Source organism: Marmota flaviventris, chromosome 10 (assembly GCF_047511675.1).
Source record: "Marmota flaviventris isolate mMarFla1 chromosome 10, mMarFla1.hap1, whole genome shotgun sequence".
NCBI classification, from domain to species: domain Eukaryota; kingdom Metazoa; phylum Chordata; class Mammalia; order Rodentia; family Sciuridae; genus Marmota; species Marmota flaviventris.
The window spans coordinates 29499268-30064288 of NC_092507.1; the positions used below are offsets into that span (position 1 = coordinate 29499268).

General features: G+C 42.2%; 6 protein-coding genes, 3 non-coding genes and 2 pseudogenes across 31 annotated transcripts; 3 read left to right on the forward strand and 8 right to left on the reverse strand.

The window, feature by feature from the left end:
- The first annotated feature begins 30578 nt into the window (after window positions 1–30578).
- Window positions 30579–367601, forward strand: Macf1 (microtubule actin crosslinking factor 1). Of its 18 annotated transcripts, none has more exons than XM_071617700.1 (100): window positions 30579–30813; window positions 152943–153004; window positions 165461–165550; window positions 166972–167067; window positions 169263–169340; window positions 171394–171486; window positions 192695–192861; window positions 193645–193757; window positions 193840–193946; window positions 194483–194602; window positions 194748–194843; window positions 195439–195566; window positions 195654–195747; window positions 195945–196099; window positions 196744–197017; window positions 198133–198261; window positions 198982–199059; window positions 199708–199869; window positions 201224–201328; window positions 202164–202259; window positions 203246–203371; window positions 206171–206323; window positions 207387–207541; window positions 211456–211582; window positions 212012–212195; window positions 212767–212936; window positions 216610–216788; window positions 217783–217921; window positions 218596–218789; window positions 220258–220420; window positions 221648–221731; window positions 224538–224645; window positions 224973–225071; window positions 226974–227126; window positions 227403–227491; window positions 230250–230385; window positions 233775–239171; window positions 239812–239961; window positions 242904–243119; window positions 243297–243446; window positions 245528–245761; window positions 248218–248367; window positions 250292–250525; window positions 251817–252041; window positions 253430–253948; window positions 254683–254859; window positions 255096–255219; window positions 256321–256529; window positions 257018–257335; window positions 261271–261437; window positions 262892–263048; window positions 265527–265644; window positions 270128–270190; window positions 270804–271045; window positions 272453–272582; window positions 273222–273421; window positions 276917–277412; window positions 278093–279564; window positions 308307–308468; window positions 308668–308838; window positions 309338–309504; window positions 313737–313896; window positions 314242–314568; window positions 315572–315656; window positions 316191–316432; window positions 317073–317279; window positions 320292–320411; window positions 320871–320978; window positions 322963–323181; window positions 324307–324510; window positions 326132–326363; window positions 326990–327216; window positions 328306–328428; window positions 328525–328626; window positions 329015–329116; window positions 329210–329383; window positions 329475–329630; window positions 329751–329948; window positions 330447–330575; window positions 331367–331540; window positions 334121–334276; window positions 334378–334584; window positions 334720–334839; window positions 335540–335709; window positions 336862–337021; window positions 337832–338026; window positions 338197–338325; window positions 339708–339851; window positions 340310–340498; window positions 343281–343401; window positions 343945–344108; window positions 345640–345802; window positions 347828–347982; window positions 348540–348614; window positions 349652–349669; window positions 352559–352676; window positions 361284–361495; window positions 362069–362179; window positions 364967–365096; window positions 366128–367601. In XM_071617700.1, exons 1-100 carry the CDS (start codon window positions 30594–30596, stop codon window positions 366382–366384), a joined length of 22653 nt encoding a protein of 7550 aa, XP_071473801.1. In that variant the 5' UTR covers window positions 30579–30593; the 3' UTR covers window positions 366385–367601. The 18 variants fall into 18 exon arrangements, with proteins under 18 accessions (XP_071473801.1, XP_071473806.1, XP_071473802.1 ...); XM_071617706.1 differs by lacking the exon at window positions 30579–30813 and adding an exon at window positions 132467–132788; XM_071617705.1 differs by lacking the exon at window positions 362069–362179.
- Window positions 307327–307399, reverse strand: Trnav-cac (transfer RNA valine (anticodon CAC)). The gene has a single exon. It is a non-coding gene; the product is annotated as a tRNA-Val (tRNA).
- Window positions 348141–348213, reverse strand: Trnav-aac (transfer RNA valine (anticodon AAC)). Its single transcript has one exon. It is a non-coding gene; the product is annotated as a tRNA-Val (tRNA).
- A 4105-nt stretch (window positions 367602–371706) lies between the features above and the next one.
- LOC114081931 (bone morphogenetic protein 8A-like) lies at window positions 371707–400150 on the forward strand. Its single transcript, XM_027923433.2, has 7 exons — window positions 371707–372037; window positions 386628–386817; window positions 387217–387365; window positions 394213–394407; window positions 394854–394933; window positions 395456–395566; window positions 400001–400150. Exons 1-7 carry the CDS (start codon window positions 371707–371709, stop codon window positions 400148–400150), a joined length of 1206 nt encoding a protein of 401 aa, XP_027779234.2.
- LOC114081930 (succinyl-CoA:3-ketoacid coenzyme A transferase 2, mitochondrial-like) lies at window positions 387846–390134 on the forward strand (annotated as a pseudogene).
- A 16540-nt stretch (window positions 400151–416690) lies between the features above and the next one.
- On the reverse strand, window positions 416691–432819 carry Pabpc4 (poly(A) binding protein cytoplasmic 4). Of its 6 annotated transcripts, none has more exons than XM_071617720.1 (16): window positions 431695–432819; window positions 429100–429293; window positions 427919–428034; window positions 426359–426498; window positions 425911–426005; window positions 424938–425075; window positions 424195–424290; window positions 422162–422434; window positions 421774–421846; window positions 421487–421606; window positions 420892–420978; window positions 420671–420798; window positions 418669–418762; window positions 418452–418582; window positions 418093–418195; window positions 416691–417070 (listed from the first exon to the last, which is right to left on the reverse strand). In XM_071617720.1, the coding sequence occupies exons 1-15, from the start codon at window positions 431885–431887 to the stop codon at window positions 418106–418108; spliced, it is 1968 nt and encodes a 655-aa protein (XP_071473821.1). In that variant the 5' UTR covers window positions 431888–432819; the 3' UTR covers window positions 416691–417070; window positions 418093–418105. The 6 variants fall into 6 exon arrangements, with proteins under 6 accessions (XP_071473821.1, XP_071473822.1, XP_027781479.2 ...); XM_071617721.1 differs by having other exon boundaries at window positions 421535–421606; window positions 431695–432818; XM_027925678.2 differs by having other exon boundaries at window positions 421535–421606; window positions 421759–421846; window positions 431695–432817.
- LOC114084673 (small nucleolar RNA SNORA55) lies at window positions 423727–423859 on the reverse strand. Its single transcript, XR_003581359.1, has one exon. It is a non-coding gene; the product is annotated as a small nucleolar RNA SNORA55 (small nucleolar RNA).
- Window positions 432820–463491: 30672 nt separating the features above from the next.
- Window positions 463492–482526, reverse strand: Heyl (hes related family bHLH transcription factor with YRPW motif like). The gene is made up of 5 exons (XM_027925682.2): window positions 482322–482526; window positions 475684–475750; window positions 474087–474170; window positions 472804–472885; window positions 463492–469669 (listed from the first exon to the last, which is right to left on the reverse strand). Exons 1-5 carry the CDS (start codon window positions 482399–482401, stop codon window positions 468996–468998), a joined length of 987 nt encoding a protein of 328 aa, XP_027781483.1. The 5' UTR covers window positions 482402–482526; the 3' UTR covers window positions 463492–468995.
- A 16305-nt stretch (window positions 482527–498831) lies between these two features.
- Window positions 498832–514134, reverse strand: Nt5c1a (5'-nucleotidase, cytosolic IA). The gene is made up of 6 exons (XM_071617722.1): window positions 514000–514134; window positions 505765–505932; window positions 505163–505292; window positions 503334–503456; window positions 501181–501365; window positions 498832–499624 (listed from the first exon to the last, which is right to left on the reverse strand). Exons 1-6 carry the CDS (start codon window positions 514123–514125, stop codon window positions 499259–499261), a joined length of 1098 nt encoding a protein of 365 aa, XP_071473823.1. The 5' UTR covers window positions 514126–514134; the 3' UTR covers window positions 498832–499258.
- A 5516-nt stretch (window positions 514135–519650) lies between these two features.
- Window positions 519651–526866, reverse strand: Hpcal4 (hippocalcin like 4). The gene is made up of 4 exons (XM_071617723.1): window positions 526787–526866; window positions 526067–526236; window positions 525717–525932; window positions 519651–523894 (listed from the first exon to the last, which is right to left on the reverse strand). Exons 2-4 carry the CDS (start codon window positions 526226–526228, stop codon window positions 523697–523699), a joined length of 576 nt encoding a protein of 191 aa, XP_071473824.1. The 5' UTR covers window positions 526229–526236; window positions 526787–526866; the 3' UTR covers window positions 519651–523696.
- A 10116-nt stretch (window positions 526867–536982) lies between these two features.
- LOC114094099 (nucleoside diphosphate kinase, mitochondrial pseudogene) lies at window positions 536983–542908 on the reverse strand (annotated as a pseudogene).
- Between the last annotated feature and the right edge of the window lie 22113 nt (window positions 542909–565021).

Sequence of the window (565021 nt, forward strand, 5' to 3'; positions counted from 1 at the left end):
AACAAGGGCAAGTCTTGGCAGCTGCAGTACAACAGGCTTTAGATGCCAGGCCAAAAACATGCTACAATTGTGAACAAACAGGACATTTTAAAAGGAATTGCCCCATAGGAGAAGGGTTTAACCAAACTAGGTATCAAAGGAATAGGATACCGGGTATTTGCCCACGATGCCATAGAGGGAGACATTGGGCTAATGAATGCCGTTCTCAAACCACCATAGAGGGTTCTCTGTTATCAAAAAACGGACAAGGACTAGGTGTTCACCTACGATATCGTGGAGAAAGGCGTTAGGCTCCATTGCCAAAAAACGGACTAGGGGGCCCAATGCTCCGGGGCCCACAAGCACAAATATACGGGGCAATGGAGGAACCCAGCAACACCATCAGGGTAGTGCCCAGGACACATTATCCATAAAATCCCTCATCAGACAAACCAGAGGAAGCGCAGGGTTGGACATCTGCACCTCCGCCAGAGCAGTACTAACTCCAGAGATGGGAGTTCAAATCATTCCCACAGGAGTAAAAGGACCTCTTCCCCAAGGAACAGTAGGCTTATTATTGGGACACAGTTCTTCTACACTAAAAGGACTTATGATAAGTCCTGGGGTAATTGATCCCGATTATGAAGGTGAAATAAAAATTATAGCTAGTTCTCCAAGAGGTATATCAGTAATTTCACCAGGAGATAGAATAGCACAGTTATTAATAATACCCAGCCTGCATGATAAATTTTCCAGTTGTACTGTAGAAAGAGGTTCCAGGGGATTAGGCTCCACAGGTGTAGATTGGACTATGCTGTCTTTAAATTTAGATTCTCGCCCAATGCTAAAACTAAATATTCAAGGATATGAATTTAATGGGCTACTTGATACAGGTGCAGACCTTAGCATAATATCTCGTCAAGAATGGCCAAAACATTGGCCATTACAACAAGCCACTCAAATGCTTCGAGGCCTAGGAGTGGCAACTAATCCCCATAGAAGTGCAATGGTATTAGATTGGAAGGATCGTGAAGGATGTGAAGGAACTATACAACCATATGTATTAGATCATCTTCCTATAAATTTATGGGGACGAGATGTCCTAGATCAATTAGGTTTGACATTAACAAATAACATCAATCCAAATGTGCCCACTATTAGGGCTAGACAAGGTTTCAGGAAAGAAAAAAGATTAGGAGAACAAGAACAAGGTATAGCAGCACCAATTCAAATAGATCAAGGAATAAATAGACATGGATTGGGTTTTCAGAAGGGGTCACTGAGGCAATAAAAATTACTTGGAAATCAGAAAGACCAGTATGGGTTCCTCAGTGGCCCCTGACTAAAGAAAAGATACAAGTAGCCCATAACCTGGTCAAACAACAATTAGCGGAGGGACATATACAACCTTCCGTATCTCCCCATAATACTCCCATTTTTGTCATCAAAAAGAAATCTGGTAAATGGAGATTATTGCAAGATTTAAGAGCCATTAATAATGAGATGGTTATTATGGGACCTGCTCAATCAGGGATTCCTCAATTGTCTGCTTTACCAAAAACCTGGTATGTTTTAGCTATAGATATTAAAGATTGTTTTTTTTTTTCAATTCCAATTCATCCTGAGGATAGTCCATGTTTTGCATTTACTATCCCTGCACTGAATCATGAAGGTCCTGATCAGAGATATGAATGGAAAGTACTCCCTCAAGGGATGGCTAACAGCCCAACTATGTGTCAAATTTATGTTAACAAAGCAATCCAGCCACTTAGAAATCAAAATCCTGAACTACAAATATTTCACTATATGGATGATGTATTATTAGCACATAAAGATAAAAACACATTGCTAGAATGTTATGCCACACTTACAAACTTATTAAAAAATTATAATCTAGAGATAGCAATAGATAAAGTACAATTAAATTTTCCAATTAATTATTTAGGAGTTCTATTATCCTCAGCCATGGTCCGTCCACCAAAAATTCAAATACGAGAAGATCAACTCAAATCACTTAACGACTTTCAAAAGTTATTGGGAGACATAAATTGGATAAGGCCTTATCTAGGCATACCAACAGGAGAGTTGGGACCTTTATTTGTTATCCTAAAAGGTCCATTAGATCCAAATTCACCCCAAATGTTAACGCCTGAAGCAAGAAAGGCATTAAAAATTATTGAAACATATATGGAAAATATGCATTTGGATAGAATTGATATAATTTTGCCTTTATTATTTATTGTACTACCAACAAAAAATATTCCTACAGGAGTATTTTGGCAAGAAGGTCCATTATTATAGATACAATTATCTTATTCTCCTAACACTGTTCTTACTAGGTATCCTGAGGCTGTAGGACAATTAATACTCAAAGGAATAAAAGCAGCAAAGGGAGTATTTGGAATTTCTCCCAATAAAATTATTACTCCATATACTATGGATCAAATTGATGAGTTAGCTAATGAGTTAAATATTTGGGCAATAATCATGTGTAAATCTAATATTTCTTTTGATAATCACTTACCATCTAATCCTTTGTTGTCTTTTTGGTCCTCGCATCCTGTAGTTTTTCAAAAAATGACAAGAAAAACACCTATCATCAATGCTCCAAATATATTCACTGATGGGTCAAATAATGGTACAGCAGCAGTAGTTACCCCTGATCAAACTTTTACATTTTTAGTACCCAAACAATCAGCTCAAAAGGTAGACTTAATGCAGTATTACAAGCTTTTGTGATGTTTAAAGATTCTGTATTTAATTTATTTTCTGATAGTCAGTATATAGTTAATGCTATAGTATCCCTTGAAGATGCTGGTAGGATTTCTCCTTCCTCTACTGTTTTCTCTTTGTTTTCCACTATACAAAGTCTAATCTGGGACAGAAAAGATCCATTCTTTATAGGACATATCAGGGCACATACAGGATTGCCTGGAGCCCTTAGTTTGGGCAATGATTTAGCAGATAAAAATACACATGACATACATATTTTCTCTACACTAGAAGAAGCTACAAATTTTCATAAAAGGTTCCATGTCAATGCTAATACTTTACAAAAGCGCTTTAAAATAACTAAGGAACAAGACAGACATATAATAAAACAATGTCAAAATTGTGTGACCTTTTTACCACAAGTTAATCTTGGAGTCAATCCTAGAGGATTGATACCTAACCATATTTGGCAGATGGACGCCACACACTTGCCAGAATTTGGAAAATTAAAATATTTGCATATTACAGTTGATACTTCTTCTGGATTTTTGATGCGCTCCCTTCATGCCGGATTAAAAAACTAAAGATATTATAGCTCATTGCTTACAAAATTTTGCCACTGTGGGTGTTCCAAAACAGTTAAAAACAGATAATGGTCCTGGTTATTCTTCCACCTCTTTTAAACAATTTTGCTCATCATTTGGCATTATTCACAAAACAGGAATTCCATACAATCCTCAGGGACAAGGCATAGTTGAAAGAGCTCATCAAACTATTAAAATGTACTTATTAAAGCAAAAAGAGGGAATAGGAAAGGGGTATATATCCCCCAAAGATAAACTTAAAATAACCCTTTTTACTCTAAACTTTTTAAATTTGGATTCATCAGGGCTTAGTGCTGCGGAAAGGCATATGTATCCAAAAAATGTACATAAGCCTAAGGTACTTTGGGAGGATATTCTAACAGGACAATGGAAAGGTCCTGACCCAGTGATTGTCTGGAGTCGGGGTTCTGTTTGTGTGTTTCCACAGGGAGAACAGCAGCCAATTTGGATTCCAGAGAGTAACCAAAGCAATTTCTACAGACCAAAAAGAAGATGATTTGACTCAAATCCATAGCAGCTGATATCCAGAGCTCCAGCTTAGCTATTCTTACATCTGCGACAGTGATTAACCAGGATGCTTTTTTCAATATCTATTTTATTATTGCATTTTTTCACATCATAAAGTTCTATTTTATTTTTTGAGCTCATACAGACCTAGGTTAATGTTTTTCTGATCAGTTTTATTTTTTGACTGTGGAGTTTTTAAACATTGCAATGGAGATTTCACCTGTGTAAAGCTACAAGGCCTTTACTATTGTCTTATGTGTTGTACGTTTGTATGCACACTTGTGTTTTGTGTTGTATGTGTGTGTGTGCGTATGTCCATATATGATATATGAGGAGCGCTCATAAAAAAATGGATCCGAATTTTTTTTATTCACATGATTTTAATGGTTTAATTTAAATTGGGTAAACAGCTGTTGAGGATTGTTTTAATATGTGTACAAATAAGGAGGTTAACAGATCTGTTTGTTTACTTTCACCTTTCCTTTTCATTATATTTAATAATTCTGTTCAGGGTAATGTAAATTGTTCAGAAAATTGTTTTCTTAGTACCTGTTGGAATGTTACATATTTTTTTTTAGCCATCATTGCCAGAATTCCTATCTTCATCCCAGTGCCGGTGAAGACAAACTACAGCTTCAAACTACAAACCAAACTACAGCTTCTTCGATAGCTATCACAGTAAACTGTATAAACTGATTCATCAATGAATAATAACTCAACAAGTAATGCTCAATCAAGGAGTCGATTTAAAACAAATGCCAAATGTCTTCTTTGATATAAGGAGAGTAACTAAGAACAGAGTAGGGACGAAGAGCATGAGAAGAAGATTAACATTTAACAGGGATGAGAGGTGGGAGGGAAAGGGAGAGAGAAGGGAAATTGCATGGTAATGGAAGGAGACCCTCAGGGTTATACAGTGGAGGAGGTAGAGAGAGAGGAGGGGAGGGGAGGGGAGAGGTGGGGAGGGGGGAGGGGGGAGGACGGGAAAGGCAGCGGAGCACAACAGACACTAGTATGGCAATTTGTAAATCAATGGATGTGTAACTGATGTGATTCTGCAATCTGGGTATGGGGTGAAGGTGGGAGTTCATAACCCACTTGAATCAAAGTGTGGAATATGATATGTCAAGAAATTTGTAATGTTTTGAACAACCCACAATAAAAAATTAAAAAAAAAAAAAAAAAAAAAGGAGTCGATTTACTTTGGGAGGAAATGGACATATTGATAGATTCCTCCGCTTTGAACTGCTTGCAGAACTTGCCTGGACTATGTATCACTTGTATACATTGTGAACTATCTGTTGGTACAGCGAATTGTGATAGTGCTGGCGTATCTTTGCTGATGGTGTCACCAGTGGTACAATTTTCCAAAGGAGCCGTCAATTGGCTTGGTGTCGTGGCATTTCTGTATCCTCCTCCCTTCTGCTAGTGATGGTCTAAAATTTGGGGGCCAACAGAGGTGAGGCAAAGAACCTCACCCCCCCACTGGCACCATGGCCAAATTTGGGGGCCAACAGAGGTGAGGCAAAGAACCCCACCCCCCACTGGTGCAAAGGCCAAATTTGGGGGCCGACAGAGGTGAGGCAAAGAACCTCACCCCCCCCCCACACACTGGTGCATAGGCCTATCCACAAGTATGGCTATATGCTGGACCGGTAGTCAGTGATGGGTATGATCCAGTTGCAGTGGTACCAACCTAAGACAGGAGGCTGACGCCTAGAGGTCAGCTCATCTGATGACAGGTAAGGACCATATGTTGTATTGGACAACCTAACAGGCACGGTCCCTAAGCCACATTGCTTGTTGTTTAATTAAACAGAAGGTGGGAGATGCTGAGAGCCATAGCCAAGTAGGAATGACGCATGGCATTTTTGGTTGAAAGGTGACCCCAGCAAGCCATTGAGATGATAATGATTAGGTTAAGATGTGCATTCAATTGGAGATTAGACCCCTGCTGTCTGCCTAGGCCTGCTACTTTGGAGCTCTCCTGGGACTCCTAGAGAGTTCCCATTGGTTGGGGAAGTGCGGTAGGAGGGAATTCCGGAGGAGGGATTTCCTGTTGGTGTAGTGTGTCCCAGGAGAAGGTCGCGTGCATGGCATTCGCGGGAGTTTGTTCCTGCTTGAGTGGCTCGTGATTTTATGCCCAGCCAGACTGCAGCAGGTGACAGCTCCATGCATGTTGTTTCCCCTGAAGGTCCCCCAGTGGGACAAATATGGAGGTGGAAAATGGTGCTGTTGATGATCCTGACCCTGCTAGACCTAGGCTAGTACATCTTTAACAAAAAAAAAGTTTAAAAAATAAATTTTTTTTAAAATAGAAGAAAAGCTTAAAGAATATAAAGAAAATATCTTTATACAGCTATGCAACATGTTTGTTTTAAGCTAAGATACAAAAGAATCAAAGAGTTAAAATTTTTAAGTTTATAAAGTAAAAAAGTTATAGTAAACTAAGGTTAGCTCATCATTGAAGAAAAAAATTTAATAAACTTAATGTAGCCTAAGTATATGTATAAAGTCTGCAGTAGTACAGTAGTGTCCAATAACGTCTTACCTCCCCCCCCTTTTTTTTTTGGTACCAGGATTAAACCCAGGGGCACTTAACCACTGAGCCACATCTCCAGTCCTTTTTTTTTTTTGAGACAAGATCATTCTAAGTTGCTGCGGCTGGCCTTGAACTTGAGATCCTTCTCCTCAGCCTCCAAGTAGCTAGGATTTCAGCAAGCCTGGTTTATACCATATTTTTACTGTACCTTTTCAGTGTTTATAAATGTTTAGATACACAAATAATTACCATTGTGTAACAGTTGCCTATGATATGTACATGCATACTTATTTGTGGCCTAGCAGCAATAAGGTTTAATAATCAGAACAGGTGTATAGTCAGCCATAGCGTTTAGGTTTGTAGAAGTAAACTCACTCTGTGATGTTTGCACAGTGAAATTTCCCAATGATGATTTCTCAGTGTTTCCTTATTGTTAAGTGATGCACAACTGTACAATATACAAAGAAGAACCCAATGGAATGTTAGAACCCAAAACTCTAATGCCTGAAATTGAAAACTTAATAAATAGGCTCAACAACAGAATGGAGAAGACAAGGGAACAAGTTAGTAAATTTGAAGACAGGAAACTAGAAATTATCCAATCTGAATGCCAGAAGGAAAATAGACTGAAAAAAAAAATCAGAGCCTCAGGGACATGCAGGATTATAATACAAGATCTAATGTTTGTGTCATTGGAGATAAGGACAGAGAAGAAAAAGAATATTCTGAGAAATAAGGGCTAAAATTTCTCCCAATTTTTGCAAAAGATATAAACCTACAAATTCACAAAGCTAAACAAACAGGATTAAACTCAGGCCAAAACACATCAGGTCAAACTTCTAAACAATAAGGAAAGAGAAATCTTGAAAGCAGCCAGAGAGAAATGGCACATTACCTCCTATGGTAATGATGCCTCATTCCTGGAGGATCGAGGGGCAAATCAAAACTGTCTTAGAAGGGGGAAACTAAGGGAATTCGTCACAGCAGATATAACCCTACAGGGGTTCCTAAAGGCAGTTATCTAGACAGGAAATGGTAACAAAAGGAATCTTGGAGCATCCCGTAGGGAAAAAAACAACAGAGAATACTCACAGTTTGAGTATTCTAAAGTAAGATTGACAATTGAAACAAAAAAATCATAACACTTTCTAATTGCTGCCAATATATGTAAAAAAAAAAAAAAAAGACTGAATTCAATTACATTATAAATGGAAGAGTAAAGGGACATGGAAGTAAGGTTTCTATACTTCATTGGAACTGATAAAATGTCAATGCCAGAAGACTGCAGATATGTATGTATGATGTAGCTAGTGAGAAAGATCTAAGGGGATACACTCAAGTACTGTAGATAATCAAAATGCAATTCAAGGTCTGGGGATGTGGCTCAGTGGTACAGCACTTACCTAGCATGCATGGGGTACTGGGTTTGATCCCTAGCACCACATTAAAAAAAAATTAAGTAAACAAAATAAAGGTATTGTGGCCATCCACCACTAAAAATATTTTTTTTTAAAGAATGCAATTCAAAAACAAAAGTTTAGCTGGCCCATTGGCACGCACCTGTAATCCCAGCGGCTCAGGAGGCTGAGGCAGGAGGATCACGAGTTCAAAGGCAGCCTCAGCAATGGCAAAACGCTAAGCAACTCAGTGAGACCCTGTCTCTAAATAAAATACAAAAGAAGGCTGGGGATGTGGTTCAGTGGTTGGGTGCCCCTGAGTTCAATCTTCGGTACCAAAAAAAAAAAAAAATTCCCCAAAAGTTTATGTAACCCTTCAGACACAGGACACAGGTAAAAGTCAGAGAAATGCAAAACATCCCAATACTGGTGCAGGGGGCAGCGGGGTGGGGTATAAAAAAAGAACAATAAATTTAAATATGTATACACCAAGCAGTATAGAGGTAAAAATATGTGGATGGAAGGTTTATAGAACTGAAGGAGAAATGCACAAATGCCAATTATAGTTCAACTTCAATACTCTCAGAAATTGATGAAACCACTAGACAGCTGACAAGAATATAGAACTCAACACCACCATTAACCAACAAGATGTAATCAACATTTTATAAAATGCTTCATCCAACAAGAGCAAAATACACATTCTTTTAAGGCACCCCTGGAACATATACCAAGATCAACTACAGCCTGGGTTATAAAACAAAGCTCAACAAATTTATAAGAATCTAAATCATGCAGAGAATATGACCACAATGGACTCAAAGTGGAAATAAATAACACAAAGACAGTTTCCAGGAAAATCTCCAAATACTTGGAAACTAAATAATACATTTAAAAATAATCTATAGTTCAAAAAGAAATTCTCAGGGGAAACAAAAGATAAATAAACCTAAAAAAATGAAAATACAACAAATCAAAATTCATGAGACAGCTAAATCATCAGTGCTGAGAGGGAAGTTTATAGCACTAAATGCTTACATAAGAAAAGAGGGGAAATCTCGCCAGGTGAGGTGGTGCATGCCTGTAATCCCAGTGACTTGGGAGACGGAGGCAGAAGGATGGCAAGTTCAAGATCAGTCTCACCAATTTAGGGAGAACCTGATTCAAAAGAAAAATTAAAAGGGCTGGGGGCTAGAGGCTGGAGTTGTTGCTCAGCAGTAGAGTGCTTACCTGACTTATATAACGTACTGGATTAAATCCTCAGCACCACATATTAAAAAAAAAAAAAAAGATATTGTGTTCACCTACAACTAAAAACAGTTTAAAAAAAATTTAAAAGGGGGGGTGGGGGTGGGAATGTAGCTTAGTGGTAAAATGCCCCAGGGTTCAGTCCCCAGTACCAAAAAACAAATAAATAAACAAGAAAAACAGGAAAATCTCAAATCAATAATCTAAGCTCTTATTTTAAGAAATTAGAAAAGAACAAAATAAATCCAAAACAAGCAAAAGGAAGGAAATAATAAAGAGTAGAAATCCATATAATAGAAAACAGAAAAATAATAAAGACTATCAATGAAACAAAAAATTAATTATTTGAAAAGATTAACTAAATTGACAAACAGCAAGACTGACAGAAAATTTTAATATTCGAATATTAAAAATTTAGAATATTAATTAAAATATTAAAATATTAGAATATTAATATTAAATATTTAATTTAGAATATTAAATTCTAAATATTAGGAATAAAACAAATGTTATCACTATAGACTGCAGGTTTCAAAAGGATAACAAAGAAATTCTGCAAATAATGTTATAAATATACACTTGAGAATTTAGATAAAGTGGATCAATTACTTAAAAATAAAAATTGCTATAACTCATCCAATATGAAGTAGATAATTTGAATAGCCCAGTATCTATTAAAGAAATTAAACTTGTAATTTAAAACATCCCTCAAAAGAAATCTTCCCCATGTGTTTCAGTGGAGAATGTTTATCAAACATTTAAAGAAAAATTACACCAATTCTACAATTATCTTACAGAAAATAGAAGTGAGAAAACATTTCCTAACTCATTTTATGAGGCCCATATGAACCTGATACCAAAACTAGACAACCATAATAGAAAAAAAAATGACTACAGGACAATATCCTTTGATATGAATATTAATGCAAAATTTCTTTAAAGAATTCCTTAAAACATTAGCTAATAGAATGCAGCAATATATAAAAAGAATCATACACCATGACCAGATGGGTGTTATTCCAGGAATGAAAGGCTGATTCAATACTCAAAAATCAATGTAATCTACCCTGTCAGCCAGCTAAAGGAAAATCCATTTATGTATAACAAGCACTCCATAAAAATTGCTTACCTGTTTATGATAAAAACTAGAAATAGAGGAGAACTTTCTTAACTTGTTTGAAAGTGTCTACAAAAACAAGCCCTGCAGCTAACAGATTTACTAATGAAAGACTGAATGAGGAATGCTTTGGCTTGAAGATTTAGCACAAGGCAAAGGTGTCCTCTCCCACCTATCTTACTCAACAGGAAGATAGATTCTGAGGAAGATAAAATTCTGCCTCCAGACAGCCTCTGAACTCAGGCCATAACATTAACTCTTCCGGAGTCTCCAGCCTCTCCCTGCCCTGTGAAGTTCAGACTTGTCAGCCCTGTCTTCTCTCCCTACCCTGATGCCCATGTTGTATTGTTTCCTTCAGCTATTGGAAAGCTCTTTTGGTGCTGTAGTTTTTGGTTCTGGGGGTCAAACCAAGGGTCTCTTGCATGCAAAGCACTGAAGCACTTGCTTAACCAATGAGCTACACCCCCAGCCTCTACTGGTTCTTTTTATCTGGAAAACAGATTAATACAGAGACTTTTAACCCAAAGAATATTCTTAAATTGAAAAACGATTTAAAAAAAAACATGCAACCAATCTAAACTTCATGCTTTATACAAAAATTAACTCAACAGGAAACATAGGTTTGCCAAACATGGTGGCACACACCTATAATTCGAACAACTTGGAGGCTGAAGCAAGAGGATTGTTTGAGGCCAACCTGGGCAATCCTCAAAATAAGTAAATAAATAAATAAAAATAAAAATAAATAAATAAGAAAAAAGAAAAGGAACCCCAGCTGTGGTGGTGCATGCCTAAATCCCAGCAGCTCTGGAGGCTGAGGCAGAAGGATCATGAGTTCAAAGCCAGCCTGAGCAATTTAACAAAACCCTAAAAACCTTAGTGAGACTGTCTCAAAATGAAATATAAAAAAGGGCTGGGGATGTGGCTCAGTGACTGAGCACTCCTGGTTTCAGCCCCCAGTACCCCCCCAAAAAAAAAAAATGCTGTGGATGTAGTTCAGCAATAGAGTACTTGCCTAGCATAGCAAAGCCTTGAGTTTGATCTTCAATCCCTAGTACTGCAAATAAATAAATAAATAAATATTGAAAAAGCATTATGTGGCTACAAGCTAAAGAAGAGCTGAAGCCAACAGGAGCTGGAAGAGGCGGAAGCATTCTCCCCCAGAGCCTTAGGAGGGAGTGAGGCCCTGCTGACCTCTTGATTTCAGACTTCTGACCTCCAGAAGTATAAGAGAATAAACATTTGTTCTTTTAGGCCGCCAAGTTTGTGGCAATTTGTTATGTCAGTTCTAGGAAACAAATACACCCTGGGATCCTTCTCAGCCAATCAAAGGAACAGAAGATGCAGCAACAGCTTAGTTCGCTCTCAAGGGCTGAGTGAAAAGAGCCACCTCAAAGGGGCATTTACAGTATAATTCTGTTTACATGACTTTCTCTAAATGACAAAATTATAAAGATGAAAAATAGACTAGTAGTGGTTGCCAAGGGCTGGCCGGGGAGAGGAGCATGGCTATAAAGAGGTTGAAGGAGGGAGATCTTAGTGGTGATGTATCTTGTTGGCAGTGGTGGTTACAAGAATCTCCAGGTGATAAAGTGACAGAATTATTTGTTCACATTGTCGTGGGTAAATTTGCTGCTTTTGATATTGTCCCATAATTATGTAAGATGTTACCATTGGATGAAGCTGGGTGAAGGGTGAAGGGTATGTGGGCTCTCTCTGTACCATCTTTGTAATTTCCTGTAAATTTGTGATTATTTCAAAATACAAAGATAAAAATAAGTTAATTAACCTGAACAAAGCTTCAGGAGTGATGAATATGTTTTGTTTCAATTGTGATAGTGGCTACATGGACAAACAGTACTCTGAAAACTCATCTAACCAGTCCCTTAACAGGGATGCATGTCATTACATTGCACAATAAAGTTGAGTTTTTAAAATTAAAAAAAAAAAAAAAAGAGGGCTGGGGCTGTAGCTCTGTGCAGAGAGCTTGCCTAGCATGTGTGAGGCACTGGGTTATGAGGATTGAACAATAAAATAAACAAATAAAATAAAGGCATTCTGCTGGGCACGGTGGCACACACCTGTTATCACAGCAGCTCGGGAGGCTGAGGCAGGAGGATCAAGAGTTCAAAGCCAGCCTCAGCAAAATTGAGTCACTAAGCAACTCATTGAGGCCCTGTCTTTAAATAAGATACAAAATAGGGCTAGGGATGTGGCTCAGTGGCCAAGTGCACCTGAGTTCAGTCCCCAGTACCCAAAAAATAAAATAAAATAAATAAAGGCATTCTGTCCATCTAAAACTACACACAAAAGCAAAACAAAACAAAAGCAGTAAAAGTCTGTGTAGAAAATAAAATACATCTGTTTTTGTTTGTTTGTTTGTTTATCTTTTGGTACCAGGGATTGAACTCAGGGGCACTCGACCACTGAGCCACATCCCCAGCCCTATTTTATATTTTATTTAGAGACAGGGTCTCACTGAGTTGCTTAGTGCCTCGATTTTGCGGAGGCTGGCTTTGAACTCTCAATCCTTCTGCCTCAGCCTCCCAGCTGCTGGGATTATAGGCATGCGCCACTGTGCCCAGGCATATATCTATTTTCATCCTGAGTTTTCCTAAGCCAAAAACCGTAATATTCTACCTGTTGCTACCAAAAGCCTTATAAATTTCTGGATGCAGTGGTATATGGTGGTGCACACCTGTAATTCCAGTGACATGGGAAACTGAGGAAGGAGGATCACAAGTTTGAGGCCAGCCTGGAGAACTCAGAAAGACCCTGACTCAAAATAAAATAAAAAGGGCTCGGGCTGCGGTTGTGGCTCTGTGTAGAGCACCCGCCTAGCATGTGCAAGGCCCTGGGTTTGATTCTCAGCACCATAAAAATAAATAAAATAAAGGTATTGTGTCCAACTACAACTAAAAATTAATATTAAAAAGGGCTGAGGATGCCCTTTTTTAATATTTATTTTTTAGTTATAGGTGGACACAATATTTTATTTTTATGTGGGGCTGAGGATCAAACCCAGTGCCTCATGCATGCTAGGCAAGTGCTCTCCCTCTGAGCCACAATCCCATCCCTGTAGTTCAATTCTTGCCTTGCATGTGCATGGCTCTGGGTTCAAATTTTTAAGAAAAAAAAATGCATGTAGAAGATTTATTGCAGCTTTGTTTGGATCTAATAAATTGGAAATGCTGCAGTATTCCCTTATCTGTGGAGTACAAGTCCCAAGACCCCCAGTAGATGCCTGAAATTATGGATAGTACTGAATTCTATGTATATTATGTTTTCTCCTATTCATTCATTCCAATAATAAAGTTTAATTTATGAATTAGGTATAGTAGATATCAACAATAATTAGTAATACAATAGAACAATTATAACTACATTATAATAAAAGTTATATGAATGTGATCTTTCTCAAATTGTCTCATTGCACTCCAAATCTTAGCAACCTCAGCATTTGATCTTTTTTCTTTTCCTATTAATTCAAAAGAAACACTTTATGGCTGCTCCTTGGCATATCCAAATTGCCAGCATCATCCCTGTTATACTTTGGGTCCATTATAAAGTAAAAATAAAGGTTACTTGAACATGAGCTACACCACAGTCAACCTGATGCCTAAGATGGTTACTAAGTGACTAGAGGGCAGGTCCTATGTAGAGCATGAATACATTGGACAAAGGGATGATTGACACCCTGTGTAGGATGGAGTCAGGCAATGCAATATTTTTTCACACTATTCATAACAATGCACTAATGCATTAAAACTTAATGAGTTGTTTATTTCTGAAATTTTCCATTTAATATCTTTGGATCACAATTGGCTTCAGGTAGGAAGTGAAACTGCTAACAGAGAGACTGATATAACCAAAATGTCAAAGAGGAAATAGTTAAATAGATTATGGCACTCCCCAAATATTGACTTTCCTCATCTGGAAAATAGGATGATGACTGTACTAACCTTGAGGGGTTCTAAGTATTGCATATACCAAAATGTGCATAACATGCAGCACTGAGCCTAAACAGGAAGGGGTCAATGCATATATATGTGTTGAATTTTCTATGTCAGAATCAGGAGGCTGATGCAGAAGATGGGAGAATGACTCAGCATCCAGGAATTGGGACAAAGAGAAGAGTTAACTGAGAAGCAGTCTCTAAGCAGCAATTCCTAGCTGGCCCAGAGCTCTGTGTGGTTGGAGAACTGATGGATGTTGGGCAGCCAACCCTGCCAGGATCATCTCTAGTCTGGGGAGCCTGAGTGAGGTGGACTAACAAAGTAAAGAGCAGGCTGAAAGCCTGAGACAGCACAGACCTGTGAATCCAGCAACTGTGGAAGGCTGGAACAAAGTAGCAGAGACTGCCACAGCCAAGTCCTCAAGCCTGCTCACATCAGTGGGCAGTGTCCTTCTTCCTCCACTCTCCAGCCAGCCCCGGCCTCTCTTCAGGAACCTCACACCATCAGTCATCCAGTCTTTCCAGCCTCTATTACTTTTTCCCCCTCCCTCCCTTCCTTTTTTTTTTTTTTTTTGGTGGCACTGGAATGGAACCCAGGGCCTTGTGCAAACTAGGCAAGAACTTTAGCTCTGAGCTACGTCCCCAGTCTCTTCTGTTACATCTTTAAAATTATTTATTCAAGCATGCTCAAATCTTTCCCTGCTTAAATACAAACCAGCAGGCAACACAGCAAGACCTGTCTCAGAAGAAGAAGAAGAAGAAGGAGGAGGAGGAGGAGGAGGAGGAGGAGGAGGAGGAGGAGGAGGAGGAGGAGGAAGAAAAAGAAGAAAGAAAAAAAAAAACCTTGCTGTACTTTCTGGTTCAGGCCTGCTTTGCCTTTTGGTTTCTGGTCAGCAAATGTGAAATTGGAAAGAGAGTTGGTTTCCCTGTGGAGCATGCAGCAGAAGAGGGATCTAGGGCCCCACACTGTCTCCCCCATAATTAGAAACACTATAACGATAACCAACATCTGCACAGCATTCCATGTCATGAACACAACGGGTCCCTTGCACAGAGTTGTTTCCCAATTGCTGCGTCCAAAGCCTCCCAGGATCTCACCCTTTCGCTCTTCTCTAGCCAGCCTCATCTTTTACTTTGCTATCCACCTACTCCTCATTCCTTTCTGTCCCCACTGCCTCTCCTCAACCACACAAAAATTGTTCTTGTCATTTCTGCCTCTGCTCCTTTGCATTTGTTACTGCCTTTGCCTGAGACATTCTCCCTCCACCTTGTCCAATACCGAAGCTACTAGCCACACGTGGCTGTTGCAAATTGGGGTGTGCCATCTGTATAAAATGTACCCTAGAGGTTTTTGTTGTTGTTGTTTTGTGCTGGGGAATCATACCTTTGGGTGCTTTACCACTAAGCTACATCCTCATTCCTTTTTAATTTTTATTTTAAGAAAATTTAAGACAATAAAGAAAATTTAAAAATTAAGAAAATAAAAAATTAATAAATAAAAATTGCTAAATTTTCAAGGGTCTCTCTAAGTGATCCATGCTGGCCTCAAACTTGTGATCCTCCTGTCTCAGCCTTTCAAGTCATTGGAATTACAGGCCTGTGCCACCGCACCTTGCTACGCAGCAGAATTTGAGTACTAAGTTCACACACACACACACACACATACACACAGAACTTAAACAGGTTTTTTTTTGTTGTTATTGTTGATTACACTTTATTTTTTCTGATATCGGATCTCACTATGTTGCCCAGGCTGCCCTTGAATTTGTGGGCTCAAGTGATCCTCCTTAGTAGCTGGGACTACAGGCATGCACCACCATGCCCCACTGATTATATTTTATTTTTCTTTATTTATTCTAATTTGTTACATATGATAGCAGAATGCATTACAATTCATATTACACATATAGAGCACAATTTCTCATATCTCTGGTTGAACACAAAGTAGAGTCACACCATTGGTGTCTTCATACATGTACTTAGGGTAATGATGTCCATCTCATTCCACCATCTTTCCTACCCCCATGCCCCCTTCCTTCCTCTCCCTCCCTCCCCTTTGCCCTATTTGGAGTTCATCTATTCCTCCCATGCTCCTCCCCATCGAACCCCATTATGAATCAGCATCCTTATATCAGAGAAAAATTTCAGCATTTTGTTTTTTTTGGGGATTGACTTACCTTACTTATCATTAAGTTTTTCAGATGTGTTGGACATGTAGGGTTTAAAAAAAAACAAACTTTTTTAATATTTATTTTTTAGTTGTAGTTGGACACAATACCTTTATTTTATCTATCTATCTATCTATCTATCTATCTATCTATCTATCTATCTATCTATTATGTGATGCTGTGGATCAAACCCAGGGCCTCACATGTGCTAGACAAGCGCTCTACCACTGAGCCACAACCCCAGCCCCACATGTAGGTCTTTTTTTTTTTTAATTGATTTTATTTTTTAAATACATGACAGCAGAATGCATTACAATTCTTATTACACATATAGGGTACAATTTTTCATATCTGTTTGTATATAATGTATATTCACACCAATTCATGTCTTCATACATATACTTTGGATAATGATGTCCATCACATTCCACCATCATTGCTAACCCCTTGCCCCCTCTCTTCCCCTCCCACCCCTCTGCCCTATCTAATGCTCCCCCCATGCTCCCCCTTCCTAACCCACTATGAGTCAGTCTCATATAAGACGGTCTCTTATATAAGAGAAAACATTCAGCATTTGTCTTTTTGGGATTGGCTAACTTCCTTAGCATTATCTTCTCCAACTCCATCCATTTAGCTGCAACTGCCATGATTTTGTTCTCTTTTATTGCTGAGTAATATTCCATTGTGTATATATGCCACATTTTTTTATCCATTTATCTACTGAATGGCATCTAGGTTGGTTCCACAGTTTAGCTATTGTGAATTGTGCTGCTATTAATATTGATGTGTCTGTGTCCCTGTAGTATGCTGTTTTTAAGTCCTTTAGGTATAGACCGAGGAGAGGGATAGCTGGGTCAAATGGTGGTTCCATTCCTAGTTTTCCAAAGAAGCTACATACTACTTTCCATATTGGCTGCACCAATTTGCAGTCCCACCAGTAATGTATGAGTGTACCTTTTCCCCCACATCTTCACCAACACTTATTGTTGTTTCACATGTAGGGTTTAAAAAAATTTTTTTTAGTTGTAGATGGACACAATACCTTTATTTTGTTTATTTATTTATTTTTATGTAGTGCTGATGATCAAACCTAGTGCCTTACATATGCTAGACAAGCGCTCTACCTCTGAGCCACAACCCTAGCCCAGACATGTAGGGTTTTTGCAAGTACTGAATGTGCTGAGAGTTTCCACATACCTCTTCTCCCCGAAAACACATAACCACCCCCACTATCAACTACTGCACTACAATGGTACATTTGTTGGCATCAATGAACCTACATTGACAGATCATTGTCATCCAAAGGTCATAGCCCATATTAAGTTTCATTTTCTGACTGTTGTTATCTGTAGGCAGCTGTATATCCTGTGGGGTTTTTTTTGTTTGTTTGTTTGTTTGTTTTGTTTTTGGAGTGTTTTGGTAGGGGATTGAACCCAAAGGTACTCTGTCCCTGAGCTACATCCCCAGTCTTTTTTATCTTTTGAGGCAGGGTCTTGCTAAATTGCTGAGGGTTTCATTAAATTGCCTAAGCTGGCCTCCAACTTGTGATCATTCTGCCTCAGCTTAGCAAGTAGCTGGAGATACAGCTGTGTGCCACTGTGCCTGGCTCACGCCCCAGTTTTCCTCCTGCCTCTCTGGTTTTCTTCCAGATGTTGGTTCAGCTCAAGCCTCTATCCTCAGCCCTCTTCTCTCTCTACTTTTTGCACTTGAGCTCAACCATGATGCACTTTCCATTCTTACGCAGACAACTTGAAATTTATTTCCAGCCCTGACCCCTGTACTGAATTTCAGACTGGATATATCCAATGGATACTGCAAAATCAGCATCTCCAAAAATGAACACAGCATTTGTCCTCCCCAAACCTGCTTTTTTTCATATAACATATATTAGAGAATGAGTTAAGATCCTCATTCTCTCCAAATTTACCTCCTGGTGAGGGAGATAGGAAATAAATAGCGAAAGAAATTGATCACCCCAATTCAGAAATCTAGGAGACATCTTCAGCACCTCTTCTCAGCCAAAGGCTGAGATGCTGAAGCTCAGAGCTGGGGCCAAAAGAACCACGGAGACTGAGGTCAGCCTCCACCCACCACCACAGCAGCTGGGGAACCTTCCAGACTGCCAACAGAGGCCACCCAAGTCTTCCCTTCAGCAGGAAAGCCCGTGCTCGGGATCTTGTGGAGGAGGCCCAGGAGGAGTCTTGCCAGGTGCCAGGGCCATCGCATGGGTGCTGTGGGCCTCCTAGGAGGCAGGATGGCAGCTTGCACCTGCCGCAGGAAGTTCCTGGGGTCAGATGGGGGGACTTGGCCTGGCAGGGACTGTGAGCCTAAATCTTCCCAGCGGTTACAGGGCTGGCACAGGTGTCTGCTGCCTGGTGAGGCTGCTGCCTACTGGCCAGCAGGCATGACCGGCAGAGGGTGTGAGACTCAGATGGAGTGAGTCTCTCATGCCCATGCTGGTGTGGACACTGACAGTGATGCTGGCCCAGGTCCTTGCAGGAACTCTGATTCCAGAAGGCCAGCCGGCACAAGAAGGCACAGCTCACACGTGGGAGCTTCCTGAGGTGTGAGACCTCAATGTGCATCCTTTCCCAGACGATGTCCAGCTCTTGATACACTGCTAGTGCCCCTGTGCTGGGCACCGATGCCTCTGTCCACAGTGCCTCAGCCCCCGCTGGTGATAAAGCTCAGCTTATATATTAGGGACAGGAAGAGAATGATAATAGTAACTGCTTTAAATCAGAACAACTGCAAAAATACACAGTAATCAAAGTTCAGTGATTGTGGTCTCTCGGCTCTGCGTTTTCTGACTGCTGTTATCTGTAGGCAGCTGGCATGGGCCAGTGGGCTGAGGGCTGTAGGGGTTGAACATGTGACTTGAAGTTTCCCAGGACGGCGTCCTATGGCCCAGGGGTCATCCCAGACATGGGCTTAGTGGACTCCTCCCTCCCTCAGGGTCTGCTGCACAGGACAGGCTGGTGGAGCCGAGTGCTCCAGGGACATGCCTGCCTTCTGCAGGACATGTCCTCCATCCTCCCTGGGCCTGCATGTCCTCCCTCAGTATGACTCCATGACTCGCCAAGGTGGCCTTAGCTAGTGTCCACCCCCAGCCCGAGGAAGGTCCTCTTGGACCTCCCCTTTCTCAGAGAGGTCACTTCAGAAAACTTGCGGTCGTGAATCAGCTCCTGTCCTCTAGGATGCAAGGCTTCTACCACCTGGTATCTCCTCAAGGACCGGAGCCTTCCTGTGGAAGGCAATCCAGGAAGATAAGGGCCCAGTCCCTGCAGGAGGCCAGCCTAACGTTGATGAGGGACAATGGCCCACACAGACATTATCACCAATACAGAAATCTAGGAGAGGGGCTGGGGATGTGGCTCAAGTGGTAGCGCGCTCGCCTGGCATGCGTGCGGCCTGGGTTCGATCCTCAGCACCACGTACAAACAAAGATGTTGTGTCCGCCAAAAACTAAAAAATAAAATATTAAAAAAAAAATTCTCTCTCACTCTCTCTTAAAAAAAAAAAATAACTGTGTCAGTTCTTAGTTCTCTCTATCCCCTTCTGTATAGTTTGCATTTGCCCAATAAATTGATGCTTCACTCTGTTTATCATCAATTTAAGTTTCTAAAAAAAAAAGAAAAAGAAAAAAGAAATCTAGGAGACATCCTCAGCACCTCTTCTCCCTCACCCCCACATTTAATTCATGAGTCCAGTTGATGCTGTTTATAAACATTGTCAATTCTACATGTTTATCATCTTTACTTCTGTTGCTCTTGTCCAAGATCTCATCAAATTTTCCCAGGATAACTTTGTGTGTGTGTGTGTGTGTGTGATGCTTGGGATTAAACCCAGGACCTTGTACATTCGAGGTAAGCATGTGCATGCGAGGCAAGGACTCTACCAATTGAGCTATATCCCTAGCCCCCCACCTCTTTTTTTTGATACTGGGGATTGAACCCAAGGGCACATTACCACTGAGCCACATCCCAGCCACCACCACTACCCCCTTTTTATTTTTTATTTTGAGACAGGGTCTTTCTAGATTGCTTAGGACCTTGCTAAATTGCTGAGGCTGGCTCAATCTTGTGAATCTCCTACCTCAGCCTCCCAAATTGCTGGGATTACAGGGGTATGTCACCACCCTAGCTCCAGGATAATGTTTAAATGTCCTCTAACAGGCGCCTAAAGTGGTTTTCTCACACCTAGTTTAGTCTCCTTGTAATCTGTCCTCCTCATAGTGATATTTTTCTAGAATGCTGCTATGATTTGAATGTCCCCCCTAAAACTCATGTTGAAATTTAATTGCCACTGTAAGAGGTGGGAGAGGACTGGAGAGGTGGGATCTTTCAGAGGTGATGAGGTCATGGGGCCCCGCCCTCAAGAATGGAGTAAGGCCATTGTTGCAGGATTGAGTCGGTTATGGAGGGTAGGCCGTCAGCTTCCTTTCCTTCCTTTCCCCTCTGCCACATGCTCTCTTGCTGCTTGATGCTGTCCACATTGTTCTGCGCCAGGACTGAGGGGTACAGAAGTGAACAGCACAGATTAGATTCTCATTCTCCCTGAGTTTACCTCCTGGTGGGGAAGACAGAAAATAAATAGGGAAAAAAAATGAGCAAGATGATGACAAAACAACATATGTTGTGAGGAAAATAAAATAAGGCTGGGGAGGGGCGGCTATTTTAGTGGGGTAGTGAAAAAAGGCCTCTTTGAGAAGGTGACTGTTAAGGTAAATCCTGAGCAGGTATGGTGGTACACACCTGTAATCCCAGCTACTTAGGAGGTTGAGACTGGAGAATCACAAATTTGAGGCCAGCCTGAGCAATTTATATCCTATCTCAAATTAAAATAAAGGGCTGGGGATGCAGCTCAGTGGTAAGGCACTTCTGGGTTCAATTCCTTGCACTGGGGTTGGGTTGGGGTGGGGATGTATCCTGCATGATGAAAAAGGTACCAGTCACACAAAGACTTTACTGAAGGGGATTCCAAGCAGCCAGCACAACTCTGGAAAACAGTCATTTTATGTGCCTACCACCTCTACCATCCCATGAATCCTCAAGGACAAGTTCCAGTAGAACCCAGAACTCTCTCAGCACATAATATGTAAGGAATGAGGCTCACTTATTAGAGGAACAGAAGGAAGGTCTGATTTGTTGAAATCCAATTAGCAAAGCATCCTGAGATTAGGCCTAAAGGAGAAGCAAGGGCCAGATCGTGGAGACCACTATGGACCACTGTAAGGAGTCTGTATTTTAGTAAGTGTGCATTGGATCTCTGTGTGTTCTGACATGACATGATTTATATTTTAAAAGATGTACTCTTCTCTGCCTAACGGATTGAAGCTGTGAGCAGATTGTGAGCAGGTGCTGTATCTGATTCCTTTTGTATGTGTATGTGTATGGACTGAGGATTGTGCTAGGGAAGTACTTTACCATTGAACTACATCCCCAGCTCATTTAAAAATTTTATTTTGAAGCCGGGTATGGTGGCACACACCTATTATCCCAGCAGCTCAGGAGGTTGAGAGAGGAGGATCTCGAGTTCAAAACCAGCCTCACCAACAGCGAGGCACTAAGCAGCTCTATAGACCATGTCTATAAATAAAATACGAAGTAGGGCTGGAGATGTGGCTCAGTAGCCGAGTGCCCCTGAGTTCAATCCCCAATTACCACCCCCCAATTATTTTGAGATAGGGTTTCTCTAAGTTGCTAAGGCTGGCCTTGAACTTCTGATCCTCCTGATCTAGCCGACAGAGTAGCTAGAATCACAGGTGTGCACCACTGTGCTGGCTGTCTGATTGTCCCCCCACTTTTTTGTACTGGGGATTGAACCCAGGGACACTTTACCACTAAACTACATCCCTAGTCCTCCCCTCCCTGCTTTCTTGAGACAGGGTCTTGCTAAGTAGCTGGGGTTGTTTATAAACTTGAGAACCTCCTGCCTCAGTCTCCCTAGTTGCTGGGATAACAGGAAGGCACCTTGCCTGGCTGTCTGATTCCTTTTTAAACCACTAGCCACAAAGCTCAGTGCCTGGCATTGAGTCAATGCTTAATTAGTGTTTGCTGGATAAATGTCATCCTCCCGGTGAGACTGGAAAGCTGTGGGCTTAGTTGCTGGCTGGGGGACAAGGTCAGGACTCCAAAGAGTCATATTGGTAAGAAGTTGTTCTGGCCCCTCCAAGACCTAAAGAGGACCCAGCTCAGGTGTGTGGGATGTGAGGGTATCAGCAGTGTCTTCAATTAGTGAACTAGGATACGGTGGAGCAGAGCTGTCATCAGATCTGGAGGCAATCATCTTTAAGTGCCCACCACCTCTGCCATCCTGTGAATCCTCAAGGTCGAGGGCCTGATTGGATTCATTTTATGTTCCCAACAGAACCCAGAACTCTCTCCAGCACATAGTATTCCTCAATAAATGACTGCTGAAATGAATCAAAGCCCAGTAGCCCAAGGTTACTGGTTGGCTGCCAGCTGCAAAAATCTTGGCAAGTCTCACCAATAGCTCAATCCCAGGGCAGCACTATTAGAGCTAGAGACTCAGCCCTGGGGATTCACAGCTGCATGTCCTAAATCCAGAAGCTTCCGGAAGTTCCACCTTCTCACAGCTCACAGCATGAATAATTCAGGATAGGACTGGCGATCAGATTTGGTAAGGGCATTAAAGTCCAAGAGGAAGAAAACCTTCAGATGTTCTCTAGTCAGAGAGGCTGGGCCTTCAGGTGTCCTGGATGACTTGGCAGCTCTCCCCATGAACCCTCCCAGGTTGCCCTGTCTTACCAAGATCCTGACCACCACTTGTGGCCCCAGTGGAGATTCAGTTTCACACACAGGCCCCTTAGGTTCAGCTCACCTTCCCCCTTTAGTGCCCATATTCCTCTCTCCCCAGGGAAGCCAAAAATGACTCTTTAGTTTCATGCCTCTGTGCCTTGTAACCTACTCCATTGGAACTTTATTATTTTAAACTTTTATTTTTAAAGTTGGGTGCAGTAGCACATGCCTGCAATCTCAGAGACTGGGGAAGCTTACCCGAAGGATAACAAGTTCAAGGCCAATCTCAGCAACTTAGTAAGAGCATGTCTCAAAAAATAAAAAGGCCTGGAGGCGGGCTGAGGTGGTAGCTCAGTGGTTGAATGCTTGCCTTGCATGCAGGAGGCATTGGGTTTAATCCTCAGCACCACATTTAAGAAAAATAAATAAATAAAACAAAGCTAGGAGGCTCAATGGATATTTCTGATTTAAAAAAAAAAAAAAAGGCCTGGAGGCTGGGGTTGTAGCTCAGTGGTGGAGCGCTTGCCCCTCATGTGTGAGGCACTGGGTTCAATTCTCAGCACCATATACAAAATAATTAATAAATAAATGAGATTGTGTCCATCTACACCTAAAAATATTTTTAAAAGAAAAAAAAAAGGGTGGGTGGGGATGTAGCTCAGTGGTAAAGTACTCCTGAGATCAACCCCATTATCAACAAAACATAAATGTTATGTTCAGTTGACAAATAAAAGTTACATATAATTAGCATTTACAAAATTTTTTTTTTTCAGTGCTGGGGATTGTGCCTGCTAGGCAAGCCTTATATTACTGATTTACCTCCCCAGCCCCAACATAATGTTTTAAATATGTAGATATTATAGAATCACTAAATTGAGTTTTTTATTGTTGGTGGTTTTTTTTTTTTTTTTTTTTTTTGTGGTGCTGGGGATTAAACTCAGGGCCCTATGTGTAGGAGACAAGCACTCTACCAACTGAGCTATATCCCCAGCCCTGAGCTTATTATCATATATATTACTTCACATATTTTTTGTGGTAAGAACACTTAAGTCTATTCTCTTAGTGATTTTTAAAAAGACACTACATTTTAATTACACTGTAGTCACCATGTTGTACTATATTTCAGATTACCTGAAATTTTTTCCTCCCAGCAGAAATTTTGTAACCTTTGACCAACATCTATCTCTCCAATCTCCTTTCCCCCTCAACCCCTGGTAACCACATTATACTCACTGATCTCATCTATAAAAGAGATCATGAGGTGTGTGCCCTTCTGTGCCTAGCTTATTTCACTTAAAATAATGTCCTCCACGTTTATCCATGTTGTTGCAAACAACAGGATTTTCTTCTTCTTCTTTTTTTTTTTTAAAGCTGACTCGAAATCCATTGTCCCATAGGAACTTTAGAACCAGGCTGCAGGATGGATTCTCCTGGGCTGAGACCGCTACAGACTTCTGTGGAAACTATCTCATAAAGGAACATACACTACTGGTCCATGTACAGTTTGGGTTGCAACTGTGGACCTCTAGCCTTTTCCCAGAGGTCTCAGAGATATATCTTCTATCTAAGAAAAAGGACATTTGACTTATTAAAGGCCCTGGGTTCTTGCCTTGGCTTCAGCTAGTAAAGAGCAATGTAATAACATGAGATTTGGCAACAGACAGGTCGGGACCCCAACACCAGCTTCAACATCCATTTGCTTTGTGGGCTTCAGTCTTTTTTACCCTTTTGAAGTCTCTGTTTCCTTATTTGTGAAATGAGTATAAAAAAGGTATATTCTACTGCAAAGGGTTTGGGGGAGGATTTAAAGGCATAATCTACTCAAAATGCCCAGAGCATTGCCTAGAACTTAGTTTAGTAAATGGTGGTGCTTTCCCTTATTTAATGTGAGAGAGTGCATGCAAATACAGAAACCTAGTGGGTGGAAAACAATTCTATCACCTCCCTACTGTCCCTACTCCTGTTCAGAGCCTCATTGCCTCCCCTTACCCCTGCTTGGTGTGTGTGCCAGAGATGGAACCCAGGGCTCTGCAAATGGTAGGCAAATACCCTACCACTGGAAATACTCCCCTAGCTCCATAGCACACTTTTGGATGGGACTACTGCAGTTGTCTCCCTGTATAACCATCTATACCAATCTTATACCTGCCTGTGGGGTTACTTTCACTCTTCTACTTTGACATCTTCCTTGGATTCTCATAACCATAAAATTTAGGCCAAATTTCTCAGCTTGAAGTTCAAGAGCTCCTGTAAATTGCTCCAGCACATTTCCTCCACACCCAACTGTTACAGTGAAAACAGAACAAAGGGATATGGAACGGGATTCTAGTCCTGGGATCATCTACTTTCTCCCTAAATGATATTCTTTTTCTTTCTTTCCTTTTTTGGTACTGGGGATTGAATCCAGGGATGCTTTACCACTGAACTACATCCCCAGCTCTTTTTATTTTTAAAAAAATATTTTTAAAATAATTTTTTAGGTGTAGATGGAGACAATATCTTTATTTTATTTATTGATTTTTATGTGGTGCTGAGGATGGATCCCAGTGTCTCTGCATGTGAGGCAAGTGTTCTACCACTGAGCCACAACCTCAGCCCTTCTTCTTCTTCTTCTTCTTTTTTTAGTTTTAGGTGGACACAATATCTTTATTTTGTTTTTATGTGGTAGCATGCTGGGTGAGCATGCTACCACTTGAGCTACATCCCGAGCCCCCCAAGCCCCTCTTTTTATTTTTAAAAAATGTTTTTAGTTGTAGATGGGCAAAACACCTTTATTTTATTTATTTAATTTTATGTGGTGCTGAGGATCAAGCCCAGTGCCTCATATGTGGTAGGCAAGCACGTTACTACTGACCTAAAGCCCCAGCCATTATTTTTTATTTTGAGACAGGGTCCTCTCTAAGTCGCTTAGGGCCTTGTTAAGTTGCTGAGGCTGGCCTCGAACTTGTGATCCTCCTGCTTTGGTCTCTCCGATTGCTGGGATTACAGTTGTGTGCTACCATACCCAGCTACCCTAAATGATTTTGACTAAATCATCTAATCTTATTACTGCATTTACAAATTAAAGATCATAATGCTATCTCTTGGGATTCATTATGATTTATGTCTCTCTTTCCTGCTGGACTGTAAGCACAGTGGAATCAATGGGTATCAGATGCATTTTGTTCTTCATTATATCTTCAGTATCCAGCATGGGGCTTGGTATATGATAGACATTCAGTACATACTTGTTGAATGAATGAATGAATGAATGAATAGGATTGTGAAGATTAGATTTGGCATCATTCAGGTAAAGCACCTTGCAGTTACCAGGAGTTTCTGTGCAGGTCATTAGCAAATGACTTTAGACAAATTCTCTCCCTCTCTGGATACATTCCCTCATCTGTATCACAAGAGGATGGAAGGCACTTCTGGCTTTTATTTTCTGAATCACTAAATTGTGCCTGAAGAAGGGACTCCATAAATGCTTTGTCAGTGGATGAAGTTTCTTCCAAGGTTCTGCCTACTGGCACTGTCTAATCAAGGCTGAGTTTCTACCAACCCCCCTGCCCCCCGGGGTCCTGGTTCTTCTCTGTCCTTTACTTCTTGGTAGGGGACCTCAGGGGAAAGAACCTCATTCAGGTCCCTCCTGCTTTCAGTTCCCGCGAAAAGCGTTCTTCTTGAGGGGTACCAGAAATGGGAACAGAATGTGGGTTGATGGGAAGTGGGCTTTTTGGGCAGGCAGGGGTTATTCCAAAACCCAGGCGGGGCAGAGAGGCCGCCAGCAGCCTGGAAGAGCGATCTGGGACTGGCCGTGAAGAGCTCTAACGGGGCGGGCCGGGCCAGCCCGCCCAGGGTCAGCAAGCGGCCGCCGGGCCGGGGGGGGGGGGAGAGGTCGCCAGAGCAGAGGGCGGGGAATGTGGGGGTGTGAATTGGCCCCGGGGACACTGGCGGCCGCCGGGGAGGAGTTGTGAAGGGAGGGACGGAGAGGGCTTCGGGGCAGCGAGAGGACGCAGGGTCAGTATAGAAGGGGCGCGGGACGGCAGACAGGTCAGGGCGCACCGGGAGCGCGGAAGCGCCGGGGGTGGGGTGCAGGGCGGGGAACGCGCATCGTGGGCCGGGGGGCGGCGTCGGCGCTGGGGGTGGGGGAGCGGGTTGGGCGGCTGCGCCGGCTCGGCTTCAGCCGCTGCCGCTAGGGCGCGGGGGGCGGGGGGCTCGGCGCCGCGAGCTCGGCCATTGTGGGAGCCGCTCCCCTCGGCTCCGCCGCGCTCCCCTCCACGGCTCTCAGCCCGGTGCGCCCTACCGCCGCCGTCGCCTTTGCTGCTGCCGCTGGCCACTCTTCCTCCTCCTCCCGCTCTCAGGGTAAGGCGCGGGCGCGGGGCTGGATCCAGGCTCCCTGCCTGACTGCACCCGGTGCGCGGCGGCGGCTGGGGCGCGGCGATTGATAGCGCGGGGCGGCCGCGCCCCAGCCCCGGGTAGCGGGCAGGAGGGTTGACAGGCGCAGGCACAGCGCAGGTCCCGGCCTCTCACCTGCAGCCCCCGACGCCGGCGCCCCAGAGCTCGGAGAGCGTGCACAGCTGGGGTTTCCTCCCGGCCGCCGCTGCCCGGGCCAAACGGAGGCGTGTTTCCTGGAATATGGGGCATCAAGCACCAGGACAGCAAGAGGGACTTGCGGGAGACAGCAGGGCCGTGCCGAGAGGTCGCCTCCTGGCTCCAGGGCTCGGCTACTGTCACCTGAACCTTGTCGGTCCTTGGTCACGCGTACCCGCTCTTTGTCAACCACGCGCGGCGGGCACGCGGACCCACCCGCGCCGCTACCGACTTGCGGGGGCTTCCCTCCCCCATCGTGGGGAAGGGGTGGGGGTGAGGTGGGGAGGGCCGCAGAGGGCGAGCGCCAGGTCAGATGCCTGTCGCGGCCCGGGCTTGCGGCCTGCAGGGTGGGTTGGGAGTGTGGGCGCGAGCTCCTGTGAACCGGGGATTGATGGAGTGACCTGGGTGACCCAAAGGTGGGGCGGGAGGTCACCAGGTATGTGTGAGGTGTCGATGACCGACCGGGCTAGATCCGTGGAGGGACAGTTTCTCCCAGAGGAGGCCTTGAGTGAGTGGGCCTTTGTAGTAAAATGGGCGTCTAGGAGAGGAATGGGCGGCTCTGGAATGAAGCAGGTGGTCTGAGAGGAGGGGCGTTTTCCTGCCTTGGCTGAGGGTCGCATGAGGTTGAGGCTCTCACTTTGGCACCTGATCTGGCTATGAGAGCTGGGGGTGGGCACCAGAAGGTAATGCTGGGGGTGGGGCGGCAAATGCTAGGATAAATGGCAAAGCTGTGCCAGGACCTGGGTCTTTTCCTCTTCACCTTCTGTGTCTGGATCCCCTCTTGATGTTCCATGAGACAAGGGCCCACATGCTGCTTGCACAGTGGGTGACCTGGCAGGGCAGTTCTGTGAATCTGAGGCTGCTCAGAGGCTTCCTGCACCATTTGATGTTTCTTTTGTTATCTCTTTGAGTTCTGTGCTTATGATGGGGGATCTGCCAATGACCCAGGAGGTTGTATCTGCCCTTTCCTGCCTCCTGGCTGAGATTTCCAGAATCCAGGAGCTTTGCCAGAGACCCTTGGGGTCCAGCCATTTAGGCCACCTCCTTGTCTTCACATAGCCCTGTGTGCAAGTATTCCCCATTATGGGAACAGCTCCTCTCACCCCTGGACTGTAGAGCCAAAGTGAGAGTTGGTTACCTGGGCTGGATTTAGGACCTATAGGAAGACTCATAGCTGAAGGCATGCACCTTCTCTGCTCTGATGGAGCCTTCAGGGTAGTGGACCATGTATAGCAGATGGTTCTGGGAAGTAAGCTGGGCCTGGATGAGGGAAGGCTGCCCAGTCTGGCTGGTAGATCCCAGCTGGCCCCAGAATGATTGTGTTCCTACTCAACTCCCTCCACTGGCTAAACTGACCAGGAAAACTGATTTTCTGTACCAACCCCCTACTCCCATGCTGTGCAACTCATTCCCGCACCAGCCTTTAAAAGGAGCCAATGAATATTTTATTTAATGCCTGCTGTGTGCTATGCATGGCACCAGCCAGTTTTCCATGTGCATTTCACCATATTCTTAAAACCTCCTCTAATTTGGCATATCACCCCCATTTTGCAGATGATGAAACAGAGTCTCCGAGAGGTGGAGTGACTTGCCCCTGATCACACAAATTGTAAGTGGATGAACCAAAATTTATACCCGGGTCTTACTTTGGGTTTAGAACTTTGTCTAATATATCTACTGGATAAATCCTGGAATTTTTGCCTGTTCTATCTCATGCTTTGTTTCATGTCTGCCACTGAGATCATGCTCTGGCTTTTTGAAAATACTTCCCATCTGTTGCCCCATTTCATCCTTACAGCATTCCTGGGAGGTAAATAGAAGGAGAATGTAATAATAGATGCTATGCTGTTAATAGATGCTGTTTGTTGAGTACTTACTGGCACCAGGTACTACTAAGCACTTTATATGTAGAACCTTATTAAGTCCTTGTAAATGACCCTGAAAGGTTAGGTGCTAGTGTCATCCCCACTTTAGAGATGAGGATACTGAGGCTGAAGAGATTAAATGGTTTCTCCAGGATCACACACTTAGTAAATGGTGCAATAGAATTTGAACCACATTTTGCATCTGTAGGATCTTAATTCTCCAAATGTGCCAAATAATAGTAGTAGTGATAGTAGTAGTAGTAATAGTGGTTACTAGTAAGAGGAGCTAATAGCTGGGTATGGTGGCACATGGCACACGCCTGTAATCCCAGCAGCTTGGGAGGTTGAGGCAGGAGGATCACAAGTCCAAAGCCAGCCTCAGCAATTTAGTGAGGCCCTAAGCAACTTAGGGAGACCCTGTCTCACATTGAAAAAAAAAAAAAAGGCTGGGGATGTGACTTAGTAGTTAAGCAGTCCTGGGTTCAATCCCTGGTACCAGGAGAAAAAAAAAAAAAAAAACAGAGGAACTACTAATATTCACATAGTGTTTTAGGATATTTGGTGTGTGTTTTAAGATTTTTGTTTTGGTGATGCTGCAGTGAACATGGTTAAGAACCCAGGGCTGTAAGCATGCTAAGCAAGCATCCTCCTAACACTGAGCTACATCCCTGGCCAAGTGTTTTAAGATTTATAGGCTTTGTAGCCAGGCATGATGGCTCATGCTTGTAATACCAGCTATTCAGGAGGCTGAGGCAGGAGGATTGCAAGTTCAAGGACAGCCAGGGCAACTTAGGGAGGCCCTGTCTCAAAATGAATAATAAAGGTTGAGGATGTAGCTCAGTGGCCAAACACTCTTGGATTCAATTCCCAATACTACCACCAAAAAAAAAGACTTATAGGTGTCTTCACATATGTTACATAATATATGATTTTGCCCAAATTCTGAATTAGTTTTGCTGTGTATCATTATCGTCTCATTTTGCAGATGAGGTCCTGATAAATCAAGAGGTCAAGTCAGTGACAGAACCAGGACCAGAACCTCTGCTTCCTGATTCCCAATTTGTTCTTTAGGGGACCCCCCTTCACTCTGCTCATATTCATCCCTCTCTCCTCCAGATCTTGTCTCCTTGGACTCCAAGGTCCTCCTGCTGCAGCCCACTTCTGAGCCATGTCTTCCTCCGATGAAGAAACGCTCAGTGAGCGGTCCTGTCGCAGCGAACGGTCCTGTCGGAGTGAAAGGTCTTACCGGAGTGAGCGGTCAGGGAGCCTCTCTCCCTGTCCCCCAGGGGATACTTTGCCCTGGAACCTGCCACTGCATGAGCAGAAAAAGCGGAAAAGCCAGGATTCGGTTCTGGACCCTGCAGAGCGTGCTGTGGTCAGAGTTGCTGGTAAGAGAGGTCCCTCAGCAAACAGGATGCTGTGGGTATGAGGGAAGAATGTGCCAGTTTGCCCTGGCTGGGTGGGGAATGGAGGGGAGTCTAATTTGTTATTATTACTGTTGATGAAATAACATTAAAGAAAAACTTGAAAGAGGAAACTGCTTGCCCCTAGGCTAACATAGGATCTGTTCTCATTTCTGAATCTTCTTCCTTATCTTGCCCCATTCGATCATATTTTCTATTTAGATGCCATTCTGAATCTGACTTTTCAGTTACTCTTAGATAAAAAAAAAATTCCATGTTACCTCTCAGACTTTATAATTATTTTTAAAGGCTGTGTAATATTTCATGGTTTTATAAATCCTACTCCTTTCTGTCTTTTCTGTCCTAGTAGACAATGCTGCAGTGAACATGGTTAAGAATAATAACTTTTGACTTCTGTTGTATTATTTCCTTACAATGAAATCCTCAGAGAGGTCGGTTTCACTCATATCACCTTTCAAAACTGTGTGCATCTTCTCACACCATAACTTGGTGTGAGGGCTGGGCCTGCCTGGTACTATGTGGGAAGGTGCCCAGTTCTCCTTTGCCAACAAGCAGCAGTGGTATGAGTGTAGGCTCTGGAATCAAAGAGGCAAGGCACTGGACTGTGACCCTGCTGCTGCCCAGCTGTGTGATTCTGGCAACTCCCTTATCCTCTCTGAACCTCAGTTTCCTTAAGAATGCCCCTGTAAAGGGATGCCTTGAGGGTTACAAAGATAATGTGTGTAAAGCCATTAGCAGGGTTTTTCACTCAATAAAAGAGCTGCTTCCACTGAAGGCATCCAGAGCTGCTTCCCTGGAGTGTGCTCACCATCTAAGCAGGCATTGGTGTCACAGCACAGATGAGCAGCGCCTGCAGCTAATTCAGTGACATCACCTGCTTTCCATCCATTGCCAAAGCCTGTCCTGCTGCCTCATTTGTGTCTCTCGAATTATGTGCCCCTTTATCATCTCTCACCTGGACCTTCTAACCAACCACCTAATAGTTCTTATTCTCTCTCTCAGTCTTGTCCCTGCTTCCTCCGCATGATTAACAGTGTTTTATTCTAAAATGCACACCTGATCCTATTACTCAGCTGCTTTCAAACCACCTTTAGCTCCACATTGCCTGTGAAATAAAGGCTTCAGCACAAAGGTACATCAAAACCAGGCCCTGTTCTATCTCTTCAGCTTCACCTGCTGCCACCTCTACCCCAAGCACCCTGCATGTTGTACTGTAACTTGCCCTCCAGAGGGATGCTGCTTGCAGGATCAAACCTTCATGCTTTAATTTTCTTCTCTGTAAGACACTGATAACCCCTCCTCCTCTTTTAAGTGCCGCCCCCTCTGTCCCTAATGCCCCTAGTGGTATCCAAAGCTCCCTCCTCCGCTCGCATATTCATGCTTTTCTTTCTTCATGTTCCCTTCAATAGTGTAGCAGTTACCCCACAGGGAGCCCACCACTCCCTCAGGACTGTGAGCGATTCCGAGCTGTGGCTTGTTTATGTGTTGACCCCAGTGACTTGCACAGGGCCTTGTACACGTTAGAGATCAACCAGTATTGAATGACTGAAGGAAAATAAGGAGTATTTAGAAGATAATAGGTGTCAGATTGTGAGCCAGGAACAAGCAGTGGGTTGTAATGGGAGGTTAGACCCAGAGAGGGGTATGTGGGCTCAAGTCATCACAAGAAGCTTTTAGCAGGAGTGAGATCCTGTGGAGGAGACAGCAGTGGGGCCAGGAAGGCAGACTGCAGTTTTAACTCCTTTTGGTGAGCAATAGAGAGCCCTTGGAGGAAGTTCTTCTCAAGCCCTTTGTGCCTTAGGCACCAGCCAGTAATAAAGTTCTAGAGCTGTCCCCAGGATGCAGGAAGGGACAGCCTTGAAGGGCCATGACTCAGGGGCCTCTGACTCACGAACCTCTCATTCTCCTGAAGACAGAGTGGATGCTTATGGTCTCTTCCTTATGCTCTCTTTCCCATCCTCCTTCACACTTCTAGGTTGCTGTGTGGTGATTTCCTCTTTCAATCTTCTCTAGGGAGGCCCTGCTGTTTAAGAATCTGAGTCTAGACTGTTTAAGAATCTGAGTGGGATAGACTCAAGGGGGCTTAATGCCCAGGCAAAGCCCCTGGGGACCCTGCTGGGTCAACTGAATGGAGGGATGGGAGTGTGCAGGTTCTGTTCCTGGCACAGAGGCTGATCTTTGCATCCTGACACCACCGAATGACTGTCTTGAGGAGGGGGCTGGGCCAGTGAGGCTGAAAATGGGAGATTGCCATGGTTAAAAATAACTTGTGTGCTGCAGTTGGGCGTGTTTCTTTTGCAGGAGAGGCAGCAGTTAAGGCGGGACTGCTACTTTAGGGTCTGGCTGAAATCTCCATGTGATTTTAGAATGTTGAGGGGGCTGCACTGGGGTAATGAGGAAGGCAGCCTTGGCTCTGCGGGGACTCCCTTCGTGTGAGGTGCAGGAGGGTCATGCCTGAGAGACCCTGGATGCTCTGAAGCTCTGTAGTGGAGATTTCCTTCTGGGAGGAAGTGAAGTCAGGCTTCACTGGAAGCCAGCTGTGGCCTGAACAGCTTTCCCCTCCCCCTGAATCCGGATTATGAAACTGGGTGGGGGTGTGTGGATCAGTCTCACCGAGGACTGACTCCCCTTTCCCTGGGCCCATTTTGTCCTAAGCTGGTTTCAGAGCTTTATCCTTGCTTGAGGAACATGTGGGGGCACCCTGCTGGTCACATGTATCAGAGTCCAGAGGCCACTCAGGACGGAGAAACCTGCTGGTCTCAGTCTCAAAGTCAAGACAGATTCTAGGGGCTTCACACCTGCTGCAGCCCCATTCATCCTTCTGTCTTCTGTCCTCATTCTTTCTGTCCATTTTTTTCCTCCTTTACCAGCCCTGTTCTCAACGCCCTAAGCCCAGCCACACTGAAATGTGACAAGAGTCATTCATGAGAGCACTTTTCTTTCTATTCATCAGCTTTATAGTTTACACAGAGATTTCATAATAGCAGTGTGTGCTGGGCAGGACACATGGCCTTCAGGGACTTTTCTATAGTCACACAGGACTGGCAGACACAGATCTCCTATCTCCATGCACATTGCTATTTCCATTGTTTAGGCAACCAGCCCAATCTGACTCTTTTGCAGGTGACAATCTCAATAGCTAACTTGGTCTCCAGAATCACCTGAGAGAACTTTTGGTCACTTCTGGGAAAGGCCTCAAGATCCCTACCTAAGGGTGGGGTTGTGGCTCAGTGGTAGAGCACTTGCCTATCACATGTGAGGCACTGAGTTTGAACCTCGGCACCACATAAAAAATAAATAAATAAAATAAAGGTATTGTGTCCATCTACAACTAAAAACAATTAAAAAGAAATAAATCGATGGAGGGAACTTTGCCTCATCCCCCCTGGCTCTGTCTAGTGAACAGCAGACATAATACCCTTACTCACTGGAGGAGAGGGGGCATCAAGAAAGAGGGAGCTGGGAGGTTATTTTAGCAAGGAGCACAACCCCAAAGGGTAGAAAGGGGAAGTGGAAAAAAAGGTTGTATTCCTTGAGGCCTGTGGGGAGTGGATGATACACAGGGTACGAGAGAGGTAGTGCACAGTTTTGCATCTTCACAACTCTAGGGGGCACTGTTCACATTTGTTGCATTGTAGATTTGTATTTATATGACTAGTTTCTTGCAGATGGCAGTAAAGTGTCTCTCCTGGGCTAGGGTAGGGTTGGGTGCAGGAGGACTTCATCATTTACCCATTAGATGTTAGCCCACATCTAACATCACATATTCAGGACCCTTCCTGTTTTTGTCATTGATATTCAAAGACAGCTGAAGATGTGATTCTTTCTTCATGGAACTCAGCCTGGTTGAGAGGACAGGAAGGAAAAAATTTATTACATCCCTGTGTGTATTGTATACATGGGGCTGCAAGCATCCTTGGGATTCATTTCTGGAAACCCCTCAGCAGGTGCTGCTGAATTAATCATTCCCATGGTCTGCTCCATTGTGGCCTCCCCCAGGAAGCCTTCCCTGATCTCTTCGGTCAGACAGCAGTGGTTTATCTTTCCATCCCTTGTTTGGCCTTATGTTATTTGTTGTTTCTAGGTTTGTTTTCCCATCTGATCTGGAGCTCACTGTAGTCAGGAATCCCATCTTGCCTTTCTGCCTGTGGCAGGCAGCCCTAGAGCTCAGTGCTGGTTAGAGAGGTGAGCCTGCTCCTCTTCTGTGTGTATTCATCTCTAGGATAGGAGCTCTGAGAAAACATCCCATGACTTCTCTCTGCTTCCTTATTTACTTTATTCATTCATTCATTCATTCATTCATTCATTCAATAAAACAAAATAGATTGAGATAGCCAGGTGCAGTGGAACATACCTGTAATCTCAAAGACTCGGGAGGCTGAGACAGGAGGATTGCAAGTTGGAGACTATCCTGGGCAACTTGCAATTCTAGCTAGACTCTCAGCAATTTAGAGAATGTAGAGAGACCTTGTCTCAAAATAAAAAAGTAAAATAAAATAAAAAGACTGGGGATATAGCTCAATGGTAAAGCGCCTCTGAGTTCAATCACCAGTACTAAAAAAAAAAAAAATAGAGCTCCAGCCATGTGCCAGGTACTGTGGAGATAACTGGCTGTAGAGTCAGAAAACTTAGGTAAATGATCCCACTACTCGAAGCCTTGGTTTCCTTATCTGTAGAAGGGAGTGATGATACATGCTTCCAGTGGTCACTGAATGAGGACCAGAACGTGCTGGACAAACACCTTCACAGACCTCTTACTGCACTTGGTGGGGTCATTCCTTGTAACTTCCCTGGCAACCAGATGGGGCAGTGGAGGCTTCAGGAGGCCAGCAGTTTCCCAGGCCAGCAGGGTCTTTGAGCCTCTTAGTTCAGTCCCTTCCTTTTGTTTGCTCTAGGGCTTTGTCAGAAAGCAAATGGAAGGTGGTTTATCTGGCCATGAGTGAAAAGAAAGGAATTCAGGAATGGAAGATGGGGCCCCCCCAAAAAACGATTCCACTGGGGCCCTTACTCCTGGGCAGGCAACTTTCCTTGCCCCAGGCTATTCCAAGATTTGAATCCAAATCAGCTCCTCCTCCTTCCCAGCTTCTCTCCTTCTTGGCAGTGTTCAGAGTCCCTGGCCCTGGAGCTCGGTTTCAGGAGCAGGAGAGATGAACAGGAGAGTCCCCTGAAATTGGGGCAGAGTGAATTGTAGCTACACACCACCAGCTCAGCTCTACTCTTTGAAAGTAAATCTGGGTCACATTAGCTGCAGGGATGGAAAATGACCACGTGGGCAGAATTCTGTGCAGGCGGTGGAACAGACAGCCAATCTGTCCTTTCTTTGAGGCTCAGGTCCCTGTGGGATCCCAGCTGGTAAGGGAGGTGGCTGCTGCATTGCAAGGTGCAGTGCTGTCTTTATGCTATCGGCCTCCCATCCTGCTTTTCTAATGACTTCTAGGTGATACAGAGAAAGATTTGGAATGGCACTCTGGCTGTGACTCTGTTCTGGAGGGTAGGAATATAAGGGAAGGACTGGTTACCTTGGGGACTGTGGAAGGTCATCATTTCTAAGTCCCATGAGTTCAGAGATTAGATGCCACCAGAGGAGCTGACATTGCAGCAGGATCTAGGCTGCATTTGTCCTGACTTCAGCAGCCCCCCTGTCCTCCGGGGAAAGGTCTCTGAACAAACCTGAGTGTGAACATTAATAATCATCACCAGCTGCAATACTGAGCCTGGTCAGCATCTCCTTTCCTGGTTGCTGTGGCTAGGACCTGCCATGATTTGGCCCTGTGACAATTGCCACCTGTCAGAAGCTGGCCAATTTCCTGGCTCTGCCTTGGCTCTTCTGTAGGGACAGAAGTGGGTGTGCCTGGCTGGAATCTCTGCCTGGACTGAGGATGCTGCTATGAGAAGGTCTGGAGCCCCTGTAATTTGAAGAGCTGTTATGGACTGATGTTTTGTGCTGTGCTGGGCCCCATCCCTACCCTAAAAGATACTAAGCTTTTGCCTTTTTATTTTTTTCTTTTCTTTCTTGGTACTGGGAATTGAACCTAGTGGCATTTTACCACTGAGCTATATCGCCAGGCATTTTTATATTTTAAGACAGGGTCTTACTAAATGACTTAGGACTTCAGTAAGTTGCTGAGGCTGGCCTCAAACTTTCAATCATCTTGCCTCAACCTTAGTCATGTGCCACTGTACCTGGCTAGGATTTTCCCTTGAGGTCAAGGGGAGAATTCTGCTTCTGTGGGCATGACCTTCCCACCTCTCCCTCATTTAGTTGTTCATTTCCACAACCGCTTACTCTTCCATTCATTCATAAAGGAAATGTCTTCTGGAGTCCGTTGGAGTCCCCATTTTATCACTCACTTGCCAGTTCCCTGGAAAGTTATTAATCTCATGAGCCTCACTTTCTCATTATTACAGTGGGGGAGCAAGAGGGCTACCTCAGAGTCTTGCAGAGTAGATTGGATGATATTGCCCAGCCCTGTGACTGCTACACAGTTAGTCCTTCATACATTTAGATATTCTCATTAATATAATTCATTCACTCATACACTGCTTCTTTGATCTACAAAGTGATTGATTTATCCTCTTTCTCATTCATTGATCATGCACTTGCTCATTTAACAAACATCCCTAGGGCTACCTTGTTCTAGGCTCAGACTGGGCTTCAGAGCCCAGCTCCTGTCTATGAAGGCAATTAGATGCAGCTTGAGCCAAAGAGACTTTTGATGAATTTTGAGAGGGAAGGTCCTCCTTCTGCTTCTGCCTCTCCCAGGCCTAGAGTAATGACAGCATTTGATCTGGGTTAGGAAAAAAAAAAAAAAAAGGATCTTGCTAGGACAACCTGAAGAGAGAAGGCACATCCCTGTTACTTGTTTCTATTCCTGCTCTACTTTCTTTGGCCTCAGTAAGAAGGAAGGAAGGAAGGAAAATGAAAAGAGAACAGCTGGTGGCAGTTAGGAATTAAAGGATCCAGAGGGTGGGCTGGGGAATGAACTCTGGACTTAATTCAGGAGCTCCTGAGAGCGGTGCCAGCTGGGCTCTCCTAGTAAATAATAGCTGGGAAGATTACTATGTAGAGTCATGATGTGCGCCAGGCATTTTACAGACATCATTTAATCTTCACAAAACCCTGGAAAGCTGTTGCTATTCTCAACAGATGAAAAAAAAGTTAAGGAACTTTTCTGAGGTCATCAGTAGGCAAATAGAGGAGCTGGATTCAGCATTACTCAGTGTGCACGGTGCCCCTTAGACCCCCTCCTGCACAAGACGCCCTTTGGAGTTTCTCAGGGCAGTGCTTGAGGTTGGCCTAACTCCAAAGCCCCAGCGCTTTGGGGACCATTTCAAACTTAAAGTAGAATAGTATTACGAGCACCCATCACCCAGCAATAAGAATCATCAATCACGGGCAATTTTATTTTATTCATGTACCCCACTCCTACCTCCCCTGTTATGTAAAAGAAAGTTTGGGTAACCACATACTTTTCCCTGCCTTACTTTTTTTTTTTTTTTTTTTTAGAGAGAGAGAGAAATTTTTTTAATATTTATTTTTTAGTATTTGGCGGACACAACATCTTTGTTTGTATGTGGTGCTGAGGATTGAACCCGGGCCGCACGCATGCCAGGCGAGTGCGCTACCGCTTGAGCCACATCCCCAGCCCCCCTGCCTTACTTTTTAAAATTTTTTTAGTTTTTAATGGACCTTTATTTTGTTCATTTATTTATATGTGGTGCTGAGACTCGAACCCCAGTGCCTCACACATCCTAGGCAAGGGCTCTACCACTGAGCCATAACCCCAGCCCTCCCTGCCTTACTTTTTACCTATTATATTGTATCACCTTTCCCCCAGTTGTAAATATGTCAGTGTATCTGCTTCAGAATCCATGTCTGAAGTGGAGCCAGTGCCATTTGACCCACTGCCCAGAGGTTTCATTAGGGATTCTGACTTCAGTGCGGGCCCTAGGAGCCACGAGTCCTTCCTGGTGTTGTTCTACCACCCTCTGGTCCTTCCAGCTGTTTATGCTATACTCCCAGAACACACAGAGTGAGGCTACAGATACTAGTTCTGTCAATGGAAGCTGATTTCTCAGGATGGTGTTGTCTTTGTTGCTTAAAATACCTCAAGCCCATGGACCTTGGGTTTGAATCAGGACCCTGCTAGCTGATTGAGGAAAGTATTTAAAAAATAAATTTTGAGGATTCAGTCTCAAGAGTTAAGTTGAGATGCAATAGGATGGCAGTTTTCATAGAGAGAAGAAATTCTGTTCTTGTGAGAGGAGCCTGTGCCCCAGGCCTGCCCGATACTGAAGTGTTGTTCCATGTGATTCTGATCTCACCTGAGAGCAATGGCCACCACACTGTAGAGCCTCTTGGGGCTTTGTGCTCAGTTCCAGGCTGCCTGTCACTGCCCCTTCAGAGGCAACTATCCTGAGATGGTGTTGGGAGGAGAGAGATTCCAGTGGAGGAAGCTTCATAGATTAAATTGCCACACTTCCCAATTTAGGGAACCTCCCAATTCCCCTAAGAGTATACCACATCCCTGTTTGGTAGGAACCTCAGGGGCCCTTCACAGGATGAAACACTCTCCTGCCCCAGAGCAGAAAGAGAGATTGGGGAGGTTGAGTAGGGCTCACATTATCATTGTCCTGATTCCTTGGAGAGGGAAACTACAAGTTTTATTCACATAAGGCTGGGAGATGCCAGAGGGGCCAGTACCTTTTCTAACTATTATTGTTAAATTCTGAATGTCACGCTTTGTGTTTAGCATGTTACATGTTGTATTGGATCCAATCAAAGATTTTAGCAGAGTGCTAGAGTAGAGGAGATGGACACCCTCAGAGTTCAGTAGCCTGTTCAAGGTCTCTCAGCTAGTAAGGGACTAAATTGGGAATGACTCTAGCTCCTCCTAGAGTGACCCACAGCCTCTTCCACTAAAAGGCACAGCAGTGTAATAATAGCTAACATCTACACAGTGTCTTTAACCCATTATCTCCACTGTGCCTTGAGAAGTCCAGGTGGGTGAGGCATTCCACACCCCTTTGGGACAGCTGTGTATTGGGGGTCACCCTTTGCTCATTTTCCCCAGTAAGGACTGGAGATTCTTTGGCATTGGTCCTGACAAATTGGGGGAAACGGCCTAGGGAGAGGCTGAGGTAGAAAGACTTAGCCAGTTGCTATGGTTACCCAGATGGCTGGGTAACCATTTTGTGGGTTGCTATGGTAACGGGCTGCCGTGGCAGGGATCTTGTCTTCCTGGGTGGCTGGCACCATCCAGGCTTCTTAAATAAGAGATGTTGTACTTTCTGAACAGAAGAGGGCAGCATGAGAGCAGACAAAGGCTTCCTACCCCATAGTGGATTTGAGAATTTAAGGCAAAGCTAAGAGTTTCCAGGAGCTGGGCAGAAAGGGAATTTGGACTGGGACTGATCAAAGGCTGTGCCCAAGAGGCTGGTGGAACCAGGCCTGGATGCAGGATGTCTGAGACTAGAACTAGGCAATCCTTTTCAAAGAGCAGTCCAAAGGATAAAGCTGGGCCAGTCCTCACAGTGGGAAATATAAAAGGCACTGGAGAAGGCCTACCCTTCAAGAAAGGATGGAGAGAACACACACACACACCCTACTAGCAAATGTATTTATAAAGCATCAATTAACACATGTAAAATAGTGTAATATGAGCCAGTTTGAAAAAGTAGGGCTCCAGTAAGTCTCTGAGAGGCTGGGGAGGAGCATTAGTGGAAGAAATGATCTGTACTCTTCTTTTTTCTCTCAGCACATGAAATACCCTTGATCACTGAGAAGACATTAAAATTGATTCTCAGTCATCTTGAATCAGGTCCTGCCTCCAATCCCAACCTCCATATATGTTCAGTGAAGCATCCATTTCTCCAGCAAATATAGATTTTTAGTTTTTTAAAATTTATTTGCTTTTTTTTTCAGTGCTGAGGGAGCAACTTATTGATCATCTACTAGGTGATGATCATCTACTAGGTGAAGTACTGTGTTAGATCCTATGGGGGAGAAATCGATGTCTCTGTCCTCAAAGAACTGATGAACTGGGAGGTTAAGGAGGCTGCCATGTGGATACCCATAACATATTTGGCTAAAGCTTCAGAAAGAGGGGGAAAGAAAATGCTGTTGGGATTTTGAAAAAAACCTCTTCTCCTTGGGTTGATTAAAAATAACTTTCACTTTGTTTGAGATGAACTTTCAAAGTAGGACTGTAATACATTGGAGTTGGAGTGGTGGTAGGAAGAGTAGAAGGGTCTGAGTTTGATTACAAGGGAAGTTGCTTCCCATGGGGGTGTCATGGGGGAGGATGAGCCTGAAATCAAAAGTAAACATCAAAATGTGGAGGACTTTAAATGCTAGGCTTAGATAAGGGATGCTGTGAGAGAGAAACTTTTTTCTCTTTTGTGGCACTGGGGATTGAACCAGGGCCTTGTGCATGCTAGGCAAGTGCTCTACCACTGAGCTATACTTCCCATTCATACTTCCCAGTCTGTTTTATTTTGAGACAGGGCCTCACCAAGTTGCCCAGGCTGGCCTTGAGCTTGCCATCCTTCTGCCTTAGCCTCCAGAGTTGCTGGGATTACAGGCGAACACCACTGTGCCCAACCAATTTGTGTGTGTGTGTGTGTGTGTGTGTGTGTGTGTGTGTGTATGTATGTATGTAAACAACCCCCAGGTCCTCACATGCCTATGTTAGGGATTGAACTCAGGACTCCATATGCTACACTCTGCCACTGAGTTCCAGTTCCAGCCCATACCATCTTCTGAAATGCCCAAGCCTAATCAAAAGCCACAGACAGCTGAATATTTTTGGATCCTGTGGTTCATTCATTTATGTATTTAATAAAAATTTAAAGAATATTCAATGAGTGTCCCATATATGCCAAGTTGTTTGCTACATGCTAAGGATTTTAAGGTGAACAAGATAGACAAGAGTCCCAGGCCTCAGGGAGCTGGCACTTAATAAAGGATTAAAGACAATGAACCCATAATTTCAAATGTGCTAAATATTACAAAAGGGGAATGCAGAGGTGCAGGAGGAGCTGTTAACCTGGGGGATCCCGAAGGCTTCTCCACCAGATTTCTGGCAGAGGCATGAGTTAGAAGTCAGCCAGGCTACCAGGCATGATGAAGCACACCTACAATTTCAGCACCTTGGAAGGTTTTTGAAGCAAGAGGATCACAAGTAAGTTTGACACCAGCTTTAGTGAGAGACTGTTTCAAAATAAACAACAATAACAACAAAGGGCTGTGGATGTAGTTTAGAAATAGAGTCCCTGGTTTCAATCCCATGTACTGCAAACAAAACAAAACAAAACAAAAACAAAAAACGTCAACCAGGCCAAAAGAACACTGATGAAGGGGTACAGCCAGGGAGAGGAGCAGGTGGGAAGGCCCTGAGGTGAGAGAGCACAAATGAGGAGCTGAAAGAAGTTAAGTGGCAAGACTTAAGAAGTGCATTTGATAGGAAGGGGAGGACTTCAAGGAAAAAAGGACTTTATTTCCTTGTATTACCCTTCTCTCCCAGTAGATGCCCTCCTGAGTACATCCTGCTTCCTCTATTGCACCCTCCTCAGAAATTCAGCAGCCAGCTCACTCACCAGAAGCAAAGGAAAATCACAGGCCAAAAGGAGAAAGCCTCAGAGCTTTCCTGATTGTGTGGTCTGGCTATAAATTTAGACTCTTGCTTGAAAAAAACCAAAAACCTCCCTTTTGTAGGCTTCCTCTTCCCATCCCCCGCCCCAGCAGTCGCTTTGTTCCTCCAGCCTTGTAAAATTTTCTCTGTATAAAACAGGAACATCAGCCAAACATGTGGACTTCCCCCTTTCCATTCATTAGAAGAATGTGTTACTTCAAACTCTCTTGGGAGTATTTAAATGCAAATTTTGTCAAGAAAGCAACTTTTTTTTTTTTTGTATTGGGGATTGAACCTAGGGTGCTTTACTACTAAGCTAGATCTCCGTTCTTATATTTATTTATTTATTTGGGGGCAGGGTCTTGCTGTATGATGAGGCTGGCCTTGAATTTTCGATCCTCCTTCTTCAGCATCTCAAGTCACTGGGATTTCCACCATGCCTGGCTAAGAAAGCAACTTGAGTCTAACAGAAGTGCTTCAGCCACACAACCCAAACTAGAACTTTCTACTGTGTTATTTATTTATTTAGTGGTAGGGGATTGAACCCAGGGCCTCATGCATGCTAGGCAGACATTCTACCACTGAGCCCCCATCCCCAGTTCTTTATATTTTGAGATTTGGTCTCCCTAAATTGCTCAGGCTGGCCTCAAGTTTGTAGTCCTCCTGTTTCAGCCTCCCAAATTGCTGGGATTACAGGTGTGAATCACCACACCCAGTTTCTTAATTGGAATTTCATCCCCCTTGCCTCTACCCGCAACCCCTCAGGCCTTCAGCACAGCCTGATTCTTGGAGTAGACTCTTCATTCTTGACTCTGTTATTTCCTCATGTTTGGTAGGCATCAGTCACAGTTCTTGTAGCAGCCCCTGGAGGGGATGGAGAAGCTTTTCTATTTGCTGCAGTGAAAATGAGGATGCAGATGTCTGTAGGGGGTGATGGTGGAGGCGTGTATATGTATATTTGTGTCTGGGCCTTCTTAGTCCTACTGGTATAAAGTAATATAGGAAATGCAGTGACTCAGCACTGATACAGTCAAGATCCCCAGAGTTAGCATTTCTATATCCTCTATTTATGAAAAAGTGCTGTCCCATTAATTACCAACTCCTTCATTGTGAATTTTCCACTAAAAGTCTTTATTTATCTAAAAATAACATACCTCAAACTTATTCCCTTTCTTTTAGTAGACTGAGCTCATTAGCAGCTGACACAAAACTGTGAACTAGCTTGCCTTTTTTTTTTTAAGCACCCAAAATTAAATTGGAAGGAAATGAGCATTTGTCTAAGGTGAAGTCCTGTCCTCCTTCAGGCCACACCCAGAACTTGATGGAGAAAGATATGATTAATGACTTGTTCATCCAATATCTGATCATGATGTGATGTGGAAACCTATTTGTGAAAAGCATCATTTCTTTTTCTTTTTCTTAATGTGCTGAGCACTGATTGACCAAATATTTGGCATTCCTCCAAAGTTCAAAGATACTATCCCTGCCCTGGAGGTAAGAAGCTCCTCTTTCAAAATCTTGAGAATGGGAACTGAGATGGAAGTCCAAGTCCCAATTTTGGCTGCTCAGTGCTGCATGAATTTTCTCACTTGCTCATGTACCCTTGTGATGTTAACCAACTTTTTTATTTATTTTTTTTGTACTGGGGGTTGAACCCAGGGGAGCTTTACCACTGAGCTACATCCCCAGTCCTTTTTATTTTCGTTTTGAGACAGGGTCTTGCTAAATTGCAGAGGGGCTTGCAAAGTTGCGGAGAAATTGCAATCTTCCTGCCTCAGGAGATAGGTGTGTGCGCCCTACCTGGCCCAGCCTAGCTTCTTACTGCAACCACCTCTTCATCTCTGCAAAAAATCAAGTTAACACTGGAAACATTATCACTGAATGGGCCCGAGTTCCTCATTCATTGCTTGCTCTTGGCCCCAGCACACTCCAGGAATATTGGGATTGAATGATGCACAATTGAGTGGAGGAACGGATGATATTGGGACCTCCTTCCTCAAAATGGTCCAAAATAAATCCCTACCCATATTTATCAGTTTCCTTTCTTTACCCTTTTCCTTCCTCTGATGGGAGAATAATTGGTTTCCTTCTCTCTGCCCTGACCAGTTATGCCCCCAAATCCTTTCTTTGTCTCAGGTTCCCACATTTCTCCCTTTTGATCTAAGTCTCTGTTCGGAAGACTGTCACAGTTTAGTAATCCTGTTGGGTCTACCCTCCCACCCCCCGGATTTATGTCCTCCTGTCTCCTCTAATTCACCCCATGGTGCAGTCAGAATCCTGCCTCCATTCCTCCTTGAGTTGTCATTTCTCAGGCTCTGCCCCTTGGCCTGGCTTACTTCATGATGTGGGTCTGCCCCCCTCACTTCCAGTTCAGTTTCTTCTGCTTCTGGACAACCCTTTGTTCCTGGGATTCTTTGTGGGCGCAGTGTTCCCTTTGGCCTCACACTGCAGGCCTGTCTGGATCTTGCCCTTGTCCTGGTTCCGGCCTTGTCTGGCCCTGGGATCTGAGGCATCTTGGTCTTTTGCTCTCTGCTGTCCCTCTAGGGTTTGTCTAGATCCTCCAGGAGCCGCACAGGCCCAGTTCGACTTCTCCCCAGCCAGGGGGCTCCCTCCTTTGTCCCGGCTCCGGTGTAGGCCAGCGCTGACGGGGGCCGCCCGCCCACCCTGCCGAGTCGGCCCCGGGGTCTCCGGGCAGCCGCGGCCCTCCCAGCCTTTCATCCTGACGCGCGGGGCCTCCTTCCCAGCCTGACTCGCGCCGGGGCCGGCCTCCCGCTCACTTCGGCTCCAGTTCCCGGTCCCGGCCGGGCGGTGGTCGGCAGCCACCGGGGGGACCCGAGTGGGCAGCCCGGGCCCAGCCGGCCATAGCCCGGGGCCGGAGGACGCCCCGGGCCGCGGAGGCGGCGGGGAGAGGGGCGGGGAACCGGTCCGGCCTGGCGCTCCTGACAGGAGGAGCCGCCGTCGCCGCCGCCGCGCCGGGGCGGGCTGAGGGAGGAGCGGAGCCGAGGGGTGGGGAGGCGGAAACGCAAGCCGGGACCGGCGGAGCGCGAACGGGCCGGGTGCTAGCAGGCTGAGGAGCAGAGCGCGACTGCCGGGCCGGGTGAGGCGGACGGAGAGCCGAGAGCCGAGAGCCAGGGCGCCGCCGCTGCCCGCGAGCCGCACAAAGGCCGAGGCTGGGGCCGCCGCCGCTGCCGCCGCCTCAGCGCGTGGGCCTGGAACCGGCGCCCCCCGGGGCCGGGGGAGAGCGCGGCGCGGGCGGCCATGGCCGGCTACGTGCCGGGTCAGCAGCCGGCCAACCGCAGCCAGGAGAAGGAGTTCGTGCAGGCGTACGAGGATGTGCTGGAGCGCTACAAAGGTAGGGCCGGGGGCTGGCCTGAGTCCGAGGCCGGGGGCCGGCGCGGCGTGGCCTTCGGAGCCCGTGCGCTGGGCGGGCTGCAGGTGGGGCGGCCGGGCGGGGTCGCGGCCACCGCGCCGGGCTTGGCCCTCAGCGGCAGTGTCTCGGGGCCAGTTAATTTACTAAGTCGAGATAAGCTTTGGGAACCCTCTCCCAGGGCAGCCGGGGCTTTCATATCGCCAGTTACAGTATTTGCCCCATTATCTGGCCCCAGCTGGAAGGAGACGGACGAGACAAGGAGCTGGCTCAGGAGACCGACTGCTGTGGGCAGCCGCTGGGGAGGAGGAGGAGTCGGGCGCGGGAGAAAACCACCCGTTCTGCTCTCGGTGCGATCATCCCCTCGCACAGGCTCGGACCTCTGCCCGCCCGCCCGGGTCCCTCGCCCGGGTCCCTCGCCCGCTTTTGTCTGCGAGTCCCCGAGGAGACGTGCGGAGCACCCCGGGGTCCGGGGGTCGGTGGGCAGCCGTGCCAGTGAGTGTGCAGTTTTTGGTGAAGAGGCCACTTCCACCCCCGCGTCGGAGTCTGGGCCTGATCCAGGCGAGGGTCTATTTCTTCTTTTCCTCAAAAATAAAGATTGGTCTCGGAGCTCGGATTTCATCCCCCTGAGGCTGTCTTGCGAAGCAGTTCTGCAAGTTAATGCCTAACCTGAACCACGGGTGTATGCGCAGAAAGTTTTGACAGGCCAGAGGGGCTGTGGACTGCATTTCCCCAACTGCTGTAGGTGCCCTAAGTGGAAGCCAGGGATGCGTGGCCTCGGGAGGCCCCTGCTTTGATCTCTAACATCCAGTTCTGGGATTTTGCTTTGGGAGGCAGAGCTTTCCACAGAGGTGGAGGTTTTCCCAGAAACTATATAGACAGCACTTTCCTCCTATTTTATTTAGCTGGAACCCTTGTGATTAGCCTTTCCTTTCTTTTCATCTGAAGGAGAGGAAACTTCAGCCCGTATGACTGAGTCCAGCATACTTGTTTACAACACCTACCCACTGAAGGGAAACTAATGAAGAAGCTGTAAAACCTCTCTCTCTCTTTTCCTTTTCTTTCTCTGTTTTTCTTCTCCTCCTCCTCCTCCTCCTTCCTCTTTTTCTTCCTCTTCTGGCATTAGAGCTCTGCTTGGGAATGCAGCAGGGGGGAAAAAAAACAATTAGATGAAATGCTAAAATGGCCTTGGTAGGGCTTCTACTTGTTCCCTTCTGCATCAGCTCCTGTAAACTGTCCAGCTTCTCCTGCCTGCAGCAAGTTTTCTGTCAACCCCCTGTGGTCTTTCTTTTAAGAAATGTGGATCATTTCAGTGCACAAAGAGGTTAGATTGTGCTGCAGAACTTCATTGAAAAAATGTGGCTCAGTGAATGGTTTCATTAAGTTTCCTTTGCAGGCTTTTGAGCAACACTGCACTCTTCAGAGGGAGGATACACTGGGACTGTCTCAGGCCGTCCTAGCTTTAAACCAGCAGAATTAAACCAAAACTAGGTGAAGTAACCTCAGTATCTCACTGGATTGGATTGCGAATGGCTGGGAACTGAAAGGAAGTTGGACCCCTGGCCAATGAAGCAGGGGAAGAAGGGGGAAATAGGGCTTGTTCCAGGAGAGGTATCTGGGCAGTCCTTTTAGCTGTCTCACTCAGTTTGGCTTTCCTTTGAAGGACTTTGATCAGGTGTATAGGAATTTGATTCTTTCCAGACACAGACCTCTTTCTTGAGAGGAGGAATAAGTAAAAAATGGTTGACTAAAGTAACTTGAGGAGCTGTGTGAGGGGGTTAGTGCAGTCTGCTTTATGGTAGGTGCAGAACAATCTTTTCTCCTACTGTATCATTCTCCCTGGGAAGTCAGAGTGGCTTAGCATCCAGGCCTTTGTTACTTTGCTGTATGGAATTCCTGTATTTTACAGATTTAGAAATCCTCTTACTCCCTTAATAGGAGGACTGTTTGCCAAAGCAGAGGAGTGTGTTAGAATGATAGAGTGGCCAGGGGAGATAGTTTGTAAGGATAATGCCAAGAATTAGTTTTGAAGAGAGATGGGGAAATATACTGATTATGATGGGGTTCTAGACTCTCCAAATTATTTGGCTTTCACTCTCTCTTTCTTTCTCTCTCTCTGCTCGTACTAATTTGTAGTCACCTCATTCTACAGATTAAAGTAGGATTTTCACATACAGAAGCAGTGCTGAAAGTTTCAGTTGCAGAAACCCCCCTGGAAGGGGCAAAGATAAGAAGGGAAATAATGTATTTGTGGTGTTCTGAAGTAAGCAGAGCTGTGTGTATTGCAGCTGTATTAGGAATAGTTGTCAGGCATGGATTTTGCAGAACTATGCTTGCCAACTGTTTCCTTGGGTATCGGTAGTGAGCATGGTCTTGGTAGGATTAGATGATTCAGCATGGACATAAATGTTCTCCTTCATTTCCTAAATATCCCAAAATCTCTTTAAAATAACTGGTCAGTATATGGGGGGCTTTAGGTAACAATTCTGCATCCTAATGTTTCAGAATGGGCAGCAATCAAGAGAAATAGGGAACATCCCGCAATAAACAGATATTACATCTCTATTGGCGGTAATACAGTGTTAGACACTGGAGATGGCAGAATTATGAATGAGATCTGGTTCCTGTTCTTGGTTATTCACATCTAGCAGGGGAACACATATGCAAACAAGTAATTATAATACTGTGATAAGTGCTAGAACAGAAGTTTGTATAAAGCACCATGGAAACAAGAGGAGGGAAGAGTGACTATCCTCTGTGGGGTTCATTGAGAAGTTTTTTTTTTTTTTTAATGGTCCTGGGGATTGAACCTAGGGCTCCCTGCTCTAGGCCAGCCCTCTAATGATGAGTTACACCCCCCACCCCCATTGGGAGGTTTGACAAAGGAGGTGACAATTGAGAAAGCTTTTAGGGATGAATAGAATTTAGCCAGATGAAAGAGGGAAGGGTACTGAGAGAACAGAGGGCATAAATAGCACGTGCAAAGGCATGAGTGAGTGGAGAGTTTAAAGGATGTAAGTAGTTGGATGGGACTAAAGCTAGAGTTTTGGTGGGAACATATGATACTGTAAAGAACCCAGGATCCAGCTTGTAAGGATTCTTTTATGGCTTTACTCCATGGGCAGTGGGGGAGTCGTTGAAGGTTGAGAAAAAGCAGCTAGTATGCCAGTTTTATTAATTCATAATAAGGGAATACCTGTCCAGTGATTGGGGTACTTATGTTGCTGACTGGGGTACCCTCTTCCTGTTCCAAAGTGCTCATGAGGCTTAGTTTCCAAATGGTTGCTTGGTAAATATGGGAATAAAAGAGAGGTGAGGGGTTGGGGTTGTAGCTCAGTGGCAGAGTGCTTGCCTAGCTTTTGTGAGGCACTGGTTTCGACCCTCAGCACTACATTAAAAAAAAAAAAAAAAGAATAAGTAAAATAAAGATATTGTGTCCATCTACAACTAAAAAAATATTTTTAAAAAGAGAGGTGAATTATTTTAAGAAACTTCATCCAGATGATGATATGGCTAGCCACAAAGTTTTCCTTTCTGTGGATTGAGGTTCTTACGAATACCAGAGGAGACAAGGAAGAAAGGGAGCAGTGCAAGGATCAAATTTCTCTCCTAGGAGGGAGACACTCTACTGAAGAAGCAAGCCACATAGGGCATAGTTTTAGGTTTTAAAGAAGAGTTTTAAAAGCAAACACAATCTGGGTTCATGGTGGTGGGTTAAGCAAAAGGGGAAATACATACGTTGGTTCAGACAGACTTAGATTTTCTGTTTGCACAAAGCCTAAAAGACTAGAATCTTCATGTGCCATGCTGGGCTGGGAATAAAAGAGAACATTCACATTTCAACAGTGGTAACATCGACTCTCTGGTACTTACAAACTTCAGAGTTCTTGCTAGGTGCCATGGGTTAAATGAAGCTATTTAGGACTGATCTTTGTTATCATATCATATCATCATATCATATCACAGAAAATAGCTTAAAAACTTACTGCACAGAGTTAGGAGTGAAGGACCTACATATTAATAATGCAGAAGGCAGTTTGATATACTAAGAAGACTTTACATTTTTTCAGTCTTGGGCTCCAATCCTAGTTCTGCCATTTCTGTGTGATGTTAGAATGGTTGCTTAACTTCTCTGATCTTTGGGTTTTTCACCTATTGAAAAATGATTAATACTGACTTCTTGGCATTTATGAGACTATAAATGAGCTATTTGCATGCATTAATGTTTTAAAAACTTTAACGTATATAGTACTTTAGTTTACAAAGTATTTCATATTCATTATCTTATTTGAGCTTTATAATATCCTATGTGAATAGTTTTATAAAGATGGATAAATTTAGGAATAGATATAAAATTATTGTTCACAAATATGTCCCCAGACTTCCACATTGTATCACAGAGGGAAGTTTTTTTTCAATATATATTTATTTTTTAATTGTAGTACCTTTATTTTATTTATTTTTATGTGGTGCTGAGGATCAAACTCAGGGCCTGGCACGTGCTAGGTAAGCACTCTACCGCTGAGCCATAACCCCAGCCCCCTCATAGAGGGAAGTTTTAAAAATTAGAGCACTGACTTGGGTTAAGTGAAATAATTGTGAAAAATGTTAGAAAATGTAATTTTTAAAAATTATTATTATTATTATTTTTAGCCTCTGGCTGAGGTAAAGTATAGTCAGTCACACATGGGAAATGGCCTATATTTCCAGATAACTGAACTGCAGAGAATTTTTTTCCCCATTATTGTGGGGGAAGTCTTGTATATAAGTTTCTGAAAAAAAGAAAAAAAAATTTTTTTTTTTTTCCAGTACTGAGGATTGAACTCTGGGCCTCCTGCATGTTAGGCATGTGTTTTACTACTAAACTACATCCCCAGCCCTTCTCTGATATTTTTATACAATAGTAATGTAGTGCAAAGTGATAAGATTTTGCTAACATAGTGGTTAGAAAATATAGGCTGAGGATTTGGAATTGTTAACTTAAGTGGTGCTCTGAAGAAGCTTCTTGATTAAATGTAGACTCAGTTTTTAAGTTCTGTTTTAGAAACCAAGTCTAGAGTTGGAGTGGATTGCTTCTAGACAGAACAATAGAGTAATTGCTACTTCTGGGTATGGACACTATTAATTCAGAAAGTGAGTCAAGTCCATCTGCTGGGAAATCACAAGCTTTGGCCACATCATGCTGTTGAAATAATAAAATGTGTGCATGTACTGACAGTGCTTATGAGAGCTCTTGCCTTGTCTTGGGCTTGCTTGGCAAGTGATGTAATACAAGCCAGGGAAATGCATCAGCTGAAGCCTATTATCCCAATATTTTTCAGTGCCAATTCCAGGTTTTAGAGATCTTTGTAGAAGGAACACTTCAGAGTGCACATGTGGGATCAGAGACATCCAAGATCAAAAGTCCTGGTCTTTTCAGTTTCTGATAATTATATATAGAGTTATGTTGTGACCAGGTTGTACAGTGTATAAAATCTCCTGCTTTTGCTCTTGTTTTTTTTTTCCTTTTTTCCTCTTGGTGTTGGAGATTGAACCCAGGGGGCTCCTGCTTTTCAGACAAGTGCTGTGTTCCCAGCCCTGTCTCTTATGGTTTTGATTGGAGTTGAAGCCTCTGTTGTCTTTCTTCCACTGGGGGCACTTACTGATTTTGTGACTTGGGAGAGCCATTTCAGGTCCATTGGGTTGGCTTGTAGTATGTAAGAATGTTTATTCTAACTTGTTGTTGTTGTTGTTAACTTCTAATAAAATAATTATTTTAACTTCTAATAAAATATTATTTTCCCTTCCAGAGCTTCTCAGTTTCTAGAATAGATTACAATGAACCTCTGATTCTTGTCTCTAGCTCTCAGGGCTTTCCACAATTTGACCTGCCTTGCACACCCACTATTATCTCATGCCACAGTTTCCACCCAACTTAGCTTTCTGCTCCACTGGGCTGGTCTCAGCGGTCCTTTGCCCAGATCCTCATACCTGCCTCTGTGCTTTTGTTAATGTTCATTGTTCCTGGAAAGCTCTCTTCCTTTCTGATTATTCAAATCTTTTTTTTTTTTTTTTTTGGTATTAGAGATTGAACCCAGGGGTGCTGGGTTCAATGAGCTATATCCCCAGCCCATTTTATTATTTAAAAAAAAATTTTTTTTTGTAGTTGTAGATGGACAGAATGTCTTTATTTTATTTATTTTTAAGTGGTGCTGAGGATTGAACCCAGTGCCTCATGCATGCTAGTCAAGCACTCTGCCTCTGAGCTACAGCCCCAGTCCCTGTTTGTTTTATTTTTAAGTTGCTGAGACTGGCCTCGAACTTGCCTCAAATTTTCCTGCCTCAGCCTTTTGAGTCTCTGGGATTACAGGCGTGTATCACTATACCCAGCTAGATAGGGACTTTTAATGCTTCTTGTGTATGTGGTTGATTGGCAGGGAATATCTCTAAATAGTTTTCTTTCTTTGTGGTACTGGATATTGAATCCAGGGGTACTTTATCCTTGAGCTACATCCCTAGCAACTTTCTTTCTTTTTTTTTTTTTGAGACAGGGACTTACTAAGTTGCCTTACCTTGGTGAATTGCTGAGGCTGGCATTGAACTTGTAGTCCTCTTAACTCAGCCTCCCTAGTAGCTGGGAGTATAAGTGTGCACCGCTGTTCCTGGCTATAATTTTCTTTTCATATTACATAAGTAATATGCTTAATATGGAAAACTAACAAACACAGGAAACTACATATAGAGTTTTAGATAATCTGCTTTCCTTAGTTTTGTGTGTATGTGGAGTGAGGTAGGGTAGAAAGGCAGGCTGACCAACAGATACCTGTGGTCTGCCTGGAGAGAATGGAGTGCTCAGGGACAGGCCTCTTTTGCCTATCCTTGGATTTGGTACCCTTACTTGTTCTGGCTCTGTAAAATTGTGTTACTGTGAAATCTGCTCACATTTATTTTTCTTTTCTTTTTTTTAAAGAGAGAGAGAGAGAATTTTAATATTTATTTTTTTAGTTTTCGGCAGACACAACATCTTTGTTTGTATGTGGTGCTGAGGATTGAACCCGGGCTGCACGCATGCCAGGCGAGCACGCTACCCCTTGAGCCACATCCCCAGCCCCTCACATTTATTTTTCTTTCTCTGTTCAATATCACTTTCTTCTGCATTACTCTTTGTCAGTCATCAGGGATGTTCCAATTATCAAGGATAATTTGGATAGTAACCCAAGATAATTGGTCAGTCATCATCTTTCTTTTGGGCAAGGGCTGTGCTAGCTATATTGCTAGATTTCCTCTTACTGTAGCAGATTTCTATAGTGATTTTTGTTAAGAGAGGTAAACCCAATTCCTTTTGTGTTGATGAAAAGAATGAGCTTGCTTGAAATGCTTTTGGGGTTTACATAATTTTTTTTTTTTTCATTTTGTATCAGGGATTGAACCTAGGGACGCTTAACCACTAAGCCACATCCCCAGCCATTTTTACATTTTATTTAGAAATGGAATCTCCCTAAGTTGCTGAGACTGGCTTTGAACTCTCAATCCTCCTGCCTCAGTCTCCCCCAGCTGTTGGGATTATAGGCCATGTGCCACATTGCCGGCTTAAGGTCATGTTTTTAGCTTTTACTTCTCATTTAAATTAGTAAATGCTGAGTGCCCCAGTACATTTATTCTACTCATTCCCTGGACAGCCTCCAGGCAATAAATATCTGGCAAGAATTGCATAAGAAATTCCCTAAATCCCCACTGAAAATTTTCAGTTATGTCTTGATTTGCTAATCTTCCAAGGTGTCATGGGTTTGTTTGGAGGATCTTTTTTTCATTTAATTAATAAACATCTATTGAATTTCTACTTTGAACCAGGGAGCAAGTGAAGTGTTGAGGAAACAAAAATAATTGTCCTTGCACCTCAGTGATCTTAGTTAGAGTTTAATGGGGGCAATGTTGCTAAACTGGCAATTACCATGTGTTGCAGGGCATGTTACATAGAAGCACTGGTGCTGTGATAGTGAAGAGGTATACTCAGGATGGCCAGGGTGAGAAAGGACCAGGGAAGATATCCAGAAGGAGATGAAGCCTGAGCTGTTAACCTAAAGGATTTGAGATTGGCAAAAAATTTGGGTCAAAGGCATTCTGGGCAACATGAACAGAGATAAGGGAGTTTGAGGGGAAGGAATATGTGTATTAGGAAAGTTGGTGTGTAAGACATGAGGGAAGGAGAAAGGAGAAGGGCAGAGCTAATATATAGACTGGCTTCACATGTCATACTGTATGGAATTTGAACTTTTTCCTAAATGCTTTTGGGAGCCATCGAAAGCTTTTAAGCAAGGAAGACTGATTAGATTTACATTTTAGGAATACTTCTTCTTTGGCAGCAGTGTAAGGAGAGATTGTGTAATGCCAGATTGGTGGGACCCCAGTAGACCTCCAGGAGCCGAATCCAATGCAATCCACACAAGAGTCTTTATTGCAAGCCTGGACTCACATCCGTTTCCCATGCAGCGGTCCCAAAGAGTGAGTCTTGGCCTTTAGTTCAGTGAGGATTTATAGGTTTTGTGGGGATACTCTATGCGTCACAACATCACACAGCAAATCATTTCATACCGCGGGAAAATCAAACAACAACTCTTAACATTGATTAGCACATTCACTGGCCGGAACAAGTTGGGTAAGGGTGATTGGTTAGTTTAAGTGGTGTATACATTTGAACTGATTGGTTTAGGCCGCCAGGGGTTGCTTAATCATGTTATCAATCACCAAAACTACTGGGAGGGTCTCCTGGCATTTTACATATTTTCCCTGTCTCATGCTGATTGGTGGTTGCTATGGATCCTCACCTAGCGTAACTGAGTCAGGGACATCTGGCCCAGCAGATCTCTCCTGTTAAACAACTTTGCAGGGTGGGTATGTGCCTAGGAGCATTCTGTGGGTTTTTCCAAGGACAAGGGTCACGCCCCTTCCCTCTGGACAGGCCTTGAGATAGAAGCTGGTTTCTCAAAAATGGAGTCACATCAGTTTCTCAATTGGAGTGGGGGCAAGAGTTATGATAGATCAGCTAGGAGGTAGTCATAAGAATTAAGGCAGGAAGTAATTAGATTAAACTCACACTGTGAAAGTAGTAGTGTAGCAAAGTGGGAAAGTCAAGAATGTTAGGGGGAAGGTCCACGTGTTTTAATGACTAACTGAATGTGGCGCATGATTGGGGGGGGGGCCTGGGATGACTTGCAGGTTTCTAGCTTGGATATCTGTGAGTGGGTGAGTGGTGTCATTAACTAAAATGGGGAATGTAGAGGAGGAAGGTTATTTGGGGGGAAGGTGGCAGCAGTAATGCAAAAGATTCTGAGTTCAGCTAAGGTTGCGTGGAGGCTGAGGTTTCTGAGGGATGCTGGGCAGAGTCCCGTAGTAGGCAGCTGGTGGTGTAGAATGGGAGCACAGGAGCGCTATGGATGAGGCAGGCATCGGTTTATTGAATCAGAGCCATATGGGTGGAGAAGGAGATTACTTAGGGAGTAGTTGTACAATGAGAAATTGGAGAAAAATACTCTTGGGGAATCTCAAGAGGAGGGTAATTTCAGGAGCAGAGGAAGAGGATCCCCAGAAGGAAATTGTCCACAGAAAGGAAGTGGCCAGAGAAGTAGGAACAGGAGAGAAGTGAGTTACTAGGAGGAGGGTGTGGTTTGGAGTTTGTGTCTCAGTGTTGGATTATACAGAGGTCAAGGTAGACATGGACTATAGATGTCTATCATAAAGGTCACTTTTACTGGAGTATTTTCAGTGGAATTATGAAAGTGAGTGGGAAGTGCAGAAGGGGAGTCTGTGAGGTTTGAAAACTGGACTTTGAAGGAACAGTGAAGAGGAAGGACTTACAGAGAGGCAGATGTGGGGAGAGGGGAGTTTTGTTTGTTTTCACATAGAGAGTTAAGCTTGTTTAAGTGCTGTTTGCAAAGAGCCAGTACAGAGGGAGAGATAACAGCCAAAGAAGGGAGAGAATATTCCACACAGCATAGGATTCAGAGTTAGAAGATATGTCTTTGAGGAAGATCAGAGTGAAAAATGCTGGAATGCCTTTTTGGTTGGTTGGAGTATAGAAACTATAAGGAATTTCCTCCGTTGCTCTTATTCTGTGAAGTAAAGCTGAGGTTATCTGCGGAGGGGAGGAAGGAGAAAAAGGCTTATATGTGTAGGGTGTCCGTATATGTTCATGTTCTTTCTCTCTAGCTTAAGAAGCTTCACAACCAGGGTCAAGTTACTAAGGGATATAGGTGGATCCAGGATCAGAGTTTTCACTTAGATTTAGTGGGAGAATAAGGGGCCTTGTAGTTTGTCTAAAAACTGTAGCATCTGCTTGATTATTGATTATTTGTATTATTCTGTCTTTGGCTTGTATTTGGTAACCCCAGCAAAATGTTATGTTCTTCAGGGCAGAAACCATATATGCAGCTTTAACATTCCTTATAGTTAGCAAAGGATTGAACACAGGGCTTCATATATGCCAGGCAAGCATGGAGCTACATCCTCAGCCCTTTTTATTTATTTTGAGAAAGGATTTCATTAAATTTCCCAAGCTGGGGATGTGGCTCAAGCGGTAGCGCACTCGCCTGGCATGCATGCGGCCCGGGTTCAATCCTCAGCACTACATACAAACAGAGATGTTGTGTCCGCCGAAAAACTAAAAAATAAATATTAAAATTCACCCCACCCCCCTCAAAAAAAAAATATTTCCCAGGCTGGCCTTGAACTTGCAAACCTCCTGTGTCAGCCTGCAGAGTAGCTGGGATTACAGGTGTGCCTCACCAGACATTAATTCTTAATGTATTTTTTATTTTTACTTTTGTGGATGGGGCTTTTTGTGTGTGTGTGCTGCTGGGGATGGAACCCAGGGCCCGGCACTTGTACTCTACCACTGAGCCATAACTCCAGCCCCTGACAGGAGTATCATGACTCTTGACATAGAGGGGCTCTTCTCATCTGTGGTCTTTAATCCTCATCTCACTATTTGACATGGGGATGCAGAATTCATTGGTTTGAGAGTGAACTTCAAGCACAGCTTCTGCTTACAGGTTAGCTTCACAACTGTCCCAGGTTAGTTGAATTTAGAAACATTTGTGGGCTTTGCTTTCCATGAAAATTACTAGATTAGTATACTCCATTCTATTTGGGCTGAGCTTGTGAAGATCTGGGTTCTTTGCAAGACTAGACAGAGAGGCTATTGTGGAAGACACAGCCTCCTTCTTGTTTAGTTTGGCAGGAAGGCAGTGAATGTGATGGATTTGTTCTTATGACTCAGAGCCCTTTCTGCCTTACCTTAACAGGTTTAATATAATCACTACCTTTCAGATGGTGATAGTGTCCTTCAGAGTTTATCTGACCTTTATATCTAAAAAAGAGTATTAGTTACCCTTTGTCCTCTACTTGCTCTTTTTTTTTTTCCCACCTTTAGTCCAGTGTAGAGGTTATTTTCCAATATATTAGATCTAGTTCAAAATTGAATCATGTCTTACACTTTTGGCATATCCCATATGCTTGGGTTGTTAATTGGCATGTTCTCCTTAGTATGGCTTGTTTTCTGCTCCTTATTTTGTAAATTTGGACTGTGTATCAGATAAACTTGACATGAGTCACACCAGGGAGTGGAAGGTATGTCTCCAGTAATTTGGGGAATCTTTGATCTTGTTTCACTCTCTGGTTTGGCTTGTCCTGTGCATTTTCTCTTTCTGTCCTGTAAGGGGTATATGTGTACTTGGATGTTCCTTGCCTCTGGTTTCACATATTGCAGTAGATGATCTACTCTAGGGCTGCCACTTGCATTTATAGATTCCCTCTAGAATGATTGTTATCTCCATCAGCAAAAATGCCTGTGTTAAGAGCCTCTTTGAATGTAGTTTAGTATATAACACTGAATAAGAAGAGTTTAAAAACCTCTGTCTACCTCTAGGGTTTAGAGTATATAGTAAACATTACAAATGACCAAAGACAACAAGGAATGTATAAGTAGTTGAACAAATAATGGATGGTTACTCCTCATTTAACTACTATTTTCACAATATACTTTAAAAAAAGAGACTGAGTCAAGGCTGGAAGGGGACTGACAGAGACAAGATTACCTGTTCCAGCTAGGAGGGCAAGAGCTGCCACCTATGGCTCTTTTGTACCAGGTAATTTCTCTCCAACATTCTTTCTGGTCTTGTAGGACCTTATCACAATGTTATCTTCCCATAAGATAGGGACAGGATCCCACTGGGACCCTCATTCTGCAGTGACCTGTGTCTGAAGAGGTGGACTCTGGTTTCTAGTCAGGAGAGCAACTAGAAGGTACAATTATCTTTTTAACATGAGGACATCCATCCCAGACCTACTGTAAACACCACGTTGCAGAAATCAAGGCTGCCTCTGCTGAGCAAGAAGCTGGCCTGGCCTGCGCCACCTCTACCAGGCAAGGGTATAGAACCTGTTCCAGTCTTTACTGGTTAGTTTCTCAAATAGAAAACAGGGACTAGGCAAATTTAGTTCAGTTGCTTTGAGATCCTCATAATCTCTCAGAGCTACCGTTCATTGTTTGTATTGAGGTTGTTTTTATATAATATTAGTATTATTGCCTTTATTAGGAAGAATCAGGAACTGAAGAAGGAACTGAGAAATATAACAAGCACCACATTTACAAAGTGGTTCAATTAATTTATTAGGAAGAATCAGGAACAATCAGGGGATGGAATTTCCTTTCACCTTTTCTGTGAGAGAGACAGAGAGGGGTATTGGATTCCCATTTCTCAGGCCTCCTTTCTCTGATGATCCTGTGGGAATTTCCTAGGAAGGGGTGAGGCAGTGAAGGGAAGGGTCAGGGCTTTGCCAGGAACATGCCCTTGTAAAAGGATAAGAGGGCCAGGTGCAGTGGTGCATGCCTGTAACCCCAGCTGCTCGGGAGGCTGAGACAGGAGGATCACGAGTTCAAAGGCAGCCTCAGCAAAAGCGAAGTACTAAGCAACTCAGTGAAACACTGTCTCTAAATAAAATATAGATGTGGCTCAGTAGTTGAGTGTCCTGAGTTCAATCCCCAGTTACCACCACCTCCCCCCCTCAAAAAAAAAAAAAAAATGGATAAGAGGCCCTATCTGGTAGAGCTGTAGTGCAGGTGCTGTTAGTGAGAGAAGATAGCTGGGGGGCAGAACTAAGGGAATTAATAAAAGCACTTCTGATTGCCTTTGCTTACATGTTAAGAGCAGAACTGAAACCTCAGGATTCTTTTTTTCCTCCTCCTTTTCTTGATTACATTTCACTTCCTGACTTGTAAAGATGTATAATACGCTCAACAAATAGACTTGTGATGATATAGAAAGTTAAATAAATAAAAGTTCCAGAGATTGGAAAGCTAGGTGGTGATTTGATTATGATCTTTAAATATAACAAGTGTTTTTCTTGCAATTTATTGTAAACCAAAACCATTATAGAATTTCCTATATTTTTAGTGCTTAACTTTTTGTGTATATTTGTCTGCATATAATCTAATTGTGATCTCTTTGAGGGTCTGGATTGTGTCAAATGAGCATATGATAAACTTTATAAATTGAACCACTTTGTAAATGGTGGTGCTTGTTATATTTCTCAGTATTTCTGGCAACTTCTAGCACCTTTCACAATGGGTTTTTCCATGCCAAAATGAACATCATTGCCCCTCTCTCCCTGTTCATGTCCCCATCTCAATGAATATCCTCCCCATCCACTCATTTGTTCAGGCCAGAAACTTGGACTTCATGTGGATCTTCTTTGTCCTTCAGCTTACCCAGACAGCTAATCTTGATCAAGTCCTATTGATTCCATCTCCTATATTTCTCTCCAGCTCCACTGTTAATACATAAATCTGAGGTCTTATTTTTTTTAAGTATTTTTTAGTTGTAGTTGGACACAATACCTTTATTTTATTTATTTATATTTATGTGGTGCTGAGAATCGAACCCAGTGCCTCATACATGCTAGGCAAGTACTCTACCGCTGAGCCACAACACTAACTCCAATCTAAGGTCTTATTATCTCTTACTTGGACTGCTATGCAATTGCTATTAGCTGGTTTGATTTCACTCTTTCCTATCAGTCTTTCTTCCTTATTCCTATCAGAAAATACTTTCAAGAGTACAAAACTAATCATGTTTGTTCCTTGCTTAAAAAATCCCTCAGTGGGATCATTATATTAAATAAGCCAGACTCAGAAAGTCAAGGGTCATGTTTTCTTTCATATATGGAAGCTAAAGAGGAAAAAGGAAAAGAAAGCTGAAGGAGATCTCAGGAAAATTAAAGGAGATCAGTAGAGGAAAGGGACCAAGGGAGGGGCGGAGGAGAGGGGGAAGAGGAAATACTGGGGAATGATCTTGGCCAAATTATATTGTTATCATGTGTGTGTATGGATATGTAACAACTCCACCATTATGTCTAATTATAATGCACCAATAAAAATACAGAAAAATTATCCCTCAATGGCTCTCATTGCCTATATAATAGAACCCAAGCATGCAACAAAAATACCTGTGGTGGTCTAATTGCAGCCTGATTTTGTAACTTGATTTTCCTTGCATCTTTCTCTTTATCAGGATGAAGCTATATTCAGCTTCCTTAGCATGCCAATCTAAGCATGCCACAATGTCTTTGTGGGTTTTGGGCTCATGGTTTTCCCTCTGTCTAGAATTCCTCTTTTACCTGTTAATCTCATCTGCTAACAAGTTTCAGTTTACCCAATTAAACACAATTCATACAACATTGCTGTTAAGAAGGTTTTCCTGACCCTCTGTTCCCATGTGGTTAATCTCTTTGCTTCCTGCTGCCTGTAGGTTGTATATTCTTTTGATGGGCATATCACAGAGTATCGTGATTATCTCCTTTCCCCGTTGAATTCTCTGTTCCCTACTGTTGCTTAGCATGGGGTCTAGCACATAGATTCAGGAGAAACGTTTGATTCATGAATGCTGTGCACATAGCAGTATGTGTATGTGTTCACTGCCTGAAATCATTCCTGAAAAGAGAATATAGTACAATTCTTTTCCTCAATATGTAGGACCAGAAGTGTTTCAAAGTTTTTCAGATTTGGGAGTATTCATATATATAATGAGATATCTTGGGAATGAGACCGAAGTCCAAACTCCAAATTTATTTATGTTTCATATGTAACTTGTACACATAGCCTGAAGTAATTTTACAAAATATTTTAATTTAAAAAAAAAACTGTTTACTCATTTATTTTGTTGCTGGGAATTGAACCTAGGCTATGGTGCATTTAGAGCACACGATCTTCCACTGTGCTATACCCCCAACACTATACAGTATTTTTAGTGGGTCTGCATTTTGACTATAACCTGTCATAAGGTTAAGTGTGGAATTATCATTTGTGGCCTCACGTGGATATTTCAGAGTTTTAAATTTGGGGGCAATTTGAATTAAGGACCTGTGTTAGATAATAGTAGGAGAAATTCCAGTGAGCTTGAGATAATAACAGGATGGTATATTATTTTTGCTCTAAGAATTTCAAGATGAAGCAGGTGCAGTGACTTGTAATCCCAGCTCCTCAGGAGGGTGAGGCAAAGTCTGAGGCTAGCCTAGGTAACTTGGCAAGACCCTCAGCAATTAAAAAGACCCTGTCTCAAAATAAGAAATAAAGCTGGGCATGGTGGCGCACGCCTGTAATCCCAGCAACTCAGGAGGCTGAGACAGGAGGATCACAAGTTCAAAGCCAGCCTCAGCAATGGTAAGGCACTAAGCAACTCAGTGAGACCCTGTCTCTAAATAATATATGAAATAGAGCTGGGGATGTGGCTCAGTGGTCTAGTACCCCTGAGTTCAATCCCTGGTACAACAGTCACTAGTATGGCAATATGTAAAAACGTGGATGTGTAACCGATGTGATTCTGCAATCTGTATATGGGGTAAAAATGGGAGTTCATAACCCACTTGAATCAAATGTATGAAATATGATATGTCAAGAGCTTTGTAATGTTTTGTAGCTCAGTGATAGAGCTCCCCTGGTTTCAATTCAATCCCTAGTACTAAAAAAAAAAAAGAATTTCAGGAATAATATACTCTTGTAAATGGCATAGTTCTTCATTTGCCAAAGACTGGAAACTGAACCAGATGTTCTTCTGCAGTTCCTTTAAAATCTCCGTGTCTCTAATCTGAATATATGGCTAGGTTTTTATATATCAGGATTCAGCAAGAGATGCTTGTATGTGTTGTGTGTACAAAATATATAGTGCATCATTTTCAGAGTTTACGATTGAAGTATTACTATCATGGAGAATTGTAATGTATATGATAAAGTTTCCTATACCATCTTTCAGTCTCTATCTAGAATTTTAGAACAATGTAAGCCGCTCACTAGCATTTATAATTCTACTTCACCTTACTCCTGGTATTCTGTTATTATCTAACATTTTCTGAGTCTTCCTTCCTACTAGAATTCAGACTCCTTAAAAGTGAAGATATTTTGTTTTGTGTATTAATTCTTGTATCCCTAGCACCTAGAAGAGGGTCTGGTATGTAATAGCTGCTCACTAAGCATGTATGCGTGTCTCTCTGACTTTATGTATTTATGTATTCATTCATTCAGTGCTGGCGATTGAACCCAGGGCCTTGTGCATGCTTGGCAGTACTCAACCACTGAACTACATCTCCAGCACCTTTTTTTTTTTTTGGTACTAGGGATTGAACACAGCAAAGCTTAACCACTGGGGCACATCCCCAGTCCTTTTTATATTTTAGAGACAGGGTCTCACTGAGTTGCTTAGGGCCTTGCTAATCGCTGAGGCTGACTTTGAACTCATGATCCTCCTGCCTCAGCCTTCCCAGAGCTACTAGGATTACAGGCATGTGCCACTGTGTCCAGCTCTCAGCCCTTTTTAAAAATTTTATTGTAAAACAGTTTGACTAAATTGCCTGGACTGGTCTTCAACTTGTGGTCTTTATTTTTTAAAAAATTTTATTTATTTTTCTTTTTAGTTGTGGTTGGACACAATACCTTTATTTTAATTTATGTTGTGCCGAGGATCGAACCCAGGCCCACACACATGCTAGGCGAGTGCCCTACCGCTGAGCCACAACCCCAGCCCCTAAATTTGTGGTCTTTTTGCCCATCCTCTCAAGTATCTGGAATTGTAGGTGTTCAATAAGTATTTATTGAATGAATGAACTGAAAATGTTCAGTTCAGATCTTTTGTTCCTGATAAGAACAAGAGGCGTGAAAAGGCACAGGAACTGTTGCTTAAGGTCATATAACTATTAGTGCTAAATTCAGATCTTCTCACTATGTAATGTAAGTGATATTTTAAAAAGAAAGAAAACATGCTTAATCACAGTTCCTTTATGTGATTAGTATTAATGTGTTTTATGGACTTGACTATATATCCCTGAAAGCAGGGATGAGTAAAAGGAAAGGAAGGAGGAATCTAATCTATATTGAATCCTTACTAAAGGCCAGGTACTTTACTGCATATAATCATCATAAATGACATCCTTTGACAGTTCAGTAACATTAGTAGATTCATGAGGAAACTGAGGTTTAAGGAATTTAAATAACTTCCTTGAGGATCTCAGAGCTGGTAAGTTTCTGAACAAGGTTTTGAATCTTGTCTGATTAACTCCATTTGACAATAGGCCCTCTTACCTTAATGCATTGTATAATTTTTGGATTTATGGTCTGAGTTGCCTTAAATTTTGCAAGTCAGACAACTCTTGAAAATGGTCTGATTCGAACCACTCAAGTAGAGTTGCAGAGGTTGTTTACCTGAAGGTAACCCCATAGAGCATTGGGGCTATGGTAATAGGAGTCTGTAGGGCCCTTGAGACAAAAAATAATCCTGTGCTGTACATACTTTACTCAGTCATGGCACAAATGATCCAAATTTCAGACTTTCCAGAACAGCCAGAGAAGGGCAATCATTTCACACTCAGGTGCTTGCAGCTACTTGGTGTGTGTTTGGTAGATCCCTTAAGCACCAAGAGCACGACAAAAACAGTGTCTGAGTTGTAGGGCAGGTAGAGTGGAAAAGGACTGAGCCCAGTTGAAACTAGCTATCTCCGGTAAGTAGCAGATCTAGCAGATCATAATTACCTGTGTTGCTTAGATACCTGATCTGAGAGTGGGGGTGGGGACAGGTCATACCCATCATCTTTGGAGAAATGATGGGTGTCAGTAACCCATCCAGAAGCATTAGCTTGCCATTGAGAGTCACAGTGGTAATGTAGCCTTTGAGTTGGTTCCCCCCAAAACATCCAAGCATAAGATTAAGATTTTTTCCGCCTAGGAAAGTCTCTTTAGATACCAGTCATTCCTTTTGAGCTCCATGTTAGCTTCGTCAGTAGATTTGCAGCCTACTTTAGGAAGGAGGATGGTGAGTGAGCTGAGGGGCCAGCAGAAGAAGAGGAGAGGGAAAGAAGGTAGCAGAGAAACAAAGGATAATTAGGAGGTTTCTTTGTCTTTTGGGAGTTCTGGTCCTTTTCATTAGCTGATTGCTGGGATCAGGAATGGAGGTAGAGACCCAGGAGTAGGAGAAGTTGCAATCAGAAGCGAAATAATTTGGTCCTTGGTGGTGGTCCAAGGACCAGCAGCATCTGTTAAAAATGCAGACTCTTAAGCTTCATCTCAGACCTGCTGAATTAGTCTGCATTTTAGCAAGATTCCCAGGTAATGCTGTGGACATTAAAGTTTGAGAAGCATCAAGTTTGTGATTAAGCAGTTAACTACAAAGGGCTTGGGAATCTGACAGATTTGGTATTGAAACCTGGTTTGGCTAATTACTAGGTTTGTGACCTTGGGTACATTTTAAAATCCTTTTGATATTCAGTCTCTCACCTATAGAACAGGGGAACTCTGTATCTCATAGGTGTCTTTCTTTTTTTTTTTTTAGTTATTTTTGGTGGTATTAGGGATTGAACCCAGGGCCTACACATGCAAGACAAGGGCTGTAACACGGAGCTACATCTCTAACCCACACATAGGGTTATTGAGGAGAGTTAGTGAAATATTGGTGAATTTAGCAAGTGATGGTGTTTTTGATTTAATGGAATTCAGTATTGTCTGTAATAAAACAAACAGTCTGAGATGGAATAAATACTCAGTAAATGTTACTACTAATAGATTAAATTAGGCAAACTTGCAGAAATAGCTTCTCTTCCTCTTTTCTCTCATTTTTTTCTGAATGAATGTATTTTTGAAGTTTTATAAGCTCTCATAAGTGTGTCTATTCTCTGCTGTTTTGCTTAGCAGCAGCAGCAACATCATCATCATCATCATTATTATTGTTATTTAAGGTGCTGGACATTGAACTCCAGGCCTTGCATATGGTAGATAAGTACTCTACCATGGAACTATACCCCAACCTTTTTATTTTTATTTATATATATAATTTTAATTTGAAACAAGGTCTCACTAAGTTCCTGAAGCTGGCCTCAAACTTGTGATCCTCCTGCCTTAGCCTCCCTGATAGCTGGAATTATAGATGTGTGACACCATGCCCAGTTGAATTAGCATTATTTAATGGTAGCTGCAGTTATAGCAGCAGTCAATACATACAGGACATATGAATGTGCCAGGCAGTATTTAACTACTGTATGCATTTAGTAATTCATTCAGTCTTTAGAGCAACCATGTGAAATAAGTATCATTATCTCCATTTTCAGACAAGGATATAGAGAGGTTAAATGAGTTGTCTATAATCATGCAGCCAATAAATGGCAGAGCCAGGATTTGAACCGAGGCAGTCTGTTTCTCACATCTGTGCTCTTCATTTTCATGTGTTGCTGTTGTTCTCAGATTTATATGGTATAATGGAAATCAGGACCCTGATTGGATATCACATTCTGTTACTAATTTATTTGTGACCTTGGTCGGGTAACTTTCCTTCTTTGGGCCTGTTTTCTTACTGTAATAATGGAAGGATTAGATGAGACTTATAAGATTTCTTCGGGTATTAATTTAGCACATAGTGATTTCAATCAAATGTTTGGAAGAAAATTCTATCAAGGGAATTGGTTCAAAATTTCTTGTTCAGGCAGGTTGAGATAGTTAAGAACAAGAGGTTTGAATCCTGGCTCAGCCACTTTCTGGCTATAATATCACCTTGGGCAACTTACTTAGCTTTTCTAAACATTGATTTCCTCATTAGTAGTGGGGATAATAGTTCATACCTTGCAGGGAGGTTATGAGATTTGAATAAGATAATGCGCATTAGCATCTATGTAAGTGAAACACATAGTGGATATATACTCTGTATATGTGAGTTCTGCTTCCTTCCTTCCATTTATCGAATTGTTAGGGAAGCAGAATCAAAAGGATTTGGAATCTTTCTTGGTCTTACTATCTTTCCGTAATGATGTTCTTACTGTTGGGAGATGAGAATTAGTAGGGAAATGTACTTCCTGTTGTCCTTCCAGATAATGAGGCCCTGTTTTTAAAAAACTCACCTTTTAAATTAAAATTCCTTTAAAAATACGTAGTTTAGCTGGGCGTGGTGGTGCATGCCTGTAATCCTAGCAGGTTGGGAGGCTTGAGGCAGGAGAATCACAGGTTTGAAGCCAGCCTCCGTAATTTAGTGAGTCTGAAAGCAACCCAGCAAGGTCCTGTATCAAAATCAAAAAAAAGGGTTGGGGATGTGGCTTGACTCAGTGGTTGAGTGCCCTTGGGTTCAATTTCTTATACAAACAAACAAACAAACAAATCAATCAATCAATCCCCAAAGTTAATAATAGGATAAATGGCAGGCCCCCCCCCCTTTTAAAAATTTCTTTAAAGATTTAAGATTTTAAAAAATTTCTGGAGCCATAACAAAGTACCACAAACTGGGTGGCTTAAATAGAAGTTTATTTTTTACAGTTCTGGAAGCCAGAATTCTGAAATCAAATTGTTGGCAGAGCTGGTTCCTTCTGAGGGCTATGAGGGAAAATCTGTTCCATGCCTCTTTTCTAGATCCTGGTAGCTGCACGTGTACCTTGGCTTATATATAATGTTTTTTCTGTGTCGTCATATCAGCTATAAGGATCTGTGTCTAAATAGCCCTCCCCCCTTAAAAAAATAAAAATACCAGTCCTGTTGGGTTAGGGCTCACTCTAATGACCTCATCTTAACTTGATTATTTGTTAAGACCCTATTTCTGAATAGTCACAAGCTGGGCCTGGTGGTATATGTGCCTATAGTTCCAGCTACTCTGGAGATTGAAGGCAAAAAGATCACATGAGCCTAGGTGACATAGCAAGACCCGGACTCAAAAACACATGACAGGGGCTGGGTTTATGGCTTAGTGGAAGAGTTCTTGCCTAGCTCATGTGAGGCACTGGTTTGATCCTCAGCACTACATCAAAATAAGTAAAATAAAGGTATTGTGTCCATCTGCAACCAACTCCCCCCCCTCCCGCACACACATGATAAAGTCATTCAGTTATTAGTCTTTCAGTTACTAGACTTCAACATGGTGGGGGGATACAATTTAACTTGTAACAGAAGATTTATCTATTTTGTGCCTGTAATCCCAGCAGCTTTGGAGGCTGAGACAGGAGGATCATGAGTTCAAAGTCAGCCTCAGCAAAAGCGGGGTGCTAAGCAATCCAGTGAGACTGTCTCTAAATAAAATACAAAATAGGGCTGGGGATGTGGCTCAGTGGTTGAATGTCCTTGAGTTCAATCCTTGGTACTCCCTCTGCAAAAAAAGATTAATCTATTTTCTGACCTAGAGAGAGGTTCATATATGAAGTTAACTTTTGCTGGTTTTTAAAAATGTACTAAAATAATTTTGGTAGGATCACAGATAACATCCAGATCCAGGTTTACGCCTTGTCTTGTTTATTCTGCACTTTGGTTTTGGCTGCATTTAGGAAAAGGCTTATATGGACTTGGTGTTTAGATGGGGGAATACTCCCTTTTCTGGGTAGAATGGATTGATAATAATAGTAGTTCCCATTAGTTGAGTTTTTACTATGTGCCAGGATGGATTCTGTTAAGCAGTTTGTATACTTGCTCCCCTTTAGTTCTTATAACAACCCTAAGAGTAGGCTTTATTATTATTATTATTTCATGGAGGAGGAAAGTGAAACTCAACTTCCCAAGGTCACACCCAATTAAATATAGAGAGGTCATTCAGATCTAGCTTTCTTGGACTTCAGAACTCAAGGCCTTTTATTTTTTTGTAGTATTAGGAATTCAGCCTGGAGCACTCTGCCACTGAGCTGCATTACCAGCACTTTTTATTTTTTTATTTTGAGACAGGGTCTTGTTAAGTTGTTGTGACTGGCATGGAACTTGCGATCCTCCTGCCTTAGCCCCCAGAATTGCCTGAGTCCAGCTAGAACTCCAATTCTTAACCACAACATTTTCCTTCACTTTTTTGACTAGAACTGTCTGGCCTGAGTCTTCCTTTTCTCTAAAAACTCCTGCAGATTCTGAAGGGGTCAGGAAAGTGACATTTACTCCCTAGCTTGTGAGCTCATATTGTGTGTCTGTGGGAAAGGGAGTGTGATTGCTTGGTACTTTTTAACCTTAGGGTTTAAGTCTTGCCACAGGCCCGGTCAGAAGGCCAGGGTGGGGGGGGGCGTGGTGGTGGTGGTGGTGGTGGGGGGGTGGGGGTGGTGGGTGGTGGTGGTGGGGGGGGGGTGGGGGGGCATTGTGAGTTACTTTAAAAAAGAATGTCCTAGAACTTACGAGGAGAAAATGCTGATCTGCTATTTCTCTCTACTATCATTATAGAATTATACATGTTCATTATAATAAATTTAAGCAGAAATTACAAAGAAAAAAGTAAAAGCTATCTTTTCTAGTCCCTTTTTCCATATGTCCCATTGGTTAAGGTCACCACTGTTTAAGTGTTAGTATTCTTCCAACATTTTCCATTTCCAGGCTTACTTAGGAACTGCCCCAAGTGTATCCTTCACTCTTTTCATGTTGATCATGTCTCCGCTCACTGTAGGAATCTCTCCTCCAATTTTATTTATTTATTTATTTTCGAGAATCGGGGTGGGCTTTCACTTTGTTGCCCAGGTTGCCTTGAACCTCTCTTCCTCCTGTCTCAGCCTTCTGAATTACTGGAATTACAGATGAATGCCACACTACTTGACCTTATTTATTTTTGTTGATGTACATGTGGCTTACTTTGAGTCTCCATTTGAGACTTAGGATGTGTGTCTTCCTGTAAGATCCTTCCTCTACCTCCTGGTAAAATCCTACCTATCTTTGAAACTCAGTTCAAGTCCTCCCTTACCTAGTCATCCTTTGCAAACCATATTAACCTGTTATCATTCATTCTGCTTCTGAGCTCATGCCATTAATCTCTATCTCTCATTTGTTAGTTGACCCTGAAATGTTGTGTGTCACCACTTGTATTTTATTTTTTTGTGATTTGACTTCTCATGTATTTTTCCAGTTAGATGAAGCTGCTGGGGCTCATGGATTATGATCTACTCTTCTTTCTTTTCTTTTCTTTTTTTTGGTACCAGGGATTGAACTCAGTGGTATTTGACCTCTAAACCACATCTCCAGTTCTATTTTGTATTATATTTAGAGACAGGGTCTTTCTGAGTTGCTTAATACCTCGCAGTTGCTGAGGCTGGCTTTGATCCTTCTGAGTCAGCCTCCCAAATCACTGTGATTTGTCCCTCAGAGATCCGTTCTTCTTTCTATTCCCCATTTTGCCTAGCACAGTGCCCTACATTTAGCAGATATTCACCAAAAGTTGATGTGATTGGGTTTTGTCAGTACTTCACACCCTTTTAAAAAAGATCAGGTGCTCAGAACCGGAAGCCTGAGGGAACTCTCAGCTGGCTGACATCATCTTGGCTGCCTGTCAGGATGGGTGTGTGGCTGAGAGGAGTGTCCCCAGATGAAATACCTGTGTAGCAGGTTATGTTTCCTCCTCTACTGGATGGGATTCAGATTCCACATTGGGAAGAGAGAGAGTAAGTGTAGGAGGAGGTCTGAAAAGGGGATGGATGGGAGGATGCTACGTTGTTAGACGTGGGGATTTGGCTTTATGAAAGCCATAAATAAAAGGATGGTGTAATGCAGAGAGGCACTCTATAGAGCCAGTAGGCTGTTTTGATAAACTGGCTTCACTGGTGTAAACCAGTTATTAATTGCCATTTATTATTATTTTTTTGCAATAAAACTGTACCACCCAGCTGCTTACTTTCTCATTAGAGTGAGTCTGGAGAAAAAGGCTTGGGGTTGAATTAGGAAATCTAAGAGAGAAACAGGATAGTCAAAGTGGGGCAAAGATGGGGAATATTCCTTTTCCTCATTTGTCTTACCAACCGTAGACCTTTTTGGGGTGCATAGGACCTCCTTGTGTTCATCCATATGGAGTGCTAATGGAGTGGTATGAAACCTGTTGTTTTTAGTCTTACTTCCTACAGCTTTTGTTCCATCTTCCTCCCCTTCATCACTGACACCTACCATGGACATTAAATTGGTCATCATTTCCATCTCTGAGACCCAGATGTGCGTGGACCACCCTGTCTTTAGCTACCCAGGCCTGAATCTAATTCATCTTTCCACACCCCTCCTTCTCCAAATGGTAGGAAGACAGAGGAAAGGAAATGGGGTGTGATGGTTTTAACTCTTCTATGATATAGAGAGCAGAACGTTTTGATTGTTTGATTTGGGGTCTTGAGGCCTCCTTAAAATATGAGGGTCCATTCTTTATTTGATAGAAAGCCTTTACTCCAGTCTTCATTCTTTTGCTCTGAGTAATGTGGACCTAGAGGAGATCTTGTGTTATGGGGTTGTTACCTGCCCCTGAAAGGGAAAAGATCACCTTGGTTGTGTTTTTTTTCCCCCATTATCAGAACATGAAGCATAATGGTGCTTTCAGAGTATAAATATAGTCAAAGCCCTAAGATATTTCAAATTGATTGGGTTTTGATTTTTAAAAATACCCTTTTAAAAGTGGGCTAAATGCCTTCCTACTTTTTGTGGGATGATTTAGATGCCAGCTAATATGGAGAGAGTAACAAAGCTAAATGACCTTTTGTAGATCTTAAAACATTGTGATGGCCTGGCACGATGGCCAACGCCTATAATTCCAGTGGCTAGGGAGGCGGAGACAGGAGGATTGTGAGTTTAAAGCCACCCTCAGCAATGGCGAGGTGCTAAGCAACTCATTAAGACCCTGTCTCTAAATGAAATACAAAATAGGGCTGGGGATGTGGCTCGGTGGTTGGGTGCCCCTGAGTTCAATCCCCAGTTCCAAAAAACAAAAAACAAAAACTCCAAACAAAACATTGTGTTGTTGCTGAGACTCTCTTGGCAGGGAGTTTTAGTCCATGAGAACAATGTGGGTTTTTTTTTTTTTTTTTTAATTTTAGTTGTAGATGGACACAATACCTTTATTTTTAAGTGGTGCCGGGAATCTATTCCAGTGCCTCATGCATCCTAGGTAAGCGCTGTACCACTGAGCCACAACCCTGGCCCCATAATGTGGGTTTTGATGTCTACTCTTTTCTTTCCCTTCAGATAAATCCTCCTACATGTCTCATTCTCTGGACCTGGGAGGGACTGGCAATGGGGAGAGTTAGTACACTCATTTCATTGTTCACATCATTTTCTGGGTGTGGTTTTGTAGAACTTCCTGTGAAAGCTGACTCAAGAGTTCTCTTCCATTGTAGAGCTCTTCTTGTTGTTACATGTCATACCAATTTATAGCCTTGGAATTTTGGTCAGCATCATTTGGAGGTGTTAACTTGGGAACGAGGAGGATAAAAATACTTTCAGAGGTTTCTTGAGAGTAAGGTTTCTTTCACAGGGTAAACCAAGTATTCCTAGATGCCGTGGGATACTAGAACCAAAGATGTCTAAACATATATACTTTTGATGTTACCCATTTCCCTGAATAATAGTTATTTGCTTTTTTTTCTTTAATTTTTAATTGTAGATGGACATAATATCTTTATTTATTTTTATGTGGTGCTAAGGATCAAACCCAGTGTCTCACACATAATGAGGCAGGTGCTCTACCACTGAGCTACAGCCCCAGCTCCAGTTATTTGCTTTTCTGTCCTCCATAAGACCCTGAGCACCTTGAAAGCTGGGATAGTGTCTCATTCCTTTGTGTCCCTAATGTTTAGCACAATCCCAGCTCAAAGTGTTCATTAAATGTATGTCTAGTGAAATAGTGGAGGGACCCTTTAAATGCATTGATTACAGAAACATGGCATGTGTAGCATACTGAGTTAGGAGACAGTGGAGATAGTTGGGAGAAAGATATAAATAGAGCAGTTTTTGTGGGTAGGGCATAGAGAATTTTTGTGGCCTAAGAAGTTTTTGAGAAACAATTGTTTTGTAGTTCCTTTCTGTGGGACAGCATTTAGAAGTTGTGAGTATTAGTTCCATCTCACTAGCTAATGACCTTGGACAAGGCTTCTAGTCATTATGACCTTCTTTGTAGCAGGGCTGAAAGATAACCCATTTCTCTCAAATGAAGGGACAGCCCTCAGCAAAAGGGGGTTGGGGAAAGAAAGTATTAAGCCCCTGATAGCCATGCACTACTGAAATATCCAGTTGTTAGAATGAGGATTTCTGTTGGCAAACAAAAAGTCTTGTCTTCTCTAGTCTGTGCTCCATATCCAATCACAACCTCAGATTGGGTGGCTGCAAACTTTAAATTTTGGAGTTACCTGCAACTGTGGGCAGATGTTCCCTTTGGGTATTGTGCAAATTGTACTTTGGATCTCTCTCTCTCTTTTTTTTTTCCCTGTCCATCAATATAATGTAGGAAGTTTGTGGGATATGCTTTTGGTTGGCATGAGGTGCTTTCATTTTCCCCATTAAACTAGTAAATATCCAACACTCCTTAATAAAATGGCTCTCCTCAGAAATACTTACCTACGGTGCAACTGAAGCCCAGAGACAACCAGAGATTTTATGCCCCACTGCAAGAGAAAGGAGCAGAGTTGTTTCCCTGAGCTCCACTTGGATCCTGATCAGCTGATTTCCTGTCTCTATAGGGATATGATTCTCCCCTCCCCACTTCCTTCGGAAGAAATGGATATTTTTTCATTTCCTGTTTGATGGCATATTTTCTGAAAACCAGGAGACACTTGGTGACTATAAATCAGGGTATGGGGGTGGGAAGGAAGGAGGCTGCTTTTGTTTTCAGCAGAATGGTTTTCTTTTGAGGAATTCAAAGCATATCCATGATTCAAACTTCCTTGTTTCCCTGGGATAGTCACAGAAATTTTAGGAAATTGAACCCAGGGGTACTTTACCACTGAGCTACATCCCCAGTCCTTTTCCTTTTCTTGCTATCTTCCTGCCTTAGACTTCCAACTCGCTAGGATTACAGGTGTGTGCCACCTACCTGGAGTCATAGACCTAAGAGGATTGTTTTTGAATCACATTCTTGGTCAGTGCCTACTTTACCTGTGATTCTTTCTCCCATTTAGGATAGAAAAGCTCGCTCCCTCGGTGATCTACATGCTATTGATTCCACTCTTGTTACATTCTCTGGGCAGCTCTTTTTGTAGGTAAATCCACAGGGAGAGCAACCGTTAGTATCTGGTGGAAGTGACACCACCCTTGGAATGGAACCCAGCAGGATGCTTCCCTGAACCCTGACTGAGGGACACAGGCTGGGGTTGGAATCTGACTGTCCAGATTTCCTGTGTCTCCTCACCAGCCGGCCTTGCGGCTTCCTCTCTGGGAGGGGAGGGTGAAAGTGCTGTTAACAAGCAGCGCCACCTGTGGACCTGCACAGTTACTTCTGTTCCTAAGAGCTGTTCATCCAGTTTGGCCTGTTCCTGCTCTATCTTGATGGAAAGCAAAGGACTAGAAAGAGAGAATGGGGAAGATGTCATTGTGATATTTGTTTCAAGTGGAGCTTTGCTTAGTGTTTAGGGACCTGAGGTCTGGTTTTGCAATACACTAACTCTTAGATTTTTTTAAAAAAATTCTTATATTTTCTTACATTACTTTTCTTTTTAAATTAACTCTTAAATTTTTACCCCTAGATTATAAAGAAATTCTTAAATTTTTTTACTTATAGGGAATTGCTTGGGAGGTTAAGAGAATTTTCATTTTGGGGTTTAGTGGGTACTACAAACAGCTTTTCCTAGTTTGATAGGGTTTGGTATGAGTACGGAATTGATGTGTTTAAAGTTTCTTAGATAATAGGGAGGCGAGATGATGGTCTCCTGTAATCCCAGCAACTGTGGAGGCTGACAAATTCAAGGCCAGTCTGGGCAACTTAGGGAGACCCTTCCTCAAATTAAAAAAAAAAAAAGGCTGAGATTATAGCTTGGTAGTAGAGGGCTTGCCTAGCAAGTGTGAGGTCCTGGGTTCAATCCCCAGTACCATATACCCACATAAAAGTTCTTGGATACTGTTAGAGGAAGAACAACCCTTTTTGTTTGGTACTGGGGTTTAAACCCAGGGGTGTTTACTGAGCTACATCACCATCTCTTATTATTTTTTATTTTGAGACAGGGTCTTGCTTAGTTGCTTAGGGCCTTACTCAGTTGCTATAGCTGTCCTTGGATTTGGGATCCTCCTGCCTCAGCCTCCCAAATTGCTGAGATTACAAGCATGTGCCACCATGCCTGGCTGAGAACAACTTTTTATAAGTGGAATCAGGGAATATGTCCATAACTTTGAACAGTGGATTCTTTCTTTTATCTTTGTTGCTACCATGTGCCTTTCTCCTTGCTCCAGGGGTTTTCTTGTTTGTGACTATTGTGTAGTATCAGATAAATTTCCACTCTAGGGTAGAAATAAGCCAGTGGAAAGGAATCTTGTCTTTGGAATTCTGTTTCTGGTACTTTCTGGCTCTTGTGTCCTTGGATGGCCACTTAACCTCTTAACTGGGTATGCTTTTCCTAATTTCACATTTGTAAAATATTCGTGATAAAGACCATCTTGCAGAGTTTCATAAAGGTTAAATGAGTTTATACACACACACACACACACACACACACACGTTGCTTGACACATAGTAGGTATGTAGTGTACTTTTTTATTAGTAGGAGTCATTAATAGCAACATATTGTTTTCTTGAGACAGGTTCTTGCTTTGTTGCCCAGGCTGGTCTCCAACTTTAGATCCTCTTGCCTCAGCCTTCTCAGTAGCTCAGACTATAGGCAAGTACTACTACCATGCCTGGTACAATATGATTTTTTAAAAATATTGTGGCAAAATATACATAGCATAAAATTTCAGGTATTTGTAAGTATTCATCAGATACATTTATATTGTGCAATCATTACCCACATCCATCTTCAGAACTTTTTCATCATCCCAAGCTGAATTCCATATCTACTAAACAGTCACTTCCCTCCCGCTCCTCATCCCCTGGCAACCACCATTCTACTTTCTGTTTCTATGAATTTAGCTCCTTCTAGTTCTTTACTGCATTCATCTGTTGATGGATTTGTGTTGCTAATGATTCTTTTTAATGCTAATGTAGAATTAATTTTTATAAGCTTAGCCATTTGCAGAGCTGGGAGGGAGAGGTTGAAGTGGAACAATGCTATTGTTGGTGTGCTGACTTTATTTCTCAAGGCTTTGGTTGCATGATCTATTTTGATAGAAGTCTGAGAAATGACTGACTCACTGAACCCCTTACAGAGTCCATACCTGGTAAAACTCTAGGGGAAAAGAATCTTGCTTCCTAGCCTAATTTTTTTACAAGGATAGATGGCTTTTGCTTGCTGTAACTTACTAGTCTTACTTCCTATTCTCTTTCCTTAACTCTTATGAATGAGACTCTTTCTGTGGTGACAAAACTAGATTCTTGACTTACTTTGCACTGGTCAGGGGCTGAGAGAGTATTCCTGTATAGCTGTGGAGTGATACGCACAATGAACGGCAATGTGGCTGCCAGGGTAGTGTATATAGGAGATAACATAGGTGTGTGTGTATGTGCACACACACACACACACACACATATGTATATAATATAGACGACTGTATACAGACATATGTGTATATATCCATCAATGGTAATTGACACAATATAGAGCTACATGTTCTCCTGGGTTTACTTCAACCCAGCCCATCACTGGAATGTATACACTGGTAACAGGGTTTCCCAGGATTATGGAAGAGTTCTCCAAGGGAAATGAAGTGTAAAGAATCTTAACATTGTGATTATTAAGTTTTTTTTTTTTTTTTGAGCAAGCAACCTTGAAGAAATTAATTAAGGATTATACAATCGTGGTTAAACAACAACTGTTATTTTGGAGTATTTGTTATTTTAAAAAATTTATTTATGTATTTTTCTTCTAATTTGTTATATATGACAGCAAAATGCATTACAATTCTTATTATACATGAAAAAAAAAAAAGAATCTTAACAGAAGAGTTATAACAGCTTAGACAGATTCTTACACTGTCTACTTTTATACAACAGTGACTTTTCTGCCTCTCACCAGGCCCAAATTTGACCTGGAAAATTTCATGAGCCCAGACATCCTGTGCTTATGCTGGACACAGGGTAGAGAGTAAGAAGGAGAAGCAGTCCCTCAAATGCCTGGATCACTGTCTGTGGTTTATCGGGGAAAGGGATGGTTTATGCTAATGCATCCCCAGTTCTCTCTATATGCTTGAGAGGACTGCAGTGTCTTAGGGTTTTTTTGACCTAGTTGTGTCAATAATGCAGTCATACATCCCCTCAGTATTCCTCACCCAAATCAGCTAACCTCATATTCCTTGCTTCAGTACTTCAGTGTCTTGATACTAGTATATTTAACTGACATTCAGGATGATTTTATGCTGTCAATGTAGTATGAGCAAATTAAATTATTCCATATTAAATTAATAAAGATCACACTTAGTATTCATAAGTTAAGATTGTATAGGCACAGATGCCTAAATCATTATGTTTATACTTTGTGAAGGCCACTATAGGAGGGTAACTAAAAAATGAATAAAAAAAAAGAATTTAGAGGAACAGACTGAATATGAACGACAGTAGGGGGCACTTGTATGACAGTGTTCAGTTTGAAATTTGGACTTTAACTTCTACTTGTTTCTTGGGGAGTTTATGTTTTTTCCTTATGCAACTTTCTTTATGCAAAACTGACAATTATATTTCTTATAAATACATCTGATGTGGTCAACTTTCTTGACTAAAAATAAACTTTCTTCATAGTATATTAAATTTATTTTTTTCCTTTTAGATGCTTTTTCACAAGTAAGAATTGCTAGAATAAAGAAGTACATTATTTCATTCAACTACAGCTATGTCAACATATAAGGCTTTAAAACTGTCTGAATTGGAGGGCTGGAGATATAGCTCTGTTGGAAGAGTGCTTGCCTTGTATGCACAAGGCCCTGAGTTCAAGCCCCAGCACCCCCCCCCCCCCACCAAAAAAAAAAAAAAAAAAAACCTGTCTGAGCTGGGCATAGTGGTACTCATGTGTAATCCCAGTCACTCAGGAGGCTAAGGCAAGAGGATTGCAAGTTTAAAGCCAGCCTTAGCAAGTTAGCAAGACCCTAAACAATTTAGTGAGACCGTCTCAAAATAATAAAAAGGGCTGGGGATGTGGCTCAGTGGTTAAACATCCCTAGGTTCAGTCAGTACCTTCCCACCCCTGCCAAAAAGTAATAATGATAACAATGGACAATTAACATTCACACAACCTTTTACAAAGTGTTTTCACATATATTAGCTCTTTTGAACCTCACAGATAGTTTATTATTCCTGTTATACAGCTGAGGAAACTAAGGCTCAGAAAGGTTGTTTGCCTAAAGTCACCCATAGCTGGGACTGAACCTAAATCTTGTGACCTCAAACCCCATGTTCTTTCCACTAAATGGTGTTATCTTATGATTCTTATCACTTGCTACTGTGTGTTATATAGTTACTTGTGTAAATGTCATATCTAGTTCACTACTTTACACTGTGCTTAAATGCCTTATTTATATCTTAAATGCCTTATTTGTATCCTTCATATCTCATAGCACAGGATATTACATATAACAAGGCATGAATAAACACTTGTTGAGAGGCTGATGATGAGTTGGGAAGACATTGATGAATGCATGTGCTCAGCACAGTGCTTGACACATACATGCCTAATATTTGTTATATTTAATTGTAAAACTATCTTATTAAAATAGTTAATAAGAACTTATATAACAGGCTGAGTACAGTAGTGTAATCCTATAATCCCAGTGACCAGCAAGGCTGAGGTAGGAGGAGCACAAGTTCAAGGCCAGCCTGGGCAACTTTGTGAGAGACCCCGTCTCAAAGTAAAAAAATAAAAAGGGCTGGGGATTAGCTCAATAGTACAGCATCTCTTGAGTTTAATCCTCAGTAAGGAAAAAAAAAATGTTTATATGGCATTTACTAAGTGCCAGATACTATTACAAATGCTTTATATAATATTAAGTACTTGAACCCAGGCTTCACACACACTAGGCCTGTGTTCTACCTTTGAGCTATACCTTTTTTTTTTTTTTTTTTGTGGGCGATTGAATTTAGGGACAGTCGGCCACTGAGCTACATCCCCGCCCTATTTTGTATTTTATTTAGAGACAGGGTCTTCACTGGGTTGTTTAGCTCCTTGCTTTTGCTGAGTCTGGCTTTGAACTTGCGATCTTCCTGTCTCAAGCTTGTAAGCCACTGGGATCACAGGTGTGTGACCCCGTGCCGGGCTTGAGCTATACCCTTTTAATGTTATTTTGAGACAGGGTCTCACTAAGTTGCCCAGACTGGCTTGAACTTGGAATTCTCCTGCCTCAGCCTCCCAAGTAGCTGGGATTAAAGGTGTGTGTCACTATGCCCAGCTTGATATTAATTTAATTCTTACAACCTATCTCCATTTTTCACTATATGAAATTCATTCCCTCTCTCTCTCTCTCTCTCTCTCTCGGTATAGGGGATTGAACCCATGGGTGCTTTACCATTAAGCCACATCCCCAGCCCTTTTATTTTTATTTTGAGGCAGGGTTTCGCTAAGTTGCTGAATCTAGCCTTGAACTTGCAATCCTCCTGCCTGAGCTTCCTGAGTTGCTTAGAACCAAGTGTGTGCCACTGTTCCCAGGTATTTTCCATTTGATGAAACTGAGGAACAGAAAGACATAATGACTTGCTCAAAGACACATAGCTGGTAGGCAGCAGAGCTAGGTTTCACACTAACAGGCAGTCTGGCTGTATAATCTACATATACTCTATTATGCTATAATTGGTTGTTCAGGATATTTTTGCACTGATAAGTTTTTTCTGCACTCCTCTCTGTCTTGGGTGTGGCTTAAATATGGAAAAGCCAAAGCACCATAGCTTGAGAATACATTCCTTTGGTTCTTAAACTTGATTCTGCATCAGAATCACCTGAAGGACTTGTTGAGATAGCTCTCTGGATCCCACCCCAGTTCTGCTCAGCCTGTACTGAGTCTGGGGTAGGGCTTAAGAATTTATGTTTTTAACAAGTTCCCAGGAGATGCTGATGTTGCTGGTCTAGGGAAAACTGGTGTAGGGAATTGGGGTTAAGAGCATGGACTATGGCTGATAGGATTTCAATCTCTGCTTTGCCATTTATTAACAGAATTTAGGCAAGTTCTTGAAAATTTCTGTGCTTCAGTTTTCATGTAAAATATTTTAATGATAGCACCTACATCAGGATTATTATGGATATTGAAAGAATAATATGTATAAAAGTGCTTAAAATGATTCTTGAAGCATTCAGTCTTAGCTGTAATAATGGTGTTAAGAAATGTTGCTTCCTTTATAGATTTTAGAATCTAGTTATTAAACTAAACCTAATAAAAATGATACAAAATCAGATATTATATGATATGATCCTGACTTGAAAGTGTCGTAGATTTGGAAAGGTGAAGTGTGTCTGTGTTGGGCAAGGGGAGCCAGTGGGGGACCAAAAGGAGGAGAGGTGCATGGACTTAAGAAAATGCCAGGTCCTACAGTCAGAGTTCAGAGAGGCTGGGACTGTCAGTGGTTTTGGTTTCACTACAAGAGGACTTGAGGAGGGAAGAGGGGGATGCCTGCAGACTGTCTGCATGAGAGATAACTCACTCCTTTCCCCTTTCTATTTCTTAGAGCTGGTATCTGGTCCCAAGGTGAAGTTCCCGGGAGCACTTGCTTCTGTGGGGAACAATGGCTAAGGAAGTGGTTTTCTACTAACTTCTGAGGCTGGCTGTGCAACCTTTATCACCACAGCTGCCACACATACTTTTGATTCTTGCTGAGAAAGGCAGTTGTTAGGTTTGGAAGTCTTCAGATTCCAGAGCCAGCTGGACAGCTGACTCTCTGGTAGCCATTTCCCATACTGCCAGCCTTCTGTCACCTCATCTCTCTGGGCTCCTTCTTTGTGACTTTGAAAGTGATATCCTGTATTTAGTAAGCTAGCCAGTAGAAGGGTGAAGGTTGATTGGGGGGAATCTTTTCTACCTTAAAATTCTGGGTGGCAAATGAGATGATGCCTAGTGAACAAGATGTATCCTGTCCCCCAAATTTAACCCCTTATTTATGCTCAAATGACAGCTTACAGTGCTAAGAATGTACCTAGCTCATGGGTGAGAGGCAGTGTTTATTTTTGGGTGTCCTGAGGAAGATATTTGGGAGAAGGAGCAGGGAGACATTCAGCAGCTCCATTTATGGTCGAACAATGCTTGGTATTCTACAGAAGGCACCATATGAACTGTGGGGAAGAGTTCTAGCATTCTGATTATTCACCTCTTGCTCCCTTCATTCAGGAATGATTAGGGGCACCTCATTAGCCATCAGAGTGGAACAAGTATTTCCTGGACTCAAACGAGTCTCAGACCCTCATCCTGGGCGTTTTCTGTTCTCCCAGGCTGTTGAATCACCACCTAGGAATGGCAGTAGCCAGGTTTCTGCTTGGAGCACCTGGAGCGCTCCTGGCATAATGTATTGTTGACTGGTCTTGGTCTCCTAGACACGACTTGGGCCTCTTCAGGCTGTTGAAGCTATGATAGGCTGGATCTTAGCTCTCCCTCCCAGCTTGTTCCACAATGCACTGACTGACCTACTTTTCAGGGACAATTAAGTGTTTGTGAGCAAAGGAAGGCGGTGACCCAAGTGAAGGTGAACGAGAGCTGCATTAAACAAACATTTGGAGTTACTTTTTCCATCTGACACAGCAGAGTCCATCTCAGTCCAAATGGAATGGCAGACTGGGCTGGTGTGGGGGCCAAATTCTAGATGCTTATCCAGATGGCCAATCAACTCTTGAATTCCTATTCTTTTTCTTCATGTACTTTAATGTCAAAGTTATCTTTCACAATTATTATCCCCTGGGACTTTTAGATGAAGGAGAGGTTTACAAGGAAGTTGGGGCTTTTAGAGTGAATTGTCAGGAAAGCCACAATCTGTTTTAGTGGAATTGTTCTGATTAATTTGTATCCTTTCTGAGAAGGTTGGAATCTCTTTTTTTCTTTTTGTACCAGGCTGGAACAATAGACTAGATGGGATCCTAGATCTTTAGAGAAAAAAGTAAATAGCTTGTTTAGGTTTTCCTGTCTTTATAAGGCAAAGGATAAAGATTTAACCTACTTACTTCTCTTTCTTCCTCCCTTCCTCCCATCCCCCTTTCTCTCCCTCTCTTCTTCTCTTACTGAATTGAACACCAGGGCCTTGTACATGCTGGGTAAGCTCTCTACCACTGAGCCATACTTTAGCCTGCAACCTTTCAATTTGCAGTGAAAGGAAATGAATTTTCTTTCTTACCTTGATCCTGGATGTCCCTTACTTTATCAGGCTCCAATTTCTGCTTCCCTATTCAATATAATTATTATGTTCCAGTTGTTCTTGTTGCTGTACTTTACCACTGCAGGAAGGATCCAAGGCCCTGAGAAGGACTGTGACTCTTGCCCTATAGTGACTGGCTCTAAGACCCTGAAGGTCCTAAACTAGCAGTTGAGCAGTTTCTTTTCTTTTCTTTTCTTTTTTTGGTACTGGGATTGAACCCAGAGGTGCTTAACCATGAGTCACATCCCCAGCCCTTCTATTTTATATTTTGAGACAGGTATCACTAAGTTGCTTAGGGCTTTGCGAAATTGCTGAGGCTGGCTTTGAACTTGTGATCCTCCTGCCTCAGCCTCCTGAGCACTGGGATTATAAGGGTGCACCGCCATGCCCGATCAATTTCTTAATTTTATTTTCAGAAACCCCATCCATACTTGTAAGTACTCCAGTAAATCTCTCAGTCAATAAAAAGAAAAGTTATTGATCGTATGCCCAGAGTGCTGATCAAATTTCACAGTTAAGGAAGGACGAAGTTTAGGAGGGGAACCCTACCCTGGCACTCTCTCATTGGAGTTTCCTTATACTAACCTGTGGGGTGTCAGACCCATTTAAAGAACCAGTTTATGTATCAGAACATGGCCTAGAAGTGAGCTTGGCATCATTTTTGATCTTTTAGATAGCTACATGTTTTGAGGGAAGTGTATTTTAGGTGACCTGAAATTGCTCTATTCTTCTTGAAAATCCCAGAATGTGGTCACAGTCTCTTTTCTTCCACTTATATTTCTTTTTGCCTGTGAAACCTGGTCTCTGCTGTTTTCCAGTCTACTAGCCTATTACTGCTGGACAACCCTTGCATAAATATTCTCAGATCCCTTTCCTTCTTTCTCACTATCCTCCCCTTTCTCCAGGGATGGACCCATGTTCATTTTCTCCACTGAGCTACTGAGTCCTACTGTATAGCTCTGTGCTGACTGACTCCTTTGCAGATTCAGAAGCATCAGCCACAACTTGGTTCTCACTACCCTGAAATCTATTTATTCTTTTCTGGTTGACTCCCCTGCCTTTTCTCTGCAGCAGCCTTTCCAGACTTCCACCACACTCCTCAAACACGCTACTCCACCCTACCTTGTAAATTCACAACATGTCATTTAGCTTTTACTTTCCACACCTTTACCACTCAGTTTATCTGCAGTCTTCACCAGTTCTCACCTCATTCCCTCCCATTTTAGAGGCTGGTCTCTGAGAAGAGGTACACATATTTTGTATTCTTAGTCTTTTCTCCCTAGCAACTCTGTAAGTTTTCTCTGCAGAAGTTGTACCATGTGGTTGAGTTTTTATACTTCATTGAGGTTTTTTTTCCTTGCCTTTAGTAGGTTTCGTGTTAGAATGATTTAATGAAAGCTGTGCTTTAATTTTTTTTTTTTTTTGTAGTTGTAGATGGATAGCATGCCTTTATTTGTTTCATTTTTATGCGGTGCTAAGGATCAAACCCAGCGCATCACATGTTAGGCAAGTGCTTTGCCACTGATCTACAGCCCCAGCCCCAAAGGCTGTGCATTAGGAAAATCAATTTGGCAGCATGTATAGCATGGATTGGAGGAGAGGGAGAGAAAGAAGTTTTTTTCAAGGCTCTTTTTGCAATTGAAATTAGAAGTAGTGAGGATTAGACAGGAGAGGGTGATTATGAGAGGCATTAGAAAAGCAATAGTCCTTGCTAGTGGGTTGGGAAGAGAATGTTGTCATTCTGCAAGTGGGAAAGTTAAAGGAGGATTGGTTTTGAGAAGAGAAATATGAATTCACTTTCAGTAACTTGATTCTGGCTGCCATGACATGCTCAGGTGGAATGTCAGCAGGCCAATTGGCACTGCAGAGCAGCACTTAGAAGAATCGGGGTTCAGTTATCTCAGCTTGATATTGAAAACCTCTCTGACTGCTTTCCAGCTCCCTTTCCAGCTACTTCACTCACTCCATCTACCATTCAAAATCTTACGAATTGTTAATAGCCTGCCCCAAAGTCCTCTAGGAAACCTTTTCTGATCATTCCACTGAGGGCTACTTTCTAGTTTCCTAAATGCTAATTAATAGTCATTTTTTTCCTGTACCTTTTTATTGTACCTTAGCATTCTTTTTGTGTGTATTCTTTTCTTCTACAAGATTGGAAGTTACCAGAATTTGCAGGGAGTTATATTGTAAACTCTTTTATCTCCCACATTGTCAGCTCTGTATTTTGCACATAAGTGTCTAAAAATATTTGGTGATTTACGGAGTAAATGGAACCTGCTTTAAAGTTGGGTGGTCATCATGCTGTACCTAATACATAATAAAGTATAAATATTATTTTATTAATATTTATTTTCTTCCTTTTTATTTTTCTCAAATAATCAGATTATAATGGGAGGGGAAGTGGAAAACTAGAGATGTTAAGTGAGAATCACCTTTTACAGATCTGTTCTTTGTTGCCCTCAATAGGTGTGTTTTTTTTTTTTTGGAAACAGGGTCTTATTAAGTTGCTAAGGGTCTTGCTAAGTTGTTGAGGCTGGACTGAATCTTTCAATCCTCTTGCCTCAGTCTTCCAAGTTACTGGGATTACAGGCATGTGCCACCATGCCTGTTTAACCTCAAGTTTTTTTGTTTTGTTTTTAAATACTGGTGATTGAACCCAGGGGTATTTTACCACTGAGCTATATCCCCAGCCCTTTTTCTTTTTCTTTTTTTTTTATTTTGAGACAGGGTCTTGCTAAGTTGCTTAGGGCCTGGTTAAATTTCTGAGGCTGGTCTTGAACTTGCGATCCTTCTGCTTCAGCCTCCTTAATTGCTGGAATTACAGCCACTATGCCTGGCTACCCTCAGAAGTCTTTAGAATGGAATATACTTGCCCTTTAGCTTCCAACCTCCTCTGCTCTGCTGACATTGCTGTTGTCAAGATCACTAATCACCTCCTAATTGCCAGATCCAATGGTAATTTTTCAGCTCTGGTCTTACTTGACCTTTCTGGGTACTTGACACTATGAAACTCTCCATCTTCTTTAAAAGTTTCTCCTTCTTTAACCTTTATGACTTCATTCTCTCCCTGTCTTCTTCCTTCCTCATTTACTGGTTTATCTTCCTTTACTGACCTTTAGATAAAGGTGCTTTCTATAATTTTGTCTTTGGCCATCTACATTGTTGTTGATGATCTTGTTTATACTCACTGCCTCAACTGCTGTGGTGACTGGGGGCCAGGTTTCTTTCCTGAGCTCCAGACATTTAACCTGAAACTGGAGGACTTCTCTTGAATCTTGTGAGTGTCTTTTATTCAAAATGTTGCATGCTGAACCTTCCGTTTTCATTCTGGCAAATCTGCTTTTCTCTTTCTCATTCCTTGCTTTATTTAAAGAACTAGCTGGGGTATGGCTTAATGGTAGATCATTTGCCTAGCATGCTTAAGGATCTGGGTTTGATCCCCAGCACTGCAAAAAAAAAAAAAAAAACAACCCAAACCAAACCAAAACAAAACAAAAACCCCAAACTTTATTTAAGGCACTACCTTCTACCAGCCACACAAGTGAGATATTTAGGAATCATTTGAAAATCTTCCCTGTTTCCATTCACCCTATTCAGCTCCAACTCAAAACAGTGATTAAATGTGGTATAATTTCATTTCAAATATCAAATCCCTCCCTTTCTTCTGATCTCTATACTACTCTCTTGGTTCAGATTCTATTGTTTCTCAATAGATCACTGCAATAGTGTCTTGATTGGTCCCCTTTCTCCTTTCTTGCTCCTTTTCGCTAGTGCCAGAATGCTTTTTCTTAAATTAAAATCTGATATTAAAAATATTCCAAGCTTAAAACTTTTACAACTTTTTAAAAATTTAATTAATTAATTTATTTTTATGTGGTGCTGAGGATCAAACCCAGTGCCTCATACTTGCTAGGCAAGTGCTCTACTACTGAGCTACAACCCTTAAACATTTAATTTTTGATTAGTTCGTATATTCACGTAGTTGAATATTAAAAAGGTACATTAAGATATATAGTGAAAAATCTTGTGCCACCCAGCCACACTTTCCCATTCTATGGAGACAATAAGTATAAACATTTTCCAGTGTTTTCTTCCAGAGGTATGTTTATTTATTCATTTAAGAAATGAATTCAAATATTTACTGAGCATCTATTGTGTGCCAGGTTCTGGGGATAATGAACAAAACCCACCCAAATCCTTGCCTTTATGGATAGATTCTTCCCTCCTTAAAAACAAACAAGCAACAACAACAAAACCATAAATGAGAAGATAGCATATATTCTGTTCTGTATTTGTTTTACTTATTATAAATGTCTTGAAGATTAATCCATATTAGCATATAAAGACTTTTTTCCCCTGTTGCTTATCATTCTGTTTTATGGATATACTGTCCTATATTTAGCCATTTCCCTAATGGTGGGGAATTAAGGTATTACCATGTTTTGCTGTTATAAAATGCTATAGTGGAAAGCCTTGTACGTTTGTCATTTTCCATGTGCATATCTTCAGGGAAAAATTTTAGATGTAGAATTGTTGGGTCAAAGTGTGTGCACATTTGTAAATGTGATAAATAATTTGGTCCATTGCTTTAATTTTTTAAAAATTTTGTTATGAATATTTTAAGCATACAGACAAGTACAGATGATACCATTGCAAATAAAAATGTGCTCCCTACTTATTAAACAGATGTTGACACCCTCACTGAGATTCTGTTTGTTAGGTACCTTTAGCACTTCCTTACCATTCTGATAGTCTCCCACAGACTTCTCAGAACTCATACTTTGCCATCCTAGAGTCACTGCCATGTCTCCTATCCAGGACATTGTTTTTAAATATTACTTCATTGTTAGCAAAGGATATCTTCAAAGGAAAATACCATTGTAGTATTTTTAGTGTCTGGAATCTGACCTCTCAAAAATGTTTATTTTGCCTCTTTCCTGTGCTCAAAAGCAACAAAAGAATGCTACTGGAAGTTGATGGCCTGTGTTTTTGGACACTTGTTTGATTTTTCTGGCAGAGGAGCCCAGGTGAATTAAACCAGCATGCACTTTTCTTCTCCTTGGTCTGTCAGAATAACCAAATGTGTTCACCTAAGCAGATGTCTGTGTTTAGCTGATTGGAGTTACAACTGTGTCCTCTGGGTTCTGTTAGAGTTGATGACAGAAACTGTTCTTGGAGGAGCTGAGAAGCTGTTGACCTGTGTCACACCTGGATACTTGGGACTATCCCAGTATGCTTTTGTTGAAATAAATTTTCTTTCCTCTCATCTCTATACTGGAAGTCTATAACCCTATTCCAGTGATGTGTGATTCTCACTTCTGGTCTTTTCCTTGGGTCTTCAGAATACCTGGCAGTGAGACTTTTAGGTTATTTTGTGATTGGGTAAACTAAGAGGAAAAGCTTAATAAGTCGCAGGAGGCACTGGAATCTGAGGTCATGTAGATACAGGCTCACCAGATTATGTATTTTTGCCTTCATTTTCAATTGTTGTGTTTCTTATCTCATGTGGTCTTTAGTTTTATATAACCAGTGTAGCGAGGAAAGAACTCAGGATGCATCCATTTCTTCATGGATCATATGGCCAAAAAGAAAACGACCAAGGAGAGTGAGCTGATATGGGGGTCTATAGCATAAGACACAGGTTCCCTTTAAACTCATTGTCAGGCCCTGTAGTGTAGGTCTAATCCACACCCGGCCTGGGGTGGGCACATAGTGGGTGGAATTTTTGGTCACATCTGTACTTAGTTCCCTTTAAAGCCTCCTTTGGTCTTGCCATTTCAGTCCTTTGTTTAAGCATTAGACCTGACTTCTTTTGTCTTCTGTTCCTCAGCCTTGCAGAGGCAGCTTTGGCCCTGGGACAGCCTTTTCTTCAAATGGCAAACTCATTTTCTGTCCTGCCAACCAGAAGTACAAGGTGTAATTCAACCCTTTTCTCCCTCAGACACTGCTGCCAGGGGGAGACAATGAAGAAAGTGATCTTTGTTGCTCCCTGAATAGGACCCTGAACCTGGTAGTCATTTTGTTAACTGGCTTTTTAAGTCACTGAAGACATTTTTGCCCTCCTCTAAGGCCAACAGCTGCTTTGGGGTAATAGTGACAACAGCTATCAGGGTATCAATTCTTCCTTGAAGAAAACTAATGCATTTTTATGAAGGGAATTGCTTTTTGTGTCCCTGAGCCTATGCCTGAAGAGGAACAGTTAGAAGTCAGCTATGCCCTTAGGTTGATGATCCCATGATCCTCATCTCCTCTGAATCTGAGGACATTTGCATTTTTTCCCCCTCCCTGGTGTCTCTCAAGAGACTCTCAGTTCTGTATCTCCAGCACCTAAGTCAATGCCTGTTACCTGGTAAGCATGTGACAAGCATATGTTCAATAAATGATTGAATGAATTCCTTAATTTAGTTGTTCAGACTAGTTTCACTTACCTGATAAGTGTTTTGTGGGAAGTGGACTTTTGCATTTAGGAGGATTGCTTCAAGGGAATTATGAGGGTACTGGTTTCTAGAGAGGTTTTTTTTTTTTTTTTTTTTTTTTTTTGGAACTGGGGGAGCTTCAAGTTAGGACTTGATCAGTCTCTCTTCATCAGCCTAGGTCTTTCTTCTCAATTGTCAGTGTACTAGCAAACTTGCTTTCTTATTTCAGGGGTAGTATCTTAAACCTGACTCAGGCCTTCTTTTCACCTGATCTCTATTCCTTAGGCTACTTTTTAACAGTCATCCTGTCATTGCAGAGTCAGAAGCCCTCAGACTCATGCCTCATGCAGCTTAGTCTGGATTTGCTGATCTGGCTGCATTCAGTCAAGTTTCACTCAGCTCCTAGGTGCCTGTGCTCTGTAAGGGCTGTTGGAGACAGTGGGCCTTTTTTACCCTTTGTCAGCAGCTGGCCAGAGAGTGCCTATAAACTGCCAGATCTAAAGCCATTTACTTTTGTCTCTCTGTGTCTGAAACTTAGGGCAGAATCTCTCTTCTCTCAAAGTTACCTCTTGATTCACCTTTGTGAAGCTTATTGGAAGATAAAAGATAAACAACCACAAAGAGCATATAGAGGGCTGGGGTTGTAGCTCCGTGGTAGAGTGCTTGCCTAGCATGTGTGAGGCACTGGTTCAATCCTCAGCACCATAAATGAATGAATGAATGAATGAATGGTCCACTGATAACTTAAAAAAAAAAAAAGCATATAGAAGCATATAGACCATGGTGCTTTAAAATGCTGTTTCTGGGTAAGTTCCTGTGTCTAAGAAAGCAACTGGAGTCCAGACTATCACACTTCCCTCTCCAAGTTTGCTAGTACACTGACAATTGAGAAGAAAGACCTAGGCTGATGAAGAGAGACTGATCTCAGTTTGGAACCATCACTTATTTCATAATTCCAAAATCCTTGTTTTCTGTTTAATTTTTATCTGATAAAATGTTACTAAACAATTTTAATGGCGAAATACATAGGAAATGACAAACTACCATGTGTTATCTTTTAAATGCACTTAGTTCAAGTGGCTATTTTAAGTCAGTTGTTCCTGCTGTTAGATTGCTATTAGTCTGCCTTCCTCCTTGAGGTGGGCGGAGTCTCTGATTAGAACTCTCAGAAGGAACCAGCTCTTCTCTGGCTGTTTGATCATTCCTTTTTACATTATTGCTTTCAACATTTATATTCAGATTGCACTTGTTAATTGATACCAGTTCATGACACAGAAGAAGTCTTTTTACCTGAGTTCATTGACTCCTTTCCATTAGTAAACAGAAGTTTATATGTCCAAGAACTAGAATTTTATAAGAATTTGGGGCTCTTGTTCATATAGCATTAGTAGCAAAGTCAAGTCATAAGCTATCTAGGTATTGACTCTACAACCATAGTTCTTTCCACTGTACTCTATTATTTGTCTCTTCCTAGAGAAATAAGTAGAATAACTCAAGGAAAACAGACACATGATCTGAACTGTTGTTTAATGTTTGCCTGAGTTCTTAACCTTGTTTCATAGATGAGGAATTCAGATTCCATGAGGATCATGTAGCTGTTAGACTAGGTGATTTTAAAGATACTGTGATTCTAACAATAGTACATTGTAGAATCTATATTTATTGCTTACTGTATCCTACTGTCTAACTTAGGTTCTTGAAGCATTAAACTGAATTTTAGCTTGTCTGTCTTGCCTGCTGAAGTGTTCTTTGAGAAAACGAGCCATGTATTTATGTACCCCCCCAAACTACTAATACTCAAATCTATACAAAGTGGCTGACTACCTGTTGGCTAACTCATAGCATTGGATGGCGCAGAACTTGGGTTGATATATTTTTTCCAGATCATTCAAATTCTTTTTTTCCATATTTTTTATTGGAACATTATAGTTGTACATAAGGGCTGGTTACTTTTATTATTTAGCAGCAGTTAAAATTACTTAACCTGATTCTTTTTTTTAAAATTACTTAACCTATTCTCTTTTCTCTTTGTTTTCACGATGCTACTTAGTTTCTCCACCTGCATCCAACCTGTATGATTGGAAGTTTTGCAGAATTTTTTATTTGGCACATTGCAAATTCTACTGTTGGTCACTGATTGGCAGCCTGTGAGTCAGGTTATCTAAAACACTTTAGGTCTTAGTGGGTAGTGGATTGGGATGGGTGTGTCTCTTTTATGAGTAGTTATTCTAGTGGGGTCTGACTCCATTAATTGCTCCTTGGTTTCTAGGATGTCAAGGCTTTTATGGTACAATGGGCAGGAGTACCAAGCTCAGATTTGGGAAACAATTATTGCCATGCTGTCTTATTGGCCTCATTTGTGACTTTTGAACAGACTATTTAGCCTCCATCTGTTTTATTATGTATAAATGGAAAGCTGCAATTGTTTTTGTAAAAATATTTTCAAAGATGAATATAATCATGCAGATAAGTTGTCTTGAGTTCCTTATAACAAACATGCTATAGAAATTTGAGGGTTTCCCTCTTTTAATTATAGTATGTGTACCTTATCCTAAGAGTCTGTGACTATTGGGTTGATCATCTTTTTGAGACTAATGGAGTAGCAGGAAATTTGCAAAAGTTATTGACGCATTAAGGAACTCAAAAACGAATGGGCTAAATGCAATAGTGCCCTGAGCTGGATGTGTGGTGACATTTGGGCTGTATTTTCACCCTTATTATCTCTGGAGAAGGTTGGCCTCCCAGATTATTATTCTTTTAGCATTTAGGGAGTGGGTGTAACAGTTTTTGCTGCTTTCCTCTCCCTGTGTTGGATAGGGTTGGTAGGAGTCTCCTGTGTGGTGTGGCTGTATTCCAGTCTGTAAACATGACTGCTGTAAGGAGAGTACAGAGTTGGTTGTTTGTTTTGTGAAACCTGTCCCTTTGCCTTGTGATATTTGCACAAGAGCTCCTGTTGTGGTGACATTCTTGTGGTGAGTGGGGTCCTTTAAAAACATAGTTCTCAAATATTAAACGAATATTTAATGCTAATTAAATAAAATGAATATTTAACCCTAACTGGTGCCCTGAAAAGCATTTAAGCCTCTCCCTAGAATTTAAGCAAGAGGAGCAGTAATCCCTGTAGAGCCTGGTCTACAGACTAGAGAGAAGGTGGCAGATGAAGTGGCAGATGATAGGCAGGGACTGTTGTTGTCTCCTGGCTCATTTGCACAAAGGAGGGGCTGATGTCTCCTGGGGAGACATTTCTGCCCTCTGCAACAAACGAGGGTGCACAAAAGGGCTGTAATGTAAAGAGGCTTCTCTAGTGACGACATGTGCACACATGGTCAAAGTCCAGTTCTCCGGGGCTAGTGGAAGAGGGAGTAGAGATCAGTCGGTTTGCATGCTCCCACTTCTCAGCTGTCACTGCACCATGGTGCCTACTTCCAGCCACTGAACCAACAACGCTGGGCCAGGGCATGAATGCTTACAAGTACCAGAAGTTCCTGGAGGGACTCAACAACCTTAGAGGTACTATAAAGCTTCAGGCTGTCCTTTTGTTTTTGCTATTCATGTGGGTCTTTACTTTCCATTAATAACTTATGAACTTAACAAGGTCCTCTTACTCTGAGCTAGTCATATTCATTATGTGTTTAAGGCAGTTATGCAGAAGGAACAGAATTCATCAATGTAATCCTGGGTGAGAAGGTGAGAATCCCCTCAGGTGTGTCTCTTGCTTGAATGGGCATATGAGAAATGTCTCCTGTTCTCTTGAGCTCAGCAGGGATCAGGGCACTCCCTGTTTTCTTTGAGGCAGTCCAGCAATGTGGGTGGAGGGCTCTTGCCTTGGGTGCTGTAGATTCACGAAGGTGTAGTTAGGTTTCTTGGGCCAGGTTTTCTAGTTGCCTGTGTCTACAGTGAGTCAGAATCCCATCTGAAGAAACAGGGAGCAGGAAGGGAAGTGGAGGAAGGAATGCAGGTTGATGGACTATAGATGCCTTTGTAAAGTGAAAATTAATGATTTTGAAACTTTTTGTTAAAATAATATAAAAAGCTCTGAAATTTGAATAGTGTTTTCTTTGCATCATTGACAAACTCCTTACCATAAATGAGAAGAATGCAGTCAGATGTGATGATGTAGGATTCTTTTTGGCTATTAAGGAGGAAAATGAGTAAAATATTTTACTTCCCTTCTCTAATTAATAGATAGATTATTTCCCTGTGCAGAGGAGGATGCTCAAACATCTCTCTTTCAATCAGCAGTCAGGATTCTGGACCCAGAGCGATCATTGCCTGTGGAGAGGGTGGGAGAATGTCATGAGAGGAAAAGGCTTTTGGGGGGATAAGAGGAGTGACAGACAGAATGTAGGCAGATAGCTAGGCTTTTTTCCTGCCAGGATATGTGGATATTTTACCTTCTTTGACCAGCTGTTGAAGAACTCCTTTTAGAAAACATGTATGTGAAAAGCTTTGTAGGGATATTCAGGTTGAGTGTCCCTGCTCTGTAAATCTAGAATCTGAAATGCTCTGAAATCAAACTGTTTTGAGTATCATGTTATCCTTCAAGTTTTAAGATTTACAGAGCATTTTTGATTTTGAATTTTGGATTAGGATCCAGTGTTCAACTCATAAAATCTATGCAAATATTCAAAATCCAAAATCTGAAACACATCTGCTGCTAGGCATTTCAGATCAGGCATGTTAAGCCTATACAACTACAAAGTATTTCTATTTGATCTCTAGCTTCTCTTCCCCTTTCTCTCCCCACACCCTGTGTAACCTTCCCAAAACAAACAAACAAATAAACAAACCAACAAACAAAAAACTTCTGACAGCTGGAGTCAATCCCTTCTAAGTTCTGGGCTCTGCAAGCTCATCATGTATCAGTCAGGTCTTTGCAAGAATGAGCCAAATTAACTATTGCTGTCACTTCCCTGTCAAAGGAAGTTTGAAGAGGGCAGAAATAGTCTAGATTCTTCATCCAGTCTCATGGGGGAAGAGAAGGGAAGAAGGAGGCACAGATATCAGTGCTGCTTCTTAGCTGCTCTTCCAGTTTTTGGATCTTGTTAGAGACTATCTGAAGAAAGGTGCTAGAATATTCTATACAAAAGCCCCCCTTTTTACCCTATTTTTGGTGTTGGAGGGATACTTCTATTTTCTGGGGCACAATGCCTGTCCAACAGCAGAAGCCCTTTCCCTCCTTTGTTTATAAAATTTGTAGCAGGATTATCAAACTTAATTAACCTGCATATTTCTTCAGTAAAAGAGGCTCCAAGTAGGAATACCAGGCCTCTCCTGGAATACTGAGGCTCTTGGTGTGACTTTACAATCTCTTATCCTTAGTTTCATTCTTTTCATAGAAAACTCACTAAGATTTTCTGAAGATGGGTCAGTGGTGGAGTGGGTGGAAACTATGAGATTTACTTGTCCATCCTTTAATTGGATAATGTAGCTTTTTTGTTGTTTGTTTCAGTTTTGTTATTTTCAAGGGTTTAGTTGAACAGGTAACCTCACTAGGAATGGCCATGGCCTGTGCTAATCAAATATAGCAGGGATCCTGGTACATTGCTGAGGCTTTTAGGAGATCACACCATTCATAATTCATTCTGTTGTGAGTTCTTTAGGAACAAAGTGCAGGTATGACTATATAGAAGGAGGAATCCTTTTTCATTTCCTAAATGAGAGAGTTTTTTTGGTCCTGTTTCCTCTAACCCTCCTGACTTTCTCAGTGGTGTTAATGGAACAGATGGTTCTTGGCTTGATCCTCTTGGGGTATAAAGGTTTGAAATTGTACCTAGAAAATCTTTTGGAAGTGGTCATGTTGAAACCAGTTTGGCAATCATGTGTTTCTAACCCACTATCAGTTGATTTTTTTCTCCCTCCTCTTTTGCCCTATTTATCCTAGGAATGAATAACATTTCTAGGAATCAATGAGCAGAGGATAAGAAATACCTATCATGGGGAGTGTCCTATGTGGGGCTAATTCAAAGAGGAAAAAGACCCCAGCAGCAGCAGCTCCCCACTCTAGACCCTGGGCCTCTCTACCATGTCCTTCTAGTTCTACACCTTTAAGATGAACTCAAAAGCACTCATTGGTATGGACATTAAATAGGGATGGACATGGACACACACACACACTTCAGTGTCTGAAGTGAGATCAAGATTCACCAAGTGGGGCTGGGGATGTGGCTCAAGGCAGAGTGCTTGCCTAGCACATGTGGAGACACTGGGTTAAGATCCTCAGCACCACTTAAAAATAAATAAATAAAGTTATGCTGTCCATCTACAACTACAAAAAGAAAAAGAAAAAAGAATTAACACTTGGTGAATCTTTTTTTTTTTTTGAGAGAAAGAATTTTTTAATATTTATTTTTTAGTTTTCGGTGGATACAACATCTTTATTTTATTTTTAAGTGGTGCTGAGGATCTAACCCAGTGTCTCACATGTGCTAGGCAAGCACTCTGCCACTGGACCCCAGCCCCAGCCCACCAAGTGTTAGTTTTACCTCTTGTTGCTCCTTCCTCTCTCAGAGACTTCTTTGAATCACAGTGAGTTTTTGTACCTGTTTTGCTCCAGGATGAGCCGGACCAGGTTGTGGGTTGGTAGTCCCAGTCATCACCCACATATTTGGCTCCACGCCTTCATCTCACCGTAGGATTGTTAGTATTGTTAAGACTGGACTAGAGCACTAGTTCTTTTTTTTTTTATATATATATATCTTTAATTTTCAATTCATTTTTATATGGTGCTGAGGTTGGAACCCAGTGCCTCACACATGTGAGGCAAGTGCTCTGCCACTAAGCCACAACCCCAGCCCTAGAGCATTAGTTTTACTAGAAATAATGGTAAGCATTCAGTGAATGTCAGTTGTGGACTAGGCACTGTCTGTACTTTGCATATGTTAACCCATGACATGACTGATCTAAGAACAGGATTCCTCTGTCCTGCTAAGGAAATGACAGTGCCTGGGAGTATGTCAACCAAGATATCTAATGTTATGATGGTGCTGACCATGTGAAGTAGGAAAGAATGTCCACATCTGACCAATTGTATATATAAAACATACTTAGGTACCTTTCTCTCTCTCTTGAGAGTAGCAGTATGGTGCTTTGGAATAAATTTTTTCTCTCCACATTACTCCCCTTGAACTGTGTTTGGTTTCTAATCTTTCATTCAGTGGTATTTGCTTCATTCACTTATATATATTGTATATGGTCTTTTCTCTTTAAATTAAAAAATATTATTATTTTTTTTAGTTGGATACAATACCTTTATTTTATTTATTTAAATGTGGTGCTGAGGATTGAACCCAGGGCCTTGCAAGTACTAGGTGAGCACTCTACCGCTGAGCCACAACCCCAGCCCTTGTATAATGGACTTTATACATAAAAAACATAACACAGAGAGTTAGGTACAAACCATTGCCTGTGTCAAACCCTCCTGTGGGTTGAGTTTCACCTACTGTCTACTGATTATGGTGAATAGCTGCTTCCCTTCTTCATTTCACCTGTAAATTTGTGTTCCAGAAGGGCTGACTGGAGAGGGTAATTGGCTCCCCTCTTCGTTTAGCTACTGACTTTTGCTTTCCTTGACATGGTTTAGCTTGCAGCCATTCTACCATCTAGTGTGTAACTGTTGAATTGGAAGCCCCCTGGGGAATACACATTCATATACATTTTTTTTTTTTTTAAAGCTCTGGTCCCTATTTCCTGTGAATCTTTGCTACTCTGATGCCAGGATTGGGATGTAGTACTGCTGCTTCTTCAATACTTAACTCGTATTTCTCAAGCCTGCATAATATGTAGCCATTGGGTAATTTCTCTCATAGTTATGACAGGTTGAACTATCAGCTGAAGTTCTGCTCTTTGGCAGGGCCCAGACCTGTGATATGATTGATAATTGGGGATTAACTAGGGAGGCAAAGAGGTAGTGAGGTGAAGAGAAAGTTGTTTTCTAGCTTTTGCTAAACAGAATTTATGGTAGGGCTCAGAGATAATGACTGATTTTTTTTTTCCCCCCAAGAGCAGTCTACCCCAGTGTATCCATGTATTTTCAAAAATCCTTTCTTCCTTTGCATATACTGTCCTATTCCCTTCAGCCTAAAATACTGCTCTTTCTCTTTGCAGCAAATTTGTATTTATCCTTCAGTGCTTACTTTCCCTCATAGTTTTTGTGTTTGCCCTCCCAGGTAAAGTTATTCTCTTTTATTCATCCAGGTTGTCAAAGCACTTTAACCATACTTTTTAGAGCATATTACATTTTGTTATGTTATTAGACATTTGATTTTTTTTTCTGCTAGTTTTTACTTTTCTGACAAGTTTCCTATAACTTCCTATAATCTTCAGTTTCTTCATTTATAAGAATGGGGATTCTAATAGAATCTACCCCACAAGATATTGTAAGGATTAAATGAGATGATGGATGTAACATCTGGTACAGAATAGGAGCCCAGTAGATACTGTACTTAGTTGTTATGCAAGTTTATCCTTGCATTTCCTTCACCAGCATAGTGTCTGGCACATTGAACCAAACTTATGTAGCTAATGCCCTTCAGGAGTACATCATAAGAAGTTTAAAAAAAAAAAAAGTCTGACAATGGTGCCTATGCTTGTATACATTTATTTAACCATACTGTGTATGTGTGTGTGTGTGTGTGTGTGTGTTTGTGTGTTTGTGTTTCTCTTCAGTGCCGGATTATGACCCTTATAAGAAATTCCACAATCATTTTGTTATAATACCTAATTTTGGGTCAAAAATGGTATCATCCAAGACAAAAGTAAATCCAGTCTCAGAGAATAAAAATGTACTATTATTGGTCACATTGGAAAGATGGTTCTGCTCGTCTGTAGTCAGTTCCACATGAGGAGTCGCCAGTGTATTTTGGATGGTGGCAATACTGTTGACTAAGTGAAAAAGGTGACTACTGAAAAGGAACACAGACCTTTTGATTCTATTAATTTGGGCATGTTTGTCAAATCAACTTTCTTATTATCTTATAGCTTTACTTTGGACGTTCATATAGTCGGCCAACTAAGAAGCCTGTCCTTGTTGCCACATCTGGGCAAGCAGGACATACCCTCTTATCCCAACATATGCCTCAGAGAGTATACTGGGGTGAGGCTTTTCCCTCCTCTTTAACATGGCTAATAAAGAACCCCCCAATGATAGATATAACTTTGTTGTCTTTATAGAAAGCATGGGGGGAAATTTTAGAAATCACCAAAACCTACAACCTTTAGGTCACTAGGCTTATAGGTTATTGTATTTCTATCTAGATTTTTTCTATTCATTTTTAAATGTTGTGCTTTTATATATACATTATTATTGTAATGTTGTTATTTACCTTATTCTTTATTAATTTGTGAGCATACTTTGTACTTTTAGCTGTTTTTCCTACAATATGATTTTTTTGGTGACTATATGGATTTTCATAGAATGGCAATATTATTTATTTAACATTCCCCAACTGTGGAGTTATACTTTTATAACTTTTCATTGCTATAATATGATAATGAAAATTGTTATAAATAAATTTTTCTGCCAGGCATCGTAGCGCACATCTGTGATCCCAGTGACTTGGAAGGCTAAGGCAGGAAGATTGGGAGTTCAAAGCCAGTCTTAGCAACTTAATGAGGCTCTAAGCAACTTATCGAGACCATGTCTCTAAATAAAATAAAAAAAAGGAGTGGGGGGTCTGGGGTTATAGCTCAGCAGTAAAAAGCACTTGCTTTGTACATATGAGGCACTGGGTTTGATCTTCAGCACCACATAAAAATAAATAAAGGTTGTGTCCATATTAAAAAAAAAATCTTTAAAAAAAGAAAAAGGGGTAGGGATGTGGCTCAGTGGATGAGCACCCCTGGGTTCAATCTGCATACCCCCCCCAAAAAATACACACACACACACACACACATACACACATACACATTGAGTCTTTTTTTTTTTTAAATGTTGAATACAAACTACCTTTTTTTTTTTTTTTAAAGAGAGAGAGAGAGAGAATTTTTTTTAATATTTATTTTTTAGTTCTCGGCGGATACAACATCTTTGTTTGTATGTGGTGCTGAGGATCGAACCCGGGCGGCACGCATGGCAGGCGAGCGCGCTAACGCTTGAGCCACATCCCCAGCCCCACATTGAGTCTTAATACATGTATACAAAGCTCTCAATGTTTTAATTTTATTTTACTCTATAAAGGTACTGAGGGCAAGAAGAGGATACCTATAACACTGAATACCCCTTGATAGCTCTCATCTGCTTGCCTGCTAGGGATAGCCATGTCTTCAGGATTAGTGGCCATCTGGCTCAGATGTTTTATTATCCAGTTTATTTTGTGGTGGGACAGATGCCAAGTGTCTCACTTAGTCAATGGCTCCACATGTCATCATCATATCACTGCACTCTGAAGCTTTTCTCCTAGCAGCTCCAGGCGTTTAAATGGCTTCCGTCATCCTTCCAATGCTAGTACTTCTTTCTCTTGTGCAGGGGAGAGATCCACTCAGGTTGACTGGGAAACTGCAGTATCAAGAATGACCTAACCCAGGGCTGGGGTTGTGGCTCAAGTGGTAGCGGCTTGCCTGGCATGTGCGAGGCACTGGGTTTGATCCTCAGCACCACACAGAAATAAAATAAAGATATTGTATCCACCCAAAACTAAAAAATAAATATTTAAAAAAAAAAAAAGTGACCTAACCCCGGGCTGGGGCTGGGGCTGGGGCTGGGCGGGCTCAGTGGTAAAGCGCTTGCCTAGCATGCGTAAGGCACTGAGTTTGATACTTAGCACCACATAGAAATAAATAAATAAAAATAAAGGTGTTGTGTCCGTCTACAAGTATATAATGTGTGTATGTGTGTGTGTGTGTGTGTGTGTGTGTATGTATGTGTATGAATGACTCGACTAATGCTGTTTAGAAATCCTACATTGGGACCTAGATTGGTACCAGGTTGAAATTTTCTTTGCTTCCTTGCTATTATTGAACTAACACGTAACTGGTAAGTTAAGCCAGCTTAACCTAATATAATAGATTGAAAAACTACTATGTCATTTGTATTTTTTTTATATTTCCTATTTTGTATTTTATTTAGAGACAAGGTCTCACTGAGTTGCTTAGTGCCACGCAGTTGCTGAGGGTAGCTTTGAACTCGTGATCCTCCTGCCTCAGCCTCTAGAGCCACTGGGATTATACCTGGCAACACCCTTGCTTTTGATAGGTGTTTGCCTCTGGAAGAAATAGAACTGGTTCTGTGTTTAAATCAATGTACTGCAGCCAATTGCAAGTCAACTTCTGTTATTGGGAGCAGCAGCCTTAGAGTAGAAAAACCAGCCTTGTTTCTGCCTTGAAGTTGAGATCCTGCAAGAGATAATGTGAGATTTTTCTAGCTGATGATTGGTTGTTAACTTTATAGCTATTTGGAGGTTAGCTTGAATCTGAGAGAAGGCATATGTGTGGGACTTTGTGTGCTGGGGGTCAATAAGAAAGTCTCAACAATAGTCAGGACAGTGGAAAATGGCTTGAGTCACAGACGGGATTGCATCCTTCACAGTGAGAACTGTCTGCCCCTCCCATTCCCAGAGCCCTTAAGCAACCTGTCTGTCACAAAGGGGTGATTCTCTCTACTGCCGGGACTCTGAGTCTGCATGCTTCTGGGGTGAGGCCTGTCAACACCTTTTAAGTCACCAAGCACCCAGTGGACCCTGTACTTTGAATGGTTGGCAGTTTTGAACTATTTAAGTTTATTCTCTTTACTGGTATATTTTCTAGACTTACTGGGTGGCACCGGACTAGAGAGGGATATCAGATCAAGTTCACTTTATATTGGTTTCTGTTGCTGTGGGTTTGCAAAGTGTTGGGTACTTTGTGTCTTTTTTATTACAATTGGAGATGGTTGTTACACTATCCCTTTGTCTCAAAGAGTAAGTCTATAATAGCTAACAAAGTATAAATTATCACTCACACGCAGGCTCTCTCTCTGTGTGTGTGTGTGTGTGTGTGTGTGTGTGTGTGTGTATTGTTTGGAAGTAGGTATTAGTATTGAAAAGTTAAGGCTTTTGTCCACAATGTTTTGCTGCAGTTGCTGTTGACTCTCCTATAAAATTCCAGCCTAGTACTTCCTATTATGTATTTGTTACTCATCAGAGCAAATGGGGAGATGGTCCCTCTGTATAAATACCAGTTTTAAATAGCATCTTTTGCTCATTGTGGCAGGAGCCCTTTAGACGTCCTGAATTAATATATCTTAAAATCCTTTGATTTGGAAGATAATTTTTTACAATTTATAGTCAACCAACTGCCTCATTCCCTGATAATATTTCATACTTTATGTATGTTTCTTTTGCTAGAAATCACGATCTTCTTCCTTTCTTTCATTGAGAACCTCCTATATGCCAGACCCTTTACAAGATACCAAGGATATAGAGATAACCAAGTCCCTGTCCTTGAGGGTTTAATAGTCATTTATTTATAATATAAATTATTTTATTTATAATATATTGTATATATATTATATATCCCATACCCATTGCAGGTGCTCTCATTGAAATATGAATCAAATACGGTGAGAACAGAGGTAGAGTGATCGATGTCAGCAACATGGTGGGGCTTGGGAAAGCATTGCAGTGGTATTGGTCTTTAAACTGGATCTTGAAGTTGAGTAGAAGTTTGTTAGTTAAGACAGGAGAAAAGGTATTCTGAGAAGACTAACAGGGTGTGCAAAAAATAGATTTTTCTGTGGTTGGGAATTGAACCTAAGGGCACTTTACCACTGAGCTATATCCCCAGTTCTTTTTATTTTTGCTTTGAGACAGGGTCTCACTAAGTTGCCCAGCTTGACTTTGAACTTGAATTCTGCCTCCTGAATCACTGAAAAGTTGTGCTTACCACACCTGGCTCAGGTTTTCTCTTAAGTTGCAAACTCCTAATTCTATTTCCTACCATTTTAAATCAATCTCTCTCTCTCTCTCTCTTGTTCTCTCCCCCCCCTCCTTCTCTCTCTCTCTCTCTCTCCTGGAAAAGAATGAGAAGTGTTACAAATGTAGGAAGCTGGAGAGGATGGGTAAGTTATTTAGGCTGGGAGATAAGGCTGGGATAGCAAGTTAGATGTTACAAAGGACTAAGGTAGAATATAATAATATAGGTTCTAGAGGGCACTGGTTGTTTTTTGTTTTGTTTTGTTTTTTTGGTACTAGAAATTAAGCCCAGAGGTGCTTAACCACTGAGGCACATCTGCAACCCATTTTTGTATCTTATTTTGAGACAGGGTCTCACTGAATTGCTTAGGGCCCAGCTAAATTGCCCAGGCTGGCTTTGAACTTGTGATTCTCCTTCCTCAGCCTCCAGAGACATTGGGATTATAGGCGTGTGCCACCACACCCAACACTAAATATTTTCTTTTTTTTTAATCATTTTACCAGTTCTTGTTTTTTTTTTATTGGTTGTTCAAAACATTACAAAGCTCTTGACATATCATATTTCATACATTAGATTCAAGTGGGTTATGAACTCCCATTTTTGACACTAAATATTTTCAAAGCAAAGGAATAGTATAAAGAATCAGGGGAGTGTTTATTTATTTATTTAGTGACAGGAGACACTAAATAAATAAAGCAAAAGAATAGTATAAAGAATCAGGGGAGTATTTATTTATTTATTTATTGACAGGAGTATAACTCTATAGCAGGGTAAAAGATCATTTATAGAAACACGGGGCCACAGTTAAACCAGTAAATACCTAATTTTAGTTTGTTTAGGATGCAAAGAGGTGAAAGAAGAAGTGAAGAACAGGCATATGAAATATTTCTAAAAGAGAGTGTAGAAACAAACAGGTTTTATGCTGAACAACATAAAGTGTATCTAGAGATATAGTTGAGATCCACCTTACACCTACAACTCAAGTTGAATCTGACCTTCATATTGTGCAGTGCTTCCCAGGTAATATGCTCCTGTCTGAGACCTGGGGAATAGCTAGAGAACAGCAGCCCAAGGTTTAAGTTATCTGTTTTTCAGAAATTCTCCTGGCTACTGTAGCTATTCTAGGTCTTCATCTTTATGTATGCCTTTATAGTCAGATTTAGGATGTTGATTTCCTTCTGTGTTGGAGGGTTGGCATTGGGCACTATTTATTATATCTTTGCCTATTTAAAATATTCTCTTCCTTGAGCTTCAGCAAGAGCATTTCTTGTTTTTCTTTACCTATCTGATTTTTGTTTGTTTGGGGGTGCTGGGGATCAAACCCAGGACCTCATGCTTGGTAAGAACTGCTCTATCACTGAGCTATACCCATAGTCCCTCCTTCTTCTGACTCTTAATGTGACAATTTCCTAAGGGCTAAGGCAGTTTGATGAAGTAGGAAGAACATGTAGAGTTCAAATCTCTTGGTAGAGCCGAGTTCAAATCCAGTTTTTTGCATATATCAGCTGAGCGACTAGGGACAGTTACTTACTCTCTGAGTCTTAGTTTTCTCATCTGTAAAATGAGGTTAATAATATCTTCTATATCAAATTATGAGGATTAAATGAAATGGCATAGTGCTAATGCACAAACACATGATATATAGCTGGTGTTTTTTTTTTTAATTTTTTTCTAATTATTTATACTTGACAACAGAGTGCATTTTGGTTCATTGTACACAAATGGAGCACAGCTTTTCATTTCTCTGGTAGTATATGATGTAGAGTTGCATCATATGTGCAGTTATTACATGTACCTAGGGGTAGTGATATCTGTCTCATTCTACTGTCTTTCCTACCCCCATGTCCCCTCCCCTCCCCTCCCTTACCTTTGCCCAATCAAAGTTCCTTTGCAACCCCCTCCCCGGAATTAGGGATTAATATCTACTTATCAGGGAGAACATTTGGCCTTTGGTTTTTTGAGTTGGCTTACTTCACTTACTATAGTATTCTCCAACTCCATTCTTGTACCTGCAAATGCCATAATTTTATTCTCTTTTAAAGCTGAGTAATATTCCATTGTGTGTATGTATATATTATATAAAATACTTTCTTACTTTCTTTATCCATTCTTCGATTGAAGGGCCTCTAGGTTGGTTCCACAAGTTTGTGAATTAAGGTGCTATAAACATTGATGTGGCTGCGTCACTATAATAACTGATTTTATGTCCTTTGGGTATAGACCAAGGAGTGGGATAACTGGGTCAAATGGTGATTCCATTCCAAGATTTTTAAGGACTCTCCATACTATTTTCCAGAACAGCAACAGTTTGCAGAGCCACCAGCTGAGTATGAGGGTACCTTTTCCCCCATATCCTCACCAACACTTATTGTTGCTTATATTCTTGATAATTAAAATAGACATATATACCAATGGTACAGAATAGAAGACACAGAGACAAACCCACATAAATACAGTTATCTCATTTTTGACAAAGGCACCAAAAACATACATTGGCAAAAAGATAGCCTCTTCAATAAATGGTACTGGGAAAACTGGAAATCCATATGCAGCAAATTGCAATTAAACCCCTATCTCTCACCGTGCACAAACTCAACTCAAAGTGGATCAAGGACCTAGCAATTAGACCAGAGACCCTGTGCCTAATAGAAGAAAAAGTAGGCCCAAATCTCTATCATGTTGGATTAGGTCCTAACTTCCTTAACAAGATCAAGAAATAAAATCAAGAATTTACAAATGGAATGGATTCAAACTAAAAATCTTCTTAGCAAAGGAAACAATAATGTGAAGATAAATTAAAACAACAACAACAATAACAAATAACGTGAAGAGAGAGCCCACGGAGTGGGAGAACATCTTTACTATACACATATCAGATAGAGTACTAATTTCCAGGATATATAAAGTACTCAAAAAACTCAACACCAAAAGAATAAATAACTCAGTCAATAAGTGGGCTAAGGAAATGAGCAGATAATTCACAGAAGATATATAATCAATCAACAAATATATTAAAAAATGTTCAACTTCACTAATAATTAGAGAAATGGTGTTATTATTAATGCTGCTCCTGATCATCTCTTCTTTCTGAAACTAGTCCTTTTGGTTTCACCGTTCCTTTTTCTTTCTTTTTTTCTGTTAGTGGGGATTGAACCCAGGGGCACTTTATCAGAGCTGCATCTCCAGCCCTTTTTATTTTTATTTTGTGACAAATTCTTGCTGGCATTGTGCCTCTGTGCCCCGAAGCTGGCATTAAACTTGTGATCCTCTACCTCAGTGTCCCAGTTACCTGGGATTACAGACGTGGGCCACCACACCTGGCTCAGATTTTCTTTTTAGGTTACAAACTCCCAAGTCTGTCTCCTACCACTTAAAATCTCTAAATTTTTTTAAATGTAATTTTTTTTTTTTATTTTTTAGTTTTCGGCGGACACAACATCTTTGTTTGTATGTGGTGCTGAGGATCGAACCTGGGCCGCACACATCCCAGGCGAGCGCGCTACCGCTTGAGCCACATCCCCAGCCCCAGTAATTTTTTTTAATTGTGGAAAAACAACAAAATTTATTCTACTCAGAATTTTAAGTGTATAGCATAGATTATTTATTAACTGTATATATACTATTGCACAGCGTATGTCTAAAACTTTTTCAACTTGTATGACTGAAATGCTGTAGCCATTGAGTAGCAACTTTCTATTTCTCTTCCCCCTGTTCCTGACAACCACCATTCTACTTTCTGCTGTTATGAATTTCACTGCTTTAAATACTTCATATAAGTGGAATCATGCACTATTTGTCCTTTTGTGACTGATTTCATTTAGCATGATGTCCTCAAGTTTCATCCATGTTGTTCCATATGACACAATTCCCTTCTTTTTTTTTTTTTTTAAGTCTCTCTCTCTCTCTCTCTCTCTCTCTTTCCAATTGACTACAGGACATCTGTACTTGGACATCACCTTGAATTCAGTATTTTCAAGATCAAGCTTACACTTGGCTTCCCTCCCTTAGTTCCCATTTTTGACAGTTGTGTTCATATTCCCCCAGCCTCCAAAACAGGAAACCCTGGAGACATCTTGACTCTTCTCTCTTCATCAACCCCCATGCTCAATCTGTCATTGAGTTCTTTTGTTTCTTCAGAATGTCTCTTAAGTTTGTCCTTTTCCCCCCTTTTCTCTTGCCATGATTCTAGTCTAGTCATTCATCACCTCATGCCTGAATTATGGCACTGCCTCTGATTTTGTTTCCTGTGTTCTGTTTCTCCCTTAAGTTCATTTTAGCAGCTACTTTCTTGTATTTCCTATTGCTTAAAGTAAAAAATTTTAAATGTGATCTCTTATGGTCTGATCTCCTACTTATCCAGGCTTTCTTACATAAATTTTTAGAACACACCTTCAGTTCAGACAAATCTGTCTCCTCATTGTGCCTCAGTGCCCCTCATTCATTCTCCCCTGTTGCCTTTTCTTGTGCAGTTCTCTTTACTTGGAATGCTGCTGTTCTTTATACTAATCTGGAGTCTCTCCAGCCCTACAAACCTCACTTCAGGTCTTTATTCTCATGAAACCTCTCCGATTAGTGAAGTCCAAGTTGATACATCACTTCCACATGCTAGTTTTATCTCAGTGTTGAATCTGTGAGCCTTTTGAGGCTTCTATTTTTAGGCCTTGCAGTTCTGTAACTGTCATGGTGACTAGCTCATGCCTAGCCAAATTTAAGTGCTCATTACTGAGCCCTTTTAAAATGTAGTAACCAAGTAAATGATTATTTTGTTTGATAAATGTGTATGAGCACCTACCGTGAGTGCTCTGCTGGGCACTTGGGATCCAGCAGTAAACAACAAATATTTGTTGTTTGCACTGGGATTTAGCAGTAAACAAAATATTTATTTGTGGACTGGATTTGAGGAAGCCAGGCAGAACTCAAAGTAAGGACAGGTGACAAAGAGAGGGAGACTTAGGAAAATAAGGCACAAATAAAACAACCATCATAAGCCAGGTGTAGTGGTGCATGCCTATAATCCTAGCTACTTGGGAGGCTGAGGCAGGGGGATCACAAGTTATAGGCCAGTCTGGGCAATTTAGCAGGACTGTGCTTAAAATAAAAAAATAAAAGGTCTGGGGGTGTAGCTCAGTGGTAGAGTGCTCCTGGGATCAATCCCCAGTACTGCAAAAGCAAAACAAGGCTTATAGGGAAAAGGTATTTAATGGATTTATTCAGCAAACAATTTGAGTATCCACTGATACCAGTTTATTCTAGCCATTATGAATATACCAGCAAATAAGACAAAGTAAGTACTGCTTAACCACTGACCTACATCATCAGCCCTTTTTATTTTTTATTTCCAGACAGAGTCTCGCCAAGTTGCTTAGGGTCTCAAAAAGTTGCCCAGGTTGGCCTTGAACTTGCAAATTCTCCTACCTCAGCTTCTACAGTCACTGGGATTACAGTGTGGATTTACCAAATCTGGATCTTTTTCATGTTCTTTTTTGGTAGAATTTATTTTTTATATCTTAGAGGCATTTTTAAAAAATGAAAAGTACAATATTGGAGGTAGCACATCTGTAGAAAGTCAGCAGTGAAGGAGTTAATCTGCTTATAGGGCTCTAGTGTTTGTTGAAACAGATGGTTTCTCTGCCCTAGGGTGTATTTCTAAAGGGGATTAGAGGACTGGTCTGAAGAGGGCATGAGACCCTATGGCTCACCCCATAGCGCACACACCTGCTGTTCTGGCGCCTGGTGAGCTATGTAACTTGTCTCCCACTTGGTAGGCACTTGTTTGCAGGATTGTGATTGTGGCTGTAGAGCTGGCTGTATGCTTCTGGCATTTTTATTTTTCTTTCTTGACTTTTATTTATTGTCCAGCATCAATGAAGTCCTATCTTAATATAACAGATGTTGAGGCTTGTCTGTTCCCTTATATTCATATTTACTTTGACATAATTGTAATTTTTTTGTGTGTGTAAGTATGTATTTCTTGATTTTTTTTTTACTGTGGTAAAATATGCATAAAATTTCCCATTGTAACCACTATTAAAGCTTGCATTGCATTGACTTTAGTTACATTCACATTATTGTGCAACCATCATGATTATTTAGTTCAAGAACATTTTCGTGACCCTACATGGAAATCTGGTGTTCATTTGGCAGTAACTGCCCAACTCTAACCCCCTTTCAACACTAGTCTGCTTTTCTGATTTGCTTGTTCTGAATATTTTATATAAATGGATTCATCTATATAAAATGATGCATCTGACTTCTTTCATTTAGTATGTGTGTGTGTGTGTATGTTTATAGGTCTTTTTCATGTAACATTATAAAAATTTTTTAAGGGTTTTCTTAAAGTTGTTATTTTAAGATATCTTGTTGATAATGGCTTTACTTAGTCATTGTCTTTTTGTTGAATATTTGGATTTTTTCAGGTTGTTGTAGTAATTAGAAAAATACTACAACAGACTTGTCCCTTACTATGGTGCTGCTACCTTTCTGAAAAAGGTTGCATACCAGCTGCAGAAGAATCATTGTTCCTGATTTAGGATGACCTGCTATCCATCTTTCTGGGAGAACAGTCAAATAACAAATTTTATATAGAAGGGAGCATTATTTGCAACATAAGAGCTTGCCTCCCAGGGAATCCTGGGAAATTTTTCCCCTACTGTTTAGAATTCTTCTCTGACACTCCTTCTACTCCTTTAGGTGTAGGAAAGAATTGATTAGAGCATTTGAAGATGAACTGTTTTATTCATTTATTCATTGAACTAATATTTGAGAGCCTATTATATGCCAGGCATTTGAAATTTGCTGGTGCTTGTGCTTCACTGAGCAGCACCTTTCACTGCATGGCCCTTTGGTACTGCTTGGGAACAAGATGAGGACTTGCTTCCAGGTTAATCAGAAAGGATCTAGAGGCCTGAGCCACAAGGGGCCTTATTACCTCATGGTTTAACACCTCAAGGTTTGGTGCCATTATAGATACTAATCACACATTAATTTGGGCTGCTCATTCCAGAAGATTTCAAGGCCAGCCTGAGACTCTTCATACATGGATGCCTTTGTTCACCACTCTGTCAGAGTTCTGGGTGCTACATGTGCTGGCCTGTGGCCTCTTAATAGTTTCCTTCATGATTTCCTGGGCAAGTCAGCAACGGGGAGGGTGCTTGTTGGCTGGGCATAAGGGCTTCAGGGACTTTTTAAAATGTGTTCATGCAACAGGTGGGTTAGAGTGTCAGATTGTGATTCTAACATAACTATATCTGGGATTAGTGCTCCTGAGTCCATTTGTCTTCAGTAGACTGTCTCACCATCCCACTTTCCTTACTGACCCATTTAACAAACTATTCTGAATTTCTCTGTACCCTTCTGGGAAAACATAAACCACTTGGGGTAATTCAGGGCCACACTGTGTTGCCAAATCTTAACTGTTCATTCAGGAAAGTGCTAAAATTTTGAATTATTGATTTAGGTTGAAGAGCAGAAAGGCTAGTGAGAAATTTGCAAGCTAGAAAGCCAAACTAGGAATTTGGCTGCCATTTTCCACCTACCACTTTTTTTTTTTTTTTTTAAGAGTTAGAATTTGGGGGCTGGAGATATGGCTCAAGCTGTAGCGCGCTCGCCTGGCATGCGTGTGGCCCGGGTTCGATCCTTAGCACCACATACAAAAAAAAAAAACAAAGATCTTGTGTCTGCCGAAAACTAAAAAATAAATATTAAATATTCTCTATTTCTTAAAAAAAAAAAAAAGTTAGAATTTAATTTATTCTGTGTCTCTATTTTCAGATGTGTTTTTCCTTGTATGCTTGAAAAACAGTCCCCTTTCAGGGAGGTTCAAGGGGAAAAAGGGGTGGATGATCAGGAGCAGGATCTGTGTTCTCTCTCTAGACTCTGGAGTTAACTGAAGGCCTAAGGTTACTGCAAGTGTTTGTTTTTCAGTGGGATGGCTTTACTGAGTGGGACACAAAGGCCCAAAGCACAGACCATTCCCACAAACCTAACATTTTCATATTTCTTTCTCTGCCAAAGAATCTTTGGTTAGTGTTCAGAATAACTAGTCTGTCCATGGAAATACCAAGGCCTTTTGTCTGCCAGAAGAAAAGGGCTTTTGATTAAGGCCTTGTCCTTTTTTTCCCCTCCTCTTTTCCTTAAGCTGCTGTGGGAAGACTTCAGTGATTCTGTAGGTGCTAAGTTGAGAGGTTTGGGGCAAGGCAGGAGGAGCTCAGTAGAGACTTCACTGTGCTTTTCTACTCACTTGTACAGAGATGAATGACAGCCAAATCTGTTCAATTTCTGGTGATTGCTTCTAATAACCCTCCTTTCTTCAAGTCTTTCATAAAGTCCATCTGAAAAGTAGCTCCTGCTTTTCTTAAAGTTGTTATTTTAAGCTATCTTGTTGATAATGGCTTTGCTTAGTCATTGTCTTTTTGTTGAATATTTGGACTCAACAAAATATGACCTTGAATCCTGCAGTATCACTTGGTGTGACTTTGGGCAAGGGACTTAGCCTTTCTCTTTAGGCCAGAGTTTCACAGCTATAAAGTGGGGATAATAATAGTACCATTTTCATTGCGTTATAATGAGAATTGAATGAGTTAATATGTGGAAAGTACTTAAAACATTGCTTGGCATGTATAATAAGTGTTTGTATCAGTAAATGTGATTACTACCATCTATGGCAAACCCTGAGCGTAGCTTGCTTTATTTATTTATTTATTTACTTACTTACTTACTTACTCACTCACTCACTCTGCAGTGCTGGGGGTTGAACCCATGACCTTGCACATGCTAGCAGGTGCTCTCCTACTGAATTGCAACCCTAGCCCCTGAGTGTAACTTTATTTTTCTGAATAGTAATTGCAAATATGGCTTTCTGTGGTTAACAAAGTCAGGCCTTTGTCTTTTTAGAATACAGAAGAGGCAGATGTTCCCATTAGACATGATCTTTTTATCTATCAGAGCCAAAGAGAAAGATTATTCTTTATGTGAACACATCTTAGAGGCTCAGGTTTTTCGTTGATTATCAGCAAGGGAATAGACTTCATTGTGAGAAACTCATTCTTTGGCAAAAGCAGTTCCTATTTGTGGGGTGGGGGTGAGTCATGACTTCAAAGGGTCAGTGATGTTTCTTGTGCACCAGGAGATGCTGAACCAGGCTTCCTATTCCTCCAAATATACAATCGTAAGAGAAGCAGGTGACATCTAATAGGTAAAAGAGGGTATCCTCAGGCTGGATCTGGGCCTAGTCACTCTACTACCAGGTTTGGGGAGTTATTTAGGAAGCTTGAGCTAGTACCTGGTAATAAGCAGGAGAAATGTGGAATGACCTGCCAAGCCTCTGAGCTGTTATATGCTGCTGCCTCCTTTCCCTGCTGGGACTGGCTTAGGAAGTGACAGAGAAATTTATTTATTTATTTTTATTTTTAATTTTTTTTCATTTTTCTCTTCTCTTTTTGTATTGTTTTTAGCTTTTAGAAAGGACTTCCTTGGCTGGCTTTTCACTCCCTGCCCACCTCTCCAGTGAGGTGAAATCTCATTTTAGCTCATTGCAGAAGGAAGTTAGATTGTGAAATCTGCACATGAAGTGAAAGTCCCAACTAATCAAAGTCATCCTTGTAAAATATCTTAAATGACCCAGAAATCAAAGTATATAAACATAATTTTATGTATATGAGAGGAGAATTGAAACATAAAATAGTTGGCCTGTAAATTAGAGGGTATTTTATATGAAAAAAATAAGTATTCTCAAACATTAGAATCTTATTTGACATTCAGGTCCCCACAGTGTGAGAAGCACATAGGAAATAAGACTTGTAGATGTCTCAGATTCAGGTCTTCTCATCTGGCATTCACCCTGGCACTTCACCTAGGTGTCCAACCTCAGTGAATAAAGTTATGCGTAAACCTCTGCACTGTTAAAATTATTTCTCTCTCTGGTCAGGTTTGTTTAGTTAAATGCAAGTATGTTGTGATTCTACTGTTGCTTTCATTTCTCATGTTTTTCTTACTCCTCTGTTTTCCAAATTTACTTTCTTCTTCTAAACCTATTTTATAGCTTTCAGCAATTCTTCTCTTACACAGAATACTTGTTTGTTTGCCTGTTCCATTTTTAAAATATTTTCAGTGTTCAGAATTCTGTAAAGAGGGCTTGGGGGAGGACCTCTAATAGTCCTCTTAATTTAGATTCTCTAGTAACAAAGCTTCTACTTTCCTCCTCTCAGGTCCTTTACTAACTTTGTGGGAAAAACAGCTAAATATCTTTTTATTTTTTAATTTTAATTTTTAATTTTTTTTGTCTATGACTTCAAAGGCATTGGAGGAAAGGCATTCAACTACAAGTTAGGAACTCCTGGTTTCAGCTTATCAGTAACTATCTGTGTGGCTTGGGCAAATGTCCTCTGACTTTTCCAGGTGGGTTTAGTTCTTCATCTGTCTTTTTATGATACTATGAATTTGGGTTAGTTTACTTGCAAACAGTGTTTCTGTAGTTTTCCATATGGATGGCCAACATAACTGCCTCAGTCCCTAGTTGTTGCTATGCAATAAGGTAACATTAGAGAGAGATCCAAGCATTCTTAACATTTTTGATTGCTCATGAGAGAGAGATGGTGGTGATGGTAGGGGAATTTGTGTTCATAGAAGAAAACAGGACTGCGATTCTCATGCCCAGTTTTCAATTGGCATTAGTAATATAAACATCTTTCAGAGAGCCAGCTCCATGAGGTGACTTTGTGGAAGCATCTCAGTACTGTTCTGTCTGCTGTTTACTTTGCTGTCTGTACCAGCAGCTGTGGTGAATGGGAGCCTTTGCCTTCTAAAAGTGCCCTGAGGCTGTTCTCAGTGACCCTCAAGTTTTAAGAATCTTTTGGGTGGGAATAATGCTAAAATCCTGTAGCTGTTTGGCTCCAAAGGAAAGCTGCACTGCCATGGCAATAAAGCTCCCCATTGAATAACTAAAGTGCCAGTTTCTAAGAATCTGGGTGGTAATTATTTCAATCAATCAAGGTGAGAAATGAGATCACTGAGAGAGAAGGGGATTCTGCAGAATCTAGACTGTCATGGAAATAGTTATTCCTTATTGGCTTCTATTTACATGCTGTAGGAGAGGAGCATGAGGCCTCTGTTGCTCCTCAGTAAGAAGGGGAGTTCATATAGGTGGGCCAGTGTACCACTTTAGAGTTACATTGTTACTTTTTCTCTTAAAACAAAACAAAACAAACAAGCAAAATTTAACATACTGAACATAATACTAGTACTTTACAGAGGATGCATATGCATTAACATTTTTTCTGAAATCTGAAATGCAAGAAATATAGACATATATGGTAGTTTTAGTAGGGGTGGGGTGGGGCTGAGACCGGAGAATTGCAAGTTCAAGGATAGCCTGGGCAATTTAGTAAGACCCTGTCCCAGAATAAGAATTTTAAAAGGGCTGGGAATATAATTTAGTGGTATAGTGCTTGCCTAACATGTGAGAGCCTCTGGGTTCAATCTCAAGTAACAAAGGGAAGGGAAGGGAAGGAAAAGGAGTTTATTTGCTCTCCGGGAAGTCAGTTTGGAACTTCCCATGTCTTTTTGTCTTGTCATACTCCTTAAGAGAAATAGTAGGACATTTCTCCTGTTTTTTTTTTTTCCCCCCCTCTGTCATTCACCCTAGTTGCTGGATTTGGCAACATTCTTTCCCAACAGATTCTTAAGGCATAAGGGCCACTGGAGTTTATTTTTAAATTCATAACTCCTGGTCAAGAGAAAGCAGTTGTCCTTGTTGAATTCCCCTGTGGAGGCTTTCAGCTGCCTAGACACCCCCATGTCTTTACCAGGCACATTCCAGCGGTCTTGAAGTTCTGACCCTCAGGAGTGAAATTCTGTTCTGGTTTCTTTCCTGTAATCCCTTCATGAGCAAGGATGTGGCATGAATTAGATGTTCAGTTGGAAAGCCAAAGGAACAGGTGGCCTATGACCTTAATATAAAACTTCCAACTAAAGGGGTTTTGTAGAGTTATGCTTATGGAAAGTTTCCTTCTACTTTCTTGTTGGCTTTGGCTATCTCTTGAAGATCTCTTTAGTTCCTTTCCAGAGTTTTTTAGGAGCATGCTGGAGATGTTCAGAATAGAAGGAGTTAAACCACAATAAACTGTGGAGAATGATTAAACAGTGATTAAGTGATATTTTAACTTCTGTTTACAGGGCAGAAGTGAAAATCATCAGAGAAAAAGTTTGTTTGCTGTTTTGACTGAAGTCATCTTATCTTTGTTGGCCAGGGCTGCCGGTCCTTATTCAGTTTCATTTTTAGCGACAAGTGAACTCCCACACACACTTCTTTACTGATGTCCATCTTTGTCTTTACTCATTTTCTGTCCACCTCTCTCCCCCACCCTGGTGTTGCTGTAATTGGTCTAGCAAAACCAGTTCCACTTAGAACAGAGTTGGGCGGCCTTTCAGAGGTCCTTCTGTGTTATTTCTTGAAAACCTTGGGATGAAGCATAAGTAGGAGATTTGGGATGTTGAAAAGACATGGATGGGATTGGTGGGGAAAGCACCAGATAGGAAGTTGAAGAAGCCTGGGTTTGGATCCACCTCTGCTACTAATTACTATATGATCTTGGACAAATAACTTAATCTCTGTCTCAGTTTTCTATTTCTGAAAAACGGGGGTGATGATTCCTACCTGTAAGAGTAGGAATTACAGAGTATATAGTTATATAGTAGGCATTTAATTATGTTTGAAGTGGGAGTTCTGCAGTGTGATTGAAGAGGTCAGAGTTGATGGTTCATACTACCTTTGGTTAGCTTTTTGCTTACTTTCATAATGTCAATGTAATAGTTTTCATATATTCTAATGTAAAATTATATTTTTATTTGCCATTATTATAGTCTAATAAGTATAGTAACAGATCCAAGGAGCTTGGGGGCTTTTTAACTCCCATGATCTCTATCAAAGTTGTTTTAAATAAACAAATTTAAGTAAAAAGTGTTTGCTATATAAATCTCGTCCAACCGGATTGTCACATATGTACCTATTTTATATAAAATTTCTGTTTCCCTGCTAATATTGATGCAAAGATTTATTTCTCTTGGGAATGATTTGTGGCCAGTAAAGAAGTAAAAAACACCTTTTGTTTTGTTATATTTGAGGCATTTGTGATGGAGAGATGGATCATAGTTTATTCTATCCTTCCTTTACTGCAGTGGAATGAACCAAGGCCAGTAGGACCTGTCAGTTACCAGAGCCTTTGCTTTTCTTCTCACACATAGCTAGGTCTTAGGGTGCTTAGCTGTTTGGGAAACTTGTTTAAAAGCATTGCTTTCAATATAAAAGACATTTTATGACTTTTCTGTTGCCTAGCATGCTTGAGGCCTTCATTTGATCCCCAGCACTTCACATATGGGCAGCTATAATAATAACTTATTCCTGAATATTTGTTTCACAATAAGGAAGAAAAAAAGTTGAAAATCCCTGTGACTTTCTAATCAATATCTTTTAGCATGTTATTTCTTTTTTTTTTTTTTTTTTTTGGGGGGGGGATGTCCTTAAAATCAAGGATCTCCAGAATGCTAAGTATTTGGTAAGGCATAAGGAAATTTTGAGTGTTTTAGCCTCAAAGTGTCAGTAAACAGTGACCCAAATTGCCTTTTATTTTATATGTTCATGCTTTGGAAGACTTAATATTGTTAAGATGGCAGTATTCCCCTAAATGATCTATTGATTCAATATAGTCTCTATCAGAATGTTAGCTGGATTCTTTCTTTCTTTCTTCTTTCTTTTTTTTTTGCAGAAAATGACACTGTTTCTGAGATTTGTATGGAAATGCAAGGGACCCAGAATAGCCAAAACAATCTTGAAAAAGAACAGAATTGGAGAACTACTCATGCTTCCCAATTTGAAAACTTAATCCAAAGTTACAGTAATTAAGACAGTGGTAATATCAAAAGGATAGACAAACCTATCAATGAAAGAGAATTGAGAGTCCCAGAATTCCATTTTTATTCTTAACTGGAATACAATTGAGGTGCCAAGACAATTTGTTGAAAGAATGGTCTTTTCAATAAATTACTACTGGGAAAACTGGATATTTATATGCAAAGAATGAATTTGGACCCTTGCCTCACACACAACATATTAAAGTTAACTCAAAATGGATCACAGACCTTCATATAAGAGCTACAATTATGAAACTATTAGGAGAAAACTTAGAAGTAAATCTTTGTGACTTTTGTTATACAGTAATTTCTTAGACATAATACCAAAAGTATAAACAACAAAAAAAGAAAAATAAATAAATTAAACTTAATAGAAATTAAAACTTTTCATGCTTCAAAGGATGTAGCAAATGGGGAAAAAAAAAAAAAACACCCTACAGAATGGGGAACACATTTGCAAGTCATATATCTTGAGGGACTTATATCTAACATATATAAAGAACTCTTGAATCTCAACCCCAAAAGACAAATAGCCAAATGAAAAAATGGGCAAAGGATTTGAATAGTCATTGCTCCAGACAAAATATACAAATGGACAATATGCACATGAAAAGATGCTGCACATCATTAGTGATTAGGGAAATGCCCAAAACCTCACAAATCACAGTGAGATATCACTTCATACCCACTAAAATAGCTATAAAAAAGGGTGGGGAAAATTTAAACCCTCATACACTGCTGGCAGGAATATAAAATTGTGCATCTGCTTTAGCAAACAGTTTGATGGGTCCTCAAAAAGTTAAACATAGAATAGTCACATGACCTCGCAATTCTAAATCTATGCTTGAGAGAATTGAAGACACATTCACAGGAAGCCTTTATACAACTGCTCATAGTAGTATTATCCCTAATAATGCATATAACCCAAATATCCATCAACTGACAAATGGATAGAAAAAATGTGACATATCCATATAAAAGAATATACTTTGCAATAAAAAGGAATGAAATACTGATCAATTATAACATAGATTCACCTTAAGAACATAGTCTAAGTGAAAGAAGCCAGACACAAAAGGCCTCATATTGTTTGATTCCATTTATATGAAATAGGCAAATCCACAGATATAGTAAGTTTATTAGTGGTTGCTAGGGGCTTGGAGAGGAGGAAACTGCATGATTGCTAATGGATATAGGGTTTCTTTGCTGGAGTGATGAAATGTTTAAAAAGTTAAACAATGGCAGTATTTGCATAGTTCAGTATATATTAAAATCCACTGAATTCTAGATTTTATTATTTATTTTAATTTTTGTGGTGTTGGGCATGGAACCCAGGACCTCACATATACCAGACAGTCACTCTTACCACTAAGCTTAATCCCCAGACCTTGAACTGTAGATGTTAAAAGGGTGATTTGTAGCCAGGCGTGGTGGAACATACCTCTAATCCCAAAAGCTAGGCTTGGGAGGTTCAGGAGGCTACGCCAGCCTCAGCAAAAGTGAGGTGCTAAGCAACTCAGTGAGACCTCATCTCTAAATAAAATACAAAATAGAGCTAGGGATGTGGCTCAGTTGTTGAGTGCCCCTGAGTTCAATCCCTGGTACCAAAAAAAAAAAAAGTGATTTGTACAGTCTGTTAACAAAATATCAGTGAAGCTTATTAGAATATTTAGATGATTTGTATGTATGAATAGCATTTTGTTCATTTTTTATTTGGCCTCTCATTAATTTTTTCCCTGTGAATCTTAAATTGGAATGTGGCTGTCTTGAACACTGGGCAGGTTTCCCAAAAACCTCAGGTTTGCAATTATTTCTTGAAGAATAGTGGATGGGTGCTTTGTATCAGGAACCAAACCTTTTAAGGTAAACACTGCAGGACTGAGGCCTTTCCACCTCAGAGTGACTGTCTAGGCCCTACCCTAATTCTTACTTCATTCTTTCAACTGTGTGACCCACTGGAGTAGCAGTTTATGTTTTGTTCCCAGCCCCATTCTTAGCTCCACAAAGAACCTCATTTCTTTCATCTCTTCCCCATTTTTCCTCCAGGGAGGTGTGGTGATAGTAACTGGAAAAGCCACTGGGTGGCGCCCTGCCCCCAGAACATTGCCCAAAGGGAATGACATGCCTGTAAGAGGCTCAGGCCTGTGTTGGCAAGAAGAGGTGACTCATTTCTCATCAAAGGAATTTCAAAGAAATATAATGACAGGATGATGTCAGTGGAGCAGGTGGAGACAGGAACCTTGATTGAGTTGCTGGAAGAAGTGTTAAATGGTGTGGTTGCCTGGGTGGTCAGAATGATTGACTAGCATAGATCATAGGAAATATCACCTGTTTTTTCATTCCTTTCTCAGAAGCCCTGGTGTGGGCAGTGCTGTTCATGTGCCCTCAGAGCATGTGGTCAAGTCTGTGCATGTCTTGGGTGTATCTGTTTGCCTCACAATATCCTGTGCCAGTCATGTCTTCTTTCACATGCAGTGTGCCATGTATATGTTCTCTCACTGTGTGCATCAGTTCTGTGGCTAGCAGGGTCTGTGTTTTGGAATTGAATCTCACATGCTCATGGCAGCTGAACATTTAGAGGTAGCAGGAACATTTAGAGGTGTGGCAGTTTTCTTGACAGATTTAGATACAGGAACTTGCCTTGACATCAGAAGGTCAGATCTCAGGGATTTTGCATTGTTTCCCAAAGTACTGTAGTTCCCTACAGTGTTTGGCAAGAGCTGGATTTTTGCTCTATCCATTTAGATTTATTTTTCTCTTTTGAGTAGAGGGCTCTCCAATGGTATGTGTAAAACTGATAAGGGTTAGGGGTGTTGTAATTGGGAGAAAGGTGAAATAAGCTTCGTATCTTCTTATATTGCAAAGCACTAAAGTTGGTTAAGTATTTGGCTCCCACTTATATTAAAATTGTGAAAATGCCCATGATCATCATATGCTTTAGCACCTATTATAGTCTGTGCATTGTGAATTTAGAGGCTAAATCAGAGTTTGCACACACACAGAAAATAGGGTATTTATTGTTAGTGATGAGTCTCAGATTTCAGGCCTCTGAAGGAAATCTTGGGAGAGATGGCTTAGCAATATCAATTGCAGCTTTTGTGCTTTATTATTCACATAAGGTACATGGAGATAGAGATTTTAGGCTGCAAAAGACCATCAAAAAGCAGAAGATACTCTGTTTAAGATATATCATAAATAAGACAAAAGTTTAAAAATTGGAATTTGAAAGGGAGGAAGGAAAAGCTTTACTTATTTCTTGGTGCTGTCTTCAATCATTGCCTCCTTCTGACTGATAACGAGTTCTGATTTTAAACAGTACTACTAGGTACACTGTGGGACGAAAGCTGATCTTTGGAGTAGGATTGGAAGGAAGTTAAATCAAGAGAGAGGGAATCAGATAACTTACTTCTTTGAGAAGGGTGCTGGACTTCCTGGGCTTTAGTTAATAATATCTCTTCCCTGCTAGTATCTCTGTGAAATAAGTCATTAGCAAAGACTTTTAACCTGATGTTTCAGATCCAGGGAGAAATGCTTCCTAGAGTGGGTTTGATTTGGGAGTCCTCTGAAGATAATTGGTGTGATGCTGTTTCAGTGATCACCCCGACTTTGGCAAATCTGAGCAGAAGAAGCAATCTTGACTTGCACATGTTCTTACACCTGCCATATAAGATATATAGGTTCCCTCTCTGTCTTTGGTTATGAGCTACAGGCCTAAGGCAGAGCAATGGTAGGGTAGAAATATTCTTATTTTTTTTTTTTTTTTTTGAGAGAGAATTTTTTAATATTTATTTTTTAGTTTTCGGCGGACACAACATCTTTGTTTTTTGTATGTGGTGCTGAGGATCGAACCCCGGCCGCACGCATTGCAGGCGAGCTCACTACCGCTTGAGCCACATCCCCAGCCCCAAATATTGGACTTCTTTGATCTTTCATCCCCCCACCTTTTGTTCTAGTTTATGGTTCTTCTTTAGGATTATTTATTTTTGCTATTGTATTTTTCATTTCTAAGCATTTTTTCCCTTAGTCTCTGAATGCCCTTTGTTATAGTACTTATTCTTGTTTTATGGCAATTTTGCCTGTTAAGGCTGAGAATAAGAGTTTCTTTCTCTTTATTTTTTTAAAAGTGTTTTCCTCTACTTCCAACTTTGTCTTTTTTCCAAACTCTTTCTGTTTGCTTTGTATCTGTCTTTCATGTTAGAGGAGTCCTTCAAATGTCTAATGTTTCTTAGTGAACTTCACATTTTAGTGATGGTTGATTGGTAGGACTTGTTGATTGGTATGCTCTTACTGAATAACAGGTAGAGGAGTTTGGGTTCCCCAGAGAGGAACTGGTCAGTCTCCTGTGTGGAGGGCATTGGAGCCTGGCAACTAGAGCTTCACCTTGCCAAGCAGGGTCTGGGGCCCCGGGGCAGGGGCATATTGTTCATTATGCCAAATTTCACTTAATGTTCCTGCTTTCCCTGAGGCACATCTGTTGTTGATCTCGAGTGTGCCTGAAGACTTTCAACCAGTCTTATTTCAGCCCCACCCTGCAGCATTCCTTCCCCTCCAAGCTTTCAAGGTGCCTGGTGCTTCCAGTTCCTGAGCCTTTCTGGTGTTCTGCACTACAGTTTACCTTACTTCTTATTGTTCTCCATCTCCACAAGCATCTTTTTAGCAGAAAAATAAAGCTGAAATTTAATTTTTTTTGATAGCCCCACAAAATTTAAAATTTTGACCATTTGTTAATCCATTCTACAGTTAGCAAACTTTTGTTGACATCTTTTCTTATTCTTATTTTCTACGGGTTTGTGCCATTTTTTAAAAAATTCCTTTACTGTCACTTTACTGAGATTTCAGAAAGGAAAGGAGGGAGAACCTAAGTAGGCAGAAGTTAATCCTCCCAGTTTACCCAGCCTCTGCAAGCCCTTGTTCTCATGTCACTTGTACTTTCTTTCTGTTCTCTTTCTCAAGCCATCTCTGCTTCTGGAATGCTTATTCTTAATATTGCAGACTTTTAAAACCTAGATATTCTTTCAGGCCCAGCTTATATGCCTCATCCATAGAAGACTTTTTTTGGTTTCTCCAACTAAAAATGGCCATTCCATTGACTGAACTTCTAAAATTTCCATTCCTGACAGTTTTGTTCTTACTTTTGTTTTTTTGCCATACTGGGAATTGAGCCACGGGAGGTCTACCACTGAGCTATATCCCCAGCACTTTTTCCTTTTTTAAATTTTGAGATAGGATCTCACTAAGTTGCCTAGGCTGACCTCAAATTTGTGATCCTCCTGTCCTCAGCCTTCCTGGAATATAGGCGTGTGCCATCACGCCCATGCCTGAGTTTTTGTAATCTTAATCACTCTCCATAGTAAAGCATATACTGTTTTATGTTAAAATTATATATATATATATATATATGTACATATATGAAACACACGTACATATATATACATTCACATATATAATTTTCTAGATTATAAGTTCTTAAAGGATAGTATATGACTTGCTTTGTGATATTTTTATTTTAAACAACAATATAGTACTAGAAAATTAAATATTTCATAGAACAGAATTTTAGAGCAGGAAAAGAATTTAGAAATTTAGAGTGTTAGTCACTCATTATGAGTAAACAGGTTCAGTATAGTTAGATGATCTTAAAGTCATATAATAAGCTAGGAACAGAACTGGAGCTATAATCTCATTCTCTGGTTGCTAAATGAATGGATAAAATCTGTTGTATAGTAAATTAGATATTCTGTTAATCCAAGGTTAACTAGAGGGCACTTTTTCTTTCATTCTTGTTGAAAATTTTTGTAATTTCCTTTTCAGCTTTAGTAATTAGATATACCATAGGTAATTCATTCCCACCCCCCTCTTTCCTTTCCTCTCTTCCCCTTCCTTTCTAATAAATCAAGAGCTTAAATATTCCGGGCTTGTCAAAAACTGAGCTGGGTAATAGTTTTCTTGCAAGGAATATGAATATCAGAGACCCAAAGATTATAGGTATGAAAAAATGTAGGCAACTGTACTAAAAGGGCCCTCATTCAAGAAAAATTTTAAAATGAGCAACATGATATATTTGAGGTGATAATTTTTTAACCTAACAGTAGAGTGCAGACCTAGATAGATCCTAGTTGATTAAAATTTTGCTGTTGGACAAGTTATTGGAGATTATTGCTTACAGTATCTTTAAAGTAAGTTGTGTCAAAACTTCTTCTAGGGCTAGGGTTGTGGCTCAGTGGTAGCGCACTCGTCTGGCATGTGTGAGGCACTGGGTTAGATCCTCAGCACCACATAAAAACAAACAAACAAACAATCAAACAAACAAATAAATAAAATGAAGATAGTGTGTCCATCTACAATTAAAAAAAAAAAAAGATTGTCCTCCGTTTCTCTCACTGATCTAGCTGTTGGCAGCTATCTTTAGGATGTTTGAGCTAGCTCCATAGATTAATGTTTCAGGGAGTTGATACTCAGGAACATCTATTAGGAGAAAGTTGAGCTACAAATGTTATCTATATAGGAGCTGTTGAGTATCAAGTGTGCACTGATCTATAAACCAGTTACTGTCCTTTTCTAACTCTACTTTGGGCATTTGAGGATGGATGGGCAGGTACAGAAGAAGCTGTCAACTTCCTCTGAGATTTGGCTTTATTTACATCATTTGCCTTACATTGTGATGGCAGATGGTCTGGTAATGGGGCTGATTTGCTGTCTCCACTGGACAGAGCTATGGTGGAATGAACCCTCACCAACCTCTAGGCTGGACTGGGCTTTACCATATGTCTACTTATGGTTTTATCCAGAGTAGAAGCTGTGGTCTCTAAATTTTTTAAAGGAAGGATTTATTATACTCATTGGCCTTTTCTGCCCTTGCCTGTTTCTGTATTGCCACCTGGCTGTCATTAGAGGGAATTCACTACCATTATGAGTCCCTGCAGGGAGCAGAGAGGAACTATCAGGATGGGCCATGTGTTCTCCTTAAAACTTAAGACTGTTACCCAGATTTCCTTTTATGACTTGTTAAGTCAGAGACAGCTGGGAGAATGCTTTTGGGGAAGCATTACTCACCAGGCACACATAGTGGCTCTGACTGCTGTGGGGGAGTCTGGGCTGTTCTGAGAGTGAGTCAGCTCAGAGAATGGAAATATTGCAGGGTACTGGGGGTAGGGGTTGTATGCCAGTGACTGCTCCTTCTCTGTCTGTTCTTTTCTCTCCAAGTACTCATCACAAAGCCATAAATGCAGGGGGTCCAGTCGGGGCAGCTGTTAAATCAGCCAACTTTATGGTGGAACTCTTCCCCTAGAAAGCTATGAGCTGATAGAACACACCATTATTTCCTTCTATCTCAAGATAAGCTTGAACTTGTATAAAAAGGTTCTATGTGTAAATATTTCGCTAGAATAAAAGCAAAACAGAATCTCTTTTTCTGGGTTATAAAACTCAAGTGTACTCTGTCTTTGTCCAGTAGGGGTCACTAGGGGTTTAAGCTCTAAGTGAAACTGTCACTAATCCTGTGGTAGACTTACGAGATTCTTTGTTATGGTGTCATTGTATATGAGTGCTATTTAAAAACAAACAACAACAAAAAACAAGCTTAGAGCAGAAACTGTTACTGAGTATCAACTCCCTGAAAAAAATTACAACAGAAACAAAGATGTGAACTTGTATTAAGAACTTTCAAATTACTGAGTAGTTGAAGAACAGATTATTCCAGGTGCTAGGTGAAGAATGAAACCAAGGCTGATAGAATTGGTTTTATGAGTAAGATTTGAGGAGCATTTTTTTACAACATGAAAGGAAATGAGGAAATAAAATTATTTATTGAGCATCTTGATGACCACTCTTGAGAATCAGGTTTTTAAAATATACATTGTAAATATTAGGAAATTGAAGTCCAGAAATAATAAGTGCCTTCCCCAGTGGTCTCATAATTATGAACTAGGACTTCTACAGGAGTTTCTGTTAGACATGTGTTGTTTGACTTTGGTCATTGGACTCCTGGTTAGGTGTCATGAGAGCAGAAGGTTTTTTTAGACAGGAAGCAAAGCCTGGTTGTAGACTCTCCTAAGAAAAATGAAAGTAATTCTTCTGTTGTGGATTAGGGTCCTGACTAGGATCCAGGGGTAAACAGGAAGAAAGAAGGTGACAAATCTGCCCTTGTCTTCAAGGGGCTGGAAAATTGCCTTATCAAGATCTAAAATGGCTGTTTCCATGAATACATAGTTTAAGTCTGTCTCTCTCATGTTGGCCTGGGTTCTTCTTCTGACCGTTGAACTTGGCTACTTATTGGCAGGCACATGCCTGCCAGGTTATCTTCTTGAGCTCCCAAGTACTTTGTCAGCTATGCTGCCTTTCTACCTTCTTGTGTTTGAGGTGTCTCAGGAAAAATAAAATTGATCACCTACTTCTTAGCCTGACCATACTTAAAGACACTTTTTGGAAATGGGTTTGTTTAGAAAAGCATTTTAGAATTCATCTGGATTGGACAGGAGTAATGTGCTAACTGTATCCCTTATTTACTGGGCATTCTCTAGTGAGAAGTGTTTCTGAACAAATAAATCAATCCTTGGCTCTATTTAGGAGCAATCCCGATAAACTGGGCTTCTTTCCCTTGTGTCTTATTTGTGTATTTAAGATGTTACCTGGAAAAAAATTTAATAGCTAGATCTTATTCTTTTTGTTGGGGGAAATGGTATTTCAGAGGGTTTACTTAAATGGTAGCATGACTATTAAGGTTGACTAGATAATTGTCCTTTTCCTTTTCGAAGCAATGTTGTTGAAACCTACTTGATTTATTCACTGAGTTGGTGGCTTAGAGCTGTTAAATAGTACGTGCTTTACCTTGACTTTCCTATCACCATTGCCCATTGAAGATGATGCTTTGCTAAGGCAAAATGTTCTTGTGTAGTCATAATAACAATAGTTAACATTAATGAATTAGCATTTAGTGCTTTTGCAATAGTTAATGCTTACTGTGTGCCAAATATTCCACATGTTCTATCACTTAATCCTCACCATAACACTTTAAAGAGGTAATTTTAGTATCTTCATTTTACAGATCAGAAAACTGAGGGTTAAAGAGATTAAGTAATTGCTTCAAAGACAGCTAGAGATGAGTCAGAACTTGAATCTAGGTTTGGCTAACAGATTATGTTTAGAGTCTTAGAGAGAAAGTTAAGAATTATGGGTTTAAGAGCTGAAACTCAATTTTGCTTCTAGAGCATATCCTACTTTATCCACTCAGAGATTGGATGTTGGGCAGAATTCATACCTGGAGAGAGTTCCAGAAGTAGAATTTCTGAATTAATAAACTAGCTTCTAGCTGAACGTGGTGGCACACGCCTATAATCCCATCAACTCTGGAGGCAGAGGCAAGAGGATCACAAGTTCGAGGTCAGCCTGTGCAATTTAATTTAGGAGGACCATCTCTCAAAATAAAATTAAAAAGGCTCAGGGTGGTAAAGTGATTAACTTGCATATGTGAACCTCTGGATTTAATTCCCAGTAACTAACATACACACACACACACACACACAAATAATAAAATAAACTGGCTTCTTTCCAGCTCCTAAAAAAAGCAAAATTTATACTTGTGTTCTTGGAGGCACTTTTTCCCCTTAAACTCACAGTTGGTTTTTTGAAAGTTTGCTGTTAAAGGTGGTTTGGTTCCTTTGTTCATGTGTGTTATCTACGGGGCCTATCTAGAGGAGTGTTTTGAGTTATTACTGCCATAAGATGAATGGCGTGCCAGGTACCTGCTCTCTGCTTTTATGTTTTTGTGGTCAAAATAGATGTATTCCCAGAAAGAATGTTTATATTTTGGGAATAGTCATGGTTTGTTGGACTCAATTTTGCTTTTTGTAGTGTGTTCCCCATACCCCATATTTCTTACTATTACTGTGCTCTTTTAATCCTCTTGTTCATTAATTACTTATTCTATAAATATCATTGAGTATGATTTTATAAAGAAGAGCAGACATTCATCTAGCCTCAAAAACAACCTAGTAAGGGATTAAAATATATACTCAGCTGTAAAGCACAGAATGCTAAATATCACAAGAGAGAAACAGATAAATTATCATAAACACTCAAGGCAAAGAAAAGTTTGTTTCTAGTTGGAATGGAAGACTGGGCCAAGGAAAATTCTGTGGAAGTAATTGGCTTCAAGATGGTGTATAGGAATGAGATATTAACATGTGGAGATGGGGAGGAAAAACATCGCAGGGTAAATGAGGGAAATGCTGCGAAGCCAGAGAGTTTGGGATTTAATTTGCTGACATGGAGAAATTAGAAATTTTAAAATAAATTATATGCATGCTGCATGCAGGGAGGTTAATCTCATGGTGAATGAAGGCGGATTTGGAAAGTAGGAAACTGGGATTAGGTAAATTAGTTTAGATTATTTAGGTGATAAGTAAATTACCAGTTTGCCAAGGTTTTGTAGTCTGAGCAGTATTCAGAGGTCTTTGTGGTCAGATGTACTTTGTTTGCTAAGAGTTGTTATTGAGCATATGTTGAGCACATTAAATGCATTAAGTCATTTAGTCCTTCCTTTAACTCTTAAGAGACAGTTGCCGGGCTGGGGATGTGGCTCAAGCTGTAGCGCGCTCGCCTGCCATGCGTGCGGCCAGGGTTCGATCCTCAGCACCACATACAAACAAAGATGTTGTGTCCGCTGAAAACTAAAAAATAAATATTAAAAAAATAAAAACAAAAAAACAAAAAAAACCCCCAAAAACTTAAAAAAAAAAAAAAAAAAAGAGACAGTTGCCATTATCATCATCATAAAAATGAGGAAATTAAAATTCCTTTAAGTTGAATAACTTGCCCAAAGGTGCCTAATGTGACATATATGTAATAGTCTGGATTTGAACCCCAGTCCACCTGGGCTTGTACCATGCTACTATAATGCTAATGGCACCTAGATTTACTTAGGAAGAAACAGGAAGCTTTTACTCACTTAACTGTATTTAGTAACACTTAAGTATATAGAATATTCTTTTTAGACATTCTGGGCCTTGGTGTCTTTACTGTCTTAGTACCATACTGCTAAACCATAAAGAGTCATGGATGTCTCCTAATTAACTTCGGTTAAGCCCACATTCTCTGCCTATTTGCAGTTAGATGCCTCATGTTCTTATGAGGGGAGACAGATGACAAAGAGTTCAGGGCCAGACTTTAATGCCTGGATCCTGCTGTTCCCAGGAACCTGAGATTCCAATTCTATCAGTCATATGCTTTTCCCTCTACCAAATTTATATTCCATGTGTATTTGTCATATTTTCTTCTTAAAGTCTTCTCTATTTGCAAGCATTATTTTTTCCCCCTTGGATTTAGATTTTTTTAGTTATGATAGGTCTTAACTTTTTAGTCTGAGTCTGCTAAAGTTATACTGCTTGTGGGTATCAGTTTGAAACTAAGTAAAACTTGATGGCAGTTTAAATAAACATACAGCATACCTTCACAGGTATGCTGCTTTGATCTCAGTCACAAACATTAAAGAGATTTTGGTGTGTTGTCTAATATTGAGATTTCCTGTGGGTAACAATTGTGGGAGACCATTCTAAATTCATGTGAGTGAAGTAATTTAAAAAAGAGGCAGGTCTAAAATCATAATGAAGTTCTGCATCTTGCTTCTATAAGGCTTTTATGGTGGTTTGGGACTCTGCCTATTTTCTGTTAGCAAGGAATATCCTGTGGGGTGGGGGGAGCAGTGTTGCTAAATGTGACTTTAAGTGGCTCATTCTTTATATATAATAAATGATCTCTAAAAAGAAAACTAGTCACTCCCTCCTGCCAGTCTCTAACCACTTCCTGTAAATGACAGCACACAGATCCATCTTAGTTCCACTGAGTGAAATATCTATTCACACACAAAAGCCTACAAACGAAATCTTTGTCGTATGTAGAAAAGTGATGTGAGTGAAACATCTATTCACACACACACACACAAACCTACAAACAAAATTTTTATCTGTCATATGTATAAAAGTGATGTATCCAAGGTGCAGCATGCCACCTTATGAAAATCTTGTAAAATTACTTTGGATATCTCTCGTCATATTCTCAAATAATAAAAGTCGATTCAGAATGTATCTTAATGTTTGAGTGCTTTGAGCCCCCCCCCCACCTGCTAATTTCCTAGATATTTTTGGATAGCACAAACATGGCATAGGATTTTCTAATGACAGCAGTTTCATAATGGTTTCTGGTAGGCAGAATAGGGCAGAGAAATTACTTTCATTTTGGAAAATGAAAATATGGTAAAGGTAGGTTGTGAAAGGGTGATATAGACAGCATCAGCATGTATTATGTTGAAGTAGAGCTATTTTTTGCTAAGCCCTCTAAAGGAAGTATTCTGAACAAATAAACATCTCAGGTTGTTTAACCTGCAGTTAGTGTACTCATTTTGCCAGAACGTTTTAGCAAAGGGAGGCAGTGTGATAAAAAGGATTTGAAATCAGGCAGATAAAAAAAAGTTCAGATTTCAGTTCATTCTTTCTTACTTTTTTTTTTTTTTTTTTTTAAAAAGTACTAGTGATTGAACCCCAGGCTAGGTGAATGCTCTACCACTGAGCATTTTTAAACTCAAATTTAAAATTTTGTTTTCAGACAAGGTCTTGCTATTATCCAGGCTGGAATTGAACTTGTCATTCTCCTGCTGCAGCCTTGCAAGTAACTGGGATTACAGGTGGACACCACTGTGCCCAGCCTCTTTCTTACTTTGTGACCTTAGCACAGTAACTTGATTTTTTTGTCTCAAGATCTTGACTTATATGATGAAGATAATAATATATACTTCCCCTTATTTATAGGGATTAAGTGCAGATGCAAGTACTAAGGTGCTTTATAGTATCTCCTTAATTTTAGTCTCTTCTGCAAGCAAGTCTGTCTTTGGACATCATAGCCCAGGAACTTCTCTGTTCTCCATAATAAGGATAGGGTGTTGCAGTCATCTTTGCATCTACAGTGTCTTATGTAACCCTCTGGATTTTTAATTAAATGAATGAAGTATTTTCATACTTTACAGAGAGGGAGCCTAGTCTTCACTGGACTGTGTCAATTTTTTCTCTCTAGTGCTTATTCCCCTCAGCAAACATTATTATATTTCATTACATTTCACATCCCAGAAGAGATCTCTTTTCACCCCCACACATTCCTCTCGCTGCTCAATTTTACAGCAATCTTCTTTGAGTTGTTTTTATTTGTTGTTACTATTCCTCTCATTAGGCTTTTTCTCTACCACTCCATTAAAGCTGCCCTTTTAAAAGTTGTTAGTGCCAATCAACGAATGGGCCAAGGACTTGAACAGAAACTTCTCAGAAGAGGATCAATCAACAAATGCATGAAAAAATGCTCACCATCTCTAGCAATCAGAGAAATGCAAATTAAAACTACTCTAAGATACCATCTCACTCCAATAAGAATGGCAGCCATTATGAAGTCAAACAACAATAAGTGCTGGCAAGGATGGGGGTGGAGGTACACTCATACATTGCTGGTGGGACTGCAAATTGGTGCAGCCAATTTGGAAAGCAGTATGAGTATGGAGATTCCTTGGAAAGCTGAGAATGGAACCACCATTTGACCCAGCTATTCCCCTTCTCGGACTATACCCAAAAGACCTAAGAAGAGCATACTACAGGGACACAGCCACATCAATGTTTATAGCAGCACAATTCACAATAGCTAGAATGTGGAACCAACCTAGATGCCCTTCAACGGATGAATGGATTAAAAAATGTGGCATTTATACACAATGGAATATTACTCAGCACTAAAAAATAATAAAATCATGGCATTTGCAGGCAAATGGATGGCATTAGAGCAGATTATGCTAAGTGAAGTTAGCCAGTCCCTAAAAAACAAATGCCGAATGTCTTCTCTGATATAAGGGGGGGTGACTCAAAATGGGATAGGGAAGAAGAGCATGAGAAGAAGACTACCACTAAATAGGGAAGAGAGGTGGGAGGGAAAAAGAGGGAGAAGGGGAGTTGCACGGAAGATGGAAAGAGAACCTCATTATTATATAGAATACATATATGATGTAATGAGAAGAAGAAAAAGAAAGTGTGTCACATTAGATTGGATAGAGAGAAAGGATGGGAGAGGAGGGGAGGAGTAAGGAGGATAGGAAGGGCAGCAGAATAGAATTGACAATATGATTGATGTATGTACATTCCATGTATGTATTATATGTCAAAATACATTCTGCTGTCATGTATGACTAAAAAAAATAAAGAATTTAAAAAAATAAAAGTTGTTAGTGATCTCTACTAATTCAAATGGTCAGCTCTCAGTCCTCATCTGACACATTAACACCTTTGACATGACTAATTCCTGCTTTTTTGAATACTTCCCTCACCTGGCTCCTAGTACAGCATCCTCTTTTGGTTTTCCTTTTAATCCTGGTTTCTCTCTTTAAATAAATATATATATATATATATATATATATATATATATATATATATATATATATATATATAAATTTATTTTTTAGTTGTAGTTGGACATAGTACCTTTATTTTATCTGTCTGTTTATTTATTTATTTTTATGTGGCGCTGAGGATCAAACCCAGGGCCTCGTCATAGTCAATCATCAATTTCTTTTCTAACTGGTGATTCCCACACGTTCCTTTATTGTATGACTATTCCATATAATAAAAATGGTTTAGTTAATAACCAAAGAGTACTGACAAAAAAACAAACAAACAACAACAACAACAAAAAACAGGGCCTTGCATGTGCTAGGCGAGTGCTCTCTGCCGAGCCACAACCTCAGCTCCCTGGTTTCTCTTTTTAAAGTCTCTTTTGCTGATTTCCCTCTTCCCTATCTAATGTAGGAGGGTTTTTAGGAAAGATTTCCTTGAACTTGATCTCTCTTCATGCTTGCTTCCTAAGGATTGTCATATAGTCAGCTGGCTTTCAAACTCTAGAGAGTCTCTCCCTAAACTAGTCTAGATTCATATTCAATCACATATTCAAAAGGGAAATGTAATCAACAGGCAAACCAACTACCTATTAACAAATACCTCCTACTTCTCCATGTTAGGAAATGACAATTCTGTCCTTTCACTTTCTCAGGCAACAACCTTGGAACTTTTCTTTATTTATTCCCCATTTTACTGCACATCCAACTTATCAGAAAACCCTGACAACTTTTATATATATATTTTAGTTGTAGATGGATGCAGACCTTTATTTATTTTTATGTGGTATTGAGGATTGAACCCAGTACCTCACATGTGTTAGGCAAGTGCTCTGCCATTTGCCACAACCCCAGCACCCTAACCCTGACAACTCTTTATAATTATTTCAGAATGCGACCCAACCTCACCATCTCTATTGCCACACCCTGTTCTCAGCAATCATCATTTCTCAGCCATAATTTTAACCTGAATTATTGTAATGGCATTATAACTGGTTCCCCCCACTCTTATCTGTCATAGTCTGTTCTCAACATAGCAGTGAGAACAATCCTTTTAAAACCTAAGCTAAATCATGTCACTCTTCCACATAAAGGCCCCTCATGCTTCCCATTTCACTAAGAATAAGAGCCAAAGGTTTAACAAATGGCCTGCATAGCTATGAGCCATGTGCCCCCCTCTGGCCTTATCTCTTGATACTCTTCTTTCAGCACCAGCCATTCCAGCTTTCTTGATGTTCCCCGAACACAGCAAATATACTTTTGTCTCAGGGACTTTGTACTTGCTGCTTTTTTTTTTTTTTTTTTAAATAGCTCATCCTTTCTCCAGATAAACATATAATTTTTTGCTCATTTTCTTTAGGGTTTTGTTCAAATGTCATCTTATTAGAGAGCTTTCCCTGACCATCTTATATGTAAAATTGTAAACTGTCTCTCACTGGCATTTCCTTCTTCTCTTCATCTCCTATTCTCTATAGCATTGATGTGACAACTTATATATTTACTTGTGTTTACTTTCTGTCTTCCCCTGCTAGTAAATAAGCCTTGCAAAAGTGGGATCTTTGTTTTGTTCTCTATCATGTCCTGGGTACTTAAAACAGCACAGCACATAGTATGAAGTAAATATTTGATGAATGAAATGTAAATTAGCACACAATTATAGATGACCTATGGATGACAGTTTTAAAGTTCCTATTGTATTACTTTCCATCAAGTGCCAGTTATTATCTTTCTGGGTAGTAGATTATCAAATCTAAAACCCTTCCCTTTTATTATAAAAAAGGTAAAAACAGGGTGCTGGAGTTGTGGCTCAGCTATAGAGTGTTCGCCTAACACATGTGAGGTGGTGGGTTCGATCCTCAGCACCACAAAAAAATAAATAAATAAAATAAAGGTATTGTGTCCAACTACAACTAAAAAAAAAAAGGTAACAGATGTATAAAACAATTTGCATTTTAATGCTTGTGAGAATTGTGTGTGTGTGTATCATAGTGTGATAGATACATCCTAGAAATGTATAAAGGGCTAGTTTTATACAAAAATGAGGTTATAATCTTTGCCTTTCCTGAGCAGAGAGTGCTGGGCATTACAGAGGACATTAGACATAGTCCTGGCTCTTTAGGTCTTCAGTGATATGTTGTATGTCCACAGTGTACTTTGTGAAATATTTCTTTAGAAGGAGACACAGGGAGGACCAGTGGTCCTGTGAGACCTTTGCATATTTAGTTTAAGTGGTCTAAACTCTTTCCCAGCCTTTAAATGTGTTTTATGTTTGCTAAATTTGCTGAAGAGTATTTTATACGCAGTAAATTTCACCTTTAGGTGTGTGGTTTAGTAGGTTTGGACAAATGTATATAGCCGTGGAGCTGCCACAGTCAACATACAGAACATCTCCGTTATCTCTTTTAGTTTCCTTGGGACCCTTTGTAGTCCATTCTCCTCTACACTCAGTCCCTTTTGATATCTCTTCCTGTAATTTTCCTTTTTCAGAATGCTACATAAATGGAATCCTATGGTTTATAGTTTTTTGTTTGGCTTGTTTCATGTAGCATAATGTTTTTCAAGATTCTCCCATAGTGGTGGTCCATTCTATGGATATACTTACTACTCACTTTGTAAGTTCACCAGTTATGGACATTTAGGTTGTTTCTAGTTTTTTTTTTGTTTGTTTGTTTGTTTTGTTTTTAAATAATGCTGCTATGATCATTCATATACAGGTCCTTCTGTAAACGTGTATTTTCATTTGGGAAAATATCCAGGAGTGAGATTGTTGGCATGTATTTGCTTCATTTTATCAAATTTTGCCAGCCTAGAGAGTGGTGCCTGCCTGTTTGTAGGGAAGTCCTAGTTTGGCGGAAGGCATTGATTTTTGCTGTTATTGATTTCCAGATGGCTACTAGTGGACATTGGGTGGCTTTCTCAGCCCTTGACAAGTGCTCACAATTCTACTTGTAGAGCAGCCTGGCTGCTTAGGTGTCAGGTCCGTTTCTCAGAGGCCTGTGTGCCTCTCCTCTTACAGGCCCTCCCTGGCCGTGGCTGGTAAAGGGCTGTGCTTGGACATCCTTGTGTGCTTTGCCTCCTCCCCACAAGACGTTCTTCTGTGACTTTTTTCTTCTGGCTACATCCTGAAGTTTGCCGTTCCAACCAGGCGGGGAATGGAAAGTTAAGAGTGACGTCCTCTGACACCTCCCTTCTTGTAGAAGAGTCTGAAGTTAGTTTAAGCTGAACCCAGGATACCAAAGATAGAGGTTTGAGTCAGCTCACTCTGGGTTAGGCGCTGCTTTTCACTCTCCTGGTTCCTCCTTTCCTCCCCTCCCCCACCAGCCAGTTGTTTCCTGGGCTTTGTCTGAGATACGCTGCGGTTTAGCCCAGTCCACCACCGCCCGCGGTACCAGAGTCGAGATGGAGGAGAAGCCTCCAGGAAGTTCCTGACAACACTAAGCTCAACACTAAGGCGGCCGCTGCCTCTGCTGATAGTCCAGGACAGCAGTAACCTCAGGAGAAAGGCATCCCGAGGCCGCTGGGCTGGGCTCCGCTAACTCTAGGGAGGAGAAAGGACAGGCCTGAAAATGCCTCTCTTAGATTCATCTTATTTGCCACCAACCATCTTTATTTTGACTCACATTCTTGGAATTGCTGGCGTTCTATACTGGAAGAGATGTGCCCGGGGCAAAACAGGTAACTAATTGGTGCCGGTTTTTTAATCTACTGTGGGAATTAGGGTGGATGAGTTCTTCCCACTTGCTTTCCTTAAAGGGCCAGTACACCCTTCAGCTGGGGTGCTGTCAACCTAAGAGTGTGTGTGGATGTACTCAGGAAACTGGGCTGCCCTGCATAACTTGGGAACTGAACTCTTTCCTGTTCTATGAGGCTGTCTGGCTTCAGGGTGCTGGTTAGATGAGGTGGTGTCTAGGTTGTAAGCTGGAGGGAAGTGGCTACTGCACTGCCTTGGAGAATCAAGCCCTTCCTTTATTTACTTTCTCAGTCTCAAAGTGGTTTTTTGAATCCTTGTTTTTAATCAAACATATGGTAACTCATCATTAACCTACAGTTATAGATGTGGAAAGACTTGTGAATAGAAGTTTCTGGACTTGGTGTATTTAGGGTGTTTAGTGTTGGGAAATGAATCCTCCAGGGAATCTCAGACTCTGATAATTAAAAAAAAAAATGGCACCAGATCCCTCTTTCTTCTTATATTTCTGTTGGTTTTTATTATATTCATTGATGATTTCTTTCTTTAAGCTACATTCCCAGTCCTTTTTTTTTTTTTTTTTTAAATTTGGAAACAGGGTCTCACTAAGTTGCTGAGGCTGCCCTTGAACTTGGCATCCTCCTGAATTAGCCTCTTGGTTGGCTGGGATTACTACCACTAAACCTGGCTAATCTATAGACTTCTAACTGCCCAGTATAGGCACCAGCTCTGAGGTTAGCCAATTCTGAGTTGCTAGAGTTAAGGATTACTAAGGTCTGACTTTTCTAGCATATACTTTGGGTTTCAGTACCTTTGGTACTATCACTCTTATCAGCTCACTACTTCCATGCCAAGGTATTTAGACACTTGTTACTGTGACTCTTATAAGTTAAGATAGAGACTTGATGACTTATTACTTAACTTTTAAAAGTTCCTGAATGTTTGACAGAATTAGTTCAATCATTCCCCAGCGTCCTTTCCAGTAAGTTCCAGAAAATCTTTTGACTAAATATTCAGATCCCAGCATATCTATTAGCAGAAACAGAGAGAGACATTTTGAAATGCTTGCTTGTATGGTAATTGTGTTTAAAAAGGTCCACCAAAGTGGCTTTCCTGTATTTGAGCTTAGAAAGAAGGTGGAAGATAGGCTTGTGTTATTTGGTCCTCTTATTCATCATATGAGAAAAAAATATCATTTAGGCAGAGGCTGCTGCTTTCCTTTCCCAATTCATTAAGGTAATGGCATTTCTAAACCACTAATTGGTTAATATTTTTCAAGTTTATCATAAAGATTTTTCTTTTTCTCTCTTTTATACTGGGGATTGAACCTAGGGGCACTTTACCGCTGAGCTATATCTTCAGTTCTTTTTATTTACTTATTTTTAAATTTTGAGACAGGGTCTTACTAAAGCTTCTGAAGCTGGCCTTGAACTTGGGATCCTCCTGCCTCAGTCTCCTGAGTAGCTGGGATTTTGGCAAGTGCCACTGTGTCCAGACAGTACAGGATTTTTTCTATGGAATTTAAAAGCCATTGTCCTGTCATTTAAGTGCTTTCATTTTTACATTTTACATTTTAAAAATATTATGTCGTTTGGCTTTAAGCTAAGTAACATAAATTTAAATACATACAGTTGTCTTATACTATTAAATATTGCTTTGAAATGTTCTGTATGTTGAGTTAAATAGTTTGAAAAAGTGCTATATAAGAGTTGAAAATCACTGGACTATCTAGATAGTTTGTAAAGTTTCTTTGACGATGCAGTTCTGAGATCCTTTGTTATAGTAAGTCTTCACTATGTTTGTATAGATTTTTTAAATTTAATATACTCTTAATTTTTTTTTATTTATTTGTTCCTTTTAGTTAGGCATGACAGTAGAATCTATTTTGATATATTTATACAAGCATGGAATATATCATATTATAATTAGGGCCCCAGTCCTGTGGATGCACATGATGTTCACTCTTAAAATTGGTAACATATTCTGTTTTGCTCTTGGAAGGGACCTTCTGCATTAACAGATCCAACTTCCTATTTAATCCTATCCTCGTCAGAAGTCATTCTTCCTTTGCTTGAAGGCCTATGATGGTAGAACACAGCACTCGGGGACTATTTCTTGTGTTGGCTGTTGAGAAATTCTTTTTTTTGCCTCTGTAACTTTTACCTCTTAGTCCAAATTCTGCCTTGCAAAGATCAAGTCTGCTTTATCTTCAAGGTGTCAGGCTAGCTTATTTTTGAAAATAGCTACTTCCCTAGGCTAGGTACCTCCCTTTCTGTGACTATATGATTTCCTAAGTTTATGTCGTTCTAATACTCCCTTTGGACAATTAAGTTTGTTTTTCTTGCTGTGAAAATGTGGTGGTCTCCTGAGTAGGGAGGTAAGGTGGAGGGAGTACAGCAGAAAAGTGGGGAAGCAATCTCTGATAGTGATTGAGGAGATCTGGTTACATAAGTATGTGGTTTTAGAATATTCCCAAGTCTCCCTCTCTCTAGCAGATGTAAAGAGAGATGTAGGTAGGCACAGATAGTTTGTATAAACCATATAATACCCATAAGATGAGCTTGACACTCTTAGTATTTTGAATTTTAAATATTTTTTAGTAAATCCTACCTACACTTGCGTTCACATATATTATCTCATTATTCTTAAAACTTTCTATTGTCTTCATGGTTTTGTTCTAAGACTAAATACAGGGCCGTGTCACTCTCTTGCTTAAAATCCATCTAAGTTTTTCCTTTACATTAAGAAGAAAGTTCAAATTTTTTAACATGACATAAAAAGGTTTATGATCTTCCCCCTGCTTATTTCATGAGTTGCATTTCCCATTGGGCCTTACAAAATCCCAGAATTCCAGAGTCATTTAAAACTTTGTAGATCTCTGCCTGAAATGCCCACATCCTGGTTTCAACTGGGCTGCTTGACATGCAGTTCTGAGATCCTTTGTTGTAGTAAGTCCTTCAAGGTAGTTTGTCCTTATAGTTTGTCCTTCAAAGTAAGGGTACTGCCCCTGGAAAGCCTTTGTTCCTTTGTAAGCACTCTGTCCATAAGATTTATTCAAATCCCTGTTGCCATCTTGCTTAGCTTCTCTCTCTCCCCACCAGTTAGACTCTGTTAAGCTGTAAGATCTTTAAGAATAGGGACTCTTTTAGGCTAGGGATGTGGCTCAAGCCACATGCCTGGCATGCGTGGGCCGGTGGGTTCCATCTTCAGCACCACATAAAATAAAGATGTTGTGTCCACCGAAAACTAAAAAAATAAATATTAAAAACATCTCTCTCTCTCTCTCTCTGAAAGAATAGGGACTCTTACTTATCTCAGCATCTCAAGTCTCTGAGACAAAAGTATCAGTAAATATTACTTGAATACATAAATGAAAGAATTAAGGCAGCATTAGCCATATAAGCTGTGGCAGGAACCATGCCCTGTTCATATGTGTATTTAGAGGGTGTGGCTTAGTTTGATATGTAGTTGAAGGTGGATGCTAGGTTTGTTAATTGAATGATAGAGAGTTGCCCTGTGTTTTAGTTAATCAATCTCTTTCATTGTGGTAATATAATTAGGAAAAGGGATTTATGGTTATTCAAGAAAAACATTTGAATATTTTGTGTTTGTGAAAGGACAGCTTTCTTCCCTCTTTATGGTCTTGTTTTCTTTATCTGTAAAATGAAAGGTTTGGAAAATTTGATATCTTAAGGTTCTTGCCATTGCCAATTTCCCACTAGGAGGACCAGCTATAATCTCTGGGTCTGGACCATGTTAAGTACAACTTAAATCTGCATGGCAATCTGTTTTTTTTCTTTTCTTTTAAAGCAGGTCCATCACACTATTGGATCATATAAAACTTAATAATATATTAAGATCAGTTTATAGAATGGCCAGAGCATGTCATGAATTGTTGTCTTCTTCCAGTCACTGCTGTGCCTTTGGGTTTTTTGAACCTTAGCACAGGATTTACAGGTATCCTAAGTTTTGTCCTGTGAGATTCGATGTAGTCTTCTAGCTCTTTGAACTTTAATTCTGCAATTATGGCATCAGCTGTGTGTCTTCCATTTGTGTTATCTATAGATGTGTTAAACATATAACAGATATTCAATAATATTTGAACCAATAGTCATATATCTAGTATATCTTTGCTCAAATAACTACAGCATTAAATGTTTTACTCTAGGTGGAGTCTTCATCTTTCCTCTGCTGTGTGTGTGTGTATGTTTGTTACTGCAGGAGTGTTCTGCTACTGAGCTATATCCCTGCATTTTAAACATTTTTTTCTTTTTTTTTTTGGTGCTGGGGATTGAACCCAAGGCCTTGTGCATGTGAGGCAAGCACTCTACCAACTGAACTATATCCCCAACCCAACATTTTTTTTCCCAAGTTTTGCTGAGGCTGGCTGGCCTTGAATTTGTGAGCCTCCTGCCTCAGCTTCCCCAGTTGCTGCGATTATAGGTGTGCGCCACCTTGCCTGGCTCCTTTGCTCCCTCTCCCCCACCAGATTCATGCCGTGTAGTAAAACGACCACTGAATTTGGACTCAGAAGATCTGGACCCTAAGTCCCAGCTCTTCTGCTTACTACTATATGATTTTGGACAGATTGCTTAATTCCCCAGGACTTCAAATTTCTAGTGTATCAGAGAAGAAAAATTAAGATTTCTAATTTTCTGATTCTGGCACTGCAAGCATCTGGCCTATACTTGAAAGTAGTAAGGAATTGTGGTTAAGAGCAGGTTAAGTACCTGGAGTCAGAATGCCTTTATTTTTAAATTAGCTCTGTCTCTACTGGTTGAGAGGCATTATCTACCTGAACCTGTATCCTCCTCTGTAATATGAGGTTAATAATGTTGCATGATTGTTTTGAGTTTTTAGAACACATTGTGCACATGGTTAATTATAGCCTATCAGCATAATTTTTCACAAAAGATATAATTGAAGACATACTACCTTCCTGAGGGCTCCTGGAACAAAAATACACCTTTATGGTTGGGAATTAAAAATGTACCAGAAGCCAATGTGGGAGTATATCAAAAGTTAGTGATATTATGAATCATTTTCTTCTTTTTAAATATTTTTTTGGTTGTTGATCAATTGCTATTTTATTTATTAATTTATACATGGTGCTGAGAATCGAACCCAGTGCCTCACACATGCTAGGCAAGTGCTCTACCATTGAGCCACAACCCCAGCCCATCATTTTCTTATATATTTGAAGGAAAGACTTTTTGTCTGTTTTCATATCCATAATATAAGTGGGTGATTTGGGCATTTTAGAAAAGAAGGGAAATACATAGTTTCAATTTTCTGTCCTATTGTAAGAAAACAGTAGCTGTAAATTCTCAGACAAATTCTAGCCACATGTGTAAGTGTTGGCTTGAATCTTTCCCCCCACTCAACTCTTCAAGATCTATTGGTAGCTGCTAACTCATTTTTTCCTCCCTTTAACATGAATTGATGAAAAGTTGGGCAGAAAGAATCAGCCTAGATAAGCAGTATACCACCCCATCTCCTCTAAATGGTAAAAGCTGACTGTCTTAACTGTCAACAGTGGGTTCCCTTTTGAAGCCCAGGACCTGTTGGGAACCTGATGGAAAGGCCTCACTCAATCTGCCATACTTTTAAGGGGAATAGAGATACTACTGGATGCCAGAGGAGTGGCAGGTTTTGGTTCCCCTTCCTCAAACTTTACCCAGTAATGATTAGTTTAATTTTTGGAGGCTGTGAACTTACTTAGTATTTGTAGAAGTTGTCCCATGTGTTTGGGATGTGCCCTGTATTTCCAGTCAGCCATTAATTAGGAATTTGCCTAACTGCCTGTCTTCTACCCTCTCCCTCTCTCTTCCTCCCTCCCTCCTTCTTTCTTTCCTTCTTTGCTTCCTCCTTCTCTCCCTCCTTTCCTTTCTTCCTTTTCTTCCCCTCCCTTCCCTCCCTTTCCATTTCCATCCCTTCTTTTCCCCCTTCTCTTGCCCTTACTCTTCCCCTTCCCTTGCCTTTCCTTTTCCCTTCCCCCTTTCCTCTTCCCCCTCCTCTTCCCTTCTCCCTTCCCCCTCTCCTATCCTCCCCTCCCCTCCCCTTCTCCTTCCCCTCCCTTCCACACTAGGGATGGACCCAGGAGTCCTCTAACACTGAGCTATACCCCTAATACTTTTTATTTTGAAATAAGGTTTTGCAAGTTTTTGAGGCTGGCCTTGAATTTATGATTCTCCTGCCTCAGCCTCCTGGGTAGCTGGGTGTGCCATAGCATTTGGCTGAGTTATTTCTTCATCTTGCAAAGAATATTTCCCCTATTTATATATATAGCTCCCCTACTTCAGGTTAGTTATTCTGCTTTAGGTCCCTGTCAGAGATAGCAGGGTATAACAAAGGCACAGCTTTGGAGCTGGACAGATAAGTGTGTAATTTTGGTCAGGTTATTTAACCTTTTACATCTCTGTATGTTTTATATCTAAAATAGAATGATAATACCTTTCTTAGAGAATTATTGGGATTAAATGAAATATTTAAAGTTCTTAGTACATTACCTGAGAACTAACAATTAAAGTAGATGCTTAGTTTATTGAGAGTAGATGCTTAGATTATTGAGAGCCTTCTGTGATAGAGACTGAAGTCTGAAGACAAAGGATAGTCCTTGCACCCAGGGAATTACAATCTGATAAAGTAAAATGTTACTAAATATGAATCAGGAATGCTTATTCTTTTTTTATTCTCTCTTCCCTATTTCTTGTGCATTCTTTTTCCTAGCACAAGGTAACTTCTTAGAGGACCCTTTGTCTCCATGTCCAAGGAATGTCTGAGAAGGGGGACAATGCTATGGCACACCCAGCTACTAAGGAGGCTGAGGCAGGAGAATCACAAGTACGATTGTCACAGGTTATTGGGGGTGACCAAGAGCTTAGGCAAGGAGGCATAAAGTCAGCTGTGAGGTTCTTTATTAGTAAGCAGCAGCAGGATTATTAGCAGTTTATAGGTGGGAGGAATGCCCAGTTGGGAGTGAAGGAAGTTGTCAGGTTATTGAGGAGGTCACAGTGCTTGTTTAAATTGAGTGGCCTGCTAGGCAAACTCACATTTACTTATTTTCACTGTGGTCTTTTCAGCCACTTTCTGGAAACTTGCGTTCCTGGGTGCTGCTGCTCCCTCCCTGTCCTTAGGAACAGGATTGAAAGCAGCATTAGCCTAAAGAAGTTGTTCTATTTAGGGAGCTAGAGCAGAGCCAGTGATTAGGCCCTTATCAGCAGTGAGTGGTATGGGGCAAGATTGGAGTGTCTGTCCAGACTTCCACAGGAGCTCAGTTCTTCTGTTCCCTGGTTGGATCAGAATTGTGAAGAAGCAATAGATGGGCTGGGCCATCTGAATGAAAAGCGCTTCATTGTGTTTCTTCAACATTCCCGTGTCTGGTACAATTAGCCAAGACTCAGAAAACAAGTTGGACAAACAAGCAAGCAGCCTTCCACAGATGGATAAAGGAATTTCTGGCACAGTCAAATTAAGTACACTGACTATAAAGACAACGTAAGAGGATCTGGGAAGAGAAGGGGGCTTTGGGATGCCATTCCTGGCTGGATGAGCATAAAGAATGGAGCAAGAAGCAAACAGTATTTCTGAAGTTGATGAAATCCGCTGAGTTAATCTACTCTGGAGGCTACCTGAGGCTGGGCTGCTCTGTAAAGTAGGTGGAATCATTGGGGAGAGACTGTGACTCTTCTCATTGGGCAGCTGTAAGTATAGGGAAATTAATCTCCCTTTGGAATCTAGGACTCTCTTGGCAACAGTGTGGGGGCTTGCTCTATTATAGTCTCTCCCATCGTGAGACCTTCTCAGTTGGTTAAAATTTCAGATGTACTTTTTGCTTGAGAAGAGGCGAGCCTGAGGAACAGGTTGTTGGGCAATGGATGCACTGTTCCTGACTTGGCAGTAAGCCATTTTAACTTACAACTGTCCTGCAAATGTCTTAAGATTCACCAGGTTACAAGCTTCTGCTCGGCAAATGGAAGGTAACTCAAAGACTAGCTTGTGTCTGCTAAGGCTTACTGGCTATGTTGTCTGGACTTTTACTTACGAAGCTCCCACCTTGCATGCTCTGTTGGTCTGGAAACACTGGGGTGGTGCCACTTTTGAATAGCATGCTCTTTGCCTGAAGACCTGGACCCAATTTTTGGAAGTGCCCTAGGGAGGAGCTTCCTCTCTGACCTCAAGGGAAGAAGGAGGTCAGTAGGAAGTTGTGGGTGGAGCCACTTCTCTGTTCTGCTCTCTCTGTTCATCACACAGCTCTTGGGCTGTCTGTCTCTGTTCACCTCACAGCCTTTTGAGAAGCTGCAGGGGGTGCATAGGACTCTAGCTGGATGTTCTTTGGGACCCCCTCCTTTTAGGTGGGGCCAGCAGACTCTGGGTGCCATGTGGCCCAGTTACCAAGATGAACACGAGTTCAACGCCCACCTGGTGTGCCGCATGTGTTGTATGGGTTAGTATGTGAAGTTTTTTTTTCCCTCTTCTGGGCTTGAGGATCCTAAATAGCCCTTGTTCTTTTTGATTCATAAGAGAGCCTGGTCTTTGAAGCCCTATGGGTGTTACAACCTTTGGGCTTATTAAAACTGGGGCAGAATAGACTAGATGGTGTGTGGGAGAGTTCCCTGCTTCCTGAGGAACTTCTTTAACTCATAGTGACTGGCAGTTAAAAGCCCTAGCTTTGGGTGTGGGACTTTTTTATAGAGCTTGAATTCATACTCATGCTTCTGCCTGTCAGGAAGCCACTTTTAAGTTATGTTGCACAGTGCTGAAAGTCCAGGGTGTATTTTTAGCAGAAGTTGGTTGGTTGCGGAGTTTACCTCTGAGCAAGCTGGGGAGTGGTGGTGGAAGGGAGGAGTCATGGCCTAGGTTTCCTCTTTGGGGCCTATTGCTAATTCTCTTACACTTAACTTTTGTCAGCAGTGACAGAGAGAACGGACTTGAAGATAGTCTGGGGACAGGGACCCATAGAAGAATTAGAGGTCAGAGGAAGAGTCCTGCTAGCTATAACTTAGCTCTTTCCTGATAGGGGAGAAGAATTCATTTAAATGGTGTTCTGTGACCTTGAGACTTAAGAGCCTGATCTTTTTGATGGCAGGTTTCCTGGTTTTCAAACTGTAGAGCACACTGACTAGTGCTGGATTGAGATATCAATTCATCAGTTCTTAGTAAAATGAAAAAGATAACAGAAATGTAGTGTGTTTTTTCATAAAGCTAAACTCACTTAAAAAAATTGCCCTTTATTCTGAAATCATCCTTCCTACTTTGTTTCATTTATTTTTTAATTGTTCTTCCTACTTTTCTATGTTAAAGTAACTTTTACTTTACGAAAGCATTGTTATTAGATGGTGGTTTTAGGCATCCTTATCAAAAGAAAAAGTTGGCAACGTTATGTTATACTTTGTAATATATTTGAGAACATTTACTGATCTGTGAGATCTAAGTGTGGGAACTACTGGCTTGATAATCCAATATCTTTTGATTTTATACACCTCAGTCTCTAAAAGGGAACAAAATTGTGAAAATTAGGCAAATTTTCCCTAACACCAAAATTGCTGATAGTTTGATGGAGAAGGGACCTCAGAAGACATTTAGAGGAAGAGAGGCACCAGAACTTGGGTTCTGATGTCTCCTGACTGCTAGGCCAGTGCTGCCAAATACTTAAGGGTTTTTTTTTTTTTTTTTTTGAGAATTAAGCTAGTGTTATACTAATGTTTGGGGCAGAAGGAGAAACAGTTTTAGCCAGTTATTGCCAGGCTGTCTAACTTTTTATCTTACCCATAACACTGAGATTTCCTCCCTGAAACCTGAAAGAATAATCTGCATCTGAAAGCATTTGAAGATAAGCAGAGAGCCCAGGGGCTTTCTGTAATAACAGAGAAGTATAAGGAAGTCCTCATCTCTGTAGAAAGTTTCAGGGCAAAAACTTTATACTTTCAGCTACCCCACCCCTTTTCATTCCCTAAGGGCACTGTAGCCCAAGAGTTAGGAAAGAGGGCTTTGGTAACAACTGTCTACTTGTGACCTGTTGCTCTACCACTCTATAGCCACAGAAACTGGGAAAATTGCTTAACCTTTCTGTGCTTCAGTTTCCTCAGTTGAAAAGGGGATTAAAATTCATCCTACTTATGGAGTCATTACAGGAAGTATATGATATTAAAGCACTTAGACCAGTGCCTCCCATATAATAAGTTCATCAATGATAGCTGGTAGTTGTATTATGTGAAGTGTAATATATAATTTATTTATTTTTATTATTGGTTGTTCAAAACATTACATAGTTCTTGACATATCATAGTTCACACATTTGATTCAAGTGGGTTATGAACTCCCATTTTTACCCCGTATACAGATTGCAGAATCACATCAGTTACACATCCACTGTTTTACATATTGCCATACTAGTGTATGTTGTATTCTGCTGCCTTTCCTATCCTCTACTATCCCCCCTCCCCTCCCCTCCCCTCCCATCTTCTCTCTCTACCCCATCTACTGTAATTCATTTCTCCCCCTTGTTTTTTTTTTTTTTTAATTCATTCATTCTTATACAGAATCAGGTGCACAAATATACATACACTTGGTTTTCTGGGGCAAAGACTTCTGTGGAAATCATTTATCTCTTTTCTCTTTTTGTTTTTGTGATGCTGGGGATTGAACTCAGGGCCCCACACATGCTAGGAAAGCACTCTACCACTGACATACATCCCTAACCTTTAAAAGTTGCCCTGGCTGGCTCTGGAATTACAGTCCTCTTGCGTCAGCCTCCCAAGTAGCTGGGATTACAGTCATGTTCAACCTATTTCCTTTGAGTTTGCATTGGGAATATTAAGTGATACACAGTCTTCTTGATCCAGATGGGCAAGAAGAACTTAGAAAAGCTGTACCTGGAAAAGGAACATCTGAGTGGGAATCTATGCACCCTGCTGTGAAAAGCAGTCTTAAATATTACTTGGGATTGCTTCTTAGTCTGACTTTGAAAATATCATCTTAATGTGTTCTTGTAGACTTTTCCTTGCCGTGTAGTAAGCTGTCAATATATATTTGTTAAACAATTAGATATTCTTTTTTTAAAAAAATATTTTTTAGTTGTAGATGGAACAACGTCTTTGTTTTTATTTGTTTATTTTTATGTGGTGCTGGGGATGGAACCCAGGGCCTCATGTATGCAAGGCAAGTGCTCTACCACTGAGCTACAACTCCAGCCCAACAATTAGATATTCTTGAATACCTGCTGAAGTTCTAAATGTTGGATACTTAAAGAAATTTAAAATATGAACCTTGACTCTAAAGAGCTCAGTTCAGATAGAAAAATGAGACTTAAATATGGTGATATCTGATAATAGGTTATATATGCTCAATACTTTACTCACCTTTCTTGGTACTGAGTACCACAGCCATCCAGAGGTGGCTGGCATGGCCAGAAAGGTCTAAAGGAAGAAGTGGGACTTTATCTGGACCTGGAAGAGACTCTATGTTAGATAATCCAAGAAGAGGAGGATATATCCCAGGTGGGAGAAAGGTGAATATTGGTAGAGATGTGAAAGATATGTTTGGAAACAATGAGATCAGAATGCTTGTGGTTAAGTCAGGTGGGGAAAAGTCTAGAGATAAATTTGGAAGAATATTGTAAATTGCCTCAGGTCAGAGGACAGTTCTTTTGTCTTTTTCAGCTACCTAAAACATAATGAATAAAAACCAGAACTAAATTTCATAGGGTTGTAGAGGGCCGTGAATATGAAAACTAAAGAACTGGACTTGATCTTCTGGTCGGTTGGGAGTCAATAAAGGATTCTGAATAGAAGGGTGATGTAGACCAAGCGGTGATTTAGGAAGATTCATTTTTTACGGGCTGTTTGATCTACTTGCCATTGCTTCAGCTATCAAATTAGTATTTCAATTCTGACCGCTGTTTTGAACTCTATATTTAAGATCCCAACTGTCTGCAAGAAGATCTCGATAGCACATCCTTGTCCTTACCCCATCAAATCAATGCCTCCTATTTTCATTATCTCAAGCTATTTCTCTCCTTCCACTCTCTCTGCCTAGAAACATTAAACTTATCTTGAACTCTCCCTTTCCTTATCCTAACTACACCTAGTCAATAGGGGTCTGCCTGTACCTTTTCATGCAGATCTGTTTACCCTCTTGTCTTTCCTATTGCCTCTGCCCTAGTTTAGGTTCATAGATTTCTTTCTTGGTCTATCACAGTAGACTTCTAACTGGTTCTTTTACCAGTTAGTTAGTGGCTTTGGTATAGTCTGGCTTTTCTTCAGTTCAGTGCCAGGTCAGTCTTCCAAAGCACACTGATTTAGAAAATTTAATTGTTGTGCTTGTTTTGGCAGCACATATACTAAAATTGGAATGATACAGAGAAAATTTCATTGTCATCTCTTTGTCTACTTAAGTACATAGTCTTTACTCCAGCTGTCTGGGTTCTCTGTGCATTGACCTCAGCTAGCTGACCTTGCTACCCTACTTTTCCATTACATTACTAACATTCCTATTACATTTATATTTCGTGAAACCCATCCTGTGTACTCCAAATCACTGTTTGTTCTTTTATCTTGTTTGGAATTCCTTAATCCCTTTTGGGCTGCCAAAATCCTATTGTAATTCAAGGTTTAACTCAAACACCGTGCGTTCCATGAACTCTTCTCTTATATCTCTGTCAGAATTAATCAATTCTGTGTATCAGTATTATTTTGTGCAATGTGTCTGATATCTTACTTTCTTGGTGTTATTAATTATTTACATGTTGGTCTCTGCACTAATTGTAAACTTTATGAGGTCATGGAACAGGCCTATTCCATCACTGTATTTCCCTTTAGATTTCCAAGTGGTAGGTACTTCTGGATTTCTTGAAAAACTTGTGATTTTTCTGTGGCCTACAGGGAAACAAGCAGAAACTCTTCTCTCATTTGTTTTTTGGATAATTCATGATGCACAAGGAACTATGTTCATCATTCATCATTCCTATGTGTTGGATCAGAACATAGAACTTTGTACCTCAGTGCAAGCTTTCATTTTGTGCCAAGACTATTCGCAAGTTGTTCTTCTTAGAGTAGGACAGAAACAAGTAAACAGTGATCCCTGGGATAATCACCTAAACAAACGAGTCTAGGAGATTGGAAAAGCTCCTGGAGGAAATCATAGTTAAATTGAATACTGGAGAATGAGTAGTCAAAGAGGGGAGTTGTATTCCATGCAGAGGGAACAGTATGTACAAAGGCAGGCATAGAAAGCACAGGAAACTCCATTTAGGGAAATAATTTTTAACAAGGTTGGAAGTTAGTTTTCACCCAAGAGTGGAGAGGAGTGAGTTGCAGGCAGGAATCATAATGACTCTTATATCCCAAGTTGAATGGAGGTATCAGGCTTTGGCATTGGGTAGATTTGAGCTCAAATTTGACTCTTTTTATCTTGTGATCTCTGGCAAGATGCTTACCCTCTCTGGACTTCATCTTTCTAATAAATTAATACCCAAATTTATAGGACTATTGATCATTAGAAAGAATATATGTAAGGTGCTTAGCACCTAAGTGCTAACTTAGGTACTCAGTAGATGCTAACTACTAATGTTATTAGGAGAATAAAGATTCACTGTAGATTTTTAAGATTAGTTTTTCCAGAAATATTGTTGGCAGTATTGAGAAGGATACATTAGAGCAGGGGTAACATTTAGAAGCAAAAAGAGTTCAATTTTTTCTTCACCCATATTCCCTCTTTCCCTTTCTTCCTTTCTTTTCTTTTTCTTTTGTTTTTAAAGATGGCAGGGATTGAATCCAGGGTCTTACATGTGCTAGGTAAGCACTCTACCCCTGAGCTTTATCCCCTGAGCTTTTGAGTTTTGTAATAATACATGCCATTTTAAGTCTCTCTTTTCCTGATCCTTCTACTCTAAAAGGCTCCTGACAGGGCTCTTAGAAAGGTTTTTGTTTTGTTTTTAATGGTGTTAAGGATTGAACCCAGGGCTTTGCACTCTATATGGAGCTGCACTTTTAGCCCAAGAGATTGTTTTTAGAGAAGGTGAGTTTGAGTAGCCAGGCGTGGTGCACGCCTGTAATCCTAGCTTCTTGGGAAGCTGAGGCAGGAAGGTGGGAAGTTCAAAGCCAGCCTCAGCAAAACAAGGTGCTAAGCAACTCAGTGAGACCCTGTCTCTAAATAAAATAAAAAATAGGGCTGGGGATGTGGCTCAGTGGTTAAGTGCCCCTGAGTTCAATCCCTGGTACCCCCTCCCCCGCCAGAAAAAAGAGAGAGAGAGAAAAAAAAAGAAAAGTTGAGTTTGAGACAAACCCAACATTTTAGAGGTAATTTTATGAGAGTGGTGTTTGGCCCTGAGCTGAAGGGATGGATTTGAGAATTATCAGCCTGTAGGTTATAGTTGAAACCATGGGAGTAGATTCAACCATTCTGGGAGAAGGTAGAGAACAGGCATTCCTATCTTGGTGGTTTTTTTGTTTTGTTTCGTTTTTAAAGTTCCAGATTTCTTCTTCTTCTCCCATAACACCAAAAGCTTTGCATATAATTTTAGGTGATTCATGAATGTCCCTTTTCAAGCCCATCCATGAAGTCTTGGTTCTTGGGTCCATTATTTTAATAGACCTCTTTTCTTCTTATTCTGTATTAGTTTAAGGATGAGTAAACATTTCAGGAGTGGGCAGAAGAGAGGGAACAACCAAAAAAGCAGGAAAACTAAGGTAGAACAGAGTATCAGATTCAAAAAGGAGAATGTTTAAAAGATGAAGGAATGATCTCTTCAGCCATAGAGAATTAAAGTGAGATGGATCACTTTAATTGCCACTAGGTTAGGTGACTGTGGAAAGAGCACTCACAGTGAATTTGTGGGGCTATAAGCCATAGCCCCATGGGTGAGTAGGAGGCAAAAAATAGAGTCTGAGCATTGTCATTACACTTGCTCAGGAAGCCTGGGAGAGAGAACTGGTGGAGAGGGAGAAATTGAAGATATACAGGTCAGTGGATAATTTTTGGATTAATGTTTCTGAAGAGAAGGGAATGGTGGGTTCCATGTGTTAGGTGGAAGGACAGACTTAGGTTATAGGGAGAGACAAATCTTCAAGTAAAATCAAAATAAAGAAAATTAGAGTAGTTATTTGTGGCCCAGAGTCTGGAGACTTGTTGTGGTAGTTTTAATAAAGTTGGAAACAAGTATTAAATCTTCTAATTAAAGGCTTATAATTTGGTAACCATTAAATGATTGATAAGCCATCAGTGCCTGAAGTATTAGATCTAAGAATTTCTCAGTGGAATAGTGGGTCTCTTTGTTATCATTTCATAACCTTTAGTGGTGAAGAGAACAAGAAACGTTAAAAGAAATTTCACCCTTTCTTTGCCTGTTTTCCTCTCACAAGAGAGTACTTTCTGTAAGTCCTACCTTCAGTGTTAGGTAGGGGATCTTAGCTGGGACTGGAATTGTATTAGTCTGACAAACCTAAAATTTATTAAATAATTTGAAAGTCTGAACTGTTTGGCGCATTCTGAAGATGTGTATAATAGGTAAAGTTGCTTCTTGGTTTTCCTAGTGAAATTCCTTGCTAAAATTTTTAAAACATTTTTTGGGGCAGGGGGTACTGGGATAGAATCCCAGGATGCTTTACCACTGAGCTACATCCACAGCCCTTTTTTATTTTTTATTTTGAGAGAAGGTATATACTAAGTTGCTTAGGGCCTCACTAAGTTGTTGAACTTGCTATCTTCCTGCCTCAGCTTCCTGGGATTACAGGTGTGTGCCACCACACCTGGCTTGCTAAAACATTAAAATGTAAAACTTCAGACCCTCTAATATCCTCTGTCATAATGTATAAATCAGAAAAGAGCTATCATGTTATTGATGGGCTTGTCAATGTAGGATCCTAAGAAAGGATCCTCTAGCTTTTCAGGGCAAAAGAGTTCTATAAAATCCTTTTATAAAGAATTTACAGCTCAGTTCTAGGAATCTAGCTCATCTTGAGAAGGGCTTGCAATCATGTTGCCTTTAATAAATATATTTAGAAAAAGTACTTTGATCCTTTTCCTTCCAAATTGAAAGTTAGTTATTTAGCTTTAGGAAGCATGACTGATATAAGACCTTGAGGCTCTCTAGAGCATTATCTTCATGGAATGATGGAACGACTTGGTAGATGATCAAAAAAAGATTCAATTTGTCACTCATATCTCAGGTCTAAAACAAACAAGGCCATGGACTAAAAAGAAATCAAATGAATTCTACCTCTTAAAAATACCAACTAGTTTAAAAGAAAATCTGTTAACTGGTTTCTTTTCCATCTGTGAATTGTTTGATCTGTTACAAAAAATACCTATAATTGTTGTAGAACAAACAACACGCCCCATCCCCTCTGTGGGGATGAGCCCAGGTCCTCAGAGTGCTGGGCTAGCACTCTACTACTGAGCTATAACCCCAGCCGCTATAGGAGAAATTCTAAGGAAAAAAAGCAAAAAAGAATACTGTGTCTTTAGAGAGAGAACTTTGTAAAACTAGAATAAGACAGTTCTTGGTTATGTGGGTAATTAGTATAATGAAGCAGAGTGGGTCGGGTATTGTGAAGATGTTGGGCATAAAACTTGGAGTTAGCTCTGATTTTTCCATCATGGCTGAAGGTTCTAGCACACAACTGATATTTATTGGGGCCTTAGGGGTTTTACATATCAAACTGGATTATTTTAAGTGATTCAGGTCCAATTTTATTTTGTGTGTTTCTTTAGCCAATCTTTTAATCATGTGTTGGCTAACAGGAAAGCTTTTGTTTGTTTATTAAGTTCTTTCTGTGTCAAACTTTAGCTGTTAGAAGTTGTGGGAGACACAAAAAAGTAAAGCATGGCCTCTTTCTTCAAGGAGTTAATGATCTCATTAATGATATAAGAATAAGCATATTAAAAGCTCAGAGGTCTAATTATGTAAGTGCTGAATGAGTGATTAGCACAGTAAATATCATTAAAAAAATTGAAGGACAAAGAGACTATTGGGAACTGAAGTAGTTGGGAAATGCAGCCAAAGTAATTTTTCTCAAATACAAATCTGACCTCTTATTCTGCTATTTAAAACCTTTCAGTTCTTCCTTTTATGTATAGGATACAGTTTGGGCTCCTTATCTAGACATAAAAGGTCAACATTTGGCTCATGTCATCCTACCTAGTTTTGAGTCTCATCAACTACTTAATATCTCCACTTCAACCGTCCTTACTTCTGTGCAGTTTTCTGAACATAGCTCTTTGTCTCCATGAATTTGTATTATATGTAATTTCATGTAGTAACTTTATCCTCTTTATCCTTGCCCTTCTTTTTCTGGTTAACTTTTTTTTGGGGGGGTACCAGGGATTTAACCTAGGGGACATTAACCGTTGAGCCACATCCCTGGCCATTTGTTTATTTTTTATTGTGAGACAGGGTCTCCCTAAGTTGCTAAGGCTCATCTCTAAATTGCAATCCTCCTGCCTCTACCTCCTGAGATTCCTGGATAGTCATTTTTTATGATTAGTTAGAGTAACTCCTAGGAAACTTTCACTAGCTCTTTTCACTAGTCATTTCTCTTTCCTACTCAGGTACGCCAAACCACACTCTGTGCTTACCTATTATAACACTTATCAGGTGGCATTGAAGCATTTCTTTCTTTTGTTATACTTATCATCTCTTTTGAAATATAGAAATTATGATGTAATATTTCTGTAACCAGAGTCTAAGGGAACTATTTTCAGTCTACCAGTCTTCCAGCTGAGCTATTTTTGTCAACTCTTGGGATCTTTTGTAATAAAGATTTATCCAAAGGATAAATGAATGAATGAAGAAGTTGGATAAGTAGCATTGGGAGAGGCGGGGAGGAAGAGAAATAATATGTCATGCACGGAAAATAAATAGTATGAGTGTCCAGTATTTAGATGAGACCAGTTGCAAGCTGGTTCTGATTCAGTCTGGAGTTGAAATGGGCCTGAAAAGGATTATGATGAAATCAGATAACTTAATCAGCATCTAAAAAGATAAAAATAGGTTGGCATGATTGGTTAAATCTAATAAGAATCTTGGCTTCAAGTACTTGAAAACCTATTAAGTGAAAAATAATTAGACTTAAAGTCCTAACAGTCTCAAATGAGAGCCAGTAGGTAAAATTTATAAGGAAGACAATTATGCCACTTTATAAAACTAATAAATTGGTATATTGCTTTACAAGGTAGTAGATTCTCCACTATCTCAAGAATATTATAGATAAATGTAAGATTTGGACAGACCTTTCAACCCTGAATGCAAGATTCTTTGTTGTTGAAGGGATTCATGTTATCAGCAAGGAATTAAACTGGATAACTTGTAATGTCCATCTCATATTTCTGTGGTCCATAGTAGGAAGAGAATTGTTCCTTGCATAACAGTGAAGGATTCAAAGTAAAGATAAAAAACCAAAGACAAAATTGAGGAAGTGCTTACCGATTGGTTACAAACTGAGCAAAATAGGTGGATAAGTGAATTCACCGGGGTTGGAGAGAGTGTGTTGGCGCTGTTTGGAAATGGTGCTATGTGCCTTTTAACTAGGAAATCTGTAAGAAGAGAATGGCTGGGCAGTAGGGAGAAAGAACCTCGCTAACGTTTGTGTGAATAACCAGTAAACCAGATTTATATACTGCTGCAGATTTCTTCTGAAATGTTCTCTGACTTGGGAAAGAAATGAAAGAATCAAGCAATGGCGGTAATTCAAGTTTGAAGGTTGTTATCATGAACGTGAGAGCTCCTGGTGAGAGCAGCTTTGAGTGGCTAGCCATGCTGTCTAGCACAGACTGGATAACCACAGAAGTTTTCAATGAAGGGTAGAGTAAGGATGGAGTGACTGAAGATGAGAATGGGGGAATAAGAGATTGATAAAGGCGACTGCTGCTTAATAGTTATGTTTGGAGAAGGATAAGGCTTAGAGCATGGCAGTGTGGTGGCTGGATGTGAATTACAGATCAAATTCAGTGTAGCCATGTATGCTTGGATGCATTGTCAGCCTGTGTGTGATGTTTATATGGAAATAAAAAATGTGAAACAAGTTGTCAAGGAAGGTTAAGGTGGATTTCCTGTAAAGAAGGGGATGGGCAAGAGGAAGTGACCAACGACACCAAGGGTGATTTGAACAAGATGGTATAGGGGATGGTGTGAGTTTCAAATAAGTAGAAAAGGAACAGGGCTAATGGCTCAGTGTTCTGAAAGTGGCTCTGGGGAATTGGGGTGGGAGAAAATGAGTCCTTAGCAGGACAGCCTCTGTGGAGCAGTCATTGTCAAATATTGACAGTCATATTTTTATTAAAGAGGTGAAAAAATGAGAAAGGGGGAGTTTGCCTCTGTAAGACTTATGAGAAGAGTCAACATACCTTATATATAATCAGAGAAATGATAAATTATGATATAATGGTGTATTAAGAATTGTAAAGCAAAAATAAATAAATAAATATCACCCCCCCCCCCCCAAAAAAAAGAAGAAAGGGAGGGAAGAGATGGGCAAGGAAAAGTTGGCTGCTTGTAGTGGTTGGTGAGGGAAGTGGAATGGAGGAAGTACTGGGGTAGGGGAGAGAGGCAGTACAGCCTTGCTCAGGCAGATTGATGTGTGACAAGGAAGTTTTTTTTTTTGTACTGGGGATTGAGCTCAGGAGCACTTAACCACTGAGCTGCTTCACCACTGAGCTGCATCCCCAGCCCTTCTTTGTATTTCATTTACAGACAGGGTCTCACTAAGCTGTTAAGTGCCTTGCTAGTTGCTGAGGCTGGCTTTGAACTTTTGATCCTTCTGCCTCAGCCTCCTGAGTCGCTGGGATTACAGGCATGCGCCCCCAAACCTGGCTGAAGAGTAAGATTTAACCACTGCAGTGTAATATCCCACTCTACCCCTTCTTTTGGTGGTATTCACAGCTTTGGCCTTCTGGGACTTATTGAGGGAATCATTCTGTTCCCTGCTCAAGTGGATTTTGAGATAAGTGATTCTGTCTAAAATCAATAACATGGTCAGGACCAAAGAGGAAGGCCAAGCATTCCTAACAAGAAGGCACCATCTCATGGTTCTGTGGGTAAAGTCAACTCTCTTATGTGGTCCTGGAACCAGAGTGTGAGCAAAGCAGGGGTGTGAGAACTTGTTGATTGCATGGTACTAAATCAGTGTCTTTTGTTTGCTTTGCAGATGAGCGGGACCGGGTTCAGAAGAAAACATTCACCAAATGGGTCAATAAGCACTTGATGAAGGTAGGACTCCATGTCTGTATGCTGCCTTAGCACCTCAAACTGTTCTTGAGCTGCATCTATCTTTCTCTCAGATGATTCAGATTGCTCACTGTGTGCTTGGGTCCATGAAGATTCACATGTGACAGACTAACTCCCTCCTCCCCTCCCTCCCTCCGTCACCCACCTTCCTTGTCCCCTCCCTCCTTCCCTCCCTCTCTTACTCCCTTCCTCCTCCTTAGTCATAACAGTGTGAGAACAGTAGCATTACATGCTATTACCTCAGAAGACTGTGATGGAGGATACCAGGTGATGATTCCTGGGATTCTAAGAACACTTTGCTCCTAACTTTAAAAATTATTTTATAAACCCTTTTCTTTATTTTTAAAGCTGATTACTATGTAAGGATGGGACAGAAGGGACTTTGTTTTCTCTCTAAAGTATATAAATCGTAAATGTTCCATTGATGGATTTTTATAAGAATTTTACCACCCTGTAAATCAAGATATAGAACATTCCCAGAATGACTAGAGTTGAGAAGATTTTATTATTAAAATCAAGGCAGAGGGCTGGGGTTGTGACTCAGTGGTAAAGAGCTTACCTAGCACATGTGAGGCACTGGGTTCAATCCTCAGCACCACATAAAAATAAACAAACAAATAAATAAATAAAGTTATTTAAAAAATCAAGGCAGAGACACTGTGGTGGCAGTAGGATCTGAAAATAAAATTTGTGAGTTCTAATAATTCCCACTGCTGGGAAGGGTCAGAAGTGATCTCTTAATTGCCAAATCTAGTGGCCAAATTTTATCTTCCTCTTATTTGATTTCTCTTTAGCACTGGACACTGTTGTCTATCCCTTGAAACCTTCTCTTATATATTGACTTCTAGGACATTGCTTTTTCCTGAATTTCCTCCTCCCTGTGTGAATGCCTTTTTTCTGCTTCTTTCACTGGCTTTATTCATCTCTGACTTCCATTTGCTGGTCCCCAGAGTCCTAACTTTGACCATTTTCTTGTTTTGTTCTCTGTATTCTTAAGCAGTCTCATCTGTTTTAGTCATAGGGATATTTTGATTGCTGGAATGCAAAGAAGCACAAGTCAAAGTGGATATAGGATGATCTCTTAGAGTCTGATGTCTAGATGCAATGGAACTTTATGAAACCAAAATTTGCCGGCAGCTCCTCTCTGTCTCTTTTTGGGGGTCCCCTGCATTCATTTCTCTCACTGCTCATTTGTGGTGAGCTGTGATAAGATACATCCCTGAAGTGGCATGGTCCTAAAGGCACAAACAGAAAATCTGATTGGTTGGGGGTTTCTTTTCCTCCTTGGGTCGGTGGTCTTCCTGTAGTTCAGTAAACTCTGGCCCAGGAGATGGTTACATACACTTGTTTAGTGGGCCCTGAAAATAAAAGTCTTTAGACTTTAGTTTCAAACTGAAAGACCTGGATAAAGAGGCAACTAGAGAGCCTTTTCCTGTATTCTTGTCCAATCCAAAGACGTGTATTTCTCACAGTGTACTTGACACATGCATCTGGATGTTACTCAGGCATACCTTATATTTGACACATCCTAAATTGTTAAATATTTTCATTCATGTACCTAGATTCCCAAGTTAGGAATGCAGAATCATATTTGATTTAATACTGTCAATAATCTCTCCCTTTTTGCCGAATCTACTCACCATCAACTTGGAAAGATAGCTTACATTGTCTTTTCTTCTCCATATTCATCACCTCTGCTCTTGTCCAGGGCTTCTTTATCTCTTGTCTTGACTATCATAATAGTTTTCTAACTAAGTGTTCTATAATGATAATAGTAGTAATAGTTTATAGAGGGCTTCCTGCAAGTTAGACTTTGCTATTTTTGGTACCAGGGATTGAACTCAGGGGCACTCAACCACTGACCCACATCCCCAGCCCTATTTTGTATTTTATTTAGAGACAGGGTCTCACTGAGTTGCTTAATGCCTTGCTGTTGCTGAGGATGGCTTTGAACTCGCGATCCTCCTATCTCAGCCTCCCAAGCTGCTGGGATTACAGGTGTGCACCACCACGCCCAGCTCAAATCAGATATTTTATACCAAGTCCTTTATGTGAATTATCTCATTTAATACTTCAGTGACCTTCTTCTATAGGTTCTATTAACACCCCCCCTTTTATCTGTGAGGAAAGTGAAGTTGAATACAACTTATTTAAGGCCATGCTGCTAGACAGAGGCACACTGAAATTTACAATTCACACAGCCCAAAGTCTGTAACATGTGTTCTTAACCTGCAGTGCCTGGCTCTGCCTACCTTTCCAGGCTCATAGTGCCAAATTCCCCTCATTCCTTAAGCTTTTGCTGAACTATGTATAGGCATGCTGTTTAATGGCTCTGTATCTTTGTTCGGCTTCTCTCTCTGCTTGGAATACATTTCCAAAGTCTATTCTGACCGTATAACACTAACTTAACACCTCCTCAAATAGTTTGGTGACCCTACATGTGGGATCTACTACCCTTTTCTTTGTATACTTATGCATGTTCCTTATGTACTTCTGTTACAGCTTTTTTTTTTTTTTTTTTTCCCCCTTTAATGGTGCTAGGGATTGAACCCAGGGCCTTATACATGCTAGGCAAGCACTCAACCAACTGAGCTATATCTCCAGCCCCTGTTATAGCTTTTTATATACATTATATCTTTTTGCCAGATTGTAATCGGAAGGCACACATTATATCTTATTTTTATACTTTCAGGACAAAGAAGGAGAAAGAGGGGGAAAATGTCTGTTCCGCTCTGTAAATTGCTTCAGTGGCTACCAGTTGCCTCTAGTTGATGGTACCTAACTCTGTTACTATGCAGAACTCTTCACAACCTGTTCCCACCTACCTATTCAGTTTTATTTCCAAGTAGATTTCCCTGTGTAGCCTGTACTCTAGCCAAAGGGACAATTCAATGCTCCTTAAACCTTATGTACTTTCACACCTCTTTGTTTATTTCTCTCTCCTTAGAATTCACTTACCAGCCTCTCCTGCTGGCCATTGCCCATTTACCCTTTAAGGATGAGCTCCAGTATAACCTTCCAGAGACTCTGACTTCCATCTCTTAGCCTGTTTTAATTGCAATTCCATCTCTGTTCCATGGCATTTGAAGAAATGCTTGTGTGTTCGCCTATCCATCTCCTCTTTTAGAGTGTTTATGGAGGGTTGGGGCAGTATTATACTATTTTCTCTGTCAAGTACTACGCTATGAGAAGTACCCAGTAATTATTTGTTGACTTGAATAAATAACATTTTGATAGTACAATGGATCTGACTTGATCCTTCAATAATCCCAAAGAAGATAAAAATATTGCTGGGTGTGGTGGCACATACCTGTATTCCCAGCAGTTTAGTAGGCTGAGGCAGGAGGATCTTGAATTCCAAGCTACCCTCAGCAACTTAGTGAGGCCCTAAGCAACTTCGTGAGACTCTGTCTCAGAATAAAAAGAGCTGGAGATATGGCTTAGTGGTTAAGCACCCCTGGGTTCAATTTATATATATATATATGAGAGAGAGAGTGTGTGCGTGTTTGTGTGTGTGTGTGATATATATATATCACACACACACATATATGTGTGTGTATATATATATATATATATACATGTGAAAACAGTATAAAATACTTTTATCTTGTGTGTGTATACGTATATATATATATTATAGTATACACACACACACACACGCACGATAAAAGTATTTTATACTCTCAGTTTTCACAACTAAGGAGAGTGAGAATTAGCGAAGTGAAGTGACTTTTCCAAGATCATACAACTAGTGAGGTGTGGAGCTAAAGCTCAATCATGAATCTTCCAATCAGAATCAAAATCAATAGGTTATTCTACTAAACATTCCCCCACTTAACTCTCCTTTCATACCTAACAATTGGGAGAACTGAACTGATCCTGCCTTAAGCTTGTTCCCTAAACATTGTAGTTGAATTCAAATGCTCTGACTTCCTGCTGCTCATTTGTAGCTGGTGCTGCCTGTTGGGCCTCTGCCTCAGTGCTGTGTGTTGACAGGAGGCCCTGGGAAAGGAAAAGCTGGAGGAACACATCATAGCTTTGTTAGAAATTGGAGGCCAGCCAGAGCTTTACTTAAACCCTTGGCTATTTTTCATCTCTTCTCAGGCTGACAGCCTTACAATTCCAATAGTATTTTTTCATTTTGGGAATTTTAGAAAGAGGTTCACTGCTAATCAGAATCATTGCTCTAAGTTGGAATTCTTTGAATTAAGGAACTGAGAATTAGAGATCAAGATCTGTTTTTTGCAACTTGGGCATCCCTTGCTTGGCTGTCTAGGTATACCCAAATTAATGTTGTGTTTGGCAGAGAGACCAATGTAAGGTTAAAACCAATTAAGCCCCCCAAGTTCTAGATTTAGTTGATCTGGAATCTCTTGAGTTTCTAAATATCCCTTTGGGAAACACCACATTGTGTTCTGGAATAGTAAATAACTCTTTATTAATTGACAACAGAATTGATCCATTCTTAAAAAAGATTTGTTAAGGATAGAAGCAACTGAAATATATAACAATCTAATTAAGAATGCAAGCCCACAAACCTAAGAATTCTGTTTATCATGGCAGAATCATTAAAAAGAAAAATCTAGAGTTCTAATGAGCTCTTTTAAAGTTATCTGTACTATATTTCTAGGGCCTGGTAGCTGATAAAGAGTGTCTTTAGAGAATGTTAAAAAAAAAAAAAAGTTCAAATATGTGCTTCTCAGGACGAGGAGAAATGCTTTCTCTGATTAGTTCCTGTTGACTTAAGGGGTTAGTATTTGTAAAGGAAAGGCCAATATTTAACCTAGCAGATGGAATAATCTTTGCATTTTTATTCATATATATAATCTAGAAAGCACTAGCCTTCCTGGAATTTCAGTTAGAATTCTAGATACACCACCAAAAGTTTTTAAACTCCAAATACTCACTGCCATTTCCAACTGTTCTCTGTGTATTGTAGGTTTTAGTTGAACAGATGGTAACACTAATGAGTCCCCGCACTGTTTGCTGTGCAGCCTCCACCATGGCCACACAGGATAGTTCACCAATCCCCAAACACTGGACTTTTGCAGCTCTTAGCTTCTTCATGTCAGTGGGAAATGTCAGAAGACCTTGGTAACAGAGTTTAATCAAAGCAACTGACAAAGGGTGCTGGTTAGAGGCTGAGAAAAGGAGGGTTGCTTTTGCTTCCTAAGTGTGGCCCTATGGTGGTGATTCCTGGCTGTCTCTCTGCCTGGCTCTGATTATTCAGGGCTTGGTTTTACTCTAAATGCACCTAAACCCCCACCAAAAGTTTGCTCCTTCATTTGGATTTGAGCTTTACTCTGGATTCTCTATTCACTACACCCTAGTGCCTGCCTTTTAAGTAAAGCTACTTAAAAGCTACTCTCGTGTATTTTAGAATCATCCTCATCCTCAGGGAACCCTCTATTAATATTGTTGACTGATATTATCAGTAGAGTCTAAAATTTAGGGAATTCTCAAAACAGATGATAGAATTCTTATCTGCTAAGAGACTTACCCTTCGCTCCTCTTCTCACTCTGCTCATTCCAGTAGGGATTCCTGGCTTCCACTCTGCTCCTTCCAGTTGAGCCCAGATCTTCTCAGAGTGAAAAGTCTAGGGCAGCTATAGTCTGTTTTTTAGTGTTAGACTTTTTCTCAAAGAGAAATTTGGCTGTTGAATCCATGTGGAATTCCCCTCTTACAGTTGAGAGACTTATCAATTCATGGAAGCATCTAAGCTATCAGGGTAGCATCATTTCCCCTGTATCTTTTAGTAATTGTAGATGAGGGTAAAAAACATTCTTTCTCTTCATAACTTTCTCCTCTGACCTATGTGTTGCACTCAGCATAGTTTGGGTCAAGGAAATTGAGCTGCTTGTGTTTCCTTCTAATACATAGTCTTAGAGGAAAGCCTTTCTGAATCAAGTTTTCTGTGGATATCAAAGAATGCTATATCACAATCCTTGGTTATTTTCTTTTGTTGAAGGATATTTTTTTTTTTTTACTGTTTAATATTGTTGATAATATGTCATTTTGACCCATCAAGCATAGAAGCCTTGTAGAGGGAAAAAGCACAACTGGGGATAAGGAGATAGTTACTTGGACTCAATTCTTGACACTTCTGCACTAAACGATCTTACACAAGTTACTTAACTTCTTTAGGCAATGATTTTCTCATATGTAAACCAAGTGCATTAGAGCTAAGTAATCTTTAAAGTCTCCTTGGGCTCAGATTCTTATTTCAAGAACTTAAGTGTAATTTATTCCTTTTGTTAAAGCCATCTAGAAACTAAGGGAATTGAGTTTTCCTTGCTTATTGATACGTGGGGATTGGGATTGATTGGCCTAGGTTAGGATAGACTTGGTCTCTCAAAATTTGACTGTCCGGGGCTGCAGTTGTAACTCAGTGGTAGATTACTTGCCTAGCATGTGTGAGGTACTGGGTTTGATCCTTGGCACCACATAAAAATAAATAAAATAAAAAGTATTATGTTCATCTATGACTGGAATTCTGTTTTAAATTTTTGAACATCCACTATTTTTTTTTTTTGTACCAGGGATTGAACCCAGGGGTGTTTAAAACTAAATCACATCCCCAGCTCCACCCCTTTTTGGAAACAGGGCCTCACTAAATTGCTTAGGACCTTGCTAAGTTGCTGAGGCTGGCTTTTAACTTGTGATCCTCCTGCCTGAGCTCCCAAGACGCTGGGATTATAGGCATCTGCCACCATGCCTGCTGATCATCTACTAATTTTTGAAATAACTTTTTTGAGATTTAATTAATGTCATATAAGCCACCCATTGAAAGTATGCTATTGAGTAACATTTAGTATAGTAACATAGTTGTACAAACATCACCACAATCATTTTTACAACATTTTGTCACCCTCAAAGAAACCCTGTTCCCTCTAGTCTCCCTATAGGCTCTGCTTACTTGTAGGCACACCAATCTACTTTGTGTCCCTATAGATTTGCCTGTTCTGGATATCCCATAAAAATGGAGTCATATAATATGTGATCCTTTGTAACTGACTTCTTCTGAGCTACATTCCCAGCACTTTGAATTTTTTATTTTTGAGACAGGGTCTTGTTAAGTTGCCAAGGCTGGCTTTGAACTTGTAATCCTCCTATAACAGTGTTCTAAGTCACTGGCACAGGTGTGTGCCACTGCACCTTTTTTTTTGTTTGTTTGTTTAAATAACTGACTTCTTTCACTTAGCAAATGTTTTTAAGGTTCATCCATGTTGTAGCATGTATCAGTATTTCATTTCTCTTTGTTGCTGAATATTCTTCTTGGCTGTTAATGCTCCTGTGAACATTGATTTACAAGTTTTTGTCTGGACTCATATTTAGTTCTCTCAAGTAATATACCTAGAATAGAATTACTAGACCATATGGTAGCCTGTGTTTAGCCTTTTGAGGAACCAAAGTAGCTGTACCATTTCACATTCTGCAAGAAGTGTGTGAGGGTTCCAGTTTGTCTACATCCTCACTAACCCCACTGTATGTCTTTTTTATTATAGCCATCTCAGTAGGAGTTAGCTTTGTGGTTTTGATTTATACTTTATTTATGGCTAATGATACTGATCATATTTTTATGTATTTATTAGTCATGTGTAGTTGGAGACATTCACTAATTTTAATAGCAATTCTCTCTCTCTCTCTTGCTTCGCAGTGCTAGAGATTGAACCAAGGGCTTTGTGCACACTAGGCAAAGTGGTCTACCACTGAGCTACATTCTTAGCCCTTAACAGTGACTTTCTTGGGAAGTACAAACAGGGAAGGTCTTGAATAGTTAAAAGTTTTCACTTCTTTTATTTGTTGACAGAAGAACTTGATTATATTTATATTGATGCTTCTTTTTTTTTAAGAGAGAGAGAGAGAGAGAATTTTAATATTTATTTTTTAGTTTTCGGCGGACACAACATCTTTGTTTGTATGTGGTGCTGAGGATCGAACCTGGGCCGCACGCACGCCAGGCAAGCGCGCTACCGCTTGAGCCACATCCCCAGCCCCTATATTGATGCTTCTTAAGCACTTTTCGCTTCACTTGGTGTCTGACTCTAAAACTTACGATACCTAGTCTCCTGGATTTTCTTTTAAGAGATTTGTGGAAAACCTTAGAGGCAAGTATGCATGTGTAGAGGGAGGGACTTTAGACATGTATTGAGTTCTTTGGGCCATTCAATAGCTGTATGGTTTTGGGATGTTAATCGAACTCATCTTTGCATTTAAAAAATTGCTGACATAGAAGCATCAGTAAGTATGAGCTGGTTCTGTACCTTTCTCTGGGTAGAACTGGGTCCAGTATGCTTTGGAAACAGAATACTGTTCCCTGTTTTGGGACATTCTCCAGGAAAAATGTCTCTCCATATTCCCCTCCCTCATCATCTCTGTACCTTTCTGTTTTTGTTTTTTTTTTTTTCATAAACATTTGGTTATTACGGTCAAAGATTGAGATACATAATAAACTCGTATTCACCTAAATTTCTTATATGTTTGAATTTTGCTATTACAGTTGTAAAACAAAACTGAAATTTTTTTAGAAGGAGCTATTGAGAACTTGATGTGAAATTAACTTTACATTTAAAGGTAACTCCTTTTTCTTTTTAGTACCTGGTGGTGTTTCACTTTCTAGTGGTAACATGGTGCTACTTGGTTTTTAAGCCCTATGTAAGTTATTTAAATAATTATTCACTGCTCACTCCCAAGTTTTATACCACATTAAGGTCTTATCTATCAAAACCAAATTTGTCTTCCTCTCTGCCCCCCATTTATAAAGAGTTTTTTCAAAATAAGCAAAAACAAAAACAAAACAAAAAACCTTAAACACTGCAGGGGAATCCAGGAAAGGTGGCACACACCTATAGTCCCAGCTACTTGGGAGGCTAAAGCAGGAGGATGCGATGAGCCCAGGAGTTTGAAACCAGCCTGGGCAGCATAGTGAGATCCCATCTTCCAAAAACAAGCAGAGGAATCACATATGTCACATAGTGTACTGGTTCCCTTGAGTAATGAAAAGAAACAAGATTGTATAATTCATGGCTTCAGGTATATGTGTATGTTATTTATTGCAATAATACCTAACAAGGATGGTGAAATTTGTTTTAAAAAAAATTCCTTATTTGACTTAGTTGTCTCTTCTCTTCTTAACCTTTAATATCAAGCATTTAATATTTTCTAACCTTTTAAAACCTATCACTCATTTATTTATAAAATTATTTCCATTGTACCATTCTCTTATTTTCATAAAAAAGGAAAGTTTTTTAAAAGTTAGAGCTTTACAGTTATATATAGTAGTTGGGTTCATCCCAATGAATTCATACATGCATGGAATTTGATTTCCTTTCATGATACCCCCCCTCAATCTCCTTCCCCTTTCCCATTCTCCTTCTGCTATACCAGACTGTCTTGCTCATCTATTAATTTATATTTGATTTTTTTTTCTTTTGGGTTACACATGATATAGTAGAGCCTATTCTTTCTATTTTTGCATTGAGATGAGGTTCCCTGACATATATTTATATATGCATTAACATGACAAAAGGAAACTTTTTTACTTATTTGTGGGAACATTAAACAATCATTTCTTAGTCTTCATCCTCTTTGACCTCTGCTTTTGCATTTAGTACTGCCAATCGTCCATGCCTTGATTACATTTTTCCTTCTACCTCCTTCCCTGCTCCTGTTGTCCACCTCCCTCCCTTTGTTGATTGCTTTTCCATCTCCTACCTTTTAATTCTGTGTATTCCCTAAGGCTCATTCCTTAGTGCTGTGCTCTTCTTTCTTGACCCTAACCCAGAAAACCCAACATTTCCCAACTGTAGCTAGCCCTCTGTGCATATGACTTCTAAACTTATTGACCCAGATTGAATTCTGGGTATTTCTAGCTGCTTCAAGAATATTTCCAGGGCTGGGGCTATAGCTCAATGGCAGAGCACTTGCCTAGCATGTGTGAGGCACTTGGTTCGATCCTCAGCACCCCATAAAAAAATAAAATAAAGGCATGCTGTTCATTTGCAACTATAAAAAAATAAAAAGAAAAAAAGAACATTTCCATTTGTAGCTCCTTCACTGTCATTTTGAATTCCACATATTTGAAATTGAACTTCTCAAATCGGCTCCCCTTCCAACCCTCATGACTGCTTATTTCTGTTACTGATGCACTATACTTGTTCTACACTGAAATCTTGAAACATTGAACCCAATTGAGGGAGGATGTTGAAAACTTTGAGCCAAATATTAAATTTTTAGCAATTTTGTAAGTTGGTTGCTAAACACAGCCATTATTAAAAATTAAATCTATAAACTTACATTTAAATTATGTTTAAAATAAAAGTAATAAATGCTCAAAGCTCTTCACTTCATAATTATTTTACTGCGCATTGTTTTTTCTGTTTTCTATGCTCTTGAGATTAATTATGTCTATTGATATAAATAGTATATAAAGGTGTGCTACTGTACATTTCTTCTCAATGTCTTACCTTGAAATTGGTTGTGGCAGGAGTATTTATACCATGGAAATCAGCAAATGCTGAAAGCTGAGCTAGGTATCTAGTCTAGTTCATTGTCTAGACTTAAGAAAGTGATGGAGAAAGTGTTATATTGCAGGTTAAACTTAACAGTGTTCATGTCTAGAGCTAATACAACATTCTTTCACTATTTGAAAACTATGATTCAATTCATCATGAACCATTTTCTCCAGCTGAATAATCTACCTGTGACCTTCTTCTTCCTTTACACACAACACATACTATGTATTTCCACTTTTCTACCTAGTCTTGTGTATTTTTCCATCTTTTTACCAAAATATTGGCTCATCCTCTAAGTTCCATCTCATCCAGGAAGTTTTCCCAGCCTTTGTTTTTTCCAATTCCTATTCTGCTTTGAGTGCTACATTGAATATCATAATTGGGAAGTAATTAGTGGGATATAGTGGTGCATGCCTGTAATCCCAGCTACTTAGGAGGCTGAGGCAGGAGGATTGCAATTTGAGGCCATCCTCTGCAGCCTAGTGAGACCCTGTCTCAAAATTAAAAATAAAACAGGCTAGGGAGGTAGCTCAGTGGAATAGTATTTGCAGTTTCCTGAGTTCAAGCCCTAGTGCCCCCAAACAGAAAAAAGAACTATAGTTTTCCATTGAAATGTAAAAATCCCAAATCCCAGCCTGTGCTTGAAAAATTATAGTAACTAGAAATCCATTACTTCTGAAAGTAGCCTTTTCTATTGTCTAGAAAATTACTTATGTTAAAAAGTATATTCATCCCATTTTCACTAGTCCTGTGATTCTGTATTGTGAGCATCACTTGGTGAGTTGTTGCTAGACTTGTAAAGAATCAAGTCTTACTTAGCTTACAGCTTAATGACCAAGCTTCTCAGAGCCCAGCTTCTTCAGTTTATTCTGCAAAATGGGGTAATAAATGAATTTCACAAGGCAGTAGTGTGAATTAAATAAGTAAAACTTGATTGTGGCTGATCATAAAGCATAGTAGTTAATGGCAAAGACTCTAAAATCAGAGAACCTAAACTGAGGCCAGTTTTCCCACTTGGTGACCTTGGGAAAGTTATTTAACTTTTTTGTATCTTGTTTCCTCATGTCTAAAATAGGAATAATAATAATAATAATAATAATAATAATAATAATAATAATAATAATAATACCTTACAGATGTGTGGGATAGTTAACACATAAAATATTTATTAAAAATTAAATCTATAAACTTACATTTAAATTATGTTTAAAATAAAACAGCCACACCTTTCTCCAAAGTGAGATCTGTTTTTCTATAGTCTTAGTTATAAAATTGTAATTAAGTTTTCCTACAAGGAAAATAATTCCCAAATTCACTATTAGAAGCATTTAGTAAGAGAGGGGTTAAATTGGAGGTACATCCCATGAAACATTGGACCTAGCATTTACTTTTTTTTCCAGCACTTGGAAAGGTTTTCCTGACACCAACTGGACTCATCTGTCCTTCATTAGCCATCTGATTACATTTTGACCCATAGTAATTCCTGAGATATTTGTGGATAATTAAGACTTCCCATTTCTTTTTTTTTAATATTTTATTTTTTCGTTGTAGATGGACACAATATCTTTATTTTATTTTTATGTGGTGCTGAGGATTGAACCTAGGCCCCTGCACATGCTAGGCGAGCGCTCTACAGCTAAGCCACAACCCCAGCTCGACTTCCCATTTCTTTATCCATACTTTGTAGAATACTTTTCAGTGTTGCTTAGTGTACGTAATAATTTTGGCTTCAATTTAAAACACACATACACATCTTTGGTAGCATTTCATATGTATTTTACCTCTACTGAGAATTCTGAATTTTATTTTTGCTTCCAGTTTCAAAAATTTTAATTTGTTTTTACCTAGAACCAGAGATTCTGAGGTGGATAATAAAATGATTCCAGATCAAATAACAGTCAGTCTGTTCACTTTCTTTCACAGGTCCGCAAGCACATCAATGATTTGTATGAGGACCTGCGGGATGGCCATAACCTGATTTCTCTGTTGGAGGTACTCTCAGGCATCAAACTGGTGAGCTTCTCCTTTCTTGTTGAGTGCTGGGCAGTGGCCCAGGTGTTTGGAGTTTTTTTTTTTTTTTTTTTTTTTCCCAGTTTATCTCACTTTCTCCCTTGGATGATTCATTGAGTCTCACAGATAGGGAGAGGTGCTGAAGTTGATGTCTGAGCATAGCCCTGGAGAGCAGCTCGTTTGGGCTTCTTGGATAATTAAATATGGCTGCCTTCTCCCAAACTGTTTTAAATATAGCTTGTGGGAAACACCTTCCTGTGTGAAGGCAGATCCTGACTGCTGATCATTCTTACACTTGCTTTATTTTTGAGGGCTCAGAATAACTCACTTGTGGTCTCATTGTTCCATATATTTGAGCCTAATGGAAGCAAGTGCTCCCAGGTGGCTCACATTCTTTTTCTAGTGTCATAGACAATGCAGTTTTCATTTGGATAAGCCCAGGGTTGAATATTGGAAACATCTGTTGGTAAAGAGAACCGAAGAGCGCCCAGCTCTAGTAGTCTGTGAATCCCACCCATTCACTGTCTTTGGTGATTTCTTAGTCATTGTTATGTTTAAAAAACAGACTTTGGCACATTAGATTTTACTGCTTCAGTGATATTTAGCTCCTTGTAGGATTGGGGCTTGGCTTCCCTTGGGTCTTTTGTTTTGGTTTCCTTTTTTTTTTTTTTTTTTTTTTGCCTGTAATGCAATTTTTTTATTATTATTTATCAATTTATCTATTTATTGAAGTATTGAGGATTGAATTCAGGACCTCGTTCATGCTAGGCAAGTGCTGTACCATAGGGCTACACCCCACCCCAATTTTATACTTTTAGTGGCCAAAATTGATAGAGGCTTTTATTGACATAGTTTGCACATGTAATTCTGGTTCTCTTTTGGCCCTCATTTGCAAGTCTAATTAGTAATCAAAATTTCATTTTCACTGTGATGGACTTTATTCTTCACTTAAAATTAAATTTTGGACAATAGGCTGGTATATTTGATGAATTTATAGTGAATTTTATTGGAAAGTGGTCCCCTTTGGTAGCATTGCTTACAAAACAGATTAAAAAACTCCAATCTAATTTCTTTTCCTAATCTTTGAAAATTTACAATTATTTGTGGAGATATTCATTGGATATCATCTTTTCACCAAAACCCACCAAGATATCTCTTTCACTGTAATTCTCATTGTGTCTTTCTCCCTTATTGAGAGGGTAGGTGGCAATGGAGAATTGAAGATGTGTTTTAACTTAAGGAATGTTTGGTGTACCAGCTCTGATCTTGATTTGGTTTTGTATCTCTTTTGATGGTGGGGGAGGGTATTTTTTTTTTAATTTATTTTTACTTTTTTTTTTAAATGTTGCATTTATTTCCATTTCATCTTTGTGTTGTGAATTTCCTGTTCCTTTGTGTGTCTTTGCCTTGGTTGGTGGTCAAAGGAGCCAGCAGGGCTGAAGACCCTCCGTCTGGTGAGCATGCCCTCCTGGCGCCATACAAACAGCGAGGAGCAGGAGGAGGAAGATGATGATGATGTAGTAGGTCCTCCTGGGGGTGCTAGCATCCCAGCTGGCACTGCTGGCACTGCAGGGCCATCAGAGAGTCTGAGGTTCTCTAGGTCTCCAAGTAGCTCAGTCACCAGTTGCTGCCTTCTCTTTCCACTTGGGAATTTGGATCCCAAAGAAAGTGGCTGAACCTAATTATGCCTCTTGCCACTGTTAGATGATCCTGGAGTGGGAATTGTTTTGCTTAGCTGAGAATGGTTGGCACAAAAAGAATCCTGGTGTTTGGAGGTGTCAAGTCCCTTTGTGACCTGGAGACCCATAGCTTTCTGATGGCCTGTGTTGTCTGAATACACATTGCAGTCCAAATTGTGAAAAGTTTAGTTGACAGCATGACAGTTAATTAATTGCTCTCAGCTCCAGTCTAGACTAACTGGTACTGTCTTTCCACCTCTCTGGCCTCTAGGTTCTCACCATACACCATTCCATTTGTTTTCAAAACAGCCTGTTGTTTGCAAACTCACTGCATGGACATATTCTGGCCTTGGTCAATAATATCTTAGTTGGCTGTAGAGGACAGAGATTTAACTTGCATGTTCTGAGACTACTTGTTTTGAGTGGAAGATACATTAGAAGTCAAGATTAGAATGTGTAGAAGAAGGTTGTTTTTTTTTTCCTCATAGATCCCAAATAATAACCCATAATCTTTCTCTAGAAATAGGGATTAGACAATATCCCAGTTCCCTGTCCTCTTAAAAGTCATATTTTGACTTCATTTATCTCTCTTTCCCATTCCTCAGAATCTTGTTTTGCAATCTCTGTCATGTTTTAAGCTGTCTGCACAATTAGTTTAGCTGAAGTGACTAAGAAGAGGTTCTTGCTAAAAAGGTGTTTCTTAAACCTTTGACTTAATAAGTTATCCTATTGCCCAGAGAGGCCTCTGCATCTCTGTAGGTTATGCTATTTGGGGAATGTTGCTTGGAAGTGTTGGAGGGTGCCTAGAGAGATACTTCAATCTTTATCTTCCCTTTTTGCAAAAGGAAACCTGGGGCAACATTCCCTCTAGGCAGATACTCAGCACAGCCATCTTATATTTTTTTCAGCCTTTAATTAATACTAATTTGATATTTACAGATGAACTAGGAATTACCTAGTAAGTTTTAATCCTACTTTTAGTAAAATAAAAGCAACATTGGGAAGAGAGCAAAAGAAAATGTTCATTGGCAGATAGCCATTCCTGCACTACTCATTGGCAAACAGACTTTATTTATTTACTGTCCATAGGTAATAATTGATCCAGAGGTACCAGGTGGAGAGGACTTCTCTCCCTGGGCTGTATGACATATAAGATTGAGTACAGAAAAGAACTTTCTTTGGGTTAATTATGTGGAATAACCCTCACCATCAAGATTTTATTTGTTCTGGTTATTTCATGCTGGAGTAAAGAGTGGTTTCCCTCCAGTGAGACCCATCACCCTGGGAAATTGGTTACATCCTGATTTTTGTCTCCTATTTTGAATTTTTTTTTTAAGAGAGAGAGAGAATTTTTTAATATTTATTTTTTAGTTTTCGGTGGACACAACATCTTTATTTTATTTTTATGTAGTGCTGAGGATCGAACCCAGCGCCCCACGCATGCCAGGCGAGCACGCTACGGCTTGAGCCACATCCCCAGCCCCTATTTTGAATTTTTTTAAAAACGTTTTTTTTTTTTAGGATGTATAATGCCTCATTGCTTATAGTTAAGACATTGACTCCTCCAGTTAAGCTCCTTTGGCCTGGTTTGTAGTAAGGTTGGCTCCATCCACTACTGTGCAGTATGCAGTTAGGCCTTCTGTCTTTTCCCTTCAGGGTTTAACTGTGATTTTGGGAGCCACAGAGCTACAGTCTTTGTTCCCATTAACTTCACATACAGTGTCAAGCTGTGGCATATATGAACATTAGAAGAACCTATAGAGAAGCTGCAGCACTGATTCAGCATTAGTGGTCAAACAGGATTGTGTGTTTGTGAGGTGCATAGTGGTGCACAAGGCATTTGGGGTGGGGTTGGGGCACACAAAGCCTGGTGAAACACACAAGATTCTGCTTTTAAGTGTGCTTTAATGTAATCCTCCCACACCTGGCTTCAGCCATGAGGAATTCTTGAGTGATCTTTTATTCCTTGAAATGAAAGAGGAAGGAGTATGTGTGGGTAAATTGGTAAAATTAACACCCCTTTTCTTTATTTGCAGCCCCGGGAGAAGGGCAGGATGCGTTTTCACAGGCTACAAAATGTGCAGATTGCCCTGGACTTCCTAAAGCAGCGACAGGTAAGACCATTCATGCTTTCCCCATTCTGCTGGGGAAAGTTGACATTGTATCTGAATTAAGAATGTTCGCATGCCACTAGTAAAAATGACAAATCTGACTGAGCCAATTCTGAGTCTTAACTTGCAGATTAGCAATTTTATTGTGGTTGAATAAATTATTCAGTAGTCGTTATATAAAACTTGTGACCTTCTTGAGAGGGACAGGTTTGTGAACAAGAATACTAAAGATGGAACCCTGTGGGCCCACCATAATTGGGGTTCAAAATGAAGATGAAACTCAACCCAGCAAAGAAGATGGGAAAAAATGTGTAGCATCACAAAATACTACATTGTCATGAAAACAGAACAAGGGAATGGCCTGAATGCTACATCAGGCCTGAGATAAAGGTTTTAGCTGTTACTCAGTGGTGGCTTAAAAAAATGGTTTTAATAAAGTACAAAATTATAGCAGACCTAGGAGGGACAAAGAAGTTTTTTTCCTTTCCTAGAAAAGGAAGACAACATATTTTTAGATATAAGAGGAGAAGCCAGTGAAGAGAATAAGATTGAAAATGAAGGTGAGGAGATGAAGTCATAGAATGTTAGCTGTAGGGGTACCTTATAGATCTACTTGTCAGTTTATTCATGTTATAGATAATGAGATTGAGATCTGGACAGCTGAATGACCTGCCCCAAACCATACCAGTTAGAGCAGACTTTAATTGGTAGTTCTCCTGACATGTGGGCTAGTGCATCTCCCCTGTCCATGCTGGGTTCTGCATACCTTCCTTCCTCCCATTGTTTCCTAATTGATGGAACCAAGTTCAGAAATTGAGGGATGAGAATCAGAACAGCTGTAAGGCGTGATTAACATTGGAAAGAAAAGAAAAGTGACTCTTGTTCTTAGATGTAGGGAGGACAGAAAAAGGGATGAAAATACAGAGATGGCTTGTGGTGGGGAGAAAGATGAATGAGAGAGCCAGAGGATTCATCTCCTTAGAGTGAGCAGTATGTAAGAGATTTTTTGGTAAAGCTGGGGTTGCCAAGCAACAGCAAGGGTCAACATGACATTAAATAGTTTGCATATTTTTGGAGTCAACTCATTTTTGTTAGTCTTATCAGCAGTTCTTCTTAATTTGGGAAATTGCCTTTCTGTGTGCTTCCACAGTAATTTCTAAAATAACATTTATCACTTTATTGTTATTTCTCTCTCCCAATGAACTTTGTGAGGGCAGGAAACATGATTTTATTGAACATTGTAATTTTAGCACTCATCATAATGAATAGTCCCTAATTGACATTTAATAAAGTATTTGTTGAAAATAATAAATTAAAAGTAGTAGAAATGGAGGTTGCTGAAGCATTTAGGGCACTAGCAGAAGCAGCTTTGAAATGTCTATGTGTGGGATTAGAGGAGTCCTGAGGGGCCTTAATGGACAAAGTAAGAAGAATTAATTAGTGTGGGGTACAGTGGCACATGCCTGTAATCCCAGCAGTTTGGGAGGCTGAGGCAGGTGGATCTCGAGTTCAAAGCCAGCCTCAGCAAAAGTGCGGCACTCTCTCTAAATAAAATACAAAATAAGGCTGGGGATGTGGCTTAGTGGTCGAGTGCTCCCGAGTTCATTCCCCAATATACCCCCTCTCCCCACCAAAAAATAAGCTAAATATATACCATATGACCCAGTATTCCTACTCCCCGGAACTTGCCTTACAGAAATGAAACCATATGTTCCCACAAAATCTTGTATGTGAATGTTGGAGCTTTATTCATAATTGCCCCAAACTGGAAACAACCCATAAGTCCTTCAGTGGATGAATAAGCACATGATAGTATGTCTATACAATGGAATACTTTAGGAGTACAATAGGGTTTAACTACAAAGCAGGGGCAGCACAAGGGACTTTTTGGGGGCATAATAGAACTGTTTTGTGTAGTGGTTACATGAATCTGCATATGTGTTAACTCATAGAATCTTGTACCAAAAAATAAATTAACTATATGTCAATAATGAAAATATGTAAAAATAAAATCAAAAAGTCTCAGCTCTGAGACTGACTTTTCTTTCTTTTTCAGGTGAAGCTAGTGAATATTCGCAATGATGACATCACAGATGGCAATCCCAAACTGACTCTGGGCCTGATCTGGACCATTATTTTGCACTTCCAGGTAGAGTCTGTGAAGTTTGGGGTTCCTGTTGCTTGGTTTGGACACAGCCTAGAAAGTTGCACTACCTTCTGAGGCAGAATGGAGGTGTCCTTCTCTGTGGGTAGGAGTTGGAAGGAGAATTAAGATTGGCTTGGAGACAAGCTTTACCCTAGAATTTTCTAATTATTTGCATGATGAAGTGGAGGAATTTTTCACCAATTTGTGGTTTGGCCTATCCTTGGCAGTCTGGTTATTAGAAGTCTATTTGTTCAGCTAAGTAAAAAAAAAAAAAAAAAAATTAAGGGACTCAGAGTATGAGGTGGGGAGAGATGTTGGTTTTATACTTTATTTATTTATTTTTTTTGTAGTTGTAGATGGACAGAATGCCTTTATTTTTATGTGGTGCTGAGGATCGAACCCAGTGCCTCATGTATGCTAGGCAAGCGCTCTGCCACTAAGCTACAGCCCCAGCCCCTTGATACTTTAGAGAAGTGGCACAGAGGTGCCTAATCCTGCTTGGATATAGACTTTTCATTATCTCTAATGATCTTTGAACAAATCTGGTTAAATGTAGCACCTTAGTAGCTAGGTTTGTATATGTGCTTGTAAGCACAGCCTCATAGTACATCCACAAACAGCGGTCATTTGGCCTTCCTGTTGCTCTTCCGTCCTAAAATGAGAAATCCTTTTAAAGTCTGAGTTGCTACAGGAAAAGAAAGCTCAGTTGTTTTTTTGTTTTTTGTTTTTGTTTGTTTGTTTGTTTAAGAACATCACTATTTTTATAAACAGACTTCTTTTAAGTTACTCTAAGCCTGACTAATCAAAGTAACTTCTCAGAAAGCTCTCCAATACCCCAGTTGCTACACACTAAGGTGATGGATTAAAGGGAGCACTCCTTCAGTAGTTGGGAAAAGGCTAGTGAATAATATAAGGTACTGACTCCCAACAGTACGGCCAATGTGACCCCCTATTTAGAGAGTTACTGCCACCTTCTGGTTGAAGGCAGAACAGCAGGTGTCTCAATTCCTAAGACGCTAAAGAAAATTCTGAGAACAGTTTTGTTTCTTGGGGTTCTGGTTTGGAGCCAGTGCTATCACTCTTCAGCATGGTTAGGGTTAGGAATGTGTGAATGTATTTTTATGGAATCACAGGGTGTCTTCAGGCAGGCTTTACGTATATGCAGAACCAGGAAGATGAAGTTGGTGAATGTGCCCTGGCAGGATGGGAACACAAATTTTATTGGGCTTTCATGGAGGACTAGAGTTACCCCCTTGGATTTCTTTTCTGTTTGTTTGTTTGCTACTGGGATTGAATCAAAGGGCATTTTGCTGAGCTACATCCACAGTCCGTCCGTCCATCCATCTATCTATTTATTTATTTGCAGGGACTTGCTAAGTTGCCCAGGCTAGCCTCAAACTTGCAATCCTGCATCAGCCTCCCAAGTTGCTAGAATTATATGCATGTGCCACCATACCTGGCACTCTCTTGGAATTCTTTTTTTCTTTCTTTCTTTTTCAAAAGGACATTTCTTTTTCTTTCTTTTTATTTTAAAGACGTTTATTTTTTATTTATTTTTATGTGGTGCTGAGGGTTGGACCTAGTGCCTCACATGTGCCAGGCAAATGCTCTACTACTGAGCTACTGCCCCAGCCCCCTCCCTTGGAATTCTTTGTTGTTGTTGTTCTAATTAGTTACACATGACACTAGGATGCATTTTGACACATTATTCATAATGGAATATAACTTCTCATTCTTCTGGTTGTACATGATATAGAGTTAGTCTGGTGGTGTAATCATATATGCACATAGGGTAATAATGTCCAATTCATTCTACTTCCTTCTCCCTTACCCCTTCCCCTTTTACTCCTTCTGTCTAATCCAAGGTACATCTATTTCTCCCTACCTCATCTCCCCATTGTGAATTAGCATTCTCATATCAGAGAAAACATTTGACCTTTAGTTCTTTTTTTTTTTTTTAACTTGTTTTAATTAGTTACACATGACAGTACAATGACCTTGACATATCTGTACCTGAGTACACAGGTTGCAGAATCACATTGGTCATACATTCACATATGTACACACTGTAATAATAATGTCTGTTTCATTCTACTTCGATCTTTAGTTCTTTGTGATTGGCTTATTTCACTAAGCATAATTTTCTTCAGCTGCATCCATTTATTGGCAAATGCCACAATTTCATTCTTCTTTAAAGCTGAATAATACTTCATTATGTATATATAACACATTTTCTTTATCCATTCATCTGTTAAAGGGTACCTAGGTTGGTTCATAGTTTAGTTATTGTGAATTGCGCTACTATAAACATTGATGTGGCTATGTCACTGTAGTATGGAATGGAACCACCATTTGACCCAGTTATCCCACTCCCTTGGAATTCTTATCAATAGAGGAGAGTTTTTTAAATTAATTTTTTTTTCTTTTGGCCATACTGGGCATGAACCCAGGAATGCTCTACCACTGAGCTATGGTGCCAATACTTTAAAAAATTTTTTACTTTGAGATAGGGTCTCACTGAGTTGCCAAGGCTGGCCTCAAACTCCATCCTTCTGTCTCAGACTCCTGAGTTGCTGGGTTTACAGGGGTGTGCCACCACACCTGGTGTGAGGAGGGGTTTTTTTTTTTGTTTGTTTGTTTATTGGCCATAAACCTGTCCTCACTGTGAGTAACCAAGTTATTCTCCTACCCATGAGGTGATATCCACTGTATTTCTGTTTACCCTGATGACAACTAAGGCCCCATAGAATGAATGCTGAATTAGTTAATTACAACTTTTCTGTGGCAGAGAGGTGGGGGTAGTGGTGTGGTTTTTTTCCTAAACAGCTCCATCAGTAAATTTTTTTTTCTCTCTCTCATTAAAAATTTTGTTATGGGGCTGGTATGGTATATCTCTGTGGTAGAATGCTTGCCCAGCATGCTCCAGTCCCTGGGGTCAATCCCTAGCACCACCAAGGAAAAATAATGGCTATGAAAAAATTCAAACATTCGTAAAACTAGAGGAATTAGTTTTACAAAGAACTACCATGTATCACTGACCTAGCTCAATAATTATTAACTCATAGTAATTAAGTATTATTTCATCTAAATCCTGATCCATTTCTCAAATCTCAGCTGGTTATTTTGAAGAAAATCCCAGACCTCACATAATTTCATCTGTAAATATTTTAGTGTGTATCTGAAAGAAACAGACTCTTTATCTAAGCAATATCATACCCTAAAAATTAAAACTTTCATAAAATTATCAAATATTCAGATATTCCTAATTGCCTCTTTAAAAAAATTAGTTTTGGGTTTGGATCAGAATCTGAACACAGTTTATCTGTTGTGTTATATTTTTCTCCTTTTCCCCCTTACAGTTAGTTAAAGAAATAAGGTCTATGTCTTAGAAGGTTTATTAAGATCTGTGAGATATCTCCTAAAACTGCCCTCCATCCATTCCTGTGTTGTAATTCCAAGAAAATGGTGGTTTACTGTAGCCCCAGTGCCTAGTTTCCAGGTTAAATTTTTTTGCAATGCTGTGGTATGGTGTGCTTCTGTGAGTGCTGTCAGGTTGCTCATTGTTGCACATCAGAATGTATATAATGTCTCTTGTCTTTTTGGTGGGGGATGTTAAGATTGGTAACTAGGTTCAGGTGTTATTAATCGGATCCATTCATCCTATGTTCCCTATTAATGATACATCTAATAGTTTTAGTAGCTACTGATCATCATTTCTAGTTCCATTATTTCATTAGAAGTTGAAAAACAGTGATATACAAATTCTGTTAATCCTTTTTCATTATTTAGTAGGAATACTTCTGTAAGGAAGAACTTTACCTCTTCAGCTACCCTGAGGGATAGTTCCTATGGGAAAGCCAAAACAAATGAATCTATCTTTCCTTCTAGTTAGTGTTTAGAATAATTAGTTGACTCCCTAAGATTCTCCAAAGGTAACCAATGAAAGTTTCTGTATTGATCTTTTTTTAAAAAATACTTTTAGTTGTAGATGGATATAATACCTTTATTTATTTATCTGTATGTGGTGCTGAGGATCGAACCCAAGGCCTCATACAAGCTAGGTGAGTGCTCCCCAATGAGCCACAGCCTTGAACTTTGGTTTTTTTTGTGTGCCTCTACAACTCACGGATTTTTAACAGACCCAATATGTTCCAATCAAATATTTATCATTCTTCCTGATACTCAAATAGCTGTCTTTGTCCAGTATGAGCTTTTCAAGTTAACTCTGAATCTTTTGGCATGACCTTATGACTCTTTGATTTCCTTTATTTCTTGTGTGATGAGATGTCCCAAACTCTTTTTGTGTATTTCATGTCTCAAGCCTGAAATTCTGAATTTCTCCAAGGAACCATTTCTTATTTTTTACCACAATCTGAGTGCTGCCAGGTTCTGCTCATTGTTTCTGGGCTTTTGTGTATGTGTATGTGCAGAGCTAGAGAATACTTGTATATATCTCTTTTTAAAAAATAATGAGTTTATAGTGATATTTCTGATTAAAATGTAGGATTCCAGGGATTTATTTAACTTCTTTGACTTTATATTATTCTTTTTCCCCCTAAACTGAAATTCTTTGTTTTAACAACAGTAATGTAATTATTACCCTTCCATACACACACAATCATAAATATTGTATATAATCAACATGAATATCAGTGTTACAATTTACAATATGTATGTAGAGGTTTACAATTCTTTGCAGTTCTTTTGTCCTTAAAACATTTTAAAGTCATTTGAAATAATTTCTCTGTTTTGTTAAACCAACAATTCAGTAAACAAGTAGGTTCAGTTATATTCATTTGCTTTCAGTCTTTAGGGATTGCTTTTTTCCCTTTTGTTTTATTTACACTATGTAGATCATTTACATTGTTCCAAAGGGAAATTTAAAAAAGTGAATACTGCCGGGTGTGGTGGAGCATGACTGTAATCCCAGCGGCTCAGGAGGCTGAGGCAGGAGAATCATGAGTTCAAAGCCAGCCTCAGCAAAAGCAAGGTGCTAGGCAACTCAGTGAGACCCTGTCTCTAAATAAAATACAAAATAGGGCTGGGGATGTGGCTTAGTGGCAGAGTGCTTCTGAGTTCAATCCCTGATTACCCCCCGCCAGACACCCCCCAAAAATACAAAATGGATTCAGAGATTTAACTTTCATCTCTGCCCCCTCTACTGTTTTTTTCCTTTCTCTATAGTTTTTTTTTTTTTTTTTTTTTGTAGTTGTAGATGGACGGCACACCTGTATTTTATTTTTTATATGGTGCTGAGGATTGAACCCAGTGCCTCACACATGTGAGGCAAGCACTCTGCCACTGAGCTACAGCCCCAGCCCATTGGTTGTTTGAAAACACCTTTTAGTTATTCTGTTGATGGTTTATTTTAGAAAAATGCATTTTTATACAACTTAATTTTTTCATAGCTACAAGAACTTCACTAAGATATAATTTATATTCCATAAGATTGACCCATTTTAATTGTTTAATTCATTGCTTTTTATGCACTGTATAACCATCACCAGAATCCAGTTTTGGGATATTTTCATCATCCCAGTAAAATCCCTCTTGTCCATTTACAGTTATTCCCCACTTCTGTCACTAGCGTCAGGTAACCACTAATCCATTTTCTACCTTTTTAGATTTCTCTATTCTGGCATTTCATATAAATGGAATCATATGATTTGTGGTCTTTTATATCTGACTTCTTCCACTTAGCATAACATTTTCGAGTTTCATTCATGTTGTAGCATGTATCAGTACTTCATTTCTTTTCATTGCTGAATAGTGTTCTGTTGTATGGATATATATTTGTTAGTGTCTTCAGGAGTTGATGGACATTTGTTTTTTTTTTTGGGGGGGTACTATTATAAATAATGTTTATGAATATTTTTATAACAGTCTTTATGTTAATGTATGTTTTCATTTCTCTTGTGCACATATCTATCAGCTGTTCTCACCTAGCTCACATGCTATATAATGCCAAACAAATCTGGAGTAGAGCTGTCAAATGTTAGGAGATCAGTAAAATAGTCATTATAGCCAGTTTCTGTTGTTAGTGGTGAAGATGTAGAAGAATGATGTGCATGCAGACGTAGTGGTGGTTGTCATCTCAAGAGAATAGGGTGGTGTGGTTCCAAAATAAAAATTTGCTACTACTCCTGAGACTGGTGGTTTATGGTGTCTAAAATGCTTTAATTATATGCTAAATGGTAGGGTTTCTCTTTTATTTTAAATTTTTACTTATGAAAAGCTCATATACTTTTCTAAGTATGTGATCATGGTATATATATTCATCTTCACAATTAAATAGATTTGTGGGGGATGTACTAAGGGTTGAACTCAGGTCACTTTACCACTGAGCTATATCCCCAACCTTTTAAAATTTTTATTTTGAAACATCTAAGTTGCCAAAGTTGGCCTCAAACTTGTGAACCTCCTGCCTAAGCTTCTCAAGTCACTGGGGATGACAGATGTGCACTACCACACCTGCCTCTAAAGGATACTATCGATCCTTTGTAGTCAGACATTAGTTTTCCAACTTGCAAAAGTATTTTTTTAATATTTATTTTTTAGTTGTAGTTGGACTCAATATCTTTATTTAATTTATTTATTTATATGTGGTACTGAGGATTGAACCCAGGGCCTCATACATGCTAGGCAAGCACTCTACCGCTGAGCCACATCCCCAGCCCCCGCAAAAGTATTTTTTGTTTGTTTTTTTTTGTTTTGTTTGTACTGGGGACTGAATCCAGTGGTGCTTAACTACTAAGCCACATCTCTAGTCCTTTTTTTTGTTTGTTTGTTTGTTTTGGATACAGGTCTTGCTAAATTGCTTAGGACCTCCATAAGTTGCTGAGGCTTGCCTTGAACTTGTGATCTTCCTGCTTTAGTCTCCCCAGTGGCTGTGATTAAAGGTGTGTGCCACTGCACCCTGCTCAAATATTGGTTAAATACAAATGTATATTTAGCATTCTGAACTTTAGGAAAAAAAAATCAAAGAGTTCAGATAAAGTGTAGTCTTAACTGGTTGGGCTTGAGGTCTGTATTTTTGTGCGCTGTGACATTTAGTGGTTGGCATATAGATGGGATGTCATTCGTGTTTGTGGAATAAATGAATGAATTCTTTTGCTCCAACTCTCTCTATAGAAAATTTGAGGATAATAAATGGTTAACTGGAAAAAGTCAAAGGAAAAGCCATGAAGAGCAGGTATACCCCAAATCAGTTTTCCTAGAAGGCAGCAGGCCATGTGTTTAGAGCCCAGGCTAGATGAGAAAAATTTCCAGGGAAAAGTTCTATGATCAGAGTTAATTTAGGAAAAATATAGAAGCAACCCATAAGAAGGGAAAACAAGCTCCCAAACTTTGGATCTTGGAATATATATCTACTTTCCTTAGAGACCAATCAAGAAAAAAGAGTGTATTTTTTATTAAGGTTCCCATGAGGGCTGGGGATGTCTCTTAACTTTTATCTTGGAAATAATTGGGAAGTAAAGGGAATTACTGTAGATCAGGCATTGAGCTAAGTACTTTATAGACATTATTTCATTAGCCCTCTCTACCATCCCATTAAGTAGGTGGTAGTATCCACATTTTACAGGTAAGGAAACTGAATCACCTACTAAATTGGTTAAACTACTTAGCATCTAAGTTAACCAAGCTGGGAATTTGAACTTAATTCCATGCTACTGAAGTCTCTGTTCCTGTCCTAGACCAGTTTTTCTCCGGAGCAGGAGGAAATGAGGGCCTAATGTGTCTGGCATATGCAGAAATTTACAAAAGATGAGGCTCACAGAAGTAGATATATTAGGCTTCTCAGAACCTTTACAGCAGTAGTAGTCATATTAAGCTACCTAGTCTCTAGCCTGAGATGATCAGTGTTAAGAATTTGGTTTGGGGCTGGGATTGTGGCTCAGTGGTAGAGTGCTGGTTTAGCATGCATGAGGCACTGGGTTCAATCCTCAGCACCACATAAATGTAAAATAAAGATATTGTGTCCACCTAAAAAACTAAAAAATAAATATTTAAAAAAAAAGAATTTGGTTTGCTTGTTATTTCATTTAAAAAATTCAAGTTTGAGGCCAGCCTCTGCAACTTAGTGAAGCCGTGTCTCAAAAGTAAATGAAAGGGGTGGGGATGTAACTCAGTGGTAAATTGCTCCTAGGTTCAATTCCTGGTATGAAAAAAAAAAGTTTCCTAGTTCCCATTTTCTTCATTGAAGGTAGCTGCTGAGAGGACTTCATGTTGTAATGTCAGGAGCTTTGTTAATTAAGTGATTTGCTGTCCTGAGTTTTCATGCCCTTTTCCATTTCTTGCTATAGTTTATGATGACCATTAGATGGCGCTGCAGCTTTGCCATCAGCCATCAGGGAAAGGCTTGAAAAGTGCCTTTCTGCTGTAGTCTGCTAGCCCATGGTCAGCCTCAGAAGGTGCTACTTAGGGAGCTGTTGCTTTAGGCCTTCTCAAGCTTTCCTGTTGAGGAGGACATAGTTTAAGTGTGCCGGAAAGGTGGCTAGGGCTGTGCTGGTACAACCTTTAGGGCTTACACAGAGCCAGGCTGACTACTTCCTTCTGCTGCTTGGTCTGGATCTTTGTGGTATAGAATAAACAACTGCAGCCAAGTATGGTGGTGGACCTGTAGTCCTATCTACTTTGGAGATTGAGGCAGGATTATTACTTGCAGCCAGGATTTAAAAAAAAAAAAAAAAGTTGGGCTTGGGGTTGCAGCTCAGTGGTAGAGCACTTGCCTAGCATGTATACAGCCCTGGGTTCCATCCCCAGCCCTACAGAGGGTGGGGGCAGGAACAAAGAATAGGCAAGAAGCAAACATAACCTCTTCCACTCAATTCAGGGCCCTTTAAGTTGTAATGTTTTCTAATCTGTCAGATACTATACAGAACAAATCGGGGTGGAGTAATCTAATTGCTATCACAGGGTGATTTTGAGTCCAACTTTTAAAATCGAGTGGACTTCCTTCCTTGTTGCAGCTTGAGAAAAAATCACTTGTGCCTCCTGTCAGTAGTTTCTTTCTCCCAACTGGCAGCTTTCTCCCAAGTATTACCTCTTTTTTGCAGAGTCCAGGCGCCAGTTCAAAATGATAGGGGATCTTTCTGTTTCATTCAACCAAGTATAGAAGGTGACGTAACATACATGGTGTCGAAATGAAAAGTCTCAGGCAGAAGTTCACCTCTGGCTTTGTAACTTACTTGGTATTTAACCTTGGGCACATCAGTCACCTTTCTTGAACCTCAGTTTCTTTACCTGTAAAACATTAAATGATAATTTTGACCTCACATAGTTACTGTGACAATTAAATGAGATAATCCATGTATGTAGCTTCATATAGTGACTGGCATATAATAGGTATGCAAAAAAAAATGTTATTAGTGACAACAACCCCATCAATGATTACTGCTGAATGTTTCTGTCATATATTGTTTATTGGAGTTCTCTGTTGTATCTTGAAGCAATATCTTTTCCATCGAGTTTTCGCATATACTCAAAATCAATTTCCAGATGTTATTGGCCTGCAGAATTAACAGATTTTTTCCCCTCTATTTTTAGGGAAAAGGAGGGAAGTAAATGCTACATGAGACTAGATGTTTAAAACCTGTGTTCCTTTTTTTCACTGTGTGCAGTAGGCTCTAGTTTCTCTTTGGGTTAAAATTTGATTAAAATAATTGTATTCTGACCTGAAGAAATGGAGAATTTGTCTATCTTTTGTGATATTTTCTTTTACTGGATACCTTGGTGCAACTATTAAAATCCATTTCATTTCATAGTTTGGGAGCCATAATTGTAGCTTCCCCAGCCCTGGCTCTCCTTGGCCCTTCCCTCCCCTGGCTGGTTGGTACCAGCCGAGCTGGCTTGCTGTTTCCCTCTTTGATATTGTTCTCCTCCTCCTCCTTCCTCCACGTTACCTCTCTTCCTTTCCCCTCCCTTTTCCATTTACTCTTACATTTCCCCCTCCTCCTCACCCTCCCTAATTTCCCCCCTCCCCTTGTTTCTAGCTCCTTTTTGCTTTCTGTTTGTGTTACTGAGGGCAGTGTTCCAATTACCTCATATTTGGAGAGAGGAAGCTGCAGCCAATCCGGTTTCTGTCTGCTTTTAGGTCAAGTGATTTCTGAACTGCAGTGAGATGCTTTGAATTTGTCTTGTTGCAGCTCTGAGCCTGTAAGATGGCTGTCTGAATCGGCAGCAGCAGCCGCTGGAAGAGAGAGAGAGAGAGAGAGAGAGGCGGGGAGGGAGGGAGAAAGAATTGGAGGGATTGCCGGCATAGTGCATGTTTTTAAATGTGCATAAATCCGATGAAGCCAAGGTTGGGATTTCTCTGGGATCCCAAGACTGGCTTAGCTAGATTTTTGCTGAGATCAGGAGCAGAAAGAAATGGGAAATTCACTGGGGTGTGTTAAGGGGCCGAAAGAGTCAATAGCTGTTCCTGAGAAGGCTCCGGTATCTCCTAAGAAAAGGGTTCGGTTCAAAAGGAAGTGGAGGGGGAAGAAAATCACCACTCCAGAAGCATCTCACGAGGAAGAACCTTTGGAAGGAACTGGAGTCATTAAAGAGACTGAAACCTTAACGAAGTTAACAGCCAGTCTTGGAAAAGAGGACAGAGTGGGAGGGGTAGAGTGTCTCCCCTCAGACATTTTGCTGCGTGAGGACTCAGCCCCCAACTCACAGGTGGGTGATCAGGGGATGATAGTACAGGTGAAGGAGAGATTCCAAGGGGAGATCCAGACTGCTCATCTTTTGTTAGAGAATGAGTCATCAGTTGCTAGAGGGGTCTGGGATTCCCTGGAAGAGGGGATGACTGTCATTGCTCACCTGCTGGATAACCCAGCCGAAAGGAACTGTGAGAAGTCAGTGAGCCAACTGGTGGAATTTCCGAGGACAGCATCCTGCAGCAGCAGGGCTGTGCTTCTTCCTTTGCAAGGAGAGATTGCGGTGGAGAGAGGAGGTGCTCGGCTCGGATTTCGGTGCAGCACTTTGCCTGGGACAGACTACCCTACTGACACAAGAAATCAAGACCAACTTTCAGAGGGCTGGAGTGTGGGTGGAGGAACCAATAGTATTTTGGGTGTCCCTCAGACAGGTTCCTGGAATGCCAAATGTTCTGTTCCTTCCTCACCACTGGACCAGTCGGGAGGCCCTAGGCACACAGAGCCTGCCCGTTTGGGTCTGGTGCCCCCGCATGGTCCCAAACTGCCTGCTTCTCAGAGTGATTTATCCATCAGTGGCATAACTATGAGCATTTTGCCTTCGTCTTCTGGCTATGGCAGTGATGGGCTGCACTTACATGGGATCCAACCTAAAGATACGGAACCTGAAAAGAGCTCCACATCCTTCTCAGAAGAGGAAGCCACCCTTTCTGTGGAAGCAAGCCACAATCCATCATGGGGTCTGGAGGAGGTAGGTGGGCATGTTGAATGGGTAATCAAACCCCAGTTTGGATTCCTGGCCCTAAAACCTACTAAGGTGAAATGTGGTAAGCAGTGAGGATCCTGGTGCTTCTCAAACTCACCCCCTTGTGGGGTTCTGTGAGTTGGCGACTTCCAGGGCTTGGCAAGAAGAATCTATTTTGAGTCTGTCCCTTGATGCTTGAAATCAAGTCTTGTTGTCTCTGGGGAATCCCAGCTTCTGTGTGGCAATGAAGCACAATTTCTCTAGCTATCTGGTGGGTGTATCTTTCAAGGTGCAAAGCTAGATAATCCTTGTCCTCAGGGCATACTGTTTGCCTGCTTTTGGAAGTTATGGAATAACACAGGGAATGACAACTGAATCTCTGAGATGAATGTGGAGAGGGGTGAGGGATGTTGAAGGGGTGTGAGGCAGCTGTCTTCAGAATGCTTGCTTTTCTTCCTGAAAAGTGATGTTCTTACTAGAGCTGGTGCAATCCCCTCCCGAGGAGAAGCATCTAGAGACAGCACTCATTCAGTGTTTGTATGAGAGGAGAGCGCTCATCTTTTTTTGGTTCCTAATTCCGGGATTAGAGGAGGGGCATGGACTTGTCCAGGGATCATCTGAGAGACAGACAGAGGTAGATTAGGGTAAGTTGAAGATTTAAGACTAGAAAAAGTTTGTTTAGTGATTGAACTTGTTTAGGGCTCTAGCATGTTTTGTTTGTGAAGTTTGTAGGTGAGGGTGGTAGTTGCTGTGAATGTTTCTAAGGGTCAAGACTAAGTGAGAGTTCAAAGATATGAACACTGAGATAAGGACTCAGCAAGACCCTGGTGGCATGTCTGGCATGTGGATGTTGTATGGGTGGTTGAAGTTACATTTACCCGTGGCTGAGGAACTTTTATTGGCATGTTGGACTCTGTAGTAGAGTAAATAAAATTTTTCAGATCTCAAAGCAGCAAGAGGTGGAAGGTGAAGTAGGACACTTTCCTTGGGTAGCCTGTGGGCAGGTGATACTATATAGCTGCTCTGATGTGGCTGTGGTCCACCTGTTTGTCACCAACAGCATGAAGCTAAGGATAGACACACGTTTTAAGCTGATGTGTGCTTAGAATTTCCTCTTTAGGGAGAGATTCTTCCATAGGATAGGCCCATTTCAGTGCCATTTGTTAGAGTTTGGAGATTTCCAGCAGTGTGAAGAAAAGGTGGCCATTGAAATGTATCTGTTATATGAATGGGTAAGAGCCTCTGTGGGGCTCAATAAAAATAGGTATCTGTGTAAGTACAAACCTGTATTATGGGTAAGAGGGAAGACAAACTATTGGGATGAGGTGTGCAGTATTTGGATTTCATATGGTAAGAGGGAATGTCAAATTCACCTTGTTTAGTTGTTTATTTACTTATTTATTGTAGTGCTGGGTATCAGATCCAGGGCCTCATGCATGTTAGACAAGTGAGCTATAAAAGTCAACTTTTATCTTTGTATGGAACAGATGTTGGGGATAAAATTAACTGCTGAACTGGTTTCTCTCTTAATATCACTGCCACTGAACTTGACATTGTGGAATCATCATAATATTATAGGATGCATGCTCATAATTGAGTGAGATTTTTAGAAAGTTTGGAGTGGAAAATATTAGGCTCTCTTAGATAACAGACTATAGGTAGCAATGTATGGGAAGAAAATTTCTGCATCACTCTGTGAGGAGTCTTTACAGATTGGTGGGAAAATCCTTTGAACCATGATCTGTAGTTTGACAGGATCAACAGTTGTGTGACATGGTTCAGTGTGTGAGTCAAGCTGGTACTGGACATTTTCTGGGCAGCCAACCTTGCAGTGCAGACACAGCCAGACTATGGAGATACAGCCGAGGATGAAAAAAACTAAGTAATTGAATCTCAGTGCAGATACCTGCATGTTTCTGAAGCTCTGTGTTTATCATGTGATATAAGGACTATGGAGTGATCATCTTATATGACGTAAGTAACTTTTCAGGATAAGTGTAAAATTCCTTCAGAGTGAAAGTCCTTATATCCAGTGGACCCACACCCTCATAGGAGGAACTGTATCTTCAGGGAACTACTTTTCTTACTAGTAGGCTACTGACAGGCTTTGAAGACAGCAGCATCCAGAGGACAGAGGGCAGCATGTTCTGACACTGCAGGCTCCTGTGCATGTGAGTTGAGACTCATGGCGAGCCTGGAGTCGGAGCTCCCTCTGCAGAGGGTGGGAACATGGGGGCAGACATGAGAGGAGCAACTCCTTCCTAAACAGAAGCATGCGTGCAATTAAGCAGTGTTAATTTTGTTGCTTGTTTTGTTTTTAATATGTTGAAGTAGTGACCCTCCTCAGAAAATAATTCATATTGCAGAGTGGTGACTGTCCTTGCCCTAACTTGAGGTACGTTCTCTCTCCTGTTGATTAGTTTAGGGCATATTGATGGGAGTGGGACCAGACTATAGCTAGACATATAAGTTGTTTGGTGGGTTTTGGAGTTATTTGGGATGGAGATATATATATATATATATATATATATATATATATATATATATTTTTTTTTTTTTTTATTTTTTTTTGTACCGGAATTGAACTCAGGGGCATTCAATCACTGAGCCACATCTGCAGCCCTATGTTGTATTTTTATTAAGAGACAGGGTCTCACTGAGTTGCTTAGCACCCTGCCTCAGCCTCCCAAGGACATTGGTACAGAGTTAAAATTCTGTACCAAGCTGCTGGGATTACAGGTGTGTGCCACTACTCCTGGTTTCTTCAGGATATCGAGAAACAGTAGCTGGTTCTAATTCTTGCCAAGTGTGAGTTTTGAATAATAAAAGATAAGTTGGTCTTCTTTCCTGTTCATCTGGTGCAGTTGATACATCCCTTGTCAGGAAATAGTTAATGCAGAACAAAATGACAGAGGGCAGCTGACAAAAATGGCTTTCAGAATGATAAATAGACTAGGATTTGGAGCAGGGTGGGAAAGACTAATAGCAGTTACACTTTGATGTCACACAAAGGCCTTCTCTGGCCCATTCTTTTTCTCAAGATTCCGTACTCCCAGCTGCCATCAATAAGCATAATACCTGGTTCATTTAAACGAGATTTGTTGACAATCCCTTCCTCTTTCCCATCTTGGCTCCTAGCACCAATCTCCTGCCACACTGTTGGTGGATCCCATTGACTTAAGAATTTTAACTCTGTACCAATGTCCTTGCTACATACCTTAGATAAATAGTCCCATTTCTCCTCTGTTATTATAGGGAAAGTGTTTTACTAATATTGGCTTTGCATTGTGAGATGAAAGCAAACTAACCATGAAGTGCTGTTGGAAGACTGTAGAAATAAAACTTACTTTTAGAGCTTTGTTCAAGAAAGGATTTTGTTTCTTTTTTCAAAGAATTTTACTTAATCAAAAATATTACTAAAGAATCATTATTTTTAGGTGTAATAGTAGTATTGTGGTTTTGTTAAAAAATAGAGGGTGCTTATCATTTAGAGTTAGCCACTGAAATGTTCATAGAAGAAATAATATGTGTGGGATTTGCTTCATAAAAATAGGCCATGGTGAAGTGGATAGAGTGTGGATGAAGCAAGATAGCTGAGTTGATAGTGGTTAAAAATGCTGGATGTGTACATGGGGCTTATTATATGTTCTGTCTTATATATGGTGCTTTTATATATATATATATATATATATATATATATATATATATATATGGCTTATTATATATTCTTTCTATTATATATATTTCAGGTGAGAAGTTAAGAAAAACAAATTGTATAAAAACAAATGCAATAGGGGCTGGGGTTGTGGCTCAGCAGTAGAGCGCTCCCCTAGCATGGGCAAGGCCCTAGGTTCAATCCTTAGCAACACATAAAAATAAATTAATTAAAGATATTGTATCCACTACAACTAAAAAATAAATATTAAAAAACCCAAATGTAATAATAATGTTAGAATTATTATATAATGCATATACTGAAAAAAGGTTGATATCCAGAATGCATTAAGTGTTGTATAGATAAAATGGCCAAGAGTGTAGAGACAGATTGGCTGGATTTGAATCCCAGTTCTGCCACTGACTTTCAGGGTACCTTGGGCAAGTTACTTCTCTGTGCCACAGTTTCCTCATTTGTAAACTGAGGGTAAGAGTAGTTGATAATTTGTAAGATTATTGTGAGAATTATATGAACTAATACAAGCACTATTAATGTTACTCATTAACATTATTATTTAAAGGATTTACAAATAAACAAGAAAAAGATAGATACCCTTGTGGAAAATAGGGGAAAGCCAAGAAATAAGCAGTTCATGAAAAAAGGAAACTCAGAAGCCTCGTACACTTAAGAAGGCTTTCACTACTCATCAGGGATCTAAAAGTCCAAACAACAAGCAGATACTATTTTATACCCATAAGACTGGAGGAAAAATAAAAAGTCTGAAAATACAGCAAGGATAAGTTTGCCAATATTTAGTAGAATTGAAAAATTCCCATATCCTGACCTAGACTTTCCATTGTAGTTTCATTCCCTTGTGAGAACTCTAAGACTCTTGAATATGGAAGTGAACGTCCCCATGAATTTCCTCTTAATCTCAATATTGGTCATAAACTACTCCCCACAGTGGCCATTAGTTCTCTGGGCTGGGCATTTGTAATGAGCTCCACTTGCATTGTGCCCTCACTTGCTTATCAAATGGAAATTTTCAGGGTCTGATGCCTTCTCTATAGTGGGATGAGGTCAGCTGGAAATGTTAGGACCTGAGAAGCAAGATGTTCAGAACATCTACTGTCATCTTCTGAGACTCACATAGTCCATATCCTCTGTCTAGTATTACAACTCCTCCATAATCTATCTAATCTTTTCTCTTGTCAGTTCCCAACTTGAACCTTTGGGTTTTAACCATCTACTTTTCTTTTTTCAAACTTCCCTCAACATCTAATCTTCGCTTATGTCCCCATTCTAACCTGGAATTCTTTTTCCCTTTCTCTTTGTCTATTCCATAATATCTTTTAATGATGAGTTCATTTATTTTTTATTTCCTGGCAGTACTGGGAATTGAACCCAAGGCCTCACACGTACTGAGTAAGCTCTTTATCATTGGGCTATGTGATAATGAGTTTAAATTGTACTTGTTCAAGAAATCTTTTTGATTACTCCAACTTACAGTAATTTTCCATTCTACTGAGATTCTCTATTGGATATTATTATTATTGCTCAATTTGCATTAAATTACATATAACTCTTTCACATGGCCTGTCATATATGAATAAATATAAAGAGAACTTTTTCCTCCAGACACTAGCCTCCCAAAAACAAATTTTCATTGTGTTTGACTTCCTGTAGTCTTTTTGTTGGATTCCCAGTGACATTATAGTCAGTTCATGAAAAAAAAATGAATGTATCTGTATCACCATATGCTAGTTCAATCAGTATCAGTTTTTGTGGAGATCAAACAATATAATCTGTTAAAAAAAAGACCAAAAATCCAATAAAGTTTTAGTTATTTTCTTTGGGAATATCACCTTCAAATTTGAAATATTAAATATACTGGGTTCAATCCCCAGTACCACCCCAAAACAACAAAACAAAACACAGCTTAAACACAGTTTCTAGAACCTAGTGGTTGCTTGAAAAATAATAATCAGAATGAAGAAACAGTGTGATTTATTTTTTCTCTATGCCTGCCATTAGGGTTAAGACATTGTTCAGTAAATACTTACTGAATTATTAGGAACTATTAAGTTTTCAGGAATGCTTAAAAAAAGGAATTAACCAGGACTTGGGAAGTTTGGGATGAAAAGAAATTCAGGTAGATGCTCATAGTTTCTGGCATGGTAATGAGGCATCCTTCCCAAATGACTTCCTGTGAACTCACTGAAACTAAAGCTGGATTTGTGCATTTGGAAGATTAAAGTAAATGCTTCTGTAGAACCCAAAGCTCAGCACTGTGTACACATATCACATGTAAGTTATTACAAGAAAATATGGACAAAAGCCAATTTAATTACTGAGTTGGTTGTGATGATAATCTCATTTTTCACATCCAGTTTACAATCTAGGAAAGATTCAAATCTAAACAGGGTATCTTTTCTTTCCTTGAGAGAGCCAGACATTTCCCTGTCTCATTATAGTTGTGTTGAAAATCTGAAGTAAAACTATTCATTGAAGTAGTTTCAGTGCAAAACATTGTAATTGGCAGGTAGGAGAGGTCATCAGAGGCTAGCTGTGGTTATACCAGACATACAATATCAGTTAACTAACTGTAGTTTTGTTTTTGGTAAAGAGACCAATACCCAGATCTCATTTTGCTCATTCATTTTATCCCTTTTTACTTCACCAAATCTATTTCCTATTCCTAACAAGTTTTTCCTTCTTAATATGTTCATGAAACAGCTAGTGTGGGGTGGCATTTAGAAATGTTGTTAAGGGGGGATTGTAATAGAATTGGAAATAGAGCAGTACTGTTTATACTGGGCTGAAAGGAGGATGGCTTGGGCACGATGAGCATCATTGGGTCCTCAGCATAGCCCCACGCCCCATGTATTTAGAGTTGATTGAATTTTATGCAGTTAACTCATGTTTATCATACTTGTAAGAGATGTGATTAATTAATTTTTAAAATGAATTTTAACTGCCAAGTTATGGAGTATTTATATCAACTACTCAGTACAGTTTGTTGCTTTAGGGTATCTATATGGGAAGCAAATAGTAATTTGAAGATTGTCAGGTAAACATGGAGTCAGAGCAGAGAGATAATAAGTGGCAGACAGATTTGCAGGATAATCTTATTAGCTGGTATCATTGAAGTGTGATGGCATGATTTCTCCTGTAGGAACATACCATACCTGTCAAGGGCATGAGAACCTTCTGCCCTTGAATCTGCTGGTTAGGGTACTATTTTACCTTCCCAGTTGAGGCCATGCTTCCTGGTTCCTTTCTTTTATCCTCAATAAAGTTTTAAAGTTTCTGGCCCTATTTTTCCTGTCAGTCCCCTCTATTTCACCCCGTACTGGGGATTGAACCCAGGGATGCTTAACCACTGAGTCACATCCCCAGCCCTTTTTTATATCTTATTTAGAGACAAGTTGCTTAGGGCCTCGAAATCCTCCTGCCTCAGCCTCCCAAGTTGCTGGGATTACAGGCATGTGCCACCTTACCCAACCATTGTTTTTCCTATTTTTAAAATATAGGTATTCCTTGACTTATGATGAGGTTGCATCCTGATAAACCTATCATAAGTTGAAGACATTTTAAGTTGAAAATGGATTTAATCCATGTAAACTTACCAAACATCATAGCTTAAGATAGCCTACCTTAAATTTCTCAGAACACATACATTAGCCTACAGTTGGGCAAAATCATCTAACATAATGCAAAGTATTTTTTGTAATAAAATGCTTAATATCTTGTGTAATTTGTTGAATAAAATATTTAAAATGAAAAATGGAATAGTTGTATGACATGCTTTTTTACATCATTGTAAAATTAAGTAGAACCATTGTAAGTTGGGATCTCATATCTTTTGCTGATATACGGTCTCATTTTTTATGAGTTGAGTTTGTAAATTTAGGATTGAGCACTTTGAGGTGTCTTATTGTTGATTGCCAAATGTTCTCACCACAGGGTTCTGCTTCTCTGGGTCACTGATAGAGACAGTTAAGGAACAAGATGTTCTGTTGACATGCTCATGTCTTCCCTGCCCAAACACCATGACCTAAAATTAATGGTTATGTGGTTTTATTAAAATTAATGGTTATAATGGGAAAGAAACACATGTTCTCCAGGCAATACCTACATTATCTTATTTAATCCACATAAGGACCCTATGAGAAAGTTATCCTGTAGTAAATATGAGGAATAAAGAGTACAGAAGGCTTAAGTGATTTGCCTGAGGTCATGTTTCTCCTAAATGCTTCCTTCCAGGAGCATATCTGATTGAAAGCCTTGTGCTTTTTCTTGTTAATCAAAATTATTTTTGTAGTTTTTAGTTCAGAAATAAAGTGTGCCCACAATTCAAAGTCTGAAAAAAGAAAGAAAGGAAATAGTCTCACTAAGGGAGACACTTTTTAACATTAGCTTAAACTTGTTTGACTTTACACACTGCTTTGAATTCTCTGTTTGCTGTCAAAAAAGTAACCTCACTCTGGATTCTAGGTGGGTTTTCTCCCCAGATACTTTCACTTGCTTGTATTTACTATTCCATTTATAAAGCAAATGATTGTTAATTAAAACACATTAAGTTCCCCATATGATCAGTACAACATTGGTGAATGGGCAGTAATTCAGAAGGACCATGATCAGGAGACTGTTTCTGGCACAGCATCCTTTCTGGTGCTTGAAAATACATCCGGCAGTGAGGAGCTGTCCCTCATAGGGGCTATTGTTTGGTTTTAGATAGTTCTGTGGTTAAGATGTGGTACCAGTCCCTCAGGAAATCTACAGTTTTGGGGAGATAAGATTATACATATGAAATAATAACCAGCAGTGAAAAATTTAACATTTAAAAAATTTAACATTCAGTTAAATTATGACATAGCCCATCAGTGCTATTGGAGGGAGAAAAATAAGAATTTAAGGAGGATCATCACCCACACAAGAGAGAGAAGGGAACTCTATTTGTTAGGTATGACCTTGGGTTCAGACTAGATGCTTTCATATATAATGTTTGATTATTATGGTACCCTTGAAAAGGTAGTAGGTGTTATTTCCACTTTACAGCTGTGATAACTGAGCTTATGTTTAGGTAAGCTAAGATTCAAACTCAGGTCTTTCTAGAATCAGAGGCATGAACATTTTCCTAGTCTCTCTGAAGTGGGTCTTATGCTATATTTTGGATATTTCTTCAAATAGCTTTTTTTCTCACTACAAGTATATACATGATATAGAAAAATTTGAAAATATAAAAATCACCTATAATGCTACCACTAAAAGATAGCTATGGTTACTAATTTGTTGTATCCCTAGGATTTATTTTTAAAATATTTTTTAGTTGTCAATGGACCTTTATTTATTTTATAAATCAAAGAATCAAAAAGAGAATCAAACCCAGAGCCTCACACATGCTAGGCAAGTGCTCTACTACTGAGCCACAACCCCAACCCTCCCTAGGATTTATACTCAAATACATGTATGCATCTGTATCACATTACATGTATGCATACATATGCATATGTGTGACTATATACTTAAATATATTTTCCATATCTTTTATATGAAATTAGGATTACTATATATTATTTTATTTGTGTTCTTTTTCTTTTTATGAAATTCAGTGACCATTTTCCTATGTCATTAAATTTTTTTAAAGAATACCTTTAAGTGCTACAAAGAATTCTTTCCTATGTTCTATAATTTGTGACCAGTAATCCCTCATTAGAGTTTAAGCTCTTTTTAACGATTTTTTCTATGTCATTCTTGCTTTTTATGTTTCTGTGAACATTCTTGTCTGAAATTTTTGTACCTATCACTGAGGATTTTCTAATAAGTTGTATGTATTCCTTTAAGACTTTTAATTCAAAGCTGACATCCACAGGAGTTATGTCACTTATACTTTCTCTAGAGGCAGTGGGTGAGAATATCCAATTTTAGACATTTTTTCCAATCCTGATTAGTGTCGTTACAGTTAAACCTTTCCTAGTTTAATAGGTAAAAAGTAACCTCTCATGGTTTTAATTTTCATTTCTTTGACTACCAAAGAGGGCGAATATATGTTGGAGTTGTATCTACATGGCTGCCAACCTTGTATGTCCCTCTTCCTCTCTGAGCAGAGAAGATTAAAAGGCTTCATCTTACTTATACTAAGTTATTCCATGTCCTACCTTTTGGCAGATCTCTGACATCTATATTAGTGGGGAATCAGGGGATATGTCAGCCAAGGAAAAACTACTTTTGTGGACTCAGAAGGTGACAGCTGGTTACACAGGAATCAAATGTACCAACTTTTCTTCCTGCTGGAGTGATGGGAAAATGTTCAATGCACTTATTCACCGATATAGGTAAGTACAGTGGAATTTTAGTGCTCCTGGAAGAACTTCGTCTCATCCCATTGTAATTGGTTATAATGCCATTTCTCCCCTTTAACAAGAATTATAGTTCTAATTCATTTAGTCATTTGAAAAAGGAATCTTTATTGAGTTCCTACAATTTTAGCTAGGCACTAGGCACAGATAGCCATGAACAAAAGAGCAAAAGTTTCTTGCTTTCACAGAACTTATCCTCCAGTAGAATAGGCAATAAGGAAACGGGTACATGCTGTCCTACATTGGCATGTGCAATGGAAGGGAGAAGTGACAGGGGACTCTGGTAATTTAGACAAAAGTGGTCAGGACTATCAGGAGTGAGTTATGCAGACCTGTGTGGTCAGAGTGTTCCAGGTGGAGGAAAGAACAAGTGCATAGGGTCTAATGTAAGGACTTGATTGGAGTGGTTGAGGAACAGCAGGCGGCTTGAAGTGGGGTGAGTGAGGAATTCAGGAATTTTAATTACATAAATCAAAATTATTGAGCTCTTAGTGGTCATAAATATGCACCAATTTTCACTTTGTACTAGTTTGTGATACCTTTTCCAAGAATGCAGTGAACCTACTGTTGTGTAAGTTTAAAATTACCTGGCATGTAATTGAAATTGGGATTAATACCCTTCTGAACTTCTTGCTTTCTCTCTAACTCACTGAGTTAGAAATTTCCAGCTCTGGGAACTTCTAAGAGGTTTTCTTTGTGTGAACTCATGTGTGATATGTAGATGGTGGCCTTTCATGTGCCTTGATGAACGTTTTACAGACCTGATCTGGTAGATATGGAGAGGGTGCAAATCCAAAGTAACCGAGAGAATCTGGAACAGGCTTTTGAAGTGGCAGAAAGACTGGGAGTCACCAGATTGCTGGATGCAGAAGGTGAGAGTTTATTGAACTTGAGTATGTTTGGCATATATTCACTGTTTCTTTGTTCTGAGAAATTTCTTGTCCATTCTCTCAGATGTGGATGTGCCATCTCCAGATGAAAAGTCTGTAATCACTTATGTGTCTTCAATTTATGATGCCTTCCCTAAAGTCCCTGAGGGTGGAGAAGGGATCAGTGCTACGGTAAAAGAACATTCTCCTGAAGTTCCTCTGACTTTAATTTGTTTGGGTGGACTACATTGATTAGGTAGTGTTGTTAAGTTCTCATTGTATATAGAGCACTTTTATACAGAGTCATTTGAATCTACATTGTCCTTGATCCCTGGGAATGAGCCTATGTTTTGCTAATTTTGCCTCATCTAGCATAGATCATTTTGTGCTAAATGCCAGCCAAGAATGTCCTTCTTGTTCCCAGCTGTAATTCAAGATAAGGCAGTGTTTTCTCAGCTACTGATGTCAGTTTGATTAGTTATATCATGGATCTTTTCTAAATATTTTTAGTAGCTGATCTGTAGCCTTTTTTGATGTCAGGATTTTGAATGCCACCTGAGAGTCCTTGAGGAGCTTCGAAACTGGGACTGTGAGCATTAAACTGAGCAACTTCCTAGGCAATTAGAGGAAAAGGATTTTACATGGTCTGGGGTGGCCTGAGCTACTTTATTCTGTGCTTGTTCTGGATATTGCTAATCAGATATGTGATGTTTCCCTTCTGGCAATAGGAAGTGGATTCCAGGTGGCAAGAATACCAAAGCCGAGTGGACTCCCTCATCCCCTGGATCAAACAGCATACCATACTGATGTCAGATAAATCTTTTCCCCAGAACCCTGTTGAACTAAAGGTAAAGCCATGGCCTTAAATTGTTTAATCAATTCTTTCTAGAGACTGAATCTCAGGACTTGTTACTGCCTACTGTGGGTGAGGTAGTGTGAAAAATTGGTCCCTGTTGCTTACTTTCATCCATTCACCAAATATTAATTTTGTAGGCACTTTATAACCAATATATACACTTCAAAGAAACAGAAATTCTGGCCAAGGAGAGAGAAAAAGGAAGAATTGAGGAGTTATATAAATTGTTAGAGGTAAGGAAATCACTGACTATGACTTCGTGGTTTGCTCATTAGCACTGTTGTTGCTTCCTGATCCAACAGATTCCCTGTGTGCACTGCCCAACCTGTATTAGTGACAACACCCTTAATCTGGTCTTGAAAATAAATTCATGGTAAAGGGATAGCATCAATCATCTGTATTTTTTTGCTGAAAAGTGGCATGTATTTATTCAGAAATCTTGAGTTTTGTGAACGAGTTATTCTACAACTTAGAGGGAAACTAAATCTTTCCTTGGGATTAAAATAAAAGAGATTTCCATTCATATTTTGGTTTCTGGAGAATTTGAAGTGATAGAGATGGGCTGGGCATTTAGCCTTGCCAGAATGGAGATTATTGAGAAGATAGGAATATTTGTAGGAAGTATAGAAGGAATGGAAGGATTTATGTAGTCTCTATATTTTAGAGAGGATTTTTTTTCCTTCTCATCTTAAGAGAGGCACTGCTAAATATTTGATCTTTTGCCCATATTAAATAGTAGGAAAAATAACTGAGTAAAGAGGCAAGAACAAATGAAAATAGGCCTGAGGGCATGGCTGTAGTTTTGGACTGAAGAGTGTTTTCTTTCAGGTGTGGATTGAATTTGGCAGAATTAAGCTGCCTCAAGGTTATCACCCTAATCATGTGGAAGAAGAGTGGGGAAAACTCATCATTGAGATGCTGGAGCGAGAGAAATCCCTCCGGCCAGCTGTAGAGAGGTGGGTCTGGAGCATGGGGGTGATCTGACATTCCTTACTGGGCTACTTCAAACCTTGCACTGGACTATGGTTTTTATCTTATTTTAGGCTAGAATTGCTGCTACAGATTGCAAACAAAATCCAGAATGGTGCTTTGAACTGTGAAGAAAAACTGACACTAGCTAAAAATACACTGCAGGCTGTAAGTCTCTGTTTTATCCCATCCCTTCTATCATCTGTTTCTACCTTCTCACTCTCTGCTCTAATCATCACAGTTAACATTTGTGGAATCCAGCTGTTACTTCTTTTTTCTTGGAAGTACAGTGGGCCCATTGGCTCCCTCTGTCCTAGTAGGTAACAAAGTTATCCCACCCTTTTTTTTTCCCCTTTCTGTCCTAGGATGCTGCTCACCTGGAATCAGGACAGCCAGTACAATGTGAGTCAGATGTCATCATGTACATTCAGGAGTGCGAAGGTCTCATCAGGCAGCTGCAGGTGGATCTCCAGATCCTACGGGATGAGAATTACTACCAGTTAGAAGAACTGGCCTTTAGGTGAGGAACAAGGGACTCACACAGAGGGCTTGCTAACTGCTGAGGCAGAGTGGGTCAAGAGTCAGGCACTGAATCTTATAACTTGGGCCTTCGAGAGGTCATTGTCTCAGTGGGAATACTACACATACATATTTTCAGCAGGAACATTCTCTTGTAGAGGACAGTTTCTCCTTCTTGCAAGTCCCTCCTACTGAGTGCCCATGGGATTCCTGCAATCATTGTGGCATTTTGTATCTCTCCCTGTTTCAGAGTAGGTGTGATAGCACATCTGGTTTAGAAATATTGGTGATCTATTGCACTCATTTTATAGAGAGGAAATAGACTCACAGAGGGGATGAGGATTGCTTAAAGATGCATGGTAATCCATTGTTTATTCTGCTGTACCTTCCAGGAACCATAGAAATAGATACTGGTTTGTTTTCCTCCAACAACCACTGCAGTTTGGCATTTGCCTTGAAGACGATTTCAAACTAGATGAAAATATTAAAGGGTCACCTCACATTCATATAACACTTTCTCAAAACACTTTTCATGTTATGGTCTCATTTTTATTTTTACCACATTCTTGTCAAATGCATAGTGAAGATTTTATTTTAAGCGTGTTATAGATTTGAGTCTCTCCTTTTTCTCACCTTGTGTTTCAGGGTCATGCGCCTTCAGGATGAGTTGGTCACCCTGCGTCTGGAGTGTACAAACCTGTACAGGAAGGGCCATTTCACTTCACTTGAATTGGTTCCTCCTTCTACTTTAACCACTACCCATCTGAAAGCAGAACCCTTGACCAAGGCTACCCATTCTTCTACCTCCTGGTTCCGAAAGCCCATGACTCGAGCTGAACTTGTGTCTATCTCATCCTCTGAAGATGAAGGCAATCTCCGATTTGTGTATGAACTACTGTCTTGGGTAGAAGAGATGCAGGTGGGTGTATGTCTAAAAAGCTTGTGCTGCACACAATGTTTACTGGATCCAGCAGCTAGTCTAAAATAAGAGACCAGGTTGCTCTGTGTCCCCAGTACAGATTTTCTTAGTAATTGGTCCTTCCTGTATCTAAGATACCTTCTCATTAAATCTACAGTTGGGAAAGTCAGTGCAGATTCTCACAATTCCATGCTGAATAGCATAGGCTTTTCTAATTTGAAGCCCTTTGGGAATCTGTTCCCTTCAGCTAACTGTGCCTTTAATGGCACTTTGTGTGTGGGGGAGGATTGCTGTGTCTGTAAATCTCAGATATAGTTTCTGAAATTTCCCCTTTGGCAGAGGTGTTTCTTCTTTTCTTGTTGTTTGTCTTAGCTCTTAGGTTTAAGCAAAGTTGCTGTGTTCCACTATTCAAGGGGGCACTATATATTTTATTCTAGGATAATGGTTCAAATTTGGTATTTTCCTATACTTTTAACCTTTTTGTTTCATTATTAAATTCTTCCCATCTGCAAATGACAGATTTCCCCATTTGCCAATAAGTAAAAGTACCTCAGAACACACTGTTTTAAAATTATCTTCCAGGGCTGGGGTTGTGGCTCAGTGGTAGAGTGCTCACCTACCACGTGCGAGGCCCTGGGTTTGATCCTCAGCACCACATAAAAATAAACAAAATAAAGGTATATAAAAAAGTTATCTTCCATTGGCTAAGAGTTGTTGTCAAGAATGAAGCTAAATATTTTCAGATATTTCTTTTTATATCTGTTCTGATTGTGAAATGAAGAGATGCCATAAAGGGAATGCCTAAACTGTAAATTTAAACATTTTTAGCCTGTGAAGACCCTTTCTGATTGATGGACTCAGGAATGTATTCTCATATGCAGCTGCAGATGGCTTTCCCCTCGCTGGTTAAAGGGCTTTCTTCTCTAGCTCCTCCCGGGTGATTATGGTTTAGTTTCCTGTAGGAGACCATGGAATGGTGGAGATGGTTTAGATGCTTTGTTTTTTTCTTCTCTCAATCTTCTGCCCCTAGCCACTTTGTCCAAACATTGATTCTGTTTATTTTCTTTTCCTGCCAACTCAGCTAAATTATAGCATACCTATTTTGTCTTTTTCAGATGAAACTGGAGCGGGCAGAATGGGGCAATGACCTGCCTAGTGTGGAGTTGCAGCTAGAAGCACAGCAGCATATCCATACTAGTGTGGAAGAACTGGGCTCAAGTGTCAAGGAGGCCCGGTTATATGAGGTGCATAGTATTCAGAATCCACATTATGACTGTGAGAGGGATGAGGATGAGCAAGTAGTGGGATGGTATGCATGATGCAGCTGTCTCTAAGGAGACAGGGGCTCTGGAAAAGGGTGATAATGATGAGTAATAGCACTTGGCAAAAAAAAATTCTCTTTATAAATAAAGTATCTCTGTTAACATTTGAACTAACCTTGTGAGAAAAGTATTTTTATTAGCTGACCCTTTGTACTAAAAAAAAAAGTGATACTGGAAGCTAAGGTCAGAATTAATAAGTATCAGAAGCAGTTTTTAAACGCAGGCCTTCTTTCTCTAAATATTCATAGTCTTTTCCCTTCGCTGCATGCCTACAGTAGAGAGCTGTGTGGAAAAACTGTTCATCAATCTATCTTCTCCCTCATTCATGATTCTTCTCTTTTTTATTTCCACTCTCCCCTTGAAAAAAGCAATTTTGTACTTTGGGAATGATTTTACGGAGGTTTTGCTTAGAGACCTCCCCAAATTGCTGGAAACACAGGATTATGAGGTGTTACCTGCAGAGCTCTTGCCCACTAAGTTCAACTCCAAGCTATAACATGTCACCCAGAGATTCATTGTTGAAGCTTTCATGTTCACAGAGTTCTTATCTCTACACAGACTTATTATTTACATAGTTGAAATCATCACATAGTTTACTCATTCTTTCTCTAACATCTTTTTCTTTCATCCCTTTCTTATCAGGGAAAGATGTCCCAGAATTTCCATACCAGCTATGTTGAAACTCTTGGAAAACTGGAGACACAATATTGTAAATTAAAGGTGAGTTTTGACTGACTAACTTAGGGTCAGTGTATGGAGAATCTGGTTATAGCCAAACAACTCTCTTCCCTAATTAGAAAGTATGTGGTTTGGACCTGTTTAAGTTTTCTGTTTATTAGGTTATATCATTTACTCTGTGATTGTTTATATGTATTATAACATTTTCTCCATTTTCTGAATGGGTCAGAAACCACTGCTTTAAAAATTTTTAAGTAGGTAGAATCTGTGCCTCGTCAAAGCAGTGGCCATATATGCTTGGAGTTTAAAAAAAAAAAAAATTAGAAGTTTGACATTGGTAGAAAAGGGAATCCTCTCCTATCTGGTGTTTTTCATGCCTATTAAGATGTTCCAGAGTAGGACAGGCCCAGGATCATTCTTTATCCTGGAAGCTTCTATAAAGGCCTTATGAGTTCTATCTTCTGCCTAAGATTGACAGTGGCTAGGGGAGTCTTATACCAAATTTGTATAAAACTTGAATTCATGGAGAATAAACCAGTAATTAAAAAGCAGTCTCTGGTCTGAGGATGTGGCTCAGTGGTAGAGTATTTGCCAGACATAAGCAAAGCCCTGTGATCCACTGCAAAAACAGGCCAGCTTCTACAGATGTGGAAGCTCTCGGTCTAACCTGATAACCTTTACTTTGTCTAGGAGACTTCTAGCTTCCGGATGAGACACCTTCAGAGCTTGCATAAATTTGTCTCTAGAGCTACAGCTGAGCTGATCTGGTTGAATGAGAAGGAGGAAGAAGAATTAGCATATGACTGGAGTGACAACAATCCCAATATCTCAGCAAAGAAAAATTACTTCTCTGTGAGTCTAACACAGTAGCCCTGTCATGCTTATTTAACAACAGCAGGAGGACACTTGGGGCTAGTCTGCAAAGAGCCTGGTTTTCTGGAGCTGCACTCTGACAGAGGGAAATAGGACCCTGCTCAATGCATCCATGCATGTGAGAAATATATGTGGAGAGAAGAGCAATGGAGCTCCAGATTAATTTATTGAGAACTATTTAAGAAGGCTGAGTTTTGGATGAATTGAGCAGCAGTAACACAAGTTGGGTCATTTCCAAAACAATATAGTTTTGTAGTAAAATTATAGGCTTTGGAGTGATGCAGAGCTAAATTCAAATTCTTATTTCTCCACTAACTAGCTCTATGACCTTGGGCAAATCATTTAATCTCTCTGGACTTTTGTAAAATGGGATAAAAGCCACTTCAAAGGGTTATATAAAAGGTTGAGTAAGACTTATTAATAAGCTAATCTAGGCAAAGCACTTTGTAAAGGGCTTAGTATTATTTAATTGGGATATACTCTTGGCTTCCCACAAATTTCTAAATTCTTTTTATTAATTCTTCTAATAACACTTTGGTCTTAATCTCTTACTTTGTAAAATGGGCAAGAAAATTCAACATTAAACATGTGGGACAATGCTTTTTATTTTTTTTCAATGGAAAATGTAGTAAGTAGGGTTATTTTTTGCTACTATCAGTATTTTCATACACAGGATTTTAAAAGATTTTGAATTATGCAAATAGGAAGCTTTTTTGCTAGCACTCACTTTAATTACTTCAATCCCATTAATTTAGGATTCTTAAAAAAACGTGAGCTTCTCCTATGTAGAGAAGAACAAGGGAGTCCTCTGAAGTGAAGAGGAAAGAATGGGTGTTGTGGGAGAACTGAAATTAAGCTAAGGTAGACATGTAAGAAGTGCTCCAGAAGCATCAAGGAGAAGAAGTGAGCTGGTGTTTAAACTGAGTCCTGTAGTATTAGTAGAATTTAGTGTCAGAAGGGCCTTGTAGGCTAACAAAGCCAGTTGGTCAGTGATATTGCTCTGCTGTGTGTCCTATTCTAGTGTGGGGCTGACTTGAACACTCCATTGTGTTCTCCTACTTTACTCAGATCTGGCTCAGGTTTCATGTCCTTATAGGTAATAAATAATAAAATTTATTACCTTTACTGACTGTCTTTTTGCCCCCTTTTGTCCCCACCCACCCACTAATTCTAGTCTTTTGGCCCTTTTCTGAAATCCTTTCGCATGTGCTGTTTATACGTGTCATTTTGGCACCAATCCTGTGTTTTAGATTCAAAGTAGGGCAGAGGACACTTTTTTATTGCTACCCTCTCCCTTAGTAGAGCTTATTAAAAAACTGAATTCAATTTTCAGGAGTTAACAATGGAACTGGAGGAGAAACAGGATGTGTTTCGGTCTCTACAAGATACAGCAGAACTGCTGTCACTTGAGAACCATCCAGCTAAGCAGACTGTGGAGGTATGAGACTTGAAAATGTGTGACGGTCAAACATTCAGAAGTTGTTGTTATAAAAAATATTCAAATATTCAAATTGGTGGGTATATTCTGGAGGGAGTATTGGGGATCATTTGTTTTGGATTATTTCCCTTTTCATTCCATGTTGTCTATAGTCCACAAAAGCCTGCAAACAGTTTTGATGGTCTAAGAATAATAATAAGAGAAACATTATAAGAGACATTGACTCCTGACTGTATGGGGGAAAGTGACTCAGATTATATTTCTTCAGATAACTGTCCAGATATATTCAATTTTATTTGAAGAAATAAAATTTATTACCTTTACTGACTGTCCTTTTGCCCCCTTTTGCCCCTACCCACCCATGTCTTTGTCCTAGAAGAGAAGCAGTTGAAGAATCCAGGAGAGATTTATGTGTACCTAGGTTTTGCTGGTCAGTTCATTTAGTTGTGACTTAATTTGGAAGAGGCCTTTTCTTTTTTAAAAAATATTTTTAGTTTTAGGTGGACACAATATCTTTATTTTATCTTTATGTGGTGCTGAGAATCGAACCCAGTGCCTCACGCATGCTAGGCAAATGCGCTACCACTTGAGCCACATCCCCAGTCCCAGAAAAGGCCTTTTTTTTGTGATCCCTTTTCACATAACCCTGTTGGATAAAAGGCAAGCCTCTTTCTCATGGGAAGCTTTGAGCAGATGCCAGTCAAGTATCTCCATGCCTCTTCTCTTGACTTCTCTATCATCAGCAGAGTTTTATTTGGAAGGAGCATCACACACACATATATATATCAAGCCTGCCAAACTCATACCCTTCTGTCTCTGTGCTTGGTCCTTGCAGGCATATAGTGCTGCTGTTCAGTCTCAGTTGCAGTGGATGAAGCAGCTATGCCTGTGTGTTGAGCAGCATGTGAAAGAGAATGCAGCTTACTTTCAGGTATGGTGGACTCGGTATGTGTGTGCATACCTGTGGTAAAGTTGAAGTTAAAAGTACATCTATATCAAATAGCTTTTACTGTGTAAACTACCTCCAAAAAACTTAGTTTCTTAAAACAGCAATCATTTAGTTAGCTCATTTTGGGCTGGCTCAGCTGAGTGGCTCTCGTCTTGCCTGTCCTATGCATAGCTGTGTACAGCCCCCAGGTGGGCAGGCAACTGGCTGATCCCAATGGCATCACTCATGAATCTGACACTTGGCTAGGGTGACAGGGTACAAGGCCATGTGTCCTTATCATCCAGTAGCCTTCGCAAAGTATCTGTGTTCTACAAGCAGCAAGAAAAAGCAAATCCTGTGCACAAGTACTTTTTTCTGCTGCTGTTAGATGTATTGATGTGCCATTGTCAAAGCAAGTCACATGAGATGCCCCAGCTTCAAGGGAAGGAGACAGATTTCACTTCTTGATGAGAGAGAGGGGAGTTGTAAAATATTAGGACCGTCCCTCCAACCTATAATCTGTCACAACATAAAAGAATACACTGCTTGTTTTCATGAAAGGGTAGAAGAGGAAATAAACTGTTATCTCTGTTTTTATTCTAAGTCATCTCTTTGACCATTTTGTAATCATATCAATGAACTGAAACACTGATTCACTTAACCTATAAGCTTTTCACGGAATATACCTCACAGCCAAGTGCTGTCACTAGTCAGAAGTCAAGAGGAAAGAGCAGTGATTTCTGATGGTGAAACAGGCTAATTTTCTATAGAGTTTAGTAGGTTTTATGGCTATCATCACCAACATTTTACTGACATGTTTTTTTATGCCTTCCTATTTGTATTTCTGTGGCCTCTGTTATGAACTATCCCTAGTCCAGTAGAGTGTAATCAACTTTGCTAAGCTTGGCCCAGTAGGATTTTTTCCTCAGTTAATATCTCGGTGTTCTGGTGTACTGAGCACAAGCTGCCACTCTCTTATGTTCCCACAGTTCTTCAGTGATGCCCGAGACCTGGAGTCATTCTTGAGGAACCTCCAAGACTCCATCAAACGAAAATATTCCTGTGACCACAACACCAGTTTATCCCGCCTTGAGGACTTACTCCAGGACTCCATGGTGGGTGTTGTCTCAGTGGGGATGGTTACTCTGAGAAACCGAATAAACTGTATCAGCTGTTGCTGTTTATATCCTTGAAAGCTCCAGGGCAGTGAGTCATTCTTATTATACAGTTTGGCTCACATTCAAAGAGAGTTTAATCAATTTTGTTCTGTCTCTTTTACTTTTGTTTCCTTAAAGAAGTTACTAATGAGATTTCTTTGGGTACTCACTAATGTGAAGGCCTAGTTACCTCCCTTGAGCCACTCAGGGCTCTTCATATTTTGTTTGCATTGTTTCTGTTTTAATGCAATAGATAGAACCAAGGATGAAATACAGAGCATAGGTAGCAGGTTTGAAGGGTATTAGCAGGTATCAAATTTAGTGTGAGTTTTTTTGCTTTTGTTTTTGTTTTTGTACTGGGAATTGAACTTGGGGCACTATACCACTGAAACAGGGTCTGACTAAGTTAACTAGGCTGACCTTGAACTTGCAGTCCTCCGTCTCAGCCTTCTGAGTAGCTGGGATTACAGGCATGCACTACTGCACCTGGCTCAAATTTGTTTTTACTCTTCTTACATAAACAGGAATTAAAAAAAAGTTGGAGTGGGGGAAGAAATAGACTTGAATCAAATTTTTCTCCTTGGTTAATTTCTTTTGGTAATGATGAGGTGTTAGAAAATTGCTTTTAATTAAGACAAATTTTAAAATCTCATTTAGATGTATGCCGTATTTATCCAATTTATTTATGTAGCAATATTAACTTTTAAGAAATAGTTTTAGATTTAGTATTTAATCTAAGTCAATTTTATATTCATTGTTTTCCAATGAATTATTCCTTCAGGAGAACTGGTTATAAAATCAGTAGCAGAACTACTTATATTTACTGAATACATTACATAGAAGGCAAAACAGGGCTCAAATTACATTTCAAATTAAAATAGTAGAAGTGTATATTCAATAAGGAAATCACTTTTCCTATGTGAGAAGCTAAAGGATTCTCACATTTCAGTAGAAAAATTCTAAATGAGAGAACTAGAATAACCCAAATTAGCTTTTTTGTTTTGTTTCTGTGGGTGAGATTTGGGTGTTTGTGAACATTAGTTTAGGTTTTTTTTGTTTTGTTTTGTTTTGCTTGGTGGTTGTACTGAGGTTTGATCTCAGGGCCTTGTGCATGCTAGGTAAGCATTTTACCATTAAGCTACCTCCCCAGTCCAAATTTTTTAAAAAATGCTTTCAAATATAGTAGTAAACCTTTACATTCAGTGCTTCACTAGGGCAATAGAATGTTAATTTAATTAATTTGGAATGAAGGAGAAAAGCCTGACTTTTCGGTTGTTTTTAAAAATGTTTCTCAGAGGTACTCCAGTTATGAAGGAGGAATATAATCCCTGGCTATTATGTCCTCCCTTCCACAGAGTACCTTCCTGTCATAGGGTAACTCCTCTGCAATTGTCATATCTTCTCTTCTCGAGGGTCGCTGCTCTGTTCCCTCCTCTCCAGGTCAGGGGCATCGGGTTGGCGGCGTCATCGGGGCATGGAGTCACCTGGGTCTGCTCCTCAGCTTGTCCGTCAGGTTCGGGAGCATCTGTCCTGGCTTCTGGTTCTTTTCAGAACTTTTACCACGCTGAGCACTTGATCTCTGGAGCTTGAGATGTTTGGCTGTGGGTTAGACAGAAATTGACATCTTTATTGCAAGGAAACTGGAATGGGTAGACCAGCTCTCAAGTATGGAAGTATGGCTGTCTCCCTGATGTATTCCATTCCTCTTTCTTAACTAATAAGTTAAAGTTGTATTTCTTCCAATCATGCTCCCGGGGACAGGCACAGGTAGTTTGTTTAAGCATTTCTTTTTCTTTACATGCATATTCTTAATTCTCAAATGACATTTCTTAACATTATTAACTCTTTCATCACATCTATATCCATCCTAAGAAAGCCCTCTTTTGGGGACTTTTATGCCTCACAATGGGCTTGAAACATCCTGCTTAATAGATAAAGGTTATCATTTACTCTCTAATGGAATTGGTCGTAGATTACTACCAATTTTGTTGACAAGAAGTTCATTAGCTTTTAAGATAATTGGATTTGCAGAGATTTGACTTTCAACTTTGCATGATACTTCATTCAAACCAGTCAGATTTACATGAATATAGCATGGCAAGATACTAAAAGGTAAACCCTAAATCATTTATCATAATGCTTTTACCAACAGTATTTATTTGTTGGTTCAAGATCTAAGATCTTTCTCTAGAAAGCTTAATTCAATTTGAAAAAAGGAAATACTTGAAGTAGAGCTTGGGAGATAGAAATATTTAAAATTAAAAATTAAAATTTAAATTTAAAATTTTAAATAGCTTAACTATCTTCTCCTAAGCAAAAAAGGGAAGAACTGGTTTCTACTGATGAGAAAATGAATAATAATAATGATATGGTTCTTATTATTATTGTTTTTAACTTCTACACTTTCTGAACTGTATTTAGGGGAATCCTTTATTAGCTGTTTAGCCTTATTTTGGCTGCAGGAGGTTTATTTTTGTTTTTGTTTTGTTTTTTTGCATGTGGCTTTGGGGTCATTGAAAAGGGTACAGGGAGAAAGCTACCATTTAGAGTATAGAAGTACTTGATAAAAGACAGAAACATTATTTTCTTTTTTCTTTATCTTTGTCTAAATCTTTATCTAAGATGGCTCCACCAAGGATCCCTACTTAACTGAGAAATGACATTCTCTTAGGGAGTGGAGCAGTGAGTTTTCATTATTGTCTTAGTGACCCTAAGTAGCAACAATAATGTCCTTTTGATTTTCTTCTCATTTTGTAGGATGAAAAGGAGCAGCTTATCCAGTCCAAGAGCTCGGTTGCCAGTCTTGTTGGAAGATCAAAAACCATTGTTCAGCTAAAGCCACGCAGTCCAGACCATATGCTAAAGAGCACCATTTCTGTGAAGGCCATCTGTGACTATCGGCAGATTGAGGTGAAGGGATGGAAAGTTTACCTCTAGGGCTCAGAGGGAAGGAGAGAAGGGAACTCTTTAGTTAGGATTATGATTATAGGGAGACATCAAGATATTGAAATGTTAAAATTAGAATTTAAATATGCTCAAATCCCCATCATCCCCTCCCAAAAAAATAGACCTCACCTCCACAATCTTAATCTGTTACGACCCTTGGTGATTGGTACCATCATCGATCTAGTTGCCAGAGAATTGACAGAAGTGGGACTTTATGATACCTGGGAGTTATTCCCACAGATAGTGGGACAACCAAATCAATATTAAGTTGTAAATATCTCCTAAGTACACATCTTTCTGTCCCTGCTGCTACTGAGTTTCTTTCACTTTGGTTGTCATATCAGCATCCTTATTTTGTACATTACCTCTCTAGTCAAAACTGGGCCATGTCCTCTGTACTGTTCCTGTGTAAACTGTATTTATCACATAATATTGTTACTTTCTACTATACCAGAGTGTGTGGAATACAAAGCATGTTTGTCTGCTTACCATTGTGTTACTTTATCTCAGCAGGCACTCGTAGTTATACAAAAGAAAGAATGAATAAAAGAGTAGGACTGCATTTTTCAGTGTCACAGCATTTCTGTCTCTAAAAAAGGGATAATAATGTTGATTACTTTTCTCTCAAGAGATAGACTTGATAATTCCACAATGCTAAAATATTTTCAGGAGTCAGAGTAGAATGATAGGAAAGGAAGAGAAGAAAGTATCTCAAAGCAAGTTGTGATTATTCATGTTCAATTAATTTCTACTTGAATGGTGTTTAGTACAGAGATTACTCTTGAGAGTCTTATAGACTCCTTATACCATCATACTCTATTACTTGACATATAATAGACATTTGATAAATATTTGTTTCCTTGATTTATTTGTTGAGTTGTGGATTTATATAATCAGGACCCCTAAGTGAAAGCAGTTTTTAAGCAGATTTTTCTTCTTAAGGATTTCATAGCCTTGGAATCAGATAGCAGGTAATAATGGGCCATTGGTTTCTCCACTAGCAATAACTTGTGACTTTGTCTCTCAGATCACTATTTGTAAGAATGATGAGTGTGTGCTTGAAGATAATTCTCAGCGGACCAAATGGAAGGTGATCAGCCCCACGGGGAATGAGGCGATGGTGCCCTCAGTCTGCTTCCTCATACCCCCACCCAATAAGGATGCCATTGAGATGGCCAGCAGGTAACTGTGCTCAGCTGCTACTCAGTGCCACCACCTCAGCTCTTTGACCTAGCTGAATTGATGTAAGGATGAACTCATGTTTGTGATCTTGAACAGAGCAACCAAATTGTAAAGGTTCTTCTAGTAAAGACCTCCTTTTAGGAATATCAAGTCTCACATTGCAGCCACAGTAGATCTTCAATAAATCCTTTTGCTCAGTTGAATTATATTCAGTGATATTTCCTTTTAAAAGAATTCTTGGTTATAAACAGCTTAATCTCAGAGAACTGATTTTCTCAATGACAGCAAATTTATGTTCTATGAAAGTAATATATGTATATAGTTTAGAAAGTTGGATTATACTATATAGCTTATTATAATAAAAACTACTGGGTACCCCTGTAGTTCCAGCTACTTGGGGGCTGAAGTGGGGGGGATCACTCGAAATGAAGAGTTTGATTCTGGTTTGGGCAGCATAGCAAGACCCCCATCTCTTAAGCAAACAACAACAACAAAAACTAGTGATAACCCCCGCTTCCAGAATTGCACTTTGCAGAGTCAACTATTTTAAATTCTTTTGGCAGATTTTTCTGTTTTAACTCCAAATTTCTGAATAATGTGATTATTTTTCCCTGCTATTTCCTGATTTTTTTTCAACTTCTTACTCTAGAAAATTAACATTTAGCTTTCTCTATACTCACATGCATATATACTTCCCCTTTCCTTGTCTTCCAGATGTAATTAGGAGCTATTTTGTGAAGCAGTCCTGCCTCACCTCTCTGAACTTATCCCCTGTCTTGAGCCTTGCTTGTACTCAGCTGTGGTCATTCTGCTGAGCTCTGTTTCTCAAACACAGAAAACATAGTCTTGCCTCAGGACCTTTGCACTTCTTCCTTCCTCCACATGTTTATATGATTCCCTCTCTTATTTCATTTGGTTAATCTTATTGCCCTTGTCACTGCTGTCCCCATTTTCATTTTGTCTTTTATTCATCTTTAATGTTCTTCAGAACAGTTAATACTGCCTAGGAGATTATATATGTGTTATTGCCTCTCTCTTATTAGAAGTTTTTGTTTTATTTACCTCTGTATCTTTAACATCTAGAGAATCATTTCTGGCACAAAGTAGGTACTCAGTAAATGGTTGTTGAATGAAAGAATGAATGACTAGGTAAGTGTATATATATATATATATATGTGTGTGTGTGTGTGTGTGTGTGTGAATAAATTGTTTATGTTTTCTTGAGTAAGGTAATAAATTTTTTTGGTTTGTTTACTTGTCCATTTGCATATTATGGTTATCTTCAAAGCCTTCCCTTTTATTGCAAAAGGCCTTTAATATGGCCAAACACCACAGGCATTTTCATTTTTCTCTTTTTTTAATTTAATTTATTTTTTTAGAGAGAGAGAGAGAGAGAGAATTTTTTAATATTTATTTTTTAGTTTTACCGCGGACACAACATCTTTGTTTGTATGTGGTGCTGAGGATCGAACCTGGGCCGCACGCATGTCAGGCGAGCGCGCTACTGCTTGAGCCACATCCCCAGCCCAATTTAATTTAATTTAATTTTTTTAACCTTTATTTTATTCATTTATTTTTTATGTGATACTAAGGATCCATCCCAGTGCTTCGCACTTGATAGGCGAATGCTCTGCTGCTGAGCCACAACCCCAGCCCGCATTTTTATCTTAGAAACAGTCTGCACATGTTCTATAGGCCTGATTCAGAATTGCCTCTAGCATTTCACTTCACCTTCACTTGAGGATTCACTTCACCTTTCTATGTTAGACCACTGATTCCTAGATTCCAGGTCTTAATGTACTGGTTCACTGCCTATTTTAGTGAAGTACATTTTCTAGAAGCTAACTGAAAAAGATTGCATGGGAGGTAAATTTTTTGAGTCCTCTCATATCTGAAATTGCCTTTCTTCTCCCTTAATAGTTATTGGTCATATATATATAATTGTTTTGGAAATTATTTTCACTCTGAACTTTGAAGACATTGCCTTACTGGTTTTTGTTGTTGTTGTTTATTTGTTTGTTATGCTCCAGGGATTCTGAGATGTACAGAGCCATTTTCATTTTTTATAACCCCCACCCTTTTTTAAGGTTTACATAATAGTAAAGTTCATTTTTTGTAGTGAGCAGCAGAATTACTAGTTTTGACAAACGCATATGATAATATACTCTATCATCATTATGATGCAGGATAGTTTGATATCTTTATGTTTCAAATGAAATCTTTATTTTCTGGGAAAACTTTAGACTCTTTGTTTCTAATCTGTGAAAAGCTGAATGTGCTGGCCTGTATTTATAATCCCGGCTACTCAAAGGCAAGAAGATCTTGAGTTTGAGCCCAGCCTGGGCAATTTAGTCAGACCCTAAGTCAAAATAAAATAAAAACTGAAAAAAGAGAAGAAAAGAAAAAGTTTGTTTCTAATCTGTGGGTTAGCCTCTTCACATTCTAATGAACATAATGAACATAAACGAGAAATTTTTCGTTCAGATCTTGGAAGTTTTTCTCTATTTCTTTAATTATTTCATTCTCTGTTGTTTTTATTTTCTCTATTCAAGAATTCCCATTTGGCTGGGCACAGTGGCACATGCCTGTCATCCTAGTGACTCGGGAGGCTGTGACAAGATAGTGGGTTCAAAGCCAGCCTCAGCAACTTAGTGAGGCCCTAAGCAACTCAGTGAGACCCTGTCCTAAATAAAATACAAAAAAAGGGTTAGGGATATGGCTCAGTGGTTAAGCACCTCTGCGTTCAGTCCCTGGTACCAAAACAAAACAAAAATAACTCCCATTTATCAGTATTGGACCTTTTGAGCTGATTTTCTAATGTTCTCCTGTTTTCAACTTTTTTTCCTTGTATTTTTATTCTTCTTTGAAGATTTCCTGAATTTGACTGAAATTTCAGTGGGATTTTTGCAGAAAGGGAAGATAGAAAAATGGATTTTATGTCTCTTATTTCTCACATTTAACTGATATGTTAGCTTCTTGTTTTCCATCCTATTATTTGTCTTACATTTTCTTCTCAGGTTAATGAAATTCAAGGTAACTGTGTGTAAGTGTGTCTGTATCTGTTTGCAAGCCTTCTAGAAATTAAGATTGAATGCCTAAAAAAACAAAAACAAAAAACAAAAAAACCTTGGGGCTGGGGCTGGGGCTCAGCAGTAGCACAATTGCTTATCATGTGTAAGGCACTGGGTTTGATTTTTTTCAGCACCACATATAAATAAATAAAATAAAGGTCTATCAACAACTAAAAAAAAATTTTTTTTAAAGACCCTCAAGCCCCACATTCTGCAGTTTCCTTTTATATGAACTTCTAAAGCTGCTATTATTTTTAAAATATTTTAGCACTTCTGTAAATATGTAGAACATAACAAATCAGTTTTTAAGCATTGATGTCATCATTTTTCAACAATTCCAAATGGGTCATTTGGTCTATACTTTTCTCTATTATTGTTCTCCCTGTTTATTTCTTCCCTTTAGCTTCTTGTAATCGTGTTACATTCAGATAACATTTGTGAGACTGCTAAATAGTACTGTAAAAAATCCATATGGAAGATCCCAATATAATTCTAAAGATTCCTGTTCCATACCTGGTAGTGCACACCTATAATCCCAGACTGCTTGGAAGGCTGTAATAGGAAGTTCAAGGCCAATCTGAGCACTTAAAAGCTTTTAAAAAAGGGTTGGGGCTATAGCTCAGTGGTTGGGAACTTTCCTAGCATGTGCAAGGTGCTGGGTTCTTTGCCAGTATTGAGGGAAAAAATAAAATAAAAGATTCCTATATTGTCAGTACTTCTGGCCTTTCTTTGCCCAATTTATAAGCTTAGCTCTTCTAAACCAATCACATTTTTCTTTAGGAGGTCTCTAATGCAGAGCTCAAGTTTTTCAGAAGCTATAATCAGGTTCTGTGTTGTTTCTAGGGTGGAACAATCTTATCAGAAGGTGATGGCCCTTTGGCACCAGCTACATGTGAACACCAAAAGCCTTATCTCCTGGAACTATCTGCGGAAGGACCTTGATCTTATACAGACCTGGAACCTAGAAAAGGTGATTGTGAATGTTGCCTCAGGCCACATCCTATTCCTTTTTCCAAAAGGAGTTTTTTTCATTAATGGAGACTTCTCCCCAGCCAAATGGAGTAAAGTAGAATCAGAGATACTATTTCATGTTAGTGACCCTAGGGTCTTAGGAACTAGAATTAGCAGTTTGAATGGTTGGGGATTTCCTGATGAAATGAACTGACAAGACAATTATTATATATGTCCAGTGGGGCACAAGGGGTGCTTCTGGGGTACTAGTAATATTCTGTTTCTTCATCTAAATGCTGGTTACATGGATGAATTCAGTTTGTGTAAATCAAACTGTTTATGATTTGTGCTCTGTTTTGTATACATGTTAGACTTTAATAAAAAGGGGGAAGAGAGAAAGTATTATGTGCCCACTCTGTTGAAAGTTCTTTTGGCTGCTTCTCTCTAGCTTCGGTCTTTAGCACCAGGAGAGTGCCACCAGACTATGAAGAACCTCGAGGCTCACTATGAAGATTTTCTGCAGGACAGTCGTGACTCTGCACTCTTCTCAGTGGCTGATCGCTTACGGTTGGAAGAGGAAGTAGAAGCTTGTAAAACCCATTTTCAGCACCTGATGAAGTCCATGGAGAATGGTGTGTGTGCTAGGAAGAGGGAAGAATGGTGGTATGAGAGCCCTGAAGGATGCTGCTGGTCCCTTTGTATAAATTAGATTGAGAACACCTTATAGAGATGAATTTTCAAAATCAAATTGTGAAAGCTGATATTTTGGTTGTTTTTGCTAACCAACTTCTCACATTTCCTTCTGAATATAACATATTTGGATTCTTAAAGATCAGAATATAATGCATGGACTTTAGGATCAGGCTGAAAGTTCCCTAAATAGGATTTTGCTTTAGGGGAGCATGCTGGTGCATTCCTGCAATCCCAGCTACTTGGGAGGCTGAGGAAGAAGGATTGCAAGTTCAAGCCTTGCCTGGGCAATGTAGCAAGAACCTGCCCCAAAACAGAATTAGGAAAGAGTTGTCAGGGTGTAACTCCGTGGTAGAGCATTTACCTAGCATGTGTGAGGCCCTGGGTTCAATCCCCAGTACTGTCAAAAATGAATTAATAATGGATGTCTGATCTGCCAGAGCCAGTGGTGTTCTCAGGTTTGTTGATCTCTCATGGGGGACTCAGTGGTCTTCTATGCTTGTGCATTCACAGAGGACAAAGAGGAGACTGCGGCCAAGATATACATCTCAGAGCTGAAGAATATCCGGCTACGCTTGGAGGAGTGTGAACAGAGGTTGGTCAAACGAATTCAGTCTCCAGCCAGCTCTAGGACTGACAGAGATGCCCGGCAGGACATTGCATTAAGGATTGCAGAGCAAGAGGTAAGCCTGGGGAGAAAGGTCAGTATTGGGGCAAAGTAAATGCTTTCATAATGAATTGGGTGGCAAGAGTATAGATCCTAATAAGTCCATAGATTCATGACAGTTCTACTCAGGAATTCTTCCCTACAGCGTTTTTCCTATGGAGAAGCACGGTTTTGGCCTCAACTGTATTGCTGACTTGATTAGTTTCATATAGACTTGAGAAGACAAATGGGCTGGTAAATTGTTCTAAGTATTACATGTGGGCTACATAACATTTTTAAATTGCTTAGTAGAGATGCTGCTCTCTCTTCTATCCCATGTGTGCCTATGTTTCTTTCTATGTCATGGTTACCGTCAATCATAGGAGTCAGTAAATATAAGGAAAGAATTCAGATTCTAGTGTGGTCTCTGATGCACCCTCTCTTGAGTGATTTTGAGAAAGTTAACTTGAATCCTTCCTTTTTATAAAATGAAAATAATGTATGCTTAACAGCTTTTTTGAAAGTTAAGTAGTAAGTGCATATAATGAGCTAGGAAAGTAAAATGCTATAAGAATGTAGGATAGAATTCTTGAAATAAAATTAGCAAATATTAATTGTTTTAAGTCCTCTGAGCATGCAAACAAAAGTAAGTCTAAAGAAGAAGAAAAGGATGGAGTTACAATTACTGACTTCAAAGAAAGAGATGTCCTAAGTTATTAACTCGTGCATTTCTCAATTTTCCAGCTAACGTTGCTACAGGAATTTAGAGTATTACTAGAACATTTCTATTTGGAATGGTATGAGAGAGCTCTGTGAAAACTAAGAATTTGAAGCTTAAAGGGAATGGCAGGAAATGGCTAATAAGGAGTGATTTTTCTTACCTTTCTCAGTTATTCCTAACCTTGAAGAGGAGGATAAGAGAACCATATGATTTTTTTACTGCTGAGAAAGATGTAATGTGTCTATATGAGACATATCATATAAGCTTATAATCCTCATGTGGAAGCTTTTTACTTTCCCGTGGAGTCATCCCAAATCTATTTGTTTCTGAAAAATGCTAAGAAATAAAAATCAATATTCAGCTTTATTTCTAATAGACCTGGGTTTTTTTTTAAAAGCTTTTCATTTTGGATTTCAGATATACAGAAAAGTTTTATTCTCATACAGCCTTCAACTAAATTCCCCAGCTGTTAACATTTTTCTTCATTTTTACCATTTTCTTCTATGCATGTATACATAATAATGTTCTTTTCTTCTTTTTTTATCTTGAAATTAAATTCTGGACATGGTGCTTCTTTATCCTTGATACTTGAGTGTGCATTTCCAAAACACAAGGGCAGTCACTTATATAACCATGCAAATTAAATTACGATATGGACATTAATATAATACTGTTTTACAAGTTCAGACCTCAGTAAAATTTCAGGTGACCCAATAAAACCCATGTTTTCTTCTCCCTTCAAAAAGAATATTTTGCCCAAGATTTTATCCAGAATCACACTTGGATTTAGTTGCTCAGTCTCTTTAGATTTCTTTAGCTTGAAACAGGTTTTCATCACCTTTCCATGACCTGGAAATTCTTGAAGAGTGCAAACCTTTTATTCTGCAGAATAAATGTATAGACTATTTGTCTTTCCATTGTGTTTATCTGAGTCCTCCTTATGATTAGGCTTAGGTTATACATTTTTTTTGCAGGAATACCACAGAAGTGATACTATGTTCATGGCGAGTAAGTGTATTATATCATGAGGCCTGTGATGTAAATTCTTCCCATTACCATTGCCGTTACCTTTGATCTCTTGTTAGTATTTTCCCCTTGGTAATTACTAAGTAACTTATGGGGATACTTATGGGGGTATATGGGGTGGATACTTTGAAGTGGTGTGCATATTCTGTTTTTCATCAAACCTTGATCAACTAGTTGTAGCATCAATTGGTGAGTCTTGACTGAATCAGTTCTTAGTATCACAAGAACTTGCCAAAAGCTGATTTTCTAATTCTGTCACTCCTTTAAGAACTTTCCATTATGTTGAAAGGAAAGAACTTTCTCCTTCTTCCCTCCTACCTCCTTTTTTCGTTACTTATTAATGTCAGTCAGTACTCACGGATTCTTACTAAGTAGTCTGTAATTTGTTTCTATCACTTTTTTCTTTTTCCTTTTTTCTATACTGGGGATTGAACCTAGGGGGATTTTAATACTGAGCTGTATCCCCAATCCTTCTTATTTTTCATTTGAGACAGGGCCTTGCTAAGTTACTGGAAGCTGCTCAAACTTGTGATTCTTCTGCCTTAGCCTCTGAGTTGCTAGGATTTTTCTCCAGCTGGGGAACTTATAAGCATGTACCTCCATACCCAGCCTATTTACATTTCTTTTGATGCTCAAATTTTAACAAATTTAGTCAATGGGAACCCCTTAAAGCTGACTCCGATGGCTTTTTATCATGCCCCCTTCATTCTTTGAGCATTTTCTTTTTTTTTTTTATTTATTATTTTTTTTTTAATTTTTATTGTTGGTTGTTCAAAATATTACATAGTTCTTGATATATCATATTTCACACTTTGATTCAAGTGAGTTATGAACTCCCATTTTTACCCTGTATACAGATTGCAGAATCACATCAGTTACACATCCATTGATTTACATATTGCCATACTAGTGTCTGTTGTATTCTGCTGCCTTTCCTATCCTCTACTATCCCCCCCTTTTTCTTTCTTTTTAAAAAAAATTTTTTTTTTAGTTGTCAATCGAACTTTATTTTATTTATTGATATGTAGTATTGAGAATCGAATCCAGTGCCTCACATAGGCTAGGCAAGCACTCTGCCATTGAGCCACAACCTCAGCCCTTGAGCATTTTCTTTTTGAACAAACAAAATATTTCTGGTTCTTGACTTTGCCACACCCAACCCAGGAATCAACTATTTCTCCAAGGAGTTCTGCTGCTTTTGGATGGACAATGGTCTTTAGAAAAAAGAGTGGTTTGCTAAATGTACTCATAGTGTGTCATTGCTTATACATCTGTTCAGATGTATTACCAATACATATGTGCATTTGAATGTGGAAATATGTTATATATGTTTATGCCCATATATGTAAGAAAGCACATATAAATCAATATGTTTATTGATCAGTGCCATACATACATTATACACACACATGCACAAACATGGATTTGTATTATCTCTCTTTATCCAATTCTACACCATTAGCACAAGACCTATTTTAATCTCTTTCCAAATGTGTAACTCCCTTCTTCAAGACTGAAAACCTGCTTCGTATTACCCAAAATGTACTTACTTATTGCTCAGTTCTCTCATTTGCATATAATAGTTTCAGGATTGCTAACTCATACTACTGCATAAACAAACCTATTAAACTAGAGTTCAGCATTTATTTATAGTTCTTTTTCCATCAAGCCTGAAGATATATCTACAGTCCAGATACTATGTTCAGAAATTCCTTGTACATGTTCTTGCCTCTTCTCCCTCTTCAGTGATTTTTATCTGTCTCATTTTAGGAACTCTCTGCCTGCCCCATCCTTCCTTATTTTTTTTATAAGAATATAAAAACAACTGTTTCATAGTTTATTCAACCATTCTATTTATGGGCATTTTGGCAAGTTCTAATTTTTGCTATTAAAATAAGGACTTCTTTCTAACTTCTTTGTTCATTTCTGTCTCCATCTTTGTTGTGTGTCTTGTTCCTTACAGCACACCCAAGAGGATTTGCAGCAACTTAGATCTGACTTGGATGCTGTTTCTATGAAATGCAACAGCTTTCTCCATCAGTCTCCATCTAGTTCAAGTGTCCCTACTTTGCGTTCTGAACTGAATTTGCTTGTTGAGAAGATGGACCATGTCCATAGTCTCTCCACTGTCTATTTGAATAAGTAAGTGAACTGAGGTTATGGTTTATCAAAAGGGCAATGGTTTCCACTGGGATAAAAAGGAAGAGGGCCTAGAGTGTTTCATGAATAACCTAGAAAGACTGCAGATCTTAAAGAGTATGAATCTGTGATGAGACGTCTTGGCTTTAATTCCTAGTGAGACAGAGGAGATTCCCTTGGACTGCATTAAACAAATGCCAGTGATATGGATTAGGAGTTAATTTGTGGTGTTAGGACTGTTCTGTACTTCATTTCTCTTGGGTTAAATACTTCTGAAAGTAACACAAACTTTAAGAGGAGAGGGCTGGGGTTGTAGCTCAGTTGGTAGAGTGCTTGTCTTACATGCACAAGGCCCTGGGTTCAATCCCCAACACCACACACACACACACACACACACAAAGACAGAGGAGGGGGGGAGGGGGAGAAAGACTAAACAATTTTTTTTTTTTAAGATAGAGAAGAGAGAGAGAGAGAGAGAGATAAATTTTTAATATTTATTTTTCAGTTTTCGGTGGACACAACATCTTTATTTTTATGTGGTGCTGAGGATCGAACCCAGCACCCCGCGCATGCCAGTAGAGCACGTTACCGCTTGAGCCACTTCCCAAACCCAAGACTAAACAATTTTTTAAAAACCCTTTTAGCTAAACGAGATATTGTGTGGAAGTTTTTCCCCTAATATTCCATTCCTACCTGTTACTTTTAGGAGTGACAGATCTTAGACACTTTGATGTCAAGTGGGTTTCTGGCCTCAAGTCTTCTCTCCATGAGTCTTCCACATGTGTCCATGTCCCAGTGTCACTGAGAACTTTATTTTGAATTGGCTTAACCTGGCATTTTACCATAGTTCCTTGTTTTTGCAAAAAAACCTCTAATAATGGTGAAATTGATTTGTGAAGTTATATTTTGTGAACCTGTGTATAACCCTTTAGGTATATAATCCAGGTCTTAAAATTCATGGGCTGGTAAAGGAAAGTGATTTTTTTTCCTACCACAGATTAAAGACAATTGATGTTATAGTGCGTAGCATACAGGATGCTGAACTCTTGGTCAAAGGTTATGAAATCAAGCTGAGTCAAGAAGAAGCAGTGCCAGCAGATCTCGTAGCTCTGGAGTCCCATCGGTCTACATTACGGGTTAGTTACTCTGGTTTCTTAGGAGGCTGATTTAACATATCCATTGCTTTGTGTTAGCAGCAAAATACAATTTTGGATGGCATGACACTGATTTAAGTTTGTATTTGAACTAGGCAGAATATCACATTTAATATATTTTACAAGGTATTTAGAAAAGAAAGGACTAAAAAATATGTCTAGCTAGAAAGAATAGAGGAAAGACTGTGCCTTTCAACTTATTTTTTTCCCTTTTTCTCCCAATAAGATAAAGATTTAATTGAATACAACCAATGGTTATGATGTAAGTTTGTAAAGCACTTAACTGTTACCTCATTTGGTTCTCACAAGCCACTCTGGGAAGGATTTTTATCTCTATATACAGATGAGAAAACCAAGATATAGATTGGCTAAATGACTTATCTTGCTTTCATAGCTTTTAAATAGTAAAGACAGGCTTCAAACAAAAGTTCTTTGCATTTTCTTCATATGGTATACTTGTGACTGGCCTCCCTGGGAAAGCTAAGACCATGACCTGTGTAGGCATTTCTGGCACAACCCTCTTGGGTCTAGTTTCTGAGTGACACATTTACTCTTGAGTCCACTGTAGACAGTGTCCTTGTTTCCTACTTTGTCTGAATCTTTTTTTGTTTTACATGGGAAATATCTAGCCTGTTTCTGTGCATATATTTTAATAGCACTGGCTTAATGATGTGAAGGACAAGAATTCGGTATTCTCAGTCTTGGATGAGGAAATCACCAAGGCCAAGGGAGTGGCAGAGCAGCTGAGTCGTCTGACACCAGAGCGAAACCTGGATTTGGAGCGCTATCAGGAAAAAGGCTCCCAATTGCAGGAGCGTTGGCACCGTGTCATTGCTCAGTTGGAGACCCGGTGAGTGGCAGCCCACCTTTTTCTTCTATTAGGACAGGGACTAGAGCTTAAACAGAAATAGAGTTATAGCTGTACATTCATTTTTACAGGCAGGAATTGGTAGGGAGGGGCAGAAATTTAAAAACATGAGTTCTAAACAAGGTAAGTGACAGAAAATGGGGCCCATCAACCCCAAGGCAGACTTGAGGCTTGCTTTTGGCTTAGCAGTAATGATGCTATTAGCAGTGCCTCTTTTATGCTCCATATTTTATATCTTCTTAAGACATTAAATAGAACTTTTTATAGTATAAACTTAAAAGGTCATACACTGATCTTTTCTGAAGGGCAGAACTTAGGTCCTGGATCTTGTTTTGTTATCTTTGAATGCAAATATGAGCCATTTTTCATAGTGGATGGAGCTTTGCAGAATTTCTTGCTTCCATCACAGTTGCCAATTGAGTAGTTTTTATTTCTGTTATCAGATAACTAATTAAGTCAGAATACTGTCAGTCTGAGGCTAAGCTGGTGTTTTAGTCAGGTTTTTTGCTGCTGTGACTAAAAAATCTGACCAGAACAATTTTAAAGGAGGAAAAGTTTATTTGAGGACTCATGGTTTCAGAGGTCTCAGTCCATAGAATGCTGGCTCCATTCTTCAGGGCTCTAGGCAAGGCTGAACATCATGGCAGGAGAGTGTGGCGGAGGGAGCCAGCTCACATGGTGATCAGAAAGCAGAGAGAGAGGTCTCCATTTGCCAGATACAAATATATAACCAAAAACCCCACCCCAATTCCTACCTCCTCCAGCCACACTCTACCACTTCAGTTACCACTTAGTTAATCTCTTTCAGGATTAATTCACTGATTGTGTTAAGGCTCTTGTAACCCATTTCTTTTCTGAACCTTCTTGTGTTGTCTTGCATAGGAATTTTCAGGGGACACCACATCTAAACCATAACAGCTGAGTAGGGGAATATGTGGGGAGAGGAGTTTAGCAATTCCAGCATGTTTGGATTGATTCTCTCTACTCAAATTAGTATCTATCCCAAGGCTGATTAGATTAACAGAAGTGAATAGTGACTACTATTTTCATTTCTCTCCACTTTCTGCCCCAGAAAATTATAATGATTCATAAATCATAGCTGTGGTATTCTTTTTTTTTAATAGCCATGGTATTGTTGCAGGCACTATGTCCTGAGGTATATAAATATATGTCCAGTTATTAACTTTCTTGCAATCTAGGTAAAAAATTTGACATTGTTTATCTTGTGATGCCAGATCACAAGGGCAAGTAGGAAAAAATAGGTTTTCTTTAAGTCACTCACCTTTAAGTCACTGGGTACATGCATAGGTATCATACAGCCTTGAATCATTTATTCCCATAAAGGAAGTTGCATCCAACTATCGGCCTGAGCAAAGAAGGGAATTGCCTTATGTACTGTATTGTCGTTTATATTAAGGTGTGTGATAGAAGTTTCCCTTTGTTCCTCCAGCCAATCTGAACTAGAAAGTATCCAGGAAGTTCTAGGAGATTACAGAGCCTGCCATGGAACTCTCATCAAATGGATCGAGGAAACTACTGCCCAGCAGGAAATGATGAAGCCAGGTCAGGCAGAAGATAGCAGAGTACTGTCGGAACAGCTCAGCCAGCAAACGGTGAGTGTGGTCATAGCATGGAAGCTGCAGGGTGAAAAGTTAGCACATTATAACAGAAGATGATTTTCTAGCAATTAAAGTCTCCCTCAAAGGGAAAGGCATTCTTATACCTCTCTTCTTAGAGAGAGGTTCAAACAGATGGTCTCAAGGTACTGGTTTTAGGCCACCAGAACCTGTTTGGTACCTTCAGTCCTAAATTTCTATGGCTGTATGTTGAAATCATTAGGTGGACAGATTGAATAATTCCATTCTGCTTCTTGATATTACATTTTATTTTACTGGGGGAGGGGTGTTTGAAAACACCCTAGGAGACTTGTGATTGGAAGAAAATTATTTCATTTAAAGAATTTTTTGGGGGGCTGGGGATGTGGCTCAAGCGGTAGCGTGCTCGCCTGGCATGCATGCGGCCCAGGTTCAATCCTCAGCACCACATACAAACAAAGATGTTGTGTCCGCCGAAAACTAAAAAATAAATATTGAGAATTCTCTCTCTCTCTCTCTAAAAAAAAAAAAAGAAAGAATTTTTTGGTTGTTTTGTTTTTTGGTGTTTTGTTTTGCAATATGGTTAAAAGGAAAAGGTCTAGAGTTACTTTGCCTGGACTTCACTCCTGGCTCATCAACCTGTTACCTAGGAAAATTAGTCACCTCTCAGTACTCTAATTCTTCTTCTTCTTCTTCCTCCTCTTCTTTTTTTTTTTTTTTTTTTTTTTTAAGAGAGAGAGAGAGAATTTTAATATATATATATTTTTTTTTTAGTTTTCGGCAGACACAACATTTTTGTTTGTATGTGGTGCTGAGGATCGAACCCGGGCCACACGCATGCCAGGCGAGCACGCTACTGCTTGAGCCACATCCCCAGCCCCAGTACTCTACTTTTTTATCCATAAAATGGATGTAGTTCATTATTAATTTAACCTACTTTATAAAGTTCTGGTTAAGATTAAATGAAGTGATATATGTAAAATACTAAGAACAGTGGTTCTCAAAGTATGAACTCTAAACCAGCAGCATCAGCATCACCTGGGAATATGTTAGAAATACAGGTTCTAACTCCAGACTTACTGAATTTGAAACTTTGGGGGTGAGACCCAGTAATCTGTGTTTTAACTACCCTATTAATGATTCTGATATAATTCAGTTTTGAAAACTACCGCCTTAGAACATAGTAAATGTTCAGCTGATCCAATGATGATAATGATAGTGATAATGTGTTATTTTGCTTCCTAGGATCTGTTTGCAGAAATTGAGAGAAATCAGATAAAACTGGACCAATGTCAAAAATTTTCCCAGCAGTACTCCACTATAGTAAAGGTAATTGTGCCACATCCTAAAAGGAACATAAGTAATCTCCAGGAAAATCTGCATCGTCACTCTACGTTCTGTTTTCATACAAATTAAGCAGAGTTCTCCTGCTAGAGACTGACACTACCCTTCCGAGAGGGCCACAAGCCTCTTAAACTTATGACACACGAACAGTATTTGAGTTTTTTCTTCAAAATGCTTCTCACTTGTCTTGTCTAGCTCAAGAAATAGTGTCTCTATTTTTTCTAGTTATTGAGGCAAAAACCCCAAGAGTCACCCGTAATTCTTCTTTTCTTTAAACTTTATGCTCAGTCTGTGAACGGGTTCTTTATTGTTTTTTTTCCTCCAAATTTGTCCTGAATCTGACTACCTTTCATTTTATCCTGTCTTTCCCTAATTCACATGGAAGTGTATGCTTCCTTAGAACACTATAGTACTATGAGCCAAACTCTTGCTTCTGCTCCTGCCTTCACAAGCTGTTTTCCCACAAGAAGTTGGACTCACCATTTTAGAACATATTGCATGTCACTGAATCTCAGACACCATAAATTATAAATTATACCCTAATTTTATACATACCAAAATAAAGAGAAGCTGCCAATTATATGACATGCCATTTTTTGTAAGATATATTCAAATTTTATTTTTTTAGTACTAGGGATTGAACCTGGGGTGCCTAACCACTGAGCCCACATCCCCAACACCCCCCCCCCCTTTTTTTTCAGGGCTAAGGGCTAAACTCAGGGCCTGTGTGTATAGGCATGCACTCTGCCACTGAGCTAAATCCCCAGCCTCCCCAGCTCTTTTTATTTAATTTTCAAATTTTGAAATAGGTTGTCACTAAGTTGTTTAGGACCTCTGCCTCCCAAGTCACTGGGATTACAGGCATGTACCACCACACCTAGCTATATTCAAATTTTAGAGAAGCTAAAATGGTGGGGTATATACCTTAGAATAGATGAATTATGATATATCAAGTCATGTCACTTCTTAAAATTGTCTAATATCTTCATATTATATTCATAATAAAATTCTAAACTATATATAATTTGTAAGGCCCTAATCTGGCCCCTCCCTGTTTCTCTGACATCATTATTAAAGAGAAACAAACTTTTAAGATTATTATATATTTACTTGTTTATATGTGACTTCTCACTAGGTTGTAAGTTCTAAGGGAACAAGGTTTTTTTCCTGACTTACTCTCCACTGTGTGTATTACACTCAAAGCACTGGTAGGTATGTAGGAGATGTTCAACATTCCTTTAGTTAATAAGAGAAAACTTGTTATCAAAAAGAGTTGAGTTAAAATCCTGACATCACCATTTTCCAGAGTTGAGACTTTATGTTGCTCTATTTATGAGAACAACAGCTACCTCACTGAGTGATTATAAAGTTTAAATGAGATAATCGGTATATAGGACAAGGTCTCAAAGTACATTCATTAAATGGCAACAACTGCTTTTTATTATTAATACTAATTCATTACTACTATTTTTTTTTTTAATGTGGTGCTGAGGATCGAACCCAAGGCCTTGTATGCGCTAGGCGAGTGCTCTACCGCTGATCCACAACCCCAGCCCCTCATTACTACTATTATATTTTATCGATTCCTTAAGGATCTCATTCCATATTTTTTTTCCATCTAAGATTTTTCTACTAAGTAGATAAGAGGAGCAGGACTTTCTGGGCATAGAAACTCCATCAAAGGGAGAAGTTATCTGAGGTAATAGCAAGTATTCTAGTATAGGTAGAAAACGTTGTACATGTAGTTCAGTGGTAAAAGTACACTGGGGTTCAAACCTAATACTAGGGGGAGGAGGGGGAAGAAGAAAGAAAAAACATGGTACGTGAAGAACAGTGACCATAGAAGATGAGTAAGGAGGTTGTCATCACCTGTGAAAGGCCTTGTTCAGCTCTTTTGGCTTTCTTTTCTTTTCTTGTTCAAAATGTTGTCTTTGAGTCAGTAGTCTCAGCATCACCTGGGAGATTGTCAAAAATACAGACTCTCAGACCTACTGAATCAGATTCTGCATTTTAATGAGGTCCGTGTATGCTTTGTATGCATGTTGTTGCTTGCAAAGCTTCTGCTCTAGGTCACTGAAAGCTTTTAATAAGAGGAACAGTGTGGTCATCTTTGTGTGTTAGAAAAGGTATTCTGGTGGCAGGAGGAAAAATAAATAAGTAGAGTACTGCCCCCATCCATGTGAGAGATGAAGACAGCCTGGACTAGGGCAGTACTCCCAGGGCTGCAGAGGAATCAGAATAGCATGATGAAGCAAGAAAAGCGTGGATTTGGGATTAGAAGACAGTGACTCTAATCAGATCAGCTGCTAATGCACTGAGTTAATTAGAGAAATTCACTCCCCTCCTTGGGCTTTAAGTCCCTCATGAATGAGATGAAATGGTTGGTCATCACAAATTACAGACTCAGGATTTGGCAAGCTATGGCCATGGGCTAAATCTAGCCTCCATACCAGTTTTTATGTAGCCTATGAGAAATGGTTGGGAGAAAAAAAATCAAAAGAATAAAAATATATCATGCAATGTCCATAAGTAGAATTTTATTGTCACATAGCCACATTCTTTCATTTACATAGTCTATGGCTACATTCATATAACAGTAGCAGTTGAGGAGCTGTGTCAGATAGTATGGTCCCAGTGTTTTCTATCTGGCGCTTTATAGGAAAAGTTTGCTAACATCTGGTCTGAATGATCACCAAAACATCTTTCAGCTATAAAAGGATGTGATTCTATTGCATGGTATGTGTGAGCTATAAAACCCTAAGTAAATGAAATGAAATATATTCTCTCTCAGGACTATGAATTGCAACTGATGACTTACAAGGCCTTTGTGGAATCACAGCAGAAATCTCCTGGTAAACGCCGTCGCATGCTTTCCTCTTCAGATGCCATCACACAAGAGGTAAATGGGTGGGGCAAGGAAATATGCCACTCTCTTCCATTAGAAAGCATGCATTTGTTTAAGGCTTGAAGTTTAATTTAGGATTCACCTTTCTGTTGAGCATGTGACTCAAAGAAAACTTCACCTTATTTTTAACTATTGAAATTTGCTTTTCTGTGCTTTTCTAGCATGTGCAAGGCCCTGGGTTCAATCCTCAGCACCACATAAAAATAAATAAATAAAATGAAGATATTGTGTCCAATTAAAAAATAAATATTAAAAAAAAGAAAAAAAAGAAATTTGCTTTTCAGGCAAATAATTTATTTAAATTGTTCTTTTTAACTGCAGTTTATGGACTTGAGGACTCGCTACACAGCATTGGTGACCTTAACAACTCAGCATGTAAAATACATCAGTGATGCACTCCGACGATTGGAAGAGGAGGAGGTGAGAATAATTGGGTCCTAAATAATCTTGAAAGTGCAATTAAATATCCTATGCCTCAGGCTGAGGATTTACCTCAGTGATAGACAAGCCTTATATATGAAAATCTCCAGGTTTGATCTCTGACACTGAAAAAAAAAAATTGCTGTGCCTTATCTGTCAATCAAAACTCAAAGCACATGCACAATCAATTTTCATTATTTGCAGTAGTCATATTAACAAATGCTGAACCATCGCTCCTAGGGGAAGTAGAGGGTTAGGTTCATGTTAGCCTCTGTTCATATTTTTGTCAATAGATCAATATTTAGCTATGTTTTAAAAATCTTTATTTTTTAAAGATTCTTTATTTGATACATATTGTTGATTCACTAACTTTGAATTCATTGCCAGTAGCACTCTTTCTCCATCTGAACAAAGCTTATCCAAAACCTATTTTCTCAATAAGATATATAAGAGCCTTCTTTTGCTTAGGAGCACTAGAAGGTGCTTTAGCACTATCTTATAGCCATTTTAAATAGTGAAATCACTAACAACAACAAAAAAAAGTGAAAAATTTGGCACTAAAAAGGCTGTAAAAAGTACACTGGTTTACAGTATAGCAGCTGAAGCAAGACAAGGTTTTGCCTTTGTTTTTTCTTGGCCATCTGTGTATTATTGGGAATAACCATGAAATCACTGAAAGTACTGTAATGATTTTAGAGTTACAATTGAATTTTAGTGAATAGACAAATAAACAAATGTAAAATTTGTAAATAATGATGACAGATTGTATTGTATCCAGCATCCCCCCCCCTAAATATCTTTATGATGAAAAAGTATGAATAAATAGCTTTAATAAAGTATAATTTGTTAAAGGAATATATTGGGAACATCTATATTTCATACAACAGAATGCTGTGATACTTAAAAATAATGAAATAGATACAAATGATTGACATAGAAAGATATTTATTTTACTCTGTTACACTATATATAACTGATTTCAGTAAAAACCAACTGTATAGCAAAGATACAATATGGCATAGAAACAAGTTTAGAAATATATGTATCAAACTTCTGAGGAAATAGGAGTATATATATGTATATATATACACACACATAGCATATATATGTATATATACAGTAGCACATGCCTATAATTCTAGTGACTTGAGAGACTGAGGCAGGAGGATGATAAGTTGGAGGCCAGCCTCAGCAATTTAATAAGATCCTCAGCAACTTAGTGAGACCCTGTCTCAAAACAAAAAATAAAAAGGGCCGGGCATTGTGGTGGATGCCTGTAATCCCAGCAGCTTTGGGAGGCTGAGGCAGGAGGATCGTGAATTCAAAGCCAGCCTCAGCAACAGCGAGGCACTAAGCAACTCAGTGAGACCCTATCTCTAAATAAAATGCAAAATAGAGCCGGGGATGTGGCTCAGTGGTTGAGTACCCCTGAGTTCAATCCCTGGCACCAAAATAAGTAAATAAATAAATAAGGCTGGGAATGTAGCTCAGTGGTAAAGTATCCTTTGATTAAATCCCCAGTACCACCAAAAAACCAGAAAGTATATATATATTATTAATCTCAGATTTGGTTGAATTTATTATAATAGGTACGTAGTCTTTTTGTAATTACAAAAATCTAGTTCTTTGCAAAATAATTTTCCAAGTTTTCAACTACTTGTAGAAATGGTGTTAAAAACATTGATTGTACTATCTTTCCCTATGTAAATAAGAAAAGCTTCCTTTATTTCCATACCTATCTTGTATAATCTCTGTGGGATTTAATTTCTTCACCTATAAATCTTAGAATTAAGAAAATGTGCAAGATGCTCTATGTAAAAGACAATAGCTTCCCTGTTTTAAGAAATCTGAGATCTGCCAGTCTCAGGAGACATTGACCATGGTATTGATTTCTATTTCTAGAAAGTGGTAGAAGAGGAAAAACAGGAACATGTGGAGAAGGTTAAAGACCTTTTGGGCTGGGTTTCTACCCTAGCAAGGAATACACAAGAAAAAATTACCTCATCCCACACCAAAGAATCAACAGACATTGAAAAAGCAATTTTAGAACAGCAGGTGAGTGGAAGGTCCATCTCTCCTTGCCTAGGTGGAATAATATGCAGTAATGCATAAGAGGAATAACAGGTCATATATGGGGCTTTACAGAAGCAATTGCTACCTGAGGAAGTACTAACTTCCAGGACTTAAGGAAATGTAAGAATTCAATTTATTTCTGGTAATATTACCTGACCTAAGCTGTATCTTTTTCCTAGGATTTTAAAAATTATTTCAAATAATGTTTGACTTTTTAATTCTGTAATTTTGAAGATTTTCTCTATTTTTGCTATCTAGGTCCTGGCAGAAGAGCTGACAACCAAGAAAGAACAAGTTTCTGAGGCCATTAAAACTTCACAGATCTTCTTGGCCAAGCATGGTCATAAGTGAGTGTTAAATGAGAGGCAGTGACACATCTAGGGGATCTGCTCTACCTGGCTGATGTAGGGGTCATGGACAGAATTCAGGCTGGAGAATTCATAGTGGCAGGAGCCAGATTGTGAAGAGGCTTCAGAGGAGGAATTTGCCTTTTACCTTGTCACTTGTGGGGAGAGGTGTTAAACATGTTTCAGTTTGTTTAGTTGCTAAAATAGTTGTGTAAAGAAAAGATTGTTATGGTGCAAGAAGAGAAGATGAGAGGCTAGTTAAGAAGCTGTCGTGGGCTGTGGCCGTGGCTCAATGGTAGCGCACTTGCCTGGCATGTGTGAGGCACTGGGTTCAATTCTTAGCACCACAAATAAATAAACAAAATAAAGGTCTACTAACAACTAAACAAGTATTAAAAAAAAAAAAAAAAGAAGAAGAAGAAGCTGTCTTGATTATGAGGGCAAGAAATGATAAAGACTGGAGAGGAGACAAAGATTCAAGAGATATTAAGGATGGTGAATTTACAGTTTTGATGACACATGAAAATTGTCAGCTCTAACTCCTAGGCTTCTGACTTAGGACATAGGGTCCATGACAATGCTGGTAACCAAGATAGGAAAAGAAGTGGGTTGAAGGAGAAGAGGGTTGCTTCAGTTTTAGACACTGTGAGTGTGAAAAACCTACATGTATTAGGATGTATTAACCACATCAGTCCTTGTCTTATGTAGTTGCACCAAAGAAATCCAATGGCCAGCTGCATGTTTAAGTTGAGAATTAATGACAGAAGTCTAGAGTGACAGAGGTTTCAGTCGTCAGTGTAATAGAAACATAGGGTAGGTCATCCTAAAAGGGGTATCAGGGCTTTCAGGGCTTTGCATCCTGTAAAGGAAGCCTTGAGAAGGAAAAAGAAAACCTTGATGAGTTATACCTCAGAGCACAAGAGAAAAAGAAGCAATCAGAAATCAAGATTGAGAATTACCTATTAAATTTGACAATTTGGAAATTTTTAGCCATTCTGTTGAAAAATTGGGGAATGATGTCAATTTAGTATGATGAGAAACAAATGAGTTGAGGAAGTTGGTGAATGGTAAATTTAGACTATTCTTTGACAGCTTTGCCATATGAAAGGAAAGAATTAATACAAATAATAGGAATGGAATATACAATCAAGAAAGTTTTGTTTTCTTGGATGATAGGAGATACTTTACTCATAGACTGAGTCTCACAGACACAAGAGAGGAGATAATAGGAGATTAGTCCCAGAGGATGTGGGAGAGGTTGAAATTCATCAATGGATGAAAATACAATCTTAATCAAGAGAAGATACAGCTTTTCCTCTGAGGTAGGAGGAATAGGAGATTAATAAGGGTGTGCATAAGGTAATTTTGTCAGGGGTGATTCCAGAAAGTGAGAGATGTAATGGCGCGCGCGTGTGTGTGTGTATTCTTTTTTTTTTTTTAAATAGGAAGAGAGGTTTGATGAAACTAGGGTAGTGCCAAGGCAGAAGGAAGAGGGTTCAGTTAGAAACATTCAAAAATATTGTCAGGGGCTGGGGATGTGGCTCAAGCAGTAGCGCACTCGCCTGGCATGCGTGCGGCTCGGGTTCGATCCTCAGCACCACATACAAACAAAGATGTTGTGTCCGCCAATAACTGAAAAATAAATATTAAAAAATTCTCTCTCTCTCTCTCTCTCTGTTAAAAAAAATATTGTCAGGAAGTATTGAGGACTACTTGGGGTGGGAAATCAAAAGGATCTCTCTATGTAGTTGTGAGATTTTTTTCCTCTTCATCAGATATATTTAGCTTTAGAGCTATGGGAGCAGAGAGTTGTGGTGATTTAATTGATCTGGGTTTGGGGTCTTATTAGATTAGTAAGTGGACAGTACAAGGATTATAAATAAGAAACTAATAAAGAAGATGGGTCTATGGGGTATGAACTCCAAAAAAGTAGTAAAAGCTGAATATAATAGAGAAAACTGATAGATTGATTAAGAGAAAATAGAAGAGTCAAGGAAAGCTTGGGAAATCTCTGAGTTGAAGGATAGTTCTAAGATGAATCAATATAGTTCCTTCTCAGAAATAATGTAGAATGAAAAAACAAGGTGTGGGATTCAACACATTCAAGAAATGATTATCTCTGAAGAGACCAGGAAATGAATAGACTTGGTGACAGCTACACAACATACTTTAATTATATCTGTAATCTTATTTCTTAGAAACACATCTAAATCAGATATGGTTAAATAGTAAAAATTTAGTAAAGCTACATAGGTGGGTAACAGGTAGATGAGAGTTTGTTATGCAATCTATCAGTTTAAAATATTTCCTAAAATGAGAACAGATATAGAAGTAAAGAAATATAAAATAAGAAGATAGAAATATAAAATAGTTGCTTGCTGAGACTGTCTGGTTCTCATTTTGAAAGGTTAAAAAAGTAGTAAAAATCATATAGTGCATTGTTGAAATGTAAGATTTCAGAAGTGGAATAATTTCATAAGATGGCAGGGTTCAATTTTGCCAGTTGTGGGCAGGACTAAGATAGACTGGCATTTATTTGTGTTGAAGAGGTCACAAGACTCTAAGCATATGATGGCATAGAACTAATATCGCCAAGAATCATGACTTACTTTGAGATAGACAGAAAAGTGTGAATGAGATGGCAAAGTTGTCGATAAATATGGAAGACTGGCCAGATAATACATTCAAGGCAAAGCAGTGAAGGAAAATTTGAAGAATTTTTTTTTTCTTAAAAGACCTTTAATCCTTTGTCTTCCAGACTCTCAGAAAAAGAGAAGGAGCAGATCTCCGAGCGACTGGATGCCCTGAATAAGGCTTACCACGACCTTTGTGATGGTTCATCAAGCCAGCTTCAGCAGCTCCAGAGCCAGCTGGCACAGCAGACAGAACAAAAGGTATTTCTAGTTTTTGTCTCCAAATATTAGGAGGGTCCCTTTTGAATGGTATGAAAGGAGCTTTGCTCATCAAGAGTCACAATCACTAGCTTTCCATGACCAATGTGACATAATTCTTAACCTCACCTTAGCGGCCATTTGTCTTATGTTTCTTTACTGGGGTTCCACGATGTGTTGGTCAGGTCAGTCAAAAACGCCAGAGGGCACTTTTGGTGGACCATATTTAGACCTGGTTCACCTTTCTTGTTTTCTGTCATTTTGTGGCAGAAAGCAGTCAAGAAGAACATAAATTATATATTGTATCTGATCATAGGGCAATAAGATTACTCCTTTGTGACATTGTTACTCAAAAGTTCATAGTCAAGAGTTGTAGCTTTTGGAAAGAAAAAGCTCTGAACCTTGTCCCTCCATGTAGTGAACAGTGAGAAATGTTCTGTTTCAAAGCAAACTGGTAGATTAACTTCACTGACTGAGACGCTGGTTCCCCTCTCCCATGGTCATCCCATTATGTGGCATCTTTAGCAGATCCCACTCCATGTTCATTTCCTAGATCATATGAAAGTTGTTATAGTTGCTGCTGGTTGTCCTAAATTCTTCCTAGATATTTATGTGTGTGTGTACACTTACCATATTATATACATGTGTCTCTGGGATATATATGTGTGTTTGCCTGCTTATTTCCTATGTTGTGAAGCAATGGCCAGTTTATGTGGGGAAGGCCAACATTTAAGCTCATGCAATAATTAAATTTGGCTCAGGTGATGCTCAAAATTATTTTCAGACAAAATATGTCTTGACTCGCTGGTCCTTGAATATAAATTTGTGCACTAGAAGCCAGAGTTGTAAAGACCACAGACAGAACAAGCTCTAATTTGATGGTATATTTCCAGGAGAAATGTGCTGGTGTAGCATTCTCTGTATAAGGTAGCCCACTTCTAATGGCTCGTTGCTTCACCATATAAGGGAGTATGTAAAAAGTTTTAACAATTGCTTGCTGAGAACATCCAGTTCTCATTTGAAAGGTTAAAAAGGGGGAGGAAAAAGAAAAGAAAAGCTGCTGAGCACCACTACATTGAGCATGATGTGTCCCCTGTACTCTGTGTGTGTTTCATGTTAAGTATTGTTCTGATTAACTGACATCCTTGCTTACAAGTTTCACTAACCCTTTGGAGTTTAAGCACAAATGCACAAAGGGAAAAGAGGACGACCTGTTTGGGGTTCTTTTTTGCAAAACAAAAACAAAAACAAAAAAACAAAACAGTCGCATGCTGGACGCTAACACCAAGCTTACACTGTGTGTGTGATACGGCTGAGCTGCTCCATAAGGCTCTATCTCTTATCTCCCCGAGGCGTGCCCTGCAACTCTGGTAAGTAGAAGCCATTTATGTTTTCTTTCTTCCTCTCCCTCTGTCTTTTAATGCTCCTTTAGGTCAGAATATCCATGTTTGAAGTAGGAGGGAAATGATTTCTCTGGATTACTTTCCAATTTAGTGCTGCCTGCCTATTCTCCAATTAGGAAGGTGTTGGAAGAAACAATGTATTTTTTTCTCTCTGGCTAGACTCCAGGCCATTCTTCAATACCAGCATTTTTGAGATTTCATGAGTCTCTCAGAAGAAATTAGAAACTCTTAACACTGTTTTTTCCTTTTTCATGTCTGCTTCTGAGTAGGCTTTACATGGGTTTCTAGAAGGAATGTCCCAGTTATTTCAAAGAGTTATATGCCAGTGAGCTTTTTCCTTTAGTATTTTTATAAAATGAACACATATTAGATTTGCATCATATATATGTTTAATGCATACAAACTAAATGTTACAGTCTGGGTCAGGACAACAAGGCAGGGAAGAACAACATAATATTTTTAATAGTGTGGAAAAGTCTGCCAATTATTCCATTAGCTAAGTACATACAGTGAAATGGAGATGTAAACTAAATCTGCTGTTCCCTTGCTTGCTATCTGTTCTGCATTCTTTTTATAATCTGAGGGAAATGGCTTCATGATGTTAAGATTTCCTTTACCATTTATTTATTTATTCATCCAATGTGTTGTTCCTATACACTGAATGGGCAAAGCAAGCTTTTAAGGAGCTTAATTCTCACTGAGATAGAAATGTAATACATTATTTAGCAACTAGGGATGTGATTGACAATTGCTTCAACAAGATCTCCATTGATAAGTTATAACAAGTTAAAGAAGGAACAGATAATAACACTGTCCAAAAGAGACAGATAAATCTATCTAAAGAAAAACTGGAATTCTTTAGAAGCTTTCTAGGGCTTGCAGGGTAATTTTGACAATTTGTAAAGTTTGCTTCTTCTTTGACCTTGTTCAGGACCTAACTTCTCCCAGCACCACAAGAAGAAAACAAAGGGGGGAGGGGTGATTTCTATGCAAGATTTGACTACTGTACTTGTCTTTCATGCTCCTTTGGAGCTAATTGAGGAGTCAGTAGAATGGTACAAGATTTAGAATACAGCCTTGGTTCATTTCTGGAACTCACTAATTTTGTGACCTTGGATAAGTAAGTTTTCTGTGCTTCATTTTCTTGTATGTAAAGATTAAAATAATCGTTTTCATAGGATCATTGTGAAGATTGAATATCAGTGCTGAATAGATCTAATAATAAGTGGTATTCTGCCTTCATGGTAGTTGTACTACTCATTCTAGACTAGACCAGGAGAAAAGTTACTAGTTGTTCCAGAGGCAAGGGTCCTTAATCTATTCTTTCCTTGACTTTCTGCTTCCAAGTCCTAGAACTAATTTACTGCAGAGCCATTGCCTTGGGAGAAGCTAGCATTGGCCATCAAGAGTGTGACTATCCCAAATACCATTTACTTGTGTAGTATACACAGGCCCACTTACCAGGAGGTACAGCTGTTTCCTGAATATTGAGCTACTCAGTCTCTCATCTCATCTTGTGGACCAGTCCTGCTGTACCCATCAGCAGAGAAGTATTACTTCCAGAGTCTTCCGCAGTGTTGCAATACTGAGAAGTTGTTATATGGGGTTGAATTCTCACTTTGGGGGAACTGGTATGTGTCTGTAACAACCCTAGTTATGATGTAGTCTTAGAAATAGCTGTCCTCTCACTTTCACTGCTTGCCCCTTTGTAGAGCTTGTCACTCAGATATGCTTAATGCTGTCTCTCACCTTCAAGTAATCTGAACTTCTGGTCCTATTCAATATCCTGAAATTTAGGGGAAAAAAATCTTTTTAACATTAACACTGCAGGCTTGCTTCAGGATATTTCCTATGTGTTGGGATTTATCCCAGGCTAGGTTTTCCTTATGGTCAGAATTTTATGTACTGTAGAACTTTAAATGAATCCTTTCGACAGGTGTGCTTCAACATTGGCTCTGATTCAGTTTTCTTTTTAATTTTTTCTTTTAGGATTGCAGAACAGTTGCTGGGGTGATTGATCTAGGCACAATGGAGATATTTCCCATCTTCAGAGCTATGCAAAAGGGCCTCATTGACCAAGACACAGGCCTTGTGCTCCTGGAATTCCAGGTTATCATGTTTGGCCTCGTTGCCCCTGAGACCAGTGAAAAGCTCTCTCTGGAGGAGGGCTTGGCCAGAAACCTCATTAATCCCCAGATGTACCAGCAGCTCCGGGAGCTAGAGGATGCACTATCCTTAATAAGCAGACTTACTGAGAGCAAAGGCTCTCTTTCTGTGATGGAAGCCATTGAAAAGAGAATAATCAGTGAGAGAGTTGGACTGAAAATTTTAGAAGCACACCTGGCCACTGGAGGTTTCAGTGTCTCCCCAAGTGAGAACTGTATTAACCTGGAAGAGGCTTTTCATCAAGGCCTCATTTCTACTTGGCTCCACTCAGTATTAGAGTCTCACCTGAGATCATCCAAAAACCTGATAGACCCCAATACAGCTGAAAAAATCAGTTTACTAGATCTGATGCAGAGGTGTATTGTCCACCAGGAATCAAGGTTGAAATTACTGCCTGTCAAGCAATTGGCAGGGGGAATGGTGAGCTTGAAATCAGGCCGGAAAGTTAGTGTTTTCCGTGCAGTACAGGAAGGGCTAATAGATAGGCAGGTCACTGTCCGATTGCTAGAAGCTCAGCTCTTTGCTGGTGGCATCGCAGATCCAAGAACAGGACACAGACTTACAGTGGAAGAGGCTGTAAGACATAATTTGATTGACCAAGATATGGCCTGTGCTATTTTCATAAGGCAGCTTCAAACAGGAGGCATCATCAACACTGTCACAGGGCATAGAATGACAATAGATGAAGCACTGACCAATGATCTGGTATCTGCTAAGATCGCCCTTGTGATTCTGGAATCCCTCTGGTCATTCATGGGGTTTCTGTGGCCTGAATCTGGGGAGATCCTCCCAATTACAGATGCCCTAAAACAAGGTATTGTGTCTACTGAACTAGCACATAAAATCCTTAGTAACCGACAGCATATTAAGGCTCTATTTCTGCCAGCAACCACAGAAATTTGGTCCTGGAAGAAAGTAATAGAAAATGGTGTCTTGGACAAAGATCTTGCCAATAACTTAAAATCAATTTGTATACCAGATGTGATGCCCCACATGCAATTAGTAGACTCTTCTGAACAAAACAAATTGAGCATTACTCCCGGAGCAGCAGTTCTACCATGCAGCAAGAGCCAATCTGGGGACATAGCAAGCCATGATGAGAAGCTGTTATTTCAACTGATGACTCATAGCTATATTAACGTGCAGAATGGACAAAGGCTGCTTCTGTTAGATCAAGAACTGCTGGAGACTTTGTCATCTATAGATGAACATAAAATAAGTCCTTCAGAAGTGTTTGGAGTTGGGGATCAGAAAGTAGACACTCCTGAAGAATTGCAAGAATCAGCTAATGGGAATATTACAGAAACTTTCAGTGATGGACTCACTCTGAGGCCGTGTGAATTCCAGTTTTCATCTCAGAATGAAGAATATCCCAACCAGGAAGATTATACTGAAGCAAAAGGCAGAAAGACCATTGTAGGAGGAAAATGTTCTTCTATAGAGAACTCTGAAAAGGATCTGTTTGTAGAACAAAAAATTATTAATGCAAATATTGACACTTTGAAGGTCACAAAAAAAGTAAATTTAGAGTTACAAAGGCAGTTGTTTGGTACTAAAAATGAAGACCAAACAGAAATATCTACCAGAGAAAATGTCAGCAGAGAACTCCTGATTGTACCTCCTAAGGAAGCGGAAGGTGGGCCCTTGGAGATTGACAGAGACCTTTCTTTTGAAACACCAGAGGAAGAATGGCGGACTCCCAGAAATATTTTCTTTCCGTGTCAGAGAGAACAAGCAAAGGCACTTAAGACTAAATATACTCCAAGTGAAACTGGAAGACCTCTCCTAAAGTCCCAAAGCAAAAATTCACAAGTTCAGTTAGAGAAGTCTCTGGGTTTCAAATCAGAATTGAAGTGGGAAGATGATATGAATATTCATTCTTTGGAAAAAGAGAAAGTATTAAATAAATCACTTTTGACTAAGGATGACCATAAACAAAGCCAAGAAGGACACAGCATTGCAGACAGTAAGATGATGATGTTAGAAAAGACGGATACACAAGATAGTAGCAGGGCAATTTCCCTGTCATGCAGTTCTCCTTCAGAGCTGCTTGAAGAAGCTACCTTAAATATGTTATCTGCACAGCTACTAGATGGTGGTATCCTTCATGAAGAAACAGGTCAGAAGCTCTTACTCAATGAAGCAATAGCTCAAGGTATCATGTCCAGCCACACTGCTGTGAAACTTATGGGAAAACTGAACATGTTTCGGGGCTTCTTTGACTCTCAGACCTGCGAGTCTTTGACAACCGAAGAAGTGATCAATGAAGGTCTGATGGATGAGAAATTATTACATAATGTTCTCATGGCAGACAAAGTTATAAGTGGTGTCTTAGATCCCCGTACCCATACACTGTGCTCTGTAAAGGATGCCGTCACAGCTGGAATTCTTGATAAGGAAACAGCCACCAGGATTTTAGAGGGACAGGTGGTGACTGGTGGAATTGTTGACCTGAAACGAGGCAAGAAAGTTTCAGTAACTTTGGCCTCAAATCTTGACTTGGTGGACAGTGCTGACCAGACAGAGCTTATAAATTTGGAGAAGGCTTCTAAAGGCAAAGAATCTGAAAAACTAGTTAGGGAGAAATTAATTGGTCTACAAATGGAAACAACAGGACTTATGGATCCTAACAGCAAAGCCCCTTTAACAGTTGTGCAGTCCATTGACCAAGGTCTTTTGAAGAAAGAGGAGGCCATTTGTTTGTTGACAAAGCAAGTGGTAGATGGAGGTATCATTCACCATACCTCTGGGATGAGACTTTCTGTTGATAATGCCTTTAAACAGGGCTTGATTGATGAAGATCTAACTAAGCAACTCAAAAAAGTTGAAAACTTAAACCTCCATCACTTTTTTCATCCTGAAACAAAGGAAAGTGTTTCCCTCCATGAAGCCATAAAATTAAATCTAACTACCCCAGACTTGAAAAGGGAAATCCAAGAAGGTCAGGCCTTTAGTGAAAACCTTGGGGATCTTATTTCTGGCCAGAGATTGACTGTGGCAGAAGGTAACAAAGGAGGACTGTTAACTAATAAAGCAGTACTATCTTCAGTAATGATGCATGGGGTTGTTGATCCTGAGAATTACAGAATTGTTCCCTACTCAGAATTGATAAAGAAATGTAAGATTGATATTGAATCTGGACAGAGATATCTAGAAGTAATTCCCTTCTCAGACATTAAAGATGGGGTGAGTGACAAAGTGATTCCATTATCAGAAGCAGTTCAGCTTGGGAAAGTAGACTTTGTATCTACACTGAAGGTTTTAGAAGCTCAGGCAAATACTGGTGGAATCATAGACACAGCCACAGGAGAAAGACTGACATTGGCATTAGCTATGGAACAGAAATTGGTGGACAAAAACATGGCCAGAATTATTGCATCTAACCAGATGTTAAATGGAGGAATTGTTGACATATTTAATGATAAGAGAGTGACTTTAAAGGAAGCTGTTGAGAAAAGATTTATCAGTCCTGAACTGGCAACGCTGATCCAAATAGATACTTTCAAGTCCAGTGATCACCAAGCTCATATGGAAAAGCAAAATCAAATTGAAGTATGTGAATTACAGACTGAATATCTAAGAAAGAAAATATTAATTTCTTATAATCAGACTGCTAAAATGAGTTGTGATAAAGGAGAAAGCAAGAGTGCCTTACAAATTGAAAGTCAGTTTGCACGAGGGAAGGATAAAGTAAGAGATTCTGATGGGAAGCAGATAAAAGAGAGCAAGGAGATTTCATTAGAGCAGTTGGAGGACAAAGACCACGATAAATGGGGAGCTTCTGCAGATGCTAAAGGGTCTGCCAGCGTCTTGAGTCCTAGTAATCTTAAAGGTAAATCCCTAGACCAAGTTTCAGTGCCACATCCACACTCAGCAGTTTCTGATTTTAGACTCAAAGAGGTGGCTAGAAATAACTTGGGAGAAAATACAAATGTAGAGCATGAGAAAGGAGTGACACACATAGAAACTGTAACTCATTTGAAGCAGCCTAACTCAGGTCTAGACGAGGCAGAAGCAAAAGAAAATCAAAGGGAAATGATTTGGGAAGTACAAGAATCAAATTGTGAAGCATCAGACAGATTGCTGAGTGAACAACCACTGAATATCAGAGTGACAAGTGAGAGAGAGAAGAGGGAGATGATTGTCGAAGAAAGTGTGAGGCCATGCGGACCAGCAGTTCTTTCAGAAGAAAAGTTGGATCAGGAAATGACCAGAAGTGAAAGGGAGAAAGAATCTGATAGAGACACAGGATTTTCTGTTACTTGTAAAACTGAAGACTCTTCTTCCCAAGTGACACCAAAAGGAATTTCTGTAAGAAATCAAGATACTTTGACATTCTTCAGCTCTGCCCAAGTCAGTGAAGAGGAAGTGAAAAATGTAAACCTCTGCTTGACTTTAAAACCAGGAGAAATTTTACATCAAGAACTTACTAGTGGGGCCCAGAGTCATCCATTCTCTTTTATGACCCCAAGACCTGAAGGATTTCATTGCCAGGTGTCAGTTATAAAAGCCCAAGTTACAGATACACCCCAAATTTCCAATACAAATAAGACTACCCAGGGAGTCTCCAGTCAGGAGACCAACTATTATCAAGATTCCTGTGTTACTTCAAAGACTACAGAAATCAAAGATCTGATTTTCCCATCTAAAGAATGTAAAGAAACATCATACCAAGAAGTACCTTTTGTTTCAAGAAGAGTTCTTAAATTTGAAGAAATTATTGTTTCCAAAGTAGATCCAGAAGAAGTCAGTTATCTAGAATCATCAGACAGAAAAGACCTTCATCATAAGAATAGCAAAGGTGATCATGAACACTGTGGAACTCTCAAATCTAAAATGGCAACAACTCAAGAAACAAATGGAGAGAAATTTCTGGAAATGACAAACCCTATTTTTACAGATCCAGAAGCAGGGTCCCCTGAAGGCATAGTGATTCAGGGAGGTCCCACAGTCTTGGTTACCCTTCTTCCAGAGAAACTACCCAAAGAGGTATCCCAGAAAGAAAATACAGGGCAACAGGATTCTATTATTAGTTCTACCACTTTGGAGACCAGTGAAGAAACAACACTGACCCTACCATCATGTTCTACAGTGAAGGTGGATATGATACCACAGGAAAAACTCAGGGAGGGCCTTGGCAGTAAACCGACTCCCTTCATGGGTATGCTTCGGGGAAAGGGGAGTGAAGGTGTAAATCCGGAGCCTCTCAGAGCAACTCAAGTAAGTCTCCCAGAGGCATGTTTGTATCTTTTTTTTTTTTTTTTCCAGATATAACTAGTTTGATATTAAATTCTTAACTGGATACAGAGTTCACAAATGTATAGTTAATGTATGTATACATTTTAGGGCCCTAGTTTGTTCTCTAAAATATAACTTAGTGTATCATCATCTGTAATTTAGTTGTTGGTAAATTAGGCATTGGCTCTGATTGTCTTAAATTTACAAGAATTTTTTGTTTTGTTTATTTTGTGGTGCTGGAGATGGAGCCCAGGGCTTGCTAGGCCAATGCTCTATAACTGAGTTCCATCCCCAGCCCAAGAGCTCTAAGTTAGAAACTACCATTAGAACTAACTTGAAAAATTAGGATGATGGTACATTAAATAGCATATAGCTTTTGGAAGTATTGCTAAAATGATGCTTGTCGATTGATAATTATGAGCTTTTATTTCTGAGGATATTGATAAAATCACTTTTGTCTGTTGATTTGAAATGACTCAGACAAAATAACATATTTCATTTCATTCTGTCTTATGTGAGTAAAAATTGTTTTTTTCTATTTGTCTAACAAGAAATGCTGCCTGCTTTAAAAGTGGAAGTTAAAGGAGAATGACAGTACTGAGTTTTCCATTTGGTTCCACAGAATGTGTTTAACCGGCAACTCTGTTTAGAACATGATGAGAAGCTGGTATCCTATTTGTCTCTGCTACGGGACATTGAAATGAGGACCAAACAGATTCAACCTTTAGAGCTTAACCTGGTAGAACTACAGGATCTGCTGTGTCAGGCCAAGGTAGGTTCCCAGAGACTTCCACAAGCCACTGACTATAAGGTAGTTGTCTCCATCTTCCTGGATTACAAGGTTTAAAAGAAACTGCTTAGCACTCCATTCCAGGGCAAACAGTCTCAGACCCTTGATAGATAATTGTGGCCTGGGTTTGAACAGATTAAGTAGAATTTGTAATGGAGAGACTTAAATAGACTTTGGATAGGCATTTGCTATATACATGATCTTGGGTTGAATGAGATGTTCAAAGGCAGAATGATTGGTCAAGAAATTGTTGCAGTAATTCAAGTAAGCAATGTTTAAATCTCTGTTATTTCCCAAAACTCCACCAAGAGATCAGGAGAATGCATTCTTTTTAAATACATAAACTTACAAGGAAAAAGAGCAAGAGAGAAAAAAGCGGCACTAGAATTTCGAAGTGAGAAAGCAGATGGATGAGGCAGTAACTACCTCAGCAAGTGGGAGAAAACCAGGACCTAACTGTGCAATGGAAGAAGCTAGGGTACAACTTAACTCACACAGCAGAACTCTCCATAACCCCCCCCCCCCCGTAGCACCAGAAAGCAGAGATGAATATGGATATGCAAAGAAAGTTGTAGGCAGTTTAAAGTCTAAGATGCAATTAGACCCTCATATTTCCAGGTTATTTCACTAGCCTAGCAAGTGTGCATGCCCTGCCTTAAGAGAAGAGAAGGGGTTTATCCTCTGAAGAACGTAATCAGAATGTCTCTAGACAAGGCACAAAGCCTCAATTGCAGGCAAGGATTCCATGCTGAGATCAGTAGGATCGACTGAAAGTTTGCATATTGACTCTTGAGCTTCATCTTCCTTCCCCTGATTTCTTTGACAGGCTTATGGGGAAAGACATGATGGTACTGATGAGAATGTTTTCCCAAGTGTCTAACCCAACCCCATGACCCTCAGTGAAGACTATAGTCAGCAGACCCACCTCTGCATGTAGTTTGTTGTCAGCTTTTTAAAGCATTACTCTCAAATGTGAGCATCCAGAAAGCTTCAAATACAAAAGAAGCTGAAACAAGGGAATAAAAAACAGTCTTAGAGGAAATACAGACTATTCAGGAAGAAAAACATTTAAAAGCATCATTCCTTAAAATACCAAAAAAAGGGAACAGATTGAAAAAATACAACCAGGTATCTCTAAGAACAGAGATCTAAGAATACTCTCATTAGTACAAGATAATTACATTCTTCACCTATTCCCAAGAATGTTTTATCTTTTGAACTATATCAATTGTATTTATCTTCCTGCTAGGCAAACCAGTATTTATACTTAACTTTTGTTAGAAAATCTGATTTTCCATTTTAGAAATAAAGTCAACTATGTTTATATTTCAGGAATTTTGGTTGGTTTTTTTTTTTTTTTTTTTTTTTTTTAATACTTGAGGGATTGAACCCTGGGGCTACTCTACCACCGAGCTATATCCTCAGCCCCTTTTATTATTTGACACAGGATCTTGCTGAGTTACTTAAGGTCTCACTAAATTGCTGAGGCTGGCCTCAAACTTGTAATCCTCCTGCCTCAGCCTCCTGAGTTACTGGGATTACAGGTGTGCACTGCCATGCCCAACAAATTTCAGTTTTTTTGCTTTGTTTTCTTGTAATTAGTAATACATGACAGTAGAATGCATTTATGCACTTTGATATATCATACATAGATGGGATATAATTTCTCATTTTTCTGAGTGTACATGTTGTAGAATCATATTGGTCATGAATTCAAATATATACATAAAGTAATAATGTCTGTTTCATTCTACTATTTTTCTTATCCCCATATCCCCTCCTCTCCCATCCCTTCCCTCTACCTAATCTAAGGTAACTCTATTATTCTGTATTGCCCCCACCCCTGCCTTATTGTGAATTAGCATCAGCATATTAGAGAAAACATTTGGCCTTTGGTTTTTGGGGATTGGCTTATTTCGCTTAGCATGATATTCTCCAACTTCATCCAAACTAGGCATGGTAGTACAGGTTTATAATTCCAATGACTCGGGAGGCTAAAATAGAAGGATCACAAGTTTGAGGACAGCCTCAGCAACTTAGTGAGGCACTGTCTCAAAATAAAAATGGGTTGGGAATATAGTGGTAAAGTGCCCCTGGGTATAATCCCCTGTGCCAAAAGTGGGGGGGACCAATGGGAAAAAAGGAAAACATGAAGTTGGAGGAGAGAAGAAGTGATAACTGGTAGAATCAGGCCCCTCAAAACAGAAAGAAAGCTTTAAAAGGAAGAAAGAGTCACTCACTGAAATTGGAGGCTACGAGTGATCATAGGACTGGAGTGACAGAGAAGACAGAGAATGTGAAGGTTTACCAGTTCTAAGTATCCAGAGTGTGGCCTTGGTACAGTGACTAAAGGGAAAGTGAGGCAGTGCCCTGCAAAACTACCAGGCATGTCCATAGCTTATTGCTGGTTTCTCTGTTGAGGATTACAATATTATGGATAGAAGAGTGAAAAGGTTGGTTTGAGTATTTTTCCGATCTTTGGTTTTGCCCTCTTGCAATTTAGAGTAGAGGAATCACCACTGTGATTGACTGACTTTGTAGTATACTAATTCTGCATACCAGCTTCCTGGGGAAAGATGTAGTGATAAAGGCAGCAATTTGTAGTGGAGGGAGCTGTGCTCTGAGTCAGGAAAAAATCCAAATCCTGGCTCTGCCAATTACCAGCTCCATCTGGGTGACCTTGGCCCAAGAAAGTTCACATTGTAAAGTGCTGAGGCATCTCTTTTGTAAATCCAGAATAATAATGTCTGTCCTGCCAACCTCATGAATTAGTGATCATGAGAACCATAAGTGAACATAAAAAAAAAATTTCAAAGCCCTAAATTCTATCTAGACATGAGGCAAGGGAGGAGTGTGTTTGCAGCTAATTCCCAAATGGTAAGATTGCTGGTCTTGATTTTGGTAACTCCATTTTATTCCTTCAGGTATTAGATAAGGAGCTAAAGGATCTGTCCGCCTTGGTGAGTCGGGAATTGGAGTGTGTGAATCAGATTATCATCAGCCAGCCTCAAGAAGTCCCTGCTCAACTGTTGAAGGCGCTAGAGAAAGATGCCAAGAATCTTCAAAAGTCTCTCAGCTCTGTGAGTGACACTTGGAGTTCCAGACTGCTCCACCTCCAAAATGCCATGGAAATGAAAAAGGTAGGTCATCATTGTCTTCTCCTCCTCCTCCTTCTTCTTCTTCTTCTTTCTCTCTCTCTCTCTCTCTCTCTCTCTCTCTCTCTCTCTCTCTCTCTCTCTCTCTCTCTCTCTCTCTCCCCTCACAAAGACTAGACAATCCTGGAGAGTTTATAACCTGATTTGCTGTTTATTACTTAGGCTTCAGTGTTAAATCAGCACATGCAACTAGAAGGCAAACTTCGGGGTCTGAGAGCTTGGGTTGGCAATACCAGTCTTATTCTGAACAGCAAAAGATATGACAGTGAGACAGATATTGACAGCCTGAATCACTCTCTCCAAGAGTATGAGGTAAGGTTTCTACCCATTCCCAAAAATGTTTTATTTTTTGTCCTTTGAGTTGTATCAGTTTTATTTCCTGCTAGGCAAACCACATCTTTTTTAGAAATAGAGTTTCAGAAATAGAGTCAACTATGTTTAGTTTTTAAAGTTACCACATCCCTGTAGCTTCAGTGATTATGATCATTTCTCCTTTCATCTATCTCTGAGAGTCTGTAGGGTGAACTATTACCAGTTTTACCTCTTCTTTATAATTAACATCTAGAATCTGTCCCTTGTTTCTCTTTTGCCCAAGACCTAATCCTGGACACACACACACATATACCAATTTCAGGAGAATATTGATCAGTAACCTAGAGCATGAGTTGGCAGACTTTTTCTATAAAGGGTCAGACAATACATATTTCAGTTTTGCAGCACAGAGTTAGCCAAAGGGACATAGTTTGCTGACCCTCTGATCTAGGGAGATGTTTTTCTTCTTTTAAGTTACAAATTAATTGATTCCTTTTATCAGTCAGTGTGAGAAAAGACTGTGAGATACATCTAATCAGAGAGATTTCCCCCAATATTGTTTTTTGTTGTTGTTGTTAAGATTTTGTAAGAGATTGTTCACATGAGTTTTTCAACCCTATCTTAAAGAGAGATGTCCTTCTTTTGAAACTCTTTAGAAATTCAGAAGGAACTAGAGATGTCCCCTCCTCCTTTTCTGTCCTTTCCTCTTTCCCCAATCTTAAGAAAAGCAGACATAAAGGTTTGTCCATGATCAACCTTACACATAACCTTTTTTTTATCCTTCTTTTATCTTTCAAGAGTTACCCTGCCTCCTAGGTAGTGTAATGGTGCATGCCTATAATCCCAGTGACTTGGGAGACTGAGGCAAGAGGATTGCACATTTGAGGTCAGCCTCAGCAACTTACTGAGACCCTGTCTCAAAATAAAAAGGACTAGAGATATAGTGGTAGAGCAACCCTGGGTTCAATCCCCAGAACAACAACAAAAAGTTAGTTACCTGCCTTTTCTTTCATACCCTTTATCCAGAGATATCACTGGGGGAGAAAAAAGTGGACAGGCTTTATCTGTTCATTAAGATCTAATAAAGAAGCAGGGAATGAATTCCTATTATATTGAGATGTGAAAACAAATCTCATGCACTGGTACTCTCCCCTAGTTATAGGTTCTTCCAGTTCTCTTAGGAAGGAGAATGGTAGTCAAGGTAGTTTCCTAAACCCATGTGCCCACAGATGAAGAAAGCATTCTCTTATGATAAGTATCCAAGATGCCCTTCTGCCTGCTCTCTAGGATCAATAACTCTGTTTCAGTGTGATAGAGATAAAAACATCTTAAATGTTTTGATTGCATCCAATATAACAGTGAACAATCACTAAATGTTTGGGGGAAAATTGCATGTTTTTGATTATCTGAAAGCAGATGACTTTACTGTTTGGACAGTTTTTATTACTTTAAGGGAGTGAAAATAAGAAAGTATGACTATAAAATATATAAATGGCATTGTTTAAAAGTCAAATTTTATGGGTCTGGAGCGGTGAGTTGCTTGCCTACACGTGTGAGGCACTGGGTTTGATTCTCAGCATCACATATAAATAAGTAAATAAAATTAAGGTCTATTAACAACTAAAAATATTTTTTTTAAAAAATCAAATTTTAATGAATCACAATTAAATTTTATGTTCTCTTAGTACTGGCCTATCAGTAACTCTCTGTTGACAAATCCAGATAGATATTTGAACCTAAGAAAGTACAATTAGATGCATCTTAGACTAGAAATTCATGTTATATATTCTAAAACCTTTTTAAAAATCATATGTATTTTGGATTAGTAGTAGTGTGATTCTGTAAGCATAAATAATTGATAGCTTAGTATTTGGAAATTAAGGTCCAATAAAGGAAACATGATTTATGAGGAGTTGGAAAGATAGAAAGTGAGAGAGACTTCCAGTGCTAGTTTGACTGTAGTGCCAGTTGTAAAAATAAAGGAAATTAACCTTTCTTTGATTCTTTTAAGTCTTTGATTTTCATAGAAGAATAGAAGTTTTATTTATTTGTTTGTTTTTCCCTTTTCCTGCTTGCCTTAGGATTTGAAACAGCTCATGGCTGAAAGGAAATCTCAGCTGGATGCTCTTGCTTTTGATATTCAGTTATTTATCTCAGAGCATGCACAGGACTTGTCCTCTCAGCAGAATCGACAGATGCTGAGGCTTTTGAATGAACTGCAGAGGTCCTTTCAGGATCTTATGGAACAGACTACAGCGCAGACAAATGCCTTGCAGGGTCATCTTCACCAAATGCAGCAGGAAACCTGGGTTAAGGTCAGACTGAACCAGCAGCTGGGCTCAGCTTGTCTTTTAGGATGTCCTCTGTTTGGGGGTTTTCTGGCCAGCCTTCATGTATCAATGATTGCAGGAGCCTGGAGTTAGCAATTTTGAAATTTCTTGTCATTCAGGCCTATTTGGTTCTGATTGAGGAGGCAGCTGTTCCAGCTGTTTTCTTACCACATTTTTGGTTTTGTGTGTATGAGAGAGAATCTATGTGTTTATGTGTGATTTCATGTGCAAGTGTTCTCATTTTACTGAGATGCTACTGTCACTGCGTCTCATTGTCTCTGACTTTCCAATAAAAATCACATAGCTAGCCCTTTCTCTCCATTACTTTCACCTTCATCATTCTTTTGAGGGCTCTGAAAAATATACAAAGACTCTGAGCTCTTAAGAAGAATGGTTCTGAAAATTAGTTTTATTCTAGGGCTTTCCATATGATTTCACAATAGATTTCTTTTCCTATTTTGAAACAGCTGATAAGGACATTTTTATCAGAATATTAATTTTTTAACTTTTTTCAGAGTGTTAATTTTTTTAAGCACTTTTGAATTATTGTTTTCTGGTGCCTTTATTCATGCTAAAGTGCCCAATGCTTATTTAGTCAATCATGGGAAACAGTGTTTTTAAAAAAGAAAAAAATCTAACCACACTACTATCTATCTGCCATTCAAATCCTCTTCTTGTAAAGCTCAAATTGATCATAATTTCATTAATAGAAACATTATAACCTTTGAATACCTCAAATAGTGTGTTTATGATTTTTCTTTTTTGATACTGAGGATTAAACCCAGGAACGCTCTACCATTGAGATACATCCACAGCCCTTTTTAGTTTGTTTGTTTGTTTGTGTGTGTGTTTGTTTTTGAGACAAAGTCTCACTAAGGGCCTCACTAAGTTGCTGAGGCTGGCCTCAAACTTGTGATGATCCTACCTCAGCCTCCTAAGTTACTAGAATTACAGGCATACACCACCACATCCAGCTGTTTATGGTATTTCTACTGCTTAAATAATAAGTTGGGATATAGCAAGGTGATATTAGAATTGTCATTATAATCAGAAATTGTATCTCAGGGGCTCTGTTTTAAAATATTGTGCAAAATGTAATTGAGCTTTTGAGTCAGACTTAAAAGAAATTAGGTTAGTCAGTGCCATATATTCCCAACTACTGCTTAGTTGTTTAAACTATATTGAGATTGAAATGAAATGCTTAAGGTTACCTCCCAAACCTGAACATGTGCAATGCCCTCATGTAGTAATTTATATAGCATGGTGTAGCATGTGGGTAATTAATGAAGTAATTGGTCTGAGCCACTTTAAGACCAAGCTCAGGTTCAGATAGGCCTATGATAGAACTGCATGTGAACATTCTCCCAGAGCATGAAATTAATTACACATTGTCTATTAACCTTGTTATTGTCAGAAATGCCCTGCTTCTTTCTATATTTGCCCTGAATGCGTGTGTATGTCTCTGTGTTAACTTGTTTGCTTTGCTTTTTTCAGATTCAGTCTGCACCCATCCTAACCCATGAAGATCCCGTTTTACAGCTGAAGAGCTCTTAGGAGTTCTCTTCCAGAGCCCTTCTATTTGTCTTAAAGAGGGGGAGAGAGGGCCAATTTGGGCACCTGTTTGTAAGTGCAGGTGACTAAAATGCCATCAGAAGGCAGAAACTGGTGGAAAGTGGTTTTAGAAGGATGGTTAGGAAAACACATCATGCTCAATTGCTCAATCAGGTGCTTCAGTGTTGTGCAGCTGAGATGCGATCTGGGGAAAGGATCAGGCACAGAAACATATACCTTCTCTCTCCTAGGGCCTGGCTTTTTACCTGTGATAAACAGTGTAGACATCTAAAGGACTGAGCTAGTTGCTATTTTGGGGAAGTTTCTTTCTCAAAATAGTTAAATTAAGCTCTTTATGCTTGACATTCAATCATTCTATTTAATGGGTCTCTACAGTTCTGAGACGTTTGATTTATAAAGTCAGCTTCATTATTAAGAAGCTAAATTAGCTTATGAATTATCCAAGTCCTTTATTTTTCTTTCAATTCTAATTCTTGTACTTTTCCATGTTTAGACTTCATATATAGCAAATCCTCTGGTTCCAGAGGAGGAATAGGTCAGAATCACTCATTTATTATCATCACCTTTGTCATGTTTGGATTTCAGTATTCTCCATTTCCAAAGATAAGAATTGAATTCTGGCAAAGGAACTTCCAATTCCAAATCTGAACTGAAAAGCACCTCTGACTGTCAACTTGACCACTGGCCCAGATCAACACTGCCCAAATGAGGGGAGCTTCCTGAATATGATTTCTGTGCCTTTTCCCATTCTAGTCTTTCATCAACTTTTCCATCCTTAATCTATAACCTTCCTATTTTGCATTTCAGGGAATGGCATTTGTAAAATGGGAGTTATTAATTGTCTCTTGACTCCTTTGCATTTTAATTAGACTCTGCAGAAACAGCAAAGTACCTGTCATCAGAAACTGGAGGATCTTTGCAGTTGGGTAAAACAGGCAGAAAGGGCACTGGTGAGCCACCAAGGCAGTGCCTCCTGGCAAGATCTTTCTACTTTGCAGAAGAACCAAAGAGATTTGAAGGTCAGTGTGATTTCTGGTTTTTTTTTTTTTTTTAATTTCTTCAACAAATGTTTAAAAAGGCTTGCTATGTGCCAGGAATAGTACTAGTGTCAGCATCAATGTTGAACAAACATCATGAAGCTCACAGGCTGGTGGGGAAAACAAAACAGTTACACAGATTATCACAAAAATGAACATCTAATTATTAACTGTTGTATGTAAAAAGGTAAAGTTATATATAAACTTATACCAAACAGACCCAGTCTAGTCTAGAGTATAAGAAAAGATTACCTTGATGAAATATCACTTAAACTGAGCAGCAAAAGACATGTAGGGTTAAGTTTATGAGGGGATGAGAGGAAGAAAACCTACTGGCAGAGGCTTATACATCAGTCTTAAAGTGTGAGTGGGGCTGAACACAACATATTTAAAACTGAAAGACAGCTAGTTCAGCTGGGCTGCAAAGAACAAAAGGTGGCTTTCCAGACACAGTGGCACATGCCTGTAATCCTGTGACTCAGGAAGGTAAAGCTGGAGGATCACAAGATCAAGTCTAGTCTCAGCAATTTAGCAAAAGCCTCTTTCAAAATAAAAATATAAAAGGACGGGGGATGGGCACAGTGACACATGCCTGTAATTCCAGCAGCTTGAAAAACTGAGGCAGGAGGGTTGGAAGTTCAAAACCAGCCTCAGCATCTTAGCAAGGCCTTACACAACTTAGTGAGATCCTCTCTATAAATAAAAAGATAAAAAGTACTGGGGGGATAGGATTGTGGCTCAGCGATAGAGCCCTTGCCTAGCACATGTGAGGCCCTGGGTTCAGTCCTTAACACCACACAATAAATAAAGATATTGTGTCCAACTAAAAAATAAATATTAAAAAAAAAAAGTTTTGGGGATGTGGCTCAGAGATTAAGCCCTTGTGTTCAATCCCTGGTACCATTAAAAAAAAAAAAAAAACGAAAAACGACTGGGATATAGATCATATAGCTTTAAAAAAAAGAATGAAGAAAAGGACACTTAGTGAAAAATTAGGTGGGATCAATAAGGCCAGAGTGATAACCAAGAGAATACAATAGTCCCCCCATCTTGGGAGATATGTTTAAAGATCCAGTGAATGCCTGAAACTTCAAATTGTAGGTAACCATACATACTATGTTTTTCTTGTATATACATACTTAAGATAAAGTAGATGCAGCAATAGATTAAAACCAATAATTAACAATAAAATAGAACATGTGTAACAATGTACTGGGATAAAGAGCATTACTACTCTTATGCTTTGGGGCCATTATGTAAAATGAACCTTCTGGAAATATAAACACTATAACACCAGAACAGGTGATGTGATAACCAAGGTGGCTACTAAGTATATAACAGATGGCTCATGTGTACAACATGAATGCACTGGATGAAGGGATGTTTCACATCCCAGGCTGGATAGAGAAGACATTGTAATTTTATCACATTACTCAGAATGGTATATAATTTAAAACTTATGAATGAATTGCTTATTTCTGGAACTTGCATAGATTTTTTTTGGTGGGGGGGTGGCACACTTGACCTCAACTAACTGAAAGCTCAGAAATTGAAACAGTGGAGAAGGAGGCCTACTGTATAAAAAAAAATCTAACAAGCCTTAACAGTTAGAATCGTGCTAAGTAGCATGATTAGCATCATCACTTTGAGGATAATTCATTGCAAAATGAAGATCTCTGCTATTCAGCATATTTATGGGCAATCTCCTTTTTGTCTACACTAAATATTTGCTTAGAAAATTAAATTTAAAAAATTTTTTACATTTGTTTAAGGTATAAAGCTTATATAAATTATGGTCAGGGACTACATGTAGATATGTCATCCTAGCCATTCCATCTTAGTACTTTTAGAGGACTTGCAAGTACTAAAGTTGAAGGCTCTGCCATTCCTGTTTTCATGTGTTAAGGATTTACAGGATGATATTCAGAATCATGCCACCTCATTTACCACTGTTGTCAAAGACATCGAAGGGTTCCTGGAAGAGAATCATACCAAACTGAGCCCCCAGGAGTTGACAGCTCTTCGGGAAAAACTTCATCAGGCGAGGGAGCAATATGAGGCTCTCCAGGAACGGACACGGGTGGCCCAGAAGGAGCTGGAGCAAGCAGTGACCTCAGCCGTACAGCAGGAGACTGAAAAGGTACCTTGACTGCTGTGATATTTAATGTTTTTCCAAATGAAAATTTTGTGCCTACATAAAAGATGAGAGACCTAGGTATGGTGGCACACACCCATAATCCTGGCTTTTCAGGAGACTGGCAAGATCTAGGTCAGGCTTTGGAATTTAGACTCTGCCTCAAAATAAAATATAAAAATGGCTGCGGGGCATAACTCAATGGTAGAGCACCCCTGGTTCAATCCTCAGTACTGTTTTTAAAAAAAAAAAAGATGAGGGGAAACTGCCTTCAGACAACTTAGAGTCATAAAAAGGGGCTGCTTCAGAAGCTGGTCTGTGAGCCAGTCTTTCTTTTTAAAAGAAACATCTAGAAGGACTTCAGGGCAGAAATGGTTAATAAAAACTGTATATTCCCCAAAAAAAGAGAGAAAAAGAAACAAACAAAAAACTTGCTATCTGTATTCTGGCTAAATGAAAGAATTTAGGGTATCATCAAAGGAGGAAAAAACAGAGAGTATGTTTCTAACATGAATCTAGACTGGTGAACTAAGATATTAAAGGAAAATAACTATAGAGTTCTAGGCCACAAGCTATTCCCAGGCTGCCTCTGTAGTTATTATGTGAATTGTGGTGGCAGGAAAAATCACACGCAGGGTAAAGTCTTGAGTGGTCTTCTGTCTCCCACTTTACGCTGGCAGATAGATTGACTCCTTCATTCAGCCTTGTACTCTGACACTAATGAGGGATCAGGAAACATGGAAATTAGAAATAAGTTACCTGAAGATAAATTTTGAAATATATAACTTGGCATAACCTACTAAAATATTTGAAGAGCCAGTAAATGGAATTTGAGAGGCAAATTTAAAAACTAACTATTCTGTTTGGCTGAGATAAAAATGGGTGAAGTCTGCTTTTCCTTTCAGGAAGAGCAGCCAGATTATTGGATGTGACCCTGCTATTTCTTATTCTACCAAGCCATTGTATGACTTCTGCATACATAGGAAGAATTCTGTGAAACCTTGCTGGGGTGGCAAGACTAAATGATCTCTTAAGGACTTTAAATCTTGGAGTTCCCCCTAACTTTTTTTTTCTTTAATAATAAGATACAGATGCAATCTAGAGATTGTTTTAAGTAATTATTCTCAACAGATTGTAGAAGATAGTAGTAATTCATTTTTTTATATACCCAGAATTAGAGTGTCTCTTTTTCTTTAGTATAACCCTTCACCCTTACCCCCCATATACCTTTACTTATCTGTGTTTTTATATTTGAGTATCTAAGGCCTTGTCACTGGACTACTTCTATGACTTTTAGAGTAAAGCAGCAAAAGAACTGGCTGAGAATAGGAGTAAGATTGATGCTCTCTTGGATTGGATGACATCTGTGGGACCATCTGGTGGACAGCCACAGACTAGTCTTTCAGGGATGGAGCAACTCTCTAGAGCTGGCCTGGAGAAAGGAGCCTTGGATACCACTGATGGTTACATGGGGGTAAACCAAGCCCCAGAGAAATTGGACAGGCAATGTGAGAAGATAAAGGTGAGGATGTTAGCTTGTCTTCACTATGCCAGAGGAATCTTTTCTGCCTTGGTGAAGGTATCACAATCACCTTGCCCCTGAATCCAGTGTCTTCTTTGATGTCTCAGTAGCTTTTTTTCTTTTTTTTTCTCAGTAGCTTTGATACTGTTGGCTGTTCCTCTTGAAATAATTTCTCCCTTGGTTTCCACAGCACTACTCTGCCTAATCATTCTGGTTTTTTTCACTCTGTCTAGCTTTTGAAACAGTTATGCTTATAGGTAAATCCCAGGCCTTGTTCTCCTCTTTCAGAATATACTTTGCTTGGATAGTCTGGTAACAGTTCTGTTACCAGTCTCACTAATGTGTATATTTCTCTCCACTTCTGATGCCAGACCAGAGCTTCAAACAAATACATAAATCCATCTGCCTCTTTAAGGCAGACTGAGACCACAATCACCTCAACCTAAAAATTAATTGTGTTTCCCTTCCTATATTCCCACTTAATTGCCTGAATTAAACGTCATCCTGGATTTACGTCTCTCATTCTCCTGTATCAAGTCCCATGCTTCCTGTCTCTTTCAAAGTTATCCACATGGCTTCATCTCCATTGAGATATTTCTAGTTTAGATGACTTTCAACTTTCCCTTGTATTGTTTTAGCAGCTTCTGCTGGTCTCCTTGCCTCTTGGCTTTTATCCTTCACACCATTCCCTATACTTTCTAAAACGATCTTTCTAAAATGCTATATCCCTGAATAACCCTTTTAATGGTCCCAAGATTAACTACAAATTCTTTAACATGCCTTACTGTTCCTAGTATCTCCTTCCCCAGGATCTGTTCCTATTTTGTGTTTTAAAACAAAGCAAAACCCCACAATTATGTAGTGGAATAGAAAAAAAAGTGGTCATATAAGCCTGTAGACATAGTACATTACTAAAACAAAATACAAATTACCTATCCTATCTAGAAATACAGTTTACTTTCCATTTAATGAATTAATTTTCCAAGGTATTTCCCAGTAGAATCAATCTTCATGGCATATGAGTTGACATGTTTCACAGTTAAGTATTTGTACTTTTATATTGTCATACATATGACTCATCCAGTTACTTACCCCTTGCATTGTCATAGATGGTTATTAATTGGGCTTTTGTATATTCTTGTAGCCTTAGCTCTAGTGAGAGCATTAAGTTCTAGTCACAGTTCTGACCTTTAGCTGTCTGCATGACTTTAGTAAGGACACGTAACATCTTTAGGTATTCACATATCTCATCTTTAATATGGGTATTGTCTACCTACAGTCACCTATTGAGGTATAGGTAGAAATTTATCTCTACCTCTGGATGTAGGCAGACAAATCATTTGGGTTTCCCTACTGATTATTCTTTATTTTGGGTGGTTATTCGCCAGGCCCATCACCAAGAATTGCTATCCCAGCAGCAAAATTTCATTCTGGCTACCCAGTCAGCTCAGGCGTTCCTGGACCAGCAGGGCCACAATCTTACAACCGAGGAACAACAGATGCTACAAAAGAAGTTAGGAGATCTTAAGGAACAATATGTAGCTTCCCTCGCACAGTCAGAGGCGGAGCTGAAGCAGGTGCAGACACTCCGGGATGAACTGCAGAAATTTCTGCAGGACCACCGAGAGTTTGAAAGCTGGCTAGAACGTTCTGAGAAAGAGCTGGAGAACATGCACAAGGGAAACAACAGCCCTCAAGCCCTGCCCTCCTTGCTGAAGAGGCAGGGAAGCTTCTCAGAGGATGTCATTTCCCACAAAGGAGACTTAAGATTTGTGACTATCTCAGGACAGAAAGTCTTGGACACAGAAAACAGCTTTGAGGAAGGCAAAGAACCATCAACAACTAGAAACTTAGTGAAAGAGAAGCTAAAGGATGCCACAGAAAGATATACTGTTCTCCACTCAAAGGTAAGGGGAAACCTGGCAGCCTTTGGGGAAACAATCATGGTGGCCCTCACACAACCATGGGTGGTTTCTAGAGCTTAAAGTAAGAACCCCAGAGTATGTAGGCAAGCAATATATAAACCACAGACAGAGGTTTTTCACAAACTATGCAAAAAATGCAGAATGTATAAGCCTGTGAACTAAGCCTGACCCGAGCAGTTTTGGGAATATGTCTCATATCAGTCGTGAAGGTGGAAGTACTCACCTTCTTGTATTCTGATCAGCATCTTTGGCTTCCAAGAGACATAGTGCAGGGAAATTTAAACCAATTGTACAATCTTAATTTTTGAACAGGGTATCGAGAGTTGAGTCCTAATCTTTTCTATCCAAAGAATTCCCTCTTCCACCTAAAGTTTAGAATCTAGTCAATTCTTACCTGTTTTATGCTTTCTGCCAACATCTCCAATTCCCAAAGGGGAACACTTTTTCAATCTATAAATCCTTGCAACGTAATGTTTATTTCTTTGGTGGCATGCCATTGAACTCATTAAGTCTTCCTGGGTATTTAATAAGGTTGAGGTGAATAATATGAGGCAAACAATGAGGACCCCACTTGCAGATGATTGCTACCCATCTATCCAGAGTAACTGGAACAACTTATATGTGAAGTTATAGTGAATTCTTTGTAGCAGAGTTGGCCCAGGGAGCTGTTCTTTAGCTGTATTAAAGCTTTCCTTTCCTTTCTTTCTCTGGTACAGTGTACTCGATTGGGCTCTTACCTTAACATGCTGCTAGGCCAATATCAGCAATTCCAGAGCAGTGCTGACAGCCTAAAAGCCTGGCTGCAGACTTGTGAGGCCAGTGTGGAGAAGCTTCTCTCAGATACTGTTGCCTCTGACCCTGGAGTCCTGCAACAGCAGCTTGCAACAACAAAGGTAAGCCTGGACCCACCTGAATGCTATCAAGGCCTTGTGTTGCGTGATTTAAACTGCCCAGATTAAAGGTGATAATTGGGATGTCTTGGACTAGATATCTAGAGTCGTTCATTCTCTTATCTATGACTACGGATTAACTGAGAATTATCCTAGAATGCTCCTATAGTTCTAGGTTCCTAGAATCAACTTTGATTACTCACCTAGATGTCTTTTTTCTTTCTTTCATGAACAAGCAGCAGCTACAGGAGGAATTGGCTGAGCACCAAGTACCTGTAGAAAAGCTCCAAAAAGTAGCTCATGATCTCATGGAAATTGAAGGGGAGCCATCCTTGGATCCTAAGCATGTTCAAGAAACTACAGGTATGAAGCAATAGTGCTTCCTTAATTCTAGTAAAAACCTCTGTTTGACAACATGTAGCACATTGTATTATACAAGTATCTGAAGCGCTAGGCTAGGGGCTGAGGATATAGACACAAGTAAGCATAAATTCATCAAATTGCCCATCACCCAGTGAGCTTTATTCTTGCAGTATTGAGAAAAGACCTTTACAATCTGGCTTCACCCTTTTACCCAGGCATCTACCTTCTAGCCACAACCTATTCCTTTTATTTCCCAAGCAACCCAATCATTTCTGTGTTACATTATCCCTGAAGTTCTTCCTATGTCTTAGCTGCTAACGTTTTTTCATGATGATAAACATGCATGATGAAGTCTTGCTTATTTTTCAAGAAGCAGCCAAGGATACCATGGTGACTATAATTAGTAACAATATTTTATATACTTGAAAATGGCCAAGAGAGTAGATTTTAGTGTTCTCAAGACAAAAAGTGATAAATACATGAGGTAAAGTGCATGGTAAATAATTTGATTTAGCCATTCTGTAATGTGCGTGTATCTTAAAAACATCATTTGTATACCATAAATTTATACATATGTGTAGTTTTTACTAAATATGTATATATAGTACACCATAAATATATAGTTCTTAATTGTCTTGAGAGAGAGAGAAAGAGAGGTAACTAAGAGATTACTTCCTTATAAAATCCTAACCACCATGCCCATTCCTTAAAAGAAATAAAAAATGAGAAATAATAATTGTTCCTTCTAGGCTTCTCTAAGACGTACTTCTCATACAAGTACAGCATTTATGACTTTGTTTTTACTTAGTTGTAATGTTCCTTCCTCTACCTGTGCTCTGTTTTAGAGTCTTAAGTTTGTAGAGAAAGAGACCTCATGTTCTTTTTAGTCCTCAGCATCTGTCACAATTTCTGGTTCTTAGTACCAAATAACTAAAGCTTATTGAATTTACCTCCAAAAATAATGCACTTCAGATATATTCCTTCATTTTTCTTAATGTTGATTATTATTATCATTAATATGTACAACTTAAATACATTATTTTTAGAAGCACAACACAAAAAGAGTACCCACTCTTTCCTCTGATGGCCTTGGTTTTCTAGATTCCATACTCAGCCACTTCCAAAGCCTATCCTGTAGCCTGGCTGAGCGCTCTGCTTTGCTACAGAAGGCAATTGCCCAGTCTCAAAGTGTCCAGGAAAGCCTGGAGAGCCTGTTGCAGTCCATCAGGGAAGTTGAACAGAACCTAGAAGGGGAGCAGGTGGCATCACTCTCATCAGGAGTCATCCAAGAAGCCCTGGCCAATAATATGGTAAGACCTATGTTCCAAGAGTTACTATAAACAATGTTTGCCATGTTCCATATTTACAATTTTGAAAAAGCAACAGGAGAAAAATTTACATTCATAAATCTTCTAATAAGATTTAGAGGTGGCCATGCATGGTGGTACATGCCTATAATCCCAGTGGCTCGGGGGGCTGAGACAGGAGGAGGATCGAAAGTTTAAAGCATGTATGAGATCCTAAGTTTGATCCTCAGACCTAAAAAAAAAAAAAAAAAACAGGTAATTCTTCTCAGTTTCAAAACTACTGTTGAGCCTGATGAAAAGGTGATAACAAAGTCACCTGGAATGGGTAGAGAACTATAGGGAATAAGATAGGTAGCATTCTTCAGGTTCTGTTGCCATTTTTCTTTGCCCTTGAGGAAGTGAGCATGGAGTTATTAGAAGGTTATTAATCTGTGGATCAGGTATCCTAGAATACGTGAGCCAAAAGCTGATAGGCCCTTTCTTGATGACAGAAATTGAAGCAGGACATTGCTCGACAAAAGAGCAGCTTGGAGGCCACCCGTGAGATGGTGACCCAGTTCATGGAAACAGCAGATAACACCACAGCAGCAGTGCTGCAGGGGAAACTGGTAGAGGCAAGCCAGCACTTTGAGCAGCTTCAGCTTCAGCAGCAAGAAAAGGAGAGTACCCTAAAGAAGCTACTGCCCCAAGCAGAGATGTTTGAACAACTTTCCAACAAGCTGCAGCAGTTCATGGAAAACAAAAGTCGGATGCTGGCCTCTGGGAATCAACCAGATCAAGATATTGCACATTTCTCCCAGCAGATCCAGGTGAGTATATATCTGCCATGTTGGCAGAATAAAGGGGAGAGAAAGGCAAGGAGTGAACTAACATTTATTGAGCACATATTGTTGGACAGCACATATTGTTTATCTGCATTATTTTAGAGAATTATTACAGCCATCCTGTAAACTTTATGTTATTTATCCAGTTTTAAAAAGCACTGTCTAGGACTGGGGTTGTGGCTCACAGGAAGAGCACTCACCTAGCATGTGTGAGGCACTGGGTTCAATCCTCAGCACCACATAAAAATTAAAAAATAAAGGTATTATGTCCACCTACAACTTAAAAAAAAAGTTTAAAGAAAAAATACTGCCTAGATTTATTTTTCATTCATATTACATGTTCAGCCTAGATCAGCAGGAGTACTCTCAACTTATCCTAACCACTCAAGAATGCAGGTTGATAGAGACTTCAACCTGACCTAGTAAGTACTGTTTCCCCTACATTCTCACCAACAGTGTCTTAGCAAGTCTCGAAATTCTGCCAGTCTGATAGATACGACATGGCATCTAAATTTGGTTCAAATTTTTGTTTCTCTTACAAGTGAAGTTGAGTTTACTTTTTATACATTTAGGTATCATTTATTTGTGAACTGTTCATGTCTTTTCACATTTTTCTAACTAGTGTTTTAGTCCTTTTTTTACATTTGAATCTTTTTAAAAAAAAATTTTTTAGTTGTAGTTGGACACAACATCTTTATTTCACTTGTTTATTTTTTTATGTGGTGCTGAGGATCGAACCCAGGGTCTCACACGTGCGAGGCAAGCGCTCTACCACTGAGCCACAACCCCAGCCCTCAAAATTTAATTCTAAAGTATGAGTCAAGTTTGTCTTTTCCCAAAGATCTGTCTAGTTGTTCCTACTACCATTTATTGAAGAGTCTGACTTTTCCCTAGAATTGAGAAGCCATTTTATCATATACTGAATTTCCATATATATTTGAATCATCTTCTAGATTTCCTTTTCTTCTTCTTTTTTTATTTTTTAAAGTTGTTGATGGATCTTTATTTATTTATTTTTATATAATTTTTTTATTTATATATGACAGCAGAATGCATTACAATTCTTATTACATATATCGAGCACAATTTTTCATATCTCTGGTTGTATACATAGTATATTCACACCAATTCGTGTCTTCATACATGTACTTTGGATAGTAATAATCATCACAATCTACCATTATTAATTACCCCATGGCCCCTCCCTTCCCCTCCAACCCCTCTGCCCTATCTAGAGTTCGTCTATTTCTCCCATGCTCCCGCTCCCTATCCCACCATGAATCAGCCTCCTTATATCAAAGAAAACATTTGGTATTTGGTTTCTTGGGATTGGCTAATTTCACTTAGCATTATCTTCTCTAATTTCATCCATTTACCTGCAAATGCCATGATTTTATTCTCTTTTATTGCTGAGTAATATTTCATTGTTTGTATATATGCCACGTTTTTTTTATCCATTCATCTATTGAAGGGCATTTAGGTTGGTTCCACAGTTTAGCTATTGTGAATTGTGCTGCTATAAACACTGATTTGGCTGTATTTCTGTAGTATGCTTAGGAATACAAACAGAGACCCTGCGTATAATAGAAGAAAGGCAGGCCCTAATCTCCATCATGTGGGATTAGGCCCCAACTTCCTTAATAAGACTCCTGTGGCACAAGAATTAAAATCAAGAATCAATAAATGAGGGCTGGGGATGTGGCTCAAGTGGTAGCGCGCTTGCCTGGCATGCGTGCGGCCCGGGTTCGATCCTCAGCACCACATACAAAGATGTTGTGTCCGCTGAAAACTAGAAAATAAATATTAAAATTCTTTCTCTCCCAAAATAAATATTAAAATTAAAAAAAAAAAAGAATCAATAAATGGGATGGACTCGAACTAAAAAGCTTCTTCTCAGCAAAAGAAACAATCTGTGAGGTGAATAGAGAGCCTACATCTTGGGAGCAAATCTTTACCCCTCACACATCAGATAGAGCACTAATCACTAGAGTATATAAAGAACTCAAAAAGCTAAACATCAAAAAAACAAATAACCCAATCAATAAATGGGCCAAGGACCTGAAGAGATACTTCTCATAAGATGATGTACAGTCAGTCAACAAATACATAAAAAAATGTTCATCATCACTAGCAATTAGAGAAATGCAAATCAAAACCACTCTAAGATTTCATCTCACACCAGGTGAGACCCAAAGGTCTTTTCTTCTTCTTTCTTTAAATTTTATTTATTTATTTATTTATTTATTTATTTAGTAGTTGTAGATGGACAGAATGCCTTTATTTTATTTGTTAATTTTTTTGCAGTGTTGAGGATTGAACCCAGTGCCTCATGTGTTCTAGGCAAGCGCTTTTCCACTGAGCTACAGCCCCAGCCCTAGATTTATTTTCTTTCTTTCTTTTTCTTATATATATATATATAAACTGAGGACTGGACCCAGGACCTTGCACGAGCGAGGCGAGCACTCTAATGCTAAGCCATAACCCCAGCCCGAACCCTAGATTTTCTTTTCTGTTTGAATGGTATGTCTGTTCATGTGCCATAGTATACTTCTTTTAAATATAGGGGCTTTCTTTTATGTTTTAGTATCTGGTAGGGCTACTTGTCCTCGTTTATTTATTTATTTTTTTCAGGACTTTTCTTTTTTTGGTATTGTGGATTGAATCCAGGGGCACTTTACCACTGAGCTACATCCCCTGTCCTTTTTATTTTGACAGGATCTCACTAAGTTACTTAGGGCCTTGGTAAGTTGCTGAGACTTGCTTTAATCTTGAGATCCTCCTGCTGGGCATGGTGGAGCACACCTGTAATTCCAGTGACTCGGGAGGCTGAGGGAGGAGGATTGCGAGTTCAAAGCCAGCCTCAGCAATGGTGAGGTGCTAAGCAACTCAGTGAGCCCCTTTCTCTAAATAAAATACAAAATAAGGCTGAGGATGTGGCTCAGTGGTCAAGTACCCCTGAGTTCAATCCCCAGTACCAACAAAAAAATCTTGAGATCCTCTTGCCACAGCCTTCCAAGTTGCTAGGATTATAGGCATGCACCACCACATGCAGCCAGGATTTTTCATAGCTAAATTATAAATTTATTTTTCTGTGTAAACTTTAGAATCAGCTTTATTATTTCTAAAGAAAAAGCCTGTTGATATTTTTATTCAAGTTGCAGTAAATATACATTCATATACACACATATTTATTTATATGTATATATATGGATGTCCTTTGTGTCTTTCAGGAATGCTTTGTTTAGGTTTTATATGTTTCTTGTTACTTGATGAATAAGATTGAACCTTTTTATTTATATTGTAAGTGAAATTTTCATTCTTGATTTTTATGTGATTTTATACCCTGCGACCTTATTACTTCATTCTTCGAATCATATAATTGATTCTCCTGGATTTTAGAAATATACTTTCATATATAATCTGTAAATACAGTGTAACCTCTCCTTTTTTAGTTCTTATGCCACAAATTGTTTTCCATTAATTGTATTGACTAACATCTAAAAGTAAAGTGTTAAATATTGGTGGAAATAGTGTGCTTGCTCCATGTTATAAAAGAGACTGTGAAAGCTTAGAGAAATTTAGTGGCTTAAGATAATAAATGAGTAAGTGGTATAGATTGAATTTCAGATCTTTTTGACTCCTAAAACCTTCATTCTTTTGACTCTGTCATGCTTCCTTCCAAGTCTGCAAACATTTCTTTAAAGGAGACAAGAGTTTTTGCAATTCTTAGCCACTCTCCATTGGGTTGGAGAGGTTAATATTTTGATCTACCAGTTGGCTTAACAAGCATGACTCTTGCCCTCTCCTTTTCTACAGAGTAAGGTGAATTTTCCCTAGATTTTCAGCTATCTTTCATCTTTTGACCATATTTATTTTCCAGGGTCAAAGAACTTAATACATTTTTCTTGTTTGCTTGATAGGAGCTCACTTTGGAAATGACAGACCAACAGGAGAACCTGGATACTCTTGAACACTTGGTCACTGCACTGGGCTCTTGTGGCTTTGCACTGGACCTGTCCCAACACCAGGGTAGGGTACAGAACCTCAAGAGGGACTTTGCAGAGCTACAGAAAACAGTCCAAGAAAGGTGAGGTTGTTTTTTTTTTTTGGGCTGTGTGATAAAATGATCTTCTGTTCTCTCCTGCTTTACCAGAAAAGATGGCATCCAGAACTCTGCCACTGAGCATTGGCCAGAAAGTGCCTTTTTAAGGCAAAGTTACACACTTCACTTGATGCTTAATAGTTTTTCTATTTCTAATGAATTCCTTTTCAATAACGGGATAAGTTCCTACTCTAGATGACAGAAAGCCCACGTCCCTGGACCAAATAGAACAAATTCAGGGCAGTAAATGGGAGTATGGCAGAATTTGAAATAAAGAGAAAAATTGTAGTAGACTTCCTAGACATAATTAGGGGCTATATTTGCACTTTCCATGCTTGTTTGAACCACATTAGATCGCTCTTCTGGAGGAGTATCCAGATATTTCTTTCAAGGCAAATAAGGAATTATATGATGAAGGTTGACTGATTTTAGCTCACTATTGAAAAACAAAGATTCCCTATTAGGAAACTTATAGGTATCAGAGCATGAACAAGACTTTTTTTTTTTTTTTTGTATCAGGGATTGTACTCAGGGGTGCTTAACAGGCAGCCACATCCTCAGCCCTTTCTATGTTTTGTTTTAAGACAAACACTAAGTTGCTTATGGCCTCACTAAATTCCTGAGGCTGGCTTTGAACTTGTGATTCTCCTGCATCAGCCTCCTCAGCTTCTAGGATTACAGGCATGTGCCACCGCTCCCAACCATGAACAAGACTTCTTATCTTGGTTTAGCCATATATGTCTTGATCATATATATCTTTAGCCAAATATTATTTTTATTTACTCAGTGACTGCCTTAGTGACGAGAGGAAAGCAGTTGCTCCAACCAATACTAAGCAACAGGTTATGCAGTGAAGGGTTTGAAGACAAAGGCCACGAAAGCTTTGTTTTTCTTCTCCCTTGTTGATGGCCTTCCTTCTCTGTGAGGAACCAAGGTTCTGGGTTTATATCTGACTGGTAGCTGTGGCCATTTTCAAAACCTTCTCCTTGATTTATTTTATTCATAAATATGCTTAACCTAGGGCTAATCACCTAACGTATCTGTGCCTCAGATTCAGTGTTTGAGCTGGGCCTTGAAAGAGTCAAATACCTAAAATATATCAGAGCTAGAATTAATATTCAAAGCCTACATTCTTTCCATTGTATCATAATACCTAAATAGCAGGCTTGCTATAGTTTTTCTCACTTTTACTTCAGCATAGAGTAAGACTAAAGACTTTATTCCCCAGAAGTGTCCACACAAGGGCAACAGATTATGTAGTTTGGTGCTCTCCTACATTATATGTGGTTGTTCAACCAAACTCCCTATGGAACAGATTATGGGAAGAAAGGACCCTTTTAGGTTACTGATGCCTATGGTCCCAGAATGAACCTAGTTTTAGTTTAAGTTGATTTTACAAAGCTCTGTCTGGCAAGTAACAAAATGTCTTTTGTTAACAGAGAGAAAGATGCATCATCTTGCCAGGAGCAGCTGGATGAGTTCCGAAAACTGATAAGGACCTTCCAAAAATGGCTCAAAGAAACCGAAGGGAGTATTCCATCTGCAGAGACCTTCATGAGTGCTAAAGAACTGGAAAAGCTGATTGAACACCTGAAGGTAGGTCTCTAAGAATCCCACCAGACAGTAGTTTAGAAGCTTGTATGAATTGATCTCTAGCTGTGAGGGGAGGCCATATGAGAAATCCAAATTTTCCATATGCATCAGAATAGAAATTCCTCCATTCTCTTTGAGTGATTCCTACTTGCCCTGATCCAGCACTGAGCACCATAACATCTCCTACTTAAAGAAACAAAACCAAACAAATCATCTGGGAATGATATAGTTGCAACTCTTTCTTAGTTGCCTCCCATGCTGTGATGAATTATAAAAAGACATCATTAAAAAAAAAAAAAAATTGGGCCAGGAGCTGTGGGGCTTATAATCCAAGAGGCTTGGAAGGCTGAGGCAGGAGAATTGTGAATTCAAAGCCAGCCTCAGCAACTTAGTGAAGTGTTAAGCAACTCAGTGAGACCCTGTCTCTAAATAAAATACAAAATAGGGCTGGGGATGTGGGTCAGTGGTTGAGTACCCCTGAGTTCAATCCCCAGTACCAAAAAACAACAACAAAAAAAACAGGCACAGTGATACATGCCTGTAATCTCAGCAATTCAGGAAGTTGAAGCAGGAGTATCTCAAGTTCTAGGTCAAACTCAGCAATTTAGTGAGACCCTTTCTCAAAATAAAAAATAGAAAGGACTGGGGATGTAGCTCAGTGGCAGAGTGCCCCTGAGTTTAATTTCTAGTACCACATTGGTCAAAGTTCAGTCCAATAAAGGAAAAGTTAGAAGCAAGTGGGTGAATGATGCCTTTGAGCGTGAGATCAGTCTTTCTCCTATCCCCTAGAGAACAACCTCCCCTCTTTTTGTATTTCTTTCTTTTTTTTTTTTTTTTTTTTGCCAGTGCTGGGGATAAACCCAGGACATTATATGTACGCCTAGGCCAAGTACTCTACTGCTGAGCTATATCCCTAGCCCAAGGATCCCTTTTGTACCATCTTTGATTCAGAATAAACTGGCCTCTACTTGTACCTCTGAAATATCTCTTCTTTTTGTTGTAATAAGCCAAATTTGCCTGTAAATAACTCTCATATATTCATCCATGTTGTCTTAATAAAGCAGAGTTTATCTTGAGCAGATGATTACTGTCACAGAGAGGTACCAGAAGCATTTCCTGTTGGAATTCCCTAGGAAAGAGGTTTCCCAACTTTCTTGGTCCACAGTGCCCTCAGCATTTTAAGAAACTTTTCATAGTACATCCAGGTCTCCTCCCTAAGAAAACCAAAACAACAACAAAATTCCCAAACAACCTAGTATTTCCACATGCTAAATATTTAGATTCAAACAACTAAATAGTAGTTGCTCGCATGTATCCAACAGATGTCATTGTATTTCCCTCAAAAACTTCTAATATCCTGCTTATAAATGCATAGTTTTGGACTGTGGCCCTTAGAAAACAAATGGTTAATGGAAGATTTGACAAGCAGTGACCACAGGTTAGTTTGGAGTTAGGCCACTTGAGCTTGCTAGATGTTGATATTTCTGTAATTCTGCTTCTACTCTGTAGCTTGGAGTTAAAAGAAAACTGATTTAATGATCAGGGCTTTTCATTGCAGAGCAAGGGGTTGAAGGCTAGAATGGGTACCCACTTTGAAAGAGGTATACTTGTACTGCTATAGCAAGCCATCACATCTCAGAGACTTAGCATGATCTGGTACTTTTGTCTTAGAGCAGATGCTCTTGTTCCTAATGACTTTCTATGAGAGCACAAGCTCTGTCTCAAACCTAAATTTGAAAAATGCAAAGTGTTGCCTATGAGTTTGTGTATTTATGTACATCTCAATATCTAACTCCTTGTTTACCCTCTAGTTATCATTTCTTTTTTGTTCTTTACATACATGTTGCTCACTTTTGTCCACCTGACAAATCTTGTCTTAACTCTAGCTTTTCTCTCTCTTGGCAGTTAGATGTGTCTCTTCTTGTGCTCCAAGAGTTGACTGACCATATCTCTGTACTAACATTTATGACATTATAATGTGATGAATAATCTGAGCTCTTGGTTTGGGGAGCTATGTCAATCTTAATTTGTATTCCCAGTGTTTGGCATGGTGCCTGACCTATAGTAAATGCTTAATAAATTGATAAATGAAGCTGGGTACAGTGGCACATGCCCGTAATCCCAGCTACTTGGGAGGCAGAGACAGGAACATCACAAGTTCAGTGCCAGCCTCATTAACTTAATGAAACTTTGTCTCAAAATAAAAAAGACTGAGAGGTGTAGCCCAGTGGTAACATGTCCCTAGGTTCAATTTCCAGAATGGGATTTTTCTTTCATTGAATGAAATGAATCAGAAGGTCCTGAAAATTCCAGGATAACTTTCTCCCACATCTTTGCTGCCAAGACCAAGATCTTGAAATGGCTGAATATGAGTATGATTTCTTGATGCTTGTCAAAACTTTAGGAAATATATGTAGAACAGGTGTCCCTGTATGAGGAGACCTCTATATGTTACATTGAGCTCTTTTGTTCTTTAAACAGGGTATCCTTATTGATTGGGCAAGTAAGGGAACTCTGGTGGAAGAAATCAATTGCAAAGGCACTTCTTTAGAAAATCTCATCATGGAAATTACAGCACCTGATTCCCAAGCCAAAACAGGTGAGTACAAATTCTTTAAAACATAGTGAATGAATATCATTCTTTGCTCTTGGCCTTTGGCGATAACTTTTTGTTTAATTAATGTCAAAATCAAGGGTGGATCTGAAAACAAAGAGGATCCGCAAAGCAGTCTTCTCTCAACCTGATCTCTTTCCCTCTTTGCTATATAGCATTTTTTCACTCTGCAAAATTTCTTCTCATGATGGGAAAAGTAATTGGACTAGTTGGGCAACTACCAAATTAATACAGAAAATTTAAAAATAGGATTTTCATTTCAATGATTTCTTTTTCTCTTTTAAACATGTGGATGAGATTGCTATGCATCATCTTTAAGCTCCAGTCACCCTGGATGGATAAAAGCATTATATCCAGGGAGAAGTTTGGTATTTGGGAGTCAGTATTTGTACACCAGAGACAAATACTTGTATTTGCATCTAGATGTATGAATAATCTCTGGCTGTCAAGTCTTTCAAACAGAATTCACTTGCTGGTTATTAATTGGAATCCATAGGTTTTATGACCAGACTATGATAGTGCACTCCTAAAGTCAATTAAATGCTTAAGAAAAAGTGTACTTTCTTTTATTCTCATGAGAATGGCTACTTTTCTTTAGTACTCTAAAGTTTAAAGATTTATTGGAATTCTCCAGAAGTGACAATATTTCAGAGAACTGGTGTCTTCTACTCTAATACATAAACCTCTAAGTTCAGCAGATTTTAGTGTGTGATTAGATCAGGAGTCTATAAAGGGCCAGATAGTAAATATTTGCATTTGCAGGCTATCTGCTTTCTGTCACAATTACAAACCTCTTGCCATTGTGTCACAAAAGCAGCCATAGACAATATATAAATGAATGGCTGTGGCTGTGTTTCAATAAAATTTTATGTACAGAAACAGACAAAGGCCCAAATTTGGCCAGTGGGCTCTGATTTGATGACTCCTACTTTAGATCAGTCATTTTTCACACTTTTTAAAAGTACTATAGTTGTTTATGTTTTTCCTGATACTGGGATTGAGCCCAGGACCTTGCACATGCTAGGCAAGAAGTCTACCACAGCTATATCCTCAGCCCAGTCATTTTTGTTTTTTTTTTTCTTTGTGGGGTTTATTTTTGGTGCTGTGGCATGAACCCAGATCCTATGCATGCTAGGTACACACTTAACACAGGATCTTTAAAAAAAAAACACCTCAACAAATTTTGGTGATGTTGGTTTCCCTTATAAGCTGGAGTATTTATCTATTATGAAATCTATCAATGAGAATATTAAAACTACCTTAATGAATATAAAAATTTTTTAAGGAGGATTATTGGATGATGGTTTCATCACCTGATCTATTTCTAAATTTTGTTTAGGTGTTATATCCAAAAAATATGATTCACAGAGATAATCAATTGCAAATGATCACAGATTTTTTCCCCCCAATGCTGGGGCTTGAACCTAGGGCCTTTTGTACATGCTAAGCAAGCACTCTACCACTGACCTATACCCGTAGCCCAATGACAAAAAATTTTTTTTTTTTTTTCCTTTTTACAGTACTGAGGATCAAACCCAGTGCCTCACACATGCTGGGCAAATGCTGTGCCACTGAGCTATATCCTCAGCCCCTTTTTAAAAAATTTTTTATTGTGAGACAGGGCCTCACTAAGTTGCCTCATCTGGCCTCACACTGTGATCTTCTTGCCTCAGCTTCCTGAATAGTTGGGATTGTAAGTGTATGCCACCATATCTGGTGGCAAATGCTTTTATTTATTTGTTTTATTTATTTATTTTTAAATATTTTCTTAGTTATAGGTGGACATAAGGTCTTTATTTTACTTTATGCGGTGCTGAGGATTGAACCTAGTGCCTCACACATGCTAGACAAGTGCTCTACCGCTGAGCCACAACCCCAGCCTGGCAAATATTTTTAAAAGTTCACTTTACAATCTCAGAATACTGTTTTTGTTTTATTGTTGTTGGATTTCTTTTCCCCTTATGGCAGGACTGGGGATGGAACTTAGGACCTTGCACATGTGAGGCAAAAATGCTCTACCACTGCACCACACTGGGGATGGGGCTTTAGAATTCTATTTGATCAAACTGAACTGAGAACTTAAAAGTGATGTATTAAGAAATTCTTGTTGCACAGTTAAGCTGCTAAGAATATTTGATGAGGGCTCATATTCTCAAACATAGGAAACACCTAAAACTGACATTGAGGACAAAAACTGCCTGTAAGCTGACATTTTTCTGACCTGAATGTTAAGAATTCCATTATTACACAATTCTGACCTCATGAGACTTTGCTCATTTTGACATACCTCAAAACTTTTATTCATTTCACTTAATGCATTACACATCTACTGTAGCTATTTTTCTTTGTACAGTACTAGACAGAAGTTTTCTGTAAAGCCCTTTCCAGTCAAAGATACTGAAAAAGAAACTTAAATAAGGAGCTGGGGTTGTGTCTCAGTGGTAGAGCACTTGCCTGGCATGTGTGAGGCACTGGGTTCGATTCTCAGCACCACGTATAAATAAATGAACAAAATAAAGGTCCATTTAAAAAAAATAAAGAAATCTCTTTTTAAAAAAAAAGAAAGAAACTTAAATAAAACTTCACACAGAGGTGGCAAGATCTGTTTATTTGCCCATAAAAAGCAGCATAAGGGCTGGGGTTATGGCCTAGTGGTGGAGCACTTGCCTAGCATGTGTGAAGCACTGGGTTCAATTCTGGATTCAGCAACACATATGAATAGATGAATAGAATTAACGTCCATCGACAATTTAAAAAAATTTTTTTTAAAAAGCATAAATTGGTAGTAGGGCTGGACACAGTGATACATGCCTATAATCCCTGCAGCTCAGGGATCATGAGGCAGAAGGATCATGAGTTCAAAACCAGCCACAGGGCTGGGGTTGTGGCTCAGTGGTAGAGCACTTGCCTAGCAATGTGTGAGGTACTGGGCTCAATCCCCAGCACCACACAAAATAAAGGTATTGTGTCCATCTACAACTAAAAAAAAAAAAAAGTTAAACCAGTTTCAGCAACTTAGTGAGGTGCTAAGCAACTCAGTGAGACCCTGTCTCTAAATAAAATACAAAATAGGGCTGAGGATATAACTCAGTGGTTGAGTGCCTCTGAGTTCAATCCCTGGTAACTGCCCCGCCCCCAAAAGAAAAATTGGTTGTAGGTAGTAAATTAAGATGTTAGCCAATCCCAAAAAAAAAATGCCGAATGTTTTCTCTGTCTTTTGGGTTTTAAAGTGCTTTCACCTATGTTATCTCATGGTGTCTTTCCAATAACAGCATGATTGTTGACAGGCTAGGTAATGTTATCTTCTTATCCTAGAGAAGAACCTGAGGTCTATTTGTAGATCGAGGCTTACATACTGAATTAGGGACAGTCTTGGTTAGGACCTTTTCTCCTAATTACTAGTCCAGTTTGCCTTTTGTCATCACTATGTTGTAATGGAAAGTAATTTTTCTGTTTGATCCATTTTTTAATTGAAAATACATTAACATTTTGAAGTTTTATAATTACCATCGTAACTATTTTTTAAATTATATTTTAGCTTTTTGCATAGTGTAATCAGTGCAGTGCACCTAAGAATTTTATTCTGTCCTTACACTCCACCCCCTTTTCTTTTTTTGTAGTGTTGGGGATCAGACCCAGGGCCTTGCGCATGCTAGGCAAATGCTTTACCGCTAACTGCATCCCCAGCCCCATTCTGTCCTTTCACTAGAATGCTATATAATGACTGTTCTTAGGTTCTGTATAATTTCATAACCTTGTTTTCACTTAACTTGGGAAGCTCCTCTGAAATATAGGGGACTAAAATGGGGAGAATGTAGGTGAAATGGTGATAATTAGAAACAGACCCAAAGGCCCAAAGCAGAATTTATGGGAATATTTATGAGCCACATTTATCAGCACTTTATATTTCTGTTTTCTAGTAAGGGAAGGGGAGCCAGAAGAAGTTATGAAAGAAAAATCAGGCAATCTTTCATGAATACCAACATAAAGGGGCTCACATTTATGTCTTTACTACTAAATGGAGTGCTTTTAAAATTTGTTCTATTATTTATTTTTATTATAATAAAATATATTGATATTAAAGGTGACTCTCTTTGGGTTTGTTATAGATTCACATTCTAAAATGTGGCAGATACCATTCATTCTAAAGACTTAATAATTTCACAGTACTTGCCTCACAAAAATTAGAGAAGAGTCCAAAGAATTCAAGTTAGAGGTTTAAGAAGAATTGGAATTTCCTATAGAAAGGATTAAGAATCATTACCACTTAAAAGCTGAAATACCTCAAGTAACACTTTATTGCCTGGCAGCTAAAATGATTTGTCTCTTTCCATGAGTATGTTGTCTTGTGCTGTGTTAACTTCCTGATGCCCAAGCTTAAAGTGAATGCCAAAGAACAAATTCAGTGCCTTTATGTATTCCTAACACGTTGGTCTTGCCCTGTTTGTCTCCCTGTCCTTCTGCTCAGGTTCCATACTGCCCTCTGTAGGAAGCTCTGTAGGCAGTGTAAACGGATACCACACCTGCAAAGGTGAGAATGCCATTTCAACAGTGCCTGCCTCTTTGTTGGGTGTGTTAGGACAGTGTTCATGTTTGCATCTGTGTTTGTTTCAATATATGTGCAACTGCTGCCAGTTGGGGCATGAGGGTGAAAACCTGGGGAGGAGCAGCTGACTCTGGGCTAACTGGGTTGGCAGCCCTATATCTAAAGGGTACTGAGAAAATAAACAGAACTATCAGATAAGGCCAATGAGGAAAGACCTTGTAGAAAACACATGTGAATCTTTGAATTATAAAGAAGCTATTCTAGAGGTAATCTCTAGTGTAGTGTTTAACCTCCCAGCTAGGTAACCTCTCTAATTTGGAGAAGGGGGAACAAAAGAATGCTCCAAGTCCATTAATTCCTCTGGTATTGTAAGGCTGATTTCTTACTTTTAACTCCCCTTAATTCTGTTGTAAATCAGAAAGCATGAGAACTCTTTTGCTTTGTGTATTTAAATAAGAATTTTTTGTGATCTAGGAGGAAGATACTCACTAGTTCACTAGGAGGAGTAGGAAAGATGCTTAATCCTAACAGATAATTTAGGAGTGAGAAACCAAGGGGAGAGCCATTCCCAGTCTGATTTCTGTTTCTGTGATACTAGATCTGACGGAGATACAGTGTGACTTGTCAGATGTAAACTTGAAGTATGAGAAACTAGGTGGAGTACTTCGGGAACGCCAGGAAAGCCTTCAAGCTGTCCTCAGCAGAATGGAGGAAGTTCAGAAAGAGGCACGCTCAGTGCTGCAGTGGCTAGAATCAAAAGAGGAGGTCCTGAAAGCCATGGATGCCTCTTTGTCTCCAACCAAGACAGAAACAGTGAAGGCACAAGCTGAATCTAATAAGGTATTGTGTTTACATTAGTTGCATCCCAACACTAAGAGGCATACTCTGCTGCACCTGTTTCTTTCCCTAGCCCAGGGACCTAAGCGTGAGATATGGCCAACATCCCAGGCTGCGATAAACATTATATTTGACTTCCAAATGTTTAACATGCCCAACCTCTCCCAGAGAATTTTTTTTACCTGTGAAATTAAAAGTTATTATAAATTAGATTCAGAAACAAAATTAAAAGTTGTTATAAATTAGATTCAGAAACAAAACCAGTTTGCAGAAAGAGACTAGACTTCCCCCAAAGTATTAGCACATTGAAAAAGGGATTACTTAAAGATGTTTTATGTGATGCTACAAGAGAGCTAAACCATTCTCTGAAGCACTTTTCCAACTCTTAGAGGGACCTAAAAAACTGATTACAGGGCTGGGGTTGTGGCTCAGCGGTAGAACTCTCCCCTAGCATACGTGAGGCGCTGGTTTCAATCCTCAACACCATATAAAATAAAAAATAAAGACACTGTGTCTACCTATAACTAAAAATAAATGAATAAATAAATATTAAACAAAAAACAAAAAAACTGATTACAGTGCATTCTTAAAACTGCAGGTGGTACCAGAAAATAATGCTCCAGTTGAACATCACATATCATTGCTAACTAATGAAATGTAGTCGTCATCACATCTTGGCACTTTTAGCTAATAAGAAGTGATAATTACTACTTACTGAGTTTCATTGATGTACTTAAATAAACTTAAATCCTGCTATCTAGAATTTTTTTTTTTTTTTTAAATACTGGGACTTGAACCGAAAGATGCTTAACCACTGAGCAACATCCCCAGCCCTTTTTATTTTTTATTTTGAGACAGAGTCTCACCAAATTGCTTAGGACCTTGCTAAATTGCTGAGGCTGGCCTCAAACTTATTATCCTCCTGCCTCAGCCTCCTGAGTCACTGGGATTATAGGCATGTGCTCTCATTGCCCTCCTCTACCGCCCTGACTTTATTTTAAAGTAAATATTGAAAGATTAAGTACTATTGGGCATGGTGGTCCATACCTGTAATTCCAGTGGCTCAGGAGGCTGAGGCAGGAGAAATATGAGTTCAAAGCTAGCAATAGCAAAAGCAAGGTATTAAGCAACTCAGTGAGACCCTGTCTCTAAATAAAATACAAAATGGGACTGGGGATGTGGGTTAGTGGTTTACTGCCTAGTACCAATCCCTAGTACCAAAAACAAAAAACAAAAAAAAAACCCACAAATCAAGTCTGGATAGAATCAGAGAAGATCTTTCTGCCCAAATAAATAAATAAATAAAATCATCAGAGAAGAGACTATAATTGCCACCCAGTCAATCTTCTATTCTAATCACAACTTTGTTTCCTGTCTAGAATCTGATGGTATGTGTGATATTTTTCTTAGGCCTTCCTAGCTGAATTGGAACAGAATTCTCCAAAGGTCCAAGAAGTGAAGCAAGCTTTAGCTGAATTACTGATGGCGTATCCCAACTCACAAGAAGCAGAAAATTGGAAGAAAATTGAAGAAGAGCTCAGTATGTTGTCACAGGGTTGTTTCATATTCACTAAATTGCTTGTGTCTAAAGCAAACAGAATTTCAGCACATCCTATAAAGTAGGAATTAATTTTAATTAATTTTTGTAAACAAGAGGCCCATGCAGTGTCAGAGAATGAATCTGAATAGGGAAAAGTTTTAGAAATTCTATTCAGAGTTGGAATTGTGGCTTTCTAGGGCAGTCAAATTGGTAGTCTACTCTCATCAAAAACTAAAGAGACCACTGAAGATAGGAAATCTACATATTCAACATCATGAATAATAATATATGTTCATAACATAAATCGTAAATAGTATAAATGAATATTGGCATGAAAATGTTTATTATACAGTAAATTTTAAGCAGGCAATAAAATAATATATGCAGCATATTTTGCATATGTGTATGGTTTTGTGCAATTTTATTACATGTAGTTTCATGTAACCACTACCCCAATGAAAATACACAATTGTTTGTATTTCTTTAGTTAAAATTTTTAAAGGGTTATTTTTTTATTTTAAAAAATGTTAAATAATACTCCTGGGGTCATTTCTTGTAATATATTAGGAATTTAATTTAGGGATCGTATCAGTTACTGATGATAGTAAAGATCTATATTATCTCATTTCTTCTCTACAGATTCCCGATGGGAAAGGGCCACTGAGGTGACTGTGACTCGGCAAAAGCAGCTAGAGGAATCTGCAAGCCATCTGGCCTGCTTCCAGGCTGCAGAATCCCAGCTCCGGCCCTGGCTAATGGAAAAGGAACTGATGATGGGAGTCCTGGGCCCCTTGTCTATTGACCCTAATATGTTGAATGCACAAAAGCAGCAGGTCCAGGTAAGCAGTGTAGCTTAATGCTTTAGAGCACGGAAATTTGAGCCATGTGAATTTGGGTTTGAATCCTGCTCCCAGCAAGAACATTTCATATGACCCTGTACAAGTCACTTAACTTCTCAGTGTTTTCCTCAATACTTTTTTTCCTAGTACTGGGGATTGAACCCAAGGTCACTTTAATACTGAACTACATCCCCAACTCTTTTTATTTTTTATTTTGAAACAAAGTATCATTAAGTTCCCCACGCTGGCCTCAAACTTGTGATCCTCCTGCCTCAGCCACTAGAGTCATTGGGATTATAAGCATGGGCAACCAGCCTGGTACTTTTCCTCAATTTTAATGAGATGCTTATGAAGTGTTTATCATAGTAAATAGTCAATAACTATTATTAATATCATTAATAGAGGCAGTAAGAGGTAGATACAAGAATGAAAAAAATGTTTCCTGGTGAAATTATAGAATAATTTATTTTTAATCCTCAATGGTAGTAATCCATATTACTTAATATAATATATCTGCTGGTTTTAAAGATTTTTTACTGGCCAAACCTCAAAAAAGTTGATTTATATTATGCCTAACATTATAGAATTTAGGTTGATCAAAATCATGTCACTTCCAATGAAACTCTGCCTAGAATTTTTTCCTAGTTCTACTTCTTCCCCAAACTCTTATATTTCTTCTCCCCTCCCACCAGGTTACCTAAAACTAAGAGTACTTTCTGAAGGAAACTTTTTGGGCTCTGCATTCAAATAATTTTTGAGCCCTGGTTAATCTACTTACAAATATTTTTCTAATTCAGTGGTTTTCAAGGTTTTTGTTCTCAAACTCTTTTATACTCTTAAAAGTTATTGAGGATTGCCAGGCGCGGTGGCACATGCCTGTAATCCCAGCAGCTTGGAGGCTGAGACAGGAGAATTGCGTGTTCAGAGCCAGCCTCAGCAAAAGCAAAGCACTAAGCAACTCAGTGAGACCCTGTCTCTAAATAAAATACAAAATAGGGCTGGGGATATGGCTCAGTGGTTGAGTACCCCTGAGTTCAATCCCTGGTACCAAAAAAAAAAAAAAATAGATATTGAGGATCTATAGAGTTTGTATTTTATCTATTGATATTTAATTTACTGTATTAAAATAGAAATTTTTAAAATATATATTCATTTAAAAATAGCAATGATAAAACCATCACATTAACATACGTAACATGTTCAATCTGTTGTAATATTAGACATCAGGTAGTCTCTGAGAAATTTTATTGAACATTTATGACAGTTAACATCTTAGTATTATTATGAAAATAGGTTTGACCTTGTAGAATTCTTGGGGTTTTTTTTTTTTTGTACCGGGGGATTGAACCCAGGCATGCTTAACCACTGAGCCACATCTTCAGCCCTTTTTTATATTTTATCTAGAGATAGGGTCTCACTGAGTTGCTGAGGCTGGATTTGAACTCGAAATCCTTCTGCCTCAGCCTCCTGGGTTTCTGGGATTATAGGTGTGGGTCACCACACCTGGCTTGTGGACTTCTTGAAAGGGCCTAGGCATTGCTGGGGTCCCTGATCCGTATTCTGATTTTTTTATCCATCCTGTCATAGGCTTGCTCTCTGGACTATAACATAAGAAGAGCCTCCTAATGGGCTTTCCCTCCATCCCACCGCTGGTTACCAAATTATCTCCTTAAATCACATATCTGGGGATATTAAAATGCTCAGTGACTCTTGGCTGGCTATTAAACAAAATCCAAATAACTAGGCTTTCGTAGTCTGGTCCCAGCTTGTCTAGTTTGTCATTTCCAGCTCCATCCTCATATGCCCAGTCTTATACCTACACCAGATAATTTTCTCAAACATGTCACACCCAGATGGCTCTGTGCCTTTGCTAGGCCTTCCCCTGGAGGACCCTTCACCAGCCTCTCTGTTCTGCTTGGGAAATTCCTATTCACTATGTGACCAAGGCTGGTCTCAAATTTAATCCTCCTGTCCTGAGTTGCTGGATTATAGGTGTTCCTGTTTATTCTTTTGTTTTTTAGAAATTATCTAGATTTGTTTATTTATTTTTATGTGGTGCTGAGGATTGAATCCAGTGCCACACACATGGTAGGCAAGTGCACTACCACTGAGCCACAACCCCAGCCCCTGTTCATTCTTTATTGTCACTTATGGAACATCTCATTCTTCCTTTTGTCATGACTAGTCTTAATCACTCTTACTCTGTGCTTTCATAGCAATTTGTTATATTATGTCAATGTTTTTATCATTTTTTAATTTTACTGCATTTTATTAGTTTATTTTGTGGGGGCAGATACTGGGGATTGAATTCAGGGGCACGTAACCACTGAGCCACATCTCCAGCCCTATTTTGTATTTTATTTAGAGACAGGGTTTCAGTGAGTTGCTTAGTGCCTCACTGTTGGTAACACTGGCTTTGAACTCGTTATCCTCCTGCTTCAACCTCCCAAGCTGCTGGGATTAGTTTATTCTTTACATATTTGTTTTTCTTGATCATGTCTTATTTTTGTATTTTGTAAATGCTGAGTGCTTTCCACAAATTATCTCACCAGCCATGTTAAATATTTTGCTATCCCCATCTTACTAGTAAGGAAGCTGAGATTCAAAGAATTTCTAAAAACTCACCTAAACTTATACAGCTGGTGAGTTTAGAGAGTCAGGATTTGAACTCAGGCACTCTGGCACCAGAGCCTGTAATCCTAATATCTTTTCTGAGATGGGTAGAGGATAGAAAACAAATTAGAAGACATGTGCCTTGCTTTATATAACCCTTTATCTAATTTTGCTACGTTGTAATATATAGATCACAGGTACTGTAGGAATTCCAGTAAAGAAACCAAAAAAAGCAGTGGCATTGAAAGTAGAAATGGCAAGCCCAACCAGTAATATAGTAGGTCTGGGACCCACTATTCCAGACTCCAGATTCAGAGGACTGGTATTTGCATGGCAAAGCTGATAAACACCAATCTGGTTTCCTAGCCCAGGCCGACCTTAGTAAAACAGAGTAGGACAAATAAGGGAAAAAAATAAAATAATTGCAATCAATGATCCTTTCAAAATATTTATTTATGAAGCAGTTGTTAAAAGTAATACTGCCTCAGCCCATTACATTAAAACAGTAATTTTTGCCAGGTGTGGTGGCACATGCCTTTAATCCTATCCACTCAAGAAGCTGAGGCAGAAGGACTGCAAATTTGAGTCCAGCCTCAGCAAATTAGTGAGAACTTGTCTCAAAATAAAATAAATAGGGAAATTTTTAAAAGGATTAAGAATGTAGCCCAGTGGTAAAGTGCCCCTGGGTTCAATCCCTAGTACACCTTCCCTCAAAACAAAACAGTAATTTTGACTGGCTTAAAAAAATAATAATGATAGCCTGGTCCTTATTTTCTGGCTTATTTTTAGAAGGGGCTATCACAATCTAGAATCAGTTTTTGTTTTGACACTGCTTTTAGGTGTTTTCTCTGTCTAAACATCTTGATGTCATTTCTGTTTTAGTTTATGCTGAAAGAATTTGAAACACGCAAGCAACAGCACGAGCAGCTGAATGAGGCAGCTCAGGGCATACTAACAGGTCCTGGAGATGTATCTCCATCTACCAGCCAAGTACAGAAAGAACTCCAAAGCATCAATCAGAAGTGGGTCGAGCTGACTGACAAACTCAATTCCCGTTCCAGCCAAATTGACCAAGCTATTGTTAAAAGCACCCAGTACCAAGAACTGCTCCAGGACTTATCAGAAAAAGTGAAGGCAGTTGGACAGCGACTGAGTGGCCAGTCAGCCATCAGCACCCAACCTGAGGCTGTAAAACAACAATTGGAGGAGACCAGTGAGATTCGATCTGACTTGGAACAATTAGACAATGAGATAAAGGAGGCTCAAACACTGTGTGATGAACTCTCTGTGCTCATTGGTGAGCAGTACCTCAAGGATGAGCTGAAGAAGCGTTTGGAGACAGTCACCCTGCCACTCCAAGGCTTAGAAGACCTTGCAGGTGAGTTAGGGTGCGGAACATACTCTTGCCATTATTAGTGGCAACAGAAAAAAGGAATGGCTTAGTAGTAGATCCAAGAATCTAAAATGACTTGGAGTAGCTCTTGGATTCAGAATAGTGTTAACCTGTTCCTTCTTCCAGTGACAGTGAGAACTGCTGTAGTTATTGCACACTGAACTCTGGCAGTATCTGGAACTTTACATAGCACAGTCCTAGAGATAAAAACTCTGATTCAAAGTCAGCCAACAGGTAGCCTCTCATGCCCATAGATGTACTAATAGGTGGAGTTACTTGCACACTTTCACTAATACTTCTTTTCTTTATATTACAGGTACACACATACTTGAGCTCATACCCTATATATGCAAAGTGAAAATGTACTCTGGACTTCTTATGATGACCTTACATAAGACAAATTTTATCATTGATTTATTGCCTCTTTTTCTGTAAATTTTTATGACTTTCAGTTTCCACTAGCTTAGAAGTAATCAAGTCACCTTACAAAGTTGATCTTAAATAAGATATAGTGTGTGAAGGAGCCTAACTGTATGTCTTTTTTATGGTAGATTCTCAATTAACCTTTGTTTCCCTTCCCTTAAGATTAGACCGTTTACTCTCAACAAACATTTTTAATGCCATGTTCAGGCTTGATTGATTTCAGTTTTGTTTTCTCATTTCAGCCGATCGCATGAACAGACTCCAGTCAGCTCTTGCCAGCACCCAGCAGTTCCAGCAAATGTTTGATGAGTTGAAGACCTGGTTGGATGACAAACAAAGCCAGCAAGCAAAAAGCTGCCCAATTTCTGCAAAACTGGAGCAGCTACAGTCTCAACTACAGGAGAATGAAGAGTTTCAGAAAAGCCTTAATCAACACAGTGGTTCCTATGAAGTGATTGTGGCCGAGGGGGAATCTCTGCTGCTTTCTGTACCCCCTGGAGAAGAGAAAAGGACTTTACAAAACCAGTTGGTTGAACTCAAAAGCCACTGGGAAGAGCTTAGCAAAAAAACTGCAGACAGACAATCCAGGCTCAAGGACTGTATGCAGAAAGCTCAGAAGTATCAGTGGCATGTGGAAGACCTTGTGCCATGGATAGAAGATTGTAAAGCCAAGATGTCTGAATTGCAGGTCACTCTGGATCCAGTGCAACTAGAATCCAGTCTCTTGAGAGCAAAGGCTATGCTGAGTGAGGTGGAAAAGCGCCGCTCCCTGCTGGAAATACTGAATAGTGCTGCTGACATTCTGATTAACTTTTCAGAAACCGATGAGGATGGTATCCGGGATGAGAAGGCTGAGATCAACCAGAATATGGATGCCATTACAGAAGAGCTGCAGGCCAAAACTGGGTTGCTTGAAGAAATGACTCAGAGGCTCAAGGAGTTTCAGGAAAGCTTTAAGAATATTGAAAGAAAGGTTGAAGGAGCCAAACACCAACTTGAAATCTTTGATGCTCTGGGCTCTCAAGCCTGTAGCAACAAGAACCTGGAGAAGCTAAGAGCTCAACAGGAAGTGCTGCAGGCACTGGAGCCTCAAGTGGACTATCTGAGGAATTTCACTCAGGGGCTGGTAGAAGATGCCCCAAATGGATCTGATGTGTCCCAACTTCTACATCAAGCTGAGGTCACTCAGCAAGAGTTCCTAGAAGTGAAACAGAGAGTGAACAGTGGTTGCATGACAATGGAAAACAAGCTGGAGGGCATTGGCCAGTTTCACTGCCGAGTCCGAGAGATGTTTTCTCAGTTGGCAGACCTGGATGATGAGCTAGATGGCATGGGTGCTATTGGCAGAGACACGGATAGCCTCCAATCCCAAATTGAGGATGTACGGCTATTTCTGAACAAAATCCAGTCCCTCAAGTTTGACATAGAGGCCTCTGAAGCAGAGTGCCGACAAATGCTAGAAGAAGAGGGGACTCTGGACTTGTTAGGTCTCAAGAGGGAGCTGGAAGCCCTGAATAAACAGTGTGGCAAACTGACAGAGAGGGGGAAAGCTCGCCAAGAACAGCTGGAGCTAACATTGGGTCGAGTAGAGGACTTCTATAGAAAATTGAAAGTACTTAATGATGCAACCACAGCAGCGGAGGAGGGAGAGGCACTCCAGTGGATAGTGGGGACTGAAGTGGATGTCATCAACCAACAATTAGCAGATTTTAAAGTAAGTCTCACCCTTATTTTTTTTTTCTTTTTCTATCTAATACATATATTTCCTTGCTTGTAACTTCAATTCTAGCTGAGTGAGACAGTTCTATTGTCTCATTTGCATCACTGCCAAAGTATGCTGAAGACTGAACAGTCTCTTGGACTTCTATGGAGACTGTTTTGAACATGTTTCTATTGTGGTTTGTTTCAGTTTTTATAACAAAGTAAGGATATAGAAAGAAATATATAAGTCTTAATTCTTATGCTAAGAATCTCCTCTTAGGAGTTCTTGAGATGCCAAATTAATTGTTTTGGTAACTTCAGTGAAGGTATCTTCTGGTACCTATTTTTCAAATTGAGCTATGAGAAACCATAAGATGGACAAGGGCTCGTTTTCTAAAGTGTTGATTTTACACAGATTTCAGGGGAAATTATTGATGTATTCTGGAATAAGATGTAAAATTCTCATGAATTGAAGTGAATGAGATGTGACACTTCAAAGAAATTTCCCATTTAACAGAAAGCAGCTTAAAAATATAGCTCAGGCTCCTCAAGAGTACACGTTCTTTGCCTGTAGGAGGTTTGAGAAATACTACCTTAATCACAGAAATATTTTAGTTCTTTACCTGAGTCAAAATTTCTAGCCCTGAGATTTAAATTTAAACAACAGGTCAGGCTCAGTAGCACACAAATGTAATCCCAGCTATTGAGGAGGTTAAAGCAGGGGAATCACAGGTTTGGCCAGCCTTGGCCGCTTAGTGAGACCCTGCTAAAAAATAAAAAGGGCTGGGGTTGTAACTCAGTGTGAAGAGTCCCCCTGGGTTTAATCTCCAATACCACTAAATCAATAAACAAATAAATAAAGCACAGTGATTAGACAGCTGGACCCCAAAGTGTCGATCTGCTGGCCAAGGGCCTGCCCGTCTAGACTAATAACTCTTAAGCCTTTTTTTTTTTTTTGTACCACGGATCGAACTTGGGGGCACTCAACCAACTGAGCCACATCTCCAGCCCTATTTTGTATTTTATTTAGAGACATGGTCTCACTGAGTTGCTTAGCACCTCACCGTTGCTGAGGCTGGCTTTGAACTCAAAACCTTACTGTCTCAGCCTCCTGAGCCACTGGGATTACAGGCAGGCACCACTGCACTGGGCAACTCTTGAGCCTTTTGCCCAAGAGTTTCCTTTGTTATTAATACTTAAAAATGTCTCACTCAGCCACTGTGTCTTTCATGGTACATGGAATAGATTTAGAAAGGATACTCTCAACAGTTTGTTCCAGCAGCTTAACCCCTGAGCCACATCCCTAGCCCTTTTTATTTTGAAACAGGGTCCTGCTAAGTTGCTTAGGGCCTCACTAAGTTGGTGAGGCTGGTTTTGAACTCATGATCCTCCTGGCCCAGCCTCCAAAGTTGCTGGATATACAGCCACTGTGCTTGGCTAGAATTCTTCTCTTTTAGAATGTATAAAGAGGGGATGTTGACATCAGGTCTGAGCCACATGTTTCCTGGAAGGGACTTTGTAGACAAAATTGAAGTGCAAAAAGGTTTCACAAAGGCCCCACTAGGAGCTTAAGGGACATTCTGTATGAAATGGGACACTAGTTGAAGGCCCCCTTATCACATTTGGAGATAGTACAGTTTGAAGCAACAGAAGTCATCCTATTTGATTTCTTGGAGCACCCTGATAAGAAAGAATAAATAGATAAAATTCAAGCCCATAAGGCAATGCTTATTCCTTTTCAAAACACCCACACCTCTTCTCTGGTAGCAGTGTGGCCTTCCCTCTGCCATCTTGCATGCTTTTCTTTCCTTTTCTGCTGTAAGCTCCTGGAGAGCAGAGACTCTTCTGCAGATATGTGTCTGTTATCCAGTTGACCTGGCTGGGTTACTGGAATTAATAGTCTGATTAACTAAATAAATTTTTTAGACAACTGAAGCTTATCCCTATAGGTTCAAAAATAGTCTCATTTAACCAGATTCTAATTTATGTAGAAATTATTTTAAATTTTGTTTGACTAATTTTCACAATACTGTATTGTAAGTTTTTCTTAATGAGTACAAGTTAATGTTAAAAATATTGTGCAGTTCTCCCCTATGAACATATTCTCAAGGCTATTAGAGAGGTTTGGGGCTGCTTTGTGTTTCTAAATTGCTGTGCAATTTGAGAAATATGTTGAAGTGCTTGTTTGGGGCCTCTGCAGTGTTAAACTGTTCAGATTGGCTATACGTACAGGTGCATAGTGAGGAGGTAATTTCTGTTTTTTTCCCCCAAGACTTATTCTTAGAAATCAAGAATAAAGTATTTTTTCCCGTGATGGCAAGTATTACAGTTGGCTCTGTGCATCTGCAGGTTCAACCAATCATGTATTAAAAATATTTCAGGGGGGGTGGAATAATAAAAAATAGCAATGCAAAATAATACAGAGTTAAATAATACAAATTTTAAAACAATATTGTATAACAATTTGCATAGCATTTACTTTGTATTAGGTATTATAGTAATCATCCAGAGATGATTTACAGCTATAGGAAGATGCAATTACTATTCATTTTATATAAGGAACCTGAGCACGCATGGATTTTGGTATCTGGGGGCACAAAGGATCCTGGAACCATTGCCCCAATGATACCAAGTGTATTACTGCTATTGCTTTGCTCTGCCATTACTGGGTCTGCCTGTAGCAGTCTATCCCCTCTTTTCTAATAATTAGTGAGCTAGAAAATGAAGTAAATAAGGCTGTTGAAATTTTATTAACTATGAGGTAGACCTCCTGGTGCTCAGGAGCTCAGTAGCTGCTTAGTTGCTTGTCACAGCCAACTCAGTTCATTGGTTTCTAAGAATAAGCCTCCTACCATGAATACCATGGATATGAAGGCTGGGACCAGTCAGCCAGGCACTGGCAGAGTGTGCAGTAGACTGGTGTTGACAACCCTGTTATGACCCATCATTAAGTCAATAGCTAGTTACTATTAAATGATTAGGGGGCTCAGTGGTAGAGCGCTACCTAGCATGTGCAAGGCACTGGGTTCCATCCTCAGCACCACATAAAAATGAATAAATAAAGGGGTTAAAAAAATCAGTATCCTTCCAAGAGCTGATGTGCAAATCAGAAGTTCTGCTTTACCAGTCTACCTTTAGGGAGGTCAAAAGTTTGGTGAAGTTTTTGCCTCCTCCCAGCAAAGGTCTTTGGTCTGGAGGGGAGGGGAATATTCCTGGCTGATCTGCTGAACTCATGGGAAGTGAAAACAATGAGAGGGGAAAACTGTGTCAGTTCCACAGCCCCCTAGAGGCTATAAAAAGGGAAGATCTTGGACCCATTCTGAGGACTGAGTCATTTTCATGTTGTGAACGTCGAGTTCCTGGGTTAACGTGATGTAGTCCAGCAGTAGACCAGACTCATGACTCTTCTTTTGGATTCAAGAACCATCCCCCCCCAAATGACAATAAATATTTAAAAACAACATTAAGTTTTCAGCTCTTCTCCTCCTCCTCCTCCTCAATGGGATCATACTCTCAACACAAGAATCTGCATAAGGGAATAGTATATGGATATGTGAGACAGAAACACAGGCTCTGCTTTGACCTAGCTAACTCCACTGGGAATGGTCAAAACACAAGGACTAGTCAGATCTGTGGAGAACTTCCAGGCTTGCTTGGAGCTGTGCAATAGGGCTGATAAATCCATGCAGCTGTATTTAGTCTATGGGAAAAAAAAAATTTTCCTCCTTAAGTGAACACAGAAAAACTAAAAGTCATTCCTAGGAAAGGCTTTCCCTTGGTTCCTCTGAATAATTTATAGAATCTGGTCAAGCAATAGAACCTCTCAGATGGGAATGAGAAAGAGTTCTTTCCACTCTAAGAAGGTAAAGACCTCAATCTTCCTGAGTTAGGGCCTTTACTGGGTTCAGCTCTCAGTTGAAAGTAGAAAGGAAAAAGCCTTTCCAGAAATCATAAGGAAAGTAAGTAGCATGTATTCAGAAAATTGGAAGAAAAGACTAAATAATCTCTTTAGGAAATTCCATTTCCTAAATGAGTCTCTGATTATTGAGGAAATCAAATTGTATGTGCCTAACAGGAGACTAACAAGAAAGGAGGGACCCTTACATCACTGAAGCTTGAGCAAAAGAATTCCCCCAGTATGACATTAATGGGAAGGGTAGAAAGAAATCTGTTAGTTCTTACAATAGCTAGAGGCTTTCCTCATTCTGAAATTCCCTGGGTAGATTTTACTTGTTAAGAATTGAGATTGGGCTGAGGTTGTAGCTCAGTGATAGAGTGCTTGCCTTGCATGTGTGAGGCACTGGGTTCGATTCTTGGCACCACATAAAAAATAAAGATATTGTGTCCATCAACAACTAAAAAATTAAAAAAAAAAAAAAGAATTGAGATTATTCTGAGTCTTAACTCTTTCCCTCCCTTGCACCTCTGCTACTCCACGGGAACCATGTTGACTTCTTAGTCAGAAAGGATGTGGGTGGTACTTTTAGCATCATATTGTCAAGCAGCATCAAGAAGCCTGGCATGTGGTGGCACTTTCCTGTAATCCCAGCTACTGGGGATGCTAAGGCAGGAGAATGACAAGTTCCAGGCCAACTTGGGGAATTTAGTGAGATCCTGTTTCAAAATAAAATTTTTTAAAAAGGGCCTAGAATGTAGCTCAGTGGTACAGCAACCCTGGGTTCATTTAAAAGAAAGAAGGGCAGGGGAGGTGGAGGAGGGTAGTCACAGAAAGAAAAGAAAAAAGAGAGAAACATGGATGAATTGGGCTGCTGGGATATAGGTGTGGTAGTAGGCTTCCCTTGGACTATTCCACTCCTAATTCAGGCCAGCAGAGCTCAAGGTCAGGGACTCAATACACTGCAGCTTTTATCTGGGGGAGCTAGATACCCTAGTCTGAGACCAGAACAAGAAAAGTCCCTAAGCTGGGTATGTTGGCAAATATCTTTAATCCTAGCTACTTGGGAGGCTAAGGCAGTAGGATCTCAAGTCAAGGCTTGCCTCTGTGAAATTTAGTGAATCTTGTCTCAAAAAGGGCTAGAGATGTAGCTCCGAGCATGAGGTGCTGAGTTCAATGTCCAGTACACTGAAAAATAAGATTAATTAAATAAATTATTTTTAAAGTCTTTTAAGTCTCTTAATTTAGCTGGGCATGGTGGCACACACCTGTAATCCCAGCAACTGGGGAGGCTGAGGCATGAGAATTATAAATTCAAAGCCAGCCTCAGCAATTTAGCAAGGCCCTAAGCAACTTAGTGAAACCCTGTCTCAAAAAAATAAATGAAGGAAGGAAGGAAGAAAGGGCTGGGGTTGTAGGTCAGTGGTAAAGCTCTTGCCTAGCATGTGTGAGGCCCTGGGTTCAATTCTCAGCACCACATATAAATAAATAAAATAAAGGTCCATGGATGACTTTAAAAATATATATGTGTGTGTGTATGTATGTGTGTGTGTGTGTGTGTGTGTGTGTGTATATATATATATATATATATATATATATATATATATATATATATATATTATATAAGAGAAAAGAAAAATTAAAAAATTTAAAAGGTTGGGGAAATTAAAAGGGTTCAGTGGTTAAGCAACCCTGGGTTTAATTCTTGGTACAAAAAAAAAAAAAATTTTTTTTTTTTTTTTCATTTAATTTTTTGCCTCAAGGTTAGCAAACTTAGGTGCTCCTGTAAGCACATTTGAAAAACCCTTGGAAGACAGGGCCCAGCGTGTAGTAGAAAGACTGCCAATTGGTATGGAGGTACTTGCCCCTTCCTTTCAAATGATTACAAAGGCAGTATCAGCCCATCTATGGTTTTGCCAATTAGTACACCTGCCTTGGAGCAAGTCACTAAAAGATAAAGCAAATGAGGTCAGCATTATCTACCTGCCCCAGGAGAGAAAGAAACTCAAACTTAGTATGGTTTATCACTTGCAGGCTTAGGTATCCCTGGATTTATAGCAGCCAAGATAAGTAGGTACCCTTTGCCCTATTCCCCTGCCTTGTGCTGACCCTTTGGCCTGCCCCTTCCTTCTTCCCTCCCTTCCTCCCTTTCCCCCCATCTTTCCCTCTTCCTTCCTTCCTTCCTTCCTCCCTCCCTCCCTCCCTCCCTCCCTCCCTCCCTCCCTCCTTCCTTCCTTCCTTCCTTCCTTCCTTCCTTCCTTCCTTCCTTTCTTTCTTTCTCTTCCTTAAACAAGGCTACTTCAATAGAAACTAAGATCCAGGGAAGTAAAGAAAATAGCCTACAACAGGCTTTCTCAACTTCAGCATTATGAGATTTTGGACTGGGGTTTTTTTGTTGTTGTTTTTTTTAATTTAGAAGACTCTTTTGTGCATAGGATATTTAATATCTCTGACCTGTAACTACTAGAAATAGTAACTTCCCAGTTGTGACAACCAAAAGATGTCTTCAGACATTGCCAAATGTCCCCTGGAAGGCAGAATCGCCCTTCTGAGAACCACTGCCCTGGAAGAAAATTGCCACTTATGTATGGAACATATAGGATTCGGTTAGAATGGGTACTACTTGATTAAATTAAATATTTATATAGCAAGCAGTCTTCCCATAATCTGATTGTGACTCTGTAGTAAGAACTGCCTCTAAGTCAACCTTCCTTTAGCCACTGGATTCTTTATTTTTACTGGTGCTAATCTGTGACTGGCTCAAAAAGCTCTAGTCACTTTCCCTGGCATGTGAAATTTGTGTACAGTTGTTGATGGAGGTGTTTGGCTGATGATACGTTTCTAAAGAGAAGAGGAACTTCCTTTGTGGAAATATTTCAAGGAGCTCCCTTGTTCTGTGCCTTTAAGGGGAGGCGATAGTATGTCAGTTGTTCTCTGCAGCCAACCCAGTTTGGCCACTGATATTTATAACCCTTATGTGAACCCCCACCCCACCCCCCCCAAAGAATTCCAATGCTCTGTAATAATCTTCTCCACCCCCATCATACCAACTGCCTGAGGAGAAAGCAAAGGAGCCTTTGAGGCCTTTAAGTTTTTCCTTCATATTGAACCTTTTCCAGCTCCCTTTTAAAGTATTGCCACTTGGTATTTTAAATGTAAGCATCACAAGGAAAATCCCAAACTTGCAGCCGTTACATCATCTTAAAGAAGTCCACGCCTCAGTGAAGGTAGTGAAATCAAATGGAAAGTTGTCAAGAAAGCATTGATAGATTTCACAAAAATCTGTCTGGAAATTTTTACAGCAAAGGGAGATTTTTAAAGCAACAAATCAATATATCCTCAACCAAAGAAAATGAGCAGTTTAACTTGAGTTTACCGAAATCCTTCACATATAGTATCAGCACCTAGCATTCACAACTGAGATTCATCATATGATTTTGTACAGGAAGGAAGAAAAGTCTGTTTTCAGAAAAATACTGCAGTGTACCCTATGCAGAACTTGTATTGATTTCTGAGTATTTGATTAATGGACATGGTTGAGATCAGCACAGATTAGACTTTCTTGCTGGATCTAGAAGTGATTGGTAAGTGATCTAACTTAGTTTGACCTTGAAGCCAAGTACAATGGCATGTGCCTATAGTCCCAGCTTCTAGTGAGGCTAAGGCAGAAGCATCACATAAGGCCAGAAGTTCAAGTCCAATCTCACCAACATAGCAAGACCCTGTCATAAGGATCTTGTGCACTTTCAAGCTGACTGGATAGTGTATGAGCTATAAGCCATGAGCCTTTGGGAACTTTGGGACAGTTTTCCCCTTGAGTTACTCTGAAGGCCCTTGATTGTTACTGTTGGCTACTTTACCAGGAAATAGGTGAATCTCACTGGTAGTTGAGTCAGGACATTGCACCAAAGCATCACTGCCCCAAATGGCTGTGTCTTGTCTCCTAAGACCTGCCCAAGTCTCAGCTGTCCTAGTTTCAAAATGTAGCTATAAAGAGAATGTTTTCCTCCCCACCTTCTTTAACACTTTGCCACAGTGGCACACACCCATAATCCCAGTGATTTGGGAGGCTGAGACAGGAGGATCATAATTTCAAAACCAGTCTCAGCAGTTTAAGGAGGCCCTAAGCAACTTCGCAAGACCTTATCTCAAAATAAAAAAATAAAAGGGCTGAGAATGTGGCTCAATGGTTGAGTGACTCTGGGTTCAATCCCTGGTACCAAAAAATAAAAAACAAAACTGCCACAACCAGGTGCTTCTGAGTCTCTGGTATTGGCTGTGCAAGATTAATGGGACACTCTTAATCCCAGGCCCTCACAAACCAGAATTCCTATTCCAAAGGGGGATCTCTCAGAACTTTGGGCTACCCAGAGATGAGAAAATTGCTACATGATGATGTTGCATTGATCCCTTTGTGGGGATTAGAAGGAAGGGATTCCATGTTCCTTTTAATCTGTCTTATTGAGCACTTACTGTGCTAGTCCTTGGATTGTTGCTGGGTTGCAGACAGTCTCTGGTTAACAATGTGAAATATACACAAAGAATCATAGAGGTAGTGGTTATTTAAGTGCTGCAAGAGAGACCTGAGTCTAAATGACCTCTAGTAATCCTGTTGTAAATCAGACATTTTAAATGGGAGATTTGAAAAGGTAAAAGTAACTTCTTCAAGCCATTTAGCAAGTCAATGTTTAAGTTGGGATTGAAAGGTCTATTAGGTACCAAAATTCATGCTATCCCAGTGGTTCTAACACAGGACAGTTTTCCCCTTGAGGGACATTCTACCACATTTAGTTCAGAGATATTATTTATTGTCACAAATGTAGAAGCTGCTTCTGGCATCTAGTGGGTGCTGCATACTGCACAGTGGGTGCTACAACATACAGATAGCCCCTTAACAGTAAAAGACTTATTCAACCCACTTCTAGAAAGATAGGAAATTAGATTTTTGCCTTTTTTCCAGTACAAGAGTTCCAGAATGCTGCCTGGGGAAGCTTCTGTGGTTTTCCTCCCCCTTTCCAAAAATCAATTAAGAAATAGTGTTGCTTCCAAGAGTGACTTATACAGATTTGTTGGATAAAATCGGATCTTGGTGAACTAATTTGAGTCAGTGGCTAAAGAATTCCCTCCATGCTTGACCAGTCCCCACCCCACTCTGCCACAGGGATCCTGCTGTGGAAATCAGTCAGCTGTGTATCTCAAGCAACTTCCTGTAGGGTGTGTTGTGGAATGGCATCAGCCCCTGCACCAGCTGGGAGTGCTGATCTCAGTGTGATTTTTATCAGACTGTCTCTTTTGAGCTTTGCTGTTTGGAACAAAGGACCCTCTGTTAGGAAAGCAGAGCCCTGGTATGATTGGACAGCCAACATATATGCACATGGTTCCCACAGGGGGAAAAAAGAGAGAGACAAATTATTCTGTACCTTCTATAACTTGGGTCATCACCAAGGTGAATTTCCTGAGCTTTTGTATGTATTCATCCTTCTTTCTGTGAGTGCTTATCCTTCCCCCAAATTAATGCAGGAGCCACCTGATCTAAAGAATTAAGCTCTGATTTCAATTCTATCTACTCTGTAGGAGTTGGTGTTTCCTTGTGTGTCCTGAAGGAATTATCATCTTAGCCCAGTTTCCTCACCTCTCCATCTTTCCTTCAGAGCTTCATTTCTTCTCTACTACTAGTTGGCATATGTTAAGAGCACACAATCTCATTTCAAATATTAGCCCAAACACAGCAAAAACAAAGCAAAAGAAATTTGCTGCCTCATATGCATTTGAAGTAAGCCAGACTCTGAAAGATTCTAAATGCTAAATCATACCTTTAGGGGTTTTGTGAGAATTAAATGAAGTTATATAGATAAAAGCATTAGTTATTAGGTGCTCATTAAATGAAAATGTCCTTTTTTAAACAAGCTTATTCAAATATACAAATGAGTTTTGTGAAATTTCTGTTCCCCCTCCCCCAGTACCAGGGATTGAACCTAGGGCCTTATACATGCTAGGCAAGAGCTCTGTCATTAAACCATAGCCCCAGCCCTTTTATTTCAAGACATGTTCTGACCATATTGTCCACAGTGGACTCAAACTTGTGATCTTATACCTTAGCCTCCCCAGGAATTGGGATTACAGGTCAGGTGTGTGCTACCATACCTAGCTGTGAAATCTTTTTAATAAGAACCCTCGTCCCCTTTTGTGCCTAGGGACAATCATTCTTCAGAAGATTTGATCAAAAGCACAGCACTAGATTAGATTAGCACTTTTTCTTAGAAAATTGGAAATTATGAAGATAAAGTAAAATTTGTTTATGGCAGCAGTAAAACAAGTGGGTGGTCAGACAGCTTTTCTGAGTCATATTTGTAGGAACAAGTTTAAGAGTTGATTCTGGACTGGAGTTGTGGCTCAGTGGTAGAGCTCTTGCTGAGCATGTGTGAGGCCCTAGTTTCAATTCTCAGCACCGCATATAAATAAATAAAATAAAGGTCCATTGACAACTTAAAAAAATATATTTAAAAAAAAAAAAAAAGACTTGTTTCTGATCCCAGTGTAGCAATGCATAGTCAGGTTTAGGTCATTACTCCATAATATAACTTTAAATATTTTTATGTACATACAAAAACATACATACACATATACATACATATGTCCATGTTCACTTGTTCATTCGAATTTATTCTTATATGCATCTTATCAGAATCCCACAGTCAGCAAGTTTTTCTGAGACCATTTTGGCCTTGGCTTATGTGCTCTACAAATCAATATTATTTTCATATCATTAACCAAAATTAACCAGAAGACATTACTAGCTCAGTGACTTGCCCAGACAGACTCAGTTACCCATCAAATCAGCTATAATGATCTCAGGGTCCTTGGCCTAATTACATAGACCATGTTATTGCCCTCTGTTGTATTGCAATGGCAACTACCACATCAACATCTTTAGGAAATATATAAATATATCTTTTAATTTTAATTAGTCTTTAATTAAAATATTGAGACGTAAGGGGGAAAATATCAGCATAGTTTCAGAAGAAATCAGTTTAAAAACACAGATATAATTCATTTCCCTGCCAGTTGCATACCAGATTCAGATATTTTACAGAAATATCTTATCTTTATCCTTCAATTATTTACAGTGTTTACAAATACATGTTTTGTTTTTGTTTGGTACCGTGGATTGAACTCAGAGGCACTTGACCACTGAGCCAAATCCCAAGTCCTTTTTGTATTATATTTAGAGACAGGGTCTCACTGAGTTGCTTAGCGTCTCACTTTGGCTACGGCTGGCTTTGAACCCTCGATCCTCCTGTCTCAGCCTCCCGAGCTACTGGGATTACAGGTGTGCACCACTATACCCAGCTCAAATACATGTTTTTAATATTTGATTATATGTATATGTGAATCAAGTGGCAGGGAATTTCATTGTGTCTATTCAATTGAACCATTTATATCTTTATTATCTATTATATCTTTTTCATTTCCAAAAGATAAGCTGTTATGAGTCAAATTCTTTAAATTCAAATCTGTTTGTCTGTCTGTAAATAATGATAAGAATTACTTTAGTAACACAATGAGAAGTTTTAAAAAAATCTCTGTATTTTTTATTCTAACTCCTTTTCTAATGCACCCTTGCAGCATTCATTATTCCTTAAATATTCAGCCCAGATTCAGCCTTGTTCCTTGAAAATAGCCAAGCAACTTTGTGATAGTCATGCCACCCTGAAATTAGAAAGACTGTCAGTCCCAGCAGAATGTCCACATCATCATTTTCTCAGGAAAGTGCCCCCTAAACTTCCAGGCCAAGTCTGGCCCTCTTGACTCATGGTCTTGTACTGTTGTCTTTTCTTTAAGAGTACTTATGCAATTAAAGTGAAATGAACCTCTGTCTCCATGGCTAGCATGTAGGCTCCTGAACATGTCTTGCTCATCACTCTGTCCCATGGTGTCTGGCATATTTATGACAATAAATATTTGTTGAACAAGCTGAGCATGATGGTCACGCTTTTAATACCAGCTACTTAGGAGGCTGAGGCAGGAGGATCACAAGTTTCAGACTAGCCTCCACCATTTAGCAAGACCCTCAGCAATTTGAGACCCTGTCTCAAAATAAAAAGGACTGGAGATGTCACTCAGGGCTGAAACACTCCTGGGTTCAATCCCTAATATAAAAAAAATTTTTGATTGAAAAAGAGAATCAAGTATACAACTTAATTACTTGCTTCAAGTGGACAGAAAGAAGACCCAAGGAGACCAAAGAGAGACTGGTTAGAAAGGTAGATTTGGGATAGCACTGGTTCATGGAAGCCAGAAGAACAATCTCAAGAAGGAGGACCCATACTCACACCTTATCTTTAATACTCGGTCATCTGACCCAGCACCCATCATTGTGCTGAAACTGTTTTTGTTTTTGTTTTATTTTTGGCAGAGTGAAGGGGGTGAATCAGAGATTGAACCCACAAGTGCTCAACCATTGAGCCACATCCCCAGCCCTTCAGCCCCCACCCTTTTTTTTGTTGTTGTTGTAGGTGGACACAATACCTTTATTTTATTTTTATGGGGTGCTGAAGATTGAACCCAGTGCCTCACATACACTAGGCAAGCGCTCTACCACTGAGCCCCAGCCCTTTTTATTTTTTGCTAAGTTGCTTAGGGCCTTGTTGTTGCTGAGCCTGGCTTTGAACTTGCCATCGAACTGCCTCAGCCTCCATGATTACAGGAGTATACCACCACACCCACCTAAAACTGTTCTCTTAAAAGTATTCATTGACTTCCTAGTTGCCAAGTCTAGAGGCTGGTCTAAATCACTGATCTCCACTTTCTTAAAATCATCCTATCCTTTTACTTTCATGACATGGTTCTCTCCCTGTCTCTTCTCTGGATGCTCCTCTGCTTTCCTTTTTGTTTGTCTTCCTTCCTATTAAATATGTGTTTCCTGAAATTCTGCCCATCTCTCCTCACTCTGCACTCAGCCTCTGAGATGGCCAGCCCTACACTGTTACATGAAGGAAGGCTTTCACATCTTTGTCCCTAGCCCACCTTAGAGACTCTTGTCTAAGGATCCCTTCTGGAGACCTCCACACAAGTCTTTGGATGCTCTACACTTGAATTCAAATAATTTCTTCCCCTTGCTATTGTTTCATAATACTTCTATGCCTGTAGTTACCCAAGAGTAATACTATAATATTATCTTTTTTAAAAAATTTTTTAGTTGTAGATGGACACAATACCTTTCATTTTATGAATTTATTTTTATGTGGTGCTGAGGATCGAACCCAGGGTCTCGCACGTGCTAAATGAGAGCTCTATCACTGAGCTATGGCCCAAGCCCTAGTATTATCTTTATTTTTTATTTCCCCTCTAACCTCTACCTTCTAGCTGGTTCAGCTGTAAAGTCCAGACCTGCCTCTACAGTTTCTTTCACAGCTCATTTGCACTAGCTGTTATTTATCCTAGTATGTTTAAGACCCTAAAAGCTTCATTTGTTAAGTTAAAGATGTGTGTTTTTAAAAATGAGATAAATGACATTTGAATGAACACCCTGTCCCATAATCTTAGGAAACTTCCCACACATCACCCCTGGTCATGACCTGCTGATCAGTTTCAATTAGCTAAATCTTGAATGTAGTATTGGTTTTGAATAAAACATAATTTCCCCAGCTTGCCATTCAGAGGCCTTGGTTAAAGGACCTTTTAGCTACTTACCATTATGACCTCTCATTTTTCCCTTTCATATGCCCACAACTTATGCCACACTGAATTAGAATTTGCTTCTTTAGGGACTATGCCATACCTGCCTCTAGAACTGTACTTTAGAAACACTGACTTTACCATCTCTGTATATCAAAATCTTAATGGGTAGATGTGGTTCTCTCCATGAAGCCTTCCTTCCTGCCTCTCACCCTTCCTTTAGGCCTTCCTTTAAGCCCCATGTCTTTTTCATCTCCACTGTCTTGGCAACCACTAATCTAAAAGAGGAACTGACATACAGTCATTTGGAAAGTCTACAAGAAGGAAAGGGCTTACAGGGGTCATGAGAGTTCCTGCAGAGTGTATGGAAAGTTTTCTCATGGGTTTGGGAATACATGAGAGCACAAAAAACATCAAAATCCCTTTAAAATAAACCCCACATCATGCTGTTTTGCTCTATGGAGCCACTCTTTAGCCATCTTTATAATAATAAAAGTACCAGAGGTATGGTAATAACTGATGTTTAACAGGTACAGACTAATACTGTGGAGTTTCTACTTGCCACTAAATAATGCTTGCAAAGTCTATCTAAGATGAAAGACATTTTATAGTTTTAAAATTGAATAAGATCCATTTTTTTTTTCTCTATTCAGCAGTAAATCCTCCAAGACAAAGCCCCCATCAAGGTGGATGAAAAGGCATTTTAGAATCTAAGGAGGTGTGGATGTTGGGTCTCTAGATTGTCCTGAGGCCAGGCAGTTCAGATCTGGAGCAGACCAAGGCAAAGTGCCAAGTCCAAAACTTGGAAAGGGAGGTGTATAGGGTGTAAGGAGACTCCACCCAACTGCCTTTAAATAGGAAGGAGCTAGAAGCGCCAGGATTGTTTTTCCTTCTAGATTCACTAAAGGAAAATCTGACACCAGATTCTGTTCTTAGGAATTTCAAAAGGAGTAGAGAATTCTTTGAGCTCAGTTATCATCTAACTAGAAACTAATTTGAAATTTGGCTGAGTGCTTATGCTTGTGGTTTCAAGGGTGGGGAAAGCATCCAAAGAGATACTCCGGAGCTGTGTTTCTCTTTTAAAAAGTTTACACACAGCATGTGAAATGAACAGATGCTTTTTTTGTTGTAACTATCAGGGCAACAAGAGGCTGAAAGCTGTAAAGGTATTTATTTCAGTCACTGAGATACCTATTGGCAGAGTTCCACATTCCAAAACTAAGGAGAAACTTATAAACAGATGAAAAAACAAGATGGACCTGAAGAAAAGAGACCTTGTGCTTCCTCTCTTGATTTCTTTCTGAACACTTACTGATGATTAAAAAAACAACAACAAAACAAGCCACTTAGAAAGCATTCTTTGTCTTTGTTTGGGAGGAGGAAGCATTGAGATACACACACACACACACACACACACACACACATACATATCCATCTTTCTCTTTTCAACAGCCTGAGTTTAAACTTTGGGGGAGTTTTTCTCTTTTTTTCTTCTGATCCTGTGAATTAAACTTAGGGGTAAGCTACTACATTCTCATCCCTTTTTATTTTTATTTTGAGCAAGATCTCACTAAGTTGCCAAGGTGGCCTTAAACTTGCAATTCTCCTGCCTCAGCCTCCCAAGTAGCTGGGATTACAGGCATGTGTCATTGTGCCAAGTTCTCTAATATTTTCTTAGCACCTTAATTAGAGTATGACTACAGCTGATAATTTGAATCTCAACTTCAATAGTTGTTGGAATGCCCCATTTATTTATTTGTATGGAACATTGATGAGAGGGGCAGAATAAAGTAGATCTAAGTATGGGGAGGGATTAATTAAGAAAAGGCTGAATTGATTGGCACCTGACTTGGTAAGGAAATAGGAAAGGAATTTCTGGCCATGAAGTTTGTGATTCCACTCGAGATCATTCTTTATAACAGAATAATCATCCGCCCTTAGTCCAGAGCCAGAATTCCTTAGATTCTTCCAACCAGAGGAGCCCTGGCATGCTAGTCTGTTATGATATCTGAACACTTAAGTGAATGTATTTGGCCAGAGATTTGCTAGTGATATTGATCTTGCTTTCCCTGGGTTTTTCCAGTCGTGGTGAATAATTAAAAGAAAATTAAAACCCAGATTCCCTGATCAGTTAAGAATCAGATCTGTAAACTAATCAATACTTAGGGTCACAGTATGTTAAAATTAGGAAACTCATCCTGAATAAACTATAAAGGATTTGTATGTCTGTTTCCCCAGATCTCTGCCAAATGATTGCTTGAAGTTTTGCTCAAACACCTCCAAGGTCAGGAAAGTTACCCCTTTCCGGTACACCCTATTCTTTGAATAGCTGTGAGAAGGCTCTCTGTTGGCTCGAAATCTGCCCTTGGATCTTAGTGTGCCAGCTTAAAGAGACATCCAGAACAAATTTCCTTCCTCCCACATACCAGCCCTTCAGATACTTCATGTCGACACGCCTCCCAGAAGGAACTTTCTCTAGGTCAAGCATTCTTGGTTCTTTCTATTATATATATTCTTCTTCATAGAACAGGGTTTCTAATGTCTAGGACCAAGAGGACACAAGATTTGGGGCAGCTCCTTTAAAAGTTTTAAAGCTAAAGAATATTAAAACAGGAAGGCTGTAGAAACAGTCTAGTCTTGTCTCCCACACCCTCTTTCAGTTTACAGATGGAGAGTCTTTTGTATTTGAGTGGGTAGAATTGATCAGCAGCCTCTTTTGAAGTAAGAAAGGGTGAAACATTTGCCAAAGAAAGGTCTTTTAGTTACCAAGTTCTGATCATCAACTTCAGCCTCCATCTCATTTTTGCCAAGGATTGCTTTGGTTACCCAAGTGAGCCTAAGGTTCAGCTCAGGGGTTCACTGACTGATCTCCATACAGCAACTACTGGCTTCATTTTCTGTTTGTTTAAAGGATAGAAGTAACTTTTCCATAAATTTCACCAGCTATATTGACCACAGTGTCCAACAGGGATTCAGACATTTTAATAAACTTACTTTCTTTTTCTTTTGTAAAATCAGAGAATGACCATCACAAAAGGAGCAGGGCTTTGCACTTCTTAGACTAGTGGACAGTCTCCTGAGTTGCCCTTTGTAATACTTGAAATACAGACACATGCTTTTCATCTGGCCCCAAGGAGGCTCAGGTTTCCTTGGATGCTAAGCAATAAGGAGCCCAGGTGTTTGGGCATGGAGCACCGCTGCCGGCTTCGCCACCACTTCCTGCATCCCATTTTCCACAGTCATCAGGTTTGTGGGCCAAGAATCCTGGTGGGGGAATGGATCAAGACTCCATATACCTGAGAAGGGGTGGGGGGAATGTAGAGTGTGCCTGTAGTTTATCCAATAACTTGGTCTCTGAGCGTGACCGAATTCCTCGGGATACCAGTTATATGCTGGGTTTCAAGCTGGAGTGGTTTTGGATCGGCAAGGGGCGCGCTAAAGGTGACATTGTAAAGACTAAGGATAGCTTTGGCGGCAGAATTGGAGCCGAGGGCGATGAAGGCGGCGCGACCCTGACGGCAGATGGGGCCCCAAGTAGCCCCCTTCCCAGAACCCGCTGGCTAGGGAGAGGCGGGTGCACCGGTCCTGGGCTCGTTCGCCCTTGGGCTTGCTGGGAGTCTGACCGGAACGAGGCGGGGGCGGTAGGGGGCCTGGTCAGCAGGAGGAGGGCGGGGCTTTCCTTTGTCAGGGGATTTGCGCGGCGCAGCAGATCCTCGCGCTGGTGCGATTTTCCTAGCTCGCCCTTTCAGGTGGGCGGGGCTTATTTGGCCCCGGGGCGCTGTGGGCGTGGGCTTCGGGAGCCGAGCCGTTGGTGCCCAGAGTCCCTCGCCCGAACTCCTCCGAAGCCCTTGGCTCCTCGGCCTCCAATCCGGTCCGCCGCCTCCCTCCTCCGCCTAGTCGCTCCTTTTACCCGGCCCCGCCCCCTCCGCGCCCTGCCCCGCCCCCGCCCTCCTCCCCGTGGCTTTCCGCGCCGCGCGCTCCCGGGCTTTCAGGGGGGCTGCCCGGGCGGGGCGGCGCGGCGCGGCGCGGAGCAGCGCAGCGGCGACGGCGGCGCGGGAAGGGGGAGGAGAACCACCAGCCAGCCAAGCACTTCCAGCAAGCTGCGAGCGAGCGGGCCGCGCGGCACGAGGGAGGAGGGCTCGCCCCCACCCGCCCGGCCCGAGCGGAGCCTTTTGTTCCCAGCCAGAAGTTTGCATGCCGGGACCGTGACAGCTGCGGGCGGGGAGGACCGCAGGGTAGTAGGGCCGGCGGCGCGGCGGCGAATAGAGGCGGCTGTTTGTCATGCAGTCCACGGCGCGGCGGCTGCGGGCTGAGGACTGGCGGCGGCGGGGGAGGCGGCGCCCACAGCACACGGGACTCAGCTGCCGGAGGAACAAACTAACTTCCTGAGCGCGGGACCTGAGCCCGGCGTGGCCGGGAACCACCTGCCAGCCTGCGGTGAGGTGACCCTGGTCCTCGGGGCGCGCGGCACTGCGCGGGGGAGCGGGCGGTGCTGAGCTAGCCCCTCCGACAGCCCCTTAGCGGCTGCAGCTTGTCCGCCTCCGCCTTCAGAAAGGCCCGGCGCGCGGCTCCACTCGCCTTGTTTTGCGGCCACAGCGCAGGTCTGGCCTGGGAGCCACAACAATGCCATGATGTTTTGGAGACAGGAAGCCCCAAACTGGCCCCGAATGAAGGACTTCCTGTGTTTAAAGTTGCAGGAATATCCTCCGACGGCCCAGTTCAAATGCAAACACCCGAACTAGGGAGAACGGAATGGCTAATTCAGACCAGCTGGACTCTCCTGGGCTGAAACGGAGGATAAAATGAAAAGTATTCTTAGGAGCTTGGGCCATACTTGAAGACTAGAGGCAGTGCCATTGTTATTAAAGGACACAGTCGGTATAAATTTGCTGCTTCCAACTCTTCTTCAGTGAGAAGTGAGTGGAACTATATATTGAATAAGACTTGTAAATATCAAATGATTTTTGTTGACTGAATTCAAAAGAGCAGTGCTCTTTTAAAAGTAAAACCAGAAGCCATACAAGGAATTACTTTGTTGATTAAATTATAACATTTATCTGTCTGCAACTATGAGGCTGCTAGCTTATGAGGAAAAAGCTGTTTGTCTTAGAGCTTCATCCAGAATTGTTTCAAAGTGGGACTCTAGGTCTCTATTGAGGGCAGATGCAATTGGTGGTTTGGAGTATGAGCATGTAAAAGGATTTATAGCTCATGTAAAATGCATTTTGGGGGAATTTGTGAAAAAACTTTTGAAAGATTGATGATTCATCTTGATTGAAAAAGTATGGGTAAGCCACTCAGCAGGCCAGACTGTTTAAGGCGCAACCCCACTTGCCTGGGGAAAGGGGAGGATGAGGACGGCTATATAGAGGATTGCTATGTTCCACAGCGTTCTATATATGATACAATGAGGATAAATGAACAGATTGACCAGGGATCAAAGCTTAATCAGACTTCAAAAAGCACCATGGAGAAGATGGAAGGAAGTACCATATCCAGCAATGGTACATTAGGAGCAGCAGCTAATGTTTTTGAATCGAGAGCACCAGAAAGCAAAAAGTTGGATGAAAGAATAATTTTTGATGCATTAAAGCTAAGCAGTGACGTACAGAAGTCGGCACCTGTGCCACCCAGACGGCGGCCAAATGCAGAGCGCAAAGACAATATTAACAGAAGATCTTGGAAGTCCTTCATGCCTCCCAACTTCCAGGAATTTGCAGAAAGAATGGAAGCTTCTCTCAGTGAAGTTTCAGAAGCTGGTGCTTCAAATCCTTCTTTGCAAGAGAAGAAAGAATCCAGTTCTGCATTAACAGGAAGTTCTGGTAATTTGGACCACAGGGAACCTCAATCAGAGTCACTAACTTTGGAACATGTGGCCAAATCTACAGGTATTCCAGGAGTGCAAGATATGAAAAACTTAAGTGGAGACTGCCAGGACTTCAGATTCCAGCACCACAGTGAGAGCTCTCCCCAGGAATTCCATCCTGTAGAATCAGAAACTGCAGCAGCAAGTGGTAACACAGATGTAACACAGGAACACAGATTCTCAAGTGCAACCTGGCCCAGGGCCACGAAAAGTTCTGCTACAGGAAGCTTTAGCGAGAAGCAGCACCCCCTTGGGGACACAGCCTGTACTGTGGAAATACCACCTCTCTCACCTTGCCTCAGTGAAGAGCTGTTGGATCCAGAATTGCATATTCTCATAACCCCCAGTCTTAGAGAGAAAACAGAGTCTGAGCTAAAGTTTGAGGAGGATGAACGATGGATCATGATGGAGGCTGAGGAGGAGTGGGAGGAAGAGAAACTGTCAGAGAGAGAAAAGGCTCTTCTAATGGCAGATGAGAACAGCTTGGCAGATATTTTGGAAGAAAGAGAACAAGCAAATACTGTAGCAGTAGTAGAGGATGGAGCTAGTTGCTTAACTGCCACTTTGGGGACTTTTGACTCCCTACCTCTTGATCAGATTTGTTACTCTGATAACCCACAGACAGCTAGGGAACATTTGGCTTCTAAGCCCAAGGATGCACCCCTGGTTTGTAGTTGTGTTCCTGCAGGTGAGGATGCTATTGAGAGGAAAAATGGAACTGCTCAAGGGCTAGAGCATCTTGTTTCAGAATTAGAATGTACTGTTGGGCCTGTAGATGCAGAGCAGCTCTCGGATACAGATTCAGAGCAGATGTTTCTTGAACTTGAAAAGGAATGTTTATGTGAAGAAGGAGTAGTTGAGCCACAGAATCAAGCCTCTTCTGAAGGGCTGGCCCCATCCCAGGATGCAGAAAATTCACTTGTAATTAGTCATTTTCCAGGGGCTGCCTTAGAAAAAGAACAACATTTAGGCTTTTTAAATGTAAGAGTAAAGGATCATGCTACCGGATTGGATTGTGAATATTTTAATGCCCTGGATTCTTCTCAGGTGCCTAATGCTAGAGAACTTGTTGCCTACCCTGAAATCATGAGGGACAATTCCACAGTTAGCAAGGAGTATGAAAAAGTGCCTTTTAGCCCCAAGACTGGGGAGGAATTTAAGTCTCCAGTTGATCTGGAATCACTGAGAGAGCTGAACCCAGGAGGATTGCTTATCTCTGATCACAGGGCTTCTTATGAACAAAAACTATCAGGCTTTGTTACTTCTGAGCTAGCCAAAGAAGATGGTAATTTGTTCCAGGTAGACTGCAATCAAACTGAGGAAAATGTTGAGTGTATTGAGAGTGTACCCCTCAGTTTTGCTTCTAACTATGAACTAACAGTTGTAACCTCAGGACCTAAAATAGAAGTGTTATTGTACGATTCAAATTTATTAACAAATGAAATTCATTTGGAAAGTGAGAAAGGAGCTATTAACCAAGAAAATAACAGTCTGGCATCCTTAGAAAATGCAGTCCCTTGTGAATTGTCCATACAGAAAGTTTGTAATGAGGCTAGTGAGGCAAAAGAGCTGGATTATCAAGCCAAGTTTGGGGGGGATGGAGCCCCAGCACATTTTCATACAGATTTCCCAGAGCAGGTCTTCCAGGATCTCCAGAGAAAGTCCCCAGAGTTAGAGATTCTGAGTCTGCACCTGCTTGCTGGAGAACTGAGACATGGTAGTGATGGAGTGGAAACTTTGAATGATGTAAAGCCTAAGCCAAATGTGGCGTCATCACAGGGAGAAATGGAATTGAGAGATTCAGATCCATTCCTGAATATCTTTGCAGAGGAACAAGTTACCAAAGCTGGTAATACTGAACCAGTTTTAGAGGAATGGATACCCAGCCTACAGAGACCTGCCCCAACTGCTGCAGTGCCTGCTGTAGAAGAAGATGCCCTTGATGCTACAGTGCCCACCCCAGAGGGCACTGCTGTAGCTGCTGATGTTGTGTCCTTTCCAGAGGCTAACATCCCGGTTGTGTTAATGGTCACCCTAGAGGAGGATGCAACAACTGCTGAAGTCTCAGGCCTAGAGGTGGCTGCTGCTCCTGCTCTTGGAGTGCCTGTTCCTGAGGAGTCTGTTCCAATTGCTGCAGTGTCCTCAGAGGGGACTGCTGTAGTACCAGTCAAAGAGAATGACACCCCAGAGGAGCCTGTCTCCCCAGCTCCTGCAGGGCCCACCACCCCAGAGGAGCCTCCTTCTCCGACTCCTGCAGGGCTCACCACCCCAGAGGAGCCTTCTTCGACTCCTGCAGGGCCCACTACCCCAGAGGAGCCTTCTTCTCCGACTCCTGCAGGGCCCACCACCCCAGAGGAGCCTGTCTCCCCAGCCCCTGCAGGGTCCACCACCCTAGAGGAGCCTTCTTCTCTGGCTCCTGCAGGTCCCACCACCCCAGAGGAGCCTTCTTCTCCAGTTCCTACAGGGCCCCCCACCCCAGAGGAGCCTGCCTCCTTGGTTCCTGCAGGGCCCACCATCCCAGAGGAGCCTGATACTCAAGCTGTTAGAGTGTCCACCCCAGAAGGGCTAGCCACCCCAACTGCTACAGTGCCTGCTCTAGAGGAAGTTTCCCCCACTAGTGGACCCTTCCTGAGAGGTGCTGTACACACTGATTCAGTGCCTATTGCAGAAGGCGGTAGTTCTGTACTGGGGGAGGCTTCTGCCACTGGAATGTGGATCAAGGAGGACCTGGATCCTTCAGCATTTGGAATAAAAGAGGTGCCTGGCACATTGCTACATGGGAAAATGCCTCTGACTGCAACTGGTGGATTAAATTCAAATGAGGTAATTATTGCTTATTTTGTTGCCAGAGAGGGTCTAGAGAGTAAAATGAGATTGGTGAGTTCTCAGACTTTGTGATAATGAGAAATGGCAGGTAGTCATTTCTTTTGTTCTTTTTTGCCCCACCCCACCCAGAATTATAATTTCCAGACTTTCTATTGAGTTTTTCCTAGTGAAAAAACTTTATAAATCATACTCTTATTTTTTATTCAGATAAGACTAAGGATAATAGGGATGTAAGTAGTTATTGATTTACATTTTTTTAAAAAAGACCATTAATAGGAAAGGATGATTCTGGTTTTGAAATAGATAGCTGGCTTGCTCCTTCCTAAATTTAGAGACTGCCTATTAATCAGTGATGTCAGCAGTTAGGTGGAGGCCCGAGTGTGAGCTTTGAGATGTAGAATAGCTCTTAACCACTCTGGGAAAATTATATTTTCTGAGCCTTAAGTTTCCTCATTTAGTAAGGCAGAGCCCTTTGACATTTGTAAGGATAAAATGAGATAGCACATGTAAAGAACCAAGTGTGTAAGATGTCAGTTGCTAACTGTACCCTCCCTTTCCCCTTCAAATAGATTGGTTAGGTAGAATTCGCCAAAGCAGATTGGGGAAAAGCAATATAAAGATGTGTGAGTAACAGGCTTTTTAATGCAAATGTGTTTCTTAAAGCCAGAGGTATTATTTAAAAAAAAAAAAGTAGAAGTATTTTAGTAATTTTGTGAAATTGCCTTTGTGTCCTTAAGCAAGTCACTTTGCTTTCCTGGACCTCTTGTTTCTTGATGTGAAAAAACGAGAATTGGGCTAAAGTGATCTCTTGGATCTTTCATAGCTCTTAAGATTTTAAATGTTAGCAGAATATGTGGGAAAATGTTCTACATCCTTGAACCCTCTAAGTTAAAGGAATTTGAGAACAGCATTCTGCAGTTTACCACCCAGGTATCATTTGGAATAGGTGAGAAGTAAAGGATTTAGAGGTTTAATCTAATAGGGATAACCAAATGAAGAGGTTGTTGTGATCTTACTCTGTCCCCAAGACCTGAAACTGCCCTTTTTACATTAGGCATTCACCATTGACTGAGTTAATGAGTATCAATCTCCTGGAGTAACAACGAGTGCTTCAATAAAGATGGGTCCTTTCCTCTACCCCATTGCAGAGTCTTTCAGGGCAGCCGTAGTCTGGTAGGACACCAATTAAATGTACAGCTGCCATCAACAAAATAATTTTTGATTGCATCCCATAAGCTGCCAATTTTGCCACAGATCTGCTTAACTGAGTTGTGGTTTCACTTTGGGCTTCACCAATTATTTTGTAATGTGGGATTCTATCAAATTAGAATGTATCACCTTTCAGATTTTTGGATTTTTTTTTATTCTATTTTCTGAATGTTATTGAAGATAGGATTGACACTGACTTCCCAGTATCCTTTTCAAAGTCAAGACAATAGGTCAGTGGCAGAGTAAATTTCTTGTACTGACATTCTCGATAATACAGACTATTTCTATGGGCATAAAGCCTACAGCAAAAATCAATGAAGTACAGGGATTAAATTTGTAAGGAGCCAGTCAAATCTGTATAAAAACTCAGAGAAATTCTTAGTATTATTCTCCAGAATCTGTTTCCTTAACTGCAAAAATTAGTAGATGGGACTAGGTAATCTCTTAGGATCCTTCCAGCTGCAGGAGTTAGTCATTTTATGAAATACTGACTGATAAAAATGACAGGAAAAGGACAGGGTTGTGGTTCAGTGGCAGAGCGCTTGCCTAGTATGCATGAGGCAACACATAAAAAATAAATAAGCTGGGCACAGTGGTGCATGCCTATAATCCCAGCATCTCAGGAGGCTGAGGCAAGAGGATCATGAGTTCAAAGCCAGCCTCAGCAATTTAGCAAGGTCCTATACAACTAGGTAAGACTCTGTCTCTAAATATAAAGTACGAAAGGACTAGGGCTGGGGCTCAATGGTTAAGTGCCCTGGGTTCAATCCCAGGTAATAATAAATAGATGTATTGTGTTCATCTGCAACTAAAAAATTTTAAAAAGAAGTTGGGCGCAGTGGCATACACCTTTAATCACAGCATTTGGGAGGCTGAGGCAGGAGGATTTCAAGTTCAAAGCCAGCCGCAGCAAAAGCAAGGTGCTAAGCAACTCAGCGAGATCCTGTCTCTAAATATAATACAAAATAGGGCTAGGGATGTTCAGTGGTTAAGTGCCCTTGAGTTCAATCCCCAGTACTCCCCCCCACCAAAAAAAATTTAAAAAGGAAATGATAGCTTTCCTACAAGTTTGTCCATTTTTGAAGAACAGTTATTTCCTGGAATATGTGGAAGCAAGCAGATGTCTACATCTGTGCACAGAAAAAGACAGATCTAAGCCTGAGTTCCAGCCAAGAATGTTAGCCAGTAAGAATAAAGAGTGGCTATTTTAAAAATATTTATTGAAACAAATTGTTAGAGTTAACCAAAGTATAGGATTTTCTAAATTGATGAAATATTTTTAAAAGTTTTATAAGATAAGAGATGTTATGAATTTTATTTCTTCATTTTTAGAGGGTTGTTAGAGGCAATTGAACCTGTCATTTCTAAGCACACTTAGAACACAATAAGTGATCAAGCCTGTAATGTGATTTAGAGTGATCCTCTGTGTACATGTTATATATAAATGTACACATTTATACCTGGTTAAAAATATAGAGAGACTTTTTAAAAGTCAGTAACAACAGTTTGGTAGAGAAGCATAATGCTGAAACTTGTTTGCCATTTCTGTAGTGGGAGCTGAGGCCCACTAAGCACAAACTGTGAGTCACTGGTTCAATGAAAGGGAAAAAAAAACAAAAAACTTTTGTATAAAGTAGAGATTCTTTACAATTAAAATTTGTCAAGGAATCTTTTTAAGTGAAAATTGGGAAGCAACACAATCTGTTTGGTGTTTGAATGCTCACCTGATTGTCAGAAACTTGATGGGTTTGTTTGTTTTTCCTAATAACAGTTTCTATAATTAATTCATTCATGGAATAAATATTTATTGAGAACCTACTCTGTGCCAGATACTGGGTTCCCGCTCTGAACAGAATTAGCATGGTACCTGCCCTTGTGGAACCTAAAGTAGAGTGGGGGAGGCGGTGTCAAGCAAAAAATGACTCATCTAAATATACAGTTACAAACTATGATCGTGCTTTTTATTTAAAGATATCAGTAGATTTGAAGGTAATTTGATAGAGTCAAGAAATATTTTGGAAGTAGCCAACAAGACCTGATAATGACTTTTTTGTTGGGTGTGAGGGAGAGGGAATCAAGGATGACTTGTACATCCAAGTGGATGAGGACAATAGTTAATTGTTGATTTAGAGAAAAACAAGTTTTAGGTAACAGAAAAGTAGGAGATACTGATTCATTTTGGAAGTTAGGTTCAAGATGGCTATGAATCATTTGTATATAAATAATAAGAAAGCAGTTGGATATTTAGATTTGAAAGATGAGAGATAATGGAGAATCATAAGCATTTTGCAGGACTAATATTTAAAGCCATGAGAATGGACGGAATTGCCCAGGAAGAATATGGAAAAAAAGAGGTCCTAGAATTGACATTTTCCCCTCATCCCCACCCCCAAGTACTCTTAACTTTAGAGGTCTAGAAGAAAAAGAGGAGAACAAAGGACATTAAAAAAAAAATAATGATAAATCAGGATGAAACTGGAATGATGTGATTATCACCAAAGATAAAAGTGTTCTAAGAAGTTCTTTGGGAAATTTTTTGTTTTATGTCCCAGTTGCATCTTACAACAATTTATAAGTGTGCAACTCTGGAAAATGTCTGCCAGTGTTGCTTATTTAATAATATGGCATGGTCCCATTTCACTGAACTGTGAAATACTAAGGAGTAGAAATTTTAATGCATCTAATAGCACAAGTTCTGCAAAACAGTTTTAATTAGGAGTTGAGAGAAGAAAACAAGTGTTTTTGGATTTACTTTATTTAATATTATTTGCTTGGGTTCAAAATAAATACCTTGATAATACTTATTTAGAGATACTTTCCTATGTTTTTCAACTTCTGCAAAATGATGGAGACAAATGCCCATTGTCCCTGTCAACTTAATCAATCAAGTGGAGATCAGAAACAAAGGAATATCTAATCCTTTATAGGAAATGTTTGTAAACAAAATCCAAATTTTTAAAGAATTAGTTGTATTTTATGAAGAGATTATTAAGCTTTAAATATATTTTACTTTTCTGTATCATGTTCACTGTCCAATAGAACTTCTGCCTAGATAGAGATGTTCTCTATTCATGACCATATACAATAAATAGGCACTAGCCACAAGCTGTTGACCACATGAAATGTGGCTAGGAATGGAATTTTTATTTAAATTTAACTTGAAATAGCTACTTGTAGCTGCTGGCTCCAATGTTAGATAGCACAGAAAGAATATAAATGCCACCTATAGTATAAGACAGAATTTGATTATTGGGTAAAAAGGGATCTTCCCTTTGTACCTCTGGTGCTCTTCTTTGCCATCATCACCACCATTGCTATATTGCACCAAAGTTACTTTAAATGTGGGAGAAACACACACACATCCGCTGGCTTCTGCTTATTTATCTTCAATGATAACATCTTTAATGTTACAAAGAGGAATTATAGCACTTGCATTTTCTGAGAATCATGTTGTTAGAGAAAGTTATTTAGCCTAACTGTCATGGAGTGTTGCCTAACAAAATATGGTTTAATCAAATTATAATAAAAAATGAAGTGCACTGATAATTACCTTTGTAACCTTCTCTTTTCAGTGTTCCGCTGGGGCTTTCCCTTTCTACTGACTCACTTATCCAGCCATAGACCATTCTTCCTGGAATCAGATTCCTAATCATAGTGTGATCTGTGGTCGCTCATGTAGTCCAAAATTAATTTTACCCAAACTTATAATTTTCTTTTGTCTTCTGTTTTCTCTCATCCTCTGGTCTTAATTGACCCACCTGTCTCACTAAAACTGAAGGGACTTTTTATGGAAGACCAGAAAGGAAGCCACTGTAACCCCAGCTATTTGGGAAACTAAGGCAAGAGGATTACAAGTTCAGGGCCAGAATGGGCAATTTAGAGAGACCCTGTCTCAAAATAAAATTAAAAGGGCTGGGGGTATGGTTCAGTGACCGAATACTTGCCAAGCCTCTGGCAAGGCCCTGAGTTCAGTACTGCAAAAAATAAAAATGGAACTAAATCCAGGCTACTGGAATATGGCTGGTTTTACCCTTTTGTAAAAGCTGAGAGAAATTTGATTGTAGAGACAAAATATTTTTCTTTTCCTTATGATCAAAAGTACTGTTTTCTTCTGATTCTTTTTGATTCCTTTTAGAAATATCTGAGTTGTAATAGAGCTTTGACTGTAGTAGGGAAAAATATGCACACTACTTATTACACTTGTTAAAATTGTTTTACAAGTCTGTTTCAGGATGAACATGATACACAGTCTCGTCTTTTAAAAAAGTATTCTCTCTCTCTCTTTTTTTTGGGGGGGTGTGGGGGGGTGCTAGGGATTGAACCCAGGGCCTTGTGCATGTGAGGCAAACGCTCTACCAATTGAGCTATATCCCCAGCCCCTAAGAAAGTATTCTTTGTTCCTCAGAATGTGTGTCTGAAATTGTTAAGGATGTCTCCCAATATTAAGGGGCCATTTTCCTTTGTAATCAGAGTATCCTTTCAAGATTATTGACTGTGTGTGGTCTGTGGCCTTGGAACAGAATGAAGTTAACTGCCAACAGGGGGATTAAACCACGAGGTTGGCATTTTTCCGAAGTGTTAGTATGTTTTGACTAATTGAGTTATTCTTACTAGTCAGAGAAGAGCATTGTCTGTTGTCAGCGGTCAGTTGAATCTATTCTCCAAGATATTTTTCATCTTAAATAATTGTTATTTAGTATCATTTTTTCCTTTTAAGATTTATATACATTGCACTTATTATATAATATTTGAGGCTGATGCTTCTGTATTCCCTCTAGCTTTTTCATTAAAAGTTCAGCAAAAATTAAAAAGAAGAAAGCAAAACCAGGAATAATTGGGTTAAAGACCTAAGTAGTACCTTAACTCTGTAATTATATGTCAATGAGAGCATATATTGAAATATGAAACCACTATTTCTTTGATACTTATGTAGATAGCTAGCTTGCTTGCTTGCTTTTTTTCCTAGTTCCTTCTACACTAAATCATAAATTTATCAAGAATATGCAGTTGCAACCAGGCACAGTGGTGCATGTCTGTAATCCCAGCGGCTCATGAGGTTGGGGCAGGAGAATCACAGATTCAAAGCCAGCCTCAGCAATTTAGCGAGGCCCTAAGCAACTCAGTGAGTCTCTAAATTTAAAAAAAATAAAAAGGACTGGGGATATGGCTCAGTGGTTAAGCACTCCTTGGGTTCAATCCCTGGTACCCAAAAAAAAAAAATACCCTGTTCCTCTACGGGGTCTAATAGCCTTTAAATATTCTTTGGTTTGCAATTATCCAGATGTTTCAGAAAGAACAAGTGGATCCTCTTCAGATGAAATTGCAGCAGGTTAATGGACTTGGCCAGGGACTCATTCAGAGTGCAGGAAAAAACTGTGATGTACAGGGTTTAGAACATGACATGGAAGAGATCAATGCTCGATGGAATACACTGAATAAAAAGGTGAGTGGCAAAGGGGTAGGTAACAATTGTTCTGGGACCAGAAGGCATAGAAGAGAAACATCTACATCTAAAGTTTCTCTGGAACCTGATTGCAAGTAAATATTTGACCATTGCAATCTATAGGTACTAAAAGGGATCAATAGTAATTTAAAAAACACTCTTTCCTTTCTCATAATGAGCCTCTGTGACTGTAACACAGGTTGCACAAAGAATTGCACAACTACAGGAGGCTTTGTTGCATTGTGGGAAGTTTCAAGATGCCTTGGAGCCATTGCTCAGCTGGTTGGCAGACACTGAGGAGCTCATAGCCAATCAGAAACCTCCATCTGCTGAGTATAAAGTGGTGAAAGCACAGATTCAAGAACAGAAGGTGAGTGAGAATGTTGGGACAGTGAACTGAAACAGCCTTAGGGAGTGGCAGACAACACATTTGCTTGTAGTTTAAAGAACAAGTCAATTCTAGTAGAATCTTAACCTACTTTGTGTCATCCTGAAAAGAGAAGCAGGAATTCATTTTTATCATGTTACTCTAACCTGCTAGTTTGCTATGGCAGATGTTAGACTAAACAAGTTTACTTGTTCATTTTTTTTTATTTCAATGTTTCGTTCACAGCTTTATGTTAAGTTTTTGTTTCAGGATCAGCAATATTCTAAGTAAAATTACACATCATGTACAGAGTTTTATCTGTATTTGTTGTTGTTTTTAATTTCTTTTTCAGTGCATTTTTCCTTTATCCCAAAGGAAATTTTACTTCCTTTATCGACATAAGCTTGGGATTTAGGACAGTAGGGTTGTTTTGTTTTTTCATCCTACTTGAAACTTGAAACTGAGCAGGTGTTGTTGCTTTTCATTTTCTTTAAACTTATAGTTGCTCCAACGACTCCTAGATGACAGAAAGGCCACGGTAGACATGCTTCAGGCAGAAGGAGGCAGAATAGCCCAGTCAGCTGAGGTGGCTGATAGAGAGAAAATCACTGGGCAGTTGAGGAGTCTTGAAAGTAGATGGACTGAACTACTCAGCAAGGCAGCCGCCAGGTAAGGCCAAAGGAGTTTTTAAAGAATGGGTCAGGGGTCTGTTTTGTCCTTTGTTTGTCTTACTGTCACTGATGTGCTTTAAGAGGTCCTGGATGATTCATATAGAGCTTCGGAAGGTGTTTTAGATCCTCATAACCAGAATCACTCTGAGAAAATGAGCTTCAGCTACTTATAAGTGGAAGATTCACTGATCTATGTAGTGGTTCTGCTGCACAATAGTTGTGGTTCCAAAGAACAGACACAGACTTCTATAATCCAGCCAAGTTATTTTCTCTGAGTTTTTGAAACAGATTTTTCTTCCTTCATGTTTATAAATAATGCTTTTGCTATTTGGAATTGAAATTTGTCATGCTGCTTTTCTGTTAGCTTATCTTGATTTTAGATGTCTTTGCCTCTAGGAGCTAGTCTGTGAAGAATATGGCCATTCAAGAAATGTATGGATATTCTTTACTCATTTGCCAAAAGACCGAAAGTGTACTTTCTCCCTCCAAGGAAGTAGTTCTCTTTCCATAACTAACCGTCATGTCTCTTAAGCTTAATAAATCACATGGATGTCTTTACTTTTAGCTTATACGATCCAAAGTCTTAATAAATGCCAGATTATCAGATATCAGTAAGAATAGTAGAGCTGATAGTTTTCTAGGTAGATACTGGCAGTCTTCAAAGGACTACCTCATTAGTATATTTCTTCTACCTGCCTATGACTTGGCTTATTTATCATCTGAGTTGCAAAGTACAGCTTGCCCATTTTAGTGAGAAAAATAAAATAGAAAGAATTTAACTTATTTCCAGATTTACATTGCTTTTTCCCTTTTCTTTTTGTCCATTTCCATTAATGGTTTCCTGGGCCTAAAAGCATCAATCCTGCCATGTACAATGGTGCATGTCTATAATCCCCGCAGCTCTGGAGGCTAAGGCAGGAGGATCCTGAGTTCAAAGTCGCCTCAGCAAAAAGAGAGGCACTAAGCAACTCAGTGAGACCGTGTCTTTAAATAAAATTCAAAATAGGGCTGGGGATGTGGTTCAATGGTTGAGTGTCCCTGAGTTCAATTCCCGGTAGCAACAAAAACAATCCTTTTAGCCTTCTTTTATGCCCCATATGTACCAGCTTGCTGAATTCTGTCCTTTTTACTTCTACAATGTCTTTCCTTTCATCTGTTTGTCTAATTCTCACTCACCTACCTTAGTTCATGATTCATGAGCTGTCATCTTGGACTGTTAAGGTAGCTTTCTAGCTAATCACTCTTCTACTTATCCTCAGGCCTTTTTCTCTTCTCATCTCCCAGCTGCAGGTATATTTTTTTCAAGTACATGTTTGATCATATCTCAAAGACATTTAAATGCTCCCTGTTGCCTATAACATAAAATCTAAACTATTTCACTCAACATTCAAAGCCTTCTATTTGACCCTAACTACCTTAAATTTCACTATTATTATTCTCACTCTTTATTGGTAAAATGTATTTTGTTCTTTAACATCTTCTTTCAATTTTCTACTCCTGTCATTTCTATTGTTGTTACATTCTATATGAAATGCTTTTGTCCCTCTCCCCTTCCATGAAACCCTTTGTTTTTTGTTTTTTAGGTCCTGGTGATTGAACTCAGAGGCAGTCTACCACTGAGCCACATTCCCAGCCCTTTTTAAGTTTTATTTTGAGACAGGTCTCACTAAGTTGCTCAGGGCCTCGATAAATTGCTAAAACTGGCTTTGAACTCATAATCCTGCTCCAGCTTCCCAATCGCTGGGATTACAGGCATGAGCCACCATGCCTGGACCCCAGGCTTTTTTATTTTTTATTTTGAGACAGCATCTCCCTAAATTACTGAAACTGACCTCAAACTTGCAATCCTCCTCTATCAGCCTCCTGTGTAGCTGGGATTACAGGTGTTGGCCACCAGGCCCAACAACTCTACCTCTTAACTGCCATAACTATATCTGTACCTTGCATTGTGGCCATTCATTTTATGTATTTATTTTCATGGTCCATAAGTTCCTTAATGTCATGATTTTCTTCTTTGGTTCTCTCATTCTACTGTACTTGCCTCCATCCTTCTGGCCTAATACAGTTTCTGAGCCAGTATAAAGATAAGTAACAATAGTAGTTTCCTTTGTTATAGTCATTCTAAAGTCTTTTATCTGAATTCTTTAATTTTGGATATTTGATGCTTCTAAATTATTTTATCAACTTTCTTAATCCCCCAAATTTTATTATATTGACTTCTTCAAACTTCAAGATTCCAAGATCAGAGATGAGTCAAAAAGATAGAAATTAGATAATATTCTTAAAATGAAATTCTAGTTTAATAATAATCTTTAAGATACATATTTCAGTTGCATTGATTCAAGATGTATTTTGAAGGCAAGGAAATGGATTTTTATAGGAAAGGGATTTCTGTAATACTTAATTTGTTATTTAAAAAATGGTAGTGGGCTGGGGTTCTGGCTCAGCAATAGAGCACTAACCTAGCATATGTGATGCCCTGGGTTCCATCTTTAGTGCCACATAAAAATAAACAAATAAAATAAAGGTACTGTGTCCAACTATAACTAAAAAATAAATTTAAAAAAAAAATGGTGGCATCTGCCAGGCGCGGTGGCACATGCCTGTAATCCCAGTGGCTTGGGAGGCTGAGGCCATAGGATTGCGGCGAGTTCAGAGCCAGCCTTAGCAACGTCAAGGCACTAAGCAACTCAGACCCTGTCTCTAAATAAAGTTCAAAATAGGGCTGGGAATGTGCCTCAGTGGTTGAGAGCCCCTGGGTTAAATCCCTGGTGGGGGGGGGGGCGGGGGGGGGGATAGCATCCAGAAATGTGTTTTTCTTTATATTCAAATATAATTTCCAGATAACTAAAATGCTAATTCTTTTTATTTAAATCATTTCTCTTTTTTAAATAAATATTTTTAGTTGTAAATAGGAACAATGCCTTTATTTTGTTTATTTAGTTTTCTTGTGGTGTTGGGGATCAAACCCAGTGCCTCACACATGCTTTGCAAGCACTCTATGACTGAGCTACAATCCCAGCCCACTAAATCATTTCTTATTAAAAATAAGTTTGTCAGGATGTAATCAGCATATGACTTGGCACAAAGCAGGTGTTGAGTAAAGTTAACCAAAGCACATCATATAATCCCAGGCCTTTTCAAATGGATTATTATTGAGTCTGCTCTTAGTAATTTAAAGTTAGGGCCTTTCATTATTAATCTGTGAGCTAATATAGTTCTGTGGTTGTTTTTGTATCTCTTCCTGGTCAAGCTGCCTCCAACAGACTTTATTCCTCTCTGTAATTTGCTGCTTTTAATCTATAGTGTACTTGAAATCCAAACTTAGTATGATGTTATATTAAATAAGAGTTAAGATTCTAAGTAAACTATGAAGTCTTTTCAGCTCTTTTGCCTATTTCTGTTGACAAATTCAGCCAATCTAGGGTGTTTGTTATTGTGATTTTGCCTTAAGTCTGGATTAAAACTTATATTTTGGGCTTGGAATTGCCTGGTTGTATTTTTGGGATATGGAGAGGGAGTTCTATCTCAGAGAACTGTATTACCTTTGTTCTTAAGATACTCTCCTTAGCTCACACATGAAGGTACAGTGACAGAGACAGGAAGATTTTTTTGACCCCTTTAAACTTTATTTTGGCCATATTTAGGTGGAATCACATTACATTATATTTTAGAAATGGAATGTGCATTGTACATAATAGTGGGTTCATTTTGATGTATTTACATGCATAGAATATAATTCACTGCATTTCAATCCCCAGTCTTTCACTTTCCCTCCCTCCTTTCCTCCCCCCCCTCCCCCGTTTCTCTTCCTCTACTCCTAGTCTTCCTTCTGTTTGCATATTGTTTTTTTAGTTGGTGCTTTATAGATATACATAAAGTATACATTCCACCTCAATATGTGCCCAGGTGGTATAAGGATTTGATTCTAGTTCACATTCTATTGTTTCTACTTACTGGGTGACTGGACAAATCTTCCTTTAAACTTTCAAGGTCAGTTTTCTCTTTTATAAACTAGAATAATTATTCTGCCCACCTTACAAGGTTATAACAGGACCAGTAAAGGAATGCTGTGAAAACCTTTTATAAAGCAAAGTGCTGCATAATGTGTGTTCTGTTTATTATTGGTATTTAAACTGGTCTGATAACACTGTCCTTTAACTGAATTTAGTACCATTAAGTTATGATGTGACTTTCTGCCTGAGCAGCTTGTTCTATATGTTTGTGTAGGCAAAACCAGTTGGAAGATATCCTGGTTCTGGCCAAACAATTCCATGAGACTGCTGAGCCTATTTCTGACTTCTTATCTGTCACAGAGAAAAAGCTTGCTAACTCGGAACCTGTTGGCACTCAGACTGCCAAAATTCAGCAGCAGATCATTCGTCACAAGGTAGGAAGGAGTTCTAAACAAAGTCACAAAACTGGAGAAAGAAATCCTAGAAATTAAAAGAAAAAAAAAAAAAACTGCAGCATTCTAGAAGATGTATTTTATGGGGTTTTTATTTTCAGTTTTAATTTAAAATAAGGTCAAGTTTTTAACTTTTATCTTGGAAGTAAATGTAGAAATTGACTAACAAGCTACCATCAGAAAAATAAATAGCTTTTTTTTTCCTACTTTTTATATTATTTTTATCTCCAGTAGGTGAATTTTTAATTTAATTTGTTATTTGTTGTTTTATGTTTGCTTTTCATTTATTTTGTTTCTTCTATTCATTTTTTCCATCTGGATTTCCAGGCTCTGGAGGAAGATATAGAAAACCATGCAACAGATGTGCACCAGGCAGTCAAAATTGGGCAGTCTCTCTCCTCCCTGACATGTCCTGCAGAGCAGGGTGTGCTATCAGAAAAGCTAGACTCATTGCAGGCCCAGTACAGTGAGATTCAAGACTGGTGCTGTCGGAAGGCAGCACTGCTTGAACAGGCACTGTCCAATGCTAGACTGTTCGGGGAGGATGAGGTGGAGGTGCTCAACTGGCTGGCTGAGGTTGAGGACAAGCTCAGTTCAGTGTTCGTAAAGGATTACAGACAGGATGTCCTGCAGAAACAGCATGCTGACCACCTGGTATTTGTGTTTTCCATTTATTGGTTATGTTATTGAGTTATTTTTTCATTTTTATTTGTGTTTTTTTTTCTTTTTCTTTTCTTCATTCCAAACACTTCAACTTTATTTTTTACATAAGTACATAGTTTATAGACTTGGTGCTGAGTACTAATCTTTTAGGATGGGTTCATAAAAATACTTAACAAACTGAGTCAACAATTCTAGACGATGGTACAGGGTATAGCTAGAACTCATCTCAACTACAGCTCATAACTTGTATCATTAGGTAATATATCATTGCGTTTCCATTTGAACAGATTTATGAAAGAAAATGAACTTTAAGAAAACAACATATGCCCAAGATTCAGTCATATCCGTATAACTTTTAGAATATTTCTGGAATTGTATGCTCAAATTTCAGGAATTCTTTGTCATCTTAGTAGATGCCTTTTCTAATTTATTTTTTATGAAATCTCTTTGGGGGTAGTAAAAATAGGCAAAGTAGTTTTTAAAATAATATTTTTTTGCTTACTTTGACAACTTCAAATATGGAAAATTTCTGATTTTCTGTATCTTTGTGTGTGTATGTGTGTGTTGCTAGATCTCAAAACCAGAGCATCGTGCATGTCAAGCAAGGATCCTGATTTAAGTCAACCTGTTCTTTCTTTTCTTGAACGTTCTTACTCTTTATTTTGGACATAGTAGACTTTTTTTTTTTTTTTTTTTTTTTTTTTTGCTGAATTTTACTTCTATCTTTCTTGGGTTTGGATTTGGTACCAGTAGATTTGTAAAACTGATTCAATCCAAATATCTCATCTAGCACAAAGATAAACTTGCCTATAAGTATCTAATTTAATGATTTTGAACAATCAATGGGGTAATCAAACATTTCAAAAAGGGAATTAAATATCTAATATTGAACTAACCTGGTATTCATCTCTATAAATTTAGTCTCTTGAAGATCTCATATTTCTTTCCTTTGTTGTGCCATAGTTTTGAAATTAATAGTGTTTTTTCCTTTCAGGCTTTAAATGAAGAAATTGTTAATAGGAAGAAGAATGTAGATCAAGCTATTAAAAATGGTCAGGCTCTACTAAAACAAACCACAGGTACTTTGAAAAGTGTATCTCTTAGCACCTCTCTTGTCTCAAAGACAGTCACTTATCCAGGGAAATAAATACTATGCATTAGCAACTTCTCTTTGTATGTTTGAGAAGTTTAGTATTCACTAACTGTATTAGCATGTGCTCCAGAGCCTTATGACCTGTTTTCCTGTTTCTTGCTAAATTTGAAAACTACCAGACTTAGTTGTCTCCCATCTGATTATAGATAATGATTCCCCCTCCCTCCAATATGTGAAATGCCAGCATTTACTACAAGGTACTGGGAACATCTAGAAACACCTGCAGCTAAACTTAGATCCTAATCTCAGAAATGTGTTTTTTTTTTGTTTTTTTTTTTTTTTAAATATATATATATCAAGTAGCAGGTTTATTTGCCATTTACCCTTAGTGTGGGATGGTAAGTGAAATAGCTACCAAGGGAGAGAACATCTTTGAAATTTAAGCTCTAGTTTGAACTTGGGTGCTATAGAGACAGCCTTATCCTCCTAAATATGATTAACTGTGTGCTGTTCTCCACAGGTGAAGAGGTGTTACTTATCCAGGAGAAACTAGATGGAATAAAGACCCGTTATGCAGACATCACAGTCACTAGCTCCAAGGCCCTTAGAACTTTAGAGCAAGCCCGGCAGCTGGCCACCAAATTCCAGTCTACGTATGATGAACTGACTGGTTGGCTGAGGGCGGTGGAGGAGGAGCTGGCAGCCAGTGGAGGACAGTCTCCCACAGGGGAACAGATACCCCAGTTTCAGCAAAGACAGAAGGTGAGCCCTCATTTCACACCAAAAAAGGAATAAGGCTTCATCTTTGTCATAATTCTGGTTTTTTACCTTTACTTCAAATCTAAACCAAAAATGTCTGTCTGCATCCTCTCTTATTTACTCACCAACAGTAAGATCTGGCATAAAGACATACATAAGAATCCTTGTGATCTGAAGTTTAATACTGCTTCTTAGAAACTTTGCTTCATATGAAACATTTTTTAATTTACCTTCACAATTTGTTCTCTAAAGAGTGCTTCATGGTTCTCTTTGATTCTCCTGCAGGATCTAGTGCATTTTTAGATAAACAGAAATACTGTGTAGGAATTAGTTAAGTTAGATGCTCATGGTTAAAACATTATTTATCATGTCTATTCAAGTGGGGAGAAAAAAGAGAGCACTGTTTGTCTTCCCCACAGACAATCTGGCTCAAGTCTTACAGACATTCTAAGTAAGCAACATCTAAACCTAAACTTGGGCTTCAGAATGATAGAAAGATTTGAGACAAGGAAAAAAAACTAACTGAAGGAAGGAGGTCAGTGCCGTGCTGGGATGTGTGGTAGAGATAACACTTTCTACCCAGCACAGCTGCTAATGTGCTTTATTTAGCAATGTATGGCCTGAAATTTTTTTCCTTCCTTAGGAATTGAAGAAGGAGGTCATGGAGCACAGGCTGGTGTTGGACACAGTGAATGAGGTGAGCCGTGCTCTCTTAGAGCTGGTGCCCTGGAGAGCCAGAGAAGGCCTGGATAAACTTGTGTCTGATGCCAATGAGCAGTACAAACTGATCAGTGACACTATTGGACAAAGAGTAGATGAAATTGATGCTGCTATTCAGAGATCACAACAGGTAATGTTTATAATATCTCTGCATTAATATTTTAGGCAGTGGGAATAGGTGTATAAAAGTATACTGCTATGACCCACATAAGTTCAGGCTCAGGAATAAGATGAGATCAGGGTAAATATTATACAACAAACATATTTCAGTAATTGGAAACAGTTGGTAGAGAGGATGTGAGAGTGGATCACGATTTGACCTGAAACACCTGACCCCTTTAAGAAAAGAAGAACTCACAAAAAAGTCTCTGTAAGGCCTTTTCTTAAAAGTTGGGCCAGTGGTGATGGGAGTAGATTATATGTAGACCCAAATGGTCCAAATGTATAATAATCTTAGTTTGATATAATCAAGTGTCTTAACATTAAATGGAAGAGGAAAAGAAACCAGGAACTATAATTACTATCAAATATGCAAACCAAAATAGCAGAGCCATCCAAAATAGAACCCTCTCAGTAAACACAGGTGTCATATTTCCCTTGATCTTTTTTCCTTCATGCTTTCTGGGAAAAGGTTATTTGCTGTTTTTTTGTAGCTGAATATACACCTACTAATGTGCCATAGCACAAAAAATAAGATAGCATGGGTTTATAGTGATAAGCAAATGTTTTCTGAACCACGTATAGGTTCTGACTTTAAGCATATGTCTAATATCTTTAGGGTTAATCCTTATCTTAGCCAGGTATTTCCCTATGCCAACTTACTGGGTTTGGGAGAAATTTATTTTTCTCTTTAAATATAGGTTGAATGTCCCTAATCCAAAATCCTTCAAAATCTGAAATTTTCTTAAGATTTTTTATATGAGAGTTACTCAACCAGTAAAGTTGTCTGCACAAATATTCCAAAAATTCAAAAAAACTCTGAAATCTCAAACACTTCTGGTCCCAACTGTTTCTGATAAGAGATACTTAACCTGTATTAGCATAGGTTAGCAAAGTTGAAAAAGAGGAGATTAAAGATTTGGGGGGCTCTCATGATCAACAGTCATGAAGATAATGTTCTTGATATTATATAGACACTTAAAGATTTGGTGTTCTTCATGCACCACAAATAGAGCGTTAATCTCCAGGACATATAAAGAATTCATAAAAACTGGGCTGGGTTTGTGGCTCAAGTGGTAGAGTGCTCTCCTAGCATGTGTGAGGCACTGGGTTCCATCCTCACCACCACATAAAAATAAAATAAAGATATGGTATCCACCTAAAACTTTTGAATGAATGAATGAACGAACGAACGAACGAACGAATGAATTTAAAAAACTGAACACCAAAAATCAAATAGCCCAATTAATAAATGGGCTGAGGAACTGATCAGACACATCACAGAAAAAGGAAATATGATCAATCAACAAATATATGAAAAAAAAGTTTAATATCTTTAGCAATTAGAGAAATGCGAATCAAAACTCTCTAAATTTCATCTTACCCCAGTCAGAATGGCAGTTATCAAGAATAAAAACAATAGGGCTGGGGTTGTGGCTCAAGTGGTAGAGTGCTTGCCTAGCATGTGTGAGGCACTGGGTTCATCCTTAGCACCATATAAAATAAAGATATTGTATCCACCTAAAACTAAAACATAAATACTTAAAAAGAAAAAAAATACAAATGTTGGTGAGGATGTGGGAGGAAAGGTACACTCATACACTGCTGGTGAGAATGCAAATTGGTACAACCATTATAGAAAGTGCTGTGGAGATTCTTCAGAAAACTTGGAATGGAACTACCACTTGCTTCCCAGCTATCTATCCCATTCCTTGATTTATACCCAAAGGACTTAAAATCAGCATATCAAAGTGATGCAGCCACATCAATATTTATAGCAGTTCAACTCACAATAGCTAAACTATGGAACCAACTGAGGTGCCCTTCAATAGATGAATAGATATAGAAAATATTGGGGGGGGGGTGTGTGCACATGCACAATAGAATATTACTCAGCCTTAAAGAAGAATGACATTATGGCATTTGCTGGTAAATGGATGAAGTTAGAGAATATCATGCTAAGCAAAACAAGCCAATCCTAAAAAACCAAAGGCCAAATGTTTTCTCGGATATATGGATGATAATTCATAACGGTGGGGGGCAAAGGGGGGTCACTAGGGAAGAATAGAGTTACTTTAGGTAGAGGAAGTGAAGGGAGGGGAGGGGGTATAGGAGTAAGAAGGGTAGAAGAATGAGTCAGACATTATTCCCCTATGTTCATATATAACTATACAACCAGTGAGTTTCTACGTTATATGCAACCAAAAGAATGAGAAATTATACTCCATCTATATATGATGTATCAAAATGCATTTCTGTCATGTATAATTAATTAGAATAAATAAAAAAATAAAGAAATTTTTTTAAAAAGAAATAGCTTTACGCCAGGTGCAGTGGTGCACGCCTGTAATCCCAGCAGCTCGGGAGGCTGAGGCAGGAGGATCTTGAGTTCAAAGCCAGCCTCAGTGCTGAGCAACTTAGTGAGACTCTGTCTCTAAATAAAATACAAAATAGGGCTGGAGATGTGGCTCAGTGGTTGAGTGCCTCTGAGTTCAATCCCCAGTAACAAAAGAAAAAAAGCTTTACTAAGGGAAAAAGAAAAGATATGGCATTCTTTTGGGGTTCTATACTTCTTCAGCTGGGCAAGTACTTCCAATCCAAGTTAACTTTATGGAGCTTTCTATTGCCATTTTAAGTTTATATTTAAATATCAAATATCTAACTGAAACTATTTAGCGTCCAGGTAGGAAAGAAGATTGGCAACCTCCTGAAAACATTCTGATAAGAAGCATATTTCTTTTGAAGGGTGTCAATTTCTGTTGTTTCTGGTTGTGGGCCCACTAACTGGATTCTGTAGCTTCCTTTTAAGGAAGTTGAAATATGACTTGTGATTTTAATAAATTATTTTCAGTTTTGGCTTTACTTTCTGAGGTATAAGTTATTACTGAAAATTCAAGCCTTTCTATATTGGATAAATTGTATTTACAAGAAGGAGACCTTGGCTGTATATAACTTGTGCTTTTTTCTTCAATATATTCATTAGTATGAACAAGCTGCTGATGCAGAATTAGCTTGGGTTGCCGAAACAACACGGAAATTGATGGCCCTGGGTCCAGTTCGCCTGGAGCAGGACCAGACCACGGCCCAGCTACAGGTGCAGAAGGTGAGCATTACACCCGAGTGCCCACTGTGCCTGAGCTCCAGAGTCCCACCAGCCCTGGGTGACTAGGGGAGTTTCTGACTGTCCCAGGTCAAGTCAAGTGGAATGATTTAATAGAATGATGACAGATAGAAATTAATATTATGTATACTTGATTGGGATGAGGTATAGATTCTTTTTGTTTGGTGTTCGGGGGGCCGGGGGGGTAAGAGGATAGGACCATTAATCCAGGAGTATTCTATAGGTAACTATTTCCTTGATGATTTTTAGGAGGGAAGATGTTTTTGTAAATTACTAAAAAGATAAGCATTGAAGATGTTGAATAAGCAAAGTGTTAAACTTTTAAGAACAATTTTTTTGTGTCTTGAATGCAAGGAATTTTTCATAGATTGTATATTACCTTTCATTAACAGTCTTGGATTCCTTTTACTTCTTGACTTAACTGCAGTTTACTTTTCCAAGGCTTTCTCCATTGACATCATTCGACACAAAGATTCAATGGATGAGCTCTTCAGTCACCGCAGTGAAATCTTTGGCACATGTGGGGAGGAGCAGAAAGCTGTATTACAGGTGAATTACAGTATTTATTTACCATATTATTATTATGTTAATCATAGTAAATTAGAAGTACTATTATGAAAAAATGTTTTAAAGTTTTTTCCCTCCTGGACTTTCTTATTATTGTTTTTTTATTAAAGTCCTGCTTGATGTGCTAGGGAATTCAGACTCTTGACCCTGTAGTCACAAATGTCTAAACATCCATACTGTATAAAGTGGAATATGTTGCAAGAGGAATTGCTACTTATCCTCAGTGCATAAAAGTGAGCTTTGAATAACTTTTCAAGGTATTTTGGTAGGTTTTAAGAACCATATGCAGGTCCAAGGTAGTGGCTCAGTGGTAGAGTACTTGCCTAACATGCATGAGGCACCACATAAAAATAAACAAATAAAATAAAGGTATTGTATCCACCTACAATTAAAAAAAATTAAAAAAAAGAACCATATGCCGACATTAATTTCTTTTATGTGTCCTAAAGGTCAGACCTATTTTTTAAAGAATTGACCAACATTGTGTGCAGACCAGTTTTGTGTGCTTTTTTTTTTTTAAGGATATGACTGACCTCTGTCTCCTCAGAAATCTTCATAAATTGAGCTATACTCCTAAAGATTCAAAATATAAATGCCCACTTTTCTAGAAACTCCTTTTTCACGTATTTAGTTCTTTTTTTTTTTTTTTTTAATTTTTTATTGTGGGTTGTTCAAAACATAACAAATTTCTTGACATATCATATTCCACACTTTGATTCAAGTGGGTTATGAACTCCCACCTTCACCCCATACACAGATTGCAGAATCACATCAGTTACACATCCATTGATTTACAAATTGCCATACTAGTGTCTGTTGTGCTCCACTGCCTTTCCCATCCTCCACCCTCCCCCCTCCCCACCTCTCCCCTCCCCTCCCCTCCTCTCTCTCTACCTCCTCCACTGTATAACCCTGAGGGTCTCCTTCCATTACCATGCAATTTTCCTTCTCTCTCCCTTTCCCTCCCACCTCTCATCCCTGTTAAATGTTAATCTTCTTCTCCTGTTCTTCGTCCCTACACTGTTCTTAGTTACTCTCCTTATATCAAAGAAGACATTTGGCATTTGTTTTTTAGGGATTGGCTAGCTTCACTTAGAATAATCTGCTCTAATGCCAACGTATTTAGTTCTTAATGGACCTTTATTTGTTCAATGTTGAGAATCGAACCCAGTACCTCACATGTGCTAGGCAAGCACTCTACCACTGAGCTGCAACCCCAGCCCTAGAGACTTATTTTTTCCAGAGCTCCTCATAGCCTCTGAGATATTCTGTTTTAAACTGATGTGTTGTAATAATGCTGTACCATTGTTCTGTGTCATTGCTAAAAGGTTATTTTGTTGTTTTTTCTCATGTTTTACAACCTTTTAAACTATGTTCATATATCTTAAATTATAAAAATAATAAATGTCTGATAGGAAATTTTAAAATTCAAATAAATGTAAAGAAGGAAAAATCATAAATTTTTATTTGCTGGTAAATGGATAGAACTAGAGAACATCATACTAAAAGAAACTAAACTCAGAAAATCAAGGGTCATATGTTTTCTCTCATATGTATAAGGTAGAATAAAAGGGGAGGAAAGGGGTGTGTGTGTGTGTGTTGGAGGGAGAACTCATGAAAATAGAAGAAAGACCAGCAGAGTAGAGGAAGGGGACCAGAAGGAAGGAAGGAAAGTAGAGGTACTGGGGAATGAAATTGACCAAATTATGCTGTGTTGATTGGTTATACTGTGTGTATATAAAAATATCTAACAATGAATCTTGCTGTTGTATGTAGTTGTTAGGTACCAATAAAAAGGGGGAAAAAATTGTAGCTGAGTTATAAGAAAAATAATCATTTGTAACTCATTACATTAGTTAATAATTTAATATGCATTCCTTTAGACTTTTTAAGGTAAATATACTTGCATTTCTTTTCTCATAAGAGTTCATAATAATTCTTTTTATTTTTTATTTCTGGTTCATAGGAAAAAACAGAGTCTCTAATACAGCAGTATGAAGCTATTAGCCTACTCAATTCAGAGCGTTATGCCCGCCTAGAGCGGGCACAGGTCTTGGTGAACCAGTTTTGGGAAACTTACGAAGAACTCAGCCCTTGGATTGAGGAAACTCGGGCATTAATAGCACAGTTACCTCCTCCAGCTATTGATCATGAGCAGCTCAGGCAACAGCAAGAAGAAATGAGGGTAAGGAGCATGCCAAATTTTATTTTATTGCAGAATGAAAATGGGTTCTATAATTTATTCAAAAACAACAAAAAAATATTTTTGAGGATGATAGGGTGTTGTTAGACTACATGTGGTTGGATGGCTCTTTCCGCTTGGTTAAGCATCAACTAGAGTGAGCTCATAAAGGAATGTCAAAGCATTTGCTGCATATATATAGTTAAGATGAAAGGGAAGTTTATAGACATTTCAACTAACAGTATTACCATTAAAGTGCTTTGGGGGGAGGGGGCAGCTAGGATATAACTCAGTTGGTAGAGTGCTTGCCTCACATGCACAAGGCCTTAGTTTCAATCCCTAGCACCACAAAAAAATAAAAAGGGTGAAAATGCTTTTTTAAAAATGTTTACTTCTGGCTTGTGTTTATTACTATTTCTATATTCCTATAAGTGGAAAATGTAAACTAGAAGCAGCCAGCAGTAAAGTCAAGGAGTGATTGAACTATCAGAATTGTTGCTGTTCATAGTTCATCCTGTTTGGTATCTCTGTCTGGGTGGGAGACAGATATGTAAATTATAGTACATAGAAGTATTTATGAGTAAAGAAGAGGGTGAGATAAATTGGTATAATGCAAGTGACAGGGAAGATTGAGACATGATGTATCCAGAAAGACTTCCAAGGAAATGAAACATCTGAACTGGCTTTTGAAAATTAAGAGAATTAGGTAGTTTCAGAGCCCAAGATTTAGGTGTTGTTCTATTTCCCCATAAATGGAGAGATACTAGGACTTGCTGATTTTTTAACATTTCAGTTTTGTTTTTTGTGATGCTGGGGCTCAAACCCAGAGCTTCATACATGCTAAACATGTGCTGTACCACTGAGCCATACCCTCAGCCCCATTCATTATGTTTTTTGGCTTGTGTTATTAGAGCTTTATGGTTATACATAGTAGTTAGGTTCATTCCTATAAACTCATACAGGCATGAAAATCAATTCCATTCATTACCTTTTTTTTTTTTTTTTTTTCTTTAAATATGGTGCTGAGGATCAAACCCAGTGCCTCCTATGTGCTAGGCAAGCACTCTATAACTTAGCTACAACCCCAGTCCCATCCATTATGGTTTTAATCTACATTTCTTTCTGTAGCAACTAAGGGAATCCATTGCTGAACACAAACCTCATATTGATAAGCTATTAAAGATTGGCCCACAACTAAAGGAGTTAAACCCAGAGGAAGGGAAAATGGTGGAAGAAAAATACCAGAAAGCAGAAAACATGTATGCCCAAATAAAAGAGGAGGTGCGCCAACGGGCATTGGCTCTGGATGAGGCTGTTTCCCAGTCTGCTCAGGTATGTGTGTGTCTTACACTCCTAAAACCTTCAACTCTCTGCTAGTCTAAGCAGAAGATCTCAGTGTCAGGTATGCCTCTTTGCACAGGAATGCCAGACCAGCATGTTGATAATACATTATCCATAAGGCCTACTGCCTTTTCTTCCAAGAAACTTTGGCATACTGATACTATTGGAGTGTAAAATACATTTTGACTGATGTATACAATTGTCTTTTGATAGTTTCCCTGAAACTTTTTATGTAATAAAGATCCTTTAGCAGGGATGATTTTAGATATCTTTGAGAGCCAAAAGCAATGACTGCCTCAACAAAAGTCAGGTTCCTGCTGGACCTGTTACTTTTGATATTTAGAATGACAATATATTAGCTTTCTTATTCAGGAAGTTAGTTGCATCCTATTTCAGAGAAAGATGTTGTAGTAGGGAGAAGTAGCCAAAGAGAAGCATTGGAGAGGAATTTAAAGCATGTAACTACATACTTTTCAACTAATATATTACTGTTAGTGATACTTTTGTCATGTCTGGGTATTTTATTCCTATGTTTAGTCAATATTCTTGGTTAATATTTGTACTTACTTAAGTTTTTCCCCCCCACCTCCCGTCCCATCTCTCACTCACATTGTGGAATGTGTTACTTTGTGTTGTTGCTGCCTGCTCCTGTCTTCCCCACATCGTCACATTTCATTGTTGTGTTGACCGCGCCCACCATTACAGATTACAGAGGTAAGGTACCCATCCCCTTGGGGTTAGTGTATTTTTATAAAGCTGAAAATCAAAGGCATTAACTATAAAGAAATTTCCATGAAGTTTAGTGGAAGAAAATTGATTATTATTATGCCTGTTTTGTTTGGGGTGGAATCTAGATGTGAGGGAGTGATGGGAAGTGATTTTATTAAGGAAATCTGCTTTTCCTGTTCGAAACTTAAAATTGATAAGACGCTAATGAATGAATCCAGAGTTAGTTTTAGATGGTTTTTTTAGGAGGCAAGCTTATCTGTTTTCTTCACTTTCTGCCTCAGATTATAAAATGAGAATTTTATACTTATAGTCATGTTATTCAGAGTACCAGAAATGTGGAAAGGTAATTGTTCTTTTAGAATGAGGTTAGATTTGCCCTTTCTCATGCCAACATTTCCCTCTCTCACTGTTATGTACGGTGAGTTGTCAAATTGTATGCTTTTAAATTCCAAGTCATGTACCATATTAAGTTCCTCATCCATTTACACAGCTGGTGGAGGGCATCTAACTTGTTGGTCTGGTGTGTTGCATGCAACTGTCATCTGAGATGTTGACATACTGACTCTCACCAGTTTCATAGTCTTGTTCCTTTCTCATTGTATTAGTTGGAATAGGAAAAGTTTTATGACAACACTAATGATTTGAGTTGATTTCTGGCATATTACTTAATATCTTTTGACTCAAATAAATATTGCCTTTCCCCCCGACCCCAATAGCCCAGTTTCTGGTGTACTATGCCCAAAATGATCTATTGGCCAAACCCAAAACTTTAACAGCCATTGGGCTAAACTGAACACAGATTTATATCTACTCCTTATTCCCAATATTTCCCCAAAAAGTATGATAAGTTACTAGTGATGGCTAATATTCCAACTTTATTTAGTTCCATGATAAAATTGAGCCCATGTTGGAGACTCTGGAGAATCTTTCCTCTCGCCTGCGAATGCCACCCCTGATTCCTGCTGAAGTAGACAAGATCAGAGAGTGCATCAGTGACAATAAGAGTGCCACCGTGGAGCTAGAAAAACTTCAGCCATCCTTTGAGGCCCTAAAGCGCCGTGGAGAAGAGCTCATTGGGCGATCTCAGGGAGCAGACAAGGATTTGGCTGCAAAAGGTGCTTGTTGGATCTTTTTATTTTTAAAGAAAGTCAACAGAATAAATTTCAAGCTGAGGTTATCTCTAGCATCCTACCAGATGTATTGCATTGAATGTAAAGACAGTCCCCAAATAATGAGTATTCTAAAAAGTCGTTTGGAAGTCATTTAGAATTCAGAACATGTTTCCCCATTGAAATAAGGTTACAATTGGTAGTTAGATTCCCAGGCCAGAAAACAAATCCTCCTTTAACCCCTAATGTGAGTAAACTACAGTATCAATAGTGGGTAGAACATAACTACTTTTTATACATTTTCCATGGGAAATAAACAAGTTGAACACAGAACACTGGAAGTAGAGTTTCCATCACAGCCCCTTTGTAAATTAGGGGGTTTTATCTTAGTAGTACCTTTATATTAGAGATTTCCATATTACTTCTGTGGCCCCTTTATGGGGGAGACCAACATGGGCAGAAAATATGAAAGTAGAAATAATAATAAAGCTAAAATAGAAAACTGTCCATCATTTATACATTTTAAGAGAATTTTTAAAGATAGTTTCACTGAAAATGTCAGAATTTCTGATGAGATTGATTTTAAGTACTCCAAGAACTCCTGTTTTCACATCTCTTCTTTACCCACTCAGAAATCCAGGACAAACTGGACCAAATGGTATTCTTCTGGGAAGACATCAAAGCTCGGGCTGAAGAGCGAGAAATTAAATTCCTTGATGTCCTTGAATTAGCGGAGAAGTTCTGGTATGACATGGCAGCTCTCCTGACCACCATCAGAGACACTCAGGACATTGTCCATGACTTGGAAAGCCCAGGCATTGACCCATCCATCATCAAGCAACAGGTTGAAGCTGCCGAGGTAAGAAGAAAACAAAGCCCCTTTTGTGTGTGTGTCCTCCAGCAAAGCATTCTATCCAAGCAGGTTATGCCAACTGTTAGCCATGTTAAGTGCCTTGAAATTGTGTGTGTGTGTGTGTGTTTAAGGCTTTTTTTTTTTCCACCAGGGAAAAAAACTACTCAATTTCTTTAATGTAAAAAATTAAATAGTAGGAAAGAAAATTTCCTAGTTTGGGACCCATCATCCATAGGTAACAATTGACTTTCTAGTCCTTTTGCAGAGTCTAGTTTTTACTAAAAAATGCTTTCCACCTTATTTTATCCAGTTTCCATAAGCCAATCCTACCCTGATATTTTTCCATATCAAAACTATTTGTTTCCTCGCCCCTGTCAATGTCAGTCCATGAACCACACTTTACGATCCGGCATAGCACTGACTTTCTTCAAAATTATATAGCCTAGCACTCCTGTTATGCTGGTCTGTTAGTGCTGACTTTGTGATTTATGCTACATTATTTCACCTTATTCATTTACTTCTCCGTAATAGACTTCTGGCTATAGATTGTAATCTCCTTGGAGGCATGAAGGGATGAACCATTTGTAAAATTATTGAAGCTTATTACAACTTTCCCATACTGTCCGAATTTCTGCTGCCATTTTTACCATCATTGCATGCTCATTGTGTCATTGTGTTATGTAGATTTGTTGTGTTTGTGTGTTTGTTTTTGGTACTGGGAATTGAACCCAGGGATGCTTTAACATTGAGCCACATCCCCAGCCCTTTTTTGTATTTAGAGAAAGATTCTCGCTGAGTTGCTTAGGGCCTTGCTAAGTCATTGAGGCTGGCTTTGAACTCGCAATCTTCCTGTCTCAGCCTCGCATGCTCTGGGATTACAGGTGTGCACCACTGTGCCTGGCTATAATGTATATTTGATATATATTTTGGAGTCTAAACTGTACTCTCCGGATAAACAAAATATTAAGAGGACTTAAAACCTTTGAGATTGACAGTTCTATTCATTGTGTGCTCTTGACGGAGCATGTACAAAGTTTGAGAAATTCTGTTCTGCTTTCACCTTTGGCTCATGTTCTATTATACCTTTACATGTAGACTATTAAGGAGGAGACAGATGGTCTGCATGAGGAGCTGGAGTTCATTCGAATCCTTGGAGCAGATTTAATTTTTGCCTGTGGAGAAACTGAGAAGCCTGAAGTGAAGAAGAGCATTGATGAGGTGTGGAAAACAAATGAGGAGTTCAGATGAAACATTAGTGTATTCAGATGGAGAGTGATATTACTTAAAGAATCTGATTGGATGTTTTTCTTCTAGATGAACAATGCTTGGGAAAACTTAAACAAAACATGGAAAGAGAGGCTAGAAAAACTTGAGGATGCCATGCAAGCTGCTGTGCAATATCAGGACACTCTTCAGGTAAGAGGCCGGGAGGTGACCACTTAGGAAACACAGGTTCCTTGGTCATTTTCTGAATTCAGCACAAGAGTGAATCACCTTCATGGGGTTCTCACTGAAGACAATGCTGGTTTCATGTTTCTAGCCAGAGACTCCCACTTCTACTGGAAAAAGCACTGGCACAGGCTGTTGCTGCTCCTTTAGCCATTTTTATCATCATTGCATGCTTTCCTGTTTATAGTCTTTCACCTGCACAATGAAATTGGCCTTATCGTGAAAGTTATTGCTTGCTGGAAGTCCATACCCAGGGTATCATGAAGCATAGTATTAGCAAGAATAATGCTAATTCTCTCCCGACCCTGTATATTTTTTTTCACTTTTGTTTTCTATATTTGTATTTTTATTTTAGGCTATGTATGACTGGCTGGATAACACTGTGATCAAACTCTGCACCATGCCCCCTGTTGGCACTGACCTCAACACTGTTAAAGATCAGTTAAATGAGATGAAGGTTTGTATCTGGAGAGGACTTTGGAAGAAGAGGTGCTTCTTTTCAGCTTTTAAAGGCTTGGTTTGATATTAACACCTGGTACATCTCTGATAGGAGTTCAAAGTGGAAGTTTATCAGCAGCAAATTGAGATGGAGAAGCTCAATCACCAGGGTGAATTGATGTTAAAGAAAGCTACTGATGAAACAGACAGAGACATTATACGCGAACCACTGACAGAACTCAAACACCTCTGGGAGAACCTGGGTGAGAAAATTGCCCACAGACAGGTAAGGCGAGTGGTAGAATACATGAATGAAATGTTCTGAGCTCCTTTTTAATTCCCTAACAAATGTTCCTTTTCTGTCTTGTTCCGAGCAGCATAAGCTAGAAGGTGCTCTCTTGGCCCTTGGCCAATTCCAACATGCCTTAGAGGAACTAATGAGTTGGCTGACTCACACTGAAGAGTTGCTAGATGCTCAGAGACCAATAAGTGGAGACCCAAAAGTCATTGAAGTTGAACTTGCAAAGCACCATGTAAGTATTTTCATTTTTCATCTCTAATTCTGTTGGCTTGGTAATATATTGCTCACAGAAGATTTTTGATGATTTAATGATAGTTATAGAGCTACATTATGCTATTCTATGTTTTTTTAGGTTCTGAAAAATGATGTTTTGGCTCATCAAGCTACAGTAGAAACAGTCAACAAAGCTGGCAATGAGCTCCTTGAATCAAGTGCTGGAGACGATGCCAGCAGCTTAAGGAGCCGCTTGGAAACTATGAACCAGTGCTGGGAATCAGTGCTGCAGAAAACAGAGGAGAGGGAGCAGCAGCTCCAGTCAACACTACAGCAGGTATGTGCATTATCCAAGGTAGATAGGAATTGCTGTGTAGAGGACACCAACCTGGAGAAGATACCACTTGGTGTCTTGTTGAAACTTGTCCGAGAAGAGTAGCTTTGATTAGGTGGTTCTTTTTTGTGTTTGTGTGTAGCTCTATCTATTTACTATTCAGAATTAGTAGATCTTCATGTAGCCCCTGCTTGTTCACAGATTCTGTTTTTTCTCTGGATCTAGTCAGGTCCCTCCCTGGGCAGCAGTTCCTTGGTCAAGTAATCCATTCATCAGATTATATCAGACATCTATACTATGTTACAGTGAGGTTTGAAGGATTCTGCTAGATTCTAACAATAAACAAATAGATTATACCAGTAGTACAACAGAACAACTCTGGCTGTGTACAGTTCCTAATTCCTTCCTCATAATAACATTCCTCATGGGATTATTGAGAAAGTTTACTTGTGAAGCTGAGAATTGACTACTGACATCACTGATTATTCTTTTTTTCAAAAGGCCCAGGGTTTCCACAGTGAAATTGAAGATTTCCTCTTGGAATTGACTAGAATGGAGAGCCAACTTTCTGCATCTAAACCTACTGGAGGACTTCCTGAAACTGCTAGGGAACAGCTTGATACACATATGGTAATAGCAACTTCTTTAAACTGAGAATAAGTATCCCACATTTAATAGCTACTTTCTGAGGTGTATATATCTGGGAATCTACAAAGTAGTGAATTTTTACCAACAACGTAGAATAACCTTGAGCATTAACTGCTTATTTACAGATTTTAATACCCTACTGTGGGGAGCAGTACTATCAGGGAAGAATAAGCTGGAAATATGTCATTGAGCTTGTAGATTTTGAGTTGGACTGCTTGGTTGGTACAAGAATATTGACTAGAAAATGGGAGCATCAAGAAGACAAATATGAGGGCTGGGGGTATAGCCCAGTGGTAGAGCACTTGCTTGGCATGTGTGAGACCCTGGGTTTGATCCCCAGTACTGGATTGGGGGGGGGGTTACAAATACATAGCATAAATCTGTTTGTATTAAAGAAAACTGCTCAGTGGAGTTAGGGAAATCAGAAATTCTGATAGTATTTCAAGAAATTGGGCTTAAAACAAAAGACAACATTATTTCTATGCAAATTCTTTATTGAAAAGGGAAATAAGTTATTGAGGAATAGTTTTGTTATCTTTGATCCTAAAAAGAAACAACTTTTTTCTTCTATTTATATAGTGACAGAGTTATTTTAGTATAAATGAAGAATGGTGAGTTCTATTCCCTACCAATTCGGCAGTTGAATGAAATCTATGAGAAGCTTTTTAGTCTAGATGAGAGCTTCTTTGACTTTTCCAGGTTATGTTTATGAATCTGTATGTGGGTGTTTTTGAGGGGACAGGTATTGATATCTTTACTGCCTTTTCTCATAGGAACTCTACTCCCAGCTGAAAGCCAAAGAAGAGACTTACAATCAGCTACTTGACAAAGGCAGGCTCATGCTTCTGAGCCGCGATGACTCTGGGTCTGGCTCAAAGACGGAACAGAGTGTAGCTCTTTTGGAACAGAAATGGCATGTAGTCAGCAGTAAGATGGAAGAAAGAAAGGTATTCCCACAAAACCCTATGTTTGAGCAGTTTGCTTGGTGACTGCATGTAATTACCATCTTGTTTCTAAAGATTTTTCAAAGACTAATATAACAGAGGTTACAGAACTGATACCCTTAGAATTGGCTTTAAATAATCAAGCTATCTTGTCTATTTGTTTTCTATCTGTATCAATAATTCTAGTTTCTACTGAAATTTGCTTTTACAATTAATCATTCCTTTTCTCCATCTACCAGTTTAAGACATTAATGACTATGGCTGTTTAGTAATAATCCCTCCCATATTAATCTCTGATCTGCATCCCTGCTTAAAAACAAGGTTTTGTTGGGGTTGGGATTAGAACAAGTATGTAAGAAGTGTGACTAACAATTCTCCATGCAAGAAAATTTACTAAAAATTAGTGACCTCTTTCCACTATTCCTCAGAAATTCAGTTATTTTCTGTATAATAGAAAGGTCATCAGGGGTCAAGACATTCGTCCAAAAAGATTGTTTTTTATGGGTACAGAGCTTCATTCTGTTCTTTGCTTGTCAAATCCAGTGTGAAATACGCATACAAACCTAATGGTCATGTTCACTCAATAAATAGTTACTGAACAAGTGTGTACTGGGCTCTGCTAGGTTTATAGTGGAAACAGTAAACAAACGGACCCTATCGTTATGAAATTAATGGGCAGAAGGACATAAAACTGATATGAGCATTTTTGAGAGAAGCATTAATTTCATAGAATCCTTATAGTATGAGGTGGGTAATATTGTGATATGAGGTATGGCCAAAAGACTTGAATGCATGGCTGTGTTCCAGTCTTTGCACAGACTCTCATCTGTAGTTCCTGCAGACGACAGAACTGAGAATAAATAAACTGAGGCAAATTCTGGCTCCTACTCAGGAAGTTTTCTTATAGTGGAGGAAACTGCCTCAAAACTTACATAGTTCCCATCATCACAATTGATAAGCAAAGCCAGATGTCAAGGATTCTAATCTCTGATTTTATAGGAACATTACATTTCAGAATTAATAAAATCACTTATTAAATGTTTACTATATTAAGAAATACATAGATTTAACAATGGTTAAGAATTCCTGTTGCCTAGGAACTTATAATAGTATATTAATTTCTAAACTTTTCTATGATAGATTTGAGGTATACTTTATTTTCCACTTGTTTGCTCTGTGTGTATGTGTGTGTATGTGTGTGTGTGTGTTGCTAGGAATGGAACCCAGGGTCTCTCACGTTAGCCAAGTATTCTACCATTGAGCTATACTCTCAACCCTGTACATTTTTTATAACATTAATTTTTAAGTTTTTGGTTTTTTGAGTTTACAGAAGTAACTTGGAGGCATAAAGATGAAAAGCAGCTAGACATTTTTAGTGCACATCTTGGGGTTTCTTTGTGAAACTGCGTGTGTGTCGGGGGTGGGGGGGCTAGGGATTGAAGCCAGAGCTTTATGCATGCTAGGCAAGCACACTATCCCTGAGCCACATTCTCAGCCCTAAAATACTCATTTTTAAAAAATTCTGGACATATTCTTTTTTTTTTTTTAATATATTCATTTTTTAGTAGCCTATTTTTATTTTCCTTTGCCTACCTGGTAGGTGGTCCATAGTCAGAAGCAATCACTAAGATGTTGTAGGTAGAGGTCCCTCAGGATGAGCTTGTGAACTCTGGTGTACTTACGGACAGTAGCACTTGCCCTTAAGGAGCCACTGCTTTTACCATTCTGATTTAGGTTACATGGGGTTAGTGGTGTGGCTCTGAAGGAGGTCATGCCTAGCATGCGAGAGGCCTTGGGTTCAAACCCAACAACCGGTATTATTAAACTTTTGCCGAGAATGTCTGTCATTTTTTTGTTACCTTTTCTGCTTGTGGCATAAGATATAAGACTCAGGCATTTCAAGTGTTGTGTCTTCTGGAAATGCACATTTAAACAGAGAACGCTATAGCACACATCATGTTGATAGTAATGTACTTTTCAGTTAGTTATTCTTTACATCACAAAGATATATTAAAAGAAACCAAGATTTTTGCCCAAAGCAGGTTACAGGTCCTATAGCTGTCATCCCAAAAGGGTCTATTCACTTACTTTATTAAACAGTTTTACTACTTTTTTTTTTTTTTTTGGTACCAGGGATTGAACTCAGGGGCAGTCAACCACTGAGCCACATCCCCAGCCCTATTGTGTATTTTATTTAGAGACAGGGTCTCACTGAGTTGCTCAGTGACTCAGTCTGGCTTTGAACTCACCATTCTCCTGTCTCAGCCTCCCAAGCTGCTGGGATTACAGGCGTGCACCACCGCACCCAGCTACTTCTCTTCTTAAATGCCCCAGGAATGGGAGAGTATCTAGGAAAGGAACTTGGCTTGCTAATTTTGCTCGTTCCTTTTCCATGTGTACACTGCTTGTTCAGTTGTTTTAGTTTCAGACACTAACATTAAAATGTCCCCTTCTTTACAGACTTTGTGTGTTTTTAGGTTAATTAAATGAGACTTCCTATTTAGAGGCATACAATTCATACCTTTGTTGTTCAAACTGTAATTCTTGATTTGGCATTTTGTGTGTGTGTGTTTTAAAATTCAGTCAAAGCTGGAAGAGGCCCTCAACCTGGCAACAGAATTCCAGAATTCCCTACAAGAGTTTATCAACTGGCTCACTCTAGCAGAACAGAGTTTAAACATTGCTTCTCCCCCCAGCCTGATTCTAAACACCGTCCTTTCCCAGATTGAAGAGCATAAGGTAACTATGATTCATAATATTGCCATCCTTTGGAAGGAACTAGTTGAAAGGAATACTCCTTTATCTTATTTCAAGTTTAAAAAGCAACATTGTTTCCTCAGGTTTTTGCTAATGAAGTTAATGCTCATCGAGACCAGATCATTGAGCTGGATCAAACCGGAAATCAGTTAAAGTTCCTTAGCCAAAAACAAGATGTTGTTCTCATTAAGAATTTGTTGGTTAGCGTCCAGTCTCGGTGGGAGAAGGTTGTCCAGCGATCTATTGAAAGAGGGCGATCACTAGATGATGCTAGGAAGCGAGCAAAACAAGTAAGTTATCAAAGAAAGACATAAACTTATTGAACAACCTTATGCTGCATATGTTGTATCTCTGGAATTGTTCTTAAAATAAATTGTACAGTTTTCATATTCATTCCTATTGGAATTTATTTATTATAATTTTAGTTCCATGAAGCTTGGAAAAAACTGATTGACTGGCTAGAAGATGCAGAAAGTCACCTGGACTCTGAACTGGAAATATCAAATGACCCAGACAAAATTAAACTCCAACTTTCTAAGCATAAGGTAAAGAAGTTAATTGTTGCTAGGTCCTGAGCTAGCTTGCTAAAAATAGAAATCAGAGCTAATTAAAAACCAAAGATAACCAGGCATGTTGGCACATGCCTATGATCCCAGTGACCCAAAAGGCTGAGGCAGAAGGATCCCAAGTTCAAGGCAACTTAGCAAGGCCCCGTCTTGTGGGGGTTGGGGGCAATTGGTTAATGTTAAAAAAAGTCAAGATGATGAAGCCAGGGTTCCTTTCCCTCCCCTACCCAACCCTTTAACCCCAGTGCTGGGGATCTAATCCAGTACCTTACTGATGATAGATAAGTGCTCTACTACTGAGCTGCAGCCCCAGCCAAGGGTCCATTTTATATCTAGACACTATTTAACCATGACATTTGCTCTTTTAAATAACAGTGAAGTGGTTATGAAAGCAACCAGCCAACACTGTAGGCTTTTGGAAATTGCCATGCACTGCTTGCTGTATGTGCCATAACAAAAAATATTAAATTTCTTAATGATAAGCTATTTATTGTTAATTTTAGTGTACTTTAGTTTTTTTGATACTATTTTTGGCTTCTAATCTGAAAATTCAAAAAAAATTTTTTTGTTCCAAATCAAGATATCATCTGTTGTTTTTGTTTGTTTGGGTTCTGGGGATTGAATTGAGGGCCTTGTGCTGTGATCTGATTTTTGCCACACTTTTGCTTTCCGGAAACAGGAGTTTCAGAAAACTCTTGGTGGCAAACAGCCTGTATATGATACAACAATTAGGACTGGCAGAGCACTGAAAGAGAAGACATTGCTTGCAGATGATACTCAAAAACTTGACAACTTGTTGGGAGAAGTCAGAGACAAATGGGATACTGTTTGTGGCAAGTCTGTGGAGCGGTGAGCATTAAATATCCCCTTCAAGGGTCTGTACATCGTGTCAGAAGTAGCTGAAGAATCTATTAGTAGATTAAAATAGTGACAAACCTAATGCATCAGTATTGAATTCAAAGAATTATGAAGGAATTTGAATACAATGTATTAAAACACTCATGTTTTAAACTTGAATTTTGCTGTATTAATAAGGGAGAGGCCCATGAAAATTAAGCCAAATATTTGTAAATCACTAATTTAAAATACCAATACCTGTCTTATTCGCATTCTCAGTGTCAAACACTGTGCAAAGCCTCTACATATATTCAACCATAATACCTGATCTTTCCTAATCAGTTATTACTGAATGTGTGCCCAACAGTGCCTACTAATCATCAATCCTCATCAGAATCAGCAAGGTGTGTACTATTATTGTTATCATTTTTACAGATGAGGAAACGATCACAGTGAAGTTTCTTTTATATATATATATATATATATATATATATTTTTTTTTTTTTTTAATATTTATTTTTTTAGGTGTAGCTGGACACAACACAATGCCTTTATTTTTATATGGTGCTGAGGATCGAACCCGGGTCCCGCCCATGCTAGTCAAGCGCTCTACCTCTGAGCCACAATCCCAGCCCCCACAGTGAGGTTTCTTAACTCCACCAAGGTCACTCAGCTAAGGGGCTGACCTGGGATTTGAACCTACAATTTAGTTCTCAAAGTTGTACTTTTATCCTCTCCTACCCATTATGCTGTGCTAAATATTACAAGATGTCTGAACTATTTGTACTTTTTTGATGAAAAAAAGGTCACACAACTAGCATAGGGCTAGGAGTTGAACTCCTGACTCTAGACCATTACCCAAATGCTCATTCTCTGCTTGGAGTACTAGAAAGTAATTAACAACAGACCTTGGATTATTAAGGTGTATCCTTGTATCATTGGACTACAAGATTTACAAAGCGTATCCATACCTATCCCTTGCACTCTAAAGAGTAGTTTGATTAAAAGTGTGTAGGCACTTCTCTTAGTCACTTTTTATTCTAACTATTCTCACATGGAATTCACTATATAGAGTTCAAGCAATTTTCCTTTTCAGGAAGTCAGAATTATAAGTCATCCATTAAAAGGATCATAAAAACAGTGGAATTTGTGTGCTTTTTTCAGGCAACACAAGTTGGAGGAAGCCCTGCTGTTTTCAGGCCAGTTCATGGATGCTTTGCAGGCCTTGGTTGACTGGTTATATAAGGTAGAGCCACAGCTGGCTGAGGACCAGCCTGTACATGGGGACCTCGACCTTGTTATGAATCTTATGGATGCCCATAAGGTGAGGGACAAGATTTGGGCCTCAGAGAAGGCAAAATCATAGGGTCTGTGGGTACCTTTGCCCTGTGTTAACCATCTAAGGGAGAAAAAGCCTAACAGCCTGTATCTTTGCTAAGAGGCATCTCCTCGTTTTCTGTGTTTAAACAAACTTTGGCTGGATTCTGCATCATTCATAAAGAATTTACCAAAATTGGTTTGATTCAGAGTTGGCAATATGTAAACTCCACTTTGAAATTCTCCCTCTTTCTGTTTGTCTCTCAGTTGAGTCACAAAATGAATTTAAATTCAGAAGGAAACCCTTAAAATATTCTTTTCACTGATAACCTAATATGGCAATGGGAGAGATTTTTTTAAAACCGTTTTTGAATGGTTTAAAACCATTCAAAACACAAGTCTAATATCATGCACACCACTATTTATTATAACCTGTCATTTTGAACTGCATACTGTCCTCCTTTTTAACTACAAAGCATTGAACTCTACTTTGAATTTATATAAAATTTATTCTATGCACTGTAGTTGTATTCCTTTTTATCTCCCATAATTCTGGAAAGTTAATATAATTATTTCCATTATATAGAAGATAAAACTGGGACTCAAGTTAACTACCTTATCCAAAGTCACACAGCTTATAAATTCCTGAACTGACTTTCATAGAACCATGTCTTCTGGTGATTTTTCTACACATCATTTTTCCTCTTCTGTGCATAAAAAAAGATTAGAACCCACCAGATGAATAACTACTTTCTCAGTGTTTTGCTCCTTAGACTCAAAACGTTTCTCAAAACGTTTGTCCTATCTTCTTTTCTAGGTTTTTCAGAAGGAACTGGGAAAACGAACAGGAACTGTTCAGGTCTTGAAGCGGTCAGGCAGAGAACTGATTGAGAATAGTCGAGATGACACCACTTGGGTAAAAGGACAGCTCCAAGAACTTAGCACTCGCTGGGACACTGTCTGTAAACTGTCTGTTTCCAAGCAAAGCCGACTTGAGCAGGCTTTAAAACAGGTAAGGTTTTCAAGATCTACAAATGAAAGATAACCTTTGTGGAGGCTGATGGGGACAAAAGTGCCCATGTTATCCTAAAGAATTGAGTCCCTGACCTTTCCCTTGGCATGCCCAGTGACCAGGAGCTTGGCTGCAAAAAGCGTTCCAATCTTTTGTGCTTGTTATTTCAGGCAGAGGAGTTTCGGGACACAGTCCACATGCTGTTGGAGTGGCTTTCTGAAGCAGAGCAAACTCTTCGCTTTCGAGGGGCTCTTCCCGATGACACAGAGGCCCTGCAATCACTCATTGACACTCATAAGGTAATCCAGCCCTCAGGTTCGGTGACCTGTGCTGTCCACCCAGTGAGGGCTGCCCCACCACTTAGAAAACAGCATTTGCTTGCATATATCATCCATTATGTGAGAAAGAACAAAACTGGAAGAGTTCAGCTCATTGGTTTAGTAGGAAAGAAAGAGAAGTAACTGTTCATTTTTACAAGAGTGATTCATGTTGGTTATAAACAAATAAAACACAATAGTATTATATAAAGAAAATGTGAATTGTTCCTCTTTTTCCCTGCATTCTCCTTTTCTTAACTATTATGTTACTAGCTATGGGTCCTAGTCTGATCCCCCAGAATTGCTTACCAAGCTATAGAGTAATTAGTGTCTGGGGCCTCAGTCTGCTCTAATGAGGTGGGAAGTGTTTCCTTTTTTAATTTTCATGTTACCTACCCCAAGATTTTAATCTTGGTTTTCTCATTGTATTGTGAATTTTTTTTTTTTTTTTTTTTTTTTTAAATATTGTTTTTGAGCTGGGGTTGTGGCTCAGTGGTGGAGCGTTCACCTACATGTGTGAGGCACTGGGTTTGATCCTTAGCACCACATAAAGATAAGGTAAAGATATTGTGCCCACCTATAATTTTTTTAAAAAATTATAGTGTTTTATAGCTCTTTATGTTTTTCTAAAACAGATATGTTCATAAATGTGGAAATGAAAGAAAGTAAGATTTAAAAAGAAACTAATTCAGAATAGGAAAAAGGCCATACCACTGTGTCCTTAGGCTTTATCATCATCTCTAGCAGAGCAAGACACTTAGGGTAAAAGGAGATACCTCTCACCTTCCAACATCTTTGAGAACTAGAAAGAAAAGGCAAGACAACAGAATAATAGGCTTGAAGGTCATGAGGTAGAAACAGATTTAGTACATACTTGGGTGTGTGATGCAGGGACAAGTGGGTGAAACCTACTAAATGAGAGACTGAATTGGTACCATAAGGGTGAAGAGGAAGGCAGCAGTCAGACCATTCTTAAAGAGTTTTGTATTCTGAATTAATAAAATTGATTGTGGCAGGGGGCGGGGGGAGGACCAGAGACACCAATTGTGGTGGCACATGCCTGTAATCCCAACAGCTCAGGAGGCTAAGGCAGGAGGATTGCAAAATCAAGGCCAGCCTCAGCAACTTAGCAAGACCCTATCTCAAAACGAAAAATAAAAAGGGCTGGGAATGTGGCTCAGTGGTAGAGCTCCCCTGGGTTCAGTCCTTCGTACCATTTAAAAAAAAAAAAAAGCTAGACATACCTATATACAGGTTTTTAGAGACCTGTTAAAACATCAGGAAAAAAAAATGAAATTTCTTTCGCCTCTCAATATTAATTAATCGTGGATACATTTAAGTTCTTATTTTTCAATCTTGTTTAGGAATTCATGAAGAAAGTGGAAGAAAAGCGCGTTGATGTTAATGCAGCGGTAGCCATGGGAGAAGTCATCCTGGCTGTCTGCCATCCCGATTGCATTACCACCATCAAACATTGGATCACTATCATCCGAGCTCGTTTTGAGGAGGTGAGTCACTGTGCACCCAAGAAAATGGAATGATAGTGATAACATACTGTGGAGCTTTGTTTTCTTTTTCCCTCAGGTAAGTAATCTTTCATTCAGTGTGAATATCTCAACAAAAATTAACTTTTTAGTAAAGACTTCTTGGCAATGTGCAGCAGTCTGGAAGAATAGTGCTGATGTAATGATGTACTTGTTAGTGCCTTCTGATGGACACGGTGTATGTTGCTCCCTCCTTGCTGAGAAGTCCTGTGTTTAATATCATGTACTAGGTCTGCTTTCAGGAGAACTGCCTGCCTATCCCAGCTCTTAGCCAAGCTTTCTCACTGGGGTAAGAGAGGAATCTTGACTGGCTTGCATGGTATCTCCCCTAAAAAGTCATTTTGCAGATAAGATGAAAAGATGCTTTGAGACAAAGGGATGTGTTTGATAAAAAAGGCTATGGTTGCCTTCTTTCTCCACAGGTCCTGACATGGGCTAAGCAGCACCAGCAGCGTCTGGAAACAGCACTGTCAGAACTGGTAGCTAATGCTGAGCTCCTAGAAGAACTACTGGCATGGATCCAGTGGGCTGAAACCACCCTTATACAGCGAGATCAGGAGCCAGTCCCTCAGAACATCGACCGAGTTAAATCCCTTATTGCTGAGCATCAGGTATCTTACTTTACTGGCGTTTTCTGTGTAGTTTTGGAGCCCATTTCCTTTGCCCTGTGTAGTCATTTTTTAATTGCTGCTTCACATGTTACTGCAAATTTAGCAGCTTAAAACAACAGTCTTACCTCACAGTTTCTGTGGATTGGGACTCCAAGCTTGCATTAGCTGAATCATCTTTTTGGGGGTCTCATCTGAAATCGAGGTGTCAGCCAATACTACAGTTCTCATCTGGAGTATGGGATCCTTTTCCAGGCTCATTCACTTCTTTACAGTTGTAGAACTGAGGTCTCCATCTTCTTGCTGGCTTTCAGCTCCTAGAGGCTGCCTTCAGTGTGTTTTCAAAGCCAGCAGGAGAAACTTTCCCTTGAAGTGTCTTATGTAATGAAATAAAATGATGACTGTTCCATCATTATCACAGGCATTGCCCACACTCACGGGAAGGGAATTACCCAGGGCATATATACCAGCAGTAGGATCCTTGGGGGCCAGCTTAGAAGTCTGGCCTTCATTGCAGCCAAGGACTCACTGGCCTATCCCTATTATACCTGGGTTTGGAAAGAGCTTTTGCCAGAATCCAGAGAGGAGGGGCTAACACGTAAGAAACCAAAAGAAGGAAAGCTCAGTTGAGCTTTATTCCTAATATATCCTTAGGCAAATAAGGCTTATAACTGTGATAATTTAGACTGAATGTAAGCATGGTTCTTGCTTAGTTGAACTTTTTCTTAGTCAACATGATCTTTTTAGTTAATGTGAATAACTACCCTAGCAAGTAGGAACTCTCTATACTTCCTATGAAGTTAACCTTCCTCACTTCCCCTGCTGACTTTAAGGTCATCCTCCTAGATAAGGCCAGTCTCACTCCCCTGGGTCTTTAAGCTCTGCCTTTCTGTTTACTCTTACTCCACAGCCTGTAGACATGACCCCATTGTGCTTCCACCATTGTTACCTGTTTTGTTCTCCAACCAAGCTTCTTCCCTTGGTTTCCATTCACTCCACTGGCCCCTGTGGTCTGACTCCCACCCCATTAGACCACTGACACAGTTCCAGCATGTCCTACTGGCTAAGTCAAGTGGATGCTTTTCAATCCTTGTCTTATTTGATGTGTGGCATATTTGGCTCTTTCTGACCATTCCTTCTCAAGTCATCGACTGGTTCCTATTCCTGCTTATTAATCTTGGTATTCCTTAAGTTTTATTATTGGTGCTCTTCTCACACTGCTTTTTTTTTTCTAGTCCAATAGCTTTAGACATCACATATTAAGCCAAGGACTTCTACATCTTTTTTTCATCTTCAGCATCATTGCCTCCTGAAATACAGACATATGGTAAACTAGAGGCAGCTCTGAAACTCCATTTTTTATTTGTCTTCCTTACTTAACCCCACCCCTCCCAAACCTGCTTCCTCTTTGTTCATTCACCCAGTCCCATAGCACAGAAGCCAGTGATGGATCTGGAATTCTTTCCATTCCTCTGCTCCCTACATCTAGCCTTTTACTAGTCTTGTCTGTTCTGCTTCCAGAATATTTCTTGGCTGTCTTTCCCATCGTAACTAAGGCCCTCACCATGTTTTGCCTCAATTACTACAATGATTTCCTAACCTGTCTCCCTACTACTAGTCACTCCCTATCCCCATTACTCTTCCTTCTACATTGATTTGATTATGTCACCTGGATCAAAATCTTTCAGATGTCTTCCATTGCTCCTGGAATAAAATTCTATCCCTTAGTCTGACATAAGGCCTTTTTTTTTTTTTTTTTAATATCTTTATTTTTATGTTGTGCTGAGGATCGAACCCAGTGCCTCACGCATCCAAGGCAAGTGCTCCACCACTGAGCTACAACCCCAGCCCCCATAAGGCCTTTTTGATCTTTATCCTGTTTGCCTCTCCAGTCCCACCTCTTGCCAATCCTCTGATTGCTCCTCTGCTCAGCCAATGAATGGAAGGGCCTAGCCCTGTCTGGCTCCCTCTACTGAACTGCTTCACCCTATTCTTTGACTGATTCTTCATTCCTCAGTAACTCTGCTCAGGCCCCAAACTCTAGGCGATTTCCTTGCCACCTCAGTTTGTGAGTTACTCATCCTTGTCTTCCTGAACACCTTTATGGCATTTAATGCTCTGAATTCTTGGCTTTCGTTACTTCGGTGTGAGCTACTCAAAATCAGAGACTATGTCTTCCTCTTTGAGGTCTTTAGCCTCTGATAAAGTACCTTGCTCTGTCAAATTTTTTAAAGAGAATGAGAGTTTGCAAAGTCTTCTGTTGTTGAGAGCCAGGCAGGTCAGAATGACCCCTGGCATTTGCCAGAGGGAATGTTTGAAAGGTGACGCCAGCGAACCATTGAGATGATGATTTGAGTTAAGCTATATATAATTGCTGTGGTGCTGGATTGATTGTATTGTATATTTGACCTTTACTGACCTCTGGGAGCCCGCTACTTTGGAGTTCTTGAGGGGATTCCCGGAGAGTTCCCATTAGTTGGGGAAGTGCTGGAGGAGGGATTTCCGGTTGGTGTGTGGCGTGTCCCCGGAGAAGGCCGAGTGGGTGTCGTTGGCAAAAAAGCGCGCATGCGGTGAGAGTTGAAATAAAGTAGTTGCTGTTTGAACCTACAAGGCTTTGTGGCAGCTAGGTTATTCATGCCCAGCCAGACTGCGGCATTCTGTCACTTGGGCAGTCTGCCATGGGCTTTGGCCTTTGTTAGTAAGAAGTTGTTAATAAGAAGATGCCTGGTGCCATTTTAGACCAAGAAAACACTCAACTCTTTTTCATATTTTTTGTATTTAACAGACATTTATGGAGGAAATGACACGCAAACAGCCTGATGTGGACCGGGTTACCAAGACATACAAAAGGAAGAATATAGAGCCTAGCCATGGTCCTTTCATCGAGAAATCCCGCAGTGGTAGCAGTATGTTTCCAGCCCATTATTTGGGATGCTTCCTTTCTGTTAATTGAAGATGAGCATTTTTAAGCATCTATCAAAAGAATTGCTTTTTGATTTTCAAAACTATATTGGGTTTTAAGCAAATCTGTTTTTTTAAACTTGTTTTTCTTACATAGTAGTATACAAGATGATAGAACCTGTTCTTTAGCAGTGGCCTTTCCATTGTTTTAGTCCTGGTGCTGCTGTTCTCATTTGGCTTGTACTAATTTAATTGTAACATAAATCAACTCATATAGAATCCATTGCTTTTTTTCATTGAGTTGATATGTCCTTGGTCCACTATGGTAAGAAAGAATTGTTTGGAAATATATGGAAAGCAGTTAAGTACCTATTCGCTTAGGAGGATCAGTAGTTTTGGAGTTAGTAAGCCTTCATGTTGCCAAGTCCCATACTTCTTTTCTCCATTACAGACGGGATAGCATTATAGAGATCTTACATCTATAGCTGTTTCTGTTTTTGAACTGACAAAACCAGCTCTTCTAATCTTGTGGTTATTTTTCCTTTTAGGGAAATCCTTAAGTCAGCCTACACCTCCTCCCATGCCAATCCTCTCACAATCTGAAGCAAAAAATCCACGAATCAACCAGCTCTCTGCCCGCTGGCAGCAGGTGTGGTTGCTAGCCCTGGAGCGCCAGCGGAAGCTGAATGATGCCTTGGATAGATTAGAGGAGGTAATGTTCCACCAACTGTCCCTATGTGATTCTGTTATTAAAACAGTCCTTCTGAGGCCTTCTATATGACCTGTGTGCCTTTACCTACTTCTTCAAAAGCAGAATCAGATGAAGCAGGCATGGTGGCACACGTCCATAATCTTATCAGCTTAGTAAGGCCCTCAACAACTTATCAAGACCCCATCTCAAAAAGGGTTGGGGGATGTAGCTCAGTGGTTAAGTGTCCTTGGGTTCAATCCCCAGTGCCATAAAAAATAAAAATTAAAAAAAGAAGTAGAATTAGACCTACACTGAGCCCCAGTACTCTTTTTTCATGCTCTGAATGAAAAGACCTGTTCATGAGAAAACCACTCACAGCAGAGGAGATTGTAGCATCCAGTGTGGAAAGCAGTTAATTAGCCAATCCAGCGTGATTCTTCTTGGCACCTTGCTATGGTTCAGAACCAGGAACATAACATTGACAAGTTATCTCCAGATGTGTAGCTTAAAGAAATGACCATTATTGAGCCCTTTTATGTAGATATATATACTACCCAATTATGAAATAAGAGTAATTTTTTAGATTTCTTGTTATTCTGTTGGTTTTCACTAGATCATGGAAAAGCAAGTTGATTTTGAACTATCATTACCAATATAAAAATAGATAAGTATTGCACTTCCTAGTTTTAAAACAAACCTCTAATATCTTTTATATTTTTTTATTTGTGCATATCAAAGCAGCTATGCCCAGAAGTGAGTGTTCTGTGTTTTTTGTTGTTGTTTCCCGTAGGTCAGTTGAGTTTTAAGCATATTTGGTTCTTGGCGCTTTTTTCTCCCATTCCTTCCAACTTTGGAGTTTGAAAGACCAGGGGGAAAACTACTGCACTCTAAAGTCAAAATGAGTGTGAAGCACTGACATAGTCCAAGTAACTGAAAATCACCCTGCCCACCACACAGGCCTGCTGTTTTCAATTAAGGCCAAACATTTAACATAAACATCAGGTGGGCAGTTTGCTCCCTCTGGTGCCATTCCAAAGAAACATGCATGGGGGCAGGTTTGGGTTCTTCCATATAGAACTCAGATTTCCTCATAGAAGTCTCAGGAAATAATGGGAAACAGGAGCCTCCTGATGTGGGTCCTGTGTGTGGTCATAGTATTTTTCAAAAAAATGTAATTGAGGGATGCTGAGATCTCCCTTTGGGATAGACTCTACTCCCTACTACTAAGAGGGTGGTCCTTGGAAAAATCCAAAGGAAAAGCAAGGCTGGGTTCCACTCACTCTTGTTCTTCGTGCTCTGTATTTTCTGTGGTGGTTTTTCAGTTACCATTGCTCCTGCTATATGCATTATACTGCAGCTCATGTAAATAATCATGGCTTTAAGTGAAGGAGCCAGATTGTGCCTTCACAAGAGACAACATGTAGATAGCATTGTTGGTGCCCCTCAGAAGGCCTGCATGGCTTCACTAAACATGTGAGAACTTTGGTATGCTCTGGGAAGCTTTGAGGGCTATAAGTAAAAGGTCTTATTGACACCTCTGATTTCTGTCTAGCTGAAGGAATTTGCCAACTTTGACTTTGATGTTTGGAGGAAAAAGTATATGCGCTGGATGAATCACAAAAAGTCTCGGGTAATGGACTTCTTCCGACGCATTGACAAAGACCAGGATGGGAAGATAACACGTCAGGAGTTTATCGATGGCATTTTAGCATCCAGTGAGTCCATTTGTAATTCCAAATACATTTCACATCTGGATTCCTTGCACTTACTGTTAGAAGTTGTAATATTCAGTCTCTCTGAAGTGAAAGTGTAATCTTGGGGAAGAAGTAATATAACTTCCTGCTCAAGTCATCTACACACCTGTAATCCAGTGGCTTGGGAGATGAGGCAGAAGGATTGCAAGTTCAAAGCCAAAGTGAGGTGCTAAGCAACTCATTGAGACCCTGTCTCTAAATACAATACAAAATAAGGCTGGGGATGTTGCTTAGTGGTTGAGTGCGTCTGAGTTCAATGCCTGGTACAAAAAAAAAAAAGTCTTTTTTTTTTTTTAGTTGTAGATAGACCCAATATCTTTATTTATTTATTTTTATGTGGTGCTGAGGATTAAACCCAGTGCCTCATGCGTGTGAGGCAAGTGCTCTTCACTGAGCTACAACCCCAGCCCTCATTTGTTGTTTTGATGGAGAGAAAAATCTCATTTCACTGGAAATATATGTACATATATATGTGTGCGTGTGTGTGTTTGATACCTTGGGGCAAGACAAAAACATTTGAGGTATAACTAAGAAACTAACTTTTGTGAATTATGAGGTTCTGAAAAAAATATTTTTTAAAACTTTGAAGGTTCTTCATAAGTCAAGCATGATGGCACCCACCTGTAAACCCAGAAATTTAGGAGGCTGAGACAGGAGGATCTCAAGTTGGAGTACAGCCTGGGAAACATAGAGACACACTGTCTCAAATTTTTTTAAAAATAAAAAGGATTGGGGGCATAGCTCCATGTTAGAGTTCCCCTGGGTCCACTGGCAGTTTCACACACACAAAAAAAGGACTGGGGATATAGCTCAGTTGGTAGAGTGCTTGCCTTGCATGCACTAGGCCCTGGGTTCAATCCCTGTACCACCAAAAAAAAAAAGAATATTTTTCACAAATGCAGTTTTTGACCTCTCTGTAATAGCTTACAACATGTTAGCAGAAGACGTAGTTGAGGCATAAAGCACTGAAGTATCTTGCCAAGATCACAAAGCACTTCTTAAGCTGTATAACTCCAAGTAAGGAAGTCAGGGAAGGCCTGTCTATGCAGTACTATTTGAGGTGAGATCCCAATGATGAGAAGGATCCAACCATATTAAGGTTTGTGGGAGGAGTTAGGGAAGAGATAACAGTAGGCACAGAGCACTGAAATGGGAATGAATGTGGCACATTCTAGTAATAGAAAGGTTAACATAGCTGGTGTGTTACAACCTAAAAGGAAAGGGGTGGAGTTGGAAGGATAGGCAGCAGTCAGTTAATGTAGGTCCTTGTGGGCCATAGTGAAGAGTTCAAATATCACTCCAAAGGTAGCAGGACAATGGGGAGCCATCAGGTTTTTGGCTGAGAAACAATATAATCTGATTTATGTTTTGATAAATCACTCTGACCACTATGAATGTTCACACTTCCCTGTGGAAAGCAGTTTATTAAAAATGAAATCAGTAATCTAAGTGTAGAAAAAAACTTCCTCTATTAATTCAAAATTGTCTCTATTCTGAGTTAGTGACTCATCTAAAAACCAGTAGTAGTGGAGTGGATAATTCTTATGTGGTAGGTCTATGAGTAATTGTAATATTTTATGCCTTTTGTTATATCTGAAATATTACTTAAGTATTTTAATTCTATAGGAAGTGAGGAAGTCTATACACAGAAATTCTAAAGTCTTAACTAGTAGCCTCTAATGCTATATTTTTAAAAAATATTTTTATTAATTGTTGATGGACCTTTATTTTACTTATTTATTTATATGTGATGCTGAGAATCAAACCCAGTGCCTCTCACATGCTGGGCAAGCACTCTACCACTGAGCCACAACCCCAGCCCCTAGAAAGTAAATTTTTGAGTGATTTTTTTTTTTTTTTTTTTTATCTTTATAAAAGTGGGGTGGGTTTAATCTTTATATATTTTTTTCTTTCAAATACTTATATAACTGCCAACCAACCAAGTAAGGCCTCTCGATGTTTCACACTATGATTCCTTTTTTTCAGAGTTCCCTACCACCAAGTTAGAAATGACTGCTGTGGCCGACATTTTTGACCGGGATGGGGATGGCTATATTGACTACTATGAATTTGTGGCTGCTCTTCATCCCAACAAGGATGCTTATCGACCAACAACTGATGCAGATAAAATTGAAGATGAGGTATGGGAAATGACTGTCTTTTAAGTGTATTTTTAACCATAGATTTATACTATCTTGGATTTGGTTGGGTACAGTTACCATATCAGTCTTTTTTTAAAAAAAATTTTTTTTATTTATTCTTAAGTTTTAGGTGGACACAATATCTTTATTTTACATTTATGAGGTGCTGAGGATTGAACCCAGTGCCTCTTGCATGTTAGGCAAGCACTCTACCACTGAGCCACAACCCCAGCCGTGATCATTTGATTTTGATGCATGCATATTAGCACTTACCTCTAAAGGAATTCTGAAGCAGGATGAAGAACATATTGTATAGTTACTTGGGAAATTCTTTCTAGCCTTTCTTTCTCAATGTCTTTATTACCTCATTGAGTAGCGCAGTTTGGATTAATTTGGATTAGAAGATAAATACCTATGTCAAAGTCCTGAAATGCCTAAAAAACAATTAATGATGGCTTCTCTGTTTATATGTTAAAAAGGGGGGTCTTTATTTCTCTGACTAGGAAGTCTTGTTCTATCCATCACGATTTATTTTTGTTATTGTTCACAACCGATAGGTCACAAGACAGGTGGCGCAGTGCAAGTGTGCAAAGAGGTTTCAGGTGGAACAGATCGGAGAGAATAAATACCGGGTAAGGAAGAGAAGAGCCAGTCCTCTGTGGTGGTTGTTTCCTCATATGTGGCCCTTATAGGTGAAAGAACCTGACACACAGCAGACTGGGTTGTCCCATCTTCTGGTGCCCATGGCCTTGAGATATAGTCACTCTTTGGCCTCATCTCTAGAGGTCAAATGTCAGGTGTCCTGTTGAGCTTACCAGATTTAGGTTGACAGTAGCTTGTATTTGATAAGATAGTGATCATTTAAGAGTCTTCATCACACTGCTAACCAAAGTCTTTAAGCAGGGATGAAGGTACCTTTGGAAACCATACCTACTGATTGATTATTCACTCCAAAAAGGCAGTTGTCTTGAGCCTGAGCAGCTCCCAGGCCCTCAGAAGACTGCAGGAACCATGTCAAGGCCCCAAACAGATGCTTTGCCTATTCTGAGCTGGGCTACAGATGGGGCCTGGGCACTCTGGGGAGGTTAGATGTGGCCATAACAGTGAGCTGTACTTGTATTTTAGCTTCTTTGGGACCAGGGTCAATGACATAAAAGGAATTCAAAATAGGGCTCCTAAAATATATTCAGCAGTTTGTTGGGATTCCCACGGTCCTAAGAAAAATATATGTTTGGCAAAGAGAATGTAGATGATCGTGCTTGGCTGGAAAAAAAAAAACAGGAAAATCTAGGTTTCATTAGTGCCTCAAAAATATCCTCAAACTACACCAAATCTACACCAGGCTGCTATAGGCTGAGGGCTTTGGTTGACTCTGCCTTGAATCCTACTCAGGACATTAGTTAGAGCTCCAGGTAATCCTATGCTTGCTTGGGTAGGTTTTGTTTTCTTGTTTTTTAATAACCTCGGAGAGAAATGAGTTAATGAGCAACAGAGTGAAAGGTTAGAGCTTCTTAATTTGTAAAATCATTACTCTATGGCAGGAGTTCAGTGGTAGTATAGTCAGTATATATTCAAAAGACTGGTAACATGATATGATTTCATTCTTTAGTGTTAATTTGACAAAATGTTCTCTTTTTTTCCCTCCATCCTTTATTCTTACTGTCTGTAGTTCTTCCTCGGCAATCAGGTACAGTGTGCCTTGCAATGTTCTCCTCAGTGGATATGGTCTGTGTAGCTGATGCTGCCTGTTCTTTGCTGTGGGGAGAGGACATAATCTGAAGCATGCCTGGGTCACATCTGGTTGTCTTACCAAGTGGAGAAACTGCTAACAGGGCCAGTATTATAAAGCTGTCTCAGTGGCAAAAGGATCAAAGTATACTTATTTTTGTTTTTTAAAGATGAAAAATTCTATTCAAACTTAGATTGGTTAAAGATGACACTATGCTGTACTGAGTTATAAGTAATATGACTTGGGAAATTGAGACTAGGATATCAATCCATTTTACTTGTAAGATGAGCCTACTCTTGTATTTCTATATTGGAAGTCACAGCTCAGTTCTTCCTGATTTTTATCAGTCTTTTGACAGCACAAGTTTTACATAATGTACACTAAGTCAAAAAGTTCTAGGGGTATTTTAGTACTCTCTGTATAAATACTTCATTAATATTTATCATTACTTACTATTATATTTTATAATTATAAAGTTCCTGAAAATTATAGTGTAGAAATTATAATTGACTATGGCCTAAAGTTTGCCAGTTATGACCAAAAGCTAGTGATATCAAATTAGACTTATATAAAAGATTGGATGCTTTGACTCCGCTTGGTAATTCTAACCTTTCAGATCTTTTTGAGGGCTCTTGGGTCCTGTGTCTTTTAAATGTCAAAGAAAGTTGCATGTTAAATCTGTCTCTCTGGTGTGAAATTCGAAACACTAAGAGTTGATTTGAGGCCCTCAGTCAATGCTCAATTCCAGGTACTGCAATAATCACTAACTACAGTAATGTTCTGGGCCAGTGGCAAGAGCGGGATAGAAATAAACTGAAGATGAGAACAGTCAAGTGGCTTTAAATAAATCCTTGCAGTAGAGCACCCAGCATGCCTGCTTCCTGGTGACCATTCAGGTACTAGGGCCTCTTTGAAGGGGCACTGATGCCCTCCTCCACTGCTTTATTGACCAAAAGAGGGTCAGATGAGTCATTCTAATGTTACAGATAAAATTATAAAATTATTTTATACACAAGGTGCCTGAGGCTTCAAAGAACACATGTCACTGTCATACAGCTAATATCAGTGCGATCATTAAAAACCCACTTCCCTGTGAGAAAAGGAAACAGTGGTTACTGGCCTCCAAGACTCTGGTTCAGAGTTCCCAGCCTCTCTGACAACCCTATTCTGTAGGTTTCCATTTTTAGAGCTGTTGTAACTCTCCTACCACTTGTCAGTCTAGCCTCAACTTCCCCAGATACTCTGGTTCTTCTTGCCTTGGATCAAATTTCCTTTTCCCAGAGCTCAGCAGAAACAAGTGAGAATCTTTCTAATAGAACTTCATTGAGAAATTAAAGAGAAGCCAACCATGAGATAAATGGAGTAGTAAACTCTAGGACTTAGTATTCTAAGAATAAACCTCCCTGGGTGCCTTCCTGTTCACTCTGGAGGACACACAAGTACATATTACTCTTTTTCCTCACCTATACCGAGAAAAGCTAGTGATATCAAATTAGACAGTGACTTGGGGGGTCACTGTGCTTGATCTGGTGGAGCCTAGCTACTTCCCAGAACAAGCTTCCTACACAGCAGGGGGCAGCTGCCCTCCATGATAGGGCATTTCCTCCCTCATAGCTGCAAGGAGTGCTGCTTCTGCCCCACCGTGCTGTTGCTGTAGTCACTTGTATAAAATTTTAAAAACTATGAAAAAATTAGCATAGGACTATTTATATTCAAAGTAAATGGCTGGGAAGGAAGGGACAAGATTTTTTAGTCTCCTTGCCTATATAAATAGTGCACTGGAGTCAGAGCTGCTGAGAAACATGGAGAACTACTACCAGTTATTAATAATGAAGGAGGATGGTTATATGCCCTTCTTAAACATCATTTCTCACCTTTTCCATTTTTCTGCCTTGTTTCAAAGTTATTCTCCTTTATAACTTTGAAAATGCTGGTTGACAATTCAGTAATCCCTTTTCCACTCCCCTGAGAACATCCTTCTTGAATTAAATCACTTTAGGAATTCAGTTTCTTTAACCAAGTGTTTGATGTTTGTTTTGGAATCTCAGCATGCTTCTCTTTTGATGCCTCTTACTTCATTTTGGGCTATTTATGCAATGGGAAACTCCAAATGGCAAGATAGAGCTAGAAAATAGGAATATTAGAACAAAAGGAAAAAATAAACACTAGAAGATCATGCTTGTTCCAAGGTCCAGAATAATTATTGAATACTATTTAGAATTATGGGCAATTAAATTTTTTATTTCTTCAACTAAATTTTAGAATAAATGCTTTCTGATCATTTTGTAGCTTGAAGAAACCCTTTCTCCTGGTGACATTGCAATTAGAGAATACTTAGGATTTACTTCAGAAAATCAGATGCAAAAAGTCTTGTTTTTCTTCCAAGCTTATAATAATGATGCTTTGCAAGGGTTTCCTTATGGCTTGACTTAGAATTTGCTGTTCTCCATTTAACTTTTAAGCACACTGTATTCAGAAGTTGACATCCACCCCCTATCTTTTAGAAAAACAAATTTGCATAACAAAATGTAGGCACTGATTTGGGCAGAATCTTTAAGAGAATCAAAAGGAGAGAACATTTATCTATCTTCCCCCTCTCCTTTTGGTGCAGGGTTATGACCAGGAAGAGAGGACTCTATCCCAGTGGAAAGTACTTGAAGACACAGACCTGTAGCTTGATGTTTCTGCTTTCCTATTTGTTAACCCTCTTATAAAAAATGCAAAATGGAGCTTAAATTTCTCCCAAAACTATGACATTGTCATTCCATCTGAATACAGTCTGCTTTAGGGGAAAAAGTATAAATCTACTTTAAGGCATACTCATTAAATTTTCCCTTGATTCTACAGTTTGGGGATTCTCAGCAGTTGCGGCTGGTCCGTATTCTGCGCAGCACAGTGATGGTCCGGGTTGGTGGAGGATGGATGGCCTTGGATGAATTTTTAGTGAAAAATGATCCCTGCCGAGGTAAGGAAGCATCCTAAGTGGGTGGTACATGTTAGGATGTTAAGTAGGGCCACACTGCTGCTCTTTTTGTGCTTCTAGAAGTGTTGGTGGGTCTTTGTTTTTTGTTTTGTCACAGTTCTGGTCTATGTTTATTGTTTTTTCACACTGCCTAGATAATGTCCCACCTACCATAAATTAGAACTCAAGTGCCAGGGAGAAAAGGCTAGAGAGGTCAGCGCTGTCAGGGAGAATGCAGAAATGAAAATTAAGACTTTAATGGTATCATCTGAACATTTCAGTTTGGAGTGTTATTAACACCAGACTAGCAAGGAGCCTTTTAGGTTCCTGTATCTTAGAGCCTAGATCCCTTATATAATTCCTGTGGCTGCAACTCAGAGAGTATTGGGCTCTTCCCATGCAGGGAAGAATTGGTAAGCCCCCCTGACTAGGAAGGAAGTTAAAGGACACCTACCAACAGCACCAAAACTTCTAAGACAGATGGTCACCTAAGACCATAGGGTGTCTTCCTATTAAATGTGAAAGGCTGACCCACTGGCCCAAAGGTGAAAGAATGCTATCAAATGAGCAGCAAAGGGGAAAATGTCCAAATCCCAGTTGCTGAATCCTGCTTAACTATATGCTTTCCTTTATCTTGTTAGCAGAGCTGCATGTGGGTGTATAAGAGGCTCCCCCACTGTCCCCCAGTTTGTCTTTCTTGACTAGTTTCTGCATTTCCAGCTCTGTCTCTGTTTCTTTGTGTTTATATATTTTTTATTCTAGTTCACCATCCTGGGAGTAAAATAAAGCGCTCTGATTCCAGCTCTTCGATTTCCAGTCAGTCTCCCATAGGTTGGCTTTTACCCTTTGTCCCTCTTTCCCATGCCTTCGTCCGTGGAGAATGGCTTTGCTTTCTAAACTATAACACCTCTTGGCTCTTGATATCTGCTGCCTTCATGAATGCTTGAAATAGCCAAACCGTTGCTTTTCCAACTACTCTACATTGACAGGGCATGAAACACTCATTGAGACAGTATCCATGGAGTTGGTTCTGTTTTCTACTTACTTAACAAATGCTTCTATACCCTTATGTGCTACACACTTTATTACAAATAACACATTTATGCCTCTTAACCACCCTATGAGGTATTGATACTGTTATCTCCATTTTACAGAATATAAAATTAAGGCATAGAAAACTTAAATAACTTGCTCAAATACAGGCAGCCAGTACATGGCAGAAGCAAGATTCAAATCCAAGTCAGTGTGACTGTGACCACCATGCCGTGTGTCTCAGAAGCTCACATACCTGCTTGTTATGTGTATTATGTTGATCCAGCCTGCATAATTAAATTATTAAGGTTTATTGACATAGCAGAAATGTTTACAGTACAGTTATATAACTTCTTTGGAAGTGGTTTATAGTCGTATTCTGAAGCAGTTAGGACAGAACTAAAACATACAGATCTCGCATGAATTCAGATATGCCCATAAATTTGTCCTCTTACTTTAACTCATTCTTCATTTACTCTAATAAACCAGAATAAAAACGAAACACTAAAAATCTCCATTATAAGTTTGGTTTTTTTGGGTTTTTTTGTTTGTTTGTTTTTTACACAATATCTTTTATCTTGTTTATTTTTATTTCTATGTGATACTGAGGATTAAACCAAGTGCCTCACACATGCGAGGCAAGTGTTCTACCGCTGAGCCACAACCCCAGCCCCCATTATAAGGTTTTTTTTTTTTTAAGTTAATTTTGAAAACACCTTTTCTAATAAAAACTTCTGAAAGAATATAGTCAGTTTGAGAATTTAACTTTAACCCAGTAAAACATTATCATGTTCCAAATTTATTAATAAAGGTTTTTATTTTCCTGTCATGTATGATTGGACTAAACAAAAATACTGCATGTGGCATTGTGGAATCCTCGGTTGCCTATTTATTTGTTGCCTGCTCTATTGACAATAACATTATGCTGCTAGCCAAGAAGAATGCTGCTTGCTTTATTCTTATCTAAAAATTGGAACCCTAAGGAAATTTGGGAGGGCCACCTAGTAGCTATTTTCTATGAACCATGATAGCCTTTTTCAGCAGCACTTGGAGCAAACAAGGTAAGGCTTTCCCATCTCTCTCCAAGAGTGCCCTCCTAGAATTCATTATCACCTACATTCTTTAGCTATGGAGTAAAGAATTCTCCAGCACTTTTAAATATCTGAACACTATTAGTAAGGGACAGGATGAGTTATTTCTAGTCAGATAAAAGATTGTTAGGGGGCTGGGGATGTGACTTAATGGTAAAGTACTTGCCTGGCATTCATGAGGCCCTGGGTTCAATCCCCAACATCCCACCACCACCAATGAAAAAAAATAGTGTTAGGAAATGAACACCTAAGGGCTGGAGTGGATGGTAGTGGTTTGGAAGAGCATGAATAAGAAAAAGAGAAGTTCCTTGAAACTAGGGTTCTATAGGACTAACATGGCTTCTAGAAACACTGCTTGTGGTAGAGTTTATGTTCATTTCTGGTGTATTTCCTTGGGCCCCTGGACTATATAGAACATTATATTGAGGATGGTATAAAATTGTACCAAGGTTCTTGATGCCAGTGTACACTATTATCATTTGTTATTTCCTTTTACATAGCTGTTGAGAATGATGGAAGATCTTCAACTTATTGCTTTAGCCAAATGTAAAATGTAAAGATATTCCACTAGGTAGATTTACCAGTTATACAATTTCCTGGTAATGCCACAGTCAGAAGTTTTAATTTTAGTCTTCATCCATGGCAGAGGAAATCATAATGCTTTGGATAATAATAAAAGTGACCTGCTGCCTCAAAAATGGGTATTCCTGTACCTAGGCTACTATGTATGTTTTTAAGCATCAGACATAGTCTCCCAAATAAAGATTTAGAAATTTTCATTTATGGAAATTTAAAAGGCACATTTTGGCTTAGAATTGATTTTTAATTTCCATAAAATACACATAAGATTTACTGTCTTAATAGCTCTTAAATGTACAGTTAAGTATATTCACACTATACCACATGTCCATGAATCTGTCTTCATCTTGTAGAACCAAAATCCTACACCTATTAAACAGTAGCTTATAACTGAATATTTACTAACAGGCCTGTTCCAATGTCAATTGCCCTTAGAAAATGATGGCCTCCTTGACAGTTGAAGAGTTAAACCTGACGTGGTTTCAGTGTGCCTCCCCCATGGCAGCCTCTGTCTGACTTGGTCACAAGAGAGTTCAGCCTCGGATTCTGTGCTAGGATTCAACAGGTTTTCAAACCACAAAATGCAGTGTTAACTCTGCTGGTGATGACTATGGATGATCTCCACTCCTGTGGACCTTTCTTATAGAGAACTGTTCTCTCTGCTCTTTTTTTTTTTCTTTTTCTTTTTCTTTTATTTATTTTTGACAGCAGAATGCATTATCTCTCTCTGCTCTTTTAAGTTGCTATTTCTTTTTGTATTCTAACTATAGTAGGTCTGGCAAGCCTGAATATAATCTCGCGGTTTCAGTAATGAAAACTCATAGATTTGCATTGTGTCTCGAGAGCCAGTCACAGAGTTAGAGAGCGAATTTTACTGGGGCATCTTTGTGCTTCTGTTCTTCATCCCTAAAGAAGGAAGGATCACTTCTTAACAGAATACCTCATGAAAGTCGTGAGATTCATCTCTTGAAAAGGTTGGGTCTACCCCATTTTCAGAGGAATAGAGGCTATTGGGATTCACAGATACTTGTTAAACCCCTAAACATGAGGTTGGGATCCAGAGGTAAATTAAAATGACAGTCCCTGCCTCAAGAAGCTCACAGCCCAGTGCAGGAGCACAGGTGACTAAAGAAATGCCCTTCCTTTGTTACAGTGAGTGAGTTGGGTGAGCGAGGCAGGGGAGATGGGTCTGCTCACACAGGTAGAGAGGGCATCAGGACAAGGAGGTGTTGCTTCAGCTGCATCAGAGAGGTGACACTGGACAGACAGAGGGCCCCTGGCCATTCACAGTCCAGGAAGCCACAGGTTCAGGTGTACAGGAGTGTCAACAGCGGGATAAAAAGGGAACCACAATTAATCCCATGTGACAGTGGAAAGGTATGCAAGGCTGGTGACCAGATAAGATTGTGCAGAGTGGCTGGCAGCTGGGACCGGGTGGTGGAGACCAGGCCACCACGTATTTATGGGCACTTGGTCACATAATGCTTGCCTGGTTCCCAGTCCTTAGAAAATAAAAAAAAATTCATGGTCAGTTGCTTTTGAAAGATGCTAAACATGCTTCTTTTACTGCAGGACTCTCAGAGCTGGCCAAGTGCTAGCCTCATCAGGGCTCTCCCAAGGGGGAACATGAAGAGGACAGTGTTTACCAAACCCTTCTCAGAGGAACCTCTCAGAAACTTCAGTGTGGGAAATTCTACTCTAAGCAATCGACACAAACAGATTTTTATCTAGAAATGCATTCTGGGGGATGAGTGAGGGCAGGTGGGTCATGAGCATGGCAACAAGGAGACTGGTTGGAAGCTGCTGCAGTTACCAGGGTGGAGGGGATGCTTCATGAACCACACCAGTGTCGGGGGGGGGTGGGCATGGAAAGGCTCCAGGGACTCAAGAGGTGTTAGAAGGTAGACAACAGGAAGGACTATGCTGAGAATGTATATGGGAGTTGGGCATGACAAGGGTGGCACTGAGTTCTCAGAGGAACAAGTTTGTTACCAGGTGGAAAGTCCAAGAGGGAGAACGGGACTGTGGACAGACCTGGAATGAACAGGGAGGAAGGAGAAGCAGCAGAGCGGGTGTCCTTGAAGCCGGGGCGGGGCAGTGACACTAAGGATTGAACCCAGGACCTTATTTGTGCTACTCAAGCACTCTACACTGAGTTGCATCCCAGCCAGAGGAGAGTGTTTCAGAAAGAAGAGAGCAGATAATTCCCCACACTCCAACACATTAAACATTAAAAGCTAAGATGTGATGCTTTTACCTATCAAACTGTCAGACTTTCACTTGCACACACATAACTTAATAACAGACAATTGACCAGGCTGAAGTAAATTGGATATACTATGTATTTGGCGGGGGGGGGGGGGGGGGGGGGCATGTACATTGGTGTAACATTTTGAAGATTATCAGTCTTGATCATGGTTAACACATCAGTTAACATGTTTTTTATAAATCCACTTGCAGAAATTTATCCTAAGGAAACATCAAGATGTGTGCAAAAGTTTTCTAAGAGGTCTAGACAATTGAGTTAGTCAGATTTTTGTCACATGACCAAAATATCTGACAAAACCAGCTTAAAGGAGGAAATGTTTATTTGAGCTCACAGTTTCAGAGGTCTCAGTCAGCTGGCTCCATTGCTCTGGCCTAAGGCCGTGGAGCTATTCACCTCATGGTAGCCAGGAATCAGAGAGGAGCCTGGAGGACAAGACATAATCCCTATGGACAAGTCCCCCTGCCCCACCTGCCTACAGTTACACCCAGTTAGTCTTTTTACATTATTAACACATCAAATGGATTAATGATCTGATTGGGTTACAGCTCTCATAATCATTTCACTTCCTGCATTAACAGGAGGAACACTTCACATCCAGACCATAACAAAAATACAGGAATATTCCTGATATTTTTATATTAAGATATATTTACATATACACACAGACAGTTATGCAAAAAAAATAAAGTCACACCAACATTTTTTATTACTTTATCAGTAATTTTATTTTTAGTTGTAGATGGACACAGTAGCTTTTTTTTTTTTTTTTAATGTGCTGAGGATCAAACCCAGTGCTTCAGGCATGCAAGGAAAGCGCCCTACCACTGAGCCACAACCACAGCCCTCATACCAACATTTTAATAGTGCTGTCCCCTGGGTTATGATTGTGAGATTAAGTAACTTATTCTTTTTGTAATTTTCTGGGCACGTCAACCTTTCTACAATTAAAAAAAAAGCCCCATTCCCATGACACGGACATTATCAGGGCCCTTTGCACAATTTCTATGGAGTGGTAGGAATGGAGGCCTGTGTGGGATGAGGGGAGGTTGGGAACAGCTAAGTACAATTGCTGCTGCAAAGACTGTGGCTCAGAATGACCTGGGGGCAGGATAAGATGAACAAATAAGTAAGTAGAAGAATAGAGCTTTAGGCCCAGCTCTGCCATAGCTTTGTTTGACCTTGGCCTCTGTGGATCTTCCCATTCCTTTGGAATGGAAGAGATGCTAATAACAGTCAAATACAATATTGCACATGATAACACTTTGTAAATTGTATAGTGTGTGGGGAATTATATTATCACTCTGTTATTACATATATAGTCCTCTCTCCCCTTTTGGCAGGGGGATAGGATCTCTACATGTTGCCCAGGCAGGTCTCAGATCCAGGGTTAGAGTGATCTTCTTGCCTCAGCCTCTCCTAGTAGCTGGGATTATAGGTGTGTACCAGTGTACCTGGCCCGTAACCCTTTCTAACATGTCACTGTCTGCAGTTGGGTTACTATTTCAAAAGTTTTTGAAACTCTTGTAAACCCTGTTGTTTTCTACCAAAGTTTGCTCTGAAGTGAATTATCAAATATTTACTAGACCATACATATGAAATTCACTGCAGCTAGGGGCCACAAACAATTCTTTTGGGGTATTGAGGTCCTCAGCTTAAAGAATGATTTCTATTTCTCAGTGTCACCTTACTACCATCTGTATATCCATCTAGCTGAGCACTTCAAACATGATGTATAGTCTTTTTTTTTTTTTTTATGCTTAGATAAAAATTTATTTCAGTGTTAGATGATCCTAAATACTCTTTTTATACAAGCATTGTCAAACATCACTATGCAGGCAAGAATTTCACACAAATCACTGATTGACAGCAAAAGAAATTCACTCATCCTTGTTATTGTCATTTTGGAAGATACATTAAGATCTGTGATGATAATGTAAAAATTTCAAGTATTCTTTCACATTTCAAACCTAGTCATTTACTTTGTTGTTTTTTTTTTTTTTTTTTTTTTTTTGATGTATAGTCTTAAAAAGGTACCCAGGTACTGAAGGAAATCCTCTTTGAGAATGAATTCCTGCTAATGTGTGTAGACAAAGAAGAGTGCTAAAGTCTGAAAAAAGGATGCAGAGAAGAATAGCCAAGGAATAAATCTTGAGAGGCACATTTCATTGGGACTGAGCAAGAAAGAGCTGAGTGTGTTAGGGACTGTTAAGTCAGACCATCCAGATGAGCTGAGCCCTTAAGAGACAGCCAGCCTGATCTCCTTTGGTGAGCCTGGGGAAACCCAGGCTCATAGCAGGAAGGCTCCCAGCTGGTGGGATCTGTAGCTCAGTGATTTTGATAGCCACAAGTTAGTGCTTTTAATCCAGTGCTTTGAAATGGTATGTCAACCTATCATATGTTGAGAAGAAAAGAACAACAAATAATGGTGGTGGTTCCTTTTTTCCAGAGTTCCTCAGCAGTCTATTATTCAAATATGCCTAGTACTTTCCTGCCCCCCCTTGGACTGAGGATTGAACCCAGGGATACTTTACACTGAGCTATGTCCCCAGTCCTTTTTATTTTTTATTTTGAGACAGGATCTCACTATGTTGCCAAGGCTGGCCTTGAACTTGTGATCCTCCTGCTTCAACCTCCTGAGTCACTGGAATTATGGGTGTGTGCCACAGTGCCCAGATATGTCTAATATATTCTAAAAGTAAACAATCTAGGCTGGATGAGCAGGTAGAGGGTTTTTATAGGATCTTTCAGGGAGGAACAAAGGACATACTCCCAAGAAATTATTTCTTTTACGTTAATAGTGTCTTTCATATTTAACATTTGTTTTGGGCTTACTGATATCTTCTGTGTGAATCATAATTTAAGTTCTGGCCTTACAACTCCAGAAAGCCATGAGACAGCACCGTGGCCTTCAGTACTGGTTCCAGAGTCTCCCACCTTAATGTTCCGCTCCACTTGCAGCTGCCCCTTCAGCTTTTTACTGCTTTCATTTTTTGACTTAACAGTTTCTCACTGGCAAGTTTTGTGCATGGTCTTGTTCTTTCTCTCTCCCCCCACATGTTTACTTCTTAATGACTCTGTCATCTTTTTTTTTTTTTTTTTACTGTTCTGAGTCCTTAGACCCTTATCTTTTGGATTGTGATTGACTGAATTCAAACAAAAGAGTCTAGACAATGTCAATTTCACTAATGTGTTTTTTCCCCCAATTTCCTTATCACATATCCTGCAAATGCTGAGCAAAAAAATACACGTCCTATGAGAGAGAAAAGGAGTTTTGATTAACATTGGAGCCCTGTGGTCTGTTGTGCCTGCTTCACCTTGAGCAGTTACAGTATGCTTACCCCAGGGAACAGTGCAAAGCAAGACTGGGACAGCAGAACAGGATGGTACTCTGTACACAGAGACTTGCTTATTATCACAAGCTAGGATATTTTGAGTCCCTGTGTCTGTTGTGGGTCAGAATTATAACAAAGCTGATAAGTCATGGATATAGCTTTGTTTTTAAAGAATCCACAGATGGTACAAGGCCTGTAAGTTAAGTAACTATTTTCATGGGGTCAAGCTCCTATACAACCATTGAAAATGTATTGTTAAGATTAACTGACATTGTGTATGTGTGTGTGTGTGTATCCCCTTTTTTAGCACGAGGTAGAACTAACATCGAACTTAGAGAGAAATTCATCCTACCAGAGGGGGCATCCCAGGGAATGACCCCTTTTCGATCACGAGGTCGAAGATCCAAACCATCTTCCCGGGCAGCTTCTCCCACCCGCTCCAGCTCAAGTGCTAGTCAGAGTAACCACAGCTGTACGTCCATGCCATCTTCTCCAGCAACCCCCGCCAGTGGGACCAAGGTATGTGCTGACCTCCCTTATGGCCTCCTTCCCCATTCCCATCTTGGCAGTGTTCGTTGTTCAGGGTAGCCTCTGAAAGACTCCCAGGAAGAGAGGGACATAGAAACATACAACCTGGACATACCTAGTATGTCCAGGCCCTGGCACAATACACAGATATGCAGACTTTAAAATGTTTACAGTGGAATAGACAACATTAAATACACAGACAACATAAATACACATTCAGGCCAGTTACATCAGAAGGATTTCTTTCTTGTCATTGCTAGTTTGAATTTGAGACACCCAGAGTTCCTAGTTTTGAAAACTCAAGCACTGTCTATGCAGCTGAGCTAACAAATAATTTTACTCTTTCAATTGGTCATGTATAAAGAATGCTGTTGCCTTTCTGCCTGGTCCCTCTTGTCCTGTTGGACTGATGTGCGTTTTATTTTGTTTTCTATTTCTTTAAAATTTAGTGTCTTCTATTTTATTTATTTGTTTATTTATTTATTTATTTATGTTCCAAATTTGTCCCCTTTCTGTTCCACTTTCAATTGTTCCCCTCCTTCCCTTTGGATTTTCGTTTCACAGACTCCACTTCAGTTCTCTCGCTGTTATGACAAACCCTGGTTGGTAAACAGTAAGGCTGGCACCCCTGTCAGGGACAGCCATTGTCCTGACCTCCAGCTGCCCAGCCCCGAGGTAGAGTATGGCTTTGCTGAGTGGGGAGATGGTCAAGATGAAGCCCTCGCTCATTTCAAGAACCTGCCCAGCTCTTCTTCCTGACGCAAGCCCATCTCTCCTTCATTCTTATGTGCTTCTGGCACAGCTGATTCATCTGGTTAAGTGTTTTCAGGAGTTTCTAACTCGGATTCAACAAAATTGGAGATAATTGAGAGATACCTAAAACTAGATCAAATTTGTAACAGTCTTCAACATGATATTTGTTCAGTGTGGTGAATAATGGTCATTCCTGGTGACTTGTTTATTCGTTTTGTTTATAGTGGGGCCTCTTGGAGTCTCCAAATGTCAGATACACAGTCGAGTTATGAACACTTGAAATTCAACTACGGCGCATGTTCACCAATATTCTATCTTTGCTTACAACTGGAGAGTGGTTGGCACCACCCACCCTGACACCTCCCCAGGGTGGTTGGTACTGCCACACTGGCCCAAGGCATGGATATTGTCTATTTCAGGCAAGCGCAGTATCAGTGACCACTGCTCTGGGACTCTGATTTTAACTTTTGAATTCCTTGGCCGAGCATAGTGGGTTTCTGTAGCTTTGATTTGAAAACACTTGCCAGCAATGAAGCATGTTCAAATGCAGCCGTTAAAATGCCTAAAGAGTTTTAGAAGAGCAATGTTTCAGAAACAAAGCATGGACCAGCAGCTTGTCTGATCACAGTACATGTTTGCATTCTGGCTCCTACAGGGAAACTTTGGGTTCTCGTGCCTCAAAGCATGGCATTGTCTTTTGTCAGGAAAAGCTTCAGGCAGACACTGGGGAGGCATAAGAAGGCAGCGGCTGTGAATGAACTGCTTTGGGATTCATCCTGCTCCTACCTAAAACTCTAGTTCAGAAATCTTTCTGGTTTAGAACATGATCTGGGGACTTGGTGCCATGAAACCCCAACATTTGACTTGTTGATCCTGCTTCTCTTTCATAATGGCTCCAGTTTCATGAAAATCTCAAAACTTCTAAAATTTTAAACATTTAATTATGAAATGCAAATTCTCATACAGTTCTGGTAGATGGGCTTTTGTCTTAAGGTATAATTTTTTATTTTCGTTTCATTTTGAGGTTTCAGGTTTCTTTACTCATTGATGTCCTGTTGCCAGGCCATGTCCTGCCAGCCTGGAGTCTCTAGAGCTGGGGATTCCTGGCAACAGTGCTCGCTGGGGAAGGATGGCTTCTGAAACTGGTGCTCCTCTCCTGTGGGCCAGGAGAGTTCCTGCTTGAGTGTTAATCACTTTCTGTTGCTTTTACCTTTCCTTTATAAATTAAACACAGCAAACACAGTGAGGTGGGTTGCTTTACTCTCCTATCTGTATAAACATCTTAAAGGTCCTGGAAAACAATTTATGCAACTGATTTCAAAGAAAAAATAGCATGTTGTGGTGTGAATGATTTAAAACAGTGTTTCAAGTATTCTTTATCCTCCTAATTAAGTCTGTCTTTAAAACACACACGTTGATATGAAAAACGTAGCTCCTACTGGTCACTGGTAGCAGTAATAATAACACATAATTCCCAGTTTAGAAAATGTTTCTATACTTCATTTATTCTTTTAACAAGGTTTTTTGTTTTGTTTTTGGTAGTAGGAATTTAACCCAGTGCTTTACCACTGAGCCACATCCCCAACCTTTTTTATTATTTTGAGATAAGACCTCACTAAGTTGCTGAGGCGGTCTTGAACTTGCCATCCATTTGTCTCAGTCTCCCCAGTCACTGGGATTACAGGTATGCGCCACTGTGCCCAGCTCAACAAAGTTTTATCAAATTCCTCTTTTGTGTCAGACAGTTTTAGGTGCAAATGGATTAAAAAAAAAGTCCCTGCCTTTATGGAGTTGAAGCTTTACATGGGAGAAAGCAGCAACGAGCAAGTGTACATGTACGTCAGACAGTGATAGTACTGTGCAAAAACTGCAGAAGCAAAAATGCAAGCTGTGTCACTTGAGTGGTGAGGCAAGACCTCTCTGATAGGTCAGCCTCTCAGCAGAGCTCCTGAGGGAAAGGAAGGGTGTGCTACACATTTGCTGGGGTAGGAGATTATGCAACAATGGTCCAGGCAGAGTAAAGAGCAAGAGGACAAGACTAGGGACCTCCCTGGGCTGGGAAGTACTAACCAAGAGAAAGTATGGTAAAATTAAGTAGGAAAGGCAGGATTTACCCTTCATTTCCCAGGGAGAAGCAAAGACACTGGGTCAGTCACAGCCCAGGTGCAAACCCAGGCCTCCTGGATCCTCAGTCTTGTTCTGATCACAGTCCTTCTCAGCTATTTGGCCCAAAGTCAAGTAATTTTATCTGTACTTATCAACAAGGATATTAGACTAAGAGATCTTGACTGAAGTTACTGCACCTTATGATGGAAATTGGGTAATACTTGAATCTATTAACATTTTGAATTTCTCTCCCCAAAATATTGATTCACAGGATTTTTTTTTTCTCTTTGCTCATTTACTGTATTTCTGTTTGTTATAACTGTGGTAATTTAGTGCCTGAAGATTTTTTCCATTTCTAGTGGAAATTTGTCAGCAAAATAAAAGGTATTAGGCATTTTGAAATTTTAATTAGATCTTAAAGTCTTTGGGAATCATCAGAAGCCATGAACATAGGACACTTTCAAAATATATCTTTGTTTTCCCGGACTTTTAATTTGTTTTTCAGTTGATCAGATATAAAGAGGCTACATTGACTTTTTTGAAATGAAATTTTTGTCAATGATTTCACTAAGTAAATATGACCTTTTAAAAATTTTTTTTAAGGTTATTCCATCAGCAGGCAGCAAGTTGAAACGACCAACACCAACTTTTCATTCTAGCCGAACGTCCCTTGCTGGTGATACCAGCAATAGTTCCTCCCCAGCTTCCACAGGTGCCAAAACTAATCGGGCAGGTAAGTATTTAAACAGTGAAGTATGTGTGAGGCAAGGGGTGAGTGTGCATGGCCAGGCTTAGAACTGGGAAGTCTGCTGACAGTGATCCCTACCCCGCAAGGAGCTAGAGATAAAAACAGCACTTAGTGTATCCAGAAATAAGGACCTGCAGGTTTTCAAATGACCTTTGCTGCTTTTCCTTCCAACTACAATTAGCTCTAACCTTGCCTTCTGAGAGCTAGTACTTCCACTCCCAAAGCTGGGCCACCTGGGGTTTTTCCTCATTGTTTGGGGGTTTTGTTTGTTTATTGCTTTTTGCGGTGATGGTGGAATTTTGCTTTTGGGGAAGTTTTCGTTTTATTTTTGGTTTTTGTTTTGAGACAGGTTCTCACTAAGTTGCTAAGGCTGGCCTTGAACTTGGAATCCTCCTGCCTCAGCCTCCCAAATTGCTGGGATTACAGGTGTATGCCACTACACCCGGCTGAGCCACCTGTTGTTGATCAGAAATGATCACAGTTAAAAGAATATGAAAGAAGAAAGGGCTAGTCCATAGCTGGGCAGTTTGCTAGTAACTTTACCAACACCTTATATTTATTACAGCCACTGGTGAACTGAAAAAAGTCAAGGAAAGGTTGCATCTGCTTACTGGCTGATGTTGCTTCTGGGAATTCAGCTTCTTTCCTGGCTCTCTGCTTCCAGTTCTTCACCTCCATCTCTGTCTACCTGAATATTATCTCAGTGCTCACCCATCTGTGCTGAAGTTGGAGCAGACCCACTAACTCCACTTTGGGGGCATGGCAGCTGACAGCACTGCTGTCAGAAGCTGCTTTCTGTCCCTCAGGAGGCCAGCTTCTCAAGTAGACTCACAAGCCAGAAAGACTCAGGGACTGTGTAGATGAAATAACCAGGGTTTAGTGAGGCTGTGATTTGCCCAAGCCTACACAGCAATCAGGTGGAATCAGGATCAGCACCTTACCCTGTCGTTTGGTCACTGGTTCTTCCACCTCATATCTTCTATATTAAAGTCCTCTGCTTTATTCTTGAATTCCAGACCCTAAGAAGTCAGCCAGCCGCCCTGGGAGTCGGGCTGGGAGTCGAGCCGGGAGTCGTGCCAGCAGCCGGAGAGGAAGTGATGCCTCTGACTTTGACCTTTTAGAGACGCAGTCTGCTTGTTCAGACACTTCAGAAAGCAGCACTGCAGGAGGCCAGGGCAGCTCTAGAAGAGGGCTCACCAAACCTTCCAAAATCCCGACCATGTCCAAGAAGACCAGCACTGCCTCCCCCAGGACTCCTGGGCCCAAGCGATAACGCTGTACAGGCACCCATGCCGCTGTCCTCTTTGAATCCTGCTCCACACATTGGGTGTATATTTATTCTGAACGGGAGAAGTTATATTGTTAAAAGTGTAAAAGAATAATTGTGTTATGAAGCTGCCTTATTTTTTTTCTTTTTGTAAGTTACTATTTTCATGTGAATATTTATGTAGATAAAATTTGCCTCCTGGTAACCCTGTAATGGATGGGGTCCAGAAATATTTGAGAAAAACAAGTGAAAAGGTCAAGATGCGAATGTGTATTAAAAAAAAAAAAAAAAAAAAAAAGCCTCTTCATAGGGTTTCTGCGTGGTGCAGGGGTTGTAAACCTGCTTTATCTTTTAGGATTATTCCTAAATGCATCTTCTTTATAAACTTGACTTGCTATCTCAGCAAGATAAATTATATTAAAAAAAATAAGAATCCTGCAGTGTTTAAGGAACTCTTTTTATAAATCACAAGACACCTCAATTAGCAAGAACTGAGGGGGGAGCACCTACTGCATTTCCATTGTTTTAATGTTGTGTGATGTTAACTGAAGAGAGGAATCCTAATCTAGGTGGCGTTTCCACAGGATACAACAAAGGAGTTTATTGCAATACTGTCTTGGAGTACTGTCTCAGTACTGGGTGTTTAAAGGACACATAGCTGCTAGAATTCAGGGGTAAATGTAACTGTTCATAAAACGTCAGAACATTGGGGTTTTAAACTGATTTGTAATTATTCAGCCTTGCCACCAATTACTCCTGTACTCACCAGGACCCAAACCTTTGGTGAGGGAGAATCCTTAGTGGCATTGCGAATTACAGATTTATTTATCTGGCATCTTTTGCTATTTATTCAAATGGTCGATCAACTTCCCACAAACTGAAGAATGAATTCCACGAGCCTATTCTGAAAATGTGGGCCTCAGACAAACACTTGCTCATTCTCTGACAGAGCACACCAGCACACTCGTTCACCAGTCCTGTCTGCTTCTGTCTTTTTTTTTTTTTTTTTTTTTTTTTTGTGCGTAAAAAAGTCAACTGACCAAGTGACCACAAAGAGGGGCAGTCTGGGGCTCCTGTTTTTTAGCTGCTGTTCCTCTTACAGCTCCGACCATGTTGCTGTGTGATTATCTCAATTGATCTTAATTGAGGAAGAAACTGAAGCTCTACCAATGAACTGTTTAAAAACAAGACACATTTTGTATTAAAATTGCTTGCAGTAACAATTGTTTTGTAATTCCTGATTTTATTTTCAATCATTATATTTAAGTGTTCCCTAATGTATAATAGTGTTGTAGGTACTTAAAATACGTTATTCAAATCGAGTATCTTAATGGATCTAGAACTTGTTGACAGTTTAATCCTTGTTAATTTTGTTTAACAAGGCAACAAACATACACAGGTTTGTAGAGAATCTGCCCCACTTACATGATTAAACTAATAGCAATGTGTAAAGATTTCGTACATTAGAAATTACAAAATCCTGGGGTTTGAGGCAATGGGCCAGTTTCCCATAATATGCTGAAATCTGTTTAAATGGTAGAATTTCAGAAGTGGAAGCAAAATTGGTCATCGTTTTACCATACAGAAGGCTTGCTTTGCTCCCCAGACTCCATGCCAGTGAAAGAAAACAACTTTTTATTTTGGAAGACAAGGATCTACAAGTTTAAGTAGGAAGTTGGGCAGAGATACTGTTTCAAATGCATCCAATTTAACTCCTTTGTTTTCTACATGGAGAAAACGGGTGAAGAGTGATTTCCCTGAGATCACAGAGTGAGTAAATGGCAGAAATGCACTTTAAACCTGATCCTTGACTTCTTTAAGTCTGGCATTTCTCTTTCCTCCAGCCTGTAGTTGGCTTTATAATGAGAAGAATAACCAAAATTAACTAATTCTAATAACATGAAAAAGACAACATGATAGGAAGGGCCCAAACTCAGACCATCAATATTCTTGGTCATCAGACCACCTTCCCATTATGATACAAGAATTTGGCAAAATATGTTTACCAGAGCTGTTTTGAGGCCTAATTTCCAGATTAGAGAAGTGTACAACTTGATGGGTCCCAAGGAAGTGCTTAGGGTTCTTCAAGTTGCCAGAACTTTGCAGAACTTTTCACCCCCATGGACTTCTGCCTCTAGGCCTCCTGGCAACAGAAGCATGCTAAGTCTTTCCAGTAAAGTTCAGCAGTGGTGGCACCCAAAGAAAGTGTATTTCCACTCAACAAGTACCTGTATGTGAGACCATGTACAAAATAGACCAGAACAAGGGTTGAAATAGAATTATAGTTCTGAAAAATGGTTTAAAAAATGTTGGTGTCTGTTAGGATCTTCAATGATGTGATAAAAACAGCTAACATTTATTGAGTACTCACTGCAGACCAGTGATTGTGCCAAGCACTGTGTACATTCTCATTTAATACTCATCCCAATCCTAAAATCACAAGTTCCCTTTTATGGAAGAGAAACAGCCGGAGTTAAGTAACGTTCAAGTCACAAAGCCACCAACCAACTGGGAAAAATCCTTCTTTTGACTACTTTCTCCAAGAAACCCTCCACACCTCAGTCCCCTCCCAGGTCTGCTGGTCTGGGGTTCCACTCATACTAACTGGTCTTCACTTCATGGCTTCCTCTCCTCTGCTCTTCCAGGCTCTTTGTTGGCTGGGAGTGCAGCTTTCATTTTGCCTTTGAAATGACCAATTTGGTCAATGGCCACTTCTGTTAAGTGAGGACAGCTCAGGACAGGGTCTCATTTGCTCATCTCTGGCTCAAGGCCACCCACTCAACAACCACCCTGGTTGTTGATGAATTGAATTGTGGGCTGAATCCTTTTGAGAGTCTAAAACCTGCTATTTTTAGGTCTACAGAAAATTGAAGCCATTGTTGGGAGACAGGTATCTCCACTCATCATAAATCAAGATAAATGGTTTCTGTCCTAAGAATCAGCCCAACACTGGGCTGCTTGCTGTCTAGCTAGGAGCCAAGCATTGCACAAAACATAACCTGGAAATTACCAGCTGGACTAGAGGCTCCAAATGCTGTGGTGTGGATTCATGGGGATGCACAGGGTACAGAGAGGACAATGAAGGGGATGTGGGCAGGAGACTCAGCCCCTGACCCAGCTGACAAGAACAACCCCTTGAATCTGCCCTCCTGTCCCCAGAACCTGTGGATTCAGTCTCCTAAACAACTTTCTCCTCTGCCTCTCCATCCCATCACCATGAAGGGTTCATTGTCAGTCCCCTCTTTTCCCAACTGCTGTACCTGCCCCCAATTCCAGACCCTGACTTCAGTCTCCCTGTAATCGACATTCTCTGCATTCTGGCTCTGGTCTCAAATTGGTCACTTTCCACATTATCCTTAGGTTAAAATTCAGTGTCTTTATGGGGCTTGCAAGGAGTGTGGAAATTTTTTTTGTTGGGTAATAGAAAATCTAGACACTAACAAATGATTACATTACAATTTTAGTGGAGACAGGAGGATTGTGAGTTTGAGAACACCTGGGCAACATAGCAAAACCCTGCCTCGGGAAAAAAAAAAAATTAGTTGATATTTAAAACCTTGAAGTTACCAATCAAAATGTGGTTTGGTTGGACATTCTACCTTTATTTGGAGGTTTAAGTTTGAATTCTCATGGGAGACATCATAATTACTAGGTGCCCAAGGTCCTTATGTTGCTCCCTGCAAGGCCCTTTGTGGTCCATCCCTTGGCAGCCCCTCCAGCCTCTGTTCCTGGATCTGCCCTGCTCTCTGGGTTTCAATGAACAGCTAACCTCTAGGTGACCACCTGCCCCAGGCCAGCTCCACTGTTGTATCAGCTGGGGAAAGTCCCTTACCCTCAACTTCCTCATCTGTTAAAAAAAAAAAAAAGTTGTGCCTCAACTTCCTCATCTGTTAAAAAGAGGGATCCAGAGGCTGGGGTTGTGGCTCAATGGTAAAGTGCTTGCCTAGCACACGTGAGGCTGGGTTTGATGCTCAGCACCACAAATAAATAAATGAATAGACAGATAAATAAAAGTATTGTGTCCATATACAACTAAAAATATTTTTTTTCAAAAAGAGGGTTCCAATTGTGTGCACCCCATAACAATTACATTAACATTACAGAACGGTACAGGACACACACACTCTACATGCCTGGCAAGAGGCAAGTGCTGTTACCTGCTATTATGATGCTCCCTGGAATCTAAGGGTCTTGACACAGGCCATTCCCTCTACTGCAGCACTTTCCTCCCACTGACATTTCCGGTCCAACGGAGCCAATTCCTTCCAGCCTTCGGAGCTCAGTTTAGGTGTCAGAGGCAGGCTAGCTAGCACCTGTAGCAAGCGCTAGGATCAGCAGTAGTGAACGCAGTGCGCACGCGTGGCCCGCTGGGTGGGCGCATGGGGAGAAAAGATTGAGCACGCTTTGGAGGCCTCCACAACAGGGCGTCCTCCGCGGGGACTTCCAGAGACGGCAGAGAGCTGTTAGTTGGGACCCGAGGCCGGCTGCTGCTGGCAGAGGAACGTGCCCCTCCTTCGGGGTGTAGTTGCCCAGCTCTTCCAGATGGCACCTGAAGGTGCGAGTAAGGCCCGTTAACGTCTCCCGAGCACTAAAGTGCGGCTGCGGGTCTCACGGCTGGCTGGACCAGGACTTGGGATCTCCGCCCCGCTGGGCGCTGGAGGACACGCCCTGCGGAGCGCCAGGTGCCTGCTTTTCCGAGACTGTGGGTTCTTCCGAAACGAGGCCCTGCATTGCTCGCATTCGGGTAGGTGGGGAACCCAGGACCATCCCGATGACGCTGACGCCAGGCCTACCTATGAAACTCTCGACAACCCACCCACCCGCAAACACAGGGCTGCACCTCGAGTTGCTACCACCCGCAACTCCAGCAGCAACCCAGACCCTTCCAGGGCGCAGGTTCTGCGCCTGGTCCCCGCCCCTGTGACCCATTGGTCTATCTCGGGGAGGAGGCGGGGCTGAAGAGCTGCACCGACTGTCCCGCAGCTAGGAGGTAACTGTCAGGTCTGCGCGGCCAGGATCGCCACCGAGCTCGCCCGTTGTCCCTGCCCGCTGCGTCCTCAGCTGGCGGGACCGACCGACGGCAACAGACTGATTAGTCCCAGTCTCTGCTGTAGCCTATGCCCTGTGGCTGCGGCGGCCGCTTCCCCACATCCCAGAGCCCAGACAGGTGCCGCGCGTAGGGGGTTCTGGGGATTCCCTGTGACCCCGGGAGACGCCCGCTGTGTCTCGCGGACCTCAAAAGCTCAGTCTGCTGCTCGCCGTCGGGGCGTTCCCTGGCCGGGCTACGGAGCAGATGCGCGCGGGCTGAGTACCCCGGACCGGCCTGCCATGGCCTGGCGCCCCGCCCAGCTCTGGCTCTTGGGCCTGGCGCTGTGCGCGCTGAGAGGCAGCCCTGACCCGCGCCCCCTGCACAACTGTCCCCAACGACGGCTGGGCGATCGAGAACACCGCGACATGCAGCGTGAGATTCTGGCGGTGCTCGGTTTGCCCGGGCCACCCAGGCCCGGTGCGCCACCTGCTGCTGCCCGGGTGCCCGCATCTGCCCCGCTTTTCATGCTGGACCTCTACCGCTCCATGGCTGGCGACGACGATGAGGATGGTGGGTCCCCGGAGCAACACCTGGGCCGCACCGACCTGGTCATGAGCTTTGTCAACATGGGTGAGTTGCAGGGGGCCCCAGGATGGCATCAAGGACCCCTGGTGTCTGGGAAGTGACGGCAGCCTCAGGCTGGCACTCCTGGGAGTGAATTGGGCTCCAGGGGAATTTGCACATCCTTGGACAGTGCCAGTACCTGCCCTGGGCAGATAGTCAGGGATCTGTGACAGGAGCTGTGGAGGTCGGGGGGAAGACTAGTGGTCAGGAAATGGAAGGTCTAAGAGGTGGCCCAGGTTCCCTGAGCTGTGAGGTGGACAGGAGCAGTCAGGATGTGAACTTCCAGGGGATACATTCACCCTGTCTCCAACCACACCCAGGCTTAGGGATCCAATGTTGTTGGGACCCACCTGGGTGGCACCAGGAAGACAATTGGTCCTGAGAAGACTGGTGAGTAAATAGAGGCTGTGATACTGTTAGTGTGATAAGGGCAGTACTGAGGAGAGGGACAAAGTTCAGTGTGAAAGCCTGTGGTCATCATCAAAGTGACCAGAGCTGACCCACAAGCCTGAGTCCTCACATAGCAGATTCTTCCCTGTGCAGCACTGAGCCTGTGGGTGGAGTATGCTGTCAGGGAGGGGCTGGAGAAGGAGTGGACAGACAGCTCCCTGCACCTGGGCTGTGGCCTGGCAGGGAGTGAGTATCCAGGCCTGTGAATGACCCAAGGGACAGCTTAGACCCTCTTCTTTCCCCCAGAAAAAAGCTTGGCTCTTCCTATCTGCAGAAACCTCTCCTAAAGATCTCAAAGACATTTCCCTCTACTACTCCTTTTTATTTATTTATTTATTACTTATTTTTGTAGTTGTAGATGGACAGTGTGCCTTTATTTTATTTGCTTTTTTTTTTTTTTTTTTTTGTATGTGGTGCTAAGGATTGAACCCAGTGCCTCACCCATGCTAGGCAAGCACTCTGCCACTGAGTCTGAGCCACAGCCACAGCCCCCTCCTCGACTACTTTTGAATGTAGAGTCCTGAGTATTTACTGCTGCTCATATCCTTCATGCACTTTGTCTCCTGTCTGTGGCTAGTGACAGGTAGGGGCCTGGGCTGGGACAGGCAGCAGGCTGGGTCTGGGGACCAGGTGATGGGGTGAGAGTAGGGACAGGACCCTTGCTGTGACTGCCAGCCCCCTCCACACAGAGCATCACTCCTGATTCTCCCAGCAGTCCTGTGAACAGCCATGGTCTCCATCCCTACCACTCAGGTGAGGACAGAGGGACCCAAAGAAGCAAGGGTACCCCTAGGATAGACAGCTTCTATGTGGCTCAGTCAGGACAAGTCTAGATTGTCAGGCCTTGGATTCCAAATCCCATCTTCTTCCTCCATCTTCTCTGCATGTCTCATTGGGATCTGGGCCTCTGAGGCTGTGGGATTAACAAGCAGGTCTTTGTGCAGCCCTGGCTGTGGGCGGCACCCTCAGAAGGGCCTTCTTTATTCTGATGCACTCACTGCACTCTAGAACTCTCTCAGCCAGAGTAGTTTTAACTGGTAATTACCAAGGGTGTATGTGGGGATTAGACATGAACCAGGATTTCTTCCGTGTTAGACGCCCAGGCCCAACCCCAAAGATTGGGCCCCAGAACCACTGTGGGGTCTAATAGCAGAGTTCCAGTGGTGCTGACCCAGCTCCCACCCTGCTACCTCCAGCTCCACCTTTCCTGTCAGCTTCATCAGGCCCCAGGAAGTGAGGCGTGTCCCTCCAGGTCCCCTACTGTTGATGGCAGTCTGTGGGACCCAGAGCTGAGGCCTCATGAGGGCCTCCCACCAAAGCTCAGGCCCCATGGGGAGCAAGTGCCTTGGGAAGCCCCACATGATTTCCAGGACCTGCATTGGGAGTCAAGGCTGTGGTCAGAGCTGGTGACCCTGCCCCACTTGTCTGTCTATTCATTCATTCATTCACTCAACAACAGCCTGTAGACCCTTAGCTCCTCTAGGTCAGGATGAAGAAATGGGACTATTACTGTGTGGAGCAGAGGGATCCTGTCCCTGGTCTCCCTATGCTCAGGCAGGGCACAGCCCTGAGGTTCTTATACCACCACCTGGCCTCCCCTTACTTCCTGCATATCTGCATCCATTATATGTACCTTTGCATCTCATCCAGTCTGCAGGGGTAATGTTGGATTAATGAGATGCCTCCCATCCCTGATCTTGGGCTCTGTATCAGAGGAACCTTCTCACAGCTCTGCTCCACTCCTGTGCTCGAGCTTCTCAGACCTATCTGGCCTCTTCTGAGGGAGGAAGGACCAATTCTGCATGTTCTTCCTGAATCCTTCCCCACCCTGTGTCAGTGGAGAGGCAGGTGCCTGTGTTCCAGATTGAGAAACTGAGGAACAAACAGCACTAACAGGCAGCAGTCTAGGCAGGTTCGATAGTGCCATCTGTGCTTTTGCCCTGACCCTTTCCTGAACCAGACTAACTTATTCCTGTGGTCCCAGCAGCCAGGGACAGGGGTGGTGATGAACTGAAGTTGTTGGATTTGGAAGAACTAGGGCTGAGTGAAAATTAGGGACCTGGGTGAGTCCTGCTCTACTCTTGCCTGTCTTGTGACCTTGAAGGATGATATTTCTCCCCATGGGTTTCAGGTCTCTTCCTTTGGTTCTTTAAAAAAAAAAAAAATATATATATATATATATATATATATATATATATATATATATATTAGTTGCAGTTGGACACAATACTTTCATTTTATTTATTTATTTTTTACGTAGTGCTGAAGATTGAACCCAGCACCTCACACATGCTAGGCAAGAGCTCTACTGCTGAGCCACAACCCCAGCCCCTTCCTTTGATTCTTTACTGGGAAATTCTTTCATTTTCCGATTCATTCATTCATTCATTCATTCATTCACTCAACAAAGAGTTATTACTACCTGTAACATTCCAGGGCTAATTCTAGTTGCTAGGGACATAACAATGCTGACCTTTCAGTGGAGAGACAAATAATAAATGCATGAGCCACAGATAATTTTCAGGTGTGCTAGACTGACCCTCCCCTGCCCTGAGCAATAGCAAGGCAGACAGGACTGGGTCAAGAGATTCTGACTTAGGAGTCACACAGGCAGAATTTGCATGACAGATACCTATTCTTAATGTGATCTGGGCTTTCCTGTCTATCCATCCAAACCTCAGATTCCTCCACTGTAAAATGGAGCTACTCATTTTATGAGGCTGTCAAGGGTTGTGTGAGATGCTACCCAGTAATGGGCTTATGCCCAGAACCTCCACATCTCTTTCAACATTTTGCATCTTACAAATTGCTGTCACAATTGGTTTTTAAAAGAGGAGATTAGAGCCAGGTATAGCAGCACATGCCTGTAATCCCAGTGACTCGTAAGGTTGAGATGGGAGGATCTCAAGTTCAAAGCCAGCCTCAGCAACTTAGTGAGACCCTGCCTTAAAAATAAAGTGCCCCTGAGTTAGATCCCCGAGAGAGAGAGAGAGAGAGAGAGAGAGAGAGAGATTGAGATTAAGAGATATTAGGTGATTTTCCCAAGGCACCTGGCCCATAGCAGGTCATCTTCCTGCTTTCACATCCTGGGGCCTGGTCCATCTATAGATGCAGTGAATGCTGCTTAATTAGACAAAATATGAATGTGGGTTCTAAACTGAGAATCCTGTTTTTAATGTGTCTTTGTTGTTCTGATATTTGTAGAAGTAAAGCATACTTACTATATAAACTTTAGATCATACCAAAACATAATAGGGTCTCCTCTGGGAATCTATTCCTATCAGCCAGTCTCCCAAGTAACTACTTTCTGATTTCTATCACTATAGATTCATTTGGCCTGTTTTATAAACTTCATATAAATGTAATCATACAATGTATAATCTTATGTCTAGCTAGTCTTTCACTAGACATATTTTTTTTAAGATTCATCCATGTTCTTGTTTTATCACTGAGTTGTATTCCATTGCACAAATAGACCAGTTTTTCCATTTTTTGGAGGGTGGGGGTACCAGGGATTGAAGTCAGAGGCACTCAACCACTGAGCCACATTCCCAGCCCTAATTTGTATTTTATCTAGAGTCAGGGTCTCACTGAGTTGCTTAGCACATCACTGTTGCTGAGGTTACTTTGAACTTATGATCATCCTGCCTCAGCCTCCCAAGCCACTGGGATTACAAGCATGGGCCACTGTGCCTGGCTTCCAATTTGTCCTTATTAATTTATTCTCTCTCTCTCTCTCTCTTTGTACTGGAGATTGAACCCAGGATTGCTCGACCACTGAGCTACATCCAGCCCTTTTTATATTTTATTTTGAGACAGGGTCTCATTAAGTTGCCCAGGCTGGCCTCCAACTTACAATCTTCTTACCTCAGCCTTGAGTCACTGGGATTACACCCCAGTGCCTGGCTAAATTTATTTTTATTAATGGACATCTCAGAAACTTTCCAGTTTCTGTTTATTACAAATAAAGCAGCTCTGAACATTGTGTGTGTTTGTGTGTGTGTGTGTGCGCACACGGGGTGGGGGGAGGGATTAATGCTGAAGATGAACCCAGAGTTTTGTGTGCATTACGCAAGTGCTCTACCACTAAGCTACTTCCGCAGCCCTGAACATTCTTGTACACATCTTTCTATGGATATATTAAACCTGGACTTTGATCTTGAATGTGCCGCTTGGGAGCTTGGGAGATGTTAGACAGGTTACTTACAGTCTCTTAACCTCAGTTTCCATCCCTTTAAGATACAGGAAGCAAAGCCAAACTCCAAGGCTTGTGGCCAACTGGATGCCTGACCCATGATAGGAACTTAATGAACGGGGGCTGACCTACTCTACCCTACCTCTATGTTCCTGATTATTTTGTACCCTCTGCACAGAATATACTCACCTCCATTTCTAGTTGTCAAAACTCTACCCCCTTTTAAAAGGGAGTAGGCCAGAGTTTCCATAAATCTTGCTGTTCCCAGCCCCATCTCCACCGTGGAGATACAGGCTCCTAGTGGTGATAGAAATCCCATCCTTTATTGTGTCCATATCTCTTAGAATCCTAGTCTCTCTCCACCTGTATGATCCAGGGGGCACATCAAGCCCCTCTTTCTTCTGGTCTTTGGGAAACCCTGAACAAACCTGAAAAATCCAACTCTCCATGGCACCCCCACCCCACTATGTGCCCCAGCTCCTGCATGGCAGGTACTCAGGCAGACTGGCAAAGCTGAAGGAAACAGGGGCACAGCAGGAAGTGGGGAGCACCCAGAGCCAGGGAAGGAGTCTGGGCCAGGATGGGGCACAAGTGGGGCCAGCCCTCCCTGCCTTTGTGGTGCCAACAATGGGTGCAGCATCTCCCTGAGCCTTCCCCGGGACCCCAAGGTCCACTGGGTCCTGCCTTCAGGAAGGTGCCTTCAGTACACATTCTAGGGACCTAGTTGACATGTAAAACCTGCCCCATCCCAGTATTGCCACCTGTCAACTCCAGAGCCATTCACTTCACATTGGCTCCAAGTCTGAAAGTTCACTTATAGGACCCTAACCTCTCCTGTGACCTCCACAAAATCTCGGCCCCTTCTGGGCCTCAGTTTCCCCATCTCTCCAGGGTTGCCCTGCAGGCCTTCCCAGCTCTGACCAAAGAATATGCCTGCCTCCTACCCACTGGTGAGGGTTCCCCCAGGGGTGAGTCACAGGGTGGGGAGGAACACCCAGCCCACCTCCTCATGGAAGCCTCTCCTCCACAGGCAAGAGGGGATGTGTCACTGTGACCATGTCTTTCTGGAAAATTCCCACAGTCCAGGTCTTTCCTGGGTTTCAACTGGAGGAAGCGTGTATCCTTCTTGCTCCCATCTCTTAGGAACTATTTTTGACCTTGGCAGGCTTGATGTGGTGGCCTGTGCGGGTGTTCCCTTTTAATTTGGGGTCTGAAGCCATCTGAGGACTGGATCAGTAATTATGTGTACAGAGTCATTTATGGAAACAGCTCTTGAAGAAAGTCAGTAATGAGACCTGGCTGAAAATACCTCAGAAAGAACCTGGGCCTCCTCTCCCCAGAGCTGAGGTTTCTGGTGGGAGAAACCCCTTCAGGAGGCAAGATCAATAGGTCATCAATCCCACAGCTCTTCCATGGGCCTCACGGGGCTGTGGAAACCAGGGTCTTTTCTTAGATCTGAAGTGGGGCTCCCGCAGCCTTTGTTACCAGCAGGACTAGCCAGACAGGCCTAGCCTGTCCACCTTCAGGGCCCTGGGGAGCCTGTCCTGACCCTCAGGGGCCAGGCTGGGAGAATCCCACAGCAACATGGAAACCTCAGTGGCTTCTGATGGAGACATCCTGTGATGTGGAAGTCACCCCCAGACCGGCATCTGTGCCCCAGCCCAAGGGGCTGTGAATGCTGGGAACTGAGCCACTGTCCTGGGGACAAGCAGTCCTAGGGAAAAACAAGCAGGCACCACCCCGCCCCCAGGTCCCTAGAACTCAGGAGGCTCAATGAGCAGGCTGCTGGGAGCCTCCTATGTCCATCCCCCATGTTCAGCCCTTGCCCTCCAAGAGCCCACCATCCTGCCAGGCAGCTGAGCCAGGGGAAAGAAGGCAGACTAATTATGGGGTCTGTGGGCAGTCAGAGCAGGCTCCTCAGTGGGACTGAGGGGAAAGTAGCCTTTAGACATGGTGGGAAGGGACAACTCAGGAGAGGGAGGCCTCCAAGGGACCTCTGGGGGGAAGGTGCCTGCAGGTAGGGGGCATGAGAGGCCATGACAGACAGACAGGCAGCCAGTCAGTGGGGCCAGCTCAGGGAGGGCCTGGGGTACACAGCTGAGCCTAGACTCCCCCTGTGGGCCTCCAAGGCTGGGAAGGATTGGAGGGGAGGCTGACAGGCTGGTCAGAAAACTGTCCTCCTGACAGCCTCACTGAGCTGGAGGAGGAGGGTGTCTATTGATCTGACTCTTGGTGAGAAAGAAGACAGGTCACCTGGGTGAGTCTAATTTTGTCCAAGAAACAAAAATAACCAATGCTTTGTTGGTGTCAGGCTGATGGACACCAGGTTTGGCATCTGGCGGTCCATCCTGTAAGTGGTGGGCACAGGGCCCTGGAGTGGACAGGCAGAATGTGGACAGTGCTGTGGCCAGGGAGGCCGCCTGCTGCCCTCAGTGGGCCTTTCCCAGAAGCGTGGGATCCGGAGGTGGTTTGATCAGGCTGTAGGCAGCTGAGGGTTCTGTGATTATTTATTTTCTCAAAGCTACAGTAAGGCAGTTCAGAAAGAACCTCTTTATTTCCCCAGGCAGAGCTTTGTAGAAAGTAGCAGTGTCTGTCCCCAGCTCTGGATCCATGTCCTTCCAGCCTATGTGTCTCTATGGAGCTGGTTGTCAAGAGTCCCAGTGTTTCAATTCAATAGAGAGAGAGGCCAAACTATGGGACCAGCCCAGGTGTCTATCGATGGATGAATGGAAAAAGGAAATGTGGTGTATATACACACCGGAGCTTTATTTAGTTGTAAAGAAAAGTGAAATTATATTATTTGCAGGAATATGGATGGAACTGGAGGCTACTATGGGAAGCAAAATAAACCAAACTCAGAAGGTTAAGGGTTTTATGTTTTCACTCATGTGTGTGAAGCTAGAGGGGGAAAAAAAAGAAAGAAAGGTGGTTGGGGGAAGACCAGGGATCTCATGAAAATCAAAGGAGATCAGTAGAGGAAAGGGACCAGGAGGTAGGAGGCAGGAAGGGAGGGAGGGCAAGTTGGGAAATGCTATTGGCCAAATTATATTATTACATTGTGTGCATGTAAGAATATGGAACAACAAATCCCATCAATGTGCACAATTATGATGCACCAATTAAAAAAATTTTTAAAGAGTCCCTGTGGTTGCTGGAAACTGCAGGTACATTGTGACCCCAGTGGCATCCAGCCCACCTCCCAGGGTCAGAGACTTTCACACCATCAGCAGCAACTGAACTTTATAAATTCTTCCTAGGTTACAGGGCTTCTCTGAATCAGGGTGCTGAGTTCTTTGGGGCTAACGTACAGAACTTCTTACAGATGAACAGTCCTTGCCCATCACTCCATACTCTTTTTATACACCTCGGCCCCTGACCACTAGATTCCAGCCACCACAGGCTCCTTGACGTTTCTCAAACACACAGGGCCTTTGCCTCTCAGGTCCCCGCTTGGATCCTCTTCTTCTACCTCTTCACCTACTGCTTCCTTTTCCTAGTAGAGACTTCAGGGACCAGGTTTTAAAGTCATGAATCAATTACCAGCATTATCCAAAGGCAGTGGCTTCTTGACCAAGGATGATTTTTGCTCCCCTGGGGATATAGGGCAATAGCTGGAATAATTTTTGGTTGTTACAACTAGGGCAGGGAAGGGACTCCTGTTAACATCTAATGGGCAGAGGTCAGGGTGTTGCTAAACATCCTACAAGACACAGGAAGTTGCCCATAACAAAGACTGTCTGGCCCAAAATGTCAGCAGAGCCAAAGTCGAGGGACCTGTCCAAAGGTGACCAATGTTTGACGATGAGCTCATGGATATTAACATATATGTTTCAGCCTATTTTTGATAGTACAATTGTCCCTCCTTTGGCCATTATGAAGTCCCTTAATGTGGGCTTCAGTACTCTTATTTTTTGCTTTTATTTTTTGGGTACTGGGGATTGTACCTAGGGGCGCTTAACCTCTGAGCCACATCCCCAGCCCTTCTTTATTTTGTATTTTGAGGCAAGGTCTCACTAAATTACTTAGGGCCTCACTAAGTTACTGAGGCTGACTTTGAACTTGCAGTCCTCCTACCTCGGCCTCATATTTATTCTCTAAGAAGAAAAAACATCATGAATTCAAACTGATATTTCCAATTCAAATTTAGAATTATAGGCTTTTATTTAAATTCCTAGATCTTATATTTGTAACTATTTTCTTTTATATTGAATAACTTGATCCTAACAACATTGACATAATAATGGTTTAATTTATCCTGTAATTATATATATTATACATAATATGTAGAGAAGCTAAAGAATAACAATGTGACTATTGAAAACAATTTAAGATTTATTTTTAGTTCATTTTGTTCTTAAACTACTCTACTAGGAATGGATCAGTCAAATAACTGTACTTATTTATGATACTGGGGATTTAACCCAAGGATGCTTTACCACTGAACTACATTGCCTTTTTTTTTTTTTTTTTTTTTTGAGACTGGGTCTCACTAAGTTGCTTAGGGCCTCGCTAAATTGCTGAGGCTGGCCTTAAACTTGAGATCCTTGTTGTCTCAGCCTTCTGAGCCATTGGGATTACAGTTGTGGGCCACCAAGTCTGGCTCCAAATTACTGTTTTCAAATTCTTCATTGTGTCATCAAGCTACCTACTCAAAACCCAATTAGTTCATTTGCTTCCCTTTGTATTTTATTCTTAGGTTTGCTCTTTATTCTTGTATTTTGAATTAATTTTGTTTTATACTTATAAGAAATCTTTACAAAATCTACAAAAGAGGGAACATTCAGAGCAGACCATCTTCATTTTCTACACTGTCCCTATTCCCTTCCTTTTCCAAAAGGTAATTATTTTTAGTTGGTTTATTAGTTTGTAGCCTATCTCTCTATTTAAAGTATACAATTATAGCCAGGTGGGGTGGTGCAGACCTGTTATCCCAGTGAATCAGGAGGCTAAGGCAGGAGGATCACATGTTGAAGGACAGGCTCAGTAACTTAGCAAGGCCTGGTCTCAAAATAGAAAATAAAAGGGGTTATGGATGTGGCTCAATGGTTAAGCACCCCTGAGTTTAATCGCCGGTAACAACAAACAACAACAAAGATGTGATCATTAGAGGAAGAATATATGAGAAGTCTCTGTACTATTCTTTCAACTTTTCTTGAAATCTAAATAATCTAAAATTATTTCAAAATAAAGCTGAAAACATAAATAAAATGGTCCCCCACATACTCCCTATGTTATTTCCAGTCACACCCTTTCTTTACGTCCTTGGTAGCACTTATTACATGTGCTGCTCTTGTGGTTTATGTGGTTTTTATCTAGCTTCCCTGGTGGACAGGTCTGTCTTTTGATCGAAGTGTCTCCCATGTCTATACAGGGACTTGCATACAGTATGCTCAGCTTCCAAATGTGTTCAGCAAATGATTAATATTCTTGGATGTGACCAGGAAAAACAAATGGAAAAACTGAAGCCTTCAGAAAGTTGAGAAGGAAACAGAGTTAGGAATCTTCTCCCACATGCCCAAAAGTGAAATTATGGGACCCTGGAAATTAGCAATTCCTGCCCCAGATTTTGTAAAGGGGGGGGGGAATAATTTATTATTCAGAAACCTTGCTCCAAACATCAATGGTCCCTTTCAGGGCCACCTTGGAGAGAGGATTCCTGGCAGGACATATCTCAGATTATTGGAATCCAGAACAGTGACTGGGTAGAGGGCACCCTCCTCACACCTATCTGAATCGGCCAGGAACCCAGGGATGAACTTTCTACTGCCAGCAATTGAACAGACCTTGGTCTTTCCCACAAATTCTTTCTGTGGACCCTCAACCCAGAGCATGTTTTTGTACTAGGGATTGAACTCAGGGGCACTCAACCACTGAGCCACATCCCCAGAACACCCCCCCCCCTTTTTTTTTTTTTTATTTAGAGACAGGGTCTCACTGAGTTGCTTAGTTGCTGAGACTGGCTGTGAACTCACGATCTCCTGCCTCAGCCTCCCGAGCTGCTGGGATTACAGGCATACACCACCATGCCTAGCTCATAGCATGCATTTTGTGCTTTGTTGTTAGGAGCCAATTCCAACTTAGTTTTTATGCCTTTTTTTTCAGCAAACACAGTGGTGGACCACCATGGTGGAAGGAGCCCAGCTGGGACTCCTGGTTTCCATTCCCACATGTGCATAAAAGTGCAAGTAGTGGGCTAAGCATATGGCTCAATGGTAGAGTGCTTGCCTAGCATATGCAAGGCCCTGGATTTGATACCCAGCACTTCCAGGTTTCTGTTCTCGACTAAAAGGCTCAGGGGTTACTCATGTGAACTGGGCTAACTGGGCTGCGCAAAATAACCACACAAGAGACACAAGTACCTTTTTCTTTGGGGTCGCTGTCAGGGCTCCTCAGTCCTTAAGAGTCCACAGGAAGAGAGAGAGAGCGAGAGCACCCGCTGACCCCTTTTACTGAGGAGAAGCTATTCAAATGAGGCAAGGGGTCAGGTTTCAGGGGGCTGAGTCTATCTTCATGATGTCCACTGTCAGCAGGTTGACTGACACCTGGGTAGGCCACACCCAGGGCACAGTAAGAGAAGGGAACACACACACAAGGCATTTCTATGGAAGATTCTATCCTAAACAGGGCAAGGGGTTATATTACAAAGGAACCGGTGAGCATAGCTTCACCCATGGGACTGTAGCAAGACACACCCATGTACGAGACACCAACCCTCGCACCCAAGAAGGGTGAGGAAAGCTCTGCCACATTTCTGTGACTGAGAGCCTCAGCACCCAGCCAGGGAGTGTGACTCAGTCACGTGTAAGGTTGGTCTTCCACACAGCACCTTGCAGGGGAAAAAAAGTACAAGTTGTATTAGGTGCTCTCTGTCTGAGCCAGAACTTGGAGACAGTCCCAGTGGTGTGCAGTTCTGGCATCTTTGGGAGATTCCAGACCTTGGCTATGTGGTGGGGGCTGGGCATGCACTGAGAAGGAAATATCCCTGGATAATATGTCAGAAGCATCTATTGGAGCATAACCAACTACCAATGACAGTAACAAACCTGGCTCTTTACAGTTTCCATTTGGCCCTATATCAAAGGATCATTTTGCAGATGTAGACACTGAACCCAAAAGGTTAAATGCTGTCACTAATGTCAGGTGGGTGAGGAGACACCTGGAAGCCATCCAGATGTCTTTCAGTTGAACTGACATATTTTCTCACTCCCTACTTTTATTTAGAAAGAGAAAAGTGGATGCCTTCCTTCCCCCACCCCATGGCTTTTGAGTGTCAGACATGTTCTCCTGATGAGCTGCCTGGATGCTATCACTTCAATACATCTATTAAGTTTGGAAATTAGAGGTCACACCCCTCCTGCTTCCTAAATAATGGCCACCACTTCTGTCCCATAGTCCTTGCCTTTTCACAGCCCTGTGTGAAAAGTGTCCCCACTTCACAGACAGGGAGACTTGAGATCACACAATGGAAGTGCCTGGTGGCTGCAGGGTCAGAACCGGAGCCTGGAGCACCAACTACTGGTCAGATCAGCTATGCTTCTCAGTGCTGTCTTAGGGGCTAAAATAGAGACAGCCTTCCCCAGCACTACCAGAGGAAAATCCAGGTTCCTACAAATGCTCTTGTACAAGAGCAGCTCTCTGGATCCAAAGGAGCAGCCACTGGGCAGCTGGGAATCCATACGGTTCAGCAGAGAAAGGGGCACTTCCCTTGGCCAGTTCCAGTAATATCTGTTTCAATGCTGCATCTCAGGAAGCTTTATCAACTTCAGATGAAATTCACTGTTTTCCTAAAAATTTCCCAACTTCTAGTGCTTGCCTGGAAGAGCCAGGCTGGGCAGTTTCCTGGGCTGGAATCCCTGCTTGGTTTATTGATTTCACAAACCATGACAGAAGTTTGGAGATTGAACAAGAATGTTTTGAGACAGTCTATGCAGGTCACATGGTCATCAAGGGAGGGCAGCTACAGAGCTTGGGAGCCACAGAGTTGGCAGGTTTGTGGATTGTTCCTTCAGTCCCCAGACCCAAGAGGGAGCCCTCAGAATGCACCTGTCAACCCCACAGTGACATAATGATGTACATAATAATGCTTTGAATGAAGTCAGGAGAATAGAGTGCCTGAGGAATCCTCCTTCACGGTCTGTCTCACATCCTGTGACAGCCAACAGCCTAAATCTATTTCATCCTAAAAATCAGGAATTTTTTCATAGCCATGCAACAGAGGTATCTGTGTCATTCCTGAAACCACTTAAATTGTCACCAAAGTTGTATGTGTATAACTGTGTCTATAGGCAGGACACATGGGTGTAGTTATTCACCACACAAGAATCACTCAGCAAAGGTCCAGAATCCTGCCCTCAATGCTATCTGCATATGCAGGAGGGACATGGACCTCGCCCTTGTCACACTGCCTCTGAAACAGCCAAGCCCTCAGGTTGGCATGCACTCTGTGCACAGCACCCTGATGCATGGTGGGACATGCATGCTCCATCCCATTTCTCCTCCCTGGGCAGGGGATGAAGCCTCCCACCTGCTCCTGCCCTAACATGCCTATCCCCTGGCTCCACCCAGCACAGCTGTGTGCCCGTCCATTCCTGGACCAGGGATGACATGTGGGGACCACAAAGACAGGAAGTGCTTCCCACATCCATCTGGCAGCTCAGCCTGGTGCTTTTTAAAACCTGACCTGTGGTCACTGAACCCAGTAACCATGGAAGGTTTTAAAAAGACTCAGAAACATACAATTAAAATCTCAGTGTTGGGTTTTAGGGAAGGCACTGGGCAACTCCCACCCTGCTTTCCGGAAACACTGATTTTTGATATAAGTGACAGGGAGCTAAAGTGAGACTGCCCTAAATATACCATCTGAGCAGGTCTGTGCAGCTGGGCAAATTATTCCACAGCCGTGGCCTTTGCCCAGACAGCTGGGCCAGTCCCCACCTCAGGTCTCACCCTCTGCCTGTCTCACCCTCCACCCTTGCCAGCACAGGGTGCCTCTCAGACCACACTGCTGCCCACTGGCCAGAGTCATAGCCTCACTTCTCAGCCCAGGGCTCCAGCCCCCCATAAAGCGGGCCCAGCCAGACCCACTGTTGCACCCAGGGAGCGAATCAGTGGGTGGTCCCCAGCACTCCTCACCTACACACACCACTCCCCTCAGCCTAGAGCCCACCCTGCCACCTCACCATCTATCGATATGCCTTCCCATTTGTCAAGTCCAGCTCAGATGTCACCACACCATGAACCCTCTGACTTTCTAGAACTTTCCGGGAGCTTGTCATTCCTACCTTGGTGTTCCTTGTTCCTTCTTTCTCCCTCCTTCCTTCTTCCCCTTGTCCTTGGGTCCTTTGTCTCCCATAGTTTCTGGCAGTGGTTGTCCCTCCCTGCCCTTGGTCCTTCAACCCTTGGCCTCACTCTACTGTCCTCTGCAGTGCCCCCCTCCTTGAACACTGAGGCTAATTTGCACTCAGGCCTCACAGCCTGGCTCAGATGTCAGATCTGAGCTTTCCCCTTCCCCCACCTCCCATCCAGGCACAAGGGCAGACTCTGGGAAGTCACTGTCCCACTGTAATGCAGCCAGGTAGTCCCATGGGACTAATGCCTTTTCCTGCCTTGGGTCCCATGTCCATATTCCCTTTAGACTGGGAGTTCCCAGAGGAGAGCCTTCTGCCCTTTATCATGGATGCTGGTGCCATCAAGGAGACAAGGTGGCATTGGATGAGTTTTAGGCTTGGCCTGTTGAGCATCTCTGTCCCTGGGCTCTGTGTTCAGGACACTCCCCCAGCAGAGTCAGGAACAAATTCATGTGTAGAGGAGGAGGCTGGCCCCACGGAGGCTGCGCAGGGCCCTTTGAAGAACAGCCATTAGGTCGTGGCAGCTAACACTTGGCTCTGCCTGCTCTGGAGCCTGAACCATTCCAAACACATGTGACCACCTGGCTCCCACTTTGTTTTCCAGTGGAACGTGACCGCGCCCTGGGCCACCAGGAGCCCCACTGGAAGGAGTTCCGCTTTGATCTGACCCAGATCCCAGCAGGGGAGGCTGTCACAGCTGCAGAGTTCCGGATTTATAAGCTGCCCAGCACCCACCCCCTCAACACGACGCTCCACATCAGCATGTTCGAGGTGGTCCAGGAGCACTCCAACAGGTGCCTCCCTCGGCCCAGGCACCTCCCATCTCATGGGCTCCTGGTCAAGGCTCTGGCAGTGTGTCCTGCCCCACCTGGGGGGAAGGGGATTTCCCAGAGAAAGAAAGGGGAGCTTCCTGGGAGAAGAGCCTCAGAGATGGGAAAGATGCTGGGCCAGACAGTTCCTGCCCTGCCATCCTGACTGTGGGCCCCTGGACGGGTCACTGAGCCACTGAGTCTCAGTTTCCCCACCTGCACAGTACCATGTTTTGAGTTGATTATCAGTGAAATAAGGCACAGACAGAGCTCAGAGCCAGGGCAGGATAGATGTTCCAGTAGTGGTCCCCAGGTGGCACGAGACCCACAGAGGCAGCTGGACCGGCCCTCAGCCATCAGTTAATTGTTCTTTCGTGTCCACAGGGAGTCTGACTTGTTCTTTTTGGATCTTCAGACGCTTCAAGCTGGGGACGAGGGCTGGCTGGTGCTGGATGTCACAGCAGCCAGTGACCGCTGGTTGCTGAACCGTAACAAGGACCTGGGACTCCGTCTCTATGTGGAAACTGAGGATGGTGAGGCTCAGGGTCTGGGCTGGGTGAGCTCCCCTGGGGCTCCAGGAGGCTGTGCCAGCTGAGGCCTCTAGAACTGTCCAGAGTGGCCTCACCGGTTCCTGGCTGCCTGGCCTTTCTCTCTGTGCCCACTGTGAAGACTCGGTGGGTAGAGACAGTGAGGTCCTGGACACAAGGATGCCCTCAGCCAGAGCTGCTTTTCCTCCCCTTCTTCTGAGGAATATCTGAGGTGCTGAGAGTCCAAGTGTCCTTCCCCAGGAAGGGGCAGTTCCCCCTGCAAGAGGCCCTCCACACTGGCAGTTCCTGTGCTCCAAGAACAGTAGGGGGAAGTGGCTTCATCCTCAGGCTGAGTGAGGGGCTGTGGTTGGAATCCCAGCTGCCTGAGGTCCTAAGTTGGTGACATACTTACCTTCCCAAGACTCAGTTTCCTCATCCACAGAATGAGGTTCCCTCTCTCTTTCACATACAGGAATTTGGGGGAGCATGCCTTTATACCAGGCAGTGGATGGAAAGGCCAAGGCCAGCACAAGATTGGTCTGTCTGAGGTCCAGTGAGAGGGCCACATGGAGGAGCAGAGGGCAGGAGGGAGACCTAGGAAGGAGGCTGAGGGTGAGCAAGGGTCACTGTGAGCCCGGGTAAACAGCCGGGCCAGGCGTTTGGGGTTTCTAGGGGTAGTTTAGCAGCAATGGGTGATAACAGGTTCTGACAAAGGTTTTTTGAAAAGGACGCTCTGAGATTCCCCGCTCAAGAAGAGGGAGCTTAACTCGCCACAGGTGTGGGTGCACTGACTGCAGGGTGTCAGCGGAAATAAACCAGTGTGAGCGCCTGGCACCACTGAATGCTGTGACGGGCGCCTATCACCTTCAAACACCATCCCAGTCAGGTCACCCTGCAGTGCTCTAGCTCCTGAGTTTCAGGAAGCTTGGCAGGGTTTGGGTTTCGGTGGGGAGCAGGCGGGGAAGTAGGGATAGTGGTGGCGCCCCCACGCGGAGCGCGCCCCAGGCGGCGTCCGGGATGCGGCGCCCTCCCTGCAGCCAGAGGAACACTCTCCTGGTGCAGCCGACCTGTTCTGACCTCAGAGCCCCACTGACCGTGGCGGGGCTGCGGCTCCACGTCCCTGCCAGTCGCTTGGCCAGCGCTGTCCCAGGGTTGCGCCCGCCGCTCCGCCACCAGCCCTTGGTCCGGCGCCTAGTTCTACACGGACGCGGAGGAGATGGTGAAGGACATCCGCAACTGGGCGACCGTCATGCTGGAGTCGGGGGTGTTTGGGCTCTGCGGGAACCCCGAGAACCTGATGGCCGCGCTGCTAAGGACCGGCGAGAAGGACCTGAAGTGGTGAGCAGCAACGTGGGCGTGGACGACTTCGGCCAGGGCCTCTTCCTAGCCAACAAGCAGGTCCGCAGCGTGGTCTGCTCCCACCTGGGCGAAAACACGCTGTGCGAGCAGCGGTAGCTGGAGGGCGAGCTGGACCTAGAGCTTATGCCGCAGGGCACCCTGGCCGAGCGCATCCAGGGGGCAGCACCGGGGTCCCCGCCTTCTGCACGCCCACCAGCTACAGCACGGTGCAGGAAGGCGGCGTGCCCATCAGGTACTACCCCAACGGCAGCCTGGCCATCCAGAGCCAGCCAAGACAGGTGAAAGAGTTCCGGGGCCAGCACTACCTCCAGGAGTACGCCATGAGGGCAGACTTCGTCTTGGCGAAGGGGTGGACTCGCGGCCAACGTGATCTTCAAAGAAAGCGCCAGGACTCTCAACGTGCCCATGTGCAACGCTGCGGATGTCGCGGTGGTGGAGGTGGAAGTAATCGTGGACGTGGGGACTTTTCTCCCAGAAGATATCTCTGTCCCCACCATATATGTAGATCGCGTGATAAAGGGGCCGAAATAAGAGAAAAAACCCTAGCGTTTAGTCCCACGGAGCAAGGAAGATGGGAAAGCCCCGCTGGAAGACGACAAAGGATGCGCATGATCAAACGCTCTCAGCTCTTGAGTCTGAGGACTGCACGTATGCCAGTCTGGACATCGGAATCCCTCTCCTGGCCAGCAACTTCGTCAGCCCTGACATGACAGTTCATCTATCTGCACAGTGACAACGGAATCCTGGGCTTGGGCCCATTTCCATGGAAAGATGAGGTGGATCTAGATGTCATCAACGCAGGCAAGCTGTCACCGTGATCCCAGGGGGCTATTTCTTTACCAGTGATGACTCCTTTGTCATGATTCACGGGGGAAACATCAGATGACCATACTGGGGGCCATGCAGATTTCCAAATACATCGACCTGGCCAACTGGATGATACCGCTAAAGAGGTGAAAAGAATGGGCGGGGCCATGGATTTGGTGTCCCTTGACAAGACCAACGTATTGGTCACCATGGAGCACTGCACCAAGGCACAGACCCCCAAAATCGTGGGAAAGTGCACATTGCCGCTATGGAGGAAGCGCTCCGTGGACCGCATCATCACTGAGAAGGCCGTGTTTGACGTGCTTGGAAACAGGGGGCTGACGCTGGTGGAGCTTTGTGAAGGCGCCACTGAGGTCGAGGTCAAGATCAGCACGGACAGTTGCTGTGTCCCCGAACCTCAAGCCCATGCTGCAGGTAGCAACAGGGCGCAGAGCCGGCCCTGAGGAGTGTGTGCAGGCGGGGGCTCGCCTTCCGGGGTTTACTGGGGAGGGAGACGGTAGCCGCCTGAGGGCGCTGCACAGCGCTTGGCTCCCTGCAGAGGCCTCTCAGGCCTTCTGCTGCCAGATAGAACATCGTGACTTTCATTAAAAACAAAAGGAAATCATTAAGTCCTGCGAGTGCTGCAGAGCTCTCTGCCACGCGGTACTCTCTCACTCAGGATTTCATTCCAGTGCCCTCCTTTTCATTTTTTGAGACAAAACCTTTCTAAGTTGCCCAAGATGGCCTGGAACATGCAGCCCTCCTCCCTCAGCATCCCAGTAGTGTGGATAACAGGCGTGTGCACCACACCCAGTTGTGAGGTGTCATTTTATTTCCTTGAAAAACGCACAAATCTAAGCACGACTTTGTGAGCGGAAGTGATGTTGCCCTCATGAGAGCCTTTCCTTTAGCCCCTCTGACTTTTCCTCCAAGGTCCTGCATTCTGTTCCTAGTTTTGTTTCTTGTGTCTGTCCTCATCCATGCACACTCCTCCTGGTAGGAAATGGATGTCTTTTTAGGAGGAAGGCAGGGCTGTCTCCAGGGTAGGGGACCTGTGAGTGGGAGAGACTGAGGTGGGGGCAGTGGGTGCTGGCAGTCTACCTGGAAGGAGCCTGTATAAATAAATAGTCCCCGTGTTGCCAAAGGCTGCGGTTTATCACAGGTCAAGTTCTAGAAAGCCCACCCATGGCCTGGGCAGGTTCTTGCCAATTAAATTGCAGTGTTCCATGAGATCCACACAGATTCTGTTCTGGAGGCCCAAACTGACCTTGGGTGAAATAGTCCCTGAGAGCCCAAAAGGGGCTCTGGATATGTCATCCTGAATGCATAGTCTCACAATCTAAAGTGAAAAAAAAGCATAGATTTTTTTTTTTTTTTTTTTTTTTGTGTGTGTGTGTGTGTGAGAGAGAGAGAGAGAGAGAGAGAGAGAGAGAGCATTGTGAAGGCCTAGTCTGGAAGGCAGTGTGCACTTAGTGAGTGCAGCTCCAGAGGCCTCACAGCCCAGAGACCTTGCTCCAAGCAGCAGTTCCAGCTACAGCTGGTGGCATTTAAGCCTCACTCCAAGGAAGTGACAGATCCTGCATGTGATTGGGGTGGGAATAGCCTGGGGGTGTGAGGGAAGTGGCAGGGGCCACAGCCAGGTGGGGGTGGATGGCATATCCCTGAGTGCACTATGTGGTTCCTCCTGGTGCTTCTGGGGGACCTGATCTGCCCTGGGGGTCAGGAGAAGTCTCCAGCTGCAGTGCTGGGAAGGCAGGCTCATGGGAGAGCTGCCAGGAGAGTGAGGAGAGAGCTGACCTAAGGGATGGAAGCAGGCCTGGGACACTCCTGGGATTCAACAGGCCCCTGAATTCTCCTTCATGTGGCTCCAGGGTCACTTGCACTCAGGCTGAGGTGGGGCAGGGGACTGAAGGAAGAGCAAGCTGGCATCAGAACAGAAAGAAGCCTTAGGGAGGAGATATGGGGCAAAATCTGGTCTAGGACAGTGTTGGTATGCCCAAGGGCTTAAGCGCTGCCAGGGGTCAGGATAGGCCAGGTGAGGTGCCAGCCCATCTGGCCTTAATGGGAAGGCTTAGACATGAGGTGAGGATGGGGACTCATGGTGTTTCATACAGGTCCATGGGGGAAGACCACAGTGTACCCCACAGCAAGAATAAAGGGGTGGCATACCCATCAGCACCTTCACATGCTCAGGTCAGCAGCACAGCCCTGGGCCCCAGAGTCTCCTGAAGCCCCCACCTCTGCCTTTCTGGGATGGGGTTTGCCCAGAGCTGGGCATCCTGGGGCCACTGCCAGGCCTGCCTGGGCCTTGTCTGCAGCCAGTGGGAGCCAGGGCCCTGCCCAAGGATGGGGCAGATGAAGAGCAGAGCTGGTGGGTAAGGGAGACTTTGTCCTGGGGAAGAGGTGACCTCCCCAGACCTGCCAGATGCAGAGCACTGAGAGATGACCAGTGTCTGTCCTCTTGCCCTGCTCCTATAAATACAAACCTTGGGTTGGCTGCATCCAAGGGCCCTCAATTCAGTTCACCTCTCTCTCTCTCTCTCTCTCTCTCACACACACACACACACACACACACACTCACACACACACATGCATAAGTCCCCAGACCCTACCAGGCCACCCTCAAGGAGCCTGTGCGGGTCTGCTGTGTAACTGTTTTCATGTGGCTTCTGATCTGTGCCTACAGACCACTTGAGACCCTTGAACACAGCCTGGAGCATGGACAGCCCTCCTGGTCATGGGGTAGCCAGGGCCCAGGGTTCCTGAGGAGGGCACCAGTGGTACACACAGGCTGGATCTTGCCCTGGGTCTGAGGCCACTGTCAGCCAGTCTGTGGGGACTACTCTAGTGCCCACACTGTGACTGTCACCATCCTCCCTGCTCATTGTCACTCCACCTGTCCCTGTGGTGACCTCCCTTGCCTTTTCTTCTGCACCTGTGGCTCTGCCTCCACATAGCTGCTTCCCCACCATAACCCACATGCCCCTCAGGGCTTCTCTCTGGGCCAAGTGCCGGCCAGCACTTGCAGGTCACAGCCCCTGTCTCAACATATCTCATCCACATTGCTGAGAAGGAGCCTCACAGGCCCAGTTCATTTGTTTGTGGCAGGTGATGCCATAGGTCAAAGGTTGGTCTCTGAGTTTCATCGAGTGGCCAGTGGACACCTGGTCTGAGGCCTAGCAGCTGAAGGACTGACTTTGGGTGGGGCAGCCAGTGTCCTTGACCTGTGGTGTGGAATGGAGAACCCAGTGGCTCCAGGTGGAATAAATAAGCCTGTATATACAATGTGCATATAAATGTATCATGTGTGTGTGTGTGTTTCTATGCACATGTAATGAGTGTGTGTGGATGGATATGTGTGTGTTGGTGCTTAGACCCGGAGGTGAAAGGGACTCATGTGAACTGAGCGATGGGTGCTGTTGAGAAAGACGAAAATGAGCAGCTATCGCATTTCTGTGGCTCAGTGTGAGAAGCTTCATGAGGGTGCAGAGGGAAGAGGTCCCCATCGTGCTCTTCATACCGAAAGCCAGACAAGAACCTCAGGATGAGCTAATACCTAAGGAGATTAGGGTGGATCTGCTCAAAGAGGCTTTATCATTTGACAGGTTTGTAGTGGAGACGTTTGTCAACAACTGGGAGAAGGTTTACCTTAGAAAGCTGGAAAATAGACCTCTTTGCTGTGTTGACAACTGTGTGGAGTGTGCATCATGAAAACAGCCAGGGAAAAGGACAGTGAGCGGTGGGAGTTGGGGAGGGGTTTCCTCTCAAGAGTTTCTCTACTGTGGTTATTACCCCTGCTCACAGTAAAAAAAGAAGAAAAAAAAAAGGAAGAAAGAAAGAAAGAAAGGAAAGAGAAAAGAGCAGAGGCCACGTGCAGGGCGTCCAGCACAGGGTGGTTCTGCTGGCACCTCCAGGGTGAACGGGCTTTTCATGGCATCCTCAGCTGGTAGCAGTGAGGGGGTGAAATCCTGTCTTTGAGGCTCCACTCATCCTAGGGCTGAGGCACAGGTCTTGAAACCACCAGCCTGGCCTGGTGAACGTGAACCTGGGCCCTGCAATGAGGCTGAGCCTGGCTCTGGGTTTTGTTCTCTGGGACTTGGTCTCTGCCCTCCTGAGCCCAGTGCCTGGCACATGCACAGCAGGAAGCAGTGACTGCCCTGCTCTTGGGCTGCGCTGGGCAGAGTGAGCCCTGCTGTGTCCAGGTGGAGGCCGTCACGAGCAGGTGGTGTCACGAATCACACTTCACATGGCAGAGCGTGCGCGTGCAAGACAGCACACAGCCTCTGGTCCTGCCACCAAGGAGGGTGCTCTGGTTCTGAGTGTCACCAACAGTGGACTCTGGTCATCCCGAGTGACCCTGATGTCTCTTCTGTCAAGTGTGAAACACAGGGACACTATAAAGTCGAGTGAGGCAACGAGTGGGAAAGACTTTCAAGCCTGGCAAATGCTTCACTGTCCATGTCACTGTCAGCTGGAGGCTGGGGTCTCTGAGGCCTCCCCAACCTGCCTCCTCAGGCATGCCCTCCAGGAACCTGGAGTGGACTTAGGACTCTGGTTTCAGGTGAGGAAACTGAGGCTTAGTGGGTCCCCTTGGGCCCTCAGCCTGCAGCTCCTGCTGAGGAGCAGAGTCCCTACTGGGTCCATGGTGGACCCCCTCCCATGAGTGACCCTCTCTCCTTTCTCTCAGGGCACAGTGTGGATCCTGGCCTGGCTGGCCTGCTGGGGCAACGGGCACCACGCTCCAGACAGCCTTTCATGGTCACCTTCTTCAGGGCCAGCCCGAGTCCCATCCGTGCCCCTCGGGCAGTCAGGCCACTGAAGAGGAGGCAGCCGAAGAAGACCAACGAGCTGCCGTACCCCAACAAACTCCCAGGGATCTTTGGTGAGGGCCAGGCGGGGCCCGGGTCTGAGGCCTCCTTCGTGGGCAGGACCTTGGCTGGTGGGGACCGAGCCCTGGGCTTGACTGTGGAACGAGTGTGGTGGGGAGGGTGGGCTGGGGCGAGAGGTGCCTGCCGAGGAAAGCAGAAGCGGCAGTGGGAGGGTGCTGCTGGGAAGCTCCGTGGAGGAGGTCCCAGGCTGAAAGACAAGGAGGTGCAGCTGGTCACGGGTCACTCTGTAGTGATCAGGAGCCCTTGAAGGCTGTTGAGCTGGGTCATGGCACCAGCGGGGATCCAGGGATGAGCTCCGTGAGGCCCAGTGGTTTAGTTTCTTGTGGCTCCTTTATTTGCTAAATGTGCCCACCAGTGTGTCCCCCACCTTGGGAGCACCCCAGGGGACCTGCACAGAGCAGGAACCCTGGAAAAGGCCTTGCACCGTCTGTCCCTGCAGATGACGCTCACGGCTCCCACGGGCGGCAGGTGTGCCGTCGGCACGAGCTCTATGTCAGCTTCCAGGACCTCGGCTGGCTGGTAATTTCGGACTCTGCTCTCCTCGATGGCAGCCCCATCTGCAGACCCCAAGTGTCCCTTCAGGCAGGAGGGGACATCACGTGTGGCTTTGGTTTCCTCTTCACATAATTCTTTCCTCTGGATTTGCTAAGTTTCCTAAATGAAAAAGTTTTCACATTTATAGTGAGAATTCTTTTCTTTTCTTTCTTTCTTTCTTTCTTTCTTTTTTTCTTTGTTTTTTGAGGCTAGGGTGGGCAGAGGAGCATGTACTGCAGCTGGGGGGGGGGGGGCAGGCCAGGGAGAACAAAGCAGAGGGAGGGTGGCATGTGACAAGGACAGAGCCTGAGGCCCAATCCTGTGTACTGAGGGTCTCCAGGTGGATTCAAGCCTCAGGTGGAGACTGCCAGGGGTCCTGAGGGTGGGGTTGGGTCCTGAGGCTTAGGGACTGTAAGGGGCAGCCCTGGGTGGTCCTGTGGTAGGTGCTGGGCTGAGGGGCTGGTCAGGGGGCATGGAGATGGGCTCACCTTCTCCCATTCCCCCCAGGACTGGGTCATCGCCCCCCGAGGCTACTCAGCCTATTACTGTGAGGGAGAGTGCTCCTTCCCGCTGGACTCCTGCATGAACGCCACCAACCATGCCATCCTGCAGTCCCTGGTCAGTGCCGCGGTCCTGGTCAGGGGTGGGGGACAGGGGACTCGTCAGCCAGGAGGGTGGTGCAAGCAGCTGCTGAGAGGCGCTTCACCTGCAGGGACTCCGTCACAGGTCCAGGCTCTCACATGGCCACAGCCTGCAGGGAGACTCACGGGCACCCACCCGAGCACGTGCACGCTAGTCAGCATGCACCCAGACACACTCTGTGCCCTGCGTGTGCACGTGTGGCACCCAGACAGACCTGTGTGTGGCTGCCCAGCCTGGTGCAGGCTCCACTCCTCTGAGTCCTGTGAACCCTGGTGGGTCTAGCTTCCCTGACACAAGTGCACACGTGTGCGTGACATGGGTGTGGACACCCCCTGCCTGGTGGGGCCCCTGGCCAGGTGTGTCTCTGCACTTGTGGGCGTGGCTCCCCTGGGGCCCCTCCCAGCTCTTTCCTGGCTGTTTGTTTTCTCAGGTCTTGGGCTTGCAGTGCCTCAGGGACTGGGCACCTTCTGGTCATGGAAGAAGGTTCTCGCATGAGCGTAGTTGCTGTTGCTTATCGCCAGTGTGATGTATGTGTTGACTCTGGTGACTGCAACTTTTGCCTAGATGCTGGTCCCAGAATCCCCTGGACTGTTTTCCTAGTAGGAGGTTGTTCAGAGGTGACGCCTTAGAGAGTAATGAACTTGATGGTGCCTCCTTGAGCTTCCTATTGCATGGGGCAGTGGTTCCGCAGGACTTGTCCCCTGCCCACATGTCCTCAGCCTCTGCCTCTGCAGGCCCACAGTGGCTCAGCAAATGTGAACACCCTCGGAGGCTGTGGTGAGCACAAATGCAAACCAGCGACAAAGGAGATGTGTTCTAGGGAGACGGGGATCGCTGGGCTTTGGGTGGAGGGAGCCTGGACTGGGCCACTCTGCACTGGGGGAGCAGCCCTGTCAGGAGCTGGAGGAAGAGGGCCCTGAGATGGAGCTGGGTGGGTTCAGGGCCAGCAGGAAGCAGGGACTGGAGGGCAGGGAGGGCAGGGAGGGCGAGGGTGGTGGAGTTGGGCTGGCAGGGCCACTGAGGCAGGCTCGGGCTCCCTGTGAGGAGAGCAGGTTTTATTCCAAGTAAATAACAATTCAGGGGTTTAGCAAAGCAGAGCTGGAGTCCTGGGTAGAAGTCTTTCTGTAGTGGCAGTGTTGGGGTGGCCCAGGGGAGTGGGAGGTGGAAGGGGCGGGGAGAGGAATGAGGGGCTATCTTGTCCTCTGATGGGAGGTGAGGGCAGTTTGGTCATGGGAGGTGGTTCCCAAGCAGCATGACTGGTGGGGGCTGAGTGCCCTCCCCACTTAGGAGCAGGGGGAGGGAGGCAGGAGGCAGGTGGGGCTGAGCAACTGGGTGGATGAGGCTCCATTCAGAGTTCCCAGGACCAGGATGGGAGGCTGGACATGGGCAGAGTTGTTGTCAGGGTCGGAGGAAGTGAGTGGCCCTGCTGAGGCCCCGTCCACCCCACGAGGTCGAATGTGCAGGTGAATCACACATCTGCAGTTGTACACAGAGGTCCAAGGGGACGTTCAGAATAGAGATGCCACATGTGGAGGGTCTGCAAGTGGTGAGAACAGATGAGACCCCTGCAGCAGTGCAGGAGAGATGGCCAGGACAAGGTGGGGCTCCCAGGGGCTGGGCAGGAGAAGGAGCCACGGGGGTCTGTGGGAGGCTGGGATATAGCAGGTGAGCAAGCCTCGTGTCCTGAGGACCAAGAGGAGAAGGGGGTCCCCCCCAGGCCCACCCATGGGGCCACTGTCCACACAGCAGCCAGCAGGATCTTCCTACAACAAACCTGCCCACATCATTCTCAGCCAAGAGATTTCAGGGGCTTCCCATTCTTCCCAGAGGAAGTCTGAGCCTTTGGCCTGGGACACAGGCCCCTCATCAGCCCCCTGTCCCCCTGTGCAACATCCCCCAGCCGCATGTCCTTCCCATTCTCAGCTGGCCACCAGGACTCTGGTAACTTTTGTTACCAGGCCACCCTCACATTTTTGCAGGGGACAGACGAGGTAGGTCACCGAAGATAGCAGGAAACAGTTTTATTTGGCTGCAGCCAGGTTCAGAGGGCACAGCTTTTGCTGTAATCAATCAATCCCCTGAACCCTGAGTTCAGGTAGCTTCAGAGTTTTATACCCAGCATGTAAGGGGAGGGGCTCAGGAGTTCACAGTCTGCAGAAGTTCACATAAAGCAGCTTTTTCTTCCACTGTTCTGGGCAGGTTAACCCTTCAAGGACAACACCTGAGAAGGGGAGAGCTTCTTCTCCCCTTTCTTTCTTCCCCCTGCCAGCTGTTACCATGGAGCCCAGTTGGTAACTTCTTCTCTTACTTTTGAAATGTAACCATTTCTGTGAAGCTCCGGCCCAAGGCCAAAAGCCTAGTTAAGAGAATCTGTTTTTCTTAACACACTCTGCATTTGCAGACACACTTCTACAAACTACTATATTGGATAAATGGTTGTGAAAAACTTTACTTACACTCCACAAATGGGGTGTTCAGCACCTGGAGTGCGGATCTCTTTCAGGCCCAAAAGTAAGACAGAACAACAGATAATAGGAAGTTTAACTACATTTAACACTTTTGTAGAGAATCTTCTGCTGGTAGTCCTAAAATCGATTATGGTGAAGATTTCTGGAGAAGCTTAATTAAAATTTTCTGTGGAGGAGAGGGTGCCACTACAACATGTCCATTGAAATGCTACCCTCTCCCCATCTATTTCCCACAAGGCTATGAGAACAGGGAGAATCCTGGCTCCCCTTGGCTCCTGTACAGACACAGCGTATTGAGAATGAGAAAAGTGTGTTTCTCTGTGTTCTTCAGAGAATATTGTGGTCTCTAGATATATAATTTGTCCTCAAGGATACATAGTCTCTGAATTCCAGCACTTCTTCCATATAATTGATCCAGGTGCAATGACACACACCTTAATCCCAGAGATGGGAAGCTGAGGCAGGAGGGTGGGTCTCAAGTTTAAGGCCAGCTTGGGCAATTTAGCCAAAATCCTGCTCCAAAATAAAAAGTAAAAAGAAGGCTGGGGATATAGTTCAGTTGGTAGAGTGCTCGCCTCGCATGCACAAGGCCCTGTGTTAAATCCTCAGCACTATTTAAAAAAAAAAAGTAAAATGAGCTGGGGATGCTCAATTTAGAGTACCCCAGGGTTCAATTCCCTATACAAAATAATAATAATAATAATAATAATAATAATAATAATAATAATAATAATGAATTGAATGGATGACACCTTACGCTCCACAAATCAGTCTGCGGGTGCTGATGGATTAAAGGGCATCACCCTCTGTTTCACTCCTGGTGAAGCTCAGGGCTCAGGGCAGGAGCAAGGAGCACCAGCATCCTGTGGTGCTGACTTCCCTCCCATGTCCCAGATCAGGGAAGGTCCTTTGGGGTTCTAGCCACTTAGGGACCCTTGGACTGCACAGGAGGCTGGTATCTCCTGGGTCCTCCCATGTGGCCTGTAGATGGAAAGTTGGGATCAGCAGCCTCCAGGTTCCAGACCAGCTGCATATCCCTCCAGAGGCTTCTGGCCCTTATGCTACAGTGTCTGGTGACAGTCCTCCCTAGCAGATTGGCTCAGAATTAGGGCCAGGAGAAGGGAGCCAGGGCAGCATCACACAGCTTCATCCAGGTCCTGGTCAGCAGCAGTGAGGCCTTGGAGCAGCCAAACACACATGAGGGAAGCTGGTTCCTTGGCTCTCTGGCTCCCTTCGAAGGTGGCGGTGCTGTCTCCCAGGACCCTTGTGTGTGAGTCCTGTGAGGGATCCAGGATAAATGGCAGCTCATCCTGGAAACTGCTGGCTCCTTCAGCTCTTTGGGGAGGGTAAAGGCTGCTTTAGTGGGGGTGAGGGATCTGGCACCTGGTTCCAGTCCTGCTTCACTCAGGCTTGTCACGTAGCCCACTGTGTGGCCTCAGTTCATCCTTGGCAGAGACCATTCCTTGCCTTGGCTGCTGTTGTTGAGTGGGGAGCACACCCAGGCTCTAGGTCTCATCCACTGGTTCCATGAATGCTCCCCACACTCCAGCTGTGTAGGGACAGACCTGTGCACAGCTAATGACGGACCCCATGGGGATAGAGTAGAAGTGTAAAGCGTGGGGAAGCAGAGGCTGCAGGTGCGCCCCAGCACATGTTGCCCACTTGTGGAGGTAGCAGATGTGGCAGGGGTGGGCAGGGGACCCAGAGAGCTGAGGAGCAGGTGTGCATGGCCTGGACAGCAGTGCCAGGTGTCCAGCTGTGTGTCCAGGGAGGTGAGCAGGGAAGATGTGCCCGGTGGAAACAGGTGGAGAGTGGTTTCGGATGGGGCTGGGGGCTGATACCTGTAGGACAGGCCAGTGCAGGCAGCAGAGGGTGGCTTGGGTGGGTTCTAGGAAGAGACTGCTAAGCTCATGATCCCACCCCGTGTCTCCTCCCTGGCCAGGTGCATTTGATGAAGCCAGACACAGTCCCCAAGGCATGCTGTGCACCCACCAAGCTGAGCGCCACCTCTGTGCTCTACTATGACAGCAGCAACAATGTCATCCTGCGCAAGCACCGCAACATGGTGGTCAAGGCCTGCGGCTGCCACTGAGGCCCTGCCCACTTGCACTGCTGCTGCTGTCCCTCCCCATCTGGATCAGGCTCCTCTCCAGATGCAGGGGACCCTCATAAGTTCTCAGAGCTCACTGTAATGGGGAAACCCCTCCTTCCACTGCTCTCTCCTGCCAAGCTTCTTGTCTTTTCCAGGCTCTTCCACGCCTTTCTCCTGGGGTCTGTGGCATTGAACACCCCAACACTGCCATCAAAGGGCCAAATGCACATAGCAGCCTCAGAGCTGTGCCTCCTTGGTTGGGGGCCTGCGCTGAAGTCCTGACAGAGGACTTGTCCATGGCATCGCTGGCCCAGGCTGTGGCCAACCCTGGATGGTCTAAGGAGACTGCAACTGGCTGAATGGGGCTCTGTACCATTTACCACAGGGTCCGAGATGGGCAGAAGGGTTCTGTCCCTTCTCAGGTCTACCACTTGGGCATTTGTGGAGCATAATTGGGCATGTACATGTCCTGAGTTCAGTGTATTATTGGGTTCCACTGACTTGGCCCTTGGGCATTGTTAGCTTATTAGAAAAAGAACAAGCTGACTGGGCCCCGTGACTTAAGGTGAGGCGGTGGGGACATTTTATTGCTTGTGATTTCCCCTTTCCTGGGCCTGTGCTGGGGAAGAGGCCTGACTCCCACTGAAAGAAAGAACCTTGGAGGATTCTGGTTCCCACAGTCATCTCCGCCAGGATGATCTATTTGGGGCTGGGCACTGAGACGTTGACCTCTCAGCAGAAACAAGGACATGGCTGCAATGGTGTTCCTTTTCCTGTGGCCACCATCGTGACCACTCTGTATACTTCTCCCTTTGCACCTGGATGGGCCCTCTGCACCCTCAGCACAGAACACAAGTGGCTACTGAGAGCTGCTCAGTTGGAATGAACTCAGCTCCCCACTGAGGAGCAATCCACTCCACCTGGGGCATGGCCATGGGCAGGCTGACCAGGCACGGAACAAGGGCGAGGATTGTCAGTGTTTGCTTATGCCTGGGAATTAAGAAGCGGCTGGTCATCACAGTTGGCATCACCCTGGATGCCCAGCAGCCCTGTCCTGTTTCTGGGACCTGTGAGTCAAAGAAAAGGCCCCTGTCCCAGGGGAGTGACAGGTGGTAATTAGGCTGCATTGGGTGGGGAGGTTTGTCTCAGCCTCCACTGTTCCCGGAAACCACTGTTCTCCTTGGAGCAGCCACTGGGAGTTGGAGTGTTTATTTGATTTTGAACTTGCTAAGCCTGTAATTTACCTACCAGAACAGACAGAGTCCAGCTGTCTGAACTGTCATTAAAAGCAGATCCTGGGCCCACCCCCATCTGCAGCACACCCAGCAGAAGTGGACCCACCCACGTGCCCAGGGATGCACATCTCTGGAGTCTACACTCTGCACCTCTGAGGACAGACCTCAGGGAGGGCAGCAGCAGTGGACAATTTGGGTCCATGCTGTGGGACAGCAGCCCTTTTAGCTGGACCAGAGGACATCCTTGTGTGAGTTCAGAGGAAGAGACCCTCCCATATACAACAAAGGGTAGGTCCAGACTGTCTGGAAGGTGGTGAATTCCCCATGAATGTAGGCTTCAAACAAAGGCCTGCAGGGATTAGACGAAGCACCAGCCTGAATGTTCAGCAGACTGACTTGCTTAGTGTCGAAGCAAATAATTCCCTTTCTCATTCTTGCTTCATTCTTTCATCTATGACATGAGGGCATAGGATTTGTGTTAGTCAGGTTTCTGTTACTGTAACAAAATACTGAAGACAATCAATTTTAAAGAAGAGGAAAGTTTTAAGTGGGCATGGTGGTTTCCTGTAGTTCCAGCTACTCATAGGAGGCTGAATCAGGAGGATCTCTTGAGCCCACAAGTTCAATATCAGCCTGGGCAATAGAGACAGGCCTTATCTGAAACAAAACAAAACAAAACAAAAAAAGAAAGAAAAGGAAAAAGCCCCCCAAGAATTTGGTTCATGTTTTAGAAGTTTTAGCCGCTGGTTGGTTGACCCCATTATTTCTGGGCCTGTAGTGAGGCAGCCGATCATGCTGTGGGGTGTGGGGTACAGCAAAGTTGTTAGCTTATGGCATCTGAGAAGCTGCAGAGGGAGAGAAAGAAGAAGAGGAAAGGCTTGGGTCCCACTATCTCTCCCAGAGCAAACCTCAATGAACCTGAGACCTCCTATTAAGGCCCACCTCTTAAAGCTCCCCACCTCAATAGAAGCAAGCCAGGGACTAAACTTTTAATACATGTGCCTTTGAGGGACATCCAGGTCAAACTATGGTGCAACACTCATCCCCAAAGCTCTTCCAGTCTGAGAATCTCTCTGCCATCCTCCCTCTCCCTCCCCCCAAACCTAAGGGCCCAGCCACAGGATTCAGGACTTTACCTGACAGCTCTCTCCTCCCAACATCAGGGTAGTGGAGGCTTGGGAACTATTCGACAAACATCAGTGTTTGGTCTCTCCAAAGCCCAGTGCGTGACTTGACCTGGTCTGAGGGTCCAGGATGGGGTGACATGAATGTTCTGAAGATGCAGACTCTGCCTTTCCCCCCAGGTATGGGAGCAGGAATGTAAGGACCATGACACGACTCTCTCTTCCTGCAGCAAAGCAGAGTGTAGCTGTCCTGATGGCCAGAATGCTGGTGCCTTTAGGCAGCCACCAGGTGTCATCAAATAGACAAGGTTTTGGAGAAGGAAGAACACAGTAGGCACATAGCCCATGAGGGGGTGGTCTTATTGCCCAGCCACTTGGCTCTCTGGTTGCCTCTGGCTGCCCCGACTATGTTCACAGCTGTACGTCACAAGCAAAAGTAAGGTGGCCAACCCGGGGCCCAGGAGCAGAGATCCCCACAGACACCTTCACAAGCGCAGCGTGGTACTGGCCCTGCTACCAGCTGAGCATGTGAAGTCCTGTGTTTTTGTGGCTTTCTGTAGGAAAGTGGGTAACGTGCTTTAGAGAAATTCCCCACAATTTTGCAGGAAAAGAGGCTGTGGACAGGAGAAGGAGGGGTTTTAGAGTCAAACAGATCTGGTGTCCAGTCCTGGCTCTGGCTCTTGTGACCCAACCTCATCACAAGCCCTCTGTGTCTGCTCCTTGCTCTATCGAGGGGTGCTGGCCTGGCTCTGCCCTTGCAAGGCCTCTTGAGGGTCAGATGTGCCCATAGAGCACTTAGCACAGTATCTCATTTTAAATGACCTTTCCTGTGGGCCTCCCTGGCCAGTGTTCCCAGGAACACCCTCTCCTTCCGGGATGGGCCCTGGAGGTGCTGCTGGACTTACCTCAAAAATCCACTCTCTCTTTTTCCTTCTGCACTCTCACCTTCCTGGGAGAGCACAGGGACAGCACTGACTGGGGTCTCTCCTGATGAAGGGCAGGCGTGGCCCACCCGTGCCTTGCTGGTGAGTGTGGTGCCCCCTGTATCCTCACAGGAAGCCGAGGGGGACTTTCCATCAAAGGTTTCTCTTCTTACTGGGAAGCCTTGGGCAAGCATTTGGCCCTTTTTTAAAAAATATTATTTTTTATTTTTTTTCTCACTTAAGAAAACATGACACGAGTGCCAGGGAAATTTTTGAAAATAACAGAAAACAGATGACAGTCCCCATCACCCCGCACACGATGAGCTGCTGTGAGCCCTCCCCGGCCTTGGCACACTGGTCTTTACACGGGATGTATGGATTACTACAGTTAGGTCCACACTCTATGCACTTTGGTGATCTGATTTATTCATTTTATGATGTATTTTGAAATCTTCTATTATTAAATATTTTTTGAAAGTATCATTTTCAGTAGCAGTTGGTGCCTGGGGTTCGCCTTTTCTCCCTCACATAACAAGCGCCTCAGCGGGCGGCAGGCAGCACGAGCTCAGGCGGCCTGGGCATGAGTCTGGCTGCCAGCCCAGAAGCCCTGGATCGGGAGCTTTTCCCCTCTCTCTGTGCAACACCTGGCACAAGCAGGGGCTGGGTGACCACAGCAGGGGCAGGCACCTCACCTGAGGTTCAGGTGACCTCAATGCTCCACTCAATGGCTCCACCCAATGGCTCCACTCCTACTGGCCTCTGTCCAGTCTCTTGCTCTCACTGTCCCAGGATTATCAGGGAGGTGCAGTGATAAGGTCTTCCTGTACCTCCTCCCACAGATCCCCCCTATTTCATAGCACTGTGTGAACAATCCTCCCTCCTAGAGCCTTGGGCCAGCTGGCCACCTCCCTGCATGTCACCTTGAAACCAGCCATGCCAACGTACTTTGCACCTGTCATCCTCTTCTGTCACAACCCCCAAGTAGCTGGCACTATCGTGGCCTCACTGCTGCCCATCCTGGTCACCATGACTGACCATCAGTGGGAAGAACCCCTATTTTTAGGAGAGAGATCCCTTCTGGGATCCCAGCTAAGGGAGCTGGCCCAAGCCATCTGGAGTGAAGAAGCCCCTTGATGGTCCAGGGTGCCCAAGGTGGGGTTGGCGGGGGTGGTGGTCATGGAGCTGGGGCAGCAGGCTCTCCCCTCCATCCCAGCTTATCCCAATCTCAACCCCCAAAATAGAGCACAGCCTGAGAGAACCAGCCCCACCCAGCGTGTCTCCGTGTTGAGACTGGATCCAGGGAGGTGGCATGAGAGCAGGAGGTTTCTGGTGACTGACGGGGTTCAGTCTCAGCACAGGAACAAAGCCATGAGGTGGCCTAGCTGTTCCAGAGCCAGAGTAGGGAGCAAGGCCAGCCCACACAGGCTGCAGAACAAGGCACCAGAGTGCAAGATGGCAGGGGTGGAGGCAGGGGAAGCAGCTCTGGCTTGTGTCTTGTGTCTCCCAGCACCGAGCACAGGGCCTGGCCAAAGTAGGGCCCTGGATGCCTCACAGGAATCCAGTTCTGCCTACTGGTTCAGTGGGAAATGATGGGAGGATGGGTTAGCAAGGCTGGTCGCAGTTAGACACTCAACCAGTTGAGTGTGAGTAGGAGCAGAGCCTGGCCAGCCCCACTCACCTGCCTGGTAGCAGGAGGCAGAAAGCAGAGGCGCTGTAGGCAGTTCTACTGCCCTGAGCTGGGCCCAAAAGGGCATCTGTCCAGGGGCTGGGCCTCACGGGGAGGGCAGCAGCAGCCAAGATGCTGTGGCTTGTCCCTGAGCAACCTCTGCAAACACCTGGGGCCCAACTGGAGGCAGCAGTACAAGAATCCATTTATTTTACCAAAGAAACCATCCAACAGCCACAGGTGGGCCCAGGACAGGTCCTGGCAGCACAGGCCTGAGAAGCCAGTGGCCACGCAGCTGTGGATGGTGGGGAGGGTCACACCTGCACCTGCTTGCTCCAAGGACCACAGCCATGCTGGGAACCAGTCCAGAGCCACCCAGCCAGGCCGTGAGGGAGCTGCTCCAAGCTGATCTGAGGAATGGCTGGGGTCACAAACACCATCTGCTTCATGCAGGACACCCTCAGTGCTGGCACCCCTGAGGCCAGCAGCTCCTTCCTGGACACACAGGTAAGAGCACAGCAGGGAGGGGAGAGCACTGCCTCACATGTACTCCCCACAGTCAGCGATGATCACCTTCTGCTTTGGCTTCCCATCCTTGCTGCCCTGGGCCTTTGTGGACAGAACAGGAAAGGAGAACTAGTCAGGGGGTGAGGGAGAAGACTGAAGAGGGACTTAGGGTGCCACCCCTTGGAACCTGAGCTCACTCCTTCCTGGCCCTCCACAGGTTATACCCCAAGGGCCAGGGGGTTTGGGGGCCCTTCCTGGCCACCTACCTCAATTTGCCGTAAGACATCCAGACCTTCAGTAATCTCCCCGAACACTACATGCTTGCCATCCAGCCAATCTGTCTTGTCACAGCTCAGAAAGAACTGGGAGCCGTTGGTGTTTGGGCCAGAGTTGGCCATGGAGAGTAGGACTGGGGGAGTGTTAGGGTTTGGATGTGAGGTGTCCCCCAAAAGCTCACACGTGAGACAATGCAAGAGGTTTGGAGGAGAAATTATTGGGTTATAGGCTCAATCTAATCAGTGAATTAATCCCTGGTGGGATTCACTGAGTGGTAACTGGAGGCAGGTGGGGTGTGGCTGGAGGAAGTGGTTCATTGGGGGCGTGGCTTGGGGGTATATATTTGTATCTGGAGAGTGGCGTCTCTCTTTCTGCTTCCTGATCACCATGTGAGCCGCTTCCCTCCACCACACTCTTTCATCATGATGTCCTGCCTCACCTTGAACCCTGAGGAATGGAGTTGGCTGTCCATGGATGAGATCTCTAAAACCGTAAGCCCCTAAATAAACTTTTTCTCCCCATACAATTGTGCTGGTTGGGTCCTTTAGTCACAGTAGTGAAATCATTGACTAAAACAGGGAGAGAAGGATGTCAACTCCCTGTACCCTGCCCTAGCCCCGAACACTGTGCACACTGTGGACAGCCCTCTGCAGGTGGCCCAGGCTCTGGGAACACAGACCCCACACATGTGGCCCTGTTGTCTTTAATAAAGACTGATTTTTTAAAAAATGAAGCTGATTAAAAAGAACAATCTGAGCTGGGTGCAGTGGTGCACGCCTGTAATCCCATTGGCTCAGGAGGCTGAGGCAGGGGATGTGGCTGGGGATATGGCTCGGTGGTCAAGTGCCCCTGACTTCAGTCCCTAGTACTCCCCCAAAAAAGAATAATCTGATGGTACGAAAGGCTATCTTAGAGAGGACAGGCAGTAGACTCTCAGGTCAGGATGATAGGTGTGGCACTTGAAGGAAGTGAAGGACACTGGAAGAATACACTCCTGGAGAGGAAACGGCATGTGCGAAGGCCCTGAGGCAGGAGTGAGTCTGGTGTGACTGCCACTTTGAGGCTGAGGTTGAGGAGCAGCACATCCTCTGAGCACAGAGGTACCAGGACTCACTCGGGTCAGGTCAGCCCTTCAGGACTGGATCCTGCACTCAGTGAAGCCATAGGAAGGTTGTCAACAGAACGATGAGGTGATGAGATTGATGTTTTAAAAGTATCACTCTGGGCCGGATGTGGTGGTGCATGCGTATAATCCAAAGACTCAGGAAGATAAGGCAGGAGGATCAGAAGTTGGAGTCCAACCTTTACAATGTAGTAAAATCTTGTCACAAAATAAAAAGGGCTGGGAATGAGCTTAGTGGAAGAGTGCATGCCTATCATGTGTGAGATGCCCTGAGTTCCATCCCCAGGACAGAAACAAACAACTCCATTACACCAACTGCCCTGCAAAGACTTCACTATGAGGGGGAAGAGGGAGAACAGCTAGGAGGACTCTGGTGGTAGTGATGGAGCAGGGAGGATCATCTGGGGGAGGAGCAGCTGGGCCAGGAAGTGACTTGAAGATAGAAGGTTGGGACATATGTGTGATGCAGGAGAGGAGTCGAGATGAGCCCTAAGTTTCTGACCAGGCAGCCAAGTGGACAGTGGCATCTTTTACTGAAACAGGGACTGTGAGAAGAACAGGAGTTGTTTTGGACCTGTAAAGTTGAGGGCTTGTGGGATATCCAGTGGAGACCTGGCAGGCAGCTGGACAAGAATCTGGGGGGGTGATCAGCCTCAAGAAGCAAAGTTGTACAAAATCACAGAGCATTCAGTACAAGCCCAGGCGCTGAACGTGATTGATTGCCCCAAGTAGGGGCTCTCAATGGGGTAATACTGCCCCCTAGGGGCCATTTGGAAACTGCAGGGTATTTTGTGGCGGTGAATCCAGTGAAGAGAAACCAAGATTGAGCTCCAGGTCCATCCAACAATTTAAAAGGTGGAAATAAGAAAGGAGAAAAGAGGTGTCACACACATGGAATCCCAGCAACTTGGGAGACTGAGGCAGGGGTATCGAAAGTTCAAGACCAGCCTCAGCAATTTAATGAGGCCCTAAGCAACTTTTTGAGACCATCTCAAAATTAAAAAGAAACAAGAAAAGAGGAGCAGTCACAGGAGTGGAAAACCACAAAGGAGGGAGGTGCTCTGCCAGCTGCTGGGAGGAGGGGTACAAGGAGAGGGGGCTGATGACATCACATGAGCTCAGAGTGGAAAGGGGCTGAGTCTTAACTGCTGGTGAGCTGGAGGCTGTTGGGGAATGGGCTGAAGGAAGAAACAGCCAGTGGATTTTTTTAATACCAGGGATTGAACCCCGGGGATGCTGAATCACTAAGCCACATCTCCAGTCCTTTTTATTTTTTTTTTTTTATTTTGAGACAGAGTCTCACTAAGATGATTAGGGCCTTCTACATGACTGAGGCTGGCTTTGAATTTACAATCCTCCTGCCTCAGCCTCCTGAGCTGCTGGAATGAGCCAGTGGCTTTTTTAGGTTTTGGCAGGCATGGTTGTGCACCCCTATAATCCCAACTACTTGGGAGGCTGGGGCAAGATCACAAGTTCAAGGCCAACCTTAGAAACTGTCTCAAGATGAAAAAACACAAAGGGGGCTCAGGGTCAGAACACTCACTTAGTATGCCTGAGACCCTCAGTTTGATCCACCATCCCACACACACACCAAAAAAAAAAAAGCTTTGCTGAAAAGGGACAGATAAATTGGGGTGGCGGCTGGAGGGAGCTCATGGGACATGGGACTGAGGGACAGTTGTTTCATTTTTTCAAAGGCTTGCAATGTGACAGCATGCTGAGGGATGGGAGTGAGTAGAGGGGGAAACAGAGGCATTGAGGGGGCAGGATCCAAGTGGAAAGGCTAGCCTCAGGAAAAGCGGACAAAGTTCACTATCCCAGGAAGGCAGGCAGGTCAGGGTGTGAGAAGATGTGGGCTGGGAGTAGATCTCACTGTGGGAAGACAAGTTTGACTCTTCTGCGGGGCACAGGGCTGAGGCAGGAGGATGGCAAGTTTGAGGCTAGCCCGAGCAATTTAGCAAGACTCTGAATCAAAAAACAAAACAGGCTGGAATGTAGCTCAGTGGTAAAGCCCTTGGGTTTAATCCCAGCACACACAAAAAATAAAGTCAGTCTCTTCCGGTTGTTTTTATAAATAAGAAGCAAGACCATGCACTGAGAGAAGAGTATATAAAGGGCTGAGGAGCAGAGAAAGACGTGTTTCAGCCTGGGATGGAGTTCTCCAAGCCAACGCTGGGAGCCTGCTGGGCACTTATGGAGGTGCCTTTCCCACCAATGCCCCTCAACTTGCAGGGGCCCAACAAGCTCAGGGGTGTGCTTTTCTCCAGCAGGCAGGGTTCTGTGCTAGGTAGGTAAGTAAGAGTGAGAAAGGCAGCTGGGCTCCAACACAAGAGCAGGGAGGTGCACGGATGTGAGGGACGCCCACGGAAGTGCAAGGGGTGGATGGGCAGAGCCCCCCCCACCATTGAGGCCAGGATAGGTTCCAGTTGTGAAAACCTCTAAAAGGACACTGTGACAAATGAGGACCTTTGAATATGCATGGTGGATTAGATAACAGTGTAGCAGAGTTCATTTTTAGATTTTAGTAACTATGCTGTGACAATATTAAAAATGCCCTTGTTCTCAGGAAACACAAGTATTTAGTAGTGAAGGAACATCAAGACTCTAATTTACTCTCAAATAGCTACAAAAAATACACTGTCTAAATATATACAGAAAGAGAATAAGTAGGGAATGTCAACCGCTGGTACGTTGGGTAAAAAGTGCTCAAGGTACATGGGGGATTCGTGTACTATTCCTTTCCTTTTCTTTTTTTTTTTTTGGGGGGGGGGTTGGATACCGTTGATTGAACTCAGGGGCACTTTACCACTGAGCCACATTCCAGTCCCTTGCATTTTCTTTTGAGACAGGGCCTCACCAACTTGCTGAGGCTGGCCTTGAACTACAATTCTCCTGCCTTAGCCTTCAGAGTTGTTGAGATTACAAGGCATGCACCACCATGCCTGGCTGACCTTGATAAACATTTTAAAAAGCTAGATTAAGACAAGAAGAATTATGGGTAAAAAGGGTCATGAGGACTATTTGACAAAACAGGACAGACTGGGCGTGATGGTACATGCCTGTAATCCCAGCGGCTGAGTCAGGAAGATTGCAAATTCAAAGCCAGCCTTAAGCAATTTAGCGAGGACCTGTCTCAAAATAAAAAATAAAAAAAAGGGGGGGTAGTGTCTGGAGATGTGGCTCAGTGATTTAGCCTTCCTGGGTTCAGTCCCTGATACCAAAAAACAAAACAACAACAAAAATAAGATAAACACACACAGTGTCCATAATAGAAGAGCTAAAGAAAGAAGAAAAGTTCTTAGTTTTTAATTTATCCCATAAAAATAGTAACTTTCCAGCAAGAAGCCTGGCAGACATCTCCTTTACCAAGTGATCAAAGATAACATATTTGAACTGCCATCACGTGCTTCCTTATGGATGTGCTAACAGCGTTGCTTCTGGGCTGCTCCTGCCAAAATACATAAGCTAAACACAACCAGGAGGAAGTAGCTGCAAACACACTGAGAAATATCTCTAAACACAACTGGCCCATTCTCTTCAAAGACGTTGAGATCAAAAGAGACAACGAAAACCCAAGAAGTTGTTTTATTTTTTTAATCTTTATTTTATTTATTTTCTTAATGGTGCAAAGGATTGAACCCAAGGCCTCTTAGCCACTGAGCCACATCCCAGCCCTCTTTATTTTTTGAGACTGGGTCTTGCTAAATTGCTGAGACTGCCTTTGAACTTGTGATCCTCCTCCCTCAGCCACCAGAGGTATTCTATTGCTGAGCCACATCCCCAGCCCTTTTTATTTTTATTTATTTATTTGTTTATTTATTGGGTACTGGGGATTGAACCCAGGGGCACTTTACCACTGAGCACATCCCCAGTCCTTTTTGTTTTTTGAGACAGGATCCCTCTAAATTGCTCAGGTCCTCAATAAATTGCAGAGGCTGGCCTCCAACTTGCAATCCTCCTGCCTCAGCCTCCTAAGTAGCCATATGCATCACCATGTCTGTCATGGCTTCTTCCTAATCTTGATGTTCATGGACACCTGAAGATTTTACTGAACCTTTTTTGCAATGAGCTTTACCTAGGTGCTGAAGAAACTGTTAAAGAGGACTCCCTGACTCCCCAGGTAGCAGTTCAAGTACTCTTCTGCACACACTCCCACAATATAACTCTGGTGAGCAGGCTGGCCACAGGTGCCGATGGGAAGGACTTGGGGCCTGACAGAAACTGCAGAAGGCAGCCACAGCACTCAGTTGGTGCATAGCATGGTTCCCACACACCTCGCTCCAGTTAGCAGGCCCACTCATGTACCGCCAGCGCCCCCTCCACGCCTAGCCTGCACCATTGCAGAGTGACACGTAGATGCAAGGGAGGGCACCCTGCTTAGAGGACAATAGGGGCTGGGGCCTTGCTTTGTGCTCCAAGACAAAACTGACTGGAGGAGCTGAGCACAGTGGCACACGTGTAATACTAGCTAACTGGGAGGCTGAGGCAGGAATATCACAAATTCAAGGCCAGTCTTGACAATTTAGCGAGACCCTGTCTCAAAAAATAAAAAGGGCTGGGGGGTATAGCTCAGTGGTGGTGCACCCCTGGGTTTGATACCCAGGACACAAACAAACAAAGATACCCAGGACCCAAACAAACACCTGACTGAAGGATAAAAACTTTCAGTACAGCTGTGTGTGGTGGCACATGCCTGTAGTCCCAGAGACTCAGGAGGCTGACACAGAAAGATCACAAGTTCAAAACCAGCCTCAGCAAGTTAGCAAGGCCCTAAGCAACTTAGGAGGTCCTGTCTCAAATTAAAAAAAAAAAAACCCGGGATATAGCACAGTAGTAGATGTTCCTGGGTTCAATCTCTAGTACCCAAATCAAACAAACAAAGAGTACAACAGTTAAACTTGTTAAATAAGGAACTCTGATATAATGCAGAGGACAGAGGACACCATAGGAGCCAAAGCCATGGGAACCCAGAGAGATACTTACTGGAGGGTTTGGAATAGTTTCCAAGAGATGTCAGTGACTGACTGAGCTGAGCTTTGAAAAAAGAGGAGTTAGTCACATAAAATAAGTTGGAGAGGGTGCTGGGGGAGAGGAATGGCTTGTGCACAAACACAGAGGCTTGCAGGTGTCTACCAGCTCTTGTTTCCTAGAATATAAAATGGGGCTGAGAGGCAGGGCTCTGGACATAGGAAGACTTCTGTCCTTTCTGGTGGAACTGGACTCAATCCTATGGATGAGGGGATTCCCTAGAATGCTTGAAGAGAAGGATACAGTCAGATCTCTGGCTGCTAGGGATAGGAGGAGAGCAGGCCTGAGGCAGGGGGCCAGTTAGAAAGCTACCATCATTATTCACAGGCGAGATGATAGGAACATTTGGCAGGAACAACTGGAAGAGAGATGCAGGAGGATTTAAGAGAGAAAACTGCAGAATACGGTACTGCATTAGGTATGAATTATAATGAAGAGCCTAAGATGACAGGAGATATCTGAGTTGGGTAATTATTTAGAGGATGGCAAAATTAAATAAGACTGAGCACACAGAAGACGACAGTAAAATGTGAGAAAATCCATTGGAATATGCTTTATTAATGGTGCCTATGAGATAGCCAGGCAGAAATTTGTGAAAGGTCGGGGCTAGGGCTAGTGGTACAAAAGTCATCAGCACAGAGTGCATGTTCAGGTGTGGTGGCAGACACCTGTAATTCCAGCAACTGTGGAGGCTGAGGTAGGAGGATCACAAACTTGAGAACAGCCTAAGCAACTTAGAGACCCTGTCTAAAAGTTAATAAAAGGGACTGGGGATGTAGCTCAGTGGTAGAGTGCCCCTGGATTCCATCCCTAGTACCACACAAACCCGAAAAAAACCACACAGAACACACACACAAAACCTAAGCACATGTATCTCTAACCCAGATGAGAAACTCAAAAGTTCTCCACTCAACTCACCCACATCAGAAGTGCCCTGGGTGGAAAGCACCAGCCCCTCCTCTGGAAGACTGAGTATTTGTTCTTGCCTCTACTACCAAACTACCTCCACAGCCCTTTTAAAAATTTGAGACAGGGTCTCACTAATTGCCCAGGCTGGTCCTGACCTTGTCATCCTCCTGCCTTAGTCTCCTGAATCACTGAGATTACAGTCATATGCCACCATGCCTGGTGTTTCTCTTTATTATCTTCAAGAGTCTTCCTAGAAAATGTCCTTAACTGGTCATGATCTGATCAATATAAAGATTTGAGGTTTTCATCTGATGGCTTATTAGCCACACTGGACTCTTCACTACTTTTTTGGTCAGTGAAGAGGACACATTAGTGAGGAGTTTCCTCCTAGCAACTCTCCAAATCAAGGAGAGTTGCCACTGAGAAACTTAGGCCCTAAAGGCCTGCCTTTAGCAGAGGCAAATTAGAATAAGTCCCAGGGAAGTATACACCCATCCACAGAAAGACACCTTTTGTAACCTAGCAACCTTAATCAAATACCAAACAGGAAACATTTCTTGCCTCTGCCAACTCAAATTCAACAAAAGAGAACCCCTGATGCTTCACTATAAAAGTAGAAATGAATTGTTAATATGTGGACAACAGGAAATGTGCCACACATCCAGATGCCATTTAGAAAGCAAAAGTTTGATTTTTTTTAGATTGACCATAGTTTATTCAACAATGATTCCAGGAATATTAAAGTCATTTTGTTTGTTTTTACAGAATCAGCTAGAGGTGTATATCAGTGGTAGAGCATTTGCCTAGCATGCACAGGCCCTGGGTTTGATCCCTAAGTACTAAAATATATGAACATAGCTAATTTTTGTTTTTTAGTAATGAGGATTGAACACAGGGCCTTGCATGCACTCTTCCACTGAGCTACATCCCTCAGCTAAACTGTTTAAACATTGCAGTATCCAATTCTATCACTACAGAATTTAAGCCTTCAGTTGCTTTCCAAGCATTTTGATAACCATTGTTTACAAAGCTTATAGACCTAGTGACTGAGGAGACTGGGGCAAGAGGATTCTATGTTGGAGGTCAGTCTCAGCAACTTAGTGAGACCCTGTCCTAAAATTGAAAAAAACAACAAAAAAGTACAGAAAAGTAGGTAAAATAGTTTATCATCATTCATTCCAACAATCATTCATTCCAACTAAGCACTGTGTACAGAACATTGACCTTACTACTGAGTTAGGTGACTATTAAAGGAGGAATAGTCCTTGTCCTCAGGAAAAATGTATTTTATTGGGGTAGACCAAGGGCATTTAGAATTACTAACTTAAAAAACTCAGCTAGGCATGGTGGTGCTCACCTATACTGCCAACTACTTGGGAGTCTGAGGCAAGAGAATCACAAGTTTGAGACCAGCCTGGATAACTCTGAGATCCTGTCTCCAAATAAAAGGCTGGGGGTGTAGCTCAGTAGCATAGCACCTGCCTAGCATGTGCAAGGCCCTGGGTTTAATCCCCAGTAATGTAAAAATAAAACTCAGGTGTAGGAGGACCACCCCCCCCTCAAATCATCTTCCCTTTTTACTTAAAATTTGAAGAACTGAGAGCAGGGATGTAGCTTGGTGGATAAATACTTATATAGTATGCCGGAGGTCCCTTGGAGAGGGGTGGATTTAAAGAACTGAAGGCTTAGAGAAGTATGTGTCAGGGGTGGGGCACTGCTATGTTGCCCAGGCTGATCTTGAACTCCTGGGTTTAAGGGATCCCGCCTCAGCCTCCTGAGTAGAAGGAATTTTACGTGTGCACCACTGTGCTCAGTTTGGTCTTAGAGTTTAAATATCCATACAGCAAATTAAAGGCAAAACTGGGACTAAAACTCAGAAATTAACAAAAGATCAAATAGCATGCACTATAATTGTGGTAACAATTGAAGAAAAGCATACCCATGTAAGCAGAGGCCAAGCCTCCACTGTCAAGGCTGAGCTTCCCTGCTACACTGTTATTTAACAGCACAGTTGCCAAAAGGAGCGGTTCTGGTGCCCAGGTAGAGTACAGCTACCCATCAGGTGGTGTAAATCAACACCCAAACTTTTTGAGATTTTTCTATTATCCTCCTCTTGATTCCCCTCCACTCCCACTGTATGGTACTGGAGATTGAAGCAAGGGCCTCACATATGCTAAGCAAGCACTAACCACTGAACTATATCCCCAGCCAGGGTCTGACTAAATTGCCCAGGCTGACCTCCAGCTTGGGATCTTACTGCCTCCAGCTCCCAAGTAACTGGGATTATAGATGTACACTACTGCTCATTTGGCTTCTCTTATCTTTTCTAGCTTGAGTATTCCTCATCCAAAATCCTTGGGACCAGAAGTCCAATCTTTGGGATTCTGGAATATTTGCATTACCACTTGAGCTTGACTAATCTGGAAATTCACAATGTGAAATGCTCCAAAATCCAAAATGTTGAGAGTCATGTTGGCAGATTTTGAAGAATTTTTACTTTGGATTAGGACTGCTCAATTTGTATACGTAGTTTTTATACTGGGGATTGAACCAAGAGGAGTTTTCCACTGAGCTACATCTTTAAGACCTTTTATTTTTTGAGACAGGGCCTAAATTGCTGAGGCTGGCCTCTGGAATAACTGGGATTATAGGCATGTGCCACCGTGCCCAGCTCTATTTGTTTCTTAATATTTATTTTTTTATGTGGTGCTGAGGATCGAATTCAGCGCCCCGTGCATGCCAGGAGAGCGTGTTACCGCTTGAGCCACACCTCCAGCCCTCTATTTGGTTTTTACATTAAATGATTTTTGCCCTTACCTTTTCAGACGAAGTAATCATTAGCCAAAACTCCTGGCCTGACCCTGGTCACTGTTGGTCTTAAATCAGTATCATGATGCTGTTTCTGTAATTCCCCTACTATTCAGAAACTTTTTCCTAAGGGGCCAGGGCTGCATTAGTTTATGGACTGAATAGGATCCAGAGCTTGGGATGAGGTCTGAGGTCATAACAGATCATAGCTACTTGAGTCTAGAACTGGGGCTCAGGGTAGCACTGGCAGGCACCACTTAGTGAGGAAGTAAGGTCCTATATAAGAGACCAGATGGCTGCTGCCTGCGCCACAGGTGTGCATCTAGTGCACTGGCCCTACCAGAAACCAACTGGGAGATATTGCCACACTCCTCCAGAGTTCCCTCACGGAGGCAGCCATCTTTTTCCTTGCTCTTCTGCTGGAAGCCAGCACTAGGCCTCGCCCCAAACCTGAGCTGGCTCAGCACATTGCACACACAAAAAGATGGCAGTCAGGAAATAGGGACATATACCTTGGGTACTTTTGTTACTAGGATCAGTCCTTAAGGAACCAAACACTGAGGACTGTCAATTGTTTGCTGTTGCCACAGATTTACCTCCTGAGCATTTTCCCACAACTAGTGGAAACATTGGTTGCAGAATCTGGGCAACTAGATCAGCTGATCAGGAGATTGATACCAACATGTTAACAGTCCAAGAAAGGAAAGGGATATAGTAGCCAGATCACAGTTCTTCGGGTGTGTGCCAACCTCACTGAGCCCTGATTTTCCTGAGCCAGACCCAAGGTTGTCTGCTAAATGTATAAGATCTTACCATAATAGAATGCAATGGGACTTTCTGTTCAATTCACATTCAACTGTTCTGCATACCCAGCTAATCCTAAACTGCTGACTAACAGAATAAATAGGGTCTTTCCAACATATTCACATCCGGAAATTACATGCAGCAAAAACTGGAATTTATTGAATAAAACTGTCGTCAGTGACATGGGCAGCACAGAGGCAGTTTTGTGGAGATTTTTTTTCTTTATTGAGAAACTTAAGACTTGGGTACATCAAATAAAACCAATTTCAGGGGGAGGCAGGTAACGACCAAATCCCATAGTAGAAAAAAAAATTAACACTGTCTGGGCTATAGTAGAACCCAGAGAATATATTCTTATAATTGAAAAATTCTAGGCGTTTTCATAATTGACCTTTTGATACAAAATGACCTAATAAATTTGTAACTTGTGGTTCTTGATGTTGAGGTCCATAGGACAAGCTAGGAAGTCTTCAAACCTTGAGCTGATTTCCACCAGGGGTTATTTGGCTTTTGAACTCTGAAATGAAAAACACCATCACAAATAATCAAAAGAATTTTGGCAAATCTTTTTTGGCTGATAAAAGTATCCTCAACTTGGCACAGCTGAGGGCCCTTTACAAGACAACCAGTTGTCTACCTGAAGTAACTGGGGCATAAAGGATTGAAGACCGAACCCAGGGCTTTACATATGATGATGTGTTCTATTACTGAGCAACCTCTACCAATAATTATTTTTTAAAAATATTTATTTTAGTTATAGGTAGACACATCTTTATTTTAATGTGGTGCTGAGGATTGAACCCAGTGCCTCATGCATGCTAGGCAGGCACTCTACCTGAGCCAGGATCCCAGCCCCTAGATTTTTTTTGGTGTTAGGGATTGAACCCAGGGCCTTGTATCATGCAAGGCAAACACTCTACCAACTGAGCTATATATCCCCAGCTCCACCAATAATTTTTAATATTTATCTTTTAGTTGTAGTTGGGCACAATATTTATTTTTATGTGGCGCTAAGGATGGAACCCAGGGCGTTGCACATGCTAGGCGAATGTTCTATCGCTGAGCCACAATCCCAGCCCCCAATAATTAATAAAGATCTGACCAGGTGTTCTTCATGAGGAAACCATGGGATTCTCAGTGTGTTGCTATAGACTGGCCTTGAAGTCCTGGGCCCAAGTGAATCTCCTGCCTTATCTCAAGTACCTGGGCCTATGGGTGCACACTACCACACCCGGTTCTCTAAGTTTTTAATTTACAACCATTATTTTTCTTTCCATAATAACTGATCCTAATAACAGAAAGGCTTAGGTAACAGCCTGCCAAGTTTTCAGGTTATATGGCAGAAACCAGGGGTAGTGGTGCATGTCTGTAATCCTAGAGACTTGGGAAGATCTGAAGTGTAAGTCCAGCCTGGGCAACTCAGTCATATCCCATCACAAAATAAAAAGGAAAAACAACTGGGAATGTAGCTCAGTGGTAGAGCACCCCTGAATTCTAGCACAAACAAAAACTGGCAGGAAGTGAAAAAGCCAAACGTACGGTTTTTCCTCGTCTAAGAGGTAGCAGCAGCAACAGTGCCCACCTTCTGGGCAGCTTCTTTCTTGGCATGATGAGCTTGTAGAACCGCCACAGCTTCATCCACCTATGAGAAATCTCCAGGTTGTCAGTGACTCAGGCAAGCCAGCTGGCCCCTCTCTGGTGTTCAGGCCCACTGGCAGAATATAGATGATCATTGGGCTTCTGGTGCTGACAGCTTACCCACTATTCATAGCAGCAGACCCAACCACAGGTGAAACATGTCAGGGGCCACAGACGCCTCTGTTACGCATGGGTGTGCAAGTTCTCCCCACTCCCTAATCCTCCTAAGGGCTGAAGCCACAAGGTCTAAAGCAGCTCACCTTGGAGCGGAGAGACTCAGGGGACTCCAGCATGTGTAGCAGCTCAGAGTTGTCAATCTCCAGCAGCATTCCTGTGATCTTTCCAGCCAGGTTTGAATGCATTGTTTGGATAAGTGGAAACAAACGTTCGCCTGTGGGCAGGAGTTAATGAAATCTCAGTGGATAGATACTGGTGTCAAGGGCTGATCACTCTTCTGCAAGAACATGGGACACTCACCCAGCATCTGCTTCTGTTCCTGGGGTGGTGCTGCAGCAAGCATGGAGGCGGTCAGGGGCTCTTGCCCCTGCACATGGACTGCAGGCTGGGGTGCCTGGGAATAGGACAGACAGCAGGTTAGCAAGAAGAAAAGGATCATTCAACATCTTCTAACTATGTGGAAGAGAAGTGGAGGGGTAGCTATCCTTATTCTCAAGGAACTAATTTCCTTGAGAATCCTTAGGGATTTTTAGGGGTATGCTGAGGAACAGAACATAAACATACAACCATCTTCAATGAAATGGCAAGATATCAGAAGGGAAACTGGGCGGGCACAATGGCAAATGCTTGTAATCCTAGAAGACTTGGGGAGGCTGAGACAGGATTCAAAGTTTGAGGCCAGTCTCAGTAACTTAGTGACAACCTGTCTCAAAATAAAGTTAAAAAAAAAGGGGGGGGGGGCTGGGTAGTCCAGTGGCACAACATCCTTGGGTTAGATTCCCAGTACAAAAAAAAAAAAGCCTACAATGCTAGGCAAGCTTGTGCTGATGATTTGATTTACCCAGTTACCCCAAAATAAGGCCTTCTGATAAATCAGCCACAGTGAACATCTGGATAACTTTTCCCTAAAAGTTCCCTTTAGGGACAATTCTGGTACCGACAGGGCCAAAGGGTGTGAATATATAACATTTACAATTATACATATCGTCTTCATTATACCAGATATTTTTGTTGAACCAACAAGCTTTGGGGACTGTCAATATGGAACATTAATGCTAATCACAGCCCTAAAAATAGGGTCTTGTTGGCAAAAAAGACATTTTACTTAGAATTAAGCTCTGAGAAATCTTCAAGTTAGAGAATATGGGGAAGGAAGACAGCCAAAAGATCATCTGTCTACCAAGGAACTTTTAGGCCTGAAGGCTGAGTGTGGCCCCACCACAGATAATTGCTACTGATTAAAAAAAAAGTCATGCAGGGCACAATGGTGCACACCTATAATCCCAGCAATCCAGGAGGCTGAAGCAGGAGACTGCAAGTTCAAACCAGCCTCAGCAACTTAGTGAGACTCTCAAAAAAAATAAATAAATAAAAAAATAAAGGTATGTGGCTCAATGTTTAAGTGTCCCTGAGTTCAATCCCAGGTACCCCAAACCCAAAACACTCGTTGTCTTTGCTTATGTATTGAAGAGCACAGTTGTAGAAGTAGCAAATTTCAATTTAGGCAATCTAAGCTCTCACCCCTGTCCCTCAACCCCTTAATATATCTCTGAAACTGAATTATTATTTTTTTCTTTTTGAGATAAGGTCTTGCTATGTTACCTAGGTTAATCTCACTCCTGGGTTTAAGTGCTGGAGCCTCAGCCCTTAGACTATAGGATCATGCCACCATGCCCAGCTGAAGTTGAATTTCTCTTCTATAAGTTGATGTTATTTCCTGCCTTAATATCTCAAAACTTTGCAGAACAGCCAAGGATCAAACAGGCCAGTGGATGAAAAAGTTATATGAAGGCCCAAGGACCTTGTTCAGATATGTCACAAAAAGAGAGTAGAACTTCTAGCTACTAAGGAGGCTGAGGTGGGAAGATGAAAAATTCAAGATCAGTCTAGGCACTCAGCAAGACCCTGTCTCAAAAAGGGTTGGTAATGAGTGCTTGCCTATTATACCCCAGATTCCATCCCCAGTGCTGCAAAGACATGAAAACCAAAACCCAGGAAAGCACCTGTTTGCCTCCTATGGGGCTTTTCTGGGAAGAAGAATTTCAAGCCCTTTAGTGACACTACTCAAATCACCACACAGAATACACACCCTACCACAGACTGGGCAATGTGATACCCACTGCATGAACCAAAGCCAAGCATCTTTTTTTTGTGTGTATGTGTGGTGCTGGGGATTGAACCCAGGGCCTTGTGCATGAGAGGAAAGCACTCTACCAACTGAGCTGTATCCCCAGCCCAAGCATCTTTTGAAAATCAAGGAGAAATGGAGAAAACACCTCCAGCACCATTTGGTGGGCCTCACCTGCAGAGGCTGTATGGCAGGGTGAGGGCTGCGGACACTAGAGGCATATTTGTATGGTGCTACAGCCCGAGGAGCAGCAGCAGCAACTGCAGCACGTGGTGCAAGGTTTGGCACAGCTGTGGGAACACCTGTGGAAAGGACAATTACAATTAAAGCCCATCAGTCTGGTCAAAGACCCGTCAAATCCCATCGTTCCCCCTTCTGTGTGCATCCAATACCACCTCCAGACTGGCAGCTGTCAGTCAGCCCTTGCTGGGCGGCACCAGCCCCACCAAAGTCCATAGCCAAGCGGTCCGGGCACTCAGACCCTACAACAGACCAGCAAATGCACATCAGTGTTGGCAGCAGATGTCCAACTGGCCACGTCCCACGGAAGGAGAAATTCCAAAGCATGATCACACGACACATCACACATGGGGGCCACTACTGCTACTTTCAGGGTTGAGCCAAAGAATAACATACAACTCCGTCCACATTTTGTAATGCAGGACTTACTCTGTAAAAAAGTTTCATTGTCCCCCCACCCTACTCTACCAAAAAACAGGCTGTCTCTCTGTAGTCATCCAGCTAGCAAACTTCTAAAATTAATCTTCTCATGAGTACCAATCAGTAAAGAATGTTAAATGTAACCAGCACACCTAGAACTCACATCAGTTCTCTGTTCCTGAATCAAGTACCTACCTAAGCACACAGCTAAGATGACAGAACCAGGACTCAAAAAAAATTTGAGCCCAACAAACTGACCAAGTGAAGGAAGAGCTAGCCATCCTGACTCCCTCCTCCCCAGGCCACTCTCCTATAGGCCAGTTTGCTCACCGACTCTCTGAGTGGTAGTAGGAAGGCCACGAGAGGCCGGAGCATTACCAGTTGGAGCCAGATGGCGAAGAGTTGGACGAGGCCCAGACTGACGTATAGCACTTGGCATTCCTTGGAAGCCTGGTGAGAAGATTAAAAGCGCTTACCACTGATAAGCAACAATGACCAAAAGCCAGGCTATGCCCTAGAAGGGACAAGTGCAAGAAAGGCAGGTAGACCAGGATAGGCATGATATATCCTAGGTGACCAAATCACTGTTTTCCACCACCTACCTTGAGGTCTCCCACCTTGTTGCCAGCGTGGATTAGGCCTCATCTGTGCTAACTGGTTAGGTGTGTAATACGGAGGTCTTCCTTGAGCCTGTAAGGAATTTATATTACAGGCCTGAACCAACATTAGAAGAAAACAAAAAAAAAACAAACCTCATCTCATTTTATCTCACCTTACAACTCAACCTTAGCCTACTATTCGGAATAAAGCCTACTCAAAGCCTGAAGAGTCAGTTAGTGGGAGCAGTTTTTACCCTACCTCTGCTACTGGGTGTATATGTGTATGACCATGGGTAAGTACTTTCTCATTTTATTTGAAGAGTCTTTATTGACTTCTAGAGTTCCAGTATCCAAAATCCCTTCTCTCCAACTACTGCAAACAGTCATGATCACAGGGCAGACCCACCTGTGGAACTGCTGGCACAAAGTAGCCACCAGCTGCAGGCTGGAACTGATTTAAGATGGCATTGGCAGGGAGTGCTCTCATCCCAGCTACCCGCTGCATATACTGGTTGGTCAGGTGAGCCTTTCTCTCTTCCTTCCTCTGGGCCAAGGCAACATACAGTGGCTTGGAGCCCACAATGCGTCCATTCATTTCAGTGACTGCTTTGGTTGCCTCTTCAGGAGATGAGAAGCAGACGAACCCAAACCCTTTGCTTCTTCCATCCTCCAGCATTACCTACAAATGAGACCAGCTACTGGTTTATGTGTTGGGGATGAGGAGGGACAGCGTCAACAGGCTTGTTCTTCACAATAGTCAAAAATCCTGGACTGTGCTGCTAAGTTACCATCTAAGCCAGAGAGAGTTCAACCCTGGCCCAGGATGTACCTGAAGCGAACATCACAACTTAGGCTTTTTCCTTTCTTTTTTTTTTTTAAACATCCCCAGGTAAGCTAAAGTTCCCCAACTATGATGTGGCTAATGGTAAAACTGGGAACCTAAACATGTTTCCTAATTCTATGAGACATCTTGACAATAGTGCTGAGCAATTTATTTGTAGAATTCATCCAGTCCAAAACCTTGGTGGACAAAACCTGAACAGGCTCTCTTGGTTAGGAAAATGCTTTGAAATATCACATGTGGGCAATTATAAAACTTCCAGGTTACCAATGACTGCCACCTAATAGTGGCACTCAATGGGAATAATACAAAATTAGCTAGGAGTCAAACAGGGTTTCACCGAGTTGCTGAGGGCCTCGCTGAATTGCTGAGGCTAGCTTTGAACTCACAATCCTCCTGCCTTAGCCTCCCGAGCTGCTGGGATTACAGGCGTGAGCCATGGCACCAACTTGTTAGTATCAGTATCAGAGTTCACAGCATGGAGAGCCTCCCAAAGTAGAAGGCATGAAAGTTAATGCATATATCAATCCAACAACTTTCTTCCAACAACTTTCTATCAATGAGATGGGCAATAAGGTGTGTATAAACAATGCCCTACCGTGATCTTGAAAATGGGGCCCCAGAACTAAGACAGAATGCTTTTTTTTTTTTACAATTGTCAATCTGCCTACCGTAGAGATAAGCAAGTAAAGACTATTATGCTCTGCACTGATAGGGGACATTCAAGCGGGTGAGACAAACCCAGAGTTGACCTTTATCAGCCTGTCTCACCTGAAGGACTTTGGGATCATAACCTGATGTAGATACTGTCCTGCCTGATAATAGATGCAGCAGATGACACAAACTTTTAGATATCAGTCTCTGTCACACTCTCAAAGTGCCAAGGACATGCAGCACACATCCCCAGGTGGCCAACATTCTCTTGCTCAGAGATTCAATTTTTTTTTTAAATTAAGTTTTAAACTCAGCCCCTTAACTGATATGATCTTTAAAGAATATATCAAGCAAATGATACACATTATAAAGCATGAAAAACCAAACTTTTCACTCCCTTTCCTTCTAAGTAAAACCACAGGAAAGTTCCCAACTCCAGCTCCAGAATCTTCAAAATACCTTCATCCTCAAGGAGAAAATGTGGCAGAGTTGTAGAGACAGGTCCCAAGACAAATGGAAAACAACCTGTCTGGATATCCTCTGCTCATAGTGTAGCACCATCTGTCCCCAGACCAGCACGAAGCAGCAGGAATGGGAAAGATCGGGTGCTTGAGGGCTGGAGGGAGCCATCACACTCCAGTGCTGGGAGACGGTGTAATATTAACCTAATGAAATGTCATTCTGCAGAGCATTATTCAGTAGGGTAACTGAAGGGGAAGAGGAGCTTGCTAGAATAATGTGATTGCTCTCTGAACTATCAACTCAATTGAAACTCTTCAATGAAACAAATGCCAACAAACCTGTAAGAGAATATTCTGCTCATCCCTTCAACTCTATGCTAGGGTTTGAATCCAGGATCTCATGCATGTGCTGCAAAGGCTATGCCACTGAGCTACATCCCAGGAATACTCTGTATTCAGTCCTCAAATCTCACACTAAAATACCTTAGCACTGGTGATTGATCCAAAAGGAGAAAACTCTTTCCTTAATTTCTCATCATCAATGGTGTCATCCAAGTTCTTAATGTAGAGATTCACCCCCTAAAGGAGAAGAATCATGTTAGTTGCACTTCTACATCAGATTCTAAGACAGTGGTTTACAAATTGTGATCCCTTGACCCAGCAGCAGCACCAGCATCTTGGGGAACTTGTTAGAAAAATGAAAATACTTGGGCCTAACCCTAAACCATGCATTAGGCTCCATAGTTAGAACCAAACAATCTGTGTTTTAACAAGTTCTGCAGATGATTCTGGTGCTAGCCCAAAGTTGAGAAATTATTTCCCTAAGACTTAATAGGCCCATCAATGCATTCACTTTTTATCCTTCCCCACAGGGACTTTGGCTGACCACTTATCTCTCAGCCATCATTCCAAAGGGCCATTTTTAAGGAGCCTACAGTTAAGAGCAAATAACTTTTCTGTGCTGGAGATCAAACATAGTGCCTCACACATGGTAGGCAAAAGCCCTACCACTGAGCTACATCCAAAAAATAACAAGCTGAGGCTTCTGAAATAGAGAAGCCCCTAAATAAATTATCTTTTGCCCCTGTTCAACAATTCTTGTCCTATCTGGTAGTTCCATATTCTTGAAGAAGTGTAGACTCCAAGGCCCCAAAGAGAGTCTGATAAAGCTGGCTTTACAAATATTGCATACTAAACATTTGTAGGCTGGTCCAACACCACCTCACCTGGTATCGACTAATTCTCTCCTGTTTGAGCTGCTCAAATTTCCTTTTTAATTCAGCCTGGCGTTCTACTTTCTTCTGTGCACGGCCTACGAATATGACTTTCCCACTGATTTCTTTTCCATTCATCTCTTCTACAGCCTAGAAAGGAAATGCCCATCCTTAAAACCAAGTTGCAGAGGAAAAATGCCTTGCTGGGGAATGGTTTTTGTTTTTTTCAAGTGGTACTAGGGGTTGAACCCATGAACATTTTCCTGAGCTATATCCCCAGCCCTTTTTTGAGATAGGGTTTCACTAAATTGCTGAGGTTAGTTTTGAATTTGATTCTCCTGCCATAACCTCCCAAGTAGTTGGAATTATAAGCTTGTACCATTGCTTGTGGCTATTTTGGAGATAATTAAGTCCACGTACTGAGAGAAAACCTTTCTTACAGGACTAAAATTAATTTCACCCCATTTTAAAGCCAGCTAAAGGAATCTAAATTCCTCATTTGTTAAAAGAGGTTAATATCTAAGTGGTAGGTTACTGGTCCAGATAATATAAAGTGGGCGATGACAATACAGTAGTACAAATACAAACATGGTGGCATGATCACAGGTTGATATTCTGGTTGTCACTAAAAATTTCTCAGGTTCTTTTGTGGGCATTTATTGAAGTGATATATACGGAGAGCCTATCAAATTGCTTTGCTCCTAAGTAGCTGCTGTGCTGTAATCAGCTCAACTCTCTGGGTTTTAGTTCCCTCACCTAGGAATGGGAAAAAAACACCTGCCTTATTTTTTCAAATGATATGCAAGTGCTTTGTAACTAGGTAAACAATGTATAGGTAGAAACCCCTAGATACCCTAGAGTACAATAGCTGCATTCAATTCACTGCTACTCAGACATTCCTGCTCTACAATAAGCTAAGCAACACCCTGTCCACACTCTGGATTCACCTCCTACAAATTCTTCCCAACCATTGTGGTACTCTCACCTTATTGGCATCTTCATGTTTTTCGTAACTCACAAAGCCAAAGCCTTTGGATTTTCCACTGGGATCTCTCATCACCTTCACACTTAGGGTCTTACCTGTTCCCCAAAAAACAGAACTATTAGTGAAACCATCTCTACTACAGCTTAAGGAAACAAAGCAGCTCTCTAGGAACTTGAACCAAACCTTTGACTAAACCTAGATGGATCTAAGACAGAAAGAGACACCATGCCTACTCTTCTAATTCTTTCTGACCTAGTAGCTAAGATGATTGTAGAGACAGAAGGAGAAAGGATAAAGCAAAGGCCTGGATCTATCTCTATATCCACTTTATCACAGATAAGTGTTTTATTTCTGGGTCTGAGTGCTTTGTCTCTTAAGTAAACTTAAAATGATTCTAGGGCTGATAGACTACCTAAAGGAACAAGTGGGGGCAAGGACCCCAACTTACCAAATTGGCTGAACAGCTCTTTTAGATTCTCATCATCTATTTCTTCCCCAAAGTTTTTGATATAAACATTGGTGAATTCCTTAGCTTTGGCTCCAAGTTCAGCTTCCCGCTCTTTTCGAGACTTGAATCTGCCCACAAACCTACAAAGAAACCATGAAAAATAGTGATCACCCAGGAGAAAAAAATATGGCTTCCTGGGGCCCAAAGGAATGCAGGTTAAAGGCTGACAGGAGAGGTTAAAACACATGAGGTCCCCATCCACCACCAAGAGAAGCTCAGAGATGTCCCAAGTCCCCAGCAGAAAGAGAAAGAGACAGGACTACCCTGCGAGGACCAGCCCCAGGGCTCCTGGCTCAGACCAGGGCTACTCCTACCACATCATACTGCCTTCGTGAAGAAACCTGACGACCAGGTTTTAAAAACGTCATTTCTGTGCATCTATGTAAATGCATAGAAAAGGTCTGGAAGGACATAAACCAAACTGTTAACAGTGGTTAGTCTTAGGAGTGAGATTGTTGGAGTGAAGAGCTAACCTTGGTGGGATTTTTTTTTGGCAGTACTGGAGACTGAACCCAGGGGAACTCTACTACAACTGAGCTATATCCACAGCCCTTTTTTTCTTTTTAAAAATGAGACAGTGACTTGCTAAGTTACCCAGGTTGGCCCAGAACCTGCAATCCTCCTGCCTCAGCCTTAAATTGCTGGGATTACAGGTATGTGTCACCACATCCACCCAATCTTTCCTTTTTACTGCATTCATTTTGGTGTACTCAATAAAAAAAAAAATATCTCTGTACATTGAACATTTTTCTGTTTCTTTCTAGTGATACCTGTACAACCCCCACTAAGCACAGAGACATTATAAACAACCAATCTTCTGGTCTATTCAACACCAAAGGACAGAGATGACTTTCGCTTGTAAGAGCCAAGGTGTATAGTCCCTTCTCTTCCCCGCATGGCTGAGTCCCCTCTCCACATTCCACAGTAATAACCACACCAGAGCAACAAGATGTGTTATGAAGTGTCCACAAAGGAATGGGGTTTTTCTTTGTAACCAAATTTAAGTATCACTGTGGAGCCAGCCTTAGTCAGTCATAGGTTAAGAGAATGGAAAACTAGAAGGACAATTTGGCATCAACAACCAGAGACCCATGAACAGAACTGAGTCAAAGGACAGCCAAGGTCGCAAAGCTAGTATACAGCTCCTGGCCAGCCCAGGGCCCTCTCCACTCTGCTGCTGGCCAAGGCCCCTGCTCAGAGTGGGCTTAGAGCTGCCTTCCAGCCAGCCCCAGTTGCCGATGCTCACAAAACCCACAGACGGATGCCTTTAAGGGGAGAGGCGGCAGGCAGGCCATGGCTTGGGCAGGGAGCCCACCTTGGCGAGTCAAAAGAGCTGCCATGGCTCAGGCAGGGAGACTCACCAGCCCTGGAGTGGAGAGGTAGGAGCAGGCCACACTTGGGCCGAGAGAACCAGTAGCCGCCTTGTGTGTGCCAGTTAATACCGAGGTGGGGCCACGGCTGGCTCATGCGATGGTTGTTGCTCCAGACTGGGACACTCACACTTTGCGGTCATTGAGGAGCATGCCATTCATCTTCTCGATGGCCTTGTCGGCAGCCTCTTGGGTCTCGAAGTGGACAAAGGCATAACCCTTAGAGCCGTTCTCATCACACACTACCTGTGTCAAAAGAAAAGGCAGACCACTTTAGCACCACTTATCAGCTCCAGAGATGCTTGCATGGTCCAAGGCAGCCAACTCTATCAGCTATGCTCTAACATTTAGCCCAGGACCAGGAACCTTGCAATGTACACTACTTACAAATGGTTACTGCCAGTAGGCTGCTTCTGTTTCCAAATAATGATCTCTTGTTCACTTTCATTAGAAGAATTTTAGTTTTGTGTAGGGTCAAGCATATAAACCATCATTATGTATGTTTCACAAAGCACTCCACATAAACAGAAGGCAGGCACAGTAGTGCACACCTGTACTCCCAGACTTGGGAGGCCAAGGGAAGATGACTGCAAATTTGAGACTAGCCTAGGTAATTTAGTGAACCCCGTGTCAAAATAAAAAATAAAGGCTGGAGACAGCCAGGCACAGTGGTATACATCTCCAAACCTAGTGACTCAAGAGGCGAGCCTGGGAAGCTCAATGAGCCCCTGTATCAAAGAGAAATAAAAAGGGCTGGGGATGCCAGGTGCAGTGGTACACGCCTGTAATCCCAGTGGCTTGGGAGGCTGAGACAGGAGGACCACGGGTTCAAAGCCAGCTTCAGCAATGGTGAGGCGCTAAGCAACTTAGACCCTGTCTAAATAAAATACAAAATAGGGCTGGGGATATGGCTCAGTGATTGAGGGCCCCCGAGTTCAATCCTGAGTACCAAAAAAAAAAGGTAAAGAGGAGGCTGAATTTATGATTTTAAAATGGTTTAAGTAGAGCTTCCAGGAGAACACACACTTCTCAGGTCATCACGTTTCCCTTATTCAAAACAAAAACATTTTGAGCTTCTAAAGCTAGAAAACAGAAAAGAATTTTCAGGATAAGGAAAGAATAAATGAACCAGAAAGCACCCACTGGTTATACTGGATTGTGCCCCAACATTAAACATTCAGAACTTTAAAAATTCCATTTCTAGCACTTTGAAAATTATCATATACCCCCTTGACCCCAATCCCAAGCTAGCTTCCCATTTGGTATTTTAAGAGTCAATTATTCCACTGAAATCATTTTATCCATGCTTACCTTGCAGGACAGAATGTTCCCAAAAGCAGAGAAAGTATCATAAAGTGCCTTGTTATCTATAGATTTGTCCAGATTCTTGATGAAGACGTTTCCCACACCAGATTTTCTCAAAGAGGGATCCCTCTGAGACCACATGATCCGGATTGGCTTTCCCTTAATCACATCAAAGTTCATGGTGTCCAAGGCCCGCTCAGCTAGAATAGAGAAACGCATTTTAATCAAGGATGTAAAACATCAACTCCGGTGACTGCCATAAGATTACAAGGACAGATTACACTAATGTTTTTCTAGGTAATCACTGACAAAAGTCAACCCTGCTGAAACAGCCTTCAAAGCCACCAAGATCAGATACGACATCACTTTTGACTAAGCTTTATCATTTATAGAGACTTTGCAGCCTATGTCCACAGTGACTCAGGTAGGATGATTGTAATTATCATGATTGAACCCAGGGTCTGGTGCACGGTAGGCAAGTGCTCTGCAGGATGGCTAAGTTGTGCAGCTAACTATAGTATTTAAAAAATTATCATTTTCTGATACCATCCCTGAATTCAGTCCAGCTTCTTTAGTGTACTTGAAATTAAACCCAGGGCTTTCCCCATGGTAGGCAAGCATTCTACCACTGAGCTACATTCCTGGTCCTTTTTAAAATAGCTGGGATTACAGGTGTGTGCCACTGTGTCTGGTATCAGCCCAGTTCCTTAACAGTTTCAATTTCAGGAGGGCCTATACTCGATGGGGTCTAGGCCTTTGGACGCATTAATCTAAGTTCTATGGATTCTAGGAATTCAACTGCCCTCGTGACCGCATTCTCCATCCATTACATTGGGCATTTCCTTAGCTTCCAAATCAAGATCGTGTAAAGGACCAAAGGCTATATATATGTGCGTGTTTATGTTACATCACCTGAATGCCAGAACACTTCCTTCCCTTCATTGGTGGCAACTTGTCCTTGTTATCTCAGTGACTGCACTGAATAAATGACATCACCCAGAACCCCTTCCACAAAGGAATTAAAGGAGTGCAGGAAATTATTCCTTGCCTCAAAGTATTTCATTTAAAAAGGGGACAAAACTCCAACTCTGCCCCCCTACAGGTTCATCTGTCCAATCAACAAAAAGGAATCTTTTCACTCATTTCCAACAATTTTCCACCTTCCTCAGAAGGTGCGCACATTTGTATGGGGGATGACTGGGGAAGGGGAGACAACAGGACAGATCCAAGCCAGAAAAGTCCAGGTACAGACAAGTTTGCTTGGTGGTAGCCATCTGATAAATTCACCATGGGACCTCAAACTACTTTGTTAATTAGCAGTAAAGGAACTCATTCCAACACAGGTCCTGGTCTATTCCCAGACAGTACTGCATAGGGCAAGTCTGGCTAAGTCTGACAAATTTGGCTACACTTATTTATAGCATGGAGAAGTCCTACAGAGGTATGTGTTGGCAGACACACTGACCAATGGCTTCTGCTATCTTCAAGTGACAGGACTTTTATTCAGAAGAGCCAAGGAGGCAGGCAACAGCTATCTTACCCAATACCCCACCTCAGAAGTCACGTTCAGCTACCTCCTTTGTGTTCCAAAGACATAACTCAGCTCAGAGTACACTGGATTGACAGTAAGCAGCAATATTTTGTCAACTAGTCCAATTCTCTGTTCTCAGCTATAAGCTGGGCAAGTAACATTCTCTGCATCATGGACAGTGAACAAAGTAGGGACAAAAATAACAGGGACCTGAAGATCCTTTGACACAAAATGGCTTGTTTCTCCCAGTAATGGTCTCTGCAGTTGTTCCCTTTTAATCTGGAGTCACGTGCAGCCTCTGATTAAATTTCCTCTGGGATCACTTGTGCCATGCCTGCAGCATACCTCTCCACTGCTCAGACAATCTGGGTGGCAGAACTCTGCACTGGGAGTCCCTACCTGAACTCCAACTTTTTTGCAGTTCCTTTTCCTTCACTGGAGTCTTATTTTCTTCAGATAGGATGAAGTAAAAAGATTTTTGACAAGAGTAAGGAGCTGGCCCAGCACAAGTAGTACTGGTGGCACCAACTTAAGCTCCTTGAGGCTAATGTACAAGATTGTTTCCTTTGCTTCCTATTTGCCCTAAGCCATCCCTTATCAGCACAAAATCAAGTTAAAGGTGGGAGGGGCTAGCAGTGTTGCAATCTGAAACTTCTGCAGGGCACTATTTTTTAATAGGCCTGTGTTTGAGGGGCACGTGCCCATGACCACTGGCCAGGCCAGGGAGGTTCTGCAACCGCTCAACCTAACTTGGACAGAACCAGACATACGGGAATAACAAAAATCACTTCATTCAGATACGGATTTACAGCTTCCTAGCATTCCCAACCACCACCATTACCACCATTAGTCAAGGTCATCTAGTTGGCAAGTGGTGGAATCAAGACTGAAACTCTGGCTGTGGAAACAAGCCAAGCTATGTGCTCAATACCTGCATCCTGCTTCCCACTATGGCTTCTGTGGCAATATGCTGTCCTGATGCCCCCTCCCTGGCCAGAGGGCCCTCCTTAGAAGATGACCCTTAATGTCCCCCGAGAGCCTACGAATGTGTAGGCTCGACTTCTACTCACCGTCGGCTGGCTGCTGGAAGTTGACGTAGGCATAACCCAGGGAGCGGCGGGTGATCATATCGCGGCAGACCCGGATGGACAGCACAGGCCCGGCAGGACTGAACTTTTCGTACAGCATGGCCTCGGTGACGTCCGAGTGCAGGTCGCCCACGTACAGGGAGGCCATGGGGTAGCTGCTGGCGGCAGCGTTCATCTCCCCGCCCCCCACCACCCCGAGCCCCGCCAGGAGGACTTCTTACGGGGCCCACCGCAGGACAAAAGGGGCTTCTCTCGGAGCCGTGGCCCACGCCGCGGCTCACAGGTGGCACAGAGCGAGGCTGGGAAGAAGCTGCGGCAGGGAGGCTCAGAGGCAGGACGAGAGAGTTCGGGCAGCTCACACGGGACCGCAAAACCTCAGACAAAGGCTCTCAAAAACAATATGGCCCTCTCCGGGAGTTTGTAGTTTCCAGCTGTCCTGGCTCGAAGCTCCAAATTCCAAAAATTAAGGGGGAAAAAAAGTGGGGAATCCCCTTCCTTGGGGTCAAAAATTCTTCAAGAGGCAGCCAGATGCTACCCACGGCGGCCTTGGGGACACGCGTTTCTCGATAAATATAGGCCCCGGGCTCCCGGAGGTTTAAGATTACAACAGCCAGGGAAGAGGGAAACTGAATCTTTGCGGGTGCCGACTCGGCCAGCCCCGGGCGGGAGGCGGCGGCGAAGGGCAGCACGGACACGTGGTGCGCCGGCCGGCGGCGGGGGCGAGGGCGCGGGGCTGCCACGCGGCGCGGACGCACGGACGGACGGACGGACGGACTGACGGAGGCGCGCGGACGCGGCAGGCCCTGCGCGCGGGCGGGCGGGCTGCTCACCACCGGACCGACGGACGGACACCGACGGACGCAGAGCGCGGCGGCGGCGGGCGCGGGCAGGCCGGAAGCGTGCGAAAGTGACTTCCCCGCGGGCTCTCCGAAGAGGACTCGCTTTTTCTTTTCTTTTTTTTTTTTTTTTTTTTAAGGTTTTGAAGCGTTTTCAGGTTTTTTTTATCTTTTTCTCTTTTTTGCTTCAGGCTACTGAGCCCGAAAGCGGCGCAGGCGGCGGCGACCCGGGGCGGAGAGAGGCGGCTGGGGCAGCCACCGCTCCATTTATACCCGCCCGCCCCGGGCGCTGCTGGTCGAAGGGCGCCTCGCGACCTGGGCGCAGTCGTGCCCGCCCACTCGGCCCGGGGGCCCGAGGCGGGGCGGCCACGCGAGAGCGACCCGGTGGGGCCGCGCAGCGCCACAGCGACCCCTGGCGCGAGGAGGACCGCCCTGTTGGCGTCTTCGGAAGACCCCAGGGCCTCTTTCCCGAATGGAGAGATTAAAATGCCCCTCCCGCCGTCATCCGGGAATAGGACCCAAAGGTGACCTACCCCTCCCAAACGCTTGTTTAAAACATCCATGGAATGCATAATTGTAACATAAAGGGACATGAAATAAATTTCAATGAAATAAGAGGGCTCAATATGTAAATGTTCGGGCCCAAATACACAAGCAGATATACTGAAGTATTCAGAATACCATGACCTTGAGGTAGCATGGTAGAGGGCGCTAGAAATGCTGTAATTTTTTTATAGGATGAGATTTTTTGGATAAAATAAGCAAATTTTGGTAAGGCTTGGATAAAACAAAGCAGAATTATCTCTCCTGTTTACACGCCAGTGGCATTCATGGAGATCGTTTGTACTTAAGGATTCAAAAAATACTTTTTGTTTCTCTGTAAAAGATTAATGCACAGGCTTGGGTAATTATAAAGTGATTTTTTTGGTCTAGTGAAGGTCTAGCATGTCATTTGAAAGTCATGTTACCTTATGGGACTATGTTACATGGGACTGTCTCCAGATTCCGCCCCCCCCCCCACCTCACCTTTTAAAATTTTTTTTTATTGTAGATGAACGCAATGCATTTATTTATTTTTACTTGGTGCTGAGGATCGAACCCAGTGCTTCACATGCGCTAGTGCTCTACACTGGGCCACAACCGCTGCCCCCAGATCCCTTTCTTTATAAATGCCAGGAACTGCCTTCCCATCTTCCTGACAACCAAAACCAGATATTATAAAAAGGCACACAGATATTCCCCTTGAAAATCACTTAAGTAAATGAATGAAGAAATATACATATTATATACTCATTCATTCAGTGTAATAAATGGCTTATTTATTACAGGCTACTGAGCCCGAAAGGCGCAGGCCGCTTTCTGTGCCAATATGAGGGGTAACATAGTGAACAAGACAGAGGAAGTCCCTCATGGAGTTTACAATCTTTTCTTCCTTTCTTTTTCCCATCCCCAATACTGGGGAATGAACCCAGTGTGGCACTTTACCACTGAGCTCACTAAACTGCTGAGGCTGACATCAATTTGTGACCTTACCCTTCCATGGAGTTCATATTCTAGTGTTTTTTTAGTTTTGTTTTGTTTTAGTACCAGGGATTGAACTCAGGGGTGCTCTGAAGGGAAATTGAGAAACGAGACATCGGTAAGCCAGAAATGAAAGACAGAGACCACGAGAGTTTATTTGTCAGAGCTGACAAATAAAGGTCATTTCTCTATAGGAGAGAGAGGCAAAATAGGCTCAGGTTCTGGGATTTTTATAGGGGATGCTCAAGAATCAGAGCTGAGAGGGTCCTAATGCAGGCAGTTAGGGGTTGGGGAGGGCTTGGGTGGGGAAAGCGAAACTTTTTCCTTAAAATGGTGGCTGTCATTTAAGATGGCCATCCAGATGCTAAGCAAGGACCCTATATGCTCGGTCACTGAGCCACATCCCCAACCTGTTTTTTATTTTTTCATTTTATTCATTTATTGGTACCAGGAATTGAACTCGGGGGCACTTGACCACTGAGCCACATCCTCGGCCCTATTTTATATTATATTTAGAGACAGGGTCTCACTGAGTTGCTTACTGCCTAGCTGTTGCTGAGACTGGCTTTGAACTTGTGCTCCTCCTGCCTGGGATTAAGGCATGTGCCAATCCCCCTCACGGAATCCCAGTAGGAAGTATATTAAACCAAGAAACTATGCTCATGCTGGTGACTCATGCTTTTAATCCCAGTAGTAGGGGAGGTCAAGGCAGGAGGATCACAAATCCCTGGCCAGCCTACCTCTAAGCAATTTAGCAATTTGAGGCTGGCTTTGAACTCATGATTCTACTGTCTCAGCCTCCCAAGCCTCTGGGATTACAGGTATGTACCATGGCACCTGGCTCCATCAACATCTCAAAATAAAAAATAAAAAAGTCTGGGGATGTAGCTCAGTGAAAAAGGGTCCCTATGTTAAATTCTCCCCTCCCCCCAAATAAAAAAAAATTGATGGAGTGCTCCTTCTATATTTAGATCCCCTCCCATTTGAAGACCATCCATTGGCCTTAAGTGGTCTGCTAGCACTTTTAATCATTATCTCACCATCCTGTTATCCTGTCTTGGAGGCTTTTACTACTAACTGAAATTATGTTCCTATAAAATTGAATATTGCCTGGCCTGGTGGAGCACACCTGTAATCCCAGTGACTCAGGGAGGCTGAGGCAGGAGGATTGAAAGCTCAAAGTCATCCTCAGCAATTTAGGGAAGATCTAAGCAACTTAGTGAGACCCTGTCTCAAAATAAAATATAAAAAAGACTAGGGAAGTGGCTCAGTGGTTAAGTGCCTTGGGTTCAACCCTTGAAAAAAAAAGTTGAGCATCCTTAACCCAAAAATCTGAAGTCAAGAATATTCCAAAATTGGAAACTTTTTAAGTACCTATATGACCCACAAGTGGTGCACCCAACCTCATGTGACAGGTCAGAGTCAGAAGGCAGGCATACAATTATCTTAATTATCTTCAGGGGTTGGGGTTGTGGCTCAGTGGTGGAGCCCTTGCCTAGCATGTGTGCGGCACTGGGTTCAATTCTCAGCACCACATATAAATAAATGAATAAAATAAAGTTCCATTAACATCTTTTTTTGTATCAGGGGTTGAATTCAGGAGCACTCAACCACTGAGCCACATTCCCAGCCCTATTTTGTATTTTATTTAGAGACAGGATCTCACTGAGTTGCTTAATACCTCACTTTTGCTGAGGCTGGCTTTGAACTCATGATCCTACTGTCTCAGCCTCCCAAGCCTCTAGGATTACAGGTATGTACCATGGCACCTGGCTCCATCAACATCTTAAAATCTTTTTTTTTTTAAATTATCTTCATCTGGGAAAGTGGCGTATGCCTATAGTCTCAGCTACCTATTGAGGCTGAGGAAGGAGGTTCCCAAGTTTGAGGTCAGCCTGGGCAACTTAGGGAGACCCTGCCTCAAAATAAAAACAAAGGATTGGGGAATATAGCTCAGCGATAGAGCCACTTGCCTAGCATATGTGAGGCCCTGGGTATGATGCAATGCAATGCAAATAAAAGACTTGGGTTCTATCCCTAAAATAGCTCATTAGGTATACACAAATATTCCAAAATCTGAAAAAAAAAAAAAACCCTAATCCAAAACCCTTTTTTTTTAATATTTATTTTTTTAGTTTTCGGTGGACACAACATCTTTGTTTGTATGTGGTGCTGAGGATCGAACCCGGGCTGCACGCATGCCAGGCGAGCGCGCTACCACTTGAGCCACATCCCCAGCCCTCCAAAACAATTTCTATCCCATTAATTTTTTCCCCTCCCCTCCTTCTCTTTCTTCTTCTTCTTCTTTTTTTTTTTTTTGCATATAGTACTAGGGATCAAAACCAGGACCTCACACATGCTAGGCAAGCACTCTGCCAGTGGCTACACTCTCAGTTCTGCTCCTAAGCACTTTGGATAAATAAGGGATATTCAACCTGTACCTGCTTCCCTGTTTAGTGTCTGTCTTTTCCCTGGCACATAAACTTTGTGAGAACAAGAAACTAGAACAGGGTTTAACATGGTTCCTACTAAATGTTCAATAAATATTTGTTAATAAACACTAGGCAGATGAGTAAAGCCTATGCCGTCTCTGTTCCCATGAAACTTACTGGATAGTGGGGGAGTTTACTACCACTTTGACCTTGACCAAGCTAGTTCACATCTCTGACACTTAGATTTTTATCCATAAGTATCCTAGTAAACCCTATTAACACTTATTAAGGATATTGTGAGAATAAGCTATTTTAACACACACACACACACACACACACACACACACACCACTCGCATAGATGCTCTTACTGTCAAGATACATTTGTAGTAAGGGAAGGGGAGTTCTGGAAGTGAAAGCAGAGGGAACAGCACATATGAAGGCTCTGTGACAGGCTATTGCTGAGCCTGCAGAACAGACTGGAACTGTGGGAATCAAAAGAATGCTTGCTCTTAGATGACATCAAACACTTTGGACTTTATTCTGAGATAAAGTCCAGAATCTTTTGCCCAGAGGCCAAAGCTGCAGAATTTCAAGAGGGCCTCTTAAAATTACATTATTTTTTTTAAAATTACATTAAAAAAAAAAAAAAAAAACAGATGTGGTGGCACTCAGCCACTCGGGGGCTGAGGCAGGAGGATTGCAAGTTCAAAGCCAGTCTTAGCAATTTAGCAAGGCCCTGAGCAACTGAGCAACTCAGCGAGACCCTGTCTCAAAATATAAAAAAAAATAAAATATAAAAAAGGCTGGGGATGTGGCTCAGGAGTTAAGCATCCCTGGGTTTAATCCCCAGGACCAATAAACAAACAAACCAAAACTTTAAAAACACATGTCTGACTGCAGAATGACAAAGGACTTGAGGATTGGTGCCAGGATAGTCCTGCGAAGGTATGATCATTAATGTAGTAGCCATGGAGGTGGAGGAAATGTCTTGATTAAAGAAATATTTAACCAGGTATGGTGGCACACGCCTGTAATACCAGCAGAAGAATTGTAAGTTGGAGCCCAGCCCAAACAAATTAGGGAGATCCTGTCTCAAAATAAAAAGGGGTAGGACATATAGTTCAGTGGTAGAGTGCTTGCCTTGTATGCAGAAGCCATGGGTTCAATTCCAAGCCTCACAAAAAAGAAAAAAAAGAGTTGGGGGGGCTGGGGATGTGGCTCAAGCAGTAGCGCTCATGGCCCGGGTTCGATCCTCAGCACCACATACAAACAAAGATGTTGTGTCCACCGAAAACTGAAAAAAAATAAATATTAAAATTCTCTCTCTCTCTAAAAAAAAAAGAGTTGGGGATGTGGCTCAGTGTAGAGTGCCTACTCGCTGGGTTGTTCAATCCCTATTACTGGGGAAAAAAAGGAAAGAAAAAGGGTCAACCAGCTCCTCACCAGGGAAAGATGTTCTTCCCGTCCTTTCCTCCCCACTTCAAGAACTGTGAATCTATTTGACTTGTTGCTGGCCTTTACAGTTTTGTCAGAAAATGCTTAGAATAAAATATTATTTAGTGAGTAGCTGCTATGTAATCACCCTCATTTTCAGATGGTGTAAATGTGTAGCATGACCAAGGACCAGGTATTAAAAGTTGGGACTGAGCTAGAAAACCCATCACCTGTGGAGGTCAAGGGCACGAATGAGGAGATTCCTGGGTCTTCCTGCTGGAAGGGACCCAGGCTGGACCCTGGCTGATACTGGCTACAAAGATGGATCAGACATCATCCTTTCCCTGGAATTGGTCACAGTCTAGTGGGAACAATGCCTAGATCAATTATTATATCCCAATGTGTATTGAGTTGGGTGCCACAGATAGAGGCCTCAGGCAAAAAAGGAGAGATTATCTGTACCGAACACGAAAGGCTTTCTTAGAGAAGGTGGTAACAGAGCTGTACCTTTAAAAGAGGTAGTGTTTTGAGACTGGGGGTGCAGCTCAGTGGTAGAGTGTGTGCCGAGCATGTGCAAGGCTCCTGGTTCAATCCCTAGCAATAAAAAAACAAGCTTTTTTTTTTTTGGTACCAGAGGGTTGAACCCAGGGGTACTTAACCACTAAGCCACATCCCCAGCCCATTTTATATTTTATTTTGAGACAGGGTCTCACTAAGTTGCTGAGGCTGGCTTTGAAACTGGTGATCCTCCTTCCTACCTCAGCCTCTCAAGACATTGGAATTACAAGTGTAAATCATGTGCCTGGCTCAAAATAAGTTTTAAGCAAGTAAAAAACAAAACAAGATAATATTTGGATGGTAGAAATGAGATGGAGGGAGGGAGAGCATTCTACAAGTAGAAGTCCAGTTGTGAGCCCAGTGTGGTGGCAAGAGCCTATAATCCCAGCAACTCGGGAGGCTGAGGCAGGAAGATTATAAATTCAAGCCAGCCGGAACAATTTAGCAATTTATCCCAAAGTATAAACCAATTCAAAGTATACAAAAAAAAGGTTTGGTTGTAGACAAGCCATTTATTTATTTATTTTTAAAGGAATAATGGGACTCACTCTTGTTTTTTTATATTTTTTTAGTTGCCAGTGGACATTTATTTTATTTATTTATATGTGATGCTGAGAATTGGACCCAGGGCCTCACACATGCTAGGCAAGTGCTCTACCACTGAGCCACAACTCCAGCCCTCATTCTTTTTTTTTTAAAGTTAGTTTTACATATATATTTTAGTTATTGATGGACCTTTATTTTATTCATTTATTTATATGTGGTGCTAAGAGTCAAACCCAGTGCTTCACACATGCTAGACAAGTGCTCTACCACTGAGCCACCACCCCAGCCCTGAACAAACCTTTTATTAGCTTGGGTAAGTTATTTCACACTCCTTGACCTCATTTTATTTCTCAGTAAAATGGAAATGGTTTAAGATAACATATGTAACCCTTTACACAGAACCAAGCACACAATAAACATTTGATAGTGGATAATACTGTATTATTGCAATGTGATGTGTTCAAGTTTGCTGTGAGCAGCTACATAAGGCCAGAACTTGGGCTTGTGTGTGTGCTTGTGTATGTGTGTGTGTGTATGTGTGCTTTTTTGTGTGTTTATGTGTGTGTGTTATGGAGAAAGAAACTACAGAGTAGTGTTGAGATGTTGTAGGACTCCTGGGATGGCATTCTGGAGCATGGCATTTCCAGAAGCAATTGATCTAATGCTATTATTTGGAAATAATAACACAAATAGCCAACACTACACAGTGCTTTTCTTAGAATAGTGCCAGGTGCTATTCTAAGCCTTGGAGACTCGCTGGTCAGGATCATGAAGCCGGAAAGAGTAGGTAGAGACTTAAGTATTTTCTTGCTCCCACTCTCATGCTGCCTACAATGATACTAATAATAACAATCACTGACATTTATTGAGGCATCCGCACATCATTTCATTGAATCCTCACGACAGTCATGAAGCATAGTACTATCATCACCACTTTGCAGAGGAGGGAGCAGAGGCTCCAGAGTTTGAGTGAGTCACTGTTGGCCTGACCATTGGTAACTGGTAGAAAACTGTGGCAGCCATGGAAAACTGCTAGCCCTAACTCCTTCAGGAGAACCTGCCATAGGGAGCATAACTGATTGACAGCTATTGTCCCTTGGGATTCCCTCTGTTCTTGCAGGGGCCACGCTTTCCCCAAGCTGCTCCAGCTGATGATAACAGTAGGGGTACAATGGTTATTTCTGCTTATCATGGGATTCTTCTAATAGGTATCCTTTGCTGGAGAATTCCCCCATCTACTTGGCTAAGATCTTCTCAAAATTCACTGCATTTTGAAGCTCTTCCCACCCAACCCTTCCTTCCTGTTCTCTTTGTACAGCTTTCAGATCTGCCTCATGGTCTGCAGGCTCTCCCTGTCTACTTCTAATGCCTCCCCCTTATCCTTATCAGAAATTTCCCCAAATAAGTCTCTTGCACATCTAATCCCATTTTTATGTTTATTTCTTGGAGGGCCCACACTAACACACCAACCATGTGTTGTGCTACAAACTTGATGATTCTGGCTCTTGTGAATGGCTCTTGAGGTTGACAAAGCAGTTTCGCCCACTAAGTCATTTCATGTCCACAGGAGGCATGTTGAACAACCCAGTCTGAGCACCTGGGAATAGAAGGCTGTCATGAAAGTCTAATTGATATAAGCAAGGAGAGGGTCATCCAGGAGGGAAGGAGATGTGTGTGCTGCCGGGGTAGCTCTGCAGGCTAGTGGCTTGACTTCCTGGTCATTGCCTGACTCTGATGCAGAAATAGGCCGAGAGAAAAGAAGGATGTTCCAGCAGTCTCCACTTATAGCTGGGCAGTGCCTGTGATCCCAGCAACCATGAGGCTGAAGCAGAAGATCACAAGTTCAAGGCCAGCCTCAGCAGCTTAGCAAGGCCCTGTCTAAAATGAAAAATTAAAAGGGCTTGGGATTTAACTCATGATAGAGTGCCCCTGGGTTCAATCCCCAATACAAAGAAAAGAAAAGAAAAACAACCCCACAGGCCTCAATCCTGGACCCAATGAATCAGAAACTCTGGGGGTGGAGCTCAGCGACGTGTTTTAAGAATCCCTCCAGGTGATTCCACTGCAGGCTCAGGTTCAGAGCTGGCACTGCCTGTGTTCCTTGGGTGGTCTTCTCTACCCTTGAATCTCCTGGCTCAGATGATCAGCCATGCCAATCACTCCCACATCTGCACCCACAGTCCATCCTGCTCTCTCAAGCTCCAACCCACACCCTGTATGGACCACAATCCACCTCAACTCAAGAAGTTGAACTGATGGGACTGGAGTTATGGTTCAGTGGTAAGAGCACTTGCCTGGCATGTGTGAGGCCCTAAGTTTGATCCTCAGCACCACATTCGAATAAATACCTAAAATAAAAGATCCATTGACAACAACAACAAAAAAATATTAAAAAAAGAAGAAGTTGAATTGAGGATCTCTTCCTGAGCTTCCTCCTGTGTCCCTGGACAGTTCATCTAACACCACAGGTGTTTCCTCTGGGTCCTGAGAATAACACTCAAGCTCCTTGCCTGTGTTTCTTGGTTCTGGTCATCCCCAGGTTCTTCTCAGAGTACTCCTCTCTGGTTTACCATAGAGCTACATGGTCCTTTCCCCCTCAGGGCCTTTGCATTAGCTCCATCCACACCGTGGGACCCTCCTTCCCTGGGAGAGCCTTCCCCTCCTGCAGGTCTCAGCTCCCCAGGCCACCTTTCCCCAGTAGATGCCCCTGTGATTCTCTGTCATGATGCTCTGCTGGTTACCTTCCCAGACACATGAAAATCTGTCTCATATTCATTTATTATGGAGTATAAGCTCTATAAGGACAGGGACCCGGTAAGTCTCGTTCCTGCTTTATCCCTGGTTCCTAGCATGGGGTTTACCCTCAACAGCCCTCTCCATTTACCCAGTTGCTCAAACCAGCAGGACCAGGGCATTCACCTGTTTCTCTTCTTACCCTACTCGCCCATCTAGCCCATCATCAGCTGATAGCTCCTGATCCTACGTACAGTGTCACCAGACCTACTGCAACCCTCCCTACTACCCAAGTGTCCTCTAGCCAGGTGTCCTCCCCCATCCCTTCCATTATCAGCAAAAGAGGCCAAGTTATCTTTCGAAAATGTAAATCCACTCCTGCCTCTCCCCTGCCTAATCCCTCAGTGACTGTTGTGTCCAGAATAGACATTTTAGGGGAGGTGGGTACTGGAGATTGAACCTAGGTGTGCTTAACCACTGAGCCACATCCACAGCCCTTTTTATTTTTAATTTTGAGACAGGGTCTTGCTAAGTTGTTTAAGGCCTCACTGAATTGCTGATGCTGGCCTTGTACTTGTAATCCTCCTGCCTCAGCCTCCTGAGCCACTGCGATTGCAGGCATGTACCACCGTGCTCCACTCAGAATAGACTTTAAGTGTCTACGTAACAAAGACTTCTTAGACCGTTTGACTCTGCTTTCCTCTTCCTCCTTATCCACAGTCCCTCTCACCACAGTTCTCCAGCAGTACTCTAGCTTTTTGAACCCTGTAGCTTCTAGCCACCTATGTGCCAGTCATGCCCACAGTAGCATGCTTGTTCTGGCTCAGGGTGGGCACCCTGGAGCACGTTTCCTCCCCACTCTCTTCATGTGGCTGACAAGCTGGAGTAAGGAGCAGTTTTGTAGAAGTCTTAAAAATGGAGATTTGGTTTCTCAGGAGAGTAGAGGGGTAATGGTTGAGAAGCAGTGAGGAGGGTCATTCCTAGTGGGGGCTGGGAAAGCGAATGGACAGAGGTCCTCAGGGAAACTGTGAGGAGGCCAGGCTTCCTGAAGGTAGGTTTTGGGAGTGAGGCAGGTTGTGGAGAGTCGGCCATAAGGGTGAATGAAGAGTTTGCCCAGTGGTTGAGGGTGGGCACTTTGGGCCACCTGGGCCGAGGAGCCATTGTATCTAGGTGACAGGAATCTTGTAACCCAATGAGTTCCTAAAACGTGTGCAGAGCAGTCAGTCCATGGAGCTGTCATTGCTGGCTTGGAGACCACAGGGCCTGACTGGATGTGACCCAAAAGTCCTGTGGGAGCTGGGCTCTCGTGGATACAGCAGACACACTGTCCTGAATCCCAGCGGCCCCAGGGCTGATACTGAGATGGGAGGATCACAGAAGACAATGCACTTATCAGAAAAGGCCTTGAGTCAGCCCAGGGAGATAAAAGAAAGGAAAGTTTGGTCTTGGTGGAGGGTGGGACTTGTGTGGGCACTGCTGGGAAAGGCCAGCTCCCCCTCTCTCCTCCCAGCCACCAGAATCAGGTCCCCGTGCCTCAGGTCCCCCATGACTGCAACAACCTTATCCTTCTCCTTGTAGTAACCCTGCCACCCACTCTGCACGCGGCAGTTGGAGTCAGTTATCAAAAATGTAGATGAGACCTTGTCACCAGCCTCGCCCAGCTAAATAGCTGTTAGCGGTGTCCCGAGGCACTTAAGATAGGACCTGGCAACAGTGCTTTCCCACCTGAGGTAGGGAGGGAATAATTTTAGGTGGAGCATGGAGGAACTTCTAAAAATTTCAGCTGTGGTTAGTAAAACAGAAGTGGCATGTCAATCTTGTGATCTCACGAATATTCTTGCTTAGGAGAAGGGCCCAAAGGGGGGAGGAGTGTTTTAAAGAAAAATACTAAGGAAATAATAGTTCAAGTGGAGCCCCATGTAACGGGTAGTCAAATGAGGCTCAGGACATTAAGCCCCTCTTGGATCTTATCTGGGCTCTCTGCCCCTCCCTCTCTGTCTCCATATCCAGGCCGTGCAAGTCCTTGAAGATGTCACATGTTCCTGGGTCAGGAAAGTTTGGGAATGTTCTTCTTCAACTTCATACCCCCTCCACTTCCCCCACCTTTTGCTAAGATGAGTGGTCTCAGATGTCTGCTCCAGTGTCCATCTCTCAGGGGGATCTCACGGTCAGGGGCCACTGGTGTTTTCTCTCCTAGGCCCCTCTGCCAATCCTTCTTAGCACTTCCTGCAGTGTGCGTGTATCTGTTTTGTGTGTCTGTGATTGCATCTGTGTCCCCCGTTGGAATGTGAGCTCCTCAAGGCTTGACTGTGTCTCCCTCACTGTTTGTATGCCCAGTGCCTAGAGCGGTGCCAGGAACATGCTAAACACTCATTTGAATGAGTGAATTCAGTGAGTGACTTGACTCGTGGCTCCTGCATCTGTCCCTGCGTATGATACCTTATGGTTGCCTCTCAGAGTTGCTCCTTGACATCAGCCTTCAAACAAGAGCATCTGTGTTGTCATTTAGCATGGGACCTTGTGAATTATATAGCTGGTCCTGAGCAGAGGGGTAGGGGAATGGATAGTTCCTGGCAGCCAGAACATACCATGAAGGAAGAAAACATGGGGTTACAGACTTTCCTGGCCTGGGCCTGCTCCGGGCTCTCCTACCAACAATCATGGAGATCAGATCTGGGCCCTCTTGTTGGGAGCCCGAGGAAAGCCATACAGCCAGGGTCAGGGGCCCCTCCTCCCTGGCCTTGGGCTTGGCCTCTTCTTCCTGCTTATCCTGGACACCACAGGCCCTGATGCTAGATCTTTGCTACAGGCAGGTTTAGGTTCAGAATATGCATTGTTTTATTTACAATTTAAAATACAGAAAAGCTCAAACATGCGTGTGCTCATTACCTAGAACAGAATGACCAGCTGTTAACAGTTTTGTTCCAGATATATTTTTATGTAAAATAAATAGAACATCACAGATAACCTTGAAGTCAGTCTCCTTTGTTCCTCTGCCCAGCCCAATTCCTCTCCCTCCCTTTCATTCCCAGAAATTGTTATTATTAATCTGATGTGTATCCTTCTGGTCTGTTTCTATGACCAAAGCAGAATGTACTTCATAGCAGCATTTTTTGTAGGAGCAAAAAAGTGGAACCCAATGTCTATCAACTGATGAATGAATAAACGAAATGAGGTATGTTCATATAACAGAATATTATTAAGCCATAAAAAGAAAGTGCCAGTCCATGCAAACATAAAGCAGCCTTGAAAACATTGTAAGTGAAATAAGCCATACACAAGAAGCTACCTATTATTTGACTCCATTTACAGAAATTTGGCAAATCCATAGAGACAGAAAGCAGATTAGTGGTTGCCAGGGGCAGGTAGAGAAGAGGAGAATGCAAATGGCTGCTTAATGAGTATAGGGCTTCTTTTTGGGGTGATAAGAATGTTTTGGAATTAGATAGTGGGGGTTGTAAAATTTTAAATACTCAAAACCATTGAATTGGATACTCTAAAATGGTTAAAGTGTTGAGTTTTTTTGTGAATTTCTAATCATGGTTAAAAAAGCACAGAACAGTAAGTCTACTGTCAACCATTTTGAATACGTAGTTCAGTAGTGTTAAGTATATTTAGATTATTATGTGACAGATATCTTTGATATTTTCATTTTGCAAAAACTAAAACTCTTATACCCACAAAACCCTATTCTCCCCACCCTCACCCTAGGCAACTACCTTTCTACTTTCTGTTTCTACGATTTTGGCTACTTTACTTACAATATCTGTCCTTCTACAACTCGCTCATTTCACCTAGCCGTACATCCTTGAGATTCATTCGTGTTGTAGCCTGTGACTGGATTTCCTTCCCTTTTCTTGCCATGTTCTGTTTATTTTATATATATATATATATATCAAGCCAGATGCAGTGGCACACTGCTGCAATCCCAGGGACTTGGCAAGGCTGAGAAGGCAGGATTGTAAGTTTGAGGCCAGCATCAGCAACTAAACGAGGCCCTAAGCAACTCAGTGAGAACCTGTCTCAAAATAAAGAACTAAAAAAAAAAAAAAGGGCTTATGATATAGCTCAGTGGTAAATTGCTCCTGGGTTAAATCCCCAATACCCCACCAAAATGATATGTATGTATCTGGAGCAAAACCCCAGGGCCTCATACAAGCTAGGCAAGCACTTTACCATTGAGCTACACCCTCAGCCCTTTTTAAGATTGCATAATATTCCTTCATGTGTATATATCCCATTTTCTTTCCCTTCCTTCTTTTCTTTCTTTTATACTAGGGATTGAACCCAGTGGCACTTTACCACTGAGCACAGTTTGAGGCCAGCCTGGGCAACTTAGCAAGACCCTGACTGAAAAAACTTTAAAAAAAGGGCGGGGGGGGGGGGGGGCTGGGTTTGTGGCTCAGTGGTAACAGTGGTAGAGCACTTGCCTAGCATGTGTGAGGCACTAGGTTCAATTCTCAGCACCACATATAAATAAATGAACAAATAGAGGTCCATCAACATCTTAAAGTAAAAATTTAAATAAACACACAAATATTTAAAAAAGGACTTAGCAAGACTCTCAACAACTTAGGAAGACCCTGTATCAAAATAAAAATAATAAAGACTGAGGATGTAGCTCAGTGGTAAAGCACCCTGGGATTCAATTCTTCAGGATAAAAATAAATGAATAAATAAAAATTTAAAAAGGATTGGGGATGTAGTTCAATGGTAGAGCATCCCTGGGTTCAATCCCTGTAATGGGTTTACTTGATGCTTTGACTATATCCATTGTTGCTTTGAAATTTACATATTTTTTCCTTTATTCCAAACTTCTTCTCCCTGACCTTCTCCTCCCTGGTCATCTTCTTTTTTTTGGGGGGTACCAGGGTTTGAACTTAGGGGCACTCAACCACTGAGCCATATCCCCAGCCCTTATTTTGTATTTTATTTAGAGACAGGGTCTCATTGAGTTGCTTAGTGCCTGAGTTTGCTGAGGCAGGCTTTGAACTCCTGATCCTCCTGTCTCAGCCTCCTGAGCCACTTTTCCTCCCTGATCTTTTCCCAGATCTCCTTCCTGATCTCTCCTCCCTAATCTCATTTTCTCTGAATTACACCTCTTAAAAAAAAAAAAAAAAAAAAAAAAACTGTTACTACTGATAGGAAGAATCACAGCCTTTGGGACAGGAATGCCCCGTGTTTCTCCTTTGCTAGCAAAGCAACAAACTGTCTTTTTCCTTTTTCTCAAAGCCGTGTCCTCTTTATTATATTGGCATCAGGGACAAGGACTGAGCTTTTAGCAACATCCCCAGTACAAAAAAAAAAAAAAAAAGAAAGAAACCACAATTCTGTTTTCCCCTGTGTCTGCACCAACTCACATTTCCATTGGTGTGGGTACAAGTACAGGGGTTCCTCAACTTATAATAGTTATCTCCTGAGGCAGCCATCGCAAATTGAAAACATGTAATAAAAATGTATTTAGGGCTGGAGTTGTAGCTCAGTGATAGAGCACTTGCCTAGCATCACATAAAATAAAAAAATAAAGGTCCATTGACAACTAAAAAAAATTTTTAAAAATGTGTTTTATACACCTAATCTACTTAGGCTATAGCTTAGCAACACGGGATTGTAGAGAATTGGTTGTTCCCCCAGGTGATCATGCAGTTGACTGGGAGTTGGGGTTCACTGTCACCTCCTGGCATCGTGAGAGAGTATCCTCTTGCTTATCACTAGTCTGGGAAAAGACCCAAATTCAAAATGCAGTCAGGTGTGGTGGCACACGCCTATAATCTCAGCAACTCGGGAAGCTGATGTAGGAGGACTGCCGATTTGACACCAGCCTGAGCAACTTTGTGAGACCCTGTCTCAAAAAAATAAAAAAGAGCCAGGCGTGGTGGCGTAAGCCTGTAATCCCAGTGGCTGAGGAGACTGAGGCAGGAAGGAGGATCATGAGTTCAAAGCCATCCTCGGCAATAGCAAGGCGCTAAGCAAGTCAGTGAGACCCTGTCTCTAAAGAAAAATATAAAATAGGGCTAGGGATATGGTTCAGTGGTCAAGTGCCCCTGAGTTCAATCCCCAGTACAGGGGTGTGAAGGGAAAGTAAAGAATGAGAGACTGGTAAGTGAAAAATGAAAGACGGAGGCCAGGCAGAGTTAGACACGAGAGTTTACTTATCAGAGCTGACAAATAAAGGCCATCTCTCTGTAGAAGAGAGAGGGGCAAAACAGGCTTGGGTTCTGGGACTTTGATGGGGGAGGATCAGGAATCAGAGCTGGGTGGGAGATTAGGGGTTGGGGTGGTGTCAGGGCGTGGTGAGCCTTTCTCAGAAAGGCCCTTGGGCAGGAAAGTGAAACTTTTTCCTTAAAATGGCGGCTGTCACTTAAGATGGCCGCCCAGATGCTAAGCAAGGACCTCATAGGGAGAAAGATGTGTAGTTTGCCCTGAATGTGAATCACTTTAATACCTTTCTAAATTTTTTAAAATTTATTTTGGTACTAGGGATTAAACCCAGGGCCCTCAATCACACATACATCCCAGCCCTTTTTATTTTTTGAGACAGGGTCTCGCTAAGTTGCTGGCTTTGAATATATGATCCTCCTATCTCAGCCTCCCAACCTTCTGGAATTACAAGCCACTGTAACTGGCTTATATTATCATAAAGTTAAAAAACAATCTTATAAGTTAGGGACTATTATAATCATTATAAATTCAGGACTATCTTTAGTTGGAATCCAAAGCAAAAGTGTTCCAATTTCTCTGTATCTTCACTCATACCTGTTATTTCCTGTTGTCTTGATAGCATCCATCCTAACCAGTGTGAGGTGATTGTCATATGAATTTTATTTCAATAACTGAAGAATCAAACTTAAAAAATATTCATCTGTAAATATATTATTGCAATTTGTTTCCTCATTCACTTACATTATATTGCTATATATAAATCAAGTTCACTTATTTTAGTGATTCATTTTTCTTATCAGAGGAACATCATGATTTTTTTTTTCCTACTGGTGGACATTACATGTGATCCAATTTTTCTCTGCTATCAGTGCTACAACGAAGAGCCTTGACATCTAGGGCAACTTTGGGAAGAATTTATCTGGGGTTATATCATTCATTACTAGGTTGGATATGGTCAAATTACCCTCCAAGGGATTTTATCAATTTTACTTCTGTCAGCAACTTATGAGTTTCTTTTTATTTTTCTTTCTTTTTTCTTTTTTAGTACTAGGCCTCTTTTTTTTTTTTTCTCTAGACAGGGCTTTGCTAAGTTGCTGAGGCTGGCCTCAAACTTGTGATCCTCCTGCCTCAGCCTCCAGAATCACTAGGACTTCAGGCATGACCAGCTCAGCAACTTACAACTTCCTAAAGTTTTGGCCACACTAGCAGCTGGAGTTCTGGAGGAGAAGCCCGCCCACCGCACCTCCGGCCTGAGATCCAGAGGAGAGGCCTGCACCATGCCTGGAGATAAATGGTGAGCCACCCTGTGCTGGGGTTCTTTATTCACCAAAGCGTGGCTCCACAGCCCAACATCAAGGTACATATAGGCTTGAGGCTGCCTCCGTCATGAATCTGGAATATTGCTGCTTCTATTGAGGGACAATAATAAGAACCTATTAAGAAGACACCAAGGTCCCTATGGGCCTGGCTGCACCAGAGGTTTCTCTACTAGGGGTGCTAACAGTTATCCTGTTGCCGAGGTAACAGGGAGTCTTGCATGGGGTTGCCTATCTCTTGTTTCTCCTATTAACAGCCAGCTTCTTATGATTACCCTCTCACTTGTCATATAATCTAATACCTCCATATTCTCCTTCAGTCCCCCTTTCTACTGTTAGAAACTGTAAACCATTACGCAAACCTATTGACTATAAGGTAGAAGATAACCGAACTCATCACTTCTGATTATAGTGACAAAACTTTAAATGTAAAAATAGAAGCTGACTGATATATGGCTGCAGGTTGGGTACATTGAGTGCTGTAATATTGATCCCTCCCTTAAAAGTGAGGTATTGGTAACCTATAGGGACACTATAAGACAGTAGGGCAGAAGCTGTAATACCTGGGACCTACACTGCAAGAGAGGAAGACACATAGACATCATGAAAAAACAAGGGAGGAAAGTGCCTCAAACAAACCAAGATACCACAACTATAGAATCCACAGATAGCACAGTAGGTGAAATGTCAGAGGAGTTCAGAATATGCATAACTGAAATGATTTGGGAATTAAAGAACAACCTAAGTGAGCAGATACAGGCAAAAATCGATCACTCCAAAAAGAGATAAGAGAGCAAATACAGGTGACCATTGATCACACTAACAAAGAGAAAATATAGGATGCAAGAGATTACTTCAAGAAAGAGATGGAGATACTGAAAAAAAAAAAAAAACAAGCAGAAATCCTTGAAAGAAACAATAAAAAAAGTCAATAGATAGCATCCCCAACAGATTAGATCACTTGGAAGACAGAACCTCAGACAACGAAGACAAAATATACAATATTGAAAATAAAGTTGACCTCACAGTGAAGATAGTAAGAAACCATGAACAGAATACCCAAGAATTATGGGATATCATCAAAAGACCAAATTTAAGATTTATCTTAAATTTGGAGAGAGGAGGGTTCAGAGAGTCAAACCAAAGGAATGTACAATCTCTTCAATGAAATAATAGCAGAAAATTTCTCAAGCATGAAGAATGAACTGGAAAATCAAATACAAGAGGCCTATAGGGCACCAAATGTACAAAATTACAACAGATCTACATCAAGACACATTATAGTGAAAATGCCTAGCATACAGAATAAGGATAGAATTTTAAAGGCAGCAAGAGAGAAAAATCAGATTACCTATAAGGGAAGACCAATTCAGATCTCAGCAGATTTTTCAACCCAGACTCTCAAAGCGAGGAGATCCTGGAATAACATATACCAAGCTCTAAAAGATAATGGATGCCAACCAAGAATCTTATATCCAGCAAAATTAAGCTTCAAATTTGTTGATAAAATAAAAACCTTCGATGACAAACAAAAGCTAAAATAATTTACAGCAAGAAAGCCTGCACTATAGAACATTCTTGGCAAAATATTCCACGAGGAGGAAATGAAAAACAACAATGAAAATCTGCAAAGGGAAGAACTACAATAAAGGAAAAGCCAACCAAAGGAGAAACCAAGTCAAGCTAAATACCAAAAATAAACAAAAATGGCCGATAATACAATTCATGTCCCTTTTAACCCTTTTGGAAAATAAATTTTTACACATAATAATTTTAACTACAATATCATCCAATTTTTTAGGGTTTTGTTTATTTTGTATTTTTTTTTTGTTTTCCATTTCTCTTCACAAAGTTACACAAATATTTTATTTAAAAATTTTAGCATTTTACATGTTATATTTTAATATATAATTAATCTGGTATGTGTATATACATTGCTTGTGATATGAGATGAGGTATATTTTACTCTCTTAGAATTAAAAATCCATTATTCAAGATTCAAGGATGAAAAAGATCCATCAGAGTAAAAATTGTTTAAGGTATTTATAAAAGTAAGGGCAAGGTTGAGGGAAACTAACAAATTTTGTGAAGCACCTTTCCTACCGTAGACTTGAAGAGGTAGGAGGTAAAAGAAGAGAGAGCCATTATGAAAAACTTGTAGGAGAAGGTGACCTAACTGAAGTCATTCCCACCAAAAACATGTAGAAACCAACTCACAGTTTATTAGAGTCTTATAGGGAGGAATAAAACACCTCCCTCTACTCTTGTATATTCTAAGTTCATCTCTGGTGTCACTTTCTCATGGAACTCAACAAGAAACCATGTAACAAGGGGGACTTATCATGCAGCCTACAGCATGTCTCACCAAAAGGTGAAAGATGGAGAAGGGAGCCAATATGGCAGCCATTGGTTACATGAGAGACTACTGAGTATATGAATTGTGTCTAGTCTGAATTGAGATGTGCTATGTGTTAAACAGACATTAAATTCCAAAGAATTACTAGGACAAAGAAAATGAACATGAAATATCTTACTAACAATTATTTTCTTTGCAAATTATGTTAGTAATCCATTGGATTAAATGAAAATATATTAAAATTAATTTCTCGGGCTGGGGATGTGGCTCAAGCGGTAGTGCGCTCGTCTGGCATGCGTGCGGCCCGGGTTCGATCCTCAGCACCACATACAAAGATGTTGTGTCCGCCAGAAACTAAAAAATAAATACTAAAAAATTCCCTCTCTCTCTTTAAAAAAAATAATAAATAAAATAAAATAAAATTAAATTAATTTCTCTATTTGTTTTAAAAAAAGAAGTAAAGAAGAACAAGGTAACACATTCTGTAACTTCACTGTAGTACTATATATCCATATTTATATGTTTTCATTTTTTATATTTGTGTTATCAAAATTCATATAACTATAAAACTATTGGGCAAATTGTACCATATGTAAGTTATACCTCAACAAACATGACTTTAAAAAGAAATCTAGTTTATGAAGTGTTTTAACAGTATTGAACACATACTAACTACCTGATAATAGTTATTATTATGATTCATTAAAACAACCAGCATCAAACTGTTTCATAGTGGGGTAGGGTGGGGGAGCATGGGAGGAATAGATGAACTCTAGATAGGGCAGAGGGGTGGGAAGGGAAGGGAGGGGGCAGGGGGTAGAAATGATGGTGGAAGGTGATGGTCACCATTATCCAAAGTACAGGTATGAAGACATGAATGGTGTGAATAAACTTGTACACAACCAGATATGAAAAATTGTGCTCTGTGTATGTAATACGAATTGTAATATATTCCGTTGTCATATATAACAAATCAGAATAAAAAAAAACAACTTCCTACAAGTTTTTACTACCAACACTTGTTACAAAATTTTTGATTTTCACATATATGATGGTTGTACCATTCTAATTTACATTTGTATATTTTTTATTTTTAGTTCTTCTTTTAGGATTTTCCCTCCTCCTTTCCCTCCATCTCTCCTCTTTCCTTCTTTCTTTCCCTTTTGGTACTTCTTGTCTTCTTAGACTTTTTCACTTCCTTATAGATTTGGAATCAAACTCAGGAAGCTGAAGCAGGAGGATCACAAGTTTGAGGCCAGCCTCAGCAATTTAGTGAGTAAGCAACTTGGTAAGACCCTGTCTCAAAATAAAATAAAAAGGGCTGGGAATGTGGCTTAGAGGTTAAGTGTCCCTGGATTTAATCCCTAGGACCCCTCAAAAAAAATCCTGTTAGGTTTTAAAAATTGGAATAATTTTAAACTGCATGGTGGTACACACCTGTAATCCCAGCAAGTTGGAAGCTGAGGCAGGAGGATTGCAAATTCAAGGCCAGCCACAGCAACTTAGCAAGGCCCTAAGCAATTTAGCAAGACCCTGTCTCAAAAAAAAAAAAAATAAATAATAATAATAAATAAAAAATAAGGCTGGGGTTGTGGCTCAGCGGTAGAGTGCTCGCCTAGCATGTTCAAGGCATGGGAGTTTGATCCTCAGCACCATATAAAAAAACAGATAAATAAAATAAAAGGTATTGTGTCCAACTACAACTAAAAAATAAATATTTAAAATAAAAATAAAAAGGGCTGGGGATGTGGCTCAGTGGTAGAATGCATCTCATTTGATCCTTAATACCCCTCCCCCATAGTTGGAATAGTTTTGAAATTATACATTTGTCTATAGATTAAGTGGCACATTGGTATGAACAAATTATATATCTCTTTCTTCTCTCTCCCTCCCCGCCCCCTTTCAGTACTGGGGATTGAACCCAGGAGCCCTCTACCACTGAGCTACATCTCTGGCCTCCTGCGTCCACCTCCCAAACCATTGGGATTATGGGTATGAGCCACTCCCTGGCACAAATTATGTATTTCCATTTATTTAGGTCTTCATTTATTATTTTCCAGAGCAGTTGTAGTTCACAGCAAAATTGAGTGCAAAGTATAGAGTTCCCATGTCCCTCAACATGCAGCCTTCCCACTGTCAACATCTCCACTTCCCCACCACAATGGTACACTTGTTACAATATTATCACCCAGAGTCCATAGTTTACATTGGGGTTCACTATATGTATGTGTGTGTGTGTGAAAAAAAAAAAAAAAAAAAAAAAAATATATATATATATATATATATATATATATATATGATTGAAATTGAACCCAGGAGTGTTTAACTACTGAGCCACATCCCCAGCACTTTTTCTTTTTTATTTTAAGACAGGGTCTCACTAAGTCACTTACAGCCTCACTAAATTGCTGAGGCTGGCCTGGATTACAGGTATGAGATGATTATTATTATTATTATTATTATTATTATTATTATTTTATCACACTTGGTGTTGTATAATTTCCCTAAAAATTCTCTATGCTCTACTTATTCATCCTCTCTCTCCCCTAACCCATGGCAATCATTATTCTTTCCCTATCTCCACAGTCTTGCCATTTCTAGAATGTGTAGCTGGGGTCATGAAGCATATAGCCTTTCAGATTGGCTTCTGCTATGGTTTAGATATGGTCTGAGTGTGTCCTTCATGGGTTCATGTGGTGGAAGTTTGGTCCACAATACAGTGGCAAAGGAGCTCCAGTGGCGCAATCGGTTAGCGCGAGGTACTTATAACACAATACAGTGGCATTGAGAGATGTTATTGAAACTCTGAGAGGTAGGGCCAGTGGGGGGTATTTAGGTCACTGTGGGTGCTGACATAGTGCTCTTTTATTTTCAGGTAGTTCTTGCAAGAGGAGCTGCTATAAAAGAGCCAGACTTGGTCTCTCTGGCTTCCTGTCTTGTCATGTGACCTTTCCCCCTCACATGTGGTTTCCCATAATGCCATCCACTATGAGGCTCTCATGGGAGACTGAACAAATGGGGCCACCTGATCTTGAACTTTTAGATCTTGGCTCATATCCATAATCCTAAATAAACTTCTTTTCTTTGCATATTTATCTAGCCTCAGGCATTTTGTTATAACAATGAAAAATTAATATAGTGTCTTTTACTTAGTAATATGCTTTTATTTCCTTGTCTCTTTTTTGTTTGTTTGCTTTGCATTATGAGGGATTGAACCCAGGGTCTTGTACCTGCTCAGCAAATACTCTACAACTGAACTACATCACTTGTCTAGCACACGTGAGACCCTGGGTTCAATCCCCAGCACCACCACAAACAAAAAGATCACACACACACACACACACACACATACACATACACAATGTTTAGAACAGTATCTGACTCTAAGTAAGTAATTAACAAATTCAAGCTATCATTAACTCAATCAATATTTATTATTCATTAATAATAAGTTTTTTTTCAGTACTGGTACTGAACCCACTAGTACTCTTTTTATATTTCTTTTATTTTGAGATGGGTGTATTACTATTATTTCATTTAATCTCATTGTATCTTTAGAGGCTGGCCTCAAACTTATACTCTTCCTGCCTCAAGTCATTGAATTTTTTTTCTTTTTCTGGGTTAGTTATATGTGGTCCCACACTCTGATGATGCTGGGTAGCAGCAGTGAACTGTAGCTCCCAGTTGGCCACACAATCATGAGGGTAGCTGGGTGTGGTGATGCATACCTGTAACCTAGCTCTTTGGAAGGTTGAAGCAGGAGGATCTCAAGTTCAAGACTAACTTGAGTAATTTAACAAGACCTGTCTCAAAATAAAATAAAAACAGTACTGGGGATATAGCTCTGAGGTACAGTGCTCACCCACATGCATCAGTCCCTGAGTGCAGTCCCCAGAACTGCAAAACAAAAACAGGAACAAAACAAAAATCATGAGGGTATGCAACCAATACTCTATAGTGTATTGTGTTGCTAAACTACAATGTGAGGGACATTAATTGTATTCAAAGCATTTTCAACTTGGTATATTTCCAATTGAGCATAGATTTATTAGGACATAATCTCCATTGTAAATAGAAGAGAATGTGTATTTACATAGTCATGTTTTTGTTATTTGTTTATATGTTTTTTGTTTGTTTGTTTGTTTTTGCTACACGATCTCTTTCTCTGAAGCCCAGGGCTAACGCCTGAATTGGTGGTTCTCCTGTCCAGGCTCTTGGGGGACTGGGATTACAGGTGTATGCCACCACGACCAACTGTTGTGTTGCTTCAATTGACCACTAGAGGGCAGTGATAGATAAAGAACTGGTACAACATATTGAGGGCTAGGAAGAGCTAACAACCCAAGATAGATAAAAGATAGATTTTCCACCCTCCCTGCCCACAAGAGACCCGACATTTAGAGAAACTAAGAAACTTGTCCAAATCATGTATTCCAGAAGATAGGAAGTCTGGAATTTTAACTTAGGTCTGCCTGACTCCAAATTTCACTGATACTAGTCTGGGTACAATTTCTTCCCTCCCTCCCTTCTTTTCTTCCTTCCTTCCTGATTGAGCCCTGGGCTACTTTCCCAGGGCTTTGAGAATTTTTTTTTTTTTTTAATTTTGAGACACAGTCTCTCTAAATTGCCCCGTCTGGCTTCAAACTTGCAACCTTCCTGCTCCACCATTAGGTGCTCTGTGTCTCGTTGCCTTACCTGTATATGGGGATATTAGAACTGACCTCATCAAATTATTCTAAAGATGAAATGAGGACTGGGGATAATAGCTCAGTAGTAGAACACTTGTCTAGCACACGTGAGACCCTGGGTTCAATCCCCAGCACCACCACAAACAAACAAAAAAGATCACACACACACACACGCACACACAATGTTTAGGACAGTATCTGACTCTAAGTAAGTACTTAATAAATTCAAGCTATCATTAACTCAATCAATATTTATTATTCATTAATAATAAGGTTTTTTTTCAGTACTGGCACTGAACTCACTAGTACTCTTTTTATAATTTTTTTATTTTGAGATAGGTGTATTGCTAAGTTGTCCAGGTTGGTCTGGAACTTGACATCTTTCTGCTTCAGTGTCCTGAGTCTCTAGGATTATACTATTGTGTGCCTCCATGCCCAGCAGTAACTTATTATTTTCTACTTCTGTGTATTATTACCTTGTTCTAATACCACTGCTTGGGGTACTGGAACAGCAATCAAATACCCAGAAATCCCTGCCCTTGGAGTAATCTAGGAAGGGAGATTCACAATACCCACAATCAGAAAAATTTAGCATCTTTCTTTGCCAATGGCCAAAAATAGAGCATGGAAGGGGACTGCCAGTCCTGGAGCTGGCAGAAGCTTGCATTAAAAACAGGCTGTCAGGGCTGGGGATGTGCCTCAAGCAGTAATGCGCTCGCCTGGCATGCGTGCGGCCCGGGTTCGATCCTCAGCACCATATACAAACAAAGATGTTGTGTCCGCCGAAAACTAAAAAATAAATATTAAAAAAATAAAAAAAAAAAAAAACCAGGCTGTCAGAGAGAGCTGCACCGCAGTGACATCAAAATCCAAAGGACAGAGGGAAGCCAACTGTGCAGATGTTGGGAGTCACAGGGATGTTTGGGAGCAGAGTCTCTGGGGCAGAGAAAAGTTCAAGGCCCTGAGACAGGACAATGCCCACCTTCACAGAAGGGAATGAAGGATGACCGAAGCCTATGAAATTGGTCCGGGGTGAGGTACGGGAGTGGGAAGGCAGTGATGTAGGGCTTCACAGCTATAGGAGGGCTTTGGCCTCCATGCAAGCTACGAGGTCATTGGAGGGTTCCAAGCTCATCTGACATGTGTTCCTTGTGTTGTTGTAAGAAGCATGGGCTGCGGGGCAGGGATGCTGCTCGGGAGCCCATGAGGAGGCTACTTCAGAGATTCCCAGGGGGATGGAGACATGGTGAGGCTGGACGGGTAATAGCAGTGCCAATGGTGACAGTGGGTGAGGAATGCACAGATTCTGGAGAGCAAGAGCAAGAACGAGCAAGAAAGAGAGAGTCAGTTTTTGTTTTTTTGCTTTTTGGTTTTGGTATCACGGACACTTAACCTGCTGAGCCACATCCCCAGCCCTTTTTATTTTTTTTATAAAGATAGCATCTGGCTAAGTTGCTGAGGCTGGCTTCAAACTTGCAATCTTCCTGCCTCAGCCTCCCATCACTGGATTTTCAGTCGTGAGCCACTCGCCACTTTACCCCGCCAGTTCTGGGTATATTTTGAAGATAGAACTGGTGGGATTTGAGCTGTGAGAAAGCAGAGGTGTCAGAAGCAACCCCAGGGCTTTCACCTTGAGCAACTGGAAAGACTGAGTTGCTGTTTCCTGAGACCAGGAGTAGAGTGTCAGGGCGGGGGAGTAGGAATCTGGGAGTCCGGTTTTGGACAGTTGGATTTGGATGCCTCTGAGACACTGGCTGTTGGATATCCAAGTTTGGACTCCAGGAATCTGGGCTGGGGATGTCAATTTGGCAGCTTCCAGCCTGGCCTTGCCTCTAACCATTCGAGGAGGCTGACCAAACTTTGCCTTCAACTCAGGCGTGTGCTCCTTTTTCAGCACCTCAAGTGCTGAGTAGGGAACCTGCTTCACCTCTTTCCTGGCCACTCTGTGCCTCTCCAGGTGGGCTCTCCCAACAGGAGCACTGCCCTCAGTGCCTGAGGCAGCATGGGTGTCACTCACACCTCTTCCCCACTGTTCAGCGTGCAGAGCCTGTCACTCCAGCCCCCAGTTATTCACAGACTACAGGAACAAGCCTGGGAATCCCCAGACCTGGTTATCTATTGAGTCAGTTCTGAGTGAGGGCCAGATAGGCCTCATTGTCTCACCAGAGCTGGTGACAGTCCAGAAAAGGCAAATGGGCTTTATCTCCTGTGCCAATCTTGATTAGTTAAGTTTGGTTCTGGCAGGGGCTGTCATAACAAGGGGGTGGCTGTGGAATTGATTGGTAATGTCTGCCACAGGAACAAGAGCAGGGAGTGGCAGCTCATGGGCCAAATATTCATTATTCCTAATCGATCTGCAAATACTTGAGGGCCTTGGCTTCAAAGGGCCCCTTGGGGCACTGTGCAGTGTGGGTTAGTCAGCCAGCTTCCTGACATTCACAGGAAGAGCCCCAAAAGCCAGCACCTGCCGGTTGTATTTCCTCTTCCATCTGGGTAATGAGGGCCCCTCAGCAGCCCTGTGGGCAGAGACTCAACTGCACAAACAGAATCTGCGGCCCTGGTGAAGGCGTGATTGGCCGTGTCCCACAGCTGTCTTTCTTAGCAAGCAGGCAACCTTGATCCTCAATGAACTGGGAGGGCTGAGATCCTCTTGTTTCTTTTCTTTTTTTTTTTTTTCTCCTTCTTTCCTCCCTCTCTCAATCTCTGAAAATCTTAATCTCTCTCTCTCTCTCTCTCTCTCTCTCTCTCTCTCTCTCTTCTTTAAGCAGGAACATAATTTTTTAATCTATGGACAAGAGAAATTAACCTCTGTCACCTAGGACAGAGCTTTCTTTCTGGGGGGTACCTAATATAGGTATACAACCTGGCCTCAGGAAGATTTAAAAGTAAGTATAGCATGCTAAGAATTAAAACCTTAGTTATATTTAATTTTTTTTTCAAAAACCCCCCTGGGAATTGAACTCAGGGGGGTTCTACCACTGAGCTATATCCCTAGCCCTCTTTTAGTTTTTATTTTGAGACAGGGTCTTGCTAAATTGCCCAGGCTGACCTTAAATTTGTGATCCTCCTGCCTCAGCTTTCCACGTAGCTGAAATTATAGGTGTTAGTGATACTGTACCTAGCTGGATACATTTAATTTCTTGCTCCCCGCCCCCCACTTTTTAATTTTTTTTTTTTTTTGATAAGAGATTGAACCCACGGGTGCTTTACCTCTGTACTACATTCCCGGGACTTTTCATATTTTTCTTATATTGAGATAGGATCTCACTAAATTGTTGAGGGGCTCACTAAGTTGCTGAGGCTGGATTTGAATGGATGATCTTCCTGCCCTCAGCCTCCTGAGCCTCTGGGATTACAGACGTTTCCCTTTGCAGCTGGCAAAAATTCTGTCCTCAAGTATTATCGAAATTCTCCATATTCAACATGAAGAATAAAGCAGGATCATTTTCTGAGGAGGATGTAGGGAAGGGGATGGGGCTCTGGGGAAAGAAGACAGTGGCCAGGCAGTCATCATGGAGCCTGCCAAGCCAGCCTGGTGGAGAAGCAGAGCAGGTTCCTCATTTGAGGTTCTGGTTATCAATCAAGTCAGGTCCATTGATGGGCTGTTTTCTAGAAGGTGGAGATCAGGGTTTGGGATTAGTTGTCCACTGTTGTATAACAATTAACGTAAACCAACATGCTTTCACAGGTGCATATTTGTTATCACCCAGTTCCTGTGGGCAAGGAGTGTGGCACTGCTTAGCCTGGTCCTCAGGCTCAGAATCTCTCAAGGCTGCAACCAAGTGTTGGCCAGAATCACTGGAAGCTCCACAGTGGGCAGGGGGAGACACTTTCAGATTTATTCAGCTTGTTGATAGAATTCATTTCCTTGTACCATATGACAGGGCCATGGCTTTGAACCTGGATTTTTGCTGGCTGTCAGCTGCAGGCTGCCCCTAGGGCCTGAGTGGCCACCCATGGTCCTTTGCCATGTGGGCTTCTCCAACACCACCACTGACATGATCAAGTCAGCAAGGAGAGAAGGAGAGCCTCTCCCTCTCACCTAAGAGGGTTTTTTGTTTTTGTTTTGGTACCTGGGATTGAACCCAGGGGAGCTTAACCCTGAGCCACATCTCTAGCCCTTTTCTATTTTTTATTTTGAGACAGAGTCTTGCTGAGTTGCTTAAGGTCTTGCTAAGTGGCTAAGGCTGGCCTTGAACATGCAATCCTACCTCAGCCTCCTGAGCTGCTAAGATTACAGGCGTGCACCACTGCACCTGGCTAAGGGGGCCTTAAATAAGGCCTCACCTTTGCCATGTGTGTAGCTGCATCACAGGATGACATATGACATCCCACACACTTGCCAGATTTTGTTGGTTAGAAGCAAGTTGTGGGTCCTGTCCACATTTGAAGGTAAGGAGTTAGACAAGGGCATGCACATGAGGAACTGGAGGTCATATGGGTCATGCTCAAATCTGCCCTGTACCTGGTGGCTTCAGTGGAAGGAGATGGGATAAGGAGTGAGGCTGTTTGCAAGGGGTGATGACAAAGCTGAGGCCATGTGCCCTTAGCAAGGTGAGGAGGGAAGTGAAGCCAGGAAGAGACCAGATGCTGCTGAGCAGTGGTGGTCGGTGGAAGGACAGCTGAGCAGAGGGAGCTTAGGGAGGGCATGTGGTGGCTGGCTGGGGAATGGGGCAGCTGAAATCAGAATTTCTATTAGGAGCAGGTTTATATCAGGGCAGTGAGTGAATCTTGCTGAGTTGCCCATGCTGGCCTGGAACTTGGGATCCTCCTGCCTCAGCCTCCTGAGTCACTAGGATTACAGGAGTGCACCATCGTGCCTGGTGCATGTTCAGTTCTTCATAAATGTTATTGAGTGAAGGCAGATGAGTGGCCTCTATATCCTGGAGGGTTGGTGAGATGATACTGATAGGTCTGAGGCTAAAGTCTCAAGATATAAGCTAAGAGCTGTAGGCAGGCTTGGGAACCCTCCCTCCATTGTCTCAAAGGGGTGAACACAAGCCATAGCATTTAGTAGGCTGTAGAACTTGGCAGTTAAGAGCTCTACCACTTAATAGCTGTGTTACCTTGGACAAGTTACTTAATCTTTCTGAGCTCTGTTTCCTCATCCATAAAATGGAGATAATGATGGAAGTGAAACCCAAATCACAGAGTTATGCAGACAGATTTTGCATGCAACGTACTTGGTCCAGTGCCTGTGTGTGGCAAGTGCTCAGTGATTGTTGGATAACGTTACATTACCTCTCTGTGACTATGGACATGCAATCAGACTTTCCTCTGTAGTCCAAACAAGCTTTGCCATTTTACTATTTTTCCAATCTAGGACAGATTGTTCTGTTTGAAATGTGATTCCGTTTCCTCATCTGCATAATGGAGATAACAATTTCTGCCCTGGCTCCCTTACCCATTTGTTGAAAGGCATAAGTGAGGTAACACACGGGAAAGCACTTTGAAATGGTACTTTGCTATACGATAGAAAGCATGAGTACTTTTTGTTCTTGACTGATTCCTTTTAGGGCTGCTGGAGTTGAAGGCAATAGGTGGTTTACTATTTTTTTTCTCTCCCTCTTTCTTCCTTTATTTCTTTCCTTTTTTCTTATTTCTTTCTTCTCTTTTCCCCCTGCAGTACTAGGGATTAAACCCAGGGGCACTCATATCTGAGTTACATCCCCAGCCCTTTTAAATTGCATGTGTGGGCAGGGTCTCCCTAAATTGCCCAGGCTGACCTTGAACTTGCAATCCTCCTACCTTGGCCTCCTGGGTAGCTGGGATTATAAATGTACATGACAGCATGTGGCTTGAGTTTGAGGACCAGGTGGGACAGCACTACCTCCCACTCTCCTGATTTAAAATAAAATTTTAAAAAGGATGAAGATGTAACTTAGTGGTAGAGAACTTGCCTAGGATCTGTGAGACCCTGGGTTCAATCCATAGTACTGCAAAAGAAAAATAAAATTAAATTAAAAAAAAAAAAAGAAATTGGTCTCTAAATCTCTCTCTCTCTCTCTCTCTCTCTCTCTCTCACACACACACACACACACACACACACACTCTGAACAATCAGACAATCAGAAACTTCTGAAGTCCCTGATTCCCTCCATTCCTCTCACCCTTCCAGGTAAGGGAAATGAAAGAGATTGTCTGTCAATATCATTTCACACTTATTTCAGAGAACAGGTCAACATGCAGTTCCCAGTCTCCTTTAGACTGACTAAGTTCTCATTTGTGGAATATAAATGGAGGTATATGTACTTACTTCTGGATCTAGGCTTTAAGATTTGATCATGTCTCTACCAAATTCTTATCCCCTTCCTGCTGACTTGAACCCTGGGAGTCCTGACTTCAACCATGCAGGTACAAGAATGTTCTAGGGATGGTAGGGAATCAAGGTGGAAGGAATCTAGATCTTAGGATATCTGCACGGAGCAGAGCTTTCTTAACTGGAATGGTCACCAGGAAGTCACATGAGAGACAAAGGAATATCTTCTTTCATACAGAGTTATTACTAGGCCTCTTTGTTTTGTTTGGATTTTTCTAGTACTGGGTATTGAACCCAGGGTTGCTTACCACTTAGTTAATCCCCAGCCCCTTTTATATTTTGAGACAGGGTCTAGATAAGTTGCTAAGGCTGGCCTTGAACTTGTGATCTTCCTGCCTTAGCCTCCTGAGTTGTGGGGATTATAGGCAAGCACCTCTGTGCCAGTCTCCACTGGACCTTTTTGTTACAGCAGCCAAGCCTAACCCTTACTAAACACAGGGGAGAAGAGTGTGGCAGACATGAAAGCTTCCCAAGTTAGCAAAAGGGTCTTCTCCACTAGACCTTGATGACCTTCCACAGAGAATCACTGGACTGTCATCCAAGGGGCAGCCTCAGAAGGAAGCAGTGCACTATATTGGTTAAGACCAAATTGGACAGGCCCAAGTTTGAATTTTGGTTAAAATGCTTATTAGTTTTGTGCACTTTGGATACTTTTAATAACAGATTGAGTCTGTTTCCTCTTGTGTAAAAGGATAATAGTACTTACAAGGCTATGTAAGGATTCTATGAGGGGACGTAGATCAAGGACTCAAAAATGTTTACTGTCGTTAATGTGATCAACTTACATTTGGTCCTGATTTTTCCTCTTGGAAAAGGAAGTTAATATTCTGAGTTTTCCACAAAGCCATAAATATTTAATATTTCCTAAATAAATTAAAAGATACTAAAGACTTCAACACACATATATTAGTCAGTCTTGTGTCACTAAAATTAAATATCTGACACAGGCTACTCATGAGAAAGAGGTTTTATTAGGCTCACAGTTTTGGATGCTCAAGGTCCAAGATCAGGAAGCATGGGGAGGCAGGGAGGGAGGCACACTGAGCTGGCTGGCCTCTGGTAAGGGCGTGGATGATGGCGAACCATGGCAGGAGCTTGAATAGAGCAGGTGGTCACACCTCTCACTGCTGAGAGAGAGACTGTTGTCCCACAATCCCCTCTGAAGGCACACCTCCAGTGACCTTGGGACTTCCTACTAAACCCCACCTCTTAAGGGTGCACCTCCCAACAGCAGCTCCCTGCTGACCAAGCCTTTAATCACAACCTTTGTGGAGACCAGCCATATTCAAACCCTAACAATACATAACATTTCTTAAGTATCTACTATGAGCCAGGGACTAGGAAGACAGAGATGCCCTGGTGGAAATCTGTTTTTTGCTTTGATCCTCAGAAAGCCTTTTTCGGGATCATAAGCCGGAATCCAGTTCACCTAACGAATGGAAATCCACCTTGACTAGAAAAGAAATTCTGACTTTTATTTTAGTACTGTGGATTGAACCCAGTGCCTTATGTGCACTAGGCAAGCACTTCACCACTGAGCTACATTCCAACTCGTTTTTTTTTTTTTTTAGTTGTTGATGGACACAATACCTTTATTTTATTAATCTATTCATTTTTATGTGGTGCTGAGGATCGAACCTAGGGCGTCGCACGTGCTAGGAGGGCACTCTACCGCTGAGCTACTACGCCAGCCCCTATATTTCAACTCTTAAAAAAAAATTTTTTTTTTTTAAATTTTGAGGCAGGGTCTCACTAAGTTGCTCAGGATGGATCTGAACTGTGGTCCTCCTGCCTCAGCCTCTGTGGGATTACAGATGTGTCCTACCACACCGAGCTCAAGTTTCTTAAAATCCAATCTTTACAGACACCTGGAAAAACATTCTGTGCCTCTTGTTGCTCCCTGACTCAGCAGAACACTTGAGGATGTTTACAATTTGGACACAACATCCTTTCATTAAAGATATTAATGATATAGATTGATTGTTGCACGACCCAGGCACTACACGGAGGACTTTACATGTGTTGTCTCATTCCATTCACACCTAACCACAGGCACCATGCCGTAGCTCAGTTTTCTCACCTGTAAAATGGGGATATTTTATTTTCCCCACATTTTTTATTGGTGCATTATATTTGTACACACTGTTGTGATTTGTTGTTACATATCCATACATACACACGATATACAACATAACAACTTAAGTTGGCTAATAACACTTCCCAGCACTTCCCTGCTCAAAATGGGGACAATCTAAAAAAAAAGCACTGGGAACAGTGTCTAGTATAAAGTTACCTTTTACGTGACTGCATGACCAATGTAATTCTGCAACCTGTACACTCAGAAAAATGAGAAATTATATCCCATCTGATTCAAATGTATGATATGTCAAGATCATTGTAATGTCATGTGTAACTAATTAAAACAAATGAAAAAAAAAATTAAAGTTACCATTCAACTAACAGTAGCCATTAGTCCATCATCCCTGTTTTACAGATGAGAAAGTTGAGGTTCAAGGAGGTTAAGGAATTTGCCCAAGGCTACAACTCATTAATAAAGGTCTAATAAGGAAGTCAGGCTTCAGTGCCCAAGCTTGCCCCTGAGGATCTGCATTCAACCTAGAGCCGCTCTACAGCTCCCTCCCCTGTATGAGCCTCTCTGACTTTCCACCTAAGGGGTCACTCTGCTGATGGGAAGCTTCCCTTCCTGCTCCTCTGGGAAGGCTTCCTTGTGCCCCTTCCCCGTGACCTCTCTAGGCAGAGGCACATACCGCCACTCTGTAGCTCTCAGCCTACTCCATGGGCCTCTCCACCCCCACCTCACCAACTCACACCTGAGAATACACTATTCCCCACACCCGAGAGCAACAGTGTCCCTGTCACCTTTGGCTCCGCCAGGCCTGGTTGGCATGGAGCAGACCTGTGTCCCTGTCACCTTTGGCTCCGCCAGGCCTGGTTGGCATGGAGCAGACCTCCATGAATGTTTGTTGGATTTGTTGGGAGCCAACTCCAGCGAGGAGTCAAGCCAAGAGTGGAGAACAATACCTGCTGGCAGAGACAGCCTGCCTGACAGCATACACTCCAGAGTGGACATGCTCATGCCCGCCTCTGGCTAGGGCCTCCTGACCATTTTGCCATGACTTCCAGTCCCTTGGCCCTGGCTCTTCCTTTGTCTCCTGCCTGTCCCCAAAGTTAGCCAGTGATGGGGGTTACCCCTAGGGCAGCCTGTACCATCCACAGCATGAGAACAGGCTTTGCACCTCCTTAATTCATTTATTCAACAAAGATTCACGGGCACCACCAATAAGGCAGGCATAGGTCTGGGTCTTGGGTACAGAGAGGAGAGCAGACCATGCAGTCCCTGGTGTCATGAAGCTTACATTCCAGTGGAGGCAACAGTTAACTAACAAGGTATGTGATTATACATCTCCACATAAAGGTAAACAATAGTCAATTAACTATTCAAGTCCAGTAGTCAGGGAAGGCCTCTCTGAGGAGGTGATATTGAAGTCAAGGGTCTGAAGAACTTGGCCCTGCAAAGGGTAGGGAAGAGCATTCTGCGAAAAAGAGAACAGCATACACAAAGTCCTGGAAATGGGAGTGAGATTGCTATGTCGAGGAAATGAAGGCAGGTTGGGGCCAGAATCCAGGAGCAAGTTTGGGACTAAAGAAAAATGAGGCTGGAAGTGGGGTTGGGACCAGACCAAGAGAGAAAGAGTTTGGATTTTATCTTTAGAATAACCATGTAACAGCCAGACGTAGCCAGTCTCAGCAACTCAGCAAGACCCTGCCTCAAAATAAAAATAAAAAAAAAAAAACAATACAGGCTAGGGATATAGCTCAGTAGTAGAGTACCCTGGGTTCAATGACCAGTACCACCCCCCCCCCCAAGAAAAAAATATATAACAGGGTAACAGAAGAGAGTTTGGACCAGGGGTAATACAATGTGATCTGCGTATTCAGATTCTCTCTGGTTGCTGTTGAGAACTGTCAGACAAGGTAAGAGGTAAGGGAAGAGACCTTGTGGACTGGGACAGTGATCTGGGGGAGAGGTGATGTGGCCATGCCAGGGTGGTGGCAACAGGTCCAGATATAAGTGGACAGACTCCAGAGACATTTAAGAGTCTATTGGAGTTTTCTCAAAAAACTCAAAAACTCTATTGACTGTCTACAACACCCCCACAGTGGGGCGGGGTGAGGGGGGAGTTAGGGCACCTGGAAAGCTTGGGAATAGGGAAAAAAAAAAAGGATCCCACTCCCCAGCCATGGGAACACACAACCACTTTCCCACAATCTCCTGAGGAGAATGAAGTTAAGGCCCAAGATGCTCAAAGCACCAGGCCATTTCCACTTAATTTCTGTGGTGGTGATGCACTGTTTAGAGCTGGGTACCTGCAACATGGAAATGTGTTTCCCACAGCCCAGGTAGCAGTGAATGCTGGGTTGGATGCTAAAGATGGTCCTAGCATCCTGGGAGCAGCAGGAGAGCAAGGAGGGGGAGATGGAGAAGTAGGGAAGTGTTGAGGGAGGAGCTGGGGAGTTCTTCCCATCCTGAGTTTGCCCCTTGTGAGAAATCTAAGTCTGGTCTTTGCCTCTGTCACCCTCTCTGTTCCCCTCTCCCCACTTTTGGGAGCCTGTGGATCTGACCTGCCTTCTCTCTATCCATCTTCCTCTGGCACATCCCCCGCCAGTGGCCCGCTCTCTGCAATGTCACCTCTCCTGGCTGAAGCACTTCTCAGAGGTTGCCACAGGACAGCAACCTCATCAAACTAGCTCTGCTTAGCAGTAAAAGAAGTACTTACCTCTTTCTCCCTCCTTGAGGAATTTCTCTTTTCAAAAGAGCTTTCTGGTCACTCAAATTGATCTCTGCCCCACTGCTCTGAAAGGGCCCTTTGCCTCCATGGTTTCTGAAAACTCTATTGATGGAGCCTGCTCAATGCAGCCTCTGGGGAAGGTGGTTCCATCAAAGGCTGGGGGTGAGAGAATCTTACCCCAGGGTGCAGGGGACATCAAAATATTTAATAACCAGTATGACATGCACACCAGTGAATTGCCAGCTCCAGGACCCCACAGCCTTGGGTCTGTCAGGCATTAACCAGATCATGGAGGTCCTGGGGAAATGCCAGGTGGTGGGGGGCACTGGGAGGCACTCGTGGGAAGCAGTTGTTTACCAACAAGTTCAGAAGTGTTTCTGCACTTTATCAACTGATATGGCAATCCTGAAAGCAGGTTCAGTCTGCTATTCCTCTGGGAAGGGTCGCTGGGCCATTTATTCCTTCTGTTAGAGGAAAATGGCCCAAGGCAGAGCTGGGGAATGGGAGCTGCCTCTGAGCAGAGCCAGCTGTGTGGAATCTGGGTGAACAGGCTCTCAGGCCCTTGACCCCCTGCGTGACCTTGAAGGGCCCAGATGCCTCTGAATGTTCTTCCTTCTGCCCCTCCTCACGGTTATTTTTGTTCAGTCTGACAGCCCTTGGCTGTGGCAGCAGTCTGGGCTCTCTGAGCCGGATGCAAACCAGGCGGCTCAGACGTCTGGTGCTGAATCCCAAGAGGATGCCTCTCTGGGTGCCATCACGTGGTCCCTCCACACTGTGTCCCCATGGGGAAAGACCACACACCCAGGAGCTGGGTTCTCTATTCCTCAGTCCTGACTCCTGCCTGGCAGTGAGGACACCCTGTCACAGAGCTTTGCCACTGCTCAGAAGCCCCCTGGCCTGGCTTTTTGAGCCAGATGTGAGCAGGGAACTCTTAGTCTCAAGGACAGTGGGTGTCTGCAGCTGGAGGGAAGTAGAGCAGGACCTGCTGGGCTTCCGTCATCCAGGCTTGGTTGTAATAGAGAATGGGTTTGTCCTGTGGTTCACAGTGATGGGGTAGGCAGGGGCAGACAGGGTGCCCAAGAGACCTCTTAATGGCCTCTGTTCAGTTACCATCTCCAGGAAATGAGACAGACAGTATGTTCCAGTTCCTTGGTCTAGGATGGCTACAGCCAGTCACTGTTCCTGACTAGGGTCTGACCTCTCCATAGAGGCAGCCAGCCTTGGACCATGGCAAGCTTCATGGTTCAAGCTTCCACCCCAGACCCATGGTTCATGAATACTGGGCAGGAGAGGGGGCTGGGCACAGCTCTTAGGGGCTCATGAGGCACTATGACTCATCTGTGCAGGTGAGAAACGGGACGGAGCCTCTGAGATCAGAAGGGGTCCATGGGAGCCGAGTGGACAGGCTGGGCTGAGCGGTGAGGAGGAGAGAGCTTCTGGTGGGTGAGGAAGGTGCTTTCACATAGAAGCCCATCCGGGAAGCAAAGCAGAAGAGGCTGCATCGTTTTTAGAGCTTCTGAATAAGAACCTTTCTTGTGATCCTGGGAGCCTGGGGGTGGGGGAGTAAGCTCAGAAAGCTCCAATTTCAGTGATTTCAGAGACCCAGGAGTGGTAGAGCACAGCACCTGCAGGCCTCCCAGCTGGCCCTGTGGGAGATGGACTGGAGACTGGCACAGCCACATAAGCTGCGGAGCCCACAGCACCAGGGGATCTTGGGGAGGAGGACTGCAGGAGGGGAACGGTGTGGCTGCTCCTGGCAGCCCTGCTGCTGGAGGCCATGGGAAGAGGGGCAGCTGGCCTCTCTGGGGGGCGGGCCCTCTGGGTGGAAGATGCCCCTCGACTGGGCAATAAATTCCTCCGGGCAGGCAGGATGGTACCAGTGGCCCTGCGAATGGGTGCGGTTCGGAGGGCTGGGATGGGGTAAGCAGGAGAGGAGGTGCTGGGGAGGACAGGGCCAGGCACACTTCCCAGGATGGTGAGCTGGTTGCTCAGGGCTGGCAGCCCTGGACAACTATGGAAGAAAGACCAGGGCCAAGCAGGGAAAGCCAGGGGGCCAGCAGGCGTGGGCGAAGGCTCCATCTCAGCCGCGTAGCTGTTGAGGTGGGAGAGAAGGCGAATCCGGACAGGGTCTGCTCGGCTGCTGGGCCCTTCCAGGACCCCCAGGTACCTGATGACCTCAGTGAGGCACTCGCGAAAACCAATGCTCCTGAAGTCAACTGCCAGGGCTCGGGCATCAAAGAATCCTGAAAAGTGAGGCACCATGAGGGCATGCTGGGGTGGGGGGACAGGCAACCCAGGGTCAGATGGTGTTCTGAACATGCCCCTTCCATTCACTCCCTGGGTGACCTTGGGCATGTTCTCTCACCTCTCTGAGCCCCCATCTCCCCGTTGGTAAAGTGGGAATAAAAATCTCTACTTGGAGTCGGGTGCAGTGGTGCATGCCTGTAATCCCAGTGGCTCAGGAGGCTGGGGCAGGAGGATCTCGAGTTCAAAGCCAGCCTCAGCAAAAAACGAGCTGCTAAGCAACTCAGTGAGAGACCCTGTCTCTAAATAAAATACAAAATACTACTTAGCTGGGGATGTGACTCAGTGGTTGAGTGCCCCTGAGTTCAATCCCTGGTATTCTCTCCCCACCACACTCACACACAAAAAAAAAAAACAAAAAAAAAACCTTTACTTGGGATGGTGAGTTGTGAGGATCAAAAGAATTAAGTAAACTATGCAACATTATTAAATAGATTGCTTTCATCACAATTCATAAGTAATGCAAAAAAGAAACTCTGTGACCAAGTTCACTTAATTAAGTAGATGCTGACCAGATGTGAAAAGACCGTGCCTGTACAGGTATACAATAACCTGTCTGCTAATGGGGGTAGATTCAGGGAGGGGAGGAGGTGACAGCAGCCATTAGAGCTTGGTGGCCCCTTGGAGGAGGCAACAGAGTGTAGCAGTGAAGCATGAAGTCTTTGGAAGCCAGGCTAGCTGGGTTCAGATCCAGACTCCGCTACTTAGCTGGCTGCCTGACTGGGCAAGTCTCATCTCTCCTGGCCTCAATCTCCTTAGCTCTAAGTGGGAAGACAATTGTTCTTGAAAGTGAAGTGAAATGGTTCACAGAAAATGTTCCATGAACAAAAAGTTTGCTATCACCTATATCTCATGCTGCATTTGTTTGTCTCCCCAGCTTAAAAGGTGGTCCAGCACTCAAGATCTGATCCTGACCCTCAGTAGCTGCAGCAGGCCAGGGGCCCTCTCTTTGGCCTGATGTCAATGAGGGTCAACCAGGTGGACTGTCCCTGCAGGCATTCAAACTCTCATTGTCTCTTCACACCTGCCACTCTCTCCACCACTTACGGGCAAAGACAGAACAGCTCTGGCCGGTACTGTCCTCATGACTGGCAGCAAATATCTGGGCCCTAGTTCATGGTTTAGGCTCCTCCAGAGGGACGGCTTGGCAGGAAGACTGTGTTTGGTATGAAGCCAACTTTCATATAAGACCTGGCTCTGCTGGATATTTAGCTATGTAACTCACAAATCCTTTTACCTGAGTGTTTTGTTTTGTATCTGCAGCACTGAAGATTGAACCCAGGGTCTTCTTGCACATGCTAGAGAAGTGCTTTACCAGTGAGCTACAACCCTACCCCTTTTAAAAATTTTTAGTGAGACAGGATCTCACTAAATTGCCCAGGCTGGTCTCAAACTTGTGATCCACCTGCCTCAGCCTCCCAAGTAGCTGGGATTACAGGTGTGTGTCACCACACCTGGCTTCACCTTGATGTGTTTGTTGCTCTTTTAAAATTAATATCTGCTGAATTCTTACTAAGTACTTCATTGTATTATTTAATATAATCCTCATAAGCTCTATTGTTATCTCCATTTTGGAGATGAGGAAACTGAGGAAGAGAGAGGTTAAATCATTTATATGAGGTCATAAAGCTAGTAAGTAGAAGAGCCAGGATTCAAATCCAAAGCCTGTGTTCTCTCTAAACCACAATTCCCTGTCTTCCCATTATTCCTGAGCCAGAAAGTAGTGAGGACAATTCCACTCTCCTGGTTTTCGTGAAAAGCAAAAGCAAAAGCATTTTGAAAGCCATTGAATGCTGCCCACATATTAGTCACAACTTTTTTAAAAAAAAAAAAAACCAGGATAACAGGAGTTGTAATTTGAAATATCTCCCCTATGAAAACTTAGTAACAGAAATCTTCACTGTTAGCAATGCATTCCTTTAACAGAAATTCTCAAAAGCAAGGATCACCTGCATTAGGTTTACTGGGCAGGCTTGTTAAACTTGCAAATCCCTAAACTCCACTCCAGATCTACTGCCCCAGAATCTCAGCAAGGTGGCCCAGGAATCCCAGGTGTGGGAAGCTCCAGGTTGGGCTACTTAAAATGCAACTGTTGGCTGGTGCAGTGGCACATGCTTATAATCCCAGCAACTTGGGAGACCGGGGCAGGAGATTCACAAGTGTGAGGCCAGCCTCAGCAACTTAGAGAGACCCTGTCTCAAAGTAAAATAAAAAGGAATGGGGATGTGGCTCAATGGCAGAGAACCCCTGGGTTCAATCCCCTGTACTACACACACACACACAAAAAAAAAAAACAAAAACGAATAAATAAATATAAATAAAAGAAGAAGCAGCAGCAGCCACTGTCCCTGTCCTCTTCCAGGGTAGCAGGTTACCTTTGGGACTTAAGTCTTTGTGGCCAGTGTTTTTCAAGTTTCCCAAATATAAAAACACCAAACAGAGAAACTTCGGGACATATTTCTTTTTGTCTGCAAGCCTTTTTAACGCCACAATTCCATGATTTTATTGTGGTGGACTAGTTTAGAATAACCAAATGAGTGACATTTATGTTCTACTACAATCCTGACACCTGCTGTGATCAGGGAGTATCCCCACAACACTGCCCAGGACATAACAGCAGGCCAGAAGTCTAGACCTACAGGAAGTGACACCAATGAATCTCCTGTGGCTAAGAATTTCAGGCAGGTCTCTCCCAGGATTTAGGAGGGCCACAGAGTGAGACCCCAGTGAGAATTAATTCCCTGAGGCTACTCCTTAGTGAGGCCCTGGGGGTAAGTTTGTTCCACTTACCACAGGGGAATAGTTTTTTACACAGAAGACAGATCCTCCAAGGTCTAAGACGGGAAAGAGCTGAGTTGAGGAAAGGGTTGGGAAAAACAGAGACACTGGAAGTGGGGAAGATGCTAAGAGACAAATTTGGTGAATATTCAACTGGGTTTGCTTTAGCCCCTCTGGAGACCGTGAGCTCCAGAGGGGCAGACACCATGTCTACTTGGCTCATCACATATCCCCATGGCCCAGCCTGAAAATATTTGTCGTGCAAATGATTCCCAAAAGAGAAGAGCATTGGTACCTGTCCCACCAGTGGCATGGAGCATTTTCAAGTGATCCACCGTCATCTGCAAGACCTCAGCTTTCTCCAGCTTGGAAGAACCCTGTAGGTACAGAAGGCAGGGAGATGCGGCTCCAGCTGACTTCTGTCGCTCTCCTCCTCTGCCCATTATCATGTCTTGATTTTCTCAATTCTTCCTGGTTTTCCCACCACTCGCATTCAGGATCCTGCTTTGGCCAAGATCTCCAAATCTCACAGATGCTCTTTATTTCTCACCTCAGTCTTCCTGTCTGCAGCACCACTCAGCTTCCTTTCTGAAACCCCTTCTCCCTGGACTGCAGCAACACCACTTCTGCTTTCTCCTTTCACTTTGCCTCTTGCTCTGCCTGTCCCTTAAATGGGTGCTTCCCCCAGTGGGCACTGGCCTACTTCTCTTCCAGCTCTGCCTGCTCTCCTCCAGGATCTCATCCACCTCTGTGGATTCATCCCTCACCAGAATGCCACTCAGACATCCCCACCTGCCTCCCAGAGCAGTGCTCCTGGGAATACAAGATCAGCCTCAGCGTGCTCAAGCCTTAGCTCATCATCTTAGTTCCAGAGCACTTGCTCTTCCCCTGTTCTTTCTTGGGAAATGTCTTCTAAGTTCACAGACCACCTGGCCTCTCAGAGAAACCTCAGGGTCAGACACTCTACACGACACCTGAGGGCAGACACCAGGTCTAGTTCATGGCTGGTCCTGTGAAGGTTTCAGTGAACATATGTGGAATGACTGAAGGAAGGCAGACGACCTGTGACAGGTGCCTTTGAGCCTAGGGGAAGAATCTTTGAAGCTGTTGCTTCAACTGCCTGACTCCTCGCTGTAGTCCCCCCACCGCAACATGTTCATGATAAGGCACTCACTCCCTGAGCAGCCTACTCCACTTTCAAACAGCTCTGGAAATGTCAGGAGACAGTCACATAGTCCTGTGCTCTGACTCTACTCTGCTCCTTGCTATCTGGGTGATCTAGTCCAAGTTACTTCTTTCTCTGCTTCAATTTCCTTACTTGTGCAATGGGCAGAACAATTGTTACCCTTCAGGATCATTTTTAGGATTCCATTCAAATGGACGTAAAGCCACAATACCTGAGGCACCTCACCAAGCATGAATTTTCATTCCCTTTGTCCCCTAGCCGGTGACAGATATTCAGACATGATCACAGCACCTCAGGCAGCTGCTACCCTTCAATAAGAGATACCATGGGAAACAAACCCTATCTGCCATCCACCCAGTATTTCCAGTGGCACAATCGACAATGTCACATACCTGTTTCTCAAAGGCAGTGGGGACTAAGCGCCGCAATTCAGAAAGGCTGCTGTTTATGCGATCTCGACGCCGTTTCTCTATGATCTGAAAAGCAATGACAAGATGTAGGCACTTGTCATGGTTTCCAATGTACCTTGATGAATGCTGATTTATATCTTTTCTCACAATATTGTTGTGAGCAAGTTAATGTTTTACCTTTTTTTTTTTTTTTTCCAGTGCTGGGAATTGAACCCAGGGGCTGTCACATGCAAAGCAAGTGCTCAACCACTGATCTACAACCCCAGTCCTTTAAAGGATTTTTAATTTGAGACAGGGTCTTAATACATTGACCAGGCTGACCTTGAACTTGAGTTCCTATTACCTCAGTCTACTGAGTAGTTGGGATTACAGGCATGTGCTGAGGCATCTGGCAGAAGTAAAACTATTCTTGCTTTATGGAGAAGGAAACCAAGGCCCATAGAGGAACTATAATTTGCTTAAGGTCACAGAGCAATACAGTGCAGCTCAGATCTCTTACTTTAGTCTGTAAGAGTGATATGCAAATTGTTCAGGCACTGGTACTGCAGGACACCAACAAAATGGGAACACCAGCCACAACATTGAAGCCGGCCCTGGGGGCCCCTGTTGGGCCAGGGTTACCCCTTCAGTTGCTGGGTCAGAGGCAGTCTGAAGAGCCCTAGGTATTGTTCTCTCCAACTGTAAAGGGCTCATTCACACTATCTCCTCCCTCACAATCCTGGTAGCAGGCCAGGCGTGGTGGTGCCCGTCTTTAATCCCAGTGGCTCAGGAGGCTCAGCAGAACCCTGAGCAAGACCCTGTCTCAAAATAAAATATAAAAAGGGCTGGGGATGTGGCTCAGAGGTTAAGTGGCCCTTGGTTCAATTCCCAGTACCAAAAAAAAAAAAAAAAAAAAAAAAATCCTAGCTGCAGAGTACTCATAGTAGGGCAGAAATTGTGACGCCCTCCCACCCTCATATATATATATATATATATATATATATATATATATATATATTTTTTTTTTTTTTTTTTTTTTTTTTTTCCCAGAGAAACTCAAAAAGCTGAAGGTAGAAGTGAGAGGCACAGCTGGTCTCTGCCAGACGCCAGGTCTCTGGATTCAGAATGCAAAGCACAGCTGCATCCTGGGATGGGGGACTGAATACGATGGACAGCAGCAAGCAGCAAGCCTCCAGATTCCCAGTAAGCAGGAAACTGCTTTCCCTCCTTAGCACTGAAAAGAATGGAAAGCTTCAGGGTCCAAAAAGGGACGGAGATAGGGTAGAGGAACAAAAATAAGAACAGCTGATTGTGTGTTGGGTATTGCTCTGCATTGCTCCAGAGAGCACTGCATTAATACACTTCACCTTCAAGCCAGTTATTTGGGGGCAGGTATTGCTCTTATTTCAGTTATACCAATGAAAAAATGAGGCACAGAGAAATTAAGTGACTTGCCACAAATGTCCCGAATAGTTACTGGCAGCGTCAGGATTCAAACCCAGGCAGTTATCTTGGGGTGATGTTTCCGAACAGGTTTATGGACCAACAGATTCTGGATCAACCTTGTCTGGGCCACTCCACGGCTGAGAAAGGCACTCACCCCTCTGCGTTTCTTCCTGGCTTGCATCTGCGAAGGGCTGGGAGAGGACAGCGGTCTGGCCATCTGGCTGAGGAGGAAGAGAAAGGCTGGTTTCTCAGAGCTCGGGGACCATCTTCCTGGCCTGGGCTGACCTGGGAGGCAGGGCCATTTTCAGGCACAGCCCCCACCCGCGCGGCCACTGGCTCCCAGACAGGGAAGAGCCGCAGGGCAGGCGTGGGAGGGGGCGTCGGCTCTCCCTTTTTCCCTCAGGGCCCATTTCTCTGCCGGCCAAGTCCTCCCAAGTACTCTGAGCTTCCTGCCTCCGAGCCTCGCGCGGCCGCTCAGACTTATCTGGACCCCGACCTGGTCGCCCCTTGTCCCTCTTCTCTTGCGGCCGTCGGGGAACCGCGAACTGTGGCGTGGCTGCTGGGTCCTGCAACCCGATTCCGGAGGCGGGCCGGCGGAGGGCACGGGCCGGCAGTGGCCGGGCTGGGGCCGGGGCCGGGCGGGTTGGGTTTCAGAGGGAGCCGCTGGGAAGGAGCGTGGAAAGAGCAGATGCCGCCGCTTCCCACGGGCCGGCTCGCCGCCCGCCCTCTGCCTGGCCCGCAGCTGCTGTCGCCTCCCACGCGGCGCGGCCGGGGGTTGGGGGGAAAGGGGGAGGCGGCATCTGGGTCACAGGCCCCTCTTGCCTGCTCCGGGACACTGTTTTGGCCTCCCAGAAGGCTCTGTCCCCCTTAACCTCGGCCTCCCTCCCACCTGGGACCTTCTTTTGCCGCCCTGGCTGGATGATGGATGTTTGTTCCCATCCCGGGATTTCCCACTATAGAGAAGAGGCTCAGACCCAGGGGGTTTCCTGCCCAGACTTTTACTAAAATAATCTCCAACCCAGCAGCTGTCTTCTCAACAGGTTTCTCTCCAGAGGCTCTCTGAGAATGGAGAGGTTCTCTGGGAGGCACTGAGGTATCTATTCTTGGGAGGCCCTATTAGGGCCCAAGGCCTGGGCTGGATTCCTGAGCTGGCCTCAGCCCTCCAGGTGCTCAGCTCCAAACAACTTTAGACAATCCCCTGCCGTTTTGGGATGCCAAAGGTCACACAACTTAACAGGAACCCAGGAGCTTGACTTCACCTTACACCTGCTCCTTGACCCCCTGGGTTTCCCATCTCCAAGAAAGCATACAGCTTTGAGGTCTGCAGGCAGACACCTGGTATTGTCTTTGATTCTTCCCCCATCCTCACCCCTATCTCACCAAGACCTGCCCATTCCATGTCTAAAATACATCTCATGTCTGTCCTCTTTATCTGGATGGCTCCTCTCAGGACCACACCCCTATCATTTCTCACTGGAGGACTCTAAGAGCCTCCTGTTGAGTCACTCTTTTAACCCACACTTCTGGCAGAGTGATCATTTAAATGCAGATTTGATCTTGTCACTCTTCAGTGGCCAAGCTGACTCTCCTCACCTCTTAGACCCAACTAACTCTTGCTCTGTGTGCTCCAGTCTGTACTAACTCCTTTCTGCAGTTGCATATACTGTTCTCCTAGTCTAGAAATCTCCAGTCCACCCAGTCTCCCCACCCTAAGCTGCAACCCCTTTGCCTAGTAACTTCAACCATCTTTTATATCTCAAACATCACCTCTCTTGGGAGCCTTTTCTGACATCTATTCTCCTGCTAGATGTCCCCTGCTCTATACTCTCCCAGCTTCCTGAATTCACAGCATTTATACCACTTTGTTGTTTTATATTTATATGGTTATTTGATTAATGTTTCTCTCTCCAGCAAAAACATAAGTTCCACAAGGCAACAGATCATGTCAGTTTCATTCACTATTGTAGCCTGAGTTCTTGGCAAGTGGAACTTGGAACTCTGCAGAGCTCATGGTAGAGCTTCTTCCTCCTGTCCTCATCTTTGCATCACTGAAGAACAGAGATATGCATAAAAATCTATGTTTTAGACCTTTGTGGAATGTGAGCATATGTGGCTCACCAGAAGAGTTCCACCTATGTGACTATACTCTTGGGATTTGAGATTGGATCATTTTCATCAACACCTCAAAGACAGAAGACTGTAAGAGAAACCAGATAGCTTTGGTCAGATCCTACTGCTATGCCCTGGCTTTGTCCGGCCACATCTGGAAAAGTATATCTCCCACCCAAACATCTGGCCAAGCAGAACTGGTAAGAGGCCTGGGGAGGCTCCTGGGAGGCAGGGCCCAGTGAGCTAGGTCCAGGGCTCAGATGGCTAGATCCTGAGATCTGTAGGTCTGTAGGGCAACTTGTTTTCAAAGCTTCTCTGGTTCACTGGGGACAAGCCCCAAGAGCCAAGGTACACTAAGAAACACAGTCTTTGTTCCCCTTTGCTGGATAAAGCATCTCTGGGGGTATTGGGTTAGTCTTATGCACGTCACTGCCTCTCAGCCTGATCCCTCCTCAGGGACCATCTGTCAGAGGCTGACGCACCCATTCCAGGGCAAGGCAGGTCCGCTGTCCCTTTTTTCAGTCTTCTGGTCAGTTTTTCTCTGCAGCATGACCTGCCCTTTCCCTATATCTCAAAAGCAAACCTTGCTATACAGTTTTACTGATGCTACTACATGTATTTCTCTCCTTTGATCCTTAGGAAAGTGCCATTTCACAGATGAGGATGCTGGACCTCAGGGAGCTAAAACAGCTTGCTCAGCCCACACAGCTGCTAAGGAGCAAAGCCAGCATGGGAATCCATGTCTTCTGGCTCCCAATTCAGCATTGTTTCTCTCCTAAGCCCTACTTCCTGTCTGTCTGAATAGTCCTCCAGTCCCCTTATCCTTCAAACTCCCAGCCAATGCTCATTCCGGCCTGTGATCTTGCCCTGACAGTGGGAGGAGGGGTGGCAGCCTCTCCCCTGAGAGTCTGAAAATAAAAAAGATTTTCATGAACCCAGAGAGGATATGATGACCATCAAGATCTGCTCCATGGCCCTCTAGGAGGCCCCAGCCAGAATTCCACTGCAGTGTCTCTGGAGGCAGGGTCAGCTTTCCAGGTGGTCCAATTGCCAGTCCTGACCACTCTCAGCACTGATTCCCAGCAGAATCCTTGCAGATGACCCCGCTCATTTTGCGTCAACCAAAGGAGAATCTCAACGTTCCCAAAAGTGAATTTTGGAAAGTACTAAGCCCATTTGTAAAATGAGAAAACTTAGAGATGGGAAAGGATCTTTCCCAAGTTACATAGCAAATGAGAGGAATATCCAGAACTAGAGCCAGCTCTACTGCTTTTAAACCAGTGCTCTTGCTAATATACCCCAAATATTCATCATCCCATCATAACCAGTACTTTTTGTTCTAGAATGCACTTCTATGTTTGTCTGTCTCATTTGTTGCATAAAAGCCCTCTGAGTTCATTATTATTTGGGCCGTTTCACTTTTAGAAGAAGTGATCATTTCATAAGTGGGGTGACAGACACACTCAGTAATTTCAGTCTTTGGACTTCCAGTCTTTTCATTAGAGCATGCTGCTTCATGAGCATGCGCCCACCCCACTGCGACCCCTTAGAGAGCAGCATTTACTGGAAGTTACCTTGTGCCTAAGCAAGGAGCTGTGTGCTTTACATACAAACAACCTCATCAAAGCTTCAACCTGTGAAGCAGTATTGGCACCCTGTTTAGTGAGAGAGAAAACTGAGGTTCAGAAAGGGTAGAGTCACTTGCACAAGTAAATGGTAAGGAGAGTCAAACTCAGGCTTATCTAACTTCAAAGGCCACCAGTCCTTAAATCACGTGGGAACAACCCACAGAGCCTGACATGTGACGGGTGCTTATTACATGTTTGCAGAAGGGTAGGGGAGAGGCTGTATACACTTTAGACCTAGAATATGTCCGGGAGCCAGGTTCAGCCAGAAGTTTGGTGGGTGATTCCCAAGGATGGGGCAGATACCCCAGCGACAATGGAACACACCCTATTCTTCCCTCTCATATCTCAGAGTGTGGGGGATTTGTGCCCTGCCACTGACCCTGGCAGGCTGCTGCCCCAGCCCTGTGGCCCTTGTCACTGTTTATCTGGCTTTCTTTGTACATAAAGCTCTTCTTCCCTGAGAGTTCCCTGAGGGCAGAGCCTGAGCAGGATACATCTGGGCCCCAATGCCCAGCCCAGGGTCTGGGCCACAGCAGGCATAGTTCAGCAGTCCCTGAATTGAAGCATTTATGTCTGCTGGGGGGAGGGCCTTCTGGGGAGTGCTACAATGAGGCATCTATAAGTCAGTTTCTGCCAGATGTCCAGCTGCTTCCCTCCTCGGAGGGGTCTGCTCTTCTAAGAACAGGCTCTAAAATTGGGGTTTGGCTGAAATGACAAAATGCTGTGGAGGAAAAAAAACTGTACTGACCCTTTATGCCTTAGCTCCAATACACCACCTTCAAGAAGCCCTCACTGCCATCTTTGGTTATGAGTGACCCCTCCCCATATAGGAATCCCTCTCTCTTTTCATTCTGTTCACAGTCTTTGTGTGATCTGGCAGTCACTGCCCAGGCTGCACACTCATGGAGAACAGAAGCCAGCTCTGATAAACCTAGATCTCTGTTATCAATTTTGTGCCTCTGACCCATGAAGACCCACTGAATTTGAGACCCCTCCACCACCACCACCTGGTGTTGGGCCCTTCTCCTGCTGGCAGGACAGGCTCAGAGAATTGTTTCTCTAAACAGCAATTTCTGCTAAGCAATTTGAAAAGGCTAATATGTTAAGCTTGGTGTGGTGGTATACTCCTGTAATCCCAGCAACTCAGGAGGATTCAGGAGGAGGATCACAAGTTTGATGGCCAGCCTCAGCCACCTAGTGAGACCTTCCCTCAAAATGAAAAAAATAAGAAAGGCTGGGAATGTAGTTCAGTGGTAGAGCACCTGCTTAGCCTGTACCAGCCATTGGTTCAATCCCCAGCACTGGGTGGGGGGGGAGGCTAATATGTTACATAGGAAATTATATGATACAAAATCCAAACCAAACATAAGATGTAAGAGGGATATCTAAAGTCCTATCACCTATTATAAGCTATTAATAATTAGTAGTTGGTGGCGTTTCACTAGGATGTGTGTGTGTTAAAGAGGTACTAGGTCTCAATCCAGGATCCTTCACATGCTTGGCAAGCACTATACCACTGAGCTATACCCCCAGCCAGGATCTGTGATTGAGGCAGGCTCTCCCGGCCTCAGAAAACTAGAGAGCTTTGAACTTATGAAATGCCTTTAGAAATACCCCTAGAAAGGAACTGACTCTCCTTCTGTTCTAGAGAGTCAGGTTTGGATGAGCTAAGAGACCTGAGGTTGTTTTCCCTTTCCCACTCCCATCCTCCTTTATTTTACTGATGAGGAAACAGGCTCAGACAGGGAAACCGATGGCTCAAGGATACATGGTGGTAGAGCACTTGCTTAGCATGTGTAGGGCCCTGAGTTCAATTCCCAGCACTAGAGTGGGGGACTGTTGGGAGTGAGGGATAGGGGTGGAGGGGGAGGAAAAAAAAGAAAGAAAGGAAGACAACATGGTGAGTTGGTGGCAGATGTGGGGCTGGGATCCAGGCTGGCAGATTCCCAGTCAGTCCTGCAGTTCTTTCAGGGTGTGTGTCTGACACTAAGCATTTGGTGATCCAGGGACATTAGGCCCTCTACTAAGCATTAGGCCCTCTACTAAGCCCGTGACATACATTTTCTCATTTGATTTTCCCAATACTCTTATGAAGTTGGTTTTATTATTATTATATATATGTATATGTGTGTGTGTGTATATATATATATATATATATATATGTGTGTGTGTGTGTGTATTTTATATATATTTTTTTTAAATTTTACAGATGAGGAAACTGAAGCTTAGATAATTCACAGAGCTGGAAGTTGCAGAACTATATAAGTACAGTTTTTTCTATAAGTTTGAAGCAGATCGGAATATTCATCAAGAGAACAATGACTTTGGCAACAGAGTGGTTTGGTAGAAAGAGCTCTGAAATTGGAGTCTAGGTCTTTGCAAGTTGGCTATTACTTTCTTTTTTTTTTTAATATTTATTTATTAGTTCTTGGTGGACACAACATCTTTGTTTGTATGTGGTGCTGAGGATCGAACCCGGGCCGCACGCATGCCAGGCGAGCGTGCTACCACTTGAGCCACATCCCCAGCCCCGGCTATTACTTTCTTCAAAATCCAATCCCTAATTCCAAAGTCCGATTTGCTCAAAGGAGGAGATATTTTCTTCCCCCTGAAACTTTTTGTGAACTACACGAAACTGCACCCAATCTAGGGTAAGATTGGGGAAGTGTGATCATTCTGCACTTAAGCACATTCTGGACAGGGAGCGTGGTATCGACAGTCTGTGGGGGTTTCTTAAGGTCTTCAGGAAAACTCTGAACTGGTGACCTACCATGGGGCCTTTCAACAGAAAGACCACTACCAGCTGGCCATCGAGCCCCTGAGCTGGATTCTACCTCCATCCCAGCATCCTGAACCCATAAGTGGCCGAGAGAGCACCCAGGAGTACCAGGCTCTGGTGCAATCAATGGCACACGCCCCCTCACCTGACTCACGCCTGCGGGCTGTCGCGCACACCTGCATCTCAGGCCAAGGGGTAACCAAGGACAGAGACCATGCTCAGCAAGCCCGGCGGGGCGCTCTTGCTCGTCCTTAGGTCCCCCATCCTGACCCTTACCTCAGATCGCCTTCGCTGCCCACGTCGATGGGTCCGTCGGACTCGCAGTCGGAGCCGCTCGGCTCCCTGGGCCGCTTCATGGCGAGCGCAGGCTGCCAGGGGCTCCGGCCCACGCTCCGGCTCCGAATCCGCCGTCGGGCCCCGCCCCGGCCCCGCCCCGGGGCGCCAACGCCGCCCTTTCCCAGGGCCCTTTCCTGCACCACAGCCCCCGGCGCCTCGGCGCCCCCTCGCCCCCGCGGTGACGCGCCACCGAGCCGTGGGAAGGCCCCGGGCGGTCACCGCCCCCACCGACCGCTGGGAGGTCCAGCTCCGCTCCGCCCCGCCGCGGCCGCCGCGCTCTGGGTGGCCTTGGGCAGGTGCCCTGGGAGGCCCTGCGGGGACGCTGAGGGTCCTCGGCTGTCCCTGGGTCGCCCAGGGCGCTGCCAGCCCTTGGAGACGCGGCTGTGAGAAGCCCTAGCGTCTGCGAGGGCTGATCCTGCACCTTTCTACTTCCCACCCGCACCAGGGGCAGACACGTTTGGTCTGGTGAGGTTGGGGCGGGGTGGTGACTGTGACCTGATCTTCCACGAGAATTCCCCAGCATCTCCTTCCATAGGATATCAAAGCAAGGGGAGTGTGTGTGTGTGTGTGTGTGTGTGTGAGAGAGAGAGAGAGAGAGAGAGAGAGAGAGAGAGAGAGAGAAAGGGGTGGGGGAGAGAACACACCATGGGTGGCACAGACCTGTGACAGGTTGGGGTCAGCCCCAAAATGGATTGCTGAAGTGCCTATGCCCGCTGAGAAGGTTGAGCTGTGCACACGAGGGCCACACTTGCTTTGGTGGGGCGTGTCCCTGGGAATCAACTCTAAGTTCACCAAAGGCAGAGCTGTCCTGGGAAGCCAAGAACGCCCGGAGAGGGCTCATTTCATAAGCCCCAGAATTCAGGGAAAAGGGGAGCCCTGTGCCTCTCTTCTTACACCCACCCCCCCAATAGCAGACTAACTGTTCTCTGGATGGGAGTTCCAGCTAACCTGCCTGTAGAGGGACTCAGGGAAGATTCTCAGATTCACCCGCCATCCTCATAGGTCAGTACCAGAGAAACCCCCAAGAGGCAGAAGGGAGCTAAATAGAGCACCCTAGAGGGTAGACCTCTTGGGTATGGAGGAAGAGATGCGGTGAAGATTAGTGTGGTGGGCGGGATACTAGAGAAGTCTTTTTCCTCTGCCCTGCCCACCAGGACAGGCATAGAAGAAAGCCTCCTTTCCATGTGGAAGAGTGGGGTTGATCATCTGAGAATAACTGTACTTTACCCCATAACAAGACCTGCTTGGGGACACTTGATTACCTGTCGGGAAAGAACATGCCTGTGTTTCCTGCCACACAGGTCCACAGACAGTGGGCCACGGGCCAAATACATACAGGCAGACCTACACACTCATAAACAGCTGGGAGGAACAGCCACCCCTCAAGACTCTTGTTCTAAATGTCCTGGACACTCACATAACTTATGTGGGGACATGCCAATGAAGTGGAAACCTCAGCCAGCACAGAAATTATACAGTCCATGCACCATGCATCCCCCAGACAGGCAGAAATCAAGGGAGCCTCTCAGACATTTACCCTCTGTATTTAGTTGAGAGGAAAAAAAAAATGGTAGAGGAGCAGATTCACAGGGGAAGGGGAAGGTCAAGGGTTCTTCACATGAACTATCCCAGGTTATCAAAATATAGTGCACAGTTAAACAGGGGTTCTGGAGTCCAGAGAAGCAGTTTAAGCCAAATACTTAAATTTGGAAGTCATTAGATAATAGATGGTATTAAAGCTAGGAGCAGGTGAAATCTCCGAGGAAGTGTAGATGGAGACAGATGAGTCTAAATGATAACATTTGGTGAGCATTTATTATAATACCAGAAAAGGTTCTAAGTGTTTTGTAAGTAGTTACACTTTTAATCCTTGACAACCTACAAAATAGTACTATTATTATTGTCCCCTCTTTACAGATGAGAAACAGAGGCAGAGAAGGGTGGAGTAATCCGGTCTAAGGTCAACAGGAACAGGTAGTAAGTGAAAGGGCTGAAATTCAACAAAGCAGTTTGGTTCCAGAGACAAGTTCCCAGGGTTTATTAAATAACCTGGGGGCGCTCTATCACTGGGAAACATTCCTAGTCCTTTATATTTTATTTTGAGATAGGGTTTTATTAAGTTACCCAGGCTGGCCTTAAACTTGCAATCCTCCTGCCTCAAGCCTCCCAGTAACTTGGATTACAGGCATGTGCCACCATATTTGGCTCTTATAGAGCTCTTAGACATTAGGCTATCTGATCTAGTACCAAGCCAGGGCCACTGGGCTGGGATGGTAGCTCAGTGGTAGAGCACTTGCCTTGCATGCATGAGGCACTAGGTTTGATCGTCAGTATCATATAAAAATAAACAAAGTAAAGATATTGTGTCCATGTACAGCTAAAAAAAAATTTAAAAAAATAAAGAAGTATGGCCACTGAAAGCTTCGTCTCTGTCTGTCCAGCTTCATCCCCAAGCTCCTCTGCCCAGCCCCTGCAGCTGCTAGAGCCTTCCAGCGATTCTGCCCCTGCTTGTTCTGCCCTCAGGGCTTTGCATTGCCTCAGGGCGTGCCTTCTGCCCCGAACTGCTCTTCCCTCTTCATTGAGGTCTTTGCTCTAATGTCACATCCTCGGAGAGGACTCGTCTGCCCACCCTATCTAACTAAAATAGCCACTGATCCTGTCAGCCCTGCCTTCCACATCACTTTATCTTCCTTTACAGCATCTAGTGACATGCACATGGCTGTGTTTGCTTGCTGTTCATGTCCCCCACAAGAAGGTAAACTAGTTGAAGGTAGAGATTTGTGTCTTGTGTCATTGCTGACTGTCCAGCACCTAGAACTGGGCAGGGTGGGTAGTATGTGTGCAGTGAATACTTGCTGGTGGAACACCAATTTGAAAAGCTCAGTTAAGATTGCAAAAAAGCCAGGCCAGAGGGAAATGTGAAGTCCAGGGGTTGTTTTGCTTTTGCTTTGTTTTAAGATGGGAGGGAGTAGAACATGGATCCAGTGGCAGAAAACAGTCACCCGGAGGGGCCTTTTCATAAAGGATTCCACCTTGACTGTGAAGTTCTAGGGGGGGGGTCCAATAATTTTTTGTTATTTAATATCATGTCCTTAGTGCTCAGCAAAGTGCCTAGCACATAGGAAACCTTCCAAACTATCTGTAAAATAAATTAATAATAATAATTTTTATTGCATTTAACATGTGCTAAACTCTGTACTGAGTACTTTGACATATATTAACTCATTTAAACCTCACAACAGCCCTATAAGAGAAATTTCTATTATTATTCCATTTTATTGAGACTCGGAGAGGTTAAGTATCTTACCCAAGATCACACAGCTAGTAAGTAGCAGAAATGGAATCCTAATTCAAAAGGCTGACATCTGAATTCATGCTGGTAACCACTGCATCATGCATTAGAGTTGGGTGGGTGAAACAGGAGATTCTTACACTAAACAAGGAATAAGGGCTGGATTCGATGGGGAAGAAAAAGGAACAGATTTGAGTGATGTTGGGCTCCTGTCTAGATGATGTAATCAAGGGAAGTGACAGGAACCACTGCAGAAGATAGGAAGATCAGGATGTCCGAGCTGTTTGTGGGACTCAGGGGACACCCAGGAGGAGAGTCCAGAGAGCGGTCTGAGCTGGAGTAGAGACTTGGCAACTGGTCGTTGAAGTCATTGGGTATGTGAGATATCTGCCCCGAGAGCTAGAGGAGAGGAGAAGGAGGATAAGATCCCGGGAAACAATAGCCAAGGAGGAGGGGAATCTGGCAAAGATGGGACACCAGGGTCCAAGGCAAGAAAAGCGTGACATGAGATCCAGAGGTCAGAGAGGACTTGCATGAGTGAATGGAGAAGCAGAGTCCAGGAAGGGCCAGACCCTGTGGACCAAAAGTGTTTGAGGACGCAGAGGAGGGCTTGGAAAAGCAGCCAGTCAGTGAGAGAGGGAGAACCAGGCAACTTGGGGGCCAGCAGGAGGAATTTGCTGGCTGGAGGACTCCGGAGCAGGCAGAGGGGTGGTGACTGATAAATGAAGCCATGGGAATATGTGAGATATCTGTCCCACAGAGTTAGTGCCGAGCAAGAAGGGAGGAGAACCTAAGACAGGTTGGGGAGGAGGGGGACCAGGTATGAGCAATGCCGAGCTCCTATCTGGGGCGCCTAGGAGTGTCAGGAAGTCTCAATTCAAAGGGAGGGAGGCAGAGAGGGGACCTCTATATTTCCCATTTCTTATCACCATTCCCTGGAGCTTGTGTAAGCAGGTTTCCAGGGACAGGTTTCAGCTCCAATGATACTTTATTCCTGACCCCACACTAGGTCAGCCCCCATCTTCTCTTAGGACATTTGGATTACTAAACTGAGATGGCCCCGGCTCCAAATGGGAGCTTGCATGTGGGCCATGTGCTGGATCAGGATTCCAGAGACCTCCATTGGGCCAGTCACTGGGTCTCTAACTGCTGGTGGAGGGGCTGGGGGGGTCCTGGAGGAGAGGGTGATTGGCCGAGATGCTCTTGGCGACAGATGGTAGTTATTAATTGTGCAATAACTTTTGTCTGTCTCTGGGATTGGTCTGTAATCCCCATAAAAGCAGGGACCATGTCCAGTTTGGTCACTGTCTCTCCCTGGTGTGTGACAGTGTGGGGGGCATAGTAGGTGTTTGGTAAGTATTGGCTGAGAGTCGTGTGAAGGGTGGAGGGGCTGAGGGCATCTTCTTTGTGGAGAGGGCAGTGTCTGGTCCTCCTGGGAAAACAGCAGAGTCACAGTGGGGACTGTCTTGGTCCAGGCAAGGCCTGGAGCACCTTGGTGCCACTCAGCCTTCTCTCTGCAGGGCCTTGCTCCTCCCTTTGTGTCTGGAGGGACAGAAACATACCCGGGACCACACAGTGAGGCCTTGGTTTTCTCGTTAGTAAAATAGGATGATAACAACGTTATTCGCTCCATAGGTTTCTGTGGGGATGAAATGAGGTGTTTAATTAATTAAGTAATTTATTTGGTACTGGGGATGAAACCCAGGGGCACTATACCACTGAGCACACCCCCAGCCCTTTTAATTTTTTTGAGACAGGCTCTTGCTAAATTGCTTAGGGCCTCACTAAATTGCTGAAGCTGGCCTTGGATTTGGGATCATCCTGCCTCAGCCTCCTGAATTGCTGGGATTACAGGTATGGTGACACCACGGCCAGCTGAAATGAGGTGTTTAGAGTGAGTGCCGAATGTTAAACTCATTCTCCCCAGTTGAGCCATCTACTCCTTGGTTTTACCTCCTATAAGTCTTATTCTCATCTGTAATAAGAGAATAAGATTGGCCTCATCCAGGTATGGTGGTGCAGGCCTGTAATCCCACTAACTATGGAAGCCGAGGCAAGAGGATCACAATAAACCATTCCCCGATTTTTATCTCTAATGCAGACCTTTTTTCTGAGGTTCGGGCACTCACTCCACTGCTCAGTCTCTTCACACTCCTGCATGCTCAGCCCTAGCGAGGGCCTCCTCAGGCTCTCTGTGCCAAGGCCCAGACCTCGGGCATCCCCATCACTACTTCCCTGTCCCAAGTTCTAGCCCAAGAACACTCTGAGCCTCCTTCCCTTACTCCCTGACCCCTGCTCATCTCAGGCCCTTCCTGTCCTCCCCCACTCCCCTGGGACCCATCAGCACTCATTCCCCACCTCCACAGCTGCTGCCACAGCTGGTCAGTGACGGAATGCACAGCTGCTAGAAGCCACATGTGTGGAATAGGCAGTACACAGCTACCCCTGGGGCTGGTGGGGTCAGGGGTGGGACCATCTGTGTCTGTTTGTCAGTCTGCAACACATACACATGAACACACACACACACACACACACACACACACGCATGCATACTCCGGATCCCTTTCTCTCTGTGATATGCTGGGTGGTATTGGCTTGGTTCCTCTTCCCTAGCCCTGGGCTGCAGAGGTTATGAGGGTCATGCTTTCCCTATGGGGGTCCCTGAGAGGGACTGGAAGGCTGGCCCAGATGCTTGATACTTACACCCTCCCTGCTGCTGGACAGGCATCACAAGTCCTACAGAGGCTGCCCAGGGCTAAAGTGACCTACTAGGCATTCAGAGCCCCCAACTTTCCCAGGCCCTGGGGGATGGCCTACCACGGAGGAAGCCAGAGGCTCTGGACACATTCCAGAGCCCCCTTGGCAGCACCCAGGGGTTCCAGAGGAGCCTCAGCCCTGGGGCAGCGCCAGCAGCATCTGTCCTGGTTCCCACACTCTGGACCGTCTGGAATCTCACAGATTTCTCTTCCATGTGTGCATGATGTCAGCAGGACAAGGACACTGGGGGAGAAAAGGAGGGGCTGAGCTACCCAAAGTCAGACGGCTTCCGGGGGTGGGGGCAGGCACTCCACACACAAAGAGAGAGTGGCTCAGCCTCTGGCTCCAGACCTGCCTGGGCCCTGACACTGCCCAGCCCATTGCCCTCAGAGCTGGTCCTCCATTTCCTCATCTGTAGCAAGAGAGTGAGAGTGGCCTGGCCCAGGCATGGTGGTGCCCCCCTGTAATCCCAGCAACTCTGGAGGCTGAAGCAGGAGGATTGCACGTTCAAGGCCAGCTGGAGCAATTTAGCAAGACCCTGTCTTAAAATAAAAAAGGACTGGACATGTAGCTCAGTGATAGAGTGTCCCTGGTATTTGGTATTCAATACCAAATACCAAAAAAAAAAAAAGTGCCTCTAACTCCCAGAGAAAGTTGGAGGACCCCGAACCTTTTATACCTGGGTAGAACTTACTCTCCAACCATTCTCCTGACCTCCACTCAGTCTTGCCACTTCTCAAAATTTCTCGAATATATATCACAAGTTCATCACAGGTTCATTCTACCAAGTCCCCTGCTGTTGTCAGGGAAACCACACTTCTATTTTACCACTTGGAGACTATTAAGACCTTCAGTAAGAGGTGACCCTGGAAGGAGGTCCAGGAAGGCTGTGTCAGTTCAGCTCTTCTAGGAGATGGAGGCCGAGGCCAGTCAGATGTGTGAGAGATGTGCTTGGAAGAATAAAAGGAAGGGAGCAGGAGGAAGCAGAAGGAGCCCATGACACCCATGTAGTTCTGACTCCTGTGGAGGAGAAGGGGGATGAAGGGGGCTCGGACAGGAAGAGTCTCTGGCTGCCATGGAGCTCTGAGGACGTCTTGATCCAGCTGTCTTCTAGAGAAGCCCCAGGTAGGGCCCAAGTAGCCTGGAGTCAGTGTCCCCACTGTGCCTGGTCACAGCTAGGAGCAACCAGTGACACTTCTTGCAGCAGGTTCTCCTGAAGGGAGATACCAGCGTTGTGCTCTCTGGGTGGAGGGTGTGTGCTTTGCAAGTTCACCCAGCAAGCAAGCAACCAGTTCACACCCCTGGGCTATGGCTGCACCGTGCTCACACTGTGGTGAGCGTTAGATCCCTTCAGGCTTCCAGGACTTCTAAGAGCGACTTTGCCAGAGGAATGAAAGACTGAGGATTCGGATTGCTGCATTCTAAATGTTGGTGCCCCTTCCCCCATGCCAGTGGTGAAGACTAATCACCAGTATGATGATATTAGGATGTGGGATCTTTGGGAGCAGATATATCAGTGATAGATCAGTGTCCTTATAAAAGAGACTCTGGACAGTTCCCTTGCCTCTTCCACCACTTGAGGACTCAGCAAAAAGATGGCCATCTTTGAGTCAAAAAGAAGGCCCTCACCAGACACTGAATCTGTTAGAGCCTTGACCTTGGATCTTCCAGCTTTCAGAACTGTGAGAGGTGAACTTCTGTTGTTTATAAGATACGCAGCTTATGGTGTTTTGTTATAGCAGCCCAAATGGACCAACACACAGATGAGGTCATGTGAGAATATGGCACTTCAGACAGAATAGCACTGAACTGGGATCAACAGCCTGGGGTTAAATTTCTTTTCTGCATCTAACATTGTGTGTCCTCAGACAAGGGGCTTTCTTTCTCTAAGACTTGGTTTCTTCTTCTGTAAAATGTGGACAAGAAAATTTCACTCAGGTCTCCCACCCAGGCAAAAAATAATAGGGCAACAGCAACCAGTCTTTTCATCCATGAAGATGGCTCTACTTCTTAGAGAGGTGCCCACCAAAGACCGTTCCTAAAACTTTTGCCCAGCGTAACTCCAATGGCAGAAAATAATTTGTTCTATTCCTGAGGTTTGAGGAGATATAACTCAAACTAACTTAATTAGAGTTCCAAATTTCTTCTGTGGGGTTTATCTTAAAAATGTAAAAGAGAGTCAGGAGAGTATAGCACTTAAGAGACACTCTGGAGTCAGATGACTTGAATTGTCTGTCACTTATTAGCCTTGAATGAGTGACTTTACCTCTGTGAGCCTCAGATTCCTCATCTGTAAGTGGAAATCAGTTCAGAGACCTAGGTTTGTTCATTCAGGGCTAGTAGCAGAGGGTATCTGGTCACCAGCCACCCTTTGTTCTGCCCTTTCCCTCACCTAGGACATGGTCCACTGGCTGTACACCAGCTCTGGTAGTGCTGACCTATGGGCATTGTAAAGATGCCCAGTGAGATCGAGACATCTCAGAACACAGTTTCCTTGAGGTCTCCAAGCTGGTGATTCTGGGGCTCCTGGAGGGGGGCTTCTCCTGGATGGGAGGTGGGCGGAAGGAAGTGGGTGAGGAATATCATTTTTCCACAACTCTGATGATTGGGCGGGTGGAGGTGAGAAATTGGAGGGACTTCCTGTTGGGAGTACTGTGGAGGTGCATTTGAGACTAGTTAAGCCAGGAGTCAGAGGAGGCTAAAATAACCCTGGAGGACCCTGGTTATACCAGGTTGATGGAAGTAAGACATCTGGTAGCCAGCCTGCAAGATGGCCCTGATGGTCTCTACTTCCTGGTATTTGCACCTTTGTATGGTCCCTTCCCACACTGTAACAGGGTTGATCTGTGTGACCAATAGAATGTGGTTGAAGTGGTAATGTGTCACTTCTGAGGCTAGGTCATGAATGACCATGTGGCTTTTTTCTTGTTCCCTCTTGGATTTCTCACTTCAGGGGAAGCTAACAAAAATGTCATGAGAACACGCAGGCAACCCTGTGGGAAGGGACTAAAGCCACCTGCCACAGCCATATGAGTGTGCCATCTTGGAAGCGGATCCCTCAGCCCCCATCAAGCCTTCAGATGGCTGGCTGCAGCTTGACTACAGCATCATGAGACACTCTGAGCAAGAATCACTCAGTCTTCAGGATCTGGCTCCACAGAGACTCTGAAATGCAGGAAGATGCTGAGATACAGGGAAAAATATCATGTGACAATAAATTTGGAATTGGGGTTACCCCTTTCTCCTCCATCTTAATCCTTTCTCATCTTCTCTTCTCCCTCCTACGCCATGTCCACCCTTTGTAGTTCCAGATGGGAACACTGAGTCCATGTCAGGAGCCCTACTGGGGAAAGCTTGCTTTCTGAGAGGCTCAGGACTGCCATCCATTGCAGATTCTCCCCTCAGCGTGGTCTTCATGAGAGGGGGGAACCTACAGAGAGACCCCCATACCAAGGGATGAAATTGGTCCCAGTCCTGCTCACTACCTATACCCCCACTAACATTTCTCAGGGGCCATACGCCAGTTTGTGAATACAGTTTTGGGAGAAAAAATGAGACAATATAAATTTATTCAAAACCTTTTCTGTTTATTTGAATGGCTTTTAAGAAGCAGAAGCCCTCGTTGTAAATGAAGGCATTGACAAGCACGAGGAGGGAGAGGGGTCCACGGGGACAAGCGTATAGCCCTTGATCATGTGACCTGGTGAATGATGCAAAAAGCCAGACCTAGCTGGAACCATGGGGAGTGCTAAGAGCAGGTGAGGGAGGAAAGCTGGGAAGGGTGTGCAAGGCTAACCCCAGGTGAGGGGACTCATGGAGATGAAGAGGCACATGCTCTGACCTCTAAAGGAGGCACTTGGGAGGTTTTTCATAACAGCAACTCAGGGGGAGCAGGCGAGGGAGAAGCTGGGCAGCAAATGGTGTGCAGCAAAGGGCTTCTGCCAGGTAGACACAGCCCCACTGTGTGTGATGGCTTCACTCTTAATCTTGTTTTAATCTGGGGATACTGAGATGCTTTTAAGTAGAAACCAGACATTAAGGAAATGGGACTATTAAATTTAAAACACACAGGGATTGAACTCTTGTCATCCTCAAACTATGAGCCTGAGTTTAATGACCTCCTACTCTCAGTTACTTGGTTCTAAAAATCCCAATTCCCTGGGGGCCCAGGTAGCAGTGTAAACTGGAGATTCAAGGGCCAGATTTAGCCTACAAGATATGCTTTTTTTGGCCTGCCTGGTGTTTTCTGAATTTGAAATAGTTGCCAACATCCCAAAGTCCAGACTTCTAGGTTCTTGGGAAAAACTGGGTGGAATATCCAGCAATATCAGCCTGCATTCCCACATGGCAGCCATCTGTCGGGCCCTGGTCAGTGTTTTCCATCTCCCTAATGGCTCTGCTAATCCCCTTTACTCATTTCTATTTGCTGCTCAGCCCCTGTAGGCATCAGGGTTTATGACCTGTGCCTGTGCAACTGGTCTGTGGTGATCTCAGTGATTTTCTATGTGGTGGCAGCTACATGTCCAGCCTTGAGCCTTTACCCTAATTCAGTGGCAGACTTCCCATGAAGGAGTAGCCACCCATAAGCCAGGAGGACAGAAGTCAGTGACCTCCATCTGCGGTTTTGATTCACCTTATGGGGCCTTTTACTTGGCAAAGATGAGTAACTAAAAGTTCCCAGCCATATTTCACTTTCATACTCCTCTGGGACTTGGCTCATCAGAGAGATACTTCCCAATCAAGGTCAAGGGTAAGTCACTTTTGGCTAGAAGTTCAGACTAGAACATCCAAGCAGAGGAAGGAATGCTAGCCTAGGTTGGGCTGGGCCAGGGTTCAGGGAGGAAAGCAACTATCCTAGACACAGCCATGACATGGCCAGGGTATCTGTGCACACTCGGCAGATTTTGCAGCTTTGGGCTTCACCCATGTCACGTGTGAATGGGCTCCTCTAGAGCTTTGCAATACACAATCTGCCCAACTGTACATGTTGGCTGTGGCACTATTAGGAGGAGGGAAGAAACAAGTGGAGTTAGGCAGGTAGAGTCAAAAGCATTGTCCTAGCCCAGATTCTTATCCCTTCCTTGCTAAGTCTACAGAGCGTAGGGGTGGGAGACAGGGTTAAAAGCCAAGGCTTTGGCCAGAGGCTAGAAGTTGCAGAAGAAGGCTAAGGGGACTGACCTCAGTGGCCCCCATGCTACACACATGCAATGTCCATGAGATGATGGGAACAGCCAGAACCAGTTCCAAGAAGCAAGGCTGGCCCCCACAAACTGAGGATCCTCAATTAATGGAGATAACAGTTTGTACACTCCTAGTGAGGAGTGAAAACATGCACACACACACACACACAGCATCATCAGAAGAGCTACCTGAGCCACTACACATACCCACATAAATATACACACATGCACAGTTTTTATCTGGTTGCACACATTGTGTGCATCCACACAATCACAGTGTTATCGGCAAGAACAATCAGCTCGTCACTCAGGTATGCTTAGAAAACATTTTCAGAGCACCTGAAGTCCTTTATGGCTGGCAAGGGCTACTTGATAGGGAAAGTCCAGCATAGTATTAAGTAGAATGAAAGAAGATGAAAGTAAACCAGTGAATAAAATCACTACAGCTGGCAGCTGAGTGCGGGCATGCAGTGCCACCTACTGGCAAGAGGGGTTTTTGCACTTTGCTTAGAGACCCAGGACAAAACCCAGACACTGCTTCTCAGGGCCCCTTCCAGATAAGCTGCCAACCATGGGATGCCATTATCCTCCTTCTCACTGTGTTTCACTGGAATCAGGTGAGAGCCTGGTGTCCTCAGAGTTGCAGCACGGTATCAAAGTGTGGACATCCAGGACTCCTGGAAAGCAATAGCCACATTGATAGGACAAACTAGGTTTCATCTTTCACCTCCAACCCACTGGTAGAGACTGCCTGGAATGCTGGGTTGAGAAGGATTCTGAGGCCAAGTCTAGGCTTAGAAGAGAGAACTCTCATGATGGAATGGTGACAACAACCGTGGCTGTAGATGGGACAACTTCCACACTGCTATTTCTATGATGGATCTTGGAAGCTTCCGGTCCACAGCTTGTTGGTGAAGGGAAGTTTGTTGCTCACACCCTCACAGCACAAGAAAACTGTCATTCCAGCTTTTACTGGACTTTGATCTTTCATGTGATAAATAACTTCTGAGCCAGCCAAAGCCCTCTTGGAACCCTCTTCATGAAGAATTTGTCCTTGTTTTCAGAGCATGCACATGGATGACTCATTGATATGAGGCACTCAAGTCAACAGTGGGCACTTCACTTTATCCAAAGCTTACATTTATCCCCCATCCCTCTACCAGCACTCATCACTGCCCAAAAGACCCCATGAGGACCATAAAGAGGTGAAAACACAAAGCCATTCTGAGCAGATGCTGGACAACCAGCAGAGATCATCCCTAGTCAAGGGTCCTGCTCCCTGCCCCTCCCACATCAGCTTGGGTCACTTGAGAATAATAAAAACTTGGAATCTTAAATCCTCAAATGGATTTGCAGTGCAGGCAAGGATAAGAGGGGCACAGAGCCCATCCCCCTTGGCAGTGGAGCCAACCTCTGTCCTCATGTGCTTCGGGGCATGTGACCTAGTTCATCCCACTGATGTGTGGCCGTGGATGTTGTCTTAGCCCAGGGGTCAGCAAACTTTTTTCTGTAAAGGGCCAGAAAAAAATATTTTTTGCTTCATAGTTTCTGTTGTAACCATTCAACTCTGCTGCTGGAGTACAAAAGCAGTCAGAGACATGTGTAAACTAGAGCACATGCTGCATTAAAAAATAGCAGGTGTGGTGGCACACGCCTGTAATTCCAGTAACTCAGGAGCCTCAGGCGGGAAGATTGCAAGGTCAATGTCAAGCTTGGCTATTTAGCCAGGACCTAAGCAGCCTAGTGAGTCCCTGTCTCAAAATAAAACATAAAAAGGGATATGGTAAAGCATCCCTAGGTTCAATCCCAAGCACCAAAACAAACAAAAACCCAAAATTCAATAACACATGCACACAACAAAAAAATCTAGAAATTTGACAAAAATAGGGGGTAGGTCATGTTTGGTACAAGAGCCCCTCATTTATCAAATTCTTCATTTGCTCAAACCAGGGGTCTTCAAACAAGGTTCCACCAAATTTGGGATTGTTTGAAAGTGCCCCAGGGATCTGCAAATCTTTGGCTCTGATTTAAATTGATTTTCAGCTATTTATGAATCTATAACCACAATCTGCCCAGTCAGATGTATTCCAGCAGTTCCACATGCAGGAAATCAACATGTTCACTGGCTGTCTAGAGAGCTTCTCTGGTGAAGATCTCAGAGTGGGACTTCTCTTGCCATCACTACGTGTAGAATGGTATGGAAAATAGCGGGGAGCCTGGTTCTAGCAACATACAGACACATCTGGGAGTCCCAGTGCTGCCACTCACTATCTGGGTGGCTTTGGGCTAGTTGCTTTAGCTCCCTAAACCAGCAAGGCCAGGACACCGTGAAACAGAATGGACTCTGGCCATGGTGCTAGCACAGCCTCTTCAAGGCTGAACCGTGGGAAGATGGAGCATTCACACTGTAGGGCCCAGAATAATTGAGGTCACCAAGGGATACTCAGGGGACTCAGGGCAGGACTGTTTACCACCTGGTATGGAGGTATTTCAATATTTTGATCATCAGTTTGGCTGTATGGGTGTACACCAGCTGAATATCATTATAATGCTGAATTCATCTTGGATTTGAACTTCTTGCTGGTTTCTTTTCTTTTGTTCCTGACATATTCTGTTACATTCCCACTATTCTTGATTTGCCTCTCAGGTAGGGGAGGGGGCTATCTGCAATGATCTTAGCAGTCTCGGTGATTAATAACAGGGCTTCTGCTTTCCTGTTAAATGGCAGTTCCATTGGGTCACTTCCATTGTTGGCAAACACTCCTGGGTCCAGTGATCTGTTGGGGAAGTGGTGTTTTCAACTAAAGGGTCCAGCATTCCAGAAGCTGTGGCACCTCTGCCCTGGTGCTGCAGTCCTAAGTCAGGCCTGGGGCTTTGATGCTTATCTGGCTTTTTAATTTCCTGGTGATTCAATAAACAATGCTCCTCACCTCTGGGTCCCTCTTCAGTACTGAGACCATCAGAAGGCTTGTCTGGTTGTGATGAAACCTGCCCCCAGGACTTTTAGCTTTTTACTCCAGCTTCTGAAAGCCCTTTTCTAGGCTTGAGGTGCTCATTTGTGGTTTCAGTAATAGAGTTTGGACCTTCAGTGTCTCTTCATTGCCCAAGACTCTCTATAGCTATTAATGGTGCCCCAGTGAAATCCACAGCTTTTCTTGTACCTTATCTTTCTGCTTCTAGCATCACATTTTCCTGCTTCCTCAGAGAGCTGAAGGGTCTGTGGTGTTCATCGCTGGGCCCTCGGGATGGACTTCATGGGTTTTAGAATCTATGAAGTTTATCTCAATTTGATGACACCTGCTGCCCTCACCATGCATAAGTCCTTCTTAGTGAGGCAGCCTGATGCCATTCTATGAGCCTGGACTGTGTCCAGCTTTGTAGGGTTCTTATGGCCACTGGCTCTGTGAGTCCTGGAGGCTCCTCCAAGAGCATGACTGTGACCCCAGTGGCAGGCAGGTAGGCCAGAGGCTTTTTGTCACCTCCTGCCAAAATGGAGGTGACCTGAGGCCGAGTTCCCTCTCTCTTCCTTTTCATTTCCCTGTGACTGTTCTTAGGTTTCACAGCATCTATGGCCAGGCAAAGAGCACTGATTTAGAGGAAGCTCCACACCAGAACTTCTGCCCCAAGGCCGCCTCTGCTGGCCTAAAGAGTCCTGGTTATGTGATGGAAATGGCTGTGTACAAAAACACCTTCATTACATGCCCATCTGGGTGCCATGATGCCAGTGTCCCTAAGGCAGCTGTGGTAATGTCTGTCTCAGCCACTCAGTCCAGCCTTGCCCTTCTTCCCTGCAAACAGCCTCTCTGGGCCTCTGACACTCAGAGCACAAGCACAGCCAGCACTTCTTTTCTGGCCCAAACTGGTACTCATTTCTGGAAGCACCTCGGTCTTCTTTTTCCTCCTTCCTGGACTATCTTTCTGCAACTGCTACCTGGTGCCACACTGCCTGGGACATGTGCTCACTCAGACCCTGGGATGAGTGCTCAGAAAGACAAAGGTTGGGTGGGCTCCCCAGGTTGCCCTTCACCCCCAGGCTCTTGCCCCCTCTAATGACGCCTTTGGTTTTCTTTGCAAAGTGCCCACTCATAGCTAGGATCCTTGGGGAGATGGGCAATCAGTGCACACACAGATGTCTGCTCACCCCTTCTTGGTCTTCCATGGGCATCAGCCATTCATGCTTCTTTCCTTTCTCCCAGAAAGCCAAGGCTGCTCAGCAAAGGAAGAGACTGATTCATCAGGGCTCTCTGGAGGTGGTGAAGGAGGTGCTGCAGGAACTTCTGGAAGAGTGGAGGTTGCCTCATTCCAGAATCCCTTACACAACATCCCAGTGACAGAGAGCTCATTACTTCCAAGCAGCTCTGACTGCCTTCGGCTCACTATCCACAGTGGGAGAATTTTGCCTGGTGCACATCCAGCTCCTTCCTAAGTCATTACTGCCTTGGCACTTTTGGGTCTCAGATCAGACCTACTGACACTTCCTACTTCACCCAGGCAGTGCCTTACCCTCTGGGTCAGCATGGACAACTGCTCACTTCAGACGCTGCAGTTTCTCCCCCTGTGTTTGGGGCCACAGATATTCCACCTCTTTCCCCATTGGCAGAGCTGCTTAACAGCACAACAGGACCAAGGGCCAATAAGAGGGGGTTGGCAGACACAACAACTAAATCTTGGCTAAAATCTGAAGCAGAGAAAACCCGGCAGCAGCAGCTACCAAAGCTCCCCCCCAGGAAGATACTGTAGTGCCCCCTGCTGGCTGAAGGAGAACTTGCGTGCAGGTTCAATTTCCTCCCAACTCCTTTCTGAAAAACTTCCACCTTGGCAGCTGACCCCTGATGGTCCAACTTAGAGAATTCTAGGAAGCAGATGGGTCACGTTGTCCATTGATTTCCAAACATGGAAAGATATATACAGGGCTGCTATGGAACATTGTGTCCTTTAACAAAGGCCTCTGGGCTGAAGGGTACTTGGGGGCTGAAATCCAGCCTATATCTTGTTAACAAAGCTGTGTAGCCCAGCCTCAGCCTGGGTCTGGCCACAGGAAGAGGTATCATTTTATAATTGGCCTAGAAAAAGTGTCCCTTTGTGTGATTTGTATATTCTAGGCTGCATCCCAGCAGCCCTGGCACAGAATGCTTTCTTCAAAAGGCAATTTCATTAAAAAAACCAAACAAACAAACAAAAAAAAAACTTCTCTGGCTAAAGGAGAATTTAGAAACCACCTAAAAGATGTGGGAACTGAGGACCATGAAGGGGAAGAAGTCATGCAGTTAATGCCAGGGCAGAGCTCAGATGCCAAGTCCACCTTCTCCACAGCAGTTCTTGGCACTGCACTGGGCTGGTTTTTATCCCAAGGCTCTTCTGAAGCATCCTGGCTTTGCTGATCCTCCCCTGCTCAGTCCCATCAACTTCTCCCTGAAACCAAGCTACTCTGCATGATCCTACTGTCCTAGCTAGGATCATGGCACAGTGTTTGCCCAAAAGGGGGCATGGTCAGTCAGTTCGTTGACCCAGTCTGTGCGATTTCCTACAGGTACCTCACCCAAAGGGATGAGGGCAGACGTGCGGAAGGACAGAATGGCGAGGAACTAGAAGGGGCCACCAGACAAGGTGTTGAACTAAGACAGGGAGCCTGAAGTGAAGTGGCTCAGCTACTGTGCAGATGGGGCCTGCTTTGCAGGTGCAGCCCGCCGGGGTGTCTGTGCCACGCCGTAAGGCACATGGGCAGCCACGGTGCCCATCTCCTGAGCCCCAGCCACGTGGAACATCTGATCATCAAAGAAGATATGTGGGCGAATCTTCTCCAGGAGGGGGCCCTTGGGTGCTCCAGCTAGGAACAAGGCCTCATCCGTCTCCAGGCCCCAGCTGCGCAGGGTCTTGAGAGCTCGAGCCCCAGAACTGGCTGCGCTGCGTGCTGTCACCAAGTAGGTGCGAATTGGGCATTCTAGCCGCAGGCCCTTGGAGTAGAACTTCTTCTGCAGCCTACCCAGTGCCTCCAGGAAGCCCTTTAAGGGGCCCTATGAAAAAGTAAGGGAACACTGTGAGCTCAGCCTCCCCAACAAGTGCTCCCCTCCTCTCCCTGAGGCACTAGTATCCTCCTTGTTTGGTATGAGAAAACTTTTCAGGATCCCTAGATCTCTCGGGTAGTTTTGCTGTGCCTGCTGGGGTTCCTGCGTGCATCAGTGGGGCTGTAGGTACCTCAGTCTGGAGTCTGTCTTACTGAGATTGGGGCTGTGCCAGAATAACTGTACCAGGGCAATTGTTAGTGTGCATATCTATCCAGGCCCCCATCAGCAGGTGTCTGTCTGGCAGCTCTGTAAGCATGGCCTTCTGTGCCCACCAGAAGGGAAGATATTAAAATTAGTAACTATGGCATGGACACCCTCCAGCTGTCAACATCTGGGACACAGGGGACAATGTGTATCTGGTGAATATGAACCTGCCCCTGGGCACACAGGTGGCTCAGGATGTCAGACTTAAGCGCTCTGAGGGCAGGGAAAAGATTTGTTTCTCTACAGTGCCCAGAGCAATGAAGCTTAACCCAATGAAAAGTCCCAATTCTTCAATTCTATACAGTGTGATGAGACATGAGTTAATGAGGATATATGAATTAAGAACTGGAAGATGATGAAGACTGCTTATTTCTAAAGTAGCTGGGAATAAGTTGGGCTTCTAGGCTTAGAGACTTCTGCCTTGCTGGATGACCCAGAGCAAGCAGGAGTCCTTGGGCCTCTATTGACCACTTAGTGGGAAAATAAATTGTCTTGCTCTGAGAAACTGATTTTTGGGGAAAATTCAAACTGGAGCTCCCAGGAAGACTGGAGAACCCCACAGCTCCAACCCCAAGAAATTTTCAACAAGTATTAAGACATGTTCCATTCTCAGAGGCCCATTGAGCAATCTGAGTGTGACTGAAGTCCCTGATCCCACTCACCAAGGCATAGCAGGAAGTGGCCCAAGCATACAGTCTGTCCCAGCGCCCCACCCCATGCCCCAGCCAGATGTCCCTGCTCCAGTGGGCCTGCCCCTGTGGGGTGCCAATCCAGTTCTTCCTCCTCCAGGAAGGGGAACGGGAGTTTCTTCAGGAACAGGAGCTTACTCAGAGGTGATACCAGAGAGGAGTTGAGGGATCCAGAGACAGGATGGGGGATTCAGAGGGAGGAGGTAAGGCCTTTGGAGAGCAGTGGGAGTTTCCGACAAGATGTGGGGACTTAGAGAATGAGAACTTCAGAGAAGGGGTGGAGACCTCAGAAAGGGGATTAGGCTCCAGAAAGGAAGGAGGACTTCAGGAAGGGACAGAGACCTCAGAAAAGGGATTGGAGCTGCAAGGAAGGGGAAGAGGTTCAGAGTGGGGCTCAGAGAGACCATGGAGACTTCAGTGAGGATGATGGGGACTGAGTGAAGGGGTGGGAGCTCACTGAGGGGGCTGGGGCCAAGTGAGAGGGACGAGGGATTTAGGATAGGTGAGAGGACCTGGCTAGAGTCTGGGCTGAACCCAGGTTTGGTTCTGACCAAGGCAGGTTCTAGGGAGCCACCTTGTTCTTCTCAGGGGTTCTGGGACGATGTAGTGCACCTGAGCCAAAGGTTTGTTCTCATGAGCCTTCTCATGCTCGAAGAATCTGTCCAGCCCATGCGCCTTGACAATGCGCTCTGACTCGTCTGAGAAGAGCACAGCATCCCCATCGAAAGCCACGCGCAGTTGACTCTGGGACACAACGACATCCCTGCTGGGGCTGAAGATGGTGGCAGCTGCAATCCCTGGGCAGAGAGAAGCAAGCACTGTCTGTCTTCAGAGCAGGCAATAGGGACTCCCTGGGTGGTGCAAGAGAGGGCTGTCTCAGGCTATGCCAGAGAGGGTTATCTCAGGCTACGCTAAACCCACCTGCTCTCCCCCACCAGGACAGAGGGCAAGGTTAATGAGAGCTAGTGTTAAAAATATCTAAAAACCAGTAGTTAGGTCATGGACATTGGCCATAGGAGTAGACCAAGCTGTAGCTTCAACATTGGGTGCTAAGGGCCCTCACCTATGTGGAGAGGTCTGGGACAGTCCTGGAGGCAGGAGGAGGCTCAGGGCAAGAGCTCTTTACCAAATAGTATGAAGGAATTTTAATACCAAGAAAAATCATGCTAGGGATCAGCCAAAGAGCTGGTCCTGGGAAGAAGAGTCCACCAGGCCCTGCTCTCCTGCTCAGGGCTCCTCACAGACCCCTGATATGGATCTACGGAGGGTCTGGAAAGGAGCCCTTTACTCTGGCTAGCCCTGGTCACTCCCTCGAAGTTACTCACCTTCTCTGGGCCAAGATAAAATTAAGGTCCTTATGGCTCTGTCTGGGATTGAGATTCCAGGCTGCATTAGGGGTGGGATGAGTGTGGGCACCATGTCTATAACCACAATGGTTCCCAGGTATGCCCTACTCAGGGCAGGTTGGCCATTCAGGGTTCCATGAAACAATACAGGTGGCCCTAGGGGGTGGTAGCACAAGCTGCCTTTGACTGTGTGAAGTCTCCATAACTGGGACTTCTCTGTGGGAACCCAGGCTAAAGGCTAGAGCTGCCCTGGACACCAGAGCACCAGTGCTAAGAGGCTGGAAACCTGGCAGCTTGTCTTCATCTCTCTGAAGGCCACTTCTGTCCTGATGTTTGGAATCCAGGATCATAGAGGCAGGGCTCAGCAGAGCTTTAGGAGGAGTGAACAGTACAGGCCTCACAGCAACCTCGCTAGCCTGAGGATGCCAATAGCAGGGCAGCCCCTGGGCATCAGGCTAGGCTCCTTTTCAGCTCTGCTAATGCCAAAGCCAAGGTGACCCAGAACCATCTGACCCTGAGCAGGGCCTCCCTCCAGACCACTCTCCTGCTCCCTAGCCTGAGGTCAGGTTACAGGCTCACAGAAGCATGCCTACATGTCAGCACTCAGGCCTCAACCAGGGAGTGTGACATCTGCCTAGGGAAATGGCTCCTGGGTCCTGATTAAAGAAGCCTTGTGGAGCTCCCAACAGCTCAGGAGAGGGAGGCGTCAGGAGAGTGGCCAGGCTTACAGGCAGGAGAAAGCAAGAAAGAGGAAGAGAAAAGTGGATATGGATCCTGCCACTAGTGTTCAGCCTGGGGAGTCTTCTCAGGCAGCCAGGCAGTCCTTCTTCCTCTGTGGCCTGTGTGAGTTGGATACACACCCAATGGGGAGGACTGAGTCTATCCTGGCCACCATAGTCTCCCCTTGAAAAGGGCTCATAGAGGGAACTCCCCTTTGTTGGAACTTGCCCCTGGATTTCCTGGCCTCACTTTAGCTCTGGCCAGCCCAGCTGCTGGAGATGCTGGCCATTTCCTGATCCCATCACTCTGGCTGGACCGGATATGGATCCCCCGTCCCAATGGCTCAAAAAAGGGTAGGAACTGCCCATGATCATACAGGAAACAGAACTCTCACTGACCTGGAGGAATCTTAGAAGGAAGTAGCTTTCTGGGCTGTAAGGAGGGTTTCCATGGAAACAGAAGGTTGGGTAATGCTGATGAATAAATCCATCTTTAACACAGTAGAGCAGGAGGTGGGAAAGTCGAATAGGTGGGGCCTTGTTTTCAGACTTTATAAACAGATCACAGGAGTTTAGGCCCAGGCCCCTCTCTAGTTACCATAGCAACTCCCAGCACCTGTATAGTTTTAGGACCCAGGCCTCTCACCTCTTAGACCACTTTGCTAGACTTCCTATATTTTCCCTCCTCATTCTGACTTACCCTCATCAATGGCTTCTCGCACTTTTTCTGCATCAGCTGACAAGTAGAGGTTGGTGTGATAAGCCTTGAGGTAGCAGATGGGGCTGTTCCCTCCTGTCATGCAGAACCTCTCGATGAACAGATCTGGGGAGGAGGCAGAGAGCACCCAGGTGAGGCCAGGGTCAATCCTCCAGGTTTTAGAATGGATTCTCTGTGCTTAAGGAGTGCCATCTTGGATTCGTGTGGTGGTGGGCAGCAGAGTGATTCTCTGTGACTTTAGGCCAGCATTTCCCTTCTGAGCCCCTTCACCCTTCATCAAAGACATGGGGATGAAACTTCCCAGCTCACAGAAATTCCCTCTTGTTAGGGAATCAAGATGCTATAGACTGCGGGACCTATAGACACCTGACCCAGCTGTCAAACAGTTAGTTCCCATGGCTGCCAAGGGTGTAAAATATTTGCTCGTCAACGGCTGCTATTGTTTTAAGTGATCTATCACTACTTCATCCCCTTACCCAGAACCCCTGTCCTCCTCACAGCTCACAGTCCACAGTCCACAGTCCACAGAAAGGTGAAATGCCCAGCACCACAGAGGTCTTTCAGGGTCAGCTCCAGCACTATCTACTTGGCGCGTGTGGACTGCTCAGCATCTATCACACAGGCGATTAAATATTTTTAGTATCACTTCTGCTCCCATAAATTTGAAATTAATATTTAAAACATGCCAACTGGTGGCTGGTGGCATAGCTCAGTGGTAGAGCCCATGCTTTTACACACAAAGCCCTGGATTCAATCCCTAGCACCCCAAATAAAGAATTATTAAAGTAAATTAAATAAAGCCAACTGGATTAGCTTGTTTCCTTAAAACAAGGTCTTAGAAATCTGTCTCTCTCTCTCTCCCCAAACTGGATTTCTCTGCTTTTCCTTGTTTTATATTCAGAAAGCAGAGAAATCCAGTTTGGGGGCCGCCAGGGAGATGGGGGGAGAGAGAGAGAGAGAGAGAGAGAGAGAGAGAGAGAGAGAGAGAGAGAGAGAGAATGTGAACTTGCTAGAGAAGCGTAAGTAAGGGCTTTCCTTTCCAGTACTTGGCTTCAGGCCTCTGTGGGCCCAATTTTACTTCCTGCCCCAAGGTTCTGAGACACCCTGGAACCTAATAAATTATTTTCTTCATCTGAAGCCAGCTCTGGAGGGTCTAGTATCTTTTTTGAGGTGTGGGTACGTGGAATTGAGCTCGGGGCAATTAATCTCTGAGCCACATCCCCAGCCCTTTTTTATATTTTATTTAGAGACAGGTCTTGCTGAGTTGCTTAGGGCCTCACAAAGTTGCCGAGGCTGGCTTTGAACTCACGATCCTCCTCCCTCAGCCTCCTGTGCCACTCGGATGACAGGTGTGTGCCTCCGTACTCGGCAAGTATTTTTAATCAAAAGTGTGGACTGAGACACAGAGCACTTTTACTCTAGCAACTGCCCGTGATTCTCCCAGCAGCTTTGTGTGGCCTTTTAGCCTCATTGCAGGTAAAGAGGCATGGGGGCAGAAAGTGCTGCTGTCACACAGGGAGTGGGGCCTGTGCACTGTGTGTGGAGCTGACTTGTGTCGGCTTGGGAGAGCCTATGGTCAAATGAATTATGTGAACCATTTGGTTGAATTTTATTCAACCATGGGTGGCTTGAAATCAGCCATTGCAGGAATATTGACACCTGAAAACTGGCAACACTTCAAATCAGGGTTTTTTTGTTTTTGTAAACAACCAGTTCACCAGCATAGCATTGAACTTAGGGGTCCAGTGGGTACCAACTGATGCTGCATTGGTGTGGGCCATCCCCGGGGTGTGGTAGGGCCTCCTGCTTACCGTAGTGGTTGATACTGTTGATGAGGCGGACTCCCACTTGAGCATGGTTGTTGGTCATGAGCACGATGTCAAAGACATCCTCACTGTCGGGGTACAGCTCCCGAAGCCGCTTGTTTACAGCCTCCAGAGCCTGGAAAGAGAGGGCACCCTGTTGCTCAGATTCTTATGATGGATACCTGGAGCTGGTGGCCAGGAATCCAATGAGAGGAGGGGAGGAGAGGAGAGGGGAGGAAAGAACAGGGGAGGGGAGAGGAGGGGAGGGGAGGTCGGAGGCAGACCTGGGATGAGAACAATGCATAGGGACAGTCTCCTAATGGTGTTCTCCACCGGTGTGCAGGGTGTTTGCTCTTCAGGAGCACCTCACAAAAGAGATGAGTGAGGGTCACTCACCAAACTGGTTACCTGGCACAGGGCTACATCAGTCCAGAAGAGGGGTGGCCTCTTCTTCCCACAAAGGCTCTGTTCCCTAGCCAAGCCTGTGCCCCCATGGGGTTGCATCTGTACAGAGGGGGCTCCTTTTCCTTGCTCAGACAATCATGGGAGTGTTTTTTTCTAGTCCCCACGAAGGCACTCTGTGGGCAGCTGCAGGACCTGCCCCTCACCTTCACGAAGGGGAAGGCTGGCCCAGGACTGAAGGGCTCATTCTCGTGCTCCAGCTGGTAGCGCACGTACTCCTCCACGCCCTGCTCCGTGTAGATCCGCTGCTCCTCGTCCATGCGGAACAAGGCTCGGGAGGACACAGCAATGGTGACAGCATTCTGAGGCCTGGGCTGTAGAGGTGCAGGAGTAAGGGCTGTCACTCAGACTTGCTCCGGGGCAGGTGTTCCTATGCAAACCCCTCAGCTACTGAAGACGTGGAAAAGACCCAGGCCCAGGCTTTTCCCTAAAGAGACTCAGTCTGGGAAGAGGCAGACAGGTTAGGACCCTGTTTACAGAGAACCCAGAGGCAGAGGATGGCTTGCCACCTAGAGTGCAATCTGAAGGAGGGACATGCCCTCAGGGAGTTCGCAATTTGGTTGGGACATCTGAATACAACAGAAAAATGAATATGATGTATGTGGCCCAAGTATGACTGATGCTTGAGATCCAGGTGGTTTCCATTAGGAAATGAGAGCTACATGCCCTAAGGAAGAAATTGATGGCCAGGAACATAGCAATTACATAAGAAAATTTATCTCCAGCCCAGATCTGTCTCCTGAGTTCCAGATTCAAATATCCAACTGCCCCAGCTTCAACTCATCATGCCTGAGGCTGAATTCCCACCACTTCCTCCACCCCCAACTTGATCCCTCCTCCTTTCCCTCACCTCCAGGCTCAGCACCACCATCCACTCCAGAGCTCCACCAGAAGAGTAGATAGCACTGCTGCCGGGTTTCCGTTTTAGCGACTAAATGGCTCAGGGATCACTCCAGGTAAACTGGGCTAACTGGGCTGCATTAAAATAACCACACAAGAGACACAAATACCTTTTTCTTTGGGTCACAGTGACAGCTCCTCTGACCTTAAAGGTCCACAGGAAGAGAGAGAGAGAGAGAGAGCAAGCGCTGACCCCTTTTATTGAGGAGAAGCTATTCAAATGAGACAAGGGATCAGGTTTCAGGGGGCTGAGTCTATCTTCATGATGTCCACTGTCAGCAGGTTGACTGACACCTGGGTAGGCCACACTCAAAGGCACAGTAAGAGAAGGGGACACACACACAAGGCACTTCCATGGAACATTCTATCCTAAACAGGGCAAGGGGTAAGATTACAAAGGAACAGGTGAGCATAGCTCCACCCATGGGGCTGTAGGAAGACACAGCCTGGGCAGGAAGACACAGGTCACTCGAACCCTAGAAGAGCAAGGCAGTCTAGCGGCTTGGGTGCCTGAGGCCACATTGCCCAGCAGGGGAGTTAACTCAGTCACGTGCTAGGTTGGTCTCCCACACACCACTGTCCACAGAAGCAGAACCCTGAAGCGGCTTCACTCCTTCTTCTTCCCCGCTCCATTCTCCATCAGCCAATCACCCCAAGCAGTCAATACGACCAAGGTCCAGCCACTTCTTTCTGTCTTCTCTACCAGACACCAGCCCATCAACACCTCTCACCCTCTACAGTTTCTCACTCATGCTGCTGTCGGGGAATTTTCCTAAAGTGCAGATGGGAGCACAGCCCACCTCTTCAGTGGTGACCACTCTTTTCAGAGTGGAATTGGCAGCCTTTGGTATGGAGTTGGAAGTCCTTCACAACAGACCCCTTTCTCTTTCCCCACTCTCAGCTTCTGCTTTCCCAGCCTTGTTCAATGTGACCTTTCTCATATCTGACACACCCTCCCCTTCTTCCTCTGAGCCTTTGCTGTTCCCTTTACGGATATGCTGTTTCTCATACTCTCTGTCCAGCTAACTTCTACTCAACCTACAGGTCCCAAATTAGACTGTCACCTCTAGGAAGACTACCCTCACCACAGTCTCCATTTGATACCTCTCCTGTGGGTTTCCTTCTTAGTACAATTAACATTAAATTATAATCACTTATTTAACGTTTTTCTAGGTGAATTTAGGAAGGAAGCAGGAACATGAGTATCTCATTTGTTATTGTTATTATTGGTACCAGTAGTAGTATGGGGGATTAAACCCAGGGACACTTTACCAGCAAGCGAAGCCCCCAGAAGTTTTTTATTTTTTTATTTTGAGACAGGGTCCTGGACTGGGGGTATAGCTTAGTTGGTAGAATGCTTGTCTTGCATGCACAAGGCCCTGGGTTCAATCCCCAGCGAGAGAGAGAGAGAGAGAGAGAGAGAGAGAGAGAGAGAGAGTCTTGTTAAGTTACTGAGGCTGGCCTTGAACTTGTGATACTCCTGTCTCAGCCTCCTGAGTCGCTGGGATTATAGATGTGTGCCACCATGTCTGGTTTCATTACTATATCTCTGTGCCTGGCACAGAAAGGTGCTCAGCAAACCTTTAATACCTCTGGAATTCTAACATATTTCAAAAATATTTCACACATATACATGTATATATGTTTTTAATTTTTTTTAAAAATTATTTTTTCTTTTTAGATATACATGGTAGTAGAGTTTATTTTGACATATTATATACACATGGACTATAACTTATTCTAGTTAGGATCCCATTCTTGTGGTTGTACATGATGTGGAGTTTCACTGGTAGTATATTCACATATGAACATAGAAAAGTTATGTCACATTCATTGGATTGAACCCAGGGGTGCTCTGCCACTTATTGCTGTCACCCAACCTTCAAAGTATTGGTAGTAAGAGGTGAGGCCTTTGGAAAGTGATCAGGTCATGATGGGATTAGTTATTCTTATAAAAGACACACCAGACAAGGCCCTTCCTACAACACTCCCCTTTTAAAAGTTTTTTAAATTTTGAGACAAGGGTCTCACTAAGTTGCTGAGGCTGGCCACAAACTTGCAATCCTCCTACCTCAGCCTCAGAGTCACTGGGATTACAGGTGTGCACCACTGGGCCCAGCATCAATATACTTTTAACATATTTCAATAAGAAAGTGTGTGCAATAAAAAACTTCACATGGAGCCAGGCACGGGGGCACATGCCTATAATCCCAGTGGCTGGGGAGGCTGATGCAGGAGGATCTTGAGTTCAAAACCAGCCTCAGCAAAATTGAGGCATTAAGCAACTCAGTGAGACCCTGTCTCTAAATAAAATACAAAAACAGGGCTTGGGATGTGGCTCAGTAGCTGAGTGACCCTGAGTTTAATCCCCGGTACAAAACAAAAATGAAAAAATTAACATGAAACAGAAATTCCAATGCAATGCCCTCATCTGTTCAGATTGCTTCAAATATAGCAGGTGCCCAGAAAATATTTTGTTAGTTGGTATAAAACTGGTGGACATTGACCAGTTTTTTATGCCGGGCACCTGAGCTTGGATAGAGACATGGCTCCTATTCTCAGAGCTCACGGTGTGGTAGGGAAGGTGATGGTAGTAAGAGGTGAGGACTTGGGAGGTGATCAGGTCATGATGGGATTAGTAGTCCTACAAGAGACACCAGAGAGCTTGCCTTGCCTGTTCCACCATGTGAGGACACAGCTAGAAGTTTCCATCTTTGAATCAGAAAGTGGACCCTCATCAGATACCAGTCTGCTGGTGTCTTGATCTTGGACTTCAGCTTCCATAAATAAATAAATTTATGTTGTTTACAGTAAAAATCACTGAGTTTATGGCACTATTTGTTATAACAGCCTAATGATCTAAGACACCCACTTCTGGTGGAAAGGGGAGAGGAGTTTGACACCACAGACAGCAGCTGGACTCTTTTTAGTCCCTGGCAAGGATCAGAATGTGGGTGCCCAAGGGATTCATGGACACCCAGAGAGTCCTTCCACATCTCTGTGACCTGGGAAGTCCTAGATCATGATTCCTACTTTATAGATAAGGAGACAGGGGCTTAGATTGAAGTCAAGACTTGTGAGTGGACCTCAAATTCTGGCCTGTTCCTGGTAGCCCTGTGAACTATGGACCCCACCCCACTGCTTCTTTCTGGGGTCAAAACTGGGCTCCAATCAGTTGATAACACTGAATGATCACCGTGTGACAGGCACTATGCTGGGGACATAGCTGAAAACAATACAGGAGATCCCTGCCACCGTAGATCTTATTTATGATTTTCTTCAAGGCAGGGATTCATGCCATTCATTAGAAGAACACTGTCCAGTGGAATTTCCTGTGATAATGCAAATGTTCCATAATCTGTGCTGTCCATGTGGCTATGGAGCATTTGAAGTATAGCTAGTGAGACCAAAGACCTGGGTTTTTAATTTCATTTAATTTTAATGAACTTATATATCTACATATAGTTAGTGGCAAGTGCAGCTTTAGAACCTAAAAACAGGAATGGAGAGCCAAAGAATTCCCCAAGGTCATGTGACTGACTGACCTCAGTTGGCAAAGTATTAGTTTTTAACCCCAACCAAGATGGTGTATGTGGCAAGTAGGGTCAGTGTAAGGAGTGGTGGAACAGGTCCTCCTCCTAGGCTCAACCCAAATGTCTTTCCCAGTTGCTGAACACTGTATGTCTGTGTTTCCTTGGGCTGGGCACCCCCTAGCCCCATCAACACTGGTGATCCTTCAAGGAAGAAGCTAAAGTCAAAAGCCCTAAAGGAAAGGGGTGATAGGGTGATGGCCATAGATGGTAAGGGTAGGATCAGAGGTGGGGACATTCACTCTTCATGAATCTAGGAATTCTATATGCTTTTGAGACAGGGCTTAGCCTACCCTATCCTCTGGGCTTACTACCCCAGGGACAGACCCATGCTCCCTTGAAGGATAGAGAGCCAGCTGCTCCCCAGTCCCTTCAGGCAGATTCCCAAGCCTGTCATTCCAGCCCAGGCAGCCAGCCAAGGTCTCAGTCCCCACTTTCTGTCCCACAGTCTCTGCCAGACTGCCAAGTCCTAAGTCTCCTCTGGCCGAGCTACCCAGACCCCATCTCTTCCCACTCCTGACCATTGCAAGAAAAATCATCCTGGCTGCCTTGGCCCGAGGAGTCTCTATTTCCCTCTTTTCCAGATAGGGAAGTAGGCTAGTGAGGGGCAGTTTTGTTCTACACCACACAGCAAAGTCAAGGCAGAGCCAAGATGAGATCCCAATTTTCGACTTCCATCCTGGCCTCTGTCCACACAGCAGTTCCCTTGATATGGCCCTCCTCAATGGCTCCCAGAAGTCCCCAACCTCTGTTACTTTAGTGACTTCATTGGATATACCTTCCCTAGCCTCCCTTTCCAGATTGGGAGAAATGGTGAGAGGTAGAGTCTCAGGACAGGGCATCTTTTCCCTCTCAAATGGAATTCCCAAGACAAGGACTCTGCTCTCCACCCCCAGACTACTCTCAACACAACACCAAGTAAAGTGGGGTCAAAGGGCCTCCAGGGCATGTGCTGCTGTAGGAAATGCGGCTCCAGCTGGAATAGATGAATGGCAGTCAAGACTCCAAGCTGACCGGAAGAACAGGTGAGAGGGTGCTTAGAGACCCTCCTGAGCCTGGCCAAATCTCTAACACCTGGTCACGTGTTGTCAGGTGCACCAAAATCAGAAAGCAGCCCACATCTCAGACTGGGAAATGGGTCAAAACAATTCAGTGGTTCAGCCTGGAAGCTCTGGCTCTAGGAAGCCAGAGTCCTGCCAGCTCCCTGCCTTCTGCTGGGGCTGAGGCATTGCTCTGACTTAGGGGGTGGGGAAGGAAGATTAATAGAGGGCAGCTCAGCTACCACTCCCACTCCAGCCTGCCTGAGAAGCTTCCATATAAATCAACATGATTCTGCCTAGTGCACCCAAGATAGGAACATAGCCAAAATGCTATTATTTCTGGAAGGACTTAGAGAGAGAAGGGTGGCTGGGAGAAAGGAACAGAAGAGCTCTGGATGGAGGAAGTCCTCTGACCCCATAAGGTGAGGGCCTCCTATGTGCCTTCACTCAGTTAAATATTTCCCTCAGGCTCCTGGGAATAAGAATAAGTCCGGGCCAGGCCCTGATGGGGCCCAGGAGGCCTAAAGCCCCCAAAATAGCCTGTGGGAAGAGGGGCTACTACAGGAAGGAATAGGAGCTGGGAAACCTCCAGGTTCCTTGCCTCCCAGAGATCCATGAGGGAGGCTGGAGGGGTCATGACTGACCTCTGGGCCTGAGCTCCCTGGTTCTTGGTGCTTGGGGAGTAATAGGATTTGGAACACTGAAGCCACTCCAATCTCCAACATCCATCTCCTCTCCAGCCCCCAGACCACAACATCAATCTAGCTTTGCCTTCTGTCTATTTTGCCTTCTGCCAAATCTGCCCTTTCCAATCCATCCAGCAAACAGACCTAGAGTGATCATCTAGAATGAAAATGGGATCAGGCAAAAAATAAGGGATCAATTTAATCCCCTGCTGAAAAATCCTATAATAGGTCCATTATGGTCTCCATGTTTTGTTGTTTTTTTTTTAATGTAGGTTGATCTTTTATTCAAATGAACTTTTAGGCAGAACCTCAATATGAAAATCATATTGCCATAAATAATAGGTATGAGCTTATTTTACAAATTCAAACATATAATATATATTTATGAATGTATTTATTATAAAGTCAACCAACAAAAACAACACAATTGTTTTGATGAGAACAAACATAAAACCAGGGGTGGGGACGCCAGGGCAGACTTAAGCTTTAGAATCCAGCCAATTTGTTTCTGTTTTTGTTTTGGAGCAGGGTTGAGAAAGCCCTGATTCATACAGATAAGTGGTTGCAAGTGGCAATGGTTTTAATTTTGTTAAATAATGGGGCTTACAATCTCAAGATGCTTTTCTATTAAATAGAACTGAGGAAAAGCTTTATTCTGAGGTTTGCTAAAAACGTAATAATAATAAACCTGTAGCACAAGTTAATATGTCTCTGGTCCCCATAGTGCTGAAATCTCCAATGAACACATTTGAGTGAGTTGGGCTTTATCACATATTTTTAATAGTTTAAAACATAGTTTAAAGAAGAAAGAAAATTGTATTCAATTGTCTGCAGGCCCCCTGAAACATGGGTCTCCACAGAACCTAGTTTGAAAACCTCATCTCACTAAGGCCCTGTCCACAAGCCCCAAGTTCCTCCACCCAACAGCATCTCTGTTACTCTTCTCTGAATAACCCCACATTTTCCTACTGAGTCCTGATTCTGAAACACAGTCCTTGATTTCAAAGACATCTCCATCTTTTCCCTCTCTGCCTGGGAAACTCCATCTACTCAGGTTTTAAGATCAGCTGAAATACCAACTCCACAAAGCCTTTCCTGGTGGGCAGTCACTCCCTCCTCTATGCTCCCACTGCACCATGTGGGATCTTTTTTTGAGCACCCACCATCTCCAGAGCCTCCAACAGTGCACTGTGATCTCCTTTGACTGGGGCACAGTTTAATCAATATCTCAATGCCATGGATGACCAAGGCCTAGAGATGTCCAAAGAATGACTGTTGGGGTGAGCTTCCTAGAGAAGGCTCTTTGAAAGGAAGCTTCAAGGTCTTTTGAATACATCCAGGCCAGCCTTTATCCTCAGTCCCTTCCCCAAGCTCTGAGATCTGGGAAGATGGACTGAGCAAGGCTAAAGGCAGACCAGGACTTTATGATTTATTCCACAGGGGAAGAGGAGCTCTTTCCTCTGTGTGAGGTCTCAAAGGTTGGACTCAACTTTGGGATGTTAATGTCCATTTCAAAGGGGGAGCAGAGCTTGCTACTGGGGTGCAGAACCCAGCGTTGGGACCCTAGAATGAGGGGCACAAAGGCCTGAGCGCACAGAGCAGATCCCCAGTGCCTGGAGCAAGAAGCTCCTTTTAGGACGCAGGGAGGGCGGCATCCCGACACCAAGAGCAGGGCCCCAAGCTATGGCCCGAACGCAGAGGTTTGGGTCCCGAGCCCGGTGCCCAGATAGTGGAGAGGGGAGCACACAGAGAGGAGCCGGGTTTCCAGTTTCGAGTTACTGGAGCCTGGGACGCGGCTTCAGGCGGGGTTGACCAGCTTTGCCAACAAGTGCACCCAAGCACCCCGGATAGTGGGGAAGGAAGTAATCTGGGGTCGCAGCCCAATCTGAGCAGTGATAACATTTGGGGGGAGGGGGACCCTGGCGTGGAAACTGAGCCGAGGGGTGGGGGAGAGAAGAAAGAAAGAAACAACAACAACACACAACCACCAGAACAGAGCTCCCAAAATAAACCCGAGCCTGAGCCAACTGCTGGGCGCTTTCTGGAGCAGAGGAGCTGCGTTCCCTCCCAGAGGGGCACTACGGGTCCCTTCCCAGGGGCCTTGCAAACCCGCCTCTGAGTGACCCTTTCCCGGCCCGATCTCCCCATCCATGCCCCGCTTTTACCGATTTAGGTTTCTTCTTGGGCGCGAGGTTGTCATAGAAAGTCTTGGCCTCCTCCCAGCGCGGGGCCGCGGCGGTCTCTGCCCCGAGTCCAGGTTCCCGGGCCTCCCGGGACTCCCCGGGTTCCATGCTCCAGCTCTGACCCTGCCGGGCTGGAGCAGGCGGCTGCGGAGACGCGGAGCTCGCGGGGCCGGGCTGCGGGAGGGAAGGCGCGGCGGGGCGTGAGAAGAGGGCGGGCAGCGGCGGCCAGGGTGTCAGCGTGAGCCGCCGCCCCGCCCGCCCGCCGCGGGTGGGGGACCGGGAGGTTAGGCTCGCCCTCTCTGTCGCCGACGTGCTGCTGCTGCTATAGGTGCGGGGTACAGCTGAACTCTCCTTTCCCGACTGACCCGCGCCTGAAGCAAACTGAGGGATGCGGTTCCAGATTTGCAAGCTTGTAGGCTGATGCGGATTCCGGATTGTCAGGATGATGTTCAAGGGCATGGAGAGAGGGGAGATCTGACAACTTTTCTCACCTAGAGTGTGGTGATCACCAAAAGAGAAAATGGAAAGTGACTCTCCACCTTCCTTTCCAAAGCTAACCGTCCCTCTGAACCCCTCGGATGGCAGAATGCTGGAACCCTAGGACCCTGAGCAGTCCCCTTCCCTTTGACCCTAGGCATCCTGCGGACTGAGGAGGAGGTGGATGGACAACTCCAACTACCAACAAGGACCAGCTCCTCCGCGGGGGGGGCAAGTGGGAGATCCAGCCAGCAGCCCTTCTATACCATGGCGGAGGCGGTCGAGACACTGTGCGTGCGATGCTGCCTCTTCTGCGCCCTGGCCTAGCGGGAAACCCAGATGGAAGAAACTGGGACTCTGAGACCAGATTCTCGCTGGCTCCTTGTTGGCCAGCAGAGGGCGCGCGTTCCCAGGTCCCACCTGCCGAATTGGGAGTGGTTATTTACATGTTATGGACGGGCTGGAGGCGGGAGCTTAGAAGTAGGGCCTAGGAAACAAACGTTAGGCAGCCGTTTATTTTGTGTGTGTGTGTGTGTTTTTTTTTTAATTCCACGGTATTGTCCCTTTGGTGCAGAGCCCTGAACTATGAATATCATCCATTCCAAGGAACAGGCCAGGAAGTCTAAGAGTGAATACAGAAAGGAGGGATCTTCCTGGCCTCCACCATGTGAGGAGGAACCTACCAAACCTTGTTTGGGAAAAAGAGGGAAATTATAGTAATCAAAAAAAGTTATAGGAGGGAGGGGATGTGTGTTTGTCCTTCCCAAGACTTAGCAGATAATTTCTAGTTATGACCCCAGACCTCTCCCACCCTGCCTGCCTTTGCTAATTTGATGATAACATTCCTCCTATCTGAGGTGGCCTTGTGACTTGCTTTGACTAACAGAATGCAGTAGAAATTACGTTATATGGTTTCCAAGCTTAAGTCTTAAGAGGCCAGGCAGATTCCATTTTTTGCCCTCTTGGGAACCAGCTACCATGTAAAGAAGTGTGGACCATTCTACTGCAAAGAGGCCACGGAGTATAAGAAGCCAGTATAGAGGTTGGAGATGTATTTCAGTGTAGACCATGTGCTTAGCATGTGTGAAGTCCTGGGTTCAAACCCTAGCACCCCAAACAAACAAAGGACAGCAAAAAGAAGCAGCAGCCAGTGAAGAACTGGGTTTCCCAGGTGACAGCACATGAGTGAGGCCATCTTGGCTCTTTCAGCCCCAGCCTTGCCCCAGCAGAATTCACCTGTGTGACTCCAGTCAACATGAAGGTGAAAAACCAACCAGGTGGACCCAGCCAACTCATGAAATTGTGAAAAATAATAAAGTGTTGGTTTAAGCATTAAGCTTTGGGGTAGCTTGTAACATAGTAATAAATAATTGAGGGGGGGGGGTGCCAGGGAATGAACTCAGGGGCACTCAACCACTGAGCCACATCCCCAGCCCAATTTTATATTTTTATTTAGAGACAGGGTCTCACTGAGTTGCTTAGTGCCTCGTCATTGCTGAAGCTGGTTTTGAACTTGCAATCCTCCTGCCTCAGCCTCCCAAGTCACTGGAATTACAGGTATGAGCCACCATGCCTGGCATACATAGTAATAAATAATTGAAAGTCTAATTGGGTGTCATGGTGCTCACCTGTAATCCCAGCAACTCAGGAGGCTGAGGCAGGAGGATCACAAGTTCAAGAACAGCCTCAGCAATTTAGCAAGAACTTATCTCAAAATAAAATAAAAAGGGCTGGGGATATGGCTCAGTTATTATGTGCCCCTGGATTTAATCCCTGGTACAAAACAAAAAGAAAGAAAAATAAAATCTGGGAAGACATCCAATATCTTCATGGAGAAAGATGAAGTCACTTAGGAAGAATGTATAGAGTGGTTGTGGTTATTTGGATGAAGATGAGCACTTGACACAAAAGTAAACCAACCCCATGCTGCCCAGTGATTTTGACCTATATGATTGACTTGAAAAGATGAGCTGGGCCAGTCAATTCCTCTTTCTGGAGAATTTGGTGAAAAAAGGAACTCAGGAATGATTGAGGATGCTGTGAAATATAGTTGGTTCCCAAGAGACTCAGATGAGCCTCAGCAAGCTGTAAGTATATGTAAAGTTAGAGGGATGGGGGTAGAAAGTCTCTATGAGCAGAGTGAACCAACCAGCAGATAAAGTTGGGAAAACATATGCAGAGGGCAGCAGAAATGCTTAGAGTTAGCCGCCGCCTCTGGTCCTGACAATTTCCCAAGTCCCAGAGGAGGACCGGCTAGGTGCCCATCCCCAAATTTCCAAGGGATTCTCCACATTGCTTCAACCAAAGAAGAAAGTTGGTGGCAACTGGTGTTGTTTTACTAAGCCACCTTTCCAAGCTTCCTCGAATAATGAGACTTGCCTCCAGACAAGGAGTAACATGTGCCAAAGACTTGACCATTGTTTGCCTGCACACAGTGACTGATCCAGGGATGACCATGTGACCCCTTTTGGGCCTTCATATATGGATGTTGGGAGATTTGGCTCTTTTTTCCCTCTGGGGTTATTAATTTGGGATATGAGCTGTACACTCATCTTTTCCTGTGGCAGGTGAAAGAACATAAAAAAAGCCCATCTGGAAGGACAGTGAGGTCACAGAGATTGAGAAAAGCAGAAGCAGGAAATAAGAAAGGGTGTAATACAGAGTTTCTGGATCCAGCAGGGCCAGAACTTCCCAATTACATGAGTCAACAAGTCTCTTTTTGCATAAACTTGTTTATGTTGGATTTTGTTCACTTGTAACCAAAAGACCTAACTAATCCACTCCTCTTTACTCATGCTGACCTGAGTAAGGCTCTGTTCCTTGCCATCAAGGATCCTGCCCCAATTCATGGTTCAGTCCCTTTAAGAATTTTCCTAGACCCTTGGAAGGGTTATAGAAGTTGGTCCTCAACTTTTTCTGGGGATCTGACCATCCTATCTGGCTTGTCTCTCACTCCCTGATAGCTGGCTGAGTACAGGGATTCCCTGGCTCTGTATCTCTGGACTTCAATCAGTACTTTCCCTCTGGGGAGGGAATAAGTTGTGAACAGACCCCTTTGAGCATCCCTGCCCCTGAACTGCTCCCCTGGGCACCCCTGCCCAGCTTGCCTGGTCTTGTTGGCTAGAACTGAGGAAGACTCCTGGGCAGATGCTGCCTCTTCCATGAAACCATCTCCCCCCTTTGCTCTTACCTATCCTCATACCACCATTGGGCAAGACTCTTCCTCCTCTGAAGCTCAGAGCTCAGGGTTTGCTACCTCTCTTTCACATTCTGAACTGGGTTTATTCCCATGGCTAAGAAAGCACAATAAGCAGTGGCCTTGATGTCAGGAGGTCCAAGTTCAAGTCCCAGATTCCTTGTTTTGTTTTTTAAAATGAAGGCTTGAATGTGCTTGGCTCAGCTCACAGAGAACCACATGGGAAGGTTTGTGGATTATGATGGACTGTGTACACGAGGGGCCATTGTTGGGAGGTAGGAGGGCTTCACAGGAGGACATCGTTAAGGCTGAGGAATGGGTGGCCCAGAGAGAGGCGATGATGTGTACTGGCACAGAGGCCTAAGAGACTTCCCCCTATCCCCTTTAGGAGAATGGGGGAGGACAGTTCGGGGTGGCTTAAGTGCAGGGAACAGGAGAGGGAAATGAGACAAAGAACAAGTCTTCTGAGATCAGCTGGTGGCAAACCACACAGGACCTTGAGGGACATTAATGTGGGTATCCTACTGAGGGGAGACTGTGAGGAGCTGACATGGCCAGATGTGTGTTTTAAGAAGATTATTCTGGTTTCTCAGTGGCAGCTAGATGATGCAGAGGGCAAGACAGAAAGTAGCAAGGCAAGACTGGTGGGTAAGAAACTATGAGGGATTTGGGGAGAAGGTAACTCAGGACATTTATACCCCAATGCTGGCAGGGGATAGCACTTCCCATCCCCCCAGCATGGTTTCAGCTGGAAATAACAGTCCCAAGTTCTCAGACTTCTGAGTCACCTCTTCAGGTTCATGGATACCCCAAGGCGAGGTCACCCTCCTTCCTCTGTCCTAATTGCTTCCTGCCAAGGGAGCTCCCCCTCCAAGTGTCCTTGAGGAAACCCTTGTAAAAGCAATTGAGCATAGAAGAAGGAAACAGGTACCTCCAGCTGCCACTGCCCCCGATTCCCTTCAGAGACTAGTGCCTCTCTGACTGTTGGGGTGTGCTGAGAGGGGAGCTTGACTGCCAACCCCCACCCTACTCCCACCATACCTGGGCTAGCTTAGGGAGGGTCTCAGGACTGTGATTAATGGAGAAGCTTTGCACTACACAGCAGGGCAGGTGGGGGTTCAGCTTAGCTTCATTTGCTGTGCTGCATGCCTTGTCATGACAGGGCCGTATTTGTGAAAAGGGGTATTTTTTCTAATCAGCCCATCACTGCCTGGCTGCATACTCATGGGGCTGCTTCCTCTCTGAGAGGGTCCCTTTTCTTAATATGGACCAATTGTCACCCTGGCTCTGAGCCTTTCTTTCTTCCCACTATCCACTCATTTCTGCTCTTATGATGCCTTCTACTGGACAGAGAGAGAAACCAATTCCTGGTATGGGCTACCTTTGGCTTCCTTCTGGGGAGCTGTTCTGCTCACAGGTCCCACACATCAGTGTCCAGTCTGATCTCAGAAGACACCTGACTTATGGGATCCCCTAAAAGCTGAGCTGAACCAAGCAGATTCTTTGGATTGAACAGACACACAAGGGAGATATCAGTAATATCAGGTAAGTCCTGACACTGAGTTGGATATCAGGTAAGTCCTGACACTGAGTTGATACCCGTTTGTGAAGAGAATTCAAGGAAGTCTGAAGAGAAGCCTCTGAAAAGAGCAAGATGCAAATATTGCCCAGGGGGCAAGAGCCCCAGAACCCAGAGCTGAGGAGGGAGAGGCCCAGTTGCCAGTTTCCGTTCTCTTGAGGCTCAACCATTCTTGATTTTCCGTCTTTAGGGTTGCTTGTCATCTTCTCTCCTCTTTCTTTGAAACAGCTCAAGTGGGTTCCTGTGCCATGTGATCAGAGTCCCTGCCAGAATGACTTTGATCCCAGTCACATTCCTGATGGCCCCACCGTGAACTTCCCTGGGCCCCTCTCTCCCTTCCCCTTCACCCCAGCCCTAGCCCAGGGTAGGGAAGAGCAGGAGTTCTCTGCACAGTCACGCCTTTTATTCATTATCAGTGGGAAAAAGACACACCACACAGCACAGGGTCGACCAGTGGGGACAGTCACTGAGGGTGCAGCCAGAAGCAACACTCTATAGACAGGGGTTACACTGGGAGCTCATGGTGAGCTGGGGTCCCCTCTCTGCCACATAGCCCCTCTATTCCCCAGTCCTCCTCACTGCCGCTGCTTAGCAGACCGTGAGCCTGGCCAGTGTCCACCAAGCACAGAGGGCCATACACCCAGTGAGGCCATACCCTGCCTACATCCTGGCAAAGGCAAAAAGGAAACCCTGAAAATATCAGAAAGAAAATTCCATATGTTTTGAAGACTTTTAAATTTAGGATTTGAATTATGTCATTTTTCAAGAGCGATGAATGAAATATGCAAGAAATGTATTCTTGCCTCAATAGTGATCTCTAAAGTCAACACAAAGCCTCACCCAGGGTGTATCTTAAGGAAATATTTGTTGCTTTAATAAATTTTTGTGTAAAAATATTTACAGTGTCAGCTTACTACCCTGCCTAGGAATACCAGCTTCTCCCTTTCTCTTTCCTTTCTCCTTCCACCCTACCCTACCTTTTCTCTCTCTCTGCAACAGGATGAATTTTCACCTCTAGGGACTCTGCCATTGTCAAGAAAAGATTCAGTGCCTTTGCTTTTAAACTTACTTTTTCTTAACTTTTGATTTAAAGGTAAGTTAGATAATCCTGACTATGCTCTAAGGACTGGGATGGTCATCTAAAGTAGCCCATGATGATGATCTTAAAGATAAGAAATAAGGTGCTTATTGATTAGCCTAAAAGGATGAATGAACAAGGACAGAAAATGTGAGAAGAAAGATTCTGGAAACTTGTAATTCACAAAGTTGCTATAAGTCATCGAATTGCAAAGGATAGTTTGGCTATATTAATGTTTTAACTGTCTGTATGATTTTAAAATTTTTTTTTAGTGGTCAATGGACCTTTATTTTTATTTATTTGTATGCAGTGCTGAGAATCAAACCCAGTGCCTCACACACGCTAGGCAAGTGTTCTACCACTGAGCTACAGCCCCAGCCCCTGTCTGTATACTTTTGTGTCTGTGCAAGTCAGATATAAATCTCTGCTAACTTTGTGCTTAGTGGCAAGTCCCTCTAAAGCTGAGGCAGCAATAGGATACCTGCTTCTGTTCTTAAGGCGGGGCCAGTGCTCTACCACATGGGCTCCTGGGTACACAGTCCTTGAGATACCTAGAAGAGTGTGGGAGCAAGGTCTGGCCTGCCCATGGCTCCTCCCATCAGCAAGATGGAGGTGCCAGTTTCTGGCCTGGCATTATGTTCACTCTGTTGGGCTATCTGAAAACCCTTGGCCTGACCAGCAAATATCACCCATGGGTATGCATCCAGAAAACTGGAATGATCAAATCTGCTCTCATGGGTAGGACTTGCCCACCAGCTTGGTGGGTGGGGAACAGTTCTCTCAGGGAAGAAGACAATGTAAGATGCTTCCAGGGTTCTAGGTCAGAGGCATCCCAGGATAGCATTGGTCCATTAGCAGAACTGCCCAGTAACAGAAAACAAGATTCTTGAAAATATAGGGACTTCAAACTTCTGTTTCTTTTTGGAAGACCACACCCTTAGAAACTTCTTAGCAGGAAGCTTATAAAGGACAAAAGCCAACTTGGCTTGCTCCAGAGTCAACCTCCACACAAATCAGATACAGGAATAAGCAGAGAAGAGAAGAGTCTCTTTGCTCTTAGAGAGCCGTGGGTTCAAGTTTTGACACTGTGTAACCTCCTGACTGTGCTCTTGCACAAGAGTCTCCCTTTCACTAAACCTCAGCTTCTAAGTCTGCAGAAAGGGAATGAAAATTCATTCTTCATAATCTCCATAGACTATGAAGATAAAATGAGACGGGTTTGTTGAAAAGCCTTTAAAAGCCATGGAATTCCGTGTGATTTTGAGTTAGGTTAGATTCAACATTTTGGTGAGAAAGAATTTCACTTAGCAAAAAGCCTTCCACCAGAGATTCAGGTCCCAGCTGAGCCAGGCTGTTAAGCATTCTGTATCTGGCTTGCTGACTGACAGCACAAGGTACACCTATTCAGCTCCTGAGAACAATGGAACATCCCTGGAGGCATTGCAGGATAAGTACCTCCTAGTTACTGCCTAACAATGTGAATTCCCTAGCCTCATCTTTCGGCAGGATAGAAAGAGAGTGGCAACCCAGTGGTCCTGTTACTTCAAAGGGCCACATAAAGAAAGATCCAACAGAGCTTGGGATTACTGAAACTCTTGTATCCCCAAGAGTTTCCACCTGTAGAGACGAAGGACAGGTGAGTGCTCAGAAGTGAGAGGCGAACTGCATCTATTTCCTGTAGATGCAAACTCTGCCATCACGCGCGCTGGCACTGCAATCATTCCCTACTCCCACCCTAGGCTGGCAGCACCTGAATACTAGACTGTTTTCACCAGCAGTTCAAGAGGAAGTCAACTGTCACTGCACATCAAAGATAATTTCTGATCACAAGTACAGGAGAAAGTAAAATGAACGACTTGATGAAGAAGCAAGAAGAATTGTTCTTGCTGTCAAAGCATGCAGCTGTATATCTCACGGATTCAAAATCAGAAAGCAAAGCCTGTGTGCTTGGGAAGGGGTGAATTTACCTGGCAGATCTAGGATTGAGAGTTAGAAAAAAACCTTTCAAATGGAGCATGCCCAGCACACCTTTAGGCATTTGGTCCACAAATGCAGCCTGGAAGCCTAAACAGTGGCCAGGTGGTCACTTCTCCTTCTGCATAGAAGGCAGTGAAAGAACAAGGCCATCTCTGAAACTAAACCAAATTCAGAAACAAGCCTCCATGATGTGGGATGCACACTTGTCTCACTCTTGGCACACCTATCATTTCTCTCTCTGAAGCCAGAACCCAACCAGAGTCAGTGGGCAACAAAGAGTTACTTGTTCACTTGTTCAATCAAAAAAAAAAAAAAAAGTTCATTTAAAAAGAAGCAGTGGAAGCAGCAAAAACTGCTGATGGTGACAGCTCAGGACTCGGCCTGACAAAGAAAAGGGTTGTCTGTTAAGTCTGGTGGTATTTTCCCCTTTTATCTCAACTTTTTTCCCCCTGAAAATTAGCATTATCTATAATCATTTAATCATTTTATAAGAAACCAAGTAATATAGAGTATCTTTAATATCCTAACCCAATAAAATGACTTTAGCTCTTTTAAAGGGTACTAAAAAAATAAGTATTACATAAATTTTCATTTTCCTTAAAACTTCCACTCACATGGCTCCTAAACATCTAAGTGCTTTTCATTTCAGTCTTCTGCAGCTTTGGATGGAGCTAGTTAGAAGATGCAACAGCTCCTCTCAAGCTAGCCGGCATTCCTGTACCTCTCCTCAGATATGTCTGACACTCCTGTTTGAGACCCTGACCACTGAAGGATGCCCCATTGCCAGCTAGGAGCTTTCAGAGGGTACAGACTGTGTCTTGTAAACTACCATATTCTTAGCACCTAAAGGTGCATGGCACTGAACAAATGTTCAATAAACATCAGGGGAAGAAAGGACTGGGGCCAGAGGGGTCAGGTAGAGTTGAGGGGGTAGGGTAGAGACTACCTTTAAGGAATCTGGGTCCTTCGGAAAGGACAGATCCAATCTGACCCTTTGACTGGGGCCTGTGGGACCCACATTTTATAAAGCATAAGCCCAGAAACAATAAAATTTCAAAGAGTACCCCAGCACCCCTCCTTAACCAAGCCTCATAGGGCAAAGCCAACTCCCCTGTGCCCAACTGATGTTGGTTCTGGGCCAAGGCTAGGGGTGAGGCTAGATAACAATACACCCGAGGACCTGTTTCTTTTGGGGGGTAAGGTGATCCTTCAAGGAACCTGACTGGGGAAGAAGGGCTTGGGCAGAGGAGTGAGTGGGCCAGAAAGTGAGGCTGGAGTATCCCTTTCCCTGGGGAAGGGCCAGCCAGAGAGGTCACCAGGTTGGGAGATGGCATGCCCCTCTTGGCCAGGGGTCCTGCCCCCTCACCAGCCTCTACTTCTGCATATCACACTGCAGCAGCAACACAATGGATGGGTCGCTTTTGGCTGCCTCCTTGAACTCCTCCAGTGTAATATGGTCGTCCTTATCCTGGTCCATCTTCTTGAAAATCTTGTCCACGCGCTGCTGGGGTGTGAGCCCATCCTGGTTCATGCGCATCATGATCACGGTGCCCACCATCTTATAGATAGCCTGGCAGAGCAAAGAGGGAGGTGTGAACACCCACAGAGGGAGGGAGGGCCGAGAGTAAATAAAAGGCATTTGCAGAAAGGGAGGGAGAATACCGGGAGGGAGCGAGGATACTGGGAGGTGATATATGGTCATTAAGATACCTCAAATTGGGGCTGGGGTTGTGGCTCAAGTGGTAGTGCGCTCGCCTAGCACACGTGAGGCACTGGGTTCAATCCTCAGCACCACATAAAAATAAAGGTATTGTGTCCACCTAAAACTAAAATAAATAAATAAATATTTTTTAAAAAGACACCTCAAGGGCTGGAGATGTGGCTCAAGCGGTAACTCGCTTGCCTGGCATGCGCGGAGCACTGGGTTCGATCCTCAGCACTACATAAAAATAAAATAAAGATGTTGTGTCCACCGAAAACTAAAAAAAATAAATATTAAAAAATTTTCGGGCTGGGGATGTGGCTCAAGTGGTAGCGCGCTCGCCTGGCATGAGTGCGGCCCGGGTTCGATCCTCAGCACCACATACAAACAAAGATGTTGTGTCCGCCGATAACTAAAAAATAAATATTAAAAAATTCTCTCTCTCTATCTCTCTCTCTCTCAAAAAATAAAAATTCTCTCTCTCTCTCTAAAAAAAAAAAAAAAAAAAAAACACCTTAAATCAAGCATGTCTCAAACCCAACTCTTCACCCCTCTGCCTGTTCTTCCTCAGCGTTCCCTATCTCCGTAAGTGGCAACTTCACTCCGCCAGCTGTTAGAGCAAAAACTTTGATGCCATTCTTGATTCCCCTCCTTCTCACACCCCATGGACACACCCTTCAGCAAACCTTGTGGGCCTCTAATTTTGCAGTAGATCCCATATCCATCCATCCGTTTCCTTCCACTTTCCCAGCTCCTTGATGATTGCAGCCTACACCAGCTTTTGACTACTGTGAAAAGCTCTTACGTGGTCTCCCTGCTTCTGCTGTCCCCTGCCTGTCATGGTCTATCCTCCACACCCACCTGACAGGATGAGTTACTCCTGGCTCCCTATCAGACCACTTTCCTATCACTCTCCACTCCACTCCTCTCCAAGGATTCAGCCTCCTGCTCCTCCTTGAGCCTTGCAAACACCATCTCACCTACATTTATTTTCCTTCTGCTCCCTTGCCTTATTCAAGTTGCTGCTCACTTTTCACCTGATGTAAAATCACTTTTCCTCCATTGTTCTCTCCCCTTACTTTGATTATTCCCTTCACAGCACTTGCTGCCGGACCAACACAAGTTTATTGATATATTTCTCTAAGTTCTCTAGAGGACTTAGTTCTCTAGAAGGAATCTCCCATGAACAGTGCCCTGCTGCTGGTGATACTCAATATTTATTTGTTTAAAGAATAAATGAGTTAAGAATTTAGGCTCTGAGCAGCCGTTATGGCACACACCGGTAATCCCAGAGACTCAGAAGGCTGAGGCAGGAGGATCTCAAGCTCAAAGCCAGCCTCAGTAATTTAAGAAATTTAGCAAGACCCTGTCTCAAAAAATAAAAAGGTCTGGGGATGTGGCTCAGTGGTTAAGCATCCCTGGATTCAATCTTTGGTACAATCAATCAATCAATCAATAGAATTAATTAGGCTCTGGAGCCAGGTACTCTGGATTTGAATCAGGAACTGCTACTTGCTTCGTTTTCCTCCTCTGTAAAACGGAGATTCTGACAACATCTACCCCATCAAGACCCGATCCTGAGAAGCAGGTATGAGCGAGCTGGGAACCCAGCAGCGAGGCCTAAGGGAGGATGGCAGGAGAAGCCTAGGGACACTGAATCAGGGACGCCCACCGGGCCCGCCCGGCGCACCTCGATGATCTCCAGCATCTCCAGGCGCGTGATGCGCCCGTCGCCGTCCAGGTCGTACATCTCAAAGGCCCAGTTGAGCTTTTGCTCAAAGCTGCCGCGGGAGGTGACCGACAGGGCGCAGATGAACTCCCGGAAGTCAATGGTGCCATCGCCATTCTTGTCGAAGGTGCGGAAGGCGTGCTGAGCAAATTTGGAGGCGTCGCCGTAGGGGAAGAACTGTGGAGCCAGTGGGAGGGGTTGGGGCGCAGCGGCAGCCTTGCCACCACCTCCCCCCCCAACCGCCTCCACCCTCCTGGGGCGCCCTATCCTCCTCCAGCCACTGGGTACCCGGACACCGCGCCCCGCCCCACCTTGATGTAGAGCTGCTGGAACTCCTCCAGGTTGAGGATGCCGCTGGGGCAGTCCTTCAGGAAGCCCTTGTACCACTGCTTCAGCTCCTGCTCGCTGAACTCCGTGTTCTGAACCAGGTCCTCCAGCACCTCCGGGGCCAGCTTGCTGTTGGTCTTCCCCATGGCGGGGCCTGGGGACAGAGGGCTCCCTCAACTTTGTCCAGAGCAAGAGTCTCGCCTCGGGAGTGGTCCCCAAGTCCCCTTCAACACCTTTCTGCACCCCATTCCCTCCCATAAAGATCTGACCTTTCCATGGCCAGGATCTCTCCTTTCACACAGGTCCCCTCCTCTGGCTACCCAGCTCAGCAAGCCCCACCTGGGCACAGCAGGCTGTTCTTCACCCACCCCTCCTACAGGAAGCCACCCTTCCTTCCTCCCCACCCCCACAGTGATCTCTTCTCCCCCTGCATGGAAGGGTTTTTTCCCTTTGGGACACTTCCCCATAACAGGACCTCCTTTCTCCCCATAACATCCTGCATCCCAGAGTAGGCCTTCCTCATAGGGGGTCCATAGCCTTCCTGTTCACAGCTGGCCGTCCTGCCGCAAGCCACAATTTTCATCCTCTCCTCTTCCACTTTCTACAGCTCCCCACACCTGTAGCATAAAGCCCCAACTCCTCTCCCTCCTATTCAGAGCTTTCTGCACTCAGTTCCCTCCCTCCTTGGCAGGCTCCTGTCCTACCAGGGACCTGAGGCAGGTTCCTAGTGTGACCCCCTGGCTCTGTCTCACAAGTTCTTACTCAAGGCCTTCCTGGGCCACCCTAGCAGGAAGCTTCTCTTCCTCTTTCCTGTGTACAAATAGAAAATCTTAGCCTGGAGCATTGATGACCCTGATTACATCAATTTTCATTAACCCATTCATTCCCATAGCACTTTTTGAGGCTGACTATGTGTGCTAGGCCTTGTGCTAGGGAGGGAGATAAACACAATACAAGCCTTCAATAACTCATAATTGGGTTAATTGGGTAGAAGACTGGGGCTTTCAACCCATGTCAAGGAATTTGACTTTACCTATAGGAAACAGAACCTGGGGCTTTAAAACCAAGGACTTTGAAACTAACAACACTTAAAAGATGTTTCAATATGCCATGTGCTGAGGATCTAGAAAGAAGGGATGCATTTTGGAATTTTTCTTTGGCTACAGTATGCAAAATAACTTAGGATGGGGGTAGGTAGAGCAGGGAGGGGCCTGCCACACAGTTTAGGTGACATAATTATGCTAGGGCAGGCGCTGTGGAGACATGTGGATGAATCAGGAGATGTCAGAAGGGGACATTGGCAGGGCTTGGTGACTGGTTGGATGGAGGAGTAAGAAGGGCACAGAAAGCATTAAGGCAAATGCTCACATTTGGGACTGAATAGATGGAGGTGTTTTGTTGAGAAGCAGGCTTGGGGAGGATCAAATCCATCCCACACTGGGATGGGAGCCCCTCTAGTGACCTGTACAAGGGAAAGCATTTGTAGAGGGTAGCCAGGCCCTGAAGTGTGGGTGGGCACTCCTATCTGACTCCCATGGGAGAAATGTCCCTCAGAACCTGGGTTTCCCAGGACACAATCTGGGAGGTTGGGTCTTGGGATGTAGCTCCATGGTAGAGCACTTGTGTAGCATGTGTGAGGCACTGGGTTCAATCTGCGGCACTGCATAAAAAATAAATCAACAAATAAAATTATGGTACTATGCCCATCTACAACTAAGAAAATTAAAAAAAAAACAAAAAACAAAAAAAAACAAACCTGGGAGGTGATTTTGACCTGCTTAGAGTCTCTCTGGAGGGAAGCCAGGCTGTCAGCCACCTGATCTGAGTTTGGTATGTTCCCCCCCAACCTCCTTTGCTGTGTAACCTTAAGCTAGTTACAGGATATCTCTGGGCCCCAGGTTCCCCCGCTGGGCCATGAGGAAGATCAGGGAGCAATAAAAGTGGCAACATCCTTCCCCACCTACCACCCCCAGAGAATGAGGAGTCCTATGCAGTAAAAAGCCCGGGGTGAGAGAGGGGGGTGAGGCACACCATCTTCAGGAACCTGGGTCTATGAGGTCCTAAAGAGCTGCATTGGGGCCAGAGACAAGGGTGCTTCTGGGACACTCATGGGCAAAAGGAGGCAGAGTTCATACTTAGCTGCCCCCTCCCCAGTCCAAAGATTCTGTAGTCTCAGGGTATTAGCAAGGAAGCTGGAGAACCCAGAGACAGAGGTGTCTGATGGGGGAGGCACAGCTTTTCTCCATTGTCTCCTGTGGCATGTGTCTGAGTGTCTGCGTGAGGGGCTGAGTAGGTACGTGGGAGGATGTCATTGTATCAGGCTGCAAATCTGTCAGAGCACACATGTCTCTGTGTGTGTCCTGGTGCCTGTGTGGCCCTCACCTGCTGCCCTCTTTCTCCTCCCTGCCTTGCGCTATATTTCCCACAGTTCTGTCTCCTCTTTGCCTCTACTGGGTCCCAGACCCAATGAGGACCAGGATTCTTCCTTTATTTCTGCTCCTCTCCTTTGCTCTTCTTGGTCAGAAGATGAAAGCTGGCAATCATCCTTTAAGCTCATCCCCTTATTTTAGTGAAAACTGAAATCAAGTGAGAGGGAAAAACTGGCTCAGGGTTACCCAGCAGGTCAGCGCCCAAGCTGAATCCTTGCCACCTGCCTGTACCATCCTCCATACATCATGGCTAATTGTGCTCAGCTCAGACTTTCTCCACCCCTACCTGGCTTCTGGAAAAATCCACTCTGATCTTCCTTTTGCCTCAGTGAGACCATCTTGCCTGAACTCCAGGCCATAGTCTCTGATACCCAGGAAATATCCACACTAGAGTTGATTCCCCCAGCATTTCTGAGTCAATCTGTCTATAGCCAAACTCATCCTGGACTTGGGACTATTTATCCTCTCAATTGAATCTGTTCTCTCTCCTCATTCCTGGGGTTGGCAGAGGTGGGGGGACCATGACCTGTAAAACTATTTCAGTTTTTCCCTCTTTCTTTTCAAACCCAGATCAAATTTGCCATCAAGTCCTCTTCCTTCCTTCCTTTCTCCCTTCCCACCCCTTTATGTGTTGGGAGTTGAACCCAGGGACTCCTGTGAACCATGTAAGGACTGAGGTTCATCTACAACCTTCTTTAATTTTTATTTTGAGAAAGGCTCTTGCTAAATTGCCCAGGTTGGCCTCAAACTTGCAATCCTACTGACTCAGCCTCACAAGTAATTGGGATTGCAGGCATGCACCACTGCACCTGGCTCTGTGGTTTATTCTTATTATTATTGGTACTGGGGATTGAACCTAAGTGTAATTAACCACTGAGCCACATCCCCAGGCTTATTACTTTTATTTTGAGACAGGATCTTGCTAAGTTGCTTAGGGTTTCGCTAAGTTCCAGAGGCTGGCTTTGTACTTGCAATTCTCTTGCCTCAGGCTGGTTTCTTTCTTTGAAACACTCCCGAAACATTCACTATCCATGTCCAGGGGCAGAAATCCAGATGGTGTTCCACATGCCAAGCCAGGCCCATGCCCAAGGGGTTCACCTGCCTCACAGGAAGTGCCTTCCCTCTGACTCTTCTGTTCTGAGGAAGTACACCCAGCCCCTGAGTTACAATAAGGGCAGAGGCAGCCATGTTCGTTGGCCCTTTGAAACTCCAGAATCTTCTAAAATCTGGTTTCACGATGCTCACCTATCTCACCTTACCTCCCATTGCTCCCCTCACTGCCACATACTCTCAAGCCAGACTTCTCACAGATAGAATAGACCTCACCTATTTGTTTGGCTAATTTCCTTTCCTCCACCATCCTTTTTCTCTTCTGGGCTGACACAAAGCTACAATCAGCCTTCAGGGCCCAATTCCTGATGATTATCCTTTTCCAGCCTGCACAGTGGGTAGGCAGCAGCACAGGCTCAGCACTCTGGGTACCAAAAAACTGTGCGCCCTATGACTCTGTAGCAGAGACCTCACCTGGTGCTCAAGGATTCCAGGGGAGGCCTTTCCTGAGCCAGGAAAAGTTCCCCAGGACTTTTGCTCAATGGTAAGGAGCTTATCCCTACACAGTAGGACCCAGACCACTTTTGAAAAGCTTGGTTACTGAGAAAAGTGCTCTTCCCATTGTTCCTGAATCTGCCCTCTTGTACCTCTCCCCCGCAGTTCTCTGTCCGATATGCATATATGTAGCACCCTGCAGAGGCTTGGAGGCACTGCCCAGGACTCAGCCATGTTCAATGAACATCTCTTAGTAGATTATGTGAGAAGAGCAGAGCCCCTTTCTTCCTTGTACCTATGTCACACTGTCTTTTTTTGGGGGGAGGGGTGCTGGGGATCAAATCCAGGGCCTTGTGCATGCACGGCAAGCACTCTACCAACTGAGCTATATTCCCAGCCCCAATACATTGTCTTGTTTACCTGTGCTTTTTCTATGGTACCCACTTTAGAGACAATGGAACCCAGAGCCAGGGAAAGGAAGGGTTCATCCAAGGTCAACTAGAGCCCATCAGCAGCAAAGCAAAGGCCAGAACCTAGCTTGGGGCATATTCTGTTGGAGCCATGGCCTCTGGAGAGCTGTGCTCCAGCTGAGAAGCTGGCACTGCCCCCAAACACAAAACTGTTGCTCCTCTGTGCTTAGAGGTTTCTTCTAGAGGGCTCAGGGTTATGGGCTTCGAGTGGAGAGGTGGCAGTGAGGGTGGGAGGGACTGAAGGAGGCAATAATCCCACACCCTCGCCCAGCTTCAGAGAAGCTGGTGCTGAGGCGGTTGCTATGGTGACAACAGCTCCCTGGTCAGGAAATTTTCTCTTTGCTCTCCTCCCTTTGCTCTTCTTCAAGCAGCAGCAATAACAGCTGCAGCCAGGTCTTCTCCCTCTCCTTCTTCATGAGAGGCAGGGTGTGAAAAATAAAGGGTGAGCTCTATTGGTCACCTCCTATTTGGAGCTGTCCAAATCAGGGTGGACTAGTAGTCTAGGAGAGACTCCCTAAGAGAAGGGGCCTGGAGGAGGTGGCCGGTATCTAGGCCTGGGTAAGAAGTAATATCCCTTCAGCGAGGACTGAAGTTGTCCAGGCCTCCTTTGTGAAATATCCTTATGGTTCAGAGCCCTATTTTCCCATAATCAGCCATAGAACCAGAGTGTGTCAGTGCTGGAAGGCTATTCAAGATCATCTATCCTGTGTCTGCCACCTTACCATTCTACCAAAGATCAGAGAGTAAAGTGACTTGACCAGGGTCAAATAACCACTGAGGCAAAGGCAAGATTTGCACCTAGCTCTTCTGTCTTCCAGGTTCAAGCCACCTTAGGGAAAGGAATGACACAGTGCACATGGAATTTTGGCATGGTCCCTGAAGAATGGCAGGAAGACAAGAGAGGGAGCAACAAGGCTTAGGAAGGCTAGAGAGATACAGATTAGATATTTGAGAGGTGGAATGAGAGGACTTGGTTCTTTGGTTGTGAGGGGTGAGAGGAGAAGGAAGTATGGAAGCTGAAGCCTTAGCAGCCAGTGACAGGGTAAGGATAGTCTACTGTGGGGTGGCATCCCTGGTTCATCCTCCATCCAGAAAAAAGAGACCAAATATGGGGACTTCTGCCTAGTACTGGGGACCACTGGAGGTGGGCTGCTGAGAGAATGTCTGGGTGGGAGGGTGCTTCTTCTCTCCTTCAGGTATGCTGGGAGCTGTCAGCTTGAGGGATGGGAAGTGGTGACAATGTAAGCAGGGAGTGGGCGCCCTGTGGAGGTGGGCTGTCTTTGGGGACAGAGCCCATGGTGTGAAGGGCGATGAGTTGCCGGAGGAGCTGGTGGGGACTCTCTGGAGGTGGGAGGTTGCCATGGGGCTAGGCAGACTAGCCATCTCCAAAGGCAACAGGAGGGTGACTGGTGCCTCTAGCACCAACACCACCACACCCCCACGCCCCCAGGTAGGTGTATGTGTGAGCCTGAGCCCTGGGAGCCAGAGCAATGGATGTTCTTACCTGAGCTGGGGGTAACGAGGCGGTTTCCTTCCTTGCACCAGAGGACCGCGTCTGAGGTGGAGATCCCCTGCCCCCGGGTCCTCCAGATGCTACTACTTATGGAGGACCCAGGATCGGGAGAAGAATTAGGGGACAGAAGAACAGGTTGCTGAGGAAGAGTGGAGGGGGAGGGGTCTAGGGCCTCCGCCCAGCGGGGTTGCTCAGAGGGCCCGGCCCCACCCGCGTTACCTGAGGCCGCTCGCCGGGTCTCCGGATCGCTCTGAGCCTCGGCGGGCCGCGGAGGCTAGGCTGGCTCGCGGGCGGGCAGCTGGGCTTCCCAAGGTCCACGCTGGAGCCGCCTCCCAGCTCTTGTATCACTATGTGCCCCTGGAAGGCGACACGATTTGCATAAGCCCCGCCCCACCCCGGGCAACTTGGACGTCGATTGGCTCTGCGGGGCCGAGTGGCAGGCGGGGTTTCAGGTGGGGATGGGGTGGACAGTGAGGCCCAGCCACAGAAGCGCGCCCCGCCCGCCAGCGCTGACCTTCTCGGAGTCTCCAGGATGCCGGAGGACTGTACCCCTATCTTTACCCCTTCCCTGAGGCTCAGACCCCGGGTCACAGTCTGGGGTGAAAACTACTGACAATTGAAGTGGATTCACAAAAACAACCGCACCGTTGCTATGGAAACGAGAGAACCACAGCCGAATCTCTAAGCCCTCTCTTCCTGGGCCCCAGCGGGGGTGGGGGTGGAAGAGGGGATGACTCACAAGATGAGACCCCCCCCCTCATATCCCACCCGAAACTGGAGAGAGAAAACGAGCAGTGCCGAGTGACAGGTGGGGGAGAGAAGAGATGGGATGGTCAGCAGCTCATGCCTTTGCATCACCCGCCCCCCATAACCCACTCTCCTCCCTCCGTGAAACAGAGAGGAGGGTAGGTGTACGCACAGAGCGCAGTATGGATGGTGAATATTCAACCTCTACCTGTCCCCAAGCTAGACTACCTCGGCAGCTCTTAATTCCATCCCTTCTCAGACAAGCTCTATCCTTATTTCTGGAAGACCCCCAAAAGGCCTCTCGTATTGTCTCATAGAAGGACCCCTCTACCTACCTCAAGGACCCCTGCATTCCCCACCCTCCGGTGTTCCCTGCCCTAGATGGAGCCTGTCCCCAGCCGCCGCCAGTCTCCGGCTTCGGATGTTGACACAAACCCGAGGCGGTTTACACTGAGCGGGTCTGGAAGGTTTCAGGGCCCCGGGAACACCTCCTCCCCGCGTTTGGGGGTCTCCCCAAAGCCTGGCCACGCTATTCAGGCAGCACCGGAGTGTGAGGGCTCACAACTTAAGGAGGTAGAAAGGAACCCTTTTATGCCAAAGTGGGGGTGAAAGGCGAGCAGAAATGCCTGGGCTGGGCCACGTGCGAGGGAGGGCCTTGTAAGGATCTATCAAAAGTGGGGCGGGATGCCTGGAGATTGGTCGAATGGGATCGCAGATGCTAAGAAGCAGGTCTTCTGTCCAAGCAGCAAATGTAGAATTGGGAGGGCGATGGGGGATGGGGACAGGCCTGCCACCAGACAGGCCCTATTATTACCCCACTTAACAAATAAGGAAATGGAAGCCAAGAATAGTTAGGTAATTGCCCCAAGTTCACATAGCAAGGAAGTCTACAGAGCTGGGATTTGAACCCATGCAGTCAGTCCTAGCCGTACACAATACTGCTTCCTTAAGGTCCTTCAATTCCTTGGATTGGAATATTCATATGTGATTCCCCAAGGCATTAGAAAACTCCTGAAAAGAGCTTCTCATTCTCAGGCAAGTAAGACATAGGATTCCAATAACATAAAAGAGCTGGTATTAGTGAGGATAGGTCCTCCTAAATGGCAAGAGAGCCAATATGTGGTTCTCCTGATCATCCCCATTTTTTATATTTTGGAGGTACAAGGAATTGAACCAAGGAGCACTTTACCACAAACTCACAAAGTTCCTTAGAGACTTGATAATTTGCTGAGACTGCCCTTGAACTCACCATCCTCCTGCCTCAGCTTCTTGATTACAGGGATTACAGGCATGCACCACTGCACCTGGCCTGTCCCCATCTACTGGGCAGGACCACCCATGCAGCCTCACCCCTGAATCATCTTGAGGCCCAGAGACTATTCATGAGCCCATCTGTACCTGCTTACAATGCTCAACTCTGAGACCCTGGTTCCCTTAGGTTTGATGTTTAAAGCAATAATAGCTGACATTGACTTATTTCACTGTGCACCAAACTCTCTGCCATGTCCTTTATCTGAATCTTCTCATTGTATCCTAAAGATGACCATTCTCGGGGTTAGTATTCAAAATATCTAACAAGCCATTCCATCTTCAGCATTACCAATCAGAATGCATGCTGGTCTTAGTGCTAGATCAAGGTCTTGGTAGCTCTCTGTTCTGGGAAGAGTTAACAAGAATTATTGGATCAAATAAGGCAAACAGGGGAGATGTCAGGGTCCTCTGAAGCCAAAGGATATGATTGTCTATTTACCAATCAATGTGGAAGTATTTTGATGTTTTCACAACCAGTTTAGCTGTGCTGGTGCATAAGAACAGAATTTCAGCCCCTTTATTTCATGACAGTGGATGGAGGTTCAGAGGGGTTAGATAACTTGCTCATTTTAACACGGTTCATTAGCAGCAGAACTGGGATTCCATCCTAGGTCTGACTCCAAGGCCCATACTCCTAATCACGGACCATTCTGTGTGCCTGGGAAGGAATAGTGACACGACTATGTTGTGTAGCTGGAGGTTAAATCAGAGAGTTGTGGCTTAAGTTCTGAGACTATGTCATGGCCTTGCTGTTCTCAGGGGTGGAGTCTTGGTGAACACCAGTTCTATGTAGAATGAGGAAGGCAGAGCAAACTGCCAAGAAAGAGAGCATGGTTGTGCAGGAGACCCCAAAAGAGGTCGTGGAGGGAAATGAGGCCTGGTAGAGTTCCTGTGAGGGTAGAGAGTGGTCACTTCAATTCACTCACCAAACTGCTAGCATTCCTCTCATCCCGGTCTAGTACAACACATTTATGACGGATAATGTTTCTCTGATTCCCTGGGTTTTCTCCACCAAGGCTAGTGTAGCCTGGTGACAGCTGGAATTCCCCTGGGTCCTAGATAGTTCACAATCTTCTCTGTGGTTGGGAGAGAGTGAGATCACCATAGTTGATGTCCTTCCCTTTTTCTTATTGGCTAAACAGACTTTTTTTTTTTTAATTTCGAAAACAGAAATCAATCACTGTATGAGCATGCGGGGGTGGGGGGGCGCATTTGTCTGCCTGTCTCCCCACCCCTTTGCTTGTTAATACATGATGACTAAAATGGTTGTACAAGAATAAAGTTTTCTGTAATCCCTGAGTGATAATTTCAAGGAACCATGTGCTTCTACCTACCCTGTATGTATCCCCTCTTCTCCTGGAGAAGCCTGTGTGTGGTGGCGTGAGTGCATAAACTTAAGCCAGCCTGCCTTCGTTTGTATCTCAGCCCTGCCACTTACCAGCTATGTGACCACAGGCGTACCCCAAGTTCAATCCCCAGTACCCCCCCCCCAAAATTTTATTTTTCTATGTCTGCTTCCTTATCTATAAAATAGGGATAATAAAGACAGTACTTATTTTACAGGGCTGTCCTAAGAACAGATTTTCCTTTAGGAAATTACCTAGTCTTAGTTGTGTACTGTCTTGGTGGGAACTGTCAATCCAGGTGTCTTGACTTTCCTTAGCCAAGGATTGGACATAGGGTTCAACTAAATTATTCTCCCTCCCTCTCTTCTCCAAGCTAATCTGAATCTTGGATACAGTGACCCAAGGGTAGGAGATGGTTAATACCTGTTTATTCTCAGACATGCCCTGATGACTCCTTCCATTTGTTCCTGCTATCTGAAGTCCCCTTGGGTTTGGCTTGTCCTTTCCAATATCAGTATTTTCTGCTTTTCTTTTGGTTTTGTAAGCTACCCCTCAAATTTTATTTCTTTTTCATTTCCTCCACGGATTATCTAGCTGCGATTTCTGTGTGCTTGCAAAGGAAAATAAATATATGTGTGTATATATATATATATATATATATATATATATATATATATATATATTTGACATATTTATCACCTGTTGCTCTTGGGTGACAAGTGACAGAGAATCCAGCCCACAATGGGTTAGGCAAAAAGTGAATGTAATGGGTCAAGCAAGGGGAAAATCCAGGAATAGATTGGACATGAGAGCAGGCTGGATTCAGGGGCTTAACCAGAGTGATTAATATTTAATTTCTGGGACTTGGTTTTGCTCTCCTGAATGTTGTCTTCTTTCTTGAGATCCACATAAAGGCAAGATATCTTCCAGCATCTCTAGGCGAGCACAGTCTCTACTTGGAGTCCTACAAATGAGTACTTCTCTTTCCCAGGGCAGCCTCTCAAAGTTGTCAGCTGGTTCTCATTGGCCTGATTTGAGACCCATGGTAACCTCAAAATCAATCCCTGAAGACAGGGACATACATTGCTCTGATTGGCTGGGGTTGAGTCACCTGCCTGTCCCTAAAGCTTCCAAAAACAACAGAGGTGCCTAAAGTTTATAAAAACACATACACGCTGTACTATGAGAGTGCAGAGTGCAAATAGATGGCACTCAAAGAGATAACTGAAGATAAGTTAAGGAGGACACTATTTGCACAGGTATGGGTAGGGTTATTGCCAAACTCCCTGGAGCTAGGACAGTGGAGAGCCATTACTATTCCCAGGCCTCAGGGGACAGGGAAAGGAGCAAAGCTGCTCCTTTCCAAATAGGTTTCCAGTGGAGCTGTGGCCTTTGGTAAAGAAGCACAGCCACTACCCCACAGGTGACCTGGTAGAGATTGGGGGGGTATAGAAAAATTACCTTGACCACCCTCCTTCTCTCCACACACTTTCCTATTTGTGTCTCCCACATCCAAGGGGAAGAAAGAGGGTCACAAGCCTAGTGGATGCAGTTCACCTTAAGACTCCTGGGAGCAGAGCAGAGTGAATAAGAGAGTGAGGACAAGCAGAAAGTATAATCTCCAAGTGCATAAGCTCTCAAGTCAGACGAACTTGGACAGGTGACTTAACCTCTCTGCAATTCAGTTTCCTAGTCTGTAAAGGGGAATATTAACAGAACTACTTGCTGTGTGAGGATAAAGGTTTAGCAGAGTGCCTGCCTGACATGAGTAAGCAATACATTCCCATAAATATATAAATCATATATTTAAGATACTATATGCACTGGGATAAAGTCTAAGCTGCTATAACAAATAGGCCCAAATGTACAATGATTTAAATGCAATAGAAGTTTATTTTTTGTTTATATACAGTTTGCATACTTGTTTACAGTCTAGGGTCATTGCAAGTTGATGGGTAGTTTTCCTTGTGGGGACTTAAGGACCTAGGCCCTTTCTCCCTTGTGGTTCTGCCATCCCCTCGGGTCTCCAGTGAGTTAAAAGGGAAGGAGAGTAGAGGAGGCATGCCTGTTTCTAAATATTAGCTCTGGGCTGGGTGCAGTGGCCCATGCCTATAATTCCAGCAACTATGGAGGCTGAGAGAAGAGGATTGCAAGAGTGAGGCCAGCTTGGGGAGCTTAGCGAGATCCTGCCTCAAAATAAAAACTAGAAAGGGCTGGGGATGTAGCTCATTGGTAAAGTGTCCTTAAGTCCCACCCCAGTACTGCAAATAAATAAATAAACAATTATAAAAGCTTTGCTCTGGAAGGGGCACACAGCATTTGCTCTCACATTCCAAGAAAACCAAACACCATTCTAGAATTTCAGAGAAGGATGTAATACAAGAGACAGTATACAAAAGTATTTGAAGGATTAAAGGAGCAAAAGGCTGATGGAGAGGTTACCCAGAGATTGCAAACTGTAGGAAGCCATTACCACCCTGAGGCTGGAAGGTGATATGCTATTCAGAGCCCAAGTGCGTTGGATCAGGGTTGGAGCTCCTGATGCCATGGACTCTGTAGGGTTACTGCCCTACAGGAAACCAGGAGCTCACACTCTTGCAGATGCTGTGGTCTGGAAGTCTGAAGTCACCCCCTTCTGTTACTGTCACTGCTAGAGCTAGAATTAGTGAATTTCATGCTGCTAAGGCTACTGGAGTGCAGGCCACCACCTACCCCACCACCACCACCACCACCAAAAAATGCTGGGTGAGAGTTTTCATCTATCCTGCTGTTTTGCTGCTATGGCAGTTGCTGCTCCTACCATATCTAGAGAAAGGGGAAAAGCTTTTACCTTCCAAACTTCTACCAGTGAAACTCATTGGCACAACATACTAGGGAGTCAGTTGATAAAGGAATCTGAGAAATGAAGTGTACAGGCTTCCAGCCGCTTGCTATACAGAGGGGAACATAGGATGAATAGCAGTGGGGGCAAACAGTGACTGGTACTATAACTTCAGTGTATTAAAGATTGTCATTTCAGCCACCTTCCTGAAGTGTTTGCCCAACTTCCAAAGTAGCTTGACAATCTCCCTATCCCCAATGCTGGATTTCTATAAAGGAACGGGAGGTACTCACCCCAGTTGCAGAGGGAGATAGGCTATCCTCTCACTTCATTCTTTGTAGGTTTTTATTGATTGACTGATTGGTGATGGAATGCTCAACCACTGAGCCACATCCCAAGCCCTTTTTATATATATTTTATTTTTATTTATTTATTTAGTAGTGCTGGGGATTGAACCCATGGACTTGTACATGCAAAAAAATTACTCTACCAACTGAGCCATATCCCCAGCTCTCTATATTTTTTATTTTGAGACAGAGTCTTGCTAAGTTGCTTAGGGCCTCACTAAGTTGCTGAGGCTGGGTTTGAACTTGCGATCCTCCTGCCTCAGCCTCCTGAGCCTGCTTTATGGGTATATTTAAATGGTTCCTTTTCCTAAAACTCTGGGAAGGGGGACACCAAACAATTAGCTCAAAAAGTTTTGGAGTATCACCAAGAAGAGGAATGTGACTTATTTTCCAGTTTTATCTCAGCTGACGCATATAAGGTTTGTTGATCTGCCTCAGTGTTGCAATAGCAGGGATGAGATGAGGTGGGAAGATGTATTGGAGACAGAAGATGTGGTGGCAATGTCAACTAGAGAGAGGATGAAGGATGTGTCCTTGAATGGTCAATCCCTACATCCCTACAGTTATAAAGAATGGAACCTGTAGCCCAAGCACTGACAGATGAAACTTTTTGCAATGATGGAAATATTCTATATCTACACTATCATGTCTAATACTAGTCATGTGTGGCTATTGAAATGTGGCTAATGCAAATGAAAAACTGAATTTTAAATTTTTATTTAATTTAAACTTAAGTAACTACACGTAGATTATGGTTACTAGATTGGACAGTGCAGCTATAGATCTTAGAGCTAGGGGGAAAGAGGCTAGATAAGATGGCAAGCTGAAGGCTTACTGGAACCTTTGCTAAGGAACATGATGTGCTGCCAATTGGACATGTAGAAAAAAAATGTAGTTATATTCCAAGGGACCATTGATACCTAAGAGAATAGTTTGGGTTGAGCATAGCAGGCCTGCAGAAAATCCAAGTATTTAGTATTCTATCTGTTATTCTATTCCTGACTCTAAGTATACAACGAAATTGGATTCATGGTGGTGAGACTGAAAATTCTCCTGGGCACAACAGAATAGCCACCCTGATTATTAAAATATCAAAACCCTTCCATACTAACTGGTAAACACCCACCTCCCCAAGTGCCTCCTTCCACCCCAGCCACTCTGTTCCCACCCCCAGGACTCCCTGGACTCTTGAACTACCTAGTCGGGTCTCTATTGCCCCTCCTTCTGGCCTGGCATGGCCAGGGGCTTTCAAGGCCCTGCTCAGGGGATTAGCCAGTGCTGGCATCATCCTGGTTGTTACATATTTGCAACATCACCCCTGGTCTTGGGCATTGAAAGCACAGTCACTGATGTGAGGTTACTCATGTAGGAGAACACTGCAATGACCCTAGGGAGCTGCTGGCCCCAACTCATTGTAGGCAGTCACAAGAGAAAAACCTTTTTCTTCTCTCCTTCTTCCTAAAATTGACACTAGGTGTAATGCCAGGTTCGTGGGACCCCAATAGACCTCCAGGAGCCGAATCTGATACAAGCACACAAGAGTCTTTACTGCAAGCTCAAGCCTGGACTCACAACCATTCCCGACGCAGTGGTCCCAGGGAGTGAGTCCTGGTCCTTTGTTCAGTGAGATTTTATAGGTTTTGGGGATACTCTATGCGTCACAACATCACACAGCAAATCATTCCATACCTTGGGAAAATCAAACAACATTCTTAACATTGATTAGCACATTCAATGGAGGGAACAAGTTGGGTAGGGGTGATTGGTTAGTACAAGAGGGGGATTCGTTTGAACTGATTGGTTTAGGCCACGAGGGGGTGTATGTGCTAAACTACATGGTTTCCCAACATGTTATCAACCACCATAAACTACTGGGGGGTCATCTGGCATCCCAGGTATTTTCCCTGTCTCATGCTGATTGGAAGTTGCTAGGGGTTGCTATGGGTCCTCACCTAGCCTAACTGAGTCAGGGACACCTGGCACTGCAGACCTGTCCTGTTATTTACAGACAAACAACTCAGCAGGGTGGGTATGTGCCTAGGAGTGCTCTGTGGGTTTTTCCAAGGACAAGGGTCACGCCCCCTTCTTTAGGACAGGTCTTGAGGTAGAAGCTGGTTTCTCAAAAATGGAGTCACATCAGTTTCTCACAGGAAAGCAATCACAAGGAGTGGGACAAGTGTGTAAGAGCTGCCTCCTGCTCCCAGCCACTGGAACCTCAAGTCCCGCCCTTCATGGAATGGGTCCTAGGAAAGATTAAATGTGAGATTGAAAACTAATTTGGATGGAATTTCACTGACTGAAAGGGACTGAAATTATGGGTTGGGATGTGTTGGGTAGGAGGGTGACAGGAAAGAGCACCTTTGTTCCTGGTACTAACTTCCATATTGACCTCCTTCTTTTGTCTGCCATGGCTAGTCCCTGGCACAGACCCCCTCTTCATCTCTCATCATTGAGCCTTATTGTCCTATCCTTTGGACACTACACACACACACACACACACACACACACACACACACACCCCTACATGCCTGACATTCCTCAAAACCTTCTTAAAACTTCCAGAGGCCTCTGGAAATCTAAAATGGGCAAATCAAGTATCTAGGGGCCAGCCTAGCTCAAGCTTGAATAATTAGATATTGTATTCTGCGAGTCTGGAACTTTGAATGGAGAGGCACAGAAATCTTGTCATCAGAGCAGAATTGTACGGCTGGTGGTGCTCTAGGGAAAAAATAATCCTGTGATGTCTTGCTATGGGGGCTCAGGTTCTCATCTTCTCTTTTTGTGATGATTTCTTGGTTTTTCAATCTTTTCTTGGAGTCCCTGAGGTTTCCCATAACCCTTCTAACATGTCATCCTGCCTCTCCTCACCTCCCCACCCCTGCCTCCATCTCGCAGCCTCCGCCCTTTTTTCCCTTAAGTTAGCCAGAGCTGGTTTCTATGGATGGCAGCCAGAGGCATCTCAACTAATAAAGGCCATTCAAGGTCAGAGATAGAAGATGCAGTGAGAGGCAGCTGCCAGCAGAGGGGGCTGTGGACTCACTTTGAAGGGACCTCTGAGTGGCCCCAAAGGCCTTTGAAAGAAAGGTGGGTGGGAGAGCCAGAGAGTGGCCAAAAAGTCCTTTCTTGCAGCATTTTATCCCATCAAGAGCAAGAAGGCTGTACAAAAAGATTGTGAAATGGAAAGTCGGGGCCTTTGATCCAATCACAGCTACATCATTCTCTTCACTTACTGGTGACCTTGGGCAAGTCACCTAATCTTTCAGTTTTGCTACAGATAGAGCACCAGAATAGCACAGAGATGTACTTCAGGCCATGGGGACTCTTTCAGGTACCTTGAGATTTATGGTTCTAAAGCTGGGTAGGTGAGACAGCTGGATATCTTCCTGGGAGAATTTGTGGTACTTCTGAGAACAGAAAATCCTAGAGACCAGAACATGAGGATAGCCTAGGAAATCGAATTCATTCCTGATGTTTAGGATGATGAGAATGGGGCTGGGCCATGATGGGGGCTGTGAGGCATCTTGGTGAGGGTATCCACCACTGAACATCTTTGGCCTCCAGGGATAACCAGTTTGCTAGGAGGACACAGTGATGGTCTGATTGACTCACAGGTTCTCCCTGGACATAGCCCTTAGGTGCACAAGGGTTAGAGGTTGTGGGACATTAAAGTGTTTTTACCCAACCAGGATAACTTTTTTTTTTTGCTTATTTGTTTTTGGTATCAGGGATTGAACCTGGGGTGCTTAACCACTGAGCCCCATCCCTAGCCCCATCCCCCCCTCTTTTTAAAATTTTGAGACAGTGTCTCACTAAGTTGCTTAGGGCTCTGCTAAACTGCAGAGGCTGGCTTTAAACTTGAAATTCTCCTACCTCAGCCTCCCAAGATGCTGGGATTTCCGGTGTGTGCCACTGCACCCAGCAGAACTGGTCTTTGTACCTGGTTCTCTAGGTACTATGACCTTATATATAGTAGGGATTGACATAAGGCCCCCATCTGTCCAGTTCACCAGTTCGCTGCTCTGGAACCAGAACTGGATCTCTCTGGGTCTCCTCCATGGGTGATGTTCCTGCTGATGTGGAGACTGAAGTCTCCTCAGATTGTCCCAGGGGCAGCCTCAGTGGAATCAGTGTGTCCTATCATGGCCCTCAAGGAAGAGACCACATTATAACCTTCCCAGACCATGGCCGCCACAGCCCAGAGTTCATGTAGCTGATGAGCGTGGGTAGAATATCTTCCTCCAAAGGTCCTGGTAATGCTCAGTAAGTAGATGCTCTCTGGTTTCTGCAGCATCTTCATGCCAACCAGCTTGAAGCCCAGCCTCTCCAAACCCTGGATCATAGCTCCAATTAGCTTCCACTGCACCCCATCGGGTTTCACTAAAATCAGAATCTGCTCTTGAGTCCAGAAGAGCCCTTTTGAGGTGGGGTGCACGAACAGGCACGAGTTATTTCTTCACTTTAAAACTCATTCAAGAGACTGGGGTTGTGACTCAGTGGTAGAGTGCTCGCCTAGCACATGTTGGGCACTGGGTTCAATCCTCAGCACCACATAAAAATAAAATAAAGATATTGTGTCCAACTACAACTAAAAAACAAAACAAAACAAAAAAACTCATTCATTTAGCTGGAGATGGGGCAAGCCTGTAATTCCACTGACCTGGGAGGCTGAGGCGGGAGGACTGCAAGTTTGAGGCCAGCTTCAGCAACTTAGCAAGGCCCTAAGCAACTTAGCCAGAACCTGTCTCAAAATAAAAAGGGCTGGGGATGTGGCTCAATGGTTAAGCACCTCTGGGTTCAATCCCTGGTACCAAAAAAAAAAAAAGGTTATTACAGCACCTTCCCATAGGGTTGTTGTAAGGATTTTAAAGCATTATCCACGTAATGCAGCTAAAATCTGGCACATAGTCAACATTCAACAAATGTTAGTTGCCACGCTTGTCATTACTGTAAGACACTTGTAATTTTTTCAAGATGAAGAACTGTTTTGCAGGGGCACCCGGATGGAGCTGCATTTTAGATCTCAGCCTCCTTCCTTCCCACTGGACCAGAGCTGAGCTTTGCTGACTTCCACACTTCCACTGCTCTTCCCAGCCCAGGCAGACCCCTGATGGGCCAGCTTCATGGTCACCCAACCTATGGAGCCACACAAGGCCCCACTCTTGATTCAATGCTCAGCTGTTGCCATTTTGAAATTCTTAGTAACTTTTAAATAATGGCCCCATATTTACATTTGCACTGGGCCCCTGCAGTTAGGGGATTTTTCTTATTCTCTGGCAATTTGTGATTGCTTTCTAGTTGACCAGTTCCTCATACATATAAATATATAAAATATTTATATGTTAATATTTTATCTTCAAAATGCTTGGGTTTTTATATTATTTTATTAACTTTTTATCTTTCAAATTGTTTAGCTTTTGGTCCTGTGTGTTCATTATGTTTCTTCTTTAATGTTATGGCTTCTTTAAAAAAATTCTGGCTTAATGATCTTACATTTTGTTCTTACAACCTTCTTAGCCCTTTAAATTGCATTTCTCATAAAGTTTAATTGCATTACCTTTATAATATCTACTTCCATCTGACAGACACTGCCTTGAGAGGGCTGTTTCTCAGCCTTTGTCTAATGTATTTCACCCACTGATCAAAATACAGCAGCCTAATAATACCACTACTAAGTCAGAAAATGCTTTTAACATTTGGTGGAGACCCTTTCAGGTTATATAACATCTGTCTATTAATCTGCCTCTCTATATAAAACTACATATATGTCTCTCTATTAACCTGTTTTTCTAATATAGTTAATTCATCTTTCTAAAACAATGTACATTTTTCTACAAAAATCACTTCTTAGTGTCTACGTCTTCCATTTCATAAACATCATAGTTTATTCAACCAGTCTGCTCTTTGGGGATTTTGAAGTATTGCTTACAATTGTTCATTATTATAAATCATGGTATAGGTAACTGAAATGGCATTAGTTCACATCTGTGATTTACTCTTAGGATAAATTCAGGAATGGGAAATTGCTGGATCAAAGAGTGTAAACTGTTTAAGAATTTTTCATCAAATTTTTGACCATGAAATATATCCTCATGCTATAAATTCAAAACATACAAAAGGGATACACAGAGAGGTCTCTCTCTGCCTTCCCACCCCTCCTCACAATTCTCCAGTCATCCATTTCCCCTCCCCAGTGTAACTAATATTACCAGTCATTAGGAACATCTTTAAAGTTATTGACATAGGTTGGGCACGGTGGTGCACACCTGTAATCCCAGCAGCTCAGGAGGTTGAGGCAGGAGTTCAAAGCCAGCCTCAGGAATTTAGCACAGTTCTGTCTCAAAATAAAATATAAAACTTTATGGGGATGTTGCTCAGTGGTTAAGGCCTCTGCATTCAATACTGGATACCAAAAAAAAAAAAAAAGTATTTCATATTCATTGTAATACATCCAAATATCAAAGGAGAATATAGAATAAAAAGTAAAAGTCCTTTCCCTACCACTCAACCCCAATCCTGCTGCTTCCCCAAGGGTGTCCTTCATTAAACTTTGAGTCTTTACTTCCTTCCAGGCCATTTTTTCACTTGCAAACACACACACACACACACACACACACACATCACACGCTTGCTGCTAATTCATTTGATCATTCCCCTATTAATGGATATTTTTCTTGATTTGAAGATGGTTTGAGTATGCCACCAAGGATTCGGGTGTTAAAATTTGATCCCCTTTTGTGAGCTGTTAGGAAGGTGAAAACTTAATCTGACTGTGCTATTTAGAGGTGGGTTTTTGAGAGATTGTTAGAATTACATAGGTCATCAGGATGGAGCCCCATGATTGAATCCTGGTGGCTTTATAAGAAGAGGGAAAGGGACCAGAAGACACACATGGACATGCACATCTCTGTCTCTCACCATGTGATTCCCTGCACAGCCTTGGGACTCTGTCAGCAAGACAATCATCAGGTGTGGGCCCTTTAGACCAGAACCATTGGCCAAAATAAGCTTCTTTTCTTTATAAGTCAGCCAGCGTTAAATTTGGTTACAGTAACATAAACCAGACTAATATAGATGTTTATAATTATGTTCTACGTTTCACTTATAGAAACTTTGCTATAGTAAACCTATACATAAACCAAGTCTCTTCTGTAGGGTGACTAATAATGCTCTCTACCAATTAACACTCCATCACAGTGTATTGAATTGGTTATTTCCCCATACCTTTACCCAAATTGGGCATCATCTGTCTTTGACATTTGACAATTTAATTAAAGATTATATCTTGCTATTGATTTAACTTATGTCTCCTGATTATTACTGAAGTTGAGTATCTTTTTTTCTTTAAATATATATATTTTTTTAGTTGTAGGTGGACACAATACCTTTATTTTATTTATTTATATATTTATTTTTTGGTACCAGGAATTGAACTCAGGGGCACTCAACCACTGAGCCACATCCCCAGCCCTATTTTGCATTTTATTTAGATACAGGGTTTCACTGAATTAGTTGCTTAGGGCCTTGCTGTTGCTGATGCTGGCTTTGAACTCAGGATCCTCTGTCTCAGCCTCCCTAGACACTGGGATTACAGGCATGCACAACCACCACGCCCAGCGCCTTTATTTGATTTTTATGTGGTGCTGATGATCGAACCCAGTGCCTCACACAAACCAGGCGAGCACTCTACCACTGAGCCCCAGCCCCAGCCCTAAAGTTGAGTATCTTTCATATGATTTTCTATTTACTTATGACTTCTATTTACTTATGACTTGTCTTTTTTATACTCTTGGGCCAGTTTTTATTGGGTTATCTTTTTCTTATTAATTTGTAGTATCTCCTTATGTGCTATAAATCAAACCTCTTGCCTATCTTATAAATAGTAAATATTTTTCTCAGTCGGAGGCTTTTAGCTTTGTTTCAGATATTTTTTGGCCCACATAAATTTCTCATTTTACATAGTAAAATCTCATCCATTTCTACAATTCCTTCTGGTCTTTTTATAGTTATGTTCAAGTCTTTGCTCAATTTGGAATTTATTCTGACATGTTGTGAGGTAAGTACTCAACTTTATTTTTATCCTTCTTTTACTTTTTAAATCCATTTCTAAGTGGGTTGAAATAATTTTTGTATCATCTAGGTGAAAATAGCAAGATGAAAATTCCTTAGGAAAGGATTATTGGGAATCTTATGGGGGCCTACTGGTAATCTCTCTGTGACATTCAAATTTCTCTTTGACAATGTTCCACATTCAAATTATTTTTGGCCATACACAAAACTATGGGTGTCAGCTGGTTGATACCTATGAAGACATTTTCTAAAAGTTCTGATCTGGTTTCAGGGAAAATGGAGGCCAAAGGAAGAGAAATCAAGGAAGGTAATAGATGGGTTTGGGGGAACTTCTGGGGGTTTAAATTGTCAAACACTGGGTAGGAAAGAGAGGGCCCAGAATAAAATAAATCTGAAAAGAATGAAGACACCGTTTTTGACTGCATAGTGGACATGTTTTCCCTATTTAAAAAGAACAAACAAAATTGAATTTTGAATGGAGAATTTACAGATGGAATACTTCTAATTAAATCACCCAATTCTGCCCACCTCCTACCTCTACAGTGGCAGGAACCCTGCTGAGCAGGGCCATCAACAGGTAGGCACTCAGGAAGTTTGTGGCCATTGATAAAATATTGAAATACTAACATGCTACTTGGCAAATAGAAAATAGTAACTGCAATAAATAATCAAATTAATTATCAGTAGAAGTTATAAGTCCATTAGGATACCATCACGACCACTGATGAATGAGCTTCCCAAAATAGCAACTCTTGAGAAACAGCCACACTCTCTGCCTCTTCGCCCACAAATCGGCAGACAGCTTGACAGCATTGCTCATTCTTTATGAGGAACTCTGGGCTTCAGCGGAATCATCAGTTTATCTTTATCCTAAATTACTCATTTGTTAGTGCTTCCAAAGAATGTAGCCTTTACTTAGGTTTTATTGTTTGCGCATTGTAATACTTGCAGTAGGTGTGCAGGGTTTGGTTTTCTTGAATGATCCAGCACGTCCAAAAACATTTAAAAGATGGACACCCAGGATGAAGATGCATCTCTTGTTGCAACTGCCACTACCTCTGTTTAACTGAAATGGCCTCAGTTTTGGTTTGCCTTCCTCCACGCTTGTTCCTATACTATAGTCTATGGTCTTCACACAGAAACCAGAATGATCTTTCAAAAGCAAAAACTATTCTTTCAGGCCACCTTCCTACCTCCCCTCTGGCCCCATTTCATAGATCTCGTCCCATCATTCACTTTCCTCTGCTACAGGAGTACTCAAGAGAAACGGAACCAATCGGGTGTGTATTTACACACAGAGAGAAAGCTCTATTCTAGGGAATTGGCTCATGTGATTTGGAGGCAGGCAAGTCTGAAATTTGCAGGGCAGGCTGGCAGGCTGGAAAAAGCTGATTTTGCAGTCTTGAGTGGGAAGTCTGGAAACTTGAGTAGAATTTCTATGTTGCAGGCTGGAGACAGATTTACCTTCGTTGCCTGGGGGACTTGTCTATGCTATCAGGACCTTCAACTGATGGAATGAGACCTACCCACATTATGGAGGGTAATCTGCTTTACTCAATATCTACTGATTTTTTTTTTAATTTTTTATTGTTGGTTGTTCAAAACATTACAAATTTCTTGACATATCATATTCCACACTTTGATTCAAGTGGGTTATGAACTCCTACCTTCACCCCATACACAGATTGCAGAATCACATCAGTTACACATCCATTGATTTACATTTAAATGTTGATTAAATCCAAAAAAGTACCTTTATAGTAACAGCTAGTGTTTGAATGAACAACCAAGCACCATATTCTAGCCATGTTGACCCATAAAATTAATGTCACAGAGCCTCTTTGCCACCTTTGGTGGGACTAAGGGCTATCTCAGGGCCTTTATGCTTACTTTTCTCTCTGCCCAAAGGTCCTGTTCCACATATTCTTGTGGTTCCAAGGTAGCTAGCTGCCCAGCTGGCTCCCTCACCTCCTTTCAATTTTACTGGATGCAGCCCTCTCTGGTAGCCCTGTTGCAAGCCTCCTCCAGCCCAGCACTCCCAGCCCCTTCTGCTGGCCTTCTGTGTAAGTGGTCTCAAGTGTGGTGAGCCTCAAAGGTTCATTTTCTAATCTGTTACTTTCTAGACACAAACAATTTTGTCCTGGATTATAAGCTCCTTAATAGTTTGAACCTTACTTAACTTGCATGCTGGGCCACTGATTAAACTGTTATCCTCTGCTCCAAACCCTCCCTTCTATAATCTGCTTTGTGAGACTAGGGCCGGGGCTCTGAAAACTACATTTCTGCTCTACTAGCTAGCTCCCTGTTGGGCTCTGTCCATAGGGGACTCTACAGGGTGTTCTAAGGGAACCCAGGGAATTGTTTTCATCACATATGGTAAGACATGAAGAAATTATATCACGAAGGAAGAAGCATCTCACAGTCCCCTAGAGCAGGAGTCATGCTGCCTCGTGGCATGGGAGGGGGCACACGGAAAAGCACCAGGGTCAATTAGAAGGCAGAGGGAGCAAGGGGCATGTGTGGGCCAGAGTGTTTTTACTGTAGTTTTCACTGGAAGGAACAGGAAAGGCAGGGTAAGCAGCCATGGGATCAGGTAGTTGGGGACAATTTCAGCAGACCTGGGGGATAGGAGTTGTCTATTACGTGGCCCTGGCAATTAAGTCAGATGGATAGGGGCCCAGCTCCAGAGCCTGATAGAGTTGGCGGTTGGGGTTCTAGACTCCAGTTTGCTTGGTTTGCAAATGAAAGGCAAGCTCTAGGGGGAGCTGTTTGCTATCTTTAGGAATTTGCTAATCCTGGAAGGGACAGGCCCTCTACCGTCTGTAAGGCCCCAAGATGTCAAAGCATCAAATAAAATAAAATTAAGACATGATTAATGCAGAGGGAAAAAACATGAAAGGATGGAGGTGGGAGAAGAGACTCACTTCCTCTGTTGGTTCCCTGTGAACTTCCTGTGGGCTCTCTGATGGTTTACATTTTATGAGCATCACTCTCAAAGGGCTCTATTCCACTCCCTAGCAACAGCAGGGTCTTCCTGTAGCAGAGACTAAGACTAGTTTACAATTTCCCACCACATGCAGAGCCAACCCCACTGTGTTCTTCTCAGAGACACCAGCACCAGCCCTCCAGTATCACATCCCCAAGAGTCTGAGTCTCAGACCCGTGGGACCCTCTTCCAGATTCAGAGATAACAACTTCATCCAAGCAGTGACCCAATCTCCGAGGTCTGAATTTTAGCTCAGCAGAGTTTCCTTCTAAACTTACAAATTTTAATAATTCAAACTCTCTTATTCCCTCAGCCTAGGGGTGGCAGCTTCTTCCTAAAATTCCCACCCATATGTCATGCTGGTATTTTTTACTGCCCTTTTAGCTACCATGTTAACAACTTCATACATAGCTAGCAATTACTTATATTCAACTCTCTTTCTTTAAATTTTTTTTTCTTTAAATTATTAATGAGGTTCTTTCTCCTGATAGGGCCATGGCTGACTGAGAAATCAGCGCCACGAGTAGTTCCAGGAAACAGATCTTCAAATATAGGACTTTCTTTTCTTTCTTTTTTCCTTTTCTTTATTGTTTTGCTTTTCTTGAATTTGAATTCAGTGCTGAGTTCCTTGCCCATGTAAAATGGGGTACTAGCAATCCATGGCATACAGCGACATCACAATTAATACAATTATTACCTATGGTTAATTGAGATGAAGTGTCTATTGCAGGTTCCTTGGGGGACAAAGTAGCTATTCCACTTGGTCATATGGACCAGGATGTGAGATGGGTTGTTTTGAATGCTTATAGAAAGAAAATGATAAGTTCAGCAGAATAGTTGACCAAATTGGAGGAGTAATTAATATAACTTAGAAATGGATGCTATGAATATCCCCCAAAGACTGATACAATGATTACTAAAACAGCATCCTCTTAGTTAGGGAGAGGATTAGGCATTGTTTATCCTCTCATTAAGGAGAATGGTATCTTGTTAGGCAAAAAGATTGTTTTCATTGTCTTATGGAAGTTTAAATACGTGAACAAAGGTGTAAATGCATCTTGAGAAACCAAAGTGATGGATTGTTCCTGTTATTACGCTGTTGTCGGTTAGCTCCAATCCACTGTCCTATACTCTGCTGGGTTGGGAACTCTGTGAACCACATATCTTCTTTGCCAAAGTAAGCTCCCTACAAGGCTTTGTCAATGGATGGTAGCAGAGGAAGATTTAACACAGGAGGAGGATTCCCTTGTGAGCATCACCCAGCAACCTGGAAAGCTCCTTCCCATGGAAGTTGCTGAATCCAGTGTGCAGTCTTCCCAGCACCTGCAGGCCAGCCTCAGGGTGCTTCCTCCAGGAACTCTAGCAGCCGCTGTGTAGCACGGCTTCTCAGAGGTCTGCGTTTTGACTCTGCAGGGCCCCTGAGCTAAGCTTGAGTTTTAATAATTTAAGTACCTTCCCTTTGTTCTCCTAGCCCAAGGAGTGGCAGTTGCTTCCTGTAATTTCTGTCTGTAAGATACTTTAATGTCCTTTTCTTGCCTGCATTTTATCACCTACCCAGGCTCAGAGCCTTGCAGTGGGTAAGTCCTTCTGCATATGCTCAAGGCTGAGCAGAAATTTCTTTTATCCTCTCATTTACATGGATGTAGAACCTAGGTCACAGAGCAGTTAAGTAATCTTCCCATGGTCTTACAGCTGGTAAGCGATAGAGCTAGACTTTAGTGGGTCTGGTAGATTCATTTTTTTTTCTTTCCTCTTCCTCCTATTTTTTTTTTTTTTTTGTTGTTGTTGTTGTTTACTTTGTTGCATATATGTGTTACTGAGAGGTTGAATACAGGGGAACTCTATCATTGAGCTATGTCCCCAGCCCTTTTTATTTTGAGGCAGGGTCTCCCTAAGTTACTGAGACTGACCTCAAACTTGTGATCCTCCTGCCTCAGTCTCTGGAGCCTTTGGAATTACAGACATATGCCACAATGCTGGGACAATAATTTATTTTTCATATGAATCAATTTCTTGATGCCATCCCAGTCTTCAGATACCCATATGAACCAAGCCTTCCTGGTCAAGCACATTGACTTCAGAGTTGGTGCATTTATCCACTTTGGTACACTGCTTCTATGGGTGGTGGGTGGTAAAGACAGATATTGTTAAGAGCATGGACTTTGGTGGCAAATAGATTAGGTTAAAATCACAGATCTGGGGCTGGGGTTTTATAGCTCAGTGGTAGACTGCTTGCCTGGCATGTATGAGGCACTGTGTTCAATTCTCAGCACCACATTTAAATAAATAAAATAAAGGTCCATCAACAACAACAAATTTAAAAAAAATCAGATCTACCATTTGCTACTTACAACTTACACGAACTAAGCAAGTTTTTTCACTTTTCTAAGTGTTATGGTTTGGATGTGAGGGGTCCCCCAAAAGCTCACAAATGATAATACAAGAAGGTTCAGAGAAGAAATGATTGGATTATGAGAGTCTTAACCCAATCAATGAATTAATCCCCTAATAGGGATTAACTGAGTAGTGACTGAAGTGGTGGGGTGTGGCTGGAGGAGGTGGGAATTAGGGCATGGCTTTGGGATATATATTTGTATCTGGCAAGTGGAGAACTCTCTGCTTCTTGATCACCATGATGTGAGCTGCTTCCCTTTGCCACACACTCCATCATGATGTTCAGCCTCATATTGAGCCCTGAGAAATGGAGCTGGCCTTCTGTGCACTAAGAGCTCTGAAACCGTGAGCCCTCAAATAAACTTTTCCTCCTCTACAGTTGTTCTGGTCAGATCCTTTAGTCACAGCAGCAAAAAAGTTTACTAAAACACTAAAAATTCATTTCCTCATCTTTAAATGTGAAAAAATAATACATATCTACAAAGGGACTCAGTTGAAGCCATTCTAGATATTAAAAAAAAAAAAACCCAAAAACACAAGACTATACCAGCTGGGCATGGTGGTACCTGCCTGTAATCCCAGTGGCTTGGGAGGCTGAGGCAGGAGGATCACAAGTTTAAAGCCAGCCTCAGCAACTTAATAAGACCCTGTCTCAAAATAAAAAATAAATTAAGGGGCAGGGGGAGTGGCTGGGAATGTGTCTCAATGATTAAGTGCCCATGGGTTCAATTCCCAGTACAAAAAAAAAAAAAAAACTATACCAGCTAGTACAGTGGTATACACTTATAATTCCAGCCATTCAGGGGCTGAAGCAAGAGGATCATGAGTTTGAGGACAGCCAGGGTGACTATCTCAAAATAAAAATGTTTGAAGGGCTGGAGATGTGGCTCAGAGGCAGAATGCTTCCCTAGCATGCTGGAGGCTCAATACTCTGTATGGCAAAAATAAAAATAAAAAAATAAAAATAAAAATGCCCATTTATGATCTATGATTGCCCCCTAGAGGTAAAATTTAAATACTGATTCCATAACTAGGCTAAGTAGAACCCCTGAAAGCCTTTTTCATCGCATGCTATCCAGTCTAAAAGCCCCGCATTTCTGCAAGTCAAATGGCCTGTTAACAGCTGGGATAAATGTCTCCAATCTCTTTGAAATGTAACATCAAGCTTCCTCTAGGTAATCAGGAACTGCAAACACAAGGGCACCAGAGAATCAATTCAATTTCCACCAGAAAAAGTAATGTATACACACACACACACACACACCACAAACAAACAAAACTTAAAGCCCACACAGTTTTACAAATACGTTTTCTACACTTCATAAAGAAACAAGTTATAACCATCTTATGCAAACTACCTCAAATAACCAAGTAAACAGAAAAAAAACAAGGGCTCAACTTACTTAATTAGGCTAAAACATGTCCAAATAGCTTTATTTTAAACTTTGGGGATTGGGGAGTTTAGAAAGATACGTAGCATGCATGTTATACTACATTACACCTCAGCACAGTCTGGATCATTTCCCCATAATCAAATATTTATGGCAAAACATACTAAGGGGAATAAAATAAAAATTGAACAGCATCACATTAGTTCAGACTAGGTTTTGCTGCCAAATGAATTTGCTGAAACTGTACTCCTACCTGCCCACCCACCCCCAAAAAACACCTGCTGCTAGTTCAGAATTTCTTGAGTTTTGGAATTGTAGATAAGCATTATGGACCAATATAACTGAGCTGAACCAATCTAAGACAGCAGTTGAAGAAATTATAGCCCAAACTCAATTCTGAATATATGGCCAAGAATTCTAAAATAAAATGCTGGTAAATAGAATCTAACAGTATATAAAAAATTAATACAGCCTGCCCATTGGGATGGAAATGGAGCACCACAGTGTGGTTATGCTAAAGTTGACAACAAGACTCCTGAGACACAAATCGATTGCAACCTAGAATTCTAGGCAAGATATGGAAGATTCTGCAGCTGCATCTTCATCTCACTGGAAGGCCTAGCAGCTACCCAAGTCTAAATACATAAATCTGGTTGTCACTCACTCACCAGGCACATACAGCTGCCATGGGAGAGCTAAGGAATGCAGTTGTCATCTTGACTCAGAAGCCTCTGTTTCCACCAATATTTTCTGTGTAAACACACAGCCTGCATGCCCACTGACAACGCCTCCAAATCTACTCTACAAAGGCTGTATACACAGTAGCCCTCATTTATCTTAACTCTCAGTTTCCAAGGAAACAGTATTGTGGAAGATCAAGGTCAGTGGCAGGAGAGCTTGCCATTAGCCCTACCCTGATATTAATTTTCCTTTATTTGCAAAAGGATCATTTAACATTAGGAAATTTGCACTGTGGTTGCCAGTTAAGGAAGAAAATCATACAGTCTCTTCAAAGATGTAGAAAAATCATCCAACAAAACTAAATATGGATTCATAATAAAAACTCTTAGCAAATTAGGAATGGAAGGGAACTTTTTCAATCTGTTAAAGGGTATCTACACCAGACCTAAACTTTATGCTTAAGATGAAATTTCAGAAAAAAGATAAGATTATTCTGTATCAGCACTACAACCTACTATTATCCTGAAGTTCCTAGCCAGTGTAATAAGAGGAATAAATAAAAAGTATAAGAATTTGAAGGAGAGAATACCATCCCTAATTGCAGGTATTACTGTCAATTTAGAAAATTTGGAGTAAAACTATATGAACTTATAAGAGAATTTGAAAAAGATGCTAGATCCAAGATCAGCATATAAAAAATCAATATATTGGTATGTACAGAAATAAGAAACTAGAAGGTATGATAGGCAAAAAAAGATAACATTTGCAGTGTCAATAAAAATTATAAAGCTTCTAGGAATAAGTTTTGTAAAATTGTGCTAGACCATTGTAGAGGATGATATGAAATATTTCTAAAGATATAAAGAGTATGAAAGCGGGGGGCTGGGATTGTGGCTCAGTGATTGAGTGCTTGCCTTGTACATGTGAAGCCCTGGGTTCGATCTTCAGCACCACATAAAAAGAAAAAAAAAAGAGTATGAAAGAATAAGTAGATCACAGGTAAAGTTTAAATTTAAGTGACTGCCATATTCTTCAAAGTGTTTATGCCATTTTACATTCCCATCAGCAATCTATGAGGCCTGTAGTTCCTCTGCAACTTACCAACATTTGATGTGTTGTTTTTTTTATATATATACCGTTATTTATTTATTTATTTTTATGTGGTGCTGAAGACCGAACCCAGAGCCTCACACGTACTAGGCAAGCGCTCTACCACTGAGCCACAACCCCTGCCCCTTGATATGTTTTTTTTTTTAAATTGACATTCTAGTGAATGTATGGTGATATCTTATTTTGATTTTAATTTGCATATCCTTTTATATCTTCTTTGGTGACATGTATTCAAATTTTTTGCCCTTTGCTAGATTGAATCTTTTTTTTATTGAGTTGAAGGAGTATTTTATATATTCTGGTTATACATCCTTTATCAGTTATTGAGAATAAGCTATTAAAATGCCCAACTGTAATTCTTCAGTTATTTCTCATTTCACATTTATCAGTTTTTGTTTTGTATATTTTGGAATATTGTTGTTAGGTGCATTTGTGTTTATAGTTGTTACATCTTTCTGATGTCTTGACATTTTATCATTCTGAAATGTTTCTCTTGTCTCTAATAATATTTCTTAATTTAAAATCTATTTGTCTGATAATATAGCTAGTTCAATTCTCTTAGAGTTACTTGTTTCCATAGTTTATTATTTTTCTATCATTTCCAACCTACTTGTGTCTTTGAATCTGATGTGTGTCTCTGATTGACAGCATATTAATTAAATCTTGCTAATTTTTAAACTTTTTTACTGCCAGGATGAATTTCAAGTGTTGTCAGTATGTATATATGAATGTATATATTTTATTTACTTTATATGTGGTGCTGAGGATCAAACTCAGGGCCTCATACATGTTAGGCAAGCACCCTACCACTGAGCCATAACCCCAACCCCTAAATCTTGCTTTTTAAAAATCCAGTCTGACAATCCCTGCTTTTTTAATGAAATTATTCTTATAGCTGGATTTATGTCTGCTATTTTGCTGTTTGTTTTCTATATTTCTCATGTCTTCTTTTTGTTTCTCTGTCCCTCTTTGGCTGACTTATTCTGTGTTAAAAATATTTATAGTAACCATTTTAATTTATCTGTTGGCTTTTCTAAACTATATTCAGTTATTTGTGCCCTTCACTAAAAATAAATTCACTCAAACTATATTTATATATAGTGTGGTCTTTCTAGGGATGATAATATCCATCTTATCACAATCTTCTTAATTTCAATAGTAACTTTTAGATGTTTAAATATAGCAAGATTGCTTCAATATAGCTCCCTTTCTTATTACTACATCTATTATATCTATATATTATAAAACCAACAATACAGTATTATAGTTAATGATTTTTGCAATCTTTTTTTTTAAGAGAGAGAGAGTGTGTGAGAGAGAGACAGAGAGAATTTTTTTTAATATTTATTTTTTAGTTTTTGGTGGACGCAACATCTTTATTTTATTTTTATATAAAAATAAAATAAAGGGTCTCACTAAGTTGCTTAGCGCCTCACTAAATTGCTGAGGCTGTCTTTGAACTTGTGATCCTCCTTCCTCGACCTCCCCAGCTACTGGGATTATAGGCATGCACCACCACATCTGGCACAATCTTATATCCTTTAAAGAAATTAACAGATGCAAAGAGAAAATACATATTTGTATGGTTTTTTAAAAATTTTGCCCCCCACATATAACTTTCATTTTTCTTTATTTTCCCCTGTGATTTGGGTTACCAGATGTTATTTCCTTTCAGCCTGAAGGACTTCCATTTACATTTCATACAGAGCAGGTCTGTTAGTAATGAAGTCTCAGGCTTCATTTATCTAGAAAAAAAATTTTTTGAGAGAGAGAGAGAGAGAATTTTAATATTTATTTTTTTTTTAGTTTTCGGCGGACACAACATCTTTGTTTGTATGTGGTGCAGAGGATCGAACCCGGGCCACACGCATGCCAGGCGAGCTTGCTACCGCTTGAGCCACACCCCCAGCCCTAGAAATGTTTTTGTTTCACTTTTATTTATGAGGAAAACTTTTTCTGGAAGCTTATAGGCAGCATCAATTGTTTTCCTTTATCATCTTTTATTTTCTTTTAATTAATTTATTTAAATTTCTCTTAATTTTTATTTATATATGACAGAAGAATGCATTTTGATTCATTGTACACAATTGCAGCTCATACATTTCTATGGTTGTACATGATGTAGCGTCACACCATATGTGCAGTCATACATGTGCCTAGGGTAATAATGTCCATCTCATTCCACCATCTTTCCTGCCCACATGCATCCTCCCTACCCTCCCTACTCTTTGCCCAATCAAAGTTCCTCCATTTTTCCCATGCTTCCCCCCCTCCCCATTATAGATCAGCATTCACTTATCAGAGAGAACATACAGCTTTTGGTTTTTTGGGATTGGCTTACTTCACTTAGCATGATATTCTCCAACTCCATCCATTTACCTGCAAGTACCATAATTTTATTCTCTTTTAATGCTGCACAATATTCCATTGTATATATGTACCACAGTCTATTTATCCATTTATCTTTTGAAGGGCATCTAGGTTGCTTCCACAGTTTAGCAATTGTGAATTGAGCTGCTATAAACATTGATGTGGCTGTGTTACTATTATGTTGATTTTAAGTCCTTTGGGTATAGACCCAGGAGTAGGATAGCTGGGTCAAAGGTAGTTCCATTCCAAGTTTTCTAAGGAATCTTTATACTGCATCTTAAATGTTACTTAATGTTACCTTGTGGCCTTCATTGCTTCTTTTTCTTATTTATTTATTTAATTGATTTCTGGGGGGCACTGGGGATTGAATGCAGAGGTGCTTTACCACTGAGCTACATCCCCAGTGCTTTTTATTTTTTATTTTGAGACAGGGCCTCTCTGAGTTGCTGATGCTGGACTTTAACTGGTCATCTTCTCACCTCAGCTTCCCAAGTCTCTGAGATTACAGGCATGTGCCACAGTGCCTGTTGGCATCCATTGTTTTTGATGAGAAAAATGGCTCATCAGAACTGTACTTTGTGATTTGCGATAAGTTATTCTTCTTTTGCCACTTTCAAGATTTTTTGTGTGTCTTTGGCTTTCAGCAGTTTAATGATAATATGATGATAATGTGGGTTTCTTTTTTCTTTCTTTCTTTCTTTCTTTTTTTTTTTTTTTTGTTGGTACCAGGAATTGAACTCAGGGGCACTCGACCACTGAGCCAAATCCCCAGCCCTATTTTGTACTTTATTTAGGGACAGGATCTCACTGAGTTGCTTAGCTGTTGCTGAGGCTGACTTTGAGCTCACGATCCTCCTGCCTCAGTCTACTGAGCCACTGGGATTACAGGCATGTGCCACTGCACCCAGCAGATAATGTGGGTTTCTTTACATTGATCTTATTTGGACTTCTTCAAGTTTGTTGGATTTGTAGATAAATGGTTTGAGGGTTTGTTTGTTTGTTTTTGCAAATTTGGGAAGTTTGGGGCCATTGTTTTTTCAAATATTTTTTCTTTACCTTTCTTATCTTTCTGAGGCTCCTGGTACATGTATGTTGGCATGCTTGATGTAATGCCACAGATCTCTGAGTCTTAACACCTTTCATCTTTTTTTCTATCTGTTCTTCAAATTATATATTTCTATTCAATATCCTCAGGTTCACTGACATTTTTCTTTTGCTATCTCAGATCTGTTGTTGAGTGTATCTAGTGAGTTTTTCATTTGTTATTGCACTTTTTTACTCTAGAATTTGAATTTTATTATTTTTATAGTTTCTTGTACTTTCTTGAAATTTCTATTGTTGAGTATTGACATTTTCTTTTAATTCTCTAAACAGTTGTTTTAGAATAGCTGATTTGATGTCTTTGCTAAATACATCTGGACTTATGCAATGACAGTTCTATTGACAGTTTCCTTTTTAATTTTTTTTTGTTTTCCTGAGTATGAGTCACATTTGTTTCTTTACATGTGTCATATATTTTTTGTTGCAGATTGGACATTTAAAAGAATACATTGTAGCAACTCTGGATTTTGGTTCTACTCACCAGGATTACTTCTATTGCTTCTTGGTGGTTTATTTTTTATTTATTTATTTTTTAGTTGTCAGTTGAACTTTATTTTGTTTGTTTATATGCGGTGCTGAGGATCAAACCCAGTGCCTCACACATGCTAGGTGAGCGCTCTACCATGAGCTACAACTTCAGCCCCTGCTTCTGGGTTTTTGTTCCTTTTTGTTTGTTTGGGTTTGTTTTCAATTTTTTTTTTTCAGTAATTGACTGGATTAAATCTATAGACTCTGTCACTCTAGCAGTTATTCCAATATCATGCTTCTCACTTTTCTCAATTTGTTGTTGTTCCTATTGAGTATTGGGGATTGACCCAGGGGCCGGGTAACATTGAGTTTAATCTCCAGCCCAATTTAATTCAATTTGAGACAGCCTCAATAAATTGACCAGGTTGGCCTTGAACTTACTATCATCCCACTCTGCCTCCCAAGTCTCTGGGATTACAGACAGTGCCACAGTGCCAAGTTCAGTTGTTATTTTTAAAAAATTCTTATTTTTATTATTTATCTTGGCTTCCTAGGGGACATCCTTGTGTCTGAATATTTTGATGGTAAACCAATGATTAGTTAGAGGTTTTGTCCACATACTTAGTGCCAGTAAAGTTTCCACTCTTTGCCTGTGAATCTATGTGTGGGTTGGGGAGTGCATTCAAAGTTCAGGCACTTTTCAAGTCTTCCCCAGCTTCTCCTTTTCTAATAGTCCTTCCTCGTACTTCTTGCATGTGTGCAGTCCATGTCTGCCAGGAATGTGTTCAGAGCTTGAGCCCTCTTGGTTTTGCCTGCATGTGTGTGATGCAGACTTCCAGTCAGCCAGGGACCTATGGAGAGCTCATTCAATCCTTCCACGGCTTTCTTATTTCCAGGATCTCTCTGTTACATTTCTGGCTTGACTGCCAAGTTGGACTGCAACCTCATGTTAACAGAGCTATGGGCTTTCCCAGTTCAATTCACTGATATATATATATATATATATATATATATATATATATATATATATATATATATACATACACATACATACATATATACATATATATATACATATATACATATATATATATTTATATTTATATATTATATATAATATATATATATATTATATATATATATATTTGTTATTGTTGTTTGTTTTTCTCTCCTCTCTAATTCAAGTCAGCCTTTTTCAGCAGCAGCAGCAACACTGCCCTGCTGTGCCATTGATGCTGGGGATAGACAGGAGAGGAGAGATGAGAGCAGCCCCAGGCAAGAATGCCATGGATCTCCATTCTATTAACCTGAGTTCAGCAGTTTTTCATGAACAAACAGGTCTCAATTTGTCATGTGCATTTAATCAATTTCCAGACCCTGAACCTGTTTCTTGACAATTCTTCCCAGTTTTATAGTTTATTTTGTGAAAGAAGTAGTGAATTCTTTATTCCATCACCACCAGAAGTCCTGCCCAATAGACAATTTTGTGTGTGTGTGTGTGTGTGTGTGTGTGTGTGTGTGTGTTGCTGAGAATTGAACCCAGGAGAAAACTATAATTGTTTAACTTTCACCTTAAAACACTGGACTTTTTTTTTTCTTTTTCGGGAGGAATACTATGTGGCTAATGTTATTTGGAGTTGCCTAAGCATAATTAAATAAAAAATGACTGACTTTTTAGTTCTTTTATCATTGTTTCAAAATTCTTTACAGACACCCCCTTAGTGTTAGCATCCAGAGTGGAATGTCCTGCTCTGCATACATTCTGCATCCAGCAGAATGTCCTGCTTTTCATATGTTACAACTTTCCTTGGAAAAGTGGTTCTCAAGAGGTAGTCTCCAAACCAGCAGCTTCCATATCACCTGGGAACTTGTTAGATGGGAACATTCTTTTTTTTTAAAATACTTTTATTTATTTGTTTTTATGTGGTGCTGAGGATTGAACCCAGGGCCTTGCTCGTGCTAGGCAAATGCTCTACCGCTGAGCCACAACTCCAGCCCTAGATATGAACATTCTTGGCTCTGCCTAAGAAGTACTAAATCAGCCATTTTGACAATATAGCTAGCAATCTTTGAACAAGCCTCTGGATGATTCTGATGCAGGCTCAGGTTTTAGGACTGCTGTCTTAAGATATGAAACCTGACACACCTAAGGGAGTAGAGCCTATGACATGGCTGAATCCAGTGTTTTGAGAGGACAGCAGGAAAAAACCAGCTCTAGCTTCTGGCAGACTTGGACATCGCTCCCTCCTGCTGCTAGGGGAGAATATTGTCTTTATCTGGCAGATACAATGTTTTAATTTCTAGTCCCTCGAACAATCTCGGTGGTACAAACACTGACTTAGTTAAGAATCAAAGAAGATTCCTGGAGACTCTGGTTGCCAAGATTAATGGACTTTAATTTGGTTTGTTCTTTCATTTGTGGATCCTTCTGATGTGGCTCTTGGCACCTGGGCCACCACACTCACACTTGCTGCTCCTCCTTGGGCTGTTGCTCCATGTAAATACACCTCCAATCTTTCAGCCCACAGCCTGTGATTCAGCTTCTGCAGGGGAGGCCCAGACACCCAACGTGCTAAGAATAGAATTTTCCATTTCAACTTTATTTGAAAGAAGCTTTTCTCTGCTTCATTCATCAGATATTAAAGCTCTACTAAATGCCAAGGAATTATGCAGTGGACTGAGATGACAATGATAAACAAACTATAAACAAACTGACATGGTCTCTGCTCTCAAAATGTTCTTTCTCTGGTAGGAGAGAAAGGGATGTAGAAAATAAACACCCATGCAAATTGTGCCAAGTGTGATTGTGATATGTAACTGTTCCCTTTATAAATACAGGAGAGAAATTGATGTTTCACCTATCTAAAGCTCTCTGAAGATGGAAACTTGCAAAATTCAATGCCATGTGAAAAGATGAATCCTTTCCATAGTCTTCTGGGACCTGCTCCTAGGCTTAAGCTCGTGGTTGACATCATGTATTAATGTCTCCAGAGTACTTACTGAAAGGGGTGGGGAATGGTATATAATAATTTCTTCTGTTCTGATATTTATATGCTCTGGCCCAGTCACTTCTGGGAATCCTTCTAAATGTGTCTTTAGGAAAAAAAAAAGTGTTCTGGTAAAGAAAGTTATTGTAGTTTTGCTCATTCCATAAACAAAATGAATTATTATTTTGCTCATGTAAGTAAATTGCTTGACCTTGCTGGGTGTAATGGGTTAAAAGAGGTGATAATCTCTACCTCAAAAAGCTTCTAAGGTGCTGGGCATGGTGGTGTGTGCCTGTAGTTTCAGCTACTCTGGAGGCTAAGGCAGAAGGATTGCTTGAGCCCAGGAGTCTGGGGCCAGCCTGAAAAAAAATATATATATATATACACACACACACACACACACACACACACACACACGTATACATATATACATTAAAAAAATGATTTTTTTAGCTGTTGATGAACCTTTATTTTATTTATTTATATGTGGTGCTGAGAATCAAACCCAGTGCCTCACTCATGCTAGACAAGCGCTCTACCACTGAGCTACAACCCCAACCCAATATACATATACTTTTTAACATCACTGCTGCTCTCTCACCATGGACTGAATTTAGTCAATAACTGTTGCCTTTTGTCCCCTCCTGCTGGCATTCTGAATGGTACCATTCACACGTCAAATGGCTGGACTACCCTAAAGTCGACCACTGTTCAGCATCTCCCTCCTGGTTCCCTGGCACCCCAGCCTGGGGTCTACATGCAGAGGCATGAGCCCCTGACCACTTCCAATGTAGACTTCAAGACAGACCCTGGTGGGGTGAGTTTCCCATATGCTTGCAGAAGAGGAACCAGGATCTGTGGACACCAGTGTCCCCTCTTCACTGGGATTTGATTTGGTTTTTTCTTAATTGTACTACTCATAGAGGAATATGTGTTCCCACTCATCCAAATAAAGCATTCAAACCTGGCTGAAAAGATCAAAGGAATGCTGCTGGAGATTGTTAACTCCAAGCTGTTGCAATACTGGAGTCCCCTGGGATGGAGAGACTCCAAAGTGAGCTGCTTCTCAGACACTGTGGCTTCAGGTCTTAGTTCAGAAGGTGGGGAAGGAGACCCCGGATATTCAGGTGCAGCAGAGAGAAAGGTTATCTTTGTGTCTTACCTGTCATGTGGAGTTAGTAAGGAGAAAGAAGAACATATTATGAATTACAATGGATAAAAACAAATTTCCCATTGTATGTTTTTTTTTCTAATGCCAATCATTTCTACAATTCTCTGACACTGACTGGGTGTCCAACAATTCAATTCAACTCAATTTTGAGCTAAAGCAGAACCCACAGATTTAGGGCTCAGTCTCACAAGACTGCTCTCACTTCAGATACCAGCCACAAATGGGGTCCACATGTGTAGTTGTCTGCCCAGAGTTCCCATGCTCTCCAAGCATGGCCAGCATGCCATCCTCCAAGTACATTGATGTATTCACCAACCTGGAAACTCCCCAAGCCCCATTGGGTTTTTATATGGGGTTTCACTACCTAGGCATAGTTAATTAAGTCATTGGCCACTGGTGATAGAACTCAATTTTCAACCCATCTCTCCTTCCCAGGGGTCAGAGGATGGAGCTGAAACTTCTAACTCTCTAATCATGATATTGATTCCTCTGGTGACAAGCCCCCCCCCCCATTTGAAGCTATCTAGGGACACTACCATGAGTCATCTTAGCATAAACTCAGGTGTGGTCAAAATGGGCTCACTATGAACAAAAATCCCTCCCATATCACTCAGGAAATTCCAAGGGTTTTAGGAACTCTGTCCCGAAACTGGGGACAAAGACAAATATATATATATTTTTTATTATAACACCCCCACATAAAGAATACTCGATCATATTCTCCTTGTTGGTATGGAATTGTATTAGGCACCCACAGAGTTATCCTGATCAGATTCCCAAGCCTCATTCCTGTGAGCATCATCTTCCTGATCTGAGGTTGGTTTAGAAGACTGTGCACAGTTACTACTTAACTCTGGAAATACAACAGATACAGACCTTGGTGTCAAAGTCCTCCATCTAGTGGGAGAGAGACACATGCTTGACTATAGTCACAGGGTGTGTTCCAATTGACTTCTGAACTTGGGGGCCATGAACCCTGTCTATAGGGACTTGGGTGAGTGAAGAGCTAAAGAGAACCTCTGACAAAAACTGGTGGGTGCATCCAGATGGAAAAAAAGAGAGAGAACTGAACGAACAAAGGAAGGTGAGCACATGGTAAGAAGGTGAAGATGTAGTGTGGAGGTTGGGGTTGATTTGGGGTGGGCACAGTCCCCTTGTCAAGAGCCTAGTTATAAGCAGCAATGATTTAATCAGGGAGATCTAGAGAGGTCAGCTTTATTTTTAAGCAAGATCATCTTGTAAATAAGCTGGAGGGACTGTTGGAGAAAGAGAGCCACAACCAACTCCTTCCTAGTCTACTTCTGGTCTTCAGGATTTCACTCTATCCATTCCAGACATCGTGGTCAGAGCACTATTCTATTACATAAATGTGACCATGTAATTTCCTGTTATAACTTCAGTAGCTTCTCAGAGCCCCAAATCTTCCACAAGGCTTGCAGAATCTTGCACAGTGTGGCCCACTCCCCACCTTTCCTTGCCTGATTTAACATACACTACCCCCCACCCCCCACCCCCCCATGCTCTGGCCTTTCAGTTCTTTGAGAATACAAAAGTTGTTTCCTCTCCTAGATATTTTTCACCTGATTCCTTCACTCCGACTCCTTTTCCTTCAGGTTTCAGCTTAAATATCATTTCATGAAGGACTTAAGCCCTGCCCCATATAAACCATCTAAAATAAATGTCC

Excerpts from the sequence above, each read along its gene's own strand:
- Macf1 (XM_071617700.1), top strand. The coding sequence starts at position 30,594 with ATGTCTTCCTCCGATGAAGAAACGCTCAGTGAGCGGTCCTGTCGCAGC. Across the intron at positions 271,046-272,452 it reads CACAAGCTGAATCTAATAAG|GCCTTCCTAGCTGAATTGGA; the intron begins GTATTGTGTTTA and ends TATTTTTCTTAG. Across the intron at positions 328,429-328,524 it reads TGAAGAAGAGCATTGATGAG|ATGAACAATGCTTGGGAAAA; the intron begins GTGTGGAAAACA and ends TTTTTCTTCTAG.
- Nt5c1a (XM_071617722.1), bottom strand. The coding sequence starts at position 514,125 with ATGGAACCCGGGGAGTCCCGGGAGGCCCGGGAACCTGGACTCGGGGCA. Across the intron at positions 505,933-513,999 it reads CCAAGAAGAAACCTAAATCG|CCCAGGCCTCAGAATGCTGT; the intron begins GTAAAAGCGGGG and ends GCACCTCTACAG. Across the intron at positions 503,457-505,162 it reads CAACAGTATCAACCACTACG|ATCTGTTCATCGAGAGGTTC; the intron begins GTAAGCAGGAGG and ends CCTCCTCCCCAG.
- LOC114081931 (XM_027923433.2), top strand. The coding sequence starts at position 371,707 with ATGGCCTGGCGCCCCGCCCAGCTCTGGCTCTTGGGCCTGGCGCTGTGC. Across the intron at positions 386,818-387,216 it reads GTCCAGGAGCACTCCAACAG|GGAGTCTGACTTGTTCTTTT; the intron begins GTGCCTCCCTCG and ends TCGTGTCCACAG. Across the intron at positions 394,934-395,455 it reads TCCAGGACCTCGGCTGGCTG|GACTGGGTCATCGCCCCCCG; the intron begins GTAATTTCGGAC and ends CATTCCCCCCAG.
- Pabpc4 (XM_027925677.2), bottom strand. The coding sequence starts at position 431,887 with ATGAACGCTGCCGCCAGCAGCTACCCCATGGCCTCCCTGTACGTGGGC. Across the intron at positions 426,499-427,918 it reads CTCCTCAATGACCGCAAAGT|GTTTGTGGGCAGATTCAAGT; the intron begins GTGAGTGTCCCA and ends GTTTCTTTGTAG. Across the intron at positions 424,291-424,937 it reads AGAGAATTAGTCGATACCAG|GGGGTGAATCTCTACATTAA; the intron begins GTGAGGTGGTGT and ends CTTCTCCTTTAG.
- Hpcal4 (XM_071617723.1), bottom strand. The coding sequence starts at position 526,228 with ATGGGGAAGACCAACAGCAAGCTGGCCCCGGAGGTGCTGGAGGACCTG. Across the intron at positions 525,933-526,066 it reads TCCAGCAGCTCTACATCAAG|TTCTTCCCCTACGGCGACGC; the intron begins GTGGGGCGGGGC and ends CTGGCTCCACAG. Across the intron at positions 523,895-525,716 it reads AGATGCTGGAGATCATCGAG|GCTATCTATAAGATGGTGGG; the intron begins GTGCGCCGGGCG and ends TTGCTCTGCCAG.
- Heyl (XM_027925682.2), bottom strand. The coding sequence starts at position 482,401 with ATGAAGCGGCCCAGGGAGCCGAGCGGCTCCGACTGCGAGTCCGACGGA. Across the intron at positions 475,751-482,321 it reads GGCAGCGAAGGCGATCTGAG|CCAGATGGCCAGACCGCTGT; the intron begins GTAAGGGTCAGG and ends CTTCCTCCTCAG. Across the intron at positions 474,171-475,683 it reads CCAGGAAGAAACGCAGAGGG|ATCATAGAGAAACGGCGTCG; the intron begins GTGAGTGCCTTT and ends ATTGCTTTTCAG.